General features: G+C 45.1%; 1 protein-coding gene and 1 long non-coding RNA gene across 8 annotated transcripts; both read left to right on the plus strand.

Annotated features, from left to right (window-relative positions):
- The first annotated feature begins 33,057 nt into the window (after positions 1-33,057).
- On the plus strand, positions 33,058-38,105 carry LOC117046347. Its single transcript, XR_004426570.1, has 2 exons — positions 33,058-33,246; positions 37,911-38,105. It is a non-coding gene; the product is annotated as an uncharacterized LOC117046347 (long non-coding RNA).
- A 135,004-nt stretch (positions 38,106-173,109) lies between these two features.
- Positions 173,110-464,085, plus strand: KCNMB2 (potassium calcium-activated channel subfamily M regulatory beta subunit 2). 7 transcript variants are annotated; one of them, XM_033150680.1, is made up of 5 exons: positions 173,110-173,466; positions 439,472-439,591; positions 444,682-444,852; positions 453,964-454,159; positions 462,569-464,085. In XM_033150680.1, exons 1-5 carry the CDS (start codon positions 173,414-173,416, stop codon positions 462,851-462,853), a joined length of 825 nt encoding a protein of 274 aa, XP_033006571.1. In that variant the 5' UTR covers positions 173,110-173,413; the 3' UTR covers positions 462,854-464,085. The 7 variants fall into 7 exon arrangements, with proteins under 7 accessions (XP_033006571.1, XP_033006573.1, XP_033006575.1 ...); XM_033150682.1 differs by lacking the exon at positions 173,110-173,466 and adding an exon at positions 264,005-264,080; XM_033150684.1 differs by lacking the exon at positions 173,110-173,466 and adding an exon at positions 288,313-288,333.
- The last annotated feature ends 65,977 nt before the right edge of the window (positions 464,086-530,062 follow it).

A 530,062-nucleotide genomic window follows, 5' to 3' on the forward strand; every position in this document is an offset into this window, starting at 1 on the left:
CAAATGATGTAAGTCAATGGTGGGAATGAATACGTTTTTGGGGGGTGTTTTTTTAAAAAGCAAAAGTAAAAGGCTTGAACCTGCCAGAGATCGATGGACACAGATTCTATTCTTTGTGAGAACAGCTGTGATGATGTAGGTTAAATGGGTTGAGTCATCTACTTCAGGGAACGATCTTGTAATGCCTATATTTTCATTGAAAAGAGAAGCACTTGCATGCAGTTTTTAGAAGAAAAGAACCGCATACTCATCATCATCATCATTATTTCTTGCCCTTCAGCCTAAAGTCCCTAACCGGTTTACAACAATTAAAACACAACCATAATATTAAAACACAACATTACACAATATTTTAAACAGTTTAAAAACAACTTAAAAATTCAGCAATAAGGTGGGTCCTAAAAACGCAACTCAAGCTTCCAAATCCAGGGCAAAGAGGCGTGTTTTCAGTTTGAAAGAGTAAAATGAAGAAGCTAAACACACCTCTGCGGGGAGGAGGGAATTCCACAGCTTAAGAGCTACCAAAGAAAATATTCTCTCTTGGTCCTCCACCCCTGAGCTTTTGTGAGTGGTGGGACAACCAAGAGGGCCCCTTCTGCTGATCTTAGCACCCTTCGTTTGTAGGGAAGGAAGCAGTTGTTCAAATATTGGAGGCCTGAGTCTTGTAGGGCTTGAAACACTACCGTGAACACCTTGAATTGGGTCCAGAAACGAACTCGCAACCTGTGTAGCTGTTTTAAAATGGGGGTTATATGAGAGCTGAAGGGAACCCAAACCAGTGATCTGGCTGCTCTATTTTGAACCAATTGAAGTTTCCAAGCTGTCTTCAAGAACAGCCCCAAGTAGAACGCATTACAGTAGTCCAATCTGGAAGTTACCAGAGCATCAGGACCATCCTGGGATGTTTTGCCGCTTGAGGCAAGATAGAAAATGGCACACACACATACACACCGAAGCCACCTCCTCCTTTGCCCTTCCTCACAAATACAGATATCTCCCCCTACCTACCACCATAGCAATGGCAGCTCTGCTTCCATCCCCCACTTGACCTCAGCCCAGGCACATAATGTCCTCCACCCATTTCAAAGGCAACTGTATAGACATTCAGCAGAAAACTGCTTCGGGGGAACACCTATTGGGAGACACATGACAACAACAACCGAAGGGTGACAAAAAGAAACGAGAGGAATGTTCACATGACATTCAACAGGCGTACCATTTTTTTTGCCTGTGGTGTTGAGCTGTAGAAATTCCCCGTTTATTCAGAAAAGCTTGCTCACACGTTATACTGAGCTGGTACAAGCTGACTCTGCAGGTGTAGAAGCGCTTGTGTGAATGAGTGAGTGAGTGAGTGAGTAACTCATGTGTTGATTTGTACATCTCCAATACACAGACTGCACACTCGTGGAAGGTTGCATCTGAATAACTGCACAAGTGTACTGCTCAGCTGTTTGTGAGAGCCTGGGTGTTTGTAAAGGTCTCAGAGAATTCCCAAGTCCAAGATCCTCACAGGAATCCAAATGACGATAATCTTAGCAGCATTCCCATTTGACAGAGGAAGAGGAAGATGAACATTCGGAAAGGTTAAGCAAGGTGACAAAGAAACGCTGGAAGCCAACCAGACAGGAATGCCATGATTTTTAGTGCTCTTTCTGCTGGGTTAACACTGCCACCTCTTGCTAGGCAGAAGGGAAATTTATTGCACTCCTTGCCCTAGGCTCACTGAAGGCTACAGTGCAGGACAGCCATTTGCCTTGGGTGATGCCCTGGTCAACAGGTGGAAGGCACCTGCCACTTATCGAGGCGCACAGAAGAGAAACAAAGGCACTGAACGCTTAACTGGAGAGTGACCACGGAGACACCTGCTGCCGGCCATGTTGAACAGATCCAGCCAGATGTGTCATCTTAATCTTGCCTGGGTTTTAAAGCACCCCGTTGAGAGCCTCTGTTTTTCAGGCTGTTAGCTGCACCAGCTTGTCTTTAAAATGCGAGCTATATTTTATCCCTTGCCATGCACACAGCCAGTGCGTTGTTTTACTGCAGGTCAAGAAGCCAAGAGACTGTGAACGGGGGAAGCAAAATTCCGCAAGCTGAATCGGAGCAAGCTGAATAGACATTATTCTCTGTGTTTTGTTTGGTTGACTGATTTGCACATGCGGATCCGTTGCATGACGTCATGGTGGCATCAAGTGGTGATGTGAATGGGGCCATCGGGGATAGAACACTGCAGACAAGAGCTTTCGTATCCTCACAAGTGCAACACTTTTTCAGTGTATCCTGTGCATACATTCAGTAACCAGTCATTGGGTGATGATAGAATCATGTGATGAGAAAATCAAACATGTGTGGAGATCAGCCCCCAGAAGTTGCCTCCATGAATGTTTTTTTCGGTACTAAGAAAAGACTTCTTCAGGGTACTGTCTAACCTCAGGTCTGGGCATCAAATTGGACCAGACAGGGGCCACAAGTCAAACTCACGTTCCTCACACCTGACATCATATATTAACTACATTAATCACTTTGGGGCTGGTCTCCACATACAATCAGTACACGGTGGCCTGTCACCAGCACCACAAACTACTGAGGAGTGAGAAGGGGAGTGCCACAAACCCGGAAGTGAGTGTTCCAGTTCGCAAATGTTCTTTGGAATTCAAACATCTGACGGGGCTTCCGCGGCTTCTCATTGGCTGCAGGAGCTTCCTGCAGCCAATCAGAAGCCGCACTTTGGTTTCCAAACGTTTTGGAAGTCGAATGGACTTCCAGAACAGATTCTGTTCGACTTCCAGGGTACAACTGTGATGTCTAATTTTTCTGATGCCGTTCTCCAACCAACCAGTGTTTACATAAAGATATATTCCCAGTAGTAATGTATGGAAGTGAGAGCTGGACCATCAAGAAGGCTGATCACCGAAGAATTGATGCTTGCAGTCCCATGGACTGCAAGAAGATCAAACCTATCCATTCTCAAGGAAATCGGCCCTGAGTGCTCACTAGAAGGACAGAGCCTGAAGTTGAGGCTCCAGTACTTTGGCCACCTCATGAGAAGAGAAGACTCCCTGGAAAAGACCCTGATGTTGGGAAAGATGGAGGGCACAAGGAGAAGGGGACGACAGAGGATGAGATGGTTGGACAGTGTTCTCGAAGCTACTAACATGAGTTTGGCCAAACTGCGGGAGGCAGTGAAGGATAGGCGTGCCTGGCGTGCTCTGGTCCATGGGGTCACGAAGAGTCGGACACGACTGAACGACTGAACAACAACAAATATATTAGGGGAAAGCATACATATAAATTTATACATTAATGAAAGTTTAGGGAAAGTTTCTTGCAAAAATGTGTACGTTAGGCAAAACTGCATAGGAATTTGTGCTTCTTATGAGAAATTTCCCCTTCATGGATCACTGCCTTGTCGTGGCGAAGGGGCTTGAATTACTCAGGCAAGCTATGGACAGGTCATAGCGGAGAGTTTGGACCAAACGTGATCCACCTGGAGAAGGAACTGGCAAGCCGCTCCAGTATCCCTGCCAAGAAAACTCCATGGACAAAGACAACAGGCATATAAAAGATATGACGCTGGAAGATGAGCCCCTCAGGTCGGAAGGCGTCCAACTTGCTACTGGGGAAGAGCGGAGGACAAGTACAAGTAGATCCAGAGCTGATGAAGCGGCTGGGCCAAAGCCGAAAGGACGCTCAGTTGCGGATATGCCTGGAAGCGAAAGGAAAGTCCAATGCTGTAAAGAAAAGTATTGCATAGGAACCTGGAATGTAAGAACCATGAACCTTGGTAAGCTGGATGTGGTAAAAAATGAGATGGCAAGAATAAACATTGACATCCTAGGCATCAGTGAACTAAAATGGACAGGAATGGGCGAATTCAGTTCGGATGACTATCATATCTACTACTGTGGGCAGGAATCCCGTAAAAGAAATGGAGTGGCCCTCATAGTCAACAAAAGAGTGGCGAAAGCTGTACTGGGATGCAACTTCAAAAATGATAGAATGATCTCGATACGAATCCAAGGCAGTCCTTTTAACATCACAGTAATCCAAGTTTATGCACCAACTACCAGTGCTGAAGAAACCGAAATTGACCAATTCTATGAAGACTTACAACACCTTATAGAAATGACACCAAAGAAGGATGTTCTTCTCATTATAGGGGATTGGAATGCTAAAGTAGGGAGTCAAGAGATAAAAGGAACAACTGGCAAGTTTGGCCTTGGAGTTCAAAATGAAGCAGGGCAAAGGCTAATAGAGTTCTGTCAAGAGAACAAGCTGGTCATCACAAACACTCTTTTCCAACAACACAAGAGACGACTCTACACATGGACATCACCAGATGGGCAACATCGAAATCAGATTGATTATATTCTCTGCAGCCAAAGATGGAGAAGCTCTATACACTCAGCAAAAACAAGACCTGGAGCTGACTGTGGCTCAGATCATCAGCTTCTTATAGCAAAATTCCAGCTTAAACTGAAGAAAGTAGGAAAAACCACTGGGCCAGTAAGATTCAATCTAAATCAAATTCCTTATGAATACACAGTTGAAGTGCAGAACAGGTTCAAGGATTTAGATTTGGTGGATAGAGTACCTGAAGAACTGTGGATGGAGGCTCGTAACATTATACAGGAGACAGCAATGAAAACCATCCCAATGAAAAAGAAATGCAAGAAAGCAAAGTGGCTGACCAATGAGGCCTTACAAATAGCGGGGGAGAGAAGACAAGCAAAATGTGAAGGAGATCGTGAAAGATACAGGAAATTGAATGCAGATTTCCAAAGAATAGCAAGGAGAGACAAGAGGGCCTTTCTAAACGAGCAATGCAAAGAAATAGAGGAAAATAACAGAATGGGAAAAACCAGAGATTTATTCAAGAAAATTGGAGATATGAAAGGAACATTTCGTACAAAGATTACCACAATTAAGGACAAAAGTGGAAAGGACCTAACAGAAGCAGAAGACATCAAGAAGAGGTGGCAAGAATACACAGAGGAATTATACCAGAAAGATATGGAGGTCTCATACACCCCAGAAAATGTGGTTGCTGACCTTGAGCCAGACATCCTGGAGAGTGAAGTCAAATGGGCCTTAGAAAGCCTTGCTAACAACAAGGCCAGTGGAAGTGATGATATTCCAGCTGAACTATTTAAAATTTTAAAAGAGGATGCTGTTAAGGTGCTGCACTCAATATGCCAGCAAGTTTGGAAAACTCAGCAGTGGCCAGAGGATTGGAGAAGATCAGTCTACATCCCAATCCCAAAGAAGGGCAGTGCCAAAGAATGCTCCAACTACCGCACAATTGCACTCATTTCACACGCTAGCAAGGTTATGCTTAAAATTCTACAAGGCAGGCTTAAGCAGTATGTGGACCGAGAACTCCCAGAAGTGCAAGCTGGATTTCGAAGGGGTAGAGGAACCAGAGACCAAATTGCAAACATGCGCTGGATTATGGAGAAAGCCAGAGAGTTCCAGAAAAACATCTACTTCTGCTTCATTGATTATGCAAAAGCATTTGACTGTGTCGACCACAGCAAACTATGGCAAGTTCTTAAAGAAATGGGAGTGCCGGATCACCTCATTTGCCTCCTGAGAAATCTCTATGTGGGACAAGAAGCTACAGTTAGAACTGGATATGGAACAACTGATTGGTTCAAAATTGGGAAAGGAGTACGACAAGGCTGTATATTGTCTCCCTGCTTACTTAACTTATATGCAGAATACATCATGCGAAAGGCTGGACTGGATGAATCCCCAACCGGAATTAAGATTGCCGGAAAAAATATCAACAACCTCAGATATGCTGATGATACTACCTTGATGGCAGAAAGTGAGGAAGAATTGAAGAACCTTTTAATGAGGGTGAAAGAAGAGAGCGCAAAATATGGTCTGAAGCTCAACATCAAAAAAACTAAGATCATGGCCACTGGTCCCATCACCTCCTGGCAAATAGAAGGGGAAGAAATGGAGGCAGTGAGAGATTTCACTTTCTTGGGTTCCATGATCACTGCAGATGGTGACAGCAGTCACGAAATCAGAAGACGCCTGCTTCTTGGGAGAAAAGCAATGACAAACCTAGACAGCATCTTAAAAAGCAAAGACATCACCTTGCCGACCAAAGTCCGTATAGTTAAAGCTATGGTTTTCCCAGTAGTAATGTACGGAAGTGAGAGCTGGACCATAAAGAAGGCTGATCGCCGTAGAATTGATGCTTTTGAATTATGGTGCTGGAGGAGACTCTTGAGAGTCCCGTGGACTGCAAGAAGATCAAACCTATCCATTCTCAAAGAAATCAGCCCTGAGTACTCACTAGAAGGACAGATCCTGAAGTTGAGGCTCCAGTACTTTGGCCACCTCATGAGAAGAGAAGAATCCCTAGAAAAGACCCTGATGTTGGGAAAGATGGAGGGCACAAGGAGAAGGGGACGACAGAGGATGAGATGGTTGGACAGTGTTCTTGAAGCTACTAACATGAGTTTGGCCAAACTGCGAGAGGCAGTGAAGGATAGGCGTGCCTGGCGTACTCTGGTCCATGGGGTCACGAAGAGTCGGACACGACTGAACGACTGAACAACAACAATGAGAAATTTACACTAAAGAACCAATGGATTTTCATGAGGATTTTGTTTCCGGGCAAGGAATCATAAATTGCTGCAGAAACATGGAGAACTGAATTCAGGATTAGAAAAAGGAGAAGCTGAGAGAAATGTAATGTGACAGATCCTCCCATCACTACCTGGTGTCATAGACTGGCTGGGTGCAGAGGAGTGGTGGAAGGCACCAGCTGAGGGATCCCCAAAGGAACCCCGGAGGGAAGAAGGCTCAGAGCCCAGGGATTGGTGGAGGGACAACAATGAGTGGAAAGGAGAAGCAGGAGCAGGTGGGGAGAAGGAGGTGTTGGTAACTGAAGAGGTAACATGGATTAGTGAGTAGGAAGGCAGAACAGAAGGCAGTCCAGAACCAAGGGCAGAAAAGGAGGCTGGAGAACAGGGGGGCCCAAGAGGTAGAGACAAGGCAGGCTTGCAAAGAAGCCAGGATGTCTCCCTGCTCCAGCTGTGACCAACTTCCCTCCCTACTGGCCTCCCAGGTATGAAGAGGGCAGAACGAAGACAGGCAAGGTGACAAAGTCTCAGATTGCCTGAGAAGGATCCTGGTGAGGAGGAGACTTAGGGTACTGTGAGAAGGCCCACATGGGCCTCATAGGGACAAGCTCTATTGGGAAGAGTTGCTGTGCTCACAAGGCCTGGCCTCCTGAGCAGACCTTGTTCCCTTGAATAAAGAGTTAACTCCACTCACGCCTTGTGATTTATTGCTGACCTGCTCCAGCACCTGGAAACTGCCCTACCCCCATGCAGGTCATTTTGAGTTCCACGAGGGAAGAAAGGTGGAATGTAAGTATACATTTTTTCCAGGCTTTTAAACATTTCAAAACATGTGCAGGTGTATTGTTATCTCCATTGTGCACACACCATTTTAGAACTTTTTGTCGGGATGAATGAATCTGTCAATGTTGGTTTCTCTCAGTATCTCACCCCCCACCCCAATCTTAAGTTTAATTTCCTACATTTCTGCATCAGTTTGCAGACTTCTCTTTCAAGACGCCCTTGCAAAAGCATTTCTGTGTGCATTTCCTGAAATGATACCTATTTTTGTCCGCAATTTTGCCTAAGGTACACATATTTGCAAGCAGGCGATAGTCAGTAAAGTCGACAAATATGCTGCCTTGTGTTAAGCCAACATTTGATTCCCCCCCCCCCGCCCAGCCCGTGTGGTGCCAGCTTAAGTTGGGTAAACAAAGCACTGACCTTTGGAAAGAAGGTGTGAGGCTTTGGCGGAGTCCTAGAGCACTCCCACCACCTTCCTCAAGACAGGTAAGTGCTTGCCCAGCTTTGGGAAGGAGAAGGAGGACTCTAGGGCCCTGTCAGAGCCCCTCGTGCTTCCTTCCCAAAGCTGGGCAAGTGCTTACCATGTTTTGAGAATGCACCCTCTTCAGCTGCATGCCCAGTGCTCCCACACCACTTGCACTGCCCTAAACCCACATGTAAGAGAACATAGAATAATAGTTTTAGTTCAAGTCTGGGAAATCCATGTTGGTTGTGATATCATCATCACCACCGCAGTAGTGTTAATAGTGGAAGAATGTGGACCATGTGCTCATTTATGCATTCTTAATTTTTAGGCAAGCAGGGGATAGGGGCTAAATAGTCATGCCAAAGTCTTCAGAGAAAAGTCAGGGGTCTTTTCAGGAAAATGTTGCAGAGGAACTGCCCTGTGTAGTCAGTTTATAGAGTACAGTGGATCTAAGGAGCGAGTGTATTTATTTGGAGAAGCTGATGCTCATTCATTCTCTAGACAGCTCTCAGAGGCTACTGGCCAAATCCTGCGCTGATTTATAGACTTGGCCTCCTGATTTACAATCTAATCTGGCAGAGCAGCCCAGGTGTAAGGGACTAGAGGAGACTGTACGACTGCTGCCATCCGCATTACATTTAATGTTGTTGTTGTTGTTCAGTCGTTCAGTCGTGTCCGACTCTTCGTGACCCCATGGACCAGAGCACGCCAGGCACGCCTATCATTCACTGCCTCCCGCAGTTTGGCCAAACTCATGTTAGTAGCTTCGAGAATACTGTCCAACCATCTCATCCTTTGTCGTCCCCTTCTCCTTGTGCCCTCCATCTTTCCCAACATCAGGGTCTTTTCCAGGGAGTCTTCTCTTCTCATGAGGTGGCCAAAGTACTGGAGCCTCAACTTCAGGATCTGTCCTTCTAGTGAGCACTCAGGGCCGATTTCCTTGAGAATGGATAGGTTTGATCTTCTTGCAGTCCATGGGACTCTCAAGAGTCTCCTCCAGCACCATAATTCAAAAGCATCAATTCTTCGGCGATCAGCCTTCTTGATGGTCCAGCTCTCACTTCCGTACATTACTACTGGGAAAACCATAGCTTTAACTATACGGACCTTTGTTGGCAAGGTGATGTCTTTGCTTTTTAAGATGCTGTCTAGGTTTGTCATTGCTTTTCTCCCAAGAAGCAGGCGTCTTCTGATTTCGTGACTGCTGTCACCATCTGCAGTGATCATGGAACCCAAGAAAGTGAAATCTCTCACTGCCTCCATTTCTTCCCCTTCTATTTGCCAGGAGGTGATGGGACCAGTGGCCATGATCTTAGTTTTTTTGATGTTGAGCTTCAGACCATATTTTGCGCTTTCCTCTTTCACCCTCATTAAAAGGTTCTTCAATTCCTCCTCACTTTCTGCCATCAAGGTTGTATCATCAGCATATCTGAGGTTGTTGATATTTTTTCCGGCAATCTTAATTCCGGTTTGGGATTCATCCAGCCCAGCCTTTCGCATGATGAATTCTGCATATAAGTTAAATAAGCAGGGAGACAATATACAGCCTTGTCGTACTCCTTTCCCAATTTTGAACCAATCAGTTATTCCATATCCAGTTCTAACTGTAGCTTCTTGTCCCAAATAGAGATTTCTCAGGAGACAGATGAGGTGATCCGGCACTCCCATTTCTTTAAGAACTTTCCATAGTTTGCTGTGGTCGACACAGTCAAATGCTTTTGCGTAGTCAATGAAGCAGAAGTAGATGTTTTTCTGGAACTCTCTAGCTTTCTCCATAATCCAGCGCATGTTTGCAATTTGGTCTCTGGTTCCTCTGCCCCTTCGAAATCCAGCTTGCACTTCTGGGAGTTCTCGGTCCACGTACTGCTTAAGCCTGCCTTGTAGAATTTTAAGCATAACCTTGCTAGAGTGTGAAATGAGTGCAATTGTGCGGTAGTTAGAGCATTCTTTGGCACTGCCCTTCTTTGGGACTGGGATGTAAACTGATCTTCTCCAATCCTCTGGCCACTGCTGAGTTTTCCAAACTTGTTGGCATATTGAATAGCCATAGTCAATTAAACCCCACAATTGTCATTTGACCTCACACAGGTCTGTTTGCAGGGCATAAAATTAGGAGTTGTCTGCTCTGGAATTTACTGAACTGAAGAAGTAACTGACCCCCATTCCCTTCTCCATTCTGGTTCAATCCTTAGCATCTCTGGTTTAAAGGATACGATGGCAGGAGACATAAAAGTCAGAGATCTGTGCCCAAGACCTTGGAATGCTTCTGCTAGCCAGAACAGACAGTGGTGGTGTAGATGAACAAATACTCTGACCCTGGTTTAAGATGACTGTAGCATCTTCAGATGCTTTTCTTCTGATTCCTTTGATTGGCAGCTTCCCCCACCCCACATTACAAATGGCTTTTGAGACTTCCCTCAGCTTCAAAAGAAGCTTGAGCTCTTGGTGTGAGAAGATGCCTTTTGAGAAACACAAGACCCTGACCAAACCTCCTTTGAGCATGCTGAGCTAATCAGGCCAGGGATCGGGTATTCTGATGCGCACAGCTGGGAATTGATGTGGCCTCCTTCATTATCATGCTAGGAATTGGTATAACCCCATGATGATCATCCAGTTAGCATAAGGATACTGGAAAAGATGGACTTTTGCACTGATCAATCAGGGCTCTTCTCACGTCCTTATGCTTCAGTGAACCCCTCAAGGGCTGCCTCTCCTCATATGTACCAACTTGGACCCTGGGATCATCACCTGAGGCCTTTCTTCATGTGCTTCCTCCATGAGAAGTCTGGAAGGTGGCAACACAAGAACTGGTCTTTTTGTGATGGCTCCCCATTTGTGGAATTTGATCCCAAGGGAGGCTTTCAGGGCATCTTCATCACAGATCTTTAGGTACCAGAAAAAAATTCATCTTCCCCCAGTCCTTTGACTAATTAATTAATCTATGGCCTTTTAGAAGCTACTAACATGAGTTTGACCAAACTGCAGAAGGCAGTGGAAGACAGGAGTGCCTGGCGTGCTCTGGTCCATGGGGTTACGGAGAGTCGGACACGACTAAATGACGAACAATAGCCTTTTAATCTCTCTCTCTCTCTCTCTCTCTCTCTCTCTCTTGTGTGTGTGTGTGTGTGTGTGTGTGTGTGTAGGAGGCGTTGTTTTGTCATTATGTTCTGGATTTTATTGTGGTTTTATATTGTAAACTATCTCGTGATCCTCGGGTGAAGGGTGGTGCATAAATTTAATAAATAAAATGAAAGAAGGTTCAAATCAGGTCAGGTGAATTCTGCTGTTGCAGAGGGCCTGGAGTTCAACGGGAGCTTTGCCTGAGTGCCAAGAGAGGTTTCCCAGCAATGCGACAGATTCAAGCCATTAAGGAGGCATTAAGCCCTTCTCTTAGCTCTCAGGTGACAAAGACTGGAGAAAAATGTGTTTTCTCTCTCCCTGGTTTCAGTTTTATTCCCCTGGGTCTCTGCTACAGGAGAAGGTCACACACACAAATGTTATGCTGGCATTCCATACCTGCAGACTTTCTAAGGCTTGTTTCCCCTCCGGTTATATTCCCTTTCCTTCATGGTGGCCATTTGTAGAATCTCTGCTCCTGCAGGACAAAAGTAACGTGTGAAGGATTCTTGAATTACAGAGGACATCTGAGCCCATGAAAAGGTACAGAGAGATTTTTAAAGGGGGGGGGGGAGAGAGAGAGAGAAACACAATGCATGCAGGGCCTTTTTTCCAGCCAGAGCTCATCGGCAGTGGCGAACGGAGCCACTTGGCCACCCGGGGCGGCAAACGCAGAGGCACCCCCCAGGGGCAGGGTGTCGCTCTGCAGCGCGCATGCATCCTTACGGAGTGAAGCATGGGCTGCCTGCTGCTCGGCCGGCGTACGCTTTTCTTCTCCTCCCTCCCTTCCTGCTGGGCCCTGGTTGGGTGGAGCCGCGGGGGTGAGGGGCGGGCCAGCGAGGGCCGTCATGCCAGGCACAATCGTGACACCTTGCTGGCCCCCCTTGCCGCCGCGGCTCCACCCAACCAGGGCCCAGCAGGAAGGGAGGGAGGAGAAGAAAAGCACGTGCCGGCTGAGCAAGCAAGCAAGCCAGCCACCACGCCGAGCAAGGTTTTTGCCAGGCAGCGGGGCTTGGCCAGTCGCAGGGCCAGGGCCCTGAGTGTCACCCCCTCCAGGGTGGAACACGGGGCGCCCCACCCCCCAACGTCCCGCCCTTGCTCCGCCCCTGCTCATTGGAGCTAAGCTCCGCCACCTCTCAGGTGGGGGCCATTGCCATTCTAAGAGAACAAGGGAGAAGTTCATGGTGAGCTCCAGTACCTCTTCCCCCCCCCCCCCGAAAAATAGCACCAGGCCTATGTGGCATGAATGTAAAGCAGGAGAAATGGTCAGCTTTGGTGTCTTGGGGCCTCTCTGCTCCTTATACTGGGGTTGGGAGCATAAGAGAGAGAAACTTTGTGCTCACCAAATAAAACTGCCACAGTGTGGCAGCTGTGAAAAAGGAAAACTCCACGCTAGGGATCATTAGGGAAGGAATTGAAAATAAAACTGCCAATACCATAATGCTGTTACAGAAATCTTGGGCGCTGACTGTGTTTGGAATACTGTGTACAGTTCAAGTCAACTCCCAAAAAGTTACAGAGTTGAAAAGGTTCAGGGAAAAAGTCAACCAGAATGATTAAGGTTGCCCAATGAGCAGCTCCCCGTTAGGAAAAAATGCAGCATTTGTAACATTTTAGCTTAGAGCAAAGGTGCCAACTTCTAGGAACCAAGGTGATTTGACCCCCATCCCTATAAAATGTTTGAGGGGGACCAACACCCCAAAAGTTGATGGGCATTCAAATGCTGTGTGTGCACTATGTTTTGTGACCAATTATGCGGGGCAGAGCTTACCTGCTCCCACAAATATTTTATTCAATTTGGTACCCCTGGTTTAGAGAAAAGACAAGGAAGAGGTGACATCACAGAATGTTGGGAGCTGCAACTCAGATAGCAGAAAGTAGTTATATATGCTGTACTTTGAAACTCACTCCCAAAGTTGAGAGTGATGGCCGCCAACTAGGATGGATTAGAAGATTAGACAGATGCATGGAGGACAAGACAATCCATGGCTGCTAGCCATGGTGACAATGTTCCATCTCCATTGTTGGAGGGATCATGCCCCTGATTATCAGTTGCTGGGAATCTCAGGTGGACAGAGTGCTGTTCTGCTCAGGTCCTGCTTGCGTGGTTTTCACATGCATCTGGTCGGCCACTGTGGGAACGGGATGCAGGACTAGCTAGGTGGGCTTTTGCCCTGATCCAGCTGTTCATCCCATGTTCTTAAGACTGGCAGTGTTGGCAGAAAGTAAGTCTTCGTTCAGAAGGGGAGATAACTCATAGCCGAAAGTGGATCAACCCACAGCATGAAACCACCTTGCCAGAAATAAGGGTCTTTGCAAGAAATAAGGGTCTTTGCAAGTTGCCTCAAAGAGTCTAGTGGATGTCACCAGGCAAGCTACTTTGGGAAATGCTTTCCACAACCCCGGTGCCATTACTGAGAAGGCCCTACTCTGTGAACCAGTCATGTGGACCTTGCTCAGGTCAGATGTCCTGAGTGATGCTTCCTGCAGAGATATTAATAGTCAGGGAAGTTCAAGAGGGTAATAGATGGCAACTAAGAAGCTGACAGAATCATAGAATTGTAGGTTTGGAAAGAACTACGAGGTTCGTCTTTCCCAAGCCCCTGCAATGCAGGAATCTTTTGCCCAATGTGAGGCTTGAACCCATGACCCTGAAATTAAGAGTCTCATGCTCTACCAACTGAGCTATCCTGGGAACAAATGACAAGACTGACATGTTTTCTTTCTCTTGAAAAGCTCCTGAAGTGTGAGGATAAATGCAGTGCACTAGAAAGAGAGAAAACATTTTAAGATACAGCAGGGATCTTCTTAAACTTTGTGTGGTTATTGAAACTGATACAAATGCCAGATTAATTAGAAAATCAATGGTGTTGTCAGGGTGATTGATGCTAGCTCCAAGGAGAAAGAGGGAGGAAAGGGGGACCGATTGTTCTCAAGGCTAGATAACCCCCCCCCCCGCCATTGCACTGATGGATGTCATAGTTTGCATAAAACAAGTCTGGTGTGACAATCTGCAATACATGCACCATGTCTTTGCTGAACTAAAAAACCAGATCATTTGCTGAACTAAAAAACCAGGTCATTTGGGTCCAGTCAAAACAGGCTTGAGAAGAATGTATTTGGGGAATGGTGTTTATTTCATAAAAGATCTGGACATCTGAGCTTAGAGGTACAATTGACAACCATTTCAAGTTACGGTCTTACAATGATGCGTTTAGTGACTTTTAAAATGGGCTTGGACCAAACAGCCTTTCATGACGGGGCCTTTTCAGTGGTGGTTTCCTGCTTGTGGAATGCACTCTCTAGTGAGGTGTGACTGTCTCCATTGTTATTAATTTTTTCGGAGTAATTGAAAACATTCCTGTTTACCCAGGTGTTTTCTCGCTGAAGAATACTGTTCTTGGCAACCCCAGGGATCACTGGATGGAATAACGTTTTTAACTGTAACTGTTTTTACATTTTTTTAAAAAAAACTGTAATTCCTTTTGGAATACTTTAATTACTTTTTCTTTTTAAATTGTTTGCCCCCCTGGACTTCTTCTGGATTGAAGGGCAGGATATAAATTCAATAATAAGCAAGCAAACAACCAACCAAACAAACAAATAAACAGGATTAATGTTTTTAATGTTTTTACTGTATTTATATTCAGTGTTAGCCGCCCTGAGCCCGGTCTTGGCCGGGGAGGGTGGGGTATAAATAAAAATTTATTATTATTATTATTTATTATGTCACATGGCCACCCTAGGCTAATAGGAAATAATTTTTTCAACTCCTCTTGTCTCCAGCAATGTTGTTTAGCCAACAAAATACCTGATGCCACACCTGAGGCTCAAATACTGAACAAGCAGGTAGCATTCCTGACAGCTGGCAACCTTAGCAGTGACTAATTTCTATTGGGCGATGGGCATTGAAAACGCTTGCTAAGAAGCTTGGCTTTTTGTTGTTATGGTTTTCAAAAAGGAGAGTGTTAATCCTATTGCCGGGTATTTTGTTTCCATTGCAAGGTAGAAGAAGAAAGATCTCTGAGACAGCATTTTGCGGCTCTCCAGAGACACATAAGTGCAGTGAGGGTTCCTGTTGGCTGTTGCTGATTTGCCTGGTTTTATTTTAATAGTGCAAGCAGCGCCACATGCTCTGGGAGTCATGTACTTAGCAAAAATCAATCCCCTCCTTTGTATACAGATAGACACAGCAGACTGGCAACGGCTGAGGCTTTTATTGCCTCACCTAAGCTGAGAATTCCTAATAAGATTAAAATTTACACTTTCTGCCACTGACAGATGGTGTTTTCTGCCAAGTCCCGCTGCATTCCTAAAAAGTAGATCTGAATTACAGGAGTTTCTTCTCTCTCTCTCTCTCTCTCTCTCTCTCTCTCTCTCTCTCTCTCTCTCTCTCCTTCTTTCCATCTCCTTCTTTCCATCTCCTCTACAATCCCTCCTTCTTTGGGAAGAACCCCCACTCACTTTGCCTTCTCAATACTTCTCTCGGGCAAGAATATCTCCAATGGTAAAAAAAAATAAAATAGTTTTATCATCTTTTCCAGGAAGATGATGATGTTAGGGTAGACTAGGACATATTTTCAAAGTGACAAGCCTACCACAAAATCGTACTAGCCTTCCTGCCCATGTATATCAGAGGAGGAGAAGGTGGTGGCAATCTCCTTCAAATTACAAAAAGCTTCCCTGCTGTTTGCCAGGAGGCCTGCACTAGGGATAGGAAAGTTGCCCAGATGCTGCAGGGCTACAGCTTCCATCCCTACTCACCATTGGCCATGCTGGTAGAAGCTGGGAGTAAAAAAACCATCTGGAAGGCACTACATTGGCTGCGCCCCTTCTGTGGTAGTGGGAGGACTATTGCAGCAGTGAGGAGGTCTGTTTGGGCTTGGCGGGAGTCCATGTTGACCCACAAGGTTGCTTTCCCCAAGCCTGCCCCATGCCTGACATCACGTGTGGTAGCATGCGTAGAAAGGGTAAAGACACAACTACAAAGACACAATCAGGGTCCTTAAAGAATGCTTCCAATTGTTCCTTGGCAAGCAGGGGTGGTATTTAGGGGCCTTCGAAATGTGGCACACACTGGGTTGGGAGCTCTTGAGAGGAGCCCCGCCCTGCTACAATGCTGATTGGCTGTTCTTGGAAGTTCCAAGCAAACCTTTCTTTCCTTTGAAGTCAGGTCACCTGACATCATAGCGGTTCGGAGGGTGGTAACACAAGAACAAGCCTTTTCAGTGGTGGCCCCCTGTTTTATTTATGTGTTTATTAAATTTGTATACCGCGCTTCATCCAAAAATCTCAGGGTGGATCATAGCATAAAAATACAAAAATGCTCTCACCAGAGAGGCTCAGCCTACGCGTCATCGTTACATATCTTTAGGTGCCAGGCAAAAACATTTCTTCCAGTCCTTTGGCTTTTAACTATCTATGATCAAGGGATGGGATGTTTCAGAACTGACATTTAAAAATGTGAATGAGTTTTAGATTTTTCTCTGTTTTGTTCTTTGCGGCTTTTAATTGATGCTTTTTAATAGTTGTTAAGTCACTGCGAGAAGTGAGGTTACAGGGAACCAGGCAGAGGGCCTTCTCGGTTGTGGCGCCCGCCCTGTGGAACACCCTCCCATCAGATGTCAAGGAAATAAACAATCATCTGACTTTTAGAAGACAACTGATGGCAGCCCTGTTTAGGGAAGTTTTTAATGTTTGATGTTTTATCATGCATTTAATATTCTGTTGGGAGCTGCCCAGAGTGGGCTGGGCAAACCCAGCCAGATGGCTGGAGTATAATAATAATAATAATAATAATAATAATAATAATAATAATAATAATAATAATAAATATTATGAAAGTTATTACTGTAAAAATGTGCCAATAATTCATTATAACAGCAGCAGCAGCAGCAACAACAAGAACACTAGGTGATTGACAGGCAGGCAACCCTATCCACTTGTCAAAGCAGCGTGGGCGGGAAATGAGGAAGCTCAGGATCCCCATGCCTGGCTTGAATCCATCCCAAAAGCATCTGATGAACAGCAGCTGGACCTTGGGTTTGCCTTAACAAACCCTTCATATAATAGAATCAGAGAACTGTAGAGTTGGAAGGGACCCCGGGGTTCTTGTTTTTTTTTTTTTTTTAAAGAGAATTTATTGGTTTTCCAAAACAAAGAACCACATATCACAGACACAAACACAAACCCAAACCCACACCCAACATTCAAACCATTGCAATACAAATACAAATACACCAACAATTCTTTTTCTTGTTTACATAAAAAAAACTTTTCTTGTTTGAATCATTGTAAAATGACTTCCCCCGCTATCTCTCCTTCAGTTCCAATTCCATATTTACTTTAGTAACTTGTCATCTCTGAAAAAATCATTTAACAATCCGAACTTAACATACTTCTTAAACTCTTATTTTTAATACATAATAATAATAATCTATCCCACCATAACTTAGATTGGATCTAATCCCATTTTAACTTCATAACAATTAATAAATCAACTTCATAACACCACATTTTGCTTCTTGTTTCAAATCATATCAAACATCTTCTTACTCTAAAACTGCTGCTAATAAAAAGAAAAATTCTGGATATCTCTTCTCTAGTTCAAAAACTTAAAATCTTAAACACACCGACTTCAAGGTACCAATAATCCATCCCAGATTTATCCTTAATACAATTCACCCTATCCCTTTTCTATCCATTTTCTTCCGCCCCATACCAATACCATTTCCCAGGAAGTCCTCTTTTCTTATAAGTCCACAGTTCCAGACGGAATCTATTACTATCCTTGCAGGGAGCATCAGGGTACACAAATCCTCTCCTTCCAGCATCTCCAGTTCAAAATTCCATTCCTCTTCTGATTGTGAATATAAATGTCTTTTCCCCATCATTTCTGGGCCCTCACCCCAGAAATTGGATATAAACAATTTTTTCATCCTGGATCTTTCATCTTCTTGGAGTTGCAGATACATCCTATTTTGTTCTTCAATAATTCCCCTCAGCTCCCCACCAAGGTTTCCTTCCATTCCATAAATGTTCTGAACAGTCTTTTCTGTGGGAAATATCTTTTCTGCCAAATCCTGGTTCAGCAAAATCAGTTTCTGGTTTGCCAATTCTAACTTCAGAAAAATAATCCTTTGTTCATGCGTCAGTCCAGTGTCCAAAACCAACTTAAAAACGAAACCTAACATGGTAGAAATGGGCATAGAGTATCAAATTTCAATGTTTATCCATCTTTATCACAGCACATTTCCGTTTCACACAAAGATCTCCGCAGCCATTTTCGCAGCCATTTCCCCCGAAGTCAGGGGTAAAAGATTACAGTCCATCCATTTTAAACGAGAAATATCCACCACCTACTTACTCCCCCGAAAGGGATCTAGTCAGTCTCACTTGTCAAAAATCCAAACATTGTATCCATCACTGTAACAGCAGTCACTATTCAAGCAGTTACTTTTTTGTTTCCACCAAAGGGAGAAAAACGGGCTCCCCCTCCGTCGTATCTCCCGGAGCGCCAAATGTCAAAGATAAATCCCATTATTCAGGTACTCACGGCCACCGGGTTTTGTTCTTTTATTCCTACTGCAGGTAGAACGATGTCGCTCACCGCGAGCGGCGGCCGCCGCTTCGCCGGACCGGTTGGGGCATGTCTCCTATAGCCCGGCTCCGTTGTCCCTTCACCCCCACTCCCCCTTTACAGGGGGAACGAGGGAAGGGTTCAGAGCCATATCGGGCCCGCCGGAGAGCCCAAGCCGCGGGACGCTCGACCCGCGGCTCAACGGAGCCCCGCTTTGCGGTAGCGGGGCTCCAACCCCCGGCCGGCCTGGGTCGCTTCGCTGCCGAAGCGACCCACGACCGCGCACGATGGCGTCCTCGCCGGAAGTCCGGAAGGGACCCCGGGGTTCATCTAGTCCAACCCCTTGCAATGCAGGAATCTCAACACGCGGTCTCCCATTCAATTTGAAACCATACCGGACCCTGCTTAGCTTTGCAAATGTGCTGGCAGTTTTATTGCTTTGGAATCAAAGGCGAAGACAGTCATGCGAATGGAATGATGCCCATATTTAGATGTTTTGAGGTCAGACAGGCTAGGGAAGATTAGTTTCCTGAGCCATCATTCTCTGCTTGCAAAACACGGAACTCCGGCTGACCGCGGTCAGCAAGAGGAAATATTAAGCTACATGGGCCATTGGTCTTGCTCAGCATGGCTTTTCTCGCCACCGATCATTTTCGCGATGTGACGGTGACATACAGTAGGAGTTCCACCTCTCTGAAGCAGAGTTGCCTCATCGACAGAGCTCAGACGCCTCGCTCCAGTGAAGCCCAGTGGCGGCACCATCGGACTTCTTCGCCAACGTAGTCAAAAGATTGCAACACCTGCTGATTAGAACAACATTTTGAAAGCCAGCGTCGCTTCCAGGGTTTGGCCCTTAATGGATGCTCTGAGCCTAATCAGCAAGAACCGAAAGCGGATCGAGCATGTCTTCATTGAGATGTCAATAATGCTGTCTTTTTATTTCATTTCCTAATGGGTTATCAATACTGGTAATTTGCCCCTGATAATGTTGCAAATTATAAAAGGGGAAATTTAAACAAGTACCGATGAAGGAGAAAATCAGCTTGACAGCCCATTTTGTTCTGGCGTGTGAGCTCATGATATACACGGGCGCTGGGACCACAAGCGTTGCCGTCTTTGCAAGAGGCCTCGTTATTCACGGCAGAAAATTAGGTGGTGGTCATGCTTTGGCCTCTAACAAGTGTACCCATTTGTCATCAAGCTGATTAAGGACTGGTAAAGCAACTGTTCATGTTAGGAGCTGTTAGCCAATTACACGTTCCCTGCGGATTAATCACCTGCCTTTTAACCAGGCCTTGTGGCAGCCTTTGTCAAGCAAGCAAATAAATATGTTAAATTGTATTATTTATTAGAATTAAAAATTCTGCGTCAGGAGCCAGTTTGGTGTAGTGGTTAAGAGCGGCAGACTCGTAATCTGGGGAACCGGGTTCGTGTCTGCACTCCTCCACATGCAGCTGCTGGGTGACCTTGGGCTAGTCACACTTCTCTGAAGTCTCTCAGCCCCACTCACCTCACAGAGTGTTTGTTGTGGGGGAGGAAGGGAAAGGAGAATGTTAGCCGCTTTGAGACTCCTTCGGGTAGTGAAAAGCGGGATATCAAATCCAAACTCTTCTTCTTCTTCTTCTAATTCAAATTCTGTGCCAAGAAAAACTCAATTCTGCAACTTGCATAAATCTGGTGTTTTACACACACACAGCCTTGGAGATGGTGAATCCGTTTCCTGAATCCTGCTCTGGTTTGCAATTGAAGTGTATTTATAAGTATTTTATTCATTTAATCAACTGTTTCATTAAAGAAAATGTCAACACTGGTGCCACGATTTGTTTAAAGTATTTCTATGCCTCAATTTCACCAAAAAGGCTCCCAGAGCAGCTTATAGGAATTATTAGTAAGACTGTTCCTGCCCTCAGGCTTATAATCTGAAAGGACGTGGCACTCAGGAAAAAAGGGTACCAGTTCTTATTGTTTTGATAACACCATTACAAAGTAGGGCTGCCATACATGCAGACTTCCTGTATCGTGGCAGAATTTCCGAAAAGCTGCTAAAATGTCCAGGAAAACCTGGGCATATAGCTGCCCACATCGTAAGATGTTTTGGATAATATTGTTTTTAAGAAAATAGCTGAAAAACTTCATCTGACTTCCAGTTGTTCATGTTGCTGCTGTTTCCTTGGTGGCAGAGGAGTGTCCTGGCTCCTGCCCAAAACATGGCAGCAGATGCACTTATATGTAAGGAAGCAGCACTTTATCAAAGCTGATTAACAGCACAAGCTCAGCAGCATGAAAGAGCCAGTTATAGTCCAGGAGTTCTTGCAAGGCGAAGGGTTGGCAGGAATATGTCTGGTCTAGGTGTAAGGGCCAGAGTTCACAAGTCCACGATCAGTAAGAAGGGCCTGCCCAGGAGCTGCGCAATTGTTCCAACAAGTTTTCCAACCTACCCACCAATCTCTTCAGCAAAGGCAAAGAGTGCTCTGATATCCTTGTTCAGTGTGACTTATCTTGGGTTTCCCTTGATGTTCCATTGTACATAACAGAACTTGCACCCCATTCTCTTGCAACTGAAGCACCTTGTGCTTTCATTGTTCCTCAGCGCTTAGCTTTGGAGCATATAGTGGGTAAAAACCTCCCTTTTCCTGCTCAATGGGTGGCTCTAGGACTGAAGACAGGGGTCCTGCAGGGATCTTGCTGCAGGAACAGTCATGGGTCTTTGATGCCCTCCCTGACCCCGAACTTCGATGCCACTGGAGTGCAAATGTGCTGGCAGTAGCACCAAATTTCTTCTACTGGGGCATCTGCATTATGCCAACCTCACCACCTCCTCTACCTCCTGGTAAGCAGCAGCGATGTGACTGGTCAGAGGTCAGGTGATCAGGAATGCCGAGCCAGGCTGTCTGCTACTGGTTAAGGTCACCTACCAGGAAGAAAAAGGTGGCAGCTCTCTGAAGCACCAGCAGTTCCCCGCCTATGCGTGAGAAGTCTTTGGATGTTTAATTGCGGCAATCCTGAGCAAGTTCTAGCCTCTGCTTGGGAAAGAATTACCTCCACTCTCTTCCAATAATTTCTATACTACAAAAGAGCTATAATTAAAATAATAAGGAATAAAATAATCTCCAGGCAGAGAGTTGTTTGCTTGGGGTGGGGTGGAGCAAAGGAAAGAATCTTCTTTTATGCGGCCATCATTTTAAAATCACGCCAGTTAGAAGCTCATGAGCAATTTATTCACTTATTTTAAATTGCTGTCTTCTGTCTCTCCCCTGCCCCAGGTTCAAGACATAACACTGAAAAGGGATAATGTAGAATTTAAGACATAGAATGTATACTATATTACAAAAAAAGTATGCTATATGTTTTCTGGTTAAAGCTATGGTTTTCCCAGTAGTAATGTACGGAAGTGAGAGCTGGACCATCAAGAAGGCTGATCGCCGAAGAATTGATGCTTTTGAATTATGGCGCTGGAGGAGACTCTTGAGAGTCCCATGGACTGCAAGAAGATCAAACCTATCCATTCTCAAGGAAATCGGCCCTGAGTGCGCACTAGAAGGACAGATCCTGAAGTTGAGGCTCCAGTACTATGGCCACCTCATGAGAAGAGAAGACTCCCTTGAAAAGACCCTGATGTTGGGAAAGATGGAGGGCATAAGGAGAAGGGGACGACAGAGGATGAGATGGTTGGACAGTGTTCTCGAAGCTACTAACAAGAGTTTGGCCAAACTGCGGGAGGCAGTGAAGGATAGGCGTGCCTGGCGTGCTCTGGTCCATGGGGTCACGAAGAGTCGGACACGACTGAACAACTGAACAACAACAACAATGTTTTCTGGAGCTTAAGAATTAGCTTAGCTGTTATCTATCACTTCTCTGTTCCCTGCATTCAGGATGTGAATGTTGTTGCTTGGGAAGACAAATAATATCACACATACACCCACAAGAGGGGAGGTATCAGCTCAGTTGAAAGAACCCCAAGTGGCAAAAATGTCCCGCTGTTGACTGAGCATGCTCAATGGCCATGGGAACACGGGGTGGGGTCATAGCTGTCAAGTTTCGGATTTGAAAATAAGGGATCAGCAGTCTCACCTATCCCGGGGACAGTCACATGTCAGTGGTGGGCAGAGCCAGAAGCAAAAGTGGGCGGAGCAGCAATGTAAACTCCAAGCGGGCTCGGGCTTGGAGCAGAGCAAAGAGGAGGGCAGCCAGCAAAGAGGAGGGCAGCTATGTGCTCTGCGTGATGCAGCCCCATCGTCTTCTTGTCTGATCCCATCAAAACAGGACAGGAAGCAGCAGCTGCTCAAAGGCACCCAGGCTCCGCCCGCCAGCTAACCCTATTGGCCGACTGAGGGGCTCGGCGACAACGGATAGGGGCTGATGCAGGGGGAGGAATACACCCCCCTGTAAGCACGGGAAACGGCTCCCACTTGCTTTGAGGGCTGAGGCTTTTCTCTCCAAGTAGGCGAGGTCTTCCCACCCAGTCCCTGGCCAGCAGGGGAGGAGCTGCTTCCATTAAAAACGGGAAATTTAAGGGAAATAAAAAATAAGGGAGAGCAGTGGGAAACTGCTTAAAATAAGGGAGAATCCTGGGGAAAACGGGATACTTGACAGCACTGGGTGGGGGTTGGAGATTGAATGGAAAATTTGGGGTCCTGAAAAGTAGCACTCTATGCTCCAGTATTTCTGGCAGGCCCAAATTGGTCTACATAAGAATGTAAGAAGATCCAGACTTCATGAAGAAGAAGACCCAGGCTCCAGAAAGAAGATCCAGGTCCAAGGACCTGCCTAGTCCAGCATCTTGCTCTCGCACTGACCAACATGATGCCTAAAGAAAACCCGCAAGCAGGACATGACTGCACTAGCAGATTTCCCACTCATGATCGCCAGAGGTCATATAGGCACCATGACTAGTTGCAATGAACAATCTTTTTCTCAAAGAATCTGCCCAACCCTCTTTAAAGCCACCCAAGATGCTGTCTCTCCCTGAATTCCATAGTTTCACTATGCAGTATGTGAAGAATTCATCCTGAATTTTACAACATTCGTCTTCAGAGTGGCATGATGTGGGGGCCTTGGTATGTCTCAAGGTGAGGGTACTGACATTGCACTTTGACGTGAGAGGAGGAAATAACTTCAGCTCACCCCATTATTTGGTGCACACACAGAGCTGATACCCCCCCATTAGCTATTTTCCTGAGTCATACAGAGTGGTGCAGCAGTTTCACCCTCGAAGCCCTAGTGATGAAGTAGACTCCACACGCAAGACTTTGAAGAGGACTCTTGCAGAATGGCAACTATTAACAATCAGTAGTATTCATGTATATCAAGTCCAATGCGATGTGTTTCTCTCTCTTGACCCCAAGAGAGGGTCTTCTTGCTTCTGGCTTCCAAAACTCTTTAATTGGAGTTACAAGATTCTGCAGCTGTTCCATTACATAGGTTTTCTTTTTCCCTCAGCAACGTACAATTCATTCCTTGTAAAATACATTTTCTAACAAATACAATACAAATGCTAACACACACACACCTCTAGAATCAAACTATAGCCTTGACTTCATTTCTCCATATTGGCTTTCTCCTTTAATGGCCCGCACAGAGAAAATTCCAGCCAATAAATGTCTTCTTGGGGATGATTCTGAGTTTGCCGTTTTTACTTTCTAATACGGAAGCTCTGCATTACTGTAGGTTTTATGAACCCCCGTGGAAAGAACTTTAATTCACTTTCTCACAATATCTTCCTCTCCCCACCTTGCCACTACCTGCAGACAAAATACAGGGTAGATAGATGTTGGGTCATTAACAGCAAATCCCAGTCTACCCTGAAGACCTCGCATAATTGTAAAATTTTGTTTTTATGAACATGAGGTTGGAAGCAGTAAAAGCTGGCGTAGTGGCTAAGAAGGTTTGCCACCAAGTCTGCAATATATAGTGTGGTGTGTGTGTGTGTGTGTGTGTGTGTGTGTGTGTGTGTGTGTGTTTCATGCACTCCTCAGGCAGGGATTTGTGACCCCCTTCTCGCTTCCCCCTCCCAATTAATTGGTCTTCTCAACTGCTCCAGTCAATTGCCTGAAAATCCTTGGGAGGTTTTTCCTAAGGTTTTGCAGTAACAGCTCTCAGAAGCACACACCATGGTCCATTTTTAGTCTTTAAGATGCCACAAGATTCTCTGCAGCCTGCTAATTTGGCCAGTCCTCATGATGGGTGGCATCATTCCCTCTATCTCAAATGTTCAGACTGCGTGTGCCAGTTGCCTATGCAGCCAGAATTGTACCACCCACGCACAAGAGGAATAATACAATTGCAGAGTCAGAAGGGACCCTGAGGATCATCGAGTCCAATCCCCTGCAATGCAGGAATATGCAGCTGTCCCATATGGGGATCGAACCTGCAACCTTGGCATTATCAGCACCACGCTCTAACCAGCCGAGCTATCCAGGATGAAGGTACCAGTGTGGTGTAGTGGTTAAGAGCGGCAGACTCGTTATCTGGGGAACCGGGTTCGCGTCTCCACTCCTCCACATGCAGCTGCTGGGTGACCTTGGGCTAGTCACACTTCTCTGAAGTCTCTCAGCCCCACTCACCTCACAGAGTGTTTGTTGTGGGGGAGGAAGGGAAAGGAGAATGTTAGCCGCTTTGAGACTCCTTCGGGTAGTGAAAAGCGGGATATCAAATCCAAACTCTTCTTCTTCTACCAGCATGCTCAACTGAACATCATTTGCAGAAGTACATTTGGGGGGTGGGGGCCTAAATGGAGCTCTCAAAAGAGGTCAAGGAGGACTTGCCATGCTTTGCGTCCACAGAAGCTTGACTAGCTGCCGGGGAGAAACGGAAAAGCAAGTGGGCCTCCCGAACACGTTGCGAAAATTTGTTGCAGACGCCAGTCCTTGACGCCTAATATGCCTGCGCAGTTTCTTGTGTGTATTCTAGAGCACACTCTGCAATATTCTGCAATGAACTGGAGTCCCATGGGAGTCATGTAAAATATGCAAAGTCTTCTGTGCGAAGTGAGGAAAGAAAGTCTAAGAACCACTTTCGCAGAAGGTAAAGATGGTTGGCAGGGAATGAGCAAACCTCCTTTATGACAATGAAGTTTTAATACCTGGTAATATTTCAGTGGGGATGCGGGTGGCACTGTGGGTTAAACCACAGAGCCTAGGGCTTGCCGATCAGAAGGTCGGCAGTTCGAATCCCTGCGATGGGGTGAGCTCCCATTGTTCAGTCCCTGCTCCTGCCAACCTAGCAGTTCGAAAGCATGTCAAAGTGCGAGTAGATAAATAGGTACCACTCCGGCGGGAAGGTAAACGGCATTTCCGTGCACTGCTCTGGTTCACCAGAAGTGGCTTAGTCATGCTGGCCACATGACCCGGAAGATGTACGCCGGCTCCCTCGGCCAGTAAACAAGATGAGCGCCGCAACCCCAGAGTCGACCACGACTGGACTTCATAGTCAGGGGTCCCTTTACCTTTACCTCTAATATTTGAGTGAGAGGGAGGGAGGGAGGGAGGGAGAGAGAGAGAGAGAGAGAGAGAGATGAATTGCTTTGTTGATTCCTATTTTGGAATTTCTTCTCCTCTCCTCTCCCCGCCAGGAGCCTGGTGCCATCCTTAAGGCAGACCAACCACATAGAGCAATCAGTTCCGACAGGCAACCCGCAGCTGCTGCCACCAAGCCTTTGTTATTTGAGGTTTTTATTAATCATTTACTACATTTTATAAGGTTAGTCACCTGCATTGTTCCTCTGCTGACACAATCCTTTGTCATGAGGAAGAAGGGTGTGGAGAAGGAAATCAGGAGGGGGGAAAGGAAACCGGGGTGGGGGTGGGGAGAAAGGGGAAAGTTCAGTGACCAGCAATTCATAAACACTCATGATACGGAGTTACCGAAAAGGTTTATGGAGTCTGTGGCTCTGTAGAGAAATCAAAATGAAAGGCCGGGGGATGGGAATCTGAGGGACATTGGTAAGGCTATCTCAGAGGATCAGGTTCCTGCAGAATTGTAGGGTGGTCAATTATTCAAGAACATGTACCTGTAGGTGTGTTGAATGTTGCTGGCTATGGAATTATAAAGTGTTTATTGAACTGATGCAGTGTGGGAGCTATTCCTTTTGTCTGCAGTTTTCAACTGCATGTTATTGGAGGCCTGCTGAGAAGGTCGATGCTTGCAAATAGTTAGCGCCAAGAAGAATTGAGAACAGAACCATTGCTTGGTAGGAGAGCTGCCTGTATATGTCCCCCCCCCCCATGGCATGGACCCAAATCACAAGACAAAAGCAAGGCATTTATATACAGCTATATGCTGCACACACACACACACACACACACACACACACAACTAGCCAAATCCCAATCATTGTGAATGTGGAAGATCTATCTATCTATCTATCTATCTATCTATCTATCTATCATCTATCTATCATTTATCTATCTATCATCTATCTATCATCTATCTATCTATCTATCTATCTATCTATCTATCTATCTATCTATCATCTATCTATCATTTATCTATCTATCATCTATCTATCTATCTATCTATCTATCTATCTATCTATCTATCTAAGATTTCTGATGCTTTTGAATTATGGTGCTGGAGGAGACTCTTGAGAGTCCCGTGGACTGCAAGAAGATCAAACCTATCCATTCTCAAAGAAATCAGCCCTGAGTACTCACTAGAAGGACAGATCCTGAAGTTGAGGCTCCAGTACTTTGGCCACCTCATGAGAAGAGAAGACTCCCTAGAAAAGACCCTGATGTTGGGAAAGATGGAGGGCACAAGGAGAAGGGGACGACAGAGGATGAGATGGTTGGACAGTGTTCTTGAAGCTACTAACATGAGTTTGGCCAAACTGCGAGAGGCAGTGAAGGATAGGCGTGCCTGGCGTACTCTGGTCCATGGGGTCACGAAGAGTCGGACACGACTGAACGACTGAACAACAACAACAACAATGTCTGGGGTGAGGACCAGTTTTAGAAACTAATATGAAAGCTAGGAGCTAAAGGGCACCTTAAACCTAGATTATAGGCACTACAACGAAATGTCTAGGTGCTTTTTTTTGTAAGAATAATACAAAGCTGAAAATGAATGGACTGCAGCTAAAATCTTATATTCATTTTTCATATGGTCTAGTCCTCATCTGAAGACTGCAAAAAACAAAGCCATACTTCCCCTTCCCCCCATACAGTGGTACCTCTGGTTATGAACTTAATTCGTTCTGGAGGTCTGTTCTTAACCTGAAACCGTTCTTGACCTGAGTTACTACTTTAGCTAATGGGTCCTCCCGCTGCTGCCGTGCCGCCGGCATGGGATTTCTGTTCTCATCCTGAGGTAAAGTTCTTGACCCAAGGTACTGCTTCCTGGTTAGCGGAGTCTATAACTCGAAGTGTTTGTAACCCAAGGTGTTTGTAACCCGAGGTACCACTGTATTCTTATGAAGGTCCCTTCTCCAGTCCTCAGAGAGTAGCTGGAAGTGGGGAGGCTGGAAAAGGTCCTCCTTTTGTCCAGCGGCGGCAGTTTTGAAACTGCTCACATTAATGAAATTCCCTGTTGCAAAATGCACCTAGAACAACGGGAGTTTTGAACACTGGTGAGGAGTTATATTTCTATATGTATGTATGTATTTCATTTCTGCTCTGCCCCTCCTCCCAAATGAGTGCAGGGTGTCATACAGCATAATAAAAATGCAACCATTATAACAAATGAAAACACTGAAAACAACTGTACAAAAACAATTGTCAGCTAAAAACCGTTAAATATCCCAGCAGGCATGGAATATGGTAGGAGTGGGGAACCTCAGGCCAGGGGGTGAAATGTGGCCCTCTGGGCCTTTCTATCTGGCCCTTGGAACTCTCCCCAGGCCACCACCCCTCACTTGGCACTGCCTTGGCCTTTGGGTGTTTTTGCCTGACTGGAATGTGTCCTTGCACTCGGACTCTTGCTTGGCTGAATGGAGGATAGAGAGGGGTGGGTGTCTGTGTCTGTAGAGGACATCTGAAGGCAGTCCTGTTTAGGGAAGTTTTTAATGTTTGATGTTTTATCATGTTTTTAAATATTCTGTTGGGAGCTGCCCAGAGTGGCTGGGGAAACCCAACCAGATAGGCAAGGTATGTATAAATAAATAAATAAATAAATAAATAAATAAATAAATAAATAGCCTCGTATATGGGCTGTCTGGGGCATTCTGGGTAAATAAAATGGTGGCTGGGAATCCTGTTCCTCAGAGTATCTGAAGAAGTGTGCATGCACACGAAAGCTCATACCAAGAACTAACTTACGGTAGTTGGTCTCTAAGGTGCTACTGGAAATAATTTTTTATTTTGTTCCTCAGAGTGTTTGTGATGAAATGAATGAAAGCTGAAGCAACATTGGCCTGGACAAACCAGTGGTCAGACTCAGCATCTGCGTCATGTGTTCAACCAATTCCACTGTCTGCCACCATTGCAATCACACCATTCATCTAAATGTCCAATCCAAATCTTATCATCATCTAAATGTGTGTGTGTGTGTGTGTGTGTGTGTGTGTGTGTGTTTCAATACTGTGTGTGATGAATTTCAATACTTGGTCAAATTTTGATCTCATGACTTGCAATGAGCAAAATGTTGCTGGTTCCGGCGATGCAAAATGGCCGCAGATGAGGCCAATTGCCCTTTGCTGCTATGAAACAGCCCGACCTCTATCACACCTGGCACTCATTCTTTCCTGTGATTCATTTGTGTTATTCCTACAGGCTTTTCATATTATTATTAAACAGACCTGGTTAATTTATAACCGTGTGCTTTGGCAGTGAAATGACCCCAGACATATTTTCTTGCAAAGTTCAGTTGGAGTTGATAAGAACAAAGAAGGAATTGTCACGCCCTGCACTATTCACTCCTAGGCTGTTACAGGCAGAATTAACAGGAACAGATTGTCTTGACTTTCCAAGGACTAATTATATCTGCTGTTTTTTGTGTGTCTTCCTTTGCTGCGGTGTCTCGAGGTTGTTGGGTTGTTTTGTTTTTAGTAACAAATAAAAAACTTTAACCGAACAGGAAGTATGGTTCCAATACCACATGGCCCAAACTGTTTATTTCCTCATGTAATTAATTTTCCCTGCATAATTTATTTCTTGGATTTCTTACTTGCCCTTCACCGTAAAGTCAGAAGCTAAGTTACAACAATATAAAAATACAAGATTAAAATCAGTTAAAATAATTTACAAGCAGAAGAATAGAGTACGCCCATGCCTCCAAAATTATGCTGGCAATTAAGAAACTGCCTTTCCATAACAGAATAATAGAACTTTAGAGTTGGAAGGGACCCTGAGGGTCATCTAGTCCAACCCCCTGCAATGCAGGGATCTCAGCTTGAACAGACATGCTTCATTGATCTCTGGTTTTATTTTTGTTTTTTGCAATTCTGGGCTGCATCAATAGGAGTATAGCATCTAGATCAAGGGAAGTAATAGTACCACTGTATTCCGCTCTGGTCAGACCTCACCTGGAATACTGTGTCCAGTTCTGGGCACCACAGTTCAAGAAGGATACTGAAAGCTGGAACGTGTCCAGAGGAGGGCAACCAAAATGGTCAAAGGCCTGGAAACGATGCCTTAGGAGGAACGGCTTAGGGAGCTGGGTATGTTTAGCCTGGAGAAGAGAAGGTTAAGGGGTGATATGATAGCCATGTTCAAATATATCAAAGGATGTCATATAGAGGAGGGAGAAAGGTTGTTTTCTGCTGCTCCAGAGAAGCAGACACGGAGTAATGGATTCAAACTACAAGAAAGAAGATTCCACCTTGTGACGGTAAAATGAAGGTGCCGGAGGTGAAATAGTTAAACCAGGTACCAGCCAGAACCCAGAGGGGGTGGAGTCAGAGTGACAGTTAGTGGGCAGGGGAGATAGAGAGGAGTTAGTTGTGGGAGTGGGTTGGAATTGGGAGGTTGGTTGGAGTGGGAGTGAGTTAGGAAAGAGTGTGCGTAGGTGAAGTTAATGTAACAGGGAAACTAAGTCAAGACCAGTTAGGAGAATAGAAGCCAAGTAAATACCTGAGACGTGGTTAAGTGAGGGAGAGCTAGTAGAGGGAGTTATAGGTCTGGGAAGACACCCATGTTTGACATTGTTTGCAATCCTTTATGAAACCACATGCTTGTTATTCTGTAATAAATAAACATAGGTTTGATTTTACAATTTAACCCTGACTGGACTCAATAGATTTACCAGGTAGGGCCTGGTTGGTGGCAGCGAGAGAGGAGAGCGTGGTGGCACAGGGATCAATCGACCATGAAACGTCCGGGGACCCTGTGTGTGACCGCCACACACCTAAACATTAGGAAGAACTTCCTGACAGTAAGAGCTGTTAGACAGTGGAATTTGCTGCCAAGGAGTGTGGTGGAGTCTCCTTCTTTGGAGGTCTTTAAGCGGAGGCTTGACAGCCATCTGTCGGGAATGCTTTGATGGTGTTTCCTGCTTGGCAGGGGGTTGGACTGGATGGCCCTTGTGGTCTCTTCCAACTCTAAGATTCTATGATTCCATTCTATTTTACAGTAGAGATTGATGTATGATTGATGTAAACCACTTTAATTTATGATTATTAATAATCCTATAAATATTTTTATAAACAAATATATCAGGTTTCATATGAACACAAGGTGCTGGATCAGGCCAATGACCCATCTAGTCCAGCATCCTGTTCTCACAGTGGCTGACCACTGAAGACACACATCTGTTGGAAGCCTGCAAACTGGACATGAGTGCAATAGCACTCTGTTAAAGTCGAGGATACAGATATGTTTCTTCAGTAACGACATATCCTTCAACTGCTATGATTAAATTGTGGCATCCCATTTTGGGGAACTGTCAGGGAGAGAACTGAGGAGGAATGGTGGGAGCCCCCCCCCTTTCTGAATCTTCCCAAGGGCAGGAATATTGATTTAGAACAGTGGTTTGCAGAGGGGCTTAGGCCAGAGGGGAAAAGCTGGGAGATACTGGGTGAGGAACAGCTAGAAGAAGAAACACCAGGAGAGAGACAGCTGGCAGATTCAGCGTCCTTGGACAGCATTCCTGACCCCACCTTCGCCCAAGACTAGACAGACTTGGAAATTGATAGTACTGTAAGCACAATGACAACAAGCTCAGATTACCCGACGTAGGAGTGGTGTAGATTAATGGGGATGGAGGGGGTAAACCTTTACAGGGAGTAACACCATTTTTTAGAGAGGTATGCATTCCTTTTGTCTCTCGCTGTGATTAAGAGCTTATCTGGTAAGAATGCTCCTTCCATTTGATCTGCTTATTTACTGCCTCCTGGAGAGGGATCCGATTCCCTGAAGCCTTACAGAGACTGTGCTCTCACGTTCAGGGTGTGATCTTGCATGGGATTGCAGTGTCCAAAACCATGCATTTTGGCAGTGCTGTGATCTCACACAGTTCACATGACTCATGCAGGAGAGCATCCTGGATGATATTATTATCTTATTACCGGTATATTTATATCCTACCTTTCCTCCAGGAAAGATGGCATACATGGTTCTGCCCCTCTCCATCTCATTCTCCTAACAACCTTTTGCGGTAGGTTAGGCTGAAAGAAGAGACAGCTTCATGGCTGAGAACCTTGATCTCCTAGCTTCTAGTCCAGCGTTCTAACCAGTACACCATACTGGCTCATGTCACAAAGGCTATACAGTGAAAACCCCACATGCACCTTTGCAAGGAGGGAATTCCATAGCTTAGCAGCCGCCACAGAAAAACTCATTTCTTGGACCACCACATCACCCCCCCCCCCAAACTTCAGTGGGTGGTGGAACTTCCAAGAGGGCCTCTCTACTGAGGGTCTGCAGGGAAGGAGATTCGTCTTTCAGATATTCGAGGCGTAAGTCACTTAGGTTTTTGAACACTCAAAGTTGATGGGTGACAACGTGCCTACTAGGCTTTTGTTAAAACAGACAAATGTTTCCAGAAGGGGATTTGGGGCATTTGTTAAAAAATAAATGGTTTCAAACATCACAGCCAATTTGCAGGCAGTACAGATTTATGCTCTTTTGGGGGGCTTCCTCAAATTTCTCCAGAGATTTTTTTTTTCCTGAGGAAAAACACTCAAATTCACTTTGAATTTTGCCTTAGGCAGGACACTGAGGGCAAGCCTGATATCAAGCTCTTCATTAGATACCAATTTATGGGATGCTGAACCAGACAGTTGCCTTTGTGCCTCGGAGCCTAGAGCTGGTCTGCTCCTAAGAGTTGTTGACAACCCATTCCATTTGCGACAGTAATGAGCAAAGAAGTTGAAACTCATCTCGGCAGGGGGTTCCACAGACAGTCAGCTGGCCTTGGGGTCATCTGAAGTGCAATGTCAGTACCGCTTGCATATACTAGTAGCCAGCCATGCTTTCCCCCCTTTCTTTCCTAATACCCCAGGCTTTGATTGCTACTCAGTGGTAGGAATGGCAAAGACAGCTCTGCAACCCTGACCTTGTCGGCCGACCCCAATGACTCAGTGGCGCGCTGCTGCTAAAGAGATTTCTTTTCCTTGGGAAATCATGAGCCACTGAATAATTTCCATTCCTATTATTATTCTAAGGCCTACGGCAAGATGACTGTGGTTACAAGTGGAGCAAGGATTGCATGTCACTCCCTTGAATGTTGAACTCTCTCCTGTGCTTGGAGTTAACAGTCTGAAAAAGAAAAATGTACAGAGCCAAATATAGCCCAGAAATTCTCCTACCCATCACAAGAATCTGTCTAAGGTATTAAATCTTCGCTGGTTTCATAAGCGATAAAGTGAAACGAAAACATTCCAGGCATATTCTCTCTTTAAGAGAGAGAGAGAGTGTGTGTGTGTCCTGTTGGGAACAGCAACAAGAAGAAGAGCAAGAGGAAAGTTTAGGGGAAATGGGTTGGTTTTTCCACTCCTATCTGGGTGGTGGAACAATATGAGCCATAAGATTTTCAGAATAGATAAGGTTCAGAAATAGCATCTGGAATGTTTTTCTGCTGATCAACTGAGCTTCGGGTGGTTCAAACTTTGAGTTTTGATAGACATAAGATGCCAGAAATTTTCGTGGAGTTTGTCTGAAGAAACACAGATGATGGCATTTGTAGTCCAACAATATTCGTAGAGTCACCTGTGACCAGTCTCTAGCGTAAACACAACAGAGTCATTTATGCTGTGACAGAGGGCTCACCCCCACTTCCATTTGTCGCATGGTTTCCATTTTATTGTCGTGGGTCCGAGAGATTCTTTTTTTGTCCCACAAATGTCAGTTGGGTTTTCTGCATATTGACTTTTGTTCCAGTTCAGCAGTAATTAGCATGTTTGTCCGGGGAAAGCAGCGGGACAAAATAATAATAATATTAAAAATCTCTTGAATCCATGACTAGAAATTCACGGGGCAAATGAAAGTGTGGATGAGGCCAAGAGAGGAAAGCTGGGCTTTTTCATACAATTCACAGAAGCAAACGAAGATTGCTCCCAGTTGTATATTCTGTGGGGAGCATCTACTGGTTCCACCTCCCTGTGGGTATTTTTCTGGATAGCCTATGTTTCTGGCAACTGGAAGGCCATAGGTACTCCCTCCCTGCTCTAACAAAAAGTCTCACCTTCTGTTTATTCATCTCCAGTGTGGTGTAGTGGTTAAGAGCGGTAGACTCATAATCTGGGGAACCAGGTTCGCTTCCCTGCTCCTCCACATGCAGCTGCTGGGTGACCTTGGGCTAGTCACACTTCTCTGAAGTCTCTCAGCCCCACTCACCTCACAGAGTGTTTGTTGTGGGGCAGGAAGGGAAAGGAGAATGTTACCCGCTTTGAGACTCCTTCGGGTAGTGATAAAGCAGGATATTAAATCCAAACTTTTCTTCTTCTTCTTCTTCTTCTTCTTCTTCTTCTTCTTCTTCTTCTTCTTCTTCTTCTTCTTCTTCTTCTTCAGCTTCTTTTCTACAGAATTCTGTTCTGCCTGGAATTCACAATGTTCATAATTTGAAAACTCATCTTTTCATCCATGATTTTCTTTCTTGATTAAAATTCCTTCCTTTTTCCTGCTTTTCCAGCGTGCAATTCCACAGGCATAATAGTAATAATAATAATAATAATAATAATCGGCACAGCACTGAAATGTAGGCACTATTTAGATCAATAATAATTTACATTATTATAGGTAAAGGTACCCCTGACCATTAGGTCCAGTTGCCGACGACTCTGGGGTTGTGGTGCTCATCTCGCTCTATAGGCCGAGAGAGCCAGCATTTGTCCGCAGAGAGCTTCTGGGTCATGTAGCTAGCATGACTAAGCTGCTTCTGGAGAACCAGAGCAGCGCACGGAAACGCCGTTTACCTTACCGCCGGAGTGGTACCTATTTATCTACTTGCACTTTGATGTGCTTTCGAACTGCTAGGTTGGCAGGAGCTGGGACTGAGCAACAGGAGCTCACCCCATCACGGGGATTTGAACCACCGACCTTCCAATCGGCAAGCCCTAGGCTCAGTGGTTTAGACCACAGCGCCACCCGCGTCCCTTCTTACATTATTATAGTTAGCATCTTTTAGCACTGAAGCCATATTCCCTGCCTGCAATGTCTGGCTGTTACTATAATGCTGTCCATTCTTTCCCACAGTGGCTCTGCCCACAAGTGTTGACTCTGCAAAAAAATAAAATAAAAATAAAATAAAAATAAAAATGGCAATATATGGCGAGTCCTTCTATGTTTCCCTTGCTGGTTTTGTGATGTTTAGAAATAAACATTGGCAGTGGTTTTTCAGGAGAGTACTTGATGGTTGCTTTCTTCTTCTTTTTGAAAGGGTGTCAGTAGTCTATAAACTCTCCTTCCAACAGACTAGATATTAATTTTGGCACTGAAAATCGGACAGACTTGATAAACGGGTCTATTCACAAATCACAACCTCTATGATTTATGAATGGTAGCTTGTTTGTAGTAGTTTCATAGGCAAAGGCATCTGTCCTGAAGCTCTGACGAAAGTGTCTGCTTCCCATGACCACTGAGATACCTCAAACCTTTGCTGGTAGAGGCTTTTAAAACCAATTACTGTTGACACGTTCAGTGGCCGAATCAACATTTTTAATGACCTGAGTAAGAGTTGCCAATTCCTGGCTAGCTTAGGAACTTCTAACTCACCTGTCCTTCACCCCAGCAGGTGACTGTGTAAACAACAGCAGGGAAATCTTCTCTGTCTAGTGGGAGTCATTGTTCCATGGAGAACATGAGTCTATGAAATAACCCTAATTAATCTTCAAAGGGTGTGTGGTTTAAACATCTGGGAACTCCTTGTTGGGGAAGAAGGCGAGGATTGTTAGCTCAGATTAACAATCCTGGAAGAATGACTATGACTAGTGCTATTTTTCTAGAAAGAGAGGTGCCATAACTCACCATGAACGCCTCCTTTGTTCTCTTAGAATGACAGTGCCCCCCCCGAGAGGTGCTGGAACTGAGTTCCGCCAAGTTCCGGCTGAAAAAAAGTCCTGACTATAATTTAGGCATGACCACTACATTTTTGAATGCAAGAAATTCTGGTATAGCTGAGATTAGTAGCCTAGGATAAAAGTTCTAGAATGTGCTTGCTTCTTTGTTTCCTTTATGTCAAGACCTGCTTCCTATAAAACATGTCAACACAACTTAACAATAAAAAACAACAGCAGTAAAAACGCAGATAATACAATTTCTTCTATAAAAACAGTGGGAAATCCAATACAGACTGGATTTCTCCAATTATAAAAGGATAGTCTTCAACAGGAACCAAAATTACCTGTACAATAAGGATGGCACCTGCCTGAAAGGCAACAGGAAGGAGTCCTGTAGATGCTGCCACATTAAAATCCTGATTCCTGTGTCATACAAAATGGACTTCCCAATGGAATAGTATCTTTAGGAGGCCCCCTTCTGGAGAGTGTCAGTGCCAGTGTTGCCATATGCCCTCTTTTTCCAGGACACATCCTCTTTTTCATGGGTGGAGTTGTCATAGCGATCCATAGTTAGAACTTGGCAAATGTGCCCTCTTTTTTCCTCTTCAAAACATGCCAACCCCAGGGCCGGATTTAGGTTTGATGAGGTCCTAAGCTACTGGTGGTAATGGGGCTTTTTACATATCCAGCTGTCCTTTGTCAACAACAAATTGCCACTGTTCTTTGTGTTGAATATATGCTATATGGTAATTTATGGACCTAACAGGTATCTAAAGCCACTTGCACATAACAAAATATGTATTTTATCAAAGCAATTGATATAGAAATGAGCAAACCAGTGATATTTTAGGGAGCAGGCTAGCAGGGGGACCCCATTACTTACATCATAGGAGCCTACACAACACGAAATACTCTTGCTGTATGTAGGTTTTATTTTATTTGTTTTTTATCTTATATTTTGGAAATGTACATCCAGTTTTTTTCCCCTTTAAATGTTTTTGGAGCCCCCAAGAGAGTGGGGCCCTAAACTATAGCTTGTTTAGCTTGTACGTAAACCTGGCACTGGCCAACCCTAGCAGTGATCAACTGAATATATAAGGGGTGATATGATTGTTAATGTAAATACATAGGGCTTTTTACACCATTACCGGCAGCTTGAACTTAGCCCAGTAGTAAATTGGCCACCCATGCAATTCTTTCAGCAACAGGATAACATGATGGTGATAGTTTGCACCAATGTGTGTCATGACCCCTGCACTGTTCACTAGCTCCGGTTTGCAGGCCAACATCACAGCAGCCCCCATCCAGAAGACAACCTCTGCATTGCTAAACCAGAGGATAAAACTTTCTGTGTGCCACAGCAGGATAGAAACTGCACCTCCACTTGCCCATTCGGACAATGTAAATCAGTCCATTGTTCTTTCTCTATTTTGGGGTGTAGGTGGTTGAATTCTCCCTGTGCATTGCTGCTAATGGGATCTTCTTTCCTGCTGCTAATGGGATCTTCCTTCCCGGAGCAATTAGCAGTCGGAGTGTGTGTGTGTGAGAGATTTTTCATTTAGGCTATTTTATTTCCTTGCATGACATGGCTCCTATCCTGATCTCTGCTCTTTGTAAAGTGAGAACAAAATACATTGAATGCATATATGTACACACACACACACACACACACACACAATTTCATCTAGTTTGGTCCTTTGGCAATTGACTGCTGTTTTTGATGGAATGTTGCATGACAAAAGAAAAGGCATTTTAAAAAAGAATGTCAAAATTGAAAGTTTATCTGCAATTTCTGGTTTTTGAATGTGTCAGTACTCAGGTCTGGACAAAACTATAATTTTGCTCTAGTACACACACACACACACACACACACACACACCCTGAACACACATAACAATGGCCTGTTTAGATAACATTTTGTTCTCATACTTTCTTGATTATTTCATTGCATAAATGCACACTCTCTTCCAGCCTCCTCCCTCTGCTTTGTTGATTCAGGGAACATGGACTTAACCTTGACTTTGGGGTCAATGCTTTCTGCAAAGTGTACAGTCAGCAGAGAGTACGGGAGAAAATCAATGTGGAACATATTACCGAATATGATGCTCAGACGTTACTGCTTGGAAGTCATGCCTGGAGATGGAAGCAACAGAGGTTATTTTAAAAGGAGAGCATGTCAAATGAGCTCTTTCATTGTGCTTGCTTCTTATTCTTCATCAGTTTTTGACCGCAGCCTCTCCTCTCTCTTTTGTGAAGAGGTTGCTTTCATGTTTCAGCCTTCAACTCGCTGGGAGGCTAAGTGGAGTCATGGCTGTCTCCCTCAGCTTCACTGGGGCTGGGTAGCTGGCAATGGAATTAATAGGCTATTTTGTTATTTAGAGCATGTATAAAGCAGTTGCTCAACAAATTCTCCAAGTGGTGTACAAGTCCTATTCTTTACAAAGCATGAATAAAATAAAATTAAAAAATTGTTATTAATATTGATTACATTTGTATGCTTCCCTTCATCTGTAAATCTCAGGGTGGTTCACAACTTAAAATAAACAAACCAATTAAAAACAAATATACATAAAGCCATAATTAGGAATAAAGATAAAATCAAGATACAACCTTATCCACTTTGGAAGAATGCCTGGACTTGGATGCGATGGCAAATTTAACATGTTTAATTAGAGAAAAACCATGACTGACATTTATTAAGGACTGGAAATTCGTTACGTACTTTTTGCGTGGAAGAAGAAAATGAACGTGTAATAGCTGGATTTGAAGACTGAAAAAGCACTGGTTTATAGTAGATGGAATGGTTGGGTCCTAAGGAGTGAGTGGATACTATATTTAGTTGCGGGAAAGAGAGAGCCAGAAGTCCTTTTATTCTTCTTTATTCTTCTCTAATCTTTTCTCTCTCTTTCTCTTCTCTTGCTTTCGCTCTCTTTTTCTTCTCTTTTTCTCCTTTCTGCCTTTCTTCATTTTTAGATTAAATCGATGTTTTACATCCGTATATTATAAAAATACACTTTGTAATGGGTATAGGGGTTGTTGTTTTTTTGTAAATCTTTGAATAAGTATCAATAATTTTGTAAATAGAGAGAGAAATAAATAAATAAATAAATAAATAAATAAATATTAATCAATGAAACCATCTAAGTCAAATCTTAGGTCACATCTGGACCATACATTTGTGACCATGCGGAAGGACCTCTAGGACATCATAACGCTCTTGGGTACCACATGGATGACCCCAGGACTAGCTAGTTCAGCTGCATAATGCTAGGCTACCATGTCCTTTGTCTGTTTCAGCAAGTGCAGGTGATATAATAGTGCAGAGGACAGAAAATGCACTATTAAGTGGGGCTGAGATCGTCTTGCCCACCCACCACCCTGCAAAACAAGTCGCTTTCCATGCAGATTTTGCATTCTGTATAGAAGCTCCCTGGCCAAACCTGACCTCCAGCCTTTCCACGGAGTCACCAGAAGCCCGAATAATCCCGTTTTGCTCTGTATGCAAAATCTGTCCACGCAGTCCGAGTTCTGAATACTCCCTGCCCTACTTTCCACACACACCCTACAATTCACCAACACCGCCATGCTAAAAATACACCTCAATTTCAAACGAGCTACCACCTGCAGGATACTGTCTGAACAAGCTACAATTGCTATAGGTTGTCATCTTGATCTGCCTGAACATGGGCAAATGTTTTCCTCTGGGCATGTCAGTACAGTGTGGGAAAACCACATGTAACCTTTGCAGGCATCATTCCAGGAATGTGCTATGCATGCATGTGTGCCTGTTTTGCCATGTGCAGCGGCCAGCGACTATAAGCCACAGAGACCTTCTTGCTTACTTACGAAAGTCACAGAAATTATGTACTCCATCCCCCAAAGAAGGGCTCCATGGATGAGCAACATACACGGTTTCCCAAACTTTGGTCTCCAGCTGTTTTTCGACTAAGACTCCCATCATCCCTAGCTAGCAAGACCAGTGGTCAGGGATGAATCCCGCTTGGCAGTGCTGTTTAAACAACATTTGATTCGGCTCAGTTGGTTAGAGCGTGGTGCTGATAATGCCAAGGCTGAAAGTTCGATCCCCGTATGGGACAGCTGCATATTCCTACATTGCAGGGGGTTGGACTAGATGATCCTCAGGGTCCCTTCCAACTCTATGATTCTATTATTCAAGATGCTTTGCTCCCTGAGGAAGTTCAATCATAGCAAAGGATGCAAAAAGGATGGGAAAATGCCCGCACTGTGCAATTGCCCTGTCGAACAGCAGCAAACGCTCATTCAGATCTGTAACTCAGGCCTTCCTGCTTTCCCTGTGTAATTAGGTTGTTTCCATGGTAATGATCTAATTATGGTCTTCTTGTGTAATCACATTTGCTGTGTTTTGGCATTTGATGATTCCCCCCCCCCCACGCACACCTTTCCTTATTTCTGAACCAAAGCACTTGGCAACTCCGTTCCCTTTCTGTTAAGCTGAATAATGACTTTTCGAGTGACTTTTTCTTCTTCTTTTGTTTCTGCTAAAAAAAGAAAGGAAGAAAAAGAGGTAAGGATAAGGAATGTGAAGAAGCAGTGAAGCACCATGTTTCCCTCGCCCTGCTAAAATAGTTTTCAGCAATTGTTCCATGGACTGGAATTGGCACACGCAGCTTGTGAACCACCAAGCCAAGCTGAGCCCATCCTCTCTGCATGGTGGTTTTGCTAGGGGCCAGGTTTGCCTGAGATGTTTTGCTGCCTGAGGTGAAAAACAAACATGCATTTCATGTATAGAAGTCCCTCCATCCCTGCACTAGGACTACCTGTTGGGCATTAGAGCTCTCAGATAGGCGGTGTTGCTGATTTTCCTACCCTGGGGATGGGAAACCCTTCACTTCTGGGCAACCATCAGAGGTTCAGGAACCAGTGGTGGAACAAGTTGATGTAAATTTTACTACTACTACTACTACTGCTACTACAAATAATAATAATTTTGTTATTTGTACCCTACCCATCTGACATGGGTTGCCCCAGCCACTCTGGGTGGCTTCCTGCATATACAAAGACATAATAAAACATTAAACATTTAAAACTTTCCTATACAGGGCTGCCTTCAGATGTCTTCTAAAGGTTGTATAGTTACTCATCTCATTGACATCTGATGGGAGGGCATTACACAGGGCGGGCGCCACTACTGAGAAGGCCCTCTGCCTGGCTCCCTGTAACCTCGCCTCTCACTATGAGGGAACCACCAGAAGGCCCTCAGAGCTGGACCTCAGTGCCTGGGCTGAACGATGGGGGTGAAGATGCTCCTTCAGGTAGACACCCACTCCATCCAGGCAACCAAAAGGCGATATCATGGTTCAAGGGCAAATTCCAGCCAGGCAAAAACATTTAGGATGTGAAGCAGGGCCTGTGAGGGTTGTGGCTTGGAAGAGGAGTGTGGCCTTGAGCAAATTATGAGGGACAGGTAGCGATGGGGGAGGGGGAGAGGACTACAATTGGACCCTGGGCCTCAGATTCACTGCCGTATTCCTTGTGCCAGAACTCATGAGTCTTCACTCTTCCTTGAGCTGGTCAATCCAGTGGTGTAGCAAGGTCAGGTGGTACCCGGTGCATAAAATTTCTTGTCACCCCCCACCACACATTGAAATCTAGTTGGACTCCCAAGAGACTACGATCTACTCACAGTATAAAAGACTGGCTGTGATCTAGCCGTTGTCATTGCCAGGAGTTGTTGAGCTTTTTGATGGAAGGATTGACGAAAGTTATTGAGCTATTTTGTTGAGCTTTTCGGGGGGTTACAGGGTTTGGGTCCTGAGTTGAGGGAGATTCTGCTTCTCTGCTTCCCGTTACTCTCCACTTGTTTGCTCACCTGCCTCCTTCCCGTCCTCTCCCTGCCTGCCTGCCTGCCTGCCTCCTACAGCAGTCCGGGAGCACAGGGCTGTCAAAACAAAGAGAGAAGGGGGGAAGGCTGCCGGCAAAGTGGGGCAGCTCCACCCCTTCCTCGACGGATTGTGGTAGGCAGAAATCATGGGCGGTCAGCGCACCGAATGTCACCCCCCGGTAATGACACCCGGGGCAGACCGCCCCCACCTTGCTCCACCCCTGGGTCAACCATTTTGATTGTTCAAAGGAAAGAAGACATGTATTCTATCTAACCTTGACAGTTGGAAACCTGGAGGGAGGGAGGAGATGAAAAACCAGCTACCTTTTACCCTGCTAAGCCATGCAGAGGCTGAGTTGTCTTCTATCAAGGCACCCTAGAAGCGACAGAGATGTTTGTGGGAAGCTATTTGATAAGAGTTACTATGGCAATTGGAAATCTCCGGGGTTGGGGGGGGGAATCAATTAAGTGATATAATGGCAACAAGCCAAGAACAAAAAGCCAAATTCCTCTTTTGGGTTACACAGGAAGTTCTGAACAATAATGAGCCCAGAAAAACAAAGGCTGCTGCTTCCACCCCGTCTCAGACAGAAATGTTATCTCTCAAACAACACAGGCTGCCAGGGATTGAACTTGGGGTCTTCTGCATTCAAGACAGGTGCTCTACCACTGAGAAATGGTCCTTCCCCACTGGGAAAGAGTACAGCTCTTCCAACTTCCTCATTCAGCTCCATGTACGTACTTCTCAAGGAAGAGAAAAATAGCAACCTTCGCCACTCCATGACCAAGGCGGCAGTGAGAGGGGGCACCTAGAGATTTCATGGATGCCAGGGAAAGACTTCAAGAGTGCCATTGAAACCAGACTGGTGACCCTGAGCCACTGAGCTACTACAGCACTTTCCTAGATGCCCAAACTGGCCCATCTTGTTTGGCCGTCCTTTTCCCAGGAGTGGCCAGACATATTCCTCTTGGGAAGCCAATATGGAAGGCATGAAAGCTCGAAGTTTCCCTGCCTGTCTTGGATATCCAGAGCACCTGGTGTTTTGAGACACAATGCATCTGAACACAAGGGTTAAATCTCATGCCACTTTGAAAGATCTATCTCCATGAAGTTGCCAAATCCTAATCTAAAGCTATGTAAAGTGACTGACCGCCAACACCTCTTATGGCAGCTAATTATGTGCTGTGCAATAAGAGATTTTCTTTTGTCTGCCCTGCACCTACTGCAAGCCAATTCCACTAGATGATCCTGAATACTTGCACTATGAGAGGCAGAGAAATCTCTCTCTAGTTTCTCTTTCTCTACACTAGGGTTGGGTGATACATTGGCATATCGTCCAAAACAGGTTTGAAGTCCATATCGCCCACCAATACTCTACACCACTCATAATTTTATAAACCTCTTAGGCTGCAGTCCTCAATGGATAAGGAAGTAAGCTCCAGTGTGAAGACAGTGAAGACAGTTTCTTCCAAGTAAACAGACGCAGGATTGCACAGCATCCCTGCCCCCCTGCCTAAAATATAAGAGCTCCAAACAACCTATCCTTCCCTGCTCTGAAAATGCTCAAACCCTTGATCATTCTGTTTGCCCCCTCCCTCATTTGTGCATCTTTTCCTTTCTGAACTCTTGATCAGAACTATGCATGATATTACAGAAGTAGCATGTTTCATAGGACCTTGGAGGCCACTTCCAGGAGAAAATGCCTGGAAGAGGAGGTTGATTTCAGAAGGGGAGGAAACTTGCAAGTTCCACTCCCCACGTAGGAACTGCCTAAATTGGATCAGATGTCCAGTCTAGGATTCTGTCTCCAACAGGAGCAAGGGTGCCAACTTGAACAAATTAAAAATAAATTATAAAGCCATTTCCCACTCCCGAGGATATGACATTGTGGGCTGGGCACAGGCCCAACCCACACACACAGGGCGGGATAGCCCTGGCGCCATTGGGAGTCCTCGGACACGTCATCATTCGGGCCGACCAATCTGGTTGGATCGGGGGCATGGTTTGGGCTATTTAAACTGCCCACGGTCGAGGACTCACCCCCTTTTGCTTCCTACTCATACAGTTATCCCTCCCTCCCTAAGGTTAGGTTCTTTATCGCTCTTGCTGTGGACCTTGGTTGGTCGCTGTGGACCTTGGTTGATCGCCTGTTGAAGGTGCCTGGTAGGAATTTTTCCACTTGCCAAATTGGCAACGGCCATTTGGTTTTTCACCTAACTCGTAGCAAATCGTCACAACTTTGTAAGGCTGGTGGGTAGGCATTGGAGTATTCAGCTGGAGATGAAGGGAGGTAGTGGCCATCACCTACCTCTCCTAATTCAAGGGTATTCCATTAAATGAATCCAAGGGGCGTGGTCTCTGTCTGAAGCCCCAGACGGTAGGCTAGGGCCATGGCCAGACCCCTAGCAGTGACCCTGGGGGAGTTCCTAGTTGATGTGCACCAACAGGGCTCCCCCTACTGGTGGTCAACCCTTCTAAGATGTCTTGCAGATGGGCAGGAGTCAGATATAGTCAGTTTGTTTCCAATGCCTAAGCCAATACCACTCACATTCTGTAACCAATAAAGCTGTGGACTTTTTAAGCCCATTAATCTAAAATACTGGTCTCATGTGTCTTTATTCCTTATAATCTTGGGAGGGTTTGTGACCTTGCCACGCAATTGATAAATTATTGTTATGTCCCACGTAATTGATCACAAGACTTGGCACACACACACACACACACCATTTGAATGACCATGTCCATCAACTTGGGGGGGCACCCTCAAATATTTAAGGGGGGGCAAAAAGGACCCTAGGAGTTGGCTCCTATGAATTAGGGGGACAGACACCCCTTGGAAGTTCCTAAATAGAAAGCAAATTGGAAAGAATCATCTGCTGCTGTTCATCCTAAGCATCTGATAATCGCAGGGATATTGCCTCTAAATCTGGAAACTGCATTTATTGTCATGGCTACTGATTGATATATCCTCCATGAAATGAAGGCTGCTTGGACCTCAGCCTGTCATTCATTATTACAGTAAGATAAATGCGCCATAAAAGGGTCCACTTGAACAACAGTGAACCAGTTATCAGGTGGCTTTGAAACTACAGCCAAAATTAAGATGACTGTGATTGTGTACAATTCACATTTCCAACAACAGTGTTGCACATACTCAGATGCTTCAACCAAGCTGGGCTCCAGCAAGAAACGTGAGAGAAGGCATATGGCACAGGTCCCCCATTTACACTGTGGGCTGCTAAGTGGCAGAGGTTGAGCCAAGGGCTTGCGCAAAGATCGCTTTCAATTTGCAGGTGCTCAAATTAAAAATGACACAAGGCAGCATTAGCTTGTGGGCTGAAGATGCCCCTTGTTCATCAGATAACATTAACAGGACAATCGATACAGCCAGATCATTTCAACTAATAGGGATGCTAAGTGTATGCCTCCAGGAATCCAGGAAAACAAAAGGCTGCATCAATGTGGTCTACACACTTTTCTCTGACAACTCACAAAGGCCTCATGCGATGGAAACCTATGAATGTCCATTGGTCGCGATCCAAAACTGTGTGCATGTATTAGGGGGAGTATAACTTGAGAGGTTAATGTGCATAACAACCACCCATTGTGCATATTGACCAAGGGGAATGTGCACCTAATCCAGTCATAAAGAGGGAATTGTGCACATTTCCCGGTCAGTATGCAGTATCACTAACAGCTCGTGAAGAATGTGCATGTAATGACCGAATTCTGTACATTCTCCGGCCATTAAGCATAATCAACAGGTCTTGAGGAATGTGCACATATCAACTAAATGTTGCATGCTCTCAGTCAATCATTATGCATAATCCCCAACAGGTCTCAAGGAATTTACACACTGCCTTTTGTACATTCTCCAGGCAGTATGCAAAATCTCCAAGAAACATGTCTTCCTTCCACTACATTTTGTTCAGAGGTCTGCAGTCTGCAGCCCCACCTCCACATGTTCTGCTTCTAGCCCACTGCCAAATCTTACATGGACCACAGCGTACCTTTCCCACTGACCAGCGGATCCAAAGAAAGAAGAATTGGGGCTCCGGATAAAAATCAACTTTTCCTGTGGTCCAGGCCCCACACTTTTCACCATTCTTAGCGATTTACCCACCCCTGACTATTGATGCATCATCATTCTCCAAGTATTTGGATCCTTATGTAGCCAAAAGGGAACAATCTGTACATATATGCAGGCTGGAGGGAAATCTCAAGTTTTGCAGAAGTACATATAAAAAAAACCTTGTAGAAAAATATATATAAAGGGGGCGGAGAGACCCCGAAACAGCCTGACGAGGGCTAAGCCTGATCAGCGGCCATGCTGGCTGATTGATGGAGAGCACGGGCAGTGCTTCCCCCCTAGAAAAATAGGTTTCGGTGCTCACCATGGAGTTGTTATAGTAAGTGCCACACTTTCTAACAACAAAAAAGAGATGTGCTGCTACTGCGTGCCCTTGAGTACCCCCAGGGAGAAAAAAGCTCTGGGCATGAAAACATTGGGGAAGGTCAAAGTGGCGAGACTTTTATATGCACAAAGATGTAAAGATTCAACATTACCTATGATGGAGGAACGGTTGTTAAACTTACAGTGGTACCTTGGTTCTCAGATGACTTGGTACTCAAACAACTTGGAACCAAAACACTGCAGACCTGGAAGTAAGTGCTCCGGTTTACAAACTTTTTTGGGAAGCCGAAAGTGCTCCATTTTGAGTGTTACGCTTCCTATTTGAGTGACACACTTCCATTTTGAGTGTTACACTGAGGTCTGTCTGTTTTTGCTATTTATTTTGTGTGTGCTTTTGTGGCGTTTTTGTTTTGTTTTTGTGACTGTGTGGAACCCAGTTCAGCTACTGATTGATTGATTGATTGTGTGACTGCAGTACATTGTTTATTGCTTTCATTTTATGGATCAATGGTCTTGTTAGATTGTAAAATTCATGTTAACTTGCTATTTTAGGGGTTCTTTTTACAAGTCTGGAATGGATTAATCCATTTTGCATTTCTTTCTATGGGAAAGCGCGCCTTGGTTTTAGAATGCTTTGGTTTCGGAACGGACTTCCAGAACGGATTAAGTTTGAGAACCAAGGCACCACTGTAAGCTGAGATGGCAAAGTTGACAGATCTAATCAGAGAAAAATCATTGTCAATATTACTAAAGATTGGAAACTCCTTATAGGCTTTTTGCATAAAAAAAGAAAATGAACTTAAGATATCTGGGTTTGAGGACTGAAGAAAATATTGGTTTATAGAATGCAGAATTGTTGGGTGGTGTCGTGGAGTGGATGTTTTGAATACTCTTGACAGACAAAGAATCTGTTCTCTTTTTTCTGGCTTCGTCTTCTTTTCTTTTTTCTTTTCCTTCCTTTGGTTTGTGGTTTGATATTTGATATTAACCTTTGTACATTTTCTTTCAAACCTTAATAAAAGAAAAATTGGAAGAAAAAGAAAGCAATGAGGAAGGTGAATGGAGTATTCTAGGAGAGGGTATGGCTGGATGGAAAGTTGAAACGAAGCACTACGCACCGGAACATTTTGCCTTCAGGTCCCCCTTGCAGCTGCCCATTTCCTGAGGCAGCATATGTCGAAGAAACTCTGGGGAAATGGACTTCATATTAGAAGTAACCCAAACATGAATAATAATCCACAGACTTCTGTGGCCATGAGGGTCATCATGTCTCCTGTATGTCAGGTCTGGAAAAGACTGTCACCAGAAACGAAAACTGTTGGGAAATCCTTTGGTGTGTCTGTGTGCTTAAAGTGCTGAGGCAACGGATATCATTATCACTAATGCCTTACCATCAGCCCGAGACTGGAAGAGAGATCAATTTCATAATAAATCAATCCCAATTTCCAATGTGCAACAGCTTTATCTGCCGGGGCTGACTTGCCAAGGACAGTGAGATGCCAAGGTCAAATCGAAAAAGACAGATCACATTTTCAGCTTTCCTTTAAAACATTTCCTTAGCTATCCTGAGGCACAGACCCCAGCGGACACTTCACAGTTTATTTACCCAGTCTGTAGACGTTCTCCTGAGGGAGGTTTTTATCTGTCAGTGGTTCTGCTGCAGCAGGAAGAGCCTATTTAACACTCCCCATGCATAGACTGAAGCAATTGTTTAACTTGGGTCAAGAGTTTGCCCTGTGCAATCCAGCCTTTACCAACCTGGTGCCCTTGGAATGTTATTTGGCTCCTGCTTCCATTAACTGAGGCCACACAGCCACTTCTCAGGAATGATGGGAACTGTAGTCTGAAACATCTGGAGCAGAATGGCCCAACACGTGGTCCGGAGGCCACATGTGGCCCTTCCCAAAGCCTAGTGCCTTACTTATCTGGCTTTGGGAAGGTAGCATGAGGGCTGCCCCCCCCCAATGAATTTTGGCCTTGCAGTCCCTGACCAAACTGACCAAACATGTGACAATGTGACAATGCAGTGTGCGGCCCACAGGTTCTGTGTTGAAGTACTTTTGTAGCCCACTTGCTATGAAAAGTTGGACTGCCCTGATTTGGAGGAACCAGTGATTTGGAGGAACCAGTGTAGTGAGGAAGCCTGATGAAATGATTGCAGTATAGAAATAAAGAATATACCCTCCAACATTTCTCCAATGAAAGTAGGGACGTCCCATTCCATAATGATAATTTTGCTATTTATACCCCACACATCTTACTGTTTTCAGAGAGCCAGCCTGGTGTAGTGGTTAAGAGCGGTGGACTTGTAATCTGGTGAACTGGGTTCACTTCCCCACTCCTCCACATGCAGCTGCTGGGTGACCTTGGGCTAGTCACACTTCTCTGAAGTCTCTCAGCCCCACTCACCTCACAGAGTGTTTGTTGTGGGGGAGGAAGGGAAAGGAGAATGTTAGCCGCTTTGAGACTCCTTCGGCTCCTTCGGCTAGTGATAAAGCAGGATATCAAATCCAAACTACTACTACTACTACTCTTCTTCTTCTTCTTCTTCTTCTTCTTCTTCTTCTTCTTCTTCTTCTTCCTCTTCCTCTTCCTCTTCCTCTTCTTCTTCTTCTTCTTCTTCTTCCTGGGTTGCCCCAGTCACTCTGGGCAGCTTCCAACATATATAAAAACATAATAAACTATTAAACGTTAAAAAAACCCTTCCCTATACAGGATTACTTTCAGATGGCTCGGGGGTCAGATAACTCCATACCCTCCAACATTTCTCCAATGAAAATAGGGACACCCTAAGGAAAAGTGGGACATTCTGGGATCAAATCAGAAACCTGGATGACTTCTCTAAATCAGGGGCATCCCTGGAAAATAAGGACACTTGGAGGGTCTGAAAGAAGAGCCCAAAATGGGTTTTGTAGAGCTCACGAAGATGTCATCATTGAGAATGACTGACCCATCTGATTGACTGATTCTGCTTCCCTCCTGGAGCCTGATTGGGCTGCTACTGCAGGCCAATCAGTTGTTGCATTCTAGGATCCTACTTGCCTGTTGTTCTAAGATCCAAGCTTAGTACATAACAGGAATGAAATGAAAATGAATAATATGGAACTACAAACTTCTGAAAGCCAGTGTGGTGTAGTGGTTAAGAGCGGTAGACTCGTAATCTGGTGAACCAGGTTCGTGTCTCCGCTCCTCCACATGCAGCTGCTGGGTGACCTTGGGCTAGTCACACTTCTTTGAAGTCTCTCAGCCCCACTCACCCCACAGAGTGTTTGTTGTGGGGGAGGAAGGGAAAGGAGAATGTTAGCCGCTTTGAGACTCCTTCGGGTAGTGATAAAGCGGGATATCAAATCCAAACTCTTCTCTTCTTCTTCTTCTGATGCTTGTGGACTGTCGACCCAGGTAGGCCACTGAATCCTCATGGACAGGAAGAAGTATCAAAGGCTTCCTGTTCTGGTTGAGCCGCAGCTGAACAACACAGTCTTCCTCAGCTCTATGTACCGTAATCTTAGAAGATGAGCAATTAAATAGGCCTGAGATGGTATGTTTGAGATATTCTGAGATGATCAGAGATTTACAACCTGTTCTAGACAACAACAGTTCTCTTTCTCAAGCTCTAGGAGGAAGACCTTTCATTGCCTACAGACAGCCACCCAATCTTAAACAACTCCTCACCCACAATAATACAGCAAGCAGACTTAACATGGACAATGGTACCAGAGCCTGTAATAAACCCAGATGCCAACTTTGCTGCCACATACACCCAAACAACACCATCACTGGACCCAACAACATCAAACATACCATCTCAGGCCTATTTAATTGCTCATTTCCTCAGCTCTGGCATCCTTCGTTATTTGTTGGTCCTGTCTCCTGGTTTGACCTCCAGCCATGTCTTCAGCTTCGTTCCTCCTGGGTACCAGTTGGATTCCCAGCTCACCTCATACTCAGCTATCCATCCTCATCCCCATCTCAGCTACACAAGGCAACCTAACAAATAAAGATAAAGGCGTTCTCTTCATCAAAGAGCCTCTTCCGAGAACTCATAACCTGATTCACCTGCAGGGATTGGTACTGACTCATGGAAATGCTTGGTAGATGAATGCAGAATACAAAAACAAAGAGTATAAAATCATCTCCTGCTGCTTTGGAAAGTTCTGCCTGTCAGTTAAAATTCTTGCCAACAGTTTGGTGCCTTTAAAAATAAAACAGAGTCGCTAACAATATCTCCTCCAGTTGCTTTTGATGTATTTAAAAGGTGGGAAAAGACACATTAAAAGAAACACAACTGCTCTGGTAAATGACAAGGAAAAGGTCCACAGGCTTTATTTCTGCTATAAAAAGGGTAGACAGGAGAGGCAAAGTATCCTCTTTGCATTGATTTTTGGTGGTGGTGAAGGAAAATGAACTGCAGGAGGGGGAGAAATTATCCTTAATGGATGTCTGGTTTGTTTGCTTGCTAGGAAAGACAAAACCCTTGGATAGTAGCAACCACTTCTTTGGACTTGCTGAGACAGCATGTCTCAGAGAGCTAGTGTGGTTCAGTGGTTAGAGTGTTGGACTTGGACCTGGGAGACCAGCGTTCAATTGTCCACTCTGCCATGAAGCTCCCTCTTTGGGTGACCTTGGGCCACTCAAAATTATAAATAATTTTATAAGTTGTGTGTCCTTGTTTCTCAATATGACCCTTTTACAATAACTCATCATTCTGGTATGAGCTCCACCCTCCCCCTTACACCACCTGCATCAAAGGACTTATGTGACAAACAGGTGAGTCTGCCACATAAAGAGTCCTCTGTATGTGGATGCTCATCCCCTCGAAGGATACAGGAAGTTCTTGAGGTCCTAGACAGGATGTACCCATAGCATTGATGGGCTTTACCATTCTATACTTACCAGACAATATCAATAGACCAATCCACTGCCTTGACGATTATATGGTTTGCTCTGTCCAGCGCAGGCTTCGCTTTGAAGTAAGCCCCTCTCTTGCATCAGGCTTTGTCTCAGCATAACCGCTTGGATCTGGGCCACCGTCATCCATCACTGGCTTGCTGACACCCACCCACCAATGTGTCCTTAGTTGTACTATAAGAACCAGCATTGCCTTGGATGCTGTGTGCATTTTTTTTGCATTCAAGATTCCCCATTTCCCTTGCCATTAGTTCACAACAGTGGAAGTTATTTGCATAAAACACATCGTTAGACACGGGTGGGATGACAGATATGCCTTCTCATGCATTCAGCAAACAGACTGTTGTTTCTGGTAACTGCACTGTAAGCCGCATGAGAATGTGGGCTGGGAGCACAAAAACTCTCCAGGGGGATTGGTTCTGGAGGAGCCAGCATCCTTTTGAAACGAAGAGATGACTCATTTTGCCGTTTGAATGGGAGGCAATGCATTCCCCTTCATGGGGACCCGTTCTATTTTGATGTATATCCAGGATCAAATCGGGGAGCTTGCTGCTGCCCCCACCAGCTTCCAAAACCCCTTTCTGAGCTGTGTGCGTGTTAAAGTTTACAGAGGCTTATCCAAAATCTCATTCAGAAACACAACAGGTTAGCTCGGAGCACATGTCTGCCTGTTCCGTTTGTGACATATCCAATGGCTTCATTTCTGCCTGTGTTTACAGGCGTGTGTTATTTCAATGTCTCCTTATCACTTCTATCAATCACTGCAGCCGGGGTCTGGAAAACATGGCTGGCCCAGTGATGAGAAACAGGCAGGTTTTGATTGGACTCTCATGCAGCATTCCGGAGAATTGGCCGGACCTAAGAAAGGAGACTGTTTAACCCCTTCTTTTCCTCCAAAGATGCATCAGGAACATGACCGTTTCCCTCCAAAGGGAGTCATAGTTCATGGGGAAGAAAGGCACCATTTGCTTTGAGTTTGTGCACATAGAAGAAGAAGAAGAGTTTGGACTTCATATCCCACCTTTCACTCCCCTTAAGGAGTCTCAAAGCGGCTCACAATCTCCTTTTCCCTTCCTCTCCCACAACAAACACTCTGTGAGGTGAGTGAGGCGAAGAGACTTCAGAGAAGTGTGACTAGCCCAAGGTCACCCAGCAGCTGCGTGTGGAGGAGCGGGGAATCGAACCCGGTTCACCAGTGCTCTTAACCACTACACCATGCTGGCTCTTGAGAATAGGGTCTCAGGAATACACATGCTAAGAATAGGGTCAGTAGTGCATTAGTGGGGGATTTCCCCCTTGATTTCCCCTGGGGTGCTTCCCTAGTGTGACTACATTATTGATGTCTGGAGGGGCTACAGCACAACAAAAGTGGTACCCAAAACATAGAACATTTGTGGTAGGAAAAGCTGAGGAATTTCAGTAGGTTATGCACTGATGTGAAATGGAACAGTATGACTACCTCCAGACCTTTGCAGATGCAAATAGTATTGAAAGTGGGATCGTGTATGACCAACCTGATAGAATCACGAGCACAAGTGATCAGAAATGCACAATCAAAAACGACACCTGGAGGAGCTTCTTTGCGGCATAATTTAGAAGGAATAAAATGTTCCGTTTGTTGCTGCTGCTATTAAACAACTGGGAGCCAGGATCCCTGCTGATCAGCTGCAAATCATTCCGAGATTTGCCAGTGGATCTTGATCCAGCATTTGCAGTACAGAGCAGTCCCTCTCTCTGTGTACCAAGTGGATTATGTGATTTGCAGGCAGAAGAGATTAGAAAAAGAAGAAGTATGAAACAGTATAACTCCAGTTAGCAGCACAATCATTATAAAACTGAAGGCCAGGCTGCCTTCCGGACGTGAGGAGGTTTTCCATCTCCACTTATGACCGGTAATCTTCCAGAAATGAAGGGAAGAAGCCAGACTCTGTCAACATTTCCTTTAGAGGTTGAAAGAATTAGCGTTCCCTAATGGAAATGCAACAGTTCACGACGTTATATGTGAACAGTGAAGAATGCCTGACATTCTGAATAGGAAGAGAATGATTAAATGGAGCCAAGCAAAGCTTGGAAAAGAAATCTCTCGCATTCCTTCAGGGTAGGCAATGTAGTGCCCACAGGCTGCAATCAGGCACTTCTGGGGTACAGGTCCTTCCTTGAATCATAGCTGTCAACTTTCCCCCTTTTTTAAGGGAAATTCCCTTATTCCGAATAGGATTCCTCACAAGAAAAGGGAAAAGTTGACAGCTATGCCTTGAATGCTGGATAAGTTTGTGATAATGTGTTGTCATTTTCATGTGAGAACACACACACACACACACACACACACACACACACACAATATTTGTATAATTTTGAATTGAGTTTTTATAACACCTAAGCACCAAATCTTCATCATAACTGACATAACCAAGTTTTTAAAAATACCATATACATACCCTCCAACATTTCTCCAGTGAAAATAGGGACATCCTATTCCATAATAATAATGATGATGATGATAGTAATAATAACAACACTTTATTATTTATATGCCATCTATTAAACATTAAGAAACATCCCTATACAGGGCTGCCCCCAAATGTCTTCTAAAGGTTTTATAGTTACTTATCCCCTGATGAAAATAGGGACATCCTAAGGAAAAGCGGGAGATTCCAGGATCAAATAAGAAACTGGGACAGCTTCTGTAAATCCAGGACTGTCCCTGGAAAATAAGGGCACTTGGAGGGTCTGCATATACAGTTGCAATTGAAATTATTCAATCCCCATTGGAAATCGGGTTTATTGTCGAGATTTACAGACTTCCAGCTGTTTGCAATGAGCAAATCAAACAAAAGCAGTTGAAATAGCTCAACACAATGGATGCTGGTTTTCCCAGATTCAGCTGAAAGTGAAACTTATACTGGCTTCTCCAGTGTGATTTTGTGCTCCTTTGTTCCCATCTGCATCTGACAGTGTTTCTGGAGAAATGCCCACTAAGTTCAGGCCATTCACAAAACCCAGTCTCTTCTCATGAAGTCCACCTTCATGCCCTGCAGTCACTTTCTTAAAAGCTGATACTAATCCCCAGTTCCATGAAGAACATTGTTGCTGCTGTCTTTACTAGGGCTGTGCACCAGATCATGCCAAATCCTAGATAACGAACCAAACTGGGCTAATTTGGGTTGACTTGGAATTCAGTCGCATTGCCTTGAGGTGCTTCTGGATCATCCCAGTTCAGGTCTACCTGGAATGGTCCAGGGGTCAAAAGGAGGCAGTCTGGCAGCAAGGGAAAACAGGAGGGTGGCAGAGGCAGGCAGGCAGGCTGCGTGTGTCTTCTTCTCACCTTGCTTCCAACCACATGTTTAATCAGGGTTTGAAACTGGGGTTAAACATATGAACCCCCAATTGGGTGTGGCCAACCTTGGATTGCCCAGGTCAGGTGGGCAGGGGCGTCACTGGGGAGGGGTGGTACGCCCCCAGTGACAGGCCAGGGTGGGGGTGACAAGCGCCGGCCCTTCCCGCCACTCCCACGCGCCGCCGCTCCCTCCGTCACCCCGGGAGCAGCAGCGCTGCACGGACGGGGTGACCGGTGGTGCGTGGGGAGTGGCAGGAGGGGCCGCCGCTTGTCAGCCCCACGCACCGCCGCTTGCTCTGTCGCCGTGGGAGCAGCAGCGCACAGTGTGTGCGGTGCTGCTGCTCCCGGGGCGACGGGACAAAGGGCGGCACGTGGGGTGACAAGCGGCGGCCCCTCCCACCACTCCCACGTGCCGCCACTCCCTCCGTCACCCCGGGAGCAGCAGCGCACGGCCCGCCTCCAGCCAGTGGTGAAAAAAGCCGCTGAAAGAGGGGGCTTTCCCCCTTTCAGCGGCTTTTTTCGCCACTCCGCTCCCTGCCCGCTGTGCTCAGGGAGCGGAGCCCGGGGGGAAAGGACAGGGGCAGGCCAGCGAGGGGAATGACACCTCCCTCGCTGGCCCAACCCCTCTCCTTTCCCCGGGACGGCTCCGCTCATGGAGCGCAGCGGGAGAGGGGTGGGCCAACTGGCCCGGGCGGAGGCGTCGTTCCGTGCGCATGCGTCATGACGTCATGCACACGGAGCGACGCCCCGCCCCCATGGGTGCCGCTTGGCTTGCCGCCCCCGGCAGCCCAGCAGCTAGCTACGCCCCTGCATGTGGGAGCCACTCTGAAGCACTGCATCAGGCCCTGCAATGGATTGGGAGGCTCGTGCTCAGCCCTAGTATTTAACCACTTCTCCAACCGCGTCAGTTCTTGCAGGATGACACCGTTTTTTTGATCTCCCGCCAATCACCTGCATCTCCACTTGGTGGTTTTGCATAAATAGAAAACTAATGCAATTTTCTACCATGCGAGTAAAGACGCAGCATCTCCCTCTCCCAGTGCTTCGCATCTGAACGCTGCCAGTCATCTCTCTGCTTTTTAATATATGCCAAATGTAAAAGGATCTCCAGTGGAAGTCAAATTGAAAGGGAACAGAATGGTAGCAGGAACAAAGGAGGTGGGGGGGGGGAAAGTCCTCCATTCTTTTGATTCCTCTCTTTTTTGTTGTTGCATGAGAGATAAAAAGGTCTAGGGAAGGCTTTGTCTGCCTCAAATAATAACCTTTTCAGCAGACTTGCATCACCTTTCAAGGATGAATTTCTTGCCAAAAAAAGGAGCCCACCTCCAAAGTCTGCTTTCCTCCTTAGAAGCATTCTTCTTCTTTTTTGTCCTGACCATAATACGGTTTCAAATCACTTGACTGATCATCTAACAAAAGGTTCCGTGAAAGAGTTTAAACCTCCCTTGGACTGACAGGAAGGGCCATAGCTCAGTGGTTGAGCACCCGCACTGTGTATACGTAGGTAGGTCTCACATCAAGTCACCGGCGTTACCACGTAGGGTTGAGAATATCCGCAGTCAGAAACCTTGGAAACTTGCTGCCAACCAGAGTTGGCAATACAGAGTCTGATAGACCAATGGTTTGGCTTACTTTAAGGCAACTTCCCATGTACCTATGAGTCATCCTTTCTTTTTTGAGACATATCCTGAGGTGAGTAGAATAGAATAGAATAGAATAGAATAGAATGGAATAAATCTTTATTGTCATTGTCCCCTTGCAGGAAACAATGAAATTCCTCAGTTGCTATATCAATCTTGCTATATCCAAGGGTGAATCCCTTGGAGCTTAGGTCCATTTTGCGAGAAGTGAGGTTACAGGGAACCAGGCAGTGGCGCCCGCCCTGTGGAACGCCCTCCCATCAGATGTCAAGGAAATAAACAACTATCTGACTTTTAGAAGACATCTGAAGGCAGCCCTGTTTAGGGAAGTTTTTAATGTTTAATGATGTTTTTAATATTGTGTTGGGAGCCACCCAGAGTGGCTGGGGAAACCCAGCCAGATGGGCGGGGTATAAATAATATATTATTATTATTATTATTATTATTATTCCAGACAGTAAAATGGAAATGAGATGTGTCAGTACCATTGTGATCCTCAGGTGAAGAGGAGCATATAAATGTAATAATAATAATAATAATAATAATAATAATAATAATAATAATAATAATAATAATAATTTCCACAGTATAACAGAGAGTGGCCATCTAGTGGAATGGATTTCAATATATCTAGCCCACCTTCTGTGCCAAGGCCTACTCAGTGCAGTGTGTAAAATAAGAAGATATAAGAAGAGAATAAAATGAACATTCAATCAAAAACACATTAACAAGAGCAAACAACCATAAAGCAGTGTCATTGATAAAACAGCACATAAAAACCACAGCTCAAAGCAGGAGAGGATAAACTTTCTCAGGCTCAGGACCAGATTCCATTCTGCACAACCTTCCAGGGGCCAGATGCCAGTGCTGGGGATGGAGCAGAGACAAACGTGGAATGATTCGCAATGGCCGCCTAATGTATTCAATGATCAAGATGCAATTTTGAACCAGAGATACCCCAGCAACTGATAGGTTCAGTCTTACCCAGTACATAATAACATTTGCCCAAACATTTAAATATTACAAGTACGGATGGGGACAAGGGATGGGTGGATCTGACCATGTTCATCCCTCTCGTTTTCCAATTCTCCATATTTCCACATCAGTCTGCAATTTTTAAAAAGTTCTCGTGAAAATTCATCAGCAAATTTCTCCTAATTTATACATGTTGCTGTTCAACTTTGCCTGATATACACATTTTTTTTGCAAAGCAATTTCCCTTAAGATAATGCATTTTATATGTTGTTCTCACTAATATATGTATTTGTTTTGTGCACTTTAGCTGAGTACGTGCATTACTTAGCTGGAGAAATGCGCTGTAAAATTCAGGGAAGCAGTGACTTTTGGTAGATGACTGCGTTTTGGTGTGCGCATTGCTTTGGAAAGCGCAAATAGTTTTGCCTTTAAATGTGAACAGAATTGAATTCCAGTCTCATCCTTTTGGCACATGGAAGTCCCACCCACAACATCTCTGGGTGTGTCTGTCCCATGCACATTGGTCCTGACCTTTCTGTGTTGTGTGGCAAAAGTCTGCAGGGGACTTCTACTCACATTCATTAGAATACAAGTAAAGCCCTCAACATGGCTGAAGACCCTGCTTTATTGGGTGGAGCTTACAGTCATGGGAACCTTTGTGGTGCAGATTGTGCATGTGCCCTTGCTCACACCCAGAGTTTGAATATTTATGAACAAGCCAGTGTGATGTAGTGGTTAAGAGTGGTAGACTTGTAATCTGGGGAACTGGGTTCGCGTCTCCGCTCCTCCAAATGCAGCTGTTGGGTGACCTTGGGCTAGTCATACTTCTTTGAAGTCTCAAAGCCCCACTCACCTCACAGAGTGTTTGTTGTGGGGGAGGAAGGGAAAGGAGAATGTTAGCCACTTTGAGACTCCTTCGGGTAGTGATAAAGCGGGATATCAAATCCAAACTCTTCTTCTTCTTCTTATTTTTTGAACTGCCCTGTGATTTTCAGATGAAGGGTAATATACAAATTTAATAAATAACAATAATGCTCTGTATTGGCTTTCTAAGCACCCCACTAATATACAACCCCTAGCACAGAATAGTCCATTCAACACATTATTGGGGACTAGCATTGTGATGGCATTGACCAGTTGCTCCCTGATGTACATATATAAGAGGAAGTTCCTGTTGCTTTGATGCCAACCCCTTATCTCACACACACATTTTTGTAGAAAGCCTGATAGTATAAAAAAGTAATAATGGCTCATGATTATGATGATGAAGAAGGCTACAAATTCCCCAACATTCTTCCACAGAGCTCAAGGTGGCAAACGTGGCTCTCCTCCTCACAACAACCCTGCGAGGTAGGTTAGTTTGACAAACCATGACTGGCCCAGTGAGCTTCATTGGCTGCATGAGGACCTGAACCGGCCTCCCCGGTCCTAGTCCCAAACCCTAACCACTGCACCCCACTGCCTCAGAGTGCCTAGAAGTTGAAAAGCATATTATTTGGCAAACCCACAATATATTGTTGGTTTCCCAACAAAACTGTGATCAACTTACAAATTTACAGGTTTGCCCAAGAGTTAACGGCACAGGTTACACCTTCCCAGAATTGATCTGCATAATATGCTGGAAGGGAGTGACTCATAGATGCCAAACTGCATCTGCCAAAAGGATGCAAGAGCAGCTCTCTGGGCTTGTTATTATATGCTGATATGGAGGATGCCGCGTATTTCAGAGCAGGAGCCAGCTGATGTCACATAAAGTGTGGGAGCAATGTGTCAAAAAATGCGCAGAGAGCAGGGGAAGCAGACGGCGTTTAAATCTAATAGGGGATTTGAAGTGATTGAACTGCGGGGAAGGGCTTTAAAGTGCCTTCCACATGACTAGGAGGATTAAAGAACGAACCCTTCGCTTTTCTGATAGCACAAGAAAAGATGAATGAGGTTGTCATTGTTCTAGGCATCAGTGCCCTTAGAAGGGATTTTCAAGCTGATAGGAAAATGAAGTTGTTCTTCTGGGGGCAGAAATTTGTCTCTACCGGACTGTGTTAGAAAGGAAAAGGGGACTCGTTAAACCCTTCCACCATTGATTGTAGCCTGCCCAATACCTGGCATCCCTCTGATTTTGTAGACACAAGGCTCACCCAAAGAGGGGAAGGGCTGTAGCTCAGTGGTAGAGCCCCTGCCCTGAATGCGGAAGGTCCCACGTCCGATTCCTGACATCTCCAGTTAGGCTGGGAGAGACTCATTGTCTGAAATCCTAAAGACAACCCTGAGCTGTGTGCCAAGGCCCCGTAACTGAGTTGCCTGGATGTCATGTGCAACATTGTCGCATCTGGGCATCACAGATGACAGCGTCACTTCCAGGTGTCATGCCTAGATGAACATTGAGGTGGCCCAGCCCCCACTAACAAATATTGGGGGGGAGGGCTCAAGGGGACTCGGCCCCTGTCGGCACCCCTGCTCAGTATAAGGCAGCTGTCAAATGGAACCCTGGCCCCAGAATCAAGGTCCATAGCACTCAAGTTGAAAATCCCATGAGTAGAAATGCTGTCACAACCAATTAAATAACTAACAGTTGACTACCCTTTCTCAGGGACGCGGGTGGCACTGTGGGTTAAACCACAGAGCCTAGGGCTTGCCAATCAGAAGGTCGGTAGTTCAAATCCCCGCGGCGGGGTGAGCTCCCGTTGCTCGGCAGGGTGAGCTCCCGTTGCTCGGTCCCAGCTCCTGCCAACCTAGCAGTTCGAAAGCACATCAAAGTGCAAATAGATAAACAGGTACCGCTCCGGCGGGAAGGTAAACGGTGTTTCTGTGCACTGTTCTGGTTTGTCAGAAGCGGCTTAGTCATGCTGGCCCCATGACCCAGAAGCTGTACGCCGGCTCCCTCGGCCTATAGAGCGAGATGACTGCCGCAAGCCCAGAGTTGTCCGCGACTGGACCTAATGGCCAGTGGTCCCTTTACCCTTTCAACTGCCTGAGGTGGACATCTCACTCTTCCTAATAATGGCGCCAACACCACTGGGAGCCTTTGGCGAACAGTACGCAGATATGGTGGCTGGTGTTTGGTTTGGTGGGCTATAAGATGGGCTGTCCTATCTCCAAAACAAGATTAAGTATCTCAAAGTTCATCATATGCCCTATTATGGAATCATAGCATTTTAGGGAGTAACAGGCACCTCAGAGGTAATCTAGTGTTCTATTCCAACTGGAGCTACAAAAGATCTTGAACAGGACATGTTCCTGGCTGGTAAATGCCTCTGCCTGAAAGATGTATTTCCCTATGACTTTGTTGCTTGTAAGGCGGCTGTTATTTAACACATGGTTGAACTATAGAGTTGTTGTCTTATTTTCTTAATGTGACCGCTTTTGCTGAAACATTTTAGGCCAGAGTTCTTAAGCAAAGATGTACAACTTGGAAGCCCGTGCTTTGCTTAGAATAATCCATTCTAATTTTAATATACATTTCCTCCCAAGATTTATTTCCTTGTCATGGGAAAGATTAAATGGCTGAAAATAAGAACTTAAGACAAATGTGCCAAGCAGTGGCAAAATTAGGGGCTATTGATTCCCAATTATGGGAGGCTATGCACATGAGTAGGAAAGGAATGTGGCCCATCAGTTCTTGTTTGAGCCAGGAAATCAAAACGTCCCCCCATCTCAATCTCTAAATATGCAACTATTTCCTACTTCCTGCATTGTCAGTGAAGGGTCTCCCACCTGAAGCAATAGGATGTAGGGAAACTCGCCACGTACCGCCCTTATCAGGAAGACCATGCACCAACGTGCACCACGCCTACTGGGCGCGGTGAACATCGCATGCACACAGGCCCATTGATCTACGTAGACATAGCATGTTAAACCACGTAAGCAAGAATAAGTCCACCCTATCCATATATGGCACTTCCATATCCACTGGCTGATGCAATCATGTAGTCCAAATATGGTAAAATGTTCCTGTATGCTTTTGTGTTGCTGCCCCATAAATAAAGGCTCCTTCAGCCCTTAAATCATCAGACTCTTTCAATCCACACCGGTGTGAGACTGATCATTTTCGCACATGATGAGCGGGTTCTCGTCAATAGGAATCATGGTCATGGTTCTGAAAAAAATGGGGATGGTGAGAAGTTTGGTTTAGTTTGCATTCCAACATAAACCTACCAAATCTGAACTTCCCAAAGCAAGATTTGAATTTAAATACCGTTGTCCTACAAAATTCACATTTCCATGAATTTTAGGTTGTATGTATCTTCCCACTGCAATTGAAACCATGTTGGGCTTCATTGGCCATTGGCCATGTATGCATTCACTTAGTTTAATAGCACTACGGTCTCTGCTCCCAACTGGCTTGATAACACTTAATATCTTGCAATAAGTCCTTGGCACCATTCAAGGTTAAGTCCAGGGTTGCCACCCCTCTGGTTGGTTCTATGGCCAACCTTTCCAGGGCCCAGTCACTTAGGGTATCTAGAAATTTTAGCACTTTGTCATGGCTGGAACACATATGTAGACAGTCTATGTGAGGGCTGCCCATTACTGCAACACCTTCTCTTTGAGCAGGAAACACCATCAAAGCATTCCTGACAGATGGCTGTCAAGGAGACTCCACCACACTCCTTGCCAGCAAATTCCACTGTCAAACAGCTCTTACTGTCAGGAAGTTCTTCCTAATGTTTAGGTGGAATCTTCTTTCTTGTAGTTTGAATCCATTACCACATGTCCGCTTCTCTGGAGCAGCAGAAGACAACCTTTCACCCCCCTCTATATGACATCCTTTTATATATTTGAACATGGCTATCATATCACCCCTTAACCTTCTCTTCTCCAGGCTAAACATACCCAGCTCCCTAAGCCATTCCTCATAAGGCATCATTTCCAGGCCTTTGACCATTTTGGTTGCCCCTCCTCTGGACACGTTCCAGCTTGTCCAAGCTTTCTCAAACAAAGATGTGTTCTCCCAAGCCCACATTTGCAGCTTTTCCATGCTCCTTTCTCAGCGACATCTCTGTTGGCTTGGTCATGTCTGCAGAATGGAAGACGGCAGGATCCCCAAGGATAGGCTCTACAGTGAGCTGGCAGATCAACTCTGCATTACAAAGATGTCCACAAATACGACTTGAAGGCTTGCAGATGACCACAGCGCCTGAAGACCATCAGTCAGGTTGTGAAGAGAAATGACAACTGGGAGGAGCACAGAGAGAAGAAACTCCAGGGTGCACAATCAATCACCTTCATCTGCCCCAGATGCAAGGAAACATGCCTCTTCCATATCGGTCTCTACAGCCACAGCAGGCACAGTAACCTTCCAGTGATTTGACTTCAGCCCCAAAGATGGACTCTTCCATTGTCTCCCAAGACAGATGGGTAACAACCATAGAATAGTATCATAGCATCATAGAATTGTAGATGACTCCAAGGGTCATCTAGTTCAATCCCCTGCAATGCAGGAATCTCAACTAAAGCATCCATGACAGATGGCCATCCAAGCTCTGCTTAAAAACCTCCAAGGAAGGAGAGTCCACCATGTAACGAATCAGACCTAAGTTAAGGGATTTTCAGAAATCCATGGTGTTTTATGAGTTAATGTGCACCCCAGTTTGAGTGGCAGATATCTCTTGGGAGGCGGGACATTCCACTCTTTAAAAGGAGGGAGCAGCCGTTAGAGAGGGCGTGAGTGGTGACTGGAAGAAGGAGGGTGTGGGGCCAGGATAGTGGTGGGTAGGTTAGGATAGGTTGAAGATGTGTATATGAAACTAAGCTTATAAATGATTGCATTACTGAAACCGCTATGTTCTGAAAGAAATAAAGACTTGTTAATGTTGAGCTAAGAAGGTATTGTCGTTTATTGGGTCTAGCGAGTTATGTATGCTCATGAGGAGGTGAACTCAGGGAAAAGGCAAAACTGACCTGCAGGGTGATAGTTTGTGTCTTGGAGTTCACTCAGGAGGGGCTAGTGGGCGGAAACCTTGGTATTGCCACAGAGTGGCTAAGAGGGCTTAGCTAACTGATATAGTGAGGGATCTAATGAAAGAGAGACCCTGAACTGTAGGCAAAGAAGAGTTTAACCCCGAAGCCCAGAGCAGAGGATATAACCGGCCACGGCCGCTGGACAAGAAAACTCCCGTTACTAAGAGATTCCCAGATTATAAATAAAAGGGGATTTACATCACAGACGGACCTCAGAGGGACAGGTGGGGTGGATTGAAATTTGACCCAGAACACCTGATTAGAAATTCACTTAGTAACAAGGGAAGAGTGTGAAGTGGAGGTTCGTCGCACACCACCTCCCAAGGGAGACCATTCCACTGTCAAACAGCTCTTAGTGCCTGAAAGTTCCTCCTGATGTTTAAGCAGAATCTTCTTTCATATAACTTAAAGCCATTGGTTCGAGTCCTACTATCTGGTGCAGGAGAAAACAAGCTTGCTCCCTCTTCCATGTGACTGCCCTTGAGATATTTGAAGATGGCTATCATATCTCCTCTGTGTCTCCTCTTTTCCAGGTTAAACATACTCAGCTCCTTCAACCATTCCTCATAAGGCTTGGCTTCCAGACCCCTGATCATCTTGGTTATAGGATATGAGTATAGGATATGAAATTGCCCTTCTTTCCACACTTTCATGTCCCATCCAGAGGCACATTTTTTTAGTGTTGCTTCACATGACCCAAGATTTCTGAACGATCATTCTGGGTCCTAAGCCTGGTGCATCCCCAGCACAAATTATGCCTTGTGTTGAGAAAGTGATTCATCTGTTTTGAATTCTTGCAGCAATAGGTGCCGATGTAAATACCATCTTCCACAAATACAGCTTACACCTGCACCGGGCTGAAAAAACAAATGTGGAGATTTATTGTCGAAAAGTGGGGAAACATCAGAGGGCTTGGGAGGTTCCTTTTGGCAGGATAAATGGGGCAGGGTGAAAAAAAGTTATTGTAAACAAATCACTGATCTAATTCTTGTATCCAAAGCCTCGCCTTCCAGGTAACAAGGTCTGTAATATAGTCGTTGCTTCAGGTGGGGGTGGGGGTGGGGGAGAGATGAGCTATGGGGAGACTCTGTGTTTAGTGCTTACTGGCACATAGCAAAATGTGTCTTGGCCTGTCAGGGTCGTTACTCTTCAATAAAAATTAGAAATGACAAAGAGAATCAGGGAGAGAAAGAGAGACAACTGGGGGAAAATATGGCTTGATGCCTAGAAAACCTCAATAAGTTGCGAGAAGAAAATAATGGTTAATTAGACTGCTATATCATGCATTCCTACATCCTTCACGCACCCAGAATTTCAATGAGAGGAATTGCACCAAAATGCTGAAAAAGATGTCGTGATCCAGCCTCTGCCACTCCCTCAGTCTCTGAGTGGCTTCTCTGAGCGGCGCCATTTTCCTGTCAGAAAGAAGAACAAGTAATTCATAATTCAAGTATCCTGAAAGAAACAGGCTGAGGGGAAGTTCTGGAGCGTCTCTGAGTCTACAGAGCAACAGGTTCTGGGCTTATTTGCCCAGAAGCAACCCCCCCCCCCTTAAATTCCCTGCAACACTAAGTGAGGACTGGAGCTCTGACAACCCTCAAACTCTGCTTGGGGAATAGAAGGATTTGGCTGAGGGTTGAACTCTATAGATTGCTATCTGCCTTCCATGGAAACTCTCTTGGGGCCTCACAGCCTGGCCACACTTAATATTATTTATTAGATTTATATACCCAAGATGATGATGATGATGATGATTATTATTATTATTAATTTATTATTTATACCCTGCTGATCTGGCTGGGCTTCCCCAGCCACTCTGAAAGGGTCTGGAAGCCTTATGAGGAATGGTTGAGGGAATTGGGTATGTTTAGCCTGGAAAAGAGGAGACAGAGAGCAAGTATCTTCAAACATCTAAAAGACTGTCACATGGAAGATGAAGCAAGCTTCTTTTCTCCTGCTCTGGAAGGTAGGACCTGAATCAGTGGATTTAAGATACAAGAAAGGAGATTCTGACTAAAAATTAGAAAGAACTTGCTGATGGTAAGAGCTGTTCAAGAGTGGAACGGTCTCCCTTGGGAGGTGGTAGACTCTCTCCTTGGAGGTTTTTAAGTAGAGGTTGGATGGCCATCTGTCACGGATGCTTTGAGATTCCTGCATTGCTGGGGGTTGGACTAGATCACCCTTAGCCCAAGGTTGCCATATGTCCTCTTTTCCCAGGACACGTCCTCTTTTTCATGGGTATGTAAAATGAGAGTTGCCATGGTGATCCATAGTTAAAAGTGGAAGTTGGCAAATGTGTCCTCTTCTTTGCTCTTCATGTGAGAGCAGTACATGTGAAAAGCATCTAGGAGTCTTGGTAGACCACAAACGTGACATGAGTCAACAGTGTGATGCAGCAGCTAAAAAAGCCAATGCAATTCTGGGCTGCATCAATACGAGTATAGCGTCTAGATCAAGGGAAGTAATAGTACCACTATATTCTGCTCTGGTCAGACCTCACCTGGAATACTGTCCAGTTCTGGGCACCACAGTTCAAGAAGGATACTGACAAGCTGGAACGTGTCCAGAGGAGGGCAACCAAAATGGTCAAAGGCCTGGAAACAATGCCTTATGAGGAACGGCTTAGGGAGCTGGGTATGTTTAGCTTGGAGAAGAGAAGGTTAAGGGGTGATATGATAGCCATGTTCAAATATATAAAAGGATGTCCTATAGAGGAGGGTGAAAGGTTGTTTTCTGCTGCTCCAGAGAAGCGGACATGGGGCAATGGATTCAAACTACAAGAAAGAAGATTCCACCTAAACATTAGGAAGAACTACCTGACAGTGAGAGCTGTTCGGCAGTGGAATTTGCTACCAAGGAGTGTGGTGGAGTCTCCTTCTTTGGAGGTCTTTAAGCAGAGGCTTGACAGCCATCTGTCAGGAATGCTTTGATGGTGTTTCCTGCTTGGCAGGGGGTTGGTCTGGATGGCCCTTTTGGTCTCTTCCAACTCTATGATTCTATGAAATATGGCAACCCTACAGGGTCCCTTCCAACTCTACAATTCTTAGTTTCCACGATTCTATAACCTTGCAGCCATCACATGATAGCAACTGGCCTGTTCAGTAACTCTTCACTGAACCAGCCTGGGTAGATGTGGTTAGGACTGCACCCTTCAGCATCCATTTTTTGATTCCTTAAACCACCCAACAACTCCTGTCTGCAGTTCGGTAAATTAATTGAAAAGCTTTGGCTTGCCAAATAGGGAACCCCCCCCCCCTTGTTCTTTTAAAAAAATGTATTTAAACTTTTCAGATGAATGTTGACATTTATTTAAAAATGTAAGCTGGCAGCTAGCAGACGGTTCACTGCTTACATTAGCTGAGCCATAACCCCCATTACCTCCCCCCCTCCTTCTCTTTTGACAAGAATGCTAACAGAAATGACAGCTTGGCTGGATTTAAAAGGTACGATCTCCCCGCCCCCCATCATGCAAGCCTGTTTAGCACAAAGTTCAATTAAAGATAATGGGTGAGAAAGCAGAAGATACTGTGTTGATGGGTGGTTGGTCTGAGCAGAGCAGTAGGGCAAGAGAGAGAGTGCACACATGAAACAAAAAGAAACAATTTAAAAGCCAGCACACATTAACAATAGGATTGATCACCCATCAATCCTAATTTTTAAACACATACATTAATTTAAGCAGTCCATACGTCCATAGAGATATCCAAATGAGATGATAATAAAATAAGATAATCGTTTGAATATTTTTGAAGATTTGCGGGCCAGTGAGTGTTCATCCTTCAAACACTGAAGGATCTGTCTCTTTGCAGCCACAAAAGTTCACTCCCGTTGTTCATCTGTTAGTCCCCACACCACACGGATATTGTTTTTGAGTGTGTGAACGTCTCCATATATCAAAGATTTTTCCAATGCAAAGTTGATGCAAGCAACACTCACTGACCCCAAAGAAGACACAGCAGGGCACCCCCATACGATACTCCTCAAAGACGCATTATTATTATCACATCGCTGGCATCTATCTGAACTAACCTGTTCCTCCCAGTAAAGGCACTGTGGAGTTCAATATACCCAAAACTTCAGATTTTGTTGAATGAATCTCAGATTTAAATCTAACTCTCTCTTTTTCTTAAACTGGCCGAGGGGATAGACTAGTGACTGTCCACATTGGTACTCCACTTAAATGAAGAGAACTTTTGGCGGGCCATGGATAGTTTCCCAACTTTTGCAAGAAAGAAGGAAAATTCCACTTATATTGTTTTCCACAAATGAAAGTTGAGGTTCAGATGATGACCCCTAACCCCACCCCACCCAAATGAATGAGGGGGTTACAGGGCCATGGGGTTTAATCCCACCACTAGCTCTGAGGATGCCATTTGACCAAAATCTGAGGAGACCTCTCCAGAGGAAGAGGTCTGTGGCCCCATAGAAAGCCCCATTCCAACTGATAAGCTGGATTAACCTGCGGTATTCCAGAGGCAGCCTCAAAGAACTCCATATCAGGAATGCCTTTGGAATCATGAACACATTGATCACGTTTGAGTCATTTAATCATCATCATCATCATCATTTGCAGCTGGTTAACAGGCAAGGAAACAGTTAACTGTTGCTAAAGTCATAATTTATATGAAGTGAAGCATCTTCTCCCCACCCTTGCGAAAAGGAGGAATAAAGATTGTAAATAATGAAACTTTGAAAGGAATCTCTGAACCTTGCAGCAGATAATCATATTTTAATTTTGACTTATGGCTCATCCGTTACAGAGAAGGGATAGGAAAAAAATGTTTTCTTTTTATCATGCGGAAATCAGATTAATTGGGTGAATTAAAAGTCATTGCCAGCAGACCTTGACAAGCATTGCTAATAAATATCTATGACTGTTGGCTTCAATAAAACCTTTGATTCTGTTGCTTGCGTTATTATTGCTGCTGCATTTCATTTATCTTTCTTACAAACATTCTTGAAGCCATGTGTCATTTCTCATGCAATGTAAAGGTCTTCAACCTTGGTTCCCCAGCCTCTGTTGGACTACAACTCCCATTAGCCTCAGCCAGCCTAGCCAATGACCACTTAATGGCTTGGACCCCAATGCCTGGACCCCCCAAAATATTGCCCAATTAGTTCTTTGTGCTCAAATGGGCTCTGGGGCTGTGCTTCTCAAAAACCGCATGTCCCAAGCTGTTTTAGAAAGGCATTTTTTTTTAATTTGGCATTTCAAAGATAGGAAGTCAACACACCCATTGGACATGCCCAAGTCTTGCGACCACCATTGAATCACCTCTTGGGATGCTGGCTTGTGAGCAGTTCAAACATTTGCAGTCATCTCAGATTAAATTTTAAATATTTATACCCCACTTTTCCAGGTTGGGTTGGAAACATGAATATTATGCACACATGCACTTTCTATTTGAAGTGCTGTCCGGCCACTATCAGGCATGGGTTTCCGCCCAGACATCCTAGTTTGATAAACGGTTGTGAAAGTTGTTAGGAGGCCCCCTATTCGCCTCACAGAGCTACAATTTCCAGAGCTCCCTGGGAAGAGGAATTGATTGTGAAACCACACTGGGAATCGTAGGTTTGTGAGGGGACTAGGGGCCTCCTAACAATTCTCAGCATCCTTAACAGACAACAGTTCCCAAGATTCTTTGTAAGAAGCCATGGGCAATACTGCTGGGGGGGGGGGGAAGGAGGAATGCAGTCCTCTAGATATTTCTGTATGGCCCTTGGAATATTCCCTCTCCCTAGGCTGTAGTATTGCTTCTCCCTAGGTTTTGCTTTGGGTGTTAATTTTTAGCCCTGGTCCCAACCATCACTGACATCAGACCCTCCAAGTGTCCCAATTTTCAGGGACAGAAGCCGCCCTGGTTTCTGGTTTGATGCCGGACCATCCCACTTTGCCATTGGATGTCCCTATCTTCATTGGAGAAATGTTGGAAGGCATGGAATAGGATGTCCCTATTTTCAGCAGAGACATGTTGGAGGGTGTGTCCCCCTCAAATGGATAGGGAGGACATTTAATAGAGGTCTGGGAATAACACTTGACCTGTTCTCACGATTTGCTGCTGGGATCCTTCCTTCTGCCAGAACAGGATGGTGGCTCAGCAGCTTGACTGGTTATCGCTCAGGTTACCAGATCAAGACTTGTACGTTTGAGAGCCAGTTTGGTGTAGTGGTTAAGAGCGGCAGACTCGTAATCTGGGGAACCGGGTTCGTTTCTGCACTCCTCCACATGCAGCTGCTGGGTGACCTTGGGCTAGTCACACTTCTTTGAAGTCTCTCAGCCCCACTCACCTCACAGAGTGTTTGTGGTGGGGGAGGAAGGGAAAGGAGAATGTTAGCCGCTTTGAGACTCCTTCGGGTAGTGAAAAGCGGGATATCAAATCCAAACTCTTCTTCTTCTTCTTCCTGCCAAGAAAAGAGAGAGAGAGAGAGAGAGAGAGAGAGATCCAAACATAGTTAAAATTGGGTGAGTTTCCTCTACAGTACAATTTGCTGACTGTTTCGCCCCCTTTTTAATAAAAAAAATAGCTACATGTTCTTTAATGATCTGGGAACCTCTAATATCTAATTATAGCTGTAATTATTAGTTCAGTAATGAAAAGCTTTGGAGACGCAATTGCATAAGAACATTTTGAGTTAGAGGGTGTGTGTGTGTTTTAACTCTGCACTTGCCATGGATTAATTATTACCCCCCTCCCCCACCCCGCGCGCTTTCTAAGTGATAAAAACCTTGAAATATTATTTTCTCCTTGAGCCACATTTGCTTGGAGGTTTGGCGTTAATTACTACACTGCGAGGGCTTTTAAATCAAGCCCGGAGGTTTTCAAGGTGTGAGCATCATAAGAGCCTGGTAAATCCTTCAGCATTTGCCTAGGAAAAGAGCAATGGGCTTGATTGATGAGCCCAGGCTTCCGAAAGCCCTATCTGTTATGTAGCTACAGCCATTAAAGGTGTTACGAGAGCTCTGGCGGCAAGAGGTTTGAGGCTGGTGGAGGTCCTCCCATAAATCAATATTATGTTCGCGAATGTCTGGTTTGGAAATACCCCCCCACCCCGATTTTCCCGGATGAAGACAAGGTCTTCTTGGTCAAAGCGTTGGGGGAATGCATGCCAAAGTGTAAATCATGTCAGCGGTAGCAGTTCATGAACACATGGTGGGTAGATTGACAGAAACCTCATTATGAGGAAAACTGTAATAATCCGAAGGGTCCTCTCAAGGTTCAGTATTGGAACTTGTGCTTGTCATTGGAACTTGTGAGAGCCAGTGTGGTGTAGTGGTTAAGAGTAATAGACTCGTAATCTGGTGAACCGGGTTTGCGTCTCCGCTCCTCCACATGCAGCTGCTGGGTGACCTTGGGCTAGTCACACTTCTCTGAAGTCTCTCAGCCCCACTCACCTCACAGAGTGTTTGTTTTTGGGGAGGAAGGGAAAGGAGAATGTTAGCCGCTTTGAGACTCCTTAGGGTAGTGAAAAGCGGGATATCAAATCCAAATTCTTCTTCTTCTTGTCTTTTTTTAACCGTGCTCAAACTCTGGCCTCATCTGCTCTGTGCATTTAAAGTAGCACCATACCACTTTAAAGAGTTGTGGTTTCCCACTAGAGAATCCTGGGAAATGTAGTTTGTTAAGGGTTGTTGGGAGACCCCTCTTCCATACACTCCAACACTTTGAAGCCGAAACCCAGGACACCGTATTCCTGGATGCCACGATGGCCATTATATATTTCACCAGGTTTATATACTGCAGTTTACAAAAAGAATAAAAGAATACTATTATCAGAAAAGAACGGTTACAAGCAACTATTTAAAACATTCAGTGATAATAATGAAAACCAGTGATAAGCTAAAAACCAGATAAAAACACATCCTGCCAGATCCTATCAACAGATGTTCAGATAACCTTGCGATTTTTCTGTTATTGTCAGTTATTGTGTCAGCACATGATTATCACTGAGAGGGAAGCTCAGCCAAGCAATCATGCCTATTTTGTGAATAAATCAATAGAAATCATGTCCATCTCTTGGGGGAACAAAACAGAACATAAAAGCTACCAATGACCTCTCTATGAAGGGAATAAGAGACAGCTGATTTGGTCTTCATCTTTCAGGTCTCAATTTGCTTGCTATTTCCTTTTCAACCCAATCAGAGGCAAGAATTAAAAATCAGCAAAATACGCACCTTGTCATTTATCATAGAATCGCAAAACTGTAGACATGGACTGTAGACATCTAGTCTGACCCCAGTATTTGCTGTGTGTTTGCTGTGTGCATGCACAGGTCAGCTGGCAAGTGGCACCTGGAGAGTTTGGAACGTGGCAATATGGCCCTCAGGTCTGAAAAGTTCATACACCTCTGAACTGCAGCATCTTTGATGGGCAGCTGTCCAACATCTGCAGAAATGCCTCCAGCAAAGGAGAGTCTAGCACCTCCTGAGGCTGCCTGCTCCACAGATGAACACAATGTGCCATTAGGACATTCTCCCCAGTCTTTAGCAAAAGATTTCCATTTTCTCCCATTAGTTCTAATGCTGCCTTCCGGAGAACATTACCATTAGCCTTAGCCATTTATTTTGCGCGGTCAGGCGGAGTCCCCCAAACCCCAGGCAGCCCCTGAGCAGAATAATGAGACAAGACAATGTGCTATGGGATTAAAATTAGGCCACAACTTTATTAAGATTCAGATGTAGGGTGTTAAGTAGTGGGTGGACACAGCAGACGACATAGTGATTTCCAAGCAGCTCTTGTTTATTCTCAGGCTGGAACACAAGTGAGCTGAAGGCCTCAGCAGCCTGCTTATATAGAACTCAGCTACAATGCAACAGTAACAACTTTCTGTAGTTACCCAATCCCTGAACGTCACTTTTCAATCCTTCATTTGCATGTGCGGACCTGAGTGAAAACTGCAGCAGAATGAACTATATACACACACCCCTAGTGGCCTAGGGTGAGAACTTCAATACATAACATAGGGAGACCTTGGCTCAGGCATTGGGCATTTATCCTTCCCAGCTCCCCAGCTGGGGACCTGGGTAACTTCATGGTTATCCAGCATGTGAGGGGATTGGGCTAGCTCTGGAGAACATATGTTCAAGCAGATAGCCCGCCCCCCCCCTGTTCGCCTGCACTGGAGGGGGAGGGCAATGACAACCTCGGGGCATATGGGCCAATGCCTCCCCCCAATACCCCTTTAACGGGAACCCTGTTATCGATGCCGCAATGGGGGCGTGGGGTCACCGCCCCACGCCGAGTGGTGCTTCCAGGTATGTAACACCTTCTATTGTGTGGGTCTGTGTTCTCTCCCCTTACCTAGCCAATCCCCCTGGCAACACCTCCCCCAGGCGGGATTGGGCAGCTGACTGGGTAGGCGGAGACCACAGGTATCCAGCCCGGGAAGGTGAAGCCAGCCCGAACTACCAGGAGCTGCTGTGGGATCCAGGCGGCTGCACACGACCACGCAAAATGTGCACCCTGTTTGATGCGGGGAACGGTCATTGCCACCTCCTGGCAGATGTAGAAACAGGCTTGCTAAGTTTCCTTAGGATTCTGCAGGTGCTTGGCATTTTACTATATTATCCACCACCAAGCTTCTCCTGTCCTGCCTCCTGCCCATACATTCATACAGCGGCTCTTAGGTGTCAGTAAGAGAGAGAGAGAGATCTTTATTTCAGGCAAGTAATGGTACGAGCTTGGCAGCAAGCCCAGAGTTCAGGATGCAGGCAAGACATTTGCAACTGGATGGAAGCAGCAACCATAGCCCATTGGTTTCCATGCATGATGTGCTCTCTCGCATGACGCGCTCACATTGCAAGAATGTCGGGATTTCAACTGTGCTCCTGCTGGGTGTGTGGGTCTGCTGCTATCTGCGAAGGTGACATCTGGTTCTAGCTGCACCCTCCTGTTCAGACTCTTGATCAGAATCCACCGCCTCCTGTGCTGCCTCCGTCATCAGATGCTACTCTGTTCTGCTAGGAGGTCCGGGTGTGGGGAGAGCAGCCAGCATCCCTGCTCCCCCGATTGAAGTGGCTGAAGTTGAGGCACACCTGGGACAGCCCCTCTTCTCTGACCCCAGTTCCCACCAATCAGGACCCCCTCATCTTCCTTCCTTCCTTCCTTCCTTCCTTCCTTCCTTCCTTCCTTCCTTCCTTCCTTCCTTCCTTCCTTCCTCCCTTCCTTCCTGTTTGTTTATCTATGAGGATAGGGGTGCCTGGCATGCTCTAGTCCATGGGGTCACGAAGAGTCAGACACGACTGAACGACTGAACAACAACAACATCTATGAGACTTGGGTGGCACTGTGGTGTAAACCACTGAGCCTTGGGCTTGCCAATCGGAAGGTCAGCAGTTCGAATCCCCAAAATTGGGTGAGCTCCTGTTGCTTGGTCCCAGCTCCTGCCAACCTAGCAGTTCAAAAGCACATCATAGTGCAAGTAGATAAATAGGTACTGCTCCAGTGGGAAGGTAAATTGTGTTTCCGTGTGCTACTCTGGCTTCGCCAGAAGTGGCTTTGTCATGCTGGCCACATGACCTGGAAAAACTGTCTGTGGACAAACATCGGCTCCCTTGGCCAGTAAAGCAAGATGAGCGCTGCAACCCCAGAGTCGTTTGCGACTGGACTTAACTGTCAGGGGTCCTTTACCTTTTTAAAATCTATGTGTGTGGAGATCCTTCAAGGGCAATCTCCCCACCCCTGTTGCTCTTCTCAGTGCTGCTTCTTCCTGGTGTACTTCTTGAAATCCACCATTTCCATTTCCCAGAACTGCCTTCTGCACAAGAAAGGAGCATTCTGGGAAATAAGAAATGGTGGCCACCCAGCAGTGGCCACTGAGACGAGCACCAGCAGATACACCATTGCTGCAAGGAGCATTCTGGGCAATAAAAATTGTGGTCTCCAGACATTGACCACCAACAGAAGCGCTGATTTAGCTAGTATTGGAGTTTGCGTTCCATCTATTGTCATTTATCTTGGAAGACACAATATATTGTTTCTACTTTAACTAGGAATTAGACCTGACAACTTTTTTTTTGTATCACACACCGATTTGCAGACTCTAATAATTTTAGTCTCTCGCACGAGATGCTGTGTGACCAATTTTAAAAATGTGTTAATTTGTTACTTCTAAATGCGAATCTTTTTTCCCGGGTTGCAAGAAAGTGTGCGTTTAAAGTTTCTTTTTTCTTTTTTTAAAGGAACATTAGCAGGACATACCATCGGATCACAATGGAAGTAAGTCTTGTCTTGTTCAGGGCTACATTGCGTATCCTTTATTTCCGGTGGCATCTGGTACTCGCTGAAACTAGTAGGGCAGAAAGGCAGGAGTCCAACAGTAGGCACAGACAGTGCCAATGACAGGTGTGGTCAAGGAATTCTAGTTTTGCCCCCATCCTTCTCCCTGTTGAGTTCCATGGGGCCAACACTGAGATAGAGCTGATAGGCAGCGCCAGCCATTCGACTGACTGTAACTAAGAAGGCAGGCAGGTGTGTCAGTTTCTGGCGGCACATTTTATATCTGTGAACCAGATAAAGAAGATAACATTAAGGAAAGCATTAAATGTGATCATCTTCATATCTCTGCAAAGCAAGGGCTTCCAGCATTATACTGGGTACCACGTCAAGGCTAGAGCGTGCGCAGAGGAGGGCAACCAAGATGATCAGGGGTCTGGAAGCCAAGCCTTATGAGGAGCATTTGAAGGAGCATTTTTGGAAAGAGGGAACATGCTAGTTTTCTCCTGCTCTGGAGGGTAGGACTTCAAGTTACAAGAAAGGAGATTCTGACTAAACATTTTTTTTGGGGGGGGGGGACTTTATGACAGCAAGAGGTGTTTGGCAATGGTCTCGCTCGGGAGTTTGTGAACTCTCCTTCCTTGGATGTCTTTAAGCAGAGGTTGGGTGGCCATCTGTCATGGATGCTTTAGCTGAGATTCCTGCATTGCAGAGGGTGGGACTAGATGGCCCTTGGGGGTCCCTTCCAACTCTATAAGAGTCTATGATTCTAAGTCCTTTTGTTTTAAAAATCTATCTAAAGCTTTAATTGTCACTTGCTTTAAATGACATGGAAAAAATCTGCACACAAGGCATCTTAAACAAAAATGACCTTTGCCTTGAATGAACATTTGAAAGTACATGTTCATGGCAAGAAAACAGTTGCAATTCTTGCACACTAGGAGGAGGCCCAGGTATTTTTGACCATGGTGGCCAATGTTTTTTTGTTTTGTTTTTTTCTGGAGTGAGCAAGAACAGTTCCAATAAAACAAGACACGCTGCAGGTACAGTATATCCGAAACCCAAAGTTTGGGAAGGGGCTGCTGGCAAGTTGGGGGGTGATTTTGCTCAGGAATGTTGAGCTGTCTGGATAGACAGATTTTGTGGTAATTGGCAAAGCATGAAGGTTAGCAAGGTTTTGTCGGTCCCTGGTAGGTATTATGTTTATGGAACTGCTAGGTTATAAATTTGAAGAAGGTGAGGGAAATAAGCAAGCATCCAGCTTTGAGTTGCAATTTCAAGAATAACGGAGTCTTAAGAATAACTTATCTTAAAAGGAAGGGCAGTGGTTGATATGCCCATCATTTGTGAGGTCGCAGCAGACCATTTATTTCAAAGAAAGCTAAGTAGGGAAACCCAGCCAGATGGACGGGGTATAAATGTATTATTATTATTATTATTATTATTATTATTATTATTATTATTAGTTGCCATCATGATGGCAAGGAAAACCTTGGAAATGCAAATCATTGTGCATGCCCGGTCTCAGCAAGGGTACTGCCTTCCTTTCTTGGGTGGTCAACCAAACGCGGAAGACATATGCCATTACTTACTGCAGTGCCCACTATATACAGACCCAAGAAATCGATTGATCAAATCTCTGTTCGTGAAGGAAACCAATTTAACCAGGGCGGAGAAGGGGAAATGGCTGCCGAGTGATGCCGATGACTTTGTAACTTATAAAGTAGCTCTCTATCCCCTGGCAGCTAGGAAGATTAGGGTAAAAGAACTGGATAAACCAGCGGTCAACTGCAAAGGGGGCTTGGAGACTTAATTTGTACATTTAATATGAGAGCTGCCTGTTCTGTCTTGGGCCCAGTCTTATTCAACAACTTTATCAATGACTTGGATGATGGGCTTGAGGGCATCCTGATCAAGTTTGCAGATGACACCAAATTGGGAGGGGTGGCTAATACCCCAGAGGACAGGATCACACTTCAAAATGACCTTAACAGATTAGAGAACTGGGCCAAAGCAAACAAGATGAATTTTAACAGGGATAAATGTAAAGTACTACACTTGGGCAAAAGAAATGAAAGGCACAAATACAGGATGGGTGACACCTGGCTTGAGAGCAGTACATGGGGAAAGGATCTAGGAGTCTTGGTAGACCATAAACTTGACATGAGTCAACAGTGTGATGCAGCAGCTAAAAAAGCCAATGCAATTCTGGGCTGCATCAATAGGAGTATAGCATCTAGATCAAGGGAAGTAATAGTACCACTGTATTCCGCTCTGGTCAGACCTCACCTGGAATACTGTGTCCAGTTCTGGGCACCACAGTTCAAGAAGGATACTGACAAGCTGGAACGTGTCCAGAGGAGGGCAACCAAAATGGTCCAAGGCCTAGAAACGATGTCACTGAGAAAGGAGCATGGAAAAGCTGCAAATGTGGGCTTGGGAGAACACATCTTCGTTTGAGAAAGCTTGGACAAGCTGGAACGTGTCCAGAAGAGAGGCAACCAAAATGGTCAAAGGCCTGGAAACGATGCCTTATGAGGAACAGCTTAGGGAGCTGGGTATGTTTAGCCTGGAGAAGAGAAGGTTAAGGGGTGATATGATAGCCATGTTCAAATATATCAAATGATGTCATATAGAGGAGGGAGAAAGGTTGTTTTCTGCTGCTCCAGAGAAGCGGACATGGGGTAATGGATTCAAACTACAAGAAAGAAGATTCCACCTAAGCTGTTCGACAGTGGAATTAGCTGCCAGGAGTGTGGTGGAGTCTCCTTCTTTGGAGGTCTTTAAGTGGAGGCTTGACAGCCATCTGTCAGGCATGCTTTGATGGTGTTTCCTGCTTGGCAGGGGGTTGGACTGGATGGCCCTTGTGGTCTCTTCCAACTCTATGATTCTATCTATCATTTTTCTATGTAACAAATAATTTTAATAGATTTGGCTGTGATTGTTGATGGCTTTGGAAGATGTCACAGCCTTTGGCTATTGCAATAAAAGTTTGTGATGACGATGCTTGGGAACAACAGGAACTTCCAGCAAGATGTCACGAGATCTTGGAAGTTGGTGCCACTTGTGGTGCTGCTTATCTGCCAGTGGCAGAGGCAGCAAGGTAGGTGGGGGCACCCCTGGGGGTACCACTTATTGGGCTTTTGCCACCCAAGGTGGCTGCCCTACCCTGCCTCATGGGACTCCCAGAGGAGAAGGGATAAAAGCCGGATGAGAACCACATAAAATGGAATTGACTTTAAAAAATAAACAACATTGCTGCAAACAAGCAAACAAATAGTGGGGAAATGTTTCAGAATAGAAAAAGTTTCAATGTTGTTGTTTTTATTAATCCATGCCCTGTTTTTCATTTCAAAACTGCCCTCCTGAAGTTGTTTTCACCCCTGGGGGAGAAGATACAGGGCTATCATCTGTCTGCCCACAACTACCAGCAAAAGGCAGCTTTGGGGAAGACAGTTTTGAGTTCGTTGGTAGCGGGGGAAGACCCACAGAGGAAGAACTAAGCGGATTCTCTGCACACATGCTTCCTTTACTCAAACTCTTGGTATAAAACAATAAATCATGAAACTGCCCGTGACATGACATTTTTGAGCCTGAGACTTACAAGTTTTTCTTTCGTGCAGGGATCCGAAAGCTCTTTGGAGACTCTTCTGTTTAGATCATTATTTTAATGCATCCATCTCTGGGGTGTCACTTTTATTTAACAGCCTACAGCAACACCCATAATAATTAGAGCAGTGAAAACACTTGCACAGGGCATTCTAGACTTCCAGAGCGCTCGGCCCAATTAACAGCGCAGTTGTCACACACACGCACACACAAATTTCAGAAGGGAAAATTTAGAACAAAACTGGACAGTTTGAAACTGCAGAGGAGGCTGAAGAAGACGAGTTCCTCGCTCTGGCATTCCCTCAAAATGTCACCACTAAGCAGCTACAGTCCTAAGAACCCATAACAGAGTGATTCTAACCAAGTTGAAAATAACAGATGAGCAGAAATGCAGTGGTTCTTCAAAACTCACACTTATCCAAATTTTGTGGTGCACTTGGCAACCTAGGGTAGAGCACTATTTGAAAGGCTTTTTATTTGCTAACTTCAGTTTTCAAAAACAGATGTCTTACAGGAAAAAATGAAATATTATCAGAAATTTATTAGAAGAATTAATCTGTATAAAGATATGCACCCCTCTGAGGTTTGCACCCAAGGCTGTTGCCTAGCTGGCTTAAAGATAGCGCTGGCACTAGGTGTAACTTTACACTGGCTTAACTAGCTTGCTTTACACCAGGGACTCAGCTACATTGGTAAAAATAAGACGTTATAAATTCGTTATAACATTGTGGCAAACTGTGATGGTGCTGTGGAGCGGAAATCGGAACTCTGTGAAGTTTTCCACCCTACGCCAAAGGATAAATGGACACTAATCTGACATCAGGAATTACAAAATGGAGAAGCCAGTAGGAGAACACTTCAATCTCCCAGGACATTCAATACAGGATCTCAAAGCAGCTGTCTTATTACAAAAGAATTTCAGAAATAGACTTGAAAGAGAAGTTGCTGAATTACAACTTACTACTAAACTGAAAACTATGGACAGACCTGGTCTGAATAGAGATATTGGATTCTTTTCTAATTTCATATGCTAAAGCTATTTTTGGTCATCTGCATACTATCCCTTGCTTTTTCCTGTAGGACTAGTTTCAGTTGTTAACAGTCGTCAACAGGTTTACCATACCCATTGAGTCAATGACCCATCTCCTACCACTCTTCTGAGAAAAACCCCACCCCACCCTCCCACTATATATAAGGGTCTGGTGACTTCTGTTTCTGTGTATCTGAAGAAGTGTGCATGCGCATGCAAGCTTATACCTAGAACAAACTTAGCTGGTCTCTAAGGTGCTACTGCCCAGTTTCTTGCACATAGGAATGCTTTCTTAGTGTGGCAGCACCTGAACTTTGAAACTTCCTGCCCACTGATATCAGGCAGGCAGGCGACTTCACTGTAATGTTTGGTTGTCTGCTGAAAATGGCTTTGCCAGGCATGTGGAATGGTCTCCCTCAGGAGGTTGTGGACTCTCCTTCCTTGGAGGTTTTAAAACAGAGGTTGGATGGCCATCTGTCATGGATGCTTTTGGGGGGTTGGACTAGATGACACTTGAGTCCCTTCCAACCATACGAGTCCATAATTCTATGATTCTCTGTAAACTGTAAACTTGATATGTAGTTTCTAAAAAGCACACATCTATTATTATTATTATTATTATTAATATACCACCCTACGCCCTATACCCTCAGATCTCAAGGTGGTTCACAGGATAAAATCAGAATATAAAACCACAAAATACATAATCAAAACAACAACAACAACCCAATAAAAAAGGTAAAGGACCCCTGACAGTTAAGTCCAGCCGCAGATGACTCTGGGGTTGTGGTGCTCATCTCGCTTTACAGGCCAAGGGAGCTGACATTTGTCCGCAGACAGTTTTTCCGGGTCATGTGGCCAGCATGACTAAGCCGCTTATGGCAAAGCCAGAGCAGCGCACAGAAACGGCGTTTACCTTCCTGCTGGAGCGGTACTTATTCATCTACTTGCACTTTGACGTGCTTTTAAACTGCTAGGTTGGCAGGAGCTGGGACCGAGCAACGGGAGCTCACCCCATCATGGGGATTCGAACTGCCAACCTTCTGATTGACAAGCCCAAGAGGCTCAGTGGTTTAGACCACAGGGCCAACCCAGTACCCCCCCCCCATACTGATTTTGTTTAATTTTTTGTTTTTTGTTTTTATGTAACTTGCTCCTAATGTTTGCTTTTGTTGGCATTCTTAACAACTTTTTTTAGCCAGCTTCCTACAAACGGCTTATAGGCCTTTTGTTCTAGCGATAATAAATGCAAGAATAATTTTAAAAGGGACAAGGGATTTAAAAGGAGCACACATCATGCACACACACACACACACACACACACACCATGTAATTATAGCAATGTGCAAAAATGAGCTGGCGGTGGTTGTGTTTTGTTTTTTAAAATGGCAGTTACAAAACAGGAAGATTTCATGGTAGAAAATGTTGCGTCCATTGAAAAATGCTGCCAAGCTGAAGACTTGTTTTTTTAAAAAAAGGTTTCTCTTGTTTTTCATGAGTCCTGAAGTGGGTAAAGAAGCTGGATAGTACCAAGGGCTACAGATGCCTGGCATGTTCTCCATCACAAAAAGAAAAGAAAAATGCAGGAGCGAAGCATCTAAATACCGTAATGAACTTCTAAGCAAGTTGCCACTGCCATTAATTGGGAAATATGCACTGTTTTACTGTCTTCAGTATATGTGGCTATTTGTCTGTGGCTTGTATGCTATGCATTTAAAGGGGCTTTCAGACCATTAGGGGACGTTGCTGCATATAAATGCTATCCTGAAACACTTCTAGGTGGTAATTTACGAGTTTCTCTGTGCCAACGAGCATGCCCTGAAGGGCACGTTAGTCCCAGTAGAGTTGACTCATACTTCAAAGGTGAATAAACTCGGTCTCCTTGCAGTTTTACTTTGCGGGGAACTTTCCCGTAAGATCTTGAAAACTCTACGCTGAGAGAAAGATAAAAGACCTGAATGTGTTAGCGCAGGCTCTGCAGAGATTGGCTCCAAGACATTTTGACTGGTGTAGCCAGACTTGCCCTTATTACACCTTTTCTGTGTGTGGTGGGGAATATTGGCTCCCTATTTACTGCCTCTGTTTAATATGTGGGGACTTACCTTCAAAGCCCTATGCAAATGGGGGCCGAGAAGATGGAGTGACTCTTCCTGTACCAGCCTGCCGAACTATTAAGATCCTCTAAAGAAGAAGAAGAAGAGTTTGGATTTGATATCCCGCTTTTTCACTACCCAAAGGAGTCTCATAGCGGCTAACAATCTCCTTTCCCTTCCTCCCCAAAAACAAACACTCTGTGAGGTGAGTCAAAGAAGTGTGACTAGCCCAAGGTCACCCAGCATGCGGAGGAGTGGAGACGCGAACCTGGTTCACCAGATTGCGAGTCTACCGCTCTTAATCACTACACCACACTGGCTCTTTCTCCAAGTCCCTGTTTCAACAGAGGCACATACAAATACCTGTGTCCTGTAACAATATGTGGGCAGCACTTTCTTGCTGTCCTTGTCTATTTTGTTCCATAACCAGACAAATTTCCCAACTAGTTGGACGGCTCCCCCATAGTCCAATGGAGCTCCTTTGTCTATTCATGCCAGTTCTTCTGGAGCTTTGCCCATGAGGTCAAAATATAAAGAAGGTGAGAAATTTCCTCATTGCTTACTGACATATCCAAATCATTATGCTGCAAAGTGTACAGGGAGACAGGATGGTGACGGCAGTAATGGCTGCAATTAAAGGTAAAGGACCCCTGACAGTTAAGTCCAGTCGCAGATGACTCTGGGGTTGTGGTGCTCATCTCGCTTTACAGGCCGAGGGATCTGGCGTTTGTCTGCAGACAGTTTTCTGGGTCATGTGGTCAGCATGACTAAGCTTCTGGCACAACGAAACACCAAGACCAGAGCAGCACAAGGAAACGCCGTTTACCTTTCCGCCAGAGATGTACATATTTATCTACTTGTACTTTTTGGCATGCTTTCGAACTGTTAGGTTGGCAGGAGCTGGGACTGAGCAACTGGAGTTCACTCTGTCTCAGGGATTTGAACCGCTGACCTTCTGATCGGCAAGCCCAAGAGGCTTAGTGGTTTAGACCACAGCGCCACCCGCGTCCCTTAAAGGCTGCAATTAGGGATGGGCAATTTTGTCTGTTTCAATTATCTTGGTCTCTGCTTTTTTAAAAATCTTAATTCAGCCCCCCCTTCACACACACATTTTCACAGTACTTTGCATATATGATAGATATTTTAACATCATAAAATTTGTCTAAATTCGTCGTTCTAATATTGACATTTATTTGCACGCAATTTCCCATAATATAAAGTAGATGCATTTTTATGGATGCTTTCCCCTAATACAATGGATTTTTCTACACATTGTTGGGTGAGAGAAATGCATTGCAAAATTGGGAGAAGTGCAGATTTTGAAGGCTAGTTTTGTTTCATCTCACATCATCATTCAAGAAGCGTGAATTTGTTTCTCATTAAAATGCTACTCTCTCTCTCGAGATAGATAGATGATAGATAGATGATAGATAGATGATAGATAGATAGATAGATAGATAGATAGATAGATGATAGATATTCTCCCCCATTGCTCCAATAATGCATTTTCATTGTCGTGAATACTTTGGAAATATACTTTAAAAACATTTAAGTCCATATTGACAAATTTTGAATTTTGGATATTAGTTTGAAGGGTATCCTCTGTTTTGTATGATATTGGAAGACACTTGTAATGACAAACCCTAAAAAAAACCCCTTTAGTCTTGCAAAATGGTGCTCATCTCACTTTCTCCTTGTAATAGTTGGAGAAAAAAGCCTAGGTTTGCCAGGCAACGTGTACCACAAACATTTAATTCTCTCTTCAACTCTCTTCCTTCCATTTCTTTTCACAGGCAAATATTTATCGGAACAAACCTGCATCCCAGAGGAACCGAAACAGTTACACAACAGATGTATGAATACAGGCTATTGTCCCTTGGGGAGCAATAGGGCTATTCTTAGCACCTAGGAGAGAGTGCTAAACAATAGCTTATTTCCTGGTTGGTATTCAGACTTCCGAACCCGTTTGACAACCCTCATAACAGTGAAAGGTTTGAATAATGATGGATAACAGGGTAACAGAAGAGAACTAAGATTCATCCATGTAAACCAGGGGGCAAACAATTAGCTGACCTCTAGTAGCCCTTCTCCTTAACAGAGTTTGGATCAGGCGTACTTTACACCAGCTTAATTTAAAACAGCGTCATTTTCACTGCAAGTAATTTATGTTGGCTTCCCATACTTAGGATTGTTCGTTTATATACCACCTGTGTCCAAACAATGTTCCTTTAAAAAAAATACAATAAAGCAACAATACCATGAATAAAAATAAATTAAAATTAAATCAGAATTTATTGCATTGCATGGTCAGTACGCGTAGTCTCCAATGGCATATGTAGTTCCCTGTTTGTGGTGCCCATATATCCATATATGGCAATTCTAATATAAAACATTAAAGTATTAAAACAGATTAAAATTACCTCAACTTTCTAAACAGGATAGACGAAAAGACTACAGGTAATAATAATAATAATAATAATAATAATAATAATAATAATAATATTTATACCCCACCCATCTGGCTGGGTTTCCCTAACCACTCTGGGTGGCTTCCAGCAGAATATAAAAACATAATAAAACGTCAAATGTTGAAAACATCCCAATACAAGGCTGCCTTCAGATGTCTTTTATAAGTTGTGTAGTTGTTTATCTCCTTGAAGTGTGAAGGGAGGGCATTCCACAGGGCAGGTGTCACTACCAAGAAGGCCCTCTGCCTGGTTCCCTCTAACTTTGCTACTCGCAGTGAGGGAACCAGCAGAAGACCCTTGGAGGAGGACCTCAGTGTCCAGGCTGAGCGATGGAGGTGGAGACGCTCCTTCAAGTATACAGGACTGAGGCCATTTAGGGCTTTGAAGGTCATCACCAACACTTTGAATTGCGCTGGGAAATGTCCTGGAAGCCACTGAAGATACTTTATGTGAGGGTTATGTTCTGGGTCATTGCGCACATTGGCAGTGCACACAAAAGCCCTTCCCACCCCATTCTGCCTTGTTCCACCTTGGACCACCCCTGCCCTGCCCTCTTCCGGTTGCCAAACATGATGCACGCAGTTGTTGCCTGTGCAGTGAAGGTGCCTGCTTGATCTCAATAGGCAGGGAGTTCGCTGCCTCACTAAACATTCAAGTTCTTACAAATGCATAAGGGGTATTATGTGGCACTTGCAGTAGTGCCGATTCTGCCGGTTGAAGTGGTTGAGTGTGCACAGGTAGGGTATTATTTGCATTTATAGGCCACCTTGATGGATGGATAGAAAAGTGCAAGCATTTTGAATGGATGGCATGAGTAACTAAAGATAAGACAAGATTTCTTTATTGTCATTGTACAAGTACAATGTTGTACAAGTGCAATGAAATTGAATGCCATCCCATAAAAAAAGACAAAAAACCAAAAAACACATTTTCAGCCACACATGCACATACATACACACCCATCACAACTCTCCAAGGTCATACTATCTGGTTACTAAACCTGTGCAATTGGTAATGTGAGGCGTAACAACATGAAAGCAAGGTGTTTCTTGCACATTACTCTGTTCCACTTGCCGAATGCATGGACACGCTGTCCTCAGTCCTTCTCCTTCACCCAAACCTCAGGCCCTTTCTCCAGGCTACGCTTCAGGCTGCTGAGTTTCATCACACCCTTTTCCTTCAGGCTGTTAAAATGCGTGTCACGCCTGGCCTTTGGCCGCATCCCTTCAGGCAGCTGCAGGGTGTCCCACATGCTTTTTACCCTATGCCAGATCTCCTCAGGATAAAGGTGTCCTCTTTGCCTCTCCTGATTGGCCCTAAGGCATTAATTTACTTGCACCCTGGTGGCTCATTACCTAGGAAATGATGGGCTTTTAACATTTCAAAACACATACCAAAACACTGCAATATACCAGAGGCCATTGCCTTTCACCAAAGCAAGTTGGCTTGTTTTGGGGGTCTGCTTTAGTCAGCTTCCAGCTCACTGATTTCAAAATACTACATTTATGGGTGGCGCTGTGGTCTAAACCACAGAGCCTAGGGCTTGCTGATCAGAAGGTTGGCGGTTCGAATCCCTGCGGCAGGGTGAGCTCCCATTGCTCAGTCCCAGCTCCTGCCAACCTAGCAGTTCGAAAGCACATCAAAGTGCAAGTAGATAAATAGGTACCGCTCTGGCAGGAAGGTAAACGGCGTTTCCATGTGCTGCTGTGGTTCACTAGAAATGGCTTAGTCATGTTGGCCACATGACCCGGAAGCTGTCTGTGGACAAACGCCGGCTTCCTCGGTCAGTAAAGCGAGATGAGCGCCGCAACCCCAGAGTCGTCCGCAACTGGACCTAATGGTCAGGGGTACCTTTACCTTTACCTTTACCCATTAAATTAAAAGAAAGAAAAAGGAGTGGGTATCCACTCTCTGGTTTGGAGACCTATTTGCATGGTTCTGCTCCAATATGTCGTGTTTCCCACACAGGCATATAGCTATAACCAGGACTTTTTTTCCAGCCAGAACTCAGTTCCAGCACCTCTCAGGTGGGCGCCATTGCCATTATAACAGAACAAGGGTTCATGGTGAGTTCCAGCACATCTTTTTCTAGAAAAATGGCACTGGCTAGAACTCATGGTGCATTTGTATTTGGATATTGATTTATTGCGGTTTTGTATGTTTTTATGATGTGCCTTCCAGCTGTTGGATGGGATGGAAGTCCCAAAACAAATACAATTTGAATATATATAATAACCTAGAGTAAATTTATGCAGATTGTTATTATTGTTTTACAGAATATCACGAAGAAGCTGGGCAAGGGTAAGAGAAACTACAGAACTAACTTAATAAGATGGCATTTATTGAATATTTACAGTGCAGTCCAAATCCTGGCCACATTCACCCCAGAGTGGTTTAACAACCAATCCCTCTTCATGTGGAACTGGGGGAAATTAGTGTTCCTTATATTTTCTGACCTTGACCTGACCAAACATCAATTTGTGGTGGTTTGGTCAGAAAAATGGTAGCTGCTTGGCATAGGAATGTAGGAACCTGCCTTATAGTGAGTCAGACTGTTTGTCTATCTAGAAGAAAAAGAAGAGTTTGGATTTGATATCCCACTTTATCACTGCCCGAAGGAGTCTCAAAACGGCTATCATTCTCCTTTCCCTTCCTCCCCCACAACAAACACTCTGTGAGGTGAGTGGGGCTGAGAGACTTCAAAGAAGTGTGACTAGCCCAAGGTCACCCAGCAGCTGCATGTGGAGGAGCAGAGACGCGAACCCGGTTCACCAGATTACGAGTCTACCATTCTTAACCACTACCCCACACTGGCTCTCTAGCTCATTGTTGTCTACACTGACTTGCAGTGGCTCTTTCTACCCTCCCTGGAGATGTGGATATTGAACCCAGGACTTCTTGTGTGAACAGCAGGTGTTTTTGCTCTACTGAATTACAGCCCTTCCCTGAAAAAAAACTTTGTAAGAATTTAGAAGCTTAAGTTTGTTTACGTGACTATGCTCGCATTCATTCAAAGGAGGTCCTGAAGATCTGCTTGCTGTGAACTCTACTACAATCATCTTCAGGCTTTTGAGATGTGGCCCCACCTTTCACCCCAATTTGCGACATGGTCCCTACTTGGACACACACACACACACACACACCTTTTCTGTTTCTTGCTTGTCTCTTCTCTTTGCCCCCCCTACCAATATCCTACCTCTCTCTTTCTCCTGTTAACAACCTCCAACAAAGAAATGGCAGGGATATTCTGGGCTGTTGTTGGGACCAATGATCTATCAGGCCGCCAAGATAGAGCACAGCATCACCTGTTAATTATAGATCAGCATGGAGAAACAGGAAGACATCTGTCTTCTATGCCACAGAAGCCAGCAGGGTTTTTGCAGCGCAGGTGACATATTTCAAAGTTGTCAAGGTGAAATGAACCATTTGGAAAACAAAAAAAACTAAAAGCACATACACATCCCAGTAGTTTACTGAGTTGTTCTTGCACTAGTTAAGAGAGATGGCTATATATCTATATCCATATATCTATATCTATATCTAATCTCCATTGCATTCCCAGATGGTCTCTTAGCAGGACAGTGTCCCTGTGACAAGCAGTAGCTTCTGTGTGACCTCTGCTTCATAGGGGACTATTTTTTTTCTATATTGGCCAAAAGAAAAATGGGAGGCAAAGATTTTTCTGTTCAGTTGCACTAATCATATCTATAAGTCTCTGCCAAAAGAAATTTACCAATATAGGGCATTGTATGAACATGTGTTTCAAAAAAGCATTGTCCCTGTTACATCTCCAGCAGCTACATGTCTCGGACAGCCCGTTTGTAAACAACACTCGCACAATGCTGACTGAGAGAACCGCTTCCCCCTCTGCCGCCCTACAGTGGTCAGTGATCTGAGCAGGAATCCCCTTGACCACCTCACAGCAGGGACTGGCGAAGGCCTTTTCTCAACCCGCTCTGTGTCACCTCACAAAGCAATCTTCCATAAAGGATGTTGCTTCCTTTGGAACAAAGCAACAGCTTGGCTTTTTCCACAACTCTTCCTTTTCCAGGCTTCTGCTGGGATTTCTGCTTTTGTTTCATAACAGGCAGACACAACCCCTCCTTGTCATGCAGGAAAAGTCTGGCCCCTGTTGGAACATTTCGCATTATCTAATGCACCAGGCCCTGCTGTTTTGCTTGATGGATGCTGTACTCTGTGACGTTGGTTATTGCTAACTGCCTGCGCTCGTTTTCTTCTTCTTCTTCGTTGTCGTCTTTTTCCATTCTCTTTTACAGGAAAGGGATTTTTTTCACAACTGTCGCTGGGGATCCATTTAACATCTCGAGATTAGACAAACCTAAACGGAAAAAGAGTAAATGGAAATGGGAGTTGGTTAGAGCGGTCTGGAGGTAAAGATTCCAATAGGCTGGCTATAGAATTGCTTTTGCAGGCATCAACGAAATGATCAAATAGGGATGCAGGATTCTCTGTCAGTTGCTTAGGGCTCCTGCCTCAAAATGATCTTGGAACTCTTACTCTCCCTTGGCACAGACTGCTAGCAGGTCATTGGGTTTGATGGGGAATGCATGTGATATTTAACATAAACAGCCCAATCATTCAAGAGGCTAATGCCACGTGTCACCGTGAGAGTTATCAGGGTAACCGTAGGAAAAAATGTTTTGCTTAAAAAAGAGACTGTTGGTATAAATTTAGTTACAGGTAGGTAGCCGTGTTGGTCTGCCATAGTCAAAATAAAATAAAATAAAATAAAAAATTCCTTCCAGTAGCACCTTAGAGACCAACTAAGTTTGTTCTTGGTATGTTCTTGGTGTATCTGAAGAAGTGTGCCTGCACACGAAAGCTCATACCAAGAACAAACTTAGTTGGTCTCTAAGGTGCTACTGGAAGGTATAAATCTAGTTTAGCCTGAAGATTTCAAGAGGCTGTGTGTGTGTGTGTGTGTGTGAGAGAGAGAGAGAGAGAGAGAGAGAGAGAGAGAGAGAGAGAGAGATCAACTATCCAGAGAGTTATTCCACCTATGATCACACCAGCTATAATCTAAGCCATTGTTTGCACAGTACAAGATTCATGAGGTCAACATAGAACCGCCTTGCAACGTCGCAACCCATCATCATTTGCAGCACTGAAAGGGCTTCTGGGAGAAGGTTTCCCAGGTTGTGTTGCACAGCTGTTTCAGCCTGCAGAATGTTGGCCCAGTCCAGACCTTGGTTTGATATCCTGATTTGCAAGCAGTGCTTATTAACCCATTCAAAACTTTTAGGATGTTGAACAAGAGGCATAGATACAATCCAGGACATTTCATAACAAGCAGTGGCGTATCATTGGGGTGGGTGGGTCACAAGGACAGTTGTCCTGGGTGCAAAATTGTTAGGGGTGCAAAATTTCAACTCCCAGTGCTGCCTCAATACAGCTGCACGCTTCCATCGCTGGGCTCCATTGAAAACAACTGCTCCATGCAAACCAGGAAGTGACCTCTCCATATAACAGAGTGACTCTTATTTTCTTATCTCTGTGGCTGCAATCTCCTGGTGACATGGATGCCATTAGGCAATTGAATGTTCATGCATGCTCTGTCCATTTTCCTCCCTCCCTTCCATGCCCTCCATATGGCCCCGGGCACTGGCAACCCATGCTACACCACTGATAAAAAGGATGAGTCTCCACCAAATACACTTTTGCAGAGGTAGCCACAGGAAGCAGAAGATACATACTCACACATTCTGTGCTGTCTTCAGGGGTGTTCAGAGTGTGGGATGTAAAAATGTATTGCAGTCAAATACAACATTCCTACAATGCACATGCTGGGGAATGCTTTGTATCATTCAGGAGACAACTTGCTAGTTCCTCCTGAGCTGGGACAGACTTCCTTTGCATGTGACTTAATGTGGGTGTGGCCTGTTCTTGGACAGAGGAGCACACTGCCTCCATGTTCTGCTCTTCTTGTTCTGCATTTTGTGTTCCCAAGATTTAGGAGAAGTGACTGCTCAGTCGCAGCCACTTGAGACTATTTCCCTTATGGGACAGTTCACATAGTTATATGTTGTTCTGTAAATTAAGTCTGCCTTCAGGGATCTTATTGTGAACTGGATGATTGTAAGTAAACTAGTTTTATGTTAACTTTAATCAGATGGTCGTGTCTATTCTTTTAGGAGGGATATAAAAAGGGATCTTACCAGGAATCCTAAATAGTGAGGTTTAGATGAGCCTGAAACTAGCTAACCGCTGTGTAATTTAAAGGGGGAATTGTTTAACAACTCTGCTAAGTTATAGAACTTGCTGATGGAAGTTAGGAAGGATATCATAAAATAATGCATCCTCTCCTGCCTCCCTAAACATCCCCACACAGAGGACCCCTCCCCCCCCCAACACTGAAATAATGCTTGAGGATGTCAAGAGACCATGTAGGCTGTCCCCACTGCTAATGCAGAGAAGCCATGCTGTCCGTGCATTTGAACTGCATATGAAGGTGCCCCTGGGTACATACTGATTGGGCCAAGGTGCCCCTTATGTACACTGGTATGTGCATATGCCAGGTTAACACAGAGACCATGCACCAAAGAATCCTGGAAGCTATAGTTTGTTAAAGGTGCCAAGAGTTGTTAGGAGACTCACCCCAATTCCCAGGAAGAAGGATGGATTATTAAATCACTCTGAGAATTGTAGCTTTGCGCATGGAATGGGGTCACCTCACAACTTCCAGCACCTTTAACAAACTAAAATTTCCAAGGATCAAGTGGGGGAACAACATAGGCACATAGAAATCTATGGCCCATCTGGCTCAGTGGCAGCGGCTCTTCAGGATTTCATGCTAGAGTCTCTCCCAACCCTGTCTGGAGATACCGGGGATTGAACCTAGGACCTTCTGCTTGCAAGGCAGATGTTCTGCCACTGAGCAATCAACCTTCCCCATGAGTTTAAAGTGGTATGATACTGCTTTAAATGTATAATGCAGATGGGGCTTCATTGAATTCTAACCTTAGACAAGAGAGCTTGTGGCAAGATGTGGTTGGCATGATACTTCTTTAAATATATAGGGCATATACGTACAACAAACATGCATAGGATTGGGCTATCCCTCCGTATGACATTGACACAAGGGCTGTCTCCCAATTTGCCATTTCCCTCTTTTAAGACACAGAGAGACGGCATGTAGAATAAAATATTAGCAGCAAAGCTCATGTCCTCAACATAATTTGGTTAGTCAATGAAGCAAAGTATCTGTCCCCACCCAGTCATCCACTTTTATTTGGCACCCATCACTTTTATTCAGTATCAGATACTCATCATCTGGAGTGTTAATGATTAACAGATTAAAAAAAAGACGGTATTGTTTAGAAGTACTGACACACTACATAACGTCCTACTATGCGATGCTCTGCTGCACGGCAAAAATCCTACATTTGGGAGTATGCACTCCTCTTTTGAAAAAGAGACCTTGTACTGTGCACCTCTCTGTGTCATTAGATGCCTCGAGAAAGTAGATTTCGGTATAACTCTCCTTTGTTTCCATCAAGACTGTGGGTTACAGGAAGCTCCGCATTTCAGCCATCTAATCTCTCAAACAGAAGATGTATGTGAACTTTCCCTGACCCTTCCATTTATTCTTACAGATTAATAAATTAAGGAGTCTGAGACTGAAGTTATTAAGGGGAAGAGAAGAAGACGAATTCACAATCCCTGCAGTTTTAGAATGCAGCTGGACAATCTTCTTTTCTAAAGCCTTTGAGGAAAATTCAACAGCGCGCATACTTGTCACTTGTTGCTTCATTGTTGTATACCACTACAGGCAAGTAGCACAACAGGAATCTGCCCTGCAATGAATCAGGTCGTTGGTTCATCTAGCTCAGTCTTTTCTTCTAAGGATGGACAAATCTGTCAAATTTTTTGATTCTCGTTTTTCCAGTGTGAAGTTTCACTTGCCTCATTTTGCTCGGATCCTACGATAGCAGGCGAGACCTTGGTTGGTGCTTTGCAATGGCAGTTCCTTGGTAATGGAACAACCACCCTAGTTGAGTTGTGCCCCACCTCTCTCTCTCTGCCACCCCCTTCTCTCTCTTTCTGTCACCTCCTCCTCTTCTTCGTCACCCAGCAATCTGCTAGGGGGAGGGAAATATTCCTCTTTCAGAAGACTAAATGAATCACTAAACTCATCCCCCTTCTGCCCTCCTTCTCTCCCTCTTGACTACATCAACCTTCCTGAAAGCAGCCCCAAGGCATAAAGCAAGCAGCGGGATGAGTAAATGCTAGGAGGGGAATCTGTAACCATTTCTGCTAATATTGGCTGTTGGAAAGTGTCTTGCCTTATTATGAGGGCAATGCATTAATCAGATCCAAGAGGTAGCCTAGTGTTAGTTTTCAATGGAGGATCTAGGAGCAAAGCACCCTTCCAGTTCTCCAGAAATGAGAAAAGGTAAACAAAAGGCACATTTAACGAAGTTATTATCCAAAGCTCTCATTTAATTTAGCTCAGCTGATTTGGCGGGCTCTGCTAGATAAAACAATTAATCCTGAGTTTTTGTTTAATCAACATTTACGTTTATACCTGTGCCAAACCCGGAGGCCTTGTAGGTTGTACAATTAATGCGTAATGATCCTCACCCTGCTGGGAAAGATATTCTTCAACTAATGAATTAACCCTTTGTGAATCTGTTTGGGGGCCGCTGAGCCCAAAGGAAACATTTAGCTGAAAAATCAATGCTGGTTTTCTACTGTCACCAGATGCACAGAATTGAAAGGCACCTCTATCATTATTCCATTCCCCTCCTCCACGTCATGCACCTTAAGGTACAATGTGGTATATAACTCAACCATTGGATGGTTGAGCCATCCATCAATGGATAATTGAGCCATCCATCTCCTCTTTGCCCCAGGATGGTTCCCTGGCAACTTGGCATCAAGATGATTTCATCAGGTCTGCTCTGCTTGGGTAGGGAACCTTTTTCAGTCCAAGGGTAAGTAGAGGCTGGTCTATTTGGGCAAATAGGACGGTGCCCCATCAATTTGAATCTTCCCTATGGAGAAGCCTGCAAGCAGGACCTGAGTGCAACAGCCCTCTCTGAGCCCGAGATTCCCAGCAGCAGGCATTTAGACGCACATGCTGTCTCTGACAGTGAAGGTAGAACTTATCCGTACATGAGATAAAGGTGATGATGCAGCCAGAAAGCTATCCTGCCACCCACCCAGCAGTTTGCACCAAAAGCATATGGCCACTGATGGTTCAATGACTGGCCACTAGCTGCTCTTTGCCTCTTTCACCCACACCATCTTTCCGAACCCTGTTGAGTTTAATTGCTTCATTGCACACCGAAATGGAGAACGCCTGTATGTATAAAGGGTTTAACATTGGAAAATTCCATTGAAGCATACTGAAGCTCTCTAAGTTTATCATTAACTAGTTATGTTCTCTGCTAGCTCTCACGTTGGTATTTAACCTTAGATCATGTGATTCAGGTATCCCACTGCAAATCTCCATTCTGAAAGGGAGTTGCCTCTTGGTCTTTTGTTCCCAGGCACAGTCAGAGAAAGATGCGATAATGAAGCCTCTCCAGGATGTGCCTAGCCTTAAGCTGGATGCAAGTTAATGCAGGCTATGGGAGAGACAAAGCTTTGATTTTTTTGCTCTGATCGTAATTATGTTATATATTTAAGAAGAAGTATCTATGATTGGACAAGCATACGATTTATTCAGTTTTTTGGATGTATCATTGATTGTTTTTGCACCTGTTTTTTTATAAGTTCTGGTTAGTAAAGCTTTGAATAATACTTAGGGGTCTGGACATTTTTTATTTCAAAAGGACTCAGCTTTTATACATACAATCGCTTCCTGCTGTGCAACATTAATATCTGCAATAAAGCCCTATATCTGAAATTGCCAATAGCCTCCCTTGAATTATGGCAATGTAAAAGAGAGAGGCACGGTTTGTACCCATTCTAAGCCACATCACTGTTACTTCCCAATTCTCAATCAGATAATACAACCGAACATTCCATTTGACTTTCAGACTATGTACCTTGTTGATGACTCATATTCATTTTCATCCATTTCCAGACTACAGGACCATAAATCCATCTCGTCACTCTTAGAACTCAGTCGGCTCTCCTCCATTGCACTTCTTCACTTGCTCTTTCTCTTTTCCTGTGTGGTCCCAAACACTTTGCTTTTGAAGAATGTCATGTCATGTCATCCTTACTTTAACCCAATATGAAAAGTTAATCTTTTTTGTCTTCTTAGCTTATTCTTTAAAATTTTGCAATTCATTCGTATTCTGTATGATTTGTCGCATTTACAACACCCACACACAAGAGAGAGAGAGAGGCACTTAGCTACACACCTACACACAAAGAGCAACAAGGCATGGCCCATGCACACAGGAGAGGTTCCTAGCATTCTGCTACTACCCCCACTCTGGTATGAGCTGGGCAGGGTAAGCTATGGACCCCCCCCCCAGGCCCCCATAATCAATCCCTAATGGCCACACTGAATAACAAACAATTGTTTATAAAGCAGTGTACCAACCTACAAGTCTTTCCAAAAGTTAAGTGCCCTTAGTCTTACCCAAAACCAAAATCACTGCAAAGCTGGCTGATAAATCTTTATCATAGCTAATCAATGCAAGCTTGAGTTATTTATTATGGTTTCTGACAATGGACAGTCAGAGCTCTTCTGGATATTATGAAGCTAAGATGAAATGTACAGCAGTAGCCAGAAACATCTTTTAAGAGTGTTGTACATGAGCAAAGTGGCATGATGTAGTTATCCTCTCTGAGGTATTATGTTTGTTTATTGGATATATTTTTTTTTAACCTGCCCTTCAGCACCTGCCCATCATTGCCTCTTGGTAGCTTGCAACAATGTCAAAATACAGTATTAAAATTGGTTAATTCATCACCAGCTTTGTCCATACATATGTATATATAAACACACAACATATAAAGTCATGTGTCAAAGCACAGGATAAAGTGATTCATATTCAGCATACAAAAAGCAAGGTATATAATGAAGAAGACGGACACACCTTTGTGGGGAGGGAATTCTACAGTTTGATGCTGCCCCACACAATGCCCTCTCCTAGGCTGCCCCTCCCATAAGCTTCCAAGGGCAACAGAAGTACCAAAAGTGCCCCTTTACCTGATTGTGACACCTGTGGGGGCCTGTGTAGGAAAGGAAATTGTCTTTCAGATAATTTAGGCCTAAGTCATTTAGGGAATTTAAACATTAACATGAACACCATGTGCATGTTGGGTATGTTTAGCCTGGAGAAGAGAAGACTCAGAGGTGGTATGACTGTCACATGGGAGATGGAGCTAGCTTGGTTTCTGCTGCTCCAGAGAGGACCCAAACCAAAGAATTATAATGACAAGGAGGGAGTTTGTGATTAACCACTAGGATTAACTTTCTGACAGCAAGAGTTGTTCAACAATGGAACAGACAATCTTGGAAGTTGGTGGAGACTCCTTCACTGGAGGTTTTTAAGCAGAGGTTGGATGGCCACCTGTCATGGATGCTTTAGTTGAGATTCCCGCATTGCATGGGGTTGGACTAGATGACCCTTCAAACTCTACCATTCTATGATTCTAAGATTCTTTGCACATTTACTCAGAAGTAGGTCCTACTGAACTGAATGGAAGCTACCCCTAAGTAAATGATGCATACAATTGCTGCCTTACAACATCATAATTGTTACTTATTAATCATCTGATGCTAACATCTCTAGGTGGTGGTTTACAAAAACATAACATAAGTACAAGAAAATAATGCTGGTAATGGGTTAAAATCTAATGACACAGTCAACTATCAAAGCTGCTACTGTGAATCTGCAAGAGAACCCTTGAAATCCAATTAAACCAGTTTTCTGTTATTTAATTAACTGTCCCAGAACTTCTTATATAACCCACACTTGGAGAACCTTTTTGTCTGAAAAGAAAATTGGTATGAACGTTGCTGCCTGACTGCAAAAATAAAACACACCCTCCCCACTTGTCCTCAAGGACACTTCGCACTGCAGTCCTAACCACATCTACTCAGAAGCAAGTCCTGTTGTTGTTGTTCAGTCGTTCAGTCGTGTCCGACTCTTCGTGACCCCATGGCCAGAGCACGCCAGGCACGCCTATCCTTCACTGCCTCACGCAGTTTGGCCAAACTCATGTTAGTAGCTTCAAGAACACTGTCCAACCATCTCATCCTCTGTTGTCCCCTTCTCCTTGTGCCCTCCATCTTTCCCAACATCAGGGTCTTTTCTAGGGAGTCTTCTCTTCTCATGAGGTGGCCAAAGTACTGGAGCCTCAACTTCAGGATCTGTCCTTCTAGTGAGCACTCAGGGCTGATTTCTATGAGAATGGATAGGTTTGATCTTCTTGCAGTCCATGGGACTCTCAAGAGTCTCCTCCAGCACCATAATTCAAAAGCATCAATTGTTCGGCGATCAGCCTTCTTTATGGTCCAGCTCTCACTTCCGTACATTACTACTGGGAAAACCATAGCTTTAACTATATGGACCTTTGTCGGCAAGGTGATGTCTTTGCTTTTTAAGATGCCGTCTAGGTTTGTCAAAGCAATGACAAGCAAGTCCTACTGAATTCTATGAAGTTTAATCCCAGGCAAAGTATCATTAGGGTTGCTGACTCTGCCGAGGAGCTAAATCTCATTGAAGTTAATGGGGCTTTCTCCCAGGTAAGTGTGTACTGTATAGGATTGTGCTGTTAGTATTCTCAATACTATCAGGCTTTCAGGAGGGGTGGGAAGGAGGGGAGAGCAAATGAAAGAGGGAGTTGAGTAAAGATCAGCTCAGGGCCTGCTATAGTTGGAGTCTCTTCTCTCTCAACAGATCCATCTACCACCTAGTGCCCTATGGGAAGGATCACAGGGGAGAGAGGGAGAGATGGAGTCAAGCAAAGACCACCTCTAGGTCTGTTCCATGTCATCATTCCCGCAACATGGTCATTATCAACTGTTCTGTGGGTAGAATTTCAATAGAAAATGGGGTGGGAAGGCAGAAGAAGATCACCTCTGCTTCAGCCGAGCTCTTTCCTCATTTATTAGGGTGATTTAGCACCAATTGCCCTGTAGGAAGTCCTGTTGTTAATATTGTTATTTGATCTTTTTAATAAAAATAATAATAATACATGTGGATGTTACTTGCAACCCACCTTGGAAGGATTTGTCTTCTGAAGGTCAGGATATAAATACTATTTGTAAATAAATAAGTTCTGCAGCCCAAGGACCTCAATAAAGACAGATGAAAGTGAAGGTGATAAATACCTTGGACAGAGAATGCAATTTGCATAGCAACAAACGGCATCTTCGTATCTGCTTGGCAAGATTAACAAGCCATAATGACAGATGATTAATTTCTCAGGAGAAATTCCACCGCTTCTTCCTTACACTGTGATTTCTATCAAGTCTGACCTTTCCATAATTCCTAGCAATTTTCTACTGGGTTGTGTGGGGAGGAGCACACCGTTCAACCAAGGAGACAGACTGGTGCTGTCGGAACCACATGAGTGAGAGAGGATAAGGAAGGGGAAAGGTGATTGCAGAAAGTGATAAATTACTTATTGGGGATGACAGAGACCAAGTTCGAGTCCAATTGCAGATTCTTGGTGATAGATGTTTGATGGATTTAGGTCTGTGGCATCAGACAGACTGTCCTGTAATCCACTTTGCAGCTGTCACATGTTAGCTGATAGTGCTTAAGGGAGGATTGGGAAGACAGAATGACATGATAATGAAATTACCTCTATCGTTTATCTTGCACATGCACACACCCACACACTTTTTATTGAACTGGCAGTATCCTCAACTCCAAGTTCATGCTAAGGATGCTTGCCACTGTATTGAGAGCCTGAGGTTGATACTCCATGGTTGATACTCCGTGGCCAGGACCTAGCCTAGCTATCATGGATCCTGTTTCATGTTTTAAAGACACTTGTGTATCACATCAAGCACCATGATTGGTAGATGAAGCCTCTGGATTGGATTGGCCTAGAATAAACAGTAGAAGACTGACCCCCAGTCCATGCCCAGTCAAGAGAGCAGTAGCTTGGGCCAACCTCTGGTTCATACATCCTATCCCCATCCCTATGTCTCCCATTCTAGTTCCACCAAGTGTCCTTCAGATATGGAGTTGTTGGTTCATCTCAGTCCTGAAACTAGGAGGTGCAGCTTTTTTTTTTTTAAGGATCCAGGCATGAGGGTGACACACCTCTGTTGTAGGGGCCATTGTGACTGTGATAGTGTGCTGCTTTGATTTCTCCAAGACTGGTACACTGGTCAATTCTTCCATCTCTCAAATGGCATGGCTGACTCTAACTTCTGTACTGCATTTATATCCTCTTTCCTCCAAGGAGCTCAATGACCCTTTGAGGTTTATTGGGCTGGGAGATAGTGACTGGCCCTGGGTTACCCATTGAGCTTCACTGCTGGGTGAGCGTTTGAACCTGGGTTACCTGGCACAATGCTCTACTCAACCACAATGGCTCTCACTCCAAACCACTCCATATTCCAACCCTTTCCTACCAGGTGAAAATCTGTAACAAAATTTCAAAAAAAGAAGAAGTCTTCAACAGCCAAGAGTTAGGGATGATGAGAGTTGTAGTCCAACATATGGAGTGCCACAGCCTCCCTATCCCTGAATTGGTTATTGGTGAGGCCATTGACATCGAAGAAACACATCTCTCTCACCTTTTGCAAGCAATTTTCTTCTCTCCTGGATATGAGGGCAGGGCTGGTCCTTACATTAGACAAGAGTGAACAAGTGGCTCAGGTAGCAGATGCTGGAGAGACGCAGTTATGAACCCCACCAGTTATTGCTCCTCACCAATTCCTGCTCTTCTGAACCCCTTAAATACCCCCGAATCCCTCACATGTGGCAGAGGATGCTGTCCCATTCCCAGTGCTGAAGTAAGATTCAACTTCACTAAGAACATAGGAAACTTCAAACCACTAGTCTAACCAGCTCAGTGTCGTCTACATTCACTGGCAGCAGCTTTACAGCATTTCAGGTCGGGGACATTACCAGCTCAACTTGGAGATGCTGGAGATTTAACATGGGACCTTCTGTCTGCAAGGCAGACATGCTACCACTGAGCTATGTCCCTTCCTTGTATACAGAAGCTAGCTCGTTGACCGTTGTGGGAACACAGTGCTAGACTAGATGGGCTTTTGTTCTGATTCTTATGGACCCCTTCCCTGGCACCTACTTGTTAGGAAGAATTGCTGGGACAATTCCAAATGTGGCTTGGAGGAAAGGAGCCAAAAGAAAATCCCTTTCTCACATGTACAGCTGTGCCCATGCAGAGTGGCTAGTGCTCCCAGTTACACAAGATACACTTATATGTGCAAGTTCATGTACACGTTACCCTAGTATATGCATTTTTGTACACATTACCTGGCTGGTGAACTGCACTGAAAAATTCAGAGAAATGTGGGTGTCAGTGGATGGGTGCATCTCCTGCTGTTTCAGAAAGTGCAAATTAAGTAGGTTCGCCTTTAAATTTCTCCTCCATGCCTAGCCATGGGTGATTTAAAGATAACCTGTGCATCCTCAGTAGAAGACTATCCATTGCCTTCTTGTCTCCAATGCATTCTGACTATCAGAACTGGAGAGAGAGAGAGAGAGAGAGAGAGAGAGAGAGAGAGAGAGAGAGATATGAATCTACCCCTCTCTATTTTCACACAGCAGCAGCAGCAGCAGCAAGTGTGCTGTTCCTGGTACTTTGCAAGGTAATAAAAATAGCCATACTTAATAAATGGATAAGTACATTTGCAGCCCTTTGAGCTTCTTTGCTTTCCCCTGCATAAGCACATTTTTATAGCTTTCTGCTGTGATCTTCCAGGGGATAAGCCGATGTGGACTGATCCAAGTTAATTTGCTTCCTCTTCCCCTACCCCCCTCCACTCTTTTCTTAAGACTGCAGATATCATCAGAAACAAACAATGCAAATAAAGGAGGCAGATCAGAGGGGGAGGTACACAACAGACTGAGCAGAAATTGATTCAGAAACTAATTAAAATAAAGCACCCTCCTCAAATCCTCTTTAAATTATTCAGATACAACAATGCAGGAGTCGGAGAGGAGCAGCAAAGGGACCTTCTCCTCTAAATGCTCTGCATTTGTTTCCAGAAATAACCAGCTCAGGCCAAACTGAAGTGATTCAGACTCCCGCAGCAGGGGATTTTGAAGTCTCCCAAAGGACATGGGTTTTCTGCCAGTTTGTATTGAAGCTTGTACCAGACACTCACAGGGAGAGGCTCCCATTGATCGGATCTGCTGCATCTGAGTGGCCCAAATAGGGATAGAAAGTCTCCTTTGATTTTCCATTTTTTTGTGCAATTGAGGCTGTCGGGAGCCTTTTAGCAAATGGGGTAAGGACCAAAGCAAATGCCGCTCCATGATATAGATTTGTAGAGTTGGAAGGGATCCTGACGGTCATCTAATCCAATCCCCTGCAGTGCAGGAAGGAGAGTAACCAATGTGGTGCCTTCCAGATGTTTCAGACTACAACTCTCATCTGCCCTAGCTAGCATTACCAGTGAAGATGTGAGCTGTAGTCTACAGCATCTGGAGGGAACAACATTGGCTGCCCTTGGGGTAGATAATACTGAGCAAGGTGGACCAAATCATAGAATCATAGAGTTGGAAAAGACCACAAGGGCCATCCAGTTCAACCCCCTGCCAAGCAGGAAATGTCTAGCCCCTTATAGGCCCACTCTCTATCTGCCTTGGAAACTTCTACAAACCCAGTACCACCTTGTCATTCTCCACCCACTACAGCAAGCAAGCCTTTGTCCAAGTCTCACTGAGTTCCTGACAGTCGGTAATAGTGATGAGTGGGCTTGCATAAACCCAACCCCATCTCTCCACAAATATCCACCCCCTGGTTGCATGCCATCCTTAGCTTCTGTTCACTGGAGAACTATTCTTAGAAAGATCACCTCTCCAACAGCTGTTAATCTGTCATTTGCATATTTGAGTCAACCAAATATGCGGCACCAACCATTACAAAGTCTCAGTAGGCTGGAGAGAGGGGCAGGAGGGTGGAGACAGAGTCATTTGCTTTACTGTCACTGGGAAAGCTTTTATCACCGTTGATGGCTTTATTCAAGATACTTTCCCGACGTCTTCTTTTGAAAGATCCTTAATGGTAGTGACTTTAGCAAGAGAAAGCTTTGCACTGGGACAGGGGCAACACTTTATTTCTTGCTCTTGGTTTAATAATATTTGTTGTTGTTGTTGTTGTTGTTGTTGGGAGAAACAAATTTAAGAAATCCAGAACCTTCTGCACTCTTTCTGTGCCTCCAAATAAGGGCTCGTCCCCACTTCTAAGCTTGCCCTGTGTTTCCTTTCACTTGCCCCATGCTTTGTACACATGGGTACAAGAGGCTTCTCGTCTGTCCCCAACTTCCTTGGGAAAACCCACTGTTTAATTGCTGAATGGGAACCAACGTCCATCCACAGAAAACATGATTGTTCCAATTCAGAAGCAAACAGTGGGTTTTCCTGGGGATACTTTAGGTGAGATTCCTACATTGCAGGGGGTTGCACCAGATTGACCATCAGGGTCCCTTACAACCCAACAATTCTGTGATTCTATGACTAGTGCGTAGAAACCACGGGACAAGTGGAAGTCTGGATGAGCCCTAGGTTAACAATAGACGATTGCTTGACCAGCTGCAGGAAGCCAAAGGAGGACTGAGTGCTCTTGTGCTTGGAGCTTGCTTGTGGGCTTCCCATAACCATCTGGTTGACCACTGTGAGAGCAGGATCCTGGACTAGATGAGTCCCTGACCTCAAGATGCTTTCAAAGAACTCATGCATTTGAAAGTTTCCAAATATATGCCATAATAATAATAATAATAATAATAATAATAATAATAATAATAATAATTTGTTACTTATACCCCACCCATCTGGCTGATTTTCCCCAGCCACTTGGGGTGGCTCCCAACAGAATATTAAAAACACGATAAAACATCAGACATTAAAAACTGCCTTCAGGTCTGCCTTCAGATGTCTTCTAAAAGTCAGCTAGTTGTTTATTTCCTTGACATTTATGGGAGGGCGGGCACCACTACCGAGAAGGCCCTCTGCCTGGTTCACTGTAACCTCACTTCTCACAGTGAGGGAATCATCAGAAGGCCCTCGGAGCTGGACCTCAGTGTCCGGGCAGAACAAGGGGGGGAGACGCTCCTTCAGGTATACTGGGCTGAGGCCATTTAGGACTTTAAAGGTCAGCGCCAATACTTTGAATTGTGATCGGAAATGTATTGGGAGCCAATGTAGGTCTTTCAGGACCGGTGTTATATGGTCTCGATGGCCACTCCCAGACACCAGTCTAGCTGTCTCATTCTGGATTAATTGTAGTTTCCAGGTCACCTTCAAATGTAGCCTCACGTAGAGTGGTAGTAGTCCAAGCGGGAGATAACCAGAGCATGCACCACTCTGGCAAGACAGTCCATTGGCAGGTAGGGATTCAAGATGCTTTCAAATAACTCATTCATATGAAAGTTTCCAAATATACGTCTAAAACTGTCAAGGATGTGTGTGCACTTGATCCGTGTCTTGCGTAATTGGGAAGCGCTCCTTTATTGCATCTCCATTATTGCATGTCCACATTATTGCATGTCCACATTCCAAGTTGGGAGCTGAAGTCTCCCCCCAAAAGCTGCCAAGCAAAGGGGGTGGGGGGGTCAGATACAGTTTGAAGAAGAGACTGGGAGAGAAGTGCTTAAACATTCACCCCGCCATTGCTCTTCACCTGGAACAACTTACTAGAGAAAAGGTCGCCGCCCATGGGACAGAGGGACCTTGAGGAAATGATAATTTAGCTTTTACCTTGAGTTTTAATAGGTTATAAGGTTTTATTGGTAACCACATTTGTTGTAGTTTTGTTGGTGTTTGTCCTTTAGATGCTATGGCCAGTCGGCTACGCAAATAAAGTTTGAATTTGAATTTGATGAGATCCCTGCATTGTAGAGGGTTTTAGACTAGATGAACCTCGGGGTCCCTTCCAACTCTACGATTCTATGATCAGGGGGTGGGGAGCATTTTGGCAGGCAATAATGCTTCTGAATGCAGTCGCTGGAACTCGCTTCAGTGGAAGGCAGTGATAGCCACCAATTTGGATGTCTTTAAAAGAGGTTGAGGTGAATGCATGAAGAATAAGGCTATCAATGGCTATTCACCATTATGGCTATGCTCTGCCTCTATGGCCAGAGGGGGTAATAGGATCTAATGTGGTGTAGTGGTAAAAATGTTGGACTGGGACCTGGGAGACCAGGGTTCAAACTCCTGTTCAGCCATGAAGTTCACTGGGTGATCTGAGGGTAGACTAAGGTTGGCGGTGCCCCTCTCGCCCTAATGGACCAGCGTCCATGAGCCAAGATGGATGTTCTTCCTCCCTCCCTTCCAGTCTCTTCAACTATCTAGGCAACACTGTTCTCACAATATAATCCTTGGTTCTTTGAATCTTAGAGGATGGGGATGGGGCAGCCTCACAACAACTGCAATAATTCAAATGTGGCAGAAAACAGGGTTCCTGCCTAATATATTATAGATTCTATAGCTGCATATATTAAAGAGGAACAAATAATGAGTCATTTCTGAAGGCTTTCAGCACTTCTAAGAACTGGGTCAGTTACCATGGCAACAGATGCAGGGAAGGAATCCAAATGGAATGCAAAGTTACCAGAAGTAGAAGCCCCAATTTGCACTAACCCCCTTTTTTGTGGGGGGTGGCGGCAGGCAGGAGAAGGGAAGCATAATTAAAACAGATACATGCAATTCCCCGCCCCGCCCCCCGCAAATGTGTTCTGGAGGAAGTGGAAATGGGAAACTGGTTGAATCTCCTTTTCTCTGTTTTGTTTTATTTTAGGCGGTGACAATATGAAATGGACCTTTGGAAGCAGCATTCAGGTAATGACACCCCATCCCCTGCTCACGCTGGGGCATTTCTGCTGTGAAAAGAAAGCATTTGACGCACGATGAGGAAATTGCTTTTTGTTTCGAAACAGCGGTATTATTGTCTCTTAGGAAATTCAGGTATTATTCCGGTGGAGAGCAGACCTCTTCAGTGTCTGGCAACAGAGCTCTTCTTTACCTCGCTATTTGGAGGGAAAAATAAAAGGGTAAGATAAGAACGTAAGTGTCCTTCCAGATCATATCACAGGCCCATCTGATAATCCACCATTCTCTCCCTACAGTGGCCAACCAGAGCAGGTGTGGGGTCGTGATTCGGGAATTGGACTAAGACCTGGGAGACCAGGGTTCGAATCCCCGCTTAGTCATGAACCATTCCCAATAAGTACCCCAGAGTACAGTAGGGAGACAAGCAGCCACTTCTTACAGCACTGCCTGCGAAATGTGCAGCCTGGAACATTTCCTCTCGGTGAAGCACAAAGAGTGATGCCTCCCTCTTTTTTATGACAAATGGAATGTCAGCGGTGACAAATGTTTCTTTCCTCAGGTAAAGAGGAGTGGGCAGAATTGCATGTATCATTGGCGGATGGCCTCTAATCTTGGGTCATCAACAAAGTGTAGGTGTTGTTTGGTAGTGGGCTGTCTGCATCCCTCTTCCCAAGGCCTGAAATCTGCTGATAGCATCACAGCCCTAACCATGTCTATTCCGAAGTAAGTCCTGTCGAATTCAAAGGGGCTCACATCCAGGTAAGTGGGATAAAAGGTAAAGGTACCCCTGACAATTAGGTCCAGTCGTGTCCGACTCTGGGGTTGCGGCGCTCATCTCACGTTACTGGCCGAGGGAGCCGGCGTGCAGCTTCCTGGTCATGTGGCCAGCATGACTAAGCCGCTTCTGGTGAACCAGAGCAGCGCACGGAAACACCGTTTACCTTCCCGCCGGAGTGGTACCTATTTATCTACTTGCACTTTGATGTGCTTTCGAACTGCTAGGTTGGCAGGAGCAGGGACTGAGCAAAGAGAGCTCACCCAGTTGCAGGGATTCGAGCTGCCGACCTTCTGATCGGCAAGCCCTAGGCTCTGTGGTTTAACCCACAGCGCCACCTGCGTTATTAGGATTAGGATTAGGATGGTAGAAATAACAGTAACAGTAGCAACAGCGACCATCATAACATGACATCTTAAAAACACTCTGTAATGCAGAGCAGCATGCCAATAAGACAATATAAAGCTGGTTCTAAACAGTAAACACATTGCCTTTAATTAAAAGAAGAATGAAATGAAAGTCCCGTTGAAAATCTAGTAAAGAAAGGACCAGATGTGTATTGTTTGGGATACAAACAAATATGGAAAGCCACAAAAATACCCTATCTCTAGCAGCTACCCATCTATTCAGCCTTGATGCTGGGCCTCTGAGCAGAGTTTCCAGGGGTCAACGTAGGGAAGATTTGTATGGACATAGATTGTTCTTTAAATAACATGGGCCCAAGCCATTTAGAGGTTTGAAAGTCAATAGCACCACTTTCAGACAAGGTCCGGAAATAAACTAGCAGCCAATGCAGACGGTGCAGAATACGGAAAATATGTTCTGAATGCCTGGCCCTAATAAATAGATTTAGGCATCCCAGAAGCAGATTTAGGCATCATTACAGTGAGGTACAGGGTTTAAAGGGTTTCAGCAAAACTTTGGGGAGAAAGAGAGTTTCCAGGAAGGGAAGTGATTCAGAAATGGTTGGCATCCATCTGTCTCAAGAGACAATAGGGTGCAAGCCTGGGCAGCATGTATGGAGGTCCTGGGCTGCCCAGACGACAGCCCCCCCCCCCTCGGCCTCACTGCTGTGGTCGATAGCTCTCTCCACCGTAAAAATAACTTTCATTCTGATCAAAAATTTGAGTCATTCTCATTTCTTCTTCCATGCAATCCTGCTGGTCAAAGTTTGGAAAAGTCATTCTCACAGAAGTGTAGGTGCCACAATTGCCACATTAGGGTCAAAATCCCATTCTTAGCATTGCTAATAGAAGTACTGCTTGCCTCTTTGACTAAAGAAGTTAAGAAACTGGGTCTATTCATTTTTCATGTACTGATACAAAAGCCAAATTACATGCCAGAGTGACGGAAGAATAAAGGGCTTCAGTGAATTACCAGGGGTTTTGAAAGAAGAAATAACTCATATCTATGAATACGGTAGGAGCATAGATTCTGCATATTATTTTGCCTGTAACTTCCACAACACAACTTTCACCTACAGGTGGGTAGCCGTGTTGGTCTGCCATAGTCAAAACAAAATCGAAAATTCTTTCTAGTAGCACCTTAGAGACCAACTGAGTTTGTTCCTGGTATGAGCTTTCGTGTGCATGCACACTTCTTCAGATACACTGAAACAGATACACTTTCAGTGTATCTGAAGAAGTGTGCATGCACACGAAAGCTCATACCAGGAACAAACTCAGTTGGTCTCTAAGGTGCTACTAGAAAGAATTTTCGATTTTGTTACAACTTTCACCTTCAGGCTGTGTTAATGGTCTGCTCAGAAAAATGGTCATTTATCATTAGGGCAGTCCCCTTATGCAGGGCTGGCCATTATTAGCCCAAGGACTACATTGACTCTTGAGCAACCTTCTTAGGTCTACATGACAATGCTGGGGGGGGTGTCAAAAGGGGTGGACTCTTCTTATGGCCTGGGACATGGGGTAGGTGGGTGTGAGGATGGGGAAACAAATCTAGCATGCTTGTGCATGCTCTCTACTCCTCATATGTTGTTTTACTGTTCAGAATGTCTGGATAAGGCTACAGGTGAAACTGGAATGGGGAAAGGTGTTCCTACAGGTATTTGGGTCTCCCAAGCCATTTATGGCTCTAATGGTAAACAGCAGTGCCAGAAATCTCCTTTATGTCCTAGTCATCCCTTGACCTCAGCTATATACTTCCTGTTACTGCTGATGGCTTGGCCAGACCCTCCAAGTGCCCTATTTTCCAGAAGCCATTCCAGTTTCTGATTTAACCCCAGAATGTACCAATTTTCCTTAGGACATACCATTTTCCATCGGAGAATTGTTAGAAGGTATGGTGGGATGTCCCTATTTCATGGGAGAAATTTTGGAGAGTATGGAATAGGATGTCCCTATTTTCATCTGAGAAATGTTGGAGGGGACATCTCTATGTTCTTTGGAGAAATGTTGGAGTGCTCTAGCTATGCCTATCTACTAGGGAGAATCTCATTCTCTCTTTTTAAATTTTTTATTAAGCTTTATTCATGTTTAACAATATCACACAAAAATCAATCAATCAATAACAAAAATCCAAAATCCAAAGAAAGGAAAAAAAGAAAAAGAGAAGAAAAAAGAAAACACATAAAGAAGAAGAAGAAGAGGAGGAGGAGGAGGAGGAGGAAGAAGAAGAAGAAGAAGAAGAAGAAGAAGAAGAAGAAGAAGAAGAAGAAGAAGAAGAAGAAGAAGAAGAAAGAGATATATATGTACCAAGACACAGATGGGAGACTCTCATTCTCATGTGCTTGTTACTGGCAAATCACTGTCTTTATTTTCTGCCTTTGGGAAAGTCCTCCTTACCTTTCTGTAGCCTGAGTTGCCAGTGTAATTCTTCAGCATTCCATTCTTTCTCCCAAGTCTCTAGTGGTGAAATCTCTGAGTGCCTGCATCTTGTCCTTCATGCATATACAGGTTAAATGCATGCCCATGAACTCAAACACACCATGCAGTGCACAGCCAGCCAATTCACACATCGCAGCCACCGAGGTGTATTTCAAACTGTTAAAAATGTATTGTTCACTTTAACTGAAGGGCAAGCACCTGTGGGGTTTTTTGTTTTTGTTTTTTTGTACAGCAGTGGAGGGGGCAGACTATCGCAGAGTGAAATTCTATAGGCCTACAGCAGGAGGAATTTCAGCAACGTGTAAGGCCTGTGGAGTTGGGAGCCTTTGGACATGGAGCCCCCATTTGAGACTTAGGTAGACTGACCACTTATGTACTCAAACGACCCCCCCCCCCCCAAAAAGGGATAAAAGACGACATGGATTTGCATTAAAATTGTATGCTGATTCATATGAATAGATGCAAATATGGAAACAATGGCTATAATTTAAATAGATGTACAGTACAACTCATCAGAATAGAATGTTGTTGTTGTTCAGTCGTTCAGTCGTGTCCGACTCTTCGTGACCCCATGGACCAGAGCACGCCAGGCATGCCTATCCTTCACTGCCTCCCGCATGTTAGTAGCTTCAAGAACACTGTCCAACCATCTCATCCTCTGTCGTCCCCTTCTCCTTGTGCTCTCCATCTTTCCCAACACCAGGGTCTTTTCTAGGGAGTCTTCTCTTCTCATGAGGTGGCCAAAGTACTGGAGCCTCAACTTCAGGATCTGTCCTTCTAGTGAGCACTCAGGGCTGATTTCTTTAAGAATGGATAAGTTTGATCTTCTTGCAGCCCATGGGACTCTCAAGAGTCTCCTCCAGCACCATAATTCAAAAGCATCAATTCTTCGGCGATCAGCCTTCTTTATGGTCCAACTCTCACTTCCGTACATTACTACTGGGAAAACCATAGCTTTAACTATATGGACCTTTGTCGCCAAGGTGATGTCTTTGCTTTTTAAGATGCTGTCTTGGTTTGTCATTGCTTTTCTCCCAAGAAGCAGGCGTCTTCTAATTTTGTGACTGCTGTCACCATCTGCAGTGATCATGGAACCCAAGAAAGTGAAATCTCTCACTGCCTCCATTTCTTCCCCTTCTATTTGCCAGGAGGTGATGGGACCAGTGGCCATGATCTTAGTTTTTTTGATGTTGAGCTTCAGACCATATTTTGCGCTCTCCTCTTTCACCCTCATTAAAAGTTTCCTTAATTCCTCCTCACTTTCTGCCATCAAGGTAGTATCGTCAGCATATCTGAGGCTGTTGATATTTTTTCCGGCAATCTTAATTCCGGTTTGGGATTCATCCAGCCCAGCCTTTCGCATGATGAATTCTGCATATAAGTTAAATAAGCAGGGAGACAATATACAGCCTTGTCATACTCCTTTCCCAATTTTATTCTATAGAATACAATAGAATAAATCTTTATTGTCATTGTCCCCTTGCGGGAAACAATGAAATTCCCTGGTTGCTATATCAACTCAAATAAGGCACTCCACATAATTTAAAAAATACTGATAAACACAACACAATACAATACAGGACAATATAAAAAATAAAATAAGATGACTTCAGAGTCCAGAGTTTCCATTTAAGGCCAAAATTGCTCTAGGAAAGAAACTGTTCTTGAGACTGGGAAGACAGTGACTGGGTAATCGGTATGCCTGGTTCAGCCTGCTGTCTAGGTGCTAACTGTTGAAGGGCAACTTCTTAAGGATTCTTCATCTTTCACTCAGACATGGACCAGACTGGCCTTCAGATAGGGAATCCCTTCAAACAGAGGTTCACCCTCCAACAGCCCATCAAACAGAGGATAGTTCTTCATAACTTGGGACACAGGGCCATAATTAGCTAGGAACGTTCAGTGAAACCCTGCCTGAGATGGCAGTTGTTACCGTATGCCTCTATTTTTACCTGTGCAGTGTTGTGAGGAGAGAATTGAACGGTTCGTGTCTATGCATTGCTGCTTGGTTTAGGCAGGCAGTCATATATATATATATATATATGTGTGTGTGTGTGTGTGTGTGTGTGTGTGTGTGAAGCAAAGTTAAAAGGAACCAGGCAGAGGGCCTGCTCAGTAGTGGCGCCCTTCCAGTGGAACACCCTCCCTTCAGATGTCAAGGAGATAAAGAACTCTACAACTTTTAGAAGACATCTGAAGGTAGCCCTGTATTGGGAAGTTTTCAGTGTTTAATGTTTCATTATGTTTTATATATTCTGTAAGCTGCCCAGAGTGGCTGGGCAAACCCAGCCAGATGGGTGGGGTATAAATAATAAAATTATTATTAATATTATTATTATTATTATTATTATTATTATTATTATTATTATTATTATTATTATTTTCTTCTGCCACTGCTTGCTTCACTTGTTAACCCTGCCTACAACTTTGTCAACACCCTTGCCCCCACACCTGACCTACCACCTCCCTTTATACCACACCCATCCCCTTGCTTATCCCTCCACAGCTTGCCCCAACCCCTCCCCCCTCCCCTCACAGGTCACCTCAACCCTCTCCCCCTCCTATTTGTAGATACTGGTGGCCATACAAATTGCAACATGGCGGCAGCCTTATATTTTTAATGCATAGCATTAAAAAGCTAGCACAGCTAGCGAACAGGCTGGTTATTTTTGTGTGCAATTTTTGTGCATCATAACTGCATTGCAAAATCTGGACAAGTTCATCATCCAATTTGGAGCCGCATCCTGGTCTGCAAACTAGTTGGGGGCCATAAAATTGGACCACCTGCTATGAAAAGCAGACGAAACAAATTCCTCCTGCATCCCTTACCACCTGAGGGTTCTCTCATCTCTTTCACTCCTGCTGCATGCATAGACCAGGCCTACATGCTAAGCTATCAAACCCTTTCTCTGTATTTAGTAGGTGCAAAGCTTTTCTGCCAGTTGTTTGATCATATTGCATGGAAGATAGATGGTCGCAATAATTATTACATTAATAAAATCTTGGCCTGTCTGCACTTTCTTACATGCCTGGGGTAGATTAACAAGATATTTTTCAGCAAAACACTGCAAACAAAATCAATTGTGCTGTATGCATTTAGTCTTAAGTGTCCAAGTATTTCATACTACATTTAAGTGATTGTTAGCATTTTATTCCAGCTGATAAGGAGAATGTGGGGTGGGGGAGAACAAATAGTGAAAGTTGCGTGGGTGAATATAGCTTCTCTTCTGAGGGGGTTTAAGAGGATGCTACATTTTATGGATTGGGATGAGAGGAAGTTCATCTAACCCAAGTGGAAACCAGGCGGGACCCACAACTTCTGATTTGGATGGAAGAATGTGTGAAACATTCCCATGATCCTCTGTTTTCTGGTAGTCTCCAGGTCTGTTTTGGAAATGTAGAGAGACCTCTGGTGGGGGGAAGGGATGGTCTCCCTCAGAACTTTGTATTATGGGGGCTTTGTACACCCAGAGCTTAGAACAGCTGCCAGGCTGTGATATGATAGATCACCCCCCTTCATTTTGGGGGTGCTTTCAATCCATCCACGGCCTGTGTGGTAGTGGTATTTTGATCCACTTCCACCTGACTGAAGATGTTTCCTCCTGGAGTGCAGAGTGCGTTCTGTATCTCAGAAGGGAAGGTCTCAAACCGGCATGCCGTGCTAAATTTCACCCACACCAGTGGGCGTGGTGTGACGCAACAATGAATGTCATTGGGCGATGTTGCATCTCCCACACTCTTTCTGCAGATGTGGGTTTCTGTCCCCCCCCCCAATACCCCCACGGAAATGGCAAGAACACTCGTGTGCCACCCCAAATTCCCTCACTTTGCTCTTGCGATTTTCTGAGTTAGTAGGGTTGCAAAAAGATTATTTCTGGAACCAATTAATATGGAAACGAGGGATAAACCTCCACTAGATTTCCAGAAGTGGCTTTTACATTGTGTGAAACCTCAAATATAATGTGGAGATTAACAGTTAGGGAAATGTCGAGAAAATGAAATGAACGGCTGTGTGAATGAAGCTTTATTCTACTCTCTGGCACGCCAAAGCGAAGCAGGGAGCTTTTTACTTACATCTGTGCCTTCCTTTTCCCCTATAATGCCAAGTGGGGGTGGAAGGCTGAGACTTCTGAAGAGAGGTGGGGCAGAAATTCAGTTTTGTTTGAATTTTAATACAAACCTACCTAATTCTCACTTTCCAAAACAAGATGTGAACAGAAACACAGCTGTTCTTTGAAATTTGCGCTTCTCTGAATTTTGTGAGGCAGTGTGTACCAAAAAAAAAAAACCTGTACGTGAGGAGAAAGCATGCTTAAAAATGTGTATGTTAGTGAAATAAGTTCTAAAATGCATTCTATTGTGAGAAGGCTTGCTAAAATGTACACACTGGGCAAAATTGCATACGGAAATGTTTCTGCGAGGAGAAATTCGCACTAAAATACTGACAATTTTTCATGAGCACGACTTTTTTTTTATTGCACACTGATGCAGAAATGTGAAGAAATGAGCAGGGAGAAACCAAAATCGAGAAATTCATCTATTCATACTTGTGACTCGAGGGAAATTGCCTCACCTCTTTATTTCAGGTGTGGCAGTGCACATGTATGCTCTCTCACAGTGCAATTCTATGCACGTTTACACAAAAGTAGGAACGGGGGACAAATTCTTGACCGATACGTTTGTTATGAGATGCTGGTACACTCTGACTGCCATGGGCAGCAAACACAGAAGTGATGATACTCTGTCCTGGTGACTACCATCACACACACAGAGAGAGAGAGAAAACTGGTGTTTACATGGAGGACTTGTAAAAAAAAAATGGCAATCCCAGGAGAAGGTCTCCTTGAGAGTAAGGCAGGTTGGCTGGAAAGAAAGCCTTCTCCTTCACCCAGTTTCTGCCACACCTTTTGTGCTCAGCTTCTTCCAACTCTTTTGTTTTCTAATAGCTGAACAGGATCTGCGCGTGCAGCTACTAATCCGTGCCGGCAATCAGGAGGCACCATCCCTGGCTCTTTCGCGACCTCCCTCTGTTTTTTAATTGCATAATTATCAGCGTCTTCAGCTTTCATTTTCTCAACCTTCCCTTCTTGCAGTTTTGATTTTGTTTCCATACATCGTCATTTCCTTTTGCCAAGTGCTTGTACTACACCTGGTCTCCTTTCAATCCGCCTGATGGAAGCTCTGCCGTGCCATGGATGGTGAGGAGACAGGGATGCCATGCTAATAGGCAGTATGGCAATGGTAAAAAAAACTCATTCCAGTGTGAATGTGAGAAGGGATCATTTGACTTCTGCAAAATGTTGCCTGCATTAGAATAATTTTTAGCATGCAGGTCAACCAACCAGCTTCCCATAAACACAATGACAGTCTGTAGGACCTCCTGCTCATATTTCACACTATTCTAATTAGCTGAAAGAAATGTTCTGTCTTACTCGTTCCTAAATTGGAAACAGTATAATGATCTTCAATCCTGGCCTTTACTGGGGAGACACACATCATAGGGACTTGAATTTTAATTGCAGGAAAGAGTACATCCCCATTTATCGAAACACGACCCAGAGAATCCAGTTAGCAGGGGATATCAAGGTCCTCTGGCTTGGAGAGCTACACCCACAGCAAGGAGGTGATGCTGATTTTAAAGGGACAACTTCCCAGCTTCATATATTCCTATAGTTTAGTGACATTGGGTAGGGGTGGCGCTGTGGTCTAAACTACTGAGCCTCTTGGGCTTGCCGATCAGAAGGTCGGCGGTTCGACTCCCCGCGACGGGGTGAGCTTCCATTGCTCTGTCCCAGCTCCTGCCAAACCTAGCAGTTCGAAAGCACACCAGTGCAAATACATAAATAAATACCGCTGTGGCGAAAAGGTAGATGGCGCTTCCGTGCGCTCTGGCTTCCGTCACGGTGTTCCGTTGTGTCAGAAGCGGTTTAGTCATGCTGCACACATGACCCGGAAAGCTATCTGTGGACAAACGCCAGCTCCCTCAGTCTTAAAGCGAAATAAGTGCCACAACCCCATAGTCGCCTTTGACTGGACTTAACCGCCCTGGGGTGCTTTACCTTTACCTTTTTTTAACCTGACATTGGAAAATGATGTTCAACGGGGCTAGAAAAAAACATGGTGCAGAAGAACTGTGGGGAGTTTTAGGTGCCATTTTTTTCATAAGGTTCAACCCCACACGGTTGCTCTGAAGACCAGGGTCTTCAAGGGGGGGGGGGTCATTTCCTCTGTGCCAATTTCTGATCTACACCCTAATTCTCAAAACTATTATTAGCTCTGGGGGTGAGAAGGACCCATGTTTTCCCTTGCAAAGAGTCATAGAGTTGGAAGGGACCCTGAGAATCATCTGGCCCAACCCCCTGCAATGCAAGAATATGCAGCTGTCCCTTATGGGGTTTGAACCTGCAACCTTGGCATTATCAGCACCATGCTGTAACCAACTGAGCTATCCACCCTACACAGAAAACAATGTGGATTTTGGAGAAACATCACAGAAATAAAAGGATGGAAGCCTGCTCCTCCATTGCTACTTCCCTAACCTTCAAGGCAGCCAGATGGGGTTCCCAATTATTGTTATTTTTTAAAAAAAATAATGCAAAAGATCTCAATCACAAACACCCCAATTCATGCTTAGATTTGCCCTTAGCTGCTGAATTTAAATATTATGCAGCAAGCAGAAGATCAAAGCTGCCGCTGAACAACTTATCCTCTCATCTCACTCATCTCCCACTCTCAAAACATACACACACACACACATTGCAGCAATAGGGAGCCTCTGACCATTAAATCTGTGGATGGTGATCTGGATCAGCCATTCGCATATGCCTGCATGAGGATATGACATCGTTGTCTATATTAATCTCACGGCTGGATTCACATGACTCATTTGCTTCCTCCCCCACACTACACCCATTACATGAAAAGGAAATAACCTGGGTTGTTCTGTTTTTTTCTTTTTTTAAGATATAAATTTTGAGAAATAAGCCTCAGCCCTGCTGCAGTCTATATTTGAAAAGCAGCCACTGCAGCAGCGGGGGTGGTGGAACCAGGGAATGGAGAAATTACTCATTTACATTCTTAAATGGAGTTAGATGTGCCAAGCGGGCTGCTCTGAGCACCCGGGCTGTACTGTTGATTTCCATTTTTTTCTCCCTGCAGGATTCTTACTAGGACAGGCAGGGGAGCATTGCGCAAAGTGTGGGAATGGTCATTTAAGGGCGCTTTTTGAGATTTATTGCTAGGGAAGCTGCCGCCTTCATCTTTTGGCAACAATAGAGGGCAAATAATACACAGCCATTTGCCAAAGAGAAAGAAAGAAACTTACTGTGCTGTGCTTGTAATATCCATCAAAAGGACTCCTGCTTGCCTCACAAACAAATGCAAGAGCAGCCCCACTAGATCAGGCCAATCTGACCCTTTGCTCTGTACTCACAGTGGGTGGCACTGTGGTCTAAACCACTGAGCCTCTTGGGCTTGCCTATCAGAAGGTTGGCGGTTCGAATCCCCGCGGTGGGGTGAGCTCCCATTGCTCAGCCCCAGCTCCTGCCAACCTAGCAATTCGAAAGCACGCCAGTGCAAGTAGATAAATAGGTACCACTGCGGTGGAAGGGTAAATGGCATTTCTGTGTACTCTGGTTTCCGTCACGGTGTTCTGTTGTGCCAGAAGCGGTTTAGTCATGTTGGCCACATGATCCGGAAAGCTGTGCACAAATGCCGGCTCCCTCGGCCTGAAAGTGAGATGAACGCCGCACCCCATAGTTGCCTTGGACTGAACTTAACCATCCAGGATCCTTTCTTACCTTTACTCACAGTGGTCAACCGGTTGCCCACAGGAAACCCTCAGTTGCCACTATGCTATGCTGCCGGACTGACAGCCCTGGCACTAGCAGTGTTCTGCACAGTGGGGGGTACTTACTTCAAATATCTAAAGGGCCGTCATGTGGAATATGGCACTGGCCTCAACTATAGGGGGCCCTGTTTTTTTGTGGGTCCTCAGCACCAGCAGTGAGGGACCTCCGACATGACTTCCGGCACTTCGCGAGGCCCCAGAAGTCGCATCAGGTGTCTCGGGTGGCTTCGGAGGTCGTGTCAGAGGTCTTGCAGGTCGTGAAGCCTCAGACGCAACTTCTGGGGCTCCCAGGCATTGCTGCAGCACATACAACATGGTGTCACATCGCAAATTTCTTCTGCTCCAGAGTGTAGGTCTTAAACCAATGGATTCAAGTTGCAAGAAAGGAGATTCTGACTCAACATCAGGAAGAACATTCTGACAGTAAGAGCAGTTCTTACAAAGTGGAACGGTCTCCCTTGGGAGGTGTCGGAGACTCAGAGCCGTCTTTCCCATAGGGCTTAGTGGTGCGTCGCACCAGGGCGCCGGCCTCTCAGGGGCACCCCCAGTAAGTGGGGGAGCTGCAAGGCTTTGCTGATGGCCTCCCCTTTCTCTGCATGCCCGCCAACTGTGCCCTGCCAACCATAAGGCTAGTGGGCATGCAGCTTCCCTCCCAATCCTCCTCAGGAGGAGAGCAATCCCCGCATAGGCTTAGGATGGAAGCTACGCCCCGCCAACCATATTGCTGGTGGGCATGCATCTTCCCTCCCAAGCCTCTGTGGGGATCGCTCTCCTCCTGAGGAGGATTGGGAGGGGTGCAATTTCACTCCCAAGCCTCTGCGGGGATCGCTCTACCGCAGCGACATGAGGGAGAGTTGCGCCCCCCGATGGCTTGCAGTGCGCAACTACGGCCACCCCAACACTATCCATGGTAATTTGGGGGCACTGGGAAGATATTTGAACCCCAGCGCCGCATCTGCTAATGACGGCCCTGCGGACACTCCTTCCTTGGAGGTTTTTAAGCAAAGGTTGGATGACCATCTGTCATGGATGCCCTGTATACCCGAAGGATCATCTCCTCCCCCATCTACCAACATGGACACTGAGATTCAGCTCCGAGGGGGTCAAGGCAGGTCACAGATCTGACTTGCTATGAGGCAGTTTAGGAACCCAGAAAACAGCACAGATTGTGTTATGTTAAATAAGCAAAGAGAGGCTGCCTTCCTAATAACAGTAAATGAAGTGATTCTTTCACTGCAGTTATTTAATGACTAAGGACAAGGCTGCCTGAGAGTTGTTCCATGAAAGAGCGATGAAAGTGGCAGCGTGATACATGGCTCCCGTCAAAAATAGCAAGAGATTGATATCTGAGAAAGGAAAAGGGAATCGCAAGACGAAGAATTCTACTGGAAGCCTCGTAGTATGTGAGTTCCTGAACTGTATTTTGAACCACTGCTGAGGGCTCAGGTGGTTAATGAATATTATGTGTAGGGGCCATTTTTATGTTATACTATATGATTATTTGCCAATATTACCAAAGATATAAATTCAATCTCAAAATAACAACAACTCATTTAAGAAGGCAGTCATGGCCACCAACCAATATGGCTTTAAAAAGAGGTTTAGACAGATTGATGCAGGAGAGGGCTATCAACAGCTACATGGTGACTCCACAGTGGGAGGCAGCAATGCGTCCAGATACCAGTTGCTGGAAACCACAGAAGAAGAGGGTGCTCCATTGTAAAATACAAATACAATAGGTGAATATAAAATTGTGACATAGAAAAATAATCTCAATATGAAGGTAATATAAAATCAATAAGGAAGTCACAGTCGGGTGGAGGGAAGTCACAGGGTTAAGGGGGAGGGTGGTTTATAAGGGGGGGGACTGGGAAGTGAAGAATATACAATGTATATGTACATGACTAAGTATATGTATAAGGTTATGTATATAATATATATGGAAAATTGTGTAAATGTGATATATTATGAGGAATTGCATAAATGTACAAAACTTGCCTTGTAATACAAAATAACAGTAAATAAATATTTAAACAATGAATAATAATAATAATAAAAGAAGAAGAAGAAGAAGAAGAAGAAGAAGAAGAAGAAGAAGAAGAAGAAGAAGAAGAAGAAGAAGGTCTCTTGTGCTTCTGTCCTGCTTGCAGGGTTCCCTGAGGCATCTGGTTGGCCACTGTGAGAACAAGATGCTGGAGTAGATGGGCCATTGGCCTGAAGCAGCAAGTAGTTCTTACGTCCCTTGATAAACTTGATAAACCTGAGTGCAGCACAGCACAGGGCAATAGTCCCACTTCAGGGAACACATTAAGACAAACTTTGACACATCCCATTCCTGTGGAATCAAAACACACACCGTCACGTGATAGACAACAATCCCATGACTGCACACGGGAAATGAATCTCCAACAGTTTCCACCAACATTGGAGATAAATGCATGTTATGCCAGTTATAAAATAGAGCAAAAAGGGGCATGTCAATTTTCAGCGTTTTTAGAGTGCTGTAACTGTTACATTTTTATTTTGGATCAGTTTGACATTTGGCACATTTGAAGATCTCATTAAATGGATCAGGTATGCCAAGTTTCAGTTTATAACTCAAGAGGTGCCATTAACATAAGCCATAGATTTTTCAGGCTTACAATAACAGAACCATTTCCCCCCCTTGTCTCATCTTAATTGCCCCTCCTCACATAGAAAAATATCGTGCCAGTTTATTCTTCGCAACATTTATAAACTGCCTTTCAACTCTCTAGGGCCCTTATACCTGACTTGCCAATTTTCTTTATTCTGCTGAGTGTATTAATTGGTACAAAGTCTTCTTTCTTTCTTTGGATAATGTTGATGGCTTTGGAGTGGCAGACATTCAACACACTGGTGAGAGCTGGGCTTCTGGAGTTTGCCCTTCCCCTCCAATTACGGGAGTGGCAGTGGACTTCACCCCCAGATTTACCCTGGTGTAGAGTTGCCATATTTCAAAAAGCGAAAATCCAGACACAAAAACTGTTGAGATTTTTTTTTTTTTAGTTTTGCCATACATCCAAATTTTCCTGGACAGTTCAGCAATTTCCACCCATACACTGTTTACGAGGGCAGAATCCTGGCTATGTCTGGTAAATTCTAGCCGTATGGCAACCCTACCCTGGTGTGAGCCTGCAAGTAACAATCTTGCACTCTTAATTTTGTTTTTAAAGGTATTCTAAATGCAAGCCAGATATTGACAAACAAAAGCTGTTTCTGTGGATTTTCTCATTTATTGATTCAACCTCACCTGCTGCTACTATTACTATTATTATTGCTGTTGTTATTAATGCATTTGCAAAAAAAAGCACAAAGCAGTAAATCAGTCCTAGTAAACGGAGGATCACTAGCCACCTTTGCCTCTTTTTATGAGATGTGGAGCACGGCCTGAATCTGTCAAACTGAATTAGTGAGCCTGCGGGTGTCAGGGAAGACTCAAACAAATAGCCCCGCCACGTTGTTCATTGATAGAAGGCTTAGATCTGCACTGTTGTCATCATTAGTGCTCCCTCCCCTTCTCCAAAGACCCCTTTTGCAAATGCTAACCCTGCTAGAAAAAGGGCAGGCCGGCCACCTACAGTGGTGCCTTCCTGCTTGCTTGCATTGGATGAGACAATGCAGAGATCTCGAAAAGGACTAACCATTTCAAAACATTGCAGAATTCCTTTGTCACAATCTCATCCTAAGGGGGATATGGCTGGCGCCAAGGGCTGGTGACATCAGGCCATGAAGACTTGACTGGACCACCAACTGGCATCAACACCATGTTTGTTCTGCCCTGCTGTGCTTGGAGTGAGGTTGGTGGCAGAAAATACGTACATAGGGAACATTATAGGAAGTTGCCTCGTGGTGAGACAGACCAGTGGTCCAACTAGCTCAGCATTGCACCTCTCCGGGGTTTCAGAGGAGGGAATGCATCAAGCTCTACCTGGAGGTGCCAGGAATTGAACCCAGGACGTTCTACATGGAAGGTAGATGCTATGCCCCTGATGTTGGAAAGATTGAGGGCACAAGGAGAAGGGAACGACAGAGGCTGACGTGGTTGGATAGTATTCTTGAAGCTACTAATATGAGTGTGACCAAACTGCGGGAGGCAGTGGAAGACAGGAGTGCCTGGCTTGCTCTGGTCCATGGGGTCAGTTATGGCCCCTGCCCTTGGCTTTGCCTGATGCCAAATGACATCATAATGCATTGTTCCCTGCAGCAGCTTAGGCCCAATCAGGTTGGAAAGGAAGAGAGAGGGGACCTCAAAGGTAAACTGAGATGATAGGGTTAAATAAAAATGCCAACATTTCTCTGATGAAAATAGGGATGTCTATTATTATTATTATTATTATTATTATTATTATTATTATTATTATTATCCCCCCAACTGGATCTGGATTGCCCAGCTATTCTAGGCAGCTTCCAACATATATAAAAACATAATAAATCATAAAACATTGAAAAAAACTTCCCTATACAGGGCTGCCTGCAGAGGTCTTCTGATGGTTGTACAGTAGTACCTTAGGTTATGAACGGGATCCGTTCCGGAGGCCCGGCCATATCCCCAAAATTTTGTAACCGGAGGACCACCCCACCTCTGTGTTTTCCGTGGCTGTAACCCAAAGATTCCGTAACCCGGAGGTTACACAACACGAGGTACCACTGTATCTCCATGGCTCAGGGGTCACATAACTCTATACCTCCCAATATTTCTCCAATGAAAATAGAGACATCCTAAGGAAAAGTAGACAGCATCTTAAAAAACAGAGACATCACCTTGCCAACAAAGGTCTGCATAGTTAAAGCTATGGTTTTCCCAGTACTGATGTATGGGAGTGAGAGCTGGACCATAAAGAAGGTTGATCGCCGAAGAATTGATGCTTTTGAATTATGGTGCTGGAGGAGACTCTTGAGAGTCCTATGGACTGCAAGAAGATCAAACCTATCCATTCTGAAGGAAATCAGCCCTGAGTGCTCGCTGGAAGGACAGATCCTGAAGCTGAGGCTCCAATACTTTGGCCACCTCATGAGAAGAGAAGACTCCCTGGAAAAGACCCTGATGTTGGGAAAGATTGAGGGCACAAGGAGAAGGGGACAACAGAGGATGAGATGGTTGGACAGTGTTCTCGAAGCTACTAACATGAGTGTGACCAAACTGCGGGAGGCAGTGGAAGACAGGAGTGCCTGGTTTGCTCTGGTGCATGGGGTCACGAAGAGTTGGACACGACTAAACAACTAAATGACTAAAGAACAACAACAATGGAAAAGTGGAACATTCTGGGATCAGAAATGGCGTCTGTAAATCTGGGACTGCCCCTTGAAAATAGGGGCTCTCCTCCTACCCAAGGCAAAGATGACGAAAAGGAGGCGGGGGTCATTTTGGTGGGTTCTAAGGGTGATGGCAGTCGACAATGAAGGGTATTCAAACACATCATAGTGGGGATATCCTCCCAAGGTTTTGCAGCCACAGATATCCAAAAAGAAGCCCCATCACCTTATGTCTTGCTCCAAAGGCACCCCTCACATATTGCCCCAACACTCCTGCCCGCACATCTCACTTAAATCCCTCCCCCTCTCACAGATTGCTCCTCCAAATGCAACTCTTGCCTCACATCTCACCTGAAACCTTCTTCCTTACCTTCACCCAAGCAGGTGGATTGGTAAGGAGAAGGTTGGATCCATACGGGGTGCTCTACCCTTGCCACCCCTGCCATGGGGAGCCAGAGAAGATTTTCGCCCTCCTACCTCCCACAACCAGTGGCAGTGACAGGGGAAGAATGGGAAGGCTTGTTCACCTGCCTCCAGTTACCTAGAGGTTGTTCAGCTGCCAGAGCAGGTCCCTAGCAACCCTCCTTCTTTGCAGCTGCTTTCTTCCTCCTTGGCATCTGATGCTGATGAGGCCAAAATGGTGTCAGAAGTGTCAGGCATGCAGCAGCAGAGCAGGACGGTTAAAGAAGATCTTCTCCAGCCTCTCCTGGCTGTTCCACACACACACCTGCAACCACTTGTTTGCTTACCTGCCAGCCTATTGGCAGCCATGCAAAATACAGAAAAAATGGCACACTTTTTTTTCTTTACAAAAATATTATATAGTAAGAAAGACAGAAAGTGGACAGTGATGAGAGAGCAGCAGCAGCTACTGCTCTCTGTGGCATCACCCCTGCCAGTTCATGCTGGTGTTTTGGGCAATGTTGCCCTGCCTAGTAAGCTCACTGCAAGGACTTGCAAGGTTTTTTTTTGGGGGGGGGGGGTTACAATGACAGGCATATGACCAAACCTGGCAATAGTCCTGCACATGGAAGTCAGCTGCCCAGCCACTGTTCCGTATAAGTTTCTGGTGAATTCTTCTTGCTTCAGAAGCGGAACGAACAGATTGCGAGTGATATTTTGGCCATGAGATCAGCAACCCCCTCCATGTGTCGATGGAGCAGAGGCGCACAGAAGAACTGTACCAGCGTACCCTGAATATCTTAGCAGGTCAGGCTGCTCAGCTTTGTTGATTCTTGCTTCCTTCTCCGGAATAAATTCTCACGCACAGCCCACGGAGAACAGCAGAATGCAAATGTCACACACTTAGCTGCTCTGCTGATGCCTATAATGCAAATATGAAATATATAAAGGCATTTCTGCAACCTATTCTTTTCCACACACATACAAAGAGAGAGAGAGAGAGAGAGAGAGAGAGAGAGAGAGAGAGAGAGAGAGAGAGAATGAAACCCTATGGAGGAGATAAGCAATATCTTTGTAATGTGAATGGAGCCATTTTCATTATCACAAAGATTTTGACAACCACCTTCCCACGCAGTTTGTCACGCTGAATGCCAGTAATACTGATTTCATTTGGTCGGCTTTATTTTTGTGTGTCATGTTTCAAAGTCTGAGCATACTTTTTTTTTTCATCTGCTTAATATGGTAAATGCATTGATAATGTGATAAAGACAATCTTTGGAGAGGCTATTGATGAACGTGCCTTGAATATCACATGGATGTGACACCTCAGGCTTTAGTAATATTTGTGTTTTAGCCCCTTTGATGAGCTCCGTTAGAGTGAAGTGTTTATCCCAATGGGATCACAGAGAAAGATAAAGGCTGACTTTCAGCTCCCAGTCATATTTTTTTTGTCAAATCAAAGTTAATTCTCCTCCACTGGTATTCACTACAGTGACAGACCCAGTTCCAGGTCTTGTCCCTTGTGCTCTGTGCAGAAGGAGCTGATCTATGGAAGTTTCATCCATTCATAGAATTCTAACGCTAGAGCAGACTAGTGAGCAATCAGTTTAACCCAGGGCCCACTAGGTGCTTTGAACCACAACTCCCAGTGTGGTGTAGTGGTTAAGAGCAGCAGACTCGTAATCTGGGGAACCGGGTTCGTGTCTCCACTCCTCCACATGCAGCTGCTGGGTGACCTTGGGCTAGTCACACTTCTTTGAAGTCTCTCAGCCCCACTCACCTCACAGAGTGTTTGTTGTGGGGGAGGAAGGGAAAGGAGAATGTTTGGGTAGTGAAAAGCGGGATATCAAATCCAAACTCTTCTTCTTCTTCTTCTTCTTCCCATCAGCCCCAGCTAGAACGACTTGAAGGCACTAGTTTGGCAAAAGCAGTCTCCCCCACAAAATGCCCCTGCTCTGCTAACCTATGTTATCAAGTCCAAGCCAGCTATTTATTTATTTAAAAAAAAAGGATTGGCAAATTTATTTATTTGACAGCTTAACAGACCATCATCATAACAAATTCCAGGGTGGGGTGTACAATACACAAAATGCAGGGCAGAATTTATATAAAACCCATTAAAAAGAATCGGGGTGGCCATTCCTAGGATGATGCAGGGACAGGGCCGGGATACAGTGGGTTTGGGGCTGGGTTTTTTTATTATACATTGCCTTGAGTCAATTGTGTAGAATGCAATAAATAAGTTCATGTTAATACTGATAGCCTTTTTAGAATTCAGAGGCCCTGTCTCTGAGACCAGGTCCAGGATCTGCACACCCACAACAGATTCAGATGTTGGCCTTTTGAGTTTTGCTTCAAAAGTAAAAAACGAACAAACAAACAAGCAGGATATAAATGCTATGAAAGCAGGATATGTTTTTATCAGAAAGGCTGTGTAATTCAAAGGAGAGAATCGTACCTGCCTTGCCCCCTATGAGCTATTCAATCTGCTCCGGAGGAATTGTTTCTGTCGATATTTTGATTTAAATTGGGCTGAAAGGGAGGAAAAAGGGAAGTTTAATCAGAAGGTTGTCAACAGACTACTTTCACTTAAGAATTAGTGGACAGCCAAGGCTTATGCGTAGCGAGACACCGCGTGTTTTCTGCAGATAAATCTCTTGGGGGAGATTGGAGAAATATTGCAGCGTTCTTTGCTTCTTTCGGGAAAAGTGTTGACGGTGGCTTACAGGAGCCATTTTCATGCAAATGGCCCTAATGGACAATTGGGACGCTTTGTTGTCAGAGTGGTCTTAAGCGCCACTCCCTCGTTGGAGATGCTAGTGAGGTGTTTAAAACACCTAAAAGTTAATAGCGTAAGTAAAGTTAGTTTAATTGAATTGTTTGCGGGCGCATATCAAATGCCAGTTAATGGACCTAAAGTGCCAGTCCTGGACCCAGAAGCAAACAGGAAACAAAAAAGGGCTGGGTCTACAGTCTGAGAAATGAGGGAGGTGAAGCATTTTGGATAGCTCTGGACAAGTGGTGAGGAATGGGAACTGCAACGATGGAAGCCCACAAAGAAGGTTGCAATGTTGAAGACTGGAGATGATTAGAGTGCAAACATGTGTTTGAGTCAAGGAAGAAGAAGAAGAAGAAGAAGAAGAAGAAGAAGAAGAAGAAGAAGAGTTTGGATTTGATATCCCACTTTATCGCTACCTGAAGGAGTCTCAAAGCGGCTAACATTCTCCTTTCCCTTCCTCTCCCACAACAAACACTCTGTGAGGTGAGTGGGGCTGAGAGACTTCAAAGAAGTGTGACTAGCCCAAGGTCACCCAGCAGCTGCATGTGGAGGAACGGAGACACGAACCCGGTTCACCAGATTATGAGTCTACCGCTCTTAACCACTACACCACACTGGTCCTCCAGATGGAGGAGAAGGATTTTATTGTTGCAATGGTATACAGCAGTTGTGGGGGGCACATTTCCACATTTGCAAACTTCTGGGCACCACATGTCTGTTAAAAAGAAAGAAAGAAGAAGTGAACAGCTGTGACTCTTGCCTTTGTACAAGAGATTACATTCCAATGAGGCAAGAGCATTCAAGAAGGATGCAGAGCAGGGGCAGCAGGAGTAATGCCTGCAGGGAGCTTTGTGCATGGGCTGTGTGTTTCCCATCCTTGTTGCACAGGAAGGATTCATATGACTTGGTGACAGGCTGAATTTAGGGAGCAGATGTGGAGGAGAGTCAAAGGAAAACTGATGGGATAGAGCATCTGAAGTTCATAGAATCATAAAATTGCAGAATTGTGGGAGACCACAAGGGTCATCAAGTACAACCCCCTACAATGCAGGAATATTCTGCCCAACGTGGGGCTTGAACCAACAACAACAATTTATTATTTATACCCCACCCATCTGGCTGGGCTTCCCCAGCCACTCTAGGCGGCTTCCAACAAAATATTAAATATTTTAATATTAAAATACAGTAGGTCAATCAAACACCAAAGCTTACCTAAACAGGGCTGCCTTCAGATGTCTTCTAAAAGTCTGGTAGTTGTTGTTCTCTTTGACATCTGGGGGGGGGGTGTTCCACAGGGCAGGTGACACTACCAAGAAGGCCTTCTGCCTGGTTTCCTGTAACTTGGCTTCTCGCAGTGAGGGAACTGCCAGTATCCAGGCAGGACGATGGGGGTGGAGACACTCCTTCAGGTATACTGGACTGAGGCTCTTCAGGACTTTAAAGGTCAGCACCAACACATTGAATTGTGCTCGGAAACGTACTGGGAGCCAATGTAGGTCTTTCAAGACCGGTGTTATGTGGTCTCAGCGGCCACTCCTAGTCACCAATCTAGCTCGCACATTCTGGATTAGTTGTAGTTTCCGGGTCACCTTCAAAGGTAGCCCCACATAGAGTGCATTGCAGTAGTCCAAGTGAGAGATAACCAGAGCATGCACCACTCTGGCGAGACAGTCCGTGGGCAGATAGGGTCTCAGCCTGCGTACCAGATGGAGCTGGTAAACAGCTGCCCTGGACACAGAATTGACCTGTGCCTCCATGGACAGCTGCGAGTCCAAAATGACTCCCAGGCTGCACACCTGGTCCTTCAGGGGCACAGTTGCCCCATTCAGGACCAGGGAGTCCTCCACACCTGCGCGCCTCCTGTCCCCCCAAAACAATACTTCTGTCTTGTCAAGATTCAACCTCAATCTGTTAGTCGCCATCCATCCTCCAACCGCCTCCAGACGCTCACATATGAGATTAAGAGTCTCATGCTCTACCTCCAGCTAGGGTTGAGAGAGAAATCCTGGAGACCCACTAGCAGTCAGTGTAGACAATACTAGATGGACCAACGGTCCGATTGAGTACAAGACCATGCCCTGTGTTCCTATGATGGCTCTTCCAGCCCAGATCCTCTATGAACCAATTCAGCCTTTCCTACATTAAGCATGCCCCCTCAAGCACGCACACATTTTGTTGGATGGCAGGATTTGACACCCATCTGTTCTGAACAGAGGAAAGGTGTAAATGACATTATTCTGTTTGCAGGCAAGATGGTGACTGGTATAGGTCCATTTGCCCCACCCCACTGTCTGATAGGGGGGTGTACATATGCAACTGTTTTATATATGTTAATTGTAAATTACTTTGGGATGCATCAAGGGACGTAATTCATGAAATGAATGAACGAACGGATAGACAAATACAATTTTGCACCATTTTGCGGTCTTGTCACTGTTTTGGATGTGAAGGCCATTAGGCCACGCTCACCACAGCAGCCGTTTTGTGACTGATGCTCATGACATTTCCTCAGCATTCCAAATTGTTTGGGCTGAGAGAAAAAATAGTAGGAGGCCCTTTTCCCAGGATGAACCATCTCAGTGGGTTAGATGACTGCGAGGTTCATGTTGCTTACACCTTGCCTACATTGCTTCTGGGTATTTTTAAACAAAGATCTCGTTTGAGGACAAAGGATAAGAGCATTCGTGACAGCCAGGAGACAAAATGGAGAGGCAATTGAGAATTCGCACAACTAAGAGGCCCGTTATGAGCAAAGATCTTATCCGTCTTCGTTGCTGTAACTGGAGGAGCAATAAACGGGGAACGCTGCTTGTCAAGACAGAGAGAAGCTTACGTCATTTGGAAGTTAATAGTGGAGAACTCCAGAGCTGACAAGAGTAATGAGGACTTTCAGCTGCCTCATAACTCAGACAGCATAATAAAAAATGGAGAATGTGGGAGGGAGGGGGAAAACCTTTAAAAAGCTGGTCAAGTTCATTAGGAAGAATAAACAGCAATGTGTTTATTCTTCCTAATGTGAATAGTTTGCAATGAGGGAATGGCTGGACCCACCTGGATTATTTTTTGCAGCCTCCTACAACCTGGTGCCCTCCAGATGTTTTGCACTACAATTCCCATCATCCATGACCCTTGGGTCATGTTGGCTGGGGATGAGGGGAAGTTCAAAACATCTGGAAGACACCAGGTTGGGGAAATCTGATTTAGAGTAGCCATTTCCAAAGGAGGAGAAGGTTCTTGAATACCTTCCATCATTTCTCCGATGGAAATAGGGACTTTCCAATCCATAATAATAGTTTTACTATTAATACCCCGCCCGTCTGACTGGGTTGCCCCAGCCATATGTTGACAGCTTCCAAAATATATAAAAACATAATAAACAATAAAATGAAAAAGAACACTTTCTGCCTTCAGATGGCAGATTGGATTGGATGGATTGGATAACTTCATACACTCCAACATTTCTCTGAAGAAAATAGAGACGTTGTAAGGAAATGTGGGAAATTCCAGGATCAAATCAGAAACTGGGACAGCTTCTGAAAATCCAGGACAGTCCCCATAAAATAGGGACACTTGGAGGGTCTGTTTTGGGCCTTGTATCAGATGCGTAGAAAACAGTATCAAGCAATTGTCACAGTGTCCAGAGGAGGGAAACCAAAATGGTCAAAGGCCAGGAAACGATGCCTTATGAGGAACGGCTTAGGGAGCTGGGTATGTTTAGCCTGGAGAAGAGAAGGTTAAGGGGTGATATGATAGACATGTTCAAATATATCAAAGGATGTCATCTAGAGGAGGGAGAAATGTTGTTTTCTGCTGCTCCAGAGAAGCGGACACGGGGCAATGGATTCAAACTACAAGAAAGAAGATTCCACCTAAACATTAGGAAGAACTTCCTGACAGTAAGAGCTGTTCGACAGTGGAATTTGCTGCCAAGGAGTGTGGTGGAGTCTCCTTCTTTGGAGGTCTTTAAGCGGAGGCTTGACAGCCATCTGTCAGGAATGCTTTGATGGTGTTTCGTGCTTGGCAGGGGGTTGGACTGGATGACCCTTGTGGTCTCTTCCAACTCTATGATTCTATGAGTGGAAAGGGCATCTCTTAACTATCAAAACTCTCTTTCCTATATAGCTGCTTAAGGTGACACCAATTATGAGTTTTCCTATGTATGGGATAACCAGAAGACTTTTCTCTGAAGTGGGTAGAGCACCAGTGAAAAGCTTCCTCTTTGTTGGCACATTTTCCTTTGGGGGATTTTGGGGTGCATTTGTGGGAGACATTGACTTTGCTGTAGACTTTCCATGGTCAAGCTTTCAGCAATTCCTCCTAGCAGCCCATCACAGAGCCCATCATTGTCTCATCCAATGCATCTCTATTATGAGCACACATTAGCAAATTTACAGCTTACTGTAAGTGCCGTCCTGTACTCTAAAAACGAAGCAAAGCAAATATATTTTTACCCACTCGGTGTTGAATTAGAGGGCAATTTTATTTTAATAAATGAAAGAAATGCATGCTGTGGTGATAGTTACTTTATATTAAATAATGATCCCAGAGAACATTTACTCAGGTTTCACAACATCCTGTAAAATTAGTTGGCAGCAAACACAGTTAAACTTCTTTCCCCCAAGTAACCATGTGGCATTTGGCTAACAGTATGCAGAATAAATGTCTTATTAAGATTAAATTTAATCCATGCTGGCAAGATGTAATTCAGTGTATTTTAAGTGGGCAAAGAAAAAAATCATTCAGGAAAAGTAAAGAACAGATTTCCTAAGCTTACAAGTAGAAACTGAACATGACGTCTGTGTTCAGTTCTTTGCTTTTTGAATCCATTACATTTGTACATTTCGAAGCCAAGGCATGTCTTTATATTTGGTTATACAAGGTCACCTACATGACTATGGTGAGATGACCCCAGTGGATTATCTATTTCTGGTTTATGTTGATTTCACACAAGTTCATTTGGAAGTCCATTCTGTCCCATTTCTTCATTAATCTGATTCTCTCTCTCTCTCTCTCTCTCTCTCTCTTTCTCTCTCTCTCTCTCTCACACACACACACACACACACTCCTCACAAAAAGTTCATACATCAATGCATATTTCAGTACTTATTTTATCACAAAATGTTTCTTTAGATGTTTGTTTCACCTCAACTTATGCATTTAATAAGCATATTTTATCCTAAAACCGCACGTTCTTAATACACTCTCATTTATTTGTTTGTTTTAGCCAAGAATTGTGATGCAAAACTTGGAGAAGTGTGAGATCTTAGGCCTAATTATGTTCTGATCCACACATTAGTCTCTGATGTGTGAATCAGGTCACTTTGCACTGGAATTCACAGAAATCAAATTATTCAAGCGTCTCTACCCCACCACCAGCTAGCCAACAGGAGAAACACTTTCTCTCGGATACAGTGGGAGACTTCTCAACATGTCTCATAGGAAACATCTGACCCTTGATCGCAAGAGTCTTATTACTGGACCACCAGAGCTGGGTCTAAGGAAGCATTTGATCATCATCATCATATTATTAGAGAAGCATGTTTATTTATGGAGTCAGGCTTATACCTACCCTATCCTCTAGCAGAGTTAATGTATCTTCTACATGACATATTGTGGTTGGGGTAGGTAGGGGAATAAATCGGAGGGGAAGCATTTATGGACCAGAAGACCTCCCAATGCAAACGATTTTTATTTATTTATTTGCAATCAATAAGGGAATGCAGAGTAACAGAACTATGGAAAACTCCGTTCCTTTGCATCTGTTCGTAAAACGCATGTGTCCGTAAAAGTGCACTCTGTTTGCCAAATTTACATTGTGGGTCAAACTGTGTGCTTTGTTAATTGTGTGACAAACAGCCATGCCAGGTTGTTGTTGTTGTTTAAAAGAATTAATCCTGGGAGTGGTCTCCCTCCAATTTTCATCAGAATCACAGTGCACAGGGAGGAGAGATATTAACTCTCCCTCCCCAGCACACAACCCCAGGGAAAATTCCCACCCCCCAATGCAATGGAATTAACCTTGTAGGGGCAGGAAGATCTCCTTGGTGTCAATGAGAGTTATGAGGGTTGAAGGCAACCCTGTTTAGGGAAGCTTTTAATGTTTGATTGATTACTGTATTTTAATGTTTTGTTGGAAGCTGCCCAGAGTGGCTGCAGAAGCCCAGCCAGATGGGCGGGGTATACACAATAAATTATTATTATTATTATTATTATTATTATTATTATTATTATTATTATTATTATTATTATTATTATTATTATTTTGAGCCTCCTCATGCTGCCAGGCAGGGGGTGGGGAGGATATCAACCTGATGTTGCTGCAGGCATGCAATTAATGTAATATCTCCTTTGGGTTTGAGTTTCTGAATTTCAAGGATTCTTGGCTGCATCTGCCCTTAAAGTAGAAATATATACCGCATTGGCCCGAATATAAGCTACACTTTCCCCCCAAATTTCGACCGTGAGAAATTCAAGTGCGGTTTAAATTGGCGACCTTACAAAAATTGGCTTTTACGATATCGCTGCTGAACCAGACATACGGTAAAACGGAACAACAACAACAAAAGTTTCATTGCCGACTTGCGAGCTTCAGACTGTTGTGCAATTAACCCGCAGGATTTTCTTCTACATTTGCCATTTACTGGTGTGGGTGCTTGCGGAATTGTAGCAGTAACTTTTGCGGGCTTGCAATATCAAAGGCTTAAATTGTCTCAGAGTTACAACTCTACCAACCACAGCAATTTTCAGCCTGTAACCAAACTTTAAGGCTTATATTCGAGTATTGTCTTTTTTTCTATCCCTCCCCCCCCTTGAATTCTAAGGTGCAGCTTATTTGCTGGTGTGTCTTATATTCGGGCCAATACGGTATTATGGGGACTGAACTTGAACCTATGGTGTTTTCCTATACTTATCCTATTGATCCGTCTGTCCACTCAAGGAGTAGCTGATATGAAGACCTCCAGATAGGGGTTACTTCCAACTCCCATCAGCCCCAGCCAGCATGGGCAATGGTCAAGGATGAGTGGGACTGTAGGCCAACAAAACCTGGAGGACAACAGCGTGTTGGCTGCCCTTGGTCTGCTCTGACAATCAGCAGCTTTCCAGAATCCCAGGCAGAGTGTCTTCCCAATCCCCTGGTTATTTTGCCGTTGATTGAACCTGAGACCTTCTGCATGCAAAACATATGCTTTACAACTGCACTATTGCCCCCCTCAGACATCCCTGTTTGGCCATAAAGAGGTGTATGGATGATTAGCCAGAGTCCCCAAGGTATAAAGGGCACTATTTAAATGCCAGTGAAGTGACAGTAGAATTGCCAATTTCTGGGATGCTTTGAGTGCAAGGCAGAAACCCGATGGGTGAAGCCGCTTCCAGCATCAAAATAAAAGGTAAGGGGGAAATGTACTTAATAAATATCTACTTTTATAAGACCACTTCATCGTGAGCATTTTCCAGTGAAAGCCCATTATTGTCAGGCTGTCTGAGTAGACACCCAACTCTTCCAGATCTACCTTCTTTCTTTCTTTCTTTCTTTCTTTCTTTCTTTCTTTCTTTCTTTCTTTCTTTCTTTCTTTCTTTCTTTCTTTCTTTCTTTCCTTCTTAACTGCTAGAACAACCCCAGAGTTGCAATTTTTCCCATCTCCCTGGTGACCCTGCAGCATCTAAGTACTGAACATTTCCTGGAATTGCTCTGAAACGTTCTAATGTGAGCAGGCATTTATACGGCGGGGTTAATTGGGTAGAGGATAATTTGAGATTAGGGATACAAAGTAGGCAGCACTTAATAGCTTAGCGAGCATTTTGTTAGCCTTAGTGGGTTTCCAAGCATTGTTACCTGCCCTTAGCTCTCAGGGTGAGGGTGCTGCAAAGACTGGAATGCATCACACCCGTGGGTTAGGTACTTTTTAAAGTGCCATGCATATATAATTGTCTGTTCGCATTAAAAAAGAATGGCTGGGCCAAGTGGCAACCCTAAGAGTGGAACGCATTGTATTAAAACACACTGCATGCTGTGATTGACATGCACATGGCCCAGGTATTTTAAATAGTTGCTTACAGGGGAAGTAGATAATCATTGTGGCAGAATGGCGTCCGCAGCACTTTCCATCTGCTGTTCTGGCAAGCTCCCGTTTCACCTTGAGTTGTTCCTGTGTATAGAATAATGATAACCTGCGGTAGCCGTTGCACTGAAGCCGCCTGATATTTCTGGCTGGATCTAGGCCAGCTGGAGAGGATAAATATATGGCTATGCACCTAGTGATTACTCCCCCATTGTGGCTCCCATCATGGTCATGCGCATGATCATCTTTCCTTTTTTTCCCAGGCTGTTTGTCGGGCCAAGGAGGAAACTGCAACTCACCTGGGGAGAAGAGTGTCAAAAAATGGATTGAGACATAAAACCAGCCTCGTTGGCCTTCATTAAGACCACCAGAGGCACACAGATGTAAAGCACAGCTTCTAATCACCATAATTAGTGCTTAATTCACAACATCATTGGTATTGCTATTCATAAATACCAGTTCTCGGATTCCATACTTTTGTCACATTTTGTTATGGTCCAACAAGGCTGTGCCTTCCACATGTTTTGGATTACAACTCACACCAGCCCCGCCCCCCTTGCCACACACACACACCCCGCCGCCAGCACATATCCTAGGAGTGGACAACATGCATCTCTTGAACATCATGTGGCCCTCCATCTAATTTTATGAAGTCCTTTCATCCTGGTGATGATGCGGGAGGTGGGACTAGGAGAGGGAATGGGTGACAGGGTTGCCATGTGTCCTCTTTTTCAGGTAAAATTTCTGTCCGGGTGGATTTTTTATATTTGCCAAAATGTCTCTGGCTATACTTTCTGCATGAGACATCGAAATAACTGGTGGCTGAAGACTTGCTTTCCTCTTCTCTTCTCCTGCCCCCCCCCCCAGCAATATATCACAGCTTCTATAGCTAACATATAGTAAGGTAAAGGGACCCCTGACCGTTAGGTCCAGTCACAGACGACTCTGGGGTTGCAGCACTCATCTTGCTTTACTGGCCAAGGGAGCCAGCATTTTTCCGCAGACAGCTTCCGGGTCATGTGGCCAACATGACTAAGCTGCTTCTGGCAAACCAGAGCAGCACACAGAAATGCCGTTTACCTTCCCGCCGGAGTGGTACCTATTTATCTACTTGCACTTGACGTGCTTTTGAACTGCTAGGTTGGCAGGAGCAGGGACTAAGCAATGGGAGCTCACCCTGTTGTGGGGATTCGAACCGCCAACCTTCTGATTGGCAAGCCCTAGGCTCTGTGGTTTAGACCACAGCACCACCCACATCCCTCGTAGGGGTGTTTAAAATGAGAGAGTTGTTATAGCAGTCTCTTTTTTATTCTGCAAAATATGGCAACCCTAGACTCAGAAGGAGACATGGAGAGAGAGAGAGAGAGCGCTCCGCCCACATCTGGTGAGGTGGCCCCACCCACGCTTGACTCAGGCTCCACCCACCAATAGTATCTTGCATTCAGCAGATTATTCCTCAGGGAATGCAGGTCTCAACAGGAAAAATGACTGCCCACACCTACTGCACATGAAGACAGAAAGAGTCTGCAAGCAAGAAGGCTGTTGAAGCAGGGCAATATGTGCTCCCTCCAGAGGCGGAGCTAGCTGCTCCAGCACCCAGAGCAGTGCACATGCTGTGCACCTGGCAGTGGGGCTAGCCACCCACGGTGAGCAGTGAGCATCCCAGGGGGACGGGGGGCAACGTCACCCCCCCCCTCAGGGATGACACACAGGGCGTCCCTCACATATCACACACCCTTCTTCTGCCAGTGGCTCCTCCTCAAAGTAAACTGTTGTCACAAAGTGCAAATATTGCATTCACCACTACGTTTCACCTGAATCACTTAGATCAGAGACATATTCAAAACATCTTCAAAACCATTTCAGTGTAGAATGCATACTGAGAAAGATATAAGCTTAACAGTTTGTCAAAAGAGGAAGCTCTCCAACAGGTACCAAAATATTGACAGAGATGACACCTGTTTAATATTTAACAGGTGAGAACTCCAAAGGGTAGGTAATCCAACACTAAAGGCCCCTGTTCCTACATTGTGAAGAGTGGATCTCCTTATAAGAAGGTATCTGTGGGAGACCCTCACCTGCAGAGTCCAGTGATTGGTTCAGTACACAAGGAGTGAGACAATCTTTCAGGTATCCTGGCCCCAAGTTGTATAGGGCTTTATACACCAAAACCACCACCTAGGACACAAATGCTATTGGCAGCCAGAGATAGGAAACTTGGCCAATAACTTTGCTGACCTACATATAATGGCCTCTGTTTAATTCTTTTCAGTCAAGGCAAACCAGCTTTCCACTTGATGAACCATGCAGTCATACTGTGGCAAAAATTCCAGCTGTATTTATCTGCTCTCTTTTAAGTGAATACATTTATGAGATGACACCACCACCACCACCACCATCAACAACAACAACAACAAACAGCAGCATGTATTTATTTATTTATCCTTTCCTTTCAAGGAAACGAAAATGGTATTTCCTGAAAGCCAATGAAGGAGCAATTTGTCATCGTTTGCTTTATTTTCTGCCCAGTGAAGTTAAAGAGCCAGGTAAAATGACATCATTACTAATGAGCAAATCCCCCAACATTCAATGGTGTGACCGTAAGCATCACTGAGGTAAAAATAAAATAGGACACAGTCCTTGTGGGAAATTGTCTCATTTCAAAGAGTTCACACTTCATGCCAGATGGTCTGTCTCTGAATTGGAACAGTGGCCCCCAAAGAGTCTTGGGAACTGCAGTCTGCTAAGAGTGCTGGGAGGTGTTAAAGGTAAAGGGACCCCTGACCAATAGGTCCAGTCGTGTCCAACTCTGGGGTTGCGGCACTCATCTCGCTCTATAGGCCGAGGGAGCCGGCGTACAGCTTCCGGGTCATGTGGCCAGCATGACAAAGCCGCTTCTGGCGAACCAGAGCAGCGCATGGAAACGCCGTTTACCTTCCCGCTGGAGCGGTCTCTATTTATCTACTTGCACTCTGACGTGCTTTTGAACTGCTAGGTGGGCAGGAGCTGGGACCGAGCAACGGGAGCTTACCCCATGGCAGGGATTCGAACCGCCGACCTTCTGATCAGTTAGGAGACCCCTATTATCCTCACAGAACTGCAATTTCCAGAGGAATTTAAACCCTCTGGGAATTGTACCTCTGAGTGGGAACTAGGAAGCAGCTGTACATGCAGTGGGAACAGGAGCAGCTGTACATGCAGTGGCACGCTCAGGACACTCAATCATACGTGTGTCCCAATTCCATGGACCACAAACATTGGCAGTGGGGAGCCTCCAGACCCTGGCCAAATTAGGCCTAGATGGGGATCCAAATTTGGCCCTCAGGCCATTTCTCCCAAACCACACCCACCTGTGTGTGGGGGGGGGGCGGATCTTATGTGAGGCGAAGTGTGGAGCAGACAAAGCAGCAGCCAGGATCTTTAAGGTGTGCCCCCAATTGCTCCTTGGCAAACGTGACTTGTATTTGGTGCCTTAATAATATGGCACCATATACAAGACCTGCTGGGATTCGTCAGCTGACCAGCACTTACTGCAACTCACAGCGAGATCTGTTGCAGTTCTTGACTGGGAGCCCATGCACGTTGCCGATCCCTGCTGAGCCCTTGCACTCGGTGGGCATCTTTGTTTTTCCTTTGCCATGGCAGCTTCAGCCCAAAGAAATGAATTGAGAGCACACTTAGAGTGCACTCCCATTTCTTTACACTGGAGGTGGGCTGGTCCCCCAGTATCATGGTGATGTCACCCACCCACCTATCCAAGTGCTCCTTGGGGGTGGGGTATCCCAGGAACTGGCCTGCTATACGTTACCTACTCACAGGCTCGTGGATTGTCTCCTCCTTTCAGACAACATGTATTCCATGTTCCAGAAAACACATTCATTGCTCCAGCCACTTTTGCCTCTGTCCACACCCACTGCTGGAATTTGACCCCCCGCAAAGATTTCCCCACCTCTGATCTGAGCATCTTCAAAATCACTACAATACCTTGTCTTGCTTTTGCCTGCGTTTATTACCAAGGACCATAAAGAAGGCTGATCGCCGTAGAATTGATGCTTTTGAATTATGGTGCTGGAGGAGACTCTTGAGAGTCCCATGGACTGCAAGAAGATCAAACCTATCCATTCTCAAAGAAATCAGCCCTGAGTACTCACTAGAAGGACAGATCCTGAAGTTGAGGCTCCAGTACTTTGGCCACCTCATGAGAAGAGAAGAGTCCCTAGAAAAGACCCTGATGTTGGGAAAGATGGAGGGCACAAGGAGAAGGGGACGACAGAGGATGAGATGGTTGGACAGTGTTCTTGAAGCTACTAACATGAGTTTGGCCAAACTGCGAGAGGCAGTGAAGGATAGGCGTGCCTGGCGTGCTCTGGTCCATGGGGTCACGAAGAGTCGGACACGACTGAACGACTGAACAACAACAAATTACCAAGGCTAGACTGAGATGAAATACTTTTGTTTTAGAACATAGTGTTTTATATTTTGATTAAACCCTACTATGGAGGGGACGACAGAGGATGAGATGGTTGGACAGTGTTCTCGAAGCTACTAACATGAGTTTGGCCAAACTGCGAGAGGCAGTGAAGGATAGGCGTGCCTGGCGTGCTCTGGTCCATGGGGTCACGAAGAGTCGGACATGACTGAATGACTGAACAACAACAACAACATGGAGTGGACTAGCCAAAATAATTACCAGCCCAGCTACAGATCCTAGATTTCTTAATCCATACACTTAAACCTTGGGATTTTGTGTGTGGGTTCCCCCCCCTTCTTATCCTGAAAAAGAAATTTCGATGTCTCACAAGGAATATACATTATTGTAAGCTGAATCATTCTCAGTCTTCCCATCTAGATCAACAATACACAATGCTGTCAAGGTCAGAGGCCACAATACTGTATGGAATAGCAGGGGTGGCCTCATGTCGAAAACTTCCCATGCTTTCATGTACAGCTTGCCACCCGTTCCCAATTCCCTCTGTTCAAAGCTGGTCACTGGTCTGCAACACTGGCAACGCCTCAGGAAATCTGTTCTGAATAAACGGGTGGAGAAGCATGCCAGCGAATGGAGTTTCACGGCGTGATTCTAGGAAAGCCATCAGTTCTCAGAAGAAAACAGAGGAAATGGATGGGCTGCTGGAAGTGGTTCCTTGTGAAATCCATTTCTTGAAGAAGAAATAATAGGAAAAGAGTGACTGCTGTGGCTTAGTGGTCTTCAAGTTTTTCAGACTCAAACATCCTTATAAAAACAAAATAAAAAATAAAAAAATTCCTTCCGGTAGCACCTTGTTGTTGTTCAGTCGTTCAGTCGTGTCCGACTCTTCATGACCTCATGGACCAGAGCATGCCAGGCACCCCTATCCTCCGCTGCCTCCCGCAGTTTGGCCAAACTCATGCAAGTCGCTTCGAGAACACTGTCCAACCATCTCATCCTCTGTCGTCCCCTTCTCCTTGTGCCCTCCATCTTTCCCAACATCAGGGTCTTTTCCAGGGAGTCTTCTCTTCTCATGAGGTGGCCAAAGTACTGGAGTCTCAACTTCAGGATCTGCCCTTCCAGTGAGCACTCAGAGCTGATTTCTTTAAGGATGGATATGTAGCACCTTAGAGACCAACTAAGTTTGTTCTTGGTATGAGCTTTCGTGTGCATGCACACTTCTTCAGATACACTGAAACAGAAATCACTAGACATGCCCGTAGACATCCTTATAAAAAGAATGGCTTCAACTCAGTGGTAGCACATTGGTTTTGCATGCAGTGGGTCCCAAATTCAACAGCATCTTCAGGTGGGGCTTGGAGAAAACCTGGGTTTGAAACCATGGAAAGCCACTGCCAGTGTAGATACTAAGCTAAATGTATCAATGCTCGGCTCAGTATAAGGCAGCTTCCTATATATCCTCTCTTTGGAATCTTGTTTTGTATACATTAGTTTTCAAAGAACTCATGTTCTCAAAATCCAATGGCTGGAGGCCAGGACTAAAACACGTATAAAAGCGGTTTCCAATTTTGAATGTAGACATGCCCTTAGAATTTGAATTCAGACCATCTAATTTGTTTAATTAACTCATTTCTGGTGTCTAAACCTATTTATTGGCTTGGAACCTGGGCTGTCGAGGATGTGCAAAGCTAAAATCTCAACAAAATAAAATACTATAAAGAATAAGCATCTTCACTTTACTGTTTCTCAATTATCACAATCTGTGAAAAGTCTGCTTTGCTTTTAAAGGTTGCGTTGAATATTTTGGCATGCGAAACACCAGGCTTTTGCCATGTTTTTTCCCCCCTGAAATTGAATTAAATTTTAAAAGAGAGAAGCAACACACACAATGAAGTCTTTGTTAGGAGCCTGCCTCTGATTCACGTCCTCGATGACGTGCAATATTATATCACCGTCCCGCTGGTTAGCAATTTGCCCTTGAAAAAATCTTGGGGGTATGCCACCAATCACTGAAGCCAAGCAGTTGACATTTTGGCTTCTCCCACTGATTTCAAAGTTCAAATGACAAACTCGTCAGAAGATGTTACACATTCTGTCTGTTGGAAAACCTCTTGCCATTTATCTTCCAGAAAAGACCCCACCTAACTTTCTGCGCAATGAGATGTGGAAGTGGCCACTTGTGAAGATTTCACCTAAAATGAAAATACAACCTCAGAACATTATGGCTCAAATGACATTTTAAGATAAGCCTGCTACAATGCAGAGCTACTTGTTGGCCATTGTAGAAACAGGATACTGAACTAGATGGGTCATTGGCCTGATCTAGTTGGGCTTCTCTTATATTCTTAGTGGAATCAGTCTAGCTTAAAGTAATGTGTGGGTTGTTTGATTGATTAGTTGCTTGTTTCATAGTTTGCATGATCTTGTCCAGGATTCCAGTCGGATTAAGACGGGCGCTCCGGTCCCTTGCTCAGTATTGTAAAGAGGCCTGTCTTACTATTAACTATCAGAAGACCAAAGTAATGACATTTGCTAAGCGTCCTAAGACACGACCTTGGAGTATCAATGGACGAAAAATCGAGCAAGTCCATTGTTTTAAATACTTAGGCATAGTCTTCCACGACAGAGGGTCAAGGAAAGCCCACTTAACACACGTTGTGGCTGCATCCCATAAGTCCACCTCTGCAATCATAGGTTTTTTAGGATCCAACAGTGCACACTATGTACCTGCAGCTCTAAAACTCTTTGAGGCTAAAGCGCTAGCTCAGTTGCTCTATGGGGCTCAACTTTGTGCCCCCGCACCAAATCTGAGCCTTCTTGAAAGGTTCCAGTCAAAATTTATCAGAGCAGCCCTCCAGGTGCCACCATGTGTGCCAAATGCTGCTCTTCGTCTCGAAACAGGCATGGTCTGCGTCAAGGCGAGACTCTGGACACAGGCCTGTAACCTTTGGCTGAAAGTTCATCTTAACCCTCAGGGCCTTGCCCCATTGATATTAAAAGATAAACATTGCTCCTCTTGGAGCAAAACCATAGAAAACAAGATGACGAGCATAGGTCTACATCCAGCTTACCTGTGTTCACATAGTTACAACACAGCAAGGGCATTAGTCAAGCAGAGGTTAATGGCTATCGAGAGGCAAAATGACTTAAGTAAAGTCCCTCTTTTTTTAACCCCAGAGGAGCGGAGATACTTACAACTCCCAGCTAGGTATTTTACTCAGCTTGAGGTCCCATCCCACAGAAGGGCATTCACACTGGCCCGAAATCATGTCCTGCCATCTGCCGTATTGGATGGGAAGTATAGGGGGGTTCTTTTGGGCGACAGACTCTGTCCACGTGACTCCGGAGAAGTAGAGACTACAGACCACATACTTCTCCGTTGCTGCTTTTATAGGGCTTTACGGAATGAACTTATCTCTCCGCTATTATTTGAGTCTCCTGGATGTCCTGAAGAACACTATACTCATTGACTCCTCTTATATTCTTAGTGGAATCAGTCTAGCTTAAAGTAATGTGTGGGTGTTTGATTGATTAGTTGCTTGTTTCATAGTTGGCATGTTTGTTTCCATAGAATGTAATGCAGACCCTCCAAGTGTCCCTATTTTCCAGAGATGCCCCTGATTCAGAGAAGCCATCCAGTTTCTGATTTGATCCCGGAATGTCCCACTTTTCCTTAGGACCACCCCTATTTTCATTGGAGAAATGTTGGAAGGTATGGAATTATCCAACCCCCAAGCCATCTGAAGGCAATCCTGTATAGGGAAGCTTTTTAAAAAAACGTTTAATGTTTTATTAAGTTTTTATATATGTTGGAAGCTGCCCAGAGTGGCTCGGGTAACCCAGTAAGATGTGTGGGGTATAAATAGTAAAATTACCATTATGGAATGGGACGTCCCTATTTTCATTGGAGAACTGTTGGAGCGTATGTGTAATGGTCACTGGGGTTGAAAAGATTAGATCTGGTGCAAAGGGATGCCCTGGCTAGCTTTGGCTGGTTTAACTCAAAATGCAATTTGCTGGTGTTCGTTGGTTAATTCCTTGCTTCTTAGTCCTCAGGTTACAAGGGTGGAGATTCCATCTAAACACCAGGAAGAACTTTCTGATGGTAAGAGCTATTCAAGAACGGAACAAACTACCTCAGAAGGTGGTGGACTCTCCTTCATTGAAGATTTTTAAACAGATCTTGGATGGCTGTCTGTCAAGAATTCTTTAGCTATTATTCTTGCATTACAAGGGTTTGCTAGATGATCCTCGGATTCCATTCTAAACCAACAATACTAACATTATAAGATTCTATGAATGTCACACCAAATACTACCTGTTGTCCAAGGCCAGCATCAAGTACCTTCCTGTGGGACTCCTCCAGCAATAGCAGAGTCTCTCACCCAGTTGGTTTACCAGCAGTGGCTGTGATCCTCCAGCCATTTTGTTCCCACAGGTCCATGATGCCCCATTACAGTGTTGCTCTAGGGCACGGTGGAAACCTGGTCACCCCAGATACAATACAATAAAACTAAAAATAAATCCATTTTGGGAAAGGATCATAGCTCAGTGTCAGAGCACTCGCTTCATATGCAGAAAGTCCCAGCTACTGTCCCCTACAGTACAATCTGAGTACACAACATGATGCAGCAGCAAACAAAAGCTCATACTATTCTAGGCTTCATCAACAAAAGTATAGTGTCCAGATCAAGAGAAGTAATAATCCCACTCTCTTCTGCCTTGGTCAGACCACACTTGGAATACTGTGTCCATTTCAGGGTGCCACAATTTAAGAAGGATATTGACACGCTGGAATGTGTACAGAGGAGGGCAACCAAGATAATCAAGGGTTTGAAAACCAAGCCTTACGAGGAACGGTTGAGGGAGTTGTATATGTTTAGCCTGGAAAAGAAGAGACTGATAGGAGATATGATGTTGTTGTTGTTGTTCAGTCGTTCAGTCGTGTCCTACTCTTCGTGACCCCATGGACCAGAGCACGCCAGGCACGCCTATCTTTCACTGCCTCTCACAGTTTGGCCAGACTCATGTTAGTAGCTTCGAGAACACTGTCCAACCATCTCATCCTCTGTCGTCTCCTTCTCCTTGTGACCTCCATCTTTCCCAACATCAGGGTCTTTTCTAGGGAGTCTTCTCTTCTCATGAGGTGACCAAAGTACTGGAGCCTCAACTTCAGGATCTGTCCTTCTAGTGAGCACTCAGGGCTGATTTCTTCAAATACCAAAAGGGCTGTCACATGGAAGATGGAGCAAACTTTTATTGCTCCAGAGGATATGACCTGAACCAATGGCTTCAAGTTACAAGAAAGTAAGAGCTATTCAACAGTGAAATGGTCTCCCTTGGGAGGTGGTGGACTCCTTGGAGGTTTTTAAGCAGAGGTTGGATGGTCATCTGTCATGGATGCTTTAGTTGAGATTCCTGCATTGCAGGGGGTTGGGCTATATGATCCTCGGGGTCCCTTCCAACTCTTCAGTTCCATGATTCCATGAGGAGATTGAGGTCGGTAGCAATTACTTCCCCTCCTAGGTCTGAGCCCCCATTTTCCTTTGCCTAATCCTTACCCATGTTCTCCTCTTTTCTATACCAGCATTTATATACTGACATGGAGGAGTAGATGAGCTTTGGACACACCCATCTTTCAGTCCCCCCCCCCTGATAATTATGTTTCCTTAATCTTATAAAGATTGTAAGTTTTCAAAGACAAATGCTAGTAAACTCATCAACACTTCTTTGGCTAACAGCCTCAACAATTGCTTCCCTTGATTCCCTCTGGGCTTTCCGTACTCAGTGCTTGTTCTTTTAAATGCATATTTCCCTCCACACAGGGATTTCTTTCCTATGTCCTGTAAAGATGGTGTATAAAATTAGAGCTTTGTTTGGAGAATTTAATTACACTCCACAATCCATTTTGTCCCTCTATTTCCAAAGTCATACTGACCTCTAGAGGGGGAAAACACATAAAACAGGATATAAAATATAAGACATACAGAGCAATCCTAAAACTGGCCAGAGGGCGGCTGAGGGACTTATGAAAGTGGATACAATTCTTTTCCACTATGGATCTGAAAACCATAAACCAACAAATGTTGCATTTTGCTAATTACATCTCAAACCATGTCAGTTTCACATGCATTCAATTGTAAATCTGTTCCACCTTATTGTCTGTAGGCATTTTTCTTAGAACCAAATTTTTGTGCCTGTTCTCTTCCCCCTAAAATAGGCATCTTATATAAATTTTCTCCATGACATGCACATTTTGCATTCATTTGTGTTTTGTATTCAACCGGAACTGATAATAAAACTCAGAGGGTGGAATTAAGGAGTCTAATGTCCTAACAGAATAGGAGAAAGGTCAGGGAGCGACACGGGGCAGGGAACTAGTAGATAATTCATTTTGGATGCTGATAAGGTTCTCTTTTCATTCTTGCATTTTTATTCCATATTTTCCCATGCCTCAGGACCACTGTTGATGGTATGTAGATATGGATGGGGAAGGAATTCAACAGAGTCTGCATATAAAGGCAAAGTTATCATTAAAAATGCATATACTTGTGAAAGGAACATACAAATGCATTCCATTTGGTAATATCGCTTTGCAAAAATGCATGCTAAATTGCATACTAAAAGTGTGTATTATGAGAAACTTGCAATATAATGCTTATGAACTTTCATGAGGACTATACATACATACACACACACACACACACACACACACACACACACTGGTACCTCGGGTTAAGTACTTAATTCATTCTGGAGGTCCGTTCTTAACCTGAAGCACCACTTTAGCTAATGGGACCTCCTGCTGCCACTGCACCGCCAGAGCACGATTTCTGTTCTTAAGCGGAGTTCTTAACCTGAAGCGTACTTAACCTGAAGCGTACTTAACCCGAGGTGTGTGTGTGTGTGTGTGTGTGTGTGTGTCACTGATGGGAAGATGTGGAGAACCGAGTTTAAGATGGGAAAGACTGGGGGACGGATGGACCTGAAATTGACAGATTCAGCTATTAGTACCTGGAGACTTTTCAAGTGATAGCATCTGTGAGACAGGCAAGGGTCAAAACAACCACAATTATTTTTCACAATATGGTTCCCTTTTCAGCTGCCGTGATTTTGGGGATCTCCCTCTCGTGATTCAGGTGCAGCCAATTTATGGCGTCCTCCATAAGTTGTTGGACTGCAGCTGTTATCATCCATGACTGGCTGGGGCTGATGGAGTACAGGAACATCTGATGGGGCACCATCTGATGGGGCATTCCTGACTTGCGTGTTAGCAAATGCTTTGTGAAATATACTTGGAGTTGAGTGTTGATTTCATACTCTTTATTTCAGCTCATAGTAAACAGTGAGTGACTGCTTCCCCCCCCCCCCAAACCTCTGGCTATATATACATTATTTACACAATGGGTCCCGTGTGATTGGCTGATTCAGCTCCCCTCCTGGAGCCTGATTGGACTGTTCCTGCAGGCCAATCAGGTTGCTGATTCACTTCCTTCTGGAGCCGGATTAGGCGGCTCCTGCAGACCAATCAGGTTGCTGCCTTCCACGATCCTACCTGCCTATTGTTCTAGGATCCAAGCTCAGTACATAACACTTTGTCAGTGAATAATAAGACATCTCCATCATGGGAGGAGCAAGCCAGACTTGTATATATTGTTGAGAGCCAGCTGTATGAGATGGTTGGGTCAATACCAACACAGCTGACCCATGTAGCTACACAGTCCATCATGGACCATGAGTTGGGAGTTGGGAAGGGAGGATGGCTGTTATCCATCATGGATATTTCTCCTTACATCATGGAGAAATTGTCTGTTTTTATTATTATTAGGGGTACTATTATGCTCCAGTTTTCTTCTGGCCTGGTCATTTGTTGAATTTATTTATTTTAATAATTTACACACCATGTAATGCTGCAGTATCTAAGTAGAGTATAAGATAGGGACAGGAGGGATATCAAAGGAATGCAGTTAAAAAACAGTTAAAATTCAGCTTATAAATAAAAATAAAATTACTTAAAAATTGCTGGTGAATTTTCTGTTACAAAATTTTTATCCAGCTGCTAGAAGTACAAAAAGGAGGGGACCTGTCTAATTTTACCCAGGAGGGAGTTCTGCAGCATTGGACCCACAATACATAACACAGTATAGGATTTAGAGAGCCTTGGTAACCCTGATGAGTGATCTAATCTATCTACAGGCTGATAAGGAGAATATGTCCTTGTCTGTATAAATCTTTCTGGACTGCTCAGCAATTTTTTTAGACCGTGGATCATGCCATTCTTGTAAAACAATTTGAAAAATTGATCAGGATGTCTGGGCTTGCACTCTAATGATTTCATTTATTTCCATCAAACTGCATGTAGCGTGTGTTCGTTGGCAATTTTAGCTTGGTGGCCTGAGAATTGCCATGTGTTGTACCAACGCTGATTCAACATTTGTCTGAAATGACCGGGTGAAGTCATACAGAACTTGGGTTAAAGTATCATTCATGAGAGTCCCATGGACTGCAAAAAAAGATCAAACCTATCCATCCTTAAAGAAATCAGCCCTGAGTGCTCACTGGAAGGACAGATCCTGAAGTTGAGGCTCCAGTACTTTGACCACCTCATGAGAAGAGAAGACTCCCTAGAAAAGACCCTGATGTTGGGAAAGATGGAGGGCACAAGGAGAAGGGGACGACAGAGGATGAGATGGTTGGACAGTGTTCTCGAAGCTACTAACATGAGTTTGGCCAAACTGCGGGAGGCAGTGAAGGATAGGCGTGCCTGGCGTGCTCTGGTCCATGGGGTCACGAAGAGTCGGACACGACTGAACGACTGAACAACAACATCATTCATATGCTATAGTAAGCGCCGATGGATAAACCCTCTCTTTTCAACTGGGTATGTGCTTTCCTTCTTCATTTCAGGTCCCCTGGCATTTATGCTCTACTCAAATGCCCTGCTGCTATGGCTGATTTACTAGTTTAATGAGAAAGGGAAAGCTCTTTATTTTGTTACCTAAACACCCAAGAATAGACATCATCTCAAATGGATGTTGAACAAGCAGTTTCCTAATTCAGGCAAGATGCTAGTGATGCTGTGGGACAACTTAAAAATCTAGAGCAGATCAAGCTCATTTCCCATCAGCCCCAGTCATCATCATCAGTGCTCAGGGATGTTGGTCCAAGAATGAACTGGAAAGCCACAGGTTCCCCATTCCTAGTAACATAGGGTAAACTACTCTACCAGTAGCAGTGATGGCTGGTGGCAGGTAGCGATTCCATGGAGGCTTGTGGGCTTAGGCTTAAGGAGTTATGATGCTCACCTCAAGGAGGAGGCACCTGTTATGACTTTTGTGAATTCTTATATTATCTGGGTCAGATTAAAATCCAAGCCATTGAAGAATTCCTGGCTAAATCACCTTGTTGTTCAGTTGTTCAGTCGTGTCCGACTCTTCGTGCCCCATGGACCAGAGCACACCAGACACGCCTATCTTTCACTGCCTCTCGCAGTTTGGCCAAACTCATGCCAGTTGCTTCGAGAACACTGTCCAACCATCTCATCCTGTGTCGTCCCCTTCTCCTTGTGCCCTCCATCTTTCCCAACATCAGGGTCTTTTCCAGGGAGTCTTCTCTTCTCATGAGGTGGCCAAAGTACTGGAGCCTCAACTTCAGGATCTGTCCCTCCAGTGAGCACTCAGGGCTGATTTCTTTAAGGATGGATAAGTTTGATCTTTTGCAGTCCATGGGACTCTCAAGAGTCTCCTCCAGCACCATAATTCAAAAGCATCAATTCTTCGGCGACCAGTCTTCTTTATGGTCCAGCTCTCACTTCCATGCATCACTACTGGGAAAACCATAGCTTTAACTATACGGACCTTTGTATACGGACCTTTGTCGACTAAATCACCTAGTACTCCCAAATCTCTCCTCTTAATAATAGGGCACTTTGCAAATGTGCTCATATTTCAGGGTACATCTAAGTTCAGCTGAACCTCTCCTCTGTTCCTCCGAGAAGCCCCCCTCTTGTTTCCACCACCAAAACTCATTATAACAACTATTACCGTTCTCAACGGGATCATCATGAGGAAGAGGGAGAGAGCCCAGAAAAATTATAGGCGAAAGAAAAATAAGCCAAATGATAAAACAGCAGGAAGCTCTGCTAATAATCTAATAATACTTCTCTCACATTAAAGCTGGTGTCGCACTGAAAATAACAAGCCTTTTCATATTCGCCTCACTGCGTTCAAACTAGTGCTGTCAAGTCATTAGATGGATACATGCGCACAGACATGTTCAGGGAGGGTATCCCGGACAACGACAGCCTTTCCCATGGCAACCAGACAGTTAATGTTTAACAAAACGTAAATAAGGACTTTCGTAGCACGGTGCAGAGAACAAGAACTCCCACAGTGCTGACTTGCTGCCGTTCCAGACCTTAGAATGATCTATTCATATAGCACAGCAATCAGGCCAAAAGTGTTGTTTAGATTTTGTAGCGGTCTTTTGCTACTTCTCTCCCTGATTATATATATATATAAACTTTCCTTTATTTGATCCAGGTCAAACAAAGCTGCCATTTTGAGGAGGCAAAGGGATAGTCTCCTCAGGGGTCTCAGACTGCCAGAGTTTGTGAAAGGCATGCAACCTCAAGGAAGTTCTTTTAAAAAATGCCAGTAAGTGACTAATATTAGTATTTGTCCTCAGGTAAGCTAGTGACCGCTCCCCGCATCAAACGGGGTGCGCATTTGGGTGGTTGCGAGTAGCCTCCTGTGATCACGGTGCAGCTCCTGGCAGTTGGGTCTGGCACCACCTTCCCAGGTTGGATACCTGTGGTCTCCGCCCACTCAAGCAGCTGCCCAATCCCGGCTGGGAAGGTGTTGCCGGGGGGGGGGGATTGGCCAGGTAGAAGGAGGGATTAGTCAGTACACACAATAGGAGTTGAGTCATACCTGGGAAGCGGCCGTTGGATTCAGAGCTTCCCCACCCACCACTCCCTCATTTAACGTTTACTCTGCAGGTTAACCATTTTATTTCCACAGCCACACAGGCACGCAGGCGCTGCTATGTCAAGGTCGCTGTTGAAGGGCCGGAAGGGACTTTCCCTGCATTGGCAGGTTTCGCCTTTCCCGTAGCAATTCGTCACAACTTTGGCGGTTGCAAGCCTTGGGCGGAATCCTTTAGTCATCTACAAAATGGGGGGGGGGAGCATGGGGCAGTGACCCCTGCCCCCATTGCGGCAGCAATAACAGGGTTCCTATTAAAGGGGTTTCTGGGGGAGGCATTGGCCCATATGCCCAGAGGTCGTCATTGCCCTCCCCCTCCAGTGGCGGCGAACAGGGGGGTTGGCTATCTGCTTGAACATATGTTCTCCAGAGTTAGCCCACTCCCCACTCATGCTGGATAACCCTGATATTACCCAGAACCCCGCCTGGGGGGCTGGGAAGGATAAACGCCCAATGCCTGAGCCAAGGTCTCCCTACATCTGAATATTAATAAAGTTGTGGCCAATTTAATCCCATAGAGCGTTGTCACGTGTCGTTATTTCCCTCAGGGGCTGCCCGGGGTTCGGGGGGACTCTGCCTGGCCACGCAATAAGGATGGGACACAGCTTGGAAAGGGGAAGTGCAAACCTCTAGCACTGAAATAGTCCGCCCCCTATTTTGAGTGAGGTTTACAGTGGCCACGTGTTGTGCTTTTCAATTTGAAGGTGCCCTCTGTTTGGAAGGCTGTCTGAGCCAAGTCTACTTTAAGGATAAAGAACCCTAAGAAGGGAGAGCAGGACGAGCCTCAATGTTGCCTTGAAGAGCCTCCTAGGCCTTGAAATTGCCCAAAAACAGCTCATGGAAGACTGATCAGGCACATAGGTTGCTTGGTCACAATCTTCCCCACTCTGTTGAGAAGTACTGGAACTTTCTTTAAATTATAGCAATTATTCCAAAATTTGCATTTATTAATTGAAAAGTGTGACTTTTGAAGGAGAGCTGTGTTTTGCTTTGCATATCTCTTTGGGAACCGTGAGTTAGGCAGGTTTGCATAAATTACAAACTGATTGAATTTCATCTCCTTCTATAGGGGGAACTGAGAGAGAAGGGGGAGAGATGTGAAAGCTCCACTGGCACCACCAAAAGTTCACTGAGAAACCACACGGAGCCAAGTTAAAGGGTTTTTCCCCATTTGATTTTCAACCCAGCACCTCCAGTTCATAAGATTGCAGGAGGGTTGAGGAAGGACTTGGAGAGCTGCTGTCAGTCAATGTGGGCAGTACAGGGGTAGAAGGAGCAGTGGTGTGATCTGGTGTAAGACTATGTAAGAACATAACACAAGACCACAGGGAGAGCCCTAGTGGGTCATGCAAAGGCCCATCGAGTCCAGCATCCTGCTTTCCATGAAGGCCAACCAGATGCCCAGAAGCAGGACTTGAGCACAACAGCATTCCACACTTGTGGTTCCCACAAAGTGGCATTCACTGCCTCCAACAGCAGAGGTAAAACAAACCCATTGTGGCTACTACTCATCAGAATCTCAGAATTCTAGAATCGTTGAGTTGGAAGAGACCTAGAGGGCCATCTAGTGCAATCCTCTGCAATGTGGGAATTTCAGCTAAAGCTTCCATGACAGATGACGATCCAACCTCTGCTTAGAAGCTTCCAGTGAAGGACAGCCCACTACCTTCCAAGGGAGTCCATTCCACTGTTGAACAGCTCTTACTGCCAGAAAGTTCTTCCTGATATTTAGTCATAAACTCCTTCCTTGTAACTTGAAGCTATCGGTTGAGGTCCTACTCTCCAGAGCAGGAGAAAACCAGCTTGCTCCATCTTCCATGTGACAGCCCTTTGATAGGCTCTCCATGAATTTGTCTAATCCTCTTTTAGAGCCATCCAAGGTGGCGTCCATCACTACCTCTTGTGAGACCAATTTCCATAGTTTATCTATGCACTGTATGAAGAATTACTTTTTTTGTCCATCCTGAATCTTTCAATATCTAGCTTCACTGGATGTACAAGAGTTCTACTGGTAGTTGTGGCGATCACACAGGGTCCCCGGTCGTTTGACGGACTATTGATCCCTGTGCCACCACACGCTTCGCTGCCACCAACCAGGATCCCCTCCCTGGTAATAACTTTCACAGACAGGGTGCAATTTTAAACAAAATAATAAGTGTTTATTTAAAAACTTCAACAACTCAAAATATTGGTTACAACCCTGCCTACGCTCACCACTAGACCTCACCACCAACCCACACAATCAACAACCACCCACCAACCAACTCCCTCGATCAACTGCTCTTCATCAACTCTCTCAACTCCCCGCTCTCTAACTCTAACTGACTCCTTCAGCTGCCCCTAGCTCCTCCCCCCCTCTGTTTATTGGACAGCCTAGGGCCAGCCACTTAACCCCTTACTTACTTCTTCTCCTATATGTATTCCCTAGAAAGGCAAACGCCACATACCTCCCCCCTTAAATAAGTTTGATTCAGGAGGGATAACTGGACAGAGTTATACTCCTGATCAAACTGCGTGACACCTTAATTCAAACAAACATTTCTCTGGTAAGGCTTAATCATGTTTATGTGAACTACCTTGCGCCCCTCATCCCCCTGCTGGATAAGGTAGTTTGCATTATTTATTTTGGACACGATTTGGGATGGTTCCTCCCAGGCTAGTTGCATTTCATTCCCCTTTTTGGTTGCTCTAGGCAAGGGTTGTGCCAAGTCGAGTCCTAACCTCTGGCAAATGTCACAGGCTTGGCAATACATTCTAATTTGCTTCCCCATTCCTGGCCAATAGAAATTTTGTGCCACTCTTCGTTTGGTCCGAGTTATCCCCATATGTGCCCCAAAAATACTATTATGGGCTTGTTTTATGATTTCTTCTCTGTACATGTGAGGAACCACTAGTTGTCTGCGGTTTCCTCCTCCCCCTTTATAAGGTGTGCTAAGGGCTTCACGATATAACAGCCCCTCCTCTAAGCAGAACCTCTCTGGGCAATCAGGGGTTAATGGAACAGTAGATTTTGCTGCCTCAAAACAGCTGTTTAGTCCCATGTCATTCTTTTGTTCCTGAGAGAAACTAGTCTTTTGAGTATTTTTAAAAGGTATTAGGAAGCCTGGCTCACTCAAAGTTTCAACTTGAGGACTTTGAGTCCTGCCCTCATTGGCAACTGTTTCACTTCCCTCAGTATCAGTTGACAGTTGGCCCCCCTTGGAACGGGTAATAACAAACGCACTCTGCACATGCTCCAGGAGATCCCAACCGATAAGCACCGCAGTGGGGATTTCCTCTGAAATGGCCACTTGCCACTTTCCACTCCAGTCATGTAACTTAATGTTTACCTCAGCCATTTGGAGTCTAACTGGCTCTTTGGCGATTCCTTTTAATTCTATAGTTTTTCCTGGAATTATTCTCTCGGGATTGATTATCTCAGGATGAACAATCGTGATTTGGGATCCGGTATCTTTTAACCCTAGATATTTTTTGTTTTCAATCCAAATATTTTCTCCTGACTTTCTCAAGAGCAAATCATTCTGTTTAATCAAGTAACAGTGTATTACTGAGGCCTCAGGAATCTCCTCTGTCCCAGGCCTAGCTAGAGCTTCGGTTTCCGTGGCAACCTGCTTAGCCTCACCCTGCCCTACTGAGTGGATACAATAAGAGTGTTTTTGAGTGTTTGTGCTCCCAGATTTAACTTGTTCACCAGTCTTACATTCAAAGCTTCTGTGGCCCAGTTTATTGCACGACCAGCACCTCATATCTCTTCCCCCAGTATAATTAGATTTATTTTCTTTTACCTCAGAGGTATGGGTGTTAGTTTGGCCCACGTCACTTGGGCTTTTTGACTGTGGTATGTTTCCCTTTTTCATTGCCGGAGAAGAGCTTCCTTTAGCATATTGAAATTGGTTTCTGGGGTTCCCCCACAATTTCCCGCCAAATTTTGGACTATCAAATCCATGGTCCCTAATTTCATTAATTTGGTCAGCTATGTTTGCTGCCTCCTGGATGGTTTTAGGACTTCTTTCCTTTACAAGATATTTCAGCTCCCCAGTTATGGTGGCATAAAATTGCTCCAACGCAATAACCTCTCTGATTTTTTGAATTGAATCCGCACCCTCCTGCTCTAACCATTTTTTGAGGTAATTCGTAATTTTTGCCCCCAACTGAGCATACGTTTCTTCTCTCAACTTTGTCACACTCCTGAATTTTTTTCTTAGTTGTTCTGAGGTAATTCCAAACCTCGTATAAATTAATTGTTTAAACATCTCAAAATCTGTTGACTGTTCTTCTGTCATTTGGGCGTATATTTCTGCCAGTACCCCACTAATTCTAGCCCTTAAGATCACCATTTTCTCCTCATCCTTCACTTGGAAATCTTTACAGGCTCTCTCAAATGATATCAGAAAAGCCTCTGGGCTATCTTTCTCCTTGAACTCAGGGAATCGCTTTAAATCTACCTTCCCTGTTATTTGACTACTGGTGTTATTACTGTTGTTTTGATTCTCCATTGCTGCTAATTCTAGTTTCCTCATTTCCAACTGAAATTGCATTCTTTCTCTCTCACTTTCCCTCTCAGCTCTAATTCTTTCTTTGTCTAATTCAAATTTATATTGTTGTTCTAGTTTCCACTTTTCTAATTCTATAGAAACTTGTGGCTCTCTTGCCTCAGGTACAATATTAGTTTCATCTTCTAAGCTCTGCTCTTCCCTCAGAGGATTCCCATTTTCCTCCCCTTCAGAGCTATCTTGAACTGGTTCCCTCACAGGGTTCTTTGTCTTTTTAGGTGGCATATTGTGTGATTGAGGATTTGACAGTTAAATTAACAAAATAAGAGAAATCTCCTCTCAGCACTGTTCCCCCTGGCTAGGTTTCTCCAGACTCGGGTCTCAAAGTTCTGCTATGGGTCTTCTCTCTACCCGTTAAGCTTACTTCCTCGGACCCCAAGTCAAAACTCTCTGCCAGAACAGATTTGTGAGCTCTCTTTTCTCCTTTTGTTATCTTAGCCTTGCAGTGTCCTTGGGTAACCACAACTACACCCCCCCGGGCTAGGTTATCACTTCACAGATTTACCCTTCCCCTTCCAGGTGTATTGTTTAACCCCCAGCTGCTTCTGCCAATTTTGTGGTGAACAGGCACAACGGTTTCAATATCCCTCCACGGGCTTATTGATGTCTCCTGCCGGCGTATTGATCTTATCCCGTCGCTGCCGCCAGTTTTGTGGCGATCACACAGGGTCCCCGGTCGTTTGACGGACTATTGATCCCTGTGCCACCACACGCTTCGCTGCCACCAACCAGGATCCCCTCCCTGGTAATAACTTTCACAGACAGGGTGCAATTTTAAACAAAATAATAAGTGTTTATTTAAAAACTTCAACAACTCAAAATATTGGTTACAACCCTGCCTACGCTCACCACTAGACCTCACCACCAACCCACACAATCAACAACCACCCACCAACCAACTCCCTCGATCAACTGCTCTTCATCAACTCTCTCAACTCCCCGCTCTCTAACTCTAACTGACTCCTTCAGCTGCCCCTAGCTCCTCCCCCCTCTGTTTATTGGACAGCCTAGGGCCAGCCACTTAACCCCTTACTTACTTCTTCTCCTATATGTATTCCCTAGAAAGGCAAACGCCACAGTAGTATTATAAGAAATGGAGAAAAACTTGCCTCTATCCACATTCACCACACCATGCATAATTTTTGCACCTCCGTTACGTCCCCTTTTATTCACCTTTCCTCTAAACTAAGATACCTCCAAATCACATGTTCAAGCATTTCTGCATTAGGAGCACAGTGGAAGTCAAGGGGCTTAAACCTGCCAATGGCTAAGCTTCTCTTGCTCGTGGCTGAGAATTCTCCGTTGTAACTGAACTCAGCAAAGTTGAGGGCACTCGCTGCCTTGCATAATTGGGCTTGTAATTGCTTCAAATTGCAGGATGGAAAAGATTATCTCTTTACGTTGTTTATTTCCAAAGGATTAGAAGTTAATTGCCAAAATACCTTAATTACAACTCTCCAAAGCTATGTGCTTTGTATGATTTTCCTGGAGATAGTTCTGTTTTTATTTACTTCCTGGAAAAGAAAGGGAGGGGAGGAGGAATAGTGCTAACTGGCCAGAAGTATTTAATCTTTTCACGATTCACTTATTTGGATTATTTATCCTTCTCTAAACTGCACATGGAAGAACAAAGAAAGCCACTTTCAAATACTAAAATGTTGTCTTTGTCACCGACTCAAGGCTGAATGATGCTGAGTACATCTATGCTGCAAAATTACATTCTCTTTATACCAATTAAATTGACACACTGTCCCCCAGAGAAGCTTTGTGAATTATAGTTTGACGAGGCTGCTATAAATGCTCTAATTCAGTTTTCCAACTTTCCTCACGGAAGTACAGTTTGCAGGGTGCCAAGAGGAAAGGGAATCTCTTGAAACCTAAAGGATAGATATTCCCATACCATGAAATCCAATATAAGCATGGGCACATGCATGTTCCTCTTAATTCCCATATAAAGCCATTTCCCATCCCCGGGGAGATGACGTTGTGGGCTGGGATCAAGCCCTCCCCAAGCGTATGGGGTGGGATAGCCCCAGCGCCATCGATTGGTCCTCAGCCACGTCATCCCAAGGCTGTCCAATCTGGATGGTCCGGGGGCGTGGCGCAAGCTATTTAAACAGCCCATGGCCGAGGACACGTTCCTTTTCCCCCTGCTCGTTCAGTTCTCCCACCCTTCCTCCCTTAGGTTAGGCTCTTTATCTCCTGACCTTGCTATGGACTTCAGTTGGTCACCTGTTTTTTAACAGGGGCCTGGTAGGATTTTTTTCCACTTGGCAAATTGGCACCGGCCATTTGGTTTTTCGCCTACCTCATGGCAAATCGTCACAACTTTTTAAGGTTTGGCGGTTAGGCATTGGAGTATTAGGTGGAAGGCGAGGAGAGGTAGTGGCCATCACCTACCCCTCCTATTTCAAGGGTATTCCGTTAAAGGAATCCAAGGGGCGTGGTCCCTGTCCGAAGCCCCAGACGGCGGGCTAGGGCCATGGCACGACCCCTAGCGGTGACCCTGGGGGAGTTCCTAGTTGCTGTGCATCAGCAGGGCTACCCCTTCTGGTGGTTAACCCTTCCAAGACTCCTGCAGATGGGCAGGAGTCAGATATACAGTGGTACCTCGGGTTACAGCCGCTTCAGGTTACAGACTCCACTAACCCAGAAATAGGACCTCGGGTTAAGAACTTTGCTTCAGGATGTGAACAGAAATCGTGCGGCGACGACACGGCAGCAGCAGGAGGCCCCATTAGCTAAAGTGGTACCTCAGGTTAAGAACAGTTTCAGGTTAGGAACGGACCTCCGGAACGAATTAAGTTCTTAACCCGAGGTACCACTGTACTGTAGTCGTGTGGTTTCCAGTGCCTAAGCCAGGCATAGGCAACCTTCGGCTCTCCAGATGTTTTGGCCTACAACTCCCATGATCCCTAGCTAACAGGACCAGTGGTCAGGGATGATGGGAATTGTAGTCTGAAACATCTGGAGAGCCGAAGGTTGCTGACCCCTGGCCTAAGCCAATACCACTCACATTCTGTAGCTAATAAAGTTGTTGCCTTTTTTCGCCCATTAACCTAAAATACTGTTTCATGTGTCTATATTCCACTTCCCAGGATGGTTTGGGACCTTGCCACACAATGGTGAGCAGCAATTTTGCCTAGCAAGGTATCTCCCCTGGTGGTGGCTGTTTCTCAGAGTGATGATTAATCCAACTCTGGAGCAGGAAAACATTATGTCAGCACCGGTATCTCATTTATTTTTTGACCACTGAGTAAGGTGCTTCAGTCAGATTTCCAGAGCCAATATGTCCTCCCACATCTCTGCAGAAGAGCAACATCTAACAAGACTTGAGGTCCCTTCCAACTCTACAATTCTATGAGTCTAAGCCCAGTTGGTTTTTTTTGGAAGTGGATCCCAAATTTATTCTAGCAAATGTTACTGATACATCCTCAATATACCGTATCTGATTTACGCCAGCTTGGCTAAAGCTGTGAGCAAATGGTGTGTTGCTATTTCCAGCAAAGCCCTGTTACTGCCCCCCAAAAAGAGCAAGAGCAGAGTTCATGCTGGCTGTGTTTTGAGTTTTGAGCCTTGCTTCCGTTTGCTCGACGCAGTTGCGATAGCTGTACCAACTGGCATTTACCTGCCTGATCTGCGTCATCACTGGAACATCATCAGTGTTCCACCTTAGACATGCAGATGTCACACAGATATTTATAGACCCCCTGAGTGTGTCTTAGAGACTCAGATAGAGTAAACAAGCTCCATGAGTCATAGGAAGAAGATGAGATTTTGAAGAAATAAAAGGTGGCACAGCTGAGAATGAAATCTTCAACAAAGGGGGGAAAGAGACGTAACATTTCAATAGTGCTCATGGTTGGTTCTTAACGCACAACGTGATACTGCCTTCAAAGCTCACCTTACGCATGTGTATACCAGGAAATCATAGGAACATAAGAAGCTACTGTATCTTGAGTTAGGGTTGCCATATTTCCCTCCCGCTCTGGGCAGAGGCAATAGAAACTAAAATATTAGTTTCTAATATTCATCTGAAGAAGTGTGCATGCACACGAAAACTCATACTAAGAACAAACACAGTTGGTCTCTAAGGTGCTACTGAAAAGAATTTTCTATTTTGTTTCGACTATGGCAGACCAACACGGCTACCCACCTGTAACTAAAATATTACTGTACCTTCATTTCCCAGCCTGCCTTGAGGTCTGGAAAGGGGAAAGGCACTACCTTTTCATAAAGAGGCAACATTATTATTCCTTCTACTTATACTAATAAACTGATTTGCTATCACTAAATAACTGAACCCTGTGGGGGCAGAACACTCCCCCCGCCTTGTCTTGTTGTTGTTGTTGTTGTTGTTGTTGTTGTTGTTGTTGTTTAGTCATTTAGTCATGTCCGACTCTTCGTGACCACATGGACCAGAGCACACCAGGCACTCCTGTCTTCCACTGTCCCCCCCACCTGGAATCCCATTAAATCCATCCTCTCACTGTACTAGCAGGAACTTATGCATATATACAAAGGGTTGCCATATTTCAAAAAGTAAAAACCTGGACACTGAAAATTGTTGAGCTTCTTCTTCTTCTTCTTCTTCTTCTTCTTCTTCTTCTTCTTCTTCTTCTTCTTCTTCTTCTTCTAAACCACCGAACTGCAGGAATCTCAACTCAAGCATCCATGGCCATCCAACCTCTGGTTCATGATGACAACTTACTTGCAGAAGTGAGGTGTGTTTTTAAGACCACTGTCTAGGGCAAAAAATGGTGTGGTTGCATTTTGACCAAAATGTGGACACTCTCAAGCTTCCGTAAATCTCTTAAAATGTTATCTGTTTTCATCCACAGCCTAAAACATTATGAATAGGGCATTCTGTGCCAAGGCAATCCCACGGAAGGTCAACTCCATAGCCTATATACATGATGCACACTGAGAAAAGCTGTCTCATTTATTTTATTCAGCAATCACCTTCTAGTTTGCCCCTAAAGTGCTCGGGATCTTTTTTTAAAAGTACTGGTATAACAGCTCAAAGGTTTTTTGAGGCATCTGATGGACTAGTCGGGCAACTGATCTGATCCATCAGATTTTTTTTAGTTCTTCTTCTCCCTCTTTCTCTTCACAATTCTAGGCCATTCAATAGTTCAGTAGCATTTCCTGATTTATTTATTTTAAAAAGAGACATGTATGAATGAAAGCTGAAAGTTAACGGAGGATAAAGTGAGTCCAAATGCACTTTCTACCCACAGCCCCCTGCCCCAGTTGCAGCTCTAATCCTGACCAGAATAGGTTTCCAGCTCTCAAAGGAAGCACATCACCAGAGTCTACATTTAAAATAAAGATGTTTGTGGCAGCTACAGCTGCAGCAACACAAAGCTGAGGAATAAACTCTTGGCATCATTCAGGGAGGGGAAAGGACACAAGAATGAGGTCATCTCAATTGTAGGGCATAGAGACAGAGCACATTAGGATTAGGCTTGTTTATAGATCTTTTTCAAAGCTGTTTTGGGAGTTGCAGCTGTGCAGTTACCGTACTCTGTCCAGTAGTGTAGTGGTTGAGTCTCCTTCAGAAGTCCTTTCTACTGCATATTGATGATTTGTGTTTATGAGGGTGTCTGGGTGATACCACTTTTAATACTGCTTGTACATGAAGACATACTGCTTTGCTTGCAATCGGTCCATGTTCCAAAACGTCCTGCTGGAATCCTGTAACATTTCATGCCACAAACGATCCAGCAGATGTGTGTGTGTGTGTCCCATTTTCATTGTGTCTTCGTGCAAGAGTGCCCTTCTAGACAGGAGTAATGTGGTAACATTGGGGAAGCAGTGCAGAACAATTAATGGAGCAGAATAATGTGTGGACACTCTGGTACAAATCCATCACTAGTGCTGTATTAGGTAAAGGTAAAGGAGCCCTGGACGGTTTAGTCCAGTCAAAGGCGACTATGGGGTTGCGGCGCTCATCTCACTTTCAGGCCGAGGGAGCCAGCATTTGTCCACAGACAGTTTTCTGGGTCATGTGGCCAGCATGACTAAACTGCTTCTGGTGCAACAGAGGACCGTGACGGAAGCCAGAGCACATGGAAACACTGTTTACCTTCCCGCCGCAGTGGTACCTATTTGTCTACTTGCACTGGCATGCTTTCAAACTGCTAGATTGGCAGGAGCTGGGACAGAGCAATGGGAGCTCACCCCGTCACGGGGATTCGAACCTCCGACCTTCTGATCAGCAAGCCCAAGAGGCTCAGTGGTTAAGACCACAGCGCCACCCATGTATTATTACATCAATGACATGCTGCAAAATGCACTCATAAAAAGCCCCCACTAGTGTAGAGAGCCCCTGAAAGCAGAGCCAAGCAGTTTGGATGTGTGTGCATCCTGGGCTGGGCTTACCTGGCCATGGTCATAGGAAGCTTCTAACAACAACAACAACAACAACAGCAACAGCAACCTGCCCATCTTGCTGGGTTGCTCCAGCCACTCTGAGTAGCTTCCAACACATATAAAATCATAACATCAAAGCAGATATCAAAGCAGCAGGTTGTTCCTCTGTGGGCAGCTCTTCCCGCTGCCTTTTCACTGGTGCATGTATTGTCATTGGTTTAGGAAACTTAAGAAGAACTGGGAGGAACGGCTTAGGGAGCTGGGTATGTTTAGCCTGGAGAAGAGAAGGTTAAGGGGTGACATGATAGACATGTTCAAATATATAACAGGATGTCATATAGAGGAGGGAGAAAGGTTGTTTTCTGCTGCTCCAGAGAAGCGGACACGGGGCAATGGATTCAAACTACAAGAAATAAGATTCCACCTGAACATTAGGAAGAACTTTCCTGACAGTAAGAGCTGTTTGACAGTGGAATTTGCTGCCAAGGAGTGTGGTGGAGTCTCCTTCTTTGGAGATCTTTAAGCAGAGGTTGACAGCCACCTGTCAGGAATGCTTTGATGGTGTTTCCTGCTTGGCAGCGGGTTGGACTGGGTGGCCCTTGTGGTCTCTTCCAACTCTATGATTCTATGTTTCCAGGGCCAAAGTGGGAGGAGGGAGGAGGAAAGAGAGGCAGACTTTAACCATTGTTCAGTTCTTCCGACTCCCTCTATCTTACCAATGCATCACCTTTTGCTGGGCATTTATGTCGTTTAAAACTTACATGGCACAAATGTCTCAGTGATGCTTTTAGGGGTGGGTGAAGGTTGACCTAGAGGGCATAAACTGAGTAGTTTTGAGTGATTTTGTTCTTCCCTTGGGCCAGGGGAATACTAATAAAATTTCAGACAGCCTGTTTTGTTACAACGCAGCACAGTTTGGAACCAATAAGCATTTGCAATTTTGTTTTGATATTTTAACGTCATGCAGCATTTGTGATAAAGGAGAGAATTATGTATATATTGTAGGAAGTGATTTTCCAATAAACGAAGACTTGTCAAGCTGGAAGAATTGCAACACACAGCTATCCTGGAAAAACTAGTGCACTTTATCATTCAAGCCAGAATGTGATAAGAAACTAAGTAAACAGAAGTTATCATTCGTCTTCAGGAACTTGGGAGGAAAGGCTATTTGTTGAAATGGATGTCTCACCAGAGATCTACAGTGATTTTTGTATTTGGTTGAAAATCTGTATTAAATGCAGGTGCTGTTTGGAAGTAATTTGGTCTCATAGTGTGCATTATTCTGCTTTATAGAGTACTATGCAAAAAAAAGCAGTATCCTTGATACAGCTTATCATACAATTGCTTCAGAATTGTTTTTCTGTGTGTTGGTTTATTTGTTTTTTAAAAAATCAATGCACGCAACTGCTTGTAGAAACACAGAATGAAAAGAAGCTTGATACAATCAGAGGTTCCTGCGGTGATGATAGATTTTGGGGTACTGATTGGAAAAGCAAACTGCTCAAAGATTCTTCTCAGGGGCTCTGCTCCCCCTCTAGAGTGCCTGACAGGTATGGTGGGTGTATGAAAACAGACTTGGAGAACCACAAGCAACATCTGTAACAAAGGAGATTCAATACACACACACACACACACACACACACACACACACACACACACACACAAACAGAGGAGTCTTTTCTTCTTTTGAGAATCATGACTGAAGGCTACCAACATTCCATTTGTACCAACATTCCATTTGTTTGACTCTCTGAATTATGACAAACATCAGCTAGGTCAGTGTTTTTCAACCACTGTTCCGCGGCACACTAGTGTGCCGCGAGATGTTGCCTGGTGTGCCGTGGGGAAAATTGAAAAATTACTTTATATATAGTTAATATAGGCACAGAGTTAAATTTTTTAACATTTTCTAATGGTGGTGTGCCTCGTGATTTTTTTCATGAAACAAGTGTGCCTTTGCCCAAAAAAGGTTGAAAAACACTGAGCTAGGTCAGCATCAAATGGCTGACAAAAGCACGGCTCATTCCAAAGCAAAGCAAACACTGACATCTAATGGAAAAACATGCTATGTGCAGATAGGGGACGGGTGAATATTTTGTTTTCACTCTGCTTCTTCTTTCTTTAGTTCAGTTATCCATGTTTCTACATTGGTTTGTGGGTATGGGTTGAAAAAAAAATTAAAAGTCCTCATGGGAACTCATCAGCATCTTTGTGCTCTTTTTTCCTATTATACATATTTTTATATGCAATTTTGCATAACATATGCATTCTTTTTGTTAAGCAAAATCTCCCTGATCTAATGCATTTTTCTGTTATTTTCACTAATATATGGATTTACATGTGTGCTTAACAGTAGCATATGCTTTGGGCACACATTATTTGCTAGAGAGCTGCATTGCAAGGTATGGAGAAGTACAAGGGACTTCTGCGCTTCAGTTCACACCTTGTTTTGCAAAGTGCAAGCTAGGTGGGCTCGCTTTTAAACAAGAGCCAGTGTGGTGTAATGGCTAGAGCATTGGCCTATGACCTGGGAGATCAGGGTTCAAATCCCCAGTCATCCATGAAGCTCACTGGGCAACCTTGGCCCAGTCACTGCCTCTCAGCCTAACCAACCTCACAGGGGTGTTGTAAGAATAAAACAGGGATGTGGGAAGCATGTACACCACCTATAACTTTTGGGAGGAAAAGGTGGCGTATAAATAAATAAATAAATGCAAACTATATCTAAATTCTCACCCAGAAGAAGAAGAAGAAGAGTTTGGATTTGATATCCCACTTTTCACTACCCAAAGGAGTCTCAAAGCGGCTAACATTCTCCTTTCCCTTCCTCCCCCACAACAAACACTCTGTGAGGTGAGTGCAGCTGAGAGACTAGCCCAAGGTCACCCAGCAGCTGCATGTGGAGGAGCGGAGACGCGAACCCGGTTCCCCAGATTACGAGTCTATTGCTCTTAACCACTACACCACACTGACTCTCAAATGCTTTCCAATCCGGTTATCTAGGAGGGTTGTTGATGACTCTTTTTGCCACCCGTGCTATCAGTGCAAAGAAGGCATTCAAATGACAAAGGGGAAGCTCTCCCATCTGACAGTGGCTTTGGTCATCTGCATTATCTCCCAGCCAAGGAGAATTTTGCCACACATACAATGGAGACATGTGGCGACATGTACGGCAGAACTGATCGTAACCCTGAATTCTCTAGCGTACATAGTGTCACACGCCTGCACTGCTTGAGTAAGAGGTAAGAGGGAAGCTCGATGTAGACAGTGGCTTTTACCCTGTTTGTGGAATGCTCTCCTCAGGGAGGCTCACCTGGTGCCTTCATTACATGTCTTTAGGTGCCAGGCAGAAACATTCCTCTTCTCCCACGCCTTTGGTGAATTAATCCATGGCCTTTCAAACTGTGCGTGGGGGTTATAGTTTTTATTTGTCACTATATTTCATATTTTTGTATTTTTTATATTGTAAACAGCCCTGTGATCTTTTTATTAATAATAATATCAATACAACCACAACAACAACAACAACAACAACAACAACAACAACAACAACGGGCTGCTTTTGTCTCACGTCACTTTAATGAATCCATGCCACGAAGCCATTTATAATCCTTCCATCCAGCCATTCAATATTCATTCTAAGCGGTATGAATATTTAAAGCTCAGTCTGCAGAGGTCAAGGCCCGGGCGCCTTGTGTCAGAATTCAGCTTCTTGCCTGCAGGTTGTGTATCCTGCATGACGACACTGGCGCAATCAGAATTTTGTTAACCCTTTAGATACATTGCATTAAGGTGGATCAGCTGACTTGAGATTTGGGCAGGTAGGGAAGCCAAAATAAGGAACCATTACTTTGGGAGATAGAGAACTTGGCAAAAGGGGGGGAGGGAGAGTTTACAGGTGGGTTTTTGCAGCTACAGCTAGGAGAGCCAGTGTGGTGTAGTCGTTACAAGTGGTAGACTCGTAATCTGGGGAACTGGGTTCGTGTCTCCACTCCTCCACATGCAGCTGCTGGGTGACCTTGGGCTAGTCACACTTCTCTGAAGTCTCTCAGCCCCACTCACCTCACAGAGTGTTTCTTGTGGGGGAGGAAGGGAAAGGAGGATGAGACTCCTTCGGGTAGTGATAAAGCGGGATATCAAATCCAAACTCTTATTCTTCTTGAATGTGTGCCATGGTAAGTTATTACTTGGTCCATGGGCACCTGCATTTACCCCCTTAGGAGTGACAAATGTGACATCAACACCACATTGTGCTGTACCTCACCCTTCTTTTGAAAACAGTTACTGTACTTTTCTGTGTATAAGTCTAGGGGTTTTTCTTTACTGAAAATTTATGTTTGAAATAGGGGGTCATCTTATACATGGGTAGTGCCTGGGGGGGGGGTTGGTTGATGCCACTAGCCGGAGATGGTCTGCAGCGTGTTATTGGTGTCTGCAGCAAGGGGTGGTGTTGATTGGGTGTTCATGTGGCAATTGGGTGGGCAATAGGCACCCAATACAGGGGACAGATGTTAGGTGGCAAGGCGAGTGAGTGATTTTTTGGCAATCCCCCCCCCCAAAAAAAGCTCAACAACTTTGTGCAATCCTACTCAAAAAGCTCAACAACTCTGGGCGATCTCCCCCCATTTTGTTAATTTTTAGTCCCCCAAAATAGGGGGTGTCTTATACACGGGGGCATTATTATACACGGAAAGTACAGTAATATGCACTCCAAGCATGGCCTATCCCTTAGGCTGGCGCGGTCATAGGAGCAGTCTCAACCTTATTTCATCCCACCCAATTACAATTAGGGACAGCGGAACTGTCACTTTTCATTCTTTCCTATCTTATATTCAGTTTCTCTATATTTCCACATCAGTGCTTTTCGTTTTAAAAACTCCTCCTGGAAATTCATTAGCATTTTGTCTGAATTTCTCTGAACAGACACATTTTTGTACACACTTCCCCCCCCCCAATAAATACAAACATTTTTGCAAAGCGGTTTTCCCCATTTTGAGGCATTTTTGTACATTATCATTAATTCATGCATGTGTATGCATGAATACTTTACCCTAGTCCATGTATTTCATTCTGTTTTTATACACATTACTTGGCTGGAGAACTGCATTGCTAAATTCAGAGAACTGCGGATTTCAGAGGATGCCTATTCTCATTGAAGCGTAGAATTGGGAGGGAACCTGAGGCTCATCTAGTCCAATGCAGAAATAGACAGCTGTCCATTATGGGTATCGAACCTGTGACCATGCTCTAACCAACTGAGCTATCCAGCAGTGATGTTTCAGTTCACTTACTGTTATTGAAAGTGCAAATCAGGTGGGTTTGTCTTTCAGTGCAAACTAAATCCAGTTTCTCCCCCAACCCTACTCACAACCCTATTAGCACGCTTTCCAATGAGTTGTGTTGTAGGTCTTCCCATGTTCATAAAAGGATCTGTAACAGATAACCTTTGTGTCACTCTGTGCTTTACTCTAATTAGGATGGATCACTATAATTAGTCACAGGTAAAGTTACCTGCTTGCTAGTTTGTTGCTCCTGGGGATTTCCTCAGTGATATATAGAGATGGAGAAAACCATTAAAAGGATTAAATATACTGTGTAAATGTAAGACTGTTGTCATGCTTTCCAATCCACAAACTGTAGGAAGAAGATGGGGCAAACTGTGGGGATGGACAATGTGTTGGTCAGGTGTGGGAATGCTACTAGGAAAATAATAATAAAAATTGTAGAGTTGTAAGGGACCCTGGGGGGTAATCAAGTCCAACCCTCTGAAAAATTCAGAGAAGTGTGAATTTTGAAGGATGGTTCTATTTTGGTTTGAGTATTGCAGGCTTCCTCAACCTCCAGATGTTTTTGGCCTACAACTCCCATGATCCCTAGCTAGCAGGACCAGTGATCAGGGATGATGGGAATTGTAGTCTCAAAACATCTGGAGGGCTGAGGAAGCCTGGCGTATCATTACATGGAAGGGAACCCCAAGGGCCATCTAGTCTCTCCCCCTACAATGTAGGAATCTCAACTAGAGGATCCATGACAAATGGCCATCCAACCTATGCTTTAACACCAGAGCTGATAGGTCTAGGGATATGGTTGAAGCCTTGGCCGATTTGTAGAACACAGAAATGATACAGGCTATCAACACCATTGCAACAGAGCATGTCCATTCACTTCAGCAAGCCTGAATAACTTGTGGTATACCGGTGCCTTGAAGTTGTGGGCGATGGCATAGATTAGAAGATGGATAAAAGGCAAATGGGAAATAACTCAAATTAATACAAGCCCCAAAATGCTTCTCAAAGAGAGAATGCTTCTTAAAAGGGGTGACAGTGGGACCACTCCTTTAGAAACCCTCCTTGGACCTAGAAGATCTGTTAAAACAATTGGCTAATTACAAAGATCTCCTTCCTTAGCAAGTTTCCTGAGATAGGGAATTAGACCAATGACCAACTCAAGGCATTCTTGGATGAGATGTCTCAAGGGTGTGGCTTTAAAACCTCCAAAGAAGGAAAGTCCACCACGTTCCAAGCATAGGAGCCAACTTCTAGGGGTCGAGGTCCCTTCAGCCCACCCAATAATATATTTGAGGCTCCCCCCAAAAAAAATTAATGGGCCTTGCCATTCAAATGCTTTGTGTGTACATCACATCTTCTGATCAGTTTTGTGGGGGTGGGGCTGGGCCCTCAATATTTTATTCAAGTTGGCACCCTTGATTCCAGGTGAGTCTGCTCCACTGTCAAACTGCTCTTACTCTCAGAAAGTTCTTCTTGATATTTTAATGGAAACTTCTTTTTTTGTAATTTGAAACCCTTGCTTCAAGTCCTACCCTCCAGAGCAGGAGAAAACAAGCTTTCTCCATCTTCCCTTGAGATAGATGAAGATGGCTATCATATTTCCTCTCAGTCTTTTCCAGGGTAAACATACCCAACTCCCCCATAAGGCTTGGTTTCCAGGAAAGCGGGTATAGGATTACTGTCTCAGACAGTACTTGTAGGATGATGTAAGGCTGCAATACATCTGGACATATCCGGACATATCTGGGATTCGCCCGTCGAAAAATAGCATCCGGGCGGAATTTCCAAAAAGCGGTAGAAATGTCCAGGGAACAACTTTGCCAACTAAAAACTCAACAATTTTGTGTCTAGATTTTCACTTTTTGAAATATGGCAACCCTAGATAATGACATTCATTGCATAGTGCAGAAGTTGCCAAGTATTTTTCCTCCATCATACGTGATGTAGGTGTGACCCCTAACCTAATGGCTTGGTTCTTCAGGTCCTTTTCAAAAGAATGACCACTTTATATATTTTTCATTTTTTCCCAAGTTTATATAACTTTATTAAAGAAATTTTAACCTAATCAAACTTTCAAATTACATTTTACAATTTCAATTAACCCCCCCCCCCCCGGTGACTTCCCCCAACATCTCTGTTTCTTCTGCTTATAATTTTGTATTCCTTATATATTAAAATTAAGGCTGTAATATTTCTCTCTTCTCATTTTTACCTGACAATTGTATTTTCTGTTTGTATTTATCCATTGTAAGTGTATTATTCAAATCCTGCCAGTGAGTTCATTTCAGTGCATTGTTTCTGTATATACATCATAAAAGGTTCCCAATCTTCTTTGAAGTCATTATTGTCCTTATCTTTAAGTCTCTCAGTTAGCGTCACCATTTCAGCATATTCCATCAACTTTTCTTGGCAGTGTTCTTTTGTTCGTATTTCGTCGCTTTTCCATCTTTGAGCTAGTAAAATTCTGGCCGCTGTTGTCGCACACATGAATAGATTTTTCTTATCTTTTGGTAAATCCTGCCCTAAAATACCTAATAAAAACGCTTCTGGTCTTTTAACAAAGGTTATCTTAAACATTTATTTCATTTCATTATAGATCATCTCCCAATAGTTTCTAATTATTTTACAGTTCCACCACATATGGAAAAAGGTACCTTCTTTTTCTTTACATTTCCAGCACTGATTAGAACTTGTTTCGTACATTTTTGCCATTTTCACCAGTGTAATATACCATCTATACATAGCTGTCAACTTTTCCCTTTTCTTGTGAGGAATCCTATTCGGAATAAGGGAATTTCCCTTAAAAGGGGGGGGGAAGTTGACAGCTATGCATCTATACATCATCTTCATATAATTGTCCTTCAACAATATGCAATCTGTGAATTTTATGTTACTTTTCCATAATTTCCCCCAATCATCCATTTGTATATTATGTCCTATATCTTGTGCCCATTTAATAATTACTGACTTCACCTCCTCGTCTTTTGTAAAAGGATGGCCACTTTAATCTGGGTTGGTCCTAGGTCAAGCCCTCTAAACAAATGTAGTTTAAAAAAGAAAGTGACCTCAGACTTTCCAGCTGAGCAACACAGATGACAGATAGATCCCAGCAAATGACTGTGTGCAAGCCAACCAAACAACAGAAGAGGACATTCTCTCATAAGTAAAGATGTCCTGAAATTTCTCAGAATAAACATATGCAGCTTGGAAGGGGTGCTTTGTGTGGTCACAAATGACCCCATGGAATACACCTTGGCAAGTAGCCAATGAAATGTAACTTCATGGTGATATTGGAACGCAAATCAGATTACAGGTGATATTCCTTTCCCTCACTTTGGAGGCTTGTGAGTAACAATAAAGGGAAGGAAATGATACCCAGAAGCACTAGAACAGAGGCAAGGAACCTCAGTCCCAGACCTTCCAAGTGTTCCTATTTTCCAGGGACAGTCCCAAATTTCCAGAAGCCTTCCTGGTTTCTGATTTGTTCCTGGAATCTCCCGCTTTTGCTTAGGACATCCCTAATTCCATCGGGGAAATGTTGGAAGGTATGGAGTTATGCGACCCTCGAGCCAAGGAGATAAGTACTCTAACTATACAATCTTTAGAAGACGTCTGAAGGAAGCCCTGTATAGGGAAGGTTTTTAATGCTGAAGGTTTGGTTACGTTGTTATATATGTTGGAAGCCGCCCAGAGTTAGAAGCAACCCAGCCAGATGGGTGGGGTATAAATAATAAAATGATTTTAATTATGGAATCGGGTGTCCCTATTTTCATCGGAGAAACGTTGGAGGGTATGCAGGGCCAGAGTCCCGATGTGGCCCTCCAAGGCCACACACCCGCGTCCTCAGCTGACGCCACCTTCGGCAGTCTTCCTTTAGTGCTCTTGCCTGGGTGGAATATACCCCTGAATGCATTGCCTCTGAGTCACCTGGGTGAAGGTCGGGAGGGTATGAGGGTGTGTAGAAACATGCCTATTGCACGGTGGGGGGGAATTACATTCACCACTTCACCATCATTAGGTAAAGGGACCCCTGACCATTAGGTCCAGTCGCGAACGACTCTGGGGTTGCGGCACTCATCTCGCTTTACTGGCCGAGGGAGCCAGCGTACAGCTTCCGGGTCATGTGGCCAGCATGACTAAGCCACTTCTGGCGAACCAGAGCAGCGCACGGAAACGCCATTTACCTTCCCACCGGAGCGGTACCTATTTATCTACTTGCACTTTTGACGTGCTTTCGAACTGCTAGGTGGGCAGGAGCAGGGACCGAGCAACAGGAGCTCACCCCATCGCGGGGATTCGAACCGCCGGCCTTCTGATCAGCAAGTCCTAGGCTCTGTGGTTTAACCCACAGCGCCACCCGCGTTGCACTTCTGCTAAATTCGTGGTTGCCACCCACCCTCAGCTTACTGATTCCTCCTTCTCATGCATGGATGTTGCTGCTTTGACTACATAACAATTAGCACTCTGAAAACGAGTTCACTATTTCTTTACGATGTACATAATGAAATGCGAATAATTGTGTTTCCACATGCCTAGGAGACATGCTGTTGACAGAGGGCTTTCGTTTTTCTGCTTCATATTCACATTGATTTTTTTACACACACACACATACCCCACACAACTGACTGTAGGTGGTGCTAAATTCCTTCTGAGTCGAGCACTTTTCCCAATGACTTAGGAACTACTTCTTGCTTAGAAGCCTCAGAGTGGGTAAATACTATTTAGACACTGAATAACTGAACACTCACAAAAATTCACAGAGGAGTTTAGGCTCAACATTTGACCTTCCTCAGCTCTCCATAGTCAGCGATTCATTAAAGCGAAATGAGACAAAAGCAGCCTGTTGTTGTTGTTGGCACTAATTTCCCCTAATATACACAAGTTTGCAAGCAATTTTCTCTAATATATGTGTTTTTCTGCACTGGGATAGCTCAGTCGGTAGAGCATGAGATGCTGAATCTTAGAGTCCTGGGCTTAAGCCCCACGTTGGGCAAAAGATTCCTGCATTGTAGGGGTTTGGATTAGATGACCCTCGTGGTCCCTTCCAACTTTACAATTCTTTATAAGATTAAGGGCCACTATTTGAACGACAATCATAACCATTTGATCGATCTTTTTACCCACTATTGTTTTTAACTGTACATTGTGTATCTTTTGTTGCAATGGCTGCTGGCTATGCGAATAAAGTTTATTATTATTATTTGCAATTCTATGATTCTATTAATTTCCCCCAATGTAATGCATTTTGGGCTTGCTCTTTTGACTAATATATAGATTCTTTACCACAGTATATGCAATGCATTCTTGCACACATTACATGGCTTAGCTGGGTTGCAAATTTTGGAGAAGTGCAGATCTCAATAATGGATTTGTTCTCATCTCGTTTCAGAAAGTGTGAATTACACAGGTCAATCTTTAAATGTGAACTGAATCAGATGTCTTCTCCACCCCTTGTTTATACCCTATTGAAGAGAGTTCACCTTTTTTGCATTTAAAACGTCCCAGGATCAATATCCAGCCTCTCCAGTTAAGAGGATCAGGGAGCAGGTGATGTGAAAAACATCTGCCCAAGACACTGGAAAGGTGCTGACAATCACAGCTGAGAATGGACTTTCGTGTGCATGCATATACTGAAGAAGTATCTGAAGAAGTGTGTATGCACACGAAAGCTCATACCAGGAACAAACTTAGTTGATCTCTAAGGTGCTGCTGGAAGGATTTATTTTATTTTATTTTATTTTTTGTTTTGTTTTGGCTATGGCAGACCAACACGGCTACCTGCCTGTAGCTAAGAATGGATGAATCTGTCAATCTCGGTTTGGCTCATTTTCCAACCTTAAATTCAGTTCACTCCATTTTCACATCCATTTACAAGAAAAGGACCGTGTGGAAATCTATGCACTGCTTAATATGACAAAATCTAAAATCAGTTCATGCAAATTGCAACAATAAAACCACAAGCAAAAAAAATACGTAATATAAAAAATCAATAAAAATCCAGTAAAATCTTAAGCAAAACATTGAAACAGAAATACTATAATTATGTTTGTGGGTTCCTATGGAATTTTTTTTTTGGGGGGGGGGAGACTTGGTGACCCATAACCCAAGACATTGTGACCCTGATTATTGGTGGATAATTCTAATTTATTATTATTATTATTATTATTATTATTATTATTATTATTATTATTATTATTACAATTTCCTTGAATCTATATATGTTATTTTCCTTTATATATGCATTTTTGTGCATAGTATCCCAGTGTTAAAATGTTCCATCCTTGGAGCCTGATGGATCCACTTGGAATCCAGAGCTGATATGGTTGAAGCCTTGGCACAGGCGATCGACACCATTGCACCAGAGCATGCTAATTCACTTCAGCAAGCCCAGAAAGCTTGTGGTATACCTTGAAGTTGTGGGTGATGGCATAGATTAGAAGATGGGTAGAAGGCAAATGGGAAACAACTCAAATTAATACAAGCCCCAAAATGCTTCTCAAATAGAGAATGCTTCTTAAAAGGGGTGGCAGTGGGACCACTCCTTGAGAAACCCTCCTTGGACCTGGAAGATCTGTTAAAACAATTGGCTAATTACAAAGATCCCTTTCCTTAGCAAGTTTCCTGAGATGGGGAATTGGACCAATGATCAACTCAAGGCATTCTTGGATGAGATGTCTCAAGGGTGTGGCACTCACCCAGGTTTGGCATGTGTTGGAAAGTCACTGGAAGCATATAGGTGTTTTACCATATTTTATTTACAAATATACAGGTTGAGCATGCCTTAAGTGCTTGAACAGACAGCCAAATCCACATAAGATCTCTGTAGCAAAGCAATCTTCAAGGTGCAGCTGTCTGCCTCTTCAGTTATATTCTACTCCTTTGCCTGCCAGTTTTATTGCCTCACTATTCAACAACATCCTTTCCTACGAGGTCAACAGGAAATAGGCACCCCTCCTTTCAGGTATTTCCTAGCTAACTACTTGCCTGTAATCTGAATCCTTGGCCTGCAGCCAGCAGGCCTTGAAAAAAAACGGTGCGGCCAGAACTGTATCAGGCTTACTGGCTGGAGTCGCAGCCCAAAACATCAGGAGGTTGAGGAAGGTTAATGAAAAGAAATCTCCAACAACACTTCAAGCTCCATTAACCTTCTCCTCTCCAATTCCCTATCTCACAAACAATGCACTTAATCACATTCTCCATAGTATATGTTGCTGCCAACGTGCTTATCTTACAATGTTTTCCTTTTCTTTCTTTAGGGTAGTAAACGCAAGCCAGCAATGTCCTGGGAATGATGATTGTGCATTCCCAACTCTATATTATAAACCTTTTTCTTACGCACACGTTAATTCTGGGATCAGATAAAGTCCACTAGCTGGGTGAGGTAAGGAATGAAATTAGATGCTAAGGAAGCATCAGGATACAAGGAAGATTTGAACACTTTAAGGCTGCAATTCAATGTTTATTTACTAGAGAGTAAATCCCCTTGAAATCAATGAGAATTACTTCTAAGTAAGCATGCATAGCATTGCACGGTTGGTATTCATAGACACATATGTACGTACACAATTTTATTTGCTTGCCATGTTTCCACTGTTCGAACCGCGCTCAAGGTGGCTTACGAAAAAAGACATAACTACAATGTAACAAAAGTAGTCACTTTTCTTGGACTACAGCTCCCATAATTCCTTGCCATAAGCAATGCTGACATGAGTTGATGGGAACTGCAGTCTGGAAAACACCATCTGTTCATATTCACTCTTGCCTCCTGTCTATCTTTGCTGGAGCCAGGGAGACCAGGCATCTCAAGAGAAATTCTTAGTTTACTGGATATAGGCTGTTCTAATTAACTGTTATAATTAAACATAACTCTCTCTCTCTCTCTCTTTTAACCTATAAAGCCTTATATGGCTCAGGACCGCAATATCTCAAGGACCACCTCCCCCCATACGAACCACCCCAGGCCCTGCAAACATCACCTGAGGCCCTTCTTCATGTGCCTCCTCCACGAGAGGCCCGGAGGGTGGCAAGACGAGAACGGGGCCTTTTCTGCAGTGGCTCCCCATTTGTGGAATGTTCTCCCCAGGGAGGCTCACTTGGCGCCTTCATTACATATCTTTAGGTGCCAGGCAAAAACATTCCTCTTGTTCCAGGTCTTTGGCTGATTATATAATACATGGCCTTTTAAATTCTCTATGTGTGTGTGTGGGGGGGGGGTTTTCCTTATGGTGTATATTTTTGTGTTTTTACATTCTAGACTGTCCTGTGATCTTTGGATGGAGGGTGGTATAGAAATTTAATTAATTAATTCATAATACTTAAGCATTTTCCCTCTAACATATTTTAAAATGTTTTAGATGTGCAATGACTACTAGAAGCTGACTTTAAAAGTAATAAAAGCCAGACTTCTCCATCCAACACATAGGTTCTTATAGGAGCCCATGGACTATGGCTTATAAATTTCCCACCCACCCACTCACCCATCCCCATTCCCATTATTGATGTACGGCATTTCCTTCCACTACACAAAAGCCAGGCGTCTTTGTAAATCAGCTATACTGTTACTGCCATTACAGGGAGGGAAATACATACGAGGGGATTATCAAATATGACTCAACCCTTTGTTTCCCTTGTAAATCTGGAATTGGTTGAAGGCTATTATTTTAGTGGAAGGAAATGGATTTTGCCATTTCATTCCCAGCCATCTTTTTAAATGTCATTGATAAATGATTCAGTGCTGCAGGTGTTTTTCTACATATATACATGAGCTTGAGTGAGAAGTAGAGGCTAAAAACTTCCACCATATTGAACAGGGATATGGACCCCAGACTGCATCTCCTATCATTCCTGACCATCGGCCCTGCTGCCTGGGGCTGATGGGATTTTGAATCCAACAGCACCAAGACAACGACAGGTTGGGGAAGACTCACTGAGGATGTGAAACCATAAAACTCTGCCTTTAAGTTTTTCGGCAACTCAAAATGAAGCCTCCGCTGTTGGTGGCAGTGATGGCCACCAACTTCTTAGATGGCTTTAAAAACAGAACTTCATGGAGTGTGGTGGAGTCTCCTTCTTTGGAGGTCTTTAAGCAGAGGCTTGACAGCCATCTGTCAGGAATGCTTTGATGGTGTTTCCTGCTTGGCAGGGGGTTGGACTGGATGGCCCTTGTGGTCTCTTCCAACTCTATGATTCTATGAAAGCTACTGTATCAATGGCTACCAGGCATGGAGGTTATGCTATGCCAGGCTTCCTCAACCTCGGCCCTCCAAATGTTTTTGGCCTAGAATTCCCATGATCCCTAGCTAGCAGGACCAGTGTTCAGGGATGATGGGAACTGTAGTCTCAAAACATCTGGAGGGCTGAGGTTGAGGAAGCCTGGGCTATGCCTCCACAGCTGAAAACGGTAGTGAAGAAGAAGAAGAAGAGTTTGGATCTGATATCCCGCTTTATCACTACCCTAAGGAGTCTCAAAGTGGCTAACATTCTCCTTTCCCTTCTTCCCCCACAACAAACACTCTGTGAGGTGAGTGGGGCTGAGAGACTTCAAAGAAGTGTGATTAGCCCAAGGTCACCTAGCAGCTGCATGTGGAGGAGCGGGGACGCGAACCCGGTTCCCCAGATTACGAGTCTGCCGCTCTTAACCACTACACCACACTGGCTCTCTGGTGCTTTTGAGTAGCAGTTGTTGGGCACTATAGGACGGGAGAGAGGTCTTGTGCTTGGGTCCCGCCTGTGGGTTTCCCACCTGGCTGGCCAATGTGAGAACAGGATGCTGGACTGGATGGGCCATGGGCCCAATCCAGCCGTCTCTTTCAGTGTTCTTATATTCTTAACAATCAGATCTCTGCCATACATATTGTCCCTGCCAAACCACTATTTCAACTATCCAGCTGCATTTCCCAGAAATTGTCTCGTGGTAGGTAACTCTTTAAAAATAGAATTCTAATTTTAGAGAGAGAGAGAGAGACCTTTCTCCTTCACCCTCCCCCCCCCCACAATAAAGATAAACCAAAAGCATGGCCCAGAGAACCTTTTCAATCACCCTCCCCACCCCATCCCCTTGTCTGGATATCACCTCACCCTTGCCATCTGTCAATAAAACAAATAGGCTCCGTTTGTTGTCCAATTGGCTCTGCAGACCTTGCCACATCAGAAAGAGTTTTATTTGGGGTTGGCAGGGACAGTGAGGAATGGCTGGCAAGCGAGAGGAAAACGCCGTTTCAAAAGAACCCCTTGCATCACACATGCCGAGTTGCAGTTCCAGAGGAATTACTGCTTCACGACTGGAAAAAGTTAACAACCAGCGAGAGGATAGTCTTTCTCCGTCTGTTGCTATGAGTGCTGGTCTATAGGGGTGTAGCTTTCCTCTTGGGTTTCTTTGTTTGTTTTGCATATTGCTTTCCTCTTCCTTCTGGCAGAAGGGACTCCGATTATTATTGTTATGGTCAGGTGAGGTGCAACAGCCAGTTTACCGGCATGGAGCACCCGAAGGAAACCAAGCTCGCCTTGAGCCAGAAAGAAAAATGGGGGTAAGTGGAACAACAAAATTAAGCTGCTTGGAGATTGTTGGGCATTTAGTGGCAATGAAATAACTCAGGGTGCGGCGAAGCCCAAGCTAAGTTTCTAAGCTAAGTTCCAGCTGGTTGCAATGGGAAAGTCAAGTCCAGACTTTTTGAGGGGTAGGCTCTGTGTCAGTTGCTTGCAGCAAAAATAACAAAGAGTCTTGTGACACCTGAATTTGTGATGGCGTAGGCTATGGTGCTTCTTAAGATGCATGAAGTGTTATTCTTCGTTATTGGGGTGTGTGTGTGTGTATACACAAGGTTTATAGGGTAAACAGCCAGGCCAGAGGGAAATTAAATGCAGAGGAGTGTGGACAAATTATATATTCAGCAGTGGTTCCATCCAAAGTATTGCTCAATGACACAGACAACCTGGCATTGGTAAGCCAATGGGCACAGATAATGGGCTGGCCGCCCTTTGTCTTTTAGGTTCCAGACTTACATTTATCCCATTGAAATCAATGGGACTCAAGGAGGGCTTACATGGAGCAGAGTGGTGCCCCGTGATAAGCAAACCATATTCACGGGTGCAATTGTAGGAGGTGAAGGGGAAATGTCTCCTACGTGTTTTAGAAGGGGGTTTATGGTTACTGTCAAATCCCCCCACCCATTGTTTTTCTGGTCTGTGCTTGTTGCAAATGGCATAAACATTGAAAATAAGACTTGTTGGCTGCAGTTTCAAGCTCTTTAGCTTTATTACAGCCATGGATAGCGTTGGTGGCTGCCCCCAGTTAACGAGAAGAAAATATAGACTTGCTCTCGCCGAACAGTAAATACACCCATTAGCAAAATTCCAGCTTTTGAATAATTTTGGTGCTTGTGGAAACTCCCTGCTTTCTTTTCTTTCTTTCTTTTTGCGGGAGACGGGGTTGGAATGGTAATGAAAGGTGAGGGCCATGCTTCTGTGGACTGTGGAGATTGTGGGTCAATGTCCTCTCCCCCAATCCCAGCTATGATTATTTTATGGGCAAAATGTAATACAAGAATCGCAGCAAAGGCTGAGCAGTGAAATCCTGATGAAGGGATCCTCTGAGGTCTCTGACTGCGGTTTCTTGTTTAGGGCCTCCTTGGATGAACACAGGGTAGAGAAGAACGTTGTGGTCAAATTGTCGCCTTTGTTGGGTGGTATTTCTGCTCAATGTCCCTACCATTTGCTTTTTTGCACAGTGCTTCATCAAAAGAGGTTTGCCCGGTGTTATTATCTCCTTGAGTTTGGCATATATTCGGAACCTTATGTGCTCAGCTGCGCTGAATCGCATTATGAAGAGGGCAATTTTGAGGATGTTTGATGAATCCCTGTGGCTAATAAAATAAGCACCCACTTGGCTGGGAATATCAATTTGCAGCCATAATGGTAGCACAAAGTGAATAGCTTTAAGTGATCCTGTTTTTATAATCCTATAATCTCGATGCACTTCGATATGCACGCAGGAAGTGTTTGCAGCTGGACTGGACTGTGCGATAAAAAGAAAGAGCGAGGCAGGGGAGCAAATATCATTAAGCCAAGCATAAACTTTCAGCTGCAAAATCCCTCTCTTTTTTCCCACAGGAGTTAGAAGGTTTGTGGAACTGTAATCCTTTTTAAAGTCAGCCCTGCTGGTTTACCATTGCTTCATCTGAATGCTTCATATATAGAGATATTTTGCATTTATGACTACAGCTTTGCCGAAAATTATCCAGTTTTGAGGCGGATATTAATAATTTCAATGAGGCAGACAATTTTCTTGAAAATCTCAAAGATTACCGGTATGTGAATTTTCGCCATAGGTAGATAGATAGTTTGGCACCCTTGTTTTCAATGGCTCCTGCTACTTCTGTCTGATCTCATGATCTGACCTATACACCCCACCAGTTTCTTCATTTTCTCCTTCCTGGATCAAGCAAATGGATGCTTCCAGCCAATCAGAAAACGGGACAATGCTACAATGGTGACACAGTGCAGTCTAGGTAGATAGATTTGGCTCCAGTGACTGCATCATGGAGAAAGCAAGTGAGAGAAATCGAGGGAGAGGGCCACATAGATTTAAACACAAATGTTTTCAGAAGGAGTGCCAGTGGGGGAATATCAAAGGGGGTTTGTGGTTGCACTGGCAAAAATATTTTTCAAAAAAAACATTGTTAAGTAGGTTTAAACTCTGCTTCTGGTGACATATGAGCATGCAGAAATGAAATAATGTGGTTGGCTTATATGTATTGGAGAAGAATGTCTCATTTGGCAGAAAGGAGCTGTCAAATCAGTTTTCAGAAGGTGGTTTCAGAAGGTGGTTTGTTTGTAGCTTGAAATTCTTCTGAGGCAGTCTTGGTTTCATAAATTACATTTCATATACAGTAATTTACTACATCCTTCCAGTCAAATCTACTGCTGTACGTAGTCCAGTTTGGTGGCAGTCAAAATGGGTTTCTATTTATCATTTCCTGAACTTTTTTTCTGCATCTCTGGTGCTTTGTTTTCCTTATTGATGACCATAATAGCCTTGTGAAGTAGGTTACAGTGAGATATATCAGCTTGTCTAAGTCCTGGGAGGACGTGACCTAGCTGAGCTGCAATTTCATGGGTGACCTTTCAGTTGGCAACCCTACAGACTAGAGTCAGCCATGTATGCATTGAGGGGGCGGAGAGAGAGAAGAAGGCGCAGATTTGCATAACATTTGCATATGGCCATTCACACGGACAGATACAAACTTAGAATTACCATAAGTGAAATAGAAATGCAATGCATCTCATCATAGACTGGGGGAGACTGTATGAGTTGGTGACCTGCCTGCCTGCTCAGTGAACCATCCAGGTACTAACTGGGAGTGGGCAGCTTCGATGCCCAACTATTCTCCTTTCTTAAGAGTACTATATCATTAGACCAGGCTTGGATCAGACAGCCCTTCAAATGGTGTGACTGTTGGAGTATCAAACTAGGAACAGGTAAACCTATATTCCAGTAACTTCTACTCATGCAGTGGAATTTCTTCTCTCTCTTGTCCTCCCATGTGCCCTGCCCATCTCCCCCAAATCTGTTCTAGAAGGCTTGGGTAAAACTAATAATAATAATAATAATAATAATAATAATAATAATAATAATTACAACTACTATACCCCACCCAGCCACTCTGGGAGGCTTCCAGCAAAATATTGTTGTTTAGTCGTCTTAGTCATGTTGGACTCTCCGTGACCCCATGAACCAGAGCATGCCTTAAAAACTCTCACTTTCTTCTCAAAGCTTCTCCTTTTTTATGTCAATTGTGTTTTCTTACTGTAGAAATTGGAGTTCTTGGTGATACCCAGAAGTCAAAAATTAAAGAATCCAAGAACTCTGGCCAGACAGGAGATCAATTTTAAAGTCTTCAAACAGTTTTATTAATATAGAAGCAAATTCTAGTCTCGTATAAACTGCATAACTAATGGTTTCATGAAAGGGTATAATGTATATAAGTACTTATAAGTATTATAAGAGTTATTTCTAATGTAGGATTTCTTAACATTCCAGCTGAGGAAGAATTAGCGAAACAGGGCCTTGTCCTGGAATTGATTTCGACTGGAATTTGCTTCTATATTAATAAAACTGTTTGAAGACTTTAAAATTGATCTCCCGCCCGACCATTGAGTTTTCTTGGCAAAATACTGGAGTGGTTTGCCAGTTCCTTCTCCAGGTGGATCACATTTAGTCTAAACTCTCGGCTATAACCTGTCCGTCTTGGGTGGCTCTGCATGGCATAGCTCATAGCTTCTTGGAGTTATTCAATCCCCTTCACCACGACAAGGCAGTGATCCATGAAGGGGCCAGCAATATATAAAAAACATAATAAAACGTCAAACATTAAAAACTTCCTGGTGCAGGGCTGTATTGGGAATTTATACAATTAAGCCTCTTTTTCATAATTTCCCCATGATGTTTAGTATTTTAAGCTTGTTTTTGTGAACTAATACATATATAGCCAGAGACTTGTGTGCATAAAATAGTTATGTTCTACTATTTCTGGGGTGTCCTTGGATTCTGCATGAAAGTGGACTCCATCACCTTTTAAACATCTTCAGAGAGGCAGGGGTGGATAAAGAGTATGTTAGTACTAAAATATCTGGAATTCTTACCCATGCAGAAAAGCCTGGGGGGGGGATTTCTCAGTAGATTGGGGACAGGTGAGAGAGAGGAGGAAATAGAGATGAATTTTGATTGCACAAGTAAACGTGATTCCACTAATGCAAGGACTTCTTTGGGACTTCCTACTTCTCTACTGAGGATCATTTGAATGAACTTGAATTGAATTGAGAACTAAATGCAAACCAAACTGATTAGTTTTCTAAAGGGATAAATGTGAACTGGAATTAGTTCCTTTTGAACATGTTGAACTAGAATGAGTTCCTTTTTAAGGTGAATGTTCCAAACATCCATCTATCTATCTATCTATCTATCTATCTATCTAAATACGGAATATTCAAACACATCTCTAAGTACAGAATATTCAAACACATGTCTCCCCCCCCCGGAAACATAAAGTGGCATGATCCAAGAATTACATCGCGACTCTGACCCTGTTGAACACATAAAATAGCCTGAACATGCTGCCCAAGTCCTGAAATGAAGGAGCTATGTGAATATTGCGAAGACGTTTACCAAAAATATTTACACCCATTCTAGATTCCATCTGTGAAGATGACCTTTCGAAACCAAGTTAATAACCACCTGACAAAGAGAAGGCATTTTTGAGGCTCAGCAGGAAATAAAGAGAGAACAAACATCAAAGCAGTCAGCTGGAAACAAAGAGAATTAAAACACATGATGGACGTGCGCTGGGTCGGGGAGGGGAGTGAAAAATCATGAGGAGAAAAACACTTTAAAAAAAATTTATTCATCAGCGTACACCCCAGGAAGAGATTTATCCAATCACCATGAAAAAATAACTAGTGAGATCACAAGGGTAAGATGAAAATAAGATAAGTAAATAGCATAAATAAGGAAATGATAAACCAGGTATGCAGAATTGCATTTGGAATATTGAAATGAATTTTCTGGTGTGCAGACTTTGAGTGGGAGGGGGCGGAGACGACACAGTGCTACTCCTATGTATGGCCTGAAGCATAATCATGTGCTATCCATGGAGTGATTTTTTTTCCTTTGAAGGGATTTGATACAGTTCACAAGCAGGCCTTATGAAGAACAGTTGAAGGAGCCGGGTATGTTTAGCCTGGAAAAGAGGAGACTGAGAGGGGGACCTCAACCCCTAGAAGTTGGCTCCTATGCTTCAAATGTGGCAGATTCTCTTTCCTTGGAGGTTTTTAAGCAGAGGTTGGATGGCCATCTATCATGGATGCTTTAGCTGAGATTCCTGCATGGCAGGTGGTGGGACAAGATGGCCCTTGGGGGGTCCCTTCTACAATTCTATGAATAACAAACCTGGGCACCACAGTTCAAGAAGGATACTGAAAGCTGGAACGTGTCCAGAGGAGGGCAACCAAAATGGTCAAAGGCCTGGAAACGATGCCTTATGAGGAACGGCTTAGGGAGATGGGTATGTTTAGCCTGGAGAAGAGAAGGTTAAGGGGTGATATGATAGCCATGTTCAAATATATCAAAGGATGTCATATAGAGGAGGGAGAAGGGTTGTTTTCTGCTGCTCCAGAGAAGCGGACACGGGGCAATGGATTCAAACTACAAGAAAGAAGATTCCACCTAAACATTAGGAAGAACTTCCTGACAGTGAGAGCTGTTTGACAGTGGAATTTGCTGCCACGGAGTGTGGTGGAGTCTCCCTTTTTGGAGGTCTTTAAGCAGAGGCTTGACAGCCATCTGTCAGGAATGCTTTGATGGTGTTTCCTGCTTGGCAGGGGGTTGGACTGGATGGCCCTTGTGGTCTCTTCCAACTCTATGATTCTATGATTCTATAAACCTACCCAATTCTCCCTTCATGTAACATACGCAAACAAAAATAGAACCAGCCTTCGGAAGTCACACTTCTCTGAATTTTGCCATGCAGTTCACCAGCAGAGTAATGTGTACAAACATGCATATGTGAGTGAAAGTAACCTAGAAAAATGTATTGCATTAGGAAAAAGGGGTTGGCAAAATGTATCTGTTAGGCAAAATTGTACACACAAAAAATGTATAAAGCCAGGCTCCACCCATCTTCCTGTTCCACACTTCAGTTCCTTCCCTTTGGGATCCATTCTGCTAAGTCATCTTTGAGGAAGCAGGGTGGAGGGCTTCCACTGCAAGAGTGGGAATGATATTTCCCTAGGCACTCTGTGCAATTTGATACGATACATGCCTGAGACACCATCAGCACAGGTGCACCAACATTACAAACCAGTAAAGAAGGAACAGAGAAGGTCTCGCTTCTCTGTTCTTTCAAAGAACTGAACTTTCTTCTTTCTGAATTGAAAAGCTTGTCCAGAATTGGATCAAGCTGCATTAGCAAACTCCTCTCATCATTTTGCCTGCAAATGTTCCACAGCTCCATGAAAACGGTTTTTTATTTATTTCTCCAGATTCTCCAGATTTATTTTAAAACAAAGAATTACTGTACTTCCATTTCTTTCCCAGCTTTCTCATGGTCCTCCTGCTTGTGTCACTCAGGGCTTTTCACATCGCCCTGGTTGCACAAGAATTTCCATCTGATTTTGTATGGTGTTGAGATGGATCTTGAACCAGGACAGCCGGCAACTAGTCTTTGGCGCTTTACCTCCTGTGGTAACTCAGAAAGCAAACTAGCACTTACAGCTTAAGAGCATGAAAGAAGACACCTGATCCTTTGCCATATTGTACATCCTGTCAGGTGACTCCACAAGACATTTGAGGCACACCAGGCAAAGAGTCTGAAGGTTCATTTTTTCATATGTGGGGGAGTTGTAATAAAGCAACAGGCTTTGGGGAAATGATACATAATGAATTGAAAAAGATGTTTAAAATAGTCATCCCCCCCAAAGCCAGAAGCATTTCTTTTGGCAAGAATAGGGGCAGAGGTAAAAAAAACAAAACAAAACAAAACAAAACAAAAAACCCACCTTGGTTAAATTATTTATTTATGCCACCGCTGCAGAAAGAATTCTGTATGCACAGAAATGTAAAGGAGTTCCAACAAAAGAGGAGTAGACTTTAAAACTATTGGACTATATGGAGATGGCAAAATTGATGGCAAAAATAAGAGACCCAAAAGACGAAAATTTTGTGGAAGAGCGGAGATCCTTTTCAGACTATCTGAGAATATATTATAGTCAAATGAAATCGCAGGCAGGACTGGAAATAAAATCAAAGGAATGAGAATGATAAAGGAATGAAATATAGGCTATATGTTATAGAAATAAGTATTACATTTAAGGCACAGATAAAGGATTTGCACAGAAATATAGAATCACACAATCATAGAGCTGTAGAGTTGGACACACACACACAAATGACATACCAGGCCCGTACGGTCAACTCAGCTCATGAGTCTTAGCAACCTATTCCTATACAGTGGTACCTCTGGTTATGAACTTAACTCGTTCTGGAGGTCTGTTCTTAACCTGAAACCATTCTTAACCTGAGGTACCACTTTAACTAATGGGGCCTCCCGCTGCCGCTGTACAGCCACCGCACAATTTCTTTTCTCATCCTGAGGTAAAGTTCTTAACCTGAGATACTACTTCTGGGTTAGCAGAGTCTGTAACCCGAAGTGTTTGTAACCCGAGGTGTTTGTAACCCGAGGTACCACTGTAAATGGCAATTCAGACTGCCTTGCATTGTATCTGACCTGTCATCTTCCACCTTTCTGGTCCCTCTGATTCTGGATCCTGCACCTCAGCTTGACATTGCCCCATGCCTTCTGCCACTGGCCATTCACCCAAGCTGCTTGTGACAGAAGCCAATGGCATGGCTTCGTATGAGGGCACTTCCTGCGTTCCTGCAAAATGGCCTGTAGTTTGCACGCTATGCCTACCCATATATGCTAACGTTGCTTTGATTAGCTTGCAGATCGAAGGAATTACAGGACTTAACAGTTTCAGAGAAGAGGATTACTGTAATATGTTTATCTCTGGTTTGCAATTGCTGAAAGCTGATTATGTCCATATCCAATAGGTGGCAGCATTAGATGCAGATCGAGGCCTACGGAGCTGATGCAGAAAGCCCGCTGTAAACATAAAACGTCTGGCAATCTCGGAGCGTTCGGAATTTAGCAGGCACTCAGAAGAAAGCTAAAGCGAAAAAGCTTTTTTTCTCTCCAAAAGGCACTTTGGGTCTTAGGAAAACAACATCAACTTAGAAGTGCTTGGAGAGGGGGTGGAGAGAGAGAGAGCTGAGGAGGGAATGCTTGAGGCATATAAAGGCCTGAGCAGACTGGCAAAAGGAAATGGGGGAATAATTATTTGTTCACCTTCCGAAAAATGAAGCCAGTGAATTGAATGAGCAAGAGAGTTAAAATGTCAACAGTGAGCTCTTGCTTCATGCAGAGTTAGCTTGTGGAGCACAAGTTTACCATTTGAAGCTTGGGTTTGTTTGTTTTCAATTAAGGCTTTGGCACCAGCAAGTGAATATCAGGGATTATCAGGTAGGCATCCATCCCAGAGCCTTGGGGCTGTCTATCAGTAAGGTGTAAGGTAATTTTGGCATCTCCTTGCCAGAGAGAGCTCCTGTGTTGGTCCTACTTTGTGCCTATTGGGAATGCCTTAATAAATGTTTATTAGTTTGAGTTGCTTTCAGTTTTCAGTACCATGGACCACCAGAGCAGAAGTGGATGGCATGGTGGAGTGCCAATCTTCCATATTGATTGGAAGACAGAGAAGGAGGGCAGAGGCAACAGGCAGGTTGGTGTGGTGCAAGTGCAGTGGTGGTGCCAGTCTGGCATTCCTGGCACTACATTTGCACCCCACTGGCCGTCTTGATGCCTCACCATTCCTCCTCTTACCTCCCAATATGCAGCAGTGATTTAACCAACTGGAGTTCAAGTGAGTGGCAGCATCTCACCAGGCCATCCACTACTGAACCTGGTCATTCTTCTGGGCCATCTCTCCATGGTAGGGACTTGAATTTTTTTGGGGGGGGGGGGCAGACAGACCAAGATGGTGGCGTTGGGGAATTCTGTTCCACTCATAGCCAACTATGAGATGCCTCAAGAGTCTATCTTGTCCTCCATGATTATGGATATCTACATGAAACTACTGGGAGATTAGGTAACACACACAGGAGCCCTCACTTGTATTCTCCAAGAGGGGCTGGCATTTTGATGGAAGTATCAAAAACAGTGAAGTTTAGTAACTTTTCAGTTCTGTGAAATTTTATTTTTAAATTTTTCTTGGCAATAAGCATGATGTCTCTTAAATCTGCACCTGAATTTAAATACAAACAAGATACCTAGGAGAACTTTTGTTTATTTTATTAAAAATCTCTTTACTGACTCCCAAGAGCTTCAACTTTTTTAGCATGCTTAGAGATCAGAAAATATCGTTCATGTTTTTTTAAGCAAAGGAAATACTTTGACATATATATATATATATATATATATATATATATATATATATATATATATATATATATATATATATATATATATATAATATCTTTATATCCAACTTTTCCTTTGTGGAGTTCAAGGTAGTCGATATGCTTCTCTGTGACCACATTCAAAGCATGTATTTAAAACATTATGATGCCATTATGATGTGATGGTTTTCCCCAAAGAATTCTGGGAGCTGTAGTTTGTGAAGGGTGCCGAGAGTTGCCAGGAAATCCCCATTGCCCTCACAGAGGTAAGATTCCCAGAGTTTCCTTTGAAGAGGGATTGATTTCTAAACCACTCTGGAAATTGTAGGTCTGTGAGGCAAATAGGGTCCTCTCAGCACCCTTAGCAAACTACAGCTCCCAGAATTCTTTGGGTAAAGCCATGACTGTTTTAAATGGCATCGTAGTTCTTTAAATGTATGGTACGAATGTGACCGAATTCAGCCTGTGAGCTTCATAACTGAGCGGGGCTTCAAATTTCTTTCTCTTGACTCTTCAATCTCACACTGTTACTATTTCACCACACTGACTCTCAAGATGAAAAATAAAAAAAACGCATTGTTAAAACCAAGTATCAATACACTGTAATAAGAAGCAATTGTGTAAGTTCTCTTTCACAGAAGAAATGATCTAGCTTTGGTTGGTGATAAATTCTCATAAGCCTTGTAACAGCCACAATCTCTTCCTGAACTATTTTTTTTTCATTCCCTGCCTGAGATTGGTGTCAATGCTTTCAAACATGACTGAGGTTAATACATTTATTAACCCATCTCCAGCGATGATTTCCTGCCTTTCCCAGCCCACTTACTTTCCTGAGTCCCAGATCCTTTCTTAAAAAAAGGGGGGGGCTTGTAAATCTCTAAAACCCAGCATTACAATTGCAGAGTAAAAATACAAAATAAAATTGAAAGTCTCCCATTGCTGACCCTTACATATTGCTTTGCCATCAGTTATGTCTGGCCAGTATGCCCCTGTGAATTGCGCCAGACTAGAATATGAAAAAATAACAGCCAGATAACACACTTTATTACGGTCAGGTCCAGCTTGGTAGAGAATCAGTAGGAGTGCAAATAACTGAGTTGGTATCTACTTCAATTCGTACCACTTCAAACAGTCATGGCTAAGGCCAGGTCAGCAAGACAGGTCCGTTTCAGTGTAGAAGAAGAGAAGAAGAAGAGTTTGGATTTGATATCCCGCTTTATCGCTACCCGAAGGAGTCTCAAAGCGGCTAACATTTTCCTTTCCCTTCCTCCCCCACAACAAACACTCTGTGAGGTGAGTGGGGCTGAGAGACTTCAAAGAAGTGAGACTAGCCCAAGGTCACCCAGCAGCTGCATGTGGAGGAGCGGGGAAGCGAACCTGGTTCACCAGATTATGAGTCTACCGCTCTTAACCACTACACCACACTGGCTCGAACCAGGGATGAGAATGCACATCTGTACCCAACCTGGACCATCTCTGACCAAAGAAGCCTGAGGAAGAAGGTACTCAGGGGGTTGGACTGGATGGCCCTTGTAGTCTCTTCCAACTCTATGATTCTATTCTATGATTCTAGATAAGCCATTTGCACTCCTTTAATTAGGAGCTCATCTGATAATATTTATTCACTGTTAGTAATTCCCCAGAGGCAAGTAGACAAAGACACATCACTACTGAAAAGGGAACCTGCTGTACTAGATACCATGGCTGTCAATTAAAACAAATAAAGGACTGGAAGATGCATGACCACAGACCAGGTTTCTATCATTCAGGCTTTCACCTATTTCTTCCCTCAAGGGCTTTGCATCCCTAGCATCACACCTTTACCTATGGGCCATAATAATAATAATAATAATAATAATAATAATAATAATAATAATAATAAATTTATTTATACCCCGCCCTCCCCAGCTCAGAGCGGCTAACATCAATTATATAACACATCTAGATAAAATCAAGCAATCAATTAAAATACATCCTAGAATCAAATCAGAATCAGAGTAAAATCTAATCAGATGGCAACCTGTAGATTAGGGTTGGGGACCTTAAATGCTCACAAACACCAATGGACCACATCCCAGGCTCAACCAATAGCCACATACCACGGTTTTCCTTAACTTTCAAGAGTTGTGAGCTCACTAGGTCCTACCTTATAACACTATCAAGCTCTTCCTCTTTGAGTCTCAAGTTTTAGGATGCTGAAGACTAGGGATGGGGCCCCCAGTTGGTTTCTATGCTAGCCACAGGGCAAGAAAATCCTCTTGCTAGAAAATAATCACGGAGCTGTTTTAGACTGGCATGCAAATGGATCGAACAGTTCATATTTAACACTGGGCGATCATATACTAATTAAAGGCAGCAGGCATACTATGTGATCGAGCAAAATAGTCCTCGCAATCTCAGCTTACCGCTAGCTTTGCATTCTTCTTAGGTCTCACAATAATAATTATTATTTATTAAATTTATATACACCTGAAGATCACAGGGTGGCTTACAGTATGAACATTATACTGGATAGTACAATATACGTAACAACCACATGACTGAAAAAGCAGCCTTGTAAATAAGTTCGTAAAGAAAACTCGTGTGAAGACATTTTTACTAGCCTGGTAAAAGGTTTGCAACTGCACACAGAGGAGGAAGAAACAGCATAGAAGGCTAGTAAAAAAAACTTCTTTTTTTTTTTTTTTAAGCCTCCCATTAGCTCTTGCTTCAGAGATTTGAGGCTTTCTGTATCTTCCCATTGACTGACATGGGAAAATGAACAGCTCTCACTTTTTGACAGAACTGGAAGAAATGAGCCAGCGTAGTAGCCGTTGCTGAGTGGATCGAGCCTGTCAAATTTCAGACAGATGAGGTTTCTGTGTGAGGTGATGTCTTCAACATTTGAGGGGCTTTTTAAAGGTGATGCCTATAACTTTTTTATTTCTTGGCAGAATTAGATTAAATTTGCGGGCATAGCTGCCCCATCTCAATGGATGAAGCTGGCCAAATTTCAGACAGAGATGTGCAAAGTCCCCCCCCCATGGGAGCCTAACATTTTGGGGGGCAAAGCATATCCTCCAACATTTCTCCAATGAAACTAGGAACATCCTATTTAATAATAATAATAATAATAATAATAATAATAATAATAATAATAATAATAATAATAATAATTTTATTTATACCCCATCTATCTGACTGGGTTGCCGCAGTCACTCTGGGAACTTCCAACATATAAAAAAAAACACAATAAAACATTTTAAAAAAATACTTCCATACACAGGGCTGCCTTCAGATGTCTTCTGAAGGTTGTATAGTTACTTATCTCCTTGGCTCAGGGGTTGCATAACTCCATACCCTTCAACATTTATCCAATGAAAATAGGGACTCCTAAGGAAAAGCAGGACATTCTGGGATGAAATCAGAAACTGGGACAGCTCTGTAAATCCGGGACTGTCCCTGGAAAATAGGGGCAATTGGAAGGTCTGGCAAAGTGATTTTATCTCCCTCCCCGATACACACAGTTTTTTGGGGGGGGAGGGTGGCAATCTGTATGAAAATGTTACATACTGTAGTGGTGCCCTAAGTAAATAGCCTGCAACATTTCAGATGGATGAGTGCATTGGATTTTGTGCAGGGAAAGAAGTCTTCACCAAGGCCTAGCAGATGGTCTGTTTCTGGAAATAGTCTGACAGGCTCAGTTTTATCTACAGTAGACCCAGGTATTTTAGACACAGCCCTGATATGTGGTCTTGAATAACCTAACATGAATTTCCTTATTTCTCCATGGGCTGAAATTCCCTGAGGTTGCACAGGGAAATGGGTAGTTTTTGGTTGATGATACTGAGCCATTGGTGAGTTTTAGAGTCATGAGCTAATGCATTTCTCATCTCCATGAGAGACTGAAATTTACAGGGCCTTGGAGGGGCTGGTCAGGTAAGGAAGAGAAAAGAGAGGGGAGAGAGTGGACTTAATCATGCAAAAGAGTAGGGGTGAAGGCATATGTAAGATTTTAAATAGGGCCAAGTCTAAGGATGGGCGATTCTTTCAATTTTGGTTTATGTTTTCCAGGTTTATGTTCATTTCTCCACATTTTCCAATAGGTTTAACATAAAAAAGGCCTTGTGGAAAATTCATCAACCATTTTGTGTGAATTCATCCTAATTTATGCCATTTGGCCTAATATACTCATTTTTGCAAGCCAGTTCCCCCTAAAGTACAGGCTTTCTGTATGTTATGTTCCCTAATACAGTAGTGTGAAAGAGTCAGGTTTCTGAGCCTAATTAGGTGGGTGGGCTGGCCAGATATTGCCCACCACTCTACTAAAGGCTCCTAACATGGGTAGAATCACTGCCTTTCCTAAATCTTAGCATAAGATGTTAGCAGGCTGGGGCTCCTCAAAGCTGAAGCCTGGTATCTGGGTGGGTATTGAGTCTTGTCTGATAGAAGCAAGTCTCACATCCCTGCTTTTGGCCTCTGTTTCGGCCGCTACCATCAAGGAGGAGGGATGTGCTGGCTTAGGAGAGCCTCTTCTCCACGGGGACTCTTGAATCCTGGGACGTGTGGCAAGCAGCCACAGAACTGTATACTTGTCACACAGGGAAGGCCCTCAGGACAATGATGGGATTGATGATACCAATTTGAAGTCCCAGACGTGCCATTTCACAGCAAAGCTTGCTCTGATGGCATATTCCTGCCTTCCGTTTCCACCTTGCTCTCAAAAGATTGACTGTTCGTTTATATCCCCTAAGGAAGCTGCTGGCAGGATGGACGGACTATCCAACTTTCAAGAGCCACACACCTTGTTAAAAAGGGGGGGGGGGAAGTTGAGTACTACTCAGTAATTCCCTCAAATTTATGTCCCTCAGAAGTGTCATTACAGTAATCTCCCCAAACATTAGTTCAGCAAACAGCTTTTCATTTATAGCTGCATCACTGCAGTAATCCACATTGCGTGGTTCTTTTTATTTCTCTGGTGATGTTCAAACAGTAATTTGTGAGTGGAGAAAGTAATTTACTACCCTTGCCCGTTTCTTTGGTCCTTAGGTAAGGCTGATGATGCAAGAGAGTTTTTATTTATTTTAAAATATTTTCCAGACCACCCCTCATAGGAAAAACGATCCCAGACTTAAGGTGCAAATAAAATAGAATTAAAACCACAATAACAATAGCAAATAAAAAACTAGGAACAGATAAAGGGAGGCAAAGCAATACGAGCAAGAGCAATGCCACAACCTAGTCAAAACAACAGCATTCTGTTAGGGCCTGCTCATATAAATGGGTCTTTTTGCCAGCACCAAAACTTCATTAGGGTTAGTGCCAGCCATATCTCATAGTGTAGGATGGGTGCATCTGGTTAATTAGAGAAAGACCATTTACCCTTGACTATTTATTCATGAAGTATGGCATGCAGGATCTTAATAATTCTACCAGTAAATCATTCTAATTACAACAAAGTTAAAATGAAAGCCCTACACTCAGGACCTGCAGCTGGAAATAATCTGGGCACGGAAACTGCTTGGCTTATGTTCTGAAGCCAGCACGATGTCTGAAGTTACCCACCACGCCCCAGTCACTGCAGTAGCTCTGGGGAAAACTTCATTTTCCAGAGACCCACAAGTACCCTATCCTAAGACATTACCAGCATACTGGAGAGAGAAGAGAAAGACCAGATTTTTCTGCTTCCCTCTTCCTGCTGCTAGGGCACTGGCATTATCGCCCCAGTCAAAATATCTTGTTTAAAGGGAGAGGGAAAGAAGGTTGGGGTGGAGGGGGGAAATGAGGACCAGGTTGATAAACTAAGGGTTATTCTCTGGTTCAGATTTTCTTCTCTGGCTCAGATTTTAAATTTGAGCTAAAGAATTTGGAAGTCCCTAATCTCCCTTTCAGAATTTACGGTTCTAAGAACGGATGGAGTGGTGCCATCTTCATCAGCTCCAACCCCAACTTTCACTGTAGTTTCTTCAAATGGGTGCAGCCAACTGGTTTTCACATTGCTTCTGAAAATGCAGTTTGCAAAGCCCAACCACATCCAAGATCCACGTTTGGCCTGTGTGAGTCATTTGCATTTAATGGCTATGAACTCTGCAGAGAATAGTCCACTCAGGTCTAGGGGAAGTTCCACGATTGAAAAATGCAAGGTTGTTTCTGAAAGGGAAAAGGAAATTATTTCTTTAGAAATTCTGTGCAACTTGACAAGGAGGTTTTATCTTTAAGCTGTCATGCCTGACACGACTGCTGTTGACTGCAGCAGCTCTGTCACCCGGTGAGATGGGGAAAACAAAATCTATGAGCCACTGATCATACTGCCAAAGGTCTTTAAGAAACAACAACATTGTTAGTCATCTTTCAGCCAGAACAAATAATATGCCTGGCTTTTGCCTGCCATCGGCTGCTGCAGACTTTTTATTATGTATCCAAAAGCGGGTGGGAAGCAATCGGAGACTGCCAACATTTTGTGGCCCATGGAAGTGGATGCCATCACAGCTGTTGTGCACACAAATATTATTTATGGGATGTCACAGAGAGGAAGAGGGACCCAATTAAATAACCCACCATTTTCCGAATCAGTGGGGCATTTTTTTTTTTATCATTTCGCCTTCAGCCTATGTTAGAATCACAGCCTACAGGGTTGGCCTCCTTTTGCATGGACCCCTTTTACGGTAGCTACTGTCCCCCCCCCAAAAAAAAGCTACAGATGATGGAAGGCTTAGAGGGAAACAATTGGATTTCATTGAGGGCCTGGAACCTTAGAAGCTGCCTTATACTGAGTTAGACCATTGCTCTGTCTCTCTCAGTATTGTCTACACTGGTTCTCCAGGTTTTGTTTGTTTATTTTATATCTCACCTTTCTCCCAGTGCAGGGCCCAAAGTAACTCATCCTCAGAGGTAGATTTAGGGCAGTATGAGTGGTGCAGTCACATTGGGTGCACATCCAAGAAGGGCACCTTCTCAAAGCCTAGTAAGCACTTGTCTGGCTTCAGGAAGGAGCCATGAGGGCTTTCACAGGGACCTGGAGTCCCTCCTTGTGTTTCCCAAAGCTGGGCAACTGTTTACTGGGCTTTGGAAAGGAGGTAGGAGGGCTCTAGGACCCTGCCAGAGCCTCATGCCTCCTTCTAAAGTCTGGCTTAAGCTGGCACCGCAAGGGCTGGGGGAAAGAAATGGCCTCACACACGGCAGTATATTACCAAAGTCCTTCCCTTTTCATCCTCACAGAGTGGTTTTACAATCAATCTCTCTTCCCAAGAAACTCTGGGAAATGTAGATCAGGGTGGAGAATAGGGGTTTCCCAACAACTCTCAGCACTCTTAAGAAACTACAGTGCCCAGGATCCTCTGGGGGAAGCCATGGTTGTTTAACATAGCATGAAATTGCTTTAAATGTATAGTGCATACAGGCAGGGCCGTCTCGTCATAGGAGCTGGGTGGCGCGGTGCACCAGGGCGCCAGGCCCCCCAGGGGCGCCCCCGCGAGAGATCGTCGCACCAGGGCGCCCAATCCCCTTAAGACGGCCCTGCATACAGGGCCCAAGTCTTTGCAGCATCAAATGCCTTTGCCCATTCTGGAAGCCTACAGAATGTCCAGGTATCAAGCAAACTTAAATTCAAAGTACCATGATTTCAAAAAAGGCCAAGAACAGCAATACAAAACTCTCCATCTACATACTGTTTCTTGGTGGTGTGGTAGGCAGCATGATCAGCTTCCTAGGTTTTTCCTATTTACCATGTGTTCCACGTTCTTTCCATGTTGGCTCAGTATGCCCATTTTGCTTTACAAATGTTCTGTCTGTGTGGTATACACCACCAATTCAAACCAAATACCTGCACTTCTCTTTAACCTAAGCCTAACTCTTCCAATTGACTCATTAAAGCATGCCTCCATTCATTCTCACTCTATAATTTCTGTGATCCTGAACTAAATTATCCCTGTTCCCCTGACCCACAACACACAACAGCTATTACAATCTTCCAATACCATAGAATCATTGAATTGTAGAGTTGGAAGGGATCCCAAGAGTCATCTAGTCCAACTGCCTGCAATGCAGGGATCTCAGCTAAAGCATCCATGACAGATGGCCATCCAACCTCTGCTTAAATACCTCCAAGGAAGGAGAGTCCACCACCTCCAAAGGGAGACCGCTTTGTCCAAATGGATGGCCTACAGATGTTGCTGAACTCCAACTTCCATCAGCACCAGCCAATATGGCCATCAGTCGTGGATGATGGAACATAATAATAATAATAATAATAATAATAATAATAATAATAATAATAATAATTTATTTGTACCCCACCCATCTGGCTGGACTTCCCCAGCCACTCTGGGCGGCTCCCAAATGAATGTTAAAACAATACAGCATTAGATATTAAAAACGTCCCTAAACAGGGCTGCCTACAGATGTCTCTTAAAAATAGGATAGCTGCTTATTTCTTTGACATCTGATGGAAGCGTGTTCCACTGGGTGGGCGCCACTACCAAAAAGGCCCTCTGTCTGGTTCCCTGTAACCTCACCTCTCGCAATGAGGGAACCGCCAGAAGGCCCTCAGCGCTGGATCTCAGTGTCCGGGCTGAACGATGGGGGTGGAGACGCTCCTTTAGGTATAACTGGAGTCCTATTAACATCTGAAGTGCACCCTGTTGAGGAAGAGTGCTTTTAATACACCCATTCTCTAATCTCAATCTATGGCCACAGAGGGAACTAAAGTCAAGTCGTTCTTACATCCAAGCCCACTATGCTTGCCATTGTAGTTCCCTTCTGTGGCACGACAGCTATCCAGGAATTGCCTCAATGTCTTGCAAGTGCATTTTTGCTGCTCCTGTATTCTGATTGGAATTGGTTCTGGGAGCCAACTAATTTAGCACCAGCAGATTTCTACAGCGATAGGAGGCTAATCAGCATCCGCAACTCCAATCACATTGGAAACCATATCTCATACTCCCTTGATGGCCCTGCTAACATTGGCTCTCTCTGCCTCTTTTTTTCCTAATATATGATGCTTAGATAATGCTGAGAAGGCTGGGCACTCAAGTGGACTAATACGTGGCTGAAAGCCAGCAGCCTCCAAAGCATCTTCTCTCAGTTATCTGCTCAGTAATTAGATGACCTTGAGCAAATTATGGACTCCTTTCCTAGTTCAGTATCTCTTTCAAAACACAGTTTGGGCAAAGATGCCTCATGAAAACTAAACCCAAGGGCAGAAATGCACATGAGACTAGAGAACATCTATCTCTCTACATTTCAAGGGTGAGTAAACTTTTTCAGACTAAGGGCCAGATTCCCTTCTGGGAAGTGGAAGCTGGTAGCCCCTAGACCTGGTGGGGCAGCCTATGGCCAAGTAGGTCATGGAGATAGGGCCAATAATGTCACTGCCATGGACTGGTTGGATGCAGAGGAATGGTGGGAGGAACCAGCTGGGGAACCACCAAGGGAAGAAGGCTCAGAGCCCAGGGAGTGGTGGTGGGACAGCCATGAGTGGTCAGAGGGAGAAGACTGGGGAGAGGAGGTGTTGGAAGCTGAAGAGGTATCAGGGCTTAGTGAGCTGGGAGAGTTTGTGTCAGAGAGCAGTGCAGAATCAGGAGCAGAAGATGAAGTAGGCAAGTGGGAGGAGGGAGGAGGGAAGATAGGCAGACTGTAACCATTGTTCAGTTCTTCTGCAATGCAGGAATCTCAGCTAAAGCATCCATGACAAATGGCCATCCAACCTCTGCTTAAAAACCTCCAAGGAAGGAGAGTCCAAATATGGATTAAAATGCATGCTTTAAATTTTTTTAATGGCCCATTAATGCAGAATCTGAATGGAATTGGATTATAGGTAAAGCCAAGCAGAGTTGACACATCTGATATTTTCCTCCATCCCTACTTTTGACCTCCATGTGCAGGTCACTTGAAACAGCCCTCATCATGCTAGAACAAATCTGTCCTGTCTTAAAAATAAGATACTTATTACTATAGGTTAAGCAGAATGAGGAATAAGTGTCTGAATTTGTGTCCATGTTTATGTCTATCTCTGTGTGAGGGTATGGAAGGGAGGAATCAAGCTTGCACATGTTCCAATATTTTCAGGAAAGGTGGATCCTTTTTGCATGGAGAGTTAAGAGCTTCAAAGCCTGGTTGCTAGGGGCAACTATGGGATGCATTTTAAAAATAAGGATCAGGAGAGTGAATTATTTGCTGGGGCCAGTGTCCTGGGAGGCAGCTGATCTGAGTGTGTAGACGACTAGATTAAAAGGAAATGGCTAAGGGGTAGTTCACCCAAGCGGTGAATCTATTGAATCCTGACACTTAAGGCTGGGAGGTTTCCGATTCACACATTGCATCTTCAAATCATGAAAAGCCCAGCTGAATCAGAGTATTTAGAAGCATGGGGCATCTGACAATGGAGGTACAAATCACATGGTCAGTCACAAACTGGAGGTCATTCACTACCAGCAAAGTTGGACGTGCTCCCAAATTATATGTGGCTTAAGTAATTGTGAGTATCAGCTTGCCATTCACTCTCTGTAAACAACAGCTTTAGTTTATTTGGTGAGAGGCAGTGTTGTGTGGTGGTTAGAGTGGGGGACTAGGACCAAGGATACCTGGGTTCAAATTCCCACTCAGTCATGAAACTCATGGGGTGACTTTGGGCCAGTCACATTCTCTCAGCCAGCCTATACTTCCTCACAGGGCTGTTGTGAAGATAAAAATGGAGAGGAAGAGAACCGTGTATGCTCCTTGGAGGAAAGAAAGGATATACCGGTGAATGTAAAAATAAATAACTGAACTTGCTCATATGCCCATTCACCCCATATTAGTGCTGGATATATATCCAGACATCCCTACAAGCTTGCATTCTTGGTTCCATCTAAACCATCCTCAGTCCCAAAATGGGATAATGAAGCTTAGTGACAAAGGGAGTGAGTAACAGCTTCACTATCTGCATTCAGAAGTGATATTATATCCTGTCCTTTTAAAACCTAAAGATTGCATTGTTGCCATCAGACCGAGGGTTGTGTGGTCTACATACCAGCCAGACACCCCTTGGCAGTGGCGGAGGAAGCCTCTTTGCTGCCCGGGATGGTGGCGCAAAGGCACCCCCCTGGGGGCGGGGCATGGTGCACGTCGGATGCACTGCGCATGCCCTGAATTTCCAGGCATGCGTAGTACATCCTTTGCTTCCCTTCCCACCCCCCCTTTCAGGGCTTTTTTCGGTGCTGGGCTCCCTGGGCGGAGCTCCAGCATGGAGGCAAGGGGTGGGCCAGCGAGGAGGGGCGCCAAGAAAAGGCCGAACGAGGTCCTGGAGGCGCCAATCACGGGGACGGGGCCCCGCCCCGAGTGCCACCCCCTGGCAGTACCCGGGGCGGACCACCCCCTATGCCCCCTCGCTCCGCCCCTGCCCCTTGGTTACAGATGAAGGCTTGAGGTCAGTGGTCTTCCCCAATTCCTTGCTCCCATCGTCTAGTTATTATTAAAAGGCAGACTGTTTCTCTACATGGAAGTTTCCTGCAGCTTTTGACATGTTCTCAGTGGCAAGAAAAAGAAGTGCAATGTGACTCTTTGAAACTACCACCCATGAGAAACCACTCTGGGAGACGCAGGAACACTTTCTTCTGCCTGTTGACACCAGAAGTAAGAAACTCAAGCCAGCTCCACGCATCAGTACTTCCACCTTTGTTATTAAGGGCCAGGCAGAATTACAACAAGTGTAATTAATGTGTTGCGCTGCGTGTGTGGCAATTGCCACTCCCAGCTGCCTCTTGCAATCCAAGCCACCTGCTGGACACCAGCTGTTGTCCTTCTGCTACCTTTTTCTGCTGCTTGAAAAAGAAAAGGGAGGGAAAGGAAGGAAGTGTGCCTGTCTTTTCTCCCAAGGAAGCTGATTACACGAACATGGCTCAGCTGTTTACTCCCTTTGAAATTCATTTCTGGTCCTTGCTCTCCTAAGCAGCTTATGCCAGCTTACTCCTCACTCCATTTCCACCCTCCGGATCCTAAATGGATCCTTCCATGGTCTCTTAACAGTTCATTTAACATATATAAACATTTAACTAAGCACACGGCTTACTACTAATAGGTCAGAGTCAAAATAGCCATCCAGCAAGTCCGATGAAGCCTCCCAGGGTCTAGTGCAGGGGTCCCCAAACTAAGGCCCGGGGGCCGGATGCGGCCCAATTGCCTTCTAAATGTGGCCCGCGGACGGTCTGGGAATCAGCGTGTTTTTACATGAGTAGAATGTGTCCTTTTATTTAAAATGCATCTCTGGGTTGTTTGTGGGGCATAGGAATTCATTCATATTTTTTTTCAAAATATAGTCTGGCCCCCCACAAGGTCTGAGGGACAGTGGACTGGTCCCCTGCTGAAAAAGTCTGCTGACCCCTGGTCTAGTGGGAAAATGCAGGTGAAACCAACCATCTCCTGATGGCAGCCATAGAGTCTCTCTCTCCCTGCCCTCCTTTTTCCTCCTTTTTGAAGGTTCTCACCCTTTCTTCGCACCTTGTTACCATTAAGGGAGATGCAGTGGTGACACGCACATGCCTGGATACTGTGTGTTGGATTCCAGGCAACTGTTCATATGAAACAGAGTTGACAACAGACCAGTGCCCCCCACCCTGCAATGGGCCGGCCGGCTAGCATTAGCTGCTTAAGAGCAGAGGTATCAGAAATCTCAGTTTGAGGAAATCAGCAGTGGAAGCTTTTCATTGCACCTCACTTAACATGATAGCCTGCTAACGGCAAACTACCACTGTCAAAAAGACAAGTACAAGGGCCGGTTAAAAAGCTGGCAACCTTCTATGGAGCTCCTCTGCTTCTAATGCACACACATACTGGGTGATACGTGGTCTAAATAATTAAAGTTTGGGCTTATGCACCCTAGAGTTTATTCATTTGTGTATTTAAAAGCACATCAAAGCCACTCAATATTTAAAAAACTTTAAGAGGTATGCAAATACTCAACATTAAAAGAATGGGAGGAATTCAGCGTAGCGCTAAGGAGATCTCTCTATTAGGGCAAGTAGCCTGGTAGAACGATCTCCTCTCTTTTCCACTACGGTTTTCACGCTATGGTTGCAAGATTAGCATTACATTTAAGAATTCTGACTCAGACATAGATGTCCAGCAAGAGTAGTAGGAAGCAGGTTTGAAAACAGGCAGGCCATGCAGGTAATAGAAATTTTGAAGGTAAAAAAGGTAAAGGGACCCCTGACCATTAGCTCCAGTGGTGTCCGGGTCATGTGGCCAGCATGATAAAGCCGCTTTTGGCGAACCAGAGCAGCGCATGGAAACGCCGTTTACCTTCCCGCTGGAGCGGTACCTTATTTATCTACTTGCACTTTGACGTGCTTTCGAACTGCTAGGTGGGCAGGAGCTGGGGCTGAGCAACAGGAGCTCACCCCGTCGCGGGGATTCGAAACGCTGACCTTCTGATTGGCAAGCCCAAGGCTCTGTGGTTTAACCCACAGCGCCACCCGCGTTTGCCACACCCATCAGTTTGAATCATCCTTGTGACGTTTTTTTTTTTTTTTTATAAGAATTTATTGACCTTTTTCTTATAACAACATATACCCACACCCACACCTACAATTAAACAAATACAAAACAAATACATTGATAAAACAAATACAAACAGTGTCAAGTTTTCTTGTTGCATCTTTTCTTTAAAAAGAAAATTTCTATTTCCATATCTTGACCATTGACTTCCCCTGCCCTTTCTCCTTCGAGTTCATATCCTTAATCTATTTTATAACCATTTCTCCTGAAATTCAAATTCAATTATATAGTTACACACAATTATATATTCAACATTTAACTAACAATGCATCATCATAGTAATATCTCATCATAATTCTTCTTCCATTGAAATCTTCACCAATCATTTATATCATATCTATCTCTTCTATCCTTTAAACTGCTGCTAATAACATAGTAACTCAAAATATCTCCTTTCATATTCAAACAAAAAATAAAACAGAAAGATTGTTGACAGTATTCACCCTCCGATTTCAAAATTCCATGACAGGCTACTTCAAATTTTACTTAGTGTTTCACCCCACACCCCCTCTGTCCATTATTCTTCTCCTGGTGGCATCAACACTGAATTTCCCTGTGGCTTCCCTCTCCAAGCGTCCACAGATCCAGGCACAGTCCAAAACTCTCCTTGCCACGAGCTCCAGGATGTCCATCTCGTCGTCTCTCAGCTTCTCCGGTTCTTTGTAGCATTCCTTTTCTTCTTGTAAAAACCATAATTCTCTGTCCCTGGCCCCCGAGCTCACACCTCGGGGACTGGATATAACAAATCTTACCGTCGCCTTGGGACTGCCACCCCCAAAAGGCGAGTTTCTTCTCCGAAGTAGCTCACTCATTTCTCTCCATCTTCCCAGACATCCTCTCAGCTCTTTGGCAAGACTTTCTTCCAAAGTGTTAAAAGTTTTAATAGCCTCCTCTGTGGGCAATTGGTTCTCTTTCAGACCCCCACACAAGACTTTGACTTTCCTGTACAGCAGTTCCACCTTCAAAGCAGTGAGCCTCTGTTCGTCCGTTAGTCCAGAGTTCAGTACCAGTTCAAGGACGAAGCCCAGCATACTGGTAGAGGGGGAGGAAGTGGGTATCAAATTTCTACTCCTGCCTCTCTGTTCATCGCCATTTTCCTAAACTGGAGCGCAGATACCGCAACTTTAAATGGAGATATTTTCCACTAATTTACTTCCCAAGAAAAAAGTTTGCCAGTCTCATGTATCAATTTTAAGCACATTGTAGCAGTCCTGTAGCAGCAGTTGCTCAAATTGGTTAGCTTCTTTAACTCGAAGGGAAGAAGGCAGGCTGCCTTTCTCCTTCCCCCCGGATCGTTCCAAAAGCTCGATTTCTGGTCAAATTAGTTACTCACGACCACCGGGTTCCTTTGGCTCCATTCTTCAAAGGTAGAACTAAGACGCTCACCGCGGGCTTTGTCGCCGCATTTGCATCCCGGTTGGGGCATATCCCCGTAAGCCCGGCTCCGTTGTCCCTTCACCCCCACTCCCCCTTTACAGGGGGGGCAAGGGAAGGGTTCGGAGCCTCCGTGGGCGCAGCCGGGGAGCCCAGGGTGCGGGACGCTCTTCCCGCACCCCAACCGGAGCCCCGCTTTGCGGTTGCGGGGCTCCTAACCCCCGGGATGGATCGGGCGCCTCGCAGCCGAAGCAGCCCCGACCACCCGCTATGGCGTCGCCAGCCGGAAGTCATCCTTGTGACGTTTGCCTGGGTTTCATTGAAATGCCTCACTGCAGATCTTTCTACACTTACCACATATAGTTGCTCTTTGGGGGGGGGGGTTATTTTTTGCACAGTGCCACAAAACATTGCTATTCAGCTAGCTTTCAACAATGATTAACCCCTCCCCGCAACCACCTTTTCTTCTACCACAAAAATTCATATGTTTGTGAAATATTTGAAATGGATCCTCAGTATTTTCATTTGTATGCAAGAACCATCCCTGTTTATGTGTGGAGGGGTGGGTTTGGGGGGACGACACCTCTTTATCATGCTACTTTCTTCACACCGGTGGAAGCTGTCGGTTTCTGAGCTCAGTTCAGAGGAGAGATATGGCAGACAGAGGCGACAGTCCTGAGTCATACAATCGCCCATAACAATCAGTCATTAGCTGCTGACAAAATTTCATCGCAATAATCAGGTTCGTTATAGTCAAAACAAAATAAAAAGCAACTGCAGAAAAGGGGAGGGGTAGATATTAATATTTGATATCTTAAATTGGATGTGTAAATTTGTATTGTTGTAAGTTTGTAAAATGAGAAAATGAAAAATAAAATTTAGAAAATAAAATAAATCCCTGCACTCACTCTCCAGTAACAGCAACATGTGGCCAAACATGCAGACAATCAGCTACAAATTCAAACATTAAATTTACCATTATGAATGGTAACTATGGAAGTGTCCTGTGTCTTTTGATGTGGATAGGAATGTATATGTCTGCCCAAAAATTATTGCATCAGGCTGAGTTATTCATGAATAAAGCTGAATTAGGGCCACATTTTATCAAAGCAGAAACACAAGAAACCTTATCCTATACCACATCAGCTTGCAGCGCTGTATCATTGACCCTCTGAGAAAGTTCATTTTTTATTTGCGTTCAAAGGGGTACGACTGCTGAGGATGCTTCTGAAATGAATTTTTTTACAGATCAGAACACAGCTATCCTATAGTTTTCATACATCACTGAATTTTGTGATGTAGTTCTCAACTTTCAAAATACACATTTAAATAAGAATTTGCATGCAGATTCTAAAATAAATATATTTAGGGTTCAGTTACAGGTGGGTAGCCGTGTTGGTCTGCCATAGTCAAAACAAAATAAAAAATTCTTTCCAGTAGCACCTTAGAGACCAACTAAGTTTGTTCTTGGTATGAGCTTTCGTGTGCATGCACACTTTTTCAGATACCACGAAAGCTCATAGCAAGAACAAACTTAGTTGGTCTCTAAGGTGCTACTGGAAGGAATTTTTTATGATATTTAGGGTTCTTTCAGATGACCTGCATAATGAGCATTCAGCCTGATTTGTCTGGGGGAAGAGGAGACAATTGTGCCATGCAAGTGTTAGCCCATATTTTTCAGTGTACTTAAATTCCCCCAACACTTTCCTATGGGGAAAGAGTTTGATAATTCAGGAAAGCAGGTTTGTTTGCAAGAGGTCCCAATCAGTTTCAGTTGTGCTAGGATGTGATTGACTCTCACCCCAAAACTCCTGGCAGTCTGGAGGTGCCCTTAGGCAACAGACTTATGAATGAAACGGGGGCAAATTTTAAATAGGACTGATTCTTTTACTCCTAAAAATCATATTCATTTTAAGAGAAAATTGGTATAGGTCTCAGATGGTGGATGTCGTGCATCCAACACACACAGGGGTCTGTAGATGTGGATCTGTTATCTAAATAGGCTTTGCAAAATTAGGAAAGGAAAAAAGAAGAAAACACCACCTCCTCATTTGATAAAGATGCATCTGCAGCTGTAACTTCTTCACATGTAATCAGCATTCATCAGATCAAAGGTAGCTGAGTTGCTAGGAGATAGCTCTCACAAGTATTGCACAGCAACATCTTAAGCCAGGGGGCGGCTTTGCAGCCCGAGAGTGTGGATTGAAAAACACCTACACTTTCTTGAACCATCTATTCAAATCCCCCTAGCACTGATTTAACTGGCCTTCAGCCTTCGGTGATAGATAAATTGAACCCAATGAGCTTTGCGTGTGTGGGAGGCTTTTTGTGGAGGCCTTCAGAATTGACCGCTGGTCGGTTAAACCAATTCAGGGTGCTGTTCTTTCTCCTTCTCTCAGTGTCCTTGCCTGGAGTTTTCTTCCCTTTGCCCTCATTAGGATGGAGGAAGTGTTCTCTTATATAAAACAGCAGTTGTATATAAGGGGCGATGACTGATGGCTTCTCTTTTTTTCCCCAACATAATTTTTATTAAGTTTTCTCATAATTATAATTTAAACAAGAATGTACAACATTTATGAATTATGTATGTATATAAAGGTTTGTATCAATGGAAAAAATGCTCTTATGCTTATATCATATACATAGCTTATACAGTTTGTAAAAGAAAAAGAGAAAAAACAAAGAAAAATTATAAAAAACCACTTCCCCCGTTCTGCTTCCCCCCGTTCTTCTTCTGTTTTCTTTTGTCACCTATTTCCATGGATATATACTTCTTTATTACATTTGTCATCTGTCACATGTTATCAACTTAGTCCCATATTGTAGAACCTCTCCTTCCAATTTGTTTCTACCTACATTATCTTATATTGTTGAATAATTTACTTGTATATATAACAATGCTAAATAATGTGCTCATATTCCATTTGTATCTTTTCCCTCTTAATATTGTTTTGTATCTTCATTAATCGCCCAATAAAGAATTTTTTGATTAACTATGAGACCTGCGTTTTCCTTGACTGATGGCTTCTCAAGTATCCCCTATCAACAAGGCCAGACTACACATTGGGTAACTGACACGTTTGTCCCCAGGAGGCATCTGCCAATGGATCAGACTACTGCTTCCTGACACAATTCTTGGCTACTGAATGTCTAGCTACCTGTTTAGTAGAATGAGGAAGCTAAGAAAGGATGAGGAAAGGATGCTGAAGGGGAGAGATATTTATGTAACCCCAGATGAATAGAGGAAGATAAGGGGGGCAGCCACTGGGAATAGGTAACTCTATCCTGCCTTGGTCAGACTGCACCTGGAATACTGTGTCCAATTCTGGGAGCCACAGTTTAAGAAGGATGTTAACAAGCTGGAACATGTACGGAGGAAGGTGGGCAACCAAGATGATCAAGGGTCCGCAAACCAAGCCAAAAGAGGAATGGTTGAAGGAGCTGGGCATGTTTAGCCTGGAAAAGAGGAGGCTTGAGAGGAGATATGATAGCTGTCTTCTGATATCTCAAGGGCTGTCACATGGAAGATGGAGCAAGATTGTTTCTATTCTCTGGAGGGTAGGACTCATACCAATGATTTCAAGTTACAGGAAAAGAGATTCCGACTAAACATCAGGAAAACCTTTCTGAGAGTAAGAGCTGTGGACTCTCCTTCCTAGGAGGTTTTTAAGCAGAGGTTGGATGGCCATCTGTCATGGATGTCATGGATCTGCCCTGCATTGGAGGGGGTTGGAATATATGACCATCGGGGTCCCTTTCACCTTTACACTTCTATTATTCTATGATTCCCTTTTTATATAGAAAAGGCAGTGGGTGCCAAGTACACAAATGGGGAAGAGTGCTTGTGGATTTCCCAGAAGAATCTGGTTGGCCACTGTGAGAACAGGATGCTAGACTAGATGGGACGTTGACCTTGATTTAGCATGGTTATTAGATGAGCTGAATAAATGATGTTCTGCATCTCTTTGGCCCTGCTCCATATCATGAGCTGCTACTAGTGTGTTTGAATGTATGGACAGGTGGGGTGGTGGAGTGGAACCAGTAAGCTTTTCTGCACATTATGAAGAGAGAAAGAACTAGATTAAAATTTGTCTGAAACACAGCTCACAGCATCCCTTCTTCAAGTGATTTGAAATGGTGGCTTTTGCAAAACAAGCTATGCTTTAGGAACAAAGTTATACTAATTAGCTACTTCAAACATTTCTGGTACAAAAATTTTGGCAGGAGGTTAATATAAAGTGTATATAGCTCTGGAGATTATAATTTCAAGAACCAAAGGAAGATCCATCAATGCCTTTCATTTTCTATATGACTTTCAGTTGCGGGTAATAATCACTCTTTGCATCAATGCAACTCATCGGTTCTGATGTGCGAGCAAGGAGGGGCAGGCTTTGCATTTCCAAAATGGGATCTAAAAGCTCTTACGACAGTGTTTAAATGTACTGATTGGTTGTTTTGCATGCAGGGTGGAAAGTTTGTCAGAGAGGTTTTAAAGCATACTGTCGTCTGGTAATCCAGCTGTGCCCTTTGCCAGAGAAGACCTGGAGAGCAACATTAGTACGTTAGAAATTTATAAACTGGAATATGGAGTGCACTCTGTGTGGGGTTGCCCCAGAAACTTCAGTTAGTTCAGATGTTGTTTCCACAATTTAACTTGGTTAAAGCTGGAAAAAGTAAATAATGCCAGTATTCTTCCAGCCCCTAATCATTTTTATATATTTGGGGAAATAGTTTGCCTCTCTGTTCATTGTATATCTGTTTTCTGTAGGTTTGGACGCCCCTTGAGATACCACCTCCCCAAACTCAGCTCGAGGACTTCCAAGGTGGAGAAGGCTTTCATTGGCCTTTGGGTGCAATTTTGAATCAAGATGGTGGACCAAAACATGACTTTGGCAGGGCTTTGTCCTTTTTGAGGCAGATGGACCTGAGTTTGGGGGTAGTATCTCAAGGGATGTCCAACTTGCTGAACTTGGCATGAGGGTTCTGAGGTGGTGGTGACAGTATTCATTGATGTTTGGGTGCTGGGCACCATATTGAATCAAGATGGTGGACCAAAACATGGCTTTTTGGGGAAGGGACAAGAGCTTTGTGGGAAAGCTCTCCTCAGTTTGATGCAGCCTTCTAGCTTTGATGCAGCCTCCTGCGATGGGAAGGGAGGAGGGTTTTCTCTCTAGCCTCAAGATCCAGGGCCACTGAGATGATAGTGGGGACCATGAGGGCCAACATGACCTCAGGAAGCCCAGCAGTGCTGGAGACACCAGTAAGCATAGAAGTGGGGAACGAGTTAACAATATATCAGGGATATGTTAATAAGAACCAGTGTAACAGAGTAATAGAATTGTAGAGTTGGAAGGTCCAACCCCCTGCAATGCAGGAATCTCAACTAAAGCATCCATGGCATGATGGCCACCCAACCTTTGTTAAAACACATCCAAGGAAAGAGAGACCACCACCTTCCAGGGGAGTCTATTCCGCTCTTGCCATCATAAAGTTATTCCTCATGTTTAGTCAGAATCTCATTTCTTATAGCTTGAAGCCATTGTTTTGGGTCTTACCCTCCAGAGCAGGAGAAAACAAGCTTGCATCATCTTCTGTGTGACAGCCCTTGAGATATTTGAAGATGGTTGGACTAGATGATCCTCAGGGTCCCTTCCAACTCTGAAATTCTATGGCACTATTCTATACTATGACTTCATTTGCTGCTGTGTTTGATCATAGAGACCATGGTCGACATCCCTAATGATGCACAGTGCCATTGTTTAATCATGTGTATATAACAGCCAGGTTGTATTGGATGCAGGCTTTTTACCTGAGCTTTCTGCATATATCACTTACTGGGCCCCGATGTTCCAACCACACTTTTCAATCATTCTTTGTGGATAGATTGACTATGGTGATGCTTGCCTAATGTGAGATTCCAGCCTCTTCTGTAAGTGCCACGAACTTAGGTGATTAGACAGGTTCAACACACCCAAAAAGGCTGCTGTGCTCCAATGCTTGAAGTGAGGCTTCAGGCATTATTAAATTAACATCATGTATAATTAGATATTGATTTCTTCCTCTATCAAACATGCCCCTCAATTTGTACTACCATGACCAGTCACATCAATTCACCCTTTCCTACTGATTGTATAGCTGAAAGAAGACATGTATAGAATACCACCTTAATAACTTCTCCTCTAAACATGCAGATTTTTTTGCAGCACGTTTTCTTCCTTCTTCCGCCACCTCACCTTTTGAAACCCAACCCATGCCTTGTTTAAGCCATTTGATTCCAAATGCTAAGGAAAGACAAGCTATTTTGTTACAGGTGGGTAGCCGTGTTGGTCTGCCATAGTCGAAACAAAATAGGAAATTCTTTCCAGTAGCACCTTAGAGACCAACTGAGTTTGTTCTTGGTATGAGCTTTCGTGTGCATGCACACGAAAGCTCATACCAAGAACAAACTCAGTTGGTCTCTAAGGTGCTACTGGAAAGAATTTCCTATTTTGTTTAAGCTATTTTGTGTTAGTTTTCTTGGAATCTGCCTCATTAAGAATGAGAAATAATTAGGAATGGGTACACACTCACCCCAGCACTCTATTCAGACTAGTGGATATCCAAAATTAACCTCTGTGTGTGTGTTTGTTTTTTTAAAAAAAAAACAACGAATCGGTTATAAAGCTGCAAGGTATATGGACTTCCGGCGGCGACGCCATTCCGGGTGGTCGTGGGCTGCTTCAGCTGCGAAGCGCCCAGTCCATCCCGGGGGTTGGAGCCCCGCTACCGCAAAGCGGGGCTCCGATGGGGTGCGGGAAGAGCGTCCCGCACCCTGGGCTCCCCGGCTGTGCCCGTTGTGGCTCCGAACCCTTCCCTCGCTCCCCCTGTAAAGGGGGGGTGGGGGTGAAGGGACTACGGAGCCGGGCTATAGGGGACATGCCCCAACCGGGATGTAAATGCGGCGACAAATCCCGAAATGAGCGTTGAAGTTCTACCTATGATGCATGGATTTGAAGAACCCGGTGGTTGTGAGTACTTGATTGGACTAGTTATTATGCTTTTTAGACGACCCGGGGGAAGGAGAAAGGCAGCCTGCCTCCCTCCCTTCGGATGAAAGAAGCTAACCAGTTTGAGTGACTGCTGCTACAGAACTGGCTACAAAGTATCTGAATTTTGATGAGTGAGACTGTTACAATTTCCCTTTGGGGAGTAAATCTGTGAAAGATATCTCCGTTTGAAGTGGCGGTCTTTGCACTCTGGTCTCAAGAAAAATGGCGATGAAAAGTTTAAACCGAGGTGAAAAACAACTCTCACAAAAGGAAGAACATAGAGACAGGAAATGCAATTTGACACTCACTCCCTCCCCCTCTTCCACTATGTTGAACTTTGTCTTCGAACTTGTTTTGAACTCTGGATTAACGGATGAACAAAGGCTCACTGAGCTGAGACTGGAACTTCTTTATCGGAAAGTGAAAGTCTTGTGTGGGGATTTGAAAAGGAATTTACTACCCACAGAGGAGGCTTTTAAAATTTTTGACACTTTGGAAGGAAACCTTGGCAAGGAGCTGAGAGGGTTGCTTGAAGGATGGAGAGAAATGACAGGGCGACTCCGGGAAAAGGACTCGTTTTTGGGGGGTGGCAGCCCCAAGACGATGATAAGATTTGTTATATCCAGACCCCGAGGTGTGAGCTCGGGGGCAAGGGACAAAGAATTAAGATATTTACAAGAAGAAGAAGAAGAATGGTTTAAAGAAACGGAGCAGCCGAAAGAAGATGAGTTGGATACCCTGAAGCTCGCTGCAAGGAGCGTTCTGAACTGTGCCTGGATCTGTGGTTATTTGGGAAAAGATGGCAATTGGGAATTCGGCTCTGGTGTCACTAGGAGAAAGACAATGGACAGAGGGGGAGTGGGGTGAAGTATTAAGTAAAATTTAAAATGGTTTGTAATGGTATTCTGAAATTGGGGGGTGAAGACCGTTAGTTCTATTTAGTTTTTTTGTTTTTAAATAAGAAAGGAGATATTTGAAGTTTTATGTTACTAGCAGCAGGTTAAAGGATAGAGGAGTAAGTATAGAATTTGATAAGAATAATTCCTATATATATAATTGTGTTTAACTTTTAGAAGAAGTGGTCAAAAAATAGATCAAGGATATAAAACCGAAGGTGAAAAGGCAGGGGAAGTCAATGGTCAAGATTTAGAAATAGAATTTTTCTTTCAGGAGAGATTTAAATAAGAAAACTTGGCAATGTTTGTATCTGTTTTATGAGTGTATTTGTTTTGTATTTGTATAAATGTAGGTGTGGGTGTGGGTATATGTTGTTATAAGAAAAAACGTTAATAAATTCTTATTAAAAAAAAAAAGCTGCAAGGTATATGTCTGTCAGTGTTAGGATGCTGTCAGCGACTCCCGGCTGGTTGCCCAGCAAAGTATAAAGACAAGGGAAAGTTTCTTACCGTCCTTTTTATTTCAAACTTTACAGAGAGAGGCTATAGCACCCAGCCTCTTGGATAATGGCATTGTCCCTAGTGAATCTCCACCCGCTGTCTCTCCCACTCATTCGTCATTGTCATCTCCTCCTCTACGGGTGCTGCTGTGTACCCTCTGTCTTTGAGCTCCTTTCTCTCCTACTTTTAAGGCTCGCTAGGTTCTGGGAGATTGATGGTCTGGAATGCTTTCTAATGACAGCCAGCTGGGTGTTGTTCCAGCTGTCCCATGATTTCCCATCTTTCCCTCTCATTTGCCTCTGAGCTCCTACCTCCCTCAAACCCCTGTTGTAAACCTATACTGTCTTTCTCTTTCTCCTCCCTGGAAGGGTCAGGATGGGGAGGCGGTCTCCGCCATTCCTCCTCTGCCCAGTCCCTGATAGTCAGGCTATCTATCTATCTATCTATCTTAGTCTTCAACCATGGAATCCAAGACAGAATACATGTGGTTCCTAGGTAGCACATTCACAAGATTCAGAGCTGCATGGCTTCAGCAAGATAGCTCCATGTTCCTTCAGACCATACCTTCTGAAGAGTTCCTCTTTCAATGACATCATCAGAGCTTCTCTGAAACTTGCACCCTTCTCAGACTAGATGGGGACCTTTGTGTGATTTACCAGAGGTGGAGAGGGCCCCATACAGGCTTGGAAAGGTGCAGTTTTCCATATGTCCTTGGACCTCCCATGCATGGATGAAGCCAAAGGCCCATCTAGTCCAGTGCCCTGTTTTCACAATGGCCAACCAGATTCCTGTGGGACGCTCATAAGCAAGACCTGAGCGCAACAGCAGTCTCCCCACCTGTGATCCCCAGCAACGGGTATCCAGAGGCATGTTTCTTCCAGATGTGGAGTTGGTGGGACATTGCCACTGCATCTTGCAGCTGTTGACAGCCATGAGGTTGTCTAATCCTGTTGCAAAGTCTTCCAAGCTGGTATCCATCCGCTGCGTATTGTTGGAGCAAATTCCATCGTTAAACTGGGCAGCGTTTGAAAATGTACTTCCTCTTGTCCATCCTGAAATTTCCAATGTTTGACTTCATTGGATGGCCCTGAGTTCTAGCATTCGTAGAGAGGGAAAGGGATTATTTGTGCTGCAACGCCAAGTGATGCTGTTTCCAGCTTGGCCAGCAGCATCTGCCAAATGGAAGAGGTACATTGTGGATTCATCGCATGCGCCAGGGGCAAATTCCCCCCCTCTTAACCCCTCTTTTCTTTCCTGCTTTGTGTTGGCAGTGGACTAAATACCCAGGGACTTGTGTCATCTTTATATATATAAACCAATCCAGCAAATAAAGCAGGTAAGCGCTCAGGACAAATCCCCTTCTGAGTCAGTTCCTACACATCTCTGCCCATATTATTTAGCTAGCAGAAATTGCCCTTTTACTCTCCACATCTCGCAAACGCACATTGGAATGTGAATTGTCCCATGATGGCTTAGAGGCTTGTCGCTTGGCAAAAGGGACCAGACATTCAGGGAAACTTTGGAAGGCAATATATTGTGGGAAGGCTAGCCATACAGGAATTGAAAACAAAAATGCCAATCTCATAATGTCATTAAATAAATCTAGGGCTTTTTCTTCAGCCCGGAAGTCACCGGAACTCAGTTCTGGCTCCTCTTAGGTGGGTGCCATTGCCACTATAAGAGAACAAGGAGGGTGTTCGTGGTGAGTTCTGGGACCTCTTTTTCTAGAAAAATAGCACTGAAAAATCTGTAGTCTATATAACTATGTAACTGGAATACTGTGGACAGTTCTGGTCACGTGACCTCAAAAATGGATATTGTAGAGCTGGGCAAAGTTCAGAAAAAGGCAACCAAAATGGAGCGCCAGCTGTTTTTGAACTACATTTCCCATCATCCCTGACCACTGGTCCTGCTAGCTAAGGATGATGGGAGTTGTAGTCCAAAAACAGCTGGAGACCCAAGTTTGGGAAGCACTGGTTTAACTGAATGAGAAGGGAGAGAGCCACCCCTTGGAAGAGGAGGAGGAGGGATCTAAATGCAACAATAAATCAATAAATATTTGCCCAAACTTAATGGGGGGGGTTGTAAAACTTTTTGCCTCACCGTAATATGTTATTTTCACTCACGAATCCAACCTGGCAAATCTTTAGCACAGCCCTACTCTAAATAATACCACTTTTGCTTCTCTTAATGGGCAGCTGGGCTCACAGTGGGAGCTGCAATCTGGGCAAGTATTAGAACATTCACTGGACTAATTCAGCATGTCAAAATAACAGAGTAAATCAAACAGACTTTGACACATAGCAAAAGGGCTGTTGATTTGGCCCTCTATTTCATAGTTGGGGTGATTGGCTCTGCCTTTCAATTTCAGAGGCCTGTATGCTAAATTTCCCCATGGAATCTGGGTTGAGGAATCCATCAGTTTTATGCGCCCCATCCCTAGTTTTTCATCGCAAGAGGCAGTAGATTCCTGACATTGATATCTATGGGAATCGGTTCCGGTCCAATGTTGCTTTATTCCTGCATGCCAGAGTCCCATCTTTCTTGTAGTCATTCATGTTTCTAGTAAGAACCAATATATATCTTTTTTTTTCTTGGCTTCCATGCCAAAACAGCCCATTTTGGCTAAAGATCTCAACGGAGGATGAGATCTAAGCCAGGCTCCCAGCCAAAAGGCAGGTTTTAATTTCCCCCCACCATTGAATCACATCATTACTAATGATGGGAAATATCAAGGGGTGTGATAATGACTTGGCGTTGGAAGGAATATACAGACGCCATTTGTTCCAGAACTGCATTCTGACCACTTTGTGAAGGCCTTTGCTTGTTGTGTGATGTACCATTAATACTCTTAGCGTTCATTCGCCCAGCGGTCTCTGTGCTTGAATAGGAAAGTTGCAAATACTGGGTTGGGTCCAAAGGTTCCCTTCCTGTGTTGGAAGGAGTCTTCCTCCAATGGAAGGAGACTTCCCACTGAAAGACAGCTCCTTTATTGGAAGGATAGAATCCTTTGAAACAATGCATTGTACAAAATGGGAGCTGCAGCAAAATGTTGCAGCATGGAGTACTCTTGCTCACAGAGGGGCCAGTTTTCAAACTTCTCTCCTCAGCTGCAATCTGCGCCCCCATCAAAAATATAGAGTTTAGCTCTCATTCCCACGGTCTTCTAGACCCATGAGAAATTGCTTAAGGTGGGTGACAGTACAGTGGTACCTCGACTTATGAATTTAATCCGTTCCGAATGCACATTCGTAGGTCAAAAAATTCATAAGTCGAAAAAAGTGATTTTCCCATAGGAATGCATTGGAAACGAAAAAATCGGAAAAATTCGTAAGTCGAGTAAACCGCATCTAAAACTGCAAACGGATTTCCATTCGTAAGTCGAAAAATTCGTATGTCGAGTAATTCGTAAGTCGAGGTACCACTGTATGTACTTCTTTTTTAAAAACAGAAAGCAGCACGGCAAACCTGTGGAGGTTGGAAATTGGGCTACACCTGAGTATTTCCACTCCTGGAGGAAAGGACCAGGGTTTGAGATGGAAAGAAAGTCCCTACCAGAGTAGAATTGCAAATGAAGCTCTTGGACTATGCCGAAGTGGCAAAACTGACCGGAAAGCTCAGGAACCAGGAAGACCAAAACTGTCAGAGATTCAGAGATTCAGAGATCCTGTCTTCTTCCCAAAACCTGGCACCTCCTTACCCACATTTGGGGAGGTAGTGCGAGGGCTGAGTTTGTGTCCCAAATTTGGCCTCACTCAGGGTGGTATAGTACCCAATTCACTACTGCTAGCAGGGATATGACACTCAAATACAAAAAAGCAAACACTCTAGGCACTGTACCCCAGAAGAAGAGTGTGTGGGTTCTTGTGCTAACATCTGGGTTCAGCCACCTCTTTCCTCTGAAAGGGATTCCCAAGATTTGTTGCTGTTCAGTCGTTCAGTTGTGTCCGATTCTTCGTGACCCCATGGACCAGAGCACGCCAGGCACGCCTATGTAATTAATATTTTGGGATGATTGGGCTCAGGCATGTTCTGCAGTTAATTGTTTCTGGGAAAGAAAACACAGAGGAAAATCAGAATGGATACGGTAATGAAACTTGAACGAGCAGTAACAATTCAATTGCGTTTACACGGAGCCATAACAAATTGAAATAGTCCACGTAATGAGGGCACAAGACAGATATGCACCAGCCACCCCTAATAGGAAGAATAAATCCCCCAAAGTCTCGACAGGTTGTGGCGGCATCAACAAACAGCTCATAACGCTAATGGAAATAGCTTCAGACCAAAGCTAATACCCGAGATGGCTGGATAGGACTGAGATATTAAGCAAATATAGATGGCTCCACATCCATAGAGTCAACGTGGAACACAAGTAAACACTCAGCACAAATCTCCTTTAGATTCTCCTGCCTACGCATCTCTGCCCACACAGTCTAGCGGCTGAAAATGGCCCATTCATTCTTTTGCATCTCACCAATGAATCTGGAATGAGGACTGTGCCCTGAAGTTGCTAAAAAAGAAAAAAAAATCACCTCCAGGTTCTTTACCAGACAAAAACGACCTTGTGATGAAACAGAGGGGGGAACTTAACAAGACCCCCCGCTTGCAAAAAAAAAATTACTTACATTTAACAAACCCTTAACTTCTGTTAAATTCAGTTCTTACTGAGGACCAAAGTAGATAATAATAATAATAATAATAATAATAATAATAATAATAATAATAATAATAATAATAATAATAGTATTTATTATTTGTACCCCGCCCATCTGGCTGGATTTCCCCAGCCACTCTGGGCGGCTTCCAACAAAAATCAGATACAAAAATATCACACATTAAAAACTTCCCTGAAAAGGGCTGCCTTCATGTATTTTCTGAATGTCAGGTAGTTGTTTATCTCCTTGACCTGTGATGGGAGGGCGTTCCACAGGGCGGGCACCACTACCGAGAAGGCCCTCTGCCTGGTTCCCTGTAGCTTTGCTTCTCGCAGTGAGGGAACCGCCAGAAGGCCCTCGGCGCTGGATCTCAGTGTCCAGGCTGAACGATGGGGGTGGAGACGCTCCTTCAAGTATACTGGACCGAGGCTGTTTAGGGCTTTAAAGGTCAGCACCAACACTTTGAATTGTGCTCGGAAATGTACTGGGAGCCAATGTAGATCTCTCAGGACCGGTGTTATGTGGTCCCGGCAGCCACTCCCAGTCACCAGTCTAGCTGCCACATTCTGGATTAATTGCAGTTTCCGGGTCACCTTCAAAGGTAGCCCCACATAGAGCGCATTGCAGTAGTCCAAGCGGGAGATAACCAGATGATACTTCAGAGATGGGAGAATGGTGTCCTTTCCTTTCTCCCTTTCTTTTCACTGAAAAGCAGCATTGGAGGCTGCAACCAGGGTTGGAAAAATGACAGGAGAAGGGGACTGCTTGACCCTTTCCCTTCCTGCTTTTTCCCCAATGTCTAAGCTGCCTTTCCACCTCTGCAGAAAATCAGGATGCATCCACAAGCGGGAAAAATCATAGAATTATAGAATCATAGAGTTGGAAGAGACCACAAGGGCCATCCAGTCCAACCCCTTGCCAAGCAGGAAACACCATCAAAGCATTCCCAACAGATGGCTGTCAAGCCTCCGCTTAAGGAGACTCCACCACACTCCTTGGCAGCAAATTCCACTGTCAAACAGCTCTTACTGTCAGGAAGTTCTTCCTAATGTTTAGGTGGAATCTTCTTTCTTGTAGTTTGAATCCATTGCCCTGTGTCCACTTCTCTGGAGCAGCAGAAAACAACCTTTCTCCCTCCTCTATATGACATCCTTTTATATATTTGAACGTGGCTATCATATCACCCCTTAACCTTCTCTTCTCCAGGCTAAACATATACCCAGCTCCCTAAGCCGTTCCTCATAAAGGGAGAGCCCAATTCAAAACATGATTTTATATGTTTATTTCGATCCCAGGGTTATTTCCCATTGCTCCCTATCTAAAGCAAAGAGCATCCTTCACAGTTCCTTTCCAATCTTCCAGATTATTTAACGTTTTTCATTGTCATGGTGACAGTCCAGAAATATACCTAAGTCTGAGACCGCTTGCTTTCCTTGGTTGCCAAAACAGAGGTTTGAGCATGCGTTTTAATTTTAGCTATGAAACTGACTGAAGGCACAATCCATGATGCGTTGTTTATAAAGAATAACAAACTCTTGGCACATCAGATCTTCCACAAAAATCACACACCAACACCCAGATTCACTGTTTGAAAGCCTGTTGCTATGTTGAGGACAGCTTATTCAGATCTGTTGTTGTTCAGTCGTTCAGTCGTGTCCGACTCTTCAGATCTACGATCCTGCAAAATACTCTTCCAAAACACGGGCATTTGTTGCATCCTCTGTTGGATTACCCATGAGGCTCAGTTGGCTCAGATAGCACTTTCTTTAGTTTGCCCAAGATCCAGAGAATAATCACAGATCTAAGGCTAGGGCTTCCCTGAGAGAGGGCTGTCCAGACTTGCAAACCTTCTGTCTCAGCAGTGTCTACCCTCGCTTGGTCATGTCCACAGAATGGAAGATGGCAGGATCCCCAAGGATGTGTTCTATAGGGCTTCAGGCACCAGACCCATTGGCAGACCAACTCTGCATTACAAAGATGTATGCAAGCGTGACATGAAGGCTGGCAACATTAACCCCACCCTGTGGGAATCCCTTGTAGATGAGAGACAATCGGTCAGATCACATGTCCATAGCAGTGACCAGAGGAGGAAAGACCACTGGTAAGAGCACAGAAAGAAGAAACGCCATGGTACACTTGCATCAGCACAACCGGACACCTTCATCTGCCCCAGCTGCAACAAAACATGTCTCTCCTGTATCAGTCTCTACAGCCACAGCAGGCGCTGCAACCATCCAACAGTATGACTTCACCCACAAAGATGCACTTCTCCATTGGCTCCCAAGACAGACGGATGCCAACCAGCCCAACCAGCCAATCACCCATCTATGTAATTGGTTACATTGTCAAATTGCTTTTATTGTCAAGGAGTTTCTCCTAATCTTCAAAGGAAATTGAGCTCCCTATAATTTAAGCAACCCAGATGAGTCCTGCCTGAAACAGAAATGGAGAGATTCTGCCACCCCTAGCCTAGTTTCTAAGCAAACTCACATGCACCTCTCAATCCTCTATCCATAGAATCATAGAATCGTAGAGATGGAATGGACCCAAAGGTCATCTAGTCCAACCGCCTGTCATGCAAGTATGAAGTCTCCTCCCCCTACTATAGATCAGAGAGAATGGCTGAAAAACACTTCAAAGGCTGCACACAAATATAATTTTTATATTAAAAAAAAATCCCAGCAGGAAAACAGAGTCCTCCAAATCATAACAAAAACTCCATCCTCTCCGTCTCCGAAAATATAAAACAAAGAACATTTGTAATCAAAATAAATTAGAAACCTGTTGTAGTCTCAGTTCCCTACCAGACGTGGCATGTTTGCCAATGTTTTCTTTTCTTCCTGCCTTCAGTCACTGTTTATCATTGACAGCAATTAATTTCTCATCTTTAAAATAAAAAGGGCTGTAATGCTTGGAATGTAAATGAATGTCGCCCCCTTATAACCATAAAAGGAAAATGCCTTGCAGAAAAATGATGACTGCTGCAACCAAACACCCTTTGTGGCAAATTCCCTGGAGCGAAGTGTATTAATCTAATAATTGTATTTGAGACACACACACAAAAATCACAAATGATCCCTCATACCAATGGATTGCATCATCTTGGCGATGCTTTGAGCAAATTGACTCTAATCGTTTTAATCGTCTCATCTTCCTAAACCTTTTAACACCCCACACACACATACACGTGGTACTTAACGCACAGAAAGAACATCAATATTGAAAATACACTCTGCAGGGGTACTGTAGATCGCTGCTCTACAGTTTTAGGCTGACAGCAAGATGGGTCTCCTCTTTCCCCGACTCACGATGTTTGCACAGGCAAAACACAAAACCAATCCCAGCATTGTTTCAAAGTCACGAAAGGCAGGCTGCTGCCAGAAGCCTGCTATGGAACATGAGACACAGGTGCTGGGATGGAAAGAATTGTTGATCTAGTTCTGGGTGTCCGAGGAAGCTTTGGACATGTGTTTCTCAGACACCAGTCCCCCCGAGCCATGTGGCAAATTGCTTTTGGCTTCCAAAAGCTGTTTGTGTTGTGGCAAGAAGGCTCGCTGCTTCAAAGCAGGAGGCGTAAAATATGACATTGGGGATTCCTTGGACCATGGGCACATCTCAACCAGCTCTTAAAAAATGCCCTATGAAGAATAGTTGAAGGAATATTTAGCCAGGAGAAGAGACTATGCATGTGTTATACCAGGGACGTCCAACACCCGAGAGACTGCGATCTACTCACAGAATGAAAATCTGGCAGTGATCAACCCCTATTTTGGGGGGTGGGTTTCAGGTCAAAGTTGTTGAACTTTTCAAGGGAGGAAAGTCAAAGCAAAAAGTTGCTCACCAAAACATCACTCCGTCTTCCTTTCTAGCGAACATGTGTGAATGAAGGGCAGGGCTGGGTGCTCTTTTTCCCCCCGCAAAGGAAAAAGAGCCCGTGATCGATCAAGATCGGCCTAAACCTCCCGGGGATCGACCAGTCGATCGCGGCTGGCCGGTTGGACATCCCTTTGTTGTATAATACTATGCTGCCTTTAAAGACGGTGTTGTTCATCGGGACATGATGGTCTGAGCAAGTGACACCGATAACAGTCCAAAAGCACTAGCTACCAATTAGTACCCAGGCCCAGTGTGAAGTGCTGGTTTTGACTTATAAAGCCTTATGAGTCTGAAGATCACAATGCCTCAAGGACTGCCTCCTCTCCCCATGCGAACAAACCCAGACCCTGTCATCTGAGGCCCTTCATGTGCGCTCTGGACAGGGGTCCAGAGGGTGGCAACATGAGAACGGGTCCTTTTCAGTGGTGGCTCCTTATTTATGGAATGCTCTCCCCTGGGAGGCTCGCCTAGTTCCATCATTGCATATCGTTCGTCACCAGGCTGAAACATTCCTTTTTCACCAGGCCTTTGGCTTTTAATTATCCATCGGCTCTGTGAATCAGGGAGGTGTTTTAACCCAGCTTTTAAAAAACAACTGCCCTAGATTTCCCCTTGTTTTCTTTTATCCCAGCTCAGTTGGTAGAGCTCTAGTGTTACTTTGGTTTAAATGTGTCCAATAAAATAAAATAACAACTACTCTGGAGATGGGGACAAAGAGCCAGTTTGAGTTTCTCTCCATTTCCCTTTTCCCCCATTCTTAAATTGAGTTCTCCAACGTTTTGCTAACAGTTTGTTTTTTTTTAAAAAAAGTAATTTCTCTTAATAAACACATTCCTATGTAATTTTCCTTAAGCAAGCAATTTCCCCAAACATAATGCATTTTGTATGTTATTTTCATTGTGTGTATTTTTATGCAGCCATTACCCTAAGCACATGCAATTTTGTCCACATTACCTGCATTGCAAAATTCAGGGATGTCTAAATTTTGAAGGATAGCTGTGTTTCGATTCGTATATTGTTTTGGAAAATGTGTGCTGCATAGCCTCACCTTTAACTGTGAAGTGAATCTAATTTCTCTCCATACTTCATATTAGCCCCAAAAGTTATACTCAAATAGCTGTGGTATTGTAGAACAAAGACAATGGGTTAGAGCATGGTGCTGATAACAACAAGGTTGCAGGTTCGATCCCCATGTGGGACAGCTGCATATTTCTGCATTCTTCTTCGTCTTCTTTGGCGATCGCTCGTAGCCGAGTAAGATTGTTTTCCATAAACACAGTCTTAACAGTGAGTCTGTAAGTGACTGTGGAGGCCAATTCTGGATCCACACATCCTTCCACAGTGGGGACATAGATTTCCGGGTGGGAGTTGATCATGGTAAGGGTTTGCCAAGTGTGCCTTCCTCTTAGCACGTTTCTCCCATTCATCCTGAGTTCGAGTGTCTTCAGGCCAGTGTTTCCCAGTTGTCGGTGTTTGTACTACATTTTTAAAGATTGCCTTGAGAGAGTCTTTGAACCTCTTTTGTTGACTACCAGCATTACGCTTTCCATTTTTAAGTGTGGAGTAGAGTAGTTGCTTTGGAAGATGATAATCAGGCATCCGCAACTGCACATTGCAGGGGGTTGGACTAAGTTATTTTCAGGGTCTCTTCCAACTATACAATTCTATGATTCTATGAGCAACTTAAAATGCCGAAGTGTGCATGCACACGAAAGCTCATACCAAGAACAAACTTAGTTGGTCTCTAAGGCGCTACTGGAAGGATTTTTTTATTTTGTATTTTGTTTTGGCTATGGCAGACCAACACGGCTACCTACCTGTAACTGGTAAACAGAAATATTTTTACCTGGTATCTGAAAGCATTGCAAGGGTCAGCATCTATCACTCCACTTTCACCACCATCAGCATCATCATCTCCCTTTAAATAGGGAAGCTATTTCAGACTATCAACTATGCAAACCTCTCATTAATTAATTCCGGAAGCTCGCTGGATGCCCACGCAGGGAGCCACAGACTTCTTCCAGTAGAGGAAGAAAATGCATGCACTTCTGGAATGTGTGACATCTTCAAAGTACTGTATCAATATTAACTCATTAATTAGTGGAGTGGGCTAATTAAAGATGGGGAGTTAATGCTCACGCCACTTAGGAACTTAGGTTGATGCCTTAGGTTGTGTTCCTCTGGAAGCAGGAAAGGAAAAACAAAAGTTCAACTCCACATTTTGTAGGGCGATGCAGCCTTAACCTTTACGTTAACCTTTGCATAGCTCCAGGCCTTGCATCCGTGGATACTTGGGCTCAATCCCACTCCGGCTTATTATGCTCCAGCAGAACTCCCAGTGGATCGTTTCTAGATTGGCACCCCGTGAATCCCCCTTGAAGTCATGTATGAATAAATTTGCATGACTAATAAGTATGCATGAATAAGTTTTTTTTTTTTAATATGCAACAATTACAGCAATTTCACAAGGGACTGCTCAGAGATCTGAGGTTAAAGGCGGGTGGGTGAGGGAGGGAGGAACCGTAGCCAACACGGAGAATGGCAAGAAAGAAATTAAACAAAAATGCAAAACCATTTAAGGCTGAGCGGGGGGGGGGGGGAGAAGGGGAGTGTAAGAAAACCCGTGAATGTTTAAGTTGTCAGAGGAGTGAAGAGGAATGGGAAAAGAACTTATTACAAGGGTATCGTGAGGAACAGAAGGCAAAAAGCATGAAATCTGGCCACTAATTAATGGGGCTGGCCGGCCATGAAATGAGAAACGGTGCCCAAAAGTGCCAAAGAAAGAAAAGAAGTTGCAGTTTGTGGGGCAATCTGGGAAGGGAGTGGATAAACTAGCTTCGTTTGTTGCATTGGCCACCTAGTGCAATCCTACCCCCAGAGGCAATTTAGGACAGTGTGACTTGTTCCGCTGCACCGAACGCCGAGCCTAGGGGGTGCCACTGGGTGCCATAACTATGACATAGTGAATTAAGCAGAATGGAAGGCAAGAGGCAGGAGGGTGCTGAAGAAGAAGAAGAAAACGAAGAATAGGAGGAGGAGGAGGAGGAGGAGGAGGAGGAGGAGGAGGAGGAGGAGGAGGAGTTTGGATTTGATATCCCACTTTATGACTACCCGAAGGAGTCTCAAAGCGGCTAACATTCTCCTTTCCCTTCCTCCCCCACAACAAACACTCTGTGAGGTGAGTGGGGCAGAGAGACTTCAAAGAAGTGTGACTAGTCCAAGGTCACCCAGCAGCTGCATGTGGAGGAGTGGAGACGCGAACCCGGTTCCCCAGATTACGAGTCTACCGCTCTTAACCACTACACCACACTGGGTCAATTTTGGCCTCACACTGGGCGCCGCTGGAATTTGAAAGACCAAATTCCACCCCAGCTAACCATGTCTGTTTAATAATAATAATAATAATAATAATAATAATAATAATAATAATAATAATACAGTGATACCCCGGGTTACGCACGTGATCTGTTTCGAGTCGCGGTACGTATCGTGTGTGTGCGTATCATGAACGCACGAAAAGAAACCGGAAGTAGTGCGATTTGAGTGCTTCTGTGCATGTGCGAAGTGTGCAGAATGCTTCTGCGCATCCGCGGGTCACACGCGCTCTGGAAACACTTCCAGGTTGCGGGCGTTCACAACTCGAACGTCCGCAACACGGGGTGTGCATAACCCGGGGTACTACTGTAATAATAATAATAATAATAATAATAATAATAATAATAATAATAATAATAATAATAATAATAATATCCCACCCTCCCCGGCAGGGCCGGACTCAGGGCGGCTAACACCAAATATAAATTACAATAAAACGTAATAGAAAACAACAACAAACAAACAGTCAATTAAAATAAGGCTTAAAATACAGCTTAAAATGCAGCCTCATTCCCATAAAGGAAGGAAACATCAGATATTCATCCGAGCCAGCTATCCATGCTGGTCTTACATGGGCCAGCAAAAAAGCCAAGGGAAATTTTATATACCAAATAAGGGGTCTTCAGTTCAATGGGGTTTACTCCCAGGTAAGTGAGGTTAGAATTGGCACCCCATAATCATAAGCAAGAAGCCCCCAGCAGAGGGCATGTTCTCACTTACAGGCCTGCCCAATCAGCCTTTCCAAAAGGCAGCTCTGATTGGCATGAGTGACACTGTAGCCCTGCCTTCTGCAACCTGGCAGCCTCCGGTTACTTTCACCTACAAATCCCATCAGCTCCAGACGATGTGACCATGCTGGAAGGGACTGATGGGAGTTGTAGTCCAAAAATCTAGAAGGCACCAGGTTTGGGGAGGTTGCTTTGTGCTCTGGTCCTATTCAGTTGGACTAAAGCGCCCATCAAATCCAGATGGCATGGCCAAGGGTTAGGGATGTAGTCCAACACCACCTGAAGGGCACCACATTGGCTACCGCTGATGTAGAGTCTTCATCCTTTGGGTCACTTATGGAGAGAGACCCAGAGATTCCCCTTGCACTTGACTATTGAACAGCAAGGTAAATATTGCAGGAATGCTATCTATTTCCAGCACTTTTATTTCTGGAAATCACTTTGAGATTACCCAGCAGGTAATTTAAGGAAAAACTTGGTTCTTGCTGTTCAGATGTTTTCCACTGCAGAGGCATCTCTTTCTTGTACCTGAGATGACCAGTTGGAGATGCATCTCCTGCCTTTGCAATGTGTTGGGGAATAACCCAGAAAGAAAGAATAACCTTGCGTCGCAGCAAAGTGCTTTGCAATTTGCATTGCTCCTTCAGAAGCATTTATTATCCTTCCTTTAGAGTTTCTCGTCTCGCCCCCCCCCCCCGTCTCCCCACTCAAGTCCCCCTCTCCATTATGCCACCTTTCAGTAACAGAACCGGATACACAATGCACATCCCAACTAATAAAGCTCCGGTTGTGTAGGTTGTTATGCACCCATCACCCTATATAATTGAATCTTATTAACTTTTAATTACACTTGTTTGCAAACATTACACGCCCCTAGACAGATATTGTATTTCAAGTTTGATGGTGTGATTAATTATTGAAAACAGAGAGCTTTCTGAAAGAGTTATGTTTCCTGTGTTTTATCAATTCCAGCATTAAAGTGGTTATAGGAATCACAGTCTTACATGTTTTCATGTTAAATCACTGTGTCCACAAACATTGGGGCATTTCTTATTAACAGCGGACAGCTGGCCAGATATAAGGCACTGCCTTATACCTTTTACCCAGGACTGTCTATGTTTGTAACTATGTAAATCTTTTCATATTGTAAGCCACCTTGAGCATTGTTTTAACTGTGGAACGGCGGCATACAAATAAAATGATGATTATAATGATGACTGCAGAGGCGTAGGAAGGTCAGGTGGTACCCGGTGCAAAAAAAATTCTTGTCAAACCCCCCCCCCATTGAATTTATTTATTTTTTATTTATTTTTTTGCCTTCAAAAATGGTTTTACGTTATTTCATATTTTCTTACAAAGGAATGTGGATTCTGAGCCTCTGATAACAAGTAGGCAACTATGGACAGATACTTAAATCTACAAGATAGCTTGTGTTTTGGCTTGTGTTATTTTATTTATATTTATTTATTTATTTATTGTTTGTTTATTTAATAAGATTTATTTTTTAAAACCTGCAAAGTGGTTTACCAAAACAAACAAAAAAACACAGCAGTAAAATCAAGAAAAATTAACAATCCTACTTTAAAGCATACAAAAGCTAAAATATTAAGATAAAAATTACTTTAACTTCCTAAGCATCTAGGTATGCTTGCCTAAAGAAGAATGCTTTTAGCGGGTGCCCGAAAAGAGTCTAGCAAAGGCTTGTGCTTTGTTGCAATAGGCGGGGAGTTCCAAAGTGCAGGTGCTGTCACAGTAAACAATGCAGTACAGATACTGTATTGTGTGGAACCTGTAGTATCTGAAATTTCATGCATATCGGTCAATATCTTGACCCTGCTCCACTGAATTGAAATTTCAGCCTTCGCGACATAGGAAAACTGCCAAGTAAACAGTTATTTTCGTGGAGGAGGGTCAAGATATTATCTGATATGCATGAAATTTCATATATAGCTATATAATCCCAAGTGTAGTAAGATAAGACCTTTGGAGCAGGCATTTTCAAAAAAAGTTTTTTTTTTTTATGAACCACCCTAGTATGGCAGTAATTATTCATTGATACAGTCGTACCTCAGGTTACGTACGCTCCAGGTTACGTACTTTTCGGGTTACGAACTCCGGTAACCCGGAAGCGCAACCCGGAGCATGCGCAGAAGTGTTCTGCTCTTCAGTTCACGCATGCGCAGACGTGACCGCGCATGCGCAAACCACTACTTCCGGGTTATTCACGCGCTTGTTCGAGTTGCATACTTTTCAGGTTACGAACTGTAACCCGGAACCGATTACATACGCAACCCGGGGTACCACTGTAATTTGTCACCCCCGCCCATGATGGCACCTGCGGCAGACCGCCCACACCCACCCCTTCCCTACGCCCCTGGATGACTGTCTGTGCTGGCCAGAGAAGGTGATTTGGGATCTCAGGTGGACTCTTTCCTCACCTTTACTGCTACAGCCAGTTTACTGTATTGGTTAGATCATCAGACTAGGGAGGCCAGGGTTCTAGTTCCACTTGACCTTGATGCTCACTGGTTGGCCCTGGGCAAGTCACAGACTCTCAGCCTGATCTATCTCACAGGTTTGTTGCAAGGGTAAAATTGAGGAGGTAGAACCATGAGCTCCTTGGAGGAAAGGCGGGATAAAAATGTAATAAGTAGGATGGCATTAAAAGAGGATGAGACAAATTCATGGAGGAGGAGGAGGAGGCTAGCAATGGCTACCAGCCACAATGGCTGTGCTCTCCCTGCACAGCTAGAGGCAGCAAATGCTTCTGAATACCAGTCACTGGAAACCACAGGAAGGGAGAGTTGCTCTTGTGCTCAGGATCTGCTCCCTGGTTTCCCACAGGCACCTGTGAGAACAGGATGCTGGAAAAGATGGTCCATTGGCCTGATCCAGCAAACTCTTATGTTCTTGAGTAAATAAATGAATCTGAGATTCTTTAGCATATTCTGGGCAAAGTTGTTGAGCTCCCCCCCAAAAAAAATTCTGCCCAGGTGCTGTTTTTGATGAATCGAATGCATCCCGTACATATAACCCAGACGTATGGCAGCCCTATTAAACATAATGATTGTAGGGATACCCACAAATGCAACAGATGAGCTTTGCAACTGAACTGAGATTAATCACCCATGTGCTATTAGTTTCTTTTAATCAGCAGAAGGATGGACGAACAGCATCTGGAAGCGTGCACAGATTTATTTATTTATTTAACTCCAAAATTGGAAGCTTGTGCGAAGATGGGTGGGCAAATTTTCTCCAGAACTTTCATGGAGAACCCAAAGCAGTTTTTGCTGACCTGGTCTCCTCCAGAACTTTTGGAACTTTGACTCCAGTCAGCACAGCTATTAATTGACTGGGGTTGGGGGAAAGGGCTGACCAAAAGCATTGCACAGGCTAAGACCAAGGGGCATTCATCCTGATTTGGTCTCTGTCTCTGTCTTAATCCTCACCCACAGAAGGGATTAGAAGAGGAATCTGTTTAAAATGAATTAGTCCATTGGATTTGATTGCTCTGGCCTGATCAAGCTTTTCCTACATCTGATCACCTCTTGGCATGATGTTTCTGCTTGAGTATTGTTGGGTTTTTTTAAAACGCTTGGCTAATTATCTGCAAACTTATACACACATGTATGGTAAATATAATATGTATGAAGGAGACATTTCTGCAGCATAATTTTAGAAGTAGTATTTTTTTTTATACAGTGATACGCATATTATATGCATCTTATTTTGTTAAGTATTCTATGCTGGCTTCAGTTTATAGAAATCATGATATCATTATTGATTGAGGGGGAGAGAAAAGTGGTAAAGTAAAAGCCCGTTTTCAGACCATCAGACACTTGCAACCATATAAAAAATGCACACCCCTGTTCTTCCAGCTAATGCTTCTAGTGCTTCATTTCTTGCTTTTGGTGTAAGATGCTTTAATGAGTCACTGAACCAACAGCATTGTCTTGTTATATTTTTATGGTGCGCGGCATTTCCTTCAACACACACGTGCCTAAAGAATGGAACGTGAACCTATACAAATCCCTGTAAGTTTTCCAGAAAACAAGAGCATGCATTCACAGGAGACAGAAAATCCAGTTGTTTCAAAGGCTTCTTCAGGCATAGTCTTTAAATATTCCTGATATTTTAAGGAAGGAGTAGTCACATTAGCCTGTGTTACGTTAGGGTAAAAATAAATAAAACAAGAATCGCTGCAAGGAATGGATATTTGCTTCCCACCAAATCTTAATGTACTTCCATGTGAGGCGTCAAGCTGCCTCCAAGGTAGAAAAGGAGAAGCCACAAAATGGACACGAGGATTCGGTGAAACAGAACTGCTGTGAATGGGTGACCCCCTTTCCTAGTCGGCGGTGGATGTTTAACTCTCTCATACCCTCCAAGTGTCCCGATTTTCCAGGCACAGTCCCGGAATTACCAAAGCCACCCTGGATTCTGATTTGATCCAGGGATGTCCCTATTTCCCCCGCAAGTGCCTCTGTTGCCAAGCTCAGGGAGAAGGATGAGCCAGCGCTCAACTTGAGTGACAACGGCAGCTGGAGCTTCAAAGGAGCATCCTATTGCCTCTTCATGTCCTCTCCGTGGCCACTGGTGCTGGCATCCTCCCTTGGGCAGGTCATAGTGGCTGCAGGAGAGTGGAGGAGAGGCTGTGGCCACCGAGGTCCAGACCCTTATGATGTACCAGCTCTGATAGGTAGGCAGAGAGCACTGCTGCCCTGGGTGCGAAGGAAGTGGGTTTTTGGAGCAGAGAAGAGAACAAGGAGTCCAAACTTGTCCCATTCTAAAAAAAAAATTTTGCTGGCGTGTGCGTTTTTCTCTTTTTGTAAACCTACCAAAAATAAAATAAAATTGGGATTAAGGGATCTTCTCAGGATGGTGGGGGACATGTGTGTTGTGTCCCATTGATGTAGTGGTGGCAGCACTCACCTTTCTTCTGAAAGGAAATGCTATGCAGGAGGGAGGGGAGAGAAAAAATGGGGCGGGGTAAGGAGGATCAGTTGTAGAGGAGTGAGAAATGTCCCTATTTTTATTGGAGGAATGTTGGAGGGTATGTTTTCCTGGCTCTGAGTTGAAGCCATCACTGTGACACTGATGTCTGTCCCCTTAGCTCCAGCCTACATAACATACCCTCCAACATTTCTCTGATGAAAATAGGGACGTTCAAATCCATAATGATAATTTTACTATTCATGCCCCACACATACGTTCTATATGTTGGGCAACTTCCAACATAGTGAAAAACATAATAAAACATGAAACATTTTTTTTAAAAAAACCTTCCCTATGCAGGATTGCCTTCAGATGGCTTGGGGGTCAGACAACTTCATACCCTCCAGTGTGGTGTAGTGGTTAAGCGCGGTAGACTCATAATCTGGTGAACCGGGTTCGCGTCTCCGCTCCTCCACATGCAGCTGCTGGGTGACCTTGGGCTAGTCACACTTCTTTGAAGTCTCTCAGCCCCACTCACCTCACAGAGTGTTTGTTGTGGGGGAGGAAGGGAAAGGAGAATGTTAGCCGCTTTGAGACTCCTTCGGGTAGTGAAAAGCGGGGTATCAAATCCAAACAATCCAACATTTCTCCAATGAAAATAGGGACATCCTAAGGAAAAGTGGAGTGCCTAAGGGGTGCCTGGCATGCTCTGGTCCATGGGGTCATGGAGAGTCGGATAGGACTAAACAACTAAACCACAACAACTAAAAGGGAAAGTGGGATATTCCAGGATCAAATCAGCTTTTCTAAATCAGGGACGCCCCTGGAAAATAGGGTCTGACATAACTTTGTTACATCCTGTTCACTCGCTTGCAGATATGCCTAATGTTGCATAAGTGGCCCATTGAGTTCCTGACAATTAAAGAAGGTCATGCAGATGGAGGGAAGTAGCCCTGGGACTGGGACCCTTGAGACTTGGAGCATAATAGCGGATTACATCGTTTGGAAGTACACTGCTCTGCTTTTGCGGGGAAGCTCATTTGGCTGGGAGAGATCTGCTTTAGCAGCTGTTATTTAGTTTATCTGGATTTGTTAGCCGAAACAAGGGAGGCCTGAGAGGATGAAACTTCCCGGAGAAAATAAAGCCAATATTTTTCCTCAGAAGATTTATAGACACTTTTACATGCATCCAATTAGCGGGTGACATTTACACAAGGGCCTCTGTTTACATGTTACCACTCCAACCGGCATGTGGGAGGCAGTGTCACTGTGCCACGCTGAACCCAGCCATGCGCCAAGAGGCCTATCAGGCAGAGTGGCAACAAACACAGCGGCCCTGCCAGGGTGAGAGTTTGAGGCAGCTGTCCAGGACCCCAGTCAGAAGAATAAGTAGGGAAGAACCAAACGCTACAGAGTTACCACATTCTGAAGTAAGCACCATAGTTGTACATTGATTTGGAAAGTGCATATAAGGTAGAATCACTTTTCAGTGTGAACTGAATCAAATTCTGTTCCCACACCCCTACACACTTGTTGGGTGAGGCTGTGTTCATACCTATCCATTGGGCTGAGCAAGCCACGTTGCCACATTCAAAACTTAAGAACTCCAAGCAACTCTCCACCATGGTGGTGGTGGTGGTGGTGGTGGTGGTGGTGGTTGTTGTTGTTATTTTATACCCCGCTCATCTGGCTGGGTTTTCCCAGCCACTCTGAGTGGCTCCCAACAGAATATTAAAAACGTGATAAACATCAAACATTAAAAACTTCCCTAAACAGGACTGCCTTCAGATGTCTTCTAAAAGTCAGATAGTTGTTTATTTCCATGACATCTGATGGAAGAGCAGACCACAGGGCAGGTGCCACTACCGAGAAGGCCCTCTGCCTGGCTCCCTGCAACCTCACTTTTCACAGGGAGGGAAATGGCAGAAGACCCTCGGAGCTGGACCTCAATGTCTGGGCTGAATGATGGGGGTGGAGACAGTGGTGGAGGAAGCCTCTGCATCACCCAGGGCGGTGCGTGGAGGCACCCCCCTGGGGCTGCCCCGGCCGTCCATGGCAGAGGGGCGGGAGGGGCTGCCAAGTGTCACCCCCCTCCCCTGGAACCTGGGGTGCAGCGCCACCCTTCCTACACCACTGGGTGGAGACACTTCAGGTATAGGCCTACTGGGCCAATGCCGTTTAGGGCTTTAAAGGTCAGCACCAACACTTTGAATTGTAGCCAAGTTCCTTTTTCTCTGACCTTCTGAATGGACCTTCATTTCCACCTGCTTTTGGAACCCAAAATGCAGATCCCCAAATGCAAGAAGGTTCCTGTGACAGCTGAAAGATGCTTTTGCATGCTCTACTTTCCCTAAATTCTCAGAGGGGGTGCTCAGTGGTGGAGCACATGCTCTGCATGCAGAAGGCCCCAAGGTCAATCCTCAGCATTTCCAGGTAGGGTTGCAAAAAGCTCCTGCCTGAAACCCCAGAGAGTCACTGTTGTTCTGGGTCAATAGTTAGATCTGGCATCAGGCAGCTTCACACAAGGGGCTTTGACTGTGTGTAGAATAGTAAGGCTTAATTTGAGCCGTTTGGATTCCTCCTTTGCATTTTGATCCAGCATGCTAGACTGGGGGGGGGTGTTTTTAAAGCTCCTAAGAAGAACATTGGTTCTGTATCGACATTATCACGGAATTCAGGGCAAATCCAGTGTTTGTAACACTTAAATCTGACACTTCCTCTCTGAGTTATGCTTTATGCTTATTCCCTTGCTAATTTGTTTATTCATTAGATCTCATGGCTTATGCCCCACATCTCTGGAGGTATATTTGAGGCTGACAAAATGTTATAGTGTCTGGTAACTTATGGGCAGTGTGCATTTGTGAAGAATGCTCTTCCTGCCGCTTTGCAGCAGAACAGTTAAAGGCTATATATCTAGCCATGCGTTTGGGAAGACTGTATATCTAAGAGTGTTCTGTTGGGTTTTTTTTTTATTGTGCTTTAATGTGATTCATGATATTTTGCCCAGACCAAAAAATTATATGTATAGATTATGTCATTGTTTATACTCCACTCCTGGGCCTTAGTCAATACTAACTGGGAGAAGGAGCTGGGCTATAAGTCTTGCACAATATTGTGTGTGGAATTTTTCGTGGTGTCTGGTGCAGGATTCCTGAGAACACTGACTTCTTTTTTAAAAAAGAAAGAAAGCCAAATTTAGAGCCATAGCTCAATGCTAGAACATCTGCTTTCCATACACAAGGTCTCAGGTTCAATCCCTGACATCACCTGGTAGGGCTGGGTATATTCCTTGTCTGAAACCCTGGAGAGCCTCTGACACTCAGTGATGGAGATATTGGGCTGAGTGGACCAATAGTCGGACTGTAAAGTTTTTAGTGGCTGCTCATGGGTAACCAGGCTGACGCAAAGACTTCTGAAACTAAGTTCCTTTATTGTGCAGATATATACAGTGCAGCTAAGTAAAGAACGTCCAGCTCATCCTTCGGCAGAGTCCGGGAATGACCCCTTCCGGTTCTTTGCCCAGCATAAAAGGCGCGGGATGCGGAACCCCCGCCTACCCCCTCTGCGTCTTTCCCCCCTGCGCAAAAGGGGAGATGGAAGGGGTGCTTCCCTTCCAGCTTCTGCTCGGTGCGAGGGCTCTCTTCCCCTGTTACAGCCCTGACTCCTATTTCCTGCTCCTATCTCCCCCTCCCCACTGGAGGGATCACTGCTTCCCCCACTGGATGAAGATGAATTGCTCAGCATCTAAGACGGGGGCTCACGATACTGATAAAGCCCTGGCAACTCCTTGCCTTCCAGAGAGGGCAGTCCTCTGACACTGACTCAGCATAAGGCAATAGTTTGACTCAGCATAAGGCACTTTCCTATGTTCACAATGGGGAAGGAAGCCCACAATGGGGAAGGAAGCATCACCCCATCATTTCATCTGGTGGAATGATGTATGGTGCGCCCTTTCCTCTTTCCATGGGCTCCAGCAAGAAACAACAGCAAACAACCACCTAGGTCTAGAAGCTAGTTCATTTCCCCCATGAGGTCAGGACACTGAATGGAAGCTAGACCCAATGTGTGGTACTGCATGGAATGCTGGGAAAGAAAATAGTTGGAGGTGGGGTCAAGGCAGGCTTCAGATATGGTCCCTGCAGAGATGCTGGGGTCCTGGCAGTGGCCCAAGAATAGTGACGCCAGCCCAGACTTCTTACTTTGAAGAAGAGACTCCATGTGAGCCTTCTGCAAGCCTTCAAGACCAGCCATCTTGCTCCTGTGCAGAGGGAGAATGATCAGCCTGTGTCCTAAGCTCCACATATTCAAGTGGTCTGTGTGCATGCAGCCCACATATGTCCAGATGAATACCCATAAGCTGCCTTGTGCGTGATCTGGTACCCTGGAAATTGGAGGATCCCAGATTGTGCATATAGGAACCAGGGCTAGTCGGGTGGAGGTGTGTGGGCTCCATGTAAAAGTGGGCACTTGACCATATGGAGACTGGAGAACTGGACAGCAAGCACCCGTCATCACCACCAGCAGCAGGGCCTCAGAAAATGCAGAAGTGTCAGCTGAAGCACAGCATATACTGTACAGACAAATGCTTGGAGCTGATCAAATGTGGAATTCTCTTGTGTTGCCTGTCCAATGGGCATGCATGTGCTAGGACTGCTCAGCTTAACAAGACCTCAGAGCTACCCAACCTCCTCTGTGCTGATGTCCCACTTTTAATTAAATAACCTTCTGGAGGCTCCACCACCTTATGCATCAACCCCTTGAAAAACACAACCAATTCCTTTTTTAAAAAAAAAATGTGTTCCTGGCTCAAGGATTGCTGCATCTGTTTGCTAAGCCAGAGGGGAAGCAGGTATTGTGCTGGGGTGGGGTCTGTTTTGCCGATTTCCATGCCCAGCTCCTGAGTAAGAGTGGGATTTGACAAAGTTTGAATCAATGCATCAGGCTGGCAGGTGAGGGCAAGGGTTAGGGGATTCTGCAAAGAGTTATCAGGCCAAAAGGAGGAGGTGGAGGAGGAGGAGGAGGAGGGAGTGCTAAACCAATTAAAGGAAGATGAAAGCTGACAAGGGCAACGGAGAAGATTAAAGCTAAGTGAGATTATTGGTCGGGCTGTGGAAAAACCTACATGCAAAATGATCAATGGAATAAAGCAACTGTTTGGTCCCTCCTGGACTTGAAAAGAAAGAGTCCTCAAGAGGCAGGTAAGCGTGTTGGGTGCTGGGACTCTTTCATTAGGCAAAAGAATGGAACAGTAATTAGTAGGTGGTTTTGTATGTGGCAGGATAGAAAGGTACAGTGCCATTTGAAACTTTCCTTGTTTTGCACTCTCAAGCCTCTTCAGTTGAACAGGAGCCCTCCTGGTCAGGAGGACTTCTCACCACCAGCAGCTAGCATTTTGAGACCCGTTTTACAACATATATATGCATAGCTGTCAACTTTTCCCTTTTTTAAAGGGAAATTCCCTTATTCCAAATAGGATTCCCCGCAAGAAAAGGGAAAAGTTGACAGCTATGGTCATATGGGAAGAGTGCAAACTCTTCCAGAAATGCATCAGCTAGGCAATGGTTTGGCCTTCACAGCAAGCCGCTGGACATTCTGTGTGAAAACGTCATACTGTTCAAATGTCCAGAATCTTAATGTATGTTAATATATGCAGAGGAAAGGGGCAAGAAAGGGTTACTTTCGATGTGCTGTTTAATTTGGGTGTGTTTGCCTGCACCTGCAGCTAGTTAAGCATGTGAGAATGAGTCAACACAATTTACAGCATAAATGCTGTTGTGTTTAAGGCATGTTTGCCCTTGGCCAGTGCATAGTCTGTATGCTGTAAGGCTACTGTATTTACAGATGTGTGTAACTGAAACTGCATTATACTGTCTGTAAAGCAACTGACTCCTCCTGCAATGATTTGGTGTTTCTCTGCTCTTTTGGCACACTCCGGTAGCATTAGGGTGGGCACCCCGCACATGCCCCAACACAAAAGGCTAGTGCTCTCCTTAGGTAGTCTGTAATTTTGCATATCAGGGATGGGCGGCCACATGGATGGAGGGCTAAATAAGGCTAAATAAGGCTAAATAAGGCCATCTAGACTCAGAACTCTTTCAAGCCACATTCATCACTTGTCCTGGTTCACCCTTCCTTGAATTTTGTTTACCTGGCTGGAATGTGTTGAACTCTGATTATGCCTCTTGTTTGTCTAGATGGAGGGTAGTGTGTGTGTGTGTGTGTGTGTGTGTGTGTAGAAGCTAGCCTACTGTACAAAGGTAATGTTGACATTCATTGTCCACCAGTGGTATCAGGCTTTCAGAAGGTTCTCCAGAAAGGAATGTGGCCCTTTGGCTCAAGATGTCCCCCACCCCTGTATGGTAGACATGCTGGGGGGGGGCAATGAAGGATGAGTGCGCTAGATCTGTCTCCCCCTCCCATTGTGGCTCTCATTGCCGTCTATGACCTGGAAGGTGGCAGTGTGTATTGGGGGGCCTTCCATCCTCGTGGAGGCTCCCTGCAAATTTTAGAAGACCAAGGTCTAAAGATGTTTCTGGTGTGATAGCAGCTCACTCTGCGGCTTCACCCTTCCTCCACGGTTGAGTTGTGGCCAAATCCCCACTTGATCTACTATAGCTCAACAGGCACTGCTCCCCTCAAGCTAAGGCTGCAATCCAAGACATCCTGACCTAGGAGTAATTGGACTTGCTTCCGAGCAGGAATCCATTGGATTGTGCAGCAAGTGACTGATACCTCAGGCAGTAATGGACATATCTAGTGACATTAGTTTCTCTATTTCTCATATTTGCAATCTCAAGTTCCGTTTGCCACAGTTCCATTAGTTTTCTTTTTCTTTTTAATTAAATAGTTCTCATGAAAAATGGCTAGCAATTTAATGCACATTTCTAATATACACATTATTGCGAGCAATTTCACCTGTTATGTCGTTTTCACTAATGATGCATATTTTTGCATGCTTCCCCCTAATAAACTCATTTTTTCTTACACTTTTTTTTAAAAGCTGGAGAGATACATTGCAAAATGCATAGGAGTGTGAATTTCAAAGCATAGCTGCATTTTCGTTTGGGTCTCGCTTCAAAAAGTGCTGGTCCGCACTGGATCAAATTGCTCTCCCATCCCTAGACTCTGTGAAGATTGCTCACAGCTTAGCAAGTCGCTCTACAGTTCTGGGAGAGGGAGAACAGGTCTGGCACTTTGAGTCAGAAGAAAACTTCAGTATTTTGTTTCTCAACATTCCAGTGCTGGATGGTAGATGCAGTCCTGCCTTTAAATGCTTGGTTTTTGTCAAGCATCGCATATCAAGGGCCGTAAGTTGTCACCTATCAAATTCTTTCAGAGCTCCAGCACTGGTTGCCAAAATACCAACTGCCGTTGTGTGTACACTGTCAAATACTGTCAGATACAAAAGGACACATCAGCTATGAAATATCAACCATAAAAATAGCTACTTTTTCAAATATCAATAGATGCAGCATACTATTGTTATCTACTAAATATTCACGCAATAGCTCAAATGTTCCGAATATTCAACATCAATATTTCAGAGAGGAACCATAGGGAGGGAGAAGCAAATTCTTTACAGCTGTAGTTTGGGGATATCAGTTTAGGAACATAGGAACACATCGGAAGCTGCCTTATATTGTGTCCGACCATTTAGCTCTATCTAGCTCTGTGGTGCTGGAGGAGACTCTTGAGAATCCCATGGACTGCAAGAAGATCAAGCCTATCCATTCTGAAGGAAATCAGGCCTGAGTGCTCACTGGAAGGACAGATCCTGAAGCTGAGTCTCCAATACTTTGGTCACAACATGAGAAGAAAAGACTCCCTGGAAAAGACCCTGATGTTGGGAAAGATTGAGGGCACAAGGAGAAGGGGATGACAGAGGACGAGATGGTTGGACAGTGTTCTTGAACCTACCAACATGAGTCTGACCAAACTGCGGGAGGCAGTGGAAGACAGGAGTGCCTGGCGTGCTCTGGTCCATGGGGTCACGAATAGTCAGACATGACTAAACAACAACAACAGCTCTGTGACGCTGTGGGTTAAACCACAGAGCCTGGGGCTTGCCGATCAGAAGGTCAATGGTTCGAATCCTCACAATGGGGTGAGCTCCCATTGTTCAGTCCCTGCTCCTGCCAACCTAGCAGTTCAAAAGCACGTCAAAGTGCAAGTAGATAAATAGATACCACTCTGATGGGAAGGTAAACGGCGTTTCCATGTGTTGCTCTGGTTTGCCAGAAGTGACTTAGTCATGCTTGCCACATGACCCGGAAGCTGTACGCTGGCTCCCTCAGCCAGTAAAGCGAGATGAGCGCCGCTACCCCAGAGTCATCCGCGGCTGGACCTAATGACCAGCTCTGTATTTTCTGCACTGACTGGCAGCCATTTCCAGGGTTTCCAACAGATGTTGCTCTCAGTCCTGTCTGAAGATGCCAGGAATTGAACCTGGGACATTCTGCATGCAAAGCAGATGTTCTACCACTGAACTATGGTCATTCCCAATAGCCTATGTTGTTTTGCTCCTTAACCTTATGCTTTCCCCTGAACCTTGACACACACACACCCCACCTCCATCCCTAGCAGCCAAAGGAAGTGCTCCTGGGTTTGATTTCCTCCTTCTCTGCTTGAAGCAGTGTGCTTCTGCATACCAGTTGCTGGGAATCACAAATATGGAAGGTGATGTTGAACTCAGATCCTGCTTGCAGGCTTCCCATGGCATCTGATTGGCCACTCTTGAGAGCAGGATGATGAACTGGATGGGCCTTTGGTCTTCTGATGTTCTTTTGCCACTGGTTTTTCATATTTCCTGGTCTCTTGGCTCCAAAAGTTACCAAGGTGTCCCTTGGATGATCTCATTCCAGTGTGACCTCTTAGATGTAATGTTTCCATGTATACAAGTGACAATAGCAGGAGAATGTACTGGCAATAATACTGAGGCACCAGCTCAAATGGCAATGCCATGGTGTAACTTGCTGCACAATTGCTATTTTAAATGTAGTTTTAGCCATACAATTGCAGGCATTCTCCATCGTGCAATTGCAATTATGTGAGGGGTGGGAGAACAGGACTGTGCTTGCTGGCTCCAACCTCTGTCTCTTTGATTTATAGAAATAAACATTTATTCAAAAGTTACAATACAGCTTTGCCCACTGCCATAATATCACAGAATGATCAGTCCTCAATCCCACATCACTGTCACGTTGGCTTGCCAAATACTCTCAATAGGAACCCAACTACCGATCCATTTGACTAGACATTTTCAATCAATATATCCCTCTACAGACACCTTTGTGGTGATGATGGCTTTAAAATATCCTCTCTGTCACATTCCCATTGCTTACCCTGGGGTCCTCCAGGTGTCGGAGTGAGGAACTTGGTTTATGCACAGAGACTGCCTGCATGGTTTAGAACCTTGCACCATCATCACAGAAATATGGGGAGGGAACAAGTCCGGCGATTTACAGAATATTGAATGAGGCTTGGAAGAATATTTGGCCTGCTTCCAGAGTTCATCAAATCCAGAGCTCTCACGTCCGAAAGAAGTATTAGGAGTTTATGATGCAGAAATAAGTGGTTGGTGTTTGACGCACATTGAGCTAATGGTGAGCTGTTGGTCGAAAGAGAACGGCAGTGACATTATGTATCTGGCTTTGCCCTGGGCTGCTCCGTGCCAAATGCAATAAGCATTTCAGAATCTGAATGATCAGTTGTGTGCATGTAACAACAACAAAAAACATAAAAAGACATTAGAAATAATTGCACATTAGTGCTCAAATGGAGAAAAGGAGGAGAGGATTATTGGAAACAGTTGGGTAAGGCATTAGGAGTAGGTAGAATCATAGAATCATAGAGTTGGAAGAGACCACAAGGGCCATCCAGTCCAACCCTCTGCCAAGCAGGAAACACCATCAAAGCATTCCAGACAGATGGCACACCAGGTAGGATATGTGGTTGGGGTGGTTGGGGACTCCGATTTAGTTCACACTTAAAGGCAAGTCTAACTAATTGGCACTTTTCGAAGCAATGCGAGAACCAAAACACAGCCATCTTTCAAAAATTTGTGCTTCTCTGAATTTTGCAAGGTACTGCTCCAGCCAAGTAAAGTGTGGGAGGGGGGAGTTTATACTAAGATATTGCATATTTATGCCCAAACGTTTTATATATGCATGTATTGGTGAAAATATCATATAAAAATGCATTATATTAGGGGAAATTACCCTGTAATGGGCAGCCATTCATACAAACTGTGTATATTAGGGGAAATGCACACACAAAATGCTGATGGATTTCCATGAGGAATGTGTGTGTGTGACAAACCGGAGTGGAAATGTGGAAAACTGAATTTAAGACTGAAAAATGAGAAGGCGAAAGGAACTGAAACTGACACATTTGCCCCTCGCTAGGTGTGGGTAATGTATTGCTTCTGTAGTGCTGAGATGCCTCCAAAATTCTTATTCACATTTCTTCGTGGATTTTGAATCCAAATTGCCCCCTTTCTTTTCCAAAATAAAACCAATAGATTTGGAATTCTCATCGTTTCATTCTTCATTTCCCCACATTGATGCAAACCAGGGGTTGTCAACCTGGTCCCTACCACCCACTAGTGGGCGTTTCAGGATTCTAAGTGGGCGGTAGAGGGTTCTATGGCACAAGCTGAATCATCCTTCCATTGAGCACTGGTTGGTGGGTGGTAAGGAACTTTTACCATCAAGAAAGATGCATTAGTGGGCAGTAGGTATAAAAAGGTTGACTACCTCTGATATAAACAGATGTTAAATTGGGGAATGCCTGCAATATATTGGTTCTCCCTCTACCCACTTCCCCCTTCTTTCCCCATAGAATGTGTGGGGAGGGAGCAGCTTTTGCATGAAACCATGGGGGGGGGGCTTGTCGATTGCTAAACTGAGCATGGTGTGACATCATCTACACCAGCACATGACTGGCATTTTGAGTCCCTTCTTAAAACGTCAGTGACCAAAACTCTATAAGAGATACAGTGGCTATGCATTGCAATAGTGTGACATTTGCAGCTAGCTAGCTGCTTCTTTTGCAAAGGGGCTTCTTACTTGAAAAGTGCAGAGTAATGGGATGTCCAGTGAGATTTTTAAAAAACTATTTCCCCCCAACAATGGGATTCAGCAATGTTTTCTGTGGCCTTTTCAAGAATGACTGATGCTCTTCCGCTGGAAATCTTGCTGGCTGAGCTTTGGTGTGAACTCCGGAAGGCAACTCTGCTTGAGTGCTGCAACTGGAGCTATTCTCTCTGCTCTGCTAGGAGCCAGGCGGTGTGCAGGGACTGTTAATTCACCAAAGGATAGGTTAACCTTCCTTGGGAATGAGGAAGTGGAAGGGGCGGCCCATCCCATTTCGCCGCCTAAGGCAGAACAGGAAGGAGCCATCTCTCACTGCCAACAACACCCCATCACCGAAGCCTCGCTTACTGGGTTGCACAGTAGCAGCTTCTGGAAAGATCTCATGCGAGTTTCGCAAGATATTGTGAGATCTCACTGGAAGCTGGTGCTGCCACAGCCACATGACCCCAGGGATGGGCAGGGTACCTGCGAGGGTGCTGCCTGAGGCAGCTGCTTCAGCCTACCTCATGGACGAGCCAGCCCTAGAAAGTGGGGTCCACAAACAGAGAAACTGGCTCACATTTTAAGCTGACAGGCATTAACTCTGTTGCCCCTTCACCTATGAAGATATATTCTCCAGATGTTCTGGACTTAAACACGCATCAGTTCTAGCCAGCAGGCTTGGGAGAACTCAGAGATTCGAAGAATTACTTTTTAAAAAATAGAATGAGGGAGAGGGGAACCCTCTAATGGGGGAATGCCAAAAAAATAGCCCAGTGAGAACTGAGTCTGCTCAGTGACGACGGAATCCTGCCTGATTTGTGGGGATGGAAAGCCAGTAAGACATGGGGAATGGAATGGAGTGGCTAGAATCCTGAACAGGAAGCCTTCCGTGCTGCAACATTTCATTGCAAGTCCCACTTGTGCATTTCGAAGGACATTCAATTGCAACGATGGAATGGACCAAGAGCCTTCTAGCTCAGAAGTCTTTTTTCCAGCAGAGAATAGCCATGTCTCTCCATGAAGCTCACAAGCAAGGGATGAAGGAGGTGGCCTTACTCTGTTTCCAGTATCTGACACCTAAGGGAAATACTGCCTCTAAACATGGAGGTTCCATATAGTCATCAAGGTATGTGGTGGGCGAGCATGCACTCTGTCATGTTGTACATGTGTAATCAAGAACCTCTGTGGCCTCTCTCGGTGCTTGGAATAATTGTTGCAAGTGTGTAGCTGGACTCACATGTGCGCACCACACTTGTAACATAATGATGGCTTTGAAAGAGGGGAAACGACTACCCACAAGTTTGTGTGTTCTGGCAAACATAAGGACATGCTGATGGATCAGGCCAGCGACTCATCTAGTCCAGAATCCTGTTCTCACAGTGGCTGACCACTTCCCTGTGAGAAGCCCAAAAGCAGGACCTGAGTGCGAGAGCACTCTCCCCTCCTGCCGTTTCCAGCAACCTCTATACGGAAGCATTGCTGCCTCCAGCTGTGGAGGTAAAACATAATAGCCATTGTGGATAGTAGTCATTGATGGCCTCGTTCTCCATGAACATCTGGAGCAAGGGGAAATGGATGGATTTGACCTCTGCACACAATTTTATTCCATGCTCCCACACAGAGTTCAAGCGAGTATACATTTCCATTTCTTGTCGCTGCTGTAGGTGAATAGGTGGGCCTATTTATGAATAGATTCACACTTGTCTTTCCTTCTTTGCCAAACCGTACGATGAAGCAGAGAGGATCAGATAACGCTCAACATTGACACTTTATTATATGCAGAGCTATTTATATCGGCAGCCTGCCCACCGAGCCAAAGCTGCTCTAAGCTTCCATTCACGTCAGTCTCTCCTTTCTCCAGGCTTCCCGTTAACAGCGGCCTGTTCTTGCGCAAACTTCCCACTTCTGAAGCACTGTGCAAATGAGATGTGGCAAAGTGTTATGAATGGGACGTAGGGGGAACAAAAATCTCAACTGTGACTGCAGAGTGTCTCTCTCTCTTGGGTTAGGAGCCATTTTCAATTTTCAAAATATCAGGTTATCACTTTTTTCTTCTCTGTACTTCCTTTTAAATAAGAAATAAAATATCCTGGTCTTGTTTCAAATTATGTTCAAGTATGTTACGGGGGAAATTGGCAGGAAGATAAATGTCCCAGCAAGCTTTGTTGTGCCGAGTCAGACGAGTGATCCATCTAGCTCTGTATTGTATGTGGTGTAGTGGTTAAGAGTGGTAGACTTGTAATCTGGGGAACCGGGTTCGTGTCTCTACTCCTCCACATGCAGCTGCTGGGTGACCTTGAGCTAGTCACACTTCTTTGAAGTCACTCAGCCCCACTCACCTCACAGAGTGTTTGTTGTGAGGGAGGAAGGGAAAGGAGAATGTTAGCCGCTTTGAGACTCCTTCAGGTAGTGAAAAGCGGAATATCAAATCCAAACTCCTCTTCTTCTTCTTCTTCTTCTTCTTCTTCTTCTTCTTCTTCTTTATGAAGCTGGAGCCTTTTCCATCCAAAAATAAAATAAAATAAAATGTGCCTAAAGACTCACCAGGCTATACTACATGGGTCCACAGGGCTTCCTAGCATAGGCACCAACTCTATTGAGTTGAGGCGTCTTCATGTCTGTTGGGATGGGGCTGAGCTCCCCCCCCCCATCTTGAGGGGGCAGAGGAGGCTGGGCCCTTCCTTGCCCACCCCCCTCCCGCCCCTCTCTCCTATCTTTGTCTGCTGTCCGCCACCACCTTTGGAGATGCCACGCGGCCTGGTGCAGCTTGACTGGAGGTTGCCCCACCCACAAAGCAGCAGGAGATGCCCTACAACTTAGCATGGCCTGGCTGGAGGCCACCCCAGCCCATATTGCATCTGGAGACACCGCACAGACACTTGGGAGGTCTGCGGCAGTCGCACGATGCCACGACACATGTGACATCACAAACACATTGTGTGTGTGACATCACACACACAACAGGCCCCCCAATGTGGAGCGCAACTCAGCGCCTCTGCTTCCTAACGTTTGGTACCAACCTGTACATATCAGCTGACCTCTGCATGCCAAGCCTGTATGTCACGACCTATAAAACACTGACCTTCAGACCAAAGGCTCCGTCTAAGCAACTTGCCATTCGGAGAAGCTGCTGAATGAGAGTCCTTCTGCCCTGCCCAGTGCTCCACATCCTGATGACTAGCTCACCTTAAAATCCCTGTCTCTTTGGGGAAAGGTGAGTAAGAGGAAAACCTGATAGAGGTGCTTAAAACTATGCATGGTGTAGAGAAAGCAGGTAGAGTCAAGTTTTTCTCCCTCTCTCGCAACACTGGAACTCAGCTGTGCAACAAAGCTGAATGTTGGAAGACTGAAGACAAAGAAGTTTGATGCACTTTTTTTGGACAAAATAATAATCATAAATAAATGCGAATAAAAATGTGCACCTCACCACTGAAACCATTCCATTGTAACTATCCAACCTCTCAAAATTTCAGCACCTCTTGAGATGGTTTGATCCCTTTCCGTTTTAACAGTATAAATTCTACAAACACCTTCCATATCCCCTCAAAATCATTTCTCCTGCATATTCCCCGCCTTACCTTAATGGCACATGTTAATTTATCATTAATACCTATATCCCACACCTCTTTATACCATTCTTCCATTTTGTATTCTGTTTGCCCCTTCCTCTTCCTAGCTGTAATAATTCGTTAATGCACATTTAATGGAAAAAATAAGAAATAAGGAAAGAAAGGACTCAATCGCACAGTGCATAGTTAAACTATGGAATGCACTCCCATGAGAGTGCCACCAACATGGATAGCTTAAAAAAACAGGTTTAGGCAAATTCATGGAGGATAAGGCAATTCATGGCTCGTTGGCCACAATGTCCATGTTCTACCTTCCCTGCCAGTTGTTGGGAAACACAACTGAGGAGAGGGTTGTTGTGTTCAGGTCCTGCTTCTGAACTCCCCATGACTATCTAGTTTGCCACTGTGAGAAGACAGTGTTGGACTAGATGAGCCTTTGGCCTGATCCTGCAGGGCTCTCCCTGTGTTGTTATGTTCCTGGGAGTCCTACGCACCGGAAGTACTGGTTAGGCCCATATGACTAGGAGGATTTCTGCAGTTACTAAGAGCCAGCTCAAGTGCTGAGGTAGGCAGCTACAAGGCCCAAACCCAGCTGCTGAGAAACAACAGGAGGAAAGTATTAGCATAGGCAGAGGAATCCCAAGGTTTGCAGAAGCAGAAAGAACTTTTTAGGGGAGAAAACCTAACAGGAGGGACAACATAGCCCCATGTTCAGGGTGTTGAGAGAAAGGAAAAATGGGTTGGAATATTCTGAAAAGAGGCATGACTGGATGGCTGGAGCACTGAACAACATGTCCCACTTGTTATCTGCTAGTGTCCAGGTTAGCTCTTCGGCAGCCAGGACTAGAAACTTAAACAAACATTGAGCACTGGAGATTCTCTGGAAGTCAACGCTTCCTCCTGACATAGTGTACTCACAAACAGAGAAGATACCTAAGTTTTCCTGTGAGTTTGGTTCAGTTTTGAACCCCAGTATATACATGTTTATTATCCGGGGTCTGCTACTCGCTTATTTCCATAGCGGCAATTCTCAATGCACCACTGCCTTCCTGCCATCTAATGCTGTTTTGTAGCAATGCTGTGGTCTGAAAAAGCTGACTCTGGCATCCTAAGGTCAACCGCAAAGCTGCTGACGTCCACTAAAGTGCACGCCAAAGATATGCATGTTTGGACGGGTGCCGGTTGGCCTTGATTCGATGGCTCCTTACACACCGACGATGCTAAAGCACGTTGGGAATTTGTCAAGCTTACAGAAAGGAACGCACAGAAAACCCACAAGCATTAATCCCCAGGAAGGATGCAGCAACCAAGCACTGGAAGGGAACTTGTAATATATGACCCTGCTGTGTTAGTTTATTCATTTAGTTTTATTACCCAAAATATCCATATCTGAGAGCTAGATGTGATATTAAGCACATGACTGGACATTTTTCAGCTGCTTTTTGTTGACTAAATATGAACCTGGGGAAGGCATGATTCATATTAGGACCACAGCTCAGGACGGGGGGGGGGATTTAATTTCCCCCGCCATGGTCCAATCCAGATTGGGGATGATCCTGCTGCTGCTGTGTACATCAGGAAGAAAGTTGGCATGGGGAGGGGATGATTGGGACCCTGGGCGTAATGCCCATGGGGTGCCCTTCAGCTGATCACTCTTTCTCATCGTAACCTTCCTCACAGAATTATGGTGAGGGTAAAATGTGAAGTGTTGGCTTGTGCCTTGCCCTGAGCACCTGAAGGAAACCTGTAAGAAATAAAATGAATGCCTTGCACATCTATTCAATGGTTGAGCTTTGGCAAAACCCAAAAGGAAGAAGTCTATTTCTTGTGACTCTGAAGTAATCCATCCTTAAGCAGAATGGAGAGTTAAATTAGCCTACTTGGAGATCAAAGGTCAGCACAGAATTTCTCCTGGTTATACCAATTCATACTCCTGAACTGAATGTGGCAACTTTCCAGGACTGGGAAAGGGCGGAAGAATTTTGTGGGCAACCCCATAACCTGAAAGAGGTAATGAGTACAAACTGAGAATTCGTTCAGACTTTCTCACAAAAGGAAGAACGGTGGAACTGCTAGAATGGTAGGCCCTTCACACATCTGGAAATCGCAGTTGATGCCTGACATCATCACTCTCTGGAGTTCACTCTGCAGGGTGTGCAAGCAAGGTGGATTTCAGAATACAGTCTGCCGTCTTGAAGGAAAAAGACAGTGCGGAAATGGGAGAAGTTAACTTCCACTTCCTAATCTATTATTCAGTATATCTTGGCTTTCCCCTTGGCCCTATTCAAAGGTTATGATAATCTTTGACCTTGTTCCCATCGTAGATATAGATTTTAAAAGACCAGCAAGTTCATCTAATCTCCCCGTAGTGCAGGCCAATTGAATTTCCTGCATTTATTGGCAGTAATGAGTGTGGCAAATTGCATTTGGCTGAAGACTCTCAGTTCGAAGGGCATCTAGTCTTTTAAACTCTTTGGCATGCTGTGCAGTGAGAAGTTTTCTTCTTCTTCTTCTTCCCACCCACCATCCCTTACCTTGCCACTGGAATGTTCAACTTCAGACCCATGGAAATGATCTTTATAAAATCTCTAGACCTAGAAAGTCCCAGCAATATTTTGAAACCTAAATCAGAGAGATTTCCCCAGATCAAAAAGTCCCTTTACTCCAATGTTGTAAGTGGTTATTTTTAGACCCAGAACAGGTTTCTAGTTCAGCACCATGCAAACATTTTTAAAAGTTTGGAAAGTGAAAACTGTGAGCTATTTCAGTGGTAACCTCTGTGAAGCGCAATTTGTAAAATTTGTAGTGGGTTAAGAATTGTTATATGTGGACCATTCAGACACATTTCCTTCTAAGTCTTGAGGAGGGGGGTGTTTCTAAGTAAACACATGTATAGAGTTGCAAAGAAAGCCTTGTTTCAATAAATGGTTTCGTAGGGTGGGAATAATTTCTTTATTATTATTCATCAGCTTGGCAGAGTAAAATGTCCCTCTTTAACACAGAGAAAAGGCTTTAGCAATGTAGGAACCCATCTACTGAGGACCTGTGGTGGCATTTATTTGTTTAAATCATTTTTACCCTGGTCTTACGTTGAAAAGGCTCCTAAAGCAGCTTACATAAGGTCATCTAAAACAAGCATACAAACTATTCTTAAAGTCACAATCTTGTAACAATTGGCTTGGCTTGATGCCCTTGCTAAGCCTCCAAGCAAGTTTAGCCCTGTCATTTTGTCTACCATCTTGGGACTATGTCTAATTATTCCAACTCAGGGCAGTAGGGACTAATTTGTTATTTTACTGTGTTATGAAGCACAGTACTGCACAGATTGTGCATTTTTAAAAAATAAAAAAACACCAGGCAAATTATCTTGGTGAGATAGAAAAATAAAAATATTTCCACCTGGGGGACAACATTTTGATAATGCTCTGTATACAGGAGCTTCTCAAGGGGGAAAAAATGAACAGTGTGGTGGACTCAGACTGTAGCTTTGTTAATTGGTATCTATTGCCATTGCTGCATGCTGTTTTTAAGGGCTTCCCCAGGCAGCTTGTTTATTCAGCATTCATCCTGATTTGCTTGCACAAAGCTCATGCAGTGGTTTGAGTATTGTTGTTGTTGTTCAGTCATGTCCAACTATTTGTGACCCCATGGACCAGAGCATGCCAGGCACGCCTATCCTTCACTGCCTCTCGCAGTTTGGCCAAACTCATGTTAGTAGCTTCGAGAACACTGTCCAACCATCTCATCCTCTGTCGTCCCCTTCTCCTTGTGCCCTTAATCTTTCCCAACATCAGGGTCTTTTCTAGGGAGTCTTCTCTTCGCACGAGGTGGCCAAAGTACTGGAGCCTCAGCTTCAGGATCTGTCCTTCCAGTGAGCACTCAGGGCTGATTTCTTTAAGGATGGATAGGTTTGATCTTCTTGCAGTCCATGGGATTCTCAAGAGTCTCCTCCAGCACCATAATTCAAAAGTATCAATTCTTCGGCGATCAGTCTTCTGTATGGTCCAGTTCTCACTTCCATACATCACTACTGGGAAAAACATAGCTTTAACTATACGGACCTTTGTCAGCAAGGTGATGTCTTTGCTTCTGGTTAGAGTATGCCCAGTCTATATTGAGCATTCATTTTTATTTGTTTGCAGGGCAGTTATATAATAATAAGCATTTGTCCTGATTTGCTTATAGGGTATTTACACAATTTCCTATTCGTCATTCATCCCAAACTTTTCAATGCATTTCCCTATCACTTTCCAACCTGGAAAAAGAAGTCCATGTTGTTGTTTAAGTGACTTTGCCATGCTATGGTGATGGAGCACTTTGATCCACTGTAATTATGCAAACCAAGAGCTCCAGCATGCGCTTGGATTTCTCCTGCAAAATGCTGACAGCCTGGAGGTAGCCCAAAACTGGTACATTAGAGACACCAACCCAAATGGGCACTTTGATGTGGACTGTAGGGTATTGTCCTTCTGCAAAATGATAGATTACAGGGCTATATTCAAGAGAGATTAAGCAGGGAGCGAAGACAGCCTCGTGTATCAGTGCAGAGGAAGAAAGCAACACCAGATCCAATTCAGAATTGGCCAGTTTTAATCATCCTTTAAGTTTTCAATTTTTTAAAAAAAAAACAAAATAATGCCTGAGCCTTCTAACTCCTATCATGGTCTCCCAGCTGCACCCCTAGAATGACTATACGCCAGGAGGATTGACCTCAAGCTGGCTTCATATCAGGTGGCTCCTTCCTTACACAACGGTGTCTCCCGAAGCGTTTTACAGATTAAGCAACCTCTTAGTTCGGAACGGACTTGAAAGTCAGGCAATTAAAATCTTCTTAACACTGGGGCTTTCTGTTTGGCCAAAGAGACGGAACACGGGACCGGGGCTGGCTTGTTTAAAATCCCTTTGCCGTTTGATCTCTTTGGAGCAACTGATGTCTGTTGTTTTACTCTCCCTTGTTTCTCCCCCTTTCATAGATTACGGAGGAGGGGGAGGGGAGCTGGCGTATGAGTGACCTTTCTGTAGCGTCTGTCAATGTGCCGCATGTGTTGCCTCAGCTGAGTGATTATGCTCCGGCACAGGGCAACTTTGTGGTGTACCAGTGAGAGAGGGAGAAAGAGGATAATGTCCCTCTGAGGGCTAAGGAAGCCAGCTGACAGTGCTATTTGCCAAGCTATTTGGGCGCTGTAAGAGAAAGAAGCTGGGGAAGGGCCATAGCAGTTCAGTCCCCAGCATCTCTGGGTAGGGCTGGGAAACATTCCCATTCTGAAAAGCTGGAGAGCTGCTGTCATTAAGTGTTGACAATACTAAGCTAGATGAACCAAGGGGTCTTACTCAGTATAAGCCAGTTTCCTGTGTTTCTGAGTGAGACAGGGCGAGAGTATATTAATCCTTTGGTTTCTTTTTTAAAAAAGGCTGTACTGTCAGAAAGAAAATATAATGATAGGGACATGCTGTGTGAGATAAACAGTACCCTGGAGGTATTTTGCTCCTGCACTATCACATCTGTCATGCTTCTCCCAAAGGATAAGGCTTTAAAAAAAAGTTTCTACCAGCTCACCACTCTGGGAATTATATGGAAGATAAAAAAGGGAACTGAGTAAAAAAAAAATGAATAAATCTCTCTTTGCGTGTTTACTGAGCATTCATCGCAATTTGTCTGTGCAAAGTTTTCAGTGAGGTTATACAATTTTCATGGGGAATTTATTCTGATGCGCTTGCAGGGAGGTGAGATGAGGTTGCGTGAAGCGATTGGGTTCCCATGCGTAGCAGTGCATTTTCTCATCACTTCCCTTACTGCAAAAAGCCCTGTGGTGGAGCAGGAACTACATTAACAAATGCACTTTTGGAAAGTTTTTAGCAGATTGCACGTGTTATATGTTGGGAAATGCCCTCGGGTCGCCTGCAAACCCCCGGAACTCTGAGCACCCTCTGATGTGCGCAGCACTGGAAAAGGCATCTCCCTTCTTTTCCAGGGCACTCAGCAACATATATCAGCATGATATATGCACACTAATCTTTTGGCATAACACAGCAAGAAAAGTGAGACATCGTAGATCTAACCTACTTTTTATTTACACACTATATACAGACTACAGCATAATGGTGAATGTTCTCTTCAGCTTCGAGAAAACAACAAAAGTGAAAGTATGTTACAAAGTACATACAGCGGAAGAGAGATAAGGCTGTCTTCCATTCCCACAGTCTTCTCAGACAGGCATGTGAATTATACCAATCACAAAATGCAGCATTGGCTGCATGAAATACTCTTCTTCTTTGGCAATCACTCGTAGCCGAGTAAGATTGTCTTCCATAAACACAGTTTTAACAATGAGTCCATAAGTGACTGTGGAGGCCAATTCTGGATCCACACATCCTTTGACAGTGGGGACATTGGGGAGTTGATCATGGTGTGGATTTGCCAAGCGTGCCTTCCTCTTACCACGTTTCTCCCTCGCGTCCGGAGTTCGAGCGTCTTCAAAGCCCATTACACATTTGGTAAAGGCTGTTCTCCAGTTGGAGTGCTCGCAGACCAGTGTTTCCCAGTTTTCAGGGTTTATACTAATTTTTTTTTTTAGATTTGCCTTGAGACAGACCTTTAAACCTCTTTGTGACCACTAGCATTACGCTTTCCATTTGTAAGTTTGGAATAGAGTAGTTGCTTTGGAAGACGATCATCAGGCATCCGCACATGACCAGTCCAACGAAGTTGATGTTGAAGAATCATTGCTTCAACACTGGTGATATTTGCATCTTCCAGTACTCTGGTATTAGTTCGCCTGTCTTCCCAAGTGATGTGTAAAAATTTTCAGAGACACCGTTGATGGAATCTTTCGAGGAGTTGGAGATGTTGTTTATAAGTGATCCATGTTTCATAAGCATAGAGTAAGGTTGGTAGTACAATAGCTTTGTAAATGAGCATTTTGGTTTCCCTGTGAATGTCCCGGTCCTCAAACACTCTGCACTTCAATCGGGAGAAAGCTACACTCGCGAAGCTCAGGCGATGCTGGATTTCAGCATTAATGTTGGCCCTTGTGGAAAAATAACTGCCAAGGTAGGAGAAGTGATCAACCATTTTTCCATCGTTAACACCATTGAGTTGGATTTGTGGCGCTGCAGAGGGGTTATTTTGTACTTGTTGGTGCAGCACTTTGGTTTTCAGTAGCGGGTGGCATGGTAGGGTGGCACCACTCACCTGACCGCCTGCCGGTTATGTTGCTGCTGCTCAATGGGATTTAGAGGGTTGAGGGCAAAGCGGTGGTGAGGTCCATGCAGTGCAGATGCACCAATGGAGCCAAATCAGTTTGTTTGCACTGTGCCAAACTCCTTGCTGCCTTTCCCTCACCCTCTTCATTGTTGCTGTTGGCATGTGTCTGCCCCGAGACAATGGAGTGCACTTCTGAGGGTGAAATCAAACCACTGCGTTAGCAGCAAAATAGTGTTCTCACCCTCCACCTCACAGTAAACAGCAGTGGTGTGGCCTGTTGAATTAAGGGTAGCAAAAACATGACAGCTAATAAGCTTAAGTGATATATATGACTGACACCCTTCTTTGGAAATTAAACCAATGTCCAGGCTTTAACATTCAAAAACTTAACTTAGATATATAATATTTACAGTCACATGCTTCTCTAAGCATGGGCTTACAGTATCTTCTTCTAACTTCCAAACAACTTATTTTGCTCTCTTTCCAGAGCTCAGCACTCAGCTGAGGCCATGCCTTGCAGCTCCTTTAAGAGATTTCTGCTTTTACCTTCTCCTGAAACTTTGCTCTCTTCTTTCAGTCAGGAAAGAAGCACTCTAACCGCTCTATAATACTTAGCAGTGTTCACAGTGGATTCTAAAGCACAGTCGTTCTTGCTTCACATAAAAAATGGAATCTCTCCATAGATACCTCCCATGTGACCAAAGTTAGCCAATCACATGAGGAATTTACTAGACTTACCAACCAATCAAATTAACACACTAGTAATGCATACAAGCATTTACAATTTCAGTGAATACTATACTTAACATGGCCAACCAGAGCTCAGGTGAGTGATGACATCCCACCAGCATCCTGTTATTACAGAGGCTACCCAGATGCCTGGAAGAAGCCCACCAGCAGGATTTTATCACAAGAGCACTCTCTCGCCTCCTGAGGTTTCCAGCAGAAGCATTACTACCTCTGACCATGGAGGCAAATCATAGGCATAATGGCTGGGAGCCATCGATTAGACTCTCTATGAATCTTCTTGAATGCTCTTTTAAAAACCATCCAGCACACTGCTGCTTATATTTCTGTAAGGAAAAAAATATAGAAGAATGTATGACAGCCCAGAGTGATTATTTTGCTAAGGCAGAGCAGCATCTGAGTCTAGAATGAAGAGGAGAGTAGATTAAAATAGCTACTTGAGTCTTGGGAAAAAATGGGGGGGGGGTATTAGGTTGTCAGGTGAACTGAAATGAATATCAGGATGTTTAAAAAAGAAAAAGGAAGGAAGAAATTGAAAAGGCTGCCAGACATGATGGAAGAAGCTCACTCTAAAGACATTCAGGCTCTGAATAGAAAAACCTGAAAGCTCCTAATAGACCATTCCCAAACTCTTTGAATTGTAAACTGTAGTTTGCTATGTATGTCCTGTTCAGAAAAGTGATCACAGCACCAGTGGCGAGGCAATGTTTGATGGAACTTCAAGAGCTTCCTCTGTTCACGGCATTCCAGACGGCAAGAATCTTGGAGAACTTCGTGCAGCAATTCGGGCCAGGCCAAAATGTGTGTACAGTGGTACCTCGGGTTACAGATGCTTCAGGTTACAGACGCTTCAGGTTACAGACTCCGCTAACTCAGAAATAGTACCTTGGGTTAAGAACTTTGCTTCAGGAAGAGACCAGAAATCGTGCAGCAGCGGGAGGCCCCATTAGCTAAAGTGATACCTCAAGTTAAGAACAGTTTCAGGTTAAGAACGGACCTCCGGAACAGATTAAGTTCTTAACGCAAGGTACCACTGTACCTGAAAAGAATCTTTCTTCAGAAGAGGGAAATTGTAGACGACAACCACTGTTTGGCAGAATTATTCAGGCTAGGAAATGGCAGTTCGGTATCTATTGAAACCTACATTGGCACGGACACTTACTGATCTTTGTAGATATGACATCTTTAGGTCTGGCAAGCCAAAGGGAAGTTAATGGCAACTGAATTGTCCAAGACTTCAGACAGACAATGAAGGTGCTGAGAGGAGAGGACCAGCCAAGAATAAAAGCCTTCCAAAGTCTGGTCTCAGCATTTGGTGTAGAAATCTGGAGAGGCAATTTGAAGGACTGATAATATTTACAGTGTACTGGAACATAATTTTCAGCTGAATTGTGCCAGCAGCAGGAAAGAGTGTGCTCTCGATTCCTCCTTTCAAATTGGGCCCATGGCTTTACCTGCCCCATGCCTGATGTCGGGTGATGGACAGGCTAAAAAGGGTGCCCTACACTTGCCATAAACCACCTGTTTTTCACAGCTTCTCTAGGAATGCAAATGAAAGGGACTAGGAGGCCACCATACACAATTGTTACTGGTGGACTGTCATAGTAATGTTTTTAAGCAGCCACTGTGAAAGTGGAGCAAGCAGTGCATTTTCCCACATTGCTTTTCCCATTTCTTCAGCCCTCTGTGATTTACGGAACATCACCTGTCGGACCAGAAGTCATTTAATTTTATCATTTTCTACCAGGAGACTTCAATAGTTTACACTGCTCATCACTCTGAAGGATGACGGGCCTGGATATACCCTCCAGCAAATTTACACACACACACACACACACACACACACACACACACAGGTATATTAATGAAAAGACACAACCTGGATCTGAGAAAAGCAGCGATGAAGCCAACAGCTTGCCTGCCGGGTTATAGCAACCATGAATCTGAGAAAATGAAAGGATTTGGGGTTTTCATTTTGGAAGTAATTACTATGAGCTCTCTCACTGCAGCTCTTTAGTTTAACTGGGGCCTAGACATTGTGGAAATTGGTTAAACTCAATGCATAAATGTTTGCAGACCACAGAGATGTTGAAGTGGGAATGATGTTCTGCTCTTGATGGTTTATTTTGCTGGGCTCAGATTTCCATTTCTCCATATTTAAGCCATGTCCTGACATACTTTTCCACAATACCTTTCAAGTTATATACCATCTAAGAGTGTCACCTAAATGATGGGTGCAGGATTTTTTTGCTCATTTAAAACTCTTTGTCTGCCTTCCTTCCTGCCTCTCTCTCTCTTACCTGTTTATTCAAACCATGCAGAAATGGATTTTAAAAAAATTGTTTTATAAAATAAAAGCATAAGTAAACTGGGCAGGCGAGGTAGAATTGATGAATTGGCTGCTCCCCACCCCCAAAGTCAGAAACAAATTGGAATTGGCTAACACGATTTAATCCAATCTCTACTATAAACAATGCAGAGGTGTTTTATCCCTGGTACTACTGCAGTCAGAGAAGGGAATGCCAGGAATATGTACAGCTACATGAGTAAACCTTGCACCAGAGAATCCAAGTTCAAATGGGGAATTCCATCCAGCTATTAGTTGCTGGAGAATATCAAGCTGATAGATGAAGAAGTGTGCATGCACACGAAAGCTCATACCAAGAACAAACTTAGTTGGTCTCTAAGGTGCTACTGGAAGGAATTTTTTATTTTATTTTGGTTTAAGCTGACAGATGGAATTTCTTGACCTCGGGGACATAGAGAGATTTCAGAACTGTAGGCAGTTCAGATAGGATAACCCATGATTGGAAGATGAGAGCATTAGAAGAAGGGTGGTAGATCTGACCAAGTGTTCATCTAGACCAGGGGTCAACAAACTTTTTCAGCAGGGGGCCGGTCCACTGTCCCTCAGACCTTGTGGGGGGCCGAAGTCCATAGCTGTCAACCCCCCTGCTGTTCCCCACTGCTATATACATAGCTGTCAACCCGCCCTGCTGTTTCCCAATGCTACAATAAGGGAATTTCCTGCAAAAAAAAATGGGGAAAGGTTGACAGCTATGGGCCAGACTGTATTTTGAAAATAAAAAATAAAAATGAACGAATTCCCCTGCCCCACAAATAACCCAGAGATGCATTTTAAATAAAAGCACACATTCTACTCATGTAAAAACACGTTGATTCCTGGATCGCCCGCAGGCCGCATTTAGAAGGTGATTGGGCTGCATCCGGCCCCCGGGCCTTAGTTTGGGGACCCCTGATCTAGACCCATAATTAAAGAGGCATCCAGCTAATGCGTTTCAACAGCTCAAGGATTTCAACTTGTGCAATGGCACTTCCCCTCCCTGTCCTTTCCCTGTGCACGTCCTGCACCCTCCCCAAATATTCTCCAGAATTTTTTGGAAAACCTCAGAACAGATTTAGTGGGGGCACGATGGGAAAAGAAGGAGAAGATTGATTATGCAAACAAAAATCTTTGCTCATGTGGAATGTGCCATTTAGTGCTGCACTGGATACAACTCCCTATTTTTCAGATTGGCTAGTCCGATGCCTTCTGGAAACCTAGAAGCAGGGCAATAAGGCAAAACAAGGAACAAACAAACAAACAAAACCCAACCACATTACACACTGCAGCTTCCAGCAGCTGGTACCCAGGCCAGTGGCGGACTTTGGCAATATTTTGCAAGGCCAAAATTTTGAGCCCCCGAATGAATCATAGAGTTGTAGAGTTGGGAGTCCAACCGCCTGCAATGCAGGAATTTCAGCTGAAGCATCCATGACAGATGGCTATCCAACCACTGCTTTAAAACCTCCAATGGATCTTCTCAATTATTGTTGTTGTTGTTTAGTCGTTTAGTCATGCCCAACTCTTCGTGACCCCATGGACTAAAGCATGCCAGGCACTCCTGTCTTCCACTGCCTCCTGCATTTTGGTCAGACTCATGTTGGTAGCTTCGAGAACACTGTCCAACCATCTCATCCTCTGTCGTCCCCTTCTCCTTGTGCCCTTAATCTGTCCCAACATCAGGGTCTTTTTCACGGAGTTTTCTCTTCTCATGAGGTGGCCAAAGTACTGGAGCCTCAGCTTCAGGTTCTATCCTTCCAGTGAGCACTCAGGGCTGATTTTCTTAAGAATGGATAGGTTTGATCTTCTTGCAGTCCATGGGACTCTCAAGAGTCTCCTCCAGCACCATAATTCAAAAGCATCAATTCTTTGGCAATCAGCCTTCTTTATGGTCCAGCTCTCACTTCCATACATGGATTATGGACATTCTCAATTTGGCACCCCCTCAGCTTGGTGCTTTGTATGGTGGAACTGTGGCGCTGCTCAGGCTCACACAGTCGCTGAATCTGCTGATTCCTTGTAACTAGAATGACTATAAACCACTGAGAGATCTGTCCTTTGTGAGTTTGTCTAATCCCTTTTTTTAAATCCCATGTAAGCTAGTGCCCGTACCTTGAGGCTGTGGATTCTGCGAAATATTTTATGCACTCTGTAAAGTACTTTTCATTTGTCTTGCCCTGAAGCTGCAGCCCATCAAGTGCATCCACTGTACTGCCAATCAATCAAGTTCTGCTTTTGCGACAGAGAATTCTGTGTGGCTTTACGCACCATGGCTGCAATGGCAGAACTTTTATGTAGGATAGAACTGACCTTAAACTTTTCAAAAGGGTGTGAGAACTGACAATTTTTCAAAATTGAATTTTAGGTCAGTAATTGGAATTGGACACTCACCTTTCAGAATCAAATGCATGATGTTTGCCTGCTTTTGGTGGCTAACTAAATACCTGAATGCAGAATGTTCACTACATTATATTGTGTCCTTTCAAATATTGATTGATTCTGCATGTTGCAAGAATATAGGAGCCCTGCTGGAACAGATTAAAGTCCTACCTTGTCCGCCATTCTGGTCTCATGATGGACAACCATGTGGCTATGGGAAGCCCATAAGCAGGGCATGAGCACAATAGCTCTTTATTGTTCAATGCTGTCAAATATTGATTGCTGTATATTGGAAACTGCAAGGCCATTTACCGAAACTACACATTTCTCAAACAGGGTCAGATGCTGCTTGCCAGCTATTGTCTACTTGACAGCTATCTCTGGCAGTTGGCAGCTACTGTTTGCCAACTGCCAGAGATAACCTGGCTACTATCATATATGCCCTGGCAGTACCCAGGTTGTTGTTGTTGTTGTTGTTGTTGTTCAGTCGTTCAGTCATGTCCGACTCTTCGTGACCCCATGGACCAGAGGCATGCCAGGCACGCCTATCTTCACTGCCTTCCTGCAGTTTGGCCAAACTCATGCTAGTTGCTTTCGAGAACACTGTACCCAGGTTAGACTACTGCAATTGTTATATGTAGGTCTGCCTTTGGAGACTGTTTGGAAACTTCAGTTAATTCAGAGAATAGAGCGGTTAAATTACTGATAATGACTAAGCAGTCAGAACACCCCCCCCATTGGTTTCAAAATACTTTCCTTTTCCAGGCATTACTCAAAGCGCCATGTTGAACTATTTAGCCCTACCAGGTTTGGAACCTGGGTATTAAAGGGCAACATTATTATATATTATTATTATTATTATTATTATTATGGCTCCCGCCCATCTGCCTGGGTTTCACCAGCCACTCTGGGCGGCTTACAACATATCTAAAAACATAATAAAAACATCAGTCCTTAAAAACTTTCCTAAAACGGGCTGCCTGGACAGTCATTAAGAGTTTATTGAAGGTCTTCGGGGGGGGGGGGTGCTCAGAGGTGTTAGCGAGTATCAGCCATGTCACTCTTCCAGAGGTGTTAGCAAGCATTGTGGCCAAGTTCTCCTTTGTGGTGGCTCTCCAAATTTTAATTTGTGCTTCTTTTGAAGATTTTCATTGAAGGGAAATATATGTGGATTTTAATATTGTGATTATTTGTTGAAATCGGTTTTAAAGGATAGGTGGGGGTAGACATTCTTCAGATAATAATATTGTCTGCTACATACCAGTCTGAGTGCCAGTGGATGCCAGCTTGTCGGGATACTGCCAAATGGTGACTTCTCTTGCAAATCTTTGGCTGTCAATGAAGAAATAATCCTCTGTATTTCCCTGAACATTTTGCACATCCAGAGAACGGTCGCCACCATCATTCTCAGGGAAGAATTTTAGGGAGAATTTTTTTTGGGGGGGGGAGTAAATTAATTTCTGCTCTAATCTAGGTTCTCTCTTTGCCCTGGTTTGCAATTAGAAAAAAGATTATCTAGTCTAGCACAGTGATGCTGTCTGAAACAAGCTGTTTCTTCGTCTGTTGCAGAATGTAGTTCGTGGCACCAATCTAATTAAATCAAACACTTTAATTCATTGCTGGATGAAGTAAATAATATTTGCATAATATTTACATAATATGTGCTGTGTGTTGTTGTTGTTTTCACTATCAATGAAGTTGTTGCCTTCCAGGTGTCCTCACATACTCCCCCCCCCCAGCTTTGCATGTCTCAAGGCTGGTGGGGGAGGAGCTCGGGCTCCAGCCAATTAGCCAGGCATTCCAAAATGCTTCATTCCATCTCCCCTCCCAGTTTCAAGATATCCCATTCCATTCCATTCCATTCTCTCTCCCATTTTCCCCCATCTCAAGACCACTCAACATTCTGCAACCTCTGAGCATGTTGCTCACCCTTTATTTGCTTGTTTCTGGGGACTGTTCCCTGGTCAATTTTTTCATAAGCTTTTTGCATAGTTACGCAACTTTCCAATGCTGGAAAATGCTTTCCTTTTGGGTATAGCTGGTCCCATTTTGTTTATGTAAAGGCCCACACACCCAGACCCTCCAAGTTCCCCTATTTTCCATGGAGAGTCCTGGTTGAGGTTGAATCCTGACAAGACAGAAGTACTGTTCTTGGGGGACAGGCTGATTTGGAGGACTCCCTGGTCCTGAATGGGGTAACTGTGCCCCTGAAGGACCAGGTACTCAGCCTGGGAGTCATTTGGACTCACAGCTATCCATGTGCCCAGGGCAGCTGTCTACCAGCTCCATCTGGTAAGCAGGCTGAGACCCTACCTGCCCACAGACTGTCTCACCAGAGTGGTGCGTGCTCTATTTATCTCCCGCTTGGACTACTGCAATGCACTCTACATGGGGCTATGCTTGAAGATGACCCGGAAACTACAACTAATCCAGAATGCGGCAGCTAGACTGGTGACTAGGAGTGGCCACCGAGACCACATAACACCGGTCTTGAATACCTACATTGGCTCCTAGTACATTTCCGAGCACAATTCAAAGTGTTGGTGCTGACCTTTAAAGCCCTGATGGCCTCAGCCCAGTGTACCTAAAGGAGCATCTCCACCCCCATTGGTCTGCCTGGACACTGAGGTTCAGCACCGAGAGCCTTCTGGTAGCTCCCTCACTGTGAGAAGTGAAGTTACAGGCAACCGGCCCTGTGGAACGGCCACCCGTCAGATGTCAAAGAGATAAACACTATCTGACATTGAGAAGACATCTGAAGGCAGCCCTGTTTAAGGATGTTTTTAATGTCCCGGTTTCTAATTTGATCCTGGAATGTCTCGCTTTTCCTTGGGATGTCCCTATTTTCATCGGAGAAATGTTAGCAGCTATTTGATCCCTGAGCCAAGGGGATAAGATACAATCTTTAGAAGACATCTGAAGGCTGCCCTCTATAGGGATGTTTTAAAATGTTTAATGTTTTATTATGTTTTTATATATGTTGGAATCCTCCCAGAGTGCCTGGGGCAACTCAGTCAGATGGGTGGGGTACAAATAATAGAACTATTATTATTGTTATTGCTATTATGGAATAGGATATCCCTACTTTCATAAAAAAATGTTGGGGTTATGTGTGACTTTGCTATTACATACCAGAGAAATTGTTCCGTGGATATCCAAGCAAGTAAAGAAGCAGATAGGAAGAGACAAGGATGGTCCAGAAATCCTCCTTATCTGAATCTGGAGTTCTGAAAAGCGATGGACAGATTGGCCTATTTATGATCCGCATCAGTTTCACATGCACATCAGAGGCGTAGGAAGGTCAGGTGGTACCTGGTACGGAAAATTTCTTGTCACACCCCCCCCCATTGATCCCCCCCCTGCAAAAATGGTTTTGCGTTATTTCATATTTTCTTACAAAGGAATAATAACAAGTAATAATAATAATAATAAACTTTTATTTATATCCCGCTCTCCCTGGCCGAAGTCAGGCTCAGGGTGGCTACATCAGATACATAACACTGGTATAAAATCAAACAATAATTAAATTACCTCCAAAAAACATATCAAAATCAAATTAAAGTCTAATTAGATGGCTTTCCACAGGGCTAAGGTTGGGAACAGTAAGTGCTCCACTGAACTGAAATTTCAGCCTTCACAACATAGGAAAACAGCTATTTGGTGGAGGAGGGTCAAGATATTAACCGATATGCATGAAATTTCATATATAGCTATATAATCCCTAGTATAGTAAGATAAGACCTTTGGAGCAGGCATTTAAAAAAAAAAAGTTTTTTTTAATGAACTGCCCTAGTAGGGCAGTAATTGTTCCTTGATAATTTGCCACCCCCTCCATTATGGAAAATGGGGCGACCCGCCCCCTACACACCCCTTGCTATGCCCCTGCAGGCACTCAAGCACAGGTCCACCCCCATCCTGTTAGGTTAGTTTAGGTTGCTTGCCAGATGCGACATGCCTTTGCCTGACATACTTTAATGTCTCATTTCCTCCTGCAGTCTCAGGTTCATCAAAAAGAGCAGAGCCCAGTATCAAAGATTCCGCATCCGAGTTGTAAAGTCCCCGGGTGGTTTCCTGTCTGCCTTAGTGTTTCTGCCAGCTGCTGGGATGCAATATAGCCTTCCCCTTCTACTTATGCCACCTGCCATCATTATGCCATCCAGGTGTCTGAAACCTTCCAGCTTTCCCCCCTGTAAACATGATCTGTCTTCTTCCGTCACTTGGCCAAGCTTTATTTACACAGAGTCTGGTGTATTCGGCAAACTCTTCTCAAAGCATCTGCTCCTTCTTACATTTCTACCGGTCTGTGGGAATGAAGAAATGCGATAGAAACTGGGTGTTGGCATAATAAATCTCCTTACCCAGACAGTATTATTATAATAGTCCACTCACAGTGGTCTTTTTCCATGTGGTTTTATAGGTGCTACTCAGAGGCAGGCGTACAAAGTAATTATGGTGAACACTGGAGAGTGGGTCCGGCTTGCGTAGGTTGGTCCTCACTTACCCAAGGCTCATATGTATTGATTTCTCCTGCCTGTGCTCAGTCCTTTGGCTAATCTGACAGAGCTTTAATTTTTTATAATTTAATAGATATAGGAAGAGAGCATCAATCCAGCTGAAGCTAAGGCAAGACTCCTGAAACCAAAAAAAAAATGGTGTGTGTGTGTCCCCAAACATTAGAGAGAGGACTCTAGACACCTTGTTAATTGAGTAGAAAGCTATATCTATTGAAATATAACAAATTAAGGATCTGTCAGTTTAGCCAAAGGACTGAGTCTTGCCTCAGCTTCAACTGGATTGATGTTCTCTCTTTTTCTTGTTATGCCCTTCTGCCTTCAAGATACGCAACAGGCGGAACAGGTAAGGCATTTGGAGGAAGCGAAGGAATTCAGGGAGCTTCCACCCTGACTGTAAGCGAACCAGCATAAAGAACAAGAACAAGGAATGCAAAATCGCTTTATGACTCACCCTAATTATAACGAGAATTTGATAGATGCATACATAACTGGGGAGTGCAACTCTCTGTTACAAATACAGCAGCTAATTACACATGGAAGTACACAGTATAATTAATGTTGCAGGTTGTGTGTGCAGTAGCCTCTTTCTTTCCTACAGGGAGAAGGGGTTCCCCCTCCCTCTAGGATCTGCCTAATTTGCCATTAAGTTTCATGTCTATAGGGCAGCCATCCCTTACCAACCCTACCCCTTCTGCCACCCAGGCAAAATGGGAAAGGTCATATAGCTCGCTGGCAGGGCACCTGTTGTGAAAGTTCCAGGTTTGATCCCTAGTATCTCCACCTAGGGCTAGGAGACGCTCCCTGTCTCAAACTCCAGAGAGCAGCTGCCGGTCAATGTTGACAATACTGGTTTTTGAGGACCACCTCTATTTCCTCCGGGGTGATTAGGACTGTCCATGAATTCTTGTTCCTTGGCAATTAAGGTTGGGCATGGTCAATCCTGCTAGGAATTTTCTGATATCCTGTTTGGAATGTTGACAATACTGAGATAGATGGGCCAGTGGTTTGGCTCAGCACAAGGCACCTTCCTCTGTTCCCACTGTGGTTCTCTGACCCACAGACACCAAAATGGAAAGCCAGGCAGCCTAAATTTGCTGACACAGGTAGGTAGCCGTGTTGGTCTGCCATAGTCAAAACAAAATGTGTATCTGAAGAAGTGTGCATGGACACAAAAGCTCATACCAAGAACAAACGTAGTTGGTCTCTAAGGCGCTACTAATTTGCTGACGTGTTTGATACCTCGGTTTATTTGGGGGCTGGGGGGGAGCAGTCTTGGGGCCCAACCACACTGCCCTCTGGAACAGGGGCTGGTCTGCAGCTTCATCAAGTCACAGCAGAAACATCAAGGCAGCGTCTGGAGAGGCGTGTATGGTGAAGAAGGCCACCTTCCAACCCTGCTCTGCCTAATTTCTCTCCACTTTTGGCACACTATAATTTGAAATAATTACAAGCTTTTAGCTTTGTAGATACTCCCGTTAGAACACATCCATATCTTACCCTCTTGTCTCTTCTCTCTCTCCCCCCCCCACCATCCCTCTTCCAATCTTTTACTTTGTCATTTTTTAAATAAATAAAAAAGAGAGGGAAATTTCAACAGGTACTTTTTATTATTATTTAAGGGAAGGAGAGAGCCGTGTACAAGCGTGGCATATTAACCGTGATGATGATGATTTCCCAGCATCTTGGGCTGAATGCGTTCTTGCTAGAAGTGGACTATTATTTACATTAAGGGGTATTATCCTTCATTTATTGTGTAGAAACTGCTTTCGAGACAGGCAAAGAGTGTTATTATTCGTGGCTGTGCATGTCGCATAGCTGATCGCTTGTCCTCTAAGAAATTGAGTGAAAACTATCCAATTGACTTTGGGTAGATTGCGGACTCCTACGCTCACTATGTTAACAATAATATTCTCTCACTGCTGCTGTTACCCAGCTCCAATTGGAGTGCAATTGCAGGATGAGCAATGTATTACCAAAGAGGTGCACATTGGCATAGATATGGATAGAATAATAGACCCCTAGAATGGAGAAGGGCCACAGCTCAGTGACAGAGTGTCTTAACTTGCATCCAGAAAGTCTCAGGTTCAACCCCCTGCATGTCTAGGTGAGGTGGAAGAGAATCCTGTCTGAAGTTCTGGAAAGCCACCAGCGGTCAGTGTCAACAATACTGAGCTAGATGAACCAATGGCATGACACAGCATAAGGCAGTTTGATATGTTCCTAGAATAATAGAGTTGGAAGGAGCTTGGTAGACCATGTAGTCCACCACAATGCAGGAGATACAGAGCTAGAGCATCTTCATCAGATGCCTGTCCAGTATCCTCTTGAGGACCTCAAGCAGGGGAGAGCCAAACACCTAGCTCCACTGTTGAAGTTCTTCTTGTACCATTAAGGAACTTCTCCCAATATTCACTAGAGACTTCACTTGATGTGCAAAAGGCAGTTAAGAGAATAGATTTTTGTTGGGACCATGACAGCAGCAGGAGGAGTTCAAGTTCCTACTGTCCCAAGATTGATTCAGGCTTCTAACCCAACCTGGGCCAACCCAGGGACCAGCTGCCCCACCCTGGATTTAGCACTAGATCAGTTTGGGGGCAGGGCTAATGTTTAGTTTGTGGAGGGGGTTCTTGGGGGTGATTCTAAGTAAATATTTGGCCAGGAGAGGAGCAGAGAAAGGAGGTGTTGAGTGCATGGAGTTGAATCCTGTGGACTGCTCTTTCACAAGCTGCTCCCACATCCCTTGGAGAAACCATTTGTGAAGGAACACCCTGCATGACACAGGATTGAACATCCTGTTGCATGGAATGTTCGACCCTGTGGTGTGCTGATTCATGAGGCAGGCAACAAAGAGAACCAGGCATCATGCAGGAAGAAGAGGCCAGGTGAGAAGAAGGAGAAGCCAGCTGGGAAAGTCACTTAGAAAGGCAACTTCCACCGCTCACCTTCTCCCAGGAAGATGCAGCTGGTCAGGTAGGTCCCTCCTATTCTCCGAGGTGGACTTCCCGCCCAATAACATCTACCTCTCCATTGGTTGGTTGGTTGGTCGATCGATTGCAAGCACCTCAAGGTGGTCTATGTGGTTTTCCCACTCTTCATTTGATCCCCTCAACAACTCTGTGAGGTGGGTTAGGCTGAGAGGCAGTGGCAGGCCCAAGGTCATGCAGTGGCTGCATGAGGACTTGAACCCTGGTCTCCTAGGTCCACGACTGACACTCTAATCACTAAACTCCTCTGGCTGTCTTGCCTGACTTTCCTGCCTTGGACAGCTGTGCCACCTGAGTTGACCTGTGGCAATCCAGAGCTTTCTCAACAAGACCCAGGTGACACCCAGACCATATGTCACCCTGAATTGGCACTTGCACAAACACACAAACATGCACATAGATTGCTTTCACACTGTTGATGTCGGCAGTTTTGGCCCCAAGTGCATTGAGGATGGGGAGCAGCATTAGCAGTCATCATCTGCTTCCCTCTGGGTGCATTCACTGTACATTTATTTATTTATATTATTATTACACTTCTTAGTCACATTATACCATAAAAAGAACCCCACCAATTATTGTTTCGTGAGGGGCCAGTCTGTCCCCCAACCTCTTGCTGCTCCTCTGTTGCCTGAGGTAGTTGACTCACTTTACCTCAGGGAACAAATCTGCCTTATACTGGATTAGACCAATGAACCGTCTTGTTCAGTATTGCCTCCACAGCCTCCCAGGAGGGAGTGGTTCCCTGCCCCATCTGGAGATGTTGGGGCTCAAACCTGAGACCTTCTGTGTGCAAAGAAGCTGCTCTACTGCTGACCTATGTCCCTTCCCTATAGCTGTGGTAGCGCTGTACCATCTGAGAGCATATGCAGTTGATAGCCAGACGAAACAAAACTCCCTCCACAGAACTCTCTCTCCAGAGAAACCCTCCAGGGTAACTCTCTTTCAACATTTTAAAAGCAGTATTTTAAAAAAAAAAAACCTCTAGAGGCCTTTTCAGCTTGTTTTTCTTTTCGAGTTTTATCTCTCTTCTGCATGCTAATGGTTTTTATTTAAATGTCAGCTTTGTTTTATAATTCGATTTTAATGTTTCCCTATTGCAATTTTGCAAGTCAGCTTGAGGGCCCAGCTTGGGTTGAAAGGTGGGAATGCGAAGGAGAGGAAAATAAAAATGATAGGACGATATCTTGGGTAGCGTGCGCGCGCACACACACACATACACACACACACACAGAGAGAGAGAGAGTTTCCGTCTCATCTCTTCCATCCTGAATGGTTTCTCCACTTGCACTATGTCACAATACCTTCCTTCTCTTTATTTCAGCCCTCTATAGTTGCTGAAAGCGTTGGACTAGCAGCAGGGCACCTGCCATCTCTTTTCAACCTTAGAAGCAGGTACACTGTGGATTCGCAGCTGCGCCAGCTTCCCAACACATTCATACTAGTCCGCCCATGCAATATTGTGCCTGACATCTGCCACCGCTGATGCTCTGGTGCCAGCAGACTGCTCAGTTCTGCTTTTTTGGCCATCAGGAACCAGACAGGACCCAACCCATTCTTTTCCAAGGGTCACAATGAACATCAAAGACAGAAGCTGTGCGAGGAGTGGAGAGGGGAGGGAGGAAGAGAGAGAGAGAGAGAGACCTGTTTGTGTTCCTGCCAGTGTACTGAGCTAGAGGTGAAACTGCGTGCCAAAAAACCCCCAAAGGTCCGTGCCAAAACAAAAAAAAAAGTTTATGTTGCTTTTCTTCCAAGCATGAACTTGATCTTCTAGGCCCAATGTACAACAGGAGTGAGTGCATGCAAAGCAGGTGCTCTGCCACCTTCCCCTGTATGCAAGGTCCTAAACTGCATGCAGCAGGTCCCAAGTTCAATCCTGAGCATCTTCAGGTAGGACTGGGAGAGGCACCTGACTGAAACCCAGAGAGCCAAAGACTTTCTATGTTCCAGTAACATCTAAGGCAGGGATGGGGAACTTCTGGCCTTCCATATGTTGTACTAGAACCCTCACTCTCCCTGATCAGTGGATATGCTGGCTGTGTCCCTCCAGCCCATTGACATCTGGAGAGCCACAGGTTCCCCATCCCTGATATAAGGGCTGATAAGAGATCATGACCACCACCCCCAGTTCCTTCATTGATTGCCTCTGGTTTGTTGGCTCCCCTCTCCCCAAACCTTGAAACATGACACATGGAGATGTGTGGATGTATGGCCCTTGTGGACAAGCTGTAGCTTAGTAGCAGAGTACAGGTTTTGCATGGAAAACATCTCCTGGTCTTGCCTTGGCATTTCTAGTTTTAAAAATTCAGGTAGCACAGGTGTGGGAGACCTTTGGTCCTCCGGATTTTGCTGGACTGCAGCTCCCATCATCCTTGCCTATTGGCTATGCTTGCTGGGGCTGATGGGAGTTAAGCTACATCTGGAGGTCCAACGGTTCCCCATACCTGATATGGCAGGAAAGACCTCTTCTTGCCTGAGACCCTGGAGATCTGCTGGAACTCAGAGCAGACAATAGAGCTAGATGGACCAATGATCTGATTCTCAATAGGACACCTTCATCTGTTTATGTTAATATTTTAAATAAATAAAATGTAGATAGAAAAACCATTTCAGCCATATGATGCCACAGCTGTAGAACAGAGTTCTCTCCACATTATTTCCCAACTTTGACTGACGCTGTTCAACCAGTACAGTCTAATCATAAGAACATAGGAAGCTGTCTTATAGTGCGGTCAAACCATTGGTTCATCTAGTCTTTCCTTGTCTACTCTGATTGGCAGAAGCTCTCCATAATTTCAGAATGATGATATTTCCTACTGGGAGATACCTGTAACCTTCTACATGAAAAGCAGATGTTACCACTGAGCTACAAAGTGGTACTGTGCAGACTCTGATTTACCACCTCTGTGGCAAGTAGGCCCATGACAGAGGGTGGCTGAACATTGCTGGCCCATTCTGCAGTTTAAAAATGGCTGCTAACCAGGAAGTTCAAATCATGCTATTGTCCTAGGCTTGATGACCTTAATTAAGAGCACCTCTCTTCCTTAATTTCACATTCTGCAAGGACTGGGAGAGTTTCTGGTCCTGAGGGTGGTAATAGTACCAGTGGGCCAGCAACAACATATTGCAGTCTGAGGTGCTCGTGTTCAGGGTTCCAACCAGTCAAACATGCCTGCTTCCAGAATGTTCCATTTCTTCCACAACACATAAACACACAGTTTTTCCCTTTTCCTCAAACAGCCAGTCAGCATTCCTTGCCCACTGAGCATGCTCAGTCATTCTTCCCCCAAGCCTGCTAACAACCTCCTTCTTTGGCTACAAATAGATTTGGTACCTAGATAATTGAGTCTGCTATTAAAATGTAAGATGATGAGTGCTGGTGTGGCTACATCCCTTGCCAGGGAAAAGAAGGTTAGAGGCTGGTTGATGATATTATTATTATTATTATTATTATTATTATTATTATTATTATTATCATCATCATCATTATTATTCCACCCATCTGGCTGGGTTTCCCCACCCACTCTGGACAGCTTCCAGCACATATAAAAACACAATAAAATGTGAAACATTAAAACAAACTTCCCAATTCAGAGCTGCCTTCAGATGCCTTCAGTTGTGTAGTTCTTGACGTCTGGTGAGATGGGCCTCTGCTTGGTTCCCTGTAACTTCACTTCTCACAGTGAGGGAACTGCCAGAAGACCCTCAGAGGAGGACCTCAGTGTCCTTAATGGTCCATGAATCTCCCTTTATGGGGGCTGATTCTTAAAAGATGGTTTCAAGATAGTAAGAGCTTCTCCAGAATGTTCCAAAAAGGGAAGTAGGGAAAACCATCAGAAGTTTCAGGAAGGGCACGTGCCTTTCCCAAGCCTGCCAGACTGAAAGGAGGAGCTGACGATGTCTGGGAAGAGGAACAAAAGAAGAAGCCGCTGCCTGAGCAGGACACAGAATGAGGCATAGAGCAAAGCAAAGGGGAAGAGAGTGATGAGCTGACAGCTGGGAGGCATCTCAGGGGGTTGGTTTGGAGCAGCTCCCTGGGGGGACTGATGTGAGGCAGTGAATTTGGGGCTTGCAGGAGGACTTAAGCTATTTGGTCCCACCTGGGCTCTGCTTGTCTCTTTGTAAATAAATTACAAAACACCATGATCTCCTCCCCAGTGATCTCTCCTCCAAAGGAAAGCAACATTCTGGGGAACTCTGCACAGTTCAGGAATGTAGGGAAGCATATTAAACTTAGGGGTGGGTGAAACCTGCCAATTTCTGTTTCCGTTTCTTATTCTTCCAGGCTTAAATTCAGATATCCATATTTCTCTAGCAAATTTGTGATTTCTTTTTTAAAAAAATGTCCTCTTGAATATCTGTCTGAATTTTAACACTGTACACATTTCTCATAATACGTACGTTCACCAAATATGCACATGTATCGTAATATGCACACACGCATTTTGCAAGCAATTCCCCCAAATACAGTGTATCTGATACATTATTTTTACTTGCATATGTATTTTTATGCTTACCCCCCCACACACACAATATATGCATCACTGTGCACATTATTTTCTTGCAGCATTATTCGGAGAAGTACAGATTTCAAGGGGAAATTGCACATTGCTTCGAGAAGTGTGAATCAGTTCGTTGCAAATGAAACGGAATTTCTCCTCCATCCCTAGTTAACAATACACAGTAAGGTTGTTTGGGGAAGATCCCTTGTCTGGTTCGCCCTGTATAGAGCTCCCCATTTTTCCCTTTGAAAGAATTCCGTTTTGCTTGTTTTAAAGTTTTCCCAAATACCTGTCAGGCAGAGAGAATAAGCCTGTCTCATGTTAGTAGTACCAGAATCATGGGAGAAGGGAGCGCAAGCTTTAGGAGGAGGGGGGTGTTAGAATTATCCTTGCATTTTTATGCAAGATCCCTTTTACAGCACCGAGCAGAAATTACATGCCTATCACAAGTTAAAAGAAATCTTACCTCAGGCATACTGCTTTTGTTTTTAATTTCCTTGACGTGTTAGGTTTGGTCCTTTGGAAGGGAGGGGAACCCCACAACACAAAGGGAGCTCACGCAACGAAATCCCCCAGCCCAAGCGTCTGGTGTGTGTGCCTGTCAAACCCCCGTTGCCCTTCCAAACTATTTCAGACATTTTGAGCAATGGAGCATTCAGGGAGCGTGAGTTAGCAAGGGGGGGGGGGTTGTGACATTAATGGTCCGAAAAGGCTTTAAACGTCAGGAGGTAAGGATGACGGCACTCGACAACTGGTGGCAGGTCAGAGGATTCCTCCAGATTCTGCTTTATTAACAATTAGGGTGGTGGTTCTCCGCCTCCTCACCCCCCCACCCTTCCCTCGCACCCCCACCCCCATCCCCAAAACAACAACAACAACAACAACAACTCCGGTGCGTTTGGGCTTTTCCGAAGAAGAGAAGATGTGACAAGTCTGAGAGGTAGGAAACAAAGGCGTCTCTGGCTGCTCCCGAGGGCTGTATTGTTCCATTTCGGCTGCTTCTGGGGGAGGGGGGGTTTCTAAGGGGATTGGACATGCCGGATGCGGAGTCGGGAGAAAAGAAGGTTTGGGGTGCACAAAGGGGTGTGGAGGGTTCGCTTCGCATCATAGGAATGGAGGGGAGGGGGGAAGAAACCTGCCGGTATTATGAACTGAGTGTGTTTTGGTGAATGGCAGCTGTACCTTCTCGAGAGCGCAACGCTAGTTTGTGGAAGTGATGAGAGCATCCTTGTTTTGCTTCCCAAGTTGTACAGATTCCACATTGTATTTTCCGGAGAGTTGTTTTGTTTCCCCCCCCCCCATCTCCCCCTTTTCAATAGAAATGAATGCACAGAGGTCACAAAGGCAGCACGCCGGTCTCTTCTCGGTCATTCCGGCTGGGTTGTTCCCCGGGGTTGGGACAGGAGTTGAGGATGGAGGAGCAGGCAGCGGCTATGGGAGGAGAAGGTGGGGCAGGAAATGAGTGGAGGGGGAGCGAGAGCCTTGAAAGCGGGGGGGGGGGCGGCGAGGGCTCTGCGCTCTTAGCATGCACACCGAGTCTTCCCATCGCCGCCACCGTGCCGAGAGAGAGAGAGAGAGAGAGAGGTGTGTGTGTGTGTGTGTGCAGGCAGGGGGTGGGGAGTCTGTTTCTTTGAGTCAAGAAGAGTCATCGAGCATAAACCCCGATGGAAAGAAGAAGGAACGGGCAGTTCATCATTTTGTATAATGGCAGGCAGGTTTGGCACAAGTCTGTGGTCAGTGCTCCGGCTGGACAAGAATATTGTGTTCATGCTGAAAGGGGGCCACCTATATTTCACTCGCTCACTCTCAGGGTTCATTAGAGACAGGGTCAAATAGGGTTTAGCCACAGATCCTGCTTTCAATGACAGGGTTCTGCCACGCAGTCTTTCAAAACACTAAGACCGCCTCTGACCATCTGCAGAAAGCTTTCCTTCCACTAAAAAAAAAAGAAGGGAGTGGCCACCAATGGCTCTTAATACCCAGTGCCACTCCAGATGGATGTGATCACTCCTAATAGGTCTGGAAAAGAGGACTGCTCCCTACTCTGTTTTAATGAAGACTTCATCCAATCATGCTGAAATGACTTTTTGTCTCAGTGATTGTGGGCCAGAGTGTCACTGGAGAAACATAGAATTGTAGAGTTGGAAGGGGCCCAAAGGGTCATCTAGTCCAACAGGAATCTCAACTAGATAATACATGACAAATGCTCATCCAAGGAAGAAGAGTCCACTACCTTCCAAAGGAGACGGTTCCACTGTTGAACAGCTCTTCCCGTCAGAAAGTTTTTCCTGAAGTTTAGTCGGAATCTCATTTCTCATAACTTGAAGTCATTGGTTCAAGTCCTACTCTCCAGAGCAGGAGAAACCAAGCTTGTTCCATCTTCCTTGTGACAGTCCTTTAGATAGTCCTCTCAGTCTCCTCTTTTCCACGGTAAGCATACATAGCTTCCTCAACCGTTCCTCATCAGGCTTGGTTTCCAGACCCTTGATCATCTTGGTTGCTCTCCTCTGCATATGTTCCAGCTTGTCAATATCCTTCTTAAAATGTGTCACCCAGAACTGGACACAGTACTCCAGGTGTGGTCTGACCAAGGCATAATAGAGTGGTACTATTACTACCCTTGATCTGGACACTATACTTCTGTTGATGCAGCATAGAATAGCATGCGCTTTTGTTTGCTGCTGCATCACACTGTTGACTCATGTTAAGCTTATGGTCTACTAAGACTGCTAGATCCTTTTCACATGTACCCCAGCTTATATTTGCAGCTGGTTCTTCTTATCTAAGTGTAGAACCTTGCATTTGTCCCCATTGAAATTCATTTTGTTAGTTTGAGCCCAGTTCTCCAATCTATTAAAATCATTTTGAATCCTGATTCTGTCTTCTGTGGCATTAGCTTGGTGCAATCTGCAAATCTGATGAGCAACTCCTCAATTCCTTAATCCAAGTCATTTATAAAGATGTTGAACAACAGTGGGCCCACAGACAGACCCCACTTCACTTTTTCCCAAGATGATGAGGAATGGTTGGTGAGCCCTCTTGAGTTTGGTCAGTCAACAAGCTACAAATCCACCTAAAAATTACCTTGTCCAGCCCACAGTTTACCAGTTTCTCGGCAAGAATATCATGGTGGACTTGGCCAAAACCTTTACTGAAATCACTATGTCCACAGCATTCCCCTGTTCCACCAAGCTTGTAACTCTACCAAAAAAGGAATGAGATTCGTCTGGCATTACTGGTTTTAGAGAAACACATGCTGGGTCTTAGTAATCACAGCATCCTTTTCTAAGTGGTCACAGTCCGATCATTTAATGAGTTCCCCCTCTTCATCCCTGTTGCAGAGAATGAACCACACATTTTAGTAAGATAGATGGGAAAGTGTTTACTTACATTTGAATGCAGACAGCAAATACATTAAAGTAGTGTGAAGAAAAAAACTTCTGAGTTACAGTAAAGTAAATGTTGGTAGTCATGACTAACATGGCTGAAAGCCAGGGCTTTAGCCATGCATATTTGGTCAGCTTGCAGGCATGGTGGGAAGGGAGAATCTCCTCACAGGCAAAAGGAAGTATAAAGGATTTTCTCCTTTGTTACAGAGTTCCCACCCAAAGCAAGTGACCACACACAGATTACTCTCGGAGAAGTTCAAGAACTAGTCCTGTGCTTGTCTAGCAAAGCATGCGCTTGTGATTTTGGCTGCAAACCCCACAAAGATTAGGATCAGACTTTTAGGGAAGGCAGAGCATATGCCCTTACTGTCCATAGACAGGTGACAAATAAAAAAAGGAAAGAAAAATAACCAAGAAGAGCAGCAGGAGTTCAAATTCTGTATGCTTTATTCTGTGGTTGGTTTGTCATAACCAGGCAGATCTTCCCACCGTTGCAAGCTGGGCTGTGTAAATAATAATAATAATAATAATAATAATAATAATAATAATAATAATAATAAAAATACTGACAAGCTGGAACGTGTCCAGAAGAGGGCAATCAAAATGGTCAAAGGCCTGGAAACAATGCTTTATGAGGAACGGCTTAGGGAGCTGGGTATGTTTAGCCTGGAGAAGAGAAGGTTAAGGGGTGATATGATAGCCATGTTCAAATATATCAAAGGATGTCATATAGAGGAGGGTGAAAGGTTGTTTTCTGCTGCTCCAGAGAAGCGGACACGGGGCAATGGATTCAAACTACAAGAAAGAAGATTGCTGCCAAGGAGTGTGGTGGAATCTCCTTCTTTGGAGGTCTTTAAGCAGAGGCTTGACAGCCATCTGTCAGGAATGCTTTGATGGTGTTTCCTGCTTGGCAGGGGGTTGGACTGGATGGCTCTTGTGGTCTCTTCCAACTCTATGATTCTATGATTCTAATAATAATTTAAAAATAGTGATTTTTAAAAATAAAATAACAAAAATGAGTCAATTATTCTATGGGAGTTGATGCATCAGGTTTGGATCTTTGTCATTTTCTATTTACCCATAGCGAGGAAGGAAATAGGAGTATAATGAGAGAATAAATACATAGCACTCATGGATACACTTCACTGAGCTATTCGGAATCTCAACCTGGACTGGTGACTTCCTGTTTGAAACCATCTGAGTCTGCTAAATGTCTCAAATGTTTCATTGGCAAACAATGAGATTAGAGCCTAATGAATAGGATGTATTTGGGGATGATAAAATAGTCTGCTGCTGGAAATAAGTATTGGAAAAAATATGTGGGAAAGCTTGAATTGTACAAAAAATTTTTTTAAAAAGTGTTGCTTTGCTAGGTGGTAATATTATTGTTTTAAGGCTGCAGTCCTATACCCACTTATCTGTCTGGGAGTAAGGCTCATTGAACTTAATGGGTCTTACTTTGGAGTCCCACATAAAATATAGAATTGCCCTGTAAATCTGCTTTTAAGAACACTATTCTGAAACAGGTTGTGTGGTGGCAAAAAGTTCCCAGCTCTGTGAAGCCCGGTAGAATGATTGTTTTCATTAAATCTTCATTAGGAGAAGAATTGCTATACCAGGGACAAACCACAGTAATTTGATTTCACTCATCATATCAAATGTTTCCTTTAAGGAGAATTTTATTACATTAAAGGACGCTCTAAGTGGGTTGCGGTGTAATTCATTTGGTAACGATGTGTGGGTGACACTTTTATGACAAAAGTGCAAAATTCATTGGGTGAATTAGTGTCAGAATGACACTGGCAACATTAGGCCCAGAATATTAAAAATTGCTTTTCCCAAGGACCATAATTTTTAATGTGGCCTAAATGGCAAGCATATATATATAGCTAGTAGAAGATTTTCCATTAAGTGTCCCCCTGTAAGTTGGGTTTAGGGAGTCTCTTCTCCTTTGCATCAAGCAGTAAAAGCAGTCCTTTTAAGAAATCGTAGTCAACAGGTCGTCGTCAACAAGAGTCATCAACAGGTTTTCCACACCTATCAGCTGATCACCCATTCCCACCACCCTTCTGAGTAATACCCCTCCCCACTCCCTCACTATATTTAAGGATCTGGTGACTTCTGTTTCAGTGTATCTGAAGAAGTGTGCATGCACACGAAAGCTCATACCAAGAACAAACACAGTTGGTCTCTAAAGTGCTACTGAAAAGAATTTTCTATTTTGTTTCGACTTTTAAGAAATATTACATTGCTTTGAGCTTTTAAAGCTTTCCACCTGTTGCATTCAAATTCCCTGTTTTCACTTGTGAGCTGTGCTGACATGATGACACAGAATGTTCACAAACAGTTCAGCTTCTGAAGGAGAAGAGGTCAGTCATTGAATTTCAACAGTCAATGCAGCTGCCGCCAGGGAATCAGAATGTTTATTGAAGTTGGGAAAACCTAACACCTTACTTAACCTTGCTTTCTGTAAGACTTTTTTATTTTGCTTTGTACATTCCAGTGTTACTTACATGAATAAGTTGTTTGTAGTGAGATGAGGCTTTTGCTAGGAAGACAAAGAAGGGGGGTGGGATGCCATAAATAAATGGTTTTGGCTGCCAGTGCCACACTGTCTAGTATTGAATAGCCTCAAATGTGTACTTTGCATCTGTTCTCAGCAAAGTATATGTGAGGGATGCACACACACTGGAATGTAAATAACAAAAACATCTAGTCTGCCGGATCGATGGTGTTTTTTTTCTGTGCCTGGTGCATATTGGAAAATTCAGAAATGTTTGCTTAGCTCCGGTTTAAGCAAACATCTCTGTATCTTTGGAATGTGAGGTTTAGATGAAAAAGGTTTATAAAATTTTAAACAGGGAGAGAACAGATACTGGTAATTGGGGGGGGGATTCTTCCTTTTTATTAAAAAATAATAATACTATTACCCTGCTTGAAAGCTCCTCTGTCTTGTCCAGCTGCCACTGGGAACTAATCTGATTCAGCAGGGGGAGTTTGCATGTTCATATTGACTTGGTTAATACAGTTCTTGAAGAAATGTAATGCCTTGCATGCAGAAGATCTTGAGTTCTCTGTATGATGCAGTAAGACTTTTCAATGCAATGTCCCTTGGGGTCTCTTCCAATTCTACCATTCTGTGGTCTTGCAGGGGAAGGGGGCAACATTTGGGATCTGCTTCAGGCAGCTAAATGTCTTCTAAATGGCAATTTTTAGGCCATATTTTAATGCCCCAATTCTAATCTATATATTTTAAATGCTGCTGTATACGTATATATGCGTGTATGGTTTTGCTGTGCAAATTTTAATATATTATTTTTGTATTATTGATTTAGTAAGTTGGTCTGTGACCGTAAAAATAAATTCATTCATTCATTCAGCTAAATGTCTTAGGCAAGCATGGTTGGAAATATATCAAACCTGTATACAGATTTGGAAGTCTCCATTTCAATTTACCTGATGGTCACTGTTGATTCCTAGCAGCTGTTTTCTCAGTACCACTACATAGCTGAATCCATTATGTTGATAACATCTTCTTATTTTCTTCTTTGGCGATCACTCGTAGCTGATTGTCTTCCATAAACACGGTTTTGACAATGAGTCCGTAAGTGACTGTGGAGGCCAATTCTGGATCCACACGTCTTTCCGCAGTGGGGACATTGGTTTCCTAGCGGGAGTTGATCATGGTGTGGATTTACCAACCATGCCTTCCTCTTTGCACGTTTCTCCCTTGCGTCCTGAGTTCGAGTGTCTTCGAAGCCCATGACACCTTTGGTAAAGGCTGTTCTCCAATTGGAGTGCTTGCAGGCAAGTGTTTCCCAATTCTTGGTGTTTATACTACTTTTTTAAAAATTTGCCTTGAGAGAGTCTTTAAACCTCTTTTGTTGAACAGCAGCATTACACTTCCCATTTTTAAGTTTGGAATAGAGTAGTTGCTTTGGAAGACGATCATAAGGCATCCACACAACATGACCAGTCCAAGAAAGTTGATGTTGAAGAATCATGGCTTCAACACTGGTGCTCTTTGCTTCTTCCAGTACACTGATATTAGTTTGACTGTCTTTCCAGGTGATGTGTAAAAATTTTCGGACACAGGAACATAGGAAGCTGCCACATAATGTGTTAGAATATTGTCTGCACTGACTGGGAATGGCTCTCAAGGGTTTCATACAGGGAGTCTTCCCAAGACCTACCTGGGGACGCAAGAGATTAAACCTGGGACATTCTGCATGCAAAGCAGATACTCTTATCTACTGAGCCACAGCCCTTGCCATCTTATGTTATGCCATGTGGTTCATTTATATCTTCAGAAGTTTATTGGTACCGTCTTAAAGCCCCCTATTTCTTTACAGATAGGTCTGTTGCTGTTATCTGTTTTGGGAATTCTTTGAGAAATTGTTCTGGATATAATCATCCAGATTATAGACCACTCATGACTTTCAAATAGCAATAAATTGTTGTTGCTTTGCTCCATTGCCCATGTTCGTATTGCTGCAGGTCACTGGTGAACAATTTTGTGTGCTAGTTGTAAGGCTAGAAAAAAGAGGGCTTCACCATTGATCTTATTATCTCATTGGAATTTAATAGCCATGGAAGCATTTAGGTTTCAAAACAAAAAAAATAGACAACCTTCAGGGATGAACTGCACTCAAGTCCTGACCATGCTTGTGTAAAGAAGATTGCATTCATTTTACAAACTGTTACGTTTCATCATTGCTTTGCCATTCATAAATGTAAAGGATCACACACTGACCCGAGGCATTTGCAGCCTAAAATTCAACAAATAGGAGACAACACAGGATTTGTTGAAATTTTGAATATGCCCAAACTAAAAATGTGTCAAATACCCATAGGCCTGTCTGCTCCTCCTTAGAAATTTTGCAAGCAATGCATCTGCAAATAACATTTCAACAATTTTCAGAAATTCCGCCCGGACACTATTTGCTTACAACAGGCTCACAACCCCCCCCCTTCCGCCTTGCGCTAGCACCCGCTCCCCCTCCCATATCCAAGACCAGTTCCTCATTCTGTGTTCTGTAGCCTGACCTGTCTCTGACCAGATCTGCGGTTATCAGTAGTTGCTGTTTCAGCTGCCCACACATTTCCTATGGCCTATTAGGAGTTGTTTTTCACTTCAGACTCCTGAGTTCACTCCCTGGTCATGTACTTTATAAAATGGTTACCCAAACTATAAAATGGTGTTCCTTATGCTAAGCTGAATACTGACTGACATACATCTCTGTCTTCTCCTAACACCATTTTCGGCTGCCATCATTTGGTTGGCAAGAACGTTTGTGTATGAAATGTGAGCCAGTTGCATCACGTTCACAGTGACTAACCTGATACCCACGGCAGCCTTTTCTTCTCCCGAAGTGCACGGCCAAATTGAACAGTTTCCACCAAATTTGTGGAAGGTCTAAAATAAAGATACACAAGATTAATATAAACAACAGCAACAAGCCCCTAAGCAATCCTCCAGTCTACAAGTCTGTTCAGCAGCCTCTGCTTTTGTAGTTGGAGTCAGTCCGGACCCCTTTCTCCAAAGCCAGGTGGGGAAATGCCTGCAAGGTAGGGAGCAGGTCTTCCAGGACACACAGCCAAGATGGTCTCTGACCTCTTCAGCAGCCTCAGCTTTGGAGTTGGAGTCAGTCCGGGCCCCACTGATATTCCAGTATATACCAGAGTTCCAGTACCATCAGAGGAAGATTGAGGAGGTTCCCTCTCCATTTTCCTGCATGATTTTATACACCTCTATCGCATCCCTTTTACTTGCCATTTTCCAAAACTTTTCTCTTTGTTTTTTTGTAACCTCTGTGCAAAGCATGGACACTTGTTGTTAATTATGTGGCAATCAGCAACACAATATAATCCTTCACAGTCCACAGTGCTGCTGTGAGTTATTCTCAGAATAGCTCATAGAAGATAACTTTTTTTTTCTCAGGAAGGCTGGAACCCTGGCCTTTGAAGGACAGAGAAGAATGTGTCTGAAAAAGACAAGTGTCTTCTCCTATAGAGGGGGAGAAATCAGTTGTCAAAATGTCATGCTGTTTTGACTTTGTAACAAATGAGGAAGAAGTTTATATAGTGCGAGGATGGGGATATGTTCAACTTGGATTTACATTTCCTCGTGATTTTCTGCACTGCAGCCATGGGGAAATATAAAATTAAATACCCACCCCCAGCCCTTCTTCTTCAGTACAGCAGGTAAATTTAAGCTGCTTGTAAATTCTCTGAGAGCAGACTGCAGCAGTCTGCTGGGTGTTCAAGGGATACAGTCGTTTCTCATGTAACCTGGTCCTGAGCTGTATAATACATACATACATACATACATACATACATACATACATACATACATACATACATACATTTTATTTATACCCCACCCTCCCCAGCCAAGAACGGGCTCAGGGCAGCTAACACTAAGTATAAAAACGATTGATTGAAATACAACTTAAAAACAAGATTAAAATACAACATTAAAATGCAGCCTCATTTCAGTAGAAACTCAAATCAAAAACTGTTTGGGGAAGGAAACGTCAAATCTTCACCAAGGCCAACTATCCAGACTGGTCCTACGTGGGCCAGAAAAAAGCCAAGGAAGTCCCCAAATAGGAGTTCCATCATAGAAGGAAAAAGGAAAGAGTTGGAGGGGATCAAGTTGATTCCAAGCCAAAGGCCAGGCGGAACAACTCAGTCTTACAGGCCCTGCAGAAAGAAATCAGATCCCGCAGGGCCCTGGTCTCATGAGACAGAGTGTCCCACCAGACTGGAGCCAGTGTTGAAAAGGAGCTGGCTCTGGTTTAGGCTAATCTGACTTCCTTAGGGCCCGGGACCTCTAGAGTGTTGCTATTTATGGACCTTAAGGTCCTCTGCAGGGCATACCAGGAGACACAACTTATATGTTAGTATCAACACCTTGAACTTCACCCGGTAGCAGGTTGACAGCCAGTGCAAATCCTTCAAGCCAGATATTATTTGCTGGCAGTAATTTGCCCCCCACAACCACTATTTAATATCTTGCACTTTCTGAAACAATACATGAAAAAGCCATCCTTCAAAATTTGAACTTCTCCAAATTTTGCAATGCAATTTTCCAACTAAGTAATGTGTAGAAAAATGGTTTCTATAAAGGGAAATAGCTTTGCAAAGTGGTGTATATTAGGCAAAATTGCCTAACAAAAATGTGTATATTTAGGAGAGATTTGCACAAAAAATGCATGTGAAATTTCATGAGTTCTCTTATTTAAAAAAATTGCAAACCAATGCAGAAATGTTGAGAACTGAACTTTAGGATTTGGAAAATGAGAAACAGGAAGAGAAAGCAAAATTGGCAGGCTCACCCTTCTTTAGTGAGACCTTATCATTGATCTTTTAAAAAGCCATGTTATGCTGAGTCATTCCAGTGGTCCATCTAGTTCAATATTGTTTATGCCTACACTAGGAGTTGTTTTCCATTATTTCAAAAAAAAAGCATGTTTAATAGCCCTACCTCCAGATGCTGGGTGTCAGGAAACCCCCCTCGCCCAGGCAGGTAGCGTTCCCGGGTCATTTGCAATACAGGGAACCACCATCCTCGAGCGGAGGAAGCGACCGATCCTCCAGTGGGGAGGGGGAGATGGAAGCAGGAAGTCAGGGCAGGGGCTGTGGCAACGTCGGAGAGCCTCAGCACCAAGCAGGAAGTGGGGGACAGGGACCTTTTCCCGTGCCCCGTTTTCGTAGGGAGGAAGGACATGGAAGGGGGAGGTGGGGGTTCAGAATCCCGCGCCTCTTATGTTGGACTAAAAACCGGAAACGGACATTACCGGACTCTGCGGAGGGATGAGCTGGACGTCTTAACTGTATCTCCACTGTAAATATCTGCACAATAAAGAACTTAGTTTGTAGAAGTTCGGAGTCAGCCTGGTTCCTCATGAGAAACTACTGAGAGTCCTTACACTGGGGATTGAACCTAGAACTTCCTACAGGCAAATCATGTGCTCTACCCCTGATCTATGTGTTTCCCACAAAGGAAGGTCCCAGTGTGAAGCTCTGTAACGGTGGACAAGTATTTCTGAAATACAATTTGCCCACTCAATATCGACTCTGCAATGTGCAGCTGAAAAGGGGCTCAAGGTACATTCTGAAAGGCACACTTGGTTCACATGGAAGGATGACTGCAACTTTTGTCTTAACCCCTCAGTCAGATCCCTTAGCTGGTATTCTCTCTGGAAAAGGCCCAGCCATGTGATAACCTACATTCTTCTCTTCTGCCCTAAGAGCTTTCCAACAACTCACAAAGGAGCTCCAGTTCTGGATTGGATCACACAGGATTTCCTTGAGATCCTCAAATGTAACTAAGTTTGATGAGCAGATTTCTCAGGCCCTAGTTCAGATTCTTTTTTTCTTTTGTGCTGACAGTGGTTCTTCCTATTTCTTCCCCTTCTCTCCCCCACCTTCCCCCAATCTCACTCCTTGCCTTTATAAAAAAATAGGGAGATTTTTCTCTTCCATTGCCTATAATTAAGGTTTCATTCGTCCATTCCAATTTCCAATCCCAACGAAAATTATATATCATGAAAATTGGCATCTTAGAAGTAAACCAAAAGGAGGGAAAAGAGGATAGAGAGGCATGCTTGAACTATCCAGCTGTTCTGCCAATCATCCCATGCAGTTAAACTACTCATTCTCCCCATGGAGAGTCTTCATATTTGTGTTAAAGGAAACAATAGATCATGCAGAAAAGAATGAAAGCCATCACATGCTGTCACCTTGAGAAATTCATCTTTTTCTTGCCATTAAAACGTGGCTGTCTTCTGTTTAAATTACTGTTTTCATTTGTTTTGATTTGTTTTGATTTGTTTGTAGGCAATGATGCTTTGGACATACGATACGATACGATAATCTTTATTGTCATTGTCCCATGCAGAACAATGAAATTGAAAAATCTACATCAAACATGCAAAATCCAACAAGCCTACTACCCTGAAAATGCCTGTCGACTCATTCCCCATCCCGCCTATGCATAATTAGCCTCCTAAACTTTAATACCCTACCTGGTTAGCCCCCTAAAAAACTCTGATGCCCCACAACTAAATACAGATACTCCCTTAGAGACTGCCTTACACTGCATTTAAAACCAAAATCGCTTTTGGATAGAAACTGTTTCTCAGGCAGCTAGTCCTGGTCTTTATAACCCTATAATCATTTCCGGGGCACTATCCTGAACTATCTCTGCAGCCTTCTTATAGCACCTGGAGGCATAGATTTGATCCAAGGTGGGAAGAGTGCACCCAATTATTCTCTCCGCATCACAAGGAATTGAGGATGTCCCTGATATTGCAAAACAGATCAAATGCTACTTACTATCATTGTCTGTATATCTGTACTCTCTGTTTCGCCTTTCTCCTTTGACCATTACTCATTGTTATATTTGACCACCAGTGATTACGGGGGGTGGGTGGGGAGACTACACCTGTGGCTAGCTGAAACAATGGCTCATAATCAATGAATGCCAACTCTGATTCCAATTAAATATCAGGAATAAATTTTCAGACAGCAAGATGTGTCCAATAGAGGAACAGTCTCCCTTGGGAGGTTGTGGACTCTCCTTCACTGGAGGTTTCCAAGCAGAAGTTGGGTGGCTATCTGTCATGCATGCTGTGGTGAGATTCCTGCAATGCAGGGGGGCTGGACTCGATGACCCTCAGAGTGCCTTCCAACTCTACAATTCTGTGATTCTATGACTAAGTTCAGAGATGATATGCTTCTGAATACTGGTTGCTGGGGATCAGAAGTGAACAGAGTGCTGTTGTGCTCTGCCTAACGGTAGATCCAGCCTCGTAGGTTTGCTGCAATCTCACCCCAAGTTGGAAGAACGTGCATGCCCTTTTTCTTGCTGTACCGCAATTTGACTGGCAGAGGAGAAATCTGCACCTGTGTATCCAGAAGCAAGTCCACTATCCCTGGCCTGTCTCTGACATACTGTGGAAAAAGAAAACATGATCTAGGAGTAGAGGAGGTGTTGAATAACCAAAGGCAAAGTGCAATTCAAGCAATACGACTCTAAATTGTAATAGAGGGAAGTGAGCGTACAGCATACATACTCCCATAATATACCTTAACATTTATTGCCCCTTGGAAGTGTGTGGACGATTCCATTTGCTGCATAAATGGCTTCTGGGTCTAAACTTAATGATGTCTTACTGCATTCTGTCCTATATATGAAATGCTGCATCAAATGCATTTTCTTTTTAAGTGTCTTAAATGACTGAATCACTTGCCTTTTCGTGGAATTGTTTGCTTTTCTCATCTGTAACTGCAATGGTAGGTAAGTCAGAGTTACTGCCCTATATTCGTTCATTCCCTGCCTCTTTATCTATCCTTCTGTATCTTTATTCTAAAACTACATTGATGTTTGTAGTCTCTTTGAGCTTGTGTGTGTTGGGAATTCCACTTAGGAATTCTTATTGGCAATGACCATAATCCACAGGGAGGTTCTCCTGAAAAAAGATTTATTGAAATGCACCACTAAAGCAACTTCGTGTTCTTGCAAAGTTCTGGTTCATTTCAACTGAGTCTGTGCAAGAGAACTTGCTGATGGGTTTTGCCCAGTCCCTACACAGCTCCCTCTAAAAGCAAACCCAACTGCTGATTGCCAACAAGATGATAATAATAATAATAATAATAATAATAATAATAATAATAATAATAATAATTCTATTATTTATACCTGGCCCATCTGGCTGGGTTGCCCCAGCCACTCTGGGCAGCTGCCAACACATATAGAAACATAATAAAACTTCAGACATTAAAAACTTCCTGATACAGGGCTGCCTTCAGGTGTCTTCTAAAGGTTGTTTAGTTATTGCCTTGACATCTGATGGAGGGAGGCATTCCATAGGGCAGGTGCCACTACCGAGAAGGCCCTCTCTCTGGCTCCCTGTAGCTTCACTTCTCACAATGAGGGAACCACCAGAAGGTCCTTGGCGCTGGACCTCAGTGTCTGGGCTGAATGATAAGGGTGGAGACGCTCCTTCATGTATGCAGGGCTGAGGCTGTTTAGGGCTTTAAGGTCAGCACCAACACTTTGAATTGTGCTCAGAAACATACTGGGAGCCAATGTAGGTCTTTTAGGACCGGTTTTTATATGGTCCTGGTGGTCTCTGCCAGTCACCAGTCTAGTTGCCACATTCTGGATTAGTTGTGGTTTCCAAGCCACCTTCAAAGGTAGCCCCATGTAGAGTACATTGCAGCAGTCCAAGTAGGAGATAACCAGATCATGCACCACTCTGGTGAGACAGTCTGTGGGCAGGTAGGGTCTCAGCCAGTGTACCAGATGAAGTTGGTAGATTGTAGTGAAAATGGAGCCACTGAAAAACACGAGGGAGTTATTAGCATGCTCAGAGGAACTCAGACATTTGCAAAAGACAAATATGTTTAGGGGAAAGAGAAACTAAGTAGCACCCACCTCAGGAAATTACTATCCCAAAGTACTATATGATACTGACACTGTACATGAGAAGTTCCATTTTACTGTCGTAGAAACATGGCCAATTAGACCACTCTGCCAAGGCAGCATTTGCTCAGCTCCATTCTAAACACATAAATGAATATTTCCAGATAAATAAAAATGCTCTTCTGATATGTCTCCAAATAAGGGTGACTGAGTGAATTACACTGTAGGACCTACACTCCTCTGAGGGGTGTATGTGAATGGATACCACAGACACCTGTGATAGCATCAATTAACAGGCTTTGGATTACTTTTGACTCCATTAAGTTCCAGCTGAGACACAATAAAAGCTAAGCATGCCAAGAAGGTTCTTGGGCACTTGATACAATATGTTCAGGCAATAAATTTCACTGGCTTAAGTTTTGGTCTTAAAAATATACCTGCCTTCGATTCTTTCCCAAAGTGCTTATTTGGCCTGCTCTAAAATGATGGTAGAAGCTACCAACATGAGTTTGACCAAACTGCGCGAGGCAGTGGAAAACAGGAGTGCCTGGCGTGCTCTGGTCCATGGGGTCACGAAGAGTCGGACACGACTAAATGACAACAAAATGATGGTGACCTAATCAGATGTGCCCTGCAACTATTAACAAGCAAAAGCAATGAGGAGTCGGACACGACTAAACGACAACAAAATGATGGTGACCTAATCAGATGTGCCCTTCAACTATTAACAAGCAAAAGCAATGAGGAGGTCAGAAGATGCTTAAAAGTCAGAGCCAAATTACTTGCCAGACCCCCTTGGATGTAAGACGTCAGCCCACGATTCTCAAAAAGTGATCTTGAGCTTGAAGCAAGTGGAATCATTGGTGTTAAAAAGAAAAGGGGGAAATGTTGGGTGCCTTTAACAACTGAAATTCAGCCAGTGGAGGGGGTGCAATTGATGCACTCAGGTTTGATGTGATTACTTTTAATTAAAACATTTAAAGCTGCTTGAGATGTGACAGGGATAACATTTCCCTAAAACATAGGTTTGTACAATGTCCTACATAGAAAAAAAAAACATCGGCAGAAGGTAATGGAGACAATCAACAATCCTGTACAAGCAGAGGTGCTTTGGCGTGACCTATTTGCAATTGGCAGGCAGCTTCCTGGAAGGCGGTGAGATGGTAGGGAGCATGGTGCATACCTATCTTTCCCCCAAAACGAAAACCAAAAGCTGGTCCCTACTGACTCTACCTGTGTAGGTACCTAGCTCTTCTCAATGTATAGAGTCCCTGGCGCACAGTACGTTAACTCTGGAGGCGGACTCACTTTCTTCTCTATGCACTGGGTATTGCCCTGTAGGCGGCAGGAGGGATTTATGAGTTACAGGTAGGTAGCTGTGTTGGTCTGCCATAGTCGAAACAAAATAAAAAAACTTCCTTCCAGTAGCACCTTAGAGACCAACTAAGTTTGCTATTGGTATGAGCTTTTGTGTGCATGCACACTTCTTCAGATTATACTGTTTATACTGTTTCAGTGTATCTGAAGAAGTGTGCATGCACACGAAAGCTCATACCAATAACAAACTTAGTTGGTCTCTAAGGTGCTATTGGAAGGAAGTTTTTTATTTTGTTTCAAGGGATTTTTGAGTTTCTCTGCAGTACATTTAGAAAGGGCTGGCATTTCATAAGCTTTGAGAACCCTTTTGGACATGATGATAAGCTAACAGGAGCAGAGTGCGCAGTCGACTTGTGCTTTCACTCCCAGCACTTCTCTGTCATGTCTGCAATCTACTTCTCTCCTCCAGATATCTGTACCAGACATAACTTAAATTAAGCAATTTAACTGTCTCTACTTTCAGGAGTTTTACAGCCCACTAAATTACAGGTCGTTCAGAAGGCAGCAGCCTAGATTTTAAGAAGATTGGATCACAGAGCACTTATTAAACCCATCCTGCATGAACTTCAGATCTTGCCTGTTTCACCCCTAACTTGGGAGTTGCCAGCTTTGAAACTGGCCTGTGTGGCTGACCTCTTTAAAAGTTGTTTGAACCACAGCAATTAGAAGGTGAAACAATTTAGCTCCACCCCTTGAAAAAATTATCCTGCTAATTTCTGCATATCAAAACTATTAAAAGGAAAGGACCAGGCCAGGCTACTGGTGGTGGTTGTTGTTGTTGTTGTTGTTGTTTTGTTTTGTTTTGTTTTGTTTTGTTTTGTTTTGTTTTGTTTTGTTTTGTTTTGTTTTGTTTTGTTTTGTTTTTTGCTTAGCCAGTTGGCAGCTCCTTTTCCAGGTGCAAGTGCTGATGTTGAACTCAGCATACATCAGTAGCAGTGTGGGGAGGGGGGAGGCATAAAACTGCCCTCCCCCTGTGGCATCGCTGCTGCTTACCTGGAGGGGGGACTGGGCACCTGCAAGTTCCAGAACTGCACAGATGCACAAGCAGGAACACTGGACTGTTCTGCTGGTGGGTCCGTTCAGAAGTGACCTCACAGACACCTGGCCCCAGCTCAGCCCTGTCCAGGTAAGCTGCAGCGACGCTGTCCACTTTTGCTGCTGGCTTGGTTTTATTCTGTTTTGTGTTCCATTGCTTATGCTCTGTGGTTTGTTTCTTATTCTCTGTGTTAAAGGCAGCTGACATGTTGCCCTCCAGGTTGGACTACAACTCCCATCATCCTTGACCATTGCCTGTTTGGGCTGTGGCTGATGGGAGCCGGAGTCCAGCAACATCTAAAGTGTACTATGTTCCGTTCCTAACCTGTGATGGTCCCCGATGAGCGGAAAGGTCAGCATATACCAGACTTGCTCAACCTCAGCCCTCCAGATGCTTTTGGCCTACAACTCCCATGATCCCTAGCTAGCAGGACCAATAGTCAGGGATGATGGGAATTGTAGTCTCAAAACATCTGGAGGGCTGAGGTTGAGGAAGCCTAGCATATACCTTTAGCCAACAAAAAAGCGTATCCCTTGGTACTGCAATCATTCCACCGTGAATCTGTATTTCAGCCCTGATCTGAAAGACATTCTGCTCTGAGTCAGCAGGCCGAAAGCTTCCAGGCTTCAAAAAATAATAATGAAGGATTGACATGAAGATCCATACCACTGTTTGCAGCGGCAGACCTTTGTAATATGCCACCCTGTGTGAGGCCAACATTTGACACTTTGGGAAGGAGGTAGGACCCTGTTAGAGCCCTCGTGCCTCCTTTCCAAAACCCGGCAAGCTCTTATCAGGCACCTTCCTCGACTGCTGCTGCCCTGCTTGCACTGGCCTAAAGTCGCCTCTGGCTATTTGAGTGATCTTTAGCAGCATGCAGCCACCTGTAAACAGCCATCCATAAAATGCTGCTATTACAAAAGGCAGTAACCAGCTAGTCACCTTTTGCTTAAGGCTGTCTCTAGCTAAGCTTTGGAGTCAAGTGCTCGGACAAGCTGGAACGTGTCCAGAGGAGGGCAACCAAAACGGTCAAAGGCCTGGAAATGATGCCTTGTGAGGAACGGCTTAGGGAGCTGGGTATGTTTAGCCTGGAGAAGAGAAGGTTAAGGGGTGATATGATAGCCATGTTCAAATATATAAAATGATGTCATATAGAGGAGGGAGAAAGGTTGTTTTCTGCTGCTCCAGAGAAGCGGACACGGGGCAATGGATTCAAACTACAAGAAAGAAGATTCCACCTAAACATTAGGAAGAACTTCCTGACAGTAAGAGCTGTTCGACAGTGGAATTTGCTGCCAAGGAGTGTGGTGGAGTCTCCTTCTTTGGAGGTCTTTAAGCGGAGGCTTGACAGCCATCTGTCAGGAATGCTTTGATGGTGTTTCCTGCTTGGCAGGGGGTTGGACTGGATGGCCCTTGTGGTCTCTTCCAACTCTATGATTCTATGACCAACGTGGGTCTTTCTAGGGCTTTACAATGAAGATGGTTTTGGGTCCCTCCTGTGCTTTGCACCAATATACTCTCTCTCTCTCTCTTGCTCTCTTCCACTCTTGTTTCCTCTCTGCTTCCTGAGAAGGCTTGTTTATACCCTTGAGCAAATACTCCTAAATTTCAGAGTCAGATGGCAGTGTGGGATTAGAAAGACACACTGAAACAGCTGGAACTGAAGTGGCACATGGCAGGTGTACCCTTGTTGTTTGTGCTGAATTGATGTGAAGGGGTGCGTTGGGGACTCTTTAAAGAGCCAGTTAGCAATAAACAGTCGTTATTGTTTTGAAAGAATTAGAGGGTAGGTGATTTGTCTCTGCCTCACAGTGCAGAACTACACATTCCAATGGAAACGGGCCTGTGGTCCAAGATGTTAAGATCCTCCACAATATCCCAGAAACTCCTTACGGGGTCCTCGCCGCGGGACCACATTCATCCAGTGCTTTTCCAGCTGCACTGGCTCCTGGTGGAGTACAGGGTCAGGTTTAAGGTGCTGGTTTTGACCTTTAAAACCTTTTGCGGCCTAGGACCCTCATACCTAAAGGGACTGCCTCTCCTGGAATGCCCCGCGGAGGACCTTAAGGTCCATAAATAGCAGCACTCTAGAGGTCCCGGGCCCTAAGGAAGTCAGATTAGCCTCAACCAGAGCCAGGGCCTTTTCAACACTGGCTCCAGCCTGGTGGAACACTCTGTCTCATAAGACCAGGGCCCTGCGGGATCAGATTTCTTTCCGCAGGGCCTGTAAGACAGAGTTGTTCCGCCTGGCCTTTGGCTTGGAATCAACTTGATCCCCTCCAACTCTTTCCTTTTTCCTTCTATGATGGAACTCCTATTTGGGGACTTCCCTGGCTTTTTTCTGGCCCATGTAGGACCAGTCTGGATAGTTGGCCTTGGTGAAGATTTGACGATTTCTCCCCCTTCCCCCCCCAAAACCAGTTTTTGATCTGGGCTTCCACTGAAATGAGGCTGCATTTTAAGTTGTCTTTTAATCCTGTTTTTAAGTTGTATTTTAATCAATTGTTTTTATACCTGATGTTAGACGCCCTGAGCCCGCTCTTGGCTGGGGAGGGCAGGGTATAAATAAAAATTTTTATTATTATTATTATTATTATTATTATTATTATCTTGTTTAACTTAACCTGTTTATTTGTTTGTGTTTTTATGTTACACATTTTGTGTTTATATGTTGTATGACATGTCCGCTTACGTTACCTGGTAGGCGGTGTTGCGGCCAGGCCTTGGGCCCTGCAGTGATCCGGCTGGGGGTGGCAATCTGTGCCCTCCTCGTCACTGTTTAGCCATGTCCAGGGGTGGCCCTCACTGGCCAGTCAGTGCTGGCAAGGGGCGTGGCCATGGGAAATTTAAACTGTGGCACGGCCCAAGACCGACCTCTTGCGCCCTTCACCAAATCTCCCACCTACCCACCCTCTTTTTATGCTTTGCTATGATATGACCTTGCTTTGGAAAATTGTCGGCCACCATATTTTTGGGGCCGGGCAGGAGTTCTTTCCACTTGGCAAATTGGCTCCAGTCATTTCGTTTTTGCCTAACTCGTAGCAGTCATTGCAACTTTGTGAGGTTAGGCATTGGGCAAGTCTTTGTTTAGATGGAGGGGAGCTTGTAGCTTCTGCCTCCCCCTCCTCATTAGGCTTATACGAAGCCCGGGTGGACATTCAGGTATCCACTGCTCCTGTGCTTTGCAGATTCAAATCTTTATTGCCCTGTGCATTTTGATTCATAACCTGACATTTCAGTGTTATTTGTTACAAGATGGATGGGCATTTTGGTCGCAACTGCATATGCCCGAAGGACTGGAGCCAGATGATAAGGCTATCTTCTTCCAAAGATATTCCTGCAGGCAATGGTGATGCAGAATGTAATATTACATATCTTGAGATGAAACTTTTTTCATTAACGAGGCCCCGTGCTTAGCCATGCTGAAAAGCTTTCACTCGTCTGTGCAGATCGGAGCTACGGTAGATATTTTAGATAGCCAAGTGGTTAGACTTGTATCAAACTGGTAAAGAATGTAAACTCTTTTAACTCTTTGAATCATTGTTTTTCCAAATGGTGCTGATTCCCCCTGGAACAATCTGATATTGGCGATGCAGAGTGACTACTTATCTATTTTGTTTTATTTCAAGTATCTATGAATTGCTTGCTTGTTTATTTATTTTTAAACGGTGTTTTCACCTTGCTCTTCGGCACTTGCCCGCACACCCAGAAAGCAGTCAGAAAAACTTACAAATGTTACTCCTAATCCAGGCCCTGCCTTTGTATTTACATTCTAAAAGAAATGGCACAAAAGGAAAAGGAATTGGGAGGGAGGAGGAAAAAAGAAATGTCAGGCAGTCGAAGGAACAGGAGTGGAGATGGGACAGGCTGTTGAATGGACTATTGATAAGGCCATGCTTACGCCAGTGTATCAGCCTGCATCCCTGTATGTGGCAACTATTGAGGGGCCAGAAATTCATCGCAGCTCACCTTTTAATAGAACCTTCCTTAATTATCCATTTCTGAAACAACTTACAAAGGAAACACACTCATCCTTCAAAATGCACACGCCTCCACATTTTGTGATGCACTTTGGCAACGAAAAAGATTTGTGGAGAAAGACACGTTAAGAGAAAATGTACTTATCAATGCATAGGTCAGTAAAAACGACATAGAAAAATGCATTGCATGCAAAAATGTGTATGTTAGCCAGAATACACATTAAAATGGTAACAAATTTTGTGAGGACTTTTTTTAAAAAAAATTACAAACTGATGTAGAATGTGGTGAGGTGAAAAATGGGGAAAGGAGGAACCGGACTGGACAGATTTATCCATCCTTGGTGACAAGAAACTTTTACAAGAGATTTAAACTGGTACAAAACAAAGCAGGACAGTTTTACCTTCGTCCTAGGCCCCTTTTTAAGATGAGATGCCTGGGGCAGAATGTTCAATTGAAGCCTTTCCCCTTCTTAGTCATTCTTCTGTGTCAATGTCACATATATTTTTCAGCTGCAGGGGGAGGGGGACTAGATATGAGTACAACCTCTTCATAAACCATCTATAAGTGACACCAGGATTTAATACAGCGCTCTGTTAAAAAAATTATGTCTCAAAATTTGAAAGACCAAAGGAAAAAAAACCTTTAGTGTTGACTTTGTAATGTGCTGTACGCTCTCTCTCTCTCCAGTAAGGCTGGGAAGAGGACCCTCATTCCCTCTAGACCAGGCCTAGGCAAACCCGGCCCTCCAGATGTGTTGAGACTACAATTCCCATCATCCCTGACCACTGGTCCTGTTAGCTAGGGATGATGAGAGTTGTAGTCCCAAAACATCTTGTGAGGTTTGGAGCTTTCAGGTTTATATAAGCTCAACAGTTCACCCCTCCCACAGGGAAGATGTGTCACAACATCCAGGGTATCTGCTGTATGCAAAGCCTATGTGATTTATGTGACGAACTGTTTTTTTCCTGGTCAGTCCTACTTTCGGTTTTGAACCAGAGCGGACATGTCGTCCGTAAGCCCAGGAGAGAAGCTCCATGATTTATACAGTGGTACCTTGACTTACGAGCAACTCGACTTCCGTATTTTTCAACTTCCAAATGACCTCTGGAAGCGAAAAAATGGCCACCGCTTCCAAAATTTTTGACTTACGAAAGGAAAGTGGCGGCACGATACCTCGACTTACGAAGTTTTGAATGCGGTTTTTTTGACATATGAATTTTTTCCCCATTCCGAGATGGCGCCTTCGACTTACGAAGATTTCGACTTACGAGCACGCCTTCGGAACGGATTAATTTCGTAAGTCGAGGTACCACTGTATGTCTGTAAATAAAGCTTGCTTGACTTGAAACAAGCTAGACTTTGTGGGAGTTTAATTGCTGGCAAGAAAGGCACACATACCGTTGCGCAAGAAGAAGTTTGAAGTTTGAACAACTCTGCAAAAGCACTGGAGAAGCAGGGAAACGCAGCAGGAAGCGTAGCTGGACACCACTCCAAGTGCTATAATGGTTTGGAGGCTTTTCCAGTTAAAACCAAAAGCGCCAACACATCTGGAGGGGCGAGTTTGCCTATGCCTGCTCTAGACCCATCTGTGTGGGCCCCTGGGGGCCTTCCCAGGCCACAGCCCTCCCTAGCCCTGCTGCTCACCCTCCTTGAGCATTCATACCAGGCTCGATGCAGCTGGGCCATGTAGGACCAGCTCGGCTTTCTGCCAGGGGCCTAAGCTAGGCAAAAATCCCTGGCCACAACCACCAACTGCCCGTCCAAAAACGAAACTGCACCCTGGAGCACTCCCAGAATGCAAACCTGATGTACAGACCCACCCCAAGCAGGCTGTGTTTGACACCCGTGAATGGTTAACCCAAGTTACAATGTACCTCAGGGTATTCTATTTGGTGCTCTTCAGATGTTCTGGACTTCAGCTCTCTTGAGCCTCAGCTAGCATGGCCAGCGGTGAGGGATGATGGGAGCTGTAGTCCAGCAACATCTGGAAGGAACACCTGTTGTACTCAATTTATTTATTTATTTATTTATTTATTTATTTTTCCCCTTTCCTGACAGGCAATATAACTTGTGGGGATTATTTCTGAAACGCTTTAGTCATAAAAAACGGCCGCCATCCCTAAAGAGTTTCAATCTGTACCTGTCTGAACTTTTTATACAATTTATTTTCATCCACTAATCCATTTAAAAAACAAGACCGATAACTGACAGCTACATCTGTGGTCATTCAGCTGTATTTATAATGTATTCTTTCAAAGGGTAAGAAGAGTTTCCAGCCTATTATGTCTGCTTCTAAGGCCCTGCCCATCAAAACCACATGTCCTTGGGGGAGCTTTGCTGGAGTTAATTGCATATAAATTGAAGCTGAAAATTACTTTCTTAAAGGTAAATCTGCACAGCCAGCATCAATATTTACATATCAAACACCCTCATTTTGCTAAATTCTCCATAGAGTAATTTTGTCTGGAGGACCTTGTTCAGCCAACATGTAACTTGCAGGAAGAAGGCTCTGTCACTCTGAGCCACTTTCAGATGAGAAATCCTGCCTGGTAAATTATAAAATAAGCAGATCTCACACTTTTTAATTTTCGCATGTAGTATTCTCTTATAGCCTGGTGGGGTGGCTATTGTAGGTGACAACTGATGGAAGGGCAGCCTGATGGAATCAAATCCTTCTCCAACTTTCTTATAATTAATTTCCTGTGACTTGAAAGTGCAGTAAGATATATGGGAACTCGGTTAATTAACAGATAGGGAATATATTTTTCCTCTTCCATTATTTTTATTGGACAATGTCTGCTGTAGCTCAGTGGTAAAACATCTGCTATACATGCAGGAGGTCTCAAGGTCAATCCCAGGTGTCTCCAGGTGGGAGGGGGAGACTCCCTGAAATCCTGGAAAGCCATTGCTGGTCACTGTAGACCAGAGTTTCCCCAAACTTGGGTCTCCAGCTGGTTTTGGACTACAACTCCCATCATCCCTAGCTAGCAGGACCAGTGGTCAGGGATGATGGGATTGTAGTCCAGAAACAGCTGGACCCAAGTTTGGGAACCCCTGCTGTAGACAATACTGGATCAAGGTTCTGAAGCATTTTTCTGTGTTCCTATGACCACCTGATATATCTTTGATGTACACTATGAAGGGAAAGGACTGTGGCTCAGTGGTAGAACATGTGATTTACATCATTTCAAGACTTTGCATCTCTAGGCACAGCTGGGAAAGACCACCTATAGGCCCGAATCACTGCAAAGCAGCTGCCAATCATTATGTAATTTGGAAAAAAAATACAGTGGTACCTCGGGTTAAGAACTTAATTTGTTCTGTAGGTCCATTCTCAACCTGAAACTGTTCTTAACCTGAGGTACCACTTTAGTTGATGGGGCCTCCTGCTGCCACTGCACTGCCGCCGCGCAATTTCTGTTCTCATCCTGAAGCAAAGTTCTTAACCCGAGGTACTATTTCTGGGTTAGCAGAGTCTGTAACCTGAAGTGTCTGTAACCTGAAGTGTCTGTAACCTGAAGCGTCTGTAACCCAAGGTACCACTGTACTGAACTAGAGGACCCAGGGATGTGATACACTATAGGGCAGGCAAACCACAGGTGATATAGGAAGCTACTTCATACCAATGCAGATCATTGGTCTATCTTTCTTAGAATTCTTAGAGAAGCATGAATGAATTTCACAAAGGGAGGCTGGGTAGCTGTGGTGGTCAAAGGACCATGGCTCCTTGAAAATCTGCATATCATTTCCCCAGGATTTCAAACACATCTCTATTTCTAAAGCCAACTGATATACTTTATTTTGCCTATCCACGTAGCATGGCTTAACCGGGATCTAAAACCCAGGTCTCCTGGGTCCAGATCCCCTGGGCTCCATCACTGACATCATTATAAGGACTAGTAACTTACAGTTTCTTGTTTTTTCTCTGCAGACTCATCGAAGACAATGAGCCTTGCCAAACCCTGAGTAGTAAACTGTAAGTGTGATTAAGCACATAGTCAAGGGATGAAAGACATTTTTTTTTTATTTCGTCCAACTGTTAATACGTAACAAAAACCCTTTCTTGACACAGATTCTCTTTCCCTTGGATTCTAGAGGTGGAGCAGCTTGTGGCAAGGACATTTCTGTTTTTCTCAAGGAGAAAAAGAACTTCCTGGGTACATATCCTACTGTCCTGTCCTGAGTTTTACCTACCATGACCCCCCCCCCCAGCCACCCCAAAGAATCCTGAGGATTGTTGTTTGTTGAGGGTACTAAGAATTCTTAGCAGCTGCCGCTCCCCTTCACAGAATCATAGTCACCAGGGTTGCGTCAACACTCAACAAGTTTGTGGAATGATGCAAAAGCCCTTCTGTCAAATCCTCTGAGTACAGACTGCCCACAGCTGTGTACTGAAACGTGAGCCCAAACTGTGGCTGGTGATGCAGTTTTAAAGTGCCGCCCTCCCTAGGCTATATCAGTCCAGAAGGACAGGCACACCCACTGTACTTAATCTCTGCACCTCTTTGTAAATTATGCACAATAATTCACTCAGCAAAATTATTAGTCTGGAACAGACATTGCTTCAAAGGCCATCTGTAGGGCCAGCTGCTGGGAAGGGACAAGTGTACAAAGCAGGTTGATGTCCTATTGCTCTTGTGGACAGAAGAGATGGTTACTGCCATCCTGGCTGGGATAGGAACAGTGGAAAGTGGGAAACCAACAGTAGGTGGAGCCAGAGCCAATAAGAGGCAGTGCCAACTAATTCTGCACCTTCCTCCCTGCTGAGTTCTACAAGGGCAGGAATGAGACCAAGGCCTCGTTCTCACAGCAGTTCATTCCATTTCCTTGATGTTTCCTTCACTGTTAATCTCCACCTTATACAGTGGTACTTCGGTTTTCGAACGTAATCTGTTCCGGAAGACCGTTCGAGTTCTGAAACGTTCAAAAACCGAAAACTCAACAGCTGACAGCTAGGCCTCAGGATCTTGCACTCAGCGGAAGCTGCGTGGGAGTAAAATGACAAAATTGGGGGCAGTAAAGGTTGAATCCTGAGAAGACAGAAGTACTGTTTTGGGGGGACAGGAGGCGGGCAAGTGTGGGGTCCTGAATGGGGTAACTGTGCCCCTGAAGGACCAGGTGCGCAGCCTGGGAGTCATTTTGGACTCACAGCTGTCCATGGAGGTGCAGGTTAATTCTGTGTCCAGGGCGGCTGTCTACCAGTTCCATCTGGTACACAGGCTGAGACCCTACCTGCCCTCGGACTGTCTCGCCAGAGTGGTACATGCTCTAGTTATCTCCCGCTTGGACTACTGCAATGTGCTCTATGTGGTGCTACCTTTGAAGGTGTTCCGGCAACTGCAATTAATCCAGAATGCGGCAGCTAGACTGGTGACTGGGAGTGGCCGCTGGGTAGGGGAGCAGCAACTTTGTCCAATGAACTTTGTTGTTGCTGTGAATGAAATACAGTGCAGCTAGTCACTGTATTTGGTCATAAAGTTCTACATCAAAACTGAAAGGAACATTAGAGGATAGGTCATATGCATTGTTGTAGTTGGCATCTGTCTGTCTCAACAAACAATGCAGGAGAGCACATTTTGGGGTGAGGTCGAACTGTTGGAGAGCTACAGCACCTGCTGTGGTCACGTCGACCAATATGGGAGAGATATGTTTTGTTGCAGCTGGGGCAGATGAAGGCGTCCGGTTGTGCTGCTGCAGATGCAGCATGGCGTTTCTTCTCTCTGCACTCCTCCCAGCAGTCATTCATCCTCTGGTCACTGCTACGAATGCACAACCTGTCTCTCTCCAGGCACTGTGGTCATGTGCAAGGGATTCCCACGTGGTGGGGTTGGTGTTGCCAGCCTTCACGCCTCATTTAGAGACCACTTTGTAATGCAGAGTTGGTCTGCCAATGGGTCTGGTGCCTGACGCCAGTTCCCCATAGAGCATGTCCTTGGGCATCCTGCCACCTTCAATTCTGTGGACCAAGCCAGGGTAGACATCACTGAGATAGCAGTGCAAATGAAAATGAATATTCCCCGTGTCTGAATGCACTTTAAAGGAGGAGGATTGGTTGTGATTAAGAAGGGAGGCAGGTGGAGCTGGCTGGTTGCAGACTCAGGTTGGTGGGGTGCCATTCGTCCTAATAGAGCATCTTCCACTGGTTCCTACAAGGCCATTGTTTAGAATGAGCTTAGCTGCTAAGTGATGCCCAGGGTCTGTTCCCTCTTGGAAGTAGTTAGTTTTGCACATGACGGTGTGCAGGAAGGAGAAGAAAGGAGAAACAGATTGAGCACAAGTGACTGACTCCATCTTAACTTGCTTTTTTCTGCAATTGCTCTTTCAGGGTGTTACAAAACATTTAACACTGTGCTGCTCGACCAAAACATAGCTTTTAGCAGACGACTTGCCTGTACAGCAAGCAGGCAACTCGGCTTAATTAGCACATTTGGTTAATTAGCAAAGGGAAGGCAGACGAAAACTTGCAAACAGCCAAACAAACAGAGAGAGAGAGAGAGGAAGAGAGGAAGAAATGAACTGCTTTTTCCTCTAGCAGTGTGGAACATCCTTCTACTTTTGAAGGTATCCAAATATGAGAATGGATGGTCAGAGCTTTCTGGTGCAATGAGTTCCACGTGCCTGAGAGAGTTTGGGCTTATGTTTCCTTAAGAGCACCCCATTCCCTTCCTATGCTGCCTGAGGAAGCACTTTTGAAACTGAGTGAAATTTCAAAGGTAGCCTGTGATGATGACATAAAGGCAGAGCTTGCTACTCATAGCAGGAGAGGGATTGTGGCTCAGTGGAAGAGCACTGCAGGAAGGGTCATAGCTCAGTGGTACAGTGTCTGTTTTGCATGCGAAAGGTCCCAGGTTCAATCCCATCATCTCCAGGTAGGGCTGAGAACATCCCCTGACTGAAAACCCAGACAGCCACTGCCAGTCAATATGGACAATGCTGAGCTAAGTGAATTGATGGTCCAAGTCAGTAAAAGGCAACTTCCTGGACCACAGGAAGGTCCCGGTTTTAATCTCTGGCATCTCCAGCTAAAGCAGTCCTAGGCCAAATATCACACACAGATGTTTTCATGGAACCATTTGTCCCTCACAAAAGAAGGATTTCTGGCAACTTATTTGTGTGTATGGGGAGACAAATTCTAATAATTTTGAGGAGACCTGCCATGGTTTATGGACTGGAAGAGGGTTTGTTCTTCTTTTCCTGCAAAGAAGTGCCCCTTCTCTATTTTGAACAATGCAGTCTCCTTTTTAAGGGTGTTTATTGGTAAACTGCAATGGCTACTCGAAAGTTATTCCCATTTCCCGAGGCTGTTTTTGTACAGCTCCCAAACTCCCCAAACTGAGGAAATCTGGGCTGAATACTTTGGGCCCAGTGTAAAGGACCAGGTAAAGTAAGGGACATGAAAGACCACCACCTGAGACCCTGAAAGTTGCTGCCAGTCAAAGTAAATAACCATGAGCTAAGATGGACAGAATAGCCAGCCTATTATAAAGCTGCTTCCTGGTGTTCCAGCGGGGTGGGAGTCAAACATTTCACTGGGCATACATACATTTAGCCCATGCCTAAAACAGTTATTTGGACACCAGCCATTGTTTCAACTTTCAATATTGGTTGTTAAATTTATATTCTGCTTACTTGCCAAATGGCACCTAAGCAGTCCAACAAGTGCCAAATGAAAGGCAGAAACATCATTACTTTGCGGTGGTTGTCCGTGTCCCTGATAACCATCCATCACTACCTAATAAAGCTTTTTTACAAACAGGCAGGAGTATCAATGGTTTCTTGGCCCAGGTTAAAAGGTTTATCTAAAGCAAGAGCTTTAGGTTTATCTAAAGCAAGAGCTTTGAATTATGGTGCTGAAGGAGACTCTTGAGAGTCCCATGGACTGCAAGAAGATCAAACCTATCCATTCTGAAGGAAATCAGCCCTGAGTGCTCACTGGAAGGACAGATCCTGAAGCTGAGGCTCCAATACTTTGGCCACTTCATGAGAAGAGAAGACTCCCTGGAAAAGACCCTGATGCTGGGAAAGATGGAGGGCACAAGGAGAAGGGGACGACAGAAGACGAGACGGTTGGACGGTGTTCTCGAGGATACCAACATGAGTCTGACCAAACTGCGGGAGGCAGTGAAAGACAGGCGTGCCTGGCGTGCTCTGGTCCATGGGGTCACGAAGAGTCAGACACAACTGAATGACTGAACAACAACAACAAAAGCAAGAGCAGCCAATGTATTTGCTGGACAGGAGATTACATTTGCCAGTGGCCATTCTAGATTCTCTCTCTCAAAGCAATATACCCTTGTTATGGCAAGGGTAGTCAACATGGTGTGATGTAACCTGAGGCATTGCAAAAGTTCATAATGGTCCTTCAGCATGCCCAATGGGCAAGGATGGTGGGAGATGAAGTCAACAACTTCTGGAGAGTATCACATTGCATTACTCCTGGGCTATGGTAATCAACACTGTTAGGCCAAGAAACTGCCCGAACAGCCACCCAATTTGGATGTTCAAAGACCCACAACACCCCTATAAAACACTCCTGAAATCTCTGAATGATGAAAATGCAGGAGAATGAAGTCTGAGTCATGGTGTGCCTTTCACGGAGAGTCTATTTTAGCTGCGGCTATAAGTTTCCAAAGGGAGCCAAGATGGCATGGCCTATTATATCCCAAACTTACTCATCCATGGGCTGATGGTTCCAGCTTTCATTTCACAGTGCCCGATGTCCAGGTAGCAGATGTCTCTTACCAGTGAAGCCTAACTGAAATTTTCACTCACAGCTGAGTTAGTCAGCACGGCTGCCAACGCTTCTGTATTGCTGTCCTGCCTGGGTTGTGGGTTGTTGTTTTTCAAGCCTAGGTGTGCAATGAACCATGACATATTTGAGGATGTTGCATCAGAAAGCTTCAGCCAGGCATCTCTCAGGAGGTCCAAGCAGTTGTTCCCCTTTCAGGTGACAGATTCTCTCCCACCTAGTTTCTTTGCATGGTCTTTATTATTATTATTATTATTATTATTATTATTATTAGGTGGGGCAGGGTACATACTGTGAAAGTTCCTTCTTCCTCCATTTGCAGTGTTAATTGGCTGTCACTGCTATGGATCCACGGATATGAACAAATGTGTCAGTGAGGCTCTAGAGATGGAACACGTCTTTTTTTATACAGAAGGTCCCAGATTCAAATCTTGGAATCTCCAGTAGGCATGGAAGTATTTGTCAATTTCCATTCTGTTTATTTCTAATCTTAAATTCTGTTCTCCACATTTTTTTTTCCAGGACTTGAGTTCTTGTGTCTTTTTTAAAAAAATCTCACAATTTTAGCAGTTTAGTGCAAATTTCTCCTAATAAGCACATGCTTATGTGTGGTTTTGACTAACATGAACATTTTTAAAGCAATTTCCCCATACATAATGCATGTTTGTGTATTATTTTCATTAATATATTTATGCACACTTTCCCCTAATATATGCATGCTTTGAAACATTGTTTGGATAACCACACTGCAAATTTGTTTTGGTTCTCCCATTGTTTTGGACAGTGTATGCTGCACATAACTGCCTTGAATACAAAGTGATCCAATTTCCCTCCACATCCCTAAGCTTCATTTAAAAAAAGATCATGTAACAAGTGATGTGGTGGTGGGAAGGGAACAATCCTGCCTGAGACCTTGGAGAGCCACACCCATTTAGAGTAAGCAAAACTTCCTATATCTGAAGAGGGAGGAGGTGTATTCTTCCTCCTTCCAATTCCCTATCTCTTTGGGCAGTCTCTGGAAATTTCTAGGTTTCCCCATGCAATTTCCCACCTACTGGGATGCAATTACCACAATCCACTAACAAATTCTGTACTTAATTACAAAACTGAGCCGTGCCCAACATTCTCGAAATAGCCATTGATTGTATCTTCCCCATATGACCCAGAGATACTGCAAAAAAGCAACTTGTCTGAACATTGTCAAGGAAATTTTCATTTCCAATTGGCTCTTCCTTAATAAGCTCGCTTTATGAGGGATAAACAGGCTGTTAGCTCTTTCCTTTTAGCAATCATTTCCCCAAGAAAGTTTTTCACTCTGCTTAGCCTTTGGCTTGGGTGTGATTTAGAAACATCATCTCAGCAACTTTATTATCTCCTGCCCAATATTTCATCGCTCTTGCCCTCCCAACCAAGCCTTAGGTGTATTGATATTTTAACAAGGCTTTGGTTGGCAGGACAGTGCCTTTAAATTATTGCAGGGAGATTAGACAGTTCCTAAAGTAACAACTAAATTAATGTTCTGCGGTGCTTGTGAGTGTTTGCTATGGGACACCAGGATCTCTGTGCTATGATGACACCAAACTCAGCAGCATTGTCAGAAAGTCAACTAAATCTAATTCCTGGTATGATGATAAAATCATAGAATCATAGAGTTGGAAGAGACCACAAGGGCCATCCAGTCAAACCCCCTGCCAAGCAGGAAACACCATCAAAGCATTCCTGACAGGAAACAGCATCAAAGCATTCCCGACAGATGCCTGTCAAGCCTCCGCTTAAAGACCTCCAAAGAAGGAGACTCCACCACACTCCTTGGCAGCAAATTCCACTGTTGAACAGCTCTTACTGTCAGGAAGTTCTTCCTAATGTTTAGGTGGAATCTTCTTTCTTGTAGTTTGAATCCATTGCCCCATGTCCGCTTCTCTGGAGAAGAAGAAGAAGAAGAAGAGTTTGGATTTGATATCCCGCTTTTTACTACCCGAAGGAGTCTCAAAGCGGCTAACATTCTCCTTTCCCTTCCTCCCCCACAACAAACACTCTGTGAGGTGAGTGGGGCTGAGAGACTTCAGAGAAGTGTGACTAGCCCAAGGTCACCCAGCAGCTGCATGTGGAGGAGTGCAGACACGAACCCGGTTCCCCAGATTACGAGTCTGCCGCTCCTAACCACTACACCAAACTGGCTCTCTGGAGCAGCAGAAAACAACCTTTCTCCCTCCTCTATATGACATCCTTTTATATATTTGAACATGGCTATCATATCACCCCTTAACCTTCTCTTCTCCAGGCTAAACATACCCAGCTCCCTAAGCCGTTCCTCATAAGGCATCGTTTCCAGGCCTTTGACCATTTTGGTTGCCCTCCTCTGGACACGTTCCAGCTTGTCAGTATCCTTCTTGAACTGTGGTGCCCAGAACTGGACACAGTATTCTAGTGGAGGTCTGACCAGAGCGGAATACAGTGGTACTATTACTTCCCTATTACTCCTATTGATGCAGCCCAGAATTCCATTGGCATTTTTAGCTGCTGCATCACACTGTTGACTCATGTCAAGTTTATGGTCTACCAAGACTCCTAGATCCCTTTCACATGATGGATCCTGTGAGATGGCAGGCAGCTGGGCTTGAGTAGATCATCCCAAGAAATATGACCGGGGGGTGGGGGACACATTTAAATTTCTGACTCTGACCAGCTTCAGGCGGCTTGGGACCAGGATACCTGAAAGATCACTTTCCTCCTCTGCATGTAACCCAAATTAGAAGCCGAACAGGGGGTGATTCAGGTGAGGTGTTCACATCCCTAAGTCAGATGGTATCATAAGCAAGGCATTACAAGGGCAGCCTGAGTCATTCTGGGGATTTAAGTGCCCCTAAATTGCTTCATTCTTCCATTAAAAATAAAGGAATAGATGCATTTTAAACAGTGAAACCAAGCTGACGATAAAGAAACAGAGCATGCATCTGAGTGAGAAGAGGAGAGGGCATGGAGGAATGGGCTATTTCATATCGACAGACGAGTCTATGTTCTAATCAAAGTGACTTACTTTTTCTCAGGGCATTCCAGTCACAGTGATTTGGGGGAGGGATGTTAAAGTAAATAAAAGCATTTAGCACAGTTGGTTGAGGTAGAGGGAAAGGACAAGGGAAAGGACTCCTGGACAGTTAAGTCCAGTCAAATATGACTATGGGGTGCGGCGCTCATCTCCGCTTTCAGGCCGAGGGAGACAGGTTTTCTGGGACATGTGGCCAGCATGACTAAACTGCTTCTGGCACACAGAACACCGTGATGAGTACCAGAGTGCACAGAAACACTGTTGAAGAAGAAGAAGAAGAGTTTGGATTTGATATCCCGCTTTTCACTACTCGAAGGAGTCTCAAAGCGGCTAACATTCTCCTTTCCCTTCCTCCCCCACAACAAACACTCTGTGAGGTGAGTGGGGCTGAGAGACTTCAGAGAAGTGTGACTAGCCCAAGGTCACCCAGCAGCTGCATGTGGAGGAGTGGAGATGCGAACCCGGTTCCCCAGATAACGAGTCTACCGCTCTTAACCACTACACCACACTGGCTCTCACACTGTTGGTTAGAACATGGTGCTGATAACACCAAGGTTGCAGGTTCAATCCCCATATGGGATAGCTGCATATTCCTGCATTGCAGAGGGTTGGACTAGATGATCGTCAGGGTCCCTTCCAACTCTACCGTTCTATGATTCTATAATTTGTTTTTCACATGGTGAAAAACCAACATGGTGGTGGTTCTTCTGCAATTTCTGTCCAGGAAAGCAGGACATTCAGAAAAGAGGTGGACTGTTGGCACCCTTCCCAATCACTTCCAGTTTCCTAACCAACAATTAACAAAAAAACAACCAATACTTCAATCGATTAGTGTTCATTCTGCTTTTTTGTGATAGTTTGGTTGTTGTTTTGCAGACTTCTAGGAGAGCTCAGTATGGGGTCATTCCACTTCCCTAGTCCTAAATTCAAATGTATGGGTTGTATTCAATGTTGCAATGAGCGGATAGTTATATCAGCACCAGAATTTCTCCTTGAACAATGGAATCATCTCTCCCTCCCCCCATGTGCTCCCTAAATCTGTATTGGGGGTTCCCTCAACCCCCAGAACACATCTGAGGATGGTGCAGGGTGTGGTGAAGGAGGAATTCCCTTGTGCTAGTGCTAATCTTTGCACTAGCACAAAAATGTCATTGAATGCAGTACTGGGGTTTTTCCTATTATATACTTGCTCCTTTTTTATTGCAGTCCATATCTGCTTTCAACAAACAACACCGGCTTTAATTAAGAACACAATAAGAGCCTGCTAATGGCCCATTTAGTCCAGCATCCTGTTCTCACAGTGGCCAACAAGTCACCTGTGGAAAACCGCAAGCAGGATTCAAACACAAGAACACTCCCTCCTCGTGTGGCTTCCAGGCATGTGGTATTCAAAAGCATTACTCCCTCTGACTGTGAAGGCAGGGCATAGTCATCATGGCTAGTAGCCATTGATAGGCTTATCCTCCATTATTTGTTTTTCATTCCTTTTCTATCTTCATTTCTCTTTAGGTTTGTGCAAACTTCTCTGAGAGTTTCTCCCTCCCTTGCTGCTGCATGGGCACATTCCTTTCTTGCTTTTATTAGTTTATAATTGCTCTTTTTTATCTCCAGGTTTTAGTCTGCTTGTTCCATCCTCCTCTCTTTGGATTTACAGTGAATTGTTTCTGTCCAGCATGATTAATATTTTCCTTAAAGCCTTTCCCCCCTCCCCCATCCAGGCATGATACAATTTCCCCACTCTGTGAAGCCTGGTTGTCCCTTAAATTAGCTCCCAGTTGTGTTATTCATTGCCAGTCTATGATTACCAATTTACTCGGGGACACCTTTCTCATGTCACCACTTTTCAAACTTGATTGCCTACAAAACACTAGGGGAAGAATATGGATTTCTAGTTTCCCTACCCAAAAATGGCAACGTCTGCTGTTCAGCTACTGTTCTGAAAGTTGGTAGGCTCTCCAGATGGCTTGAGAATTACATCCAATTCTTAAAGAAATAAATTTTAAAGGTTTCCTGGCTGAAGAACCCTGGCTACAGTTTGCCAGGCTTAATCCACTCCTGCAGGGTAGGGAGACTCTTTTGCCTGCAAATTTCATCCACTTCTGTAAAAAGGGATTTTCTTTCTTTCTTTCTTTTTGCCTCTTTAAGATTCTCTATTAGTCAATTAGAGATGAGATGGTTGGACAGTGTTCTCGAAGCGACTGGCATGAGTTTGGCCAAACTGCAGGAGGCAGTGGAGGATAGGGGTGCCTGGCGTGCTCTGGTCCATGGGGTCACGAAGAGTCAGACACGACTGAACGACTGAACAACAACAACAATAGTCAATTGGGATAGGAGACAACAGCTTCAGATTTAACAGATCTGTGATGGAGTGGTTCTAGGGAACCCCACCCCCCAGCAACAGTGTTGCTTTAGCATATGTAGGTGGGGCAGGATGAGGAGGAGAGCCAGGCTGGGCAGATGCATTGGTGGGAGCGCCTAATTGGCTCTACTGGTACATCGACACAGCCCCAAATTCACCACCACCCCAACACATCCATACTCCACCCAGGCAAAATGCAGAGACCCCCAGTGACAAGAGAGATTCTCTATGCCAACACACACACACACACACACACACACACACACACACACACACTGCTCCTGGCTAGGAGGTCCATGGGTTTCAACAGAGCAAATGTTATTTCGGGGAGAAAGCTCCAACCCAGTATCCAAAAAGTCCCTTACTCAGCAGTCCAGAGAGCAGGGCCCCAGAGTTGGGCAGGTTCGTGAAGGAGTATGTATTCAAGACAACTTGAGGCTGGTCATCCTGACGCCTGAAAATCCAAAAACATGCCATTCATTTGAGTCAGCTGTGGTGTCCACAACCACTGAGGGAGTGAGGAGACAGAATACATGTTGAACATTGCAAACCTAGCTCTGAAATGTGGCCAACGTTTATGGCAAGAGTGGAGAAATGGATCTGGTCAACTGATTGTTGATGCTTGTGAAATGCAAGGCTTTACAGGCACTGCTGATCAGCTAATATGTAGTAACTGCAAACCGTATTTCAGCCCAACCTATAGCCTTTACCTGCACCACATCTGACATCATATAGGTTGCTTATAGTTATGGGCCCTTGCAGTAGTATTAGCCTCTTGGAATCAAGTAACTTCTTTGGAGAGAGAAACATTCCTGAAGCTCTCCCTGCTGCTGCGACAACTGCGGTCAGGGCCTTGAAATGCTTTTGAGGTGTTATCATCCAAGGAAGATCTTTGAAACAGGATCTTATCCGGAAGCCTGACTCTTGACAGCTGCTTAGAGTGTTCTTCAATGCAATCATAATTATTATTGTGCTATATGGTTCTCTTTGCCAGCCTTGCCGAAATCCACACTTTGCAATGGTCATGATATTTTGTCTACTTTATTGTTCATTTCTCATTATCAGTATATTGTTGTTACAGTTGTGTGACCTTCAGCACTTTTTCTTGTGGTTATTGTATGGGTTCCCCGTGGCTGCTTTATGCAATCTCTCATGTTTTAGACACAAAGCTTTGTTGGAGAAAGAGACAGGCTAAAAACAAAACAAAATGAATTAATAGATGAATAAATAGATGAATGAACTTGTGAGCTGCCATGGAACCATCTGCTTCAACATAGTCCTTCATGCTTAACCTTTCCCAGTGATGTTGGGCACAGATTCAAGTTGCCTACCCATTGTTTACTTCTGAGGGGGTGGCAGTGATGTTTACTGCCCTGAGGGATCCTCTTCCACACTGTAGAAGAGAATAGAGCAGGTTTGTAAACACAAGCAATAAATCCCACGGAGACTTATCTGGATAACAGCTTTATTTGGAACTGAAGGTTCTTGCATGTTTCTCCAAATTATCTGGCTTGCCAGAAGTGAGCGATGGATTCTGGGAGTGTGTGATATGAGCCAGTGTGCCTCGAGAGCCACTGCGCCTTATCATGTAAATCTTTATTTCGGGACTCTTTAAAATTCACATTGCTTCCCTGACAAAAAATGCAGCTGCTCCTGTACAACGGCTTAATGTGGGTCTGCGCCTTCTAGAATCAATTTGGGGAAATGCCTGATAGTACGGAAGCAGACTAATTGCTTTTGAAAGAGTAAATACACAGACATGTGCAGCATACATGACTATAGCTGCATGTAGGCAGCCTGATCTTCTAGACTACCTGCCACTAGTCTCTTGTCTTCACATGCGAAGGAGGAGAAACACAACAGCCCCTGGCAGCAGAAGACACCTTTACCAGAAAGAGTTGACAACACAAGCACAAAGTTTGCTGGGGGGGGGGGGTAGGTTGGAAGGAGCCCTGGGCAAAATGCCATCCAGCTCTCTCCCAGTGCCACCCTAGTCCTCCATGATGGTGAGGGTGGTGTATTGCTGAATTTTTATCCCACTCTTCCTGCCTAAGGAGCCTAGGACAGCAAACCATATATGCAATTTTAAAATGAAGACAAAGCATAGACAATGTAAAACAGATTAAAACGCTCTGAAAACTCTCACCCAAAAGCAGTTAGAGCTTTTTTAAAAAAAAAAATCCAAAAGCAACTTCAATTAAAAACATACTTCCACCCATCATCTTGAGGTTGCCAGGAACTGTGTTCTTCAGCTTGCAAATACCTGGCTAAACAGGAATGTTTTCAAATTCTTTCTGAAAGTTCATCATGATGAAGACACATATTCCACAACTGAGTAATCACCACTTTAAATGCCTTCCCACCAACAGGCCTTGCCTGCCATTTCCCTCTGCAGTTCATGATAGTGAATGTGCTCTTTTAGATATTTGGGTCCTAACTCCTAAGGCATTTGGGGCTTTATATGCTAATACTAACACACTAACATGATGGTGATGGTGCTGTGATGGTGGTGATGATGTTGTATCCACTTGCCCAATGGGACTTACCTTTCCTCTCTTCTCTTCTCCTCTTCTGGAGAGCCAGTGTGGTGTAGTGGTTAAGAGTGGCAGACTTGTAATCTGGTGAACCGGGTTCGCGTCTCCGCTCCTCCACATGCAGCTGCTGGGTGACCTCGGGCTAGTCACACTTCTTTGAAGTCTCTCAGCCCCACTCAGCTCACAAAGTGTTTGTTGTGGTGGAGGAAGGGAAAGGAGAACGTTAGCCGCTTTGAGACTCCTTCGGGTAGTGATAAAGCGCGATATCAAATCTAAACTCCTCCTCCTCTTCTTCTTCTTCTCCTCCTCCTCCTTCTTCTCTCCCTGGGTGTTCCCCGTGTGCTCCCCAAATCTGCTCCAGAGGGTTTCACAACCCACTGGGCCAGATTTTGAGGGTATTCTAGGGGGTGCTCAGAGTGAGAGGAGGAGCCACTGGCCACTGCATTCAGCTCCGTCCCCTGGCTGCTCCCAAAACGCCATGTGATGTCGTGCATCATGACGTCACACGTGTGATGCCGCACATTCGATCTGACCCCCTCAATCTTCGGTGCATGTTGGCAACTCTCAGCACCCTTCACACACACACACACACAAAAAAAAACACACACACACCAGTCCTAATAATTATTTGGGTGAAGCAACAACTGCCTAAAGTGGTATGAAACTGCTTTAAATGTATAGTGCAGATGGGATCTGTGTGCATGCGTTTATTTGAGCAGGCGGGAGCCATCACTGAGGTGAGGGAGGAGACAGGTGGCAGGCAGGGCCACCCTGAACAGGCGGTAAGTAGGAAGGCAGGCAGGTGAGTGGTGGCTGTTTGAGGGCAGACTGAGGTTGGTGGAGCACTGCTCTATTTTCCGTAACCTCCGCTGGAAGATGGATGCTGTTTTGAAGGGTCTGTGGCTTGGAAGCCATGGCAATCAATATCGCCATCACCGAATGGCGTAAGAGACTTTCCCATCAGCTCTCTTGTCTCCTGTGATCCAATGACATAGATGAAAGTACACCTTGTCCCCCAGGGCCTGCTTCTCCTTTGCGTGCATTTTAAGTAACCTCTCTTATATCTCTTTCACAGAAAGCCTTGGTTGATGGTTGCCATGCCTCAAAGGCAGAGGCACCTTCCTTTTGTTTTGTGTTTCTGTTGCGTCATTTGCTAATGCAAATATTTCAATATTTTCAGCAGACGTGTTTGTGTGATCCGGTACAGCTGCCATTCGAGGGGTGGGGGCGCTCTCCTTTATTTATGAGATGTACTGGAAACAGGAGTAAAACAGATGCACTGCTAGATGAAGCCCATTTCTCTCGCAGGTGCTGTTCTGGATCTATTCCAGGAATCGGGACATCAAATAGGGGGAGGGAATTGTGTCACAATGACAGTACATTTTTCTTATATCAAAAGTAATCGCGGTCCTTGGGCTTCCCCATCTTCAGCAAAGTTATTCACTCAGCCCAGGAACATCTTTATTAAACATTATAGCACCGCTGGGAGAAATAGGAAGGGTGATTGCTTACATGATAATGGAAGAGGATAACATATGGGCCTTGTCATTCAGCTAACTACTGAAACACTGTTGTAGCTTCTTGCTCCTCTCTATGGTTTCGGTTCCTTTTTTTTTAGTTTCTACATGGTAAAGACCAGGACTGTGCACAACCCCCTTCCTTTATCTGTCTTGGGGCCCCAATGTGGGGCTCCCACATCAGGCTGATCAAGCCCTGTGCGACCCCAGGAACCACCACCCCCAGATCTGCCCCCACAGTGGGGCTAAGGGTTTTCCAAACCCAATTTCCACACATGGCCAGGAGGGGCATGAAGAGGAGACTCTGCATCTCCTTCCTCCCCAACCCCAACCTAGAGTGTTTCCAATCCTGCAGGGTGCTGGTCCATAGATGCAAGGAAAGCTGCTCATGAATGGGAGCAGTCAGCACTCCTGCTTACCAGCTGTTAAACAGGAGGATTCAACCCTGCACAGTAAAAGGTAAAGGACCCCTGGATCATTAAATCTAGTCAAAGGCAACTATGGGATGTGGTGCTCATCTTGCTTCAGGCCAAGGGAGCCGGTGTTTTCCACAGACAGCTTTCTGGGTCATGTGGCTAGCATGACAAAACCACTTCTGGTTCAATGGGACACCATGACGGAAACCAGAGTGCATGGAAACACCGTTTACCTTCCCGCCACAGTGGTCCCTATTTATCTACTTGCACTGGTGTGCTTTCGAACTGCTAGGTTGGCAGGTGCTGGGACAGAGCAACAGGAGCTCATCCCGCTGCGCGGATTCAAGCCACTGACCTTCTGATCAACAAACCCAAGGGGCTCAGTTGTTTAGACCACAGTGCCACCTGCTCCCTATCCTGCACAGTGCTGCCCCTTCACAAGTGGCTTCTCTATACTTAGCAGGTGAGCCTGACCCCCAACCTCACCTGTGATATTTTCCCAGGAAGCAGTCCCACCCCCCCACTCCCCACCCCCAGCCAGCCTTGTCCCCTGGAACGCTGCATGAATATCAGAAGCTTCCTGCTAGATCAGACCAATCACCCATAATTAGGAATGTAGGAGGATTTTGTTTGCATTTTTTAAGCAAACTAATCTAATTTGCGCCTGCAGTACTAATACACAGATCGGGACATAATTATCCTCTTAGATTTCACACTTCTCTGAATTTTGTGATACAGTTCTTGGGTCAAAGAACATACCAAACAGGCATTAATAATGTGTAACTTTAGAATAAAATGCTTAGAAGTGTGTACATTGAGCTAGAACACATATTCAAATATGGACTTTCATACAGGTTTTGTTAAAATCACAGATTAATGAGAAAACAGAAGAGAACAGTCTTATGAATTAGCATGTATTAATGGACTGGTGTCCATTCTTTATCCATAATCCAGCATCTCGTGTACTTTCCAATGGTAGCCATAGAATGATAGACTTAGAATATATTTTGAGAGGGAATGTTTTTGCCTGGTGCCTAAAGGTGTATAATGAAGGCACCGACTGAAGCTCCCGGGTGAGCCCCTTCAGAAAATGCCTTTTCCTGTGTTGCCATCCTCTGGATCTCTCATAGAGAAGGCACGTGAAGAAGGGCCTCAGAAGATGATCTCAGGGTCTGGGTAGGTTCATATGAAAAGACATAGCTGAGGTGTGCAGGCGCCACTGACCTGTGGCACTTGCCAAGTCTCATGTACTGTGTTTTGCAAACCCTTGTGATCATGGGATTTGCAAAGTGTCATGTGCAGCGTCTCATAAAACAGGTCCCCCTAGCAATCTTGGCCCATATGGTTAGAGTAAATAATGTACTGGCTCATCAATCAGAACCATTTCTCCAGCTCTGTGTTTTGCAGTCATAAACCAAGATCCATTGATTGACTAATTCATAAAGGATACGTCAAACTGGAGATGTCAGGTATTGAACTTGGAACTGTATGCTCAGAAAGCACCTACTCCAACCAGCCTATGGTTCCTTCCACTTTTTCTAAAGAGGGTGGAAGAAGGAGCCTGAGACCTGCTTTTCTTCTGTAGAACTGCAGGGACAAAATACCTGCTGGAAAGTCAGGGAATTATTTCTTGAGACCAACATTTTCTTGTTTTTTCTCTTTCCCAGCAAACTGCTGCCTCTCTGCACACCCAACAGACAGTCTGGGCAGTTTACCATTGCTGCCTTTCTCTGACCCATTAGCGATCAATTAAGTAATTAAGAGTTTATGCCCTCAAGCTAAAATCGAAGGCTCAACAGTTATCGGTCCCTTCTTTCCAAGTAAACAAGAACAACAAAAATCCTACTTTGTAAATAACCTTCCCGAAAGCTTCTCCTAGGTCGTTCTTTTTTAAAAAACAAAAACACGCTTGCTCTTTAAGCTGAAGCTCATTAAAGAGAGAGTATTAAAACAAGCTTTGAAGGGAAACTGTCTCTCAGTAATAATAATGATTTCTCCTTCAAAGCCAAAAAAAGGAGAAATTTGGGTGGCAACATGCCTAGATGGACAGCCTTTCCCCCACCCTCCAATGCAGATCCAAATCTCCAGGCCTTGTAGAAACAGCTGTTCCATATGCAAAGGGGAGAAGATGGACAACCACTGATTTGAAGCCAACTGCGAGAACGCAGTACTTAGGGGCTGGATAAAACTGAATTTAGAGTTGTTGCCCATTCATAACCACTGGTTCTTACTTCTGTCCACAATAAGCAGAGAGCATGTTTTCAGTGTATGGAAATCTACTTTTTTTTGTGAAGGCAAACCTAGATATCTAGTCAGTCTTGACTTCAAAAATATGCGCCAATTCGTTTTTGTTTTTTAAAGGACCTTTTGGGAGGGAAAATAGCAAACCATCTTTCCAGAATAAGCGGCTCAAGTCCAAAGAAGCATGCTCCGTTGATTTTTCTGGGATTTAAGTGTGATGACTGAATTTGTAGCAATGCCAGGCACCGTATTGGTCCGAATATAAGCCATACCCAAATATAAGCCACAACTTTAAAATTGGAGGGGGGAGAGAGAGACAATACCCAAATATAAGTTGCTCCCTTAAAATTGGAGGGGGGGTTCCAAAAGGCACCCGTCCAGTGGCGGAGTAAGGCTCCGCGGTACCCGGGGCGGCAAAGGAAACGCCCCGGGGGCGGGGCGTCGTGACATCACATTGTGACGCCATGACGCTCCGCCCCCAGGGCGTTTCCGGGGGTGCCGGCGCCGCTTCTGCAGCCCTCTTTTAAGCCGAAGAGCTCGCTTTTAAGCTCTCCGGCTCAAAAGGAGGCTGTGGAACCGGCGCTTGTCAGCCCCACGTGCCGCCGTTCGCTCCGTTGTCCCAGGAGCAGCAGCACCGCACACACCGTGCGCTGCTGCTCCCGGGGGGACGGAGCCAGCGGCAGCGCGTGGGGCTGGCAAGCGCCGGCCCCTCCTACCACTCCCCACGCTGCCGGTCACCCCGGGAGCAGCAGCGCTGCACGGACGGGGTGCTCCCTCGGCCGTGCGCTGTTGCTCCTGGGGTGACGGAGGGAGCGGCAGCGCTTGGGAATGGCGGGAGGGGCTGCCGCTTGTCACCCCCATGCGCCGCCGCTCGCTCCGGTCGCCCCGGGAGCAACAGCGCACGGCCGAGGGAGCACCCCGTCCGTGCAGCGCTGCTGCTCCCGGGGTGACCGGCGTTGCCTGGGGAGTGGCGGGAGGGGTGCTGCTTGTCGCCCCCACCCGCCGCTTGTCGCCCCCACCCGCCGCTTCTCGCCCCTGTCACCCGGGGGCGTACCGCCCCCACCGCACCCCCCTAGCGACGCCCCTGCACCCGTCCAATGAAGCACAATCACACAATGAGGAACACACACTCAAGGCTTGCCCAGGGAGGGTTGGGGGGGGAATCAAAGGGGGTCAACAAACACCCGTTCCAAACAAGCACACTCTCACCACCGAAACCCACACGGTCATCCGCTGCCAAATACAGTTGCGTGTTTAGACCTTTAAACCTTCCCCTTAAATAAATTCAGACAAGACTCAAATTTTGGTTTGGTTTTTAGAAGAATTTAGGCCACAACTTTATTGATTACAGCAAGTGAGTGTTTGCATAGCCTCTGGTTCGACTAGCTCCCTGCACCGTTGCAGGTAGCGCTGACCCAGGGCACCAGCATAGGTCAGCCTGGGGTGAACACCTGAGACAGCGGAAAGCTGGGGACATGCTAGTCCACCGCCCAGGTGTCCCCCTGGACACAGGCACAACCCCTCTCAGGGTTGACCAAACCATTGAGTCCCTGGATTCCTTTAACGGAATACCCTTCACTTAGGGATGGCGAGAGCGTTCCCCCATCCCTATCACCTGAACCAGAGCCTATCTGCAACCTTACAAGTTGTGACAATTTGCTACGCGGCAGGCGAAACCCAAATGGCAACAGCCAATCAGCCAAGTGGGGAAAATTTCTGCCGTGCCCCTGTCCCAACGACAGACGACACACGACGGCATAGCAAGGTCAAGCGCACAAGCCCTAAATGTAGGGAGAGGTGGGTGGGTGTTTCGATGCACTGGCCAAAAGAGGAAGCTCTGGGTCACGTGCATGGGCATATATAGGTCCCTTGATCCTTTTGGCTAGCGTCCCATTGGCCTGATTCAACCCAGCAACAAGGCACCTACCAATAGGGTGTTGTAGCTATCCAATCATACCCACCCACAACACTGGGTTTGGTTGCCAGGAGTCACTGCAACACGTGCCCTCTTTGAGGGAGGACATGATTAACCAGAAGACGCCACTGCTCAGCTATAAAGGAACCACCTCACAGCTGATCAGAGATGGCAGCGTGTAGGAGAAAGCTTGCGTGGACAGCAGCCGCTGTTCAGCTTGGGGAAACGCTGCCTCACAGCTGATAGGCTTATATTCCAGCCAATTACAGTATATTTGTGTTCTTGTTCAACAAACTCAAATCTCTAGCCTGGATAGTAAGAGGCTATGACAGTGGCAGCCAACATGATGTTCTCTTGATGTTTCTGGACTACAACTCCCATCATCCCTGACAATTGACTATGCCAAATGAGACTGATGGGAGAAGTATGGTAGTCAAATAACATCTGGAGGGCACCAAGTTGGCTACCCGTGGGCTATGATAACCACCAGGAATTCTGACAGCACCTTACCTGTGATGGCACTCCAGTTGTGGAAAATGTTCCCCAGAGTTCACAAGGACACCCGCCTTACTGCTTTTTCAATCCCAGGCAAAGACTTAAAAAAAAAAAACCAAGCTTTTCAGATGTAATTTTAATCTTGTTGTCTGTTTCCTGCTGCTTTTCCAATGCCATGTTTATTATGGGAGAGCTGTTTTGTTTTGAATCCATTTTTTTATTGTTTTCTTGTAAACAGCCCACGGAATATAATTGAAGGGCAGTATAAAAATCCCTACCATAAAAAAGTAGATCTAGGATGAGATTAATGTGAGGGAGGATTCAGCCAGCCAATTCCCTCAACTTGCAGTTTCGAAATGGTGCAGCTTGGGCGTAAAATTACGAAATGTGCTGCTGATGTGGAACACAGTGTTCATATGGGGTGTTTCCAAACAAGCGACTCCTCTCCATAGACAGCTCTTGCAGTAACATCTGCTAGAGAGCAGGAAATAAAAAATCCTCGGCCTGAGAAGCAAATACTGACCCCCCAGAGCTCTCTATCTGGCCCTTGGGACTCTTGCCAGGCCATTCACCCCCCTCAACTACATCCTTTGTCCCTAGGCAGCCCTGTCATTGGCTGCATTCATCTCACTTTCAATGTTTTTGCCTGGCTGGAATGGGCCCGTGAATTCTGATAATGCACAAAGATGGAATAGACATTTGTTGCTCAGCCCCCTTTGGCATCTGGTATGTGGCCCCTGCAACATTGACCAGAAGGTGATGTGGCCCTTGAGCTAAAAAAAATAATAATGACTTCCCAGCCCTGTGTTAGAGGATTGCATCGTCTCACCCTGTGAAATTTTGGCTCTGCTTAGAGCTTGTTAGAAAGATGTAAGGAAAGAAACCTCCAAACCCCACTCTGGATTTGTAAGCTTATATAGTTGACATCTATGTTTTTTGCAAATAATAAACATAATGGAGAAAATTAATATATTGAAACATGTTTTATTGTATTATCCATTTATGCCTCCAGGCACTTTAAAGAGAATTAAAACAATAGATTTAAATGATACAATGACCAGCTTCAGTAGTGCGGATGTCAGCGAAACACACTCAGGGTTAAAATATCACACCATCCTTTAAGCTTTCAGACTGAGGAAGATGAAAATAAGTAACTTATATGTGTCAGCCCATCTATTACATGTTTGAGGCTCCTCAAGATGAGATGATAGCATTCATAAGTACTGAGTCGTTTGACCAGGATCAGGGGATGGAGCGTCACTGAAAAAATTGCCCATGCAGTATACATTTTAGGACTGTAAGCACTCGCTGGTTTTCTAGAGTCATCATTGGGGGCAGGGGTATGGGCTTTGAATGAAGGATACGTTTATCTAGGAGATTATTTTGGTTCTTGTACAGAGAAGCAGATTGCCAGGTGTGATGGAGCCACTAGGCTTCTTCCTGGCAGGTGGGACTCTTGCTTATCAAAGGCCTGGAAACGATGCCTTATGAGGAACGGCTTAGGGAGCTGGGTATGTTTAGCCTGGAGAAGAGAAGGTTAAGGGGTGATATGATAGCCATATTCAAATATATAAAAGGATGTCATATAGAGGAGGGAGAAAGGTTGTTTTCTGCTACTCCAGAGAAGCAGGCACGGGGCTATGGATTCAAACTACAAGAAAGAAGATTCCACCTAAACATTAGGAAGAACTTCCTGACAGTAAGAGCTGTTCGACAGTGGAATTTGCTGCCAAGGAGTGTGGTGGAGTCTCCTTCTTTGGAGGTCTTTAAGCAGAGGCTTGACAGCCATCTGTCAGGAATGCTTTGATGGTGTTTCTTGCTTGGCAGGGGGTTGGACTGGATGGCCCTTGTGGTCTCTTCCAACTCTATGATTCTATGATTCTAGGAACAGGATAGGCAAGGTGGAAGTGCCAGATTGATCTCATCAGTAAACTTGCACTGCACTGACCACACTGCTGGCTCGCCCCACCAACCTGCCAGGAAGCTGGCATGCAATTGTCATTTAGAAATGCTGCATGGAACTTTGTAATGTAGAAGTTCAAGAACCCAGAGAGGCGTGGAATAAGGAATTAGACGGTATCATACAGCCTAAACAATGGAACACTGCTTTGGAATCTATACGGGATGAGGTTGAGATTGAGCCAGCAAGTTAATATTTTGAGTATATCAGACTCCACAACATTTTTACAGGGAGGCACTGCTCAATTCAGATAGATACTGAAGATGCAACAACTGAGAATGCCTCGCTGAGGCGCATGATGCGGGCTTGCTCAGTTTTTGGTCTGAAGTTGTTACCTGTATCAATTTTGTATTGGCAAAGTCCTTGAAATTTGTACTTTGAAATTATATTCCTGTAGTATGGGGATTAGTGGCAGGGCAATAAAAGTGGACCTTTCACACTCTTATAGTTGCTAAGAGACTTCTACTCTGAGCCTGGAAGAATAAAGGCTGTCTGTCCATGGTCCTGACTGCACTTGAAAATGTTTCATATAGTTGTCAATTTAATGTGCATACCTATCTGGACATTTGAAAGGCTTATATTAGCTTCAGTGCTATTTTTCTAGAAAAAGAGGTGGCGGAACTCACCATGAACACCTCCCTCATTCTCTTGGCTGAAAAAAAGCCCTGATTGACTTACCGGTAGATATATAACGTATAATGTAGGTACTGGTGGTTTTTGTATTCACAGTGAAATGATGAATACAAAAACCACATTTCTTTTGCTTCCTTAAAAAAAATTCCTTTTTCTTTTCCTTCGTTAAATCTGCAAAATAAAAAACACCAAGCCACTTTTGCATAAAACTCCACCTCAGCTGGCAAACCACTTCTGCTGAGATGTGACTGTAAGTATGAGCCTAGAATTAAAATATTGGTTCTTAAAAGTAAAGAGGGGGAAAGTCTTGAAATGTTAGTTTCTGTTTACTAAAGCATAGGTTGTTTGTGCTTCTCTCCAAGAAGCATTTGCATCATGGTCTGGCCAGAATACAAATGCATTTAAGGTTTATTAACTAATTAATTGGATCGAAGGCAGAGATTTTGTCTGCTAATTAATTGGCATGCCTACATGTTCAGAGTTAATGTTTTATGGCAGGAATGGGAAACCGTTTTTTCAGCAGGTGGGCTATGTTCCCTTCTGGACAAGCTTCCACTGGTCACAAGCAACTGGCAGGTGGTGTCAGAGGTAAAAGGGGGCAGAACAGAATGGGCACCACAGTGGGCAACATTCCATCCACTCAGAAGTTGGGGGCTTCTACACCCGCACATGCTTCTCCTTCCTCCATTCAGACAAACAAGAGTCATTGCAAACTGTCCCAATTTGAGTGGGACATCTTGTAATTACAGAAACCATCCTGGCTTCTGATCGGATCAAGGAATGTCCTGTTTTTTGGTCCAGCGCTCTGCCGCGAGTCAGCTAGCTCCTGCGACAGCACAGGACCGAAACAGGAACACTCCAATTTTGATCAGCGAGATGTTGGAGGGTATGCCACTATTGGAGTTCAAGGGCCCATTTTGGGCAAGCAAAAGCACTCAAAGGAGGGCCAGAGTAGCCTCAGTGAGGAGTGTGGCCTGGAGGGAGTCTGAGAGCCACATGGAGAGAGTCTGAGGGCTACCTTTGGTTCTCTGCTGCTGTTTTGCTTGTAGTGGCCCTGAGAGCAGCAGGGGAAAGGCAGTGCAAGAAAGAAAGAAAGAAAAGCAAGAATAAAAGCTTCAACTATGGCCAGGACCTTTTCAGTACTGGCCCCGACTTGGTGGAACAGTCTGGCACAAGAGACCAGGGCCCTGCGGGACTTGGCATCTTTCCGCAGGGCCTGCAAGACAGAGCTGTTCCACCTAGCTTTTGGGTTGGTTTCAGTTTAACTCTGATGTTTCGTTCTTTTGGTGTGATTGGTGGGCTACTTAAAAATGAGGCTGCAGTTTAGATTTAATTTTAAATTGTATTTTAATCTGTATTTTAATGAACTGTTTTATGTTTTTGTTGTGATTTTATTGGTGTTAGCCGCCCTGAGCCCGGTTTGGCGGGGAAGGGCGGGGTATCAATAAAAATTTATTTATTTATTTATTTATTTATTTATTTATTTATTATTATTATTATTATTATTAGCATGGTTTTGAGAATACAGCTTGATCTGTCCCAGAAGAATCTTTTTTATTTGGGCCGAATGAAGAGTTGTTTCTATAGAAGTGGAAGCATTACTGAAAAGTGCCCAAGATGCGTAGCAATTCATTTCACGCGCTAGTTACTGAATGATGAATTAATAACAGTATCATACATACTGTGACTTCAATTTTTTTTTTAAAGACTCCATCAGCATTGTGATTAACGTAGATGAGAGAGGAGTACTCAAAGCATCCATCATTGTGGGTTGGGGTGTGAATCAAACTGTGACTTGAGACAAATAGCACTGAAATTCCCAGTGACTTTATTTAAGAACAAATTCCTCTCTTATTCCTGAAAGTGGAAATTTTCCCCTAGCTGGGGACGCAGTGATTTGTGTGCAGTAATTAGGTCCAGATCGACCCCTTCAGTTTTACAGAGCTGTCAAGAAAATTGATCCTGCTGTAAATCAGGAAGTCGACTTTTGATTGGCATTTGCATTTACAAACGAGAACTTGCTCAAGGTACTAATGACTTCAAACACTTCGCAAAGGGATGGCTCAGGTGTCAATCAAAGCCATGCTGATAGCTGTCAGGACTCGCTCTGATCTGATTTGATTAAATGATTCAAAAGGGCTAATCAGAGAATGAAGGGTTCCAAAGGGATTTAACATAATATGTTTGCTTTATGCATATGCAGAAATCGCTGAACGTGGATTAGTTTACCTGTTTAATCCCCTTGATTAAAATATGGTAATGGTATTGGTTCCATCCTATTTTTTTCTGAACATAGTTATGGATGAAATGAGGATTCTAATCTGTATGAGGAATTATAGTCCAGGGTAAACACAAGATGTGAGGGAGGAGTGGGGAAATGCCAAAATACCCCTTGGCAACTGTGACTTCTGCTGTGAGGGTCTTCCATGCACAGCTGTACATGACATGGAACCTTGTATGATCAGGGTTCCAGAACTTGTCACATGTACAGCTGTATGCATTCAGATGTTGGGATTGTCTGGAAGAGGAAGAGTGGTGGGAGATGCCCACCCAAAAGCCCCCCAGGGAGGGCGCAGAAGAAGAAGACTTAGATCCCGGATCCTGGTGGTGGGATACTGGCCACACCTCAGAGGAAGGGACAAGCTGGGAGGTACTAGAAGCAGGAAGCATGAGGGATCACGGAGAGGCAGAAGCAGGCAGGTGGCTCAGCACAGGGCAGGGTGGTGAGGCTTCCAGTTTGGATGCAGGATCCGACAGAGAAGACCGAGGGGAACCAGCTCCTGCATCTATCCTGCAGCACCAACAGGACAGCCTCACTGCTGACGGCTCTCCAGCCTCACTTACTCCTCAAATGTGAAGAATGTTTCTGAACAACAGGCCAGACAGGCACAGAGAGAGGCTCCTGCTGGAGAAGATCCTGATTCAGAGCCGACGATCCTGATTCAGAAGGCAAAAGATGGTCTGCACGCCAGTTCGAGCAACTTCTTCACATCTCCCTCTCTGACCTGTGAATGACCTGATTACCCTGTCAGCCCCTTGACATCAGGCCCTCTCAGTGCAGATGTTCACACCCCTTCCCCTGGCATCTATGTGAACAGTGAGAGTGAGCATCTGCAGTGAAGGTCTTCCATATATCTGCAAAGGCATCCCTATGACCTGGAACCCTGAAAGATTCCCCTCACAGAGCTACAATTCACTAAGTTAAACCACTCTGGTAATTGTAGCTCTGTGAGGGGAGTAGGGGGTCTCCTAACTACTCTCAGCACCCCTAACAAACTAGAGCTCCCAGAATTCTTTGGGGGAAGCTATGACTGTTTGAAGTGGTATCATAAGTTCTTGAGATGTATGCTGAAAATGTGGCCCAAGTCAGAAGGATTTGTTTGAGGAAATAGGAGGACAATTGGAATGAATTAAATTGACTGTTTTAACAGGGTTTCAGCAAAAGTGCGATTGGGAAACAGAAGACTGATATCTGGCCGAGAAATTGGGATTAGGAAATGTGGGGAATGAATTTATGGTGTTGTGAATAGAATATCAAGCCATACTTTTGAAATCAATTAGTCTTTTGTTTTCCTGAGAAGTAATTTTGAGTATGTTAGATATATATTTGTAATACCTTGAAAATTGTATCATTTTTCCTTTCCCCTTTTGTAAAGATGAAAAACTTCAATTTTAAAATACCTGCTTTTTTTAAAACAGGGGAAAGGGGCTGGTTTCCTTCCTCAGAAAACCAAGCTCAAATCGGCTACTTTACACAAGTCCAATCAGTGTAACGTAAGACCCAGAAAGATGCTGGATGCAAGAATTAGGAAGAAGTTTATCATCAAAATAATTTGTTTTCAATAGAATAACAGAGGTTGTGGCGTGGAAGGGTGGGAGAATATTCTATTCTTTGCTCATAGCTATGTGCTTAACTAGAATCCATCTGCAGCCAGGAAGATTTCTTAAAATGTTTGCTATGCAGATGTAAACCACACACAACCCAACTAAAAGAAGATACCCTAATAATTTATCCGGCACTTAAAGTCATCATCGCCCTTTTAATCCTAACAGCTGGACAAACATTGTGTAGGTTTCTTGTGTATGGGGCATTACATTAACGTAGAAGCCATAAAATGCCGGTCCGGTAAATCAACTATAATGAGGTCGTTAGGACAGCAAAGGATGGTTCATGAAGTGTGCAGTACATAACCTGATCAGCAGAGACTAAATCTCACATTCTGGAAAGGCTGCATTTGGAAGCAGGGGTGGAAACTGGGAGGCCTGCCGAAAGTATTATTATAGTACTTTATGGTTTCATTTTAAGCATTGGCAAATCCCACTGAACAATTTGGATAATAACCATAGATCTCAAGCCAGTTTCTGAGCTCTGTCTCTTTGTCACGCTCTCAGGAGCCTTCATAATAATAGTGTAATATTGTGAACATGCACGTGTTGGACTAGCTTGGTTAATAATAATAATAATAATAATAATAATAATAATAATAATAATAATAATTTATTTGTACCCCACCCATCTGGTTGAGTTTCCCCAGCCACTCTGGGCGGCTCCCAATCTAGTGTTAAAACAATACAGCATCAAACATTAAAAACCTCCCTAAACAGGGCTGCCTTCAGATGTCTTTTAAAAAAATAGGATAGCTGCTTATTTCCTTGACATCTGATGGAAGGGCGTTCCACAGGACGGGCGCCACTACTGAGAAGGCCCTCTGTCTGGTTCCCTGTAACCTCACTCCTCGCAATGAGGGAACCGCCAGAAGGCCCTCGGTGCTGGATCTCAGTGTCCGGGCTGAACGATGGGGGTGGAGATGCTCCTTCAGGTTAAGTTATACAAGTGGGGCCATCAAGAACCAGGACACCCTGAAAGAAATTTTTTAGGAAACCCCCAAAACTGTCAAGCTTCTTTTTAGGAAAATCCCAAAGTGGTTCAGCTTTTTTATTTAAAAAATAAATAAATTGGGGGGGGGGTATTTTTCGATTGACTTGACTAAGATCCAGGACAATTGGGGCAGCCGGACGTATGGCAGCCCTAAGTACACTCCTAAATAATATTAAACATGTTGCAATTCTTGCAATACCACCGGGGGGGGCTTCTTCCATTATCAGGGAGGGACCCCATCTCTGAAATTCATGTCCAGGAGAGATCAGGCAGGACCCTTCCCTGGCCTTGCTCAGGAGGAATTAGAAGACTCTTTTGTTTGTCCAGGTCTGTGGGAGGGTGCAAGTATTGTTAGGCACTGGGGTTTTAAGACTATCATTTTAGTGATTGCATACTGAATTTTGGTTTTGTTTTGTTTTGTGTTGTTAACCACTCTGGGCACCTTTTGAAGAAGAAGGGCAAGATATAAATCAGTGTTTCCCAAACTTGGGTCTCCAGCTGATTTTGGACTACAACTCCCATCATCCCTACCTAGCAAGACCAGTGGTCAGTGATTATGGGAACTGTAGTCTGAAAGAACCCAGAGACCCAAATTTAGGAAACCCTGATATAAATGAATCTAAGACAGCCCTGTTGGCACTTACCAAGTGACTGTGCCATTAGAGGGAGCAATGCAGAAGTGGAAACAGGTGTGGAGAACTAGCCCAACGCCAGGTAGGGGTTAAATTTTGTGACAGTTAGAACCCTTAGGGGCGGGCTCAGCCTGGGTATAAAACACCCCTCCCTGTGGTCAGTAGGGAGTTGGAAGTGTGGGGGGTTAGAAGTGTGGAGAGTTAGAAGGAGAGTTGAGTTAGTTGAGGAGCGTGAGTCACGAGTGAGAGCTGGAAGTTTAAGAGTCTGAGGTGTAGCATTGGTGGAAGATTGCAGAGAGGATAAATAGATTGTGAAACGTGTTGTTATTGGTATTTAGTTAACTGTTAGAGGTAATAGGCCGGTATCATTTAGAGGTAATAGGCCGGTATAGGACCACCGTTATAAGCTTCTTGAACATCCTTTTATTTATCAGCAACCACAAGCTTTTGTACACAATAAACAACTTCTTTGTTGACAATATCCTCGTCTGTGGTAAATGAAGCAAGCAGGTTCCAGCTAGCAGTCTGGTGGGTTGCAGCTGGGGACCGTTTGTCGTTGGTGCAGCATTCATAGACCGTGAAACGTCCGGGGGTGGCTGTACAGGGTGGAAGTGCTCGCGACAACAGGATCCATTCCACCTGCCAGATCCATTCTTCCCTCAACCCATAAGGGCCAATTTTGATAGGTGAGGCAGCCCACCACTTATTCACCTGCTGCCATTATGATGCCAGGTGACAACTTGAAAGAGGCTTGCCTTTGACAAGACAGTGTCCCTCAGAGCCAATAACTTGATGGACAGCATCACTACTGAAGTCCATTTACAAGCAGTTTATGCTGAATTTCAGGTATACATATGATATCAGTGTTGGGGCCGGTGAGTGTGGTTTTGGGGAAACCACTGTATGGGACTAATTAGGACCCACACTAGAGTACAGTCAAAACCTGGGTTGCGCTCGCAGCGGCTTGTGTTCGCTGCGGGATATGAATGTGCTGAACACAGAAGTACCGGAACAGGTTACTTCCGGGTTTCGGTGCTCGCGAATGCGCCTCCCGCACGGATCGCGTTCGCAACCCAAGCATCCACTGTAATGGAAAGTAGCAAATGGTCTGCAATCTGGTTGGGAGAGATCACAGGATCACAGTCTCTAGGCAGAATACCCTCACATGCATTGCAGATATCAAATATAGCCCCAACCCTGTATCAAAATTCCTGCTTGTAAGCGAACAATAATACAGTCTGCCTTAAAGATGGATTACTTTTTAATTCATCAGCTGGCCTGTTCATCTTCCATCCCTCCTTGTAGAACTTCGCTCCCGAAGGGTTTTGCGCAGAATTTGGCTTCCTGTGAACCTCACATTTCCTTTTTAATTAAAAACAGCAGCAGCAGCAGCAACAACAACAACAAAGCAATGTTCTATTTGTCGCAGAGTAAAGCTTGAATACTTGCAAGTGCCATAAGCCTAAAGGTTTCAAAAACCAAAGAGACTTGGTGATTTGGATTTCAAGCGGCGAGAGTAGGATTGCCAGCTTTAAAACAAAACAAAGAAATCGCTCTGCTTCTCTCGCCGATAACATTAGGAACGTAGCAAATGAAATGTTGCATGGAAAAGAGTGAGCAAAACTACCTTCCCTGCTTTTCCATGTTGGGGGACCATTGGGTGACTTGTGAGGACACACCAATAGGATGTCCTATTCCATAAGCTTTTTATGTTGTGTTTTTTGTTGTTCAGTCGTTCAGTCGTGTCCGACTCTTCGTGACCCCATGGACCAGAGCACGCCAGGCACGCCTATCCTTCACTGCCTCTCGCAGTTTGGCCAAACTCATGCCAGTCGCTTCGAGAACACTGTCCAACCACCTCATCCTCTGCCGTCCCCTTCTCCTTGTGCCCTCTGTCTTTCCCAACATCAGGGTCTTTTCCAGGGAGTCTTCTCTTCTCATGAGGTGGCCAAAGTACTGGAGCCTCAACTTCAGGATCTGTCCTTCTAGTGAGCACTCAGGGCTGATTTCTTTAAGAATGGATAGGTTTGATCTTTTTGCAGTCCATGGGACTCTCAAGAGTCTCCTCCAGCACCGTAATTCAAAAGCATCAATTCTTCGGCGATCAGCCTTCTTTATGGTCCAGCTCTCGCTTTCATATATGTTGGAAGCTGCCCATAGTGGCTGGGGTATAAATAGTAAAATGATAAGTAAGTAAGTAAGTAAGTAAGTAAGTAAGTAAATAGGTTGTACCTAATTTCATCAGAGAAATGCTGGAGGGTATGAGACATGTGACTTATGGTGGATCAGCACAGCACAGCCCCTTTTCTTCTTCAACATGCGAGCGTCCTACTCGTGCATAGGACTTGTCGGCCCACCAAATCTATCTCAGGGAGAGAATTGCTTTGCCCAGGTGCCACCACCGAGAAGCCCTATCTCTGACAGTGACCTGCCTCACTTGTGACAGCAGCAACTCTCAAAGAAGAGCCTCGAAGGCATATCTTAATACACAGGCAACTCGTGCAGGAGGATATGACCCCTCCCCACCAGGAGTGCTACAGAGAAAAAGGTGTGCAGCAGAGATGAAGAACCTCTGGATGTTGATGGACTCAAACTCCAATCACCCCTCACCAGTGCCAGATTTACTTATAAGCTAAACAAGCTATAGCTTAGGGCCCCACTCTCTTGGGGGCCCCCAAAAAAATTAAAGGGGGAAAAACTGGATGTACATTTCAAAAATAAAAGATAAAAAACAAATAAAATAAAACCTACATATAGCAAGTGTTTTGTGTTGTGTAGGCTTCTATTTTGTTATGTGCAAATGGCTTTAGATACCTATTAGGTCCATACATATTGATGGGACGCGGGTGGTGCTGTGGGTTAAACCACAGAGCCTAAGGCTTGCTGATCGGAAGGTCGGCGGTTCGAATCCCCGCGACGGGGTGAGCTCCCGTTGCTCGGTCCCTGCTCCTGCCAACCTAGCAGTTCGAAAGCACGTCAAAGTGCAAGTAGATAAATAGGTACCACTCCGGCGGGAAGGTAAACGGCATTTCTGTGTGCTGCTCTGGTTCGCTAGAAGCGGCTTAGTCATGCTGGCCACATGACCCAGAAGCTGTACGCTGGCTCCCTCGGCCAGTAAAGCGAGATGAGCGCCGCAACCCCAGAGTCATCCGCGACTGGATCTAAAGGTCAGGGGTCCCTTTACCTTTTTAGGTCCATAAATTACCATATAGCATATTTGTTGTTGTTGTTGTTCAGTCCAACAAAAAAAAACAGCAGCAATTTGTTGTTGACAAAGGACAGCTGGACATATAAAGGGCCCTATTACCTTCAGTAGCTTAGGGCCTCATCAAAGCTAAACCCGGCCCTGCCCAGTGTGGTGTAGTGGTTAAGAGCGGTAGACTCGTAATCTGGGGAACCGGGTTCGTGTCTCTGCTCCTCCACATGCAGCTGCTGGGTGACCTTGGGCTAGTCACACTTCTCTGAAGTCTCTCAGCCCCACTCACCTCACAGAGTGTTTGTTGTGGGGGAGGAAGGGAAAGGAGAATGTTAGCTGCTTTGAGACTCCTTCGGGTAGTGAAAAGCGGGGTATCAAATCCAAACTCCTCCTCCTCCATTGGCCATGTTGGCTGGGGCTGATGAGAGCTGGAGTCCAACAGGTTTCCCATCTCTGCTGTACGGTCTCTTCCCTTCCCCTTCCCTTCCCCTTCCCATCATATGCAGCATTGAGAGGACTGAGAATTACCTGCCAGCTTGCACATGCTGCTTTTTCCTGCTGATGCGTCGTAGGGTAGCTTTGCCTCCTAAGCCTTTGATTGCTGGAAATATTTATCACAGTCTTCCGCTCATTATTTTCCATCCGTCACTGTGTGTTCTTCTGTTTGTTAAGAAGAGACAGAAAACACTTGTCTGGAGGAGGGGGAGGGGGGAATTGTTGCTTGAAGAAGAAAAATAAAAAGAAATAGCTTTGAAAAGTCACCATTCCAGGAAATTCTTGGTTGTTAATTGCCACCTATCTGTAAAACACAGAGGTGGTTTCCCTCCTCTCCCTCTCCCCCCCCCCCCCCGCCACATCTACCAAAGAACACAATCTTTTTCTTCTTTCCTATTTAAAAGCTCACAAACCTCGCAATTAAGCTAATGGGAGTGTATAGTTCAGCTGGTACAAAAGATGTTCTCGCCTCTTTTATCTGAACTGAAACATCCACATTGGTTGTTTGTGGGTTGTTGTTTTTTTTTGAAACAATACTTCTTCCCTCTGCTTGTATCAAAGGAACACAGACCAGCGATGAATAGCTCAGCTGGTAGAGCATGAGACCATTAATCTCAGGGTTGTGGGTTCAAGCCCCACGTTGGGCAGAAAGATCCCTGCGTTGCCGGGGGTTGGACTAGATGACCCTCGGCACCCTTTCCAACTCCACAATTCTATGAACCAGCTCCTATCAGGTCAGGGAGGAGGCTGGTTTTAAGCATCAATGCATGGCAAGGGGTAGCTGAATGTGGCCCTCAATACTCTCTGCATGGCTCGTTAAACTTTACGCAGGCCACACACCCTTCCCCAGCTACATCCCTCACTAGTCATACTTTCCAGCCTAAATGTTTTCTTTCCCTGGCTGGTATGTGCCTTTGAACTCTAATAATGCCTTTTGGTTACCTGCATGAAGGATACAGAGGGTTGTGGGACTCTGTGTAGAAACTAGCTTGCTGTGCAAAGGTAAAAATTTGCATTCATCTCTCTGACATTGATTGCTCCACCAGCTTTTGTTTCTGGCTCCGCCTACCACTGCTTTAAAGCTCAGCTGCTTCACAGAACCACAAGAGTTGGGCGAAGTCTTATAAGCCAAATAGTCTGACCCAAGGGTCAGCAAATTTTTTCAGCAGGGGGCCGGTCCACTGTCCCTCAGACCTTGGGGGGGGGGGCTGGACTATATTTTGAAAAAAATATATGAATGAATTCGTATGCCCCACAAATAACCCAGAGATGCATTTTAAATAAAAGCACACATTCTACTCATGTAAAAACACCAGGCAGGCCCCACAAATAACCCAGAGATGCATTTTAAATAAAAGGACACATTCTACTCATGTAAAACCCCCAGGCAGGCCCCACAAATAACCCAGAGATGCATTTTAAATAAAAGCACACATTCTACTCATGTAAAACCCCCAGGCAGGCCCCACAAATAACCCAGAGATGCATTTTAAATAAAAGCACACATTCTACTCATGTAAAACCCCCAGGCAGGCCCCACAAATAACCCAGAGATGCATTTTAAATAAAAGCACACATTCTACTCATGTAAAACCCCCAGGCAGGCCCCACAAATAACCCAGAGATGCATTTTAAATAAAAGCACACATTCTACTCATGTAAAACCCCCAGGCAGGCCCCACAAATAACCCAGAGATGCATTTTAAATAAAAGGACACATTCTACTCATGTAAAAAGACGCTGATTCCTGGACCGTCCGCAGGCCGGATTTAGAAGGCGATTAGGCCGCATCTGGCCCCCGGGCCTTAGTTTGGGGACACCTGGTCTAATCCCTCAGGTCAGTACATGGAATCCAGAGCTCAGGGATCCCCCAGCCTCTGTTTGAAGACTTCCAATGAGGGACATCCCTCCCCACTTCTACATGATGGCTTCCTATTACATACTGCTTTTCTTTATGTGTCCAACTGAAATCTACTGCTCCATACTTGAAGCCCATTTGATCGCGCCTTTTCCTCTGCCATTCTCAACCTTGGGTCCCCATATATTGTTGGACTACAACTCCCATCATCCCTGACCACTGCTGGGTAAGGATGATGGGAGTTGTAGTTCAGCAACGTCTGGGGACCCCGAGGCTGAGAACGGCTGCCCTAGACAGTGGTGGTGGGATTGGCAGGGCAAACAACAGAGACCCCAAACAGCAGGTGGAGCCAGAGCCAATGACAAGCAGAGCAACAACCATCAGAGTGGCTTAACAACCAATCCCTCTTCTTCAAGAAACCCTGGTAATTGTAGCTCTGAGAGGAACAGGGGTCTCCTAGCACCTCTCAGCAACCTTCACAAACTACAGTTCCCAGGATGCTTTGGGGGAAGCCGTGAGTGTTTAAAGTGATATCATAGCACTTTAAATGTATAACACAGGTGTGTTGTCCCTAAGGGCATCCAGGAAGAAAAGGAAGGAGGAGGTCCATTGACCTTCTATTGACCTTTCCGCTCCCCTCCATAATTTCTGAAAGAGCGTTGGGCACTAGTTCCATCTCCCCTTCAGCCTCTTGCACCCAGAACATTATTTCCATCTTTGTGACTGCACTTGCCTTTTGTCTTGGAGAGCCAGTGTGGTGTAGTGGTTAAGAGCGGTAGACTCGTAATCTGGTGAACTGGGTTCGCGTCTCCACTCCTCCACATGCAGCTGCTGGGTGAACTTGGGCTAGTCACACTTCTCTGAAGTCTCTCAGCCCCACTCACCTCACAGAGTGTTTGTTGTGGGGGAGGAAGGGAAAGGAGAATGTTAGCCGCTTTGAGACTCCTTCGGGTAGTGAAAAGCGGGATATCAAATCCAAACTCTTCTTCTTCTTCTTGTCTTGCCTCCCCACACCTGTGCCTCACATCCCTTGGCTTTTCTTCATTAGGATGCTCTATGAAGCGTATTTCCCTATGACAGCTCTGGTATTGGTTGCGAACTTTAACAAGGCAGTAATGTAATGTTCATCGAGCCTGTCTGCTATGTAGCTTTGTGCCCATTAACAACATCATCAACGCAGCAATTGTGATGCTGCCCTCCGATGAGAACTGATTTGGGACGAAAACAGTGGAAGACATCTTCTGTCTAGGTGGCCAGTCTTTCGGGATGCAGGGCAAGTGACAGAAGTGCCTGGGTGCAGTTGCTAGGAATTAATCAGCAAGCACCGGCATGAACTGATTTTGCTTGGAAATGTCACCCCTGCTCTATTCTTGTTTTCTCAGGACGGATAGTCATAGGGATTGATTTTTGGGGACCTTGAACATGCAATCTGGTGTTTTCTGGATACGCTTCATGCATTTCTTTTGACCAGTCCTAGCAAATGATTCCCTCTCCCCAGATATTTCAGTTAATTGAATGCTTTGTATCCAGTGGTCTGTGTTTGCCTGAGCTTGAGTCTGGACTAAGGATTCTGAGCCCCTGTGTTCTGATTTGATACATGATATCCAATCACAGAACATTTCAGGATTTGGGCCTCTGCCATTGGCCCTTAAACGCTGAGTCATGATTCGCAGCTTGGAAGTTTAGACAGCCAATCACATTGGGAGGGGGAGTGGCCCAGACCTTCAGATATGTATATAAGCAGTTGCTTTTCCCCTGTTGTCCAGCTCTGTTAGTTCAATAAAGGTTCTTGCTGTTATCACTGTGTCTTGCCTTGTGGGAACCCACCTACACTTCAGGAAGGCTTTGTTACTGAGGTGCTATGAAATGCGTCGGTTTCTGGTTGTTTCCCAAGAAAACATTGAAGGAAAGGATGCTTAGAGTTAAGTTCACAATGCCTTCTTTCAAAAGGAACGGTGTGCTAAGACACCTAAGTGGGAGAGCTGCTGCTTTGCATGCAGAAGGTCAAATGTTTAATCTCCAACATCTCCAGGCAGGGTTGGAAAGGAGTCGTGCACCAGCCACCACTGTCTGCTAGGGCTGGGCAATATCTGCTCTTATGATTTGCTGCCCCTTGCAGGTGGCAGGGAAAAGCTGAGCAGGCAGAATTAACAGGTTGGTGGACTTGAGAGAAGTATTGGCTGGCTTCACGGCTTTTCCCACATTGTGATTTTTGCATACCGTGAGCAGTCCAGTCAAAGGCAACTATGGGGTGCGGCACTCATCTTGCTTTCAGGCCGAGGGAGATGGCGTTTGTCCACAGGCGGCTTTCCAGGTCATGTGGCCAGCATGACTTTACCACTTCTGGTGCAATGGGACACTGTGACGGAAACCAGAGCACATGGAAACGCCATTTACCTACCTGCCACAGCAGTACCTATTTATCTACTTGCACTGGTGAGCTTTCAAACTGCCAGAGTGGTGCCTATTTATCTACTTGCACTGGTGTGCTTTCGAACTGTTAGGTTGGCAGAAGCTGGGACAGAGCAATGGGAGCTCACTCCGGTGCACGGATTTGAACTGCCGACCTGCTGATCAGCAAGTCCAAGAGATTCTGGTATGTGTTTATAGGAAGGAAATTTAAAGCTGCAATCCTGTGTGCACTTACTTTAGGAGTGTCCCCCAATGAACTCAGTGAGGCTTACTTATGAGTAACTTCTAGTTCTGGGCAACACAGTTTAAAAAGGATATTGACAAGATGGAGCAATGCAGAGGAAGGGGACTAAGATGGTTAAGGGTCTGGAAACCAAGCTTTATGAGGAATGGTTGAGAGAGTTGGGAATGTTTAGCCTGGAGAAGATTGAGTGGTGATATGATGTTGTTTCCTTAGGGTCTTTTCTAGGGAGTCTTCTCTTCTCATGAGGTGGCCAAAGTACTGGAGCCTCAACTTCAGGATCTGTCCTTCCAGTGAGCACTCAGGGCTGATTTCTTTAAGGGTGGATAAGTTTGATCTTATTGCGATATGATAGCCACCATCAAATATCTGAATGGCTGTCACCTGGAAGATGGAGCAAGCTTTTTTCCTGCTGCCCCAGGGTGTAGGCTCTGAACCAGTTGATTCAAAATACAGAATAGGAGATTCCGGCGAAATATTTGGAAGAACTTTGTCACAGTAAGAGCTATTCAACAAAGGAATGGACTACCTTGCAACTTGTTAAAAATCTCCTTCATTTAAGGTTTTGAAACAATGGTTGGATGGTCATCTGACAGGAATTCTTTAGCTGTGATTCCTGCATTACAGGGGGTTGGACTAGATGACCTTTGGGTCGCCTTCAACTTCACAATTCTATGGTTCTATTATTTTATGAATAAACAAGCATTGGGTGGTGTTGTAAAATAATGAACACAGTGCACTTTAGACCCTATATAACTGGCAGCAATCAAAATGTAGCCTTTCCCCTGACTTAATAATTTTCTGAGATAAGGGCTTTCATGGCAGAAAGCATGCAGGGAGAATGCACCTGCATATGAACACTTTTTACAGAACCCAACAGAGTTAAGTGTGTGTTTAAGCCCATCAATTAAATGCAATGAACCCTCTCTGTTGCTGAGTGGTGGTCCTGGCATGCAGGTAGAATAATGAAGAGGGCATTTTCTCCTATCTAAGGGTCTGTGTCACCTCAAAAGCAGGCAGTAAGTTCCTGAGCAATTGAAATGTGAAGCCAAACAATCTGGTGTATGCCCCTCTGTGCCCCCCATGCAGATCTGGGCCTCATCTGGGCCGTGTCTGACTAATAGGTTTACGGTCCATATCGCAGCTCAGTTCCTTGCTCTAGAATTGACTCGGCCCTTCCCCCAACATCTCAGTCTGATGCCAGAAATCTATTCACTCTGTTCTTCCAGTCCATTCCCCTCCTATCTGAAAATGATGGGGGTGGCCACGGAGGCGGGAGAGGTGGGGGAAGACCACAGTCGAAAAGTCAATAGGTGGACAACAACCCTGTCTGTTAGTTCTCCAGACAAAAACTTGGAGCGTTTCTATCAAAGAACGGTACTGTAGCATGAATTGCACTTTCCAGTGCTTACAATTGATTCCCGGGTGTCTGATGCTTATCACCTGGCTCAGGTTTGTCCTCGTGTAGAAGGTAATTGTGAAGCATGGAGAATAGCGGTGGCGTCCATAGAATTAATAGCCTTGAGACGTGGCTGAGTATGCAGCGGCTATTCTATTCCCTTCCAGGTAAAGAGGATGGTTATGAATTTTCGTAGGGATTCCATCCACCCATTTCTTGTCCACTTGTCTTTCAACTTGACATTATTTTTATTGTTGAGATGGCGTCCCTGTTGTTAAAGGAAGCATGCTGCTGCATCAAGCAGCTGTAAATAAAGCAGGAAAAGAAGCTGAGCGTACGTCTGGGTGCAGGTCTCCGCCAGCATTGCATGATCCCTAGCTAGCAGGACCAGTGGTCAGGGATGATGGGAACTGTAGTCTCAAAACATCTGGAGGGCCGAGTTTGAGGAAGCCTGGTCTAATGGGAAATCAGCTGGTAGCAATAGCTGAGGTAGCTTCCACAGGTATGGTCACTGTGAGAATAGCATGATGGACTAGATGGGTCTTTGGTCTGATCCAGTGGGGAATATTTAAATGCTCTTCTCTTCCCCAAAGCTTCTCTTTTGCAGATCAGACCCATTTACATAGGAAAAGCATCAAGCACTGTGCGTTGTTCCCTTCTTCTCCCATTTTATCTCCATACAAACCCTGGGAGGTGTTGGAGGTACAACAGCAAATATCATTCCAAGGGTTAACTCAGTTATTAATTGGTCAGCTAGCCAACAGGGGCAATAGAGATATTTACTGAGGTAGTATGTACCCTCATTGGCTGTGTAGTACTGAGAGAGTTTTTCCGCTGTATGTTTGCTTGGATATTTCCCTGCTATGTAGAAGGCCTGAAGTAAGAAAGACAAAATCCCTGTGTTCTTTTCTCCTCGAATTATACACTGTTTTTGTTTGGTTTCCTTAGTAAAATGTGACCAGGATTTCTTTTCTATGTTATTTAAGTGGCATTGCTAACAGCAGGTAGATCAGACAGACCAAGGTCACACAGTGCACCTTCAATGGCTGAGTAAGGATTTGAACCTGGGACTAGTCTGACACTCCAACCACTACACCTTCACTGTCTCTCCACATCACACTGGTTCCCAGGTTTGCATGCATTTTACCAGGACTCTGCCATCTCTCTGTGGTGATCTACAGGCGGTAGGGGAGGCTGCGCTGCTGCAGCCCTGGACTTCGTAAAATTGGGTTCTTATTATATATTTGTAAAGATCTGATTGTATAGAAAGATCTGATTGTATAGAAAGGCCTTCAGCCCCTTGTTGGCCTCAGGCCATAAATTAACCTCTCCTCAAAGCACATCTAAGGAAGATTAATGGGCAGACTCTCAAGGTGCCACCTCTACTAACTCAGAATGAATTCTCCTTCCCTTCTGCTAAAGAAGCTATGTTTGTTCTCGAGCAGAAAGAGGTTCCCAGTCACCCAGTACTCCCATCCATCTTCTCCTTCCAGCTTTCCGGAGACTGTATTCTCTCTGCTTCACTTCTTCTTAACATGTTTTTATATCAAACTCTCCTACAACACAAATTGTTGTAGGAGTCATGCCACATAAATATCTCTTGACTGGCTATGGTACTTCATTACTATCTGAGCCATCGACCCTGCATACCTAGTTTCCAAGCAGCGCTGTGCCAAAATCTGTCCCCCAATTTCTCAGAAGTTTTATGTTCGGGGCACTTGAGAATTTCTTTGGAGTTTCTATGAGTGCAGAGCTTTATTGAGTTTGTGTGGCTTCACAATGGTACCTCAGGTCAGGGGTGGAGGAAGCCTCCTGGCTGCCCAGGGCGTCGCGCGGAGGCACCCCCCTGGGGGCGGGGCATCGTGCCACGTGCGTCGTGATGTCACAGCGCACATCAGACGGGCTATGCATGTGCGGAAATGCCGCACATGTGCAGTCCATCCGGCCTGGTGCTGCTGCTCCCGCGGCGACCGGGCAGGCGGCGGCTTGTGGGCTGCCCCGTCCGAGCTGCTTTATGGACGGGGCAGCCCCATGAGCTGCCGCTCGCTTGGCAGTTCGCTCAGTCACCGCAGGAGCAGCGGCACCGACTCGGATGCACTGCGCATGCCCGGAATTTCTGGGCATGCGCAATGCATCTGGCCCGGCACTGCTGCTCCCGCAGTGACCAGGGGAGCCGCCGGGCGAGCAGCGGCTGGTGGGGCTGCCCCAGCCGTCCATGGAGCAGCACGGATGGGGTGCTGGGCGGCGGGGAGTGGCAGGAGGGACCGCCGAGTGTCACCCCCTCCCCTGGAACCCGGGGTGCCCCACCCCCATTGTCCCTCCCTTGCTACGCCACTGCCTCAGGTTAAGAACTTAATTTGATCTGGAGGTCCGTTCTTAACCTGAAACTGTTCTTAACCTGAGGTACCACTGTATTTCCAGCATGGTGGCTGTCCATGCTTTCTTATCTGGAAAAGCTACAATGCCATACTCCCACCATGCATTTTCAACTAATGCTACTTTAAGCAACCATGGCTTCCCTCAAAGAATTCTGGGAGCTGTAGTTTGTTGTTGCTGTGAGAGCACTCAGGAGTCTCCTATTCCTCTCACAGAGCTACAATTCCCAGAGTTCCCTATGAAGAGGGACAGCTAAACCACTCTGGGAATTTCTCCCACATCCCTAGCCATTATATTTGCTTAAGGATGAGTCTTTATAGAAATGTTACTATATCATTAAGGGTGGGCAAGCCAATCTTATTTGTTCCAGGAATAATCCAGAGTAGCCATATTGACTTTTCTGATCTCTGTGCTAGGGGCAACAAAGGAGCCAATCCAGATCCAATGCATATGGTCTGAAAATCCATCTGAAATGGTTCTTCCAATGTCAGACTCCAACAATCCAAATTGGACAGTGTTCATTGGTGTTTATATCATAGCAACTGGAGGATGATTGCCTCTCTTGAATCTCTTTCCTAAGGTTGAACTGTGCAAAGCCTCGGGTTGCCATATTTCAAAAACTGAAAAGCTTCTTCTTCTTCTTCTTCTTCTTCTTCTTCTTCTTCTTTGCAAAGCCATACATCCAGATTTTCCCAGACATTTAGCCGATTTTCGCCCAGACACAGAATGAGCATGCTTAATTCCATTTAACTCTGAGCTTGATTGCAACTTATTGATGGAGACCAAGCCAATATCATATGATAACCCAGAACTTCCTGACAGTGAGAGCTGTTCGGCAGTGGAATTTGCTACCAAGGAGTGTGGTGGAGTCTCCTTCTTTGGAGGTCTTTAAGCAGAGGCTTGACAGCCATTTGTCAGGAATGCTTTGATGGGGTTTCCTGCTTGGCAGGGGGTTGGACTGGATGGCCCTTGTGGTCTCTTCCAACTCTATGATTCTATTATATGATTCTATGAATAGTGTGAGTGTCCTTCCAAAAACATATCGGACATCTACAACCTAATTAAGCAGCCAAGAAATATACCAGAGTTCATACTGCACTGGAAAGCAGGAAAGGGGGGGTCACATGACTGGCCCTACCATTCGGCAGAGTGAAGCAGCTGCCTCAGGTGGCAGGTGCCGTGTGGTGACATTGAGGGGTATATAACCAGTGCTATTTTTCTAGAAAAAGAGGTGCCGGAACTCACCATGAACGCTTCCCTCTTTCTCTTAGAATGGCAATGGTGCCCACCTGAGAGGTGCCGGAACTGTGTTCCGATGACTTCCCACTGGAAAAAATAGCCCTGTATATAAGAAAAGTTATAAATCACTTATTTGACAGAAAACCACTAAGCCAGTTACAGAAAGATATGCCTTTAAAAAAATACCAATAAAAGTTGGTGCCCCTCACTGCCTCCTGCAAAGGTGAGTTCTATAGTTTATCTATGCATTGTGTGGACAGAAGGTGAGGTTGATGCAACATACCATACCCTCCATATCATTTGCATTTTCTTTCTACCGCCTGGTGGTTACTCATATATGATGGCGACCATGAGTCAACAGGAAATGGCCTGATCTTGAGGCAAAATTGAGGGGAAAGGCAGAATTTTCCACTATAATGAGCAGAAAAATAGAAGGCAGATCTTGGGGCTAACCAGAAGTCCATGCTCAGCTCTTCGCCATTCCAATTGGCTTTGGCAAGTGAGCACAACAGCACAGATGTACAGCCCCAGGCCACTTCTATAGGCCAATGCAGGAGACCTATGACCTGTGGTAACCAGGGGTTGGGGGCTGCCCTTCAGATTCTCCACTCGGGCGCCAAAATGCTTCGGGCCATCCCTGCTACTCACACCATGTTTGGGGATTCCACTGTCTCTCCGCCTCATGTTTTATGAGCCATTTCGGCTCTCATTATGGTAATCTGATAACATTTGATTCTAGCAAGTTGCTGCAGCAAGAGAGGCCGAGTGCTAGGTAATGGAGGCAAAGCCTTGGCTTAATCAAGTATGCTGCTTCCACATTTACAGGCAATGATTTGAAGAAAAGGATATAGTCGTGGGCAATGAATAGCAATTTTTACTGCTCTCCAGGGAAAGCTGAAGTTTGAACTCCTGGAAAAAATGTTAACAGATGCAGTCTGTGTACATCTTTAGCACCAAGGGGATGTGGTGCATTTTATTTTATTTTTTTCACATGGGGCGTGATAAGTCACCACCGAAGCCCTGTTTTAAAGGTTAAATTGGGCTGAAGGCAGGTAGATCGATTTAGATGTGGGCACACTGCAGTGGTGTATTACGTGTGTGTGTGTGTGTGTGTGTGTGTGTGTGTGTGTGTGTGTTATTAAATAAGAAAAAAACTAAGAAGAGAGCCAGTGTGGTATAATGGTTAGAGTGTTGGACTTGGGAGACCAGGATTCGAATCCCCACTCAGCCATGAAGCTCACTGGGTGACCTTGGGCCAGCCACCGTCTCTCTGCCTGACCTACCTCACAGGGTTGTTGTGAGGATGACATGGGGAGGAGGAGAACGATGTACACCACCTTGAGATCCTTGGAAGATAAAGGGGGTATATAAATGTAATAAACACATAAATAAATATTTGTTGTTGTTGTTCAGTCGTTCAGTCGTGTCCGACTCTTCGTGACCCCATGGACCAGAGCACGCCAGGCACCCCTATCCTCCACTGCCTCTCGCAGTTTGGCATAAACCCTATGCAAATCCGGTGTGGAGTCCCTAAGGCAGTTGGGGGGGCATCTTGTATGCCTCCTTCTGGCAATTCCTGCAGCCAAGCTGGTGCCAAATGTATTGCTTTGCTTTGGAACACAACAATGAGGTCGGGAGGAAGGTCTTGTTGTCTGGGCAGCCCGGCAGCCCCATACGCACTGCCCAGACTTGCTGGCATAACAATGAGCGTGTGGCAGTCTGCAGTCTCTGGGCATATTGTCTGAGTGAGTCTTATAACACCCCTGTAGCATTAGGGTGCACTATTTCAGAGTTCAGTGGGTGGGGCAGAAAAGAGGAGCAATGGATTCAAACTACAAGAAAGAAGATTCCACCTAAACATTAGGAAGAACTTCCTGACAGTAAGAGCTGTTCGACAGTGGAATTTGCTGCCAAGGAGTGTGGTGAAGTCTCCTTCTTTGGAGGTCTTTAGGCGGAGGCTTGACAGCCGTCTGTCAGGAATGCTTTGATGGTGTTTCCTGCTTGGCAGGGGGTTGGACTGGATGGCCTTTGTGGTCTCTTCCAACTCTATGATTCTATGATTCTAGGTTTTAGTGAGGATATTCTTAGCAAGGTTTTGAAACCGCACTTGGATGCCTTTGGTTTCCAAGGAATGGGGACCTCTCCTTCACTTGATGGTCTTCAAGCAGAGGCTAGACAGCAACCTGTTGGGAATGCCCCAGCTCTTGATTTCCTGAAGCTAGCAGAGGATTGGACAGTCTACAAGAATCTGTGCAGCTCTATGAATCCCATGTTTTAAGGTTACTCTGCGGAGTGCGGGAACTGTGTGTTTTAACAGTGTTCATTCTGTATCTTTCTTTGAATACCTCCTAAAGCACCCTGGTGCTATCCAGATGGCTGAGGCTGACGGAAATTGTAGCCCAAAACATCTGGAGGAACCCCAGGTTGGTGAACAGTGTCCTAATGGCATAGGTGTCCTAGATGGAAACTCACACTTCCCCCGAGAAATGTATTGGCTACATTTGAGTGACTGTTCTGTCGAAGGGAGATAGCCCTGCCTATGTGGCTTGAGTACTGATTTCTCTTAAGAGTAACTAAGTTCTGTTGCCATGCCAATAACAAGCTGTTCAAAATAATTATGCTATCTCTGGTCTTTCCTTATCTGGCGTTTTTCTGTTTTTAACTTGCTGCCCCGTCATACATCTCTATATTGCTGTTCACAAAGTCACAGTGCTCTTTGGATAACATGATAGGCACTTGCTGTGCTCACAGAGAGACAAATAAAGTACAAAATTTAAGTGTGGAACTCATAGATTTGAAGGAAACCAACAATTTTGCCAATAACCCTTCCAACTCAGTTAAACACAACCGGTGCAAACAGATCTTCACCGTATCTTTCAGCTGCCCATTTTTATTTTTATTTTATTTATTTTTTAATTTCTATACTGCTTTATATTTTTAATAAAAATCTCAAAGCGGTTTACAGTATATTAAATCAATAAATCAATAAAATAATCATAGAATCATAGAGTTGGAAGAGACCACAAGGGCCATCCAGTCCAACCCCCTGCCAAGCAGGAAACACCATCAAAGCATTCCTGACAGATGGCTGTCAAGCCTCTGCTTAAAGACCTCCAAAGAAGGAGACTCCACCACACTCCTTGGTAGCAAATTCCATAGCCGGAAGATGTTCCTCCAGCCTCATGAAGAGCCTCTTTCTAGGGCTGGTGAGTCTGGGCCCCACTCCCTAGGCCAGGTGGAAAGGGCCTTGTGGGGAGCGGCCTTCACACTCACAGCCAGGTGATGTTCCTCTGGCCTCATGAGGAGCCTCTTTCTAGGGCTGGTGAGTGTGTCTGGGGGTGGGGCGGAGTTGTCGCTGATAAATCCCTGCTCCAATTATTACTTTTAGGGGAAGACTAAAAGGTTGTGTTATGTATTGAAGTTCTCACCCTAGGCCACTAGGGGTGTTGTGTATATAGTTTCACTCTGCCCACCATGACTGCAGTTCTCACTCAGGTCCACAGCATGCAAATGAAGGATTGAGAGTGCTGTTCACGGATTGGGTAGCTAGAGAGAGTTGTTACTGTTGCATGTTACTGAGTACTATATAAGCAGGCTGGCTGAGCCCTTCAGTCCAGTTCTGTTCCAGCCTGAGAATAAAGAGAGCTGCTTGGAGAATCGCTGTGTCGTCTGCTATGTCCACCCACTTACTTAATAGGTTGTTATTAAGAGCCGTTAGGTCTCATGATCCTCATAAGATTTTAAGTTTGGAAAAGACCTTGCAACGGATCTAATGCAACCCTCTGCTCAATGCAGGACCCGCTATCCAGGTGGCAGTGACAGTATCTCTGGCAGATGGCTACCCAACCCCCAGCTGAAATATCTTTGGAAAGCCGAAATGTCTCTGCAAATCCCCCTGCCCTCCAAGCCACTCTGTTCCACTGTCAAAGAGCTCTTACCATTAGTTTTCAGTGATGGGGATAGCTACACTATTTACTTCCACTTGTTATGTCCATGTTGGGGGTACAGAACCTTGCTCCTTTAACAAGATGGCAGCCCCAAGCCACACGCTGAATAACAAAAAGGTTCGTGCTGGAGAGCTTGTTGCCTATTCCTCCCAGGTATTCACCAATTACCTTTATGTACACTACTCAAAAGCGATTCACTCGTGCAGGTCGCCTTATTATGGAAGGAAAAGTATAATTTGGTTATTTGCTACACTTGACTCCTGCTCTTTGAGTAAAAGCGAGATGCCTGGAGAGTCAATGTGCATCTTCATGTTTGGAGACAGGCCAAGGGGAAAGCAACAAAAGTAAATAATGTGGTATGATGAGCTGTGGTTTCCTCAACCACCATGCATCTAATTGGGCATTAATATTGCTGGCATGCAGCTAACAAATGTAGAAGTACTTGGAAATGTAGTACTTGGAATTCACAGTGGCATTGCTAGAGCAACACAAGCTGAATGCACAGCAGATCTGGAGGGTTGAAGCGGCCTCTCTGCAATATGATATGTGCAACTATAAATTACTAAACATAAAAAGGCCCATGTGAGTTGTCTGAGGTGTGGGTTTCCTTAAACAACAACAAAACTATCTCCCCAGCATCAGTTGTACCTTGCAGAACATAAACACCATTATTCTCTTTCAGTGCAATCCTCTCCGGCTTAAAAGCAACTCAGTGCCAAAGTGCATTAAACTACAGCTGCCAAACTTTTATTTATTTTTTATTTCTTTATTTTATCTGATGGGGCTCCTGTGCCTTTGACCAGCTGAAAAAGAGCGAGGCAGCAGACATGAGAGTGGTTTTGTATACCCAGGGGACTCCTGTGATACTCAGAACTATAATACTTTGCAGATTAAAAGAGGAGGAAATTGAAACCCAAAGCAGCCAGACAAGGACCTGTGAGGTTCCAGAATTACAGCATTTTGAACATTTAAAAAACTCACCTATATCAAGCCAGATAGTGATCAGAAGGTCGGCGGTTCGAATCCCCGCGACGGGGTGAGCTCCCGTTGTTTGGTCCCTGCTCCTGTCAACCTAGCAGTTTGAAAGCATGTCAAAGTGCAAGTAGATAAATAGGTACCGCTCCGGTGGGAAGGTAAACAGCGTTTCCATGCGCTGCTCTGGTTCGCCAGAAGTGGCTTAGTCATGCTGGCCACATGACCTAGAAGCTGTACGCAGGCTCCCTCAGCCTATAGAGCGAGATGAGCACCACAACCCCAGAGTCGTCTGCGACTGGACCTAATGGTCAGGGGTCCCTTTACCTTTACCTTTATTCAGGCAGTGTGTAAGGCAGTATCTGAATACTAGTTGCTGGGAGTCACAGGTGTAGAGAGATCTGCTGTGCTCATATCCTGCTTGTGGGCTTCTGACTGGCCACTGTGAGAACAGGATGCTGGACTGGATGGGCCTTTGGCCTGATCCACCACAGCTCTTCTTATGTTCTTACCCCAGGTAAGACAGGTGAGCAAGCCTGATGTCGAAAATACATTAGAATATATTAGACCTGCCAGAATTAATCGCAAGAATCACAGAAATAAATGTCATATCTGGTAGACAGGGAGAAGTTCCCCCCCCTCCTTTATCACATTGCAACTCAGGGCCGTCCAGTGAAGTTGGGTGTTGGAAGAGTCAAAGCAAAGGGAGAGACTTCATCACAGTTAAATTATGGCATTCGCTCCTGTCAGGGATAGAGGGACTACTCGGGAGGAGCAGGGAGAGAGAGAGGAGCAAGCTAGAGTTGGGAGAGAAGACAGCGATTCCTTCAGGGAAGGGGGGTCGCTGGGTTATAGAGAACAGCCACCCATAATCTCTACAGATTCATCCTCCTCCTCCAGCCCCCGCCAGGAAATGTCTCCGGAAGAGAGGGAGATGCCAGGCTTGGGGATGACAGAACAGAGACCCAGCACCGTCAGTCACAGACAGGAAGATGAGCCGTGGGGGGGGGGAGGAAACGCAGACGTCATTTTAGGGTGCCGAGCCGTTGGTTGTGTTGGCGGGCGCACGGAAGCCCGCCACTCCGAGAAACTGAAACTGACTGAGCAGTCATGGCTGCAGCGACTCTGTAATTCCATTATGGACAATAAATAGTTTTAGCTTACCTAAAGGCTTGTCGTTACTCGTGAGCAACATCCAAGGGAAGAAGTAAATCCCTGACAGCTCCCATGAGAGGCAGTGGTGGCCACCAATTCTGATGCCTTTAAAAGAGGATTAGACAAATTCATAGAGGATAAGGCTCTCAAGGGTTACTAGGAGGTTACCATTATCAATGCTTTCTTTCTGGAAAAAATGGTGGGAGAACCGACCACCTTTGTATGTTTGCTTGTTGTGGGCCAAGTCGCAGTGCCACACCCGGCAGTGGCTAAATGTAAGATGTGATCAATAAACTCAAGCAGATAATGATATGGGCTAGAAATCGCCACAACTGCATAGATATAGGTGGGTTTTTGGCTCCAGCATTGGGTGTATTTCTGTTGCAGCCCCGCCCCCTCCTAATAATAATAATAATAATAATAATAATAATAATAATTTAAAGGTAAGGGAACCCAGTTCCCCCGAGTTCCTGCTCAAAACCCCCTGACTATTATGGTAACTATTATGCTCACCTTCCACTGCTGGAGGCAGTATGCCTTTGAATGACAGCTGCTAGGAATCATGGGAGGGGAGAGTGCTGATGCCCTCAGGTCCTGCTTGCGGGCTTTCCATAGGCATCTGGTTGGCCAATGTGAGAAACGGGAAAAAAGAAATGGGTGAATTTTGGAGTTTCCAAAGGCTGGAAAATGAGACAGAAGCAGGAAAGGTGTACTAAAAGTAGAGTTGGAGGGAAAATGCTCTTTAGGACCCCAAACAACTCACTTGTCAGTCACTCATTGGCCAAAAACCACTGAAAGGCGGAGCACCCAAGCTGCCTCGCCTCCAGAAATTGCTTAGAATGTTGCCTGCAAATTTTGCTTTATAACTTTCTTTCTAGGAGGACTAGTGACTTACTGTTTAAACATAAATAAACCTCAGAGTATGGGGCCCCTGTTGGCTGTTGGCCTGGTACCTCTGTACCCTCTATACCCATCTCTCATTGGCCCTGAAAGGATATGAAATGAGGGGACTCTGCCAGCATCTTTCCCAGATGGAGCCTACACATTGGTTGGCAAGCCCAGCTGTATTGCTTTGCGGCAAGATTTCCATTGTGCGTTACTGATCAAGAAAATGCAAGCTTAACATGTGTTCCAAATGCTACACAAATTGTCATTCTTACACTAGAAAAGAAATCTGGAAGAGAATGACAGCTGTTCAGCTTCTCCTCAGTCCAATTAATTTTAACTAGGTCTCTTAAATTTTCATTGCAAAGCAGGGACCCGTTTATATATACATATGCACATAAATATATCTATTACGCACGCCTGCATGACTTCAGGCAAATTCAGGGGGATATGACATTTTAAAAGCAGAATCAATTCTTTTCGGCGCTGGCTTATCCCTAATAGAGGAATTAACAGTCAATTAGATTTGGTAAATAATTAATAGAATGCATTTGATGGGAATTTTTGTTCCTGCAGTCTTTGGAGGTTCATAACCACTGTTGGTTTCAGCACCATAGCTGAAGAATCGAACAAACAGATAGGACCTGGGGGTACCTTTATTTCTCTTACAGCAACCACTATTTTTCCCCTCTGGTGCTTACTATCCTGATCATCTAATTCACACCTAAGGATGAAACGTAGATGGATTGTTGGCAAACGGCATTTTGAAGTTCTCATTATTACCTCTCCAGAGTGTCTCCCTGGTCAGAGCAGCTTCATTATCACACTGAATTGTTAAGTGGGAGGGGGAAAAACACCATATTTTAAACAAGCAACAATCCCCATTTTAAAGAACTGACAATCACCATTAGGGAAAGGATGTGGCTCAGAAGCAGAGCACAAGCTTTGCATGTAAATGGTCCCAGGTTCGATGGCCAGCATCTCCAGGGCCTAAAATCCTGGAGAGCTGCTGTCAGCCGGTGTCGACAACAAGGAACAAGAGGAAACAATGGACTGGCTTGGTAGAAGACAGCTTCCTGTGCTCCTGTATAGAGGATTGTTATTTTCACTGCCATTCTGGGGGGGGCATTTGGAGCAACTTATATCACCCACCAACCCCTCTAATAGCAAACATGTTGATGAGTGCCACCGGTATTGGAATCAAAATGGGACCAATTGAGAAAATCTGCCTACTCAGGGGAACACTGAAGCTTGTGGATTGCTCTTGTCGTTGGCATCCCTCTGTCTGGAGAGACAATGGAGTGTGTCTCTGGGGGTGAAGTCAAACTGCTGTGTTAGCAGCGTTGAAGTGACTTCCCTGGGGTGCAAGCTTGGCAATGTGTATGGAGGTCCTGGGCTGCCAAGGCGACAAGACACCCCCTCCCCAGCCTAGCTGATGAGCTCCAAAGGAAAGCAGAGCAATACGGTTGGCACCAGCTTGGCTGCAGGAGCTGCCATGCAAGGCGCCATCCAACCACCTTAGGTGCTCCACTCCAGATTTGTGTAGGGTTTACTCCTCAGCCTTTTCTTCTCCTGAAGATATCCCACAAGGCAGAGGAGGTTTAGGATCAGAGTTTTCCTTCTCCTGGATGTGCTACCTTCCCAGGTTGATGAGCCCCATCTGCCCTTCACTTCCACCTACAGCACATGCAGAAACCGCCTTCTTAACTGTTGGACCCACTATTGGTCTCATCCGCTCATTCTACCAGAGCCTGTCTTTGCGTGCAGTGGAAGACCCTAACTTACTGAGGCTTTGAGACCCTTTGGCTACCCTGACCTGATTTAGTCAGCCAGTCAAAGCTGTTTCCTGGGCTGTGGCCGCTGTCACATGCTGGCAGCTTCTAGAAACCACAGGTGAGAGCTGAGTGGAGGGTGGGGACCAAAGGTGGACAAACTACCGCAGAAGGAGCATGACGTGCCCCCTACTAGAGGAACTACCTGTCCCCTAACACATAGCCCAAATCCTGAGCGTGTTCAGTAACCATGGTGTTGAGTATCAGTAGGAAAACAGACAATGCAGGAGGATGGTGGAAAACCCAGCTTGAGTCATGGGTCATGAGTCTGCTGGATCTCTGAGAAGCTTTTGAAACCATCAACCATAACATCCTTCTGGACAGTGGTTCTGCTCCATCCTCCTGAGCCATGTTCAGAAAGTGGTGGTGGGGGGATGAGTGTTCAGACCCCTGGGCTCTCACTTGTGGGGTGCCTCAGGGTTCTGTCCTCTCCCCTATGCTTTTCAACATCTACATGCAGTCACTGGGAGAGATCTTCAGGGGGTTTGGGATGAGTGTTCATCAATATGCGGATGATACCCAGCTCTACCTCTCTTTCAAATCAGAACCGGTGAAGGTGGTGAAGGTCCTGTGTGAGTGTCTGGAGGAGGTTGGAGGATGGATGGCAGCTAACAGATTGAGGTTGAATCCTGACAAGACAGAAGTACTGTTTTGGGAGGACAGGAGGCGGGCAGGTGTGGAGGACTCCCTGGTCCTGAATGGGGTAACTGTGCCCCTGAAGGACCAGGTGTGCAGCCTGAGAATCATTTTGGACTCGCATCTGTCCATGGCAGCGCAGGTCAATTCTGTGTCCAGGGCAGCTGTTTATCAGCTCCATCTGGTATGCAGGCTGAGACCCTATCTGCCCACGGACTGTCTCGCCAGAGTGGTGCATGCTCTGGTTATTTCTCGCTTGGACTACTGCATTGCGCTCTATGTGGGGCTACCTTTGAAGGTGACCCGGAAACTACAACTAATCCAGAATGCGGCAGCTAGACTGGTGACTGGGAGCAGCCGCCAAGACCACATAACAACGGTCTTGAAAGACCTACATTGGCTTCCAGTACGTTTCTGAGCACAATTCAAAGTGTTGGTGCGACCTTTAAAACCCTAAACGGCCTCAGTCCAGTATACATGAAGGAGCGTCTCCAACCCCATCATTCTGCCTGGACACTGAGGTCCAGCACCAAGGGCCTTCTGGCGGTTCCCTCATTGCGAGAAGTGAGCTTACAGGGAACCAGATAGAGGGCCTTCTCGGTAGTGGCACCCACCCTGTGGAACGCCCTCCCACCAGATGTCAAAGAGAACAACAACTACCAGACTTTTAGAAGACATCTGAAGCCAGCCTTGTTTAGGGAAGCTTTTAATGTTTGGCGAACTACTGTATTTTAATATTTTGTTGGAAGCTGCCCAGAGTGGCTGGGGAAACCCAGACAGATGGGCGGGGTATAAAGAATAAATTTATTATTATTATTATTATTATTATTATTATTATTATCATCATCATCATCATCATCATCATCATGGCTGAATTCCAGGATCCCTCCTGCCAGTAGCACTCCACTGCAACACTTTGTTACAGCTCCCATGTGTTGCTATATAAGCCAAAGCCAACTTTCAACATTCTGTTTTGCATTCCCTCATGTTCTAGTTTGAGGAGGAAGCAACCCCCAGGGCCAGGTAGGAAACTGGCTGTCTTCTTAATGGCTTTGATTTCTATGGAGTAAAGCAAGAAAGTTGAAATCTGAGATCCAGTTCACAGCTGAGGAGTCTTTTCGTCTGCTTCTCACTCTAAGCACTGGGAGCACGAGAAGGCCACAGTCCACTAGAGTTCACATATGACAAGCAAAGTGCAACCTAGCAAAGAGATATATCACTTGCACAAATACCCAAACCAACCGTCTCTACAGCCTCATAAAGAGATAAGCACCAGTTTTTACCGTCTCATTTGTTCACGTCTTAATTTTGTAGCTAGTATTGTGGACTAATTTTCATATTTAAAACAATTTCTCTACTGTGACTATATTGATCTTGTAGAAGTCAGTTTGAAGGAACATTTTTAATTGTTAAAAATGTCAGTCGGCGGGTCGGAAATGTAAATTTTAATGAAGCTCTTTAATTTATTTTTTTTAGGTGGCTGTCAGTAAATTTATTTTTGATTGATAAACATGACTAGGAGGAAATTAGGCTTAGCCTTGGAAATGAAATCAAGCAATTAGCTGAAGCACTCTTTGGCATATATGAGAGTCTTTCCCCCCCCCTCCTCTTCTTTGTCCCATTTCTTTTTCAGATCTGGGGGTTAGAATGCACTATAAGTTTGTTAACTAAACAGCAGCGGGGCCAGAGCCACACAGCCAGTTCAGATGTAATGGCAAACCATTCCATCTTCCACTCAGAGAAGACTGTAAATGAGTCGAGCTGTGGATGTAGTCACTCTTTGCACCAGAGGTGGGAAATCTTTGGCTTCAACTGCCTCCATCGCACAGACCGTGCTAGCTGAGACTAAAGGAATCAGAGTCCTACAACATTTAGTGGTCCCTAGGTTCCCCATCCCTGCCTTACACAAGCATCTGCAAAGGAAAACTGCTCCATTTTCAGGAAATGGTTTGAATCCAATCCACTTCCTGCAAACAGGCTTCAAATGGGCTTCCAAGTTGAAGCGAGCACCTTTGAACATTGACGACTGCCACTATGACATCAAGTGAGCTTTGACAGCTGTCGTTACATCGGGTGATTGACAGTTGGGCAGCCCCAACCACCTGTCAAAGTTGGTGGGGGGATTAAGGACCACCCAGTTCCTTACCTCCTGCTTTTCGTTGTGGCTAGTGGTGTGTTAAGCCACAGGACCGTGAGTTTCCACACAGATAACTCCAAAGACTTGAAGTTTGCATAGAATGATGAGCTGCTTCTTGGCAACAGCTCCGAGACACTGTGATATCATTGGTAATGAATGAGCTGGCATGCCTGCTTCATTCAGAAAGCTTGTGTTGATCTGCAGACATTATTTTGGCCTAGAGCTACAACAACCTGGCAAGGAGAAGCTTCTAAAAAGAGTCACTGGCATTTAAAAAAGAGATAGCATCTGTTCTGTTGGTTTGGGGTGGGAATATATTCAATTGTGTTAAAGCTCAAATGCAGAGTAGCACTCAACACAAGATCCACAGGGCACCATCCACTAGGATAATGGCTCTCAAACTGTGTTCTGCGGAACCCTACAGATTTTTGGAAGTTTATTGGGGGAGGGGGGTCTCAAGGAGAAGATCACTAATGGCAGACAGACTTGAAAAGCAGCTTTGTGCAGCTGAAGAGGTCTAGGGCAGGATGTACACTAAACAGCTTGATGGTGATTTCCTGAAAAGTTGGCTAATGTTCCATGTGACCCCAGTGTGTCCCAAGAACATTGTGCATCCCAGAATCTTCTGCAATGTGCAGGGGTCCTGAGGCAGATGCTTTTTGGTTCCTCAATCAACAAGTCACTGTAGAATGCGTTCCTAGAAAAATTGAAAGTTTGAAAACCACAGTACTGGGATAGTCTGTATAAGCCCCATTCTAAGGCTGTGGGACAGTTATTTTTATTTATTTATAAAAAGTATATGTATACCGTAATTTCACTTTTTTCTTTTTCTTTTTTAAAAAGCCTAAAGCATCTTACAGCAATTATATACAGTGGTACCTCATGTTGCGAACGGGATCCGTTCTGGAGCCCCGTTAGCAACATGAGCAGAACGCAACATGAAGTGTCGCGCCTACACATGTACGCAGCGCGATTTGGCGCTTCTGTGCATGCACGAATCGCCAAACCCGGAAGTAACCCGTTCCGGTACTTCTGGGCTCGGTACATTCGTATCCTGTGACGAACGCAACCCGCAGCGGCCGTAACATGAGGTATGACTGTATGTGCAATAAAAACCACATCGAAATTTAAAATCACAACCATTCTTAACCATAACCACGGAGAACTAAGGAGAATGGTTATGCAAGCTGACCGAGTATGTGGAACTCACAAAGCTAACAGGTCCACAACATTCAAATGAAGGATTGAGAGTGCTGTTCACAGATTGGGTAGCTAGAGAGAGTTGTTACTGTTGCATGTTACTGAGTGCTATATAAGCAGGCTTGCTCAGCCCTTCAGTCCAGTTCTGTTCCAGCCTGAGAATAAAGAGAGCTGCTTGGAGAATCGCTGTGTCGTCTGCTATGTCCACCCACTACTTAATACAGTTCTTGCAAATTATAATGTAAAATGACTGTTTCTCTACACTGGTGTTCCCCAGAACTGCTTCCCTCACGACAACCTTTTGTGCCATACTTTGGTTCCTACTCTAAGTCACTATCATGACACCATCTATATATGTGCTCTCCCTTCTCCATGAAGTCTGGGAGTTGACCTTTCTGCTTTCCTGTCTTCTTGTGTTCAAAGAACGAATTGTTCTTTAGGTGTGCAAAAGTTGCCTGATCCTAGGTTGGGAAAGCTTGATCTGCACTATTAGCACCTGATGTGAACACATCAGTGCCTTGGACTATAAGATAAATTAACTTAAGGAACACAGAAAGAAATAATCCTCTCCCTTTGCCTCCCCTGCAGCTACCAAAAGATGGTCCAGATGTTTGGTTGGTGCCCCTTCTGAAGAGTGTGGGACAGTGTGCAGGAGGGGAAGAGGGGAATTTTTTCCCTCTGTGAACTTTCTTAAACTAACTTTTTGTAGGCTCCAACTCCAAGTCCAGTTTCAGGCAAATCTCTCCTCTCCCAGCAAGTCTCCATACCCCAACTTTCAGGAGAGGACCCTATCTCTCTGGAGTGACTTTTCAGGGAGAGGTGCATGAGCAAGAAGCTTGAAGGATGCTTTCTGCTGACATGCCTCTTTGCTCTCCCGTTCTGTTAACTAACTGAAATAATAGCTTTTAGGCTGATCACCCCACTTCATCTTTTCTTCCTCCCCAAATACACCTTTGATCAGTGCAATGCCTAAGGGAACATTTCTGCACAAGAAGAGTTTCTGCAACAACAGCTAGAAGAGTTCCCCCGTTGGCAAGAAATATTGTCAGCTAAAGTCAACTTTTATCATAAGCAGGATCTTGTCTGCTTGATGAAAAAGTTACAGCTTTAGCACTCTATAAGCCTTTTCTGATTAACACCAGAGATACCTGGTTTTAGGTCACATGCAAGACAGCTGATTAAGAAGGCCTTGACATTAAATATAATTTGAGGCCAGTGTTGGAACTTTTGCTCTGCATTTTGGAGGTGCCAGGGCAGTGGCAAAAGAGGCCATTTGCCTGCTACCATCTATTTTGCAGCGGAACAGCAAGGTTCTTCCAGGCTCCATTCTGCTCTTGGCTGGCAGCTGCAAGGCCAGCTTACCATTAAGTAGGAAATCAGGCCAGTCCTACCACTAGGCAGAGTGAGATGGCTGCCTTAGGTGGCAGATGCTGTGGAATCAAGATGTTGGCGAACAGAGCTGTCTGTGCCATGTGGCCTGCTCTGCATCCTCAAAGCTAGACTGCTCCCCTGAGTTGTGGTGAAGGTTGCTGTCCCACGAGCGAAGCTGAAGTAAGAACCAATTGCCAACTTCTGAGAGGTGGTGCCATCGTTTTCATTCCATCAGGTAGCAAAGTGTCTTGAGCCCGTTCTGGCCCACTGACACCTGGCACCTGGGCTTCATACCTGTGTCTGTTGCCTTGCCTCGTGACATTATAGTGTCATGTGTAGGAGTGTTCTGGGGAAAACAAAATGAGGGCAAGCAGTTGACAGCTCTTAAGAAAATCCCCCAATTTCAGCACCAGCAATCTTCATGGGTACAGCCTATTTATGCCCCCCATTGATTCTAAACCACCATTGTGAGGAACTCCACACACACACAGGCCCTCTTCCCCACAACAGGTCTTTCCCCCTCTAAATGCCAAAAGTTATCACAGATGCAGCCTGTTTATCACAAATACTTCACATGACTGCAGGGAGATGTCTCCTGGCCAAATGAAGCTATGACTTGACGGCAATGGGAGGCTTACTGTGATTCCTGACTCCCAAAATGGGCTTTGGTTTGCATTGGAAATGAACCAAGCCATTTCCCAAATTGGGGGTGTGGGAGAAATGGATCAGTGTAGTACCAAACCAATCTATCCTAAGCCAACATGTCTCCTCCGTCTTTACTCGTGGTTTCTACTGTTCCTCTGGTGTTGTGACTTTGAAAGTCCAAATGGAATGCTGGTGGTCAAGAAGAAGAAGCTGGTGGAGGTTGGGCTGATATTCTTTCATGTATTGATAGGGAACTGTCCAGCCAGTTATTTGGCTGAGGCTGCCAAGTCTGTCTCCTGCTATCAGTAGGAGAAGGACCCGCAGCTGCTTTCCATCAAAAGGTTCAAGGCTCAATCCCTGGCTTCTCCAGGGAGGTCCGGGAAAGACTCCAGTCTGAAATCCAAGAAACAATACTGAGTTAGATGGGCCAGTATTCTGCCACGTTATATGGCAGCTTATGATGCTCCTGTGTCTCAAATGTGGGGAAGGCCGTAGTTCAGTAATAGAGCACAGTGGTGTAGCATGGGTTGCCAGCACCCAGGGCCACACAGGGAGGGAGGGAAATGGAAGCACCTGCATCACCCAGGAGATCGCAGCTGCAGAGATAAGAAGAGTCATTCTGTTGTCTTGAGAGGTTACTTCCTGATTCTCATGGAGAAGTTGTTTTCAACAGTGCCCAGCAACAGAAGGGCACAGCTGTATTGAGGCAGCACCAGGTGTTGAAATTTGGTTTTTGTTTTTTTTTACAAAGATTTTATTGGTTTTCCACAAAGACAAAAAAACAATACAGCAAAACAAATACAACAATTAAAACAAAAATAAACAAAGACACAAACCTTAACTGGAATACCAACATTCCTTTTACTATTTAAAAAAAAATCTTGTTTCGAATCTACTTGGGGGACTTCCCCCGTTTTCTCTCCTTTGCTTCCAATTCTAATTTACTTTAATAACTTCTCATCTCTAAAATTTAAATCTATCACCATCAAAATATCCAAATATAACTTCTTAATATTTATTTTTACTTCATAATACAACATATTACTTCTTAAATCAAATCTTACATCTTATTTTACTTAAACTGCTGCTAATAATCAATTCACATATCTCTTCACTAGTTCAAAATCATAAATTCTTAACACACTGACTTCAGGGTACCATGATGAGCCGTCCTAATTATATTTTAAATATTTTCACCCTATCCCTCTTCTAACCATTTTCCTTCGCCATCTCGGGATCACCCACCAGACATCTCTCCACCTCCCTCCAACATCATTGTCCAGAATGCCCTCTTTTTCTTTATAACCAAAGGTCAGAACGCAGTCCATAAACATCCTTGCAGAGAACTCCAGGGAACACAAAGCATCACCTTCCAGCATCTCCATTTCAAAGTTCCAGTCATCTTCAATTTGCAATGTCAAAAGTCGTTTTCCCTTCATTTCTAGGCTCTCACCCCAGAAATCGGATATAAATTGTCTTCCAACCCTGGGTCTCTCACACCAACAGGATTTTCCATCTTCCTGGAGTTGCATAGTCACTGTATTTTGTTTCACAAATATTTCCTTAAGTTCCCTAGCAAGGTTTTCTTCCAATTTAACAAAGTCCTCAAGAGTCTTTCCTGTTGCATAAAACTTTTCCTCAACATTCTGCTTCAACAAATTTAGTTTCTGGTTTAGCAGTTCTAACTCCAAAAGAATTATCCTTTGTTCATGGGTCAAACCCGGATCTAAAGCCAGTTTAAAAACGAAACCAAGCATGGTAGAAGTAGGCAGAGGGTATCAAGTTTCAGTACTTTTCCATCTTTAACCACAAGTTTCAGCCGCCATTTTCCCCCGAATCAGGGTGAAAAGATTATTATCCAACAACTTCAAAGAAGAAATATTCCAACATCTTAGTTCCCCTAACAGGGATTCTGCCGATCTCGCTTGTCAAAAAGCTCCGTAAAAACATTGTATCCACTAATGCAGCAGCAGCTAGAAACATTGTTATTTTCTTCATTCAGCAAAGAGAGGAACAAGCTTCCTTTTGACGTTCCTCCCGGAGTGCCAATTGTGAAATTTTTAAGTCCAATTAACTCCGTACTTACGGCTTACGGGGTTCTTCTTCTTTTTTTCTTCAAATCAGGTAAAGAACGACACGCTCAATGCAGGCGGCGGCCGCCACTTCGCCTGCCCGGTTGGGGCATAGCCTCCACAGCCCGGCGCCGTTGTCCCTTCACTCCCGCGCCCCTTTTACAAGGGGAACGGGAGAAGGGTTCAGCGCCATAGTGGGCCCGCTGGAGAGCCCGTGCCGCAGGACGCTCGACCCGCGGTTCGGCGGAGCCCGCTGTGCGGTAGCAGAGCTCCTACCCCCGGGACAGGCCAGGGTCGTCTCGCTGCCGAAACGACCCTCGACCGCCCGCAATGGCGTTCTCGCCGGAAGTCCCCCAGGTGTTGACATTTTGCACCCCTAACAATTTTGCGCCTGGGGCAACTGCCCCTGTGTACCCCCCCCCCCATGCTATGGCGCTGGTAGAGCACATGCTTTGCATGCATTAGGGTTCAATCTCTTCCTCAACCTTGGCCCCCCAGATGTTTTTGGCCTACAACTCTCATGATCCTAACAGGACCAGCTGTCAGGAATGATGGGAATTGTAGTCTCAAAACATATGGAGGGCCAAGGTTGAGGAAGCCTGCTCTAGGTAGTGCTGGGAAATATTCCTATCCAAAACCCTGGAGATCTGCTGGCAGTCAGTGCAGACAATACTAAGCTAGATATATCAAAAGCTCTGGCTCAGAAGGAGGCAAGCTTCCTATGTTCCTGTGAATCAAACTTGCAGCCCCTCCACCCCATAACTGGAGTTGCTGGTGGTAACGTGGGAAGGATCCATATGATTCTGCCTATCCGCACGGCACCCTTAATGGTGTAAAGCAGCAGTCAGCTGGCAGTGGCGGAAGCAGCTTTCCAGCAGTAACCACAACACAAAGATCACCCTTTGAATCACCCTTTGTTACAGACATAAAAGGGGGAAGGGTTCAAGGAAGGCTAGAGAGGGTTGGTGTAGCCTGCCACTGCATGAATGCCAGAACTCACAAGCCATTGAATAGCTTCACTATATACTGTTAGTTAATTGACTATTCATGTGCTTAAAGCCCAGACTGACAGCAATGGCAAAAAATTATTGTGGATCATTCACTTAGATTTCAATAAAAGATAAGTTGTTCCTGTATATACAGAGTTGTCTCCAAAGCCATATATTATTATCTTTAAGTGGAAGGCATCTTTGATGGTAGCACAATCCATTAGCTATTATAAGCAATTAATCCCCTTGGATCAACTTCTTAAAAGAACCTTTGACAAATATAAAGAAGCTCTGTAGATTTAAAAATAATAATAACATTATGATATTAAGCGGAAATGCAACTGCTGGCAAGTGGAACAAAGGTTTAAAATGAGTTGGGTTTTGTTCTGCAAAGTCAAAACATAATCCAAGTGTAAAACAATCCACTGGGAAGTTAGAGAATGGCTGTGGCCAGCAGTTCAATGGCAGAACATCTGCTTTGCATGCAGAAGGTCCCAGTTGAATTCTCGGCATCTCTAGGTAGGGATGGGAAAGACCCTTGTCTGAAATCTGGGAGGGCTGCTGCCAATCATTGTTGGCAACTCTGAGCTTGTCTAACTCAGTATCAGGCAGATATCTATTCATATTCTGCAAATAAAATAAAATATACTAGAGACAATGCACTGAAGTATTTAAATGGTTCTTTAATTGTCCGTGTGTATTTACATGTATGTGTATCAGAGACTAGATACATCCATCTGCTCACCACACCCTTGCCAGGGATTTCATGTCTAGAATAGGAATGGGGAACCTGCAGCCTTCCAGATGGATGTATCTTCCTATCAACCCCAGTCAGTATGGCCAATGATCAGGGAGGATGGGGGTTGCTTTTGAAGGCATCTGGTTGGACACTAGGAGAACAGGATGCTGGACTAGATGGGATACTGGCCCAATCCATCAGGCTCTGCTTATGTAACTCAGCAACACTTGAAGGACTACAGGTTCCCCAGCTAGGCAGTTTGGAGGGCAAACTTAACTCCAAAGGCTGCCAAACCTAGAAACTAATTGACCCAGGCAAAAATAAGGCTAGGAATCAGGGAGCAAGGACAGTTGAAGCACATGAAAACATCTCCCCAAGCTTTGGATTTTGGAAGATGTCTTACACCAGGTCAGGCTATTAATCCATGTTCTGACCAGTATTGTTGGGTAGTATCATTTTGATACTTGTTTGCTTTCCTGGGCTCTTTAATCACCTTAAATGATAGCGGTGATGATGAAGATGATGATGCTCTGACTAGCAGCATCTCTCTAGCACACCGGTTTTTTCTCTGGGCCACACTTTCAGAATAAAAATTGTCTTGCAGCACACCTTGTTGTTGTTGTTGTTGTTGTTGTTGTTGATGATGATGATGATGATGATAAGGAATACATTGGGAAACCCTTGGTGCTCTTGCTCTCATTTTTAAAAGATATCTATCCATATTCTGCAAATAAAAAAATACTTTGATACCATACTATATTATACTGCAATGTTTAAATGTTTCTTTGATTGTCCTTGAATCTTCCCACTACACTTGCCATCCTCTCTAGCCACACCAGTGCCATGCCATGCCATTTGACAACCACTGCTCTAGGGCCTTGGGCAAAGATATTTCCCATCACCTGGTATCTGATGTCAAGGATCTTCAGCATCCCAGATTTGTGTTCCCCCACTGAGGGAGTCTTCTAAGGGTCTCATCATGTAATTCCTCAAGCTGTGGTTACTAAAAACTACCTCCTAAGCACTCCCTCCCATGTTTCCTTTCATACTGTTTCTACCTGGTCCCGACATCAAAGCACACTGCCAACGTTAGGAATTTGCTCCAAGGTGGATGCATCGATTTTGCCTTCTCTGTGAATGATTGGCACAGAATTCTCGTGGCCACAAGCTTTATGGCAAAAGTATACCTCTTAGACAGATGGCATCCATTATTCATGCTTCTCTTCATCGTTCATACTTGACGCACTTGAGAGAAATGCAACTAGGTATCTCAGTTAGGCACTAAGAAAAATCGGCACTCAATGAGTTCAGTTTTCATGCTCAGTGCTAGGGTAAGTTGGCCATGCCCCTTCCAGTACAAGTCAACCTTTGTTTGACTTGACTTGAAAGCGCAGGATGGAAGCAGCATGAATAAACATGTGTCTTCCAAAGGGGAAGGTAGTTTGTAGCACATGCCCTCTTCTGATTGTATAAGTCTTAATTTTCTTGTGTAAATATCTCAGGAAATGTGTGTGTGTGTGTGTGTGTGTGTGTGTAAGGTAAAGGTAAAGTAAAAGACCCCTGGACAGTTAAGTACAGTCAAAGGTGACTATGGGGTTGCGGTGCTCATCTCGCTTTCAGGCCGAGGGAGCTGCCATTTGTCCACAGACAGCTTTCCGGGTCATGTGGCCAGCATGACTAAACAACTTCTGGAGCAATGGGACACCATGACGGAAACCAGAGCACACAGAAATGCCATTCACCTTCCCGCCACAGTGGTACCTATTTATCTACTTGCTTTCGAACTGCTAGGTTGGCAGAAGCTGGGTAAGAGCAACAAGAGCTCACCCCCCATCACGCGGACGCAGGTGGCCCTGTGGTCTAAACCACTGAGCCTCCTGGGCTTGCTGATCGAAAGGTCAGCGGATATAAAAATACACCACATACACAAGGTCAGGCCTTTCTAATTCATCTGAAAAATCTACTAAGCCCTGATTCCCTATTTCCAATTTTCCCTTGGCCCATTGACATGCACTCCAAGAGTAGGAAAATCCCACCCTTAATGTGAAGATATCCAAGTGGTAAAGGGGGGACTAATCTACTTAAGTCTGGGTTGGGTCTATGGGATCTGCGGTTTTTACTTGAGTAACAAGATTCAACAATTTGTGCAACCAACTTTGCGCCCAAGACATACACTGAGAATGTAAGAATCCTGAGTCCAGGAACACCAGAACTGAACTGAGTTTACAGTCTTTCCACACACAAAAATCCACTTTTAATAACACTTCACTGCATGTCTCCTTCTCCCCAACTCAGTGCCAGACACACACCCCATTCTGACAGCCCCAAATCACTCCAGGTGGACCCAATCTAACCCAAGGTGATCCGGCATTGGCCAGATATTTAGTTTGGGATCCCAAATCAGTTTGTTCTCTGGTATTCAGCCAGACCTGATGTGCAGCCCTAAAAAAAAGAACAAATATAATAAATAAGAATAAATGTTACAGATTAAAAACCAGTTGCATCAGGCTCCTCTGGACCGATCTGTATAATAAGTTTCCTGCTCTTTCCATAAGTCTGCCTTTCCTGCAAGGCTGCTGTAATACCACCAAGGCAGGTAAAAACGACAGTCACTTCTTATTGCTGCAGACAGCAACAGCACAGAGCCTCCGAGTGCTTGACTCTCAGAGACTGCCGTAGCAATCCCACAGAGGGAACCTTGTCAATGGCAGCGGGTGATACCATGCCTTTAAAGTGAATACTCCTAACAATCGGGTCTGACAGACCTGTTGTTTTAGCAGAAGGTTTATCATTGTCTCTGCGGAAATTAGGTGTCCTCCCCTGCACGGATTTGCAAACATGAAAAGACAAGTCTGAGTCGATTGACTGGAATCTCAATGACGCAGTGGTACAGCAGGATAACAAGGGCAGGGCGTTTAATTCCTGCCGACGTTTCCAAAACCCGAAAGACGCCGTTTTGACTAAGTGTCTAAAATGCAAATTGAACCGTACCTCTGATCATGAAGGCAGCTCTGGGGGGACAAAAGGGAAACAGCTCCCCACCCTAGAGTGGCTGGGGAAATCCAGCCAGGTGGGCGGGGTACAAATAATAAATATTATTATTATTATTATTATTATTATTATTATTATTATTACCCTCCAATGGAAGATCAGTCCCTGTATTGTTAACACGGTGTGAGGAGCAAGCATTGTGTAATGCTAAGCAGCAAAGAAATTCCTATGGACACACTGTAAGTGACAGTCAGGTGTACTGGAAGATGTTCTCCGTTGCTCCAGAGCAGAGATGGGGGAACTTTTTTCAGCCTGAAGGAGCCACATGCCAGCAGTGGGAGGGGCCAGATAAAAAGTAGGCGGGGCCACAATATAAATGTTGACTTTGTGGAATAGGCAAAGCTCTACACAGACTCACCTGTGTGACTCTATCCACCATATAGACAAACAATAGGCATTGTCAGAATTCAGGGACACATTCCAGCCAGGCTCAAACAATCAAGGAAGGTGTGATTCCATAATGATGTCTCAGACTAGCCTACCTCACAGGGTTGTTGTGGGGGGGGGAATAGGGGGGGCAATTAGAGCTCTTTGGAAGAGAGGAGGGATAAAAATGAAGCAAATGAGCAATGTATTTTATCTCTGCTATGGTGGAGGGGAGTCAATATGAGTAGAAGAATGTTTTTAATTAAAAAAAATACTTCATATTAAGAAGCAGAGGCAATAATTTTCTACTTAGCTGTTCTGCTTTGCCAGGTTGGGGGCAGTAGATGGTAAAGCCATACCTGGGAGATTTCATTTCACGGTTCTAGTTTCTACAGCTTTGAACGCAAAAAGTCAAAATCAGATGCAAATTATATACTCAGCTTCATATCAATGTCTCCTTACTCTGTCTTAGAAATCTGCATGTAAATTAAACCATATACAAATAATGCATATTATCCTCACCGCTCAAATGTTCATGGCTTATAAAGCTCAGTAGATAACTTTCAGAGCTTTTAAAATCCCCAGAGAGCTTGAAAGTGTTGTTGTAAGTATGCAGTGAAAGCTGGAGCCTATTCCTCACCAAGATTTGGCTAAGGTTTTCTGCGATATATAAGGGGTGGGAAACTTTTTATTTCAGCCGGGGGACCACATTCTGTTCTGGCCAACTTCCCAGGGGCCATGTGGCAGTGGTGGGCGGGGCCAGAGGCAAAAAAGGGTGGAGCAATGAATATAAAGTCTACCTTTGTACAGTATCCTCCATAGAATCATAGAATTGTAGAACTGGAAGGGACCATCAGTCATCTAAGTCCAGCCTCCTGCAATGCAGGAATCTTTTCCGCTCTGGTCAGACCTCACCTGGAGTACTGTGTCCAGTTCTGGGCACCATAGTTCAAGAAGGATACTGACAAGCTGGAACGTGCCCAGAGGAGGGCAACCAAAATGGTCAAAGGCCTGGAAACAATGCCTTATGAGGAACGGCTTAGGGAGCTGGGTATGTTTAGCCTGGAGAAGAGAAGGTTAAGGGATGATATGATAGCCATGTTCAAATATATTAAAGGATGTCATATAGAGGAGGGAGAAAGGTTGTTTTCTGCTGCTCCAGAGAAGCGGACACAGAGCAATGGATTCAAGCTACAAGAAAGAAGATTCCACCTAAACATTAGAAAGAACTTCCTGACAGTGAGAGCTGTTCGGCAGTGGAATTTGCTACCAAGGAGTGTGGTGGAGTCTCCTTCTTTGGAGGTCTTTAAGCAGAGGCTTGACAGCCATCTGTCAGGAATGCTTTGATGGGGTTTCCTGCTTGGCAGGGGGTTGGACTGGATGGCCCTTGTGGTCTCTTCCAACTCTATGATTCTACGATTATATGAACATGGGGCTCAAACTCGCAACCTTCAGAATAAGAGTCTCATGCTCTCCCAACTGAGCTAAGAAGGTTGATGCTTGTAAACAAAAGGTCTTAAGTGGTCAGGAACACATTTCAGCTAGGCAAAAAGGCTTGAGGAGGGTGAAAGGAGGCACATGGCTTGCAAAGAAGGAGTGTGGCATGGGGAGGACAAATTTGACCCCCAAGCCTGTGGTTCTCCACCCCTGATGTGAAAGCACAGGCGTGTTTTGTCAAAGGCAAATAACCATGGAGCTACACAATTAATGTTGCCGTGTAAATAATAGCAGTGATTTCTGTATTTGTGAGGGAGGGGAAATGAGGCTGGAGTTAATGTAGCATCAAATGAATTTTCCATTTTTAGTAATTAGGCATTGGCTTTCTTTTTAAATATTTCATGCAGAGAGCAGCTAAATAGAATGGACAATCTATGCGAGACAACAGAGGGGAATAGTTTGAATAAAACTTTTTTTGCCTGAGGCAATAGATATCAGCATGTATCATCCGTAAGCAAACGTAGTTATTTGATGGAAAAATTGCATGCTGTAGGACCAGCTATTAATGACCATTGCAGAGCCAAAAGGAACAACTTTTTTCTATGCAATGCAATGCCCTTCCTGGTCAGGACATCGATCCAAATCTTATATGCTAATAGCAAATTAATTCTGCAGCCAAAATGGTGTCATCCATTAACAAAAGAGAGACATCAGCATGCTCAGAAAAATCCCCAGGTTTGCTGAACTGGGGGAGAGCCTTGAGAAAGAAAACAAGGATGGGGAATGATTAAGGACTGAGCATGCTCAGTGGTTGTGGAATGCTGCCTGACTATTGGGGGCAAAGGAGCATCAGAAGAGAGTATCTTGCAAGATGGCATAGCTGGCTGGCTGGTAAGGACAAAAATGGAAAAGATGAAATGGGGTGTCCTAAAAGATGGAGTGGCTGGCTTAGAACCTGAACAGGTACACTCCATGCTGCAAGATTTGGTTGCCAGTTCCACTGCTTCATTCTATTCTGCAGGGCTTGTTTTTTAGCAAGTTTTTTTCTAGCAAGGTTACAACAAGTGGGGGAGAACAACAGAAACTGAGCATTTCTCATGCTCAAGAAGAAAATAATATAGTAAGTTGTTTCTAAAACACATCTGGTTAATATGAGGCTGGAAAATAAAAGATTTTTTTTTTTTTAGCAAGCCTAAGAGCCAAAGAAAATGTGGAATAGGAAAGCTCGGAACAGATCACCCATCTGTTACGTCTTCCTTATACCATCTGCAGAAGATGCTAGAGGGCATCAGCTAGAGACCCAAGTGAATAGACAACCTCATATGAGAAAAGATTGCCTTTCAGATCTCCTGGTTTCTGACCACTTGTTGTTGTTTAGTCGTTTAGTCATGTCCGACTCTTTGTGACCCTATGGACCACAGCACGCCAGGCACTCCTGTCTTCCACTGCCTCCCACAGTTTGGCCAAACTCATGTTAGTAGCGTTGAGAACATTGTCCAACCATCTCGTCCTCTGTCATCCCCTTCTCCTTGTGCCCTCAATCTTTCCCAACATCAGGGTCTTTTCCAGGGAGTCTTCTCTTCTCATGAGGTGGCCAAAGTATTGGAGCCTCAGCTTCAGGATCTGTCCTTCCAGTGAGCACTCAGGCCTGATTTCCTTCAGAATGGATAGGTTTGATCTTCTTGCAGTCCTCCAGCACCATAATTCAAAAGCATCAATTCATCGGCAATCAGCCTTCTTTATGATCCAGTTCTCACTTCCATACATCACTACTGGGGAAACCATAGCTTTAACTATACAGACCTTTGTTGGCAAGGTGATGTCTCTGCTTTTTAAGATGCAGTCTAGTTTTGTCGCTGTTTTTCTCCCAAGAAGCAGGAGTCCTTTAATTTCGTGACTGCTGTCACCATCTGTAGTGATCATGGATCCCAAGAAAGTAAAATCTCTCACTGCCTGTGAGAGCCAGTGTGGTGTAGTGGTTAAGAGCAGTAGACGTGTAATCTGGTGAACCGGGTTCGCATCTCCGCTCCTCCACATGCAGCTGCTGGGTGACCTTGGGCTGGTCACACTTCTCTGAAGTCTCTCAGCCCCACTCACCTCACAGAGTGTTTGTTGTGGGGGAGGAAGGGAAAGGAGAATGTTAGCCGCTTTGAGACTCCTTTGGGTAGTGAAAAGCGGGATATCAAACCCAAACTCTTCTTCTTCCTCTGCCTCCATTTCTTCTCCTTTTATTTGCCAGGAGGTGATGGGACCAGTGGCCATAATTTTGTTTTTTTGATGTTGAGCTTCAGACCATATTTTGCGCTCTCCTCTTTCACCCTCTGACCACTTAGAGCCTTCTAACTCAAGAATGACCACTAATCATGACAGTTATGTATTGCCTCCACTAACATTGGCAATATGCCTCTGAGTACTAGCTGCTGGGGCATAACAGTAGGAGACACTAACCTCAACCTTTTTGCACTCGTAGCTTGCTTGTGGGCTTCCTTGGAGACATCTAGTTGGCCACTGTGGTAAGAGAATGTTGGACTAGATGGGCCTATGTTCTGATCCAGCACTACTGTTCCTATGTTCTTAACCAACTTCCCGATAAGCATTATGGATCTTTCAGTATCAATGACATAGAACAACTGCACAGGGTCTCCATCAGCAACATTGCCAACACCGCATTCTGCACCAGCCGAAGTTTCTAACGCTTTTCAAAGATGTGGTAAATGATGCATTGAGAGCAATCTATTTGATTGCACCCTATTGTTTTGTAATAATTGATTATGAACAGGGATTTATAAAGCTGCAGTCTTTATTAATGAAGGGGGAGTTCTGCAAGAGAGCTTGGTGGGGTTTTGTTTTGTTTTTACTCTGTCTAGTCCTTTCAAAACCTTTTGAAATGCTGCCTGCATTTTTATATCTGCCTCTGTAAGAGGTGGATACTTCTGTGAGCAAAAGCAATGCTTTGTGCACCATTTGTTGGCAACCCCCCCTCCCCAAAATGTGGCATCAAAATGCTGGAATAATAAAAAGAAAACAGATTAAGTTAAACCAAACAGAGAGTGGATCCGGTCTATTTAGCTAGAGTTCACTGAGTTCAGTGGGGAAGGAGACAGGTTTCGGTCATCACTGTTTCAGTGAACACAACATACACAGTTAACTGTGTTATTGTTGGTTGTTGTATAGCAAGGAAGAGGGGGAATGAGAACCTGAGCTACAGGCTGCCTGTTAGATTCATCACCTACTGATAACTCCAAACTAACCATGAAGCAACAGAAACAATCCTTGAGAATGTTCATTATTCGGGGAAGAAATATACTGCCTCCGCTGGAGGGGACGGAAGGATTGATGGACTTGCAGCAGTGGAGGAAACCATGATGTGCTCCTTCTCCACCAAACTGCCTGAGGACAAAAGCCAAATACTGAAAGATGAGAGTGACTGTTCCTGTAATACCTCCAAGTAGGCTCTATTGACGCAAGGCCCCGGGAAGTAGATATCACACATTCAGTGTTCTGAATGCGGAATCCTGATTTTCTGAGTTTAAAACAGCACTGGACTTTTTTTTACTTTTTTTTAAGAAATAAGTGATAGGTAGATGTATTGGGAACTGTGGGAAGAGGGAGGGAGAGAATGAGAAGGTGACCCCACTTTCCTGGGACACTGCCCCCATTCACCATTAGCTCTGGCTCTTCCCATTACTGGCATGTGGCCCCTGAAAGATTGCCCCCAAGGGAATATGGCCCTCAGTTGGAAAAATGGTTTCCCCATCTCCACTATAGACCTATTTGCCTTTGTCAGATGTTTGGAGAGTATGCAAGTGTCATGGAGACAGCCTGGTCGATGGGCCCTCTGTGTTTGCGATTGTTGTTTGTTTTCTTGCAAAAGGTCACAAGCAAAAGCCTGCAAAAAACTCCTAAAGGGTATTCTAAATGTTGAAGTTATTAAGCTGGCAGGTACAAATAAAAGGTCCATTGCAGCAGATGGAGGACCTGCGGCACTTGCATGCCTGTGAAATGTTATTGGCATTTGATGCCGTGATAATTGCTTCATAATGTAAGCAATTTTGTTATGAATGTGAACATGGCAGACGATTCATATTATAATGTATCATCTCGAGTTCAAGCTTCAGTCCTTTGACTTTTGTAATTTCCCAGAGCGAAATGAATGAAGATTGCAATACGGTTGAACTTAATTTATGCCATCACACGATGCATATTTTAGAAAGTGGGAGTTCATTAAATGGTCAAACTAAACTCAGGCAATGTGTGTGTGTGTTTGCGCGCGCAACAGACATGACTATACACACAACATTAAGGCTGCAAATGGTACAGAAAATAACAGCAAATGCACACACACACACACACACACACACACACACACCGGTGCAAAGTAGACACTCCTGGCAGCAACATAATCATCTAGCTGGGAAAGCTTGTTGGAAGAAGAATGTCTTCAATTGTTTCTGAAAGGTGCAGATAGCGGGAGCCTGTCATATCTTGACAGGAATGCTATTCCACAGAACGGGAGCAGCCACACTGAAAGCTCAGCTCCAGGTTATTGAGTTCCATTTTGCTACAGGATGCTGAGCAGGGAATTGCTGTCGCTTGGAGCTGTATCCCTTGTGTTTAAACATCTGATTAAAAACTCACCTTTCCACTTTTTGTCAGCTCTTGCAACTTTGCCATTCCCTTTTCTTTGGGTCTCTCGCCTTGCTTGGAATCTAAGCCAGAGGGCACAGCCTGGGTCTCTCACTTAGTTCTCAGATAAAGAGCCTGGTTTATATTAGTAGTCTAGAAATTACTACCAATAATAGTACCTGTCAGCAGGACTTTCCTGCACCAACACTGCACATTTTCAGCATACAGCCCCAGAGGATGAGCTGCTATATCAGGGATGGGGAACCTCTAGCTCTCCAGATGTTGTCGAACTCCAACTCCCATCAGCTCCAGCCAGCATAGCCATTGGTCAAGGACGATGGGAGTTGTAGTCCAACACTGAGGCCACAGGTTCCCCAGCCCTGCGCTATATCATAGATGAGGGTGATACTGAAGATGCTTACATTAATGTGATCTTCAAATAGCCTCTTTTGTGAGCATCCTTTACTGCAGAGATGGGCTTTGCTGAATGACCATGTGCATTTATTCCATGGGTGCTGTGTCTTGTCCAACAGAAGTCCTATGTCGGTAGGGAAGCAATCTGTGCAGATGCTTATGCACTCATCATGGGAATGTGATCATTTCTTACATGCAAATATTTTATTTTATTTTAATTTTCATTGTTTATATGTCATTGTGCTGCATAAGAGAGGCTGAGGGTTGTGAACCGTAATGTTTGCTGTACCACTGCAAGCAACAACCCCTCAATCACCACCAGACTGATTGAAAGTAAGAGGCAACAGCTAGGCTAACTCCTGAAGTTCTGCCCCCTTCACTTGGGACGAAGGTCCCATCTGTCCAATGACTGGGCCTGCCCTTGCCTTAGCTACAGCAAAGAAGGCTGCAATCTACCTGCACCTATTTATAGCCCAACCTGCAAATATTTTTCATGCAATCTCAGTACCACTCATGGACTCTCTTGCTGTAGTGATTATCACCCCTGTTACCTCATGGCAATTTTGCAGTACTTCAGATGCATTGATTATCACATTAAACATGGCTTTCCTTATGGGAATGAGCTAAAAATAAACATTGTGGGTTTTTTTTCCCCTCTCCTAAAGTGAATGGAACATTTCCCTGTATACGTATAAGCTTGCGGGGGAGGCTGACTTTTCTGCAGTCATGAAACTTGCCCTTCAGGAGGTCCAATTCATAAAAAAAAAACCACTCTTCCTTTGCCCTCACTAACTTCACTGAAGGTTTATCTCAGGATGAAGACTAGGCAGGAGGGGAAATCTGGGGAAAGAGAAAACTGACTGTGGATTTTAATGAGCATCCAGGAAGAACCTACAGAGAACGGTGGAAGTGAAGCATAGGAACACAGGAAGCTGCCTTATACTGAATTAACCCATTGTTCCCTGTAGCTCAATATTGTCTGCTCCGAATGGCAGTTGCTTCCTTAGATTTCACACGGTGAAAGTGATGCTGTTGAGACCCAGCTTACATTAGACCCAGAAGCTGAAAATCCAAAGGTGGGAAGTGGCTGTCCAAAGTTTCATATAGATGCCATTGCATGGCAAGGTCCCGACTTCCACCACCACCACCCCACCCCACCCCAGTAGAATGAAGACACATGACTCAAATATTTAAGGTTAATGGGCTTAAAAAGACCACAAAAATGGGCTTAAAAAGATCACCGATAGGGGTCGTGCCTTAGGCCCTAACCACCCAAGGCTTCGGGCAGGGCCATACCCACCCGCCCCCGCCCCCCAGAATCCTTTAACGGAATACCCTTCAATTCCTACCAGGCCCCTCAATGATGACCAACCAAAGTCCATAGCAAGGTCCAAAGAGATAAAAACCTTAAAGGGCAGGAGGGTGGGAAAACCGGAGCAGCTGGATTCCGGATAGAGAGAGATCTCCTGGCTGTGCCCTGCCTTTATAAGGCAGGCCACATTCCCAGACCAAGCAGATTGGTCGGCCTGGCCAGGGACACAGCCGGGAATTCCCCAGTTGTGCAGGGTTGGCCACCCACCCCCTGCGCATGTGGGGGGGTCATGAGAGCCCACAAACCACCTCCTCCTTAAGGTGGAAGGGGCCTTCCCAGCACAAGCTGGAGGTGCCAGGGATGGAACGTAGGACCTTTGTTGTGCAAGGCACATGTACTGCCATTGAGCTATGGTCCAAGCATGACCAAATGCCCCCTTTTTAACTTTGAAGCAATCCCAGCATCACACATGGGATTGTAAGCCACATGGGTGACAGCTGAGATTAGCACAACCATGGGATGTATAAATAGCCACTGCCACCTTTTGCTGCTTTCCCAAAATAGCAACACTTGGCTGAGAGAAGCAGGAAGAGTGGGATGAAATTGCACATAAACTCATTTATAAAAGAATCGCAACGCTTTCTCCCCCAGGGGTGCAGGGGGAACAGAGGAAGGTTTGAATATCCTTGCTGCCCCTCCCCCATATTAATAAATCAATGTCATTGTTTGCTTGGAGCCAAATGTGAGCAATAACAGTCTTCCTTTTTGATTTTTTAAAAAATTGTTCTCATTTCAAAACTCAATCTGAGTTGCATTGTGATGATTATTAAACTGGGGGTGGGGGTGCACGGAGAAAGGGAGAGGGATTTGGTGGCTCTGAGAGCCAGAATCAAAAAATGTAGACAAGCAGGGCAGGGTGGCAACCAATTGATTGCCACAGATACCAGTGCTCACGGTTTGGCACATGGACTCTGTACACAGAGGTGCTAGGTGGATGCCGTGACCAGTAGCCGTTCATAGACCTGTGCTATGTAAATTGGCCTAATACAGGGGTTGCCAATCTTTTTGGCCCATTGGGCTCATTTGGAATTTTGTGCTGTGGGTGCCAGTTACAAAAAAAATGGCTGCTGTGGGGGGGTGGCATAACACAAAATGGTGTGCCTTTGGCTAACAATCTCCTTTCCCTTCCCCCTCCCCAAAACAAACACTCTGTGAGGTGAGTGAGGCTGAGAGACATGTGTGACTAGCCCAAGGTCACCCAGCAGCTGCATGTGGAGGAGCGGAGACGTGAACCCGGTTCGCCAGATTATGAGTCTGCCACTCTTAACCACACCACACCACACTGGCTCTCATTATGGTACATAATGAGGAATAGCTGTAAGAGGTTCCAGTTCCTGGATGTCAAACAGTATCCATCCCTGACTCTAATCATTATATGGAGGAAGTAGATTAGAGTCCCATTGCTACTTCTCAGCACCTGTTCCTCATTTATGGAAACCAGCCCCAAATAAGAGCAAAAATTCTCATCAGCAGTAGACTGAAAAGCTGGTAAGGAGGTTCCCCTTACCCCAGGCTGATACCTGAAATAAAGGTGAAACATTGCACAAAGGGGCTTCCCTCCAATACTATCAATCACAGAGCAGAGCTTCCTTCCTTCTGCTCCTGATTCAGTACCATGGACAAGGCTCCAGAAGCAACTGGTGAAGGAGAACTTTGAGCGCAAACTTTAGGAGACAATCATTTGGGGAAATAATAATGAGGTTGTGTGTATGGGTATCACTGGCCAATCTTCTTCTGAGGCCTCATTTTGGGTGTCATCATTTCCCCATCCCCTCTGCCACATTAGAAATACAAGGTATAGGTATCTGAGTCAGGTGTAACCCTGAAATGGCTTGCCAAGGCTGGTTTGCCTGGCTCCCATCACTGTCAATCAGATGGCTGATGGGAGTTGTAGTCCAAAACATCTGAAGGGCATCTGAAGGTTGCTGGAGGGCATCTGAAGGTTGCTGCCACTTGGTAGTGAAGACTTTCATTCCAGCACATTTTACTGAGTTCCAGCTGATATTTATTCAGCTACTGGCTTTCTCGTTTCATTATAGCTTCTGCCAGAGTTCCAGTGGTATTTTGTTGTTTTTATTGCTGTTCTCATGTACTATTATTATCCGATGCCTTGAATATTAGAAAAACATGATCCATGAACTACTATCGCTAGGCACAAGGGCCACCCTTCCAGCATGGTATATAGCAAGGTGTGAGAAATAGCCTTACTAGAAAAACTCACCTATCAGCTAAGAGTAGCAAGAGGGCAAAAAGATACATTTTTTATTTTATTTTTTTATTTTCTGCAATATGGAACAATTTTATTCAGTATGTAAAAGATGACTCTCACAATTTGAGTGCACACCCAGCTTTTCAAAGTACTGTATATGGCTGTATCTCTACCCCCTCCCACACACTCTCAGTGCACACTGTTGTACGGGTTTGTAGTGTGAGTTTTTGCTTTTGCTTTTATTCTTTATTATCCTGAGAATTGTGTGATTATGCTCCTGACAGTACTCTCTTTCCCTTCCCTCACCTCCCCCACCCCAGTTTTTATTTCTGTTGTTATTTGATCGTTTATATTTGCTACATATCGCCGAGTGCCATTTTGAAGCAAAGTGCCTTCTTAAATTATGTAAACCTGCAAAATTATGCTCATTTGTTTTGTGTGGGTTTTTTTAAAAAATATTTTTATCATTTTATATTTCTGCATTTTTCAAAACCTTTAAAAAAACTATTCTCACAAAAGAAAAGCATGAGGCAGATGCTGAAAAATAATCAAGAAAAATGCATTTGATGGCGCAATCCCCATTGCCGTGCAACCGCAAGAAACTAGCTTAAGACCTAGTCCACCTTTGTCTATGATGTTTGTTACAGTATGACTGCAATTTCCTATTTTCTGCTCTAAAACCTTCTATCTATGTCTATATAGATATGGAAACCAAAAGATAAGGAACCTGATACATAAGGCGGGTGGGGAGGGAGTCAGCAGTTTGCTGAGTGGGCTCAGACACCCCATAAGAACAGTACAGCATCCCTGCTGCTAGGGGGCAAGTTCATTTTACATCTCTCAAGCTGCCATTTAGCATGTGCCAAAGTCTTCCTCTGCGTAACGGTAAGGAAAGGTCAGTCCGATGCAGACAGGTGCTATAGTCGTGAAGAAGGAATCTGACAATAAAGGTTAGCTAGTTAAATGTCATCACTAAAGGGAAGACAACTCAAGCTGCTGTGAACACATGAAGAAGTTGGTTTATTCTGTGTCTGATGGCTTGGCCACCATTCCAGGCCACGGGTAGCCAATGTGGACCCTCCAGAGGTTTGGGGACTACAACTCCCTCCATCCCTGGTCATTACCTGTACTTGAAGAAGAAGAAGAAGAAGAAGAGTTTGGATTTGATATCCCGCTTTTCACTACCCGAAGGAGTCTCAAAGCGGCTAACATTCTCCTTTCCCTTCCTCCCCCACAACAAACACTCTGTGAGGTGAGTGGGGCTGAGAGACTTCAGAGAAGTGTGACTAGCCCAAGGTCACCCAGCAGCTGCATGTGGAGGAGTGGAGACGCGAACCCGGTTCCCCAGATAACAAGTCTACCGCTCTTAACCACTACACCACACTGGCTAGAGAGAGTTGGGAGTCCAACAACTTCTTTCTCCCTTTGCAGTCATCCTGAAATTGTGGAATACCCTCCTCACAGAGGTGTGACTAGCATCTTCTTGGTACATCTTCTGCCATAGATGCTGAGAATAGACCTCTTTAACCTGACCTTTGATGGTTATGGTCTTTTGTTTTGGAGAAACCATCTCTTTTATTGAATCCATACTTCTGCGCTTGCTGGAACAGTTTTGCCGCTTTACTTCACACGTATCACTGTATGTTCCATTCTTGTATCTCATATGGGGACCTTGTGGCGACAGGTGTATAAGAAGACTTATAAGTAAATTAATAAATAACTTACACCTGAAGGTTACCATGTTGTTCACCCCGGTGTAGACTAATGCTGCCTTGTTCTGAGTAGCAAGAATTATCCCAGGTTTCCTGCAAGGATCTCTTTGTTGTTGTTGTTGTTGTTGTTGTTGTTGTTGTTGTTGTTGTTGTTTTAATAGGAATTTATTGGATTTTAATCATAAAAACATACAAAATACAAAAACTACAAAATACAAAAACTACCAAAAAAACTACAAAACAATGCAAAAATACACACACTTATCAATCCTATCCTCTTTATAATCATTATTCTGGGACTTCCTCATGTCCTCTCTTCTGCGTTCATTTTTAATCTTCTTTAGTAACTTTGTAACATTATAAAATCTTCTTTCCTGCAAGGATCTCTTTGAACCCGGCCACCTAAAATTGTACCGGGAGCCTTCAGCTTTGAAAATATGTGTCCTGCCACAGACCTATAACAGACTCCTGCTCTGCCTAAATCTGAGGGATTGTGGGGCTCGGAGCTCATCTCCTCACCAGCATAAAGTTCATGATTGTGCCAGGTCTAAACCACTGAGCCATACAGTCTGTGGCGAAGACCTGAGAGCGCCCCCCCCAGTGCAACATGGCTGTAGATATTAAAGATTTATAATGGTTATCATTAGTGCCACAAGCCGAAAGCTTTGGCAGATTAATCTGCCAAATAATCTGCAAATTATTTGGGATTGCTCAAAGAAAGATGTAATTGCAGAATAAAATATGCACATGTATATACACAGACACAGTTAATTGACGGTGCTGTCAGCAACCAAGGTTATGTGGCATGGGATTCTTGCTGGACCTCTTGCCACAGCAGGCAATGCAGATGTGACAGCCCTATCTAATGTGTGCCAAAGGAGATAAAAAAAAAAAACAGCTTTTCCTTCTGTTCTGTATCCAAAGCCAGGAAAATAGTTTCACACCATGAATTGAGCTGTTGGCTTCCTTTCTTCACAAGATTTAGGGGGGGCACCTTCATTAAAAGCTCTACAATATGTAAATTTATTTAAATCTAATAAATAGATGGGTTGGTGGATTTGAGAGCTAGAATGCTGCATTAGATTTGTGGTTGTCACTGCATAGAAGAGACTTGAGTTCCGGTCCCCCAGTCAGCCATGTTGGGCTGGCACAGAGGGTTTTGTTCAGACGCCACTGCTCTGGTCTCAAGCCATGAAGGGCTTTCCAAGGTCAAAGCCAGCATCTTTAATGGGGTCCAGAAAGAGACTTGGAACCAGCGATGTGGGCAAAGTACTGGCATGATATGCTCATGCTGTGCAATTCCTGTTAGCAGTCCTGCAGCTGTGTCCTGAACAAACATAGATATGCTAATGAACTGTCTATCGGTATTTATACTAGATTGTAGCATTCCATCAAACTCTTCCAAAATTCCATCACGCTGGCCAAGAAATAGAACCCGTGGGGATATGTAAATGGTGGCTGATGTGGAGCTCATTGTGTTTATCTCAGCTTCCATCTGGGACCCAGTTCAAAGGGGGGGGGGACCTGGAATTACATGGGGCAGATTGAGCTCATCACACACACACACACACACACACACACACACACACACACCATGGTTTGCTTGAGTACATGTCTTTACTCATGTATAGATAGCTGTCTTAATACAAAGGAATTTCAGAAATAGACTGGAAAGAGAAGTTGCTGAATTGCAACTCATTACCAAACTCAAAACCACGGAGAGACCTGGTCTGAACAAAGACATTGGATTCTTATATCATTATACATCACAAAGCTATCTTTAGCCATCTCACCCCTTGCTTTTTCCTTTAGGACTAATTGCAGTCGTTAACAGTCATCAACAGGTTTTCCACACCCATCAGCCAATCACCCATTCCCACCACCCTTCTGAGTAATACCCCTCCTCACTCTCTCACTATATATAAGGGCTGGTGACTTCTATTTCAGTGTATCTGAAGAAGTGTGCATGCACATGAAAGCTCATACCAAGAACAAACTTAGTTGGTCTCTAAGATGCTACTGGAACGATTTATTATTATTATTATTATTATTATTATTATTATTATTATTATTATTATTATTTATTTTGTTTTGACTATGGCAGACCAACACGGCTACCTACCTGTAATAGATACATATGTTTGTCTATATCTCATATATACTTACATGCAGGGTCCCTCTGAACTTTCACAGGCAAACATTTTCATCATGAAAGGGGATCTTTTGAAGGACTTGAAACAGCCCTTGAAAGAAGACCCCAAAGCTTAGCTTTTTGGTATCCATTTGACACTGTTTGCAAGCCCCGCCCAATGGTGCCACTTTTTGTCTTCTTCACAATGTGATCCCAGCCAATCGGGAATCACATTGTCATTCTGATGGCATTACAGTGCCAACCATCCAATCAAATCTGGTGTTGTGACTTGGTCACGTTGAGGGCAGCTGCAGCCAATTCAGAGTGATGTCAATGCTTCCTATACTGCAGTGCCCTCATTCTGCATGGAGTTGGGGAGGAAAGGTGAATGTGGCTGCCATTCTAGCCTCTTTCACCACCTGGGTGCCTAGGTAACCCACACAACAAATTAGGGAAGGTAAAGGAGTGGTTTGTGTGGCTACTTCCTCTTAGGTAATATGATTAAAACATCAGCCCTCTCCACAGCTTACTCATATTAAAAAGTGAGGAGTGATTTTCATTGACCATGAACAAGTTAGATGGGTGCATTTCAGCTTTGTCCTGCTTTTATATGGCCCACAAGATATATAAAGGCAGGGTGTAATTTGAAATAGTGCATGTAAATAAGGCTGCAACCTTCCACACACTCCCTAGGGGGCCAGCCTCACTGAATGCAATAGGGTTCACTACTGAGTAAATGCACAAAGGATCACACTGTAAAGAAACCAGGGGCACAGAATGTTGTTGGACTACAACTCCCATCAGCTCCAGCAACAAGGCCAATGGTTAGGGATGATGGGTATTGTAGTCCAGAAACATCTGGAGGGCCACATATTCCATACTCAAAATAAATAAATGAGAAGCTGTCTGTCACTCATTCCTATTGGAAAAAGTAAAAGTTAGCATTCAGATGGAGGGTGCAGTTGCCTATCACTACCTCAGCTGAACTATGTCTGACAGAGACCCTGGCATGGTCATCTGGTCACTTCAATTCTTTCCTAAATTATTTTATACTTTTACTTTCCCCCAAGTCTCTCCTTAGGAACACAGGAATGTAGGAATCTGATTTATACCAAGTCAGAATATTGGCACATCCAGCTCAGTATTGTTTTTACCAGATAGATAGATAGATGAGAGAGAGAGAGAGAGAGAAAGAGAGAGAGAGAGAGAGAGATGGATAGATGATACACCCTACGTTCATTTTCATAAATGGATGCATAACTGTTCTTGTTCCAACATATTTTGGGGGGGGGTGCACGCTTTGCAGTGGGGGGGGGGTTCATACTCTCCCTTTCTCTCTCTCTCATCTTATTTTTGCATTGTGCTCCAAAGGGAATGCTCTTCTTGCTTTCTTAAGTGACACTTGCAGCAAAAGGCATGGAGTGGGGGAGAGCAGCCTTTAAAAAGAAATGTTTTCAGTAAATAAATTAATGAAATTCCATTAAACTGTCTTTGGAAGCCCTATCCCCTTAAAAATAAAAACCAAGAGCCATGTTCAGGAGTAAGGAGGGGGTAGGAGAGAGGGAGGGGCCTTTGGGCTATGGGATGTATGCACAGCTGGTAAATTGATATAGTGTGGAGAAGTTCAGAGCATTCCACTTCTCTCTTCCTAATGACAATGCCACACTGGCTCACCTTCCCTCTCCTGCACAGCTCTTAAAGGTACAGGAATGCCACCAAGACTATATCTGCATTCTCTCTCTAAGGCGTGGATTGCAGGTGCCATGGCCTACTTGAAACCAGAGAGTTGTTAACCTCACTTTGAACCAGCTTTTATGTGACAACATGTCTTCTCCCAGGCAATGTCAGCCTTTAACAAAAGCAAGCATGCATGCAGCCTGGAGGAAAACACTGAAGAGGCTGTGATTAGGCACACAAAGAGAGGGGTCAGCTGGTGCGCTAATTGCCCAGGAAGCGGGTTACTAAGCAGCACCTCCTAACCTAGTTCTTATTCCCCTGGGACGCTGCCATCCACTCCAACCTTTGCAGCCTTGCTGTCTGTCTTGCTCAAGACGCAAATCGAAATGTCTAGTTCGTTACTACAGAGGGTGAAACACCCGCAACAGAACCACCCTTTCTCATCTTATAGCAAACTGGCAAGCAGAGGGCCCAAACACTGTAGCATTTGACAACAGTAGGTTGGTAGTTCATCTCCGCTCCCCACACAGTCCCCCCCCCCAAAGAAAATATGTAGGCTTCCCCAACCAAATTGTTGTTGTTGTTGTTCAGTCGTTCAGTCGTGTCCGACTCTTCGTGACCCCATGGACCAGAGCACGCCAGGCACGCCTATCCTTCACTGCCTCCCGCAGTTTGGCCAAACTCATGTTAGTAGCTTCGAGAACACTGTCCAACCATCTCATCCTCTGACGTCCCCTTCTCCTTGTGCCCTCCATCAGGGTCTTTTCCAGGGTGTCTTCTCTTCTCATGAGGTGGCCAAAGTATTGGAGCCTCAGCTTCAGGATCTGTCCTTCTAGTGAGCGCTCAGGGCTGATTTCTTTGAGAATGGATAGGTTTGATCTTCTTGCAGTCCACGGGACTCTCAAGAGTCTCCTCCAGCACCATAATTCAAAAGCATCAATTCTTCGGCGATCAGCCTTCTTTATGGTCCAGCTCTCACTTCCGTACATTACTACTGGGAAAACCATAGCTTTAACTATACAGACCTTTGTCGGCAAGGTGATGTCTTTGCTTTTTAAGATGCTGGCTAACCAAATTACAGATAAGGAAATGGGTGTTTCCCTGACTCGCCCTCCTCTGCGCAATGAATTTACACAGCCAACAAGCATGCTGGATCTCTAGGTAAAATGTACCTAGGCTACCATTCTTCATTCTCACTGTATTTTATCTTTAAATCGGGCCGTGTGTGTGTGTGTGTGTGTGAGAGAGAGAGAGAGAGAGAGGGAGAGAGAGGGAGAGAGATCATTGGAGAGGAACAGCTAGTTACCAAGGAGACTCCTAGATGAATCAGAGAGACTGGCTGGTTTCTTCTTTAATTCACGAGACCATAACATTTTAAACGAGAGGAGGAAATACGATGCCAAGTCTGAGATAGACGAGCTTCCCCTCTTTCCCCAGATTCTCTTTCCCCAGATTTCCCCTCCCAGCTCCTCTCGCTGTCTTGCCATGAGAAGGCGTTAGCTGTCGGAATCGAGGAACAGGTTACGGCGGAGTGAAGGGGGATTTCTCCGGGTCGCTCGCTCGCTGTTTGGTTCAGGGAGAGAACAAAAGACAAGAAAACCCTTCAAGGGCAAAGTGGTCCTTATGGAGGTGGCAGGAGAAACAGCTGAAAAGCCACGTTCCCCGCCCAGGGGGGAAGAAGAGCAAGGCAGAGAGTCCGGGGAGCCCCAGAGATGCGTTGGGCTCGTCATCGTCCTGCACCCTCGGCTCTCCTGCGAATAAAGACCCTGCCCTTTCTTCGTGCACTTTTCCACGGCTGGAGAGAGGAATGGAGCTACCGGGCATCTTTAAAATCCTGAGAAAAGACCCTCATTTGTATTCAGCATCGGGAGTTCTCGCCAGCCTTTCGGAAGGTGCCGGCCGCCGCCGCTGCTTGAAATCCTGGCAGTGAAACGCTCCTCTCGGTGCCTGACTCCTCGGACACAGTTTCACCAACTGGCAGGTGAAGTGACAACTTTGGCAAGGGACAGAGGGACTTGGCTTCACCACAACACCAGCCCCGACATCCCTTGCCTGCCAGAGGGGGTTCCCATCATGTCTATGAAGCGTGTGAAGGGCTCAGGCAGTAGGAGAGATGTAAACACAGCAGGGAGTGAGTGGCGTTTTCAGAAATGTGGCAATAGACTGGGAGCCCCGTCAAACAAAGTTTGGCTGAAAGAAGCTAGGCTTTTATAGACCTTTTTCAGCATCGAGAGAGTTTCTCTCCCCACCCCACCCCACCCTATCCCACCTCACCCCCACCCCCTTACAAATGGATTGGCGTAGCTCCTTTTAAGAACAATCTTGAACTTTATTTTATTTTATTTTATTTATCCCCTCCCTTGCTTTGCCATTCTCCCCACCCACCCCCTTTCCCGGTTGAGAAACAAATCGTTCAAGGAAACATCGTCGGAATGTTGAGGAAAAGCACAAAATCATTCTAACCGCTAGAACTGAAGGCTCAGAGGAAGGATCCCACATGGAAATCGCTTGGTTTCTCGGCAAAGGTGACAACTACAAAAGTGTGTAGATTGAAGGGAGGAAAAACACTGTGTGTGTCGGAGTCAATTGAAATCTCCATATTTGGAACAGCTGGACCACCGTTGCTAAGGTAACGTTATCAATTAAAGATTTCTTAATACACCAGGACACCGTGAAATGTATCAGTGTGTGTATTTTGTGCGTATGTGCATACATATATATGATATGCCTTCTAGGAATGGGATGCTATTCAACGATACTGACCTCCCATTATTAGGCGTGTTTTACAATATGGATTTCTAGGATGGGAAGATCTTGTAGGAAAGGCAACTAGAGTGTTAGTTAAGGATTCAAATCAAGGACCTTTTTCAAGGCAACTATTTTGAAGTGCTTTTGTGACATGCATAATACTCCCTGAAATGAGCTGCCTGTAGCATTTATGATCTGAAACGAAAGGCTAACCAGATTAGAAGGAATAATGTTTCCGGTGATGGGCATTGTCAGGCTTATTGCTGGTAGAATAAAGTAGTCTGGTTTTTATCATCTTGGTCTGCAAATTTGGGTAAGAGGAATCTTCCAAAAAGGTTGGAATTGGTGATAGTTAAAAACAGCATTAGAATGTTGAAAATCTGTGAGGAAAATGTGAAACCTTTACTGCGCATCAAGGGGACAGCAGAATAACATTCCTAGCAGTAACCGAAAGCTGATCACTAATTCCCTGTTGTTTTCTTTTCTTTTAAATGATATATTATACCTGCTTTTAGATAAAGTCTGCAAGTTCAGTCTATGACATTAAGGTTCATCATCTAAGGCATTTCTTATTTGCCTCCTGGCTAAGGGGACATGAACTTAGAATATACGGGCAAATATGTCTAGTCTCCCAAGTTTGACAATATCCTAAGTTTCTGCTGCCAGACTTTTTCAAAGACTTGCTTGTTTTCTTCTCACTTGATGACAGTGTGTTTCAAATATATACTTACCAGCACTTAACTCTCGTGTAGGGGTCAGCAGTGCTTTGATGTGATAAGCAACACCCCACCCTAAGCAGGTTTACTCAGAAGTAATTTCCCTTGAATTCGGTGGCACTCACAGCCTCATCCAACACATGCTTGGAAGTGAGTCACTTATTCCCTTGCGAGCAAGGTTGGGGTTGTGGGCTATCTTTGAGTAGCATGCAATTTCTCCTGGCCAGCAAAAGTTAATTTACTGCTTGCTCTGAATCACCCTGCCCTGGAGACTGGTTATGTGGTGCACAGGCATCAACAAGAAATGTCACCGATTTCACTGTGTCTTAGCTCCGACTTACTTTCTTTTTTGCCATGTGTGGATATTGAAACATTTCAGGGGTGAGTGGTTTATTTGACATGGAAAATCAACCGAAGTATGGAATACTTTTGTGTTTTGCCCCAAGGTCATCTAGAAAGGCAGAGAAGTTGGTTTCAGGTGAAGCCTTGGCCTCTGGCTCAGAGTGAAAGATGGAGAGGCCCACTAAACTCATTTCTTCTTCTGACCTTTGCCAAGTTTACAGCAGCCTAAAAGCGGCAGTGGAAGTTAGGGAAAGTTGAGCATCAAGAAGCCAAATGCTTAGACTATGTTGTGCATGTTAACGAGAATTGAATGTGAGTACTAATACAAGAGAAACCAGTTACAGGTGGGTAGCTGTGCTGGTCTGCCATAGTCGAAACAAAATAGAAAATTCTTTCCAGTAGCACCTTAGAGACCAACTGAGTTTGTTCTTGGTATGAGCTTTCGTGTGCATGCACACTTCTTCAGATGTCTTTTGTGTTTGTATCTGAAGAAGTGTGCATGCACACGAAAGCTCATACCAAGAACAAACTTAGTTGGTCTCTAAGGTGCTACTGGAAAGAATTTTCTATTTTGTTTCGACAAGAGAAACCAGTTGCCCATTTAAAAAACTTATGAGGTGGGAAATAACTCCGTTTGCAGGTTTTGTTTATCCTTCACTGTACCTCAATCTATCATTTCTGTCCACTTCAGGCATCTGACAAAGTTGTTTGTTGCCTACAAATTCCACACTGAAACAAGTTGGTTACCATTTGTGGTACCATGAAACATCTTTTGTTTGATATACTGATTCTGTAAATTTCTTTCCTTTCAGCCTGATCTATAAAGTGTGGCATCAGATTTGTGTTTGTTACAGAAAACAAACATTCAGATTTCCTCCCCGCCCCCTTTAATATATATACTGAACTTAGGGGAGATGGACTCCTTTCTCTGCATTTTTCCCTCCACTAACTTTGGTGTCAGTATACAAACTTCCTTAACTCCCCATCCCCAATGAGCCCCCTGGTCTGAAAGAGGATATGCACTGCTGTCTCTGCTGCGCATGACAACAGCTATGGCAGGGGGATCTCTCGGGATTCATCTGGCATGTTAAACTGCTGGGTTTGGATGGTTTTGCTTGGCAACTGACCCAATGTGAAAATCTTCTGAAGACCAATCAAGAGGCAAGGTCATCCTATGAGCCATGCAGTTGCTGCATGCTGCGCTGCCTAGCTGAAGACTGGCACGTGGGTCCGGGTTCACTCATTTGAGAGGCAGCATTATCAGCTTCTAGAGTGGAGGAGAGAGCATGCCCATTTGGGAACTGGCTTTCCTGGGTGATACGGGTGGTCCTTCAATGGACTCTGGTGGGAACCCATTCCCAGCCTTGCTCCGATGCCAGAACATATTCCACTCAAGGAAGGCGCAACCAAGGAAAGGGGGAGATCACCAAGAAGACCCAACTTGCCTGGCCCTTCCAAACACTGGTAAATATCTCTCTCTCTCCCTCCCCTGCTTTCTCCCTCTTTCTATCCCTTGAGCCTATGCTAGCTTTTAAAAATATCTCCCTCAAATTGGACATCACTCTTCAGGACCATTGAGAGCGTCTACGCTGCTCCATGGGAGAGTGCACATTTTCACAAATGATGCTAAGAAGCTTTTGCATGGGGAAGTTTTACGTTGACTATAAATTCTAGCCATACGTAGGTTCTACGCTGAAGTCTGGAAGATAGGAAAGGTTGTGCCAATACCAACTGAAGCATCGTTTGTAAAAATGGCCTGCACACTCCGTCCTTGTTCATCTCCCTTATTCAGATTGATGTGTTGTCTTGATAGTCTATGTAAAATGGTGGTGGTGATCTGAGCATTGTGAATATTTTTGGAATAATGAAGAATTTCCCAGTGAGGGACACTTGAGTCTTGAGATGGCGGAGAAAGCATAGAGAGTAGAATGGAATGCGGGTGTTCCTGTTTCACCAATTTTGGCATAATTTGCCCACCCAAGCGGCTGCAATGATAGAGTGATGAATGGCAGAGAAGAATATAGTGAATTTCAGGCAGGTACATAGGGAGTGCTAATGTTTATGGTAATTGCTCAGAGGAACATAGTACGTAAATTTTAACATGAACCATTACTCAAGCTTGTCTATGTGTTATTGAACTTGGAAGCTGTTGCCTCTAAACCTAGAAGCATTGTGCTGGATTGGGACTAGTGATGAAGGAACATCACTTTTCATGTGTTCAAGTGTGCTCTCTTCTCTGTTAATATATCCCAGGGCTGAGTCCTGGAACTGACCTTTAATAACCTTCCATTCAAATTAAGTGTTGATTGAAGTAAGAAAAAGCATTAGATCATTGGCATCAAATGATAGGAGCTTGCCCTTCCGTTATAGTGCTACTTCTGGAGAAATACCATTCTGCAAGTACCTAGTTTTGTATGTAGTACACCACATGTACAACGTGGTGTAACTGGATTGGGCTAGGGATATCTGGGTTTAAATCATCATGGAGATGGTGCGAGGTCACATAGGGGAAGAAGAAGAGTCAAAAGTTTACAGCTGATATTATGCATCCATTGAAACTGCTCGGGTCAGAAGTCAGGGAACACAAATGCTCTGCTCATGATGTTTGATCATTTCACAGGTCCAAGTCATCGCTTGAAGTTGTAATCACCAAGCGTTGAGCATGCAACTATGTGAACTTGCCCTCTGTCCCTCCATTCAAAGGGTTTAGTTTCTTTCTCACAGTCCATTGTTTTGATGGCATCTACAACTTATTTTATGGAGCAATGCAAGCATCTCCCTGGGTAAGATGCTTGTATCCAGACTTTGCAAGCCACATAGCAAAAACTCCTTTAACATATCACCTAAATGACTGAGCTATGAATCAGAAAACCCTGGATTCATATCTTGCTTCTCTCCTGAACTTACTAGAAAGTCTTAGGATGTCACTATCTATCAACCTCTGCTCTCTCACGCCATCTACCCACATAGGGAATATAAATGTCCACTTAGAGGCAAAGGTTTACTTTGTGTTGCAAGGGAAGGGGCGTAGCTCAGTAGTAGAGCATCTGCTTGTCATGCAAAAGTCCTCAGGTTCAATCCCCAGCATGTCCAGGTAGGTCTGTCTGGGAATATCTTCTGCCTGAAACCCTAAAGTGATGCTGCCAGACAGCATAGAAAATTCTGAGCTAGATAGACCAATGGTTTGATCCAGTATAAGGCAGCTTCCCATAGTGTGTGAAATGACTCTTGGGAAACTTCACCTGTGCTCCCCAATCAGTGACAAGTTGGTAGCACACGTCAAAAGTCCAGCGCTGCAATCCACTAATCCATTTCTTGTAGGAATAAAAACTCTGAGATATGCACAGTTCTTCTCACCCATATTGGTTGCAGGATTCCCTGTCGGTCCTCAACCACAAGTCACGTGCAAGGATCAGGCATGTGTAGTATGCCTGTCTACTCAACCAGCAAACGTAATGAGATCTTTCGCTCGGAGTCATGGTGTACCATGGAGAGATTACATTATACACTAGTATGTGGAGTAATTAGTACTCAGTCAACGTAACAGAGCTCTGAATCAAAGAAGGTACAGTATTATTGCAAAGCCAAAACATTGATTAATATGTGGATTGTTACAGAATTTTAAAAGGTTGGTTAAGCAACCAGAATTCAAATCAGACCAGCAGCATAGTTACAGCTAAGACAGTGCAAAGTAGGAAGGCTCACTTACCAAATATGGAGAAAGGGGGAAATTGAGAAACACTAAGCAAACAGAGTCTAATTGGTATAAGGGCGGAGATTAGATAAGTGAGTGCCACTAGCAGCAGCAGGGCTAAGCTTAGGAACTGGAGGGAGGGGAAAGAGTCGAGCTTTTTGAAAAGGAGAGGGAATATCGCCTCCCCTGGGCCAGATAGAAGGAGGTGGGAAGCTGAGTCTGGAAGCTGTCCTTGGCATAAGACTAACAAGGGTTCCTGGGGTCAGTTGCAGGCGGGATCTGGGATGAGCTGAGCAGGGCCGTAGCAACATGGGGGCGGAGTGCTCCCGGTGCCACGTCTCCGGGGGTGACAAGGCATGTGGTTTGCCGGCGGCAGCTCTCCAGTGCCGTACGGACGGTGCCGGGATCCTCTGCTCGTGGCTGCAGCCGCATGTAGAGGATCCTCTGTTCGCGGCTGCAGCCACGAGCAGAGGATCCCGGCACCGTCCGTACGGTGCTGGAGCGGCGGCGGCGGCAACCCGCTATGTAGTGACGCTGCGCATGCGCGCTACGTAGCGGCGCCCCGCCCCCAGGTGCATGTCATGTTTGCCGCTCCGGGTGCCCAAGCGGCTTCCTACACCTCTGGATCTGAGCCCTGCAGGGGCATTGTGTAGCTTCCTTGTGGGGTTGGCATGCAGCAATGCACTCCTTGGGATCCTAACTAACCCATGTGTAAAACAGCAAACCTAGAGAAGGGAAGGGAGACCTAGGAACCAGGGATGGAAGGGAGCCATGCTGTCTCATCGAAGGGGGTTGGAGCAGTATGAGTGTCCCATGAGATGGACCCTACAAGAGAACACCCAGGGCATGTTCATCCTGGCTCAGCCAGCTGATCTGTGGACATAGCAGAGGCAGGTGGAAGTTAGGCTGGATCCTCATTCAGCTCCATCGTATGGCCTGGAAACCCAGCAAGGACATTTTATTTTAAAGGCTTGCTTCCCCACTGCCAGGCTTAGGGAGAGCAGCCGCAGCAGCGCTGCTGCTGAATGGGGTACGGATCAGGTGTAACTTTATCGTGGCTTAACAACAGCGGCTCACCTTATGCGGGCACCTTGTGTGTAGGATTGCTCCCAAAGCCATCCTAAGATATCTCAAAGCTATTCACCCACAGGATCCAGGAGCACTAAAACACGCAGTAAAGCTCAATACACACATGCAAGTACTTATAAGTGTCAACCAGTAGAACACTCAAAAAAAAGAGACTCAAAACAAAATTACTGAGGCTGAAAATGTTAAGCGGTATAGTCTAGTGGTCAGCAGTGGGATAATGCTAGGGCAAAAAAAAGTTACATTTCCAAGAAGCATCTAAAAAACACACTACATTGGGGTAGTCAGTGTGACACCCTCAAGATGTTGTTGGACTACAACTCCCATCAACCCCAGCCAGCATGGATGGTGGTCAAGAATGTCGAGAGTCATAGTCCAACAACATCTAGACTAGAGGGCATCGCATTAGCTATGCCTGCACTGTGGACTGTGCCTTATGAATGGCAGGAAGGCGTGTGTTGCAGAGGACAGGCAGTGGTGGACCTACAAGCTTGAACCGTCATGGGGGCCCCTTCGCAAGCAGCAACGAGGTCTGTCTAACCACTGTGATCTACTTCAACGGGGTTGTTCCACGACAGATCACCACACCTTTACAATGTCTGTGCTACTGATTCTCAAACTTTGGGGTTGTCGAAATATTTGCAATCTTGAGGAGACACGTGAAGAAGGGCCTCAGAGGATGTTTGCAGGGTCCAGGTTAGTTCATATGGGGAGAGGCGGTTGTGGCGATCACCCAAACTTAGGAATGGCATAGGAGTTAAAAGGAATAACCAGTAAGAACCTTTAGGGGGCGGAGTTATGTGGGCTATATAAACCCCTCCCGTGGAAGGAAGGAGGTCTTTTGTCTTTTGGGCTGGTCTTTGGGCTTGTCTTTTGTCAGGGTCTTGGTGTTTGTCTGAGGGCTTGTTGTGGGTATTGAGAGGCTGGAAGGAGGGTGGCAAGGGAAGGAGTAGGAACAAGGGTGGGAGAAATCGTTGGGCACTGTTGTTAACAAGAACACAACCAAGAAAGAACTGTTTATTCAGAAACCACATGCTTATGTACTAAACTTCAAATAAAACAGTTTTGTTCCAATATTCTCCTTTACTGAACTGAGTGAAGTAAATACCAGACAGACTGGTTGGTGGCAGCGGTTAATTAACAAAGTGGTGAGCGCAGGTATCAACAGACCGTTAAACGTCTGGGGGACCTGTGCAGGTTGAGCGAACCGCCACAGCGGTCTTTGAGCTATTGTGGTCCTGGGCCATTTAAGCCTTAATGGGTCAAAACCAGCACTTTGAATCGGGGCAATATGCTCAAACCAGTTTGCCCCCCCACCAACAACCTAACCCCAAATTCTCACCAGTTTACAGACCTCCTTCAGAGGCAGCCCTGCATATAATGCATTGCAATAATCTAGCCTAGAGGTTACCAGAGCATAGACAACAGTAGTTAAGCTACCCATGTCCAGCTGTCCAGCCTCCTGCCAAAGCTGATGGAAGGCCACTCCATGCCACAGAGGCCACCTGAATCTCTTAAGGAGAACCTGGTTCACTGCCTCAAGTGCCTTAGGGAAGGACAAGAGAATCATGTAGATTAAAAAATAAAAATGTGTACTGGCATAGTGTGTGTCTCACTTAATGTACGTGACTTTCCCGCGTTTGTTCCTGACTGGAATGGTCTCTGCCTCTCTCTATCTCTCTCTAGCATCTTGCTAAAGGCTGCTGGTATCATTTTGCTCACATGGAACCTCTTTAAATGCATCTCACATTTTCCCGCTGTGCAGGTGGCAGGCACTAGGAGCAATTAATCAAGAGATGTGAGCCACTCTCGGTGCCGTTGAGTCATTTCTCTCACACCCAATGGGCCAGCGGAGACAAACTTGGGTAGCCAGGTGTCATGGCTGTCCTGCTACCTGCCGCAGACTTTAAGGCTCGCTAAGTCCATTGATCTTGCACATCGCAACCATGTATTTCACTGGGAGCTGATCTCAGACAGCAGTTCTGCTGCCGGCGCTATTATTGTCATTATCATGGCAGAGATGCAAAACCTATTTCCGAGGAGATCTCTTTAGAGCTCAAGGGAAAACTAGAGTCGACTAGATTGAGGGCTGAACTGATGAAAACATAGTTGTGCAGATTTAGTCACTGCTTCTCAAGAATACAGTCTGTTAAGCAGGAAGAAGAGCTAGAATTGTGTCTCCCGATCCAAGCTGTTTGCCGGGATGCCTGCGATTCAGACCAGCATGGCATAGTGGTTAGAGTGCTGGGCTAGGAGACCAGAGCCCAAATCGCTACACAGCCGTGAAGCTCACTGGGTGACCTTGGGCCAGCTACCCTCTCTCAGCCTAGCCTACCTCACAGGGTTGTTGTGAGGGTAAAATGGAGAGGGGAGAACCATATGAGCCACTTTGAGATCCTTGGAAGAAGGTGGGATAGAAATGCAATATGAATTAATAAAAATTAACTTCACCCAGCATCTCACTAGAAGTGCACGGGCAAGCCATTTTTCTCACAGCCTTATCATCACTCCATCTGTAATATAAGGATCATATTACATCACTGGCCTACCTTACTGGGGTATTGTAAGGCATGCTATCACAGGGGACAGTCTCTGACACATACTGAGATGCTGGCTGTATATACTGTAACTTGGAGCATTGGGGGGGGGGGAAGTGTGCTTGCAATCTCCATGAGGACTGTAGGAATGTATTTTTGGCATGCAGCTCAAGGGAGCTCTCAACCACATGCTTTCCCTTCCATGACTAACAGGCTTCCGGAAGATTTTGATCAGAGTTGTACCCCTCTCCCTCAGTGCCAAGGCTCCTATCTAGTGCCACCCTGGTGTCCTTTCCAGAGAGACTCGCCTGGTACATGCATTGTGGCCTTGTTGGCGCCTTTTCCTTTCTCTGGCTGTAAACCTCCTAATCATTTTTTAAAAAAATATGTTTTGAGTCCATAGATGTTTATTGAAGCAACAGGCTTTGCTGGTGCTGTTCTGATTCTGGTTTTTATTCCATGCTGGTGAGAGGATTTTATGGTTTTATTAATCTGTTTGATTGTTTTGATTGTCAGCTGTCAGCTATTAAATTTTTTGCCATTGGGTGGCCTAAAAAATGCAAAGTAAATCCAACTCATGTCCCTCTCACAGTGAACTTTAGTCAAAGAGAAAATGGACGTCATCATGACATCCATTTATGAATCACCCCTGGAGATGTTTTGCTTGGCTAGACTATGTAAGTGGTTGAGCACATTACAAATGGTTTCTGGACCATACTTTGCTTGCCAGGAAAGGGGGCTGGTAGTCAAGCGAGTCATCAAGAGGGCAAAGTTAGCTGCTCTCCTCCTTACCCACTCAGCCCTTTCCTCTGAGCCATCAGAAAAGGATGGCATACACTCCAACATGTTGAGTCTCCAAACCAGGATGTGCGTCTTCCCGCCTCTGATCCCGCCCGAGTCATATGACCCGCACAAGATCACGGAACCCAAAAGATGTGCTTTTGGGGGAACATGCTCTCATGGTATTTTGGGGTGCCATGCAAGATTGTGGCCCTCCAAAAATAGCCTTTTCTGGACGAGATCTTTGTGCGAAATCTCAAGAGAGCACAGCAACCCAAATGCCCACTGTGCTCTCACATGAAAAAATTGGATGTCCCAGTTTTTCCAGGACACTTGAAGGGTATGGGATAGTCCAGCCTCAGTTGATGATAATGGTGCACAGCATTCAGCGAGACCCATGCAGGTGCCCAGCCTAGGCAATGCCGAGTGCCAGATGTGCATGTAGGGTCTATACCAAAGGTAGGGATCCTTTAAAAGCTTGAGGGTCACACTCTGTTCTGGGCAACTTCCAGAGTCCACATGCCAGGAGTGGGTGGAGAACCAAATGTAACTTTGACCTCGACAGATTGTCCCATTTTGACCCAATAGCTCATGAATGTGTCTGTATGATCAGTGCAGACAGCTTCCTGCCCTAAGCAACTATGAGGACTTGAGCATCTCACCTTTAGTGATTGCAATGAGACTGTTTATGACAGAATTGTATCCTCAATAAGTAGGCGAAAGTGCCTGAAATCTCGCCACCAGCGCCTGATGGAGGGGTCAAAAGCACCAGTCACCAAACTTCAGAGACATCCATATATATTTAGTGAATGCATACCCTCCAACATTTCTCCGATGAAAATAGGGACCTCCCATTCCATAATGATAATTTTACTATTTATACCCCACACCAGCCACTCTGGGAGGCTTCCAACATATATAAAAACATGATAAAACATTAAACATTTTTTAAAACTTACCTATACAGGATTGCCTCAGGGGTCAGATAATTCCATACCCTCCAACTTTTCTCCAATAAAAATGGGGACTTCCTACCATACCCTCCAACATTTCTCCAATGAAAACAGGGATGTCCTAAGGAAAAGCGGAACATTCCAGGATCAAATCAGAAACTGGGATGGCTCCTCTAAATCAGGGACATCCCTGGAAAATAGGGACACTTGGAGGGTCTGTGAATGTCTGGGTGGGACTACATTGAAAAGGAAAGGCCTGGCCTGTCGCTAGTTTCTCTTTCATTTCCCCAGTCATTGTAATAAGGCAAAAGATGGATCCTTCAAAACATCTTTCCTTTAAAAAAAAAAACCTGGCTCTCCTCATCTGTAATGCCTAGATAAGCCATATGGAGCGAACCACGGTAAAAGGACAACACTATCTGCAGAGTAGGATGGCAACCAGGCAGGGAGGCGGCCAACTGGAAAAGCAGCGAGAATAGAGAACCAGGGCAGTAGGCCAGCCCTGCATTCTTCACGGAAATACCAGATGACCTTTAATACGGAGACTGGCAGTGCTACAACGCATTCCTTCCCCCAAGCACAACCAAAGCAACACTCACTCGCTTCTCGGTTTATCTGAAGGAGCTGGCGGCGACTGTGGTTGTAGACTGCCGAGCTCTCAAGGAGATGGGCAAAATGACAGGCTCATCATTTCCGTTTGGATTCAGTCAGCTCTGGCAGAGTAGAGCAGCTGCGGACACTAAGGGATTTTCCCCCCTGCACAGGGGCTGGCTTAGAAAGCATCCTTCTCTGCTACACCAGAACTGAAGTCTGTATCTGCACTATACATTGATAGCAGTATTACACTGCTTTAAACAGTCATGGAGCTTGTTAGGGTGCTGAAAATGGTTAGGAGACCACTCTTCGCTTAATAAAGGTAAATTACCAGCATTCCCTGGGGAAGAAGGGTCTCCTAACAATTCTCCTCTGAGAATTGTAGCTCTATAGGGTGGGGAGAGAAGAAGAAGAGTTTGGATTTAATATCCTGCTTTATCACTACCCGAAGGAGTCTCAAAGCGGCTAACATTCTCCTTTCCCTTTCTCTCCCACAACAAACACTCTGTGAGGTGAGTGGGGCTGAGTGACCAAGGTCACCCAGCAGCTGCATGTGGAGGAGCAGAGACACGAACCTGGTTCCCCAGATTACGAGTCTACCGCTCTTAACCACTACACCACACTGGCTCTCAGAGGGGCCTCCTAACCACTCTCAGTGCCTTTGACAAACTGCAATTCCCAGGATTCTTTGGGGAAGGGCATGGCTGCTTAAAGTGGTACAATAGTGCAGATGTGCCCAAAGACTAGTTAAGGATAATGGTTTATTTTCCTGAAATGGGAATGTTTGCTTATGTTGAATTGCTGTGTATTTTTAGCGTGGGGTTCTTCCTCTGGCAGTAGCTCTCTCATATGATTGGCTGACTGTGAGTCACATAAGAGAGGCATTCCATGCTGTTGTGACTGTTATTCAAGTAACTGTCATTTTTTAACTGCTCCCCCCCCCCCCGGTATGTCTCTCTCTGCGTGTTTGAGGAGAATGGCTGCCGAGAGAGATTTCTCGGAATACTGTCAAGGACAGTGTGTGTCAGTGTGAGCTGTCTGAAATGAGACTCGTATCTGAAGAAGTGTGCATGTACACGAAAGCTCATACCAAGAACAAACTTAGTTGGTCTCTAAGGTGCTACTGGAAAGAATTTTTTATTTTGTTTTGACTATGGCAGACCAACACAGCTACCCACCTGTAACTGAAATGAGACTGACAGAAAAGATCCTTAAATGTTAATAGGGAGAAACCTGAGCATGAGATTGTAAATATATTCTTCAAAGTTATGCATTTATGAAAGTAAAGGTTTTTTTAAATATAAAGAGTCTGAACATTGCATATCATCAAATTTTATTTTTATTTATATACATAACAGTCCTCACATAACTCTGCAGAGGTCTCAGTTCAGCAGCATTGTGCCTGGGAAGACCTCCTTGAAAAAGAAATCAGCTTTTCCTCAGGAGTGCCACAAGCCATTTTAGGCTGGCACCACTAACTATAATTTCCCAGATTCTTTGGGGAAAGCCAGTCCAGCTGAAGTGGTAGAAAACCAATGTATGGGTGTGAAACCTCCCATTCACAAGAGACATGCAACCCTCTAGGTCTCTGGCCTTTGGCATTTTTTCCAGATCACTTCCCTGCTGGTCATGATTCACACCCTCATTGAGAGTTTTTTGCCTGACTGGAATATGTCCTTGAACTCTGACAATGCCTTCTTATTTGCCTGGATGGAGAAGAGAGCATTGGGTGAGTATGTATGGAAACTAGGAACAGGATCTTCCCCTTTAAGCAAAATAACAACACAGAAGTCTGTGCTATAAGGATATATAAGTATTTACTTACATAAAGTTGCAGGCTCGATTTAAGCAGAAAATAGCAGTGAAATAAGTCAGGCAAAATATTTTTTCTGGATTACAAAATACATGGTTTAGATCAAAGATGGCGTCTCTGCTCAGGAATGCACAAATCCTGCATCCTATCTCTATGGCTGCATCACGAGAAAGAGAGTGCTCCTGAGGTGGAAATGATAAGGATTATGTTCCTACAGTTATCCTTCCCACTTGAGCAAGCAGAGGATGTGACCTCAAAGAGTGTCCTCTAGGAATTTACAGAGAACTCTGTGTGTCTTAACCCTGTGCTCACCTAGCAAACATGGAACGTTATATTTTAACCAAAGCATCATTTTACAACAAAGGTTCCTCCACCCTAGTCTGTACTGACCAATCCCTGCCTGTAGATGTTGATGACTGAGACCAGGACCTTCTGCATGCAAAGCATGTGTTCTCCTACTGAGCACAGCCCCGTCCACATGGAGTTCAAAGCACAGATCTGGAGATGTGTCAGAAAAGGTCTTTCGGGCTTACAACATTGTACATTTATACATTTTCCCCTGCCCAATTCTGCTTTTGTTGAGTCTTAGAATTTCTACCCACTTCTCTCTCTGCATGTCTTTTGCTGGTGCTCCATCAAACTCTCAGGCAAGGTCACCTCAATGTATCTTGGATTCTCCCATTATTGCCTTGTTTCAGCCAAATTGTGTCATTCCACAGCACTGCCGTTACTTACTGTAAAAGCTGGCTTCCAACCAGATTTCTGGCTATGGACTTGTCTTGGCTCAGTTAGATATGAGGAAGAGGAGGAGGGGACCAGATTAACTGAAATGCCTAAAGCTATGGCCTGCCGGTTCACTCTGGTCAAGCACTGATAAAAAAAAAAATGAAGCAATTTCATTCGTTTCCGCAGAAGGTTTCCTGAGAATCTCGTTCAGGAGGATGAGCTTATATCTCCCCACTAAACAACTCTGCCATTTCAATTCCATGCACAGTAGCTCCCACAGCCAAAGCCTCTGCAAAAGCCAAGCTTAACCCATTCCCCAACTGGATGTGACTGGAGTCTTTTTCATCTCCTTCTGCAAATTGGTGACAAGCCTTCACCTTCAGTCCATTGCTGCAGAATGTGTGGCTTTTGAAGTATTTTGAATAGTACTTACAGCTCATTCTTGTTCCTTGTTGCTTCAAAACTCCACCCCTTCTGACATGACCGTTGTTTTGGTTCTGCTGTTACAGGGATGGGGAACAATTTCAAACTGAAGGCCACTTTCCCTTCTGAACAACCTTCCAAATGACAGTGTTGGGCAGGGCTAGAGGCAAAAGCGAGGAGTGACGAATGTAAAATTCACCTTTTTTAATTTCAGGGTAGTTTCTCCATCCACACCACTCTCTAGCCTCCATCCAGAGAAGCAAGAGACACTATCAGAAGTCAAGGACACATTCCAGCTGAAATAAGCACAGAGAGTGTGAAGCAGGGCTCGTGAAAACCCAGACTGCCGTTTGCTCCGTTTAAGTGCTAAAGAGAGGTTTTCCTTGGGGGTTAAGCAGTGGGAAAAGAGGAAGTGTACATAAGCCCTGGGACTGAGGGGAGGAAGCTGACAGGCAGTTCCATCCTCTGGACTGGTTGCAAGTATGAAGGCAGGCAAGTCGGGGCTGCTTGAGGTCAAGTTGAAGTTAGTGGAGTGGTGCCCCTTCATCCTAATAGACCAGCCTCTGCTGCTACTGCCTTTTGTAGATCCATAGACTTTTAGATGGGACTTTAGAGGGCCTCTAACGCAACTCCCTTGCTCAGTTAAGGACCTGAGATGCAGGGTGTGGCTACAGCATCTCTGAAAGATACCCATCTAGCCCCTGCTTAAATGCCTCCAGCGAAGGAGGAGCCAGCCACCTCCCCAGGCAGTCTGTCCCACCGTCCAACAGCTCTTAGGACTTCACTCGTTTAGCTGAAATGTGCTTCCCTAGAATTTCCGTCCATCGGTTCTAGCCCTGCCCTCTGGAGTGACCAAGAACCAGTTCCAGGATCAGTGGAAGCTTTCTAGCTCTCTGCATGTAGAGCAGACACCTGGATGTCATCAAAGCATCAGCTAATGTGGGGTGATATCGCTATGATTCGGCAGGGCAGATAGGCACAACTGTGCAGTCGATAGCCACCCACTGCAACATCATGAAAAGCTGGTGGCCAGTGCTCCCACCCCTTTCTTCCAGACATGCCAATCTTCATAGTACCTCCAAGGAATAGCCCAAGACCTTTTGAGCCGCCATCTTTAATTACAGAATTTCCTTGCTGCGTTTCTAGGAACTGGTTCCTCGGGCATGTTGTGACTGTTTTCAAAACCCTCCATGGAAGCATAGTGCTGTACAAGCCTTGCTATCACGGCTCAAGGAAGAGAGTTAAGTAGCTATCCCTACTTGGCCATTGCACCCAGTGTTGTACGTAGGCAGCAAGAGATAATTAGTGTGTAAACATATGGGCTATCTCTGCTACTTGCTCTTGAATTGCAGCTTCCAAAAAAACCCAGGGCTGAGTATTAACATCTGTTTCTTGTTTCAGCCACTGTGCAAAGGACAGTGAGCAGTAGGCAGAAGATGCTCAGAATGTTTTCATGGACTTCTGTTGCCAGGGCAACTGCCTCCTTGTTATCTGTGCACTCGCCACATCCATCTCACTTGGGTATTTGCGCTCAGAGAGCAGGGAATATGTCAGGCCTTAAGGAGTAACAGAGGAAAGGGGAAGGATAAAAATACACAACACCCATAAATCAGGATTACATTTATTTCCCTGACATTGGTATGCACTACCCTCATGTGTCATGGGAACACGGAACAGGGGCGGGTTGGGAGCAAAACATAGCCACAATCACAGATCACTCTTGCTAGAAACTATTGTGGCTCTGTTCTGTTTGGTATTACTAGGCAATGCGTGGCCATTAAGTATTATGCCAGGGAAAATCCAAAATTGCTTCTCATGATGCCCATAGTTACAGATCTTCACCCATGCATGTTTCACCCTTTGTCGAGATGTCAACTTCTGGAATATCTTGTTTACTTCCCTTTGTCAAGCCTTCAAGGGCTGGTGCTGCTGTCTGTTAATTTTGACCTGCTTCCCAGGGTCAACTAGATGACACAAAAACTAGGTGCCATCAGAAAACATAAGATATTCTTGACTTATTTGCATAGCGTTGGCCAACGAACCCATGGTTAGTTGGAAGCAGACTTTCTACCAGAGTAACACCCAGCCACACTTCCACTCGTCCCGCCACTGAATCAGAACAAATGTTTCCCCAGGGAAATTGCTGGGACATATGAAAAACCACTCGGACCTGTGGAGACAAGTGGGAAAGCCCTCAAACTTGCGCTTTCTAGGCATGGCTCAAGTGAAAGTGTGGACGAGCCCTTAGCTGCGATAACTCCTAGATAAGTCCCAATGGGTTTAATGAGGCTTACTCCTGAATAAACATAGAAGGGATGGTTAGGGGGAAATCCAGTCCTAAAGGATTGCTGGAATTGGTGTCAAGTGGTGCTCTGTGGCTGGAGAGGAACGCCCACCAGTAGAACAGCACATACACTAACTGGAGTTTCCGCCCCTGGTGTCCCCCCCTAGAGTGCTTCATGGGCATTCATGAAAGGCCATGGCTGAGTGGTATGTCATCTGTCTGGCATGCTGAAGATCCCAGGTCCAATCCCTCTTATCTTCAGGTTGGGCTGGGAATTGCCCCATGTCTGAAATCCTGGAAAGCTGCTGCCAATCAGTGTAGACAAAACTGAGCTAGATGGAGCAATGGGCCTGACTCAATCGAAGACAGCTTCCTATGATGTATCGCCAATGGCGACTGTCTGGCAATGGGGTTAAAACAGAGTATTCTGGAGGTGTGCTGGGGAGACCTTGCTCACCCACCATGCCCCCCCCCCCAAAAAGTGGGGCTCAGCCTTGGAACTGATGTAGTTCATTCCCTCCCGCACAGCTCAATGGAAGGGGCAAGGGGGGGAGAGATTTGCTGTCCCACACCTCCCACCCTGCCTACATTGGGAGCATTGGTAGATCTGGCATTTCCTATGGCAATCATTTTATACTTCCCTGATAAGAATATTTATGAACATTTATCATCACCATTATCCTCTCTGCATCCCAGTCAGCCAAATGCTACTGGTTGTAACAAGAAAGCCAAAGCTTTTAACATCACAGAACGGTTGCAATCAAGGGATGGGTATGTAAATATCCATGCACAAAAACATAGATTGTATTGACTTTCCACAGCCACATGTGCATCCGTATATCCAGCCCATGCTTCAGAAGAGGTTTCTAAGAATCTTCCATGTTTAAAGCCAGTTGTGGTGTAGTGGTTAGAGTGTTGGACTAAGACCTGGGAGACGAGGGTTCAAATCCCCACTCAGCCAAGTTCAGTGGGTGACTTTGGCCACTCCACAGAACCTACCTCACAGGGTTGTTGCGAAGGTGATATGGGAAGGGGGGGGGGGAAGAACCATGTGAAATGCAGGATATAAATGTAGCAATAAAATAAAATAACATCATTTGTATTGAGGGGCAGGGGAGCTGCAATGGAGAGGTCACTGTATACAAATCTAACAGTTTAGTAGCATTATTAAATCTGGAGGAACTTATTGGCTGCATTTTACAAAAACACTCTCTCCTCTTTTTTGCTACCTGTGGGGCAGTTGGTTTTTGTTTGTTTTTTAAAAAAATATTTTTAAATAATTTTATTGAGGAAAGAACAATGCATACAAATAACACAAATACACCTCCAAAACTAATAGCACAAATATACTTATAATACATCATCATCATCATCCGTTTGACTTACTTCCATCTGGACCTCGCTACAGGACTTTATACATAAAAAAACGGCTAGGCACAGGAACAGTTTTTTTTCCCTTGTGCCATTAAATTGTTAAATTCGTAGTTGTGTAGCAGAAGGGGAGGCCAGTTATGGGTGGAGTTTCTTTGCTGTGTCATTGTATTGTGAGTGGAACAGTGTTTGTATGAGGTATGTTTACATTGCAATGTAGCTGAAGCAAAATTCCAAGTATGTTGGGAAATGTACTTGGCCAATAAATTATTCCTATCCTATATAGTTCTTACAAACTCAAACAAGACACCATACCCACCCCGGTGACCTCCCTCCACCACAGCTCGACTTCCTTAAATTTTAATTTGATTATTTCATTGCATTTCTAAGAATCTTCGTCTCTTACAACCATTCCTGATTTCATTTTCATCTTTGCTTTACCTACCAATATACCAATGTTATGTATCTGATGTTAGCCACCGTGAGCCCGACTTTGGCCAGGGAGGACGGGATATAAATAAAAGTTTATTATTATTACTTGTTATTATTCCTTTGTAAGAAAATATGAAATAATGTAAAACCATTTTTGCAGGGGGGAATCAATGGGGGGGTGACAAGAAATTTTTCGCGCTGGGTACCACCTGACCTTCCTACGCCTCTGATTATGTTTTTATGTATGCTGGAAGCTGCCCAGAGAAGCTGGGGCAACCCAGTAAGATGTGTGGGGTATAGATAGTAAAATTATCATTATGGAATGGGACGTCCCTGTTTTCATCGGAGAAATGTTGGAGGGTATGAACCTTCCGTAGTGCTAGGTATCATCCCAGTTTCATCTTATGTGCAAATCTGATAAGCATCCCTCTTCACCCTTATCCACATCATCTATTAAGGTGTCCAATTGCACAAGGCCTAGGACAAAGCCCTCAAGCCCACCATTCAAAAAAAAATCTTCCATGTGGATATATTGATAAGCAATATTTGGGTATTGTTGTTCAACCAGCTGTAGATCCAACAGTCACTCACCAGTTCCTGTTCCAAGTCTGCCTCAGAAATCAGAATAAAGACTGAATATTAACTCCTAGTCCAGGCTCCTGGTAAACTGGGAGACCTTTACTGCTTTTCCACCATGGAAAACTTACCCAGATCCGTGAATATGGAAACACTTTTTAACAGAAAAAAAATGCTACTGTCACAAAAGTGAGATGATATTTAAGGCCATATTTGGTATTAAATATCAGGTCTGTAACTTTCCTGTGTGAATTTCCTCAACTCCCTGTAGCATGGAGATTTAAACTTTTACAAAGATGCCTGTTTTCACCTTTGTGGGATTTGGCACCAATAGAACAGATCATTGAACAGTTAAGGATGCTGGCAAGAGCTGTTTGCCTTCGGTTTCTGCTGTATTAAAAGATCGAACAGGCAAGGGATCTCTTTTCTTTACCCATCTTCTTTAAAGGTCATATTTAAATTCAGGGTTTTTTGGGGGGGGGCGGGGATGCAGGTAGGATCCCTTACCTGTTTAGGGAAGGGCCATAGCTTCTTTAGTTCCAAAACCAACCTGGAGAGCTGCTGCCAGTCAGTGTAGAAGATACTGAACCAGGCAGACCAAGGTTCTGACACAGAGCGAGGCAGCTTCCTCCGGTCTGTTCAAGGCTGTCTGCTTGCTCCATTTGTGAACGTGCTTGTGTCAGACCAGCGGGGGGGGGGGGCAGGGAGAAGGCAAGGCACACACACCCTCTGGATCAGCCGGCTCATGTTGACAAACCATAAATTGTGAGCTTCAGCAAGTGCAACTTTGCGACTGTGCCTTCTCCGGCTTCGGAAGCACCCTCCTTCTCCACTCGGACGCCGTGGGGGTCATGGTGAGAAGAAGCCAGGGCAGAAGCCGCCGTGAGCATGAGGATGACCCGCTGAGCTGTGGCAGGACACCCAAGCGCCAGACTGACTTTCCGTCTCCGGGCTGGAGAGTTGTGGCTTGTAAAACAAAGCTGCCAGTTTCTCGCTCGCTCGCTCGCTCTTGTGTCTGCTCACAGTCAGAGTTCTGAACTCCGTCTCCCCTTATGTGCACTGACCGTTGGTAAGGAGCCCTGGCTTGCTATTGCATCTTGATTTTCTCTGTCCTCTTAGAGTTGTGATCTGCAAGTACTGTAACCCAAAAGAGGGATTGGGGGGGGGGGAGAAAAGTCACTGCCTTTAACCCTTCGGAGTTGCTGCCTGGGCGTTAGGGAAATCTCTCAAGGTAAATGCTGCAGTTGCTTCTTCTCTGACAGGTAATCATAGCAGGGGTTCTGGTCACAAGGCACTGGTTCTGTGTGCAGTCAAAAGTAGCATCTGTGTAGATGATTTGCTTTTATTCTTACATCAGCCGGAGATGCTTCTTGGAGCCGGTCTTTTCTGTCAGGGGTTGCTTTTCGGTTGTTTCATGCAAAAAAAGAAGGGGGACATGTCAAGACCTGCATTATCTGCAAAGTTCCAGTGTCCTCGGGGCCCTAGTGCTTGCTTCGTTCACTGTTGTCTCCGCTTCCTTGTTTTTGGATTGTTGTGCGGCCGGGTCGTGCGGGGGGGGGGAGTTTCCCTAATGGCGCACTCTTATCACTCTGGAATATTGCTGTCAAATTGGATAACGGTTCGCTGGCCGCCAAGGGTCCTAGGCAAGGATGGAGCAGATGCGCAGAAATGGCTTTATAATCAAAGGCTGCTGTTGACAACTTCTTCACTCCTATTTAAAGTGAACGAGACTAAGATGGAATTGGCATATTGCTGTGTGCAATTTCTTTTGGAGATACTTAATGAACGGGCATCATATTTTTGAATTATCTGTGTCGGCAAGTTGCTGTTAGCAATAGATAACTGTGTTTGCAATTTGCAACTGGGGCCTTATCAAACCTTTCTTCCTGTTTTCATCTATACTGTCTTTTACTGTGCAATACTTTGCCCTGGCTTGTATGTTCATTTCCACAATTATTTTCTTGGCTGTGAAAAAGTAACGAGTATCCATATAGATAGTTCTAAGGAGGTATGCTAGAGAGAGAGAGAGAGAGAGAGAGAGAGAGAGAGAGAGAGATTATATAGACAGACTTGAGTTGAAAGACCATTTTTAATGTAACATTGTTTTTCCTCCGTTCAAATTTTGATTTGCATTAAAAGCCATTGTTGCTACAGGGGTTTGCTTTGGGTTTTTAAGGCACAACATCTCTTTTGCATTTATATGGCCCTGTTAAACCTTCCATCTTTATCGTATGCATTGAATTCATTCGCACAACCACCCTGCTGATATATATTAGTACACCGAGGAGAACTAATATGAATCTCATTTTAGAAAGAATTGAGTCTACAAGATGCTGACTTTTCTTAAGGTCATTCTTGTAAGAAGGTTTTTCCAGGTTTCTGCGACCAGCAAACTCTGTCGCTTTTGCCAAGAAACTCCTGCATGCCTGTTGCAGAACCCCAGAGGATTCTGGGGCCATGTTCTATGGCAAACACACACCATTCATGTGGGGTGCTGGTGAAGCCTCTTGCCCTGCACCACTATCACATGGGAAGTGAAGGTGCTTCTTAGAATGCATCACAATTCTCCTGTGGCAGCACATTGTAGGAGCAGATTGGTGTCTTTGAAGGATGCTTGTTTGCTGTTATTGATGTTGTAAGGCAGAGCCAGTGTGGTGTAGTGGTTAAGAGTGGTAGACTTGTAATCTGGTGAACCGGGTCCGTGTCTCCTCTCCTCCACATGCAGCTGCTGGGTGACCTTGGGCTAGTCACACTTCTCTGAAGTCTCTCAGCCCCACTCACCTCACAGAGTGTTTGTTGTGGGGGAGGAAGGGACAGGAGAATGTTAGCCGCTTTGAGACTCCTTTGGGTAGTGATAAAGTGGGATATCAAATCCAAACTCCTCCTCCTCCTCCTCCTCCTCCTCCTCCTCCTCCTCTTCTTCTCCTCTAACTACCTCCTTGAGCAGGTTAGTTGAAACCAGGCCAACCTGGGTCAAATTGAACGTTCGCTGGGCAAGAATGGCTGTCAGCGTACAGAAGGATAGGGGCAGTGTCCATCGAATGCAAGGAATGTACCACTTTTGCCAACACATTTGGGTGAGATGTAACTCAGTGGTACAACACGGGACAGAAGAGAAGTTTGGTTCTATTCCCATGCCTAATTTGCACTTCCTGAAACAGTATCCAAACCGAAATGTAGTCATCCTCCGAAATTCGCACTTCTCTGAATTTTGCAATGAAGTTCTCCAGTCGAGTAATGTGTACAAAAATGCAAGTTCTTGGTAAAATGTGCAAAGCACTACATATTTCATGATAATTACCTACGAAAAGGCATTATATTAGTGGGGATTGGGCTAAATCCAAGGTCCCTTCCACCTCTCTGAACCAATTGTTTTATTATGCCTGGCTCTAAGGGCCAATTCATATACATAAGATTTCCTACATAGATATCACTTCTTAGTAGGGAAAAGTCATGTACAGTGGTACCTTGGTTCCTGAACATAATCTGTTCTGGGAGTCCATTCAACTCCCGAAACCATTCAAAAACCAAGGCACAGCTTCCGATTGGCTGTAGGACCATCTTGCACTCAAGCAGAAGCTGCGTTGGAAGTTAAGCTTACTTCTGGGTTAGCAGCATTCGGGAGCCAATTTGTTTGGCAACTAAGCCATTCGATAACCAAGGTACGACTGTACACTGCAAATACATCGTTATGTATGGCAAGTATATGCGTACCCTCTTTGTGCACATGGCATATACTAGTTTTCCTACTTCCTGCTTGGAAGCAAAAGCTGCTTTGGAAATCTTCAGATGTGAAGCAGCCTTGACTCAGTTTTTTCCCCTCGCTTCTTAACCAGGTTCACCCAGTTGCAAAATACATGCAGTCGTTTAACTGCTGAAGTAAATAGCTTCTGAAATGTACAATAATATAAATGCAAAGCATTTGTTGCTTGCGAGACTCACGGAATTTTCTCACCTTATTCTTGTAAAGACATGGCTGCACTCTCAAGAGCCAAACATCTGAAGAAACATGAAGTTGTAATGCGAAAACTGCAATAGGCATTTATTTCTGAATAGGTTCATGGCTTGCGGTATTAGCATAAGGGAAGCAAACGGCTTGACAAGAGGCAAAGAGAAATTAAAACAGACTTGCAATTAGCCCATTTGCCCTGTGAGCCACTACAAGTAGGTATCAGGAAAGACTGGAGGTGAATTTCCATTCTCATCTCATCCTTTGTCTCTTTGTGGCTCTTGCTCTCAGAGCAGGGAATCATATCATAAATATGGGGAAACTTGCTCTATCCAGTGGTCACTATTAGGGCTGAGCAATTTCTGAATATCACCAGCTGAACATCGTGATGTACTGATATATCGCAATGTGTGAAATAGGGATGGCGCTATGTAGAGGCATCGGCTGGCTTCGTGGTTTTCCCCTGCATTGTGATTTTTGCATAGCGCACACACACACACACACACACCATTATCTAGTGGTTCCCTCACTGTGAGAAGTGAAACTACAGGGAAACAGGCAGGTGGCCTTCTTGGTAGTGGCACCTGCCCTGTGGAACCCCCTCCCATCAGATGTCAAGGAAATAAACAACTATCTGACTTTTAGAAGACATCTGAAGGCAGCCCTGTTTAGGGAAGATTTTAATGTTTGATATTTTATTGCTTTATTATTATTATTATTATTATTATTATTATTATTATTATTATTCTGTTGGAAGCTGCGCAGAGTGGCTGGGGAAACCCAGTCAGCAGATGGGTGGGGTATAAATAGCAATTATTATTATTATTATTATTATTATTATTATTATTATTATTATCATATTGCCAGGTCAAAAATTATGAAACCGATATCACGATAAACCAGCTTGGCATGATATGTCGATATATTGCCCAGCCCTAGTCACAATGGGGTAGGTAGAGTTTTCTTCTTGAACGACGAGTTGCAGGAAGTTTAACTCAGTGGGACTTACTTCTTTGTGAACATACCCTGTGAATGGGATCACGTCTCTAGTACTGTCATCAGTGCCAGATTTATGTATAAGCTAAACTCTATTGGGGGTCCCCCAAAAAATTTAAAGGAAAAAAAAAACTGGATGTACATTTCCAAAATATAAGATAAAAAAAACCTACATGCAGCAACAGTGTTTTCTGTTGTATAGGCTCCTACTTTGTTATGTGCAAATGACTTTAGATGCCTATTAGGTCCATAAATTACCATATAGCATATATTCAACACAGAAAACAGCGACAATTTGTTGTTGACAAAGGGTAGCTGGACATATAAAAGGCCCCATTACCTTCAGTAGATTAGGGCCTCATCAAACCTAAATCCAGCCCTGACTGTCATAGTCCTCTTCAGGCATTCAGGTGAACACATCTGGGCTTAAAGTGGCGACAGAGTGCACACACACAAAAGCTCCATCTGCAGCATGTCCACGTGCACCAGCTGCACTTCCAACCTTCACACATAGACTGCATTCACACAGCAGCTTGTTCCATTTCCCCAACCAGCCAGTGTGGTGTAGTGGTTAAGAGCGGTAGACTCGTAATCTGGTGAACCGGGTTCGTGTCTCCACTCCTGCACATGCAGCTGCTGGGTGACCTTGGGCTAGTCACACTTCTTTGAAGTCTGATGTTGTAAGGCAGAGCCAGTGTGGTGTAGTGGTTAAGAGTGGTAGACTTGTAATCTGGTGAACCGGGTCCGTGTCTCCACTCCTCCACATGCAGCTGCTGGGTGACCTTGGGCTAGTCACACTTCTTTGAAGTCTGATGTTGTAAGGCAGAGCCAGTGTGGTGTAGTGGTTAAGAGTGGTAGACTTGTAATCTGGTGAACCGGGTCCGTGTCTCCACTCCTCCACATGCAGCTGCTGGGTGACCTTGGGCTAGTCACACTTCTTTGAAGTCTCTCAGCCCCACTCACCTCACAGAGTGTTTGTTGTGGGGGAGGAAGGGAAAGGAGAATGTTAGCCGCTTTGAGACTCCTTCGGGTAGTGATAAAGCGGGATATCAAATCTAAACTATTCTTCTTCTAACTGCTAATCGTCACACAACGTTAAAAAAAAAAAAACACCACTCTCAAAATCTGATGGAATGCTTAACACTTATTTCCTTGTTATTCGATTCCAGGAAAAATCCTCTTGCAGCCCCATTAGCTCGGAAAATCTTGGGTGTAAAGTGACAAAATTTTGGGGCGATACTGTTTTCACAAAAGCAGAAAGGGTTGGGGAGTAGCAACATTGTCCGAGGATGTACCAGTAGTTGCTGTGTCACACTGCATGCATTGGCGTGAATGAAATTTAGAGAACCATGCTGGTATATCAGTCAAAAAGCCAGAGTTCCAGAACATGATAAGTAAGGAAGTATGAAAGAGACATTAGAAAACAGGACAGAAGCCCCAGCATTATAATCAGGAAAACTAACATCATATTCCCCGTGTCTGAATGCATCCATCTCTGTCCGACATAGCTTCCTTGCTCCACGGGGTACCATCCTGCACTCCACTACCTGGTTTGCCATGTTGTTGTTTTGTTTAGTCGTTTAGTCGTGTCCGACTCTTCATGACCCCATGGACTAGAGTACTCCAGACACTCCTGTCTTTCACTGCCTCCCGCAGTTTGGTCAGACTCATGTTGGTAGCTTCGAGAACACTGTCCAACCACCTCGTCCTCTGTCGTCCCCTTCTCCTTGTGCCCTCAATCTTTCCCAACTTCAGGGTCTTTTCCAGGGAGTCTTCTCTTCTCATGAAGTGGCCAAAGTATTGGAGCATCAGCTTCAGGATCAGTCCTTCCAGTGAGCACTCAAAGCTGATTTCCTTAAGAATGGATAGGTTTGATATTTTTGCAGTCCGTGGGACTCTCAAGAGTCTCCTCCAGCACCATAATTCAAAAGCATCAATTCTTTAGCGATCAGCCTTCTTTATGGTCCAGCTCTCACTTCCATACATCACTACTGGGGAAACCATAGCTTTAACTATACGGACCTTTGTCGGCAAGGTGATGTCTTTGCTTTTTAAGATGCTGTCTAGGTTTGTCACTGCTTTTCTGCCAAGAAGCAGGCCTGCGTCTTTTAATTTCATGACTGCTGTCACCATCTGCAGTGATCATGGAACCCAAGAAAGTAAAATCAATAAAGTTAAACTGCCATGTAGCAATGCTTAACTTCCAGGATCCACCCACCCAAGCTTTGGGATCTAAAGCCCTGGAGTCCCAGCAGCCCCAGCTGAGGATCATTCAATACAGTGCTGCTTTTAATATGGCAGAGAGCCGGTTGTTTTGCTTCAAGTCACATCAAGCTGTGTGTGTTAATCAGGCTGCCTTTGTTCAGAGGTGCTTACGATGTCTTGATTGGGGATCCGCAGCCCTCGGTTGCATGTGATTGCACATTTTAGAGTTCTCCAAGGTTTAATTTTGGCAGGGGGAGGGCGGCAGCTCCTTTTTTGTTTTGCTGTCACTGCACGCATCTGTTGGGTGATTTCCCTGCTGTGCTGTAAAGGCCCAGCATTAGATTTGCCTCGCAATGTCCTGGCACTCTTTGTCGTGTGGCTCTCCAGTGCTTCCCAATTGATTAAGCAGGCTGGCACTGAGGTGCCGGTGATGGCATTGCCAGGCCAGCTCCGAGCTGCTGTTCCTCAGCGTTGCAATCGGGGCCAGCCCATGCATTAGAGAAAAGGGACATTTGCCCTGGTGCCAGCCCTGCTGGGGGGAGTTAATGAAACAGCAAATTCCACAGGTGTGAGGTCCTCAAAACTTCTGCTGCTGTCCGTAGCAGCTACAAGCCTCATTCAAGCAGCCAGTTTCTGAGGCCAAGGGCAGGAGAGCGGAAACACAGATCTCAGTGCCATTTGATATCACCTTTTCCAGCACCTGCTAGCTGATTATTTTAATGGAGGTCGCAGGGATTGCAGCTGGGGGACTGTCAGGATGCTGTCAGCGGCTCCTGGCTGGTTGCCCAGGAAAGTATAAAAACAAGGAAAACTTTACAGAGAGAGGCTATAGAACCCAGCCTCTTGGATAATGGCTCTCCCATTTCCTCATTCGTCATAATCATCACCCTTCTCTCTACGTGTGCTGCTAAGTGCCCTCTGTCTTTGAGCTCTTTGCTCTCCTACTTTTAAGGCTCGCCGGGTTCTGGGAGATGGTGGGTCTGGAATGCTTTCTAGGGACAACGTGCCAGCCAGCCTTCTGCTCCGGCTCTGCCTGCTCCTCCTCTCCCAATATTTCCCAACCTTTCCCCTCATCTGCCTCTGAGCTTTGACCTCCCGCAAACCACTGTTGTAAATCTATACCATCTTCCTCTTCCTCCTCCCTGGAAGGGTCAAGATAGGGAGGTGGTCTCCACCACTCCTCTTCCTCTGCCTAGTCCCTGACAGGGACCTTCTTCATTCAAGTCAGGTGCTCTGCCACTGAGCTATGGTTCCTCCCCTTAGGAACCTTGCCAATGTTTTGGGATGGTGAGGATTGCTGTGTGTTTCATGGGATGGCAAGGTATTTTTCTTTCAATGACTTTCTGCAGCAATAGATCTTAGAGTTGACTTTTGAGTGTCATATTAAAAGCTTTCCTCTGGAAACTGGATACCAAGCTGTCATTGTGTCACACTGACCAGTAAATCATATCAACCTGAATGTGACATACTGATAGCAGGTGTAAGGGGTTGGCATGACCAAGCAATTGGCAAGGGCTCCATGCCCTAGGGTTTGCTGCAGCAAGGAGGTAGACTTGCTGAAGGAGAAGTGGCCATAGAGGATGTCTTGCCCGAAGGCCATCCAAAACCTGAAGTCAACACTGAACAAATGGTTGAGGCCTAGTTCTCACAAACAGCAGAGAAGATAGTAAACCTAGGGATTGGTGAATATGTCTATTTCAGTTTTCTCATTTACTTGTTTTTCCAATCTTAAATTGGAATCTTAAATCTTAAATAGGATATCAGGTGCCCCAATGGGTTTCCTTAACCCTCCTCCCTCTCATATATTATGCACCCGGGAAGCTGGACCAATTAGATTTGTGTCAGCAATTTGCTAACCATGGTTGACTCTGCACCACATTTTGCAGTCACTGCTAAAAATAGGTTTGCAAAGCGTGGTCTGCACTACTAACCCTGGTTAGCAAACCACAATGCAAGCTCAAAAAAAATGAAATGAAAGAGATGAGGAAATGTTGTGCGAGAGGGTTGGGGAGTACAGAAGGGGTATGAGTTTTTAAGTCCATAAGGCTCTCACTATCTCCTTACAATGGTCAGGAGTTTGGACAGTGTTGGACCTGCGCAGCACAGATGAAAAGAGATTTTTGTGGAACACAGAGGTTTGTGTAACCCAAATGTAGTGCTCTGTCTTCAACATAGCATTGAGCTGATTGCATCGCTTCCTTTCTGTCGGTTCAAAATGGTGTTTCCTGGTTTATTCTTGCCGCAATTCATATTGATAAAAAGAACCACTAGCAAACTTCAATGAACCTTGAATTGCACTCTGACATATTCATCCTTGGGTAGGAATACATGTGGCATTTATTTACTTTTTCATTCAAAAGCTTTCTGCATCTTTTCAGCAGCACTGAATACATTCAAAAGGGTTTTTTTCCCTTTAACATTGCAGGAGGGCTGCTTTTTTCATTAAAGAGAAATGCCACGTTGCAGATCTCATACACTTCTCTTAAGATTTTCAATGAAGATGAAGTGCAAAAAAAAGCTCTTGTACCACAACAAGACCTTTTGTGGTTTCCCAAAAGTTAAGACAGCAGAGATGAATCTACAGTGGTACCTTGGTTCTCAAAGTTAATCCGTTCTGGAAGTCCGTTCCAAAACCAAAGCATTCCAAAACCAAGGCGCACCAACACTTTGAATTGTGCCCGGAAACGTACTGGGAGCCAATGTAGGTCTTTCAAGACCAGTGTTATGTGGTCTTGGCGGCCACTCCCAGTCACCAGTCTAGCTGCTGCATTCTGGATTAGTTGTAGTTTCCGGGTCACCTTCAAAGGTAGCCCCACATAGAGCGCATTGCAGTAGTCCAAGGGAGAGCATGCACCACTCTGGCGAAACAGTCCACAGGCAGGTAGGGTCTCAGCCTGCATACCAGATGGAGCTGGTAAATAAACTGCCCTGGACACAGAATTGACCTGCGCCTCCATGGACAGCTGCGAGTCCAAAATGACTCCCAGGCTGTGCACCTGGTCCTTCGGGGGCACAGTTACTCCATTCAGGACCAGGGAATCAATAGCTTTTTGAGATTCTTTCCTCAGGGTGAACATTGCCATGCTCACTAGACACGCATGAAGATTCTCCTACTACAAGGGCCTTGGTGTGTGGCCCACACTTCTGCCATGGATTTGTGGAATTTGGGTGCACTGAAGAAGACCACCAGATGCATGTAGCCCAAGATCTTCTAGTGACAGGCAAAGTGGTGGCTTATTGGCAAATCACAAAAGAAAATACCCCTATCTAGGCTTGGGACACAGGGGGGTCAGGTGCATAGCTTCTGAGTGCCAAAACATCATCTGCTGTTCCATCCCTTCTTGGGACTTGCTTCTTCCTGTATTTATCATTTCAGCAGCAGACATGTTGCTGTGTTTCCTGTGCTTACAGCACACCTTCTCCAGATCCTGCCTTTTATATAAGGTTCTCATCTCAGAACCTTGTTCCCTATGGAACTCGACAGATGTCCATTCATGGAAGGAAGGCTAGCTCTCCAATGGCTGCACGTCAGCAAATTCCTACAAACCATCTATCTCAATCTATCATGCTTTGCGGGCCTGAGCAAAGACTGCTGCCCACTCAACATCCCATTAACTTTTCCACCCTTTATTTCACACAGGCCCATATGTAATCTTAATCTCTCTTTTCTTGGCAAGTGATTATCTCTCCACTTCGCCAGTTGCCTGGTGCCTGTTAAACCCAAGAAGGGTTTGGAAGACGTACATGTGATAAAGGATTTGCTAATGGATTTGAGTACCCCCATGGGGGCTGGAGAGTGGAGTGTTCCACTGGGGGGGGGGGGTTGCACACACACTCTTAACTTTATATTGATGCTATTGCAGTGCAACTCCTTCCTGTGCTACTTAGATTACAATGAAAGGCTTTAAACAATAGGGAGGAGCCCATGCTGGAACTAATCTGCATGTCATATTTGCATATTTATTTATCTCATGTATGCATCCCATGAAGCATCTAGAAGCAATTCCACAATATGATAAAAAAGGAAACAGTTTCTTATATGCAGTTGAAACCATTGCACATTCAGAAACATTTTTTATAAAGTTACACATATAATGAACCATTAAAACAACCACATCTATAAAACCAGATTTCGAAATATTTTTAAAAAATCTCCAAGTTTATTGAAAGAGGAAAACCTTCAACAACAGAGATGGTACCTGTCTGGTATGTAATCAGAGGGAGTGCCAAAATAGTAGGGAGGCCCAGAATCATGCAGAACAGACTAGGTGCTGTCCTTTTTTACAGAGTGAGATCAGATGAGTGAGAAAGTATTTTAGGTATCCTGGTCCCAAGCTGTATACAGTTTTGAGCACCCAGTGTCAGCACCTTGAAGTTAGTCTAGTAGCTAATTATAAAATCATAGAATTGTAGAATTGTTGAGTTGGAAGAGACCAACCCCCTGCAATCTCAGCTAAAGCATCCATGACAGATGGCCATCCAAATCTGCTTAGAAACCTCTGGGGAAGGAGAGTCCACCACCTCCTGAGGGAGTCCATTCCACTGTAGAACAGTTCTTACTGCCAGAAAGTTCTTCCTGACTAACTAACTAACTAACTAACTAACTAGAAGTGCCTTCCAAACCAAGAAGTAGACTTGCTTGATTACGGTAATTCAGTCTTTATCAATTCTGATATGAACTCTAGACTGATCTATACCTCCTGGGCTAATGTACCAATCTTAATGTATATCTATACCATTCAGATTTCACATTTGCACAGAGTTTATGATGCAAATCCCGGCTTAAAAAAAGAAGAAGAATCAAAATGGGTTTTTTAAAGTGTCATTTTGAGATAAAATAAATTTAGAAATTCGCATTTCATGAGAACGTACATTCAAAAAACATACCAGGTACTTTAAAAAAATCACACTAATATGGAAGCAGCACAGAATGAATTTATGGATGAACACATGGAAAAATTGACATTGGACCATAAATTCAACAATCCATCCATCTCTATGAAGGAGAACCAGAACAAAAGGATTATCCCACTGCTCTTTATCTAAACTTGTTCCTGCTGTTTGTGTGGACATTTCCATCTACATAAATAAACAGCCAACAGCTTTCAAATCTGAAGCTTCACATGCTGATTGACCTTGAGATCCTCTACATGTGCTGGAGCCCCAGGGCCATATGCATGCCTCCTACAAACCACATGGCTGCTGAGATGTGGGTGGCATGTATGCTGGTGTACTCTCTGCAAGCTTTCACCGTCCAAATAGGGGGAGAAAAAGATTGTACGAATTGGATGTACATTTGCATGTGGTGCCTGCATCCTATTGTATTTTAATATTCTGTTGGAAGCCACCCAGAGTGGCTGGGGAAACCCAGCCAGATGGGTGGGGTATAAATAAATTATTATTATTATTATTATTATTATTATTATTATTATTATTATTATTATTATTTTGACTGAATCCTCTCAGGGCCTTGAGGGGGGCATCTCCTTTGTGTGAATATTACACAAAGCATTGATTTCCCACCCATGGGGCTTCCAGACAGTTGCTATGTTCAGGTGGGCATCAATCACATATCAGCAAATTCAGCTGGGTACAATTATACTTGATGGGGGGGGTTCTGCACAACAAGCGACTCCCCCAAAAGGTCAGACTTTTTTGCAGCAAGGAAAGTGACACTGAGAAAAGTGAGATAACCCTTGCTTCGAAGCAATGTCATGAAGCAATGTAATCTAACCTCCCCAGAAACAAATCAGAAGGAATGCTCATGGAATAGCCAACATAGATGCCCTGCAAACAAATCAGGATGAAGGCTGAATAAACTGGTCATCTGGAAGCATTCTGGGATATGTGATCCCAGTTCCCAGTAGGAGAAAACACTCTCTCTGGAGCTGGAAGTACCTACTGAAGCCAGAACCCTCCAAGTGTCCCAATTTTCCAGGGACAGCCCCAGATTTATAGAAGCCATCCCAGTTTCTGATTTGATCCCGAAATGTCCGCTTTTCCTTAAAGGTAAAGGTAAAGGTACTCTTGACCGTTAGGTCCAGTCGCAGATGACTCTGGGGTTGCGGCGCTCATCTCGCTCTATAGGCGGAGGGAGCCGGCATTTGTCCGCAGACAGCTTCCGGGTCATGTGGCCAGCATGACTAAGCTGCTTCTAGTGAACCAGAGCAGCGCACGGAAACGCTGTTTACCTTCCTGCCATAGCGGTACCTATTTATCTACTTGCACTTTGACGTGCTTTCGAACTGCTAGGTGGGCAGGAGCTGGGACAACAATGGGAGCTCACCCCGTTGTGGGGATTTGAACTGCCGACCTTCCAATCGGCAAGCCCTAGGCTCTGTGGTTTAGACCACAGCGCCACCTGTGTCCTTTCCACTTTTCCTTAGGAGGTCCCTATTTTCATTGGAGAAATGTTGGAAGGTATGGAGTTATGCAACCCCCGAGCCAAGGAAACAAGTAACTACACAACCGTTAGAAGACCCCTGAAGGCAGTCCTGCATAGGGAAGTTTTTTTAATGTTTAATGTTTTATTATGTTCTTATATATGTTGGAAGATGCCCATAGTGGCTGGAGCAACCTAGTCAGATGAGTGGGGTATAAATAATGAAATTATTAATATTATTACAGTCATACATTGGAAGTTGAATGGAATCCGTTCTGGAAGTCCTTTCGACTTCCAAAACGTTCAGAAACCAAAGCGTGGCTTCTGATTGGCTGCAGGAAGCTCCTGCAGCCAATCAGAAGCCGTGGAAGCCCCATTGGATGTTCAGCTTCCAAAAATAGTTCACAAGCCAGAACACTCACTTCTGCGTTTGGGAGCCAAAACGTTTGAGAACTAGGCTGTTCAAAAACCAATGTACGACTGTATTATTAGTATTATTATTATTTTGTTGTTGTTTAGACGTATCCGACTTTTTGTGACCCCATGGACCAGAGCACACCAGGCACTCCTGTCTTCCACTTCCTCCCACAGTTTGGTCAAACTCATGTTGGTAGCTTTGAGAACACTGTCCAACCATCTCGTCCTCTGTCATCCCCTTCTCCTTGTGCCCTCAATCTTTCCCAACATCAGGGTCTTTTCCAGGGAGTCTTCTCTTCTCATGAGGTGGCCAAAGTATTGGAGCCTCAGCTTCAGGATCTGTCCTTCCAGTGAGCACTCAGGGCTGATTTCCTTAAGAATGGATAGGTTTGATCTTCTTGCATTCCATGGGACTCTCAAGAGTCTCCTCCAGCACCATAATTCAAAAGCATCAATTCTTCGGCGATCAGTCTTCTTTATGGTCCAGCTCTCACGTCCATACATCACTACTGGGAAAACCATAGCTTTAACTATACGGACCTTTGTCGGCAAGGTGACGTCTCTGCTTTTTAAGATGCTGTCTAGGTTTGTCATTGCTTTTCTCCCAAGAAGCAGGCGTCTTTTAATTTCGTGACTGCTGTCACCATCTGCAGTGATCATGGCACCCAAGAAAGTAAAATCTCTCACTGCCTCCATCTCTTCCCCTTCTATTTGCCAGGAGGTGATGGGACCAGTGGCCATGATCTTAGTTGTTGTTTTTTGATGTTGAGCTTCAGTCCATATTTTGTGCTGTCCTCTTTCACCCTCATAGGTTCTTTAATTCCTCCTCACTTTCTCCCATCAGAGTTGTGTCATCAGCATATGTGAGGTTGTTGATATTTTTCCCGCCAATCTTAATTTCGGCTTTTATTATTATTATTATTATTATTATTATTATTATTGAATGGGAAGTCCCTATTGTCATCAGAGAAATGCTGGAGGGTATGTGAAGCCACTGTTATCTCTCCCTTCTCCTGCCCCACAACTTTGCCTTGGGGCAGGGAAGTCAAGAGAGGAGGTGGCAGCTTGCAGGATCATGGCACCCCCTGCATCGTTCAGGGCAAACAGTGCCAGCCTGGCTTTGCTCAATCCCTTTACAAGCATTCCTGGAAGGGAGGCTTGCTTTCGCTCACTGCATCTTAGCCACCATCTTCTTTTTCTACTCCAAGTAGCCTTGGAGGAAGTAGGAAGCAAGTCATTAGGGGTGCCGGCAGTAAAGTAGCCTAGCAGAAAGCTCCAGTTCTTTCTAATTTTCTTCTGTAATAAGAAGCTTCTTTCCCGGATTGTGGGGAGGAGAGAAACAACCAGAGAATTAAAAAAAACAGTCCCTATCTCACTTTAGCTTCAAGTATTTATTAATTAAACAAAAAGGGATGACATAAGACAGACCCCTGAAATACATAATTAAACTATCTGCGAAAGTGGAAAGAGGGGGAGCTTAAAGCTCCTTTATCTGTCTGTTTGTTAAAAGAACAGGATGCGAGGCATTTCCTAAACCAGGCAGTTCCCATTGGCTGGTCTTATTGATAAATTAGCTCTGTGTGCTTTCAAGTCAAAAGCAAGCCTCTTCTAAGCCACTTCTTTAGAAGCTCACAATCTGAAAGCTATTGATCTATTTATCCAGATAAATACCGTACCGAGTTATCAAAATAGCCACAAACAGCAGAGAGAAGATTAGGCAAACATAACAACAACAATAAGGAGGAGATTCTCCCCCACCCCGTCAATGGAAATGGAAGGCTTTTTAATTAATTGAAATGCCAGCTCCAACAATGGCTGTTTATGTGTGTATCTCCCATGCCCCGCTTTTAAAAGAAAAAGCAATTTGAAAGGGAGTGTCTGTACAAAACTCTTTAATGATTCGGTTACAAGGCAGAGGAGAGAGAACAAGAGGCCACTATCATCCAGTTTCAAAAAGGCAGGCCCCAAAGTGATGCAGCATCCAAAAGCAGTGTTTCATGTTCCCCTGATTTTCCAGGAGCATGGGCTTCCGGGACCCTTTACAGAGTCAATTTCCTTCTCTGTCAAGTGCACCAGAGGTTTAGAGAGGTCTGTGTTTTGTTTTGTGCTTTGCAATAGCTGTTTACATAGGAAGATATCTCTCCATGGATGGGGGCACCATGTTTTCAGGTGGGGCTTCAAAGAATGAATGGACAAATCTGTACTTTCCTCTAAACCAACAGGAACCAGGGTCCAACCATCATGGCTGCAGGGTAGAGGGTGACCAGGGCCAGTACTATGAGGACAATTGTGGGTCTAAATTGTAGCTCACAGATGGGGAACTGGATCTGGCCCGCCCCACCCACCTACCACAGACCAAATTTGACATACGGGCTGGGCTAACAGGGCACTTTGAAGGCCCAACAATCAGCTGATGGTTGGGACTTCCAAGCACATTGCGGAGCTTTTTACAGACCCCATCAAAGCACTGTGCAGGGCTCTGCTTCAGACAGATCAGCATGGCATATCGTCAGGTGAATGATGGGACTTCAAAGCACCACACACAGCTGTGGTGACAGCCCAGTTGGTCTCAGCATGTGCTGAATTCTTCAGTTATCAATAAATAGCCACAACTAATCACCAGGTAATCAAGGTCAAACTCACGACTGCCCTGTTTTGTAGACATTTAGGGATGTTCCTTCATATGCACTATGTTGAGCTAGCTTTATTTTCTGAACCGTTTCTTAAGAGAGTTGTTCCTTTTTATACATTTGTTATCACGATCCATATGGCAATTGATTTCCCTCAGCTTTCCCAAGTGGAATCCCTTAGACAAGTGTCATGAAGTTAAATGATTGGCTTGTACTTTTTTTTAATAGAACTTAGAAATATATGTGGTGCTGGGGAACATTTCCATCCCACCCGACCATGTCTATAAATAACAGCAATCTGCCATAATTAGAAAGCATGAACACGCTAAACCCTTCATTAATTCTTTACTGCATTCTTCAAAAAGCTGTTGAGATGGTTATAAATATTCTGCTGTACCCCATTCATCAGTAGATGATGCCAAGATCCAACAGCACAGCCTTAGTTAAATATAAGCAGAGTGAGATCTGTGGGTGGGCGGGCACATGTTTGTATCTATCTGTCTGTTTATATCTATCTATCTATCATCTATCTATCCATCCATTGTCATCTTCACCCTTTCCCTCTCACTAGTGCTTAAAAAGTGAATTTGTTATAATGGGGAGACAGTGGCAATGTAAAAAAGGAATGGGAAACCATCTCACACCTGAGGGCCACATCCCATCATAGTCTTTGCAGGGGGGCACATTACCAGAAATGGGTGAGCCAGAGGGAAAAGTGAACAGGGGCACAGAGTTGATTCTTATTTTTGTAGAAAATAGGCTACACTCCAACTGTGCAAAACTCAAATGTTTCAAAAGATGTCTACAAACACATAACACCTCACGCTGAAGGCCAGAGACATTAGCCCAGTCCAAGGACACATGCCAGCCGGGTAGAAGGCACTTCAGGAGGGTATGGACCAGGTCTGGTGAAAGGGGTGGACTGAGGAAAGTCCCAAAGAATGGACAGTGTTATGTACTGAGTTGAATAGGATCCAAACTGCAGCAGTCTGATTGGTCCTAGAACAATAGGATTGAGATTGCAGCAGTCTGACTGGTCCCAGAACAATAGGATTGAGATTGCAGCAGTCTGATTGGTCCCAGAACAATAGGATTGAGATTGCAGCAGTCTGACTGGTCCCAGAACAATAGGATTGAGATTGCAGCAGTTTGATTGGTCTGCAGGAGTCACCCAATCCAGCTCCAGGTGGAAGTGAATCCGCACTCTGATTGGCATACAGGAGTATCCCGGAATTAACCAATCACGTGGGGCCCATTGTGTAAATAGTGTATATAAAGCAAACGTTTCGGGGGAACTACATTCCTCACTACTATGAGCTGAATAAAGAGCATGAAAATCACACTGGACTCCGAGTATCTTTCAGACAGAGAGGTCTATTAAAATTCCTCCCTGGTCTCCCTATTGTCCTAGCATGACTAACCTGGCCAGTTAGCCCTGGTGATCCCATTTATGTTTGTTTTTATGCTGTTTTTTAGCTGTTTTTTAAGTTGTTTTAATCATTGTCTTACATTTGTTGTTAGCCGCCCTGAGCCCGGTTTTTGGATCGGGAAGGGCGGGGGAGAAATAAAAAATTATTATTATTATTATTATTATTATTATTATTATTATTATTATTATTATTAGCAAATCCCATGCAGAGATACTGCCAAGCCCCACCTGAAGTGTTATACTCGGGAAGTGGTCGAGCATCTGCTCTGCATGCAGAAGGTCCCAGGTTCAGTCCGCAGCATCTCCAGGAAGGACTGGGAGAGAACCCAGTCTGAAACCCTGAAGAGTCACTGCCAGTTTGTGTAGGCCATTCTAAGGTAGATGGGCCAATAGACTCGGTATGAATGTCCCTATGTTCCAACCACTTTAGATAGTCATGGTTTCCCCCAAAGAATCATGGGAAGTGTAATTTGGTAAGGCTGCATGTTTTATTCTCTCAGGGAAGAAGATATCTGAGCTTTTAATCTTAGGGAAAGGCCATAGTTTTGTGGTCAGATGCATCCTTTGCAACCAGAATGTCCCAGGCTCAATTCCTGGCATCTCCAGGTAGGGTTGGAAGACACTCCTACCTGAAATCCCAGAGAGCTGCTGCTAGTCAGTGTAGAAATACTGAGCTATATGGGCCAAGGGTCTGACTTGGTATAAGACAGCTTCCAATGTTCCTATGCTTCCTATGTTCCAATGTGGCACTAAGTTAGTCACTTAGTAGTATTCTTGTTGTATTGCCGGAACATTGCTGCCCGAAGGAAAACACTGGTGCCAAAGATTGCACAATGATCAGCTGTTGCACCATTTTGATTTAATGTTTGTATTCCACTTTTCCAACAACAAACGTTGAGCTCAAAGTGGCTCACAATAGCATTTTTTTAAAAAAATGTTGCAATCATTACAATATCAAACACAATAGCTTGTAAATAAAGCGAACAACAGCAACAAATCCAACAAAACAATTAATACAATTCAATAAAGTTATGATAACTGATAGTGTTGCCAGGATACATCCTAATTACATGGAACTTTACTCCAGAACTGCCCTGTTGATTATCAAATCCATTGTTTTGCAACACAGCAATGGATGGAAGCCTCGTTCACTATACGTGAACTATAGAAACCTACATGGAACGATACACTTACAAAACCATTTGAGGTGGGTGGGCAGGGTTGTTGAGTTAGTTGTGGATGGTGGTCAGCTTCTGATATGATTGGAGGAGGAGATTATCCAGACCCATTTGGGCCATACCAGAGAGAGGCATTGGAGGGCTGTTGCTCAACTCCTTGGCACTTGTGCCGTAGGGTACTGTTGGGTTTCATCTTGTTCCCCGTGCTTTTTAAAAGCAATATCAAGCCACTGGGGAATTTAGACCATGAGGTCACCAGCGTGTCATTTCTGTGAGTTGGAGCACAAAGCCACCAGTATGTAGATGACAACCATCATCTGCCCTCTCTCCATTGCATTGCATTGCATTGCATTGGATTCATTTGTTGTGCAGCCTTTAAACTCTGCCATCTGGCCTTCTGCTAGCAATCAGAGAATGCTGGATGGGTTGTTTCCTCCTGCTGGAGGGAACATAGCTTGGGGGTGATACTGATGGGGAGATATGGGGAGCTGGTAGCCAACGTGGCCTAGAAATCCCGTCAGACTCTACCAGCATGGCTAATGGTCAGGGGTGAAATTTGGATCCACTTGGATTATTATTATTATTATTTTATTTAAAAAATCTGTTTTCTGAGTCATCTTGTCTCTTGAGATCAATATATTGAAGTATATTAACTGTTTGCATCAGCATGGCCTGCCATGGCTCCTGTCCACACAGAATGCTGCTGCCGTCCAACATGATCCAGCATTTGCTTGCTGAGCTGACTTCCCAGTTTCCTTTTCATTACCTGGTCCGGCCATGTGTCACAGCCAATAGGAGGAAGCCACACTGTTAAGGAGCATCTTGGGAAGCTTTCCTTCTTAATGACTGACCTGGTTGGAGGATGCCAGAATCCATTAGCATGACTTACTGCCTCCAATTCCTCTCCATTTAGCGACAGGCCTCACTACTTAGGCCTTGCAAATATGCCTTAAATTGGAGGTAAAACACATATCCGCCTTTATTGCAAGGGATAAATTGGACCCACGGTGATTAAGGCAGAGTCATCAGGGCAATTACTTAGTTTCTGTGCTAACGTTTTTGCCTTTCCAAGCACATTTTGAGCCAACCATGCATTGAACACCAATACATAACTATATGTACACACATAAAACTATAAGGCCCGCCATGTCGTTATTTGCTATTTTAATCCATTGGGAATCCATATAATATGATAACTACTGCCTTTTGTCCCCCTCTCCAGAAGTGCTATAAAATATTGCTAGTGCCTCAGTGGGACGAACATGCCCTTTTGCCACAGAGATAAATAACACACATTTTACTATAGGTATTCCCCCTACGGGAGCCCCGGAAGGCCCATAAAACTCCCATTAAGAGAGACACATCTATTCTGCCCATTACTGCCTTGTTGGGTAAACTCTCAATCCCGCTATTGTCTTGCCCTCCTCTCTTGGATGCCCGTGCACTTGTTAAAAACACCACCAGGGTGTCAGCAGGCCTAGGAATTATGGCAGTGCTTTCAAAAGGCATTTGGAAAAAGATTTCTTTTAACAAAACACACAAACTAGCCGTCAGCAGAGTTTCATCTTAGAGTCTACCACGACTACAATAATTAAATTAAATTCGCATTAACACAGATAGCAATTTGAAAATTCGCATGTGAAGTTCTCCTTTCTTCTTCCTGTGTGAGGTTTTAATTTCCATCAATTGTTCCTTTAATTCTTTATTAAATATTATGTCCATATTAATTATTTCTGATATCCTTTGTGCCTTACGGCTCTGTTACATAGGCAAATTTTATGTACCTCTGTGTTTTCTTTTTGTCTCCTGCATCTGTGGTGCTGAAGTGGCCACCCTAAGCTAGGATTAGAGAGAAATGTTCTGAACTGCAAGAATTCTCGAACGGTACAAAACCCCATAGCCTTGTACATGAGGTGTTAACATAGGAAGCTGCCTTATCCTGGGTCCATCTAGCTTAGTATTGTCTACACTGACTGGCAACTGCTCTCCAGAATTCCTACCATAAATGTAATAGATGGAAGGGAAGGATTACTTGGAAATGGGGTCTCCCATAGAGGTTTGGTGGGAGGAGCCCATTGGTGCTGTCATTACCCCACATGGCATTCCGTTGGAGATCTCAGCATGCATTCGGTTTGGCCCATACAATACACTCATGGCCTCCAAAAGTTCATCCACTGGATGTCCAATGGAGTCTTCCAGATCTCCCAGAAGAAATCCAGTTAAAACCAAGGGATTCCAAAACTGAGGATTGCCAGTCCACATTTTGCATAAGTGTGTATCTTCAGCATGAGTTCACAGCATGCCTGGGGTCTCTGTACCATAGTTGTCAACCCTCCCTGCTGTTCCCCACTGCTATATACATAGCTATCAACCCTCCCTGCTGTTTCTCAATGCCATAATAAGAGAATTTCCCACAAAAAAGGGAAAGGTTGACAGCTATGCAAGTCTGTACATGTGTAGATAGCCCAAGGATGGTCTAGGGGTGACTCCAGGCCTCTCTAGACCATTGTATTGTAGTAATGACAACTGCTTCCAGTAGATGCCAGAATCCACTCTGGAAACTTAGTGAAAACTGGATCCAAAAAACCTGGTTCTGCTGAAATATTTCCACACTGAAGGCAGCCAATTCCACCCACCTCTAAATGTTACTATCATCTCAGTGCATAAGATGAATTGGGAGGCCCTGCTCCTCCCAGTTGTTTGGAGAGAAGAACTGACTTATAAGATCACATCCACAGCCAAGCTTCCCATTCTCTCCTGTGACCATGACGGTGCTCCAACAAAAGTGTGCTTGGAAAGCCAAGGGTGGAAGAAGCCCCATCAGGAACATCTGTGGATAAGTTTTGTTCCCTTGGGAGTTTCTGGCTGAAGTTTAATTGGGGGAAGACTCCTTTCCATTTCTCTCCCTGTTATCCTGTGTGGGGAGATTTCACGAACTCCCTGATGTAAGGAAATGTGCCTAGTAAAGCAAATTAATTGTCCGTTTATTATTACTACTACTACTACTATTATTATTATTATTTTGCATTAACAATAAGGCTAGGCACAGCTTACAGCATGCAGCAGAATTCAGTTCACACCTCAGCATACCCTGTAGCGCTGCATAAACTCTCATAACATTTTGGCTGTTTAAGTCACAGCAATAATATCTTCTCTCCAATCCCATCCCACTTTGCATAATAGCCGTGCTGGCGTCCAAAAGATATGCAAATGCCATGACATACCATTGAGTGAATAATGCTTCAGCCAATATTCATCAATATAAGCTGCCAGATTTCAGCAGTGATGTCGCTGGTGTATGTGAATTGCAGCCCAGATCTGCCCTATCCTGTCTCACCCAGCCTCTCCTACCACATTCAGTTCCCACCTTCCTAACTTCACTTGCCTTCTCCTGCTAACATGTAACACAACTAATATCAACCTGCCCCCTGCCTCCCTCTTCACCCATCTCTACCTCTTCCCCTTGCCTGAACCAAAGTTCCTCTAACCTGTGCTCCAAGTTTGGGGCAAGTCCTCTTGGGTGAGAGGACCCCAGCAGAGATTTAACAACACAAAATATGCACCAAAGTAAAGCATGAGAACATAGGCTGTTAGACCTTTAAAATATGCCCTTCTGAGTTCCTTCCAAAATTTCCCTCTTCCCCCAGCACAAGGGGGGGGGAGGACCACGTTTGGTAAGTTTGGTTTACTTACATTTGGCCTGTGCATTTCACATGCAGAAACTCTGCTAGATTCATGTTTTGCTTAGTAGCAGGTCTCCGGTGTCAGAGGAACATAGGAAGCTGTCCTACTCTGAGTTAGAGCACTGGGTCCACCTAAGCCAGAATTATCTGCATTGACTGGTAGTGGCTGCCCATGGTGAAGACCAGGGTATCTTCCAACTCTACCTGAAGATTCTGGGGATTGAAACCTTCTGCTTGTTAAGCAGGTACTTGACAGTGCTTTTTTGGCATTATGCAATGTTATGTAGTACCGCCACATTTTGCGGGGTGAGGTGGGGGGAGGGTTCTCGGACCCCGTCAGAGTATTGTGTCTTCTTCCCTAAGCTGGGAAAACGCTTTCTGGCTTGGGGAAGGAGGTGCGAGCCCATGTCCCAACAGAATGTTGCCATGAAGAATGATGGCAGAATGTTGGCCCCGGGCACAGAAAACCCATGCTACGCCACCTATGGGTACCCATGCTAGACCTGATAACATATTACATTGGAAGATGAGCAGATGAATGAATGAACTTTTGATGCTAAGTCTGAAGTGATTTGGGCTAGTAACAGTGTTATCTGAGTATGTTTGAGAAGAGGCTGAGTTGGCATCTGGGTGTCTTGCAGAGTCTGGTTCTTATGTTTGTGTCCCAGTGAGTGGACTGTTGTTCCTTTAGGTTACATGGCTGTCTGTAAGGAAGGACAGACCTACAACTCAAAGCTTGCGAGACGGTGATATAATTCTCTCAGATGCGTAATACCAATGCAGGTTCCGTGAAAAACTGGACTTTAGAAACTACAGAAGTGAGACTCATTTGTTTTGCTCCAGACTTCTCAAACTTCTGGACTTTTGGTTTAAAAATTGGCCTCTTCTGTGTCAAAAGAAAAGAAAAGTAATATAGATTTGCCATTGGGAAGTGTGTTTGACCCAAAACGCAGACCTGCTGTGCACACAGGATGTTGCAGCAGCAAAGAGGCTGGATACAAAAGCACTCTGATCACTTAAAAGGCTCCAGAAAGCAACATTTCCCAATAGCTAGAATATGTCGATGCCAAACCACATCTAATAGCACAGTACAAATGACTGCAAGAACGTCTAGCTGGGAAACGGAGGGGGGGAAGAAAGAAGAGAATAGCAAAGCCCTACGAGACCATGGGGCAAGAGCGTTGATTTTTGTTGTTCATTCCCTTGTATCTCTGGTGCTCACAAAGTGCCTCAAACTAAAATATAAACATCTGGCAGAGACATCTAAATGGAGAAGCAATAAAATACTAGCACTGATGGGTCGTTGGGCTGGGGAGCCGAACAGAATAAAAATAGCATCTATTTAGCAAAATGCTCCGCCTTGATTTTGTTGGCGTCATTATAGAATGATAGCATTCAGGGCCATTGAAGGCACTTTTCCACTCCTGATGCCACTGGGTTGTGTTTTTCCTAGTTTCCAAAATCAATCCAGGGGTTCAGTGTTAACCTGCAACAGAATAAAGAGTGTTTTCTATTTCTGTTTCCCACATTGGCTGCACCTGAACACAAAGGGATGGCTTGTGGAAGCCCTTGGCATTTAGTGTTTTGGAGAGCACCAGGTTGGCCACAGCTGGTTTTTAGTCATGTGGAAAAACCACAGTGAGCCTTATAAGAACATGAGAATTGCCATCTAGTCATAATGGCCGGCCACATGCCTTTGGGAAGCCTGAAAACAGGACCAGAGCACAGCAGCACTCTCCCTACATACAATTGCAGCAACTGGTAGTATTCAGAGACAGTGGAGAGAGAGAGAGACCATAGTCATCATGGCAAATGCCCATTAACAGTGTGGGAATTAGAATTTTCAGAGCTGTGCGGAAGAGAGCCCAGGTCGTCGGACCCTTTTAATTAGTTCCCTTTTCCCTTCTATAAAAACTACGCAAGACACTCTCTTTTAAAGTTTAAATGACAAATAACTTTTACTTAGTGTACTTGCACTTGCAGATTAAAATACACAAGACAGGTAGGGGTTCCTTATGTTACTAATAGGTTTGCGTCTAAGACGAAAATCATTACAGACTGACTGAGAGCCAGCATGGTGTGTATTGGTTAAGAGCGGTAGACTTGTAATCTGGGGAACCGGGTTCGCATCTCTGCTCCTCCACATGCAGCTGCTGGGTGACCTTGGGCTAGTCACACTTCTCTGAAGTCTCTCAGCCCCACTCACCTCACAGAGTGTTTGTTGTCAGGGAGGAAGGGAAAGGAGAATGTTAAGCTCCTTCGGGTAGTGATAAAGCAGGATATCAAATCCAAACTCTTCTTCTAACTCTGGGGCGGACAGCAGTATAACAGAATATACCTGGTGCTCTTAATCGTAAGACTGTTCATAATTGTATCAACTGACATGACTGCCTCAGATGCATCAAAGCCAACTCTTCGGTCCCCCCCCCCCAATAAAGTATTTGAGGGGGCAGGAGGCCCTCCAGGTTGATGAGCATTGCCATTCAAATGGTGTGTGCACATAATATTGTGATTATTTGGGGCGGGGCTTACCCAGAGCTGTCAACCTTCCTTTTTTTGCAATGGGAAACGGTGGAATAAGGGAATTTCCCGCAAAAAAAATGGAAAGTTGACAGCTATGGGCTTACCTGCCCCCCCCCCCACAATTTTACTCAAGTTGGCAACCTTGCTCAGATGTATGACATCACAGAGTTCTACAGCCCTTTTGAGCTTAAACCCGTTACTTAGCATTTGGGATGCTGTCATCACACAGATAGCCTCCATTAATTTGTCTAATTTGCTTTTAAAGCCATCCAAGCTGGCGCTGGCATAATTTTATACACCTCTCCAGTGCTATTTTTCCAGAAAAAGAGGTGCCAGAACTCACCATGAATGCCTCCCTTGTTCTCTTATTGTTCTCTTATAATGACGATGGTGACCACCTGAGACGTGCCGCAACTGAGTTCCTGTGATTTCTGGCGGGGGGGGGGGGAGTGCGACACCTCTCTTGTGTCTCCCTTTTCCTCGCCTTTCCTCTAAACTTAAATGCCCAAAATGTTGTAACTCTTCCTCATACAGGAGCCTCGAGATGCAGACTTGGGTTACAGGCATTCCGAGATACAAACTCACAAATGCAAACCGAGGAAGAAATATACGGCTATTTGGGTACAGCAGTTGTTTTGCAGGATAGAACAAACTGCCTGGGCAAGCACCCAGAAAATCACTGTGAGATCATTGTGCACAATAGAGCAGCTGGATGGCAACCCATCACAATCCCTGATAGTTTGGAGTGATGGCATCATGAGCCCTTGGTAGCCAGAGTGATGTAGTGGTTAAGAGTGGTAGTCTCATAATCTGGTGAACCGGGTTCACGTCTCCACTCCTCCACATGCAGTTGCTGGGTGACCTTGGGCTAGTCACACTTCTTTGAAGTCTCTCAGCCCCACTCACCTCACAGTGTGTTTGTTGTGGGGGAGGAAGGGAAAGGAGAATGTTAGCCGCTTTGAGACTCCTTCGGGTAGTGATAAAGCGGGATATCAAATCCTAATTCTTCTTCTTCTTCTTCTTCTTCTTCTTCTTCTTCTTCTTCTTCTTCTTCTTCTTCTTCTTCTTCAGGAAAGGATTGTGTTTGATATGATACTGTACAATTGAGCCTGTTTCACAAAATGGGGAAGAAGAAAATGACATAGCTTGGACTGCTGGCCATTAGGAAGCCAGAATTCAGCACAGGGGACCAGGACTTTGAATGAGGAACTTGTTTGTGGATTGTACCACCACAGCCAGCAGGCAGTGTTAGAAACTCAGATATATAAGTTAGGCCCCAAATAGCTCCTTAAATCAGGGTTACAGTTGCCAAAACAGGATGCTTACTAGCCATTTGGGGGCCAAACAACTGGAAAGTCGAATTTTTCAATGCAACACTTTGGTTCCTGAAATTCATTCTGATTGTGCAGATAAAATATGATGGGCGGAATTCTACAGGAAGTGTTGTTAGTGTGTGAAAAATGGCAAGATCCAAAAATCCCATAGGCATACACCTCCAGATGGTGAAGATATGAGGTGCCATCCTGGCACCTGGGCATCTTCATTCGGTTGGTAGCACCTGGTGCCTGGCGAATTTCAAAGGCTGACTGCAGGGATGGGCAAGGTGTTTCACTGCTGTAGGAAAAGCACCCCAACAACAGCCCCACCATGACGCCCACGTCCCACGCAGACCCAAGCCCCTGCCTCTGCTGTTGCAGCCACCCTGCCACTGCAACTGCCCCCTCGCCTGCAGTTGTGTGCGGGCTGCTGCCATAATGCAGAAGCAACAGGGACACAGAGGCAAGAGTGCAGAGGCAAGGGCAATGCCCCAGTGAGGCTGGCAGTGGTGCACTGGCAGGGGTGGAAAGGGGTCAGATCTGGTGCCAGAGGCAAATGGCTTCACCTCGCCTCCTGCTTCCATGGCCGAATTCTCCTCTACACAACAAAATTCTACACATATAGATCAGGGAGAAGGGTTCTATCCTAGTCTTGTCCCCACTCTCATCCCAGTTTTCTACATAGATAGAGGGTGTTTTAATATAGAAGAAGAAGAGTTTGGATTTGATATCTCGCTTTATCACTACCCGAAGGAGTCTCAAAGCGGCTAACATTCTCCTTTCCCTTCCTCCCCCACAACAAACACTCTGTGAGGTGAGTGGGGCTGAGAGACTTCAAAGAAGTGTGACTAGCCCAAGGTCACCCAGCAGCTGCATGTGGAGGAGTGGAGACACGAACCCGGTTCCCCAGATTACGAGTCTACCGCTCTTAACCACTACACCACACTGGCTAGAGAAGCATCCAGTTATTATACACCCCCCCCCTTCCTATCTGCAATCAGTCAAGGAGCAGGTTTGCTTCCCCACCTTCTTTTATATGAGAACTTAGGTCTAGATAAGCCACAGGAAGCTGGTCAGCACTTCTGAGGTCCTTAAAGCTGCAAGCTTACGGAAAAGGGCATTTATAGGAGCCTTGGCAATGCCAAGGAAAGATAAACTGGGATGAAACCCTGACTGTGATATTTTCATTTGAGGAAAGAGCTGCTTATGAAGTGTTTCTTGTGAAATCCAACTTCAGTGTACAGCCGGGCCTGGGGGGGGGGGGGAGAGAGAGCAATAGTTTAACGAAAGGATCTCTTTGCAATAAGAAGACGCACTTAAAACATGCATCTCAGTGGAGGCGGAGATTACTCTCAAGGTTGCTACCGGAACAAACAAGAAATGCAAAAGCTGGAGAGCATCCGAAATGAACTCTGAAATGAAAGAGAACATGTCTCAAGGTGCTGAATATATATATGGGTTTAATTTTCAAAGCAGCCCAATGTGTTCCAGACAATTGTTGTTTAAAATGTTCTTTTTTTCCAGGGGTATGAATCGCAAAACAGCCTGCAGAGGTCTCTCCCAAGATATAGCTCCCATTCACATGAATTGGCATCATGAGAGATGCTCTCTTTTGTTTGCGGGTTCGTTTTGGAAGCTCTTTGGTTTCTGCATTTTCCCCAGAAATAATATAACCTCTCTTGGTTTTAAACAGAGTATTAATCGAAGCCGGCAGGTGGTGCTAGGCTGAGAAAGCACACATTAACGAGCAATCGGGGTAAAATGCTTATTCGCAAGAGTAAAGAAACATGCCTTATACTGAACCTCAAAACCTGGATGAAGGTGCTGTTTCTCACCTGTAAGATCCTTGCTGCCGAGATAATATCATCCTCAGTCATCGGCAGTGGTAGAGGAGTCCCAGGCCACCGCCACAACATACATTTAATGCACTGTGATAGCACTTGAAACAACCATGGCTTCCCTTAAAGAATTCTGGGAGCTGCAGTTTGAGGAGAAGAGGAGGAGGAGGAGTCTGGATTTGATATCCATCACTACCCGAAGGAGTCTCAAAGCAGCTAACATACTCCTTTCCCTTCCTCCCCCACAACAAACACTCTGTGAGGTGAGTGGGGCTGAGAGACTTCAAAGAAGTGTGACTAGCCCAAGGTCACCCAGCAACTGCATGTGGAGGAGCAGAGACACGAACCCAGTTCACCAGGTTACGAGTCTACCGCTCTTAACCACTACACCACATTGGCTCTCAGTTAAGGGTCTCAGGAGTTGTTAGGAGGCTCCTATTCCCCTTACAATCCCCGTGAAGAGGGATTGACTGTTAAACCACTCCGGGAATTGTAGCTCTGGGGGGGAATAAGGGTTTCCTAAGAAGTCTCAGGCATCTGTCAGGCCACACTGTGTGTCTGCATCTCCACTTTGGGCTCAGTGCTTCACAGCCTCTGCCAACCTGATTTGCATGATGACATTTTCTTCCAAGCGAATGGACAGCAAGAGGTTTATCTCACACCTGAAATGACAACAAGTTTTTAAGAGAGAGAGAAAAGAAACCTCTTTAGAGTTTCAAAAAAAATGCTGATGGCCGTTCTAGTGACAGGGGGCTCATTTCCAGCCTCATATTTGGCAGCTTGAGAAGCTGTCCTTGTGCCTCGATCCTGATGGTTGATGTCGCTCGGCAGTTGTTGGGTGGCAGCTGGCCTACGTGCCGTTCCCGGGCACAGCGAGCGAGCTGTTCTGATTGCTTGTCTCGCAGCTCTGAAGTGCTCACAGCAGCGTAACTGGCACAGACACGCTGAGGAAGGTGCTGTGTCCTGAATGAGCGAAGGTGCAGGAGTGCCTCGCTCACTGAATTGTCACCTTGTCATGGTGAGTGGACCTACATGTTCCTATGACCCTTGTGAGCGAAGCCGGCAGGAATCTCGTACTCCCAGCAGGGTCACCCAAGGTGGTAAGGTCAAAGGGAAGGAGCTAGACAAAGAATGATCCAAGAAGTCCTCAACGGCAGAACAGGTGGGTGATAACAAGCGGTATGTTACAACGGCTGTGAGGGCGGATGAAGGCTGCAGCAGATAAGAATCTACCGGTCATCGTGACTACTCATGCCATCGGAACCGAGCCTTACTGTGAAGACTGTGTGTTGGTCAGCATGCACTGATCTACAAACATTAAAAAAAAAAATCACGCACAGGCATCTTCCAAAAACCCATCCCAAACCCCAAAAGTCCCATGGCGATCGGCAAATGGTAACGGGGACAGGATTGTGAAATCTGGAAGCCCCTAGTCATGAACCGGCACATGGGCGGTGGATACAGATTCAGTCATTCTGACTCAGTTGAGCAGCTCGGCAGCTGTATCCATGACTGAGCAGCCCTTTTTAGGATCCACTCTGCTCACCCTGAAAAGATGGAAAGGCTAGAAAAGGTGCCCTAAACATAGTCTGCCTCCCTTTTTCCCTGACTGGATTACCGCGCCCAGTTGGGTGACCACCCAGCAGTCGTAAAAAAGCAGGAGTGTCATGGCAATGGTGGCAGTGGTCAAATGGGTTGTGCTAAGACCCTCCGAAATAATAACAATAATAATTCCAACATCAATCCCTAGAGAAACAATGCAACTTTTTAAATGTTTGCTAATTCAGTTTGCAAAGATATATTGGTGGCTGCAATTTTAATAATAATAATAATAATAATAATAATAATAATAATAATAATAATAATAATAATAATAATAATAATAATAGACAGCCTGCTGGATGTATGCAAGGAAAGTAGCAAGACCAGACCCTCCAAGTGTCCCTATTTTCCAGGGACGTCCCTGATTTAGAAAAGGCGTCCCGGTTGCTGATTTGATCCAGGAATGTCCCACTTTTCCTTAGGATGTCGCTATTTTCATTGGAGAAATGTTGGAGGGTATGGAGTTATCTGACTCCCCAGCCATCAGGTGGCAATCCTGTATAGGGAAGTTTTTTCAACATTTAATGCTTTATTGTGCTTTTATGTATGTGTGGGGTATAAATAGTAAAATTAACATTATGGAATGGGACGTCTCTATTTTCATCGGATAAATGTTGGAGGGTATGCTAGACTGGAGGTTAAACCAGCATTTGTCTTGCTGGTAGGTATGCATGTAAAGTTAATTAAAAAGCCAAGGATCACTGAATGTGTGAAAGAACTTCTGTGAACCCTGGCAAAACAGCTTATCACTGGCTTTACATTTTCTATGCATATCCTATGTTGGTTTGCAGGAGAATTAAGGCGAGTAAGCTTCTGTCCTTGTTCCACCTCTAGCTGCTTTTTTGTGAATGAATGAGTGATTATCCCAGATCATGCCTCTCCACTATCTCCCAGCCGGGACTGTGCTTCAAGTCACAAGATAATCTCTCCGAGGTCCGCCCCTTCCTTTCTTCCTAAAATAACAAATAATTTCCACTCTAATGTCCTTGATGCCAAGTGTCTGAAATGGATATCGTTTGCACTGCGCATTGCTCGGAATCATACATATCACCGCTGAATGCCAAGTGGGAAAGATCGTGTTTTGTCAAATTTGTGGAGACAAAAGGAGGTGGAAGAATTGTTGAGCAGGAGAAGTAAGACGTTTTGATGGGACTGCTGTGTGAGGCTCAGAACATATTCAATTTATGTGTGTGGGGGGGGTCTCCTGTTTTGAGGAATGCTTCAATGCACCTGTACAGTTGTTGTCAGTTTTTAGGCACCGGGCTAAAACATTTTGATTCCTTTTTCCTGTCTTGCTGGATGAGCATTTTAGGAATTTTGCTCTGCACATTATTCTTTAAGTTTATGGCTTTTTATTGATCTTATCTGTATTTTATCTAAGAACATAAGAAAAGATTGGGCCATTGGTCTCATCTAGCAGACACTTCTTATGTTTTTTGTGATTGTTGTAAGCAAACCAATCAGAACAAAACAAAATAAAAAATAATTTTAAAAAATCCTTCCAGTAGCACCTAAGTTTGTTCTTGGTATGAGCTTTCGTGTGCATGAACACTTCTTCAGATACACTGAAACAGAAGTCACCAGACCCTTATATATAGTGAGAGAGTGAGGAGGGGTATTACTCAGAAGGGTGGTGGGAATTGGGGATTGGCTTATGGGTGTGGAAAACCTGTTGATGACTGTTAATGACTGCAATTAGTCCTAAAGAAAAAAGCAAGGGGTGAGATGGCTAAAGATACATGACAAAGCTATCCTTAGCCATCTCACCCCTTGCTTTTTCCTGTAAAACCAATTGCAGTCGTTAACAGTCATCAACACACCTATCAGCCAATTCCCCCATTCCCACCACCCTTCTGAGTAATACCCCTCCCCACTCTCTCGCTATATATAAGGGTCTGGTGACTTCTGTTTCAGTGTATCTGAAGAAGTGTGCATGCACACGAAAGCTCATACCAAGAACAAACTCAGTTGGTCTCTAAGGTTCTACTGGAAATATTTATTTATTTATTATTTTGTTTTGACTATGGCAGACCAACACGGCTACCTACCTGCAAACAGAACAAATACTCAATAAGGACGGGGCATAGTCTAACCTCTGCTGCATAAGCTTTCTGCAAGCAAATCCTTAATAAACAAACCGTCTGAGGGAGCCCCCTGACAGCTGGCCACACAACACCCCTTATAGGACTGGAATATTGGACAAACGTCCCTCCTGCCCAACGTGTGTGACAGGCCCAATTATGTGAAAAGCTAAGGCATTCTGAAGGCCAAGAATATGAATCCTGTCATTGACTTCCTACACTTTTCTTTTCCTTCTTCTTGAAAATCCACATTGAACTGGGGGGGGAGAGAAATCTGGGGGACCTCATCAGCCAGAAATTTACTAAGCCATTAGCACTGAACTGCTGCGTCTCAATGAGCAAAATGAAACCAACAATAGCGGCAATTAGGTATTAAAATAAGTAGCCCTGGGGCAACATGAGATGTTTTCTATTTTCCGTCATTCTCTTTCTCTCCATTTTTAAAAAAATCATATTTCTGAGCATCTGCAACACAGAGACACATTTATATTTCAATGTGTCCACTGTGGATGGTGACTGTTTCCCATTCATAAGTTACGCCACAGAATCGTAATTGCTGCCATGCTCATTCCCAGGCCTCTTTAAAGCTGATCCAAGTCTTGGTTTGAAAAAATCAAGTCATTCCAGATTATTCAAGTCCTCACTGTGCATTGGTTCTGCCTGCGCTTGTTGTTTCTTGTGGCTGAGGGGAAAACTTAAAGAGGCAGTTTGATTATGATGTGGAATGAAGTTTTTTTATTGAAGCAGAATGGGATGGCAGAGTCCTGGGAGGACAGAATGGACTGTACCGCTCCAGACTGCAGCTAGAGGATCAAGTTTTCAAATGTCCTCCCATGGTTGTTGTTTTTTAGAAATAAATAAATAAATAAATAAATACTTCCTGCAAGTAGAAATTATAGCAGGAGAATCTTTCTTCCTCAATAACTAGTTTTCTACGAACATGGATTGGTTGTTTTCCCACAGTTGGGTGTGACAGCTGCGAGATGCTATCCTTTCGCTTGCAATTTGAAGTCCATTCTGTTATGTATTGAAGTTCTCACCCTAGGCCACCAGGGGTGTTGTGTATATATAGTTTCATTCTGCCCACCGTGACTGCAGTTCTCACTCAGGTCCACAACATGCAAATGAAGGGTTGAGAGTGCTGTTCACGGGTTGGGTAGCTAGAGAGAGTTGTTACTGTTGCATGTTACTGAGTACTATATAAGCAGGCTGGCTGAGCCCTTCAGTTCAGTTCTGTTCCAGCCTGAGAAATAAAGAGAGCTGCTTGGAGAATCACTGTGTTGTCTGCTATGTCCACCCACAACTTAATACATTCTATCACCTCAGGACCAGTGGCGTAGCAATGGGGGGCGGGGGGGTGGTGCGCTCCCAGAGCCACATCTCTGGGGGTGACAAGGCATGCGGTTTGCCGGCGGCGGCGGCGCTCCAGCGCCGCACGGATGGTGCTGGGATCCTCTGCTCGTGGCTGCAGCCGCATGTAGAGGATCCTCCGTTCGCGGCTGCAGCCATGAGCAGAGGATCCCGGCACCGTCCATACAGTGCTGGAGCGGCGGCGGCAACCCGCTACATAGCGCGCATGCTCAGCGTCGCTACATAGTGACACATGCATCGTACGTAGTGACGCTGCGCATGCGTGCTACGTAGTGACGCCCTGCCCCCGGCTGCACGTCATGTTTGCCGCTCCGGGTGCCCAAGCAGCTTCCTACGCCACTGCTCAGGACTCGTAACATATTACCCTGCTGCATGCATTTCTGCTTCTCTGGTAAACAATAGTTTATTTTATAAAAAAGATTATGGGGGGAAACCATCTTTTTCTCCCTTATATCTCCCTCCTGTTCATTTTCTTCCTCTGTGTATTGTTACTTGATGAGAAAAGACAGGTATATAATGTTAGTCAGTAACACACCATCAAGAAAATAAGTTCAGCAGCCTGGATCTTTTGCTTTGGCCCCTAGAGACCCGAAAAGGTAGAGGAGAAAGATGACTGGGTACATTGAATGTAAAAACTACAGCTGAAACACACCAGGAAAATACCCTAATTTGATTTTTTTTGGGGGGGGGGGGAATCTCATCTTATATTTCCCTTATGTAAGTGTTTTTAACATGTTCTAAGATGGCTGCTGGAAAATTAAACAGTATACGTTTTCTTTTTTAAAGGAAAAACAGGTTTTTAAAAAATACTAAACACTGGGTTGCATCCAATTCGATTCAGCTTATTCAACAGGACTTCCTTTTCTTCTCCTTAACCTATGTCTGCACCCAAATTGCTGTACAAAGTTCCCCAGTGTGATTGGCTGTGCAAGCGCAAAGAGGGTGGCATTGGACTGGCCCAATAGCACTATAAGGAAAAAACAGGGGCATGGCCCCAGGCACACAGTTTTTGAGGGGATGTGAACCAGGCCACCCCTGCATGACCAGTGCTTCTCTCTGCCCTCCAAGGGCTATGTTGGCCAGCCAGGCTCCCCTATGTGCAGGCTGGCAAGCGGCTCAGCACGGCCCCGCTTTGCTCTGGTGAGGGTGGGGTCGCTCTGGTGGCATCAGCAGTGAGGGCCAGGATGTGGTGGACTGGTGTCTCCCCCTCCCTCCCAGCACATGCCAGCCCACCCCAGGCACCAGCAACCAATGCTGCGCCACTGGAACAAATAATCATGAATGCACAATAAAAAGGACATCCAGTAAAAGGTAAAGGTAAAGAACCCCTGATAGTTAAGTCCAGTCGCGAACGACTCTGGGGTTGCAGCGCTCATCTCACTTTACTGGCCAACGGAGCCGACATTTGTCCACATACAGTTTTTCCGGGTCATGAGCCCAGCATGACTAAGCCGCTTCTGGCGAACCAGAGCAGCGCACGGAAATGCCATTTACCTTCCCGCCGGAGCAGTACCTATTTATCTACTTGCACTTTGACGTGCTTTCGAACTGCTAGGTTGGCAGGAGCTGGGACCGAACAACGGGAGCTCACCCCGTCGTGGGGATTCGAACCACCGGCCTTCCGATCAGCAAGCCCAAGGCTCAGTGGTTTACACCACAGCGCCACCCGTGTCCCTTGCACAATAAAAAGGACATCTGGAGTAGTCCCCAATCCTACCTGGAGATGCCATGGATTGAGGCTGGGATTGTCTGCATGTGAAACAACTGCTCTACCATTAACCTACTGACCTATTCCCATAATATGGCAAACAGGAATAGACAGAAGGAAAGATGATAAAGGATATTTGATCCAGAGCCATTTGTGGGGTTTAAAAACTCTTGGGCTCAGATTCCAATGTTTTCTTATCCTTTGAATCTGGTGGAGGCATTTGACTTTTATGGAGGAAGGTCGTAGCAGAACAGAAAACTGCCCCGTTTTTTACATGTGGCTCCGACCTTCCAAATCACCCGGAGAGCATCCAAGACGGTAAATGTAGCATTCAACATGTCATGTCCTGTGTCAATACAAACTCATTTCTAACTGACAAGGCACGAAGAACTTTGTTGATGAGAAAAAAAACACTGTTCGTTGTGAGGTGACAGGCAGAAGTGTCAATTATTGCTGTGTTGAGAGGGGCAGAGATTCCAGTTGAGTGCTGTTAGCCAGCCAGAGGAAGCGACCTCTGTTGCTACTGCAAAATGCGTCATGACCAAAGAATAGCGGGGATGGGGAGTGCATGCCAAGACCATATAACGCCAGTCCTGAAAGACCAACATTGGCTCCCAGTACGTTTCCGAGCACAATTCAAAGTTTTGGTGCTGACCTTTAAAGCCCTAAACAGCCTCGGCCCAGTATACCTCAAGGAGAGTCTCCACCCCCATAGTTCTGCCCAGACATGGAGGTCCAGCTCCGATGGCCTTCTAGCGGTTCACTGACTGCGAGAAGTGAGGTTACAGGGAACCAGGCAGAGGGCCTTCTCGGTGGTGGCGCCTGCCCTGTGGGATGCCCTCCCAGCAGATGCCAAGGAAATAAATAACTATCTGACTTTTAGAAGACATCTGAAGGCAGCCCTGTTTAGGGAAGTTTTTAATGACTGATGTTTTATCGTGGTTTTAATATTTTGTTGGGAGGCGCCCAGAGTGGCTGGGGAAACCCAGCCAGATGGGTGGGGTATTATTATTATTATTATTATTATTATTATTATTATTATTATTATTATTTGAAAGGCATGGTCCCCAAAAGATCACAGCTGGGACAGACTATGATCAGTTGATCATATATGTGTGTGTGTGTGTGTGTGTGTGTGTGTGTGTGTGTCCAAAACCAGAGCTAGATGTTAAAGAAGAAAGGAGTCTGCTGCTAACCATGGTGTCCCTACATCAATTCCTACTCCATAATAAAGGGTTGGGCAGTCTTTTAAGATTCCAGGGGCCACATTCTCTCATGCAGCCTTCTGGGGACCACCCACCAATGGTGGTTGTGGCCCGAGGCAAACGGGATGGAGCAGCAGACTTGCCTTTATACAACAGGCTACATTCAAGCTATCCAAAGAGGGAGCCATTTTGAGTTCTGTTTTTTGAGGGTGAAAGCCTAATAATAATAATTATAATTATAATTATCATCATCCTCATCATCATCATCAGGGCCTTTTTTCAGCCAGAACTCAGTTCTGGCCCCTCTCAGCTGGGTGCCATTGCCATTCTAAGAGAACAAAGGAAGGCATTCATGATGAGTTCTGGTTCCTCTTTTTCTAGAACAGTAACACATCTCTATATGCTCTGTGCACAGAGACACATCTCTGTCCCTGACAAAATCCCCCTCAGTGAAGGCCAGACCACTTAGTATCAAGGGCAGAGGGCAGGTTTGGCCCTCTCTGCTCCAGTTCTTAACTTTTCTCCCTAGGGTAACAGGCAATTTTCATTTATTTTGTTTTATTTATTTAACAAAATGCACACACCTTTGGATATGAATATTAATATGAATGGTTGCATTTGGGGACTCCACCGGGATGGGGCTAAACCCTCTCCCTGCCCCTGTTGAGTATCAAGCCAGCAAATATGCATATCCTGTCCTGGCTGGGTTCTATTTCTTGGTTACACTCAATTGTGACAGGATCTGGTTTTACATATGACCTATGTATTGGGTCTGTCTAGCCTAGTGTTGACTATTCCAGGGGTGGGAACCCCTTTTGTTCAAACTAAGAGCCGCATTCCTTTCAGGACAACCTCCTTGTGGGTCACAAGCCAGAGGTAGGCGAAGCCAGAGGCAAAATGGGCAGAACAACAAATGTTTTTTCACCCCTGTACAGAAGCATAGTTTCTGCACACACCCCTCTCTATCCTCCATCCAGGCAGGCAAGAAGCATTCTCAGAATTCAAGACACATTCAAGTCAGGCAATAATAATAATAATTTTATTATGCAAAGTAGAGCCAGTGGTGGGTGTGGCTTGGGAGGGTGTGTGATCTGGTGTCAGGCTTCAGGGAATGAGCTTCCTCCCCCATGGCCGTAAATGAGCAGATCAAACAAAATGAATTCTTGCCAGTTACGTTTCTTTAATAAACACAGTGAAGACAAAAGAAAGTGTCTACCCAGAATGGCGGTGCTCCCAATTAAGGCTTACACTCCCTCCATCCTTATTAGTCTACCTCACTCCTATGTTTGTAATCTGAGCTTGTACTCTCTGTTCTGACACTTTCTGAGCTCTTCCCAACTGTGGGCTGGGCAGAGGAATGCTGTCCAGAGACTGTGAACCTGTTAAGCCTCTCTCTTCCCATTTCATGCTATCTGATTATGTTTTTAATAACAGCAGGAGGACCAAATTTGAGGTCTTCTTCTTGTAAAGCAGGAGCTCTGAGTGCTGGTCCTTTCCTGTGCAGACAGAGAAGATAAAGAGGTCCAAACTGACTGAGCGAAGCAACCCAGGAGCTATAAGACAGTTTACAAACTAGGAGCTTCTTTGGTGAAAACTTTTCTGCAGATATTGGTCACTTTATCCTTCTTTGGCTATGTGCAGATGTACAAAGTGGAGTCCTTTTAACAAGCAAATCTAATCTTTTCCATCTAACCTTGGAAGGAGAAAGCAATCACCCCAGAAAACCTGTGGAGTGACTGTCATTTGCTGAGTAATACACTAGTGAACTATCTAATGATCTCAAGATCTCTTTCTCCTAGCCATGCATTGCGAAAGGCATTGATCACGCAGACATGTAAACAGGAAACTTCTGCAACTAGGAATTGAGAGGTTGGGGTGGATGGGAGTTAGCTGATTTTATTTCTGTTTTATCTTGTTCAGCAAGCTTGCGGGCCTTTTGGTTTCACATCCAGTAAGTTGGGTACATATGTTGAACTGATATGATAGCCATCGTCAGATATCTAAAGGCCTGTCACATGGAGGATGGAGCAAGCTTGTTTTCTTATCCAGAGTAAACATACCCAATTTCCTCAACCATTCGTCATAAGGCTTAATCATCTTGGTTGTCCTCCTTTGCGCACATTCCATGTTGGCAATATCCTTCTTAAATTGTGATGCCCAGAACTGGACACAGGACTCCAGTGTGATCTGACAAAGGCTGTGACTTCCCTTGGTCGGGAGACTATACTTCTGTTGATGCATCTTAGAATATTGCTGCTGCATCACACCATTGACTCATGTTAAGCTTGTGGTCTATTAAGACCCCTAGATCCTCTTCACTTATTTCAACTATGTATCATTTGTGGACTGAAAGCAACAATAGTGAATACCGATCACTGTTTCTGCTGTTTTTGTCAGTACTGTATTCTCTGACATCCCTACCTTGGGTACATATGCTTATGCAAAGGAAAGTGTGTGATAGATGATAGATAGATAGATAGATAGATAGATAGATAGATAGATAGATAGATAGATAGATAGATAGATAGATAGATGATAGATAGATAGATCATATTTTTGGGGGGGTAAAAGTTGACGTACCTGTATGCATATACAGTATTGATAAAAGTGCTATGAGTGGCAGCACACAAAAAGCATTGTATACACACACACACACACACACACACACACACAGCCACATCCCTAGGGAGAAATCGTAGCACAGACTTTGCATGCAGAAGGTCCCAGATTCATTCCTGGCAACCTGTGCTACTAGTAGTGGACTGTGTGGTGGGGCAGAGCCACACCTGGGACCAGCCTTGCTGCTGCTTACCTGGGCAGGGCTATGGTGCAGAAGAGCAGCAAGGAGGTTGGGGCCATGATTGTGTCCCAGCAGGACCGCCGCAATCAATCTGTTGGTGCACCCGGATGGCCACAACCTGGCCAGTGTCCTGTCCCCTAGTCCCCTGCAGGTAAGCAGTCCCCATATCAGTATCAAGAGGACAACTCAGCTGCTCCACTCCACCCCATCCACAACTGTGCTTCTTTCCATTGGGTATAAGTCTCCCAAGAATGCTCTTGTATTTGACTTATACCTTGCACGGCTTTCCTAAAACTGTCTAACACCACTCACAGTTGCAGATGTTGGGAATATTGCGGGAATGCCGGTTAGAATTTCGGAGGCCAGCAAATCAAGAGCTAAATTGAAATTATCCCCCCGATTTCAAGTGAATTTTTCTGATTTGTTTATTCATTTTTACCTGCAAAAACAAAACAAAACAAAACATTATATGGGTTGTAGAAAATGAAATGAAGAGCCAGTCCACTGAGTACAGTGGTACCCCACTAGACGAATGCCTCGCTAGACGAAAAACTCGCTAGACGAAAGGCATTCGCTAGCGGAAGGCTGTCTCGCAAGACGAATTTTTCAATGGGCTTGCCTCGCAAGACGAAAAAATTTCCGATTTTTTTTCTTTTTCTTTTTTTCGTCAAACCGCTATTCTCCCGTTGGTGCTTCGCAAGACGAAAAATTCGCTATATGACAGCACTCGCAGAACGAATTATTTTCGTCTTGCGAGGTACCACTTTAGTCTATTTGCGAGCCCATGTGCTAACCCCCCGGCCTGGAAGCCAGCCCGTAAATAAGGAGACACAACAACAATGCATGGGATTAAATTAGGCCACAGCTTTTGTGCTGGCCCCAAGGGTTTGTCCATGAAGCGAGGTCCAAATCCAGTCCTGGGTCTAGGGGTCCAAAGGAGGTCAATCCGGCAGGGAGCGAGGCAGGGAGCAGATCAAGGTCCAAGGCAGGTTCAGGCACAAGGTTGCAGGTTGAGCACACGCTTGCAACTAAGTTGCTCACGCAACTTGGGCTGGGTCTGGCTGGCTTTTATCTGGCCCTATGCTTAGGGCGGTCCCGATCCTCCGGAGACTCGCCTCTCCTCCGGGCCTGGAGGCGAGCACTCCTCCTGCAGACACTTAACTCCCTTCGCCTCTCTGCCCTGAGCCTCTGTAGCTCAGGAGAGGATGGTGGGTTACTGGACCCAGGGGATGCCTCAGCTTCCTCTGAAGAGGCTGGGAGTGGAGCACCTGCAGGCAATGGGTCCTCCCTCCCATCAGGAGCCAGAGCAGACTCTGCTGATGCCTGCACCTGGGGATCCAGCACAGGTGGGGATCCTTCAGGCTCAAGCCCTGGCCCCGGCTCAGCTGGTTCTGGAGGCAGGGAATCCCGTGCAGGCTGGGATCCCTCAGGTTCAGCATCAGAGTCTGACTCCCAGGCCATCACACCATCCCCCCTCCCAGGCCCCCCCCTCAACCGAGGGGCCGGACCAGGCTTGCTGGGGTAAGCTGCATGGAAATCACGGAGGCAGGCAGGTGCGTGGACGTTTTCCGCTGGTTCCCATGAACGATCCTCAGGCCCATACCCCTTCCAGTCGATGAGGTATTGGAGCTTCCCCCTGCGGTATCGTGAGTCGAGAATGCGCTCCACCTCGTACTCAGGCTCCCCCTCAACCAAAACTGGCTGCGGTCGTGGATTGTCTGGGTGGAACTCGTCGGGCAGGGCGACTGGACTAAGTAGGGACCGGTGGAACACTGGGTGAACCTTGAGCGATGGAGGTAACTGGAGGCGAAACGCCACCGGCGACACCTGCGCAGTGATGGTGAATGGGCCGGCAAACCGTGCATCCAGCTTTCGTGAGGGCCGAGAAGGATGCAGGTGATGGGTAGAGAGCCACACCCGATCGCCAACATGGAGTTCTGGCCCCTCCTGACGATGTCGGTCAGCCTGGGCCTTGTATGCGTCCTTGGCCTGGCGCAGTTGCTCCATCAATAATTGTTGCTGGGACTGAAGCTCCTGAAGCCAGTCTGTCACTGCGGGGACCGCGGAAGCTGGCAGCACGTCCGGGAACAAACGAGGATGGTAGCCGTAGGAGGCCTGGAACGGGGTCTGCTGGGTGGAGGCGTTCACTGCATTGTTGTAGGCGAACTCCGCCAATGGCAAGTGATCGACCCAGTCATCCTGCTGGAAACTGCAGTAACACCGGAGGTACTGCTCCAGCACCGCATTTGCCCGTTCCGTCTGGCCATCGGTCTGCGGGTGGTGGGCCGAAGATAGACAGACCTCCGTCCCAAGGGTCTGGTGCAGGGCTCGCCAGAAGTGGGATGTGAACTGGACGCCGCGGTCAGAAACCACACGCTCGGGCAGGCCATGCAGGCGGAAGATGTGCTGCAAGTACAGTTGAGCCGTTTCCTTAGCTGTGGGTATGGACGGGCAGGGGGCACAGTGCACCATCTTAGTGAAATGGTCCGTGAAAACCAGGAGGCAGGTACAGTGACGAGATGGGGGCAAGTCCACCACAAAGTCCAGCGAGACCGTGTGCCAGGGACGCGGTGGGACTGGTAATGGCTGGAGCAGACCGGGGGGTCGCCCGGTAGGACCCTTGGCCCTCCGGCAGACATCGCAACCAGCAACATAGCGTGCCACATCAGCCTTCAGGCGGGGCCACCAGAACTCCCGGCTTACCAGATGGGTGGTCCGGTACCGCCCAAAGTGCCCTGCTGCTGGGGCATCGTGGGACATCTGGAGAACCTCAGCCCGCAATGGTCCTGGTGGGATGTATAAACGACCCTGGTGCAGCAGTAGGCCCTGGTGCAGGGCCAGCCCCGGATATCGAGGGCATGACCCGTCAGACAGTTCCCGGAGCCGTTCCTGAGCCCAAGCGTCGACCCGTTGCTGTTCTCGCACCCGAGCCTGCAGCGGCTTGGCCTCCTGAGTGGCCAGGAATGCGGCTGGTGGTAAGATAGTCGTCGGTACTGCCTGCTGTACAGTGTCTGCGACGTCCTCAGGTTTCCGGGACAGGGCATCCGCTTTCCGGTTTTGGGAGCTAGGGATGTAGCGGATCCGGAACTGGAACCGGGAGAAAAACAGCGCCCACCGGATCTGCCTTTGGTTCAACTTGCGGGTGGTCTGGAGGTACTCCAGATTCCGGTGGTCCGTTCTCACTTCCACCGGGTGTCGTGCCCCCTCAAGATGATGGCGCCAGACCTCAAAGGCCACCTTGATGGCCAGTAGTTCCCGCTCCCACACGGTATAGTTACGCTCCGCCGGAAGGAGCTGCCGGGAGTAGTAAGCGCAGGGTAACAGTGGCGCATCGGGTCCGTGTTGCTGAGACAGGATGGCACCGAGAGCCGTACTGGAGGCATCAGTCTCCACCACGAAGGGCCGAGAGGGATCAGGATGCTGTAAAATCGGCGCCCTCTGGAAACAGGCTTTCAACCCCTGAAATGCCACTTCAGCCTCCTCATCCCAGGAGAAGGGCGTCTTGGGGCGCAGCAGTCGGGTTAATGGGGTGGTGCGATGAGCATAATCTGCAATGAAGGTCCGGTAATAGTTGGCAAACCCTAGGAACCGCTGTAAGTCCTTGCGGTTCCGGGGCGCTGCCCACTCTCGAACCGCAGCCACCTTCCCAGGGTCCATCTGCACCCCGTCAGGGGAGAGTCAGTGTCCAAGGAAGTCTACTGACCGCTGGTGGAACTCGCACTTGCTGAGCTTGGCGTACAGTCGGTGCTCCCGCAAGCGCTGCAACACGGACCGAACATGACTCTCGTGACGGGCTGGGTCACGGGAATAAACCAGAATATCATCTAGGTACACCACCACGTATTTGTCTAGCAAGTCCTGGAACACGTGGTTGATGTACCGTTGAAACACGGCGGGCGCGTTGCATAATCCGAACGGCATAACCAGGTATTCAAACTGCCCATACCGGGTCCCGAATGCAGTCTTCCACTCGTCCCCGGCACGGATCCGAATCAGGTTGTAGGCCCCTCGGAGGTCCAGTTTGGTGAACATCTGCGCCCCCTGCACCCGCTCCAGCAATTCTGCAATAAGGGGCAAGGGGTACCGGTCTGGGATGGTGATCTTATTCAGGGCCCGGTAGTCATGGCAGAGGCGAAGCTCCCCACACTTCTTCTTAACGAAGAGTACAGGAGCGGCAGTGGGTGAGGTAGAGGGCCTAATGAACCCGCGTTCCAGGTTCTTGCGAAGGAAGTCCTGCAAGGCTTCACGCTCTGGCTCCGAAAGAGAATATAAGCGGCTCACAGGCAGGGGCGCCCCAGGCTGTAGGTCTATGCCGCAGTCGAAGGACCGATGAGGCGGCAGCTTGTCTGCTCCCTGTTCCTCGAACACGTCTAAATAGTCCTGGTACACAGCAGGGAACGTTGACAAAGCCTGACCCATGGGGGCAGCTGCTACTAACTCGGACTGAGCATGGGAACCCGGGTCTGGGAAGCGTACCGTCCGATTGACCCAGTCGATCTGAACATTGTGCGACTCCAGCCAGTCCATCCCAAGCACCAGGGGAAACCGGGGCATGGTGGCAATGTCCAGGGTTCGCACCTCCCGGTGCTGCTGGTAGCACAGGACCAAGGGCTGGGTCTCCCGAGTAACAGCGCCCGAGCGTAGGAGCCGTCCGTCAATTGCCTCCACCTGTACTGGTTCCGGCTTGTTCTGAAGCGGCACCTGATGCTGAGTGGCGAAGGCAGAGTCCATATAGGAGCGGGTTGCCCCCGAATCCACCAGAGCGTGGGTGAGAATCCAGGGCCCACCGGGGGGGTATAGACGCACCGGTATCATGAGGTGTTGCAATTCCACTGGTGAGGGCCCATCATGCGATGCTTGGGACCCCAGGTAGCCTGGGCCATCGGCTACTGGGGTTGGCCGTTTTCCCTGCGGCTGGCGTTTCTCAGGGCAGGTTTGGGCGTAGTGTCCACTCCCACCGCAGTAGAGACACAGGTTCCCCTCCCGACGCCGAGTCTTTTCCGAGGGGGAGAGGCGAGGCCGCGCTGCCCCGAGCTGCATCGGCTCCTCCAATGACTCAGCTCTGGCCACGGAACTGCAGGGAAGCACCGGCGCCGGGAGGCCGGAGTGCCGGCGGCCCCGGGCCTGGCGACGGTCCTCCAACCGATCGTCTATCTGCAGACTCCGTTGGATGAGGGCATCCAGTGTGGCAGGGCGATCCAACGTGGCCAGCTGATCCAGTATCTCGTCTGAAAGTCCCTCGAGATACTGGTCCCGCAGGGCAGAGTCGTTCCAGGTCAAGTCCTGCGCCAGCAGCCGAAATTCCGTGGCATAGGTGGCCACTGTGGACTTGCCCTGTTTCAACCGCCGAATTGCCCGATTGGCTTGACTCCCCTTCTGAGGGTTGGCGAACGTGGTTTCCAGATGATTGCAAAACCCCGTATAGTCTGTCAGCAAGGGGGAGTCTTGCCGGAGCAGCGGCAACGCCCACTTGGCCGCCTGGTCCTTCAGCAAGCTGATCAGGAAGTGCACCTTAGTGCGATCGTCAGGGAAATCCCGAGCTCGCCCCTGAATATACAGCTTGGCCTGGGCGAGAAACATGGGAAAGCTGGCTGGGGACCCATCAAATTTCTCTGGCAGGGCCACTGGGTACTTGCCAGGAGCTGGGGCGGCGGCCCCAGGAGCCAGTAAGGCATCCAAACGCTGCTGAAGCGCCGTAACCACATTGCTTAGCTGCTGCACGGTGTGGGTCAAGGCCTGGTTCTCCTGAGCCAATGCCACCAGCGCAGCCGCCTGGTCAGCCATGGCTACTAGTTCCTCCCGAACGCACCCCAGCGAAGGGGAAGTGCGGGTGTGGCGTGAGCAAACTGTGCTGGCCCCAAGGGTTTGTCCATGAAGCGAGGTCCAAATCCAGTCCTGGGTCTAGGGGTCCAAAGGAGGTCAATCCGGCAGGGAGCGAGGCAGGGAGCAGATCAAGGTCCAAGGCAGGTTCAGGCACAAGGTTGCAGGTTGAGCACACGCTTGCAACTAAGTTGCTCACGCAACTTGGGCTGGGTCTGGCTGGCTTTTATCTGGCCCTATGCTTAGGGCGGTCCCGATCCTCCGGAGACTCGCCTCTCCTCCGGGCCTGGAGGCGAGCACTCCTCCTGCAGACACTTAACTCCCTTCGCCTCTCTGCCCTGAGCCTCTGTAGCTCAGGAGAGGATGGTGGGTTACTGGACCCAGGGGATGCCTCAGCTTCCTCTGAAGAGGCTGGGAGTGGAGCACCTGCAGGCAATGGGTCCTCCCTCCCATCAGGAGCCAGAGCAGACTCTGCTGATGCCTGCACCTGGGGATCCAGCACAGGTGGGGATCCTTCAGGCTCAAGCCCTGGCCCCGGCTCAGCTGGTTCTGGAGGCAGGGAATCCCGTGCAGGCTGGGATCCCTCAGGTTCAGCATCAGAGTCTGACTCCCAGGCCATCACAGCTTTATTGATTTCAGATGTAGGAAACCTTGGCTTAGGCATTGCACGGCATCCCTCTCAGCCCCAGTTGGGTCTGAGGGTGCGCAGGGCAAACAGGTGTTGTGACGGAGACTGTAAAACGAGAATTTACACAGCGTGCCCCCCCCCACTTCACCTGAGCCCGACCTTACGCCGCCGCTCAGGGCCAGTGACTACCGCAATAAACCCTTATTAGGCAGTTGGCCCCCTACCTCTCTCGCCCTGATCTGGCCACAGTGATCCATGCGACGGTCACCTCCAGATTTGATTATTGTAACTCGCTCTACGCGGGGCTGCCCCTGAAGCTGACCCAGAAACTCCAGCGGGTGCAGAATGCCGCGGCAAGGCTCCTCACGGGGTCTTTGCCGCAGGACCACATTCATCCAGTGCTTTACCAGCTGCACTGGCTCCCGGTGGAGTACAGGGTCAGGTTTAAGGTGCTGGTTTGACCTTTAAAGCCGTATGAGGCTTAGGACCCTCATACCTAAGGGACCGCCTCTCCTGGTATGTCCCAGGTAGGACCTTAAGGTCCTCAAATAATAATTTGTTGGAGGTCCTGAGCCACAAGGAAGCTAGGTTGGCTTCAACTAGGGCCAGGGCCTTCTCAGTACTGGCCCCAACTTGGTGGAACAGTCTGGCACAAGAGACCAGGGCCCTGCGGGATTTGGCATCTTTCCGCAGGGCCTGCAAGACGGAGCTGTTCCACCTAGCCTTTCGGTTGGTTTCAGTTTAACCCTGATGTTTCGTTCTTTTGGGGTGATTGGTGGGCTACTTAAAAATGAGGCTGCAGTTTAGATTTAATTTTAAATTGTATTTTAATCTGTATTTTAATGAACTGTTTTATGTTTTTGTTGTGATTTTATTGGTGTTAGCCGCCCTGAGCCCAGTTTGGCGGGGAAGGGCGGGGTATAAATAAAAATTTATTATTATTATTATTATTATTATTATTATTATTATTATTATTATTATTATTATTATTATTATTATTATTAAATGGACTACAGGATACTGTCCATGGCTAAAACCGCCAAAGTTGTGACAATTGCTACAGGGAAAGCAAAACCTGCAGGGCAGGGGAAATTCCTTCCCAGATCTGGGAAACAGCAACCATGTGTGACCGTAGCAATGCCTGCAAACCTAGGAAGGAAAAGGTTAGCCTGCAAGAAAAGCACGTTAAAGTTAGAAGGAGGGATGGTGGGTGACGCTCCGAAGACCAACTGGAGAGGAGGTCGGCTGCAGCCTTCGCTACCTGGCCCCAGCCAGTAGCCAATTGGCTAGCTGTGGAGGGGGCAGAGCAAATGCCAGCAAGCAAAGGGGGTGTCACCCGGGCTAGGGAAGCCCACACCGGGTCGCAAACCCCGCCCACCGCTTTAATGGGTGAGCGGTAATTGTATATCTCTCCTGCCCAGGCCGTGACAGCAAGAATACCCCACACAAACTTCCTTAAAGACTACAGACAATGCAGATAACAGTTGGCTAGTCTGTATGTCAGATAACATACATGACAAGGCAATATGAAGTCTATTATAGCTCTCCCAGTAGTAAGTCAATAGGAGTGAATCTTCCTTAAATCCAGGCGTCTTTCCATAATTGATTTGCGGATCATAGCTTTGACACATAAACACTGTAGAGTTCTAGCAGGGACACCTTTCACTCTCTCCCACCGTGACCTGGGTTAAAAGGACATCTCAGCAAGCAGAGCATTTCCAGTGCAGCAGTGGCTTGGGGACCCATCCGTCAAGAGGCCTGACAAGCAGCGCTGATGGGGAGAGTCCAGAAATTCCAGGTGTTTGCAGCTGGTTGGAAACACATGTTGTGATTATTCCTGTTTCGTTGCACAGGTTGAACTTCAGCAGAGAAATTGCCAGATGCACCCTGGTATTTTTCTTGACGTATATAACAATTGCAATTTTGTGACATCACAACTGCGTGGGGGAAAGCTTGTGGGTGTGAATGTAATTGCTGTTATTGCCTCCTCTCCCCTGCAGGCCCTTGCGGCGGCTCTGCCGCCTGCGGATCGTTTGGTTCATCCCTCCTGCAACATATAGAAACAGGCTAGAGAGTTAATGATGCTAACTGAGAGCGACTGGTAGGAAAGAAATGCTAGCCAGTCCATCAGAGGCGGCACCGTTAGGGTGAATAGAGCATTACCCCATGAGCCTCAGTCGGCCCCGGCAACAGACAAATCTATCCATTTCCAGTTCCCTCAGTTTCCCACTTCTTCAGTATTAAGTTCAGTTCTCGCACATCCGTGTGAAAATTCATCTGCATTTCAATGCAAAATTATCCCATTATCAACAAATTCCTTTGGCTTCCATTTAGACCTCATATAACCCCTGTTATAAAGTAGCTGCATGCACAGGTTGCTAGTTCCTTCCCAGGCCCAATTCAAGATGTTCACATTAGTGTTTAAATCCCTAAACGACTCATGCTGCGAATATCTGAACGACTGCTTCCTTCCTTCCACCAATCTTTTTCTTGGAGACAGGAGCCTGAGGAAATGGTGGCAGAAATAGGAGGCTGAACGTAGACTAGGGTTGGGGAGTCTCGGGTCCTCTGGATGTTGTTGAATTCCAGCTCCTAACATCCCTGATCATTGGCCATGCTGGCTGAGGCATGATGGGAACTGGAGTCCAACCACATCTGGAGGTTCAGGGGTTTCCTCTTCCCTGGTATAGGCCAATTCTTTAGGCCCAGGGAACCCACAAGCGTCTTCTTTGCTGGTCACAGAAGGCAGAAAACAAAGTACTGGTAATCCTCCACAGCTGCCAGCATTTGACCCAGGAATCCTGGGAGCTCAGCTGTGGCCATAACAACACCAGTTACAGGTGGGTAGCCGTGTTGGTCTGCCATAGTCGAAACAAAATAGGAAATTCTTTCCAGTAGCACCTTAGAGACCAACTGAGTTTGTTATTGGTATGAGCTTTGTATGGTATGAAGAAGTGTGCATGCACACGAAAGCTCATACCAAGAACAAACTCAGTTGGTCTCTAAGGTGCTACTGGAAAGAATTTGTCATAACAACACTGTCACTGTCTCAAGCTACTTCTGAAGCTGTCCCTCTTCGGCCTTGAAGGGCCAGCGAGAAGGTGCTCAGTGACGACCGTGTAGAATTTATACCATACTGCTCCTGTTATGGCCTTTTCACTTAGATCCTTCAGCTCACAGAAGCACCAGAGAGAAGGTTTCATGCGCCCGACCTTTGGGTACTGCTGTGGTGATGTCATTAGTGTTACCATTTTACACAAGATTAGGCATGTAATTGCGTGTTAAATGGCGGAGGTGGCCGCGGCTCACCCTTGCTAATGAAGCAGGCAGCATTAATGATGTCGCAGATGGACAGCTTGAAGGCACTGGGTGGGGGGTGAGAAATAATGAAGCCCTTCTCCTTCGTAAGGGACTCTCCCCGAGCATTTGCTGTCATTGTCCCTTACTTGGTCACCTTGCTACAACATTGCATTGCACAAGTAGGAGCACAAGGCAATCTCTCATAGATACTGAACAGCGTTCCAGGGAAACAATTTGGAGTGGGGATCCAATAGTCATGGGAAATGCTTTTCCTCTGGAAACTCTATGCACATCAAACCAAAGCTAGTACTTCATCATCTTCAGAGCCTATACAGTTTAGGTCCAAGCTATCCGAGAGACCGGTTTCCCTCATACGAAGCTGCCTGGGTTTTGAGATCTTCAGGTGAGGCCCTTATCTCAATCCTGCCACCCTCGCAGGCATGCTAGGTGGGGATGCAGAACAGGGCCTTCTTGGTGGCTGCCCCCAGACTTTGGAACTCCCTAGAGAAGTTAGATTGGCTTCCTCCTTGTCGTGCTTCTGCTGGCAGGTGAAGGCATTCTTATTCCAACGGGCTTTTGGGAACTGACTGCTTTCAGTGAAAGGGCTGCTTTTATTGTAATTATCTATGTTTTTAAAATGGGACGCGGGTTGCGCAGTGGTGTAAACCACTGAGCCTTGGGCTTGCCAATCTGAAGGTCAGTGGTTCGAATCCTCACGACGTGGCAAGCTCCCGTTGTTCAGTCCCAGCTCCTGCCAAGCAGTTCAAAAGCACATCAAAGTGCAAGTAGATAAATAGGTACTGCTCTGGCGGGAAGGTAAACAGCGTTTCCATGCGCTACTCTGGTTTGCCAGTAGCGGCTTAGTCATGCTGACCACATGACCCAGTAAAACTGTCTGCGGACAAACGTCAGCTCCCTTGGCCAGTAAAGTGAGATGAACGCCACAACCCCAAAGGTCCTTTACCTTTACCTTTAGATATAGATAGATAGATAGATAGATAGATAGATAGATAGATAGATAGATATAGACAGACAGATAGACAGACAGACAGATGATAGTTTTAATGTTTATGTTTAATTGTTTAAAATTATTGTTTCTATATTTTTAGCTGTTCTTCCTATTTTATTGAGCCTGTCAGGGGAAAAGGTGGTGAATAAACAAAACAAAACAAAATACTAATAATCAGGCATGGCCTGATTTTCACATCATCTGGAAAATCCAAACCTTACAGTGCAGCACTTTGGATCTCAGCAGGACCTGACATTTCAAATTCATCTGAAACACAGCTTTCTCTAATACTGTAGCGTGGAGCCACCTCTCTCATCACAGACATGTGTCCTGGAATTATTCTGGGAACTCTTTGAGCCTTTGTTGTGAGGCCAGAGCTCTTTGTGATCATGCGCGCAGCCTGTGTGTGAACAAGCCTAGACGGCGTGAAAGGAAACAGATCAGCTTTGGGAGACGGGGGTTGTTCATGGAAATTGATGGTTTGGTGGTGGAAGGACTCACAGAGGCCTCAGCTTCCAGAGGGGGTGGATTTGCGCTTGGCAGACACCAAGTGGGAGGTTGTACAAGGTGCTGGGAAGGGAGGGGACGTGAAAGGAAGCACAAAGCAGAGAGTGGGGGAGAGAGAGAGAGAGAGAGAGAGAGAGAGAGAGAGAGAGAGAGACTATTATGAGAAAAGAGGAGAGGGGAGTGAGAGCAGAATGGGTATAGGGATTAATTGAAGCCAAGCCCAGGCATAGGGGAAATGGTCCTTCTGTTGCTAAGATGGTGGTGATTTGTTGTTGTTCAGTTGTTCAGTCGTGTCCGACTCTTCATGACCCCATGGACCAGAGCACGCCTATCTTTCACTGCCTCCCGCAGTTTGGCCAAACTCATGCTAGTCGCTTCGAGAGCACTGTCCAACCATCTCATCCTCTGTCGTCCCCTTCTCCTTGTGCCCTCCATCTTTCCCAACATCAGGGTCTTCTCTAGGGAGTCCTCTCTTCTCATGAGGTGGCCAAAGTACTTCAGGATCTGTCCTTCCAGTGAGCACTCAGGGCTGATTTCTTTAAGGATGGATAGGTTTGATCTTCATTGCAGAAATGTTGGGAGGGCATGGAGATGTGGCTAGGAATAGCAAAGAACTTGAAAGGAAACAGTGTTTAACCTTGCAAGCTTCTAAGAAAAAAGATTTTCCCCTTTTGGTAGTCATGGAGCACTTGTCAAAGTTGCTGTGACTTCCCTCCTCCACAAAACCACTGCCAATCAGAGGAGCATCATCCAGGAGATGGACTTTAACCACAACTTAAGCATCACCGCAGCTTTGGTAACAGATCAGTGCATTCAGAATACACAGCAGATCCAGCATAATTGTTGTAACTCTTACGGTTGCTTAGAGCAAATGTACAAACAGAAGCTCCCATCAGGAAGCAGCAGGGAGCAGGAAAGGCTTGCAAAAAAAGAAGTTGGCCGTATTCAGGGGCCGTATTTAACCACGACAGGGTTTACTGCACGAATTATTTCTCTTTTTTTAATCCACACTTGAGAAGGCGTCAGAAAGAGGTGTTGTTTAGTTGGGGGGGAAAGAACAGTCCAGGAGAAGATAATAATTTAATGTCACTTGAACCTGCTGGATGGAAGGGAAAATAGGAAGTTCATCCCTGTTGTTGCACATTACCTGGAATCACCTAAAATCCATTCGACATGGAGCAGGGCCTGCAAACATTGGACGGTCCAACCAGGATTTGCCGCTTGGGTTTGAAGGATGCGATGGGGCCTATCAGGGTCTCAGCACATGGTGATGGTGGCTGTCTGTTCCTTCCTAGGTACTACCACCATCCCTCCAGGACCTCCACAGTAAGGAGAGGCAGCGGAGACCAATCCTCTAAGATGTTCATTTGGACCAGTGGGAGGAGCTCCACGTCGTACAGACATGACGAGAGAAGGTACGTGGCGTCTGTAGGCTGCTTTGAAACATAGGATTGGCTTCCTTTAGGCCCACTTGCAGCCCGAAAGGTGGGAGGGAGGAGAATGAAGCTATGAACACACACACCCAAAAAGAATCCTGGGAACTAGTTTGCTAAGGGTGCTGAAAGTTCTTTGGGGTGCTTTTGAGTAGGTCAGTTTCAATATATGCGTCAAAATGTGCTTTAAACGAATGGTGCCCATGCAGCCTTATGCTGGTTTTTTCCTCCTTAGCTAGCGCAAGTGTCAGTCTAAAGCACCTATTGGCTAGTGCTGGTGACATCACCAGCCAACAAGATGTTCCTTCCCTTCCTCTGTTCCACATTCTTTTAAAAAGTTTTTTTTTTAAAGTTTTAAAAATTTCTGCTGCCTTGTTAAAAAAGAGAGAGAACATTCCCGCAACTACCAAGAGAGGCATTTAATAATAATAATAATAAAGTTAAACAGATCTGCTTCTCCATTGCCATTCAGAACGGCCCCATCCGTTCAGAGGCATTTTGTCCTTGTCGTGGGGAGATACTTTTGTGGGGTTTCGGTAGAAGGAGGTTGTCCTGTGAAATGCTCTCCCCTCCCCCAACACCGGGCACATCTGTGCCACCATCTGCCAGTGCACAATATTTGGATGGTACCAGTACAGTAATTTATCAGAGAACTAACTCAAAGTGGGCCTTGCTCTCACTGTACATTAGGGATGGGGAACCTCAGGCTTGGGGGGGGGGGAATGTGACACACACACACACACACACACACACACACAGGCCACATTCCCTCCCAGGCCATCTTCCTGGCCATCCTGGTTTTGTAGGAGTGTTTCTACCTGGCTGGAATGCACCCTTGAACTCTGATAATGCTGCTTCCTTGCCCGAATGAAGGACAGAGAAGGGTGCATGAGTGTGTGTAGAAATTAGCCCTAACGGTCAAAGGTAATATTTGCATTCATTGCTCCACCCACGTTTGCCTGTGGCCCCTCCTACTACTAGCACGTGGCCCCCAGAAGGGAAAGTGGCCCTTGAATTCCCTTTCCCTGCTTTATGCAGACACCACCCCTCTCTAGAGCGGTAGACTCGTAATCTGGGGAACCGGGTTCGTGTCTGCACTCCTCCACATGCAGCTGCTGGGTGACCTTGGGCTAGTCACACTTCTTTGAAGTCTCTCAGCCCCACTCACCTCACAGAGTGTTTGTTGTGGGGGAGGAAGGGAAAAGGAGAATGTTAGCCGCTTTGAGACTCCTTCGGGTAGTGAAAAGCGGGATATCAAATCCAAACTCTTCTTCTTCTCTTCTTCTTCTTCTCAGCCCCACTCACCTCACAGAGTGTTTGTTGTGGGGGAGGAAGGGAAAGGAGAATGTTAGCCGCTTTGAGACTCCTTCGGGTAGTGAAAAGCGGGATATCAAATCCAAACTCTTCTTCTTCTCTCCTTTGTACTCTGGTACACCAGGAGGGCTAGGCAGGCAAGTGAAGTGAATCTTTCACTGCTTATCAGGTTTTGGAGACACTCTGAAGCAGCGAGAATCTTGCTGCATGAAATAAGGGGCTGCTTCCTTCGATCCCCTGTGTCAGAGGGCAGGCGCACCAAGTTGGGCGCAACATTGGGGTGGCCTGTTGCGCATGAATGGCATCACGAGCGCGACACACACCCACACCCCAGTCCAGCCAGGCCTGCCAGGACACACGGACGTCCCTTTGAGGATCGCCAGAGCACCTTCGCAGAAGGCACTCTGATGATCGCAACGGGGATTGTAGAGGGTGAAAGTCACCCTCCATGCATTCTGCCGCCACCCGGCATGCCGGGGCTCACCCAGTGGTGGCGGTAGTGCCAGAGGTGGCAGGGGATGGCGGCCCCATCAATATTGGAGGGGCTCAGCCCCCTGCATAGAAATCCTTCCGCCCCCTATAGCTGGCGCTCCTGTCAGAGGGTTTGGTAGTGGCCAGTAATGGATGAGTAACAGCAAATAATGGCTGACTACCAAGGCTAAGTGTGTGGGCCCGTTTCCTAACTAATGCCCTATCAGCTATGGTGAGTGGCAGAAAAGTGGAGTTCCTGTTCTTGCCAACAATCTCCTTAGCTTTTCTCCCACCACTCATCTATCGATGGAACCATTCATCCAGAGGCTGGCGTAAAGATTGCTTTCTTCTTACCCCAACAACATGCTGCATTTAGGGTAGTGAGGACACCTGAGCGGAGGGAGATCAAGGGCAAGACCTGTGCTCCATGTTCCTGAGGTCCTTCAGCATTAGGAAATAAGTTTGCTCCTTCCTGCTGTATTGCCTTCATCCACACAGCCTCAGGTTGGGCTTTCTTGTAGGTCGCACAAGAAAAACAACACAAAGCTGTGTCCTCAAGGGGGTTTGCCAACTAAATTACACATAAAAATGGATTTAATCGCACAGCAATAAAGTCAAACAGATGATAAAACAGCTACAACCAGTAAAGGGCAGCTTGCAAACAGCAGCCACACGCAGTAACTATCTCAGCCCCCTTTGGGATGTAACCAGGTCATAGAACCAACCTTCTAAATGCCAAAAGGTAACGAGCCAGGCGAGTCTCCCTAAGGAACAAAACCGGCTAGCAGGGAGCCAGCGCTGAAAAGGTCCTGCTCCTTCTAACTATTACCCTATCTTGATATGGCTGTTGCCCTCAAAACAAGGGCTCATCAGGTGACTTAATTATACAGGGATATTACTATTCTGAGGAGGAGGTAGAGGATGGTAGGCCTCAAATCTCATAGTCAAGAACCACTGCTCCCACTATGCATGCTCTTCGTCGGCCTGGCTGGCCAAATTTTATGTTTCGGTCAAGGGGCCAGGTTTGGTTGAAGGGCTGCCAGTTGCTGACCCTCAGCTCGCTGGCTTTGCCTTTAAGGTGCTTTGCAACCAATTAATAGGTTTCCGGTTGAGAGCGCTTGGTTTTCCAGGGCCAAGCAAGCCACCACAGCTCTTTATACATGAGCTGGGCTTTCCATTGCCTTGATGATGGATGCTCTCTTCTACTTACCTGCCAGTTATTCTCTCTCTCTCTTTTTCCCTCTGTGCATTTCATGGCTCATATTCCCCTCGTAGAAAGACGCTTGCAGCCCTTTTCAATTAGCAGTCATGTTTCTCAGCCATCCCTTCGAATCCCGTTCACATTCCGGTGACGTTGTTGACTGACTGCACTGTGCCTGTTTTATGTCTACAGAGTGACACAAGTTATGTCGCGCGATGGGCTTAATGTTCCAGAACGGCACGACAATTGTTGCCTTTCCTGCCTGCTCTCATTTGGTAACGATGCAAATTCTCGATAGCAAGCTATCACAGTTAAATACATATTGATAAATAGTCATAGCCGGGCAACGCTTCCTTACATCACTTCTCCAAAGGAAATGAAGCTCACCTTACGCAGTCTAGCATACATTGCACTAAATCGTATTCTTAGCTTGGTAGCCAGAGAAAGCCGGCCGCCCTCCGGAGCCCCAGCTGGAGCACTGGGAAGGGCGCGCAAAGCCCCGCGCTGCTCCAGCGCCACGCCCCTCATCCCCCGAGGGGTGGCCAGCGCGGGAGGGAGGTGGGCGAGCGGGGGGTGAGGGGCGTGGCGCTGGAGCAGCGCGGGGCTTTGCGCGCCCTTCCCAGCGCTCCAGCTGGGGCTCCGGAGGGCGGGCGGCTTGAAGCTCGCCCGCTGGCACGTGAGTGCCTGCCCACCCGCACATGGGGGCGGGCGCGGGCTCCCGGTATGCCGGCGGGCTCGCGGGGGTGGCTCTGGGGGGCCTGGCGCCCTTGTGCGCCATGCCACCCAGCCCCTATGACGAGACGGCCCTGATGCCCACGTCAATATCCAGCTAACGCCTCCTATCAGTGCAAGGATTCCCACTAGTACAACAGGGGTTTCCCCTGTCAAGACTCAAGGTGAGCTGAACTACGTATTATGGAAGGGAAGCTGAAATGGAGCTGACATTTTTGGCAGCATCCCTGCGTCTCCGCGGCCCCAGGTTCAATCTGTGGAATCTCCAACTTTAAAAGGATCCTCTTGTAGCAAGTGTTAAGGGAGACCCTCTGCCTGGAAGCCTGGAGAAAATAGACAATATGGGGTTCAATGGGATAAGGTCACTTCTTGTGTCCCTCTTCTGTTGATTTCTTTTACATTTGAAGCACTTTATTTTATTCTTATCATTTTATTCCTATAATTTATATATCCTGTCTTTTTAGTTCACAATATACTCAAGGCAGCTCGGAAGGATTTAACATATCATAAAATGAAATAACCAAGCAAATCCCAGCAGTAAAACAGGGATGAGTAAAAAGTAGCAGTCAATTTCAAAAAGCATTAAGAGCCAGGACTTTAAAAAAAAAAAAATCCCACTAAAATAAAACAGTTTTCAAAGCTTACTTGCAAGTGGGCAACCATGCGGTCTGGCAGCCATTCTACCTGGGAGGCTGTTTCACAATCCGGGAGCCACCACTGAAAAGGCTTTGTCCCTTTTTGGTGGAGGATACACAGAGAGGAGCTTCAGTAACATAACTTAGATCGCCAACCACTGAGGGCTCAAAACCAGCACTGTGAATTGAGCAACTGGTCAAGTTGATGAAGGACCAGTGAAATATGAGCCAATCTGTTGGCACCAGCCAACCACATTCAGCGACCACATTCTGGACAATTTGGATTTTTCAGACTACTGTTAAGGGAAGCCCCACATAAAGCACATTTCAGTAATGCGGCCAGGAAATTTGTGCAACACGGAAAACAGGGTCCAGCTTTGAAAACTGCCGTTCAGTCGCAGAATACATTTTGCAAGATACTCCCTTGAGATTACTCTAGTGTGAGTGATTTAGGCCTTTGCAACCAATCTACAAATCATCCCCCTCTACAACTGAAAGCATTTCATTGGCAGATGTCTGTGGCACATTTCGGGTGCCGGTGATTTCTTTCCCCCCCCCCCACCAGGTCCGAGCAAACTGTTTAGGAAACATCAGCTGTGGAAACCTCACAAGACGGCTCTCCCGTGAGACAGGCCCTGGCAGCGGAACTGTCAGTCCTTTTAGAGGGTTTATTGATTAAGTGTGAACTCCACATAAGAATGTATTGTTTTCAACCTCAGAAATATTTACCAAAAAATCAGGGATCATGATCTGCTGGACAAAAGGAAAACAGTCACCGCTCTCAAAGCAGGGGAGGACCGGGCCATACTGCTGGGACTGACCATGATGGTGTGCTCAATTATGATGTACTTCCTCCTGGGAATCACGCTGCTGAGGTCATACATGCAAAGGTAAATGCTTTTCCCCTCTCGCACACACAGTAAAATTGTTTTGAGGGGCAGGAGCAAGGCTGAGGGGTGAACAATTGGATAAGGAGCCAGTGGAACTACCTGGGTTCATTGCTAAGAGGTAATATGGGTCTGAGATGCTGTGGGGCATACCCTCCAACATTTATCCGATGAGAACAGGGACGTCCCATTCCATAATGATAATTTTACTATTTATACCCCACAAACCTTACTGGGTTGTCCCAGCACACTCTGGGCAGCTTCCAACATAAATAAAAAATATAATTAAACATTTAAAAAACTTCCCTATACAGTCAAACCTTGGTTGCCGAACGCCTCCGTTTTGGAACGCTTCAGCTCCCAAACGCTGAAAACCCAGAAGGTTTTTGAATGATTTTCAGAAGACAAGCTGCTTCCGAGCTGTATTTTGCATTTTTTCCCCATTGACGTTGCAGCCAACCCTTTGATCCTCGGTTCTTGAACTTTTCGGAAGCCTAGCAGCCTTCCAGAACGAATTAAGTTCACAAACCGAGGTTCCACTGTACAGGATTGCCTTCAGACAGCTTTGGGGTCGGATAACTCCATGCCCTACCCAACATTTCCCCAATGAGACATCATACCATACCCTCCAACTAAAACAGGGACGTCCTAAGGAAAAGCGGGACCTTCCGGGATCAAATCTGAAACCGGGAGAGCTTCTCTAAATCAAGGACGTCCCTGGAAAATAGGGACACTTGGACAGTGAAATTGGCATGTTGTGGATTTTGGGCAAATGACCATGTGAAGGACACTTGTAGATGTGTGAGTTTTGTGGGTGCTGAAGCAGTCACACCATTCCTTTCAACACTGTGTGGATCAATTCCACAATAGTCCTTCATTCAAATATTCTATGATGCATTGCATTGCATTTATATATGCTTTTTCTGCCAAGACACCCAAGGTGGTTTACATTTTTAAAACATTAAAACAAATAAATGTTATAAAATGTCAAGTTGGCCCAAAGGGGGACGAGTCCAACTGGAGAAGGCCTCTCTCACTGTCTTCTTCCTTTGCGGGGGTTCTTTGCTGGAGCCTCCCGTGTAAAGGACAAAGTCAACTGCACACGGGATACCAGTTGCTGGGGATCTGCGGCCAGCGTCTCACGGGCGTCCTTGCACGGGCGCCGGCCAAGCCTGCGAACGGGACGGCCGTTAATTCCGGAGCTTAACTCACACCGCGCCGTTGTCCGCCAGGCTGAATCTGAAGGGTGCGTGAATAGTTCGGATGAAAAAGTGCCTCGTAGATGTACCTGCAAGCACTTGCGACCTCCTAAATTGTTCCCTTAAGTAACGTACCCAAATAAAAGGTGGCCAAAACTACGGCCAAGCAAGAGCACTAATAGACTACAAAAAATTAAATTAAGACGAAATAAAGACAGACAACCATTGTTTCTTTTGATGGCTTTGGCTAACCCACATGGGCTATTGATTCTTTCTATGCCTCGACTGTTCTAAGACTATCTAAGCTAGCTGACCCTGTACCGTCAATTCTTCCGCAATCTATAAGCTAACTAAACCTTTACCGCCAATTCTTCCGCAAGCTAACCTCTCTACCTCCTGCACGCGCTTCCAACCCAACCAACCCGTTCCCAAAACCCCGACTACCTGAACGACTGATCAATCCTGACTATCCAAAATGGGGAGCCACAGCCTTTTATTGACAACGAACAAGCAACGTCATGATCAATACTTTTACCAATCAGAACACTGTTGCTGCCCTTGAAAAGGGCGGGAAGCAGATTAACTGACCATTAACAAGTTTAAACCTTTGGAGCCAAAAAGTCTAAGTGGAGGGATCTCAGTGGCAAGACGCCTACTGAGTCCTGCTTTCACTTTCGCTTTTACTCGGAAGTATACGTTAAATAGTGCACATAATTGACATTAACCAAATACAAATAATCGCGGGTGCAAAGACACCCACGGAGTGTATTCCCACATTCCTTCCCATGGGGCAGATGGTGTCAGCTGAGCGCCTATGAGCTTCAAGCATTTGCTGTGATATAGAGTTGGAAAGGTTGCCACCAAATACTTGAACCACCAAACAGGACACTGTATTTATTGATAGTGTACAACTAAAACTAGAAGAAAAATGGCTGCCATTCTGGGGTGCACTTTTCGTATCCGGTTACACTGTGTTCCCCCTATGCAAAATGAAGCATCACTTCAGTTCCTGCACACTCTAGAGCAAGCCTGGATCACTTGGGACCATCTATTCATTTACAATACAGGGTTGTGTTTTCATTTAAAAAGTGGCACCCCTCACAGCAATGGAGACATGGACAGAGCTTGCAACCAGAACAGTAGCCTACTCAGTTCCTAGTGGGGGGATTTAGCCTCATATATTTTATCTCCTCCCCTTCATGGATCACTGCCTTGTCGTGGCGAAGGGGCTTGAATTACTCAGGCAAGCTATGGACAGGTCAAGATGGACAGGTCATAGCGGAGAGTTTGGACCAAACGTGATCCACCTGGAGAAGGAACTGGCAAGCCGCTCCAGTATCCCTGCCAAGAAAACTCCATGGACAAAGACAACAGGCATATAAAAGATATGACGCTGGAAGATGAGCCCCTCAGGTCGGAAGGCGTCCAACTTGCTACTGGGGAAGAGCGGAGGACAAGTACAAGTAGATCCAGAGCTGATGAAGCGGCTGGGCCAAAGCCGAAAGGACGCTCAGTTGCGGATATGTCTGGAAGCGAAAGGAAAGTCCAATGCTGTAAAGAAAAGTATTGCATAGGAACCTGGAATGTAAGAACCATGAACCTTGGTAAGCTGGATGTGGTAAAAAATGAGATGGCAAGAATAAACATTGACATCCTAGGCATCAGTGAACTAAAATGGACAGGAATGGGCGAATTCAGTTCGGATGACTATCATATCTACTACTGTGGGCAGGAATCCCGTAAAAGAAATGGAGTGGCCCTCATAGTCAACAAAAGAGTGGCGAAAGCTGTACTGGGATGCAACTTCAAAAATGATAGAATGATCTCGATACGAATCCAAGGCAGTCCTTTTAACATCACAGTAATCCAAGTTTATGCACCAACTACCAGTGCTGAAGAAACTGAAATTGATCAATTCTATGAAGACTTACAGCACCTTATAGAAATGACACCAAAGAAGGATGTTCTTCTCATTATAGGGGATTGGAATGCTAAAGTAGGAAGTCAAGAGATAAAAGGAACAACTGGCAAGTTTGGCCTTGGAGATCAAAATGAAGCAGGGCAAAGGCTAATAGAGTTCTGTCAAGAGAACAAGCTGGTCATCACAAACACTCTTTTCCAACAACACAAGAGACGACTCTACACATGGACATCACCAGATGGGCAACATCGAAATCAGATTGATTATATTCTCTGCAGCCAAAGATGGAGAAGCTCTATACACTCAGCAAAAACAAGACCTGGAGCTGACTGTGGCTCAGATCATCAGCTTCTTATAGCAAAATTCCAGCTTAAACTGAAGAAAGTAGGAAAAACCACTGGGCCAGTAAGATTCAATCTAAATCAAATTCCTTATGAATACACAGTTGAAGTGAAAAACAGGTTCAAGGATTTAGATTTGGTGGATAGAGTACCTGAAGAACTGTGGATGGAGGCTCGTAACATTATACAGGAGACAGCAACGAAAACTATCCCAATGAAAAAGAAATGCAAGAAAGCAAAGTGGCTGACCAATGAGGCCTTACAAATAGCGGGGGAGAGAAGACAAGCAAAATGCGAAGGAGATCGTGAAAGATACAGGAAATTGAATGCAGATTTCCAAAGAATAGCAAGGAGAGACAAGAGGGCCTTTCTAAACGAGCAATGCAAAGAAATAGAGGAAAATAACAGAATGGGAAAAACCAGAGATTTATTCAAGAAAATTGGAGATATGAAAGGAACATTTCATACAAAGATTACCACAATCAAGGACAAAAGTGGAAAGGACCTAACAGAAGCAGAAGACATCAAGAAGAGGTGGCAAGAATACACAGAGGAATTATACCAGAAAGATATGGAGGTCTCATACACCCCAGGAAATGTGGTTGCTGACCTTGAGCCAGACATCCTGGAGAGTGAAGTCAAATGGGCCTTAGAAAGCCTTGCTAACAACAAGGCCAGTGGAAGTGATGATATTCCAGCTGAACTATTTAAAATTTTAAAAGAGGATGCTGTTAAGGTGCTGCACTCAATATGCCAGCAAGTTTGGAAAACTCAGCAGTGGCCAGAGGATTGGAGAAGATCAGTCTACATCCCAATCCCAAAGAAGGGCAGTGCCAAAGAATGCTCCAACTACCGCACAATTGCACTCATTTCACACGCTAGCAAGGTTATGCTTAAAATTCTACAAGGCAGGCTTAAGCAGTATGTGGACCGAGAACTCCCAGAAGTGCAAGCTGGATTTCGAAGAGGCAGAGGAACCAGAGACCAAATTGCAAACATGCGCTGGATTATGGAGAAAGCCAGAGAGTTCCAGAAAAACATCTACTTCTGCTTCATTGATTATGCAAAAGCATTTGACTGTGTCGACCACAGCAAACTATGGCAAGTTCTTAAAGAAATGGGAGTGCCGGATCACCTCATTTGCCTCCTGAGAAATCTCTATGTGGGACAAGAAGCTACAGTTAGAACTGGATATGGAACAACTGATTGGTTCAAAATTGGGAAAGGAGTACGACAAGGCTGTATATTGTCTCCCTGCTTATTTAACTTATATGCAGAATACATCATGCGAAAGGCTGGACTGGATGAATCCCCAACTGGAATTAAGATTGCCGGAAAAAATATCAACAACCTCAGATATGCTGATGATACTACCTTGATGGCAGAAAGTGAGGAAGAATTGAAGAACCTTTTAATGAGGGTGAAAGAAGAGAGCGCAAAATATGGTCTGAAGCTCAACATCAAAAAAACTAAGATCATGGCCACTGGTCCCATCACCTCCTGGCAAATAGAAGGGGAAGAAATGGAGGCAGTGAGAGATTTCACTTTCTTGGGTTCCATGATCACTGCAGATGGTGACAGCAGTCACGAAATCAGAAGACGCCTGCTTCTTGGGAGAAAAGCAATGACAAACCTAGACAGCATCTTAAAAAGCAAAGACATCACCTTGCCGACAAAAGTCCGTATAGTTAAAGCTATGGTTTTCCCAGTAGTAATGTACGGAAGTGAGAGCTGGACCATAAAGAAGGCTGATCGCTGTAGAATTGATGCTTTTGAATTATGGTGCTGGAGGAGACTCTTGAGAGTCCCGTGGACTGCAAGAAGATCAAACCTATCCATTCTCAAAGAAATCAGCCCTGAGTACTCACTAGAAGGACAGATCCTGAAGTTGAGGCTCCAGTACTTTGGCCACCTCATGAGAAGAGAAGAATCCCTAGAAAAGACCCTGATGTTGGGAAAGATGGAGGGCACAAGGAGAAGGGGACGACAGAGGATGAGATGGTTGGACAGTGTTCTTGAAGCTACTAACATGAGTTTGGCCAAACTGCGAGAGGCAGTGAAGGATAGGCGTGCCTGGCGTACTCTGGTCCATGGGGTCACGAAGAGTCGGACACGACTGAACGACTGAACAACAACAACAACAACATTTTATCTCCTTCCTGTGTCATTGTTTAGCCTTGGATTAAGCGGTGCAGCAGAGAAATGAAAAGATTTGGCAGCCTTTCCCTCACAGTATGAGGTTTCAACTAATATCCTTATCGGCTAATCTATGTCCCACTGAAGTCCATAAAACGTTGAGCGTCTATCACCGCAAAACACAGCCCTGGCCTAATCCAGCAGGGAGCAGCAGTAATAATCAGCGGCCTAGAGAAAACTATAAGCTTTCAAATGGAAGGAAAATGGAAGTTTAATTTGTAAAAAGGATAAAGCTATTTTACAGCACTTTGAGGGGTTATTTCTTTCTTCTGGTATAAGGCTAATGCCTTCCTCCTCGCAAGTGGAAATCCTGCTGAACTATGTAATAATTTTGCTCAAAGTGATGCACTCACCACATATCGTAGCAATAATTTTGCTAGGGATGAGATCACTTGTGTTTCTTGTAGCTCTTTTTCCTGCTTCATCTTTCCCGCAGCCCTTCTGCTTGCGTGCTCCCCATAGGCATCTTGTGTTATGGGGCTGCTGGACAAGATGGGCCACTGACCTGACCTGGAGAGGCTTTTCTTTGGTTCTTAAATTATTGGGGTTCTCTATCTTCAAAACAAAAGGGACGCAGGTGGCGCTGTGGTCTAAACCACTGAGCCTCTTGGGCTTGCCGATCAGAAGGTAGGCGGTTCGAATCCCCGTGACGGGGTGAGCTCCCATTGCTCTTTCCCAGCTCCTGCCAACCTAGCAGTTCAAAAGCATGTCAAAGTGCAAGTAAATAAATAGGTACCGCTCCGGCGGGAAGGTAAACGGCGTTTCCGTGCACTGCTCTGGTTCGCCAGAAGTGGCTTAATCATGCTGGCCACATGACCTGGAAGCTATCTGCAGACAAATGCCGGGTCCCTTGGCCAGTAAAGCAAGATGAGCGGCGCAACCCCAGAGTCGTCCGCGACTGGACCTAACAGTCAGGGGTACCTTTATCTATCTTCAAAACAGACTTGGACCAGATAGGCCTTCAAACAGAGGCTGGCTTCAGTTGGAAGACTGTCCTCCGACAGCCCTTCAGATGGAGGCATGTCCTAGGACATGTTGCCATCCTGTTGAATTTATTTGACCCCTTTTTAAAGCCAAAAACACACACAAAACATTCTACCTCACTGGGATCTTGTCAGACTCAACTTCTTTCCAGACCAAATGATGCTTTGATATTCATGGAAGGAGTCTGGAGTGTCATGTGGGTTAACAACATCACCAGTGATTACAGAGGAGTAATTTGACCTTAACTGTAATTGGCAGGGATGTCTAATTAAGGATCCCTGAAAAGAGGGTGGTTTTGGAATTTAAATACCACTGGCTTCCTAGCCAGGTTTCTCTCTAAAGGTTTCTGAGGCACAACGGTTTCTACAGATCATTGCTGAAATGATTTAGGAAACGTTACTCAAATTATGGGGGAAAGGGAGCAGGAAGCTGCCATTTGTAACATGGCCTGCAGTTTTGGCCTATGTAAACCTGAGCACAGGGAGACAAGTTGCATCAGCATTAGCAGGCTGTCTTAAGCATATGTGGAGCTGGGGTGCAAAGACCTGCCCGGCAAACCCCCCCCCCAGGTTGCCCAGTCCCAGGCGTGCAGGAGGGCGGAGACGGCTGGCCGCCTCAGTGTCTCACTGGGTCAGTCACCCCCAAACTCGCAAAGCAGAGCCGCCAGCAGCAGAAGAGCCTGCCGTGGCACTCTGACCGATGAGTGGGCTCTTCCCCGGACTCAATTCTCGGGACCTGGACTCCCGGTCTGGCGCCCCTGAGAGCCCGGCACCCGGCACCCCCTTAGCGCCTATGGGTAAGATGGCCCTGAGCATTAGGAGAAATAGTTCATACTGTCCAACCAGGGCTTTTTGCCAGCCGGAACTAGCCGGAACTCAGTTCCAGCACCTCTCAGGTGGGCGCCATTACCATTATAAGAGAACAAAGGAGGCTGTTATGGTGAGTTCCGGCAACTCTTTTTCTAGAAACATAGCACTGCCTCCGACATTTCTCTGATTAAATGGGGATGTCCTGCCATACCTGCCAACATTTATCACATGAAAATAGGGACGTCCTAAGGAAAAGTGGGACGTTCTGGGATCAGATCAGAAACCGGGACAGCTTCTGTAAATCCGGGACTGTCCCTGGAAAATAGGGACACTTGGAGGGTTTGATCGTTTTTAAAAGCCAAACCAGATGAAGAGATAGATAGATAGATGATAGATAGATAGATAGAGACAGACAGACAGACAGATGTCCCAAACACCTGTGAATGTTTAGCAAAAACCTGTCATAAGCAGATAAACTTGAATGAAGCAGACAAAACCCAGAGAGAAAATTCTGGTAAAACTGTTTTAAATAACCTAAGAACAGCCCACTGGATTAAGCCCACAATGGCCCATCTAGTCTAGCATCCTGTTCTCACAGTGGTCAACCAGATGCCCGTGGGAAACCTGCCATCAGGATTCGAGCACAAGAGCCCTCTCCCTCTGTGGTTTCCAGCAACTGGCATTCAGAAGCATTGGTGTCTCCAACTGTGGAGGCAGAGCATAACCATCATGGCTGGACGCCATTGGTAGCCTTCTCCTCCTCCAATAACTTTTCCAGTCCTCTTTTCAAGCCATCTAGGGGGGGAGAAAAACTTCATTTTGGTGTCTCTTTTCTCAGACTTATTTACTTACCTAATTGCCATTTTGTGGTTCGCCTCAGGTTTTCCCAGGCCACGTCCAGGAAGCAGGCAGCAAAATGTCATCAACAACTTTGAGGGGCCCCCCCCAAAAAAAAACACCTCAGCAATTTTGTCCTGGTTTTTACTTTGGGGAATATGGCAACCCTACTAAATGTCCTGGGCTGGTCCTGAATGGATTACATTTGAAAACCGAGGTACCACTGTAATAGTTACAATAGTAATAGACAGCATAATAATAAAAATATTCATAATAACAGTCCCCACCCCACCCTTTTAACAGGCCATAGATTATTTAATGGCCGAAGTCAGCATGTATAGCCATATATAATAGGTCAGGCAGGTCCGACAGGTAGATCGTGATCTACCGGTAGATCACTGGACGCCTGCGGTAGATCACTGGTAGATCATTGGTTCCCCCCAAAGCAGCTGAACAACTATGGCTCCCCTAAAAAAAGCTTGACATTTTACCTCCTCCCTGAAAAAACTCAACAACTTTGACCTGAACCCCCCCCCCAAAATGGGCCTTCCTCCTCCCTAAAAAAAGCTCAACAACCTTGACCTGAACCCCAAAAAAGGGGGTAGATCACTGCCAGTTTTTAACTCTGTGAGTAGATCACAGTCTCTTGGGAGTTGACCACCCGTAATAGGTCAACACCAGCACTTTGAATTCAGCCCAGAAACTAATTGGTGTTACATGCTCAAACCATCTTGTTCCAGTGAGCAACCTGGCCATTGAATTTTGCGGTATCCCAACCTTTTAAGCCTTTTCTCTGTCCAAATTCTCTTCCTCTCTTTCCTGACCAGTGTTTGGACAGCAGAGACACAGTGCACGCTCCTCAACATCTCCATCACAGAAACCTTCAACTGCTCGTTCAGCTGCGGTCCGGACTGCTTGAAAACCTCTCAGTACCCGTGCTTGCAAGTGTACGTCAACGTATCGTCTTCGGGGCAAAAGTGCTTGCTTTACCACACAGAAGAGACAATGAAAATTAATTCTGAGGTAAGAACAAATCCAATTGCTCATCCATTTCCACTGCAAATGGACTCATTTGCTGAGCAGGGGAGCTGGAGAACCTGAGGTCTTCCAAATGTTGCTGGACTGCAAGGCCCATTAATCCTGACCATTGACTATGCTGGTTTGAGGTGATAGGAACTGGAGTCCTTCAACATCTGGAGGGCCACAGGGCCCCCATCCCTGGTTTATAATGACTGCCAACAGCTCTCCGGGTTCCAGGCTGCAGTTTTCCCCAGCACTGCCAAGGGATGCCAGGGATAGTGCCTGGGGCCTCTGGCATACAGAACATGTGCTCTGACACCAAGCCACGGCCCTATTTCCTTTTCATACTGAAAAGAGAATGAGCTTTACAATGGAGAGAGTATATATTTGTGTGTAGAACGCTGCCTGCCGGACGGCAAGTACATCTGTACCAATGCCACATTACCTGCACACCACAGCGCCGTTCTGTAATGTGCATCTCTCTCTCTCTCTCCAGATGGCTGTTTGTCTGTCTTTGTGTAAAGGGGCACAGTAGGTCTCTCGACTCTGCATGGATGATGTTCAGGCAAATGTATCTATTCATTATCTATACCCAGGCACTCAGAGATGCAGCGGTCCTTGTTACATAGAGATTTAATTGCCCGAGATAGGGTGAAATCAGATACTAGAGCCCAGATCCCAGTAATTGCTGGCAGATGTATAATTGCAAACGCCAGCATAACAAACGTGGGTTAACAGCCTGTTTTGTGATGTTCCACTGGCACAGCAGGAGGTGCGCCCCACAGCAAACACACACGGAGGCACTGCGATGCTTCAGGGCTTTCTAGGCAATTTTTTCGAACCGTTTTGCAATGAGAACGCAGCTGCTCTTCAGTCATTGCAGCAGCTTTGGCATCTACAGCCAGTGCGTGAAGCTCCCTGAGTGCATTGGGCCAGTCACAGCCACACCGCCTGCCTTACAGGATTGTTGTGAGAATAAAACAAGGGGGGAGGAAGAACCAGTGCTTTCCTTCAGCCAGAGTGCACTGGAGGGCAGTTCTGGCACCTCTCAGGTGGGTGCCATTGAGGGCCGGCACCCCGCCGCTGCCACCCATTCCTTTCATTTACATACTTCTGAAAAACCCAAAACAAACATTTCAAGTCAAAATGGAAGCCAGCCAACGTGTGTAAGTCTACACTTTTTAAAAGATATATGACTCCACCTAGCTCCTAGCTGTGATTGTTCAAGCTACAGGCTATATATATATACAGCAGCGATATATATTTGTTGTTGTTCAGTTGTTCAGTCATGTCCAACTCTTTGTGATCCCATGGACCAGAGCACGCCCAGCACCCCTATCCTCCACTGCCTCCCGCAGTTTGGCCAAACTCATGCCAGTCGCTGTCCAACCATCTCATCCTCTGTCGTCCCCTTCTCCTTGTGCCCTCCATCTTTCCCAACATCAGGGTCTTTTCCAGGGAGTCTTCTCTTCTCATGAGGTGGCCAAAGTACTGGAGCCTCAACTTCAGGATCTGCCCTTCCAGTGAGCACTCAGGGCTGATTTCTTTAAGGATGGATAAGTTTGATCTTTTTGCAGTCCACGGGACTCTCAAGAGTCTCCTCCAGCACCATAATTCAAAAGCATCAATTCTTCGGCGATCAGTCTTCTTTATGGATATATACACACACACACACACACACACAGAGAGAGAGAGAGAGAGAGAGAGAGAGAGAGAGAGAGAGATAGTAATTTACATTTCAAAATATTCAATGACTTCCTTTCTTGAGAGCCAGTGTGGTGTATTAGTTAAGAGTGGTAGACTCGTAATCTGGGGAACCGGGTTCGCGTCTCCGCTCCTCCACATGCAGCTGCTGGGTGACCTTGGGCTAGTCACACTTCTCTGAAGTCTCTCAGCCCCACACACCTCACAGAGTGTTTGTTGTGGGGGAGGAAGGGAAAGGAGAATGTTAGCCGCTTTGAGACTCCTTCGGGTAGTGATAAAGCGGGATATCAAATCCAAACTCTTCTTCTTCTTCTTCTTCTTCTTCTTCTTCTTCTTCTTCTTTAAAATGTGGCTATTCCTTGCGTAGGGAACTGAAAGGGGTAAGTCCACCTTGGGGCCTGTGTGCTGTCAGGGGAAACACACACAACTATGCCTGTCTACTGGCCATTCCCACTGCTGAAGCCGAAGGAGGCAGAGAGCCACTTGCCATTTTTCATTCTTCAAAATGCCCATCGTAATTCCATTGTAGCAACAAGAATGTAGATCTTGGCCTGCAAAAGAAGAAGAAGAAAGGTGGTTCAGAGAGGGGACCTTTTTTTAAGCCTCTGCTTGCCTGACACTCTTTCTGTCTCTCCATCCCACACTGGATGCAGCCAAACCAGAGGTCTCAGTATAGCCAATATTAATCCACAGCATTGCTCCAATGGCAGGTGGCAGAATCCAAAGTAAGACCTTTCTTTTTGTACCAACTAAAACGACACAAAATAGTGAGCAAGCTTTTGCATTACCCTTCTCTGGGCTAGATGCTAAGAAATACAGCTAAAGAGACGGCCAGGGGGTGCAGAGGGGGAGGTTGGGCATGGTGTAACAAAAACCCAAACTCTGGAGTTTGCAACTATTTACAGACAAGAGTGCAAAAGGATGTTATGTCAGTTTAATTGGCTTTGATGGTGCTTGGTGCGGAATAGATGTTCATTTATGCAAGGATTACAGGGCTGGATAAACAATGGTTGGAGGATGGATGCCGGATAACAGATTGAGGCTGAATCCTGACAAGACAGAAGTACTGTTTTTGGGGGACAGGAGGCGGGGAGATGTGGAGGACTCCCTGGTCCTGAATGGGATAACTGTGTCCCTGAAGGATCAGGTGTGCAGCCTGGGAGTCATTCTGGACTCACAGCTGTCCATGGAGGCACAGGTTAATTTTGTATCCAGGGCAGCAGTCTACCAGCTCCATCTGGTACACAGGCTGAGACCCTACCTGCCCGCGGACTGTCTCGCCAGAGTGGTGCATGCTCTAGTTATCTCTCGCTTGGATTACTGCAATGCGCTCTATGTGGGGCTACCTTTGAAGGTGACCTGGAAACTACAACTAATCCACAATGCGGCAGCTAGACTGGTGACTGGGAGCAGCCCCCGAGACCACATAACACCGGTCTTGAAAGACCTACATTGGCTACCAGTACATTTCCGAGCACAATTCAAAGTGTTGGTGCTGACCTTTAAAGCCCTAAATGGCTTCGGTCCAGTATACCTGAAGGAGCGTCTCCACCTCCGTCATTCTGCCCGGACACTGGGGTCCAGCTCTGGGGGCCTTCTGACGGTTCCCTCACTACGAGAAGCCAAGTTACAGGGAACCAGGCAGAGGGCCTTCTTGGTAGTGGCACCCGCCCTGTGGAACGCCCTCCCACCAGATGTCAAAGAAAAAAACAACTACCAGACCTTTAGAAGACATCTGAAGGCAGCTCTGTTTAGGGAGGCTTTTAATGTTTAATAGATTATTGCATTTTAATGTTCTGTTGGAAGCCGCCCAGAGTGGCTGGGGAAACCCAGCCAGATGGGCAGGGTATAAATAAATTATTATTATTATTATTATTATTATTATTATTATTATTATTAATGTAGTTCTAGTGTTTAGTTGTTGTTGCTGCTGCTGTTTTAAAAACATCTGTATTTCACACTCACACAAACACCACGGGAGCAATTGTTAGCAGAAAAACAGCTAGACGGGAAACGGTTAAATAGCAATTATGCCATTCCTTCTGCCAAGCTTAGCACCTCCCAGTACCAGGCTCCTTTAAGGACTTTTTAATGTGTCAGATAAAAGTTACCCATGGCTGCCTGCAATGTCTGGTTTGGCCCTTAGCTGCTATGCTACATTAGCTCTTGAAATCTCAAAGAGTTTTTGCCGGTTTATATTCACACTTAAATCCCCCCAGCTGCTGCTTCCTCTTAATCTAATGCAGGTACAGTTAATGCTTGCTTGACTCAAGGCTGTTTCTACAGGTTATGATTGCCTCTCTAGGGCTTCCTCTCCTTTTTCGTTCCCCATCCCGCCCTCTGACATACCATTGTGCAAACTGAATCCCAAATCAGTTTTGTTAATGCAACATCCCTTGATGGTAATGCTTGACTTCTTGACCTCGAATGGAATTTAAAATACTCTTGCCGAGTCCTTCAGCAAATCCGCTCTAGGCAGAGATGTTCCGTGTCCATCTCAGAGGCGAGACAAGCTCCATACCCGAGAAGTGCCTAGCAGCAACCAGGACACAACCATGCTGTGTTGTTGACTTCCAATTTTTCTGGGCATGGTTACTCAAACTCCAGGCCTGGTGTGCCCTTGAACCACTCTCCTCCACCTATGATGCTTGTATCTTAAGTGGCTGAACTAGTAAGGCAGCAGGTAGGTAGAGCCAGAGACCATGGCAGGTGGAGCCAATTACCGGTAATTTCCAGTTTTGTCCCCATCTTCCTCCCTGTTGAGTTCTGCAAAGGCACGGAAAGAGCCTACTGGATCAGGCCAATGGCCCACCTAGTCCAGCACCCTTTTCTCACAGTGGCCAACCAGGTGCCTGTGGGAATCCATCACGCAAGACCCAAGAACATGAGTTCTCTTCCCTCTTGTGGCATTCAGAAGCATTACTGCTTCCGACCATGGAGGCAGAGCATAACCATCCTGGCTAGTCGCCACTGATAGCCTTTCCCTCCATGGTTTTGTCCTCCAATTCTCTTTTAAAGTCTTGGAAGTTGGTGAGCATCACTCCGTGAGTTCCATAGTTGCGTGAATCCTTTCTTTCATCTGTCCTGAATCTTCCAACATTCGGCTTCATTAGGTGCCCATGTGTTCTAGTGTTATGAGAGAGGAATAATAATAAAATTTTCTCTATCCACTTTCTCCATGCCATGCAACACTGAAACTAAGGAGGAGGAAGCTGACTAACAGGGCAACTCCCTGTTCTGGTTGTAAGTAAGAAGGCAGCAGGTGGGGTCTGGCTGAGGGCAGCTTGAATTTGGTGGGGCAGTGTCCTATTTGCCCAAATGGATCAGCCTTCACTGACCTTAGGAGCATAGGAGCCTTATACTGAGTTCTAGCTCAGTATTGTCCACACTGACTCACAGTGGCTCTTCAAGGTTACAGTCAGAGTATTTACAGCCCTATCTGGAGATGCCATGGATTGACCCTGGGACCTTCTGCATAGGTTCATAGAATTGTCAAGTTGGATGGGACCCTGAGGATCATCTAGTCCAACCCCCTGCAATGCAAGAATACTGTATGTAGATATGGAGGAGACAGGGATCGAACCCACAACCTTGGCATTGTCAGCATCACACTCTAACCAACTAAGCTATTGCATGCAAAGCAAATGCTCTACCATTGAACTGCAGCCCTACCCCCAGCCTTCACTAAGTGTGATCATGGTATAATCATTGGTCTCTGGTCACATCCTTTTAATTTCTAAACAAAGAACTGGATCATCTTAGATCAATCACACCAAATGGTTAGTCTAGCTCCCTACTAAGTTACTTACACTGCACTTTTAGGTCTCAGAATGGACTTGAGAGGCGAAGTGGTGATGCTACCCAATGAACAAATGACTTTTAATTGTTGTTTTCTTGCTGATTCTCACTCCTTACCTGCTTCCCGAAGCCTGTTGTTGTTTAATGAAAATGAAGGACAGGGTGATAATGTTTATTTAGACGCACTGCCAAACAGTGGACAAACTTCATCCATCATAAGCTTTCTATGAATCATGCATAAGGCTCAACTGCAAGTTCTTTTTACAAAAACTTTCAGATGAAATCTGAGGACTCAGGGAGATGGTGGGCGGCAAATGATTTCCTGAAGCTAAATCCTTGTCTCTGGCTGACCTTTTTCACTTCCACCACTGTGTAGCTTGAGGTTCTGGTAGTGGCAACACCAGGACCCAGCGGCTGTCAATTTTTCTCTCTGCCAGGAAACCAGGAGTAGGGAACCTGTGGCTCTCCAGATATTGTTGGATTCCAGCTCCAACCAGCCTGGCCAATGACCTGGGGTGGTGGGAGTCGTGTCCAGCAATGCAGGTTCTCCGCCACTGACGTGAGAAGAAAGTTATTGCTCTGATCATCATGCAACGTTGTTCTGAAGCCGACCAGAATGCTGGAGATGCTTCCTACTTTCATTTTAGGCAGAATCACAGGAGAAATAAATGGCTTCCACTAATTTCTGGGAGGCCATCACACCAGCAATAAAGCACAGTATTCACGTTTTTCCTGGTGTGGGTAGGAGTGACTGCAGTGCTGCTTCTTCCCATGATGCCAAGGAATGTGAGAGACCCTGAACCACTTGGGAGTATCCCATGTTGCACCTCCTCTTAGCACCAGCAGGAACTCATTTCCCCAAGTGTTAACACTTAGGGATGTAAAAAGCCATTGCTTTCCATTCTGCGTTGCGTGCGTCATATATAGCACTGTTTCCATTCCGCTGCAATTCATCTTCCACTAAAAACTACAATATTCATTTTGCTTTCTGCTGAAGCAAAATTATGTAACTTACATTATTTATATAAATTGCATAAGGGAGTCGGGCACACTTCACGAGGGACGGCATTCCACAAATCGGAACCACCACTGAGTCGTGGTTCCGATTTGTCGGCGGGTTATCAGTCAAGACCCGCTGACAAGGGCTCACCAGCCAATCACAGAATTTGAGATGGTTGATATTGGTGAAGGCACTCTTTTAGGTACTTGGGTACCAAGCCATTGAGGGCTTTGTATGCCAGTACATACAACTGGGCCTGGTAGCTCAATGGCAGCCTCTGCGGCACTTTCAGAACCAGTGGCATATGGTCCCATTGGGCCATCCCACTTAGCCCACCTAGCAATTTTGAGATTTGTTGGTGACTTGTGGAAGTCTGTTGATAGTTCACCACACCCCAACCAGGGTGATGTTTCAGCAGAATATGTGGGTTCCTGGAAGAGTCCTCCAGAGATTTCCTGCTCCCAGCTGAACAGCTTCTTCCAGAGTCCCCAGTTAAGGGTAGAAACAGTTCAAAGTAACAAAGTGTTTATTGTTTCCAGACAAAAGACAAAGGCAACCACTATTATCCACTAAATACAGTTCTTCTGGTTTTTGAAGTAAAGATACATATGTGCGGAGAGGTTCACTAACACTATTGCCACAATAGCTCACACTATTGTGTAAAAACCACGGCCTCTCACAGATTCAGAGTCAGACCCTGACAGCAAACAGGGCAGGAGTAGGACAGTGCGTGCAACAGGACGTGGACAAGACATCATACAATGAAAGCAATGCCTTAGAGACCGGGATCCCCATCTTTACACATAGGCCTATTTCCTGAACCAATGAGAGGGCGAATGACTCAGCAAGTCATACGCTCAACCTCGCAGGTGTTGCTACGGTAACCCAGTGCACCTGGCACCCTTATCTCAGAACATCCAGACGTGGGGGCTCTGCTCCTCAAGACGTGAGCCCAAACACTGTGTAATTTAACCCGAGTTTTACCTCTTTTTTCTACTATAACAAGGTAAACAGAAACGGTGAGGTGCTCTTGCCAGTGGCAGGCAACAATAGCTGGTGGTAACTTCCAGCGGTTTGGCTTGACAGGGTGCCATCTGTTCCACAGGCTGGGAATACAGCTGTGTGCGCCAAAGTAATGAAAGCAGGAATCCAGAGCCTGGGACTTAGCATGGGTCCCTTGGGGTACCCGTTGTCACTTTCCTCCCACCTCGAAGCCATCTCAGAGCCTGTGATGTTACTGACACTGCTGGGGAAAGAGTGGCACTTGTGTCCCAGAAGGTCTGCACTACCAAGCCTCAGAAGGTCAACACAAAACCTGTGCAGCCTTTTCAGTTCATTGATCACACCAATCCCAGAGGCAAGAGAAAGCACTTAGATTTCCATCAGAGACTGAACAGTAAGAAGAATTCTGGGTGTCCTTTTCTTCTGTACCTATGTATATTTCTCCGAGTTTTGCAGCCCAATACCCAGATTCTGGTCTAGACTCTAGCTGTTTCAACTGCTACGTTTTACTTTTCTCTACTTTTGATTGCTAAGGGCTTGGGGAGCTGGGGGAGAGGGGAAGATTGGATTTGTTTTCTTTTCAAATAATCAAGCCAGTTTGTTGGAATATTTACTTTGTAAGTCACAAGCGATGCCGAAGCAGGAAGTGTGAGTGATGCTTCCTGTTTCCATACTTCTGTGATATCCGAAAAGGGAACTTGTAAATCTTCCCTAAGGGGAAGAGCCATGTGCCTCCATGCACAATTCTCAACAGATTGGCCAAAGCTAAGTAGATGCAGATCCATTCTTTGAGGGAAGCCACGTTTGTATTTTAAATGCATGGGTGTATATACATATTCACAAGCATTTTGTTCGGCCAGGGATGGATACTGTCTCTTATCTCATTTGTCTTTCTCCCCCTCCGACAGTGCTCATACATACCCAAGTGTGGCAAGAACTTTGAGGAGTCTCTGTCCCTCGTGAATGTCGTCATGGAGAACTTCAGAAAGTACCAGCACTTCTCCTGTTACTATGACCCCGAAGGCATTCAAAAGAATGTATTGCTAACCAAACTCTACAGCTCCAACGTGCTGTTCCACTCTCTCTTTTGGCCAACATGTATGATGATAGGAGGGCTTGCTATCGTTGCCATGGTCAAGTTGACCCAGTATCTCTCCCTCCTCTGTGAAAGGATCCAACGGATCAACAGATAGAAGCAGCCAGCTCGCTTCCGGGATGGATTGATAGCTGAAATACTGTTGTTGTTTTCTTTCATTCTTCACCAAAGAACCTTAAGTTTGTAACGTGTACGTCTGTTCTAAGTTCCTTATATTTTTTATGAAGTAGAGCAATAATGAAAAAAGGCTGTTCTATATGCAAACGTGATGCTGTTATTATGCAGGTGGTGGGAGAAGGAATCGCCATTTGCGTTGGCCGTCTACATAACCTTGGTTTACGCTGCAAAATCGGTACTTCTTTTTCTTTTCCCTTTTCTTTCTTCCTCCTTTCTTTTTCTACAGCCAAAATAGGGCTCAGTGTGACCCATTTGCCAAGCCTTGTCGATGAAACGCATCACCGTTTCGTTGCAAACCCATTCTGGAGGGATGTATCACATTGCTGCATGTGTGTCCGTGCGAACCGTTTTAAGTTCCACTTAAGGCTGCAGAGAGAGAAGGCGTGGGGAGTAGAAGGAAATTTGGAGGACGGTGAGAGAGGGTTGATTTGTCTGGCTGAAGTGGAACTAAGATGGATCCACAAATGTCGTATTTCCAGCTGCCTCCTAAACCAAGGTCCAAGGGCAGCCACACATTAGCAGGAAGTCAGGGTGTGCATTCTCTGCACACCCAGGCCCTGATCCGGAGAACACGAATCAAACTTCACCAACGCTAAAATCTTTAGGACATTTTAACCATGGTTGATTTTATTGGGATGTGAGCAGAACTTGCTTTCTTCTGGATTGCAGGGGGGGGGCGACCCTCAAAGTTCTGGATCAGAGCAATTGTCTTCATGTTGGCCTCATGCTCAGGGTTAAGCTTTCCCTTCCGATGTTTTAGACATTTATTTGCAATATCTTGGACTCACAGATCATTATCTACCAAAGCTACAGCCGAAAAAGCAAACCCCACAAATCATATTAATCTACCACACCCGTCGACTACATTCATCTCCGACTCCAACCTGAGCTCTGTTGGCAGAGATGGGACCAGAAAACACTTTCCGTACAAGTTTATTCTCTGTATATTTTTTCCTTGTATTTGCTACCATATCACTGTAAAGAAGAACTAAAAAAACAAAACAAAAATACAACCCATAGTCAGCTATTTTTTCATTTTTTACTTCCAACTATTTTAGATTTTTTTACTGTATATTTAAAAAAAAAGAAAAAAGAATACTAGACAAGAGGACAAAAACATATATTAAAACTAGTGGTGTATTGTAATACGAATATGTTATATTTTATTATTTCTTTTATTAACTGAAAGTGAGAAGTGCCCTTCTTGTATTTCGTAATGTCCAAACCTGGATATGCTTGTCGCTAAGAAGAGCAGCGTCGGGGGTGGGGGGAGTCTTAGAGGCCATTCACAGTGGCATTTTCACTCAGATAAAACTTAGGTCACATCTGCATCATAAACTTAAAGCTCCCTTATACAACTTTAACTGTCAAGGAGAATCCTGGGAACTGTAGTTTGTTAAGGGTGCTAAGGACTGTAGGTCTATGAGGTCAGCGCCCATAGCAGACTACAGCTCCCAGGATTCTTTGCGGGATTTAAAGTGGCATAAGAATGTGGCGCTGTGGTCTAAACCACAGAGCCTCGGGCTTGCCGATCAGAAGGTTGGCGGTTCGAATCCCCGCGACGGGGTGAGCTCGGTCCCTGCTCCTGCCAACCTAGCAGTTCGAAAGCACGTCAAGTGCAAGTAGATAAATAGGTACCGCTCTGGCGGGAAGGTAAACGGCGTTTCTGTGCGCTGCTCTGGTTCGCCAGAAGCAGCTTAGTCATGCTGGTCACATGACCCAGAAGCTGTACGACAGCTACCTCGGCCAGTAAAGCGAGATGAGTGCTGCAACCCCAGAGTCGTCCACGACTGGACCTAATGGTCAGGGGTCCCTTTACCTTTAAGAATGTGGTTGTGACCATTCTTGCAAAACATCCTTCAGTCTGAGAGGCCAGTAAAGAGAATGGGTAGCATATAATATTATTCCTAGAGATGTGGGCTTTTTTAACCAGTACACAGCAAAATAAAAATAAAAATTCAGGAGCATATTGGGCAGGGAGGGGATGAAATTCACATGATTTACTGAATTGCAGTAAGACTGCAGAACCAGGAACATGCATAAATCATAGCTGCTTCCAGATGACCTATTTATTGTGCATTCTGATTTTCTTGGCGGGGTTAGACAACATTGGGTCAAGGCAAATGGTACCCCCACACACTTTCTGCTGCATTTCCCCATCACTTTACTTATCACAAAAAATCTGATGTTTGGGGGAACTACAAGATCTCCAGACCAAGTTTGATTACGCAACCTGAATTTGCCAACATATGATTGAATCCCACCCGAAAAGAGGGACAGTCTGGATGCACCCTATGTACGTGCTCTGAGGTATGCATTACCGCTAGGTAACACTAAGCGGCTGCCTAAGGAGACACTTTGCAAGTGGTAGTAGCAGGTCTTGTTTCTGTTGTTCCAAGCTCTGCTTTGGTACAAGCGTTTGAAAAGAAATGGTGGTACACAGAGCCAGAGAATAGCCACACAGCAGGCAAAAGTTCCAAGCCACCATAAGAAGATGGAGAGAGTGGTAGATGGAGTGGGTCTGAGTAAAGCGTGAGTAAAATGTGAGTAGGTGACAAGTCATCAGATATTGGGAGGAGTGGAAGAGAAAAAAAGAGGAATATCAGTTTGGGGCAGTTATGAGCGTCAACGTTGAAGCCCAATATGCCATAGGGAAAGGTGAGGAAGGCAAAACTTGCAATGAATTTTTCCACCCATTCTCTGTGGGATTACAAATAGTATTCACAACTTTTGTTAGATTATACTAAAAAGACAATCTTGTCATGTTCAGGTCATGAAACGCCTAAAAGGCAGAATGTGAGGTATTCACCAATCATCCCCTAAAATTACCATAGAGCTTTTTTAAAGGAACTATTTATATGTGTATTGGAAGCAAAGGTTAACCTTTTCTTTTCTTTTGCCAAAAGGAGAAAGCACATTTTATCTGTCCAGCTCGTCCATTCTCCGCGTACTTCTGCCCCCTCCTCTGCCACCACTCCAATAATGTAATGTTGGGGAGGGGGACTTTATGGTGTTACAAGACTCCATGAACTGTTCAAGTGTCGTCTGAGCTGTACAATTGAAGTCTGCAGCAGTGAAATTAATCTTTGATCTTGTAATCCATAATGCAGCTTTTTTTCTCAGGCAAATAAATTCCTGGGGCGTGTAATCAGGACTTCAAAACTGTGTGATTTGGTACAAAAATTATTCAATTAAACCTCCTTTGAGATTTCAATATGCTTGGCAATCAGATATGGCCTCTTTTTTATTCCCTCCCTATGCTCCCCAAAAACCCCATTGGTAGGATCTATGTCAGGGGTCAGCAAACCTTTTCAGCAGGGGGCCGATCCACTGTCCCTCAGACCTTGTGGGGGGCTGGACTATATTGGGGGGGGATTAATGAATTCCTATGCTCCACAGATAACCCAGAGATGCATTTGAAATAAAGTTACAGGTAGGTAGCCGTGTTGGTCTGCCATAGTCAAAACAAAATTAAAAATAAAAAAATTCCGGACGAATTGATTCAGCAACCCCAGGTAAATGGACGGCCCTGGTGTAGTGAGAGACGCAGGGCTGATGTTTTGACTGGAGCTACAAGATTCAGTCTCTGGAGTGGGAGTCCAGAGATGAAGATGAGAAGATTTTTGAAGACACAAGTGGAAGGAAATCAAAATTGCGAAATGGAGTTGCTGGGAGAGGAGAGTTGGTGCCTCTTGAGGCGCCCAAGGAGGAGATTTATAAACTATAAGATGATACTGAACAAGGATAACAGAGGGGAATGTAAAGATGAATGGTGGGGGGGCATGGGAGAGAGCAGAAAAATGGTGAGAAGGGGAATAGGGTGAAAATGATAAAAATTGAATTAGGATGGATTTATGGTACCCTGAAGATAGTGTGTTAAGACTTTAGGATTTTGATGTTAAGTTTTAAGATTTTGATGTCACGATTTTGGGAATTTTGAATTAGTGAAGAGATATGTAACTGACTAATAGCAGCAGCTTAAGTGAAAAGAAGTATAAGATTGATTTAAGAATTATTTCATGAAATTATAAGATGTTAAGTTTTTATGATAGTATAAAAGGTTGGATAATGAATTGTAATGTTAAAAATGGATGTTACCAAAGTATATTAGTATGGAAGGCAGAGGAGGGAAAGCGGGGGAGGTCCCTTTAGAAGATCAGAAACTAGATTTCGTTAAGTAGTAAGAGATAGATTGGTGTTCCAGTTTAGGTATGTATTGGTTTTGTTTTTGTTTTAATTGTTCTCTTTGTCGAATGTGTTTATGTAATGTGTTTTTTACTGTGTTAATGTTGGTGTTTATGTTATGTTATGTCTTTCTCTTGTTTTATCGGAAAATAATAAAAATCTTATAAAAATAAAAAAATTCCTTCCAGTAGCACCTTAGAGACCAACTAAGTTTGTTCTTGGTATGAGCTTTCATGTGCATGCACACTTCTTCAGTGTGTATCTGAAGAAGTGTGCATGCACACGAAAGCTCATACCAAGAACAAACTTAGTTGGTCTCTAAGGTGCTACTGGAATGAATGTTTTTATTTTATTTTATTTTATTATTTGAAATAAAACCACACATTCTACTCATGTAAAAACATCAGGCAGGCCCCACAAATAACCCAGAGATGCATTTTAAATAAAAGGACACATTCTACTCATGTAAAAACACGCTGATTCCTGGACAGTCCGCAGGCCAGATTTAGAAGGCGATTGGGCTGGATCTGGCCCCCGGGACTTAGTTTGCCTACCCGTGATCTATGTTCCCAGCGAAATCCCAGCAAAATTCAGCCTACGATTAGCCTCTCTTACTGTCTTTCATACATACCTGGGGAAATTCAAGCCAAAGTCTTCTAAGCAATTGGGACTGCCATGATATGCAGTATTTGCAATGATCTGTGAGCAAGACTAATTGAACCCAGTCGCATCTTCTAAACCCAAACCATACAGTATACCCAGCGTGTAGGGTTGCCATACGCCCGGAATTCAGCCCTCGCAAACAGCGTCTGGGCAGAAATCGCGGAAATCCGGACATATGGCAGCCCATGTCGGTAATGTAGATTTTGGCGAATTTCATTAAAGATAGCTCAAAAAAACCCCTTTTTGTGTTCAGATTTTCACTTTTCGAAATATGGCAACCTTACTAGAGTTCGTAAGAGTGCACAGTCCCATTCCCCAGCCCAACCATATCCTGCCCAGAATCAATTTGGGTGGGGGGAGCTAATGTTTAATTAGGCTTTTAAAGAAACCTTAATTAAGCATGGTTGGGAGGGGAGTTGGGGCAGGGTAGGCTGTGTCTACTCACCTCCGCTGCTGCGGCCATGAGCCGGGTGTTCAATCCCTGGGAAGAGGGATTGGTTGTTAGATCACGCTTGGGAGAAGCTATGGCTGTTCAAAGTGGTATGATACTGCTTTAAATGTCTTCTTCTTCTTCAGTGATCACTTGTAGCCGAGTAAGATTGTCTTCCACGAACACGGTTTTAACAGTGAGTCCGTAAGTGACTGTGGAGACCAATTCTGGATCCCTACGTCCTTCCACAGAAGGGACATAGGTTTCCGGGCAGGAGTTGATCACGGTGAGGGTTTACCAAGCGTGCCTTCCTCTTTTCAGGGAAGTTTTTAATGTGTAATATTTTTGTATCTGATTTTTGTTGGAAGCCGCCCAGAGTGACTGGGTAAATCCAGCCAGATGGGCCGGGTACAAATAATAAATATTATTATATTATTATTATTAGCACGTTTCTCCTTTTCATCCTGAGTTTGAGCATCTTCAAAGCCCATGACGCCTTTGGTAAAGGCTGTTTTCCAATTGGAGCGCTCGCACGCCAGTGTTTCCCAGTTGTTGGTGTTTATACTACATTTTTTTATAGATTTGCCTTGAGAGAGTCTTTAAACCTCTTTTGTTGACCACCAGCATTACGCTTTCCATTTTTAAGTTTTCCATTTTTAAGTTTTAAATGTAGAGTGCAGATGGAACAGAATTTCAGCCTCAGATATCTCTAAATAAAATAACACCACAACCTCACACACCTTTATTTGCAAGCAAGGTGCTGCAGTCCTATTGGCTGTTTTGTTTATCATTCCCTGAATCTTCTGGAACAGAAGCCAGGGGCCTGAGGCCTGGGTGGCCAAATTCAGCCCTCCAGAATGCTCTGTCTGACCCTTGGAACTGGACCCAGGCCACATATGTCACTGGCCCTGCTTTGCCCTCCACGTCTTGCTGAAATCTGTCCTTGAACTCTAATGATGCATCTTATTGACCTGGATGGAGACCAGAGAGGTGGGTGGGTCACACCTACTGTGTCGAGGTTAAATTTACGCTCGTTGCTCCACCCACTTCTGCCAATCCGATGTGGCCCTCACAAGGCTACCCTGAAGGTAACGTGGCCCTTCTAGAAAGATCTTGGAAATCGCAATTTGGAGACGTTCGAAATTTCACACTGCCAGATCTCCACCCAAGGGATGCCAACATGGGGAAGCTGAACAGAATCATGTGAATCAGTTCTTGTTTGTTTTTGCTGACAGAAGTTGGCCTGCTTGGGGGAGGGGGGGTCTTTATTTGCGTTTCTCATAGCAGAGCAACACATAAGTGATATTTTGAGCAACATGGGAGCAAAGAGCACGGCTACGACTAGCAGCCCTACAGCTGATATTGTACACTCTTTCCCCAATGTCTGCTGTGTGCCTTTGCACATAGCACTGAATGCGCCAAAGATTCATCAGGAAGCATTGGAGTTGACCCTGCGCCCCTCGACACAAATGTTTGTGCTCAGGGTCAGGGAGCAGCATGTGACATTCAGAGTGGGCCTACTCCTTGCTCCCAGTGTTGACGTACACAAGAGCAAACAGCACCCAAACAGGGCTAGAACATTCCAGAAAAGCATTTGTGTTCAGGTTTGGCTTGCGAGCCCTTCTGGCTTTTATTTTCTCTTCCCTCCATCTCTGTTTATGAGCAATAATTAAAGGCTCACTACATTTCTGTCATGGGTGACCAGCTTGGGGGACAGAAAAGTTAACTGAAGTGTTCAAGGCCACCAGCTCCGGTGGAGACAGGATTGCAGAGCTTCTGACCTCTAATTGCTTTTCCTGGGAGCCGAGAGCTTTGCCCAAGTAATCTCTGAGAAGTGTGAAAAAGCAACAAAGGAGCACAAAAGGAGAGAACAGCAACCAAGTCGGGGGGGGGGGGAATAGCCCAACTTATTTTCTGGGCAGAAGTATTGCCTTCTCCCCGAGGTTGCCAAATCTTCCTTATAACTCGGACCGAGTTTTACAGGACCGGCGGGGGAATTTAACTGTTCCAGTTCTCCGGCTGGTAATTCACTTTAAATTATTGTTTTACCTCACTCAATCCAATTACTTCACGTTATTTCGCTGCCCCACCATTCTCTGTGCTAATGTCAACAAAATGATTACAAGGCTGCAATGGCGTCAAGATGTTTCACCCACAGGAGCACCAGTAAAAATGTTTATGGCCTGACATATTGAAAACAGCATTTGATGTGTAAATGTCGAGGATAATCAGCTCTCCTGTCACTAACAAACAAAATGCGGGAAATATGCAGCCGCTAAAATGTCATCCGCGGGACTCTGAAAGCTGCCTTCGCGCCAGCCACGTAAATCCTCAAGCAAATGGACTGTGTTTTTTTGTCAATCATCTCCCGGAGGGCCGCATCTGATGAGAGCTATTTGCCAGTTGTTGCTCTTACATAATGGATCTCGGAAATTTGAATAAGGATCTCAGCACTTGGCTGCCTTCCCCCCCCCCAACCCGTGTGCTGGAGCTTCTGAAATCGCAGGCGGGTGGGTAGATTCTGAGAAAGACCTTTGTAGTTCTCAGGACCAGTGCTGTCAAGTATCCCGTTTTTCCCGGGATTCTCCCTTATTTCAAGCAGTTTCCCGCTGCTCTCCCTTATTTTTTATTTCCCTTAAATTTCCCGTTTTTAATGGAAGCAGCTCCTCCCCTGCTGGCCAGGGACTGGGTGGGAAGACCTCGCCTACTTGGAGAAAAAAGCCTCAACCCTCAAAGCAAGTGGAAGCCGTTTCCCGTGCTTACAGGGGGGTGTATTCCTCCCCCTGCATCAGCCCCTATCCGTTGCCCCTCAGGCGGCCAATAGGGTTAGCTGGTGGGTGGAGCCTGGCTGCCTTTGAGCAGCTGCTGCTTCCTGTCCTGTTTTGATGGGATCAGACAAGAAGACGATGGGGCTCCATCGCGCGGAGCACATGGCTGCCCTCCTCTTTGCTCCGCTCCGAGCCCGCTTGGAGTTTACATTGCTGCTCCACCCACTTTTGCTTCTGGCTCCGCCCACCACTGACATGTGACTGTCCCCGGGATAGGTGAGACTGCTGATCCCTTATTTTCAAATCCGAAACTTGACAGCTATGCTCAGGACCAACCTGGAGAATGACACCTCCCATTGAAAACAGCCCCCCTGCTCATGTCTTTCTATCTAGAGGAACCCCTTCACCAGTCTGGTGCTCTTCAAATGTTTTTGGACTACATAAACACCAGACGGTGCTGGCTGGGACAGATGGGAGTTGTAGTACAAAACAACTACGGGGCACCAGGTTGATGAAGGCTGTGATTGGGGATGGGGAAGAAATTTAATTCAGTTCACATGGAAAAGCAAATCTACAACATTCGCACTTCCTGAAACAACATGCAAACCGAAATACTGCTACCCTTCGGAATTCGCCGTTATTTGAATTTTGTGGTGCAGTTCTCCAACCAAATAAGGTTTGCAAAAAATGTAGAGTTTGGGGGGGAATTGTGCATAAAAATGAATAGATTACTGAAAACAGCATACAAAAATGTAGATAAAAAGGTAAAAGGTAAAGGACCCCTGGGCGGTTACATCCAGTCAAAGGCGACTATGGGGTTGCAGCGCTCATCTCGCTTTCAGGCCAAGCAAGCCAAGACAGCTTTCCAGGTCATGTGCCCAGCATGACTAAACCACTTCTGGCGCAACAGGACACTGTGATGGAAACCAGAGCACACGGAAACACCATTTGCCTACCTGCAACAGCAGTACTTATTTATCTACTTGCACTGGTGTGCTTTCAAACTGCTAGGTTGGTAATACAAAAATGTATTATATTAAGGAAAACTAGGGAGCGGATGGCGCTGTGGTCTAAACCACTGGACCTCTTGGGCTTGGCAATTAGAAGGTCGGCAGTTTGAGTCTGTGTGACAGGGTAAGCTCCTGTTGCTCTGTCCCAGCTCCTGCCAACCCAGCAGTTTGAAAGCATACCAGCATGAGTAGATAAATAGGTACCACTGCAGTGGGAAGGTAAAAGGCATTTCAGTGCGCTCTGGCACCCATCATGCTGTCCCATTGCACCAGAAGCAGTTTAGTCATGCTGGCCACATGACCTAGAAAGCTGTCAAACAAAAGCAGACAAACGCCGGCTCCCCTGGCCTGAAGCGAGATAGGCGCCACACTCCATAGTCAAGTTTGACTGGATTGAACCATCCAGGGGTCCTTTAACTTTACTTATATTAGGGAAAGTTGCTTGCAGTAAAGTGTGTGCATAAGTAAAAACTGCATGCAACCACATTTGTAGGAGAAATTTGCACTAATATGCTGGTTAATTTTCCATGAGTATTAAAAGGGGGGGGGGACACACAAATTGCTGCAGAAATGTGGAGAGCTGGATTTAAGACTGGAACATGAGAAACTGGGAGAGCCAGAATGGACAGATCCTTCCATCCACAGCTCTGGTAGACCTTGCATTTGACCAGATGATGGTCTACAAAGCATCATAATGTCAAGGCAAAGATGAGGTTCTATTAGAATGACCAAGGAGGAGAGAGCTGGGCTCATCTTCAATGGCAGAAAGTTATTTACCTTCATTTCAGAGGAAAAACCATCAGGGAATCAAATCAGCCTATCAAGGCCACAAACTAACGTAGAAATGAAACTGGGGAAAAGATGGCTGGCTTGCTTGGTATTTGAGTGAGGTTAACTCTGGGGTCAGGTATGCCAGGCTGGGATGGACAAAAAAGAAAGCCTAGCTGCATTTACATACACAGAGAGCCCTGTGAAGAGAGGAGTCCCAAAGGAGTAGATGACCCTCAAAGGCCCTTCCAACTCTACAATTCTGTGGTTCCTTGAAAAGAAATAAGAGCATTCTGTGAAACCAAGAAGTTTTGAGGGATATGAGGATGCTCTGAGCCTAAGGCCACATCTATACTATACATTTAAAGAAGTACTATAACACTTCAAACAGTCATGGATCCTGCCCCAAAGAACCCTGGGAACTGAAATTTGTTAAGGGTGCTGAGAATTCTTAGGAGTCCCTGGTATATTACACCAGTAAAATTAGCTAAAATGTATAAAACAAGTAATAAATGCTGGAAATGTAAAGAGAAAGAAGGAACGTTTTATCATATGTGGTGGGAATGTAAGAAGTTGAAAGGCTTCTGGGAAATGATATATAATGAGATGGGGGGGAAATGTTGAAATATACATTTATAAAGAAACCAGAAGCATTTCTGCTTGGAATTGTAGGAAAAGAGATTAATAGACAGGATAAAAAATTGTTCCTATACGCAACAACGGCAGCAAGAATGTTACTGGCACAGAAATGGAAGCAAGAAGAATTACCGACGATGAAAGAGTGGCAGATAAAATTAATGGGCTATGCAGAATTAGATAAGATGACAGGAAGAATTCGAAACCGGCGGGACCAGGAATTCCTGAAGGATTGTACTAAGTTCAAGAAATATCTGAAAGACAATTGTGAACGACAAATCACGGTAGTAGGTTTACAAGAAGTTTTGTAAGGTTAATTTTAGGAAATATTACGGAAATAATTTTGGATGGTAATAATTAATTGTTGAGATAAAAAGTAATAGTGAAATTGGAAATGCAATAAGAAATTTGAAAATTTGAAAATCCTGAGAAGAGGTTGATGGAAGTCAAATTATGTATAAGAAATGAATATCACACCCCACCCCACCTACCTCCCCGTCCCACCCACTTCTTCCCCCCTTCCCCCCTTTTCTTTTCTAATGTCTCACCAACACTGACTTATAAAAATGTTATATGGAAAAGCTTGAGAGAGACATTGTACTACCTTTGAAAATCTTTAATAAAAATATTTTTTTAAAAAGAGATGAATATAAATGGATGTTTAAAAGAATGTATGTAAAATTTAATAAAAATTATTTTTAAAAGAGAGAGAGAGAGAGAGAGAGAGAGAGAGAGAGAGAGAGAGAGAGAGAGAGAGAGAGAGAATTCTTAGGAGTCCCCTATTCCCTTCACAGAGCTACAATTCCCAGTGTGGTTTAACCACCAGCCCCTCTTCCTATGGAACTCTGGGAACCGTAGCTCTGCAAGGGGAATAGCAGGGTCTGCTAACAGCTCCTAATTTCCAAGCTCGCTTTTATCATTTCAGCTTTGTGGGAAAGACACACACTGCCTAAGGGGGCAGGTGGAAAGAAAACAAAACCTTTCACTAGCTAGCAAGGTCTAAATGTGGCCTTGCTCTTCTCCGGTATGTGGGACAGAGCCCGTTGTTTTCAAGTGGGTTTGCTGATGTTCTGCATCGCCGGCTGCATGGGCAGAACTTCCCAAGGTTGTCCCCGATCACATTTTAATGATGTACATGATACCGACACTGCAGTTGCAAGAAGACTGGAGCGCACTGGAGTGCAAGTAACTCTCCTCACAGTAGCTAGGTTCTTTTTATTTACTTAAAAATACGTTCACTCTGCTGTTTGCCAAAAGTTTTGTTGCGGTTTACAACAATAAAAGCAGCTATAGCCTGACAATAAAATAATAGAAAACAATATTTATTTATTGTATGTGTTCATTGCGTTTATATCCCTCCAAGGAGCTCAGTGTGGAATACATGGTTGTCGTCGTCCCCCGCCCCACCTTCCAATTTACCTTCACAACAAAGCTGCAAGGTAAGTTATGCTGAGAGAAAGTTACAGGCCCAAGGTCACTCATTGAGCTTTATGGCTGAGTGGAAATTTGAACACACACACACCCGGAAGAAGGCTCAGAGCCCGGGAATTGGTGGTGGGATGACGATGAGTGGGAAGGTAAACGGTGTTTCTGCGCACTGCTCTGGTTTGGCCAGAAGCGGTTTAGTCATGATCTGGAAAAACTGTCTGGGGACAAACGTTGGCCCCCTCAGCCTGTAAAGTGAGATGAGCGGCGCAACCCTAGAGTCGTTCGTGACTGGACTTAACTGTTGGGGTCCCTTTACCTTTACCTTTATGGTTAACATAAGAATGTAAGAAAAGCTTTCTGGATCAGGGCTGGCGGGAGTTGGGAGTCCAGCAATATATTGAAGGCCCCAGTGTAAGCAGGAGCCGACACGATCACTCTATGATAAATTGCAGTTTAATAACAAATAGAAAACATACAACCAGCCTCAGAGCTGAAGCGCTTACTCCCACGACTGCTGGTTACAACTAATGGTGACTCATCTACTCAGCAGCGTCCTTTCCCTTCCATTTAACACCTGATGAAGGGCCCACCCTCTGACGTCGTTTACATAACTTTAACTTCCCCCTCTGTTGTTCCTGCAGACTGGGGGGTGGAGCATCACTCTCTGAAGAACTACATTCTTCCATCTCTCGGAGTTGCACTTCCCCTCCTTCTCTTTCCTCCGCAACTCCTCCATCATTCCCCCCCTGCAGGTCCAGACTGACACCCACATCAGACAGCTGGGAATCTTCACTGGTGTCCTCCATCCTGACACCCAGGTTCCCCAGGCCTGGTCTACTTTGACTGGCTACTGGGTTTCCAGCAAGAGTCTTTCCCACGTCTACCTGGAGTTTATGGGGATAGAACTTGCAATCTTCTGTATGCATAGGAGCTGCTCTACCACTAAGCTTCATCCCTTCCTATCGCAAGTTCTCCTTTCCCAGGAGTGAAGGTGTGTAGAGCACCTTCCTTTGGGACGTGACATCTTTAATCAGTGTCCCGACTTAGCTAAGACCGCTGCACTTTGCCTTGTGTGCTGCTAATGCACTTGGCAATTTATCTGGGACTCTTCATAATCATCTGAGGAGCCTCACAGCATTCTCCACATTAAACAAAGGCAGAGGCCTTTCAGTGCCACGAATGCTTTGATCGCTGCGATAACAAGCCATTAATTAATGCGCTTAATGCCCAAAGCAAGTGAAAAATACTCCAATATAAACACAAAAAAGAGAAGGGGCATGCTGGTTAAAAAACAAACAAAGCCCAAACATAAAACATTCCCTGTTGGTTGGGAAGCATCTTAAAGTCTTTCCAGCATCTCTAAATGGCTCTTCAGGCAGGAATTGAAGATGTGAGCATCATTAGCTGCACTCAGTTAAAAGCCTTCAAGTGCTTCACTTCTCTTGTCCCCCTTGCCTGTGAAGTACAACACCATTACTCCCATCTTACAGGCAGCAAACAGAAACTAAGAGGCACTTTATATGTTATGAGAATCTCACCGTTTCACTGCTTGCTTTGGCCAACAAAAATTACTGGGGATCCACCTTTTATAAGGCTCTGCTACCTTGTAAGAAAAGAGTGATGGAGATGTTTAATGGCTGTTTGCAGACTGCTATATACTTTTGCACACCACCCCAATCTCCAAGCCATGCAAGATTCCAGGGGTTCCAGGAGTTTACTCAGGGTTTATGTTTCCTTTTGGAAATGAGGCACAGCAGAGACTGCAGTGTCTTTATGATATATGGTTTCTTTACATATATGTGCAACCTGAGCCTATGATGGAGGGGTTCACAGCATAATCACCCCAAGAGGGACTTGCTTCTCCAATATGTGCAGCCTTGGATCCGACAGGCATCCACCACCATAGACTGTATCCTGCTTTGCTTCTCTGTCACATAACTTCTAACTCTAAGCTTCTCTGACCTAAGCTCTAGCTTTGCCTGTCGAGGGAGGGAAGGCCCCCTCCTTCGTTTTTTTTTAATGGCTCATCTGCCAGGCTATCACCTCATGAGGAAGCTGGCCTTGCTTTTAACATTTGCTCATTCCAAGGGATTAGCATTGTCTAGCACAGTGGTACCTCGGGTTACAAACACTTCAGGTTACAAATGCTTCAGGTTACAGACTCCGCTAACCCAGAAATAGTACCTCAGGTTAAGAACTTTACCTTAGGATGAGAACAGAAATCGTGTGGCGGTTGTGCGACGGCAGCAGGAGGCCCTATTAGCTAAAGTGGAACCTCAGGTTAAGAACAGTTTAAGGTTAAGAAGGGACCTCCAGAATGAATTAAGTTCTTAACCAGAGGTACCACTGTAATATGCATGGGTCTGGCATAATACACAAGAGTTTAGCATCCAGTTTTAACACCCCAAGGCTTACTTAAATTCGAACACCTACTGGACCTGGAAATTTAGGGAAGTCTATCACCCACAAACTCATAACAATGCATTGAACAGACATGAGCAGGGTTGCCCACTTGTCATATGGCAATACTGAGGCTCCTTATACACCACACATTTAAAGCAAATGACTTCAACCAACGAATCCTGGGAACTGTTGTTTGTTAGAGGTACTGGGAACTGAAAATTCTGAGTGAGGTGGCCAGGACAAGATCTGCATTGCCACCATTTGCTACCCTAGAAAGACTTTTAAAACATAGATTGATTGATTGATTGATTGATTGATTGATTGATCGATCCTTCTAAGTCTTTGAAGCCTACAGTATTTGCCACATCTTATGACAAGAAGCTCAACATCAAAAAAAACTAAGATCATGGCCACTGGTCCCATCACCTCCTGGCAAATAGAAGGGGAAGAAATGGAGGCAGTGAGAGATTTCACTTTCTTGTGCTCCATGATCACTGCAGATGGTGACAGCAGTCATGAAATTAAAAGACACCTGCTTCTTGGGAGGAAAGCAATGACAAACCTAGACAGCATCTTAAAAAGCAGAGACATCACCTTGCCGACAAAGGTCTGTATAGTTAAAGCTATGGTTTTCCCAGTAGTAATGTATGGAAGTGAGAGCTGGACCATTAAGAAGGCTGATCACCGAAGAATTGATGCTTTTGAATTATGGTGCTGGAGGAGACTCTTGAGAGTTCCATGGACTGCAAAAAAATCAAACTTATCCATCCTTAAAGAAATCAGCCCTGAGTGCTCACTGGAAGGACAGATCCTGAAGTTGAGGCTCCAGTACTTTGGCCACCTCATGAGAAGAGAAGACTCCCTGGAAAGGACCCTGATGTTGGGAGAGATGGAGGGCACAAGGAGAAGGGGACAACAGAGGATGAGATGGTTGGACAGTGTTCTCGAAGCGACTAGCATGAGTTTGGCCAAACTGCAGGAGGCAGTGGAGGATAGGGGTGCCTGGCATGCTCTGGTCCATGGGGTCACGAAGAGTTGGACACGACTGAACGACTGAACAACAACAACGACGACAATGACAATGAGCTCCTTCAATTACTGATGTGCTATGTGGAAAAATACTTGCTTTTTATCTGTCCCGAATCCCCTACAATAGGAAGCAGAATTGCTTAACTGCCTATTGTGTTTATGCTTGTGCATTTACATGGATGTGCGCTAGAGACAAGACACAGCCATTCCCCCAGAGAGTGGCTTGTCAAACTGAGTGGCTCCTCTGCAGACACCTTCTCCAATGCTTTGACTTCTAGCAGTCCTGCAGTGGCAGCTGAACCCTGAAGACAGGAGCCGGCATGAGGTCAGCTTCACTGGGCACCTGCCAAGGCACATACCTCAGCAGCGGGCACACGACTGACCCCTGAATCCCCCTGGCCTGACTGCTGCCTCTCCTTGCCGTTGATGCCTGTTCAGCTGGCCTCTCTGAGCAAGCAGGCAGTGAAATGAGAAAATAAAAGATAGGAACACAGAAAGCTGCCTTATATGAAATCAGACTATTGGACCATCTATCTCAGTATTGGGGATGGGTGGTTATATCACATTTGGTCGTTCATTTTTAGTATGTGTTCTTTGTCCCTGTTACTTGGCCGGAGAAAAATTCAGAGAAGCGCAGATTTCAAATGACATCTGTGTTCTAGTTCTTGTGTTGCTCTCCTGTTGTTTCTGAAAGTGTGGTTTAGCTGGATTCACCTTCAGATGTGAACTGGATACATCATAGCCAGATGCAGGAGAGACCTCTCAGGAGTAAGCATGGATCAATGGTATCAAATAGTATGGGAAACAGCCTTATTAGAAATACTAACCAATAAATTGAAACTGAGACAGGGACAAATAGAAGAAGACACCTTCACCCCGGTATGGCTCCCCTATATCACATACACAGCCCAACAAGACAACGACAAGAATCCTCTGACAGCATACGACTCAAACTGGCTAACCTGATCCAAAAAGACTCACACACCCCACTCACACACAAAAACAAATCTCACTACAGCCAACTAAAGACAACCAACCACACCCTAGGCCACCCCAGCCTCTCTCACTACCAAGGAAATACAACAAGCAAATGGTATGAGAACCCACACAAATGACGCCGACACAAAACCCCACACATACACAAAGTAGAAGAACAGAAGCATTGTCACATGACCCCTCCCCACTCACCATTCTCCCTCCCCCTCTTTCCCCTTCTTTTCTTCCTAACCTAATACTGTATGCAGCGCTAATGTCTCACAACGAATGAAACTGATCTGCAGAAAACACAAATTGGAAAAAAAGAGACAATGCACGTATTTTGTAAACTAAGAAATCTATTTTAAAAATAGATAAATATTGGGCACTGTGCATTTTAAGTTTATTGAGCGTGAAACGGCATGAATGTGACATTCAATTTAAAAAACAATGTGTTGTTCCTTTGCAATTTAATCTTGGATATAGTCGAGAATTGTGGGCTCTCCCTCCTTGGAGATTTTTAAGCATAGCCATGTTTCTTTGATGCCTTTGCTGAGGTTCCTGCTTTGCAGAGGGTTGGACTAGATGACCCTTGGAGGTCCCTTCCAATTCTACAATTCTATGATTCTATCAATGAGCCACTAAATCTCACTGGGAATCTTCTCCCCACACCTCCACCCAAATCAGCACCCCCTAGAGAAACTTGAAACAGTGCCCCACTCAGTGACCCCAAAAAAAAACCCTACCAAAAAAAACCACAAGCATTTGCTCACATTCAGCCCAGAGAAAGTGTTGGAAGCAAGTCTGATGACAATGCAAGATGTGTTTGCACAGCCCCAGAGCAACAACAAAAAAAAAGGAAGTCTGGCATCAACTATAATACGACAAGACAGCTGCAGAACGTAATGAAAAGGGTTGGAAATTGCCGAATGCTGCAAAGCTCAACTCAGAGGGGGGTCTCAGCTTGACACGCTTTCACTTTCCTTTCACCACTTTGCCATATGGTCAAAGTTGGGTGGGGAGGGGGGGAAATAGCACCAGATATAGAATATCAACCCCCATCTTCTCAAACACACTCCAACCTAAATTGACTCCTTTTGTTAATCTTCTGCTCACTCGCACAGCTGCTGATAGCATTTATGAAGCACCTTCAAGAGCTTTTTTTAAAAAAATAAAATAAAATAAGTGGTGCAACGCAGGCATGGGAAGCCAAGGGACCACCTTCGATCAGGTTCTTTAATGATGCACTTGTGTTCTCTGAAGTCCTTGGGCAAAGCGATATTAATCGTAACTCCAGTTGTGTGGTTCTGGCATGGCACTTTGCATCCTGCAACGATCTCATAATTTCTGGAAGATGGAAGAGGCCGACTTTGAAAAGCAGCCAGACCCTTCAGCTGTGTCACCAGATCTGCTGATGGACTAGGGCACATACAGGTGAAACTCGAAAAATTAGAATATCGTGGAAAGGTTCATTTCTTTCAGTAATTCAACTTAAAAGGTGAAACTAATACAGTGGTGCCTCAAGACAAAATTAATTCGTTCTGTGAGTGCTGTCGTATAGCGAAAATTTCGTCTTGTGAAGCACCAACGGGGGAAGAGCAGTTTGACGGGGGGGGGATCGGAAATTTTTTCGTCTTGCAAGGCAAGCCCATTCAAAAATTCGTCTTGCGAGACAGCCTTCCACTAGCGAATGCCTTTCGTCTAGCGAGTTTTTCGTCTAGCGAGGCATTCGTCTAGCGGGGCACCACTGTATATGAGATAGACTCATGGCATGCAAAGCGAGATATGTCAAGCCTTTATTTGTTATAATTGTGATGATTATGGTGTACAGCTGGTGAGAACCCCAAACTTTGGTGTTCTCATCAGCTATACGCCATAATCATCACAATTATAACAAATAAAGGCTTGACATATCTCGCTTTGCATGTCATGAGTCTATCTCATATATTAAACTCCAGTAGCTAATGAAAACAATTACTTACATAAATGGACTTTTCCATGATATTCTAATTTTTCAAGTTTCATCTGTACGTTCATTAGTACACAAACCTTTTATACGTACATTTGCTAGAAGGCTAATTTGGGGGAATTCACAATAATATTCTCAGGATTTTTACTAGAGAAGGTTGGGTGCGGACAGACAGAATTGCATTGGCTTTGGTAACTTTCATGTGGGGGATTTATCAGATGGGCCGATATTAGTAGGCTTGTTCCTGAGAGCCAGCAATAAATGTGCTGCAAGCGCCATTATAATATTTATTTATAAGTGAATAAAGGTTTAAAGAACATCACACGTCCGTATGAAATGATTGAAAAGCAACAAAGAAAACTTTGTTTATTGAAACTCATACAGAAACAAACAGAAAAGGGCAAGTCAATATTGCCTGGACCATGCATAGGCAAATTCGGCCCTCCAGATGTTTTGGGACTACAACTCCCATCATCCCTAGCCAACAGGACCAGTGGTCAGGGGTGATGGGAACTGTAGTCTCAAAACATCTGGAGGGCCGAGTTTGCCTATGCCTGGCCTAGATCAGACTTTTCATTGCTGTTCAGAGACAGGAGAAGAAAGAGTTGGAGTTCCTAATAAGGAACAAAAGGCGGGGTCTGTAAAGTCCCCGTTTTGCTATGGAGGAAATGAAAGAATCAGGAAGAGGAAAATGTTTTCTGTACCTTCTCTGTCTCACAAGAGCCAGATGAAAATTAAAAGAGGCACAAATATCAAGTACTACCATTAATCTGTTGCATTTATTGACTTTTTTTTTTCCTTTTGATTTTCATACTTATCTTAGGAGGGGTAATACTGTGTTCTGCCTCTAGGCCATCTGCAGTTCGTCTCAAAGAGCTACTGCTCTGTTCTAAACAGGCTATTGTTTGTGGCTTTAAACCCACAACTTGCTCCATCATGCTCTCTTCTGGTCAATGAAAAATAACCCCCACACGTGTTTCCTAACCAGAAATGAAGCATTTGCAAAAATGGCAACCGAAAACATCTGCTCCAAAATTACAGAAATAAACTTGCTGGGTGTTGTAAATGCAACCCAAAAGCCTTGTGCTAGCCCAGCCCATAAGTGGAATGATCAAATATTTTGAATAAGATACCCTTCACACTAGGAAAACTCTGAGCACGGCTATAAAGAATGCAGAGGTCTACAATGATTAAAGGTCTTTGGCAATTATCTCCTTTGTTTTTAACCAAAAAACTCAAGAACCAAGAAAAATCAATATTACAATATCTCAAAGCACAGGGCTACTCTCAGTGGGTTAAACCACTGAGCCTAGGGCTTGCTGATCAGAAGGTCGGCGGTTCAAATCCCTGCGACGGGGTGAGCTCCTGTTGCTCGGTCCCTGCTCCTGCCAACCTAGCAGTTCGAAAGCACATCAAGTGCAAGTAGATAAATAGGTACCGCTCTGGCGGGAAGGTAAACGGCCTTTCCGTGCGCTGCTCTGGCTCGCCAGAAGCGGCTTGTCATGCTGGCCACATGAACCGGAAGCTGTACGCCGGCTCCCTCGGCCAGTAACGCGAGATGAGCACCGCAACCCCAGAGTCGGACACGACTGGACCTAATGGTCAGGGGTCCCTTTACCTTTACCTTATGCTCAGGAAACTATTATTTCATTTGTTTCCAGCCCTTGGGTGGAAAAGCAGGTTTGAGGGCTGAACCCACATGAGCCCAGACACAAATGTAGCCCTGCAATATTGGATAGCAGGTGGACACAATATTGGACAGCAGGAGGATTTCAGAGGGGCGGGGGTTCCATAGGAATTTAACATCTGTAACACAGTCTAAAACATGGAACGACAATAAAAAATAAAATTGGAAAGAATAAAACTATTCAACCAGCTGAAAAATATAATAATTTAAAATGCCCAGCAGGTGGAAGGAAGGTTTTAACCTGGTGTCAAAAAAAAGAATAGAGTGCACTTGCTAACAGCTGCACAGTCATTAATTACCAGGAAATGGAAAAAATCTCGAGGGCCTGTCCCAAGACAGATGTTACAGTGGTGCTTGGCAGCATGTGCTCACGGAAAAGGTGACACATAGACAGAGGCTAGAAAATGGCCAAGGTACACAAAACTCTTTTATTAGTACATGGTATATGACTTTGTTGATCACATGGATAAAGAGAACAAGGAAGCAACCTTCGTGCGAAATAAAATACACAATCTATGGCAGGCATCCCCAAACTCGGCCCTCCAGATGTTTTGGGACTACAACTCCCATCATCCCTAGCTAACAGGACCAGTGGTCAGGGGTGATGGGAATTGTAGTCCCAAAACATCTGGAGGGCCGAGTTTGGGGATGCCTGATCTATGGTCTCTTAAACTAGGAGGGGGGCTTTTTCGTTATCAGGGTATGTGTTTCTGTCTTTTTATTGTGTTGTAAACCACCCTGTGATCTTTGGATGAAGGGCGGGATAGAAATTTAATAAATAAAATTATAAATAATGCCACTAGTATCTGGGCACCATGATTCTCTTCCTCCCACCCCATATACATTTCCTCACAATACAAGTTTATAAAATTATACATGGTACGTGGAAAAGTGGACAGAGAAATGCCGGAAGAGTCAGGGGGAAAAGAAGTTAAGAGTTAAACTATGGAATTCTCTCCCATAGGAGACAGTGATCATAAACCTCCAAGTGTCCCGATTTTCCAGGGACAGTCCCGGAATTATGAAAGCCACCCCAGCTTCTGATTTGATCCCAGAATGTCCCTATTCCCGCCCTGCCAAACTTTGGGAGGAGGATGAGCCAGTGCTTGTCCCGAGTGACGGTGGTGGTGACAGTGGCAGCTGAGAAGGAGCATCCCGTTGCCCCTCCATGGCCGACGCTGCCAGCCTCCTCGCTTGGGCAGCTTGTAGCGGCTGCTGGAGAGCGGGCAAGGAGGAGAGGCTGCCACCGCCAAGGCCCAGCCCTGCGTGATTCCCCAGCTCTGAGCTGCAGGCAGAGGGCAAGGCCTCCCTGCATGGGAAGAAAGGGGGAGCAGAGCGGAGCGCAAGGAGTCTTGGTTTCTTTCAAAAAATATACTTTGTGCGTATCCGATTTATTCCCCATCCCTGCTTATAAACGACAGCCGAGCCTTTCTTTGGAAAAACCTCCAAGGAAACCAGTTTCACAACATCCACAGACAAGCCCCTGACTTTCCAAACTTGCTGTTCTAATTGTCTGTCCATCTAGCAGTAGGCAGCTAACCTCAGCTCCGGTTGCTTGGACATCGGGCTGGCTGCAGTTCTTGCTTCAGTGCGTACATTTGATGCTCCAGTAGCATCTCAGCTGGCTGCTTGCTTTCCTCTCCATATGTTTCTGGGATTGAATGGCAGTCTGCCAATAGCTCTGGAGGGAATCGTCTTCTCTGTGGTTCCAAGCAAAGGCAAAGATAACATTCACCCCAGTCAGAATTCAGCTTCTCACCAAGGAATCCTTGCGAGGTTCACATACGTACTAGGACGGTGCGGTCATATAATGGAGGTTTTCATGCTGCTGTCGTGTGCCAGCTTTCTTTCCCCATGGTACCCTAACAGCAGAAATTTGGCTGGGGAGGAGGGGGGACATTCCATGTTGAATTTCTGCCTGCTGTGCCTAACTCCTAGGTGCCCTAAAACAAGGCGAAAAGGGGAGAAAGGAGTAGCACCAAAGAAGGATGTGGAAGATGAAAAGAGGGTCAAATCTCGAGCTGCTGCATTATGGGGGGATTTAAGGGAACGAATCAAAATGCTCACTGTATCAAACAACTTCCTATGTTGCACGTGTGTTGTGCATGCAGAAGGCCCTGAGTTCTACCCAAGACATCTCCAGAAAGGTCTGGGGAAAGTTCCTTTCTGGAACACTGGAGATCTGCTGCCAATAGGTGTGGAACAGCCTTTCCAAACCTGGGGTCTTCCAGATGGCTGGAGATGTTGGGAATCCAAACCGTTTGGAGGGCTGCAGGTTAGTGGTCAGGCTGGTCTAGTCGACCTAAAGAAAGCCAGTGTGGTGTAGTGGTTAAGAGCAGTGGACTCGTAATCTGGTGAACTGGGTTCGCGTCCACGCTCCTCCACACGCAGCTGCTGGGTGACCTTGGGCTAGTCACACTTCTCTGAAGTCTCTCAGCCCCACTCACCCCACAGAGTGTTTGTTGTAGGGGAGGAAGGGAAAGGAGAATGTTAGCCGCTTTGGACTTCCGGCGGCTGACGCCATTGCGGGTGGTCGTGGGCTGCTTCGGCTGCGAAGCACCCAGTCCATCCCGGGGGTTAGGAGCCCTGCAGCTGCATAGCGGGGCTCCGGTTGGGGTGCGGGAAGAGCGTCCCGCACCCTGGGCTCCCCGGCTGTGCCCGTTGTGGCTCCGAACCCTTCCCCCGCTCCCCCTGTAAAGGGGGAGTGGGGGTGAAGGGACGACGGAGCCGGGCTATAGGGGACATGCCCCAACCGGGATGTAAATGCGGCGACAAAGCCTGTGATGAGCGTCTAAGTTCTACCTGTCTTTAACGAGCTGATAAGAACCCAGAGGCTGTGAGTATCTGATTGACTCTTTGTATTCCTGGAACGATCTGGGGGAAAGAAGAAAGGCAGCCCGCCTCCCTCCCTTCGGGAGATGAAAGAAATTAACTCTTTAAGTGACTGCTGCTACAACAATCGATAGAAAGTATCTGGAATTTGAAAACTGAGACTGTTGAGATTTCCCTTCGGGGGTTAACTGGGGAAAAAATATCTCCATTTGAAGTTTTGGTCTTTATACTCCGGCTTCGGAGAAATGGCGACGACTTGGACTGTCGTGGGAAAAAACTGAAACAAAGGAAGGAAGAGACAGGAACTGAAACTTGATACTCACCCTCCCTCCTAAAATGCTGGACTTTGTGCTCGCACTGGTATTGAACTCTGGTTTAAAGGATGAGGAAATGCTCACTGTCTTGAAGCTGGAACTGCTTAATCGAAAACTACAAGTTTTGAGTGGAATTATAAATAAAAAGGACTTACTTTCCACAGAGGAGGCTTTTCAAAAGTTTTACACAATGGAATCAAACCTTGGCAAAGAGCTGGGAGGGGCGCTTGAAGGAAGGTTTGAAATGGCTGGGCAACTCCGGGAAAAGGAACCGATTTCTGGGGGTGGCAGCCCTGGAACGGGAAAATTTACAATATCCAGACTCCGAGGTGGCAGCTCGGGGGCAAGGGACATGGAATTAAGATTTCTACAAGAAGAAGAAGAAAAAGAAACGGAGGAGCCCAGAATGGAGGTGATGAACACCCTGAGGCTCGATGCGGGGTTTGTTGTGGATGTTGCCTGGATCTGTGGACACTCAGAGGAAGACAATTGGAGATTTGGTTCTGGTGAAAGACAGAAAAAGACAATGGACAGAGGGGGAGTGGGTTGGAGTATTAAATGTATAATCCAAATGGTCTGCCATGGTATCCGAAATCGGAGTGTGAAGTCTGTTAATTACAAGTTTATTTTAAATAAGTAAGGAGATATTGAATCTTAAGTCAAAAGCAGCACGATAAAGGATAGAAGAAATAAGTTTAGCTATAAGAATATTTGGTTATGATTTAGGTTATAATGCAAAGATTAAGACAATTGTGTTTTTTGTTTTTTTAAGTAAAGTTAAATTTTTTTATAGAGAAAAGTTGTTAAGGAAATAGTATATTGATTTAAAACCGAAGGTGAATAGGCGGGGGAAGTCAAACGTCAAGATTCAGAACTAGAAAATTTTTTTTTGCAAGGTATATAAATAAGAAGAAGAATCCTGACATTATGTGTATTTGTATTTGTTTTTGTATTTGTAGGTGTGGGGTTGGGTTTGTGTTATATTATGAAAATGCTAATAAATTCTGTTTAAAAAAAAAAGGAGATTGTTAGCCGCTTTGAGACTCCTTGGGGTAGTGATAAAGCGGGATATCAAATCCAAACTCTTCTCTTCTTCTTCCTCTAAAGGGACCAATGGTATGGCTCTTTATAAGGCAGTTTCCTGTGTTCCTACCACCTATTAGTCCTCCTTGAGACTTCTTTCCTATCAACTCTTAAGAAATACATGGAATGATGGTGGTGGTAGATAGGATTCAACTAGCTAGTCCTACCATCAGAAGAATGTGAAAGGGCTCCCACTAGCACAGCAGGGCTTTCACCACTCTGCACGCCTCTCTTTGTCCTTTGGCACCTGAGATTTAGGACCCACCCTGTTCTTTTTATTGTAAACTGTTTGAACTTACTGTAAAATTGCATTTTTACCTTGCTGTGACCCACTTATGGTGAATGGTGAGTGTTTATTAGCACGATTAATAAAAACACCAATTATATAAAGCAGTTTCGTCTTGCTTTCCATGGAATTAAAGCCTGAGAGCAAATTACTTTTTGGGGTAATATCCTCAGAGGCAGGGCTGATGAGCATAACAGATGATGTGCATGGTTGGGAGGGCACAGAGGGTCTTCCAGGTAAGGCATAACTCGTCTCCCTTTCTGGAGCATCTACTGCAGCAGTCCACAGCTAGCAACAGACAAGCCCTCTTTGCTGCGTCGAGCAGATTAGCTGCGTCACTGAACATCAGCAGAAAGTCCTTCACGGAGGAAACGAAATCAATGCACCTCAGGCAACTTCTCCAAAATGTGCTTAAGATGTTTAGGTCATTAGGCAGCAATGAGAGAGTAATGAAGGAACAAGCTCTCACGTCGTTAGTAGTAATAGCAGTACGTTTGTCAAGAGTTCCAACTCCCTTAAAAAACAAAATGCAGATCAAAGTGGCAGGCTGACAAAGGAAAGTTTTCCTTTCTTTTTCAAGGTGCTGGGAAGCCAAGGTGGAGACAAAGGAACATTAGAAGCTGCATTATATGAAGTCAGACCATTGGTCTGGGTAGCACAGTGGTGTCTACCTAGACTGGCAGTCACTCTCCAGGAATTTAGAAAGAGGTGTTTTTCCCCCTCCCAGACTTACCTGGGGATACCAGGGATTAAATCCCATCCTCCAGTTTACCACTGGGAAGAGAGCAGGGAACAAGGCAGTGGTGAGGCTGACGTGGTGCAAATGCACTGGCAGAGCCAATATGGTGCTACTGCTGGCACATTTCCACCACACCAACCTCATGGCTGCCTCGTCCCTCCCAGTAAGCCATGGCAACACCAGTCATGGGAATTCAGGTGAGCACTGCTGCCCTGCCAACTGCAACTGACTTAGTCCTTGAGTGGATGGACCAGTGCAACCAGTGGTTAGTGTGGGGAGCTGGGAGGGGGAGGGTCCATGGCCCCAGGTGCAAATTTTTGATGGGGCACAATCAGATGCACCCACGACAAGCACTGAGCCCTGGCAGCTGAGGCACAGGTAGATTGGTCTAGTGGGTGGGTGGAGGCAACAGGCGAGGAGCCTGTTGGAGGCAACAGGCGAGGAGCCTGTTGGAGGCAGGCTCCATTCGCCTTCGGCATGGTCTCTACACATGCCCCCACCACAGTTTCCCAGTTCACCTGGAGGGCACAACACTTGCTTTACCCCGGGCAACAGCAACCCACGCTATGCCACTGCACCCACCTGCCCACCTGCCTGTTACCCCTGTACACATCAGCTTGCTCTGCCTCCAGACTGGCAATCCTGGCATTCAGAACCCTGAAAGAGTTAACCCAAGTGGGCCTGGGATATTTATTTTTAAGAGAAGCATAGAAAGCTGTCAGGGAGTAATTACAGCCTTGATAACCAGAGAAAGCGTATTTGATTTTTTTTCCTCTTGCAGGATCACATGACATTCCGGCCCTGTAACAGCTGTGCTTGTAATTTTGCTGCTGTTTGCTTTGCATAATGTGTGTTGCTGGCTTGCTTTTGAACACCAAGAAATACATGATAAGGAGGGGCAGAGAGCCAGACCCTCTCCGCCAGCACTAGATAGGCGGCTGCTCTCAAAAGCTTACCCTTCAGAGGCCACGCATTGCCCTGCTGTTGTTGTGAGGATGTGGCGATGACCTTTGTGCTATTATGTTGTCAAGCAGAATGACTCTGGGAGGGAAGAAATGAATTTGCCACCACCCACCACTCCTGCTTGCACTCTGTCCATTCTTTAATCATCCCCTCTGGCTGAGCTGCTGGACCACAAAAGTATGGGCAATTCAATCTGTTCTTTTGTGGTTAGGCATATTCCTTTCTTATCCGCCAGCCGCCCCCTGCTCGCTTCCCCCATCACCTTTTAAAGGCTGGGCAGTATTCAAACAGGCAGAAGGAAAGGATCCAACAACAGGGGGCAAGGAAGAGGACATCCAAAAGAAAACAAAGAATTTTCCTCTCACCAGGGTGTCCTGCTGTTCTCCTTCCTAGTCTGCCTCTTCCTCAACCGCTTCCTTCTTTTCACTAAATATCGTTGGCAAGATGTCAGTGGCAAGGCTTTCCTGCTTCTTTTCATTCCATTTCCATAGTCCATGTTTAGAGATTTCCTTTCCAGTTGAGCAGTAGTTGCCCAGATTGTCGATACCTGGAGCGCAGGTGCGGCTTTCTAGAACTTACTCTAGATCAGGGTTTCCCAAACTCGGGTCTCCAGCTGTTTTTGGACTACAATTCCTGTCATCCCTGACCACTGGTCCTGCTAGCTAGGGATGATGGGAGTTGTAGTCCAGAAACAGCTGGAGACCCAAGTTTGATTAAACTGGGAGGTGCATTTCACTCTTCTTCAGTCACTTCCAACAATTATTTCATCAAGCAGTTGTTAGGGCTGCTATATGTCTGGGTTCTCCCAGACACATCGGGCTGCAAAATGGCATCTGGGTGGATCTGGGAGAGTCAGTGTGGTGTAGTGGTTAAGAGTGGTAGACTCGTTATCTGGGGAACTGGGTTCGTGTCTCCGCTCCTCCACATGCAGCTGCTGGGTGAGCTTGGGCTAGTCACACTTCTCTGAAGTCTCTCAGCCCTACTCACCTCACAGAGTGTTTGTTGTGGGGGAGGAAGGGAAAGGAGAATGTTAGCCGCTTTGAGACTCCTTCGGGTAGTGAAAAAGCGGGATATCAAATCCAAACTCTTCTTCTTCTTCTTCTTCTTCTTTTTCTTCTTCTTCTTCTTCTTCTTCTTCTTCTTCTTTTTGCTGAATTGGCAAAATGTCCAGGAAACCCGGATGCATGACAAGTACGTATGGTGATTGGCGGGGGGGGGGGGGGACTCAACAACTTTGTCCAGATTTTCACTTTTGGGAACATGGCAACCCTAGCAGTTGTTAACCCACACTTCCCCCATCACAACTTGGAGGATGATCTTCTGAAAGGAGGAACCTCCTGTGCTCATGGAAGTTCACAATCATGGAGGAGAGAGATAGCGATGGCTACTATCCATGATGGCTATACCCTGGCTCCATGGGCAGATGCAGTAATGATTCTGACTATCACAAATGCTCTTGCACTTGGCTCCTGCTTGTGTGTTTCCCACAGGCATCCGGTTCGCCAACAAAGGAGTAAATCACCTGAGGTCAGTGAAGTTACCGTATTTTTCTGTGTATAAGACTAGGTTTCTTTCCTTAAAAAAATAATGCCAAAAATTAGGGGGCGTCTTATACACGGATAGTGTATTTAAGATTTTCGTAAATCTGAGTCCCCCAAAATAGGGATACATGGGGGCATCTTATAGACGGGAAAATACGGTAATTCCTTATTAAAGGAAACGATCCACAGCTCTGGCTTAGTGGTCTCAGTGACTCTTTCTAGGAGGTCTTGCCTCACTGAAGCAGTTGCAAGGACTGAAGGTTACCATCTTCCGAGTGTCCACCAGGACTCCTCCTCTCCAGGGTCTTTCCCACAGAGTCTCAGGATGCATCTGCACACAGCCAATCTGTGCTCTGCCCATTTCATTTCTCTGCAAGTTCTAGGAGACCACCGGAGCGGTGAACTAGTCACAGCAGGAAGGGGAGCAGTGCCGGATTTACGTATAAGCTAAACAAGCTATAGCTTAGGGCCCCCACTCTCTTGGGGGGGGGACCCAAAAAATTAAAGGAGGAAAAAACTGGATGTACATTTCCAAAATATAAGATAAAAAACAAATAAAATAAAACCTACATACAGTTAGAGCTTAATAATTATTTTACTATTAAAATACTTCTTAATTGTGTTTCACTATTAATTTACTTCTTAACTGTATTTCAGTTCAACAATTACTTTGATAAAAGACATATTTTGTTATGTGTAAATGGCTATTGTTGCTGTTCAGTCGTTCAGTCATGTCCGACTCTTCGTGACCCCATGGACCAGAGCACGCCAGGCACACCTATCCTTCACTGCCTCCCGCAGTTTGGCCAAACTCATGCCAGTCGCTTCGAGAACACTGTCCAACTATCTCATCCTCTGTCGTCCCCTTCTCCTTCTGCCCTCCATCTCTCCCAACATCAGGGTCTTTTCCAGGGAGTCTTCTCTTCTCATGAGGTGGCCAAGGTACTGGAGCCTCAACTTCAGGATCTGTCCTTCCAGTGAGCACTTGGGGCTGATTTCTTTAAGGACGGATAAGTTTGGTCTTTTTGCAGTCCATGGGACTCTCAAGAGTCTCCTCCAGCACCTATTAGGTCCATAAAACAGCGACAATTTGTTCTTGGACAAAGGACAGCAGGGCATATAAAGGGCCCCATTACCTTCAGTAGCTTAGGGCCTCATCAAACCTAAATCCGGCCCTGAAGGGGAGACTCTCTGGCTTCTGCTTCTGCTTCTGCTTCAGAGTCTGAACTGTGCTCTGCCGCAGCCTCTTCTTGCTCACTAAAGCCTGTAACCCCTTCTGCTTCTGACACCTCCTCCTCCTCCCAGTCTGCTCCTTCTCCCTCTGACATCGTCGTCCCACCACCAATCCCCTGCCTCTGAGCCTTCTTCCCTTGGGGGTTCCCCAGCTTGTGCCTCCCCAACACTCGGCTCCATCCAGCCAGTCTATGACACTTTCAGACATCAAACAATAAAATCCCAATACAGTTAAATGAAATTTTAAAAAACCCCTATGGCATCAAAGCAGACCATGAAAATGGAAGAATGAGGCAAAGCAAAACAAAACCCATCACACTCAAGGATTGAGGATTTTGAAATATCAGACTAGAATATGAAATATGCATATATAAATATTAATATTGGGGTGGTCCACCATTCAAATTAGGGTAAAGGCAATTTACACCCCTCCACACAATTTACACCCCCCCCCACTGTTTCCAAGGGCCCTCCAAGCACCGTGGCAGTGAAATGGGGCTGCAAAGGAAAGGGGAAGGAGGGACAGAGCCTTTTTTAAAAAAAAAAAAAAATGTGAACTCTCACAGAAGAGAAGTCCGGATCCAAGCCAATGATTAAAAGATGAATTTACAGCAAATAGATCAATATCCTGATCCAAACTCCAACAGTTTGTAGGGTTCCTCTCTCAAAATGTTGATATAATTACTTTGACCTCCTAGAGGAAATGGGGAGGGGGGAGAGCTCTGTTTAGGCTGCCTGCTGTTGCTTCTTAACAACCATAGCAACAGTTTCCCTGTGTGTTACAGGTGCTTTATCTGAGTGGAGAGTTGGGTGTTGTTGTTTTCCACCAACCTCTCCGCAACTCGTCTCAGCCAGTTTGGATAATGTGTCATGCCTCTAGGAGGTGATCTAATGGAGTCAACACATTTCTCGCACTGCTAGCTTAGCCGATCATGTATAGCCCACATGAATAGGCCAGCCTGAGCATTAGGCAAAATGAAGCGACTGCCTCAGGCAGCTGGTTTTGGGTGTCATGAATGGTCACAAATTGTCATTTAAGTTATTGTTCTTTTTTATGCCCCGGGAGAGGCAGTGGCGAAGCTACCTGCTCTGGCAACGGGAACAGTGTACATCTTGGGGTGTGGCTGGTGCGTGTCCCAGGGGGCATGGTGGCATTCCCAGGGGGTGTGGCATGCCACCCGCAGGGGGCATGATGCGCATCGGGGAGTGCACGGCAAGTGGTGTGCGTCCCAGAGCGTGCACAGCAAACACCGAGTGTCCCGGGGATGTGCACCAAGCGCTGAGCGTCCCAGGGCAGGGGCGGCCGCGATGTCAACCCCCTCCCAGATGGCACCTGGGGCAGACCGCCTCCACCCTCACCCCCACCTTTGTTCGCCAGTGGGGAGAGGCACTTGTGGGGTTTTCTTAACCAGGCCCCAAAATAACTTTGTAAGCCTAACTTGTGCGCTTTGTTTGTCTAGGTTATATTTTGTTCTTCTGTTTTTGCTTCCTTCCACCTTGGAACCTTTCAGTGCTATTTAAACAAGAAATAAGGGAAATAATTATTTGTTCACCTGCTTCACAGGGAAAAGAAACTCACTAAGAGAGCAAACCTAAGTATAAGAAGCCAGGGTAAATTACGCTGGCTAAAATTATGATGGCATAAAGTACGACGGGTCCAAACTTTAGTCAAGGCAGCCAAGACTGGAAGAGTGGAAACAAGCCTTTAAAAAAGCATTTGAATTGCACCACCCTTTTTCCTGGCTTAATTTAGGCTGGGTTCCCAGGTCATGTGACCATGCTGAACAGGTTTAGGACGTAGCCTAAGTTCCCCCCCCCCCCGGTCGCATTTCTGCCAACTCCCCATAATGCCCCTTTTTCAGGACTTATGCTAGTTTAAGATCTACCAGGCTTAGCAAAACTGGCTGGGTCCTGGCTGAACCAGGGTGGAGAAGCTGCACCAGCGTATCTCTGGCTGAGCCAGGATGGGAGTTACCCTGGCATAGCCAGGAGAACTTCTGGCTCAGCCAGAGATTTTCTGGATCCTAACCATGCTCATCCCAACAGATCTAAGAGGCTTGCAGTGTCATTAAGTGGACAACTCATCACCAATTCCCCTGCCATGATGAACAGGAAGCAATAAAATGTGCTGAACATGCACACAGTAAGCTTTTGATTAAAGACACAGTAGCCCTTTAAAACTAAATACAGCTTTGCTTTTCTTCTCTTCTTCTTTTCTTTTCTCCTGCGTGAACAAAATTGTAGTGTCCAAAATCAGGTCCTGAACACTACAATTTGGCAACAACAACATCTAGATTCTCTGTAAAAATAAAAAAAAAATGAGCTAACGAAAGAAGAGAATTCCAAAGAAAAGGGCTAGTGTGGGAGCAACCTTTCTCTCCTTTTTCTCCTTCCTTTTATCTGTTCAAACTTTCTTTCCCCGGCTTTGTCCTACACAAAGATCCTCCACCTGCTTTTCAGAGCTAATCCTGGAGCCTTCCATTATTGAGCATTGTTTAAGCAGCACACACAAACTCTCCCTCCCTTATTATCCTTCCAGTCTCTAGAGGATTGTGGGCTATTTTTAACAACGTAGCTTGGCATGATAAGAGGCTTTAATTACAAGATAAAGTGTGTGACTATACAAGGGTGCACGGTTTCTTAAAGGGGAAGAATGGGGGTTTGTGGGATAGCTGCACTGACGATATTGGTGTCTCTGGTTTTCCCTGAGTCGTTACTAATTGCATACATGCTCTGGAAGCGACAGGGCACCATTCCTGTTACGGAACTATAAGGAGAAGGCAGTAGGTACCTTCTTAGCAATAGACCCCCAAAGAGAAAACAGGGCATTGCAAGTGGCCTGTGACTTACAGAAATGAGCTTGCTACAATTACATTCAGGAACAAGCACACGAAGAAAAGCCTTTGCACCACAGAGCCCAACTTCTCCTCTGTTGGTTGCCAGGGTCCTCCCCAACATCTGCATCTCCATCTGGTTTGCAGAGCCATCCAGTGGCTTAAAAGTGCACAGCTCATGTGAGGATTTTAAGAGAGGTCTGACCCAGAGGCGTAGCAAGGTCAGGTGGTACCCGGTGCGGAATTTTTTTTGTCACCCCCCCCCCACACACACTGAAATTATTAAAAGAAGGAAAAATAAGATACTTTTTTAAAAAGTAATTTTTATTCATTTTTCAACAACATCAAGAGAAAATCGTACATACCAACAAAAAAAGAAAGAAAATGCAGACGTACTTACAGTTATTCATACTGACATTTAATCAAAACAAACTGTATGGAAAGAATGGAAACAAACTGTATGGAAAGAATGGAGTTTATTTAAAGAATACCTAGAGAGTAATGGTATAAACGGAATCCTAAAGGCAGATATTGACTGAACCTGGATATAGATGAAAAGAAATAAGAGGAAGAAAAATTTGTGCAATAATTGATATACATAACTGTACAATATACAAATGTAATAATACAAAATGCAAAGAGGATAATTGGAAGTTTAAGTATGTGTGAATGTAACAGAAATTAGATGTATATATTCTAGAAGATGTAAAATGTATGTGAGGTATATGTAAGTGAGTTTATGATTTTAACCAATAAAGAATTATTTTTAAAAAAAACTTTTTAAAAAAACATATTGACAATTTTTCAAAAAATAAAGCTTTACATCCTTCTTGTAATTCTTATAGATTTTATGAACATACCTTATAAAATAAGATACTTACACTTGCAAGTGTTATTTTTTGGTTTATTTACTTAACATTGTGAGCATAAGCACTTAAAACTTTTTTCCCCCTAACTTTGTTCTCAAACTCCACCTCTCCTCCTGGGCATTCCAGGGTTTGGGTCCTCAGTTGAGGGAGCTTTTGCTTCTCTCCTTCCCTCCCCCCTCCACTTGTTTGCTCGCCTGCCTCCTTCCCGTCCTCTCCCTGCCTGCCTGCCTGCCTGCCTCCTCCAGCAGCCCAGGAGTGCGGGGCAACGGCACACCGCCTGCCCGCGACTCCCAAGCCTCCCCCGAGCTGCCAAAATGAAGGGGAAAGGGAGGAAGGCCGCTGGCAAAGTGGCACAGCTCCCCCCCTTCCCCCAATGGCTGTTGGTGCTTCTGGGTGGGAGATGGCCTTCTTCCAGCACCGGTCCGGAACGCATAGCACAGCAGAGCACAGCATTCACCCCTCCGGACATTCAAGCAAGCAGCAGAGCTTAGCAGAAGCTGAGACTGAGGATATGTAGCGATTTATTTACAGGATCAATATAAAGAACAGAGCAATCACGGCGTGTCTCTTCTCCTCCAAGAGAGAAACAAAAACAGAACAGAAAACAAAGAAGACGGAAGTGGCGTACAGTTTCTCCCATTCCTGCGCTTCCAAGGAATGGGATGTCAACACACAGAGCATGTGATCTAGTAGTCACACATTCTGCAGCACGAGAGAGAATGAAACTCCTGACAACGGCTCGGGGTAGGCTTGGGAGTCGCGGGCGGGCGGTGCGGTGAATATCACCCCCCTCAGTGATGATACCTGGGGTGGTCCATCCCCACCACACACCCCTTCCTACGCCTCTGGTCCAATTAGCCTAACATCTCCTTCCTTGGCTTTGGGAAAGCATGCAGTTTGAAGTCGGGAGACTGGCATTTCTTGTTACAATCTCGGGCCCAAATCCAGAGAGAGGCTGCGGACACACCGTAGGTTTAAAGCACGTGAGTTCCCAAAGAATCCTGGGAACTGGAGTTTAACCCCCCCCCCACCGAGCTACAGTTCCCAGTGCCTTTAGCAAAGTACAGTTCCTGTGGTTATTTGGGGGGAATCCTGTATGGTGCCTGTGTTTATGGCTAGGGTTGCAAGCCAAGCCATTGCATCTTCCAGACACAGCAACAACAATATATTTCAAGCAGGGGTGGGATGGTTCGCTTATCAGTGGTACTGCAGGAAGGGGTGTCCTGCAATGGCAAGAGTTTGGACTATATGACCTCTGGTGATCCTTCTATAATGTTTAATCTCTTATCTCTCCTGAAGGCAAGAATCAGGACACCAGCTGCTCCCTGCCTTCCGGCCCCAAAGAGCCCAGTTCCCACACATGAATGGAAATTTTAGTAGAAATATGGATGTACATTTAGCTTTTACCCTGTTTTGGTTTTATATTGGCTTTCATGTATGCATAGCCTCCAACATTTCCCCAATGAAAACAGGGGCGGCCTATTCCATAATAGGCTTCCAACATATATAAAAACATAATAAAACATTAAAAGACGTCCCTATACAGAGCTGCCTTCAGATGTCTTCTAAAAGTTGTACAGTTACTTATCTCCTTGGCTTGGGGGGGCCGCATAACTCCACACCCTCCAACATTTCTCTGATGAAAATAGGGGTGTCCTAAGGCAGGCATTAGGGGTGTCCTAAGGCACAGCAAACTATGGCAGGTTCTTAAAGAAATGGGAGTGCCGGATCACCTCATTTGCCTCCTGAGAAATCTCTATGTGGGACAAGAAGCTACAGTTAGAACTGGATATGGAACAACTGATTGGTTCAAAATTGGGAAAGGAGTACGACAAGGCTGTATATTGTCTCCCTGCTTATTTAACTTATATGCAGAATACATCATGCGAAAGGCTGGACTGGATGAATCCCCAACCGGAATTAAGATTGCCGGAAAAAATATCAACAACCTCAGATATGCTGATGATACTACCTTGATGGCAGAAAGTGAGGAAGAATTGAAGAACCTTTTAATGAGGGTGAAAGAAGAGAGCGCAAAATATGGTCTGAAGCTCAACATCAAAAAAACTAAGATCATGGCCACTGGTCCCATCACCTCCTGGCAAATAGAAGGGGAAGAAATGGAGGCAGTGAGAGATTTCACTTTCTTGGGTTCCATGATCACTGCAGATGGTGACAGCAGTCACGAAATCAGAAGACGCCTGCTTCTTGGGAGAAAAGCAATGACAAACCTAGACAGCATCTTAAAAAGCAAAGACATCACCTTGCCGACAAAGGTCCGTATAGTTAAAGCTATGGTTTTCCCAGTAGTAATGTACGGAAGTGAGAGCTGGACCATAAAGAAGGCTGATCGCCGTAGAATTGATGCTTTTGAATTATGGTGCTGGAGGAGACTCTTGAGAGTCCCGTGGACTGCAAGAAGATCAAACCTATCCATTCTCAAAGAAATCAGCCCTGAGTACTCACTAGAAGGACAGATCCTGAAGTTGAGGCTCCAGTACTTTGGCCACCTCATGAGAAGAGAAGACTCCCTAGAAAAGACCCTGATGTTGGGAAAGATGGAGGGCACAAGGAGAAGGGGACGACAGAGGATGAGATGGTTGGACAGTGTTCTTGAAGCTACTAACATGAGTTTGGCCAAACTGCGAGAGGCAGTGAAGGATAGGCGTGCCTGGCGTACTCTGGTCCATGGGGTCACGAAGAGTCGGACACGACTGAACGACTGAACAACAACAAGGCAGGCATGTCCAACAGGTAGATTGTGCTCTACCGGTGGATCACTGGACGTCTGTGGTAGATCACTGGTAGATCACCGGCTCAACAAGCCCAACAAGTTTGGCTCCCCTAATAAACCTGCACCCCCACAAAAGGGGGCTTCCTCCTCACTAAAAAAATTTCAACAACATTGACCTGAATCCCCCTGAAACAGGGATTTTTCTCCCTAAAAAAAGCTCAACAACTTTGACCTGAACCTGACATTCCAGGATCAAATCAGAAACTGGGGCAGCTGATCAGAAATCCAGGACTGTCCCAGGAAACAGGGGCATAGCAAGGGGGGCGGGGGCCCTGGGTAGCGCCCGGGGGGGGTGACACTCGGGGCGGGGGCCCGCCCCCGCAATCCCTGCCTCCAGCCAGCGGCGGAAAAAGCCGCTGAAAGAGGGGGCTTTCCCCCTTTCAGCAGCTTTTTTCGCCGCTGCGCTCCCTGAGGCGGCGGGAAATGGAGAGGGGCGGACCAGCGAGGAGGGGTGTCACCCCCCTCGCTGACCCAACCCCTCTCCATGCCCCGGGATGGCTCCGCTGAGGGAGCGCAGCAGCAGAAAAACCACTGCACTCCCTGAGCGGAGCCCGCGGGGAAAGGAGAGGGGCGGGCCAGCTGGCCCGGGTGGAGGGGTCGCTCCATGTGCATTCGTCATGATGTCATGCGCAAGGAGCGACACCCTGCCCCCAGGGGTGCCGCTTGGCTTGCCACCCCCGGCAGCCCAGCGGCTAGCTACGCCCCTGCCAGGAAAATAGGGGCACTTGGAGGGTCGGATGTATTTGCTTTTTTGAAAAATTGGCTTTGAGTTGCTTTTTGCTAAAAAAAATATTCGGCAGCTAAGTGAGATAGATAGATAGATAGATAGATAGATAGATAGATAGATAGATAGATAGAATGCCACAAAGCCTCAGTGGCTGTTGCTGGACTACCTGGAGAATCAGGGAGTAGCAACTGTTGCTTGAATTTGTTAGCAGAGCTGAAACAGCACCGTCCAAGGAACTCTAATATCGTTGGCCCTGCTCATAAGGATTGCTTCTTGACCCTTCTAATTGCAGTTCTCCAAACAGGCCTAAGCAGACTCAGTCCCCATTCATTTCCATTATCTACAGCTGAGCACTCTCAGCCTAATACAAATCTACTTGGAGAAAATTTGCTCCAATAAACATGTGCCCTGTGCAAATTGGAAATATTGACAACGGAGCAATTTCTGAGCCAAGCTTTCCCTAACATGACTGAAGAAGATTAATCTTAATTCAGGTCCACATCTGCTAAATACAAAGTTGTGGAATGAGATTTTTTTCTTTCAGTTTTCATCTTAAATGGAATGAAATATTTGGGGATTAGAAGACAGATCATCATATTATTTCTGTTCTGCGCTTTCCTTTTTAACTTCTCTTTGGGGAACTTTTCCTCTTGCAGTAGCTGGCACATTGATTTAGCATATTTTAGCTTTTAATTGGCTTCAGAATCTTATTGTGTTCAATTCCGCCAGATACCCTATGGAGAGGGGAAATATGATAGATGCCTAGGCAAACTTCAGTTGCTTCCTGACACTCAGCACTCTTCCACAACTCTTGAGCAAACAAAAATATGTTTAATGTAATTTATTTATTAAACTTATTATTTGTTTCTTTACAAAAACAGCTCAAAACGACCTACAGCAATCAAATAAAATTCACATTAAAACAAACATAAAAGAAAACAGAGAAAATCTAAAACACATTCCTATGTTAAAAAGCAGGATTACAGTATTCAACCTGGTAATAGAGGCCACAGACCATTGAATCCAAAAATAAAGGCTTTGGTCTGGTGCTGAAAGATATGTAACAATGGTGCCAGGCAAGCTTCCTTGGGAAGAACATTCCACAAGCGTGGAGCCACCACTGAAAAGGTCTGTTCTCATGCTACCTTCCTCCAGGCCTCCCTTGAATGGGGACACGCAGAGAAGGGCCTCAGACTGAATGTACAGGACTGCAATCCTGTATGTGTCTGCTGAGAAGTAGTCTCTGCTGAGTTCAAGGGGAACACGCGTGTAGGATTACAAACTTAGTTAACTTCTCGCACCAAAGTTCCATGGTCAGTTGGCACCCCCAAGGTGGCTTGCAAAAAGCTGTATATTAGGGAGGATTGATTGTGGGAGATGATAGATAGATAGATAGATAGATAGATAGATAGATAGATGATATATAGATATAATTTTATTAAATTTTCTGTTTTACAATTTAGAATATTCATTTAAACGACCTTAAAATACCAATGACTTCCCTTCTTCTTTGAATTAAATTATCTTAATGCTGCCAACGTTTTCAAGTGTACACAATTTCCCCCCATATATTCAATAAACATTTTCCAATCTTCTTTAACTATGTGTTCTTCTTGTTCTCTTATTCTTTATGTTAGGTCCGCAAGCTGCACATATTCCATCAGTTTAAGGTGCCATTCTTCTTCAGTTGGGACCACGCTCATTTTCCATTTTTGGACTAACAAAACACGGGCCACAGTAGTGGCATACATAAATAACCTTTTCTGACACCTGGGAATTTCCATCTGAATTATCCCCAACAAAAAGGACTTTTTTGTTTGTTTGTTTGTTTGTTTGTTTTGTTTTGTTTGTTTGTTTTAAGTACCTTTAAACATTTTTTTCAATTCATTATAGATTATTTCCCAATACTCTTTTACCCTTTTACCGGTCCACCACATATGAAAGAACATTCCCTCAACGTCATTGCATCTCCATCACTTATCTGATTCAGTCTTATAAATAAAAAATAAATAAAAATAAACCTTTATTGTCACTACACCACCTGTGTGCAGTGAAATTATACATCTTAGCAAGCCTACTCAGAGTGCAATACCATCTGCAAATCATTTTCAAGTAGTTCTCCTTCAAAGAATAACATGCTGTAAACTTCAGATCTGAAGATTGTGGCTGGATAAGCATGTCAGTTTGGGTTTCTTCTTTTTTCCATTCTTGAGTTCTTCACAGTTCCAAATCAGTGTGTGTGTGTTTAAGGTCCTCGTGAAAATGTATCACAGTTTTAGTGTGAATTTCTATTAATATGCACATTTTTGTGTGCAATTGTGCCTTATATATACATTTATTTCAAAGCAATTTCTCTTAACCCAACACATTATGCACACTTTATCCGGGTATGTGCATTTTTTATTTTTTATTTTACACATCACTGAGTTGGAAGACTACATTGCAAAATTCAGAAAAGTACAAATTCCAGAGAGGGACTGTAGGCCACATTAAACCAACACACTAGAGAGGAAGCCAGCAGAGGGATCCATACTAGTACAAAGACAGTTTACTTCCTCTTTTCCTAACCTATGTCTTGCACCATCCCCAAATCTGCCCTGGAGGGTTGGTGGAAACCCCAGAACAGACTAAAGGGGTGTATTAAAGGAGGAGAAAAATCATTGTGCCAATGGAACCATAGCCGAAGCGCTTCATTGAATACAATTCTGTGTCTCTGTTTGTGTATCATTTCAGAAATTGGGAACGTTTGGCTTTAAATACAAACCAAATCAAATTTCTCCCCCATCTCTCCTCCCTGGTGAGACAAGGATCTCTAGTGGTGGGGAATATGTATTACTTTTCCCCCTTCAGGAAACCTGTGGCCCTCCAGATCTTGCTGGTTTAGAGGTCCTATGATCTCTGACACTTGGCCAGGGTAGCACATGCAAGTGGCAACCAGGAAAATAGGTACTGGAGCTCAGCAACCACAGGTTCCCTGTCCTTGCAGTGGCAGAGCTAGCTGCTCGGGCACCCAGAGCAGTGCACATGCTGTGCACTCAGGGGGTGGGGCAAGCTGCCCAGGGGGGCATGGTGAGCCACCCAGGGGGGCAATCAGCGCAGCGATCAGTGCCCATTGGGGCGATCAGAATGGCAATCGGCGCCTGGGGGGCGACGCGGCAATCTGTCCAGGAGGGTGATTGGCATGGCAATTGGTGCCCAGGGAGGCAGCGCAGCAATCCACCATGGGATTTTGTCACTCCCTTCAGGGATGGCACATGGGGCGGACCACCCACACCACCCCCCTTCCTACGCCCCTGTATCCTTGGTCTAGTGTCTTCCTGCTGCTGCTGCTTTTAAAGAAGATTCCACCTAAACATTAGGAAGAACTTCCTGACATTAAGAGCTGTTCGACAGTGGAATTTGCTGCCAAGGAGTGTGGTGGAGTCTCCTTCTTTGGAGGTCTTTAAGCAGAGGCTTGACAGCCATCTGTCAGGAATGCTTTGATGGTGTTTCCTGCTTGGCAGGGGGTTGGACTGGATGGCCTTTGTGGTCTCTTCCAACTCTATGATTCTATGATTCTATGATTCTATGATTCTATGATTCTATGACTCTATGATTCTATGATTCTATGATTCTAAGATGTGGGAGCCACACACACACACAAAATCCCGTCAACCCTATCCATCACTAGCAAGTAATTTGGAGCTGTCTGAATGAACCCTTTCAAAGCATCGCAAATGTTGCTTCATCCTGGTTGTACATTTCCCTCTTGCACCGCTGAGGCCAAATTGCCCAAAGCTGCAGCGATTTTGTCAAGCTGATAATCGCTTTCAGAAATCTGGGCTTAGGAACCAGGAACGGAAGAGGGGCAGGTTCCTTAGGCCAAGCGTAGCACGTGGGATTGAATGACAACTGGTTCAGACATGGCACCGTTTTAAAAAAGCTGCACCATGAATGCTAAGTCCCTTTGTTTGATTGACTCTATCCTATGTAGAGCCTGTCGAGAAACTGACATAGCTGCTAAGGAGGCGTGATGACAATTTGTCCAAGGTCATGACTGAGGCTTCATCAATGTCATCAACAAATTACTTAGCATATGGAAAGCATGAAAGGTGCACCTGCTGGGAGCAAGCGCACCAGACTGAAGTTTACTTGCCATGGATTATTTCATCTGCCTTTTTACAATAAACATTTCCATCCTCCCAGGTTCTTTTAAAAGGAGAAAGGTATTGCTAGGGTGTTGTTAGAGCTTTAAAAAGACCTGTGTTGCCTGCTGACAGGGCCATCTTAAGTAAATCCGGTGCCCTGGCACGAAGATCCCTCCGGCGTCCCTCGCGCTCCGCCGGGCAGGGCCAGGCGCAGTGGGCAGCCGGAGGGCACGCCGCAGTGGGCGGGGATGCTGAACCCGTGCTCTGTCAGGCAGGGCCAGGCACAGCGGGCAGTCGGAGGGCGTGGAGGGGTGGGTGGGGACGCTGCCAGCTGTGCTCCACCTCCACCTCCGCCTGTTTGGCCGAAGCGGCAGCACAGCGCTGCCGTCCAGGGAGCCCTGGCTGCAGCGCCAACAGGAGGCTCACTGATGGCCTCTCTGTAGAGCTTTGGAGCTTTCAGAGTTAACAAGCTCAACCAGGTTGTCCCACCCACAGGAGGAAGAGCGTCACCGGAAGACGCTGTGTACTGTGTACTGTGTAATGTGATACTTTTTTCTGTGTACGGAGAACGGAGAAGGGAGAAGACGCAAAATGTCCAGCGTGTCTCCCGGAATGGAGATTTATGCCTTGTAAATAAAGCTTTCTAGATTAGAAAGAAGCCGGACTCTGTTGTCTGTAATTGCTGCTATGCTGGTATGCACACACACCGCTGCGTGAGATAAGAGACTCTGCTGAATAGCACAGGAGACGGCAGTAAGGAGAACGTACAGCAGGTACGGGCGCAGGGGAAGCGTGCCGGGCTCCATGGTGTGCAGAAGTTGGTTTGAAGCCTTTCCAACAATCAAAAACGCTTCACTCTCCACATCCGTAGCCCGAGAAGAGGTGGGCGAGAGCGGCGCTGCTGGTGGGGCTGGAGGGCACAGGCGCCCTCCTCAGGCCATGGCGCCTTGCGCCAGTAGCCTCAATAGCTAAGATGTCCCTGCCTGCTGACTATAAAAGAGTTTGAGTGGAATTCTGAATTTGTGACACAGTGGTGTTGTGTTGTATTTCTGTTTCTCCACTGTGCAGTTTTTGGAGTCACAAGACTCTGTTTACATTCCAGCACATTGATTGTTGGATCACTAGACGGGAGACGGATGTTGCTGTAAAACCGTTTCCTGTTTGTTCTTTCTTCTCTGTACTGTTCTCACAGAGAGCAGACATGTTTTTTATGCTGCCCTTCGTAGCTAGGAAATAAAAGTTAGATTGTAGTATATACTTCTGGCTCATTCCGCTGTTTGTTATTTTACCCTGTGTGATACAGAAGCATCCCAATGCCTCACCATGGGTATTTGGACGTTAATCGTGGGAGACAAGGCTGGACGTGTTCCTGATTCATGGCCGGGGAGTCGTCTTCATCCCCCGGCCCGACGTCGGCGTTTTCCCTCATGTTGCACCAGGCAATATAATTGCAGAATAAACCTTTGACTCTTGGACTTGATATAATCAGAGCTTCCTCTTCCTTTTATCTTCCAGGTGTGCCATTTGGGAAAAAAATTATCCACCTGAGAATTCCTGCATTAATTTTTTTACCTAAAAGCAAGTTTCTTGTTTTCATGTTTCCAGGTATACTTTGCAGCAGCGTCTATGCGAGAATCCAGAGTTCAGGAGGCAAAGTCTCTTTGCGTGGTCTTTTGTGCATAGCGTCTGCTGATATCCCCTTTTCCTTACGGATTACAGTTGTGGCCATGGCTTTTGAGCTATTTTTAAGGAAATTCGCCAAAAATTGTACTTATGAAATGGGTTCCAGACCAGACTGTTGTCTGGCAATGTCCCGGAAACTCCAGGTTTATGGCAACCCTAACAATGAGGAAGATTTATTCCATTACTCTCAAGAGCAAACTGCCATAGCACAGTTGGCAGAAAGTTGCAAGTTCAATCTGCAACACCTCCAGGTAGAACAGGGAATTTACCCTGGGGAGTCACTGCCACTCGGTGTAAACAGTTCTGAGCTAGATGGACCAGTAGTCTGACTTTGGCATAAGGTAGCTTCCTATGCTCCTAAACTTTGCAAATACAGTCACAACAGCTGAGGAATGAGGCAGGGAAATAGGGAAACAAGCAAGCACACCAACTCCTAGGGATGGAGGGGTGTTCACAAGCTTCCCTTTCATACTCTTGTAAGTTTCTAGGCTTTCGCCAGTTTAATCAGGTCTAGACCTCGGCTCAGTGAGAAGTGGTGCCTCATCTTTTAAAGAAATTTAGGCCAATCCCAGCCTGAAATGCTAGAGGCTACACCCCAATCTATACCTTGGCCAGCTCTACAAACTGTATTTATATACAGTTACTACAAAGTAAATTCAGAAATAGACTGGAAAGAGAAGTTGCTGAATTGCAACTAATTACCAAACTTAAAACCATGGAGAGACCTGGTCTGAATAGAGACATTGGATTCTTATCTCATTATACATAACAAAGCTATCTTTAGCCATCTCACCCCTTGCTTTTTCCTGTTACAGGTAGGTAGCCGTGTTGGTCTGCCACAGTCAAAACAAAATAAAAACTAAGTTTGTTTTTGGTATGAGCTTGGTATCTTGCTTTTTCCTGTAAGACCAATTGCAGTCGTTAACAGTCGTCAACAGGTTTTCCACACCTATCAGCCAATCACCCACTCCCACCACCCTTCGGAGTAATACCCGTCCTCACTCTCTCACTATATATAAGGGTCTGGTGACTTCTGAAGAAGTGTGCATGCACACAAAAGCTCATACCAAGAACAAACTTAGTTGGTCTCTAAGGTGCTGCTGGAAGGATTTTTTATTTTGTTTTGTATTTATATGCAGTGCCTCAGTGACATCATCAGCAAGGAGTGAAGGTTCCCCTGGGTCCTAGCTTTGCTAGGATTAGGTACCCCACAGGTGAAATGCAGGTCGGCTTGGGGGTCAGGTAGAAATTCTTTTGCAAATACTGTTTGAAATATTCGGTTGGAAATGTTCGCTTTCGTGCCATTCATAACCCAAGTCGCTGTGTGCCAATGCCATCAATCCAACTCGTTCTAATTGTCACAGAACATCTCACTTCTGTCTTTTCACACCTATTAGCGCAGCTGGGAAATTCAAGTTCCTAAGTGAGACCATTAATTGTAATGGCCTGTTTTGGAGAAACAATAAATCTTACCGGGGGGGGTGGCGGCGACGATGAGATAATGAATATTGTGCACGGCTGGCACAATAGGTAAGCTCTAACATTCGGTGCAAATTCAATCTACACCCCCCCCCCAAAAAAAACCACCTGGACGTATATGAGGATAATGTAAATATAGTTGAAAAGTTTCAGGCGACAACAGCTTCAGCGTGGGTACAGCTGCGATGTGGATTGAATCCGCCCACACACTGACATCCTCAAAGGGGTGGCATGAATCATCTCCAATCCTCCGGAGCATTCACAAATTGTGATCTATGGCTGATAGACTCAACGGAGAAATTGGATTTTGTAAGAAATAAATAAATAAAGGTACGTTCCGGGGATCGGGATGGGAGAGGGGGGGAACTGTCCACATGTCTGAAAGCCAGCCTCGTGCAAAACGGCGTCAGCCCAGTCCTGTGCACCCTTACCTGGGAGCAGGAGTAAGGTCCATGGATATCGGTGGGGTTTACTTCCGAGGAAATATGCCTCGCATTGCAGTGTTAGTCTAGTAGCAGTAAAATGAAATAAAACCAGCTGCACCAACAAATCTTGGGTGTCAGCTCACAGGAGAGAATAACTAAGGCAGAGGAGGTGGGGGCTGTGAGCCTGGCCCTTTAAGTAGCCCCAGATCCACACTGCCAGGCAGCAGCCTCATGGCCAGGAAGAAGCCAGGCTGCTGTATATTAGGCAGAACAAAGAGGTGGGAGACAGCGGGGTGAAAGGGGAGAAACTCACTGGAGATCCAGGGAATCGACTGGGCAAACTGAAGGCCTAGTCTTGGGGGAGCACCCTGGACCTGGCACACAGATTTCCAGTGTGGGGGGAGAAAAATACTTTAAAAAATTTTTTTATTAATTTTTCCAATTAAAGAAATTACACAGATCATAAACATACAAATCCACGCACGCTCTGCTGAGCTATGACTTCCCTCCATCACGTCAAGCAGATTTTCTAGTCGATACTTTTAGCCCCAAAGTGGAAATTACAGGAATTACCAACGATTGAGGAGTGGCAGACGAAAATGATGGAATATGCTGAACTTGCAAAACTGACTGGCAAGGTCCGAAACCAGGAGAAAAATACTTTTTAAGCTCTCTGCCTTGCTTCCCAAGAAAGGTGTTTCTCTATACTCTGGCTCTTCATTTAACTTGTGGGTTTTCAACCAGCTGGTCTTCAACTGCATATAGTTGAAATCATGCAAGTTAAATGCTTGTAAGACACGGTGATGCTGCATTTGCCATGACACCTTGCAGAAGAACACCCAGTCCTTGTTGGGCTGTGTTTTGGGGAATTTCTGCCTCCGCCTTTAAGGGTTTTTTTTTTAATGGATATAGATATATCCTGTATTTCTGAAACACAGGTGGTTACCATGAGTCTACAGGAGTCCTCCTCTCTTCTACTGCCATTTTGACTACATACCGTATTGGCCCGAATATAAGCCGCACCTTTAAAATTGAAGGGGGGAGAAAGAAAATAATACCCAGGCTGCTTCTGGGGGGGGGGGAGCCATGCCACTTTGCCAGCAGCGTAAGGTCACAAATATAAGCCACACTTTAACTCTTCACGGTCAGAATTGGGGGGGGGAGTGTGGCTTATATTCGGGGCAATACAGTATGTTATGGCAGTCAGAGAATCAAATCAGCATTGGTTTATAGGATGATATAAGATAGAGATCTAAAGGTAAAGGGACCCCTGACCGTTAAGTCCAGTCACGGACGACTCTGGGGTTGTGGCGCTCAACTCGCTTTACTGGCCGAGGGAGCCGGCGTACAGCTTCTGGGTCATGTGGCCAGCATGACTAAGCCGCTTCTGGCGAACCAGAGCAGCGCATGGAAACGCCATTTACCTTCCCGCTGCAGCGGTACCTATTTATCTACTTGCACTTTGACGTGCTTTCGAACTGCTAGGTTGGCAGGAGCAGGGACCGAGCAACGGGAGCTCACCCTGTTGCGGGAATTTGAACCGCCGACCTTCTGATCAGCAAGCCCTAGGCTCAGTGGTTAAACCCACAGCGCCACCTGTGTCTAGGTGGACTAGGTAGAGATCTAATGTACCTCTATTTTACATCATTATCCCACCTCATACCTGCCCCAAGCTTAGGCTGTCAAGCAGCAGGCTTTGAGAGAGTTTTTCGGGGGATAAGACTTGGCAGCTGTTGTTAGTACTAATGATCCAGTCCTCTACGGAAACACCAGCCACCATCCTGGTATCTCACGGGATCAGGCCTTCATTTCCCATGATTGCATTTTTTAATTAAAATGGGAAGAATCTCATTTTTGAAAGATAATCTACAGCCAACTAAAACCACAGAGCCTCACTGGAGGGGGCCACGATCTAACTAGAATTATTTAAGATGCTAATTAAACAGAGATTGCTCTTGGAATGCTATTTTTATTCACTTCTGAGCTTCTGCTGTTCTGTCAGAAACATCTAAAAGACAATGCTTTCTTCCAGATGCTTCCAGTTGTTGAAATGGCCAGAAATGTTTGTTTTTGAATTGGCTATTCATCTACACTTCTCTGTTTATCTTTATCAGGATGACTCCGCTGCACAAAGGGGCTAGAGGAAAATAAAGCCAAATGGCCTTTATAAATTCAGAACAGCCAGGACTAGCCCAATAAATTTTGCTTCCTGAGGCAAAGAAGCAAATAGCACCTCCATGCACCTGCAGTCTGTCATATTATTTCGGCTTCTGATGGAGAAAAATCGCTCAATCCTCTCTCTCCCCCTTCCTGGCAACAAAATGCAACAACAATAAATAACAAGCTCTTCACTGCCACTTCATGACACCCCAAATCAGCTGTCTGAGATGGCTGCTTCACTCTGCCTAATGGTAGAGACCTATGTTAGAAACATTCTAACAGAATCTATCAGAAACACCAGCCGAGGTGGTAGAGAACACAGATCCTGTGTTTCTCAAACTCGGGTCTAGCAGGATCAATGGTCAGAGAGGATGAGAGTTGTAGTCCAAAAACAGCTAGGGACCCAAGTGTCTGAAAACTGAAGGATCCAGGCCTCTAAAAGAAATTCTATTAGAAGCTGACTTCCCTGGAGGAAAGGGTGGGTGCAAATAACATAAGAAACTAGGGTGTAACCAAGGGTGGATCTACACACGGGGGGGGGGGGGTTTCTATAAATAAGTCAGAAATTAAATCATTATAACAAAAAAAACCCTATGTAAAGATGCCATAGAAAGGTTTCATGCTCTCTGGCGCCATCTGGCGCTGTGTGTTTATAATGCATTCAAATCACTGTTTTTTAAACTAATGTAGCTGAGTCCCAAGTCTGAGACCAGGATCTGTTTTCAGTGTCCAAATTTGACCCTGGAACTCAGGAAGCAAGAACAAATGAATGTACTCCTGAATAGGTAAGAATAATAATACTGTATAATAATAGTAATGATAATAATTTATTATTTATACCTCGCCCATCTGGCTGGGTTTCCCCAGCCACTCTGGGCGGCTTCCAACAAAATATTAAAAATACAATAAAACATCAAACATTAAAAACTTCCCTCAACAGGGCTGCCTTCAGATGCCTTCTAAAAGTCACAAAGCTGTTTATTTCCTTGACATCTGATGGGAGGGCGTTCCACAGGGTGGGTGCCACTACCGAAAAGGCCCTCTGCCTGGTTCCCTGTAACCTCGCTTCCCGCAGGGAGGGAACCACCAGAAGGCCCTCGGAGCTGGACCTCAGTGTCCAGGCAGAATGATAGGGATGGAGACGCTCCTTCAGGTATACTGGGCCGAGGCCGTTTAGGACTTTAAAGGTCAGCACCAACGCTTTGAATTGTGCTCGGAAACTTACTATGAGCCAATGTAGGTCCCAGCAGTGGCCGCCGAGAAGACATTTCGCCTGCCACTGAGGGCATATATACAGTATATCAGGCATAGGCAAAATTGACCCTCCAGATGTTTGGGGACTACAACTCCCATCATCCCTAGCTAACAGGACCACTGGTCAGGGATGATGGGAGCTGTAGTCCCAAAACATCTGGAGGGCCAGGTTTGCCTACGCCTGCAGTATATGAACTGTGTGATTGCATCCAGTAGCATTTACTCTCAGGTTGACCTCACCACTAGCTTGCACACCCCTCCCAACCCCACCCATCTGTCCTGGTATGCAGCAGCAACTCAACCGGATTGAGGTCAGGTGAACAGTACAGGCCCACCACAATGTCGACTAATGATTTCCTCTGTCTTTTTGCACTTCCTTTTTCATAATGGCATCTGTGAGGGGACTAGGATTCAGGGGGGGGGCTTAATCCTTCTCTTTTCCTGCTGAAAATTACACATATCCTATGAAAGGTGCTCCCTTGAACCCATGTGTTTTTCCTCTGGAGCAAAGAACATTTAGAACGGGCAATTTTCATCAGAAAAATTGGCTACACATTCACATAACATGTTCCCAATCCAGTCCTATCTTCCTCCACTGGTGCTTTTTTAAAAACATAATTCAAAAAGACAGAAATACAATTACTTTTTTTAAAAAAAATCTTGCCTACTTTCAGCCCTGAGGCTCAAACTAAATATGCTTTCTTATCAACATTTGGCTTTGTTATTTGTTTTGTCGTGCTGCAATATACAAACTTGTACTTCAATAATAAAACATATTATTTTTAAAAATAAGAAGAACGCATATTAATCAAAGCAGCCCAAGACATTTTGTTCTCTGAAGCAGGAAATCCAAATTCTTACCTTCATCGTAAAAACTAGTAACAATTTTTTATGGGGAGGGGAACCTGACCATTGCCTGTCCTTTATTGACCTGCCACCCAGAGGTGTAGTTGTCTGGGGTTGATGGGGGTCAAAGACCCATTGCTATTTTCTGCATCTGGGTCCCTGTCTCCAGCATCCTATATCCACCAAATCAGCATGAAAGAGGAACATTTTAGCCACGGAGAAGTCTCTTCACCGATTGTACTGATGGGAGCCAATCGGAGTGAAAGGAAGTGAGTGAGCCACTGAGGATGGGCTGCAAGGGTCACTCAGGAGAAGGCATGCAAGAAGAACGCCAAAGGGTTGTTGTCTTGTGTGCTCCAAAGCTAAGGAACAATGAAAACACAAGGGGCTTCCACTTTCAAGAGAATGCTGTGCGCGTTCAGCAACGTACAACGGAAGTTCAAGGAAAGCACAATTTCCATATACAGGCCGGCCCAAGACATTTTGCTGCCTGAGGCAAAAGACAAGATGGCAGTTCCTCCCTTTCCATACACAAAAGCTGACCAGGCTGGCAATTGAATCTTCAATTTAACACTTGTGGTGAGGCAGTATCCTCCACCCCGCCTGAGGGAAGCAGGTTAACTGTTGAGGGCACAGGGCAGATGGAAGGGTACACAACACTCTGTCCTTCAACACCTCCCTGTGGTTCCCTGTCTCCCTGTATTTGTTGCCTCACACTGCCTAATGGTAGAGCCGGCCCCATTCGCACATTGCAATAAACCAGGCCTATTCCTGATAAACATAAGAAGAGTCCTGCTGGATCAGGCCAAAGGCCCTTCTAGGCCAGCATCCTGCTCCGACAATGGCTAACCAGATGCCTATCTGAGACACTCTCCCCACTCACGATTCCGCAAGTGGAGGCAGAACATAGCCATCGTGCCTGCCATGAAACCCTGACTTGTGACATGCAAATTTCAAAACTCAAACCTCTACAACAGGCACCCCAAACCTTTGGCCCTCCAGATGTTTTGGACTACAATTCCCATCATTCTTCACCACTGGTCCTGTTAGCTAGGGGTCATGGGAGTTGTAGGCCAAAACATCTGGAGGGCCAAAGGTTGGGAATGCCTGCTCTACAGCAAGGCTTCATTTTAACCAATTCCCTGCAGCTGTTTCCATTAGCTAAAAAATACAAGTCACTCTGAAAGAGGATATTGGAGCACTCCGAATCATTTGCCCATGCATGTGCACAGAAAATAGCAGATCCGGCTGAAAGAAAGCACGTGGGGATCTGCATTGCAGCGCACTCCTAACCAGAAGTTTGTATAACCTTAAAAGGGGGCTCAGAGGGGTTGTGGCGGTGACAATCAAGAAGTGCCTCTGCGCTTCTGAATTTGCCACTATGCTCCTGCTGCCACCTCACCTTGTCCAATGGTAGGGCCGTCCCCAATGAAACCAGCTACTAAGATCAGAAGCCTTTGTCACAACACAGCTGAACATGACTCAGCAAACCGTACATTTGCAGAAGATAACAAACGCCATTTATAGGTACGCAGGGACGTCCTATTCAGAGTGCAAAATTCAGGAGCACAACTCCGACCCTGTTTCCGCTACCCCGAAGCTACCGATGTGACAGCATTGTGTTCAGTTTCATTTCCTTCACTCTTGGACCCCGTTTTTATTATCTACATAGATTGCCAGTTGATGCACAATGCTTCGGTGGCAAGAACTGCGAGGCGAGTTATATTATCAAATTAAATTCGATGAAAGGATACGGCTTCTTATACGAGTCACATTCATTTTTTTAATGAAATTAAATTCTTCTGCCGCCGGGTGACTGGAGGTGAGACTGCCAAAAGTTTAAAAGTTGCCAGGAAGATATGAAATAAAAAGGAGCAGACTTCAGTGAATAAAAAGGGCTTGCGGCTCAGTTTTCTGAATTCATACTGGCTGCAAGCTCGTCATACATTTCATTCTGGGAACTGTAGTTTGCCCATCACAGAGCTACAATTCCCAGCACCCTTAACAAACTACAGCTTCTGGGATTCTTTGGAAGACAAGTCATGTGCTTTAATGGTATGCTGTGTGCGCAGCCACTCTCTAGCAGCTATTCTGACTCTTTTTCATATTACATTCATAAATTTATCTTTCATGCTAGCCTATCCTGTCATTTTCTGTCGCTCTCCACCAGTTACTTCCTCTAGAGCTCTGAACATTTTATTCCCTCCTTCATTAATCAGTGCCTATTCCTGCACAGCATGGGGTTGAACTAGATGATCCTCAGGGTCCCTTCCAACTCTACAATTCTACAATAATAAATACATGAACTCCTCTTTGGGCACCTATTGACATGACTGCGGTACCTCTCACCACACCTGGGTTTTAGGCATGTTGTATCTCAAAATATCTGGTGGACAACAGGATGGGGGAGGTTGATTTAATATATCATGTGTTCCCACCCCCCCAAGTCAGAAACCAGACTCCCTTAAAGCACTTTCATTGAGAAAATTAATATACCACGTGTGTGTATCCATTTAAAAATGTTAATAATATAATGTGTAAAATACCATATATATGGACGGCAAAACATCGGGGGAGGGGGACCTGTCACACACAGGAAAGAATAAGGATTACAGTTAGAGTTCCTCACTTGAAACTTTATGAATTACAGTTGTACCTCGGCTTACGTACGCTCCGGGTTGCGTACTTTTCGGGTTATGAACTCCGCTAACCCAGAAGCGCAGAACATTTTTCGCAGGTTTTTCGGGTTTTTTCGGTCTGCGCATACACAGAACAAATGGTTCAGGTTACGTCCTTTTCAGGTTACGTACGTAACCCGGGGTACCACTGTACCTAATATACCAACACGAATGAAATCACAAGATTGTAGCTGTTATATAAGAGATTATTATATCTGAATGGGATGGAAATTCTTAAGATTTTGGGGTGCAGACAAAAGTAGAAGAACGAAGCCATCAAATCTAGCATGCAGGAAGGCCAGTTTGTTCAAATTGTATAATTTGACATTGGAACAATTGGCATTAATAATTGTATTAAATGTATAAAATTAGTACAGTGGTATCTCTGGTTGCGAACGGGGTCTGTTCCGGAGCCCTGTTCACAACCTGAAAAGTCCGCAACCTGAAGTGCCACATCTGCGCATGTGCGCAACACAATTCGGTGCTTCTGCGCGTGATGTCATTTTGCACATCTGCGCATGCGGGAATTGCCAAACCCGGAAGTAACCCATTCTGGTACTTCCGGGTTCTGCGAGTTCGTATCCCGTGATGAACGCAACCTGAAGCAATCGTAACCAGAGGTATGACTGTACAGTGGTACCTCGGGTTTCGAACAGCCTAGTTAATGAACTTTTTGGATTACGAACAGCCGAGAAGAGGTGGGTGAGAGTGGCGCTGCTGGTGGGGCTGGAGGGCGCAAGTGCCCTCCTCAGGCCGTGGCGCCTTGCACCAGTAGCCTCAATGGCTAAGACGTCCCTGTCCACAGTCAGGGGCGTCGCAGGGGAGGGGCGGTGGGGGCGGTGGGCCCCGGGCAGCGCCCCTGCTAGGAGTGACACACCGGGGGGCGGCCCCACCCACTGGGCTTTTAAAAAAAATTGCTTTTAAAAAAATTATTTTTGTACGAGTGTGCCTCCATGCCGAGCTGCGCCGCTGGAAGGGGGGGCTATTTTCGGCACTGCCGGGGTGGAGCCGCAGGGGCGGCCAGCGAGGAGGGGTGTCACCCCTCCTCGCTGGCCGCCCCTGCGGCTCCGCCTCAGCAGCGCCGAAAATAGCCCCCCCCTTCCAGCGGCGCAGCTCGGCATGGAGGCAAGGGGCGGGCCAGCCAGGTGGGGTGCCACCCCCTCCTGGCTGGCCCGCCCCTTGCCTCTTTGCCGAGCTCCGCTGCTGGCTGGCTTGCGGAGCTGGGGCATGGAGAGGGGCCGTCCCTCTCCCTGCCCCGACTTGCGCTCCGCCAAGGGAGCCCAGGCGGCGGATTTGGGAGTCTTTGCAGCCCGCAAAGACTCCCGAATCCGCCTCCCAGCACCCCTTCGTGCTGTGGCTGCTCACGCAGGCACGAGCAGCCACGGCACGAAGGGGTGCCGCCGCCGGGCGGAGGCTTCGGGAGTCTCCCGAATCCGCCGCCCGGCACCCCCGGGGGCAGGGCGCCGCGTGCGTCATGACGTCATGACGCACGCATGCACCGCAATACCCTGCCCCCCAGGGGTGCCTCTTGGCTTGCCGCCCCCGGCAGCCAAGGGGCTAAGAACGCCCCTGTCCACAGTCACTTACGGACTCACTGTTAAAACCATGTGATCGCCAATGAAGAAGAAGATTGGGGCAGCACAATTATTATCTAGAATGGAGCGTGAGTGGTGAGGGGCGCTGAATTTTGGCATTGCACTGGGCACCGCTGACATTTGAGACCTCAGGGTCCGCCACTGCCTCTTCCTCCTCACCTGCCTGAAATTAGGCCAAGAGCTACAGGAAATCCAAGCAGCAAGCCCATTTCTGCCCTACAGCCTAAACTCCACTATACATGCTAAAGATGGGCGGGGGAATCTGAATCATCCCCATCATTACTTTGAAATCCAATGACTAGAACACACGAAAGTGCCAATAATTGAACATCAAAGACACCCTGTCCTTTGACCAATATTTGTTTTTGGGGTGGTTGTTGTTGGGGGGGGGTTAATGAAGTGATGTACTTTAAAGCTTTCCCTTTCCTAATTTGATTGGAAGGATTATCTCTTTTATCATGTTTGCATTAGGACAAGAAAGGCTTTTTTTTAATGCTGACACTAATAAGCCTAATTAGCAAAAGGGCTTTTATTATGTTTGCCTAATATCTTATTAGATTGATTTAGAGCCTGTTTACTTAGCAAAAACAACATGCTATAATTAGATTTTGGGGAGGGGGGAGGAATAAGACCTTTTGTAATTACCTAAAAACTGGGAGGAGAATCAATAGAGGTTAAATTGGAGGGAAGGAAAAATAAATGAAGGCTCACAGCCTGCATGTTGGAAGCATAACAAGCTAAATTAAAGGAGTTTCACCTTGCTAATTTAACCAGTACATTGGGAATTGCAGTTAAAACCTACTAAATCTACAATGGAAATGTCACATTGCAACATCTCTCTTGGGGAAAGCACTGTTTATTAGTGAGAACTGACAGGACACAGTATTGTGTATGTGTGGGAGAGAGACTGAGTAATTGGGTTGCGGGGGAATGTTTGGGGTTGTATTTCACTAGTTTCCTTTCAAAGAACTGTATTCTGCTTTTGCATCAGATCGATGGTGAATGTAGCTAACATCGATACAAAATTAAACCAAATACACAGTGAAAATACAATTCAGAGAAGAATGTAACCAGCAACTGGCAAAGTGGTACCTTGTCCCACGCCCCTGTCTCTAAAGAAACTTAATTCGTTCTGGAGGTCCGTTCTTAACCTGAAACTGTTCTTAACCTGAGCTACCACTTTAGCTAATGGGGCCTCCCACTGCCACCACTACGCGATTTCTGTTCTCATCCTGAAGCAAAGTTCTTAACTATTTCTGGGTTAGCAGAGTCTGTAACCCAGGGGTCCCCAAACTAAGGCCCAGGGGCTGGATGCAGCCCAATTGCCTTCTAAATCCAGCCCACGGACGGTCCAGGAATCAGTGTGTTTTTACATGAGTAGAATGTGTCCTTTTATTTAAAATGCATCTCTGGGTTATTTGTGGGGCATAGGAATTCGTTCAATTTTTTTTTCAAAATATAGTCCTGCCCCCCACAAGGTCTGAGGGACAGTGGACTGGCCCCCTGCTGAAAAAGTTTGCTGACCCCTGCTGTAACCTGAAGCGTCTGTAACCTGAGGTACCACTGTATTTAGAAACATTGCTGCTTCTGATCATGACAGACAAACATTATGGCTGGTAGCATTATCCTCCATGATTTTTCCAGTTCCCTTTCAAAGCCATCCAAATTGGTAGCTATCATTGCTTCCTGTTGAAGAGAGTTCCATAGATTACCTTTGTGCTGCATGAAACAGTAATTTATCTGTCCTGAATCTGCCAACATCCAGCTTCACGAGTTCTAGTGTTGCATATCCTTCAACTGCCACAGTTTTGCCGGGACAATCCCGGAATCGGTAAAGCCATCACGGCTCCTGTCTTGAAACCAGGGCACCCCAATTTCAAGGCTTTGTTCCCCCTTCACAGCCCCAGCAGTGAGTGACAGAGCAGGCATCGGATTGTAGAGGCCACACAGGGCCTGAGGCTCACCTGCCATCCGCACGGTGGGCTGGACTCTCCAAGGTGGGTACTTTGGTTCCGATCCTCATGGATTCTGCCTCTCTGCCCCTCACAACATGGCGGCCGGTTCTGAGCTTGGCGGCTCAGCGTGATGATGTCATTTGCCAGGGCACCAATGGGAGCTGGAGGCAGACAGGCAGAGGCAGAGGGAGCGGGGCAGGGGACATGGATTTAAAAGAGCCGCAGTTCAGATTGGAGCCAGAAGCGGCAGTGGGTGAATCTTCAGCAGGTATCAGGATGGGGAAGAGCGTGGCGGGGAAGGAAAAGAGGACTGGAGCCCAGTGCCAGGGTCTCGTCTGGTAACATGTGAAGTAATGAAGAGGCAGTAGCATCTCTGAGCATGTACAGAGTGCGCACATGTGTGTTTCCTCCCCCCACACACAAACACACACTTTCCCCCCAGCCAGGAACACCTTGCATTCCCCAGACCAAATGTCCTGGTTTTCATTGGAGGAATATTGGAGGGTATTGTGTTTTTAAGAAAGTGAGAGAAACTTTCCTCTAGGCTGCTTTGTGACCAAGGAGGAGAGGAATCCAAGAAGTCACGTACACATTAAAGCCCACCAAAGGCTTCTGACAATTTGTTTTGTCCCACGCCCCTGTCTCTAAAGAAATATATTAGGAAAGGCATCATACAAATAGACTTGAGGATACACTAGTTAAGACACCACAGCAAAAATAATTAGTGCTTGGTGTTCACCATGTGGCCTATATTACATAGAAGAGTCTTCTGTCTGAGAGAGTCCTCAGATTGAAGGACTGTCCTCTCCAAATCTGTTTTAAAGATAACAAGATAATGAATAAATATGGGCAGGGAAGACTTATTGTTTTGGTTTGTTACTATGTTATGTGTTTTTGTATTGTAAGCCGCCATGGATGAAGGGAGGTAAAGAAATTAAAATAAAATAAAAATAGGCATGTTCACACATTAGCCTGAACATAGGTACAAGCTGTCACTACACATGTACAAGAGTTTGCGGGGAAGAATGTACACTTGTTTATTTGTACAGTTCAACTATTGCACACCCAGGTACATAGACTGTACAGTTAGGGAATACTACCACTCAACTATTTGTGTACACAGCTACCCAGATGGTGCACTTATTGGGTGTAATGTGTGAACGCCCCTAAGCAGGGAGAACACTGGCCATTAAATCGCCTGTTTGCAACTAGCAGACTGGGAAAGCACAGAGATCCCCTGGTCACAGCCCTCCCACAGCTACAGTGAGATCTATTGTATCCCTATCTCAGCTATAGTAATTATTTCTGAATTTGCACCTATGCATATAAATTAGCATATCAAAATGTCATGCAAATCTGTCCTCTCTTTCTGACGATAATGGGAACAGATCACCATTCCCCAACGGTTTGTGCATGCAAAACAGAATTTACTCCTGTAGGCAGAACTTCTCCTTCCCCAAATATATCCCTCTAGCGCCGCCACTTTTTCCTGGCTGAGATTAGCCCAGCAATATAGTATCCGAAGTGCGGCTGATGTTCAAACACAACAGGGCCTTCCTGGTTGTGGTGCCTTCGCCTTCGTACTCCTTTCTGAGGGGAGCCTGCTTGGCTCCAGCACTGCTTGTCCATCTGTCACCCCAATTAACAAAAATGCTGTTGTCTCAGTAATGAATGTTGGCTCAAAATACATGGGGAAATTAGTGTTTATCGTGATGCAGCATCTATCTTCTAGTCCCTAGAGAAGTTTCTTTAATTAAGCGCCTCATAAATTGATTTCTTTTTTTCCCCCTGCATCTTCTCAAATACTTGACCTTCTGCATTTTAATATAGTTGTTAGCTTCCTCTGGAGGGGATCACCAGTGGCAGAGAGGCAACATACAAAGGCTTTAAATAAGCAGGTGTTGACATGGCAACGTGGTTTTCAAGCAGAATTCTGAGGTTCTTCAGCAGTTTAGCAGGAGTCCCTTACTGAGACGATATTTGTCCTGCAAGCCCAGTATAATCTCTGGCTGTCTATGGTTCTCCGGGGTCTCCATCCCTTCTTATATGGCCCTTTTCAAGCTGGAGAAACAAACAAAGTGAACTGGAGCTTTTAAAACAGGATGGCAAATACTGTACGACCTAGTAGGCATCACTGAAACCTGGTGGGATGAGACTTGTGACTGGAATGTAGGAATTGAGGGGTATAAGCTGTTCAAAAGGAATAATAGACCAAACAGGAAGGGAGGAGGAGTAGCCTTGTATATAAAGGATGTGTAGACTTGTGAAGAAATCCATGATTTGGAGCATGAAAAGCAGATTGAGAGTTTATGGGTAAAAATTGTAGGAGAGAGAAACAACCGTGACCTTAGTGTGGGTGTCTGCTGTAGACCGCCAAGCCAGACTGAAGACTTGGATGATGCCAAAAGGCCTCTGCAAAGTAGGGGGGAAGGCTGAGGGAGCCGGCGTTTGTCCCCAGACAGCTTTCCAGGTCATGTGGCCAGCAGGACCAAACCACTTCTGGCGCAACGGAACACCGTGACGGAAACCAGAGCACACAGAAACACCGTTTACCTTCCCGCTGCAGTGGTACCTATTTATCTACTTGCACCGGTGTGCTTTCGAACTGCTAGGATGGCAGAGGCTGGCACAGAGTAATGGGAGCTCAGCCCATCGCACCGATTCAAACCGGTGACCTTCCAATCAGCAAGCCCAAGAGGCTCAGTGGTTTAGTCCACAGTGCCACCCGCTCCCCTGCAAAGTATTACCAGCCCTTAGTAGACATGAACATTTTCTTCAATGCACAAGTGAATATGGAAAAGGCTTGTCACGTGTAAGATGGAGCAAGCTTAATTATCTGCTGCTCCAGAGGGTAGGACCCAAGCCAATGGATTCGAATTACAAGAAAGGAGATACTGACTATAAACATTAGGAAGCCAGTGTGGTGTAGTGGTTAAGAGCGGTAGACTCGTTATCTGGGGAACCGGGTTCGCGTCTCCACTCCTCCACATGCAGCTGCTGGGTGACCTTGGGCTAGTCACACTTCTCTGGAGTCTCTCAGCCCCACTCACCTCACAGAGTGTTTGTTGTGGGGGAGGAAGGGAAAGGAGAATGTTAGCCGCTTTGAGACTCCTTCGGGTAGTGAAAAGCGGGATATCAAATCCAAACTCTTCTTCTTCTTCTTCTTCTTTTCTGATGGCAAGAGCTGTTTGACAGGGGAATGGTGGTGGACTTGCCTGCATTGGGGTTCTTAAACAGAGTTAGGGTGGCCATCTGTCATGGATTATTTAACTATGATTCCTGCATGGTAGGGGGTTGGACTTGATGACCCTTGGGGGTCCCTTCCAACTCCAATTCTCTGAAAACGTTTCCCTCTTAGTAGGAAATATTATTAGGCTGGCAGGTACACCCCATTATGGAATGCAACCCCCATCTCTGGTCTCTCATAAACAGGCTTTAAATACTAATTTCTTTGCTATGACTTGGCAGGATAATTAAGATGCTGGTTTGGGGTTTTTTTATGTCCTTGGATACTTGAAGTGTTTTAAACGTTTTATTGTTAAATATTCTACTTGATTGTAAGCTTCTTTCTTTGAGAGGCAGTCTTCCCTGAAAAGTGCTACAGATGCCTTTTAAATAAATAAACAGGAAGATAAATAGGAAAATAAATAATAAGACTGCAAACCCACTGAAATAGCAAAGCAGCATGAAGGATTACCAGAAACAGCAAAACAAAGCCATGAAACCACGAGCAGAAGATGGTTTATTTTATAACACAGAAAGTTATCTGACTGCAGAACTCAGTGCAATTTTTTAAAACGAAGGAAAGGAGAAAGTTTCCAGATTCCAAGGCTGACTAGACAAGTTGTCTGCAGCTGAAAGATATTTCCCTCAGGATTTGCACACAATACAGTTGAACACAATACAATTCCTTTCAGGAATACAAAAAACAAACAAACAAACCCAAAGTCGTTTCTGTGGTTGTTCAAAGTAAAATGAATTCTACCCAGTGGCCGGCCCAAGACATTTTGCTGCCTGAGGCAAAAGACAAGATGGTCCTTCCTCCCTTTCCATACACAAAAGCTGACCAGGCTGGCAATTGAATCTTCAATTTAACACTTGTGGTGAGGCAGTATGTTTCCCAAACTTGGAGTCTCTAGCTGTTTTTGGACGACAACTCCTCCCATCATCCCTAGCTAGCAGACCAGTGGTCAAGGATGATGGGAACTGTAGTCCTAGATATTTTACTTAGATTTGACTTCCACAGGATGCGAGTGAGAATCACAGCATCTTTCATTGAGTCTTGGTTTATAGGAGCAGTGGAGGCGGATCTATTAGGCAAATAGGACACTGACTCTCTGTCTGCTCCCGCTGCCTGCCTTCGTTCTTAGTACCAGTCCAGGAGGTGACCCTGCCTGTCAGCTTCCTCCTCCTTAGTCTCGGTTTTGCCCTTCTAGGACTGAGCAGGGTGGAGCATGGGGATAAAAGCTTAATTATTTGGCTTGGCCAGTCATTGGCTGTGGCTCTCTGTCATTTGTTCAGGGAGTCCACTGTTGCTTTCTGCCACGCCATTCCCACCACTGACTAGGAGACCATTCAAATACTAGTGTCCTAACCTAGGAAGGCCCTCTGTATTATGACACTTCTTAAAGTATCCCAGTTTTTCCCCCATCTCGCTGCAATTTTCAACAATGAGCAAGAGCAGCTCTCTCATGAGCCCAATCTTCACTCTTGGAATACAATGTGGAATAGCTCAGCCAGTACGGCATGAAACTAAATCTCAGAGTCGTGGGTTCAAGCCCCACTTTGGGCAAAGGTTTCCTGCATTGCAGGGCGTTGGACTAATTTTTGCAAGTGCAAGGTGTTTGTTTTTTCCATCTCAGTGACTAGAAAACTTCCCTCCCTTTCCAAAGTGTCCTTGTGCATGGAGACGGACAAGTCAACATGGATGCAAAAAGAAAAGGCATTTTAACAAGGCCATGAGAACAATATTCTAAACAGCAAGACGAAGAAGGTTTTTTTTTTTAATTAAAAAAGAAGCAGCAGCGAAATAACATATACAGTAGTTCCAACATGTATGACAAGCAATCTGCTTTGCCTGGGCAAAACCATCGTAAGACATGTCCTATATTTATTGCTAAGCAGCACTTACATTGTTTTTATTCTCACAGTGTATTTATACCATAACAGGAATCTGTTTTTGAATCAATTCTCTCCACCATGGTGAAAGGGGGAAATGGTGTTGGTGGGGCACTGTATTTTAATTACCCTGTTAACAAGGTCATTAAGAGTGAGTAATGATGGGGAGGTGGGGAAAAGAGATATAGCCTTCGGAGAAATGGGAAGCAAAAACCAAACACATGGTAATGGACCACTCCCAAAAATCAGCTGCTGATGAAGACAACAGATAGGCATCAAGATCAAGTTTGTTAATAACCATGGTTTACGAAGTGGTTGCACACACACACACACAGTGGCCCATTTGCATGTCATGCTAAACCATGGATTAGTGTGACATGCATAAACTACAACAAGCCTTGACTTCACATGATCTCCCTCTCCTCCTGAGCAGACAGAAGCTTTTGCTATCACTTTTAGTTTGGGGAATCTTCTGGACTCTACCATGTGGCTAACACTACGTATGGTTTAGTTTCACTAATCCAGCTTCATAAACCGGTTTGACATTGGCTCGTTTGAAATGATCGTTATTAGTTATTAAATTGATATACTGTACTGCCCTTCATCCGAAGATCAATGGATGGTTCACGGTATAAAAGCACTAAATGCGTAACATAACAACAAATTAAGCAGTATAAGCCAGGGTTTGTTGCTCCAGGTGGCATAACCAACCATGGTTAACCAAAAGCAAAAGCTTCCAAACTCCTCTTCCCAGCCATGAGGGAGGCGACAGGGCAAGAAGGGGAGTGTTGTGTTGCCTTTCTGGTTTAGGGTAATGTGTGAACAGACTTCTATATCTACCTTGTCTTCCTGTCATATGATAAGGAGATTATTGTTATGGACCAGGTGCCAGATATGTGGCAGAACTGTTTTCTGCATGTACCCGAAGCCATAACAGAAGAGGTAACAAGTTTTTTTTTAATTTTCTGAGGAAGAAAATTTGTTAACATTTCCAAAAAACAAAACAAAACCCAACAACCTAGTTGGTTAGGCTATTGACTGGGACCAGCTTAGTATGGGTAAGCACAACTTTTACCGTTTTGCTTAAATGGACTGTGCCTTGTTTACATTAAGGTAAGCAGTCAAAATATCATAACCCCAAATGACCCACGTTTCTCTCCAGAGGAGTTTTTGTTAGGCAAGCACATCAGGGAAGTTGGAGGAACTTCAGAGGGCACAGGCTCTGTCTGTTGATTTCAGCATCAAGCGTGACTGAGGCACCAGAGAATAATACTGGCATGTCGAACTTCCATAACCCGGATGCCAACTTGAACACGATACTTTTCAGTGGACGCTGTCCACGCATGCAGCTGAGAACCAGCAAGATGCATGCAAGTGTGAACAAGGCCCCTAAGCGGTAAAAGGAATATGAGGCTCTTCTGATGAGTAATAGAACAGTGCAGCAAGGATGAGATGCAAGCCCATTCATGTGACTTTGGGCAGGTTTCAACACAACATGGCGAATTAATGTCCCTTACAATCCAAACGGTACACCTTTTATTATAATGCTGTGCAAATTCTACAGACACTGCATAAAGGCCTTGTGAGAGGCATAACATGGCTCTGTTGTGCTCACATTGTACAGTGCATCACAATTTTAAGACTCCGAAGCCATTAATCGGACATAGAAGCCCACAGGGCAAATGCAGCGGACCCTCAATGATACAAACAAAGGCTGGCAGGAACCACAGGGGCTAATACTTCTCAATCTTGTCCCCATTGGAGATATCCCACAATTCACACGCTCCTTCCTTATGAGGAGGTCCTCCAATTCATTGCCCAAACTGACCACACGGAATAGCATTTCCCCTCTTCCAGGACTATTTCCCACGAAGCACAAGGCGTAGAGATTTCCTTCCTCCCCGCCCCACCCCCAATTCATTCATATATTTGATAAAGTATCCTTGCGAAGTGTGGTCAGTTATGGAGATGGGTCCTGAGATCGATTCCAAGGATGCATCTGTGGACCAGTGTAGACGCAACGCTGGCCTTGTTAACTGCATTTAAAGAGACTGGGTCCAAGTCTTGGGAGAATGTACTCGTTTCTCAAGAGTTCCATTCCTCCATAAAGCAAATTCCCCTCCTCTCTTCAACAGCAGTTAAGCAGTTTGTTGTCACTGAAGTTAAGTACTCTTAAGATGTTTAACCAGAATGTGGAATCACCATTTGGGTTAAGGAATACAGTGCTTAGCCTCCCCTGTGGGTTCTTAAATGCTTAACTGGAGGAGAGTCAGAGGAGATACAAGGAGGGGTCATGCATTCCTGCAACTGGTCCCCAGTTTGTTAACTGCAGATATCATAAAGCCAGCATCACAACAACACTTGCCCACCCTTAGCAATGAAACGAAGATCTATGTGAATACCAATCCACACTATTTTCTATTTCGCGCAGGCAAGATGAAGGAAACCCACGAAAGTAATATCGAATAAGAGATCAACGTGAGATGGTCATGGAACTGTAAGAGAGAATGGGCAGATATATGCACACACACACACATACATAGGGAAATCAGCAATGTCAAAACAACTCTGCCCCACCATTTCCCATGAGGATGAAATCACAAGTTCTGATATCATGAGTGGTCCTCAGCCATGGGCAACCGCATCACTCCTACCCTGAATGACTGATTGCTATTAGCAGGGAATGTTTGCTTGACAATTCCTTTCCAATCTCTGGAGGTCCATGTCGTCTGAGGTTCTACTGTGTGAAAAGTTCATTTTTGCATCTAGCACGCATATTGGGGGAGGAGAGATGGGAGGAAAAGCACATGTCAACATAATAAATACTTAGTAAGATGAGAACTTTTTTAAAAAAAAAAGAGAGAGAGGAATGATATGGATGCCTTCAAGGTTAATGACACAAACATTAAATGAAACATATAGGATAAAGGCTTAAATATATTTTAGCTCCTCAGTGGTCAGCATGACCAAATAAATAGAAAAATACACAGATTAGTAGCAGCAAATATCAATCAATTTACTGGCCATTAAGAAAACCACTTATTTCCCCCCCTCCCTCTCCCAACACCACCCTTATTCATCCAGACAGAAGATGCTCAGAGCATCAGGTGGGCCTGTGCAAAAGATCTGCTATTCTCAGAACAGTGCCCTTCACAAACCATACATTTTAGAAAAGAGATGTGCTGTTCCAAATTGAAAATACAGAGTTTCGAGACAAAAACAAACCAGTCTCTGGCTCATCTCTACCATTCAAGTGGGCTCTCAGGTTTGGTTTCATGCAATCTCATCTCTCTTTCCCTGAATGGAATCCACTGTAGTATGGACCTCATGAAATATAAATTCTCTTCCTCCCCACTAGGGATCAATTGTAACAGACCACTCATGCCTCTTGGAAAGCTGAACACCAGAGGATGAACTGGGGCAAAGAACAAGACGGCATGAAGGACCTTTCTCCCAGATTCTAAGGCTATGAAAGCCATGGTTGTTCAAGACAGCTGAAATTAAAAAGGGGTTAAAAACCAACAGCAGAGGATGGATGGATGGGCAAACCAAGTAACCTTCCCATCCCAGCCAGCCATGAACACTCTAAAGTTGCAGTCCTCTGCAGATTTATCTTAAGAGTTTAAGCCCCACCAAACCCATTGGGACTTGCTTCTGAACCAACATGCATACAGTAGGATCTGGCTGTCTATAAAGGTAAAGGGACCCCTGACCATTGGGTCCAGTTGCGGACGATTCTGGGGTTGTGGCACTCATCTCGCTTTACTGGCTGAGGGAGCCGGCGTACAGCTTCTGAGTCATGTGGCCAGCATGACTAAGCCGCTTCTGGCGAACCAGAGCAGCGCACAGAAACGCCGTTTACCTTCCCGCCAGAGCTTTACCTATTTATCTACTTGCACTTTGACGTGCTTTCGAACTGCTAGGTTGGCAGGAGCAGGGACCGAGCAATGGGAGCTCACCCAGTCACGGGGATTCGAACCGCCGACCTTCTGATCGGCAAGCCCTAGGCTCTGTGGTTTAACCCACAGCGCCACCCGCGTCCCCTGGCTGTCTATACCCTTGGCCAAATTAGCAATCATACATAACTCTTCCCCACTGAAATCAAGAGGACTGAAAAATCACACAGCTCTCTCGTTGCGTCATCAACTCTCCTGCTCTGAAGCCGAGTGCCTACTTCACAGTGCTCACACAGGAGACTGGGAAGGGGGAACACTGCCGCCTGCCCGGATCCATAAAACGAGAGGGCTAAAACTCAAAATAAATAAATAAAAGAGGGTGGCAAAAATGCATTTTCCTTTCCATGAAGGTCAAAAAGCTATATGAAAGAGAGGCATGGGTAGGGCTTTGTGCCACACAAGCTTTTTTTATTTACATTATTTTAAAAACCTGAAGCAGTGGGATTCAGAGCCTGGTCCACTTCGCAGCAGGGGGAGGTTTGTTTTGTTTTGTTTGTTTGTTTGTTTGTTTACATTTGAAAAGTTCTCTGCATGCACTAAATCAGCACATCAGAGAGAGTGTTGCGCTGAGCCTTTCTCCTTGTTGTATAAGTCTACTGTCTGCAAAGAGTCTGGGGTTTAAGAGGCAGGGAGCCTTCGAGAATGCAATTCCCCCACCTGCAGAATGAAGTGGTAAAGTCCATGGCTCCACCATTCCAGTCCGTCCCTTGTGTTTTGTGCAGACCAGCACCTTGGCTCCTGAGATGCACTTTTTTGCGGGTTTTGAGAGACAGAATATGAATAACAAAGTACGGTACCAAAGCAATGCACGGGAACTCAACAAACAAAAGCATGGCAACTCATATTAATGAATGGAGCTGCCTTATACAGAGTCAGACCATTGGGCATGTAGCTCAGTATTGTCTACATCAGGGTTTCCCAAACTTGGGTCTCCAGCTGTTTTTGGACTACAACTCCCATCATCCCTAGCTAGCAGGTCCAGTGTTCAGAAATGATGGGAATCATAGTCCAAAAACAACTGGAAACCAAAGTTTCCAGTGGCTCTCAAAGGGTTTAGGCACTCTTTTATCAGTCCTACCTGGGAGATGTCAGGGATCAAACCTGAGACCTTTTGCATGCAAATCAGATGTTCTGCCACTGAACTATGGACCATAGCTGTCAACTTTTCCCTTTTCTTATGAGGAATCCTATTCAGAATAAGGGAATTTCCCTTAAAAAAGGGGGAAGTTGACAGCTATGCTATGGACCTGCCTACCCAGTCCCACTTGTTGATTTCTCAGTTAAATGAATCTGCTATGCAACAAAATTTAGGAGAAGAAGAAGAAGAGTTTGGATTTGATATCCCACTTTATCACTACCCGAAGGAGTCTCAAAGTGGCTAACAATCTCCTTTCCCTTCCTCCCCCCCAACAAACACTCTGCGAGGTGAGTGAGGCTGAGAGACTTCAGAGAAGTGTGACTAGCCCAAGGTCACCCAGCAGCTGCATATGGAGGAGCAGGGACGCGAACCCGGTTCACCAGATTACAAGTCCACTGCTCTTAACCACTACACCACACTGGCTCTCCCGTCCATGAAGGTCACAGGATGGGTCTAAGTACTCCTGTGCTTCAGCGGCTGAATAGGCATGCAATCCCAGCTGGCAGTATATCAGAAAAGTGAATGCCAGCTCCCCTAAACAACGAGACTTCAGAAGGAAGATGGTGGTTGCAAGGGTGCCTGAGACAAGAGGCACTGCCCAGCTATCTGTCGCTATTCTATCAGCCAAGGTCAGATGCTTCCAATTGAGCAATTGGCTATGGCTGGCAATGCATAAACCTCACAAACGCCATGCTTCCAATCGCTGATGGCCATCAGCCTCACGCACTGTGAAATTATGAACTTGTTCGGGGCTACCCTCCACCTCTAGTGCTTATTGAAATAGTACCTTCCATAAAAATTGAGTGAATATGCCGAACCGGCAAATGTAACTATGAAAATCAGGGATCAAGAAGAGGCCATCTATAAGGGGGTCTGGAAACCTTTCACAGAATATTTGAAGAGTTGTTGCAAACACGTAAAAACGCAAGTAGGATTTGAATGAGAAACAGCAGTAAATATGTACTAGGAAATAAACGGAAAGGATAGAACACATAATAATAAAAATATGCAGCGACATTAGAAATTATGCAGAAACCATGGAGGGGTGGAGGGGAGGTCAAGTGGTAAATGAATATTAATGGGAAAGTATGTGTTTTGTATTAAATTTGTAAACGTTTGCAATTTATAAATTAAAAAGAGATAGTACCCTCCGATCCGGAGGAAATCATTTTGATTTTTCCTAGTATTATTATTATTATTATTATTATTATTATTATTATTATTATTACAAATGAGATAAAACTCATCCACAGCTATGAAGCTGAAGGAAAGTAAAAGACACCAGGTGTTCTCAAAGTATGCCGAACCTTCATAACGGCTTTCAGTGTTAAATGTATTGAAATGACTAGGGTCCTTTTATTTCATGTAAGCTAGGAAGGCTAGCCAATCCACTGCCAGGGAATTTGGAATTGGGTGCTCCAAAACACCCCCCCCCCCCACTTCTGCAAGTGGAATGGCTCAAATTCATATTACTTCCACGTCAAAAACTGCCTGCATTTTTAACCATTTCTGACTGCTTGTGGCTTTTGTTGTTATAGTCTCCTTCCAAAAGGCGCAATTTGCATGAATGCATATTGTCTGTCTTTCTCTTCCCCCACCATTACATTGTCTTATAATCATGAGAGTTGGAAGAGACCACAAGGGCCATCCAGTCCAACCCCCTGCCAAGCAGGAAACACCATCAAAGCATTCCTGACAGATGGCTGTCAAGCCTCTGCTTAAAGACCTCCAAAGAAGGAGACTCCACCACACTTGATAACCCTGCACTGTATTTGATGTCTGATACTGAGTATTTGATACTGAAACTGGGATGGCCACATACTTCATTTTGCATATTTGAATTGGATGCTTTAAATATATATATATATATATATATCACGCACCTGGAACGCCAACCCCCTTTTTAAAATTGGCTGGTTCCAACTTTGTAGGAGGGGAGGGCAATGGGTATGAAGGGAAAGGGTGACAGAATGCCATGGGGACAATAGGTTTTTACTAGCTTTGGAGGGGGAGAGACAAACCCCTGGCCCCATATCTACTTTCTAAGCAAGTTACCCAAACCGCCCTGCAGAGTTTTAGGCTTTCCTCTCTAGGCCCACCAGCAGAAGAAGAAGAGTTTTGGATTTGATATCCCACTTTATCACTACCCGAAGGAGTCTCAAAGCGGCTAACATTCTCCTTTCCCTTCCTCCCCCCACAACAAACACTCTGTGAGGTGAGTGGGGCTGAGAGACTTCAGAGAAGTGTGACAAGCCCAGGGTCACCCAGCAGCTGCATGTGGAGGAGCGGAGACGCAAACCCGGTTCACCAGATTACGAGTCTACCGCTCTTAACCACTACACCACACTGGCTCTCTGCACACTTTGTCTGTGTGCAGAATCTTTGCACACAGACAAAGATGTCTTATACCAACTGTGTCTCCACAGGCTCATCCAGCCCAGTACTGGCAATTCTAAGCGGCAACGTCTTGCCAAGGCCTCGGGGCAGAGGTCTTCCACAGCCCTGGTACCCAAGAGCCTTTGATGCAACTGAAGGTGCACAGGTTCAAA

Source organism: Lacerta agilis, chromosome 5, assembly GCF_009819535.1.
Source record: "Lacerta agilis isolate rLacAgi1 chromosome 5, rLacAgi1.pri, whole genome shotgun sequence".
Lineage (NCBI taxonomy): Eukaryota > Metazoa > Chordata > Lepidosauria > Squamata > Lacertidae > Lacerta > Lacerta agilis.

Bases quoted from the DNA above. Each gene is read 5' to 3' on its own strand.
- KCNMB2 (XM_033150677.1), top strand. From the start codon at position 371,703: ATGCCAGAACATATTCCACTCAAGGAAGGCGCAACCAAGGAAAGGGGG. The intron at 439,592-444,681 runs GTACGTGGCGTC...TTTCAACCTCAG, and splicing joins TACAGACATGACGAGAGAAG to AAATATTTACCAAAAAATCA. The intron at 444,853-453,963 runs GTAAATGCTTTT...TTTCCTGACCAG, and splicing joins CTGAGGTCATACATGCAAAG to TGTTTGGACAGCAGAGACAC.